General features: G+C 48.0%; 3 protein-coding genes, 1 long non-coding RNA gene and 1 pseudogene across 5 annotated transcripts; 3 read left to right on the forward strand and 2 right to left on the reverse strand.

The window, feature by feature from the left end:
* The first annotated feature begins 36,651 nt into the window (after positions 1 to 36,651).
* Positions 36,652 to 125,435, forward strand: PDIA5 (protein disulfide isomerase family A member 5). Its single transcript, XM_066240995.1, has 17 exons — positions 36,652 to 36,812; positions 60,677 to 60,803; positions 64,147 to 64,234; positions 74,416 to 74,499; positions 74,753 to 74,798; positions 78,632 to 78,724; positions 83,073 to 83,133; positions 88,428 to 88,495; positions 93,971 to 94,062; positions 94,154 to 94,225; positions 100,637 to 100,773; positions 107,939 to 108,009; positions 108,540 to 108,700; positions 113,011 to 113,141; positions 117,049 to 117,119; positions 124,616 to 124,750; positions 125,206 to 125,435. Exons 1-17 carry the CDS (start codon positions 36,768 to 36,770, stop codon positions 125,284 to 125,286), a joined length of 1,563 nt encoding a protein of 520 aa, XP_066097092.1. The 5' UTR covers positions 36,652 to 36,767; the 3' UTR covers positions 125,287 to 125,435.
* LOC136312013 (uncharacterized) lies at positions 40,062 to 42,835 on the reverse strand. Its single transcript, XR_010726866.1, has 3 exons — positions 42,688 to 42,835; positions 42,354 to 42,458; positions 40,062 to 41,232 (listed from the first exon to the last, which is right to left on the reverse strand). It is a non-coding gene; the product is annotated as an uncharacterized lncRNA (long non-coding RNA).
* Positions 125,436 to 149,347: 23,912 nt separating the features above from the next.
* LOC136312349 (U6 spliceosomal RNA) lies at positions 149,348 to 149,465 on the forward strand (annotated as a pseudogene).
* Positions 149,466 to 168,632: 19,167 nt separating this feature from the next.
* SEC22A (SEC22 homolog A, vesicle trafficking protein) lies at positions 168,633 to 236,852 on the forward strand. Of its 2 annotated transcripts, XR_010726859.1 has the most exons (8): positions 168,633 to 168,681; positions 180,759 to 180,959; positions 195,876 to 196,039; positions 197,178 to 197,372; positions 211,208 to 211,323; positions 227,694 to 227,759; positions 233,609 to 234,411; positions 236,820 to 236,852. XR_010726859.1 is itself a non-coding variant. In XM_066241362.1 (7 exons), exons 2-7 carry the CDS (start codon positions 180,778 to 180,780, stop codon positions 233,807 to 233,809), a joined length of 924 nt encoding a protein of 307 aa, XP_066097459.1. In that variant the 5' UTR covers positions 168,633 to 168,681; positions 180,759 to 180,777; the 3' UTR covers positions 233,810 to 236,852. The 2 variants fall into 2 exon arrangements, 1 of the variants encoding a protein (XP_066097459.1); XM_066241362.1 differs by having other exon boundaries at positions 233,609 to 236,852.
* Positions 236,853 to 247,523: 10,671 nt separating this feature from the next.
* ADCY5 (adenylate cyclase 5) lies at positions 247,524 to 413,300 on the reverse strand. Its single transcript, XM_066240786.1, has 21 exons — positions 411,619 to 413,300; positions 321,925 to 322,074; positions 312,265 to 312,386; positions 298,248 to 298,359; positions 296,694 to 296,821; positions 294,582 to 294,740; positions 293,574 to 293,715; positions 291,522 to 291,662; positions 284,102 to 284,124; positions 283,021 to 283,165; positions 281,760 to 281,857; positions 277,481 to 277,568; positions 268,608 to 268,724; positions 268,076 to 268,240; positions 265,235 to 265,410; positions 263,526 to 263,555; positions 261,995 to 262,127; positions 256,704 to 256,967; positions 254,161 to 254,365; positions 250,718 to 250,842; positions 247,524 to 248,333 (listed from the first exon to the last, which is right to left on the reverse strand). Exons 1-21 carry the CDS (start codon positions 412,744 to 412,746, stop codon positions 248,205 to 248,207), a joined length of 3,780 nt encoding a protein of 1,259 aa, XP_066096883.1. The 5' UTR covers positions 412,747 to 413,300; the 3' UTR covers positions 247,524 to 248,204.
* Between the last annotated feature and the right edge of the window lie 18,340 nt (positions 413,301 to 431,640).

Consider the following 431,640-nt stretch of genomic DNA (forward strand, 5'->3'; position numbering starts at 1 on the left):
CCTTCCTTCCTCCCCAAACATTTAAGTGCCACTCACTATGGGAGACAGAGGTCATAGGAAGAGAAAGCCAGAGCCTCACAGGCAGGTGGGAGAGGCAGACATAACCCCAGCAAAGTGGAGAGCTGATGACTAGCTCTACCCAGCAAGGCAAGGAAATCTTCACTGCATTGGGCCCTTCTAGCTGGGAATGGAGATGGGGCAAGCATTTGCCAGACAAAGAAGCAGGAGGAGGCAGAGGAAACAGCATGTATGAAAGCACCAAGTGATATAATTAGATTTCTGTTTTGGGAGAATTACTTGGCCCTGATGAACAGATTCACAGAAAGCTGCAGTCGTAAATGTGAGCAGGTGCATCTGTGGCAGAAAGAGCACCACACCAGTAGTTAGGACTTCTCAGTTCTGGGACCTGAGTGGCCACTGACCAGCTGGGTATCTATGAACAAGCCTCTTATCCTCCCTGACCTCAGTTCCTCATGGATGAGAGGGCTTAATCAACCGGTTTCTGAGGTCCTTGCATACGCATTCTATCATTCTGACTGTCTCCAGATACTTCTTTCAATTATGTTCTTTGCCACATTTATATGCTTAGTCTTTTCCATCTATAACATTTTACAGTTTACAGAAGTATTTTCCATACAATATCTTTTGACCTTCACATTCCTGTGAAGGAGATTGCTACACTGTTGCTGTAGATGATCTTGTCCAGCCTCTGTAAACACCATCTCTATGCTGATGACTTCCAGGTTTGTATCTACAGCTCTGACCTCTCCCTGGAAATCAGAGGCAGGGCAAACCAACTGCCTGCTGCTCTCCTCCACCTGACACTCTAAAAGACGTCTCCAACTTAATATGTCCAACACTTAACTTTTGTTTCTTTCCCCAAACCAGCTTTTCTTTCTGACTTCTCCATCCTAGTAAATACAAACACCTGTTCTTCAAATTCCTCAAGGCCAAAATCTTGAAGTCATCCCGCATGCTACATGTAAACCATCAATAAATTCCATTGTCTCTACCTGTGAAATGCTTTCAGGATCTGGCTACTCACCAGCCCCTCCATGAGCACCCCAGTTCAAACCATCTCCTCTCACCTGGACAGCTGTTTTGCCTGCTTCCACCTTCATAAATAGTCTGTTCACACAGGAGCCATCCTAGGTCAGAGCCTGTCACTCCTCTGCTCAAAAGCCTTCTATGTCTCTCCAGCTCAGTAAAGGAAAAGCCACATCCTCACCAAATTTATCAAGCCCTTTTTTTTTTTTTTTTGTATTTTTCTGAAGCTGGAAACGGGGAAGGAGTCAGACTCCCGCATGCGCCCGACCGGGATCCACCCAGTATGCCCACCAGGGGGCGATGCTCTGCCCATCTGAGGCGTTGCTCTGTCGCGACCAGAGCCACTCTAGTGCCTGGGGCAGAGGCCAAGGAGCCATCCCCAGCGCCCGGGCCATGTTTTGCTCCAATGGAGCCTCAGCTGTGGGGGGGGAAGAGAGAGACAGAGAGGAAGGAGAGGGGGAGGGGTGGAGAAGCAGATGGGTGCTTCTCCTGTGTGCCCCGGCCGGGAATCGAACCCAGGACTTCTGCACGCCAGGCCGACACTCTACCACTGAGACAATCGGTCAGGGCCTATCAAGTCCTTCTTACATCACCTTGACTACTCTCCCTCTTTCACCTCTCTTTTGCCTCATGGGGCATTCCCAAACACCTGAGACCACCTCAGGGCCTCTGTACTTGAGGTTTTTCTCTGCTTGGAAAGCTCTTTGTTTAAATGCTCACATAGGTCATTCCCTCACTTCCTTCAGTCTCTGCCTAATTATTATTCATTAGAGAGGCATTATGATCCTTTAAAAAATGACAAACCCCTGTCAACCTCCATGAAAGTGGAGACATTGACTGCTTTGTTCTTTGCAATAATCCCCAGCTCACAGAATAGTGCTTGATAAAAAGAAGTGCACAATAATGATTTAATGATTGTGAATTATTATTCTTATCCCCATTTTACAGACATAGAAAACAGGCACACTGACACAATTGGTCATTTTCAGAACTGAGATTTGAACTTAGTTTTTTTTTCCATATCAAACTATTCTCTTTGGTTGATTATTCATTAACATCTATATTTGCACTTTAAAAAAAACCTTTTTAATAGAAAATACCTATTAGAGTAAAACACATAGTAATTGTTTCCCATCAAATTAAACACATGGGTTCCTGACCCATAAAGCAGTTCTCCAAGTCACAATCGAGTGATGAGTTAGCTCTGAAAACCCAGACCTTGAAAGTGGTCACCACATGTGCACATTCATCCTGGCGTCATTTTTGTTTCTTGTGTTACAGTTCTAGTTTGATTTTTTCCCCCCTCAATTCCTGAAAAAATAAATTCCCTTCTAGGCCTTCACATATTTACCTTCACATGTCATCTCCGGTAACATGTGTAAATAAGTGTGTACATGAGCATGCGCTTGCACGCTCGTGTACACACACCATGTTTGTGTCTCCTAAACCAAGGGTGTGATGAGGGAGAGGCAAGGTTGACTCTGCAGCGTGCCCTTGGGCTGACAGCAGCAGTCATCGCATACCCCTCCCACTCCCTCAGTGCCTCTCCATCTTCCTCCTTCCTGTTGTTCTTGCACACACTGCCAGGTTTGGGTTGAGGGTGAGTCAGAAGGAAGTGAGAGAGGGGAGGGGGATGGAGATCAGAAGGAAACACAGCTGGTCCGGCAGGTGACACCAGACTTCCTGGTAGATAAGTTAGATAAGGGGCCAAGTCAAGTGCTCAGTTCTAAGCTAGGGGAGAGGGGTCACTCTCAGGACATTCAGACCCAAGAAAGAACACAAGGTGTGGTCACTCTTCTTGAAGACATTTGAAAATCAGAGATCTGAAATTGTCTCCCAGGACCAGGATGAAGCCACAGGGTCCTGGATGGATCAAGGCAGGATGGGTGTTTGTCAAGGAAGCCTAAGGCAGTACCCCCAGAATTTTGTTAAACAGAAGATCCCAAGTTGTAACCAAAAAGAGGCCCAGGCCTAGCACAAGAGGGCCAGAGCCGGGTCAGACCAAGGACAGGAGATAAGGAGGAATCTGAAGGAGAAGCTGCTACCTGAGTCAGCGTAGAAAATCACTGATATGGTTGAGAGGTCAAGAAAGATTTCTTTGTCCTGGACAAAATGTCTCTCCTCTGCTGTTTCATGGCCCCTGAAATCGTCAAAATGGGGGAGGACAATAGGTAGGCATAATGCCTTATTTAGACAAAGCTATCTATATATTAACAGCACCTTAGCAGGAGTGAGGGATAAACACACAGTATCTAGTGAGCACACTACTATACCAGCACCATACAACACACCCAGATTCTTAGTCCATAGAGAGAAATCATTCAACACATTATTAATAAAAAATTTTTTAAATTTATTTGTTGATTTTAGAGAGAAAGAGAAAGGGAGAAACATAGGTTTGTTGTTCCACTTATTTATGCATTCATTGGTTGATTCCTGTATGTGCCCTAACCAGGGATCAAACCCACAACCTTAGTATATCCAATGATGTTCTAGCCAACTGAGCTGTCTGGCCAGCACTCAACACATTATTGATTGAAAACATGGAGGGATACAATAGGAGTTGGGTGATGCTACACTGAGAGCAGGCTAGATCAGGAAAGCCTTGAATATTATGGAAAGGGGTGGATTTAATCTACAGGCCAGGCAAACAGAGTCATCCAAGGTTTCAAGCCAGAGTCTGACGCGGTGAGATGGGTGGTAGTGGGTGGACTCGAGGGAGGAAGGCCAGTTAGAAGACTGTTTCACCAGCCCCTACAACTCACTAAGACCTTGTAGAGAGCAGAGATGGCAAAAAGAGTGAAAACCCATTATCCACCTTTGCTGCATGAGGGAGGAACCTAAGGGTTTGGAATACAGAATAGGGGAGCTGAGGTGGAAAGGAGTAAAAAGTATACGAGCAGGAATATGGGTTTCCAGAAAAGTTGAGGGTGTGAGCCAAAGGAATAATAAGGGAAGGTTTGCTGAAGAGAACATTGCTACCTGTCAAAATTGCTGAGCAGTGGCTCTGACTCAAGTTTGAGAAAAGGAGGGGGATGGGATGTGCCTTTAACACAGCCTGGTGATGCTGCAGGCAGCTCTGCTCTCAGACATTAGTTGAGAATTACCGATTATCAGGGAGAGGCAGCAGGCTCCTTCATTTCAATTAAATAAGGATTTTTCTACCTCTGTTATCTGCTCTGAAGCTAGAGAAGACACAGATAGAAGATGAGCAGTGCTTAAGGGACCATCGGCTCATTGGGAATGTGAGGTGCATGCAAGAAGTAAATAGCAGGTAAATGCCAGATTGGCTGCTCCAGGCAAAAAACCCCAAACAAGTTGAAATGAAGAGGGAGCCCACGGAGCTGTGTCCAGGAAGGCTTCTTGAAGGAGGTGGAAATTGCCAGGGACCATACAAAAAATGTAGAAATAGAGAGGCACAAGGGAGGGAAGAGACGCTTGGTAGAGGTCTTTGAGAAAGTAAAGAAGTCGATATAAGAGAGAAACAACTATAATCTACTTAGACTTTTCAAAGCTTTGACAAAGAGCTCTGTAAAAGGCTCCTTTAAAAGGGTAAGTCACCATGGGGCTGAAAAGAGAATGATATCTCTTATCAAGATGAGCAAATGGCTTAGATACAGAAAACAAAAGATAAGATCAAAAGAAAGGAAAAAAGGAAGGAAAGAAGGGAGAAAGGAAGGAAGGAAGGAAGGAAAGAAGGAAGGAAGGAAGGAAGGAAGGAAGGAAGGAAGGAAGGAAGGAAGGAAGGAAGGAAGGAAAGAAGGAAGGAAAAAAGGAAGGAAGGAAGGAAGGAAGGAAGGAAGGAAGGAAGGAAGGAAGGAAGGAAGGAAGAAGAAGAAAACAGAAAAAAGAAAAAAAGGAACAAATTTTGGCTTCTCTAGATGGTAGACTGTTAAAACTCCTTCCTCAAGAATCTATGCAGCAGATGGATAAACAAAATGTGGTATAGACATATAGTGGATATCATTCAGCTTTAGAAAGGAAAGGAAATTCTGACATATGCTGCAACATGGGTGAACCTTGAAGACATTTCATTGAGTGAAATAAGTCAGACACAAAAGGGCAGATATTGTATGATCCCAATTACAGGAGATACCTAGAATAATCAAACTTACAAAGAACAAGAGTAGAAAGGTGTTGTCAGGGACTAAGGTGATGGGAAAATGGAGATTTAGCATATTTAATGAGTCTAGAGTTTCAGTTCTGGTGATGGATGGTAGTGATGGTTGCATAATGTGAGTATACTTAACGCCACTGAAATGTATACTTAAAGTCATGAAGATGACACATTTTACGTTAGGTATATTTCATCACAATTAAAAAAGAAAAACAATATATATATAGAATGATCCAGTTTATATATGTAAAAGAAAATATTTCTAACAATAGTTAACATACAGTACCACCACCATCACCACCACAACAACAAAAGAATCAAGGCCAACACTGGTCAGATTTAACATCTTTATAAATGTTCTGAAGGGGTAAGTCACAGACAAACCTCTATATTACAGATGACTAAATGTATTCTGCTGGTTGCAGTAGAAATAAACGAACAGGCTTTGACAGTAGGAGGCACCAGAGCAGTGGTTCTCAATTTTAGAAGGACAATAGTATTGCCTACGGGAGCTTTTAAAAATAGCTGTATCTGGACCCAGAGTGTCTGAGTTAGCTGCCTTGGGGTGGAGCCTGGGGGACTGGTGGTTTTTCAAAGCTCTCAGATGATTCTAACCAACAGCCAGAGCACCAGGGCTGAAATCTCAGCTCCCCGGCATGGAGTCTAGGCCCTGCCATTGGCCAGCTGTGTGACAATCAGGTTACTTCGTCTCTCTGTTTCTTAATATTCTTGTCTTCAAAATTGGGTAATAATAATTCCTACCTCAGAGGGTTGCAGAGAGGGTTAAGAAAAATACTGCACACTTTGCGCTGTGCCTAAGGTCTTTTAAGAGTTCACTAAATGTTCATTATTTTTGTTATCAACTGAGTTTGTGTAATTGGCAGAAAAGGAACAGAATTTGATATGGCATGTGAAAATGTGTTTAAAAATAAACAAATCCAAACTTTGTGACTAACATCTCTGTCAAAAGCCAGGAAAAGGGGCTCGGAAGCATTTTCCTTTCCAGTTCATGAGTTTGAAGTACTATTTTGCTGCAAAGGCCAAGAAAACACATCAGGCATCAGCAAGGAGTGTGGGAGACTGAGAATAACTGAGCCCCTGCCATTGCGTTTCTCTAAACACAATACACCCTCCTCCTTCATTGATCTGTGGTGAGTCCTAGTCGTTGACCTCTGAAGGGACATTCTGACACTGGAGAAGAAGCGGAGACAGAACACTTGTGGGCTGCTGGAGGAAGACAGGCCCTGAAGGTTAGAATGCTCCAGTCTCAAAGAGGACACGACCTCATCGATAACCAGGAGGTGAGCAAGGGCTTTTTTTTTTTTCTGAAGCTGGAAATGGGGAGAGACAGTCAGACAGACTCCCGCATGCACCGGACCGGGATCCACCCGGCACGCCCACCAGGGGCAACGCTCTGCCCACCAGGGGGCGATGCTCTGCCCCTCCTGGGGGCGTCGCTCTGCCGTGACCAGAGCCACTCTAGCGCCTGGGGCAGAGGCCAAGGAGCCATCCCAGCGCCCGGGCCATCTTTGCTCCAATGGAGCCTTGGCTGCGGGAGGGGAAGAGAGAGACAGAGAGGAAGGAGGGGGGGTGGATTAGCAAATGGGCGCTTCTTCTATGTGCCCTGGCCGGGAATCGAACCCGGGTCCCCCGCGCACCAGGCCGACGCTCTACCGCTGAGCCAACCGGCCAGGGCAGCGAGGGCTTGTTTAACCCAAACACATGCTGGAGGGGCAGATGAGCAAGGAGCAGTTAGAACACATAAAAGACATGGGTAATAAGCGCATGAAACACATTACCCCACAATGTAGTACGGGAGGGAAATATCAGTGAGTTCATGGGGGCCTGGATAGATTCATGTCAGAGATGTAAAGGATCCCCAGGGGAGCGGACGCCCGTCCACCTGTAGGTCAGGATCCGGGGAGGCAGTGGCCAGGCTCATTCTAGCAGCGGGCTGGAGGGACTGTGGTCTGACCAGGATGTGTATTTCCATTCTTAGTGCCCCTATGGAAGGATTTGGCAGAGGGTCAGGAATGAAGATGAATATGCTAAATTCGAGGGCGGTGAGAAAACTGGTTTGGCTGGAATGAAGGGGCTGTGTTAAGAGATCAGGGGGTTTATCTGGACATAAAAGATTGGGTTAGATTATTAAGAGTACCCTACAGGTGCTGAGGGGCTAAAATTAGGCCAAACATCACAGAATGTTTAGTTCTTCCAGTCTAGCCCCTTTCTTAAAAGGATGGAAAAAAAATGAGCTCAAGGAGATAAATTTACTTGCCCAAGGTCCTATAACATGTTAGCAGCACAGCAGAGATGAAAATCCGGAGGCTTTTCTTCCACACCTCGTGATGGACTGGGTCTAGGAGGGACTTTGGAGAAAGATCATTACTAAATCAATAACCTTGAGCAAGGATCTTAGCTCCTCTGAGCCTCTGTGAAGTAACATAGCCCTCCCCAAGCCTCATTCTTTTGAGGGTAACAGTACAGACTTGGCGGAAGTCACAAAGTTCCACCCCCTTAGCTCCGTGGGAATTGTAGCTTTCCCCACATTCTTCCCAGTGAGTCCTTGCAAGCCCCAGCATATAGCAGTCAATGGCCCCCCCTCCTACAGCTGCCCCTGTTTCATCCCTCCCCTTTGCTTTGGTGGTTTGGGGTGATATCCTCAGCCCCTACTGATGTCCCATTTGTGCCCTCCTGGTGTCCAACAGTATCTCCAAGTTGTGTCTTGATGTTTGCATAAAGGGCATTATCTCCCAAGGCGTAGAAATCGCTGGCCTCAGTTTTCTCTCACTGTCCTTTTTTATTGTCTCTTGGAAATGGATCCGAAGTAACATTCGGTGTATTTGTTTCTTCTGTTCTGTCGCCATCATGCCTTAGGACTGAGGCTGGGTTACAGAACTGTCTGAGTGGTATGCTCCGTGCTTCACTCCAACTGTACCCTCTCCTCCATAAGTGGTTCATTGCCTTGCCCTTGAACTTCTCACAACTGTATCCCCGGTGCCTATGCTTGGTTGCTGGGTACATTGTAGGACTCAACAAATATTTATTAAATAATTTAGTGGGCAAGTTTCTCTCTTCAAATTTAGACAATTAATTTTCCCCCAGAAGGTTCAAACCATTCCCTGCACCCTGGGCCACCTCATTCTCTCTGCAGCTTCCAGATAGGTGTTACCAGAAGGTAAACATGGCTTAGGCTCCAGCTAGGACCTATAAATCTAGGGTACATGAGATAATGCAGGTAAACATGTCCGGCATATCAGAGATAACTCAACACTGTAATTCTTTTTTTTTTTTGCCTGCTAGGTTCACTTACTCAGAATTGGGAGGAAACATCAAAGGCTTCACACAAAGAAACTGATTCAAAATGAAAGTAATTTGGAGTCAAGAAAATTATGCTGCATCCACATCTGGGATAATGGGGATAGTTCTACTCACTAAACCTTAAATGGGCCACGAGGATTTTATTTATTACAATTTTACATCAGACGTAATCTATTTCTAAAAAGAATTGAAAGCAAGTGAAAAAGTTAGAAAACAAACACGTATAAAAAAAGAAGGAACAGAAAAATAAACATGTGAATGCTGGATTGTGTTCATGTAATTCAAGAATGGAAAGAGTGAAAGTGAGGCTGGGAACAGAGTGACAGGTCCCAGGTGCATCTGCAGCTGGTGGGGGGGCAGAGATGGTTATCAGTGGGCGACCATGTCACAGGTTGTGTGTTTGGGATGGAGAACAAAGAGGCTCATCTGCGGGAATTCCTGGGATAGAAGTGTTCAGTGTTTCTTTGATCAGTCTAAGAAAGTACAAAGCTGATTAAAAGGCAACAAAAGAAATATGTTGGTAGACTTGAACTTGGAAATGAAATAGGAGACGCTTTGAAGGATGAGCAATTTGTGCTGATGCAACAGAATGATATTTGAGATATTAACCACTGTGGTTTTTTCTTCTCTTTTTCCTTTCTTCCATCTCGTTCTGGCCTTGAGGCAAGGGAAGAGAAAGCCCCATGGATTCCTAGACCTTGGGAGTGGCACAAGAGGGTACGTCTAGTTCCTATGAGTTGGTGGTGAGGGGAGTGGAAAGAGAGAGGTAGAGAGTTGGAAGGGCTGTCTCAAAATGAGGAGACACATATCAGAGGGATGTGGTCTGGACTGTCTCCCCAGCGAATCTGACGCGGATGAGACCACAACTCACTGCAATCTCCATTCATAGGGGGACCTGACATTACCCCAGCCAATGCCTACGATGAGGCTTGTAAAAGCTGCAGAGGGACCCCACCTCCACCTACAACACTGCTGGGGAGCATTTACAGAATTTCATCTTCCTCCAGGAGCTCAGTACCATTCCCAAGGGGAAAGGCAAAATCATCTCAAATTGACTATATTTTACATTTAAAAAAATGGCTAAGAAATTCTGAATTTTATTGAGTTTCTTTGAAAGTAGCTAGCAGAATAGGGGCTCAAGGTCAGAAATCAACTTGAGTTATAAGAAAATGAAGTTACATGTTTGCACATTATAGTCTGTGGATATGAAATTTGTACCCACTATTCTGCTTTTTATTGTCTTTGTTGCCATAGTAACACTTCAATTAACCAGAGCTTTAAGTTTCAGGAATAGACCCAAAATGGAGATGAAAACTATTTTTAATGGCAAATAATCCCTGGACATGGAATGACAATGAAAACAATAAAAATATAAAAGGTCTGAAGAGTTAATACTGAGACTGGTTGATTTGGATGCCAGGTGCCCTTGTATTCTTTTCTCCTTTTTGACGACTTAGTTGTGTGACCTTGGACAAGTTATCCAACCCCTCTGAGACCAAGATCTGTGGTGAGAAAACTGTGAACACGCTTGGGAAATCATGATGAGCCATATCTGTGCAATGCACAATTCCCCTATCAGATGATGACTTCAGGTCACACTGGGGTGTTTTTGTCCCTCAACCCCCAATAAAGTGTTTGGCATGTGCTAAATGTTCTTAATGTGTGTAGAACTGAACTGAACAGGTTGACAACAGCTAATAAGGCCAAAACAGTCCGTGAGAAAATGAAGAGTACAAGAAGAGAGATATGGGCCCTGGCCGGTTGGCTCAGTGGTAGAGTGTCGGCCTGGCATGCAGGAGTCCCAGGTTCGATTCCCGGCCAGGGCACACAGGAGAAGCGCCCATCTGCTTCTCCACCCCTCCCCCTCTCCTTCCTCTCTGTCTCTCTCTTCCTCTCCCGCAGCCGAGGCTCCATTGGAGCAAAGTTGGCCCAGGTGCCGAGGATGGCTCCATGGCCTCCACCTCAGGCGCTAGAATGGCTCTGGTCACAACAGAGCAACACCTCAGATGGGCAGAGCATTGCCCCCTGGTGGGCATGCCGGGTGGATCCCGGTCGGGCCCATGCGGGAGTCTGACTGCCTTCCCGTTTCCAACTTCAGAAAAATACAAAAAAAAAGAAAAAAGAAAAGAAAAGAAAAAAGAAGAGAGATATGGAGAGGAAGAAGAAGAAACAGAACAAGAAGCAGAACAGAATGAACATAATGGGAAACGGTGGAAAAGTTAGGCAGGGGGACTCCAAAACCAGATCCACTAGCTGTGTGACTTTGGGCAAGTTAATCCATCATTCTGGACCTGACCTGCCAAATGGGAATAATAACAGACTTTACTGGGTCCATGCCAGGATTAAATGAGTTAGAGTAAATGAAGTAGCTGGTGCAGATTAAGAGCTCAGAGTTAATTATTTCTATTACTAGATATATTTATAGAATATATGAAAAATTAGTACATTAGTTAATAATTAAGAAAATGAAAATGAAAACAAAATACCAAATCTGTTGGAAAAGATTATTTTTAAAAATTATTTATAATTCTTGAACCCTTTACATTCTATAAAGATATAAATGGAATTGAGGGGATAGTGATAGGAAGGGAAGGGCTCTTTTAAGAGGATTTTTTTCATTTTTATTGAATTTATTGGGGTGACACTGGCTAACAACATTGTACAGTTTCAGGTGCACAATTCTACAACACATCACCTGTACTCTATTGTGTGTTCACCGTCTCAAGTCAAGTCTCTGTCTATCACCATTTATCCCCCTATACCAGGGGTCCCCAAACTTTTTACATAGGGGGCCAGTTCATTGTCTCTCAGACCGTTGGAGGGCTGCCACATACAGTGCTCCTCTCACTGACCACCAGTGAAAGAGGTGCCCCTTCTGGAAGTGCGGCGGGGGGCGGATAAATGGCCTCAGGGGGCCGCATGCAGCCCACAGGCCATAGTTTGGGGATGCCTGCTCTACCTTCCTCTACCTCCCTTCCACCTCACCCTCCCCTCAGCAGCCACCGCACTGTTGTCCATGTCCATAAGACTTTTATCTTTTTTTTCATTTTTGCTCAATCCCTCAATGCCCTTTATCCAGCCACCCCCCACCAAAAACTGTCAGCCTGTTCTCTATGTATGAGTCTGTCTCTGTTAAGCTTGTTAGTTCATTTTTTTCATTAGATTCCACATATGAGTACTTGTCTTTCTCTGACTGCCTTATTTCATGTAGCTTAATACTGTCCATGTCCATCCATGCTGTCACAAAGGGTAAGGTTTCCTTTTTATGGCTGAGTAATATTTCATTGTGTAAATGTACCACTGTTTTTTTATCCACTCATCTACTGATCAACATTTGGGCTGCTTCCAAATCTTGGCTATTGTAACTAATGCTACAGTGAACATAGTGGTGCATATATTTTTCTGAATTAGTGTATTGGGTTTCTTTGGATATATTCCCAGAAGTAGAATCACTCAGTCATAAGGCAGTGCTATTTTTAATTTTATGAAGAAACTCCATACTGTTTTCCACAGTGGCTGCACCAATCTGCATTCCCATCAACAGTGTATGAGGGCTCTTTTTTCTCTACATCTTCACCAACATTTGTTGTTTGTTGATTGATTAATGATAGCCATTCTGATGGGTGTGAGATGATATCTCATTGTGGTTTTAATTTGCATTTCTCTGATGACTAGTTACATTGAGCATCTTTTCATATGTCTATTGGCCATATGATTATCCTAATATTTTCTTACAATCCTTTATATTTCTGTATACCCTATTTGGAGAAGTATCTATTCTTTGCCCCTTTTTATTTTAAGTGAGAGGAGGAGAGATAGAGAGACAGACTCTCGCATGCTCCCAGACTGGGATCCACCTAGCAACTCCCATCTGGAGTCAATGCTCAAATCAATCAAGTTATTTTTATAGTCTGAGGCTGATGCTCAGACCAACTGAGCTATCTTTAGTGCCTGGAACTGACTATCAAACCAGTCGAGCCACTGGCTACAAGAGGGGAAGAAAGAGAGAAGGGGTAGAGGGAAGGTAAGAGAAGCCAATGGCTACTTTCATGTGTGCCCTAACCGGGGATTGAACCCAGGACGTATGTACACCAAGGAGATGCTCTATCCACTGAGCCAACTGGCCAGGGTCTAGTTTCACTTTCTGATAGTTCATTATTGGTGTATAAAAGTGCAACTGATTTTTTGAATATTTATTTTGTATGCTGCTACGTTACTAAATTTATTTATCAGTTCTAGTATTTTTTTGGTGAAATCTTTAAGGTACTCTATACTGTATATAGTATCATGTCATCTGCGAAAAATGAAGTTTTATTTCTTCCTTTCCAATTTAGATGCCTTTTATTTCTTCTTCAGTCTGATTGCTGTGGCTAGTACTTCTGTGTTGAATAACAGTGGTGAAATTGACCCTGACCAGATAGCACAGCTGGTTGGAGCACTGTCCTGAAGCACAGAGGTTGACGGTTTGATCCCCAGTCAGGGCACATACAGGAGCAGATTGATGTTCCGTCTCTCTCCTTCCCTTCTTCTCTCGCTAAAATCAATAAAAAAAAAAAAAAAAAAAAAAGAAGTGATGAAAGAGAACATCCCTGTCTTATTCCCAGTCTAAAGGGAAATGTTTGTAGTTTTTGCCCATTGAGTATGATGTTGGCTGTGGGTTTGTCATATATGACCTTTATTATGTTGGAACATATTCCCTCTATTCTCACTTTGCTGGGAGTTTTTTATCATAAATGGGTGCTGGATTTTATCAAATGCTTTTTCTGCATCTATTGATTCGATTATGTGATTTTCATCCATTTTGTTTATGTGGTGTATCATGTTTATTGATTTGCAAATATTGTACCAATCTGCATCCTTGGAATAAATCCCACTCGATCATGATGTATGACCTTTTTAATGTATTGTTAGATTCCGTTTGCTAATATTTTGCTGAGAATTTTAGGATCTATGCTCATCAGGTGTATTGGCCTATAATTTTCTTTCTTTGTAGGATCTTTTTCTGGTTTTGGAATTAAGATAATTTTGGTCTCATTAAATGAACTTGGGAGTCTTTACTCTTCTTGAATTTTTTGGAATAGTTTGAGAAAGATAGTTGTTAGTTCATCTTTGAATGTTTGATAAAATTTGCCTGTGAAACCTTCTGGTCCAGGACTCTTATTTTCTGGGATTTTGATTACTGCTACAATTTCATTAGTTGTAATTGGTGTATTCAGATTTTCTGATTCTTACTGATTTAGTTTTGGAAGATTGTATGTTTCTAGGAATTTATTCATTTTGTTCAGATTGTCCAATTTGTTGGTGGTAGTTCTTCATAATATTTTCTTACAATTCTTTGTATTTCTGTTGTGTCAGTTGTTACTTCTCTTTTGTTTCTGATTTTATTTACTTGGGTTCTCTATTCTTCATGGGTCTGTTTAAAGCTTTGTCAGTCTTGTTTATCTTTTCAAAGAACCTGCTCTTGGTTTCATTGATCTTTTATATTTTTTTAAAAGCTCTATTTTGTATATTTATGCTCTGGTCTTTATTATTTCCTTCCTTCTATTCACTTTGGGCTTTATTTGTTGTTCTTTTTCAAGTTCCTTTAAGTGTAAAGTTAAATTGTTTATTTGATATTTTTGTTGTTTCTTGAGGCAGGCCTATAATGCTATGAATTTCCCTCTTAGGACTACTTTCACTGTGTCCCATAGATTTTAGGTTGTTGTGTTCTCATTTTCATTTGTTTCAAGTTATCTTTTGATTTTTTTCCTTGATATCTTGTTTGCCCATTTATCATTTAGTAATATATTATTTAGCTTTCTGTCTTTGTGTGTTTTTCTATTTTTTTCTTATGATTGATTTCTAGTTTCATACCATAGCAATCAGAAAAGATGTTTGATATGATTTCAATCTTCATGACTTCCTTTGATTCTATGGGCTCCCCCACATCCTTCAAATAATTTTCTTTTCCACACAAAGTAGCATTGCCTATTTTTGCTACTTGCAGTGGGAAGATCCTATGTGTCAAATTGGAGGGAAACCATATGTCAGAATAGAGCTGGTGATGTGATAAGTGTCATTTTATCATAGGGATGACCAGGGTCCACTAATGAAAATGTCACAGAACACATATCAGCTTTTGTGGAATATGGACAGTTATAAAAGATAGCAGGTAGGTGGGTAAAGAGATAGCCAGGTACATGGGTGTTATGGATATAATTTTTATATCTTATATAATATAGTCATCCTCTCTCTGGCCCTGTGTCAATTGAAATGGCAAATGGATTTGAATGAGCCAGTGTGGGGGATGGAGTCATATTTTCTGAAGGGCTGTTTTGATATTTCAAAATGAACTACAGAATTAGAAGGTTATACCAAGTTATTGAAAAGTAATCACTTTGTTATGAAGCTACAGCCAATTTTGTGGCTTTTTCAAAGAACTCTATTCTGAATACTGTCTCTCTTGAGCAGTTTTATAGTGTTTCTGAAACCTATTTGTCATTATGTGAGGCTTAATGATCTTTATCCCAGTAGGTAAATCAAATGTCCTGGGGTTTAAGAAGAATAAAACAGATTAAAATGAAGAAATGTGTATTGAGCCTGTAGCAGACATTGTTGGTGCCCTGCCCAATAGCCATCCCCAGCCTCCAGCACCACTTCATTACTAAAAGAATATGTGTACTGTTTAGATATCAGGCAGTCATATTTCAAGGACGGGTCACCTCAGCCCCATTTCATTCAGAATAATTCTATTTATTTTGCTAGTGATTGGCTTTGAAAGGGGCTTGTGACTGAATTCTGTACAGTGGGATAATAGTACCTGTTTGCTGGGCAGAACATTTCAGAGAGGTTTCTTAGTCTTAAAAAGAAGCACAAGGAAAAGCTTGCCCCTTTCCTGCCTCTGGATGGTGGTCGATGAGGATGTGCCTGTAGATAGTGCAGCTGTCTTATGACCATGAAGAAGCTAGCTGGTGTACTTGAGATGGCAGGAAGGAAAGCTAGAACTTGGATCATTAATAAGGTTAAATCAATTAATTGAACAACCCTGCAACTACCTTACCTCTACTCTAGCCTTCTTGTTCTGTGAATTAATGGCATATTTCTGTATTATTTCAGTCATTTTAAGTTGTTTTCTGTTATTTGAAAGCCTTTTTCCTCGGGGAATTTGCAATCTCTTTTTATAAATTTCATAGAATAAATCTTCCAAATATATGGTACCATTTACTTTTGGACAAAGATATTTTTTTCTAACCAGGACTAACATCCTCTTGAACCGTATAGGAAAGGTTACTTGAGACTAAAGAACACCCTAGGTAAGCAAGGCTAGCCTATTAATAGGTAATTATAATATTCTCCCTGAGGTTATGGTCTGATAAGATTTTTACCAGCTTCCTGCCCTCCCTTGTTACCCTCCCCTCCTTGATCTGACCTGTAGACCAAGGGGACATTCTGAATATGAAGTATTATTACAAAACAAATGTCATGAGCAAGCTGCTCTATCATGTAGATACTATAGAGGATTTCTTCAGCCTTATGACAATATTAAACATACAGCTTTCATATTGCTTGGGCCTGAGAGTCTGTCAGAAGTCAAACATTAAAAAAAATCTTGAAGAAATCATGACTAGTGGCATATTTGGAGAAAAATGTCACCGAAGAGAAGGAGAATAATAATATCAATGATGCTTTGAATAAATTGGTGTCGAGACACTCCTGCACAGCTTCTCGGTGATAACTTTCCTTTACATCCAAACACAAACCTCCTACACACGCAGGCACAGTGGGTCCCAGTCTAGCTCACGGTGGTAGAGATGCAGAAATAACCGACAGGGTTTCTATGGCTGCCAAAGGGTTAAAAGACAAGGAAAGTCATAGAGAGGAAGAAAAAAGCTATTCTGGAGATCCAGCAATCACTGGAGAGAAGGCAGCTCTGACCTTTGGTTTGCTAATTAATTTTTCAGAAAGGTAACTTGCAGTACATTACCCCCAAGAGCCGACAGGATACAACCTTCACCTTGCTTTATGAGAAAGAAGCAAATAACCAAAAAGCAAGCTGATTTTGGGGCTATTCCAAGAGAGCAATTTACAGAGCATTTCCTGGGGTCAGTGATCATTCAGCCTTCCGGGCCATCCTGTCTGCCACAATTACTGCAGGGCAAAGTGATGGCTGGTGTTTGGAAAGCTGGCTGGAGAGTGCATGGCATGGCAGGACACCCCAGGCTTCGATGTCACCTAGCTCCTATGACTCCTGCCTCCTGTCTCCACCTATCCCTAGTTGTGTGACATTGAGCAAACTCCTTATCTTCTTTCAACCTTATTTTTTTCCACTTGTAAAAAGCAAATGATAGGCCCACCTATCTTAGGCGATTACTATAAAGATTAAAGGAGATAATGTGAGTATAGTGGATGCTTATTGCTTTGTGGTTCCATATCCCTTTATCTGGGGACCACCTCTTACTCCACCTAAAATGTTTCTAGGTGGTTATTCTATTGGTACTATGACCCCTGCCTCTTGGCCACAGCAGGTTAGTCTGAGACACACATCAACAAAAATAGACCAACTAGAGTCCTATCCAGGGAAGTTTAGGGACTGAAACAACCTAGAAAGATGGACTAGTCTTACACTGAAACTGAGGACCAATAAATTGAAGATATGAAGATGACTCTATCTGCAGAGCAGAAAAAGATGGTCAGCAATGACAGAGAATAGGGAAGGAGGAGCCCAAAGACCAGCAGAGAGAAGAAAAAACTTCCCTTGAGTCCACCCAACCCCAGAGCTCCATCCTGATCCCAGTCAATTCCCAGTGGTTAGACCCCACAAATTCCTCATACATCTCCGTTTTTGCCTAACTTAGCGAGAATCCTTTTCTGATACATACACCCAAAAGAGTCGTTCATAATACAGGGTATTATACAACAGGGGTTTCCCCCTCACTCATTCAACAAATATGTCTTGAGTGCCTGCTCTGTGCCAGGCTTGTCCTAGGGTCTGGGATACACAATCCTCATCCTCATGGAACTTATCATCCAGGGAGGAACACAGGCATTTCAAAATAATCACCCAAATAAATAGATGCTATAACTTTTGGTTCCTTTCTCTTGTATTATTAATGGGGTTAAAGATCAAGCCTTGGCACTTCAACAGTTAAACTTTAGTCACATGGAAAAGGTACTAATCCCAGCAGCCTATTCCCTCCTGCCAGATGGGTGAGGCATAGCTGTGAATCCCTGGGCCTTACGTTTCCCATCATCACCTTTATTGCTCTCTTTAAATCCCGGGGTTTCAATTTCCCTTCCCATCAGAATGATTCTGCTCATAACAACCCCCGATCTTGCTCCCTGTATTTCTGTAGCCCCAGGCTGGTGTATCCACATTGTGTAAGAGAGCCGTCTCTCCCGAGTGGAGGGCCGCACACACCCCAAGGAGCTGTGTTGTCACTGATTTATGACTCCCGGTCCTCTGCCTGTTGAGGAAAATCACTTTATCGAGATGAAAAGTCAGAGGTGGGGCTGGAGTAGGGTTTCCTGTCTGGCTCCAAACACTCTGCTGCATATTCCAAAGGCTGTTACATTTATAAGTTATCAGGACTGTGTGTGAGTGATGTGGAAAGAAATGACCAAATATTGAACAGAGGTGTGTGATTTGCCTTACATTTATTCAGTTATGCATTTCAGGATTTAAATGCAGGGCGAGGAGGGAGAGCGATTCTGAATGTAGACAGAGGAATCTGCCTGAAAATATTTTAGAGGAGATACTTTGATGTCTCTTAGTTTCCGATTAAATGAATCTGAATGTATTTGGGGTTCACTAACGTCATCTTCATTGTCATTAATATCATGCTCATCACATTTCAGAACCAAAAGATTCTTGAGTATCCTCTTAGTTGAACCCATTGTTTCACAGATGAGGAAACCGAGGTTCAAAAAGGAGGAATGATTTGCTCAAGGTCATACTGTAGATTTGGGGCAGAGGCTACAAAACCAAATCTCTGACCTTGGATTCATTATTATCAGGTCTTCCGTGCTGATGAAGTGTTGGGCAAAGCCTGAAGCAACGGGTGCTGTCCGTGGGCTTCAGCTTGGTATGTAGCCACCTTTCCATTAGAGTGGCCCCAGTCTCAGACAGATATGTGAAAAAATACACAAGACAAGGAAGAATTTTCCCACTATCTGTTTCCATTTAAATAGTAATGTAATCATATCACAAAAATGTGGAAGCAGGGAAAAGAAAAAATTAGCCCCATCATCTCAATAAATCTATGTTAGTGTTTTGTTTTTTCTTTCTATTCTTTCCTTTTCACTTAGTGTTCTCTGCATGCAGTTGTGATTATAATGTATTCACACAATCTTGCATCCTGTGTTTTCATTTAATTTAATGGCATAAGCATTTTCCATGTTATTGCTTTGTCTTCATAGCCATAATTTTAATGATTACTTAATTTTCTACAAATAGATGTATCACAATTTGCTTACCTATTCCTGAATTATTGACTATTTAGGCTTATGCAATTTTTCATTAATATAAATAATGCTGCAGTGAACATCTTATGAGTATAGCTTCCCCTCATATTTATGTTATTTCTCTAGGATAGCTTCCAACAGTGGAATAACTGAGCCAACGATTCTAAACAATTTTATGGCTTTTAATAAGCATTGACAATTTGTCTGCTAAAAGTTTCTTACCAATTTACACAAACAATTTTGAAAAAAAATTCAAAAGTTAGCCCTGACTGGTGGCTCAGTGGATAGAGTGTTGGCCCTTGTATCTCAGGTTCAATTCCTGATCAGCGCACACAGGAAAAACGACCATCTGTTTCTCCCCTCCCCCACCCTCTCCCTTTTCTCTCCCTCTTCCCTTCCCACAGCAGGTGGCTCTATTAGTCCAACAAGGCCCCAGGTGCTGAGGACAGCTCTATTGGAACACATCAGCCTCAGGTGTTGAAAATAGCTTGGTACTCTAGCTCCAGCCCCAGATGGGGTTGCCAGGTGGATCGCTGTTGGGGCGCATGTGAGATTCTGACTCACTATCTTCCCCTCCTCTCACCTAAAAAAAAAAAAAGAAGAAGAAGAAGAATCCAAAAGGTGACCAAATTAAAAGTTAGCAAGCAATTAAATAAGAACCACTTCCACCTAACCAGGCGGTGGCTCTAGGTTCAAAACCTTGAGGTTGTCAGCTTGAGCGTGAGATCATAGACATGACCCCATGGTTGCTGGCTTGAGCCCAAGGTTGCTTGATCAAGGAGTCACTAGGTCTGTTGTAGTCCCCCTGTCAAGGCACAAATGAGAAAGCAATCAATGAACAACTAAGGTACCACAATGAAGAATTGATGCTTCTCATCTTTCTCCCTTCCTGTCTGTCTGTCCCTATCTGTCCCTCTCTCTGTCTCTGTCACATACACACACACAAAAAAAACACCATTTCCTGTATGCATCACATATGCATGCTGAGTAAATGCATTCTGGGTAGTATGCTGTGGGATAATGCTATCTCTCTCATAGAGTTGACATGAGATTAAAAAAATCAAGGCCCTAAGGTTTGTCATGACATTCTCTCTGGGCTTCTTGGCTATAGTACTTTGTGGCTACACAATCGAAGCACCTCAAATACTTAGCGAACTGCTGATGTCCTGGGCTGTTCCACAGAGAGTCTTGTTTTTAATTGGCCTGGGGTGTGGTCCAGCTGTGAGACTGTGAAAGTTCCCTGGGTGATTCTAATGGGCCAGTAAGCTCCCCTGCATTGACCCAGAGGCAGACAGGGAGGCTGAGGAGGTCAACAGAGGCAAAGACTCCGAGTAATGTCCCCAGATCTACTTCCTTCTCTGCTTCCTGTGCCCCAGGGATCCCTCAACTCATGGGTGCCAACATGTCTCCACTGCTCCTCCCATCCTGAGGCCGGATGTGACTGGCCATGTCTAGCTCCCACAAGCCCTGACTCTGGAGGCCCAGGATTTCCTGTAAGGAGGAAATGCTGAGGAGCACAATGCCAGGGACAATTGATTGTGGAGCTTCCAAACTGCCAGCCTGAGGAGCCTTAAAAAGATGGGAATCCCAAATGTCCAACGTTGAGGGACATTCACAGTAATGTCATGCAGCCATTAAAGAGATTGTGCTAAAATGAAAGAGCCTGGTGCAGAAGAGATGTACAGAATTCGGAGGTAAAATAATCCATTGCATGTAGATTCACTTGCATGTGCCCGAAACGGTGTCTGAAAACAGAAGAAATGAATAGGAGTGGCAGCCTTGGGCAGGTTGGATTGGAGGCACAGAGCGGAGGAGAATGAAGGGAAGTTGAACTGTTCACCTCAGGCCTTTCTCTACTGCCTGTATTGTGTGTCTCAAGCATGTACTACTTTCCACTTTATTTTGAAAAGAATGTTATAAGGCCTGCCAAAAGCAGAGGGGCAGGGAAAAGAGATAACAATAGCAAGAATAATAATCTTATACACTCTTTATAGAACGCTGCAGTTTCTTTTTTTTCTTTTTTCTTTTTTTAAGTGAGAGGAAGGAAGATAGAGACAGACTCCTTGCATGCACCCCAACCGATCCACCCGGCAACCCCATCTGGGGCCAATGCTCAAATCAACCTTGAATCAACTGAGCTGTCCTCAGCACCTGGGGCTGACACTCAAACCAATTGAGCCACTGGCTACGGGAGGGGAAGAGAGAGAAGAGGAAGAAGGAGAGCAAGAAAAGCAGATGGTTGCTTCTCATGTGTGCCCTGACTGAGGATCAAACCAGGTACTTCTGCACATTGGGTCAATGCTCTATCCACTGAGCATAATGGCCAGGACCTGAACATTGCAGTTTCTAAAAGCATTACCACTATCTTTTCTTGAGATGAGTTGGATCAGTATTTTTTCCACTTTATGGACAAAGAAACTGAAGCTCAAAGAAGTAAAGAAATAGCAAGGGCATCATCAGGACCAGTGAAAAGTGGGCTGGAGTCCAAGGCTCCTACTTCCAGCTTCTGATCCCAGCATCCTTTCTACAATTCCACACTTTAGAAATAAACCCCAAAGGAGCAGGATTCTGGTGTCCCAGAAAACACTGATTTCCATTTGTCACGGCTTTTCCTGCCCACCTGCCCCCCACACACACACACACACGCTGGAGCCCTGGGTAAGCAGGGCAGGGTGCTCCAGGCCCCGATCCCAGACACACTGGAGCCCTGGGTAAGCAGGGCAGGGTGCTCCAGGACCCGATCCCAGAGCAGAGGGGAGGTGAAGGGCTGGGCACTCACTTTCAGGGGGTCAGTGGCCGAGATGAGGCCTCAGAGGCAAGCAGGACCCTCCCGTGGAGGTTCTGTGGTTATGATTCATCTTCCTCCCAGGGTGTGGGTTGAACAGAGGAGAGAAGGAGAACTGGATGGCAGTGTGTGTGACAAGAGGAAGAAATACAATCACTGAAAACTGAACATGCAATGTGTAGCAAAAGGCTTACCACGTAGCCCAACCTCATCACATTCTAGTAGTGAAGAATTAACCACCCATCACCTCCTGAGTCTGGGCCTGAATTCCCCCAGGCCTGGGCAGAACCCTTCAGAGCAGGAAAGAGTGAGAATATATAGCTCAAACTCCACCAGAGCCCCATAAAGCGCCACACCTGCAGAGAGAACCTTTTAAAGGTCATTTGTGTACATGGTTTCCACACTGTGGCCTCTTCACCTCTCCCCTCTAAATCTGGAGAGCTTGGGGGATGTGGGGAGAGAAGCCTCTCTTTTACCTCTGAGTCCTCTGCAGCACTGCCTGCTGGTGGCATTGAACTCCTCCATAAATGTGCCAAAGTGAGTGACGCAGACACCATCAAGGATGGTGATGGCCAATGTCTATTCCATTTAGCTAATTTACTTATTAATTTTATATACTTTCTAAGTTTTCTGTTGTATATCCTATATTATATACCAGAGAATTTAATGTGTAATATATACAGATTACTCTAAAGTATTCATTATTTGTAATTAATTTATTGTTAAACTTGTGAAGAAAAAACTAACTTTTATTGAATCTGTGTTACAGATGGAGACTCGGAGCCTTACAAAGGTAAGGGAACCTGACTTACCTGGAACCACGCTGTGTGTAAGGGGGAGCCAGGCCTGGCTGGCTGAGTGGTTTGGGGTCCACTGACTCTGCCAGAGCCCATCCCGCTTTCCAAGACAGAGAGTTCGTCCATGAGAGAGTGTCGAGCCATAGCGAAGCGGTAGGAGATTTTCCACAGAAAGACGAGGCAGTTAGACTGGTGGTTTCAGAGGTGGTTTGACAGGGGAGGGTTTGGGGTCTTTACGCAAAAAATGAATCTGTGAGATGTGCTCATCTGATGGGAAAATCTATCAAGCCACACTATGATTTGTGCATTTTCTTGTATGTAGGTTATGCTTCAATAAAAATTAAATTGAAATGAACAAACTAGCAAAGAGTCCCCGGGGCTCCTGGCGCTGTCTTATATCAGCAGGATGACTGGTTAATTCTTTCCTCTCCCCATGGAGTGGGAGGTGGCAGGTGTTGGCTCCTCTGGAACCTCTCCCTGCTCCACAGCCTCCTCCACACTGCCACCGAGCTGTCATCCTGAAAGAAAGGCCCAATCAGGTCCTCCTCTGCCTCCTTCCTCACCGGCTCCCTGTTACCCTCAGAAGAAACTCCAGGTTCCTCAGCATACCTGGCCACATTCCACGCCTAACCAACTTTCCAATCTAATCTTTCCTAGAAGAGTAGCACTAAGACCCTGAGCTCTATCATCTGTTGACTGTGTGACCTTGACCAAGTAAGTCAGTGAATGTCATCTGTAAAATAGGAGTGATAGTGATGGCCCAAGATCACGGTGAGGACAGCAGAGACTACGCGTGTGGAAGGCATTAAACAGCGTCAGGCATCCAGTTTGCACTCAGTGAATGTTTGCTATCACTTCTCATTCCTCACTTGACTACCCAAACACAATAGCTTATTTTCTCACCATTCCCTGACCTCTTCTTCTCCTCTCACCCCTACACCTTCTTTACCCATCCAGATCATTTCTTCTCTTTAAGAGTAATTCAACTGTCACTCCTCCAGAGAGGCTTTTAAAACTGGCCCTTCATCTCCCTACTTCTCAATCATATCTAGCACTCTCTTAGAGCTTTGTCTGTGCTTCGACTATAGTACTTCCTCTGTGACACCTGCTCTGCCATTAGTGCTTTTGCACGGGACACTCTGCCTTGCTGTAGTGTAAGCGTCTTCTTGTCCGTCTCCGGGAACCTCCCAGTGAGTGAATGGCATTCTGTGCATTGGAGAGGACAATGCCTGTGATGTTTGTCCAGCAGGTGAGCCACGTACCAGCCCTTGCTCTGAGACAGCCCACTGTCCCCAGCAACTATTTGATGCAGTGTGTCTCCCTGCCCCTGTTGTCCCCTTCAGCCACTGTTGATAGGACTGGCAATGAGCAATTGACCCAAGCTGGTCTGAGCAGAATATTCAGTCCTGTGAATTAGAAAAGGAGGACATTTGCAGTCAGTCTGGCCAACACTGCCCCACCCCCTTTGTTATAGGTTGAATTGTGCCCCCACCCACCAAATAATGTGTCCTTATTTGGAAATAGATTCTATGGAAATGACCAAGTTAAGATGAGACCATTAGGGTGGACTCTAAACTAATATATCTGCTGTTCTTGTAGAAAGAGGAAATTAGGAACAGACATATATAAGAGAAAATTGATGTGAAGAGACAGGGACAATCTATATAAACAATCTACATAAACAAAAGCTATTGGGGAAGCCTGCAACAGCTTCTCCGTTATAGCCCTCAAAAGGAACCACCTTGTCCTCATCTTGACTTCAGACTTCTACCCTCCAGAACTGAGAACGAATTTCTATTCTAAGCCCCCAGTTTGCAGTACTTTGTTGTAGCAGCCCTAGGAATGTAACACACTTCTTTTGCTGAACTTCTCCTCCCCTCTAAAGCATATGGCTCAAGAAGAGTATACTCTTCTCCTCTCCTCTTTCCTTGTCGTGGCTGTCAGCACCACCACCACCATCATCACCCTAATTGCTAAAACTAACAGAGACTTACTTTGTGGTAGGCACTATTTTAAGCACTTGAAATTTAATCTTAATAATAATCTATGAGATGGGTCTTATTGTTATCCTTATTTTACAGACAAGGAAGCTGAGGCACAAGAAGGTTAAGTGCCGAGTGTCATACAGCTGATAACAGAGCCAGAATTTAAAACCAGGCAGTCTGACTCCAGAGTCTGTGTTCTATCCTCAACCCTTGCCAACTTCCCCTTCCACTGAACCCAAGGATGGTGACATGCCCTAAACTGGATCAATCAGAGTCCACTCTAAAGATTTTTCTTAAGTTGGAAAGTGTGGAGTAGAACCAGCCTTCTCTGAGGCAAGACTTATCAGTGTCCTTTCCCATGTGGCAGGAGCGGTCTCCATTAAGGAAAGGCCACTCACAGGCACAGATGAGAAATGGAGAGGTAAATGACATCCAGTCCTTGTTACTGTCTGTCCAGGAGGCCTAGCCCCAGTCCTGCTTTTCCCAAAGCTTGTTTATCAGAGCCACAGATAATGCTTTTGTCCAAGCTAGTTATGCCGGGTGTCCATCATTCGCAAGCAGAAGATTCCTGGCTAGCACAGCTACAAAGTGGAGACTGGGACTGAGATACTTCATTCCCACTGTGGGTGGTCTCCTGGGTAAACAGGCCCTGGCCCCTGTGAGGCAGTGACCTTCCGCAAGGGTCAAGGGTCGGAGTGCAGGCAGAGAGCTGGGGTCTGCAGGGCAGATGGCCAATCAGACCCGAGAAAGGCAGAAGGGGATAGAGAGAGAAAACCGTGGAGTCCTGAGAGTTCTTCCGTCCAGAAGCTTGGCTGCGTTCCTGCCCTTGGGTTCTGTGAGATCCCCCTGTACCCATGTAATCAACTCCCATTTTCAGTTTAAAGTGGCACATGTTGGTTTCATAGGTTGTGTGCAAAGAATCATAAATAATACACCCGCAGTAGGAAGTCAGTGCTGTTGAATATAATTGAAGGTTTTTAAGTGAAGCAGTAAATAGGATGGAGACTATTCCTTGGACATATTTCTCTGGAGCCTGTGTGTGGGAAAGATTAGTTGGGGGAGCATGGATAATAACAGAGAGGTGCCTGCAGAGGCCAGTGTGAGAGGCGAGCAGGGCCTGTGACGCGGAGAGACGAGACGAGGAGGATGCCCAGGGAAAGGGTTGGTGGGAATGGGAAACTGAGGGCTCAGGGGAGTGAAGAGAAGAGGCTGTCAAGAAGAATTGGAAATTTGAGCCCAGTTTCCAGAAAGAAGGACGGTACCATTGATAGAAGAAAGGGAGGCAGGAGAGGTGAGCGGGTGCTCACACACCGATGCTGAGTTGAGGGAACAGTGACAGAGCTTATTAGAGTGAGCAGAGAGAACTGCGTCCTGGCATTCGGAAGAGGAGACAACTATAAAAGTAGAGACTGGCGGTGGGGTCACCCTGGGCTGAACGCTGGAGCGGCAGAGAGGCCAAGGGGGCTTAAAGAGCGCCCACGGGACAGGGAGGCACCGGACTCAGGGCATGAGGGAATGAGAACCAGAGAAAGAGCAGCTGAGAGGAAAGGCACAAGCAGCACGTGCAATGTCGAAGAAACCAAAGGAGGAGACAGTTTCCAGAAGGGGACCAAGGTGAATAGTTTCCAAAGGGTGGACAAGCCACAAGCAGGCAGTTCTCAGGGGTGTAAGACAAGGCGATTTGACTCACAGAGGAAGAGATCACGGGGAACCCCCAAGGGACCAATGAGTGGGTGATGAGGTGGAAGACAGATGGCAAGCCTTGGGGAGAGGTAGGCTGTAAGTAATTCAATGCCACAGCCGTCTGCAGCGGCTTTTGCCCTCTCAGGGAGTGGTGAGGATGATTTTTACAGCTGGGAAAATACCTGGACAGCCTGTTTAAGTGAGAAATGGGAAGCCTTCAGGACACAACCTGGAAGTGCTGGTGAGATATAAGAAACCTGAGCCTGAACCGTCCTGTCTGGCAAAGGGGCAGAGGGTAAGAACTGGGAGCAGAAAGAGAAGATGTGAAGAAGAGGTACCAGCCAGGGTTTGCTTTTTGGTGGCTCACCGAATCCAGAAGTATGTAATCTATTTATGCCACATAACAAATTATCCTGAAAGTTGGAGGCTAAAAACAACACACATTTATTATCTCAGAGTTGCTATGGGTCAGGCATTTGGGAGCAGTTTAGCTGGGTGATTCTGGTTTGGGGTCTCTCATTAGGTTGTAGTCCAGACATCAGGTGGGGTTTCAGTGAGGTTTGATTGGGGCTGATTCCAAGATGGCTTGCTTACTTAGACGTTGGCAGGAAACCCCTATACTTTACTGACTATCGGTAGAAGGCCTCATTTCCTCACACATGAGTCTTTCTACGCGGCTATGTCCTTATGACATGGTAGCTGGCTTCTCCCAGAGAAAGCGATCTAAGAGAGAAAGTAAAGAGAAAACTTCAATGCCTTTTTGATGACCTAGTCATGCAACTCACACATTGTCACTTCTACCATATTTTATTCATGAGAAGCTAGTCATTAAATCCTCTAGCCCATCCTCAGGGGGAGGGGATTTAAGCCCCAACTCTTGAAGAACGGAGTGTCATAGAATTTGTGGACATATTTTTAAGTAAAAACTATTGCAGGGAAGTTGGAGAAACAGACTTGAAGACAGCCGGGAAGTTGGATATCCAGTACCCCAGCCAAGATCACACCAAGGAACAGCTGGTTAGGGGTGGGTACTGCAGGCCTTGCTGCCTAGGCATGGGTGCTCCTCTTGTAAACATTCTCTACTCCTTTTGTAACACTTTCTCCAAAGACAGAAATCACTGGCCTAGGTAGCTGATTGGCTGACTTGGATCATGGTGCCCATACCCTGCCTGTAATAAGGCTTTTGGGACTTCAGTAATATGAAACAGGATCTGAACTCATACCAAGACCTACATAGTTGTAGATCGCCCAAACTCACCCATGGCAAGCTTTGGGGAGAGGTAGGCTGTAAATAATTTAATGCCACAGCAGTCTGCAGTGGCTTTTGCTGTCTCAGGGAGTGGTGAGGATGATTTTTTACAGCTGGGAAAATACCTGGACAGCCTGTTTAAGTGAGAAATGGGAAGCCTTCGGGACACAACCTGGAAGTGCTCAGAGCAATGCCCGTCACAGAAAGATTCTTGTCTGATTCTCTGATGGGAGTCTGATAATTCAATTCTGACACTAACTCCAAGGCTCAGTCCCATAAGACTGCCTCAACTTCAATGCCAGCCACAAATAGAGTTCCCAGGTGACTCACACATCCATCCAGCTGACTATAAGTTTGGAGGTTCTCAAAATCTTCTGCAGATTGATAATTTGCTAGAGTGGCTCACAGAACACAGGGGAACACTTCAGTTATGGGCAATGGCTTGTCATAAAGGGCACCACTCAGAAACAGCTTGATGGGCGAGGTATCTGGGGTGAGGGCATGCAGAGGGTCCACGCCTTCTCCAGGTGACCTATCCAGAACATAGGTGTATTCACCAACCGTGAAGCCTCTCCAGATATTACTGTTCAAGAGATTTTACATCTTAATTTCCAGCTCCCTATTCCTCCCTAGAGGTGGAGGGGCTGTAAATTCTACTCTCTAATCAGGTGTTTGGTCTTTCTGGTGACAAGTCCTATCCAGAAGTTATCTGGGGGTCCCACCTCGAGTCACTCATTAGTATAAACTCAGGTGTAACCAAAAAGGCTCTTCTTTTTTTTTTAAAGAGACAGAGAGAGAGAGAAAGGGATAGACAGACAGGAACGGAGAGAGATGAGAAGCAGCAATCATCAGTTTTTCGTTTTGACACCTTAGTTGTTCATTGATTGCTTTCTCTTAGTTGTTCATTGATTGCCTGTGCCTTGACCTCAGATCTTCAGCAGACCGAGTAACCCCTTGCTCAAGCCAGCGATCTTGGTTCCAAGCTGGTGAGCCTTGCTCAAACCAGATGAGCCCACGCTCAAGCTGGTGACCTCGGGGTCTCGAACCTGGGTCCTCCGCATTCCAGTCGGACACTCTATCCACTGCGCCACTGCCTGGTCAGGCCAAAGAGGCTCTTTACGATTAACAAAGGACCTTCCTGCCACCATTTAGAAAATTCTAGGGAATGCAGAAGCTCTGAGCCTGGAACAATGGACAGAGACCAAATATATATTTATTATACCGCAGCTCCAGAGAGAGGCAGTGCCGCAGCAGGGGGTCTGAGGAGAAGCCACAGCCGAGGAGGAGGTCCTCGAGATGAAATGTCATGACTTTTATTATTATTCCGTGGCAGTCGTTTGCAATTTGTGGTGTGGACCGGTAGTTTTGTGATAATGCAATCAGTAAATCCTTCAGTAAAGCTCTGCTATAATCTCATGTTTGTGCTTACCGTGGAAAAGCAAAGAAAAAGCGGGCTGCATCATGTTGATGGCAGCACAAGGTGGGACAGAAACCAAAGTACCAGTGACATTCAGATGCTTCGGTGGAAACCAGATATTGGAGCTCGCATCCCTGAGACTTCTGGAGCATCCATCCCTGACTGTCCCCAAGACTCTCCGAGGTATGCGGGGAGGACGGTGTTAGGTTTCCCATAATATGCAGAATGAGGTTTTGAGTTATTTATTTATTTTGTTCTGGGAAATTTTCTTAGATTATTGTTATTTTAATTGAATATTTTGGGTGATGTTGATTCATAACACCACGCAGGTGTCAAGTGTACAACTCAACAAAACACCATCTGCACACTGTATCGTGGGCCCATTGCCCCAACCAAAGTCTGTTTGCACCCCCATAACCCCTTTGCCCCCCTCCACCTATCCTTATGCCCCTTTCCCTCTGGCTATCACCACACTCTTGTTTGTTTGAGTCGTTTAAATGTAACTATTAACAGGAAGAAGACGTGGAGACATTCTGGATTTTGACACTTAACTTTAAACATAAACTTGAAGTCTTTAGTAATGTGAATGTTATTGTGAAGGAAGAAAATAGTATCATCTAAGGTCAACTGTGGATTTTGTGTTAGCCAAGCCAAAGAGTTTCTTTATTTAATGAGCTGAGGCCTGGGGCCCTGTAGGTGAAGCCAGTTAGCTAAATTCAGAGGGGAGAAAAAAAAGAAGAAAGTGAATAAAGCATGCAGCGATGTCAGGATATAATTCTTTAGAAGATCCTCTGACCAGGACAAAGAAGTCAGAATGCACAATTTCTGGGTGCTGTGGTCTCATCCAGAGTCCAGGCTTTCTAAAGAGGCCTAAAGGAGCCTGGCTGGGATGGCTGGGTAGGGTGGGAGAAGGGAGTCACACGGGGAAGACGATTTGTTCTAACTAAAGGTTAAGGGCTTGGCTTTGCAGGTTTATGCACCTGCTAGCTGGAGCCAGGACAGACAGGTAGAAAGGAGGATGAGAGAGTAGAAAGGGATAAGGATCAATGCTAGAGAGGACAAGCAAAAAGTACTTTTACTAACTTTATTATGGGGCTTTTTTTTTTTTTTTTGTATTTTTCTGAAGCTAGAAACAGGGAGAGACAGTCAGACAGACTCCCGCATGCGCCCGACCGGGATCCACCCGGCACGCCCACCAGGGGCGACGCTATGCCCACCAGGGGGCGATGCTCTGCCCCTCCGGGGCGTCGCTCTGCCGCAACCAGAGCCACTCTAGCGCCTGGGGCAGAGGTCAAGGAGCCATCCCCAGCGCCCGGGCCATCTTTGCTCCAATGGAGCCTTGGCTGCGGGAGGGGAAGAGAGAGACAGAGAGGAAAGAGGGGGGGATGGAGAAGCAAATGGGCACTTCTCCTATGTGCCCTGGCTGGGAATCAAACCCGGGTCACCTGTACGCCAGGCCGACGCTCTACCGCTGAGCCAGCAGGCCAGGACCTATGGGGCTTTTTAATGTGATGTTTTCTTAAAGAAATGTCAGAGGGAAGCCCTGCAAATGAGTGTATGATGAAATTCAATCAATGTACAATAATGAGTAGCTAATTATTATTCAATAAGCAACCAGCTCTTTCCAGGCCTACCACAGAAACAGGGGCTGGCAGAGACACCCTGAAGTTCTTCCTTCTGTGCCCTGTTTTGGAAGAACATAGTCTAACCCAGATTTACGAGAATTTTTTTTTTTTTTTGGTCTTAAAATAACTTGAGAAGTCTGTTCTGCTGTTTGTCTATCTTAATAATGGAAAGGTTTTCTTTTTTTTTTCTTTCTTTTTCCAAAGCTAGAAATGGGGAGAGACAGTCAGACTCCTGCATGTGCCCGACCAGGATCCACCTGGCACGCCCACCAGGGGGCGACGCTCTGCCCACCAGGGGGCGATGCTCTGCCCCTCCGGGGCGTCGCTCTGCCACAACCAGAGCCACTCTAGCGCCTGAGACAGAGGCCAAGGAGCCATCCCCAGCGCCCGGGCCATCTCTGCTCCAATGGAGCCTCGCCGTGGGAGGGGAAGAGAGAGACAGAGAGGAAGGAGAGGGGGAGGGGTGGAGAAGCAAATGGGCGCTTCTCCTGTGTGCCCTTGCCGGGAATCGAATCCGGGACTTCTGCATGCCAGGCCGACGCTCTACCACTGAGCCAACCAGCCAGGGCCGAAAGGTTTTCTTTTGTCAAACCTTCTAGCTAAAGTTAATTTCAAACATTTAATAAGCTCCTACTATGTGCCAGTCACTGGCCTAATCACCAGGGGATACAAATATAAGCAAGGAAAATCAGACGTAGTCTTTGTCCCCAAGAGTTCACATCTGCTGTGTGGGCATGTGTGTGGAGGTGTTGAGTTATGGGGGTTAGGGTGGTTGAGGAACTGAACACTATAGAAAATTGTGATACACGGGGTGGGACAAAAGTAGGTTTGCAGTTGTATGTGAAACACAGAGTTTATTTTTGTGATTATTTATTAATTATTTTGTTATTTTTCGTAAGAACAACTGTAAACCTACTTTTATCCCACCCTGTAATATGAATAGGGCTATCAAAGAAGAGAAAAAATCCATCCAGTACAAATTCTAGCTAGATATTTTGCATATATAGTCTCATTTAATCCTCAATATAACATTGTGAGAAAAGTACTGTTATTATTCCTATTGTACAGAACAATCTGTAGTCATGTGACTTCTCCAAAGTCATAGGGCTGGTCAGTGGCAGAGACAGGACTCAAACTCATGCCTTTGTAAGGTTACAGTTCATGTTCTGTTTCTTTTTAATGGTGGCAATATACTTAACATAAAATTTACCATTTAACCATCTTTTTTAAAAAAAAACACATGAGGTCTTATTCTTTTATCTATTTTGAATTTTTCACAATTCCTTTTCTATATTTCAAAATTTTTTTAAAAAATGGTGGTAAAATATACATAAATTAAAATTTACTATCTTTACCATTTTTCATCATTCTACTGGAATTCTGCATCCATGAAACAATAACTTCTCATTCTCCTCTTCCCCCAGCCCCTGGAAACCACTGTTCTACTTTCTGTGTCTATGAATTTGTCACAGTTCATGCTCTTAAGAATGATGTTTCACCAGGAAATCGTGGAGTACAAGGCATGTACACCCAGACTGGTGTGGACGATGTGCGTGGGGGAGGGTGAGGAGCGTCAGAAGAGGCTTTTGGAAGAGATTGCCCACGCTGGGTAGATATTCGCCAAGCAGGAGAGTATCGGTGGAGCAGATGGAGCTGCAGGTCAGCAGACTTGATGAGCAGAGGCGGATGTTTGGGAGCAACACCCAGTGTTTGGGGCACTGTGAGCGGTCATGATCAGTCCCTCTTTGGTGGGACTAGCTGCTCACCCAGGTGTAGGGATCTCTGACTGATTTTTCCAGCTGTCTCTTCTTTGGAATTCACTCCTCTTTCCACCTTATTCAGAGCTGACTTTTCTTTCTTTCCATCTCATTCTCCCTCTTCTTTTAAAATTATAAACTTCTTATTCAAATATAATGTATGTACGGCAAAATTCATGAATGTGTGCGGTGGATTTTCCCAAGTGAACATACCCAGGTGTTCTGTTCTCTGATGGAGTAACTGAACCCTGGAACCTCCAGAGACCCCTTCCAGCGATTACCCACATCCCTATCTCAAGGTAACCACTACCCTGACTTCTAGCAAAATCAACAGCTTCTGCCATTTTTGTACCTTGGAATCATACAGAATATATTCTTCTGTGTCTGACTTCTTTGGCTCCTATTTTGTCTAATTCTCATCCATGTTTAAATGTCAGAAGACAGCCATTGGGCTAGTTCTCATCCCAGCCCAGGTGATGGAGAAGAATTGCCTACACAAATAATAGGTGGCATCACAACTCACAGTAAACCACAGGACAAAAAGTTTCTCTGGCCCAGCCTTGCGGGCTGCTGCATAAGACAGATGGAGCCCTCTGAGGGCTGTGATGGTGGAAGGACAGCACTTGCCCTGTGCTATTCCCCTAATATTTCAATAAGCGTGACACTTAGAATTGTTAAACATTCCCAGGAGGGCCATCAATCTCATTTTAGCTACTTTCAATTGTGGAATGAAATAGCCTGTTTTCTTGGCAACTTTTTATTTTTCCCTCTCATTCCCTTGCCTTCTGGTTCTCTGGTGCACAGGTTCATGGCTTCCTTCCTTCCTTCCGCTCCCGGATGCCTTCCCGTTTTGGCTGCTCTATTTCTGCAGAGTCCAGCCCTTCTCTGAGCGGAGGAACTTTTAACCAGTGTCAGACCGAGGAGATGCAAGAGTCACAGAAGATCCTGTAGACTAGCTGATTCACCCTACCCTTTGTTGTCTGGACTTCTAAAACGTTGATATATAAAGTACATACAGTAAAGTGCACAAATCTTAGCATGTAGTTCAAATAATTCAGCTCAATTATTAAGTTGATTTTTATATATGTAGACTGTCATGTAACCATCATGTAATCAATATATAGAATACTTCTGTATTGACACCAAAGTCTGCTCATGCTTTTTCTCTGTTGAGCTCTCTTCCTCCCCCTTCCCCGCCACCTCAATAACCCCTATTTTTCTCCTATCACCATAGATCATGCTTGCCTGTTCTTGAACTTGAGGTAAGTGGAATAATACATATGTACATTTTTGTGTTTGACTACTTTGGCTCAACATTATGTTTTTGAAATTCATCCATGTTGTTGTGTGCATCTGTAGTTCATTTTCTTAATTGTGCAGAATATGTTATTTATTTATCTATTTTTTTATAAGGACATTTGGATTGTTTCCAGTGTTGGCTACTGATTTAGTCTGTTAAGGCTGCCATAATAGAGTACCACAGATAGGGTGGCTTAAACAACAGAAATTTACTTTTTCAAGATTCTGGAAGCTAGGAGTCCAAGATCAAAGTATCAGCAGGGTTCTTCTGAGGACATCTCTCCTTGGCTTGTGGACGGCTGTCTTCTCTCTGTGTCTTCGCATTGTCTTTTCTCCTCTATGTGTGTCCTAATGTCCTCTCTTGATAAGGACACTGGTCTATTGGATTAGGGCTTGCCCCATTGACCTCATTTTACCATAATTATTTTTTTAAAAGCCTCATCTTCAAATACGGCCACCTTCTGAGGTATTGGGTTATAGGACTTCAACACATAAGCTTTTTTAAAAAACTATTTTTATTTATTTAAGTGAATAGAGATAGAGAGAGAGAGAGAGAGAGAGAGAGAGGGAAAGAGGGAAGAGCAGGAAGCATCAACTCCCATATGTGCCTTGACTGGGCAAGCCCAGGGTTTTTGAACCGGTGACCTCAACGTTCCAGGTCAACACTTGATCAACTGCGCCACCACAGGTCAGGCTCAACATAAAAGCTTTGGAGAGGACACAGTTCAGCCCGTAACAGCTACTATGAATAAAGCTGCTGTAAACATTTTGTATCTATTTTGCACATGTACCATTGTCCAAAGCATTGAACCAATATACACTCCCATCAGCAATATAGGCAAGTACAGTTGCTCTACATCCTCATGAGCCATTCATTTTACAGATGAAAAAAGCCCACTTTCCCACATTCAGATCACGAGCTTGGAATTGCAGAGTAGAGCTTGCAGAGGAAGTTCCATCCCCAACCAATCTGCTCCAGGAATTTCTGAAACTCCCCAACACATCACCTCATCCAATCTTTCAATCATTCATCACTGAGAACCACTTGAGGCGCAGGTCAGGTTATAAACTCTGAAGTTAGGTGGCAAACATGAAAGAGGAAAAACTTAAATTCCAGTAGTAGCTGCAGGCGATGAACACACACAACTAAGTAAATAATTACAGATTGTGGTTAAGTGCTGGGTAAGGAATGAATGGAACCCAAACAATAGAATAAGGGACTTGGATTGGAGAAGGTAAAATTTCCTTTTGAGGGGTTGCTTTGAAGAGCCTCTCTGAGGAAGGGGGGCATATGGAGAGTCCTGATGGATTAGAAGGTGCCAGTCAGACCAAGGGCCAAAGGTTGAGGCAGGGAGAACAGAAAGAATACTAGGCCTGAAGTGCAAGTAGCTCCGGGGGGGTTAGAGACAGCAAATAATGGTTTGGATGTGAGTGGTCAAGGACAGAAGAGAGGCAGTAGATGAGGTCCAGGGGCCAGGTCCACACCACGCTGGGCTCACAGTTCATAGGGAGGAGTTGGGGAAAGCAATGGGAAGCCATAGTAACGATTTAGGAGAATCATAACGAAGATCCAGCTGACATTAACAAACGTATGTAGGGGGGTGCGAGAAAGAAGCAGCAGGCAAATGCTTTAGGACAGTGGTCCGCAACCTTTTCTGGGCCACGGACCGGTTTAATGTCAGAAAATATTTTCACGGGCTGGCCTTTAGGGTGGGGTGGATAAATGTATCACATGACCGAGACAAGCGTCAAGAGTGAGTCTTAGATGTAACAGAGGGAATCTGGTCATTTTAAAAAAATAAAACATCGTTCAGACTTAAATATAAATAAAACGGAAATAATGTAAGTTATTTATTCTTTCTCTGAGGACCGGTACCAAATGGCCCACGGACCGGTACCGGTCCGCGGCCCGGGGGTTGGGGACCACTGCTTTAGGAGATTTTACCCTTGCCCAGGGAGACATGACAGTGACTTGATTCAGGAGGTGGCAGAGAGATTTTGGAGGCAGAGCATGGTGATGGGTTGAGTGGGCCTGTTGAAAAGTGAGGGTGAGTCAAGGATGACTTCTAGGTTTTGAACTCTGAAGCTTCAGACAGTGAGCAAGGATCTTTCAGGTATTACCCACAAACCACAGACTGTGCACTTCCTTGCCCATCTTATTAATGTGTATCTTCAGTCTCAGGATGTACTAGGTGTCCAATAAATATTTTTGGATGAATAACTGATTGCATACTTTCATATTTTAGCATGGAATAAGTTCAATAAAAGGTTTTTAAAAAAATTCACATAACATAGAATTAATCATTTTAAAATGTATAATTCAGTGGCATTTGGTACATTCACAACGTTGTGCAACCATCACCTCTGTCTAGTTCTAAAATATTTTCATCACTCCTAAAGGAGATCGTGTACCCACTGAGCAGTCAGTTCCTATTCCCTCCTCCCCCTAGCCCCAGGAAACCATTAATCTGCTTTCTGTCCCTATGGATTTACTTATTTCTAGATATTTTACAAAACTGTAATATAATATGTGATCCTGTGTCTGGCTTCTTTGTTAGCATAATATTTTAGTAGCATAATATTTTCTGGGGTTTACCCACAGTGTAGCATGAAAAATATTCCATTGTATGGACACACCACATTTTGTTTAGCCATTCACCCGTTAAGGGATGGTTGTTTCCACCTCTTGGCTATTGTTAATACTGCTATGAACATTGATGTACAAGTATCTGTTTGAACACCTGTTTTCAATTCATTTGGATATACAAGCAGGAATGGAATTGCTGGGTCAGATGGTAATCTGTTTAACTTTTTGAGGAACTGCCACACTGTTTCCCAATAGCTCTATAAAAATTTTTTCCAAATGAAAAAAAGAAATGGTAGGTAAAAGCCTGGGAGGCAGGGATGAGGGCTTTTCGGATCCTTCACAAACAGCGCTGGGCTGTGCCATTTGCAGGTTTTGTGATCTGGGTCAAATTGCTTAAGTTCTCTGGGTTGACTCCACTCCTGCTCCTGCCCACACCTGCGGGTCTTCTAGCGCAGCCTTGCTGCAAACTACAATTCCCAGCAAACACTTCTTCCCGGCTTCCTCTCCCTGCCTAGTGCGCATGCTTTGGCAGACGTGGCACAGGGAACTCGGAGGCGGGGAGCGGTTGGGAAGTGGCGGTGGCATTTGGACGCCGCGGAGCTGCGGGCGCGAGAGCCGGAGTGGAGACCAGAGCCAGCCGTGAGCAGCGGCGGCGGGGATGGCGCGGGCCGGGCAGGCGTGGCTACTGCTGCTGGCGATCTGGGTGAGGCTGTGGCGCCGGGGTCGGGCCGCCCCGCACGTGCGCCTCGCGTGCGGGTTGGCGCTCTCCACTGTCTCGACTGCCGGCCCATCCTGGATGTGCAGGGAGATGCCTCCTGCCACAGGAGTAGCGGCGTGCGTGCCAGGCTGGCGGGGACCCGGTGCCTGCAGGGGAGGCAGCGGGGCGGCCCCCGTGCCCTCCCAGCGGAGCGCTCCGGGGCGCTGGGGTTGGAGGGTGTCCGGGGTGCAGGGCATTCCCTCGCAGGGTGCTTGTGCCGCGGGCACAACTTTGCGGGGGTGTAAGTCAGGAAGGTGGCCACCCGCTAGGGCGGGACACCCGCGGGTTGGGAGATGTGCGTCGCCCCTTAGACTCCAGGCCCTACACCTGTGTGAGTGCGGTGTGGAAAGGGGGTGCTTTCCACCTGCACTGCCGGGAAGCCTGCTTTAGGGCCACCTGGTTCTTGGTTTCCATCCTAGGCGGCTAGGAAACTGCCAGTCTACACCTGGGTTCCCGCCCTCAGGGAGTTCTGCTTCTACACCCAACTGAGGCCGGCTCGAATCTCGGGCTCTTTCTGGCTGTGTGACGCGGCGTATCATTGAACGTATCTGATTTAGTCTCCTCATCCTTGAAATGGGGACAGTAAAGATACCCAGCTCGCAAGGTTGTCCCGAGAGTCGGATGAGAAGTCGGAGGAGGAAGCTCTATAACCCGCAAAATCATACAGGCGTGGAGGAGGGGTGGGTCAGTGTGCTGGGAGTGGTGGGCTGTCCAAGAGGAGTTTGCGCGCGCGCATGTGTGTGTATGTGTGTGTGTGTTGGTGTGTTGCCTCCAAGGCATAGAGGTCTGAATGGGTGTGTCCACGGCGTCAGGGGCTGCCCGGCTTGGCCTTGATGTTGGCCTTGGTGTTGTGGTGGGTATGTGATAGGATAATGTGACCTCTTTCCACATTTCCCCATAACTTCTTGTCTCCCTTATTTTAAGACCATCTTGGCTTCTTTTTTTCCCTGAAGTTTCAAGGAACTTCCTGCTGCTGGCACCCTCTCCAACCCAGATTTTTCAGTTTTGTTTTGTTTTTTCTTTTGGGTGTGGCAGGGATGCTGGGTAGACATGAGGAGTGTGGATTTAATTGCTTTACATACTTAGATCTTCCAATACCCTGCCCATTTGGGATCACCAGTGAGGAGTGGCCCCTGCTTCTGGTTGTGAGTGGGTGGGGAGGGAAGCTCCCTGTCCCCCTAGATCTGAAGATTCTCTCTCTGGAGGAAAACCAGGCTGGAGTGGGGCACTGTCACTTCACCAGTGCCTAGGTGTGTTTGACGATCTGTTTCATTCTGTTCCCTGGAGCCAGTTGGCCTTGGCAAGTCTTTAGCCAGGCAGGACTGCAGGACAGTGCAGAGGGGACCATCTCCTGTGCGATTTCCTAGCAGGTCTTTGCACTGGGCTGTTTTAGGAGGCCCGGCTTTCCTTCCTTCTTTCTTTTCCCCTCCCTTCTGTGAAAATAAAGGGCTTGGGAATCTGACCGGAAAGAAGTTTCATTCAACAAATGTTTATCAACCACATTGTTGGGCCCTGGGATGGGTTTTGGGTGGAGAACAAAATACACATTGTTCCTGCCATCCTGTGTTGCCCTGGGTCAGGCAGGGGAGTCAGTCATATGAGCAAATAAAGACAGAATAGCAAATGCTAATATCCAAAGGGCTGGGAGCCTCCACTGAAGGGGAGCCGCACATGAATTTAGAGGGAAGGTCTGCCATGCCTTTCCTGAGGCAGTAGAGTGAGCTGTCAGTTTGGAGGGAGTGTGGGAGTTAGCAGTTGAGGCCTGCAGGTTCCCTCCACCCAGGGGTTCAGAAGAGCAGGTAGATTTGCTGAGAACACTAGAACTTCAGCAAGGAATTGACCTTTTCTTCTTTGTCCAAGCCCTTGGCTTAGCAGGTGTGAGGCATAGGTGCACCGTCAGTGGTAAGTAGCTGGTGGACATTAGAGTGAGTTTCTTTCATCTAAATTCTATTTCCCTATGATAACAGCTTCCAGGTACTGGGAGTGGATTGAGTTTCTTTGTTCACTCAATATTTATTAAGGGCTGATAAGTGCACAGCACTGGGCTATGACCTGAGGGATATAAAAAAGTATAAAGGGGGTCTAAGTTTCATGGGCAGGGATGTACACCCACCATGTTTTTAATAGTAGAAATATAGACATGGCTTAAATGCTTAACAACAACAGTGCCATGGTTAAATGACTTTTGGCCCTGTCCATATCATGGGAAGTGATGTTTATGAAGAATATTTATAATTACTAGCTATATTTGTTATAAAAATATTTGTGATGCTAATGAAGACAATCTGAGGACGTGGAAAAGTTGTCTATTGTGATAAGTAGGGGAAAGGCAGAATACGAAACAGAATGCCAGGGTGGCTGCAGATGGCTGCACAAGTGTTTGAGGAATTAGCAGTGCATCAGAATATGAACAGTGGTTAGTCTGGAAGGTGGCATTGTGGATGATTTTTGCTTATTTTTTTGCTTACGCCTGTCAGTGTTTTCCAAGCTTTCTACATGAATATATATCAGTTTTCTATCAGGAAAGTTAATAAGGGAGCATTTTTAAAGGTTCTTTTGGGAGTCACCGTCAACACTTGGAGCCAGTTGGTCCCAGCCCTTCCAGGCTGGGTGTCTGTGCCTTCGGGGCCTGTAGTCTCAGAGGCTGAGCGGCTCTGTCCTGGCCTGAGGCGATGCCCCTTCCTGCTGTCCAGCTCAGTTCCTGGGTATAGCTGACCAAGCCCTGGAGCTAGGCTGTGATGAGGTTTTCACTGGTTCTCAGAAGAACTGGAAAAATAACAATGGTGGGTTTTTTTTCCCCATAAATCCAAATATTTACAGCTTAAAAACTTGTTCATTCTTCTGATATGATGTCCATATTTAGGGGTAGGGAGTGGTTTACAGTATCCTTTTGAAAAATGGAAGCAGTATGGTATATTGTGATTTTTAAAAAAGTCTTGATAAACTTTATTTTTAAATATATGTAACATACATTACACATTATATTTAAACATTTAAAAAAATTTTTTTATTTTATTCATTTTTAGAGAGGAGAGAGAGAGGGAGAGAGAGGAGAGAGAGAGACAGAGAGAGAAGGGGGAGGAGCTGGAAGCATCAACTCCCATATGTGCCTTGACCAGGCAAGCCCAGGGTTTTGAACCGGCGACCTCAGCATTTCCAGGTCGATGCTTTATCCACTGCGCCACCACAGGTCAGGCCTAAACATATTTTTTAATTTTAATTTTCTTAAATTTTATTGGGTGACACTGGTTAACACAATTATATAGGTTTTAGGTGCCCAATTCTACAACCCATTTCTGTGTGTCTCCTCCTCTGCCCCAAGTTGAGTCTTTGTGCATCACCATTTATCCCCCTCCGCCTCCTCCTCCTCCCTCCCTCCCCACGGCAACCACCACTGCCCTGCCAGTCTGTGAGGTTCAGAAGTCTGAGAACTCCTGGCCTAACTCAGCGCTCTCATTTTATAAAAGAAAAGTGAGGCTCAAGAGGGATGGGGCTCACTCAAGGCCACCCAGTTTCTAAAAGCAGAACTGGGATTAGAGCCAGGCTCCTGAATTATAATCAGGGTCCTTCCCACTCCTGCTTCCTCCTTCAAAGCCACTGCTAGGGCCTCTGCCCCTAGTGGTCGCTGGAAGCTCAGAACCTGGTGGGTGGAGGAGCAGGAGGCAGGAGATGTTTGCCCCTGGTCTCTCCTGCAGAGCTTTTAATGTACCCATATTTAGATTCCACATTATATATTTAATAGGCTTCTGTGGGCTGGCCTGGGGACCTAATTGACATTTATAATGCTGTTTGGAACCTGGAGTGCACCTTTCCCACAGAAATAAACATATTACAGAGGAAGTTTTAAAGTGAACTGGCATATAAGTTGGAGGACTGGCTGAGTGCTGTGGATTGGGGCAAAGGCTGGGCTGTGGGGGCTGACAGACCAGACAAGGGCCCCAGCTCACGCCTCACAAGGAGGGCAGACTCTGAGCTCTGTAACAGTGGGGCTCCGCCTTGTTGTGTCCCCAGCACATGGACCAGGACCTGGCATGCAGTCATGCCCAGTCCACGTTTGGTTGAAGGCCTTCGTGTTGCCGACAGAGAAAGGAATCCTTTCCAACAGAAATGGGGGCAATGAAGAGTGATGGGCCAGGTTGGCTGGTAGGAAGGATTTGGGTCTGGGAGTTGGGGAATAAGACTGCAAAGGTGAATCGTAAAGAAGCTTCAGTGGCAACTTTTGAGACTTGATTCTGTAGGTAATGGAGAGAGACATGATGAAAGGTGCTCTTTGAATAGCGAGATCAGTCTGGCCACAGTGTAGGGTTGGAGTGGGAGAGACCAGATTAATTTCTCAGAACAACACTTTCTTCCTCTTCTCTGTTATCTACAAGATAAAAAGTCAAGTGTGATATAGTGGAGAGAACACAGGCTTTTAGCCAGCTGGACACTCAGGATCTGTGTGACCTTGGGCCCTGCCTCCGTTTTTTTGTTTGTAAATGGTGGTAATAATATCCATCTTGCAGAACTGAAAGGGTCAGAAATAATCCAGAAAGCGCCCAACACAGTGCTTGGCACACAGAGCGCCCAGTAAGTGGGAGCCTCAGCAGTCACCTCAAGGTGCTGAGGAAGAGTTGCAGGGGAAGCCAGTGAGGAGGAGGTGGACAGGGACTGGCTGGAGTGGGTGTGAGCAGAGGCTTTGAGACGGGGATGGAGACGCCCTGTGCTGCTGGGATTCTTTCCATCACGATTCGTTGGAGCTGGACTCTTGCCTTGCTCCTTGCCCCACCTCGTTCAGCCCCTTTGCAGCCTCTGTCTGAAGGGGAAGAGGGGGGGCATTGCAGAGGAGATAAGGATATAAGTGCTGTGTGTTTTTCTCCCTTTGCTTCTGAAAGTGGATCCCCTCTTGAGAATGGATACACCAACCACACTGCCTCTCTGGAGGGTTTGCCCCAGTGTTGTGGTTCTGTTCTGTAGGGCTCCTGTGTCTCACTTGGTTGCTGTGGTAGGTTTTGGAGGCTCTCTGGATGACAGGGGCCTGAGAGTGATGCATGGGGTGTAAGGACTAAGTTCTCTACATTACCCAGACTTTGATGTTTATTTGCACTCCCTCCCCACCTCCCTTCTCTGTTCTTTCATTTTTCGCATCTGGCACCCTAGGCCCCAGTGGAAAGGGGAGGAGCACGGTGCTCACCCATTGCCTGCCCACCCTCAGCACTGACCGGAGCCCCATTTGCTCTGTTGGTGAGAATTATGACATACCCGGTACATTTGAAGGGGACCTTAGAGTTTGCAAAGCATTTCCACATACTTCGTATCTGTGTAGTCTTGAGTCTCACTTTAACAGGGTGAGATGAGGCGATTCAATACTATTCCCCCTAGAGAGGGGTTGGTGGGTGGACAGAGAGGTGGGAGGAGAGAGACCATTAGACAAGAGTGGGGTGTGGCCTGGAAGGTGGAGGGATAGACTGACGGGCTGGAGCACAGTAAGAGTTCTCAGTGGCTCACCTGAATGTTTAAGCAGCCCTGTTGGTAGGCGCTGTTTTCTGAAATAGCAACACCAGCCGTTTTCCTGGGGTGTCCATGGAACTTGATCCTTAGCTCCCTGATGGCCTGAGGGGGGGGACCAGGGGCAACCAGCTGGGCACTCACCCATCCTTCCCACCGTTCTCGTCACTCCCTTCTTAGCTCTCCTTTGCTGTTCCCTCTGACCACCTTAGGTCCAACTGGGCCTCCTCCCAAACACCAGTTTATGACTACTTCTAAATAATTAGCTTTGCATTCACGCGGATGGGGTTAAACACTCATGAAGTGTAGAGTTAGAATAGCTTTTTTGTCATACCAAGTCCGCAGTTTGATGTGCACTCTGTTCCTCATGGCCCAATGGTCAGCCTGTGCCTGTGCCTGGCTTCAGAGCTCCCAGCTCATTACGGTTTGCTGGGGTAGGGGTAGAGAATCTCCCCTACGCCCCAAAGAACCCGGCCATTCCTCAACCCCTTGGCATGAGCAGATGTCTTTAATTCATGAGCCTTGGAAGGTATTAGTGGAAATCCAGGTCAAGGGTCCTAAGCTGGGGCTTAAACAAAAATGTGATTTAGTGTCTGAGCCAAGACATGGGCTCGGCTGGAAGCTCTGCTGTTGGACCTCGTAGGGCAGGCTCCCGGCGAACAAGCAGGTTTGCTCGTGAAGGGGTCTCACCTTGCTGGGTCTTGGGCAGAGTATTGTACGTGGCCCTCACTTGAGAGGGATGTGTGCCACGATCTGTGTGCTCTATGTGTCATGAATGTCCATTCATTGCACAGATCTAACTTCCTTTTTTAAAAAAAATATTTTGTGGGAGTCTTTTATGAGTCAGACATACCATGCTAAGGCATTTTGGACGTGATGATGGAGAAGATGAACACCATTCCTTTGTCCCATTGCTTAGTGGGAGAGCCACGAATTTGTTATTTAATTCAGGTGAAAAGTGCTAGGAGGAGGAAGTATAAAGTGACAAGAGACTGTATAATCTAGTACCGGGAGTCAGGAAAGTCTTCTCTGAGGAATTATAGACCCTTTCTTAGAATAATGTTTTTAAATGTATGAAACAGAACACATAGAATTTTAAAGGAAACAGAGATATTGAAATATAGTCATCAAAATATTATAACAAATATGTGATAAAATAACATTTATATTTCTTTATTAATTTCATGAGAAGACCTAGTTTTAGGTGTGCTAATTTCTATAATTTGAAGTGGCATAAACAGTGTTTCAAAATATCTGAGCTGACTGTCATGCGATGAGGAAATGTGACTTCTGTCGATGGCAGAGTCACAGGTGCCGCCAGTGTTGCTGCTTGTTGCCTACGTTCATACAGAGGGGAGGCTCAATTTCAGTTAGAGATAATGGAAAGAAAGGTATGATGTTTTCCCATCTAAATTCAAGACCTTTATAAGTCTTGTAAAGTAAAGAAAACTTATCCAAAAACTTGGAAATAAAAGATAATTTAGCCCTGGTCAGGTAGCTCAGTTGGTTCAAGCATTGCCCCAATATACCAAGGTTGGAGGTTTGATCCCCAGTCAGGGCACATACAAGAATCAAGCTAAGAATGTATACATAAGTGGACCAACAAGTTGATGTTTCTCTCCCCCTTTCTCTAAAATCAGTTAATCAATAAATGGGTTTTTTTATTATTAATTTTGATGCAGTGACATTGATAAATCAGGTTACATATGTTCAGAGAAAACATCTCCAGATTATTTTGAATAAGTGTTTTAAAAAGTTCATTTAATGGACCTCCTCAAGTGAGAAGCAGGGGGTAGCAGACAGACTCCGCATGTGCCCGACCGGGATCCACCCAGCATGCCCACCAGGGGCGTTGCTCTGTTGTGACTGGAGCCATTCTAGTGCCTGAGGCAGAGGCCATGGAACCATCCTCAGCACCTGGGCCAACTTTGCTCCAATGGAGCCTTGACTGTGGGAGGGGAAGAGAGAGACAGAGAGGAAGGAGAGGGGGAGGGGTGGAGAAGCAGATGGGCGCTTCTCCTGTGTGCCCTGGCCAGGAATCAAACCTGGGACTTCCACGTGCGGGTCTGACACTCTACTGCTGAGCTAACTGGCCAGGGCTGACTTAATGATTTTTTTTTTTTTTTTGTATTTTTCTGAAGCTGGAAACGGGGAGAGACAGTCAGACAGACTCCCACATGCACCCGACCGGGATCCACCCGGCACGCCCACCAGGGGCGATGCTCTGCCCCCCAGGGGACGATGCTCTGCCCATCCGGGGCATCGCTCTGTCGCGACCAGAGCCACTCTAGCGCCTGGGGCAGAGGCCAAGGAAACATCCCCAGTGCCCAGGCCATCTTTTGCTCCAGTGGAGCCTCAGCTGCCGGAGGGGAAGAGAGAGACAGAGAGGAAGGAGAGGGGGAGGGGTGGAGAAGCAGATGGGCACTTCTCCTGTGTGCCCTGGCCGGGAATCGAACCCGGGACTTCCACATGCCAGGCCGATGCTCTACCACTGAGCCAACCGGCCAGGGCTGACTTAATGATTTTTTTTTTTTTTCCTGAAGCTGGAAACGGGGAGAGACAGTCAGACAGACTCCTGCATGCCCCTGACCGGGATCCACCCGGCACGCCCACCAGGGGCTATGCTCTGTCCCTCCGGGGCGTCACCCGGGGGCGACCAGAGCCACTCTAGCGCCTGGGGCAAAGGCCAAGGAGCCATCCCCAGCGCCCAGGCCATCCTTGCTCCAATGGAGCCTTGGCTGCGGGAGGGGAAGAGACAGAGAGGAAGGAGGGGGGGTGTGGAGAAGCAAATGGGCACTTCTCCTTTGTGCCCTGGCCGGGAATCGAACCTGGTTCCCCCGCACGCCAGACCGACGCTCTACCGCTGAGCCAACCGGCCAGGGCCTTAATGATTTTTTAATGTCATATTGCAGCATTGTCTAAGAAGCCCACATAAGGGCCATCAGGTTCCCTGGGGAATGGAAATTTGCTTATTTATCTCTAGGACATACCCTCTGTAAAGTTTGGTAGTGAAGAGAGACCCAAAGGTTATTGCCCCTCAGGACATTAACCAGTTTGGTATCTAATTTAGCAGTCATTTTAAGATTCTTTTTCTTTTCATCAATCATATGCATCTTTCTTCCTTATTTCCCTTCTCCTCCCTCCCCTCCCTTCCTTTCTTTCTTCTCAAGTGAGAGGAAGGGTGATTGAGAGCCAGAGTACCGCATGCACTTTTTTTTTTTTTTTTTTTTTGTATTTTTCTGAAGCTGGAAACAGGGAGAGACAGTCAGACAGACTCCCGCATGCGCCCGACCGGGATCCACCCGGCACGCCCACCAGGGGGCGATGCTCTGCCCCTCCGGGGCGTCGCTCTGCTGTGACCAGAGCCACTCTAGCGCCTGGGGCAGAGGCCAAGGAGCCATCCCCAGCGCCCGGGCCATCTTTGCTCCAATGGAGCCTTGTCTGCAGGAGGGGAAGAGAGAAACAGAGAGGAAGGAGGGGGTTGGGGGTGGAGAAGCAAATGGGCGCTTCTCCTATGTGCCCTGGCCGGGAATCGAACTCGGGTCCCCCGCACGCCAGGCCGACGCTCTACCGCTGAGCCAACCGGCCAGGGCCCCGCATGCACTTTTTACCTGGATCCCCAGCAACCCCTATCTGATGCTCGAATCACCCGAGCTATCCTCAGCGCCTGGGGCCAGTGCTCGAACCAGTCCAACCTTTGACTATGAGAGAAGAGAGAAAGAAAAGGAAGAGGGAGGGGAAGAGAAGCAGACAGTTCCTTCTCATTGTTGCCCTGACTGGGGATCAAACCTGGGACCTCTGCACACCAGGCCGACACTCTATCCACTGAGCCAACCAGCCAGAGCCACATATTACTTACTTATAACTTCCCTTTTAAAAATCTTTTTTTAAGCTTTTTTTGCTATATCCTTTTTTGACGTAACTGTCATTTCGTGGGTCCCTTATTAAAGAGTTCACTAAAACTTTAAAATATACTCAATATCTATTTGTGTGAGAATTAGGATTTTAATATTTGAGAATCATACTTAACCCTGGTTTGAGAATCGCTGAGTGAACAGGATGTGAGGGTGCGGTGCTCAGAGGGAGGTCTGAGCTGGAGATGTCCCTTTAGGCGTGCTGCCTAGGAGGTGGGTGAGACCCACAGGGGAGAGGGGAGAGAGGAAAGAGAAGAGAGGCTGAGCAAGCCCCAAAGAACTTCAGCATGTCAAGGATAGGGAGAGGGTTTACAAAGAAGACAGACGAGAAGGGAGACCCAGAATGTTCGCCCTGGTGAAGGAGTGGAGCAAACCTCTTCACCTCATGGAGGTGCCCATCAGGTTATCGTTGTGGAAGTCATGGCTGAACCCCCACCGAGAGCCTTTTTGGTGATGGTGGGGCAGATCTGAGAGGGCTGAGGAGTGGATAGACGGGGGAGATGGAACATTCAGGCTGTGCAAGAAGGAGTGACACAGGGTCCAGAGAGTGGGTTTTTAAAAGATGGGCCAGTGGCAGAGTGACCTAGCCGTAGATCTGAACCACCATAAGGGGTATGTGTAAAAATGGGTTTACTGCAAGGGTAAGGCCCAAGAATCTGTATTTATTAAAGAATTTTTTCAATTTATTGATTCTTAGAGAAGGGAGAGAGAGGAGAAAAACATCCATTTATTGTTCCACTTATAGATGTATTCATTGGTTGATTCTTTTTTGCGTTCTGCTCGAACCTGCAACCTTGGTGCATCGGGACGATGCTGTAACCAACCAAGCAACCTGGCCAGGGCAGGAATCTGTATTTCTAAAAAGCCTGTACTTAGAGCTGGTGCGCAGCTACCAACCAGACAGATTTACAAGTTAACAACATTAATTTTACGGGATGGATAATATTTGGGTAGCCAAGGTTGCTGCTCTGGACTAAGTGGTGTGACACAAGTTCTGCCCATGTCATGAGTGACACCGAGGTGTCACCTGTGTGAGCATGTGCGGCTTTTGCTTTTCTCTGAAGGCACTTGGGAATTGCGGGCTTACAGGCAGCAGAGGAAAGATGGATCAGGTGGTCACTGCAGCTCTTTTCAGTTGGTCCCATTCAGGGGTTAGATTGGAAGGGAAAACAGACTGTCTGCCCTCTGGGCCTTGTTCTGGGTGCAGCTGTAGGGAGTGAAAGGAAGCTTGAGGACGTCAGTGAGAAGTATTCACATTGATGGGCAAAGAGAAGAACACAGGGCCAGTGCTCACAACACCTGGTCTGAGTTCTGGGGCTGCCATTTTAGCACCCAAGGCGAGTCCCTTCACTCCTTTGAGCCTCAGTTTTCACCTCTCTAAAGTAGGGATAGTGCCACATCAGATTGTTTATAGTTGTCTTTCAAACATTTTTGCTACATCTGCTTCAAGAATAATTATACATCTTTACATATAACCAAGTCCATATATATATAAATATAGCCGATATATAGTATATTTAAAATTTTTTATTAATTTTAATTTACTGTGTTAACATATCAAGTGTCCCACTCAATATAACACCCTCACCCCCCACCCCATGTCCCTCATTACACCCCCTTTCCCCCCTCCCCCTAATTCCCTCCCCCCTTCTCTCTGGGATTTGCTGTCCTGTTATCTGTATCTCTATTATGTAGATATAATTTCACTAATCCCTTCACCTTCTCTGATCTCATCCCCTCGTCCCCCTTCCCTCTAACAGCTGTCTCTGCTCACTGTGACCTCGCCTCTGTCTCTATTTTGTTCCTCAGTTCACTTTATTCATTAGATTCCACATATAAGTGAGATCATATACTTGTCTTTCTCTGCCTGGCTTATTTCACTTAGAATCCTTAGTCTTGCTACTTGTACTGATGTTTCCTTTTTAATGTCATTAAAAAATGCAGGTGGTAACCCACTGAATTGATTTTACCAGATGGCTTTTAGGTGGCCTGAGGGGTGGAAAACACTGATTAAGACTCCCAACTTTAGAGGTTTGAATGAGATAATGTGTGTAAAAGTGCAATGTACACATGGGTCATGAGCACCTGAATTGTTATGTTCTTATCAATTATCGGAGCTTTGAGGCAGTGTTGGATTTGCGAAGTGGGAATTCACCTGCTCTTCCTCCCTCCCTGCTGCCTAATCCATTGTTCCCTCCGCCAGCTCATTCTTGTTAGCCCCTGTCATGTGTGTACAGGCTGGCAGCAACCCAAAGCCCTCTTGGCTCTCAAAGAGGTTTTCCAAAACATAGGGCTTTAGGACCTTTAGTCCCGGTTAAATGCAGTTGCAATTTCAGGATAAGACAACCTGTTTTTATAAGCTCTTGGCTCAGTTCTCCTTCCTGCCCCCTGGGTTGTCCCTTGTTGTCAGACACATTTGTGCTATGGGGAATGTGTGTGTGGGGGGAACATACTGTGTAGCCTATGTATAAAGTGCGGTTTTTAAAGGAAGCAAAATGTAAAATATGCAGCTGTCTTTGTATTTACAAGGGCAAGCAGCTGTGCACGGCTCCAGGAATCTGCTGTCTCAGTGCCCCCACTCGTGCGCCTGGGTCCGCCAGACTTGGGTCTGAGTCACACTCTCATACCTACTTGCTGTGTGAGGCTGAGCAAGGTTCTTAACTCCTCTTAGTCTCAGTTTCTTTCTCCACAAAATAGGCATAATAAATTAAGTGCCTGCTTCATTCATTTGCCAAGATACTCAAATTAGATAATCATAGGAAATGTGTAGCTTGCTTCTGGACACACAATAAGCACTCTGTACTTTCAGCTATAATCATTATCATGGGCTAATCCCTAGGCCCTGGATTTTGGACTTGAAGCATCTGCTCTTGGGCTCTATTCCCTGTCAAGTACTTTCCCGTTTCTGTCTTATTCTTAGTAAGCCCAGTTAGCTCCCTCAGCTGCGGCTAGCGGGGGTCCCACAACCCAGGGCCAGTCCGGCTCTCTGTCCATCTCTCTCTCTCTCTCTCACACACGCACGCACGCACGCACGCATGCACGCACGCACACATGCCATTCAGGGACTTACGTGCTTGCTTTTATTTTGGAAGCTGCTGGGTAGACATTTGATCATTGGGTAGTACTGGTGAATTCCCCAGACTTGGTTTAAGACTAGGCCTCACTCCTTGTAAAGAATAGAGTCCAGCCATGGTGGCTGGTGACAGATGCTTAAACTTTGCCTTTGAAGGAACATAAATTATCCATATTTTAAAATTAATGTTTTTTCGTATATCTCTCCCTTGTCCGAGCCATTCTAGGGCAGTGCTATATGCAGAATACTTTGCAGATTCCATATAATAGTTCTTATTTTGAAAAACTACATAATGTCAGGTGAGCAGAGGAGCAGAGAACTGGAAGTGAAGAAGGCAGTTGGCACTCCTCTTCTGGGGGAGGAGCCCGTGAGCGCCTGCTAGGAGGTTTATCCGAAGTCCTGGGGAAGGCAGAATTTGGTTGTATTCTTAGCATCTCTCTTTTTGTTTTTGTTTTTTTCTAACCCTAATTTTGCAATAATTTCAGACTGATACATAGAAGATTTGCAAGAAGAATACAAAGGATTCTCTTCTGCACTTGACCCAAATTCCGCAAATACTAACATTGTATCACATTTGTTTTATCATACTCTCCCTCTACATGTATAAAAGATAAGATGTACAGAGGCGATGTTCCTTTGCTCCCTGAAATACTTCAGTAACCCTTAAAAGGCAAGGGCATTCTCTTACATAACCATACTACAGTGATCAAAATGAGCAATGCAGCATTTGTGGTCAGGACTCAGTGCAGAATCATACGTTGAATTTAAGTGTCTTGGCTCTTTAATCTCCTTTTAATCTGGATCAGTTTCTTAGTCTTTGTCTTTTGTGACCATGACATTTTTGAAGAATGTCCCTTAATTTGGTTTTTGATGATGTTTCACTTCAGGAGGCATATGATGTGCCCTTGACCCATTACTGGTGATGGGAACAGTGGTCCCTTAGTCCAGGGGGTCTCTTCCACTGTTCAGTTCTATTTCCTTGTGGGAAGATACTTTAAGATTGTTCATTATTTCCACAATAATGGCCAAATGATGGTAATTTTTTTCTTTAAATATTAAAATTTGACATGCCTATTATAGTGAGTTAGAAAAAATAGACAAAGGGGAAGAATAAAACTTCTCCAAGGACCAAGCCTTACTTTGATGCATTTTTTTCCTCCAGTCTTTTTCTGAGCATAATTTTGCATGTAAGTTGTATTCAGACCATGCGCATTTTGAATTCTGGATTTTAAAACTTAACACTAAAACAAGTAGAGTTTTCATTGCAGAATCTTTGAAAACGTCGCTTAAATGGCTATATTATTCTGTCGAGTGGCTTACTCTAAATAATCATTCCTCCACAGCTGGATATTTAGGTTGTTTACAACTTTTGACTCTTGTGAGTAGGACCATGTCATATCTGTGTCAGAACCTCCGCTAATTTCTTCAGGACAGGTTCCCAAAAGTGGAATTACCCCGTCGAGGAGCATAAATACTGCTAGCGTACTTGATAAACTGTGCCAAGTTGCCTTCCAGAAGAATTGTACTGGGTTAGGCTGCCAGCACTGGATGGCAGACAGTTGGGTGCCATATTTGAAGAGATTCACTAATGGTGTTTCTTCAATTTTTATTTTTAACTGTGACCCACCAGTTGAGTTTTGTGTTGAGATTAATTTCTTGTATTTTGAATTATGAAAGCATAGGTATTTATTTCCCAAAATAAATTATGGTATAATATAGCATATTCCTCTTTTCTAGCTCTGACATGTTGCTCTCAGCACTGGGGTAGCTCTGAGAACCATGAGTGTGGCTATGCCTGAGGCCAATCACTTAGGGCATGCAAGATTTGAGAGTACATCTGAGGAACTGGTATATTTCACTTACAAAATCCTAAGAGGGAATGTGTTTGCTATCTTCACAATGTAATAAGCTGACAGAATGGCGTAATGTGACAGTGTAAACTTTCTAATGATAGGAGCTATTCAAGATGAAATGATAGGGTGGGGGAGGGGACCGTGACTTCTATGCATTAACATCTTTAGGTTCCACAGCACTCTGGGCCCCACTAAATTGAGCAGCTTCAGCAGATGTTGAGTCCTTGGCTCTGGAGGGGCTACCTAGAGGCTGGAGATGACATGTGAGGAATGTTTAGAGGAGTCCTATATCTGGCCACCAACCAGCCCAACTAAAGCCTATGAACTGCAAGGGATATCCTACCCTTTTGGTCCCTGCAATGGTCCCTTTACTAGTAAAGCGCTGAGGTTGTAGGGAAGTAAGAGAATTACTAACCAATTTTCCTTTTATTGTATTTGTGGGCCACTGTCATCAGGTGACTGAGATACCTGATAGGTATCTCGTGTAACTAGTAGGAACTTAGTAAGTCAAACCCTTGATAGTCTTTCTGTCTCTTTCCTTATTCCAGTTCATTTGATGTGTAATGCATGGTTTGATATCTTAGATACTTTGCAATAGCCCAGCTGGATCAGATGTTAATAATTCTTTCTAAATAGATAAAGGTTTTGTTCCAGTAGAATAGGTACTCAATATATAATCCTATGTGTGCCAGAAAACAGAATGGTAGTGCCTTAAAATGATCATTACTTTCCTAAAGTATTTAGAAGCCTGGAAGGGTGTTCCAGGGCCAGTGTATCACTCTGGTGTTAAGGATCCAGGTACTTTCTATCTTATTATTCCACATTGTTAGCAAGTCCTTTCTCCTCATTGTCTCAAGGTGGCTGCTTAAGTTCCAGTCATCTTTTCCAAATTCTAGCTATGAGATATCTATTAGGGACGGTTCCTAAAAAGTTGTCACACAACTTTTGAATTATGAATTACGCTTACATTCCGGGGGCTGAGATGTAGTTGCAGAGTTGTAGTTGGTGTGTCTTTAATGTGGTGACCACATGCTCAGAGGAATTCACAAGGTATCATTATCTCAGAGTACTTTTCTAGTAGTGTTTGGGAGAATAGATTTGCCAAATATCACAATTGGAAAGGACTTCAGAAATCACTTTTGAGCCCTTTCATTTGTAGAGGAAGAAACTAAGACCCAGAGGAGCTTGGACTTGTCCTAGGTCATACAACCAGTAAACATTAAAGCCAGCACAAAACTTGGGTTTCTTAGCTCTTTCCACCAAACCTCCAGCTCTGAATTCTCAGCTAGCTCAAGCTCTCTGACCTTGGGTCATCTGGTTTTACTTTTTCCTGGATCCCTTTACCACCAGCTTCTTAAGAATCTAGACTTTTAGATTCTGACATTTCAAAACTATTTTGAGCAAAATGTGGGTTACACTAAATTAAACTAGTTTCTTCACAGCTCCCAACATAAGAAGGGTATCTTTTTTTCAAGTGACAGAGCAAAAAGGTCAAGTCCCACCTCCACTCTTTTTCCTAAATGTTAAACATTTGTCCTTAAATCTTTCTCATTTAGCCAGCTGCTTTTACATTATTGAATACCTCTGGCTTCATGATCTTCACTGAGTAATAAATCCACATGGACAGACAGCCACCCTGGCTGTAGGGAATGTGAGGGTGTTGACATGCGCCCCGGAGATCTGGAGCTTTGTAAAGCTGAGAGTGTAATGTGACAAGGACTGTTCTCCCTATTATTTTCCAGAAGTATATGGCTCTTTATCTCTTTAGTCTGGTGGCGGTGGTGGGTGAGCGTAAGTGGAGAGAGAGGAGCTTGTGTGTTAGAGCAGGAGGGTGGTGGAAACGGACACAGACTCAGGTAGGAAACCTGACTAACAGCAGATTGGGCCAATTGCCTCGGGACCTTGAGAATTGGGTTAGAACACAGATGCTCTGGGCTAACAGGAAGCAGAGGGTTAGGGTAAACCTCTCCTGGGACCCTCCTTGCCACGGGATTCTGAAAGAGCAGGGCTCTTCCCGGCTGTTTCGATGGGCCCTGCCTGGGGAGGAGGTGCTCCTTTTCGGCTTGGGTTGCCCCAAGTCCGGGGCACTTGTGGGGTTGAGAGAAGCAGACCACCACCTCTGGCCAGGATCTGGGGGATCTTGGTCCTAGCTTTGCTACTTACTTACTGTGTGGCCTTGACAAGGACTTTCACCTTTCTGTGCCCCAGTTTCCTCTTCTGTGAAATGAGGCCAGTACCCACTCATCGGGTTTTGTGAGGGGCAAATGGGCACAGACCCTGGAAGGAGCGTTCTGCACATGCTGCCAGGCCTTTTGTCAGGTCGCTGTGCAGACGGGATCACTCCAGGTTTGCTGATGCTGAATGTGAGTGTGTGCACACTTCTTGCCTGGATGTGCTGTTTTGCCTGATTGCAGGCTGGGCCCTGGAGAGGAAAAGGTGGTACCCATTTTACTGTTGTCCTTGCTTATCTATGATTTGTCTCACTAATGGTACTACTAAAGATAATTACGATTACTATATACTTCTGTATGCCAGACATTTGTTAGGTTCTCTATGTACTCCCCTCGCCCCCTCTCGTTGACTCCTCAGCCAACCCCATGAGGCAGGTGGCAGCCTTATCCCCTCCACTTTACAGGTGGAGAAACGCTACTCTGAGAGGTAGAGTAGTATCTGAGATCATCATGCTAGGAGTGTGAGTGCCTGGGTTTGACCCCAGATCTGTCTGACCCCAGAAGCAGTGCTCTTTCTGTGCTGTCTGGGGGGTGGGAAAACCACAAAGGGAGCAGACATGCGTGGGCTGCTAGGGTGGAGGCTCTTTGGCCTAGCAGACCCTGATATGGGCAGGCACCTGTAAGAGAACACTGCGGCGAGGCTGGGAGGTGAGAGAACCCAGTTTCCTCCACCCCACTGCCTTCCGCCATGGTGGCGGTGGGTGAGGACTATGTGCCAGGACCCCGGGGAGCTGCTGGGCTCGGAAGAGGTTCGTGTACTCTGCTGGGGGAAGGGGCTTGGCGGTAGAGGGGGCTGCTACCCTGCTGGAGGGGCCTGGAGTTCTGAGGGAAGTGCTGCACTGTGACGGGTTGGGGGCTGCGAGCACTCTGATGGGGACACTAGCTCTCGGATACTAGTGGGAGCTGGCTTTGGGGGCCTGTGCTCCCAGCAGCAGCGAATGGAAGGCCATCCTCCCCAAGCTTTGTTTTGCTCTGCACTGGGGGAATGGTTTATGGGTCTCAGCCCAGCCCGTGCGGCTGCTCAGCTGAGCTACAAATCCTGTTAAAGCTGTAGTTGGTGAGCAGAAAGAAAGCAATTATTGGAGCCAATCAGGAGTTTGCATGGTGAACAGAGGGGATGTTTTTTCTCTCTTCTACCTCTAAAGCAAATGACAGAATGTCAAGAGCCCGCCAAGCCCAGGGACAGCTCCACGGCTGGCTCGGAAGGTGGCAGGCTTCCAAAGCACTCTCACACTGCCCTCTCCCCTCTGAGGACTCGACAGAGCGGAGTGTGTGCATCATTAGCACTGTTATTGTTGCCGTAGTTATTGTTGTTATCAAGGTTTGTGGGTCGTGACTTAAGAAATCTGCAGGAAGGCGCAGTAGGCGAGCGATCCAAGGCTCACCGGAGCTGCATCTTAAGGAAAGGAGGCAGTGTGCACACTGGAAAGGTTAAAATAGACTGAAGAGGAGGAGACAGGAGAATGTTAAGTGGATGGAGGAGCATCCCCTTGGCCTTAGGGGAGGGAGGAAAGGGCCACCCTTCTGGCTGTCCCGTGGTTACCTGCTAAGGTGAGGGTCTGTCTGAGGCCAGACACAGGGGCTTTTCCTCCTCCCTGCTCTCAGAGACGCTAAACCTAGCATCTTAGCTCTTTGCACATCAAGTCCCTGGCTTCCCCCTTGATTTGGCTATCCCAATTGTTATCCTGTGTTGCTCCCAAATCTCCAAACCTGCCTCTCCTGTACCCACAAATGGGCAGTGGAGGCAGCCCCTTCTTCTGACCATGCTGGGCCACGGGGCTCCTTCTGTGGTCACCCAGCTCCTGCTCTGGGGTGCTGTCTCTTCGCAGCACTCGACCTCCTACCCCCCTGCCCCCAGGCTGCTGAGATTCTCTTAGAACGTCCAGGGACTTCCCATGGCCTTTGCCACAGATGGATCCTGCTTTTCTGTGACTCTCCTCCCTGGTCTGTACTGACGCGGCACTTCCCACCTTTTCCTTCTGACTGCCCTGCCCTTCCTCCGCCCCTCCGCTGAGGTGTTCCTCCCTGCGCTTCTCCCTCTGAACCTTGACGCCAGAAACCTTGTGGGCCTCGAGGCTTACTCTCCAGCCAGTACTGGGCCTCTTATTGTCCACATGTCTGTGTCTGAGCTTATCTTCCTGAGCATAAGACAAAGACTCTGCTGCTCCTCAGTCCTTCCATTTTGGGCTGCTGTTCTCCTAGCCCAGAATCTTTCGGGTTACTTTAGCCTCTTCTCTCTTCCATCCTTGCTTACATATGAATAGTCATTGAGTTCTGGTGGTTTTCCCTGTGGCTCTTAGATTGACCTATTTCTTTCCACTTGGGCAGCCACCCAGCTGGTCCCTCCACCTCTAACCTCCTGGTGGCTGCCCAGTCTGAGGTCATGGCCAGATGAAGTTCTTGAGCCAGGCTTTCAAGACCCCTGGCCTGGCTCCACCTGCCCTCTCCCACCCGGCTCCAGCCCAGACCCTCCCTGACTGCTAGGTCTGTGTGGTGTCAGTGTTCCCTCCCAGGTCTCCCGAGAGCTGCCGTTGACTCTCTGTATAACGAATGCGCTTCTAGCAGGTGATCTCTGCATAGGTCAGCAGTGTGGTAGCCAGGGTGCTTGTCATGTTTGTTATGCTGGGCAAACATTTCCTGTAGGCTTTCAAGGTCCAGGTACTGTTCTGGACCCTGTCCTTCAGAGCAAGCTCCTAGCCTAGGGGACAGGGTAGGGCCGGGGGAGGTGGGGAGGAGACAGACCCTCTGTGAAGAGCCCTGTGGGCAGCACCCAGTGTAAGCCCCAGCGTCATGCCGGGTGACATGTTCAGATAGGCAGTTGACTCATGCGTCTCTGGTTGAGCGTAGTTCTCTGCTGTGTGAGGGTAAACGCTGGGGCAGAGTTTTGGTGGCTGGCTGGAGCGAGGTTTGTTTACTCTGAGGGTGGTCATTGGTTAGGTAACCTGAGGGATTCACAGGGTTTTATAGGGAGGAAGCTGTGGATATGCCATGAGACTTGGCTCTTGTGGTCTGTGCTGTAGACGCTGTGTTGTTGCTGTGACCCAACCACGCGCCACTGTGCTGCTGCCTGAGCAGGTGGGCACTAGGCTCACCCACCTCCCCTTTCCCTTCTCCTTCTTGGAAGGGCTGGGCACAGGTCAGAATCCCCAGGCTCTGGCAAGGGCTATTGTTGTTCTTAACTGCAGATCATCTGAGGATTAAAAACAGCAGAATCAATGTGTTTTTCCAATGGATTTTTTTTCTTTAATCATGTGCATTGAGCTGTGGACTTTTTAGTCTGAAGTCCATTAGCTCTCTGGGAGCAGTAGAATAAATAAAATGTAATAATAACATGGAATTAATTTTCTGGTGAGCTCTCAAGGTGGGCTGCATAAGGACAGTGGTCTTTAGGCATTGTCCAGAGCTCTGGCAGGGCAGAATGAGGGAGAAATAATTCCTCAACTCCTCCTCCTAGATGGCTTTACCCTGGGGAGAAAGAACCTTGAAATCTAATGGCAGATTATATTTAGAAACACTAGAATATGGCCGCATTTCTGTCTTCTTTTCTGCTGAGATGGAAATTTGTATTATACAGTATGGTAATGATACTATTGGAGTGCTTTACAATTCATAAAGTTTGTTCGATACGTTATCCCATTTTCTCTTCACAGCAGTCCCATGAGGAGGTGTTATTCTTTCCATGTCAGATGTGAGGTATGAAGCCTCTAGGAGGCTGAGTGACGTTGCTTAGGCATCTTAGCTGTTGAGTGGTACAGCTCAGGCTCCTCTCCAGACTGGCCGCAAAGAGGCAGTGAACTGAGAGGGCATGGGGTCAAGTAGAGATTGGGGTTCAGGTCCTGCCTCTGCTTCTTATTAGCTTTGTAACTTTGGTTAGATAATTTAACTGATCAGTGTAATCAAGCATATCAGACAATCTGCAGTTGCCTATCTGTGTTGACCACATTCCTCCATATTCCTCTGTCCTCGCTCCATTCTGGGCTGGTTGCTCTAGGCTGTTGAACAGTTAGTCTGTCCTGGACTTCTCTTCACTACCAGTATGGTCATTCTCCTTGCCTCTTTCCTCTCTTGGATCCTTTGTTTCTTACATTCCATGTCTTTCTCATTTTTTATTAACATCTTGTTTTGGAAGAGCATGAGTTCCAGTAGCTTCCAGAGAAAGGGTACATCATGGTAAATTGTGCATACCTGAGATCTTCAAGTCCTGAGTGAATCTGTACTCACCATGGACAGTTTAGCTAGTTATAGAATTCCAGTTGAAAATCACATCACTTGGCAATTGCGAAGGCAGTGCTTCATTGTCTTCTGTTGTGCTGATGACCAGTCTTACACAAATTCTGCCTCCTGATCTCTTATATGTGTTTTTTTTCCCTCTGAAACTCAAACTCTACTCTTTGTCAGCGGTATTCTGAACATTTTCAGAGATTTACTCTGATGAGAGTTTTTTAATATTCTTTTTTATTATATTTTTATTTTTATTTCTGAGAGAGAGGAAGGGAGAGAGATGAGAAGCATCAACATGTAGTTGTGTCACTTTAGTTGTTTATTGATTGTTTCTCATGTGCCTTGACTGGAGGGCTCAAGCTGAGCTAGTGACCTATTGCTCAAGCCAGTGACTATAACCTCAAGACAGTGACCTTGGGCTTCAAGTCAGCAACCTTTAGGTTCAAGCCAGTGACCTTGGGATCATGTTGATGATCCTATGCTCAAGCTGACGAGCCTTGTGCTCAAGCTGGCAAGCCTGCACTCAAGCCAGATGAGCTCACACTCAAGCTGGCGAACCTCAGGGTCTTGAACCTGGGACCTTAGCATCTCAGGTTGACACTCTATCCACTGGGCCACCACTGATCAGGCGAGTTTTTTATATTCTTGCTGCTGGACCCTCTCAACTGAAAGCTCAAATCCTTCACTTCTGGAATATTTTCTTAAGTTATTTCTTTGATAATATATTTTTCTCTGTTTTTTTTTAGTTCCTTTATTTTCCTATGATACATAATAGACCCATCTTCTTACTTCTCTTATCTTGTAGTCTTTTTATTTCTTGATCTTTTTGTTTTATTTTCTAAGAATATTTTTCAATTCTACTTTCATCTTTGTTGCAGATTTTTATTTTTGTGAGTTTTACTTTCCAAGAGTTCCTGATTCTCTTTGTTCCTTTTTCATAGCATTCTATTCTTGTCTTACGGATGCACTGTTTTATTTCTCTGAGAATAATAACAGTTTTGTTGTTTTATTCTGTTCTTTTCATTTTCTTTTTAATTGTAGTTGTATCCTTCCATTGGCTTGTTTCTGCCCCTGTTGTGTTGAGGGCTTTCCTCAGATATCTGGTAAATCTTGGTTGTCTGTGTGTATTGAAGAGCAAGGCACGAGCGTGTGTTCAGAGACTGAGTGTGGGGAGGCAGCGGAGGGCTCTTGTTTACTGGGAAGGCCTCACGGTGGGTATTTGAGTGGGAACTCAGCTGTTTCACTGGAAGATCTCCGTGTCACTGTCTTCAGGTTGTTTTTGTTGTGCTTCTCAGTTTCCCCAGAGAAAAATTCTCTTAATTCCCTGCCTGGCAGAATAAGACTGGAGACATTCTGGAGAAGGGTTGCTGGGGGATGGAGGGTTAGAGGGACGATTGATCTCAAGGTTCAAGTTGTAGACTTTCCCTTAATACTGTTTCCGCTCAGGGCCATACTTCAACCCCCTGCCTTGTGTCTCCCAGCAGAGCTTTTCATATTCTAGTAACCACTTTCTGCCAACCAGCCAAGGGGCTGTGGCCAGCTGTGTGGGCTAAGTGAGGGGATCTGCTCTGTGACTACTCCTTATTCAGACTTTACACACACACACACACACACACACAGTGAGGGGATCTGCTCTGTGACTACTCCTTATTCAGACTTTACACACACACACACACACACACACAAAGTGAGGGGATCTGCTCTGTGACTACTCCTTATTCAGACTTTACACACACACACACACACACACACACAGTGAGGGGATCTGCTCTGTGACTACTCCTTATTCAGACTTTACACACACACACACACACACACACACACACACACACCCTCCTTTAGCTTACCCCTCATCTTGCCTGCAGAGCTGCCTGGTACCTCCAGTACCCGAGGTTTTCAGGGTTCTTGGGGACAATTTGCTTTTGTTGGCTGGTTTCCTGAGATCACTGGCTGAGTAGGAAAACCCCTCACCCACACATTCCATCCTAAACACCAGAGGTGATCTTATTTCTCTGTGGATTTGGTATTTGGGTGCTTCTAAGTGGGATGGAGTTTCACTTTGCTCCAGTGTGTGGTGCAGTGTAGAATACCGACACTGACCTTCCAGAGAGGCCTTGATTGAGAGGTGGCAAGTATGTCCATGCAGCGAGCCTGTGTCGTATTGCAGTCCACGCAGCCTTATAAAGGTTCACGGAGAAGAGAGTGACGTGGAGACTGAGAGTGGCTGGGGATTTGGAGAGAAATGAGTTGGAAAGGCAGCTGTGGTCTCGTGGGAAGGATGGTGTGCCCTGTCCCTCTGAAGGACAATGTGCTGTGGGCAGCACGTCTGCGGGCCCCCGTTCTTCCTGCCTGGCTGGGAGCCGGGGCTCAGGCTTACTGTCCTCGCCTCCTTGGTTTCCAGGTGCACGGGCCCCCGCTCTCCCGGGGCCTGGCTGGGAGCTGGGCCTCAGGCTTACCGTCCTCGCCTCCTTGGTTTCCAGGTGTGCGGGCCCCCGCTCTCCCGGGGCCTGGCTGGGAGCTGGGCCTCAGGCTTACCGTCCTCGCCTCCTTGGTTTCCAGGTGTACGGGCACCCGCTCTCCTGGGGCCTGGCTGGGAGCTGGGGCTCAGGCTTACTGTCCTCGCCTCCTTGGTTTCCAGGTGTACGGGCCCCCGCTCTCCCGGGGCCTGGCTGGGAGCTGGGCCTCAGGCTTACCGTCCTCGCCTCCTTGGTTTCCAGGTGTGCGGGCCCCCGCTCTCCCGGGGCCTGGCTGGGAGCTGGGCCTCAGGCTTACTGTCCTCGCCTCCTTGGTTTCCAGGTGTACGGGCACCCGCTCTCCTGGGGCCTGGCTGGGAGCTGGGGCTCAGGTTTACTGTCCTCGCCTCCTTGGTTTCCAGGTGCACGGGCCCCCGTTCTTCCTGCCTGGCTGGGAGCCGGGGCACAGGCTTACCATCCTCGCCTCCTTGGTTTCCAGGTGTACGGGCACCTGCTCTCCCGGGGCCGGGCTGGGAGCCGGGGCTCAGGCTTACCGTCCTTGCCTCCTTGGTTTCCAGGTGGTCCTGCCGGTGTGGCTGTCCTCCACAAAGGTCTCCTCGCTCATCGAGAAGATCTCCGACCCCAAGGACTTGAAAAAACTCCTCAGGACCCGGAATAATGTATTGGTGCTTTATTCCCAATCTGGTGAGTGCCCAGCATGGCCTTGGGGCCGTCCCTTGAGGATAGGATGGGACAGGAAGGGAATGAGAGAGAGCAGAGGTGGGAACCAGAGAGCTCAGGACCAGAAACCACTTGGGGGGTTCGAAGGACACCAGGTTTGTCAGCTCTCCTCAGAAGACAGGACGGACACGGAGGGGTGTTAGTTCTGCTGATTTTGGATCCCTGAGAGGTCATTTCAGTTCTCTTTTATAAGTATTTCCTAGAAAAAGCCTCATTATCTCAGGAAGGAGAGGACATGCGTGTGAAGGAGGACAGAGAACAGTGGACCCCAGGGATGGACATTCTGACTTCCTGGACAGGCACGGGCCAGCCCTGCCAGGGCACGCTTCCTCAGAGCTGTTGATGAACAGCTTCTGCCGGCCTGTCACCAGCTGAATTGGTCCCCGGCTTGGGGGCATGCGCCCAGGCTGGCAGCTCTGACTCTGCCTGGCCTCCATCTGTCCCACTCTAGGATTGGAACGCAAGACCGGGTTTGGACTGGGCTCCAAGCTGGGGACAGGGCTGCGTCAGTGGAGGTGGGAGCAGCGGCTTGCCTTTCCTGACCTTGGGGCTGCTGAGGGCGCAGTGTATGGAGAAAGGTCGGCTTGGCTCTTGACTGTGGCTTTGAACATTTGACTGTTGGTATTGTTCCAGCAGTGAAGTGTTTTCACTGCTCCTGAGGATGCCAAGTTTTCTGTGCCCAGAGGAGCCACAGCCAGTGGCTGGGCCAGTTCCGGGCACAGCTCTCCCTGCAGCTCATCTCAGCACTCTGGCACTGGGATTGATGGATGTTTTGAACGTATGTCTCTCCTGGAGCCCTCATACTCCAAATGCCCTGAACATGCTGCTCCTGCCCTTCCGAGGGCCTGGCAGATGCTCCCTGCAGTTACTGTCCGGAGCCCAGCATGTGACTAGCATTACTCCACTGCCTGGAATAGGTAAACTGAGGCAGGGAGAGACAGAGTTGCTCCTGAGGCCTAGGGTATAGGGCCCTGAATAAGCATGGCTCGCCCCCATGAGTGCTCCTGGAGCTGGTGGTCGGTACGGGAACACAGCCAGTTCCTTCTCTGGATGGGTGCCGGCACATAAGCTCCTCATCATGCAGGGCTCTGCGAGGACCGTCTGCAGTACACTCTCGCGTGCCCTTCTGCCACGGGGGAGGCCGGCAGGTAGTCGGGGAACATTCTGGTCACATGTGAGGAAATTGGAGCTGGGAGAGAGTAGCCGGCTTGTCTCAGGTCGCCCCGCCAGTAGGTGGTAGAGCTGGTTCCCCGACACCACCCCTGCCTTGTTTCTTCTGCTGGAGGGTGGGAAGAAATGTATCAATTCTGCAGTGAGGGGAGGCTCTGCCACCAGGGACTGAGCATGGTAGGTGAGAGAGAGAAAAGGTGGGGTCTCTTGATGGGGGCTTATGGGCAGGAGGAGGGCCTGAGCATCGTCTTGCCTCTTCAGCCCTCACCCAGGCTTGGTGTCGCTTGTTGGCAGCGGAGTTCCCCATTATTCCCGCTTCCCGCTCTTCCCGGCTTGGCAGTGGCCAGGGGTGATTATTTCCTCCTGCTTCCTTTCCCAGGCCTCTCACTAGCCCTGTGACTGTGAGTGGGCTTTCAGAGCCGCTCAGGAAGTGGGATTTCTCCCCTCCCGTCTTTCCAGGCGGGACTCCTTTCCGCGGCTGAAAGGCTGGGCTTGGGGAGGGTGCCTCTGATTGCTGTGCTTTAGTTTCCCTCCCCCGCTGCCCAGAGCCCATCTGCATGGCGGAGCATTGCCTGCCCACCTCTGCTGTTCCTCCTCCTGTTGCCCCGCTGCGGGTCCCTGGCATGGTTCGAGAACGATGCTTTTTGTTCACTTCCATGAAGGGCTCAGCATGCTTTGTATTCACAAGCAGCTACCATTATCCACACTAGAAAGGAGATCTGTGGAGGCAGATGATTCAGACATCATTTCTGCTTGGCTCTGGAATGTGCCGTATGGTTTTTGTGGGGGAAGGTAGCAAGCTGCTCTCCCCACCAATGTCTGCCTGGTGGGCCTTTCAAAGGCACTCACAGGTATGACAGGGAAGGTGACAAGGTGACACACTGGCCACAGCCACTCTGCAGCGAGGCCTTGCAGGCTGGCAGTGTTGCAGCTGGCCAGAGAGGCTCCGTCCCTAAGAACCTCTCCTCGTTTCCAGGTGCTTTGCCCAGCCCACCGGCACTGACAGAGCACTCTTCCTTCCTGTGCTCGCTCCCCTGCCGGAGGCCAAGTCCACCTGGGCAGCTGACTCCCGAGGTTGCCCGGGCCAGCCCTTCTTCCCTGGCACTTCTGGGGAAGTGAGCTGTGAGATCTGGGTTCTGTCTGAGGAAGGCCCCGTAGAGGAGGGCTGAGCTGGGTTCTGTCTGAGGAAGGCCCCGTAGAGGAGGGCTGAGCTGGGGTTCTGTCTGAGGAAGGCCCCGTAGAGGAGGGCTGAGCTGGGTTCTGTCTGAGGAAGGCCCCGTAGAGGAGGGCTGAGCTGGGTTCTGTCTGAGGAAGGCCCCGTAGAGGAGGGCTGAGCTGGGTTCTGTCTGAGGAAGGCCCCGTAGAGGAGGGCTGAGCTGGGGTTCTGTCTGAGGAAGTCCCCGTAGAGGAGGGCTGAGCTGGGTTCTGTCTGAGGAAGGCCCCGTAGAGGAGGGCTGAGCTGGGTTCTGTCTGAGGAAGGCCCCGTAGAGGAGGGCTGAGCTGGGTTCTGTCTGAGGAAGGCCCCGTAGAGGAGGGCTGAGCTGGGGTTCTGTCTGAGGAAGGCCCCGTAGAGGAGGGCTGAGCTGGGGTTCTGTCTGAGGAAGGCCCCGTAGAGGAGGGCTGAGCTGGGGTTCTGTCTGAGGAAGACCCTGTAGAGGAGGGCTGAGCTGGGTTCTGTCTGAGGAAGGCCCCGTAGAGGGGGGCTGAGCTGGGGTTCTGTCTGAGGAAGGCCCCGTAGAGGAGGGCTGAGCTGGGGTTCTGTCTGAGGAAGGCCCCGTAGAGGAGGGCTGAGCTGGGGTTCTGTCTGAGGAAGGCCCCGTAGAGGAGGGCTGAGCTGGGTTCTGTCTGAGGAAGGCCCCGTAGAGGAGGGCTGAGTTGGGTTCTGTCTGAGGAAGGCCCCGTAGAGGAGGGCTGAGCTGGGTTCTGTCTGAGGAAGGCAGGCAGGAACCTCGGGCGGCTGGCAGGAACAGGGCTGTCTGAGAGGGGCTGGGCTGTGCTCACAGCCTTGTCAAACACGGGGATGTTTTAACTGGTGCTTAGGACTCACCCCCTGGGACTGGTCTCCCTTCCTTGGTCCTGAGAGAATATGGCAGGGCTGGTGTACTTGGGCATAGATGTTGAATTTTTTTTTTTACAGGGGCTGCAGCTGAAAGTCATCTCAGGTTATTGTCCACTGTGGCCCAGGCAGTGAAAGGACAAGGCACCATCTGCTGGGTAGACTGTGGGTATGTCTTGGGGACACGGGGCATGGTGGCTGGAGGGCAGGGGACGTGGGGGCTTTGGCAGGTGGGGTGGGGAGTTGGCCCTGATGACCACTCTGAGAGAGGATGTGATGGAGAGATGCTGCAGGAAGACCTCCCCAGCAGTCCAGCAGGGTCCCCGCGGATGGAGAAGGAGAGGTTCTGGCTCTCTCCTATTCTCTCCAGCCCCACCCCTCTTCTTTCCTTCTTCCTTGGTGCTTTACTTGTTACTTTGTCATGTGTCACTTGATCTGTTGGTGACAGAGGGGCCTTGTTTTTCAGATGGAGCCTTGATGCCCAGAGAGGCAAGGAGATTTTCAGGGTGACCTGATAGGCTTGCTTGTGAGAGGGTAGGGTCCCCAGCAAGAACCTGGTTGTTACCCCCCACCCCACCCCCAGCCAGTAACAGAGGGCTCCACTCCCTGTGGCCCAAGGGTGGTGGGATCAGCTGGCTGACCTGACTGTGCCTTGGCTTCCGAGGTGCTCCTGTTCGATGTGCCAGTCCTGGACAGGTGGCTTAGTTCTGGTTCCCTCCTCTGACCTGTGAACTCCTTGTCCTCCTTCTCCTCCTTCCTGACCTCCCTCCTCCCTCCTCCCAGAGACTTTCTTGTTAGAATCAAGCACTGCCCACAGGAGGGATCCAGAGGAGGGAGGGCTACTTCTTAGTGTGGGGAAGGGGCCTTGATGAAATTCCTCTCATTCTTTTGAGCTCGGAAGCTGGAGTCCACGGTGCATTCAGCTTCCCTTTCCTTTCAGTCATTAAGAGTAATTTTCATGTCTCTCTGTGTTTGGTGCTTTGCTATTAGGATTATAAATACCCAGACCTGTCATATTAGCTTGCAATTTGGCACAGATCGGCAGGAACACAAAAAAGACACACAAATAGTGAATGAATATAGGAAAAAAGATGGCCAAGAACAGGCTTGTCCTTTGCACATTTATTGACCTTCAGCTGCATACAGGGCTCTGGGCTGCACATGGCGGAGAGCGGCATTTACCTATCCTTCTGACTGGGGCCAGGAAGCCTTTTCAGAGCCACTGTGTGTGGCCGCTTCTCACCTGGAGTTAGGGTTTAGCAGGAGCATGGGTCTGGGAAGAGGAGGGGAAATGAGAATTGCACTCAAGAGTATCGTACTCCTGTTAGTATGGGGAAGAGGTGGGGCTCTGCTGGGAAGAGAGGCAGTTCTTTTCCTGGATGGCCCATAAAGGCCTTTCTAACCTTGAGTGTAGCTGACCTTGCCTGAGTCACAAGCCTTGTTATTAGCCTGTGGGTTAAGTGAGCTTTAATGGACTCCACTCTAGTGCAATCTTCTTCCTCTACAATCTGAGTTCTAAATGGCTCTTTTGGAAATGAACTTGATGGCCTCAAGCTTGTTCTGCCCATGACTGGAGAGAAATGAAGGCAGTTCATATTTTGACAAAGCACTGACTGAGACCAGAAAGAGAAGTGCTCGCCCAGTGCTGTTTGCTGTAGGCATTTGTGCGTCCTTCTCTAGCCTTACACCGCCAGATTTATTTAAACACCAACTTTATGGAAGAGACTCTACTCTCTAGACAGTTGGTGAGATTGTAGCCATTAGTGAATTCTCGTTCATAGTGGGTCTGGAAGGGTTCTTGTCTTCCAGGTGTGCCTCTGTCTCCAGTAGCTGTCCAGGAGTGCACTGGTGAGGACAGGCTGCTCTGGACTCTCCGTAGCTGAAGATGATGCCAGTTCTGCCCGTTGGAGCATTATCACAGGGGGTTCTTGTGAGGCTTATGGGTGGCAGAAGTGGGCAGATGAGAGTGATGTGTTGCTCCATCCAGTTGGGTCCACTCACTGCACACTCCCGAGGGCTTGCTGTGTGCTTTGAGGTACACAGGTGGGTCCTCAGTGTACCAGGACGAGGCAGACACCTAATCAGGTGGCAGTAAGCCAGGTGAAAAGTGCTGTAAATGGAGGTTATCTGTGTAGTCACTTAATTTTGCCTGGAAAAGGTTGAGAAAGCTTCTCAGAGGAGGTAGAGCTCAAGTTTGGGGCAAAGACTTCAAAGTATCAGGTCTTTGAAGTGCCCTGGCTTTGCCCGCGGGCAGCTCCCTGTGGTGTGGACCCTGAGCACTGCCTGGGGTCATCTGGCTGGTGGGCATGGAGGCGACAGTCCTGCTCTGCCCGGATGGGCAAGACTACATGGGGCCGGGGTTAGTGTGTGAAGGCAGACAAAGATGATTAGAATGCATTTGGAGACAAGTAAAGGTGTCAATGGGACAAATTATTCTGTGACTCTTGGTGTGCTAAAATAAAACCGAGGGGGCGTGTTAGAGCTTAAAAGAGGTAACCTTAAGACAAGAAATGAGACTGTTTCATGTAGTTGCCACCCTGTTTATCCCTGTAAGAGGAAGTATAAACTGAAATGTTAAATAGCTCTTAAAATAGTTTAGAAAAGTAGGTAGATTAAAAAGCTATAATAGATTATGTTGGAAACAGGAATATGGAAGTCTGAATCAGAGGCAGAGTGCAGCTAAATCTTTGCAGAACAGCCCAAGGGACAGAGAACTCAGGTCTCTAGTCCACACAGGCCACCCTGGGTGGCAGTTCTCACAAACCGGAGTCATATGAGATCCCCAAGAGCTTGAGCTGGCTCTGCCCTCCTGCTGGGCTACTTCACTCCTAGACTTCTGAATGTGCCTTGTTGTAAATCATTCGGGACCCTACCCTGTGATGATAGCGCTCACTGTTGTGCTAAATGCATTCAGTCTGTGTTTATGAGTCTGAACGAAATGCTCTGGGGATGGCAGGGCGCTCTCAGGAAGCTTTCTGTTGCTGTCTGCAGTGGAGTAAGAGGTGGAACAGAGCCACGTCTGCTTGCTTTTTATCTTGGCTGCAGTTAAATAACAGCAGGTGGGCGGCCAGAGCGCACCTCCCCTCTCATGGGCCCTCTGAGGTCCCTGGCTCCTGTCCTTTCCAGCTCCTGTCCTTTCCTTCCTGCCAGGAGGGTCAGAGGCTGGAATGAGGACATCCATTCCTTTCTGGAGTGACAGGAAGGTCAGGAATGAATGTCCGTTCTACTTTTCCTCCTTAGGGGCAGGTGCAGGCATCAGGGGCATCCTAGGGTGAGAGAAGACAGTACTCTGGTGCCAGGCGTCTTTGGACATGTGTGGTGTAATGGCAGAGGCCTGTCGGCTTTGCTGCTTCCTAGCCCTGTGACCTTGGATAGGACAGTTAGCCTGGGTCTGCTTCCTCATCTAGAAGATGGAACAATCATTCTGTCTCCTTTCTAGCTCTGTGGTGAGGGTCAGGTAAACAAAAGTTCTTTCTAGAATGCAATTTAAATGTGAGATCCCGAGCTGCTGTTTCGTCTGGACAAGATTGTTCAGAGCATTTCGAGAAGCTGGAGGGAAGAGATGGCATGTTTGTTCTTCAGGGGCTTTTCCTTTGGTGAGGAGCCCTGGGCTGTTGTGAGGATACCCCTCTAGAAAGTTTTGGGCCTGAGAGGCAGCCCCCACTCGTGGATGTGTCGCTCTGACCCTGAGAAGCGCAGGGTACTGTGGACTATGTAGGACGGCAGGTCCAGAGGCCTGGCTTTGACCGGGCTCTGACAGCAGGTAGCTGTGGGACCTTTGGCAAGTTGCTGCCCGTCGACCTGGGCTTCTCTTTAATCTTGTGTGAAACGTGGATTTAAATCTTCCAGATTGTTCTCATTCCTAAATATCCTAGTTCAGAAAATCCCAGAAGCTGCCAGACTTGCTGTGCGGTGTGTGTGTGTGTGTGTGTGTGTGTAAGTATATGGTACAGGTATACCTTCCAGTCTTTTGGGGCCTTTATTTCTGTCTCTCTCCATTCTGGGTATCTGGTTCTTACATCTTTCCAGTTCTTCTGTGGGAAAACAGCCGTGTTAGGCTTGCTCGCTGGTTTCCCAACTGCAAGCACTTTGCACGATTAGTGCGTGAGCACATGGCAGAAAGCCACGTGTGTGTCTCTATGAAAAGCTATGAGTGCTTTCCCTCAGTAGTGATTTTCCCAGATCGCTCTCCCGCCACTGTGAGGTGTGGTTCCCTGATTCCTTCAGCCAATTCCGTGAAGGGTGGTTTTCCTGACCTCTTGCCCTCCATTGCAAAAGCAGTTTCCTTTGCTTATCTGTGAGCCTTCAGTAAACAGGAATGGCCAATGCTCGCTGGCCCCACAGATCCTCTACTGTCTGCCGGAATCCAGTGTGAACCTGCCTGGCCGCGACCGCCTCCTTACACCTTCCTCCTGAGCCTCTCTCCTGCCTTCCCCTTTGTTCCCTGACCTTACTATTTCCTGTTGCCTCTTCCCTCTCTGGTCCCTGCTGCCCATTCTTTCCCTCTTTCTCGCGTCTCTGGCTCTTTCCTCCCAACCCGTGCATACGTGCCCGCAGGTACACATACCCTTCCATGTTGGTCTTCTCTCAGGTCCAGTAACTTGTTGCTGTGAGGTGTCTAGGGTGTCTGGCCTCTGCCCAGGGATTTGTCAGCTCTCCCTGCCCCTCCCTCCCCCTCCTGGTGCAGGCCTCAGCAGGCCCGCGCGATGGCTGCTGGTGGTTGTCTGGCCACTATGTGGGTTGGGTGTGAGGGAGTTGGTATTCCCGTCGTGCCCCCGCGCCTGTCATCGGGGCGGCCTTGGCGTGGAGTCAGCAGGCAGAGCTGTGCCTGGTGTGCTACTTCCTGGGGCTGATTCTCCTGGGCTGAGGCTGCCCTATCAGTGCTCGCTGCTTTCTCTCCTGAGGGTTTAAGGTCATTACCTAACCACATTTTCCTCCTTCCCTGCTCTCTCTCCCCCATCTACTTTATATCCCCTGGAGCAGTACTGCCTTCCCAGAGCCAGTACTTGGGGCCTGCTAGGGTGGGCATAACATATTCTGAAGCCTTATGTTTTTTTTCCAAAGAATACTTGAATTTACCACTTGCTCCTTTGTGTGTAAACGTGTTTAACATTACTTACCATAGGATAAAGAAGACTCCCAGAAGTGCTGTGTTGATGTGTCTTCAGACACCTCCCAGCACGTTGATATGTACTCGTTGGAGTGACATGTCCCCTGCTGAGCAGCAGAGCCTTGGGACTGCTGTGTTGGGGAGGCAGGTGGAGGAGGAGAAGGCACGCTTCTCTTCCCATCCCTTTGACTAGCCACGCTGCCTAATTCATACTTTATCACGTGCCTTCTTGAGGTCGGTACGAAGGAGCCCAGCCAGAGCGGGGAGATCCCTGCTGTACACAGCGTGTCCCTTCATCAGGGAGGGCTGCACGACCACTAGGACTGTCCGAGTTTTAGGCCCAGCCATTCCAAGGCTGTTCTTTCTCCTGCCTTGTGTCCTCAGCTACGTTCGTTCATACTGTCCTTGGTATTTGGTACCTGGAAGTCACTCTGATAGGATTTCTTGCTCACTTGTTCCTTGTCCCCCATTTCCTTCATCTCTCTGAAGTAAGGGCACTTTCTAGCGCTCCTCTCCTACCTGCCTCAAGACAGAGCCACCTGCTCAGAATCCCACCGTGTCAGTCCTGGCAGATGGCAGCAGGAGATCTTCCCTTTCTGTGATGGGGAAGCTGAATCCAGGAAGGCGGCACTGGCCAAGTACACAGTGGCTGAGACGGGCAGGGGCGCAGCCCCAGGTTCTTAGTGTAGTGTGCCTTCTCTCCTGCTGCAGGGGGCTGCCCGTGGTTTCTGTGGACAGAAGGATGCCACGTGGCTGAGTGAGGCTATAGTCAGAGGCCAGGAGAGAGATGACCGAGCGTCAGGCCTTTTTGAGTCTCCACCTTCTGTCCGGGGCTCTGGCTCCTGCTTTATCCATCAGGTATAGGCGGCTTGCCTTGGTGCGTTAGTTATATATACTTGACCCTGTAGGGGAATTGAATTGGCTCAGGTGAACACCTCATACATTTTGCAACTTTGGAAATAAGGGCCCCACCAGAGGTCACAGGCTGGCTAATGGCAGAGCCAGATCTAGAAGCCATCAGTCTCTTGAGCTGGCAGGTGGACTTTCCTCCAGAGTTAGCCTGCGACTTGTGAAAGCCACCTCCCTTCCCTTCCTGAGCCTCCAGCACCTTGCTTCTTCCCTTTCTTCCTGCCTCAGCCGCCCCTCCTTCATCCCTGGGTCAGACTCCTGCGAGTGGGAGTTGCCAGTGTCCGGGTGGCCAGCGGTGCACATGAAGATCCAGGAGACACAGCACTGTGCCCCCGCAGCAGCCACCCCACAGCAAGTTCAAGTGCACGTGTCTGTCTGCGCCGGGCGGGGGTGTGTCCCGGCCTCTGAAGTCATTTTGTCCACATTGTCTGTAGAGGAGAGCCGAGGGAGGAGGGTGGGGCAGGAAGTGGCAGGTCGTGCTGAGTAACCGGGCAGAGGGAGCTGGGCTCCAGCATCCCGGGCGGACAGAGTGGCAGGTGAGGCCCTCTCGCGGCCAGTCCGCTCTCCATATCCATGGCGACTTTCGGCCTCCCTCTAATCCAGCAAAACAAATCGTTTTCGTGCTCACTGCCTGCCTCCTCTCCCCTCTAGAGCCTAAGTCACTAGGGAAGGGAAGGGGAGGAGGTAGCCAACAGATCAATTAATTGTGCCTAATCTCTCAACCCAGATTCTTTTAAGTCCCTGAGCTTGGGGTAATTTCTCTCTCCTTCTTGAACTCTTATGACTTTTATTGTCTGTACTGCACAATTAGTGCAAATGCACACACACACTCTCTGAGAGATGGAATTACTGGAGGGAGAGGAGCCGATCTGACAGGGCACTGTCAGGAAGGGTCACCTGGCAGGATTTCTGAGCTCAGTAGAAAAAGCCCAGAGCCCAAAAAGCCAGCAGTGCAGAGGCTCCTCCCAGCAGCGACAAGATAGCATCAGTCATTGACTCAGTTACTCAGTGATTATAGAGTGCCTGCTCTGTGCCAGCTGCTTTTGTAGCCCTGGGGAAACAGCTATGAATGAAACAAAGCCCGCCCTGGCCGGTTGACTCAGTGGATAGAGTGTTGGCCTAGAGTGCAGATGTCCCAGGTTCGATCCTTGGTCACCGCACACATGAGAAGTGACCATCTCCTTCTCTTCCTCTCCCTCTCCCCCTTGTCTCTCTCTTCCCCTCCCACAGCCAGTGGCTCGATTGGTCCGAGCATCAGCCCCAGACAGGTTGCAGGGTGGATTCCGGTTGGGGTACACACAGGAGTCTGTCTCACTATCTCCCCTCCTCTCACTTAAAAAACAAAAACAAAGCCCTCACCTTCATGGAATAAACATTTTTTAATCCCCCCCAATACCCTTCTTTATCTCCCCCCACCTCCACTTCCCGCATGGTGCAGACATTTTTTTTTCTTTTTTCTTTTTTCTAGGTGAGAGGAGGGGAGATAGTGAGGCAGACTCCCATATGCACCTTGACTGGGATCCACTCGGCAACCCCATCTAGAGCCAATACTCAAGTACTGAGCTATTTTTAGCGCCTGACGCTCTTCTGTTCGGAGTAAGCTAGGAGGAAGCTATCCTCAGCACCCAGGGCCATGCTCAAACCAATCGAGTCACTGGCTGAGGGAGGGGGAGAGAGAGGGGAGGAGAAGCAGCTGGTTGCTTCTCCTGTGTGTCCTGACCAGGAACTGAACCCGGGACATCCATATGCTGGGCTGATGCTTTATCCACTGAACCACTGGCCAGGGCCAAGGAGCAGATATTTTTGATGGGGGTGACAGTCAGTGGACACGTTAGCCAGACATAGAGATGCGCTGTGGAGAGAGACAGTAGGGAATGGAGTGCTGGAGGTAGGTGGCAGAGGTGCTCAGAGAGGACAGGAAGCCGTCTACCTAACCCCTCTGAGAATGTGTGCATTTGCATTTCTGTGTGTGTGGGGGCCCAGAGGAGAGAATCCTTGGGGAGTGTCAAAGAGCGTAAGGAGAGAACAGGGTTGCTTGGAGTCTGTGGCAGAGGCAGACGGCAATTGGCTTGACTACAGTGGGGGCCACAGGCTTCAGGGATGGGTCCGCACTGAGAATGGCGGGCGAACCTCTGTGGCCTCCCAGATCCACTCAGCCAGGTTGGTGGGGAGCATTGCTCCTGAGCCTGGCCTGGGCTCACCCGGGATCTCAGGTGCAGCAGGTTTCCCAGAAAGGGGGTTCCGGCGGAGCAGGCAGGGACTGGGGCTGCAGTACTCCGCTCTGCTTTGTGAGAGTCACAGAAGGAGACTGCCAGCCAGGCTTGATGGAAGAGAGAGCCAGCATGGGGAGGCACTTCTCCCCTCCAGTGGCTGCCTTGCAGCGTCGAGTGGCCACCACAGCGCAGCTGCGTACCAGGGTGGGGCTGAGGGAGACCCACGGTGACCTGGTTCCTGCTCCAGGCACTGTTGTTACAGTTGTGTGGACAGAAGGGGGTCACAGAAGCAGTTGAGTGCAGCAAAACAAAGTTGGACTAGGAAAGTGCCAAGTAAATGGCTGTAAAGGTCTTGAGTTGAGCCTTCTTTTCTGGGGAATTAACTCAGGCAGAGAAAGGGCACCTCAGAGACAGTTGTTCCCAAACAAACCTGCTGCCTATCAGTGTGGCTTCACCACAGCCTGCAGGATGGGCAGACCCAAACTTAATGGCCATTGATGCTGGGGCATGTATGGTGTCCCCACAGGGCTTTGGGCTGCTCTTATAGGGGCCTTCTGAGGCCCTCTGGGTCCCCTGCCCACCCCCCAGCTTGTCCCTTCTTTCTGGACTCCCTGCCACCGTAGAGGCTCAGCCATTGTAATGCACTAGCCTTTCCTTTCTGAATTCATCATGCATTTCTTGAGTTTCCACTATTGGCCAGAGCTGAGGATGGAAGCTGCAGTGGCCACAGTGATGGCTACTGAATAGAGAGGGATCGGTCTGGGGTGGGGACTGGGCAGGGGTGGCCCCTGGAGTGCCTGACACCCCCTCTCTCAGACCTACACATACTTCTCCAGGAAGACATGCTTTTGAATTGCAGATTGTGTGTTTACACTTAAAATGAGGTCCCACAATTCTGCTTGTACATCGGTAAGCATTACGTTTAGCATTGTGCTGAATGGTTAAGTTAGTCCATCTGCTCTGGGGCTGGTGCACAGCTGTGTGAAGCTGATGGCTGTAGAAGGTGGGACATGTAACAGGTGGGAGAAGAAGGGACGTCCCTCAGGTGGCTGTCATACCTAGTAGAACAGAGACCAGGGAATTTGGGTGGTTAACATACCCTCACTGGCTCCACTCGGCTCTGGGGAGCAGGGCCCGTCATGAGTGGGTGGCAGGCTGCTTTGGCTGGCTGTTGGGCACACTTGGCTAAGTGTGGTGAGGTCGTGAGGAATGTCTGAGGACAGGTAAGGCCTCTGAGGGGCTAGTGTAGGGCCAGGGGAAACCTGACCTCGTGGAGACTGGGAAAGGAGGGAGGAAGAGCCAGTGCAGATCACCTGGAAGGTTCCTTAAAACGTAATTGCTTCAGTATCCACGATTTTGGTTCAATAAGTCGGGAATGGGGCCGAAAGTTTGTATTGCTAACAGGTTCCTAGGTGATGCTGAGGTCCATTGGTCTCACAGGAGGGAAACCACATTTAGGTGAGCTCGTACTTGAGCACCCGATAGACATTTTTTCTTAGAAGCTGATATCCCAGGCTCTACCTAGCGCTTCGCAGAAGCTCTCCCCTCTCTCCTGGCTTTTGTCAGTACCTGGTTAGATTTCATTCTTTCAGCACCGTAGAACATTTTCCCTTTATCCTGGTCAGATGGTATACAGCAGGTGGCATATGGCACACATCAGAGCTAAGAAAGGAAAACTTGCTTGGGCCCCAGGCAGAGATTCTGAAGTGAAGATCTGGGGAGGGCCAGGAAATCAGTATTTTTTAAACTTCCCAGGGTAATTCTAGTGAGCAGCCAGATTGGGAACCACTGAGCTATTCTGTTTATTTTTCTTCTTAGAATGGTCTGTCCACCCCCTGAGCTTCGGGGGCACTTCCTTTGCCTGGACCTCCCTGTGCTGCCCCTGACATGTAGTGATACAGCCTCCCCATCTGCTGATCTGTCTTTCTTGATCAGCCCATATTGTATTGGTTATTCTCCTCCCTCTGGTTCTCTGAGAACCCGTCTACAGTGAGGTCCTCGCTTTTATCGAGAATTCCAAGCCACCTGGCTTATTCATAGGCCACCAGCAGATTTTACTGTCAACGCCTTTGTGAGGACCACAGGTAACAAATGTTTCCCGACATTTGTATCTTTCAGTGATGCAGAGAGTAGAAAATTGTGCAAGAAGATGAAAGTTGACCTGAGCCCAAAGGACAAAAAGGTCGAATTATTCCATTACCAGTAAGTACACGTGGTCATTTCCAATTTTCAAGTAAGTGCTGAAAGCTTTCATTGGTATTCTCAGTGAACAGCGATTTTTAGTTAGATCAATTTTATTTCAGAATGATTTTTTTTCTGTGTTTACAATTATTTCTTTAAAAAAGTCGTGAATTGTATTCAAGAGCTGGAGCTTATTAAGGTGCTGCAGGAAACCAAAGGTATGTCTCTTCACAACCATTCCTAAAGTTAACACCTTTTTCTTCTCATTTGACAGGGATGGTGCATTTCACACTGAATATAACCGCGCTGTGACATTTAAGGTAAATTTACCTCCCTCATTCTCAGCAGAGCCAGAGTCTGAATGGATGCCAAAAGTCTGGCAGCTTCTCTGAGAGAAGGAAGGGCAGAGTGCACAAATAGCTCTTCCGAGGGGCCCGAGGGATTCTTATCTCTAGAGCATATGTCAGCAGAGTATCTGCAGTGGGATGACCAGCCCTGTAGTTGGTCTGTGACTCTGTCAGCAGTTAGGTGTGTCATGTTGTGCCTTTCCCCTGCAGAGGCCCGAGTCTCCCTTTGCCATGGCTTCACGCCCTCCCTCGTCTCTGCAGCCAGGCTCACAGTCGCTGCCCCAGGCTGGAGGGGACTTGCTGTGTCCAGGTCAGCACACAGGGCAGGACACCGGCAGGTTGGCACCTGCGGGCTGATGCAGCTTGTTCCAGACGAGACGCTGATGTTACCGAGATTTTCCCTGCTCCAAATCCACTCTAGAAGTCGGTGGAAAACATTAGTGAACATAAGTATGGAAACCCTGTGACCTGCAGGTGCTGTCCTCTTATCACAAAGCCGCTGCCCCGCCCTGAACCCTTCTCCTGCCCTTGGACTCCGCTCCTTCACCATGTGTTCCCTGCCCTTCCTCAGTCAGCCTTCTGCCCCTGGTCCAGGCGGCATTCCCCTGTCTTGGCTGGGGCCACATATTTCATCTGTTCCCTAATCTGCTGATCTCATTCATTCCTACTTTCCTGATTTCCCAGCTGGGTTCAACCCTGTCCTGCTCTCTCTTAGTCTCCCTCCATCTGGGTCTCCTTTCATTCCTTCCTGTCTGTCCATCAGTCTGGATGTCTGCCCCTCCTCCACCTGCCTCTTGTTTATCCAGTAACACTGCTTCATTTTTCAGTTGCTGCAGCTTTTACCTGATACGGACTCAGCCTGATTACTCATCATCTTAACACCCACGCAGACACTTAGAGACAGTTCTACAAACTAGAGTGGTTTAACCCCTCTTACTTTGTGTCCTTGGAGAGAACACGTGCTCCCCAGGAACTAGATCTAGCTGGGTGGGGCTGGGAAGGTGCCTATGCAGTGATGAAAAGAGGGGGCAGGGGGTGGGGGAGCTTTGTTTTGTTTTTGAGGTTGTGTTTGGAGTATATTTAGCCTGCCCTCTGAGAAGTCTGTGCTGAGATTCTGGACCAGGGGATAGCAGCTGCTCAGAACTGGAGTAGCAGGAAAGGAGCGAGGAACCCTGGTGGTCTGAGCTTGCCTGGGTGGGTGGCCGAGTCCCGGCCTTGTCCACCTCCTTACAAAGACTAGGTGCGTGCAATCTTATCCTTCTGTGATTTGTACGCCAGTAGGCTGGAGATGTGGGCTGAATATTATACAGGATCAGAGTCTTTAGTGGAGAGAGGGCATCCTTGATCCCTGGGTCCACAAAGCCCACAGGACCACTAGGGGCTGGGGTAGGGCCCCTGAAGTTCTCCAGAGCAGGAGGCAGTGGCTGCCTGACCGCTTCTGCTTTTCAGCAGGAACAGCTGAGACTAAGGCCCTCCCTGATCACGGATTCATTTTTCCTCAAGGTTTCTACTGGGCCTCTATCTCCAGAGAGACGAGGTGGGGCACGGTCTCGGCTCATGCTATGACTCTGTTGCTGTCATCCTGTACAACTCAGCAGGGTCCTGGTCACAGGGGCTATGCCATGGGCCTGCAGAGGCCAGAGTGAGGGAAAGAGCAGGAAACTCAGAGGGAACTTTTTGTGTGAGTGGCCTTCTGCTTGTCAGCAGTCTGTCCAACACAGTCCTTCCTATGTGTGGACCAGAGGTGCCCAGAAACCGAAATTCAGATGGCTCTCTGATGACCTTCTCCCCAGGCCCTGTAGCTGTAAGTGTGGTTTCCCAGCCGTGAAGTCCTCCTGAAGACCAAGGTGCGGGTGCTGGGCCATTTCCTGGGATTCAGAGCACCCAGGTTGGGACAGCTGAAGGTGGGGTTCCCGGTGCTGCTTCCTATAGACTTTCCCACCCAGGGTCTTGTCAGAACAGTTTGGAGAGAACCTATGGATGGATTATTCAACTTCAGTTAAAGAATAATCTCTACCTGAAAAGTAAGATTGCTAGTATGAATGTTTCAATTGTTATATTAAAAGAGGCTGTTTCTTTTCTTTTCCCGTCCACCTCCATCCTTTTTTCTTGATGCTGAGTTGGGGGAGGGGGAAGGGGAAGGCTGGACTAACTCTTTAACTCAGCTTGTGCTGGTATGGGACAGGAGCCCCACAACAGTAGTTCCTACCCAATTTGGGTTCCTCTTCCCACTGATAGTCCCCTGAAAGCCACAGACCTCCTTCAAAACAGTGTGTGTGCATACATTCAAGCAAGTGTTTTCATGTGGGTCGGGTTTCACCGGCTCGTGGGGTCCGCTGTGCACCCTTGATTGAGAACCCCAGTGCCGGGTTCTCTGCAGCAGCATGCAGGGGGTGCCTATAAGCATCGTTCTCATGGCCCTGCGGGCAGGTGCCCTGCAGCTGTGGGTGAGTTTGGACCTCATGAAGTCCCTGCCAGTTCCATTTTGGCTTGTAATGTCACAGTGAAGCTTTGGCAGGGGACTGAGAAAAGGCAGATCTACCTTTGCCATGGTGGAAATGGCCATTCTCTTGCCAGGAGGTGGCTCAGAACTCCATTTGTCTGGACAGGGAGCTTTACCTGGATGAAATCCTACAACATCTTAGCTGTCCCCCATTCTCCTATAATAGCTCTTTCCAAATAGCAGTTTCCAGAAGTAATAAGCCTCACTGGGTCCCTGTGTGTGGCAGCGGATGGGCGGCTGCGTAGCTGCCTAGAGGCCCTGTCCCTTTCTCACCCTGACATAGACGTGAACACACCTGCTTCATCATGTGCTCATGGGAGCTTGTTTGGAGCGGGCAGGAGTAACAGAACCCTGAATCACATTGGGGGACACTGAGGGCTCCATCTGTTGGCATGGAGGCCAGCCACTGTCCTCCAGGGGAGAGGGATGGATGCTGGCTGGTTTCTGGTACCCACTCCTGGTTCTCATGGACTTTGAGCACCATTCGCGGAGTGAGTCAGGGAAAAGGGAGTGCTGTGTCCGTCCTGGACCGTGACGTGTGGCCGGTGGGGAGGGGAGTGGAGGGACATGCGCCCTGTTCCCCACCCCAAAGGGAGCAGTGATTCGAGTCCGTTGTTCACGTGACAAAGGCTAGTTAAGCCCTTTCCTGAAACTCTTTGTCAGATCTTCATCTTGGACCACCTGCGAAGGGGCCTTCAAGGAGAGAAGTGTATCAACCAGGAGGCCACAGAGCTAAGCCCCCGGCGCTGGGGCTTCCTGTCCCGAGCTCCCCAGAGGACGATCAGGATTTAACACACTCCCAAACCAGCTTAGATCAGGAAATACCAAGCAGGTTGCAAGCAGGTGTGATTACCTGCTTACGTGGCTGACAGTTCTAGTGACTGTGTGAATGTGAAAGTATCTACTTTGGACAGCACTAGAGACCTTTATTCAAATTGATCAGGGAAACTTCCTGGAGGAGGTGAGATTTATTAGAGGCATGAGTATGTCTTAGGTTTGAATAATTGTCTCAAATTTTCTTTATTTGGTCCATGAAGAAGCATAGTAGGTATGGGTCAGCTGACCTGAGTAAGGTGTCATGTGGCTGAACAATTCTGGTGGGGGGGGTGCATTTTTAGGGCCCTTTGAAGTGCTGTCAGTGGGTGATGGAATGGCACACTCCCCAGTGTTTGATCTTGTGCCACATGCAGTTTTAGTCCAGGCACTTGGGCCTCCAGGCAGGGAAACAGGCAGGTTCCCGATTCCCCCACCTCCCTCTTTTCCTGGCTAAATTGATTTTTGCCTTCTCTCTTCTTTTCCTTAGTCTGTAGTGGCCTTTCTGAAAGACCCCAAAGGGCCCCCACTGTGGGAAGAAGATCCTGGAGCCAAAGATGTTGTCCACATTGACAGTGAAAAGGTAATATATTCCCCATCAGTTTTGATGGACACTGGAGGCTTCCCCTGAACTGTGGTCTCCCAAGGACAGGTGCCCAAGGAACTAAGAAATGGGCATGCTGCCTGACCAGCTGGGCTTTCCTCCGGGGGAGCCGGGCCAGGCCCTCGTCGCTGATCTCCTTCCCAGCCTCCTGACAGAGCCGACAGGAGGTCACAGCCTGGCTGCCTGAGTGCTTCCTCCACTCTTTACTCTTATTTAATGCATTTTAACACATTTAGAGTTTCCTTATAGGAATGTCTATTTAAATATCCTCTCCTTATTATGTAATCTGGTTGTTGCTGGAATTGGCTTTGTGTTTTCTGCTTTTTTAAAAAATGGGTTTGGTTTTTTTGTTTTTTAAAATAATAATCTGCAAGGTTTGGGTTATATTTCCAGAGGTATGGGTCAGGTCTCTACAATTCTGAGTCACTGTATAACATTGAACAAATGATATACCCTCTTAAGCTTCAATTTCTGGGTTTGGTCAGGATGGGGGGTTGGAGGGATGGAAAGGTGGTTATGAGTTATCATCTCCATTCAACCCTGACCCTCCTTCTTTGGAAGCCTGGCCTGAATGTGCATCTTCACCCATGTGGACCTGCCTGTGCACAGTGCGCGTATCTGCGGCTGTGCCTTCACGTACGGATGGGCAGGAACTTCGTTGTGGCATTTCAGTCTGTGAGGCAAGCCGTGCTTTCTTGTAGATGAGAGGAGAATGTTCGTTCTTATTTTGGTAACAAAAAACACACCCTTTATCTTCCTCTGCCTCTCCTCCCTCCTCCCTCTTCATTTAACATTATTGACTCTTAATGCCTATTACCCCAAAAGAAAGTGATGCCATTATACTTTCTGGAGAAAGAGGTCATGTGCAATCACTGTGGGCTAACCAGGTGGGTCTGTGGGGACTTGAATGAGGGGACCAGACATGAGCATTTCTCTGGGATAGAAAGTACCTTCAGCTAGAAGATAAAGCATATTTTTTGTTTTTTGTTTTAATTTATTTTTTAATTTAAGTATAGTTGTTATACAGTCTTATATTGGTTTATTAGTTTCAGGTATACTATTTAGTGAGTCAACATTTTTATACCTTATAATGTGACCCCACTAAAACCTTTTATTTTATTTTTATTTTTTTATTTTTATTTTTTTTGTATTTTTCCGAAGCTGGAAACGGGGAGAGACAGTCAGACAGACTCCCGCATGCACCCGACCTGGATCCACTGGGCACGCCCACCAGGGGCGATGCTCTGCCCACCAGGGGGCGATGCTCTGCCCCTCCGGGACGTCGCTCTGCCACGAGCCATCCCCAGCGCCCGGGCCATCTTTGCTCCAATGGAGCCTTGGCTGCGGGAGGGGAAGAGAGAAACAGAGAGGAAGGAAGGGGTGGGGGTGGAGAAACAAATGGGCGCTTCTCCTATGTGCCCTGGCCGGGAATCGAACCCGGGTCCCCCGCACGCCAGGCCAACGCTCTACCGCTGAGCCAACCAGCCAGGGCCCCCACTAAAACCTTTTAAAAAGCATATTGGGGACAAAGGAAGAGGGTCAGGTGCCAGGAGGTAGGTAGTGGCATCTGTGCCCATAGCTATGCAAACACAAATGGCTTAAGAGGATTGTTGCTCATGGGTATATTTGGCATAGTTTACAGGTTTAGCTCCTGGACAGCGATAGCCTCGCGCCTTCCTTGCCCACGATGTGCATGTCACAGACCCCTCAGATTGCTCTTCTGTGTAAAAACTTAAACAAGTATTCCTTCGCACCTGTAGGCAACCCTCTTGTTATACTTTCTGCTGTTTTTTTCTCATGTAGAAGCATAGGTACAGCTGCTTTTTGCTAATAGAATCCCCACATAAAATAACTAAACGTTCCAAATGCAAATTGAATTTTCAGCTCGTATTTGTAAGTGTAGAATTCTATCCTTATTGAAGGAACTAAGTATCTTTGAATGTAATGTAATATGTGTTACTACCAAATTGTGACAGGCTCAGAAAAACCTTTTCTTCTCAGGTCTTTTATCTGGTTATATCTGTAGAGATTCCAGAAGGTTCTTTTCAGGGTGTTTGCATCCTCCAGGGTGCCCAGTCAGGGTCAAAGGTTGTGGTTACTAATTCTGTCTTAAGATGAGTTCCTTTTGGCCAAGACATGGAAACAACCAAAGGGTCCCTCAATAGATGAATAAATAGAGAAGGTGTGGTACATATATACAATGGAATACTACTCAGCCATAGAAGAGATGAAATACTGCCATTTTGACAACATGGATGGATTGGATCTTGAGAATATCATGCCAGTCAAAATAAGTCAGATGGAAGAGCAAGAACCATAGGATTTCACTCATGTGGTATTTAAAACAGAAATCAACAGAGAAACCTCATAGACACAGACCACAGTATGGGGTTACCAGAGGGAAAGCTGAGTGAGGGGAGGCAGTGAAAGGGAAAGGCGGTCAGATATGTGCTGACAGAGGAGACCTGACTGTGCTGGTGGGCATACCCAATCTGAAGATCATGTATCATAGCAATGTACACCTGAAGCCTATATAATCTTATTAACCAGGGTCACCCAATAAATTTAATAAAAATTTAAAAATGAGTGCCTTAACCCTCTAGTTACATAAACATTTTCAGAATTTATTATAAAATGTTTGGTTTTTTTTGGTTTTGTTTTTTTTTTTTTCATTTTTCTGAAGCTGGAAACAGGGAGAGACAGTCAGACAGACTCCTGCATGCGCCCGACCGGGATCCACCCGGCACACCCACCAGGGGGCGACGCTCTGCCCACCAGGGGACGATGCTCTGCCCATCCTGGGCGTCGCCATGTTGCGACCAGAGCCACTCTAGCGCCTGGGGGAGAGGCCAAGGAGCCATCCCCAGCGCCCGGGCCATGTTTGCTCCAATGGAGCCTTGGCTGCAGGAGGGGAAGAGAGAGACAGAGAGGAAAGCGCGGCGGAGGGGTGGAGAAGCAAATGGGCGCTTCTCCTGTGTGCCCTGGCCGGGAATCGAACCCAGGTCCTCCGCACGCTAGGCCGACGCTCTACCGCTGAGCCAACCGGCCAGGGCTATAAAATGTTTTGAATTTTCATAAAATACTTGTAATCTTTAGCTGGAAAATTATAAGTAACGCATATTTGTTGTTGAAATTTTAGAAGATATAGCTTAAATGTTAAAGAGAAAACCACCCCATCACTTCCCTTTGAGTGAGAGCTCACTGCTGGTGTTTTCTGTAGCCTTTGAGGCTTGCAACATAGTGCAGTACATAAATATTAACAAAAGTGTCATTACATGTTATATGCTGTTTTGTAACTCGCTCCCCCTCCCCAGTTAATGTAACATGCACATCTTATTGTGACATTAAATATTCCTCCTCATAGTTTGTAATGATGCAGCAATATCCCATTGTGCGGGATGTACTGTCATCTATTTACCTAATGTCTGTTGCTGCCAGAAAGCTGCATTTTGAAATTTCCTCTTATTTTCCTTACTATTCAGAAGAAAAAACCCTCTAATTTTCTTCTATGGAAACTGGTTAGCAGAATATGCTCTGTTGTGGCGCTGCTTTGCAGTCCCTAATAGATTTGCTTTTTCCCGACCATTGTTGACTCTCCTTGGAAGAAAGGTCTCTTGCCCTGCTTTACATAAAAGTCTCTCCATTAGCACTGTTGTGACCTTTGTCTTTTACATTTATTGTATTTATTTAGCCAGTAGTTATATATTGCCAAACAACATGCCAGCACTGTTCTAAAGGCTTTACAAATCAAATGGTCAGTTTCACTTGTAACTTCCTGGGGGTTAGGAGGGGGCATGTCACATCCTGTGCTCCTGTGCTCACAGTGGGCTCCTGGGGACATGGGTGGAGGCGGCAGGGCTGGGGCCTGGGGAAGAGCTTAGTGGGCGTGGGCTAGCCCCATGTTCCAGACCCCCACCCGGCCGGGTTGAGACTACATGAAAACAGCCACCCAGCACAGCCCAGCTGCTCCGTAGACCACATGCGGACGGCAGCCTGGTCAGCAGCCTCATGTGGCATAAAAAGCTCCCTGCAGGCTTTTAATCATTCAGGTGGGGCTGAAAGCAGAGCTGGTAGCCTGGTCCTGGCTCCCGCATCCCAACACTTGTCTGCCCGGGCCTGTCTCCCCATCTGTAATATGCCAGGCTGGTCTGGAGTGGGTCATCTCCGAGGTTCCTTCAGCTCCCAACGTGCGGCCCCAGCCCCCAAGTCAAGCAGTGAGACTTCTGAAGTGTTCGCCTGCTCCCCCCACCACTGTGGTCCCTGGAGGTGGGGTGGGGGCTCTGTTTCTGTGTTGTGTGACCTGTGGTGTTTTCTGTTTGTGCCTCAGGACTTCAGACGGCTCCTGAAGAAGGAGGAGAAGCCAATCCTGATGATGTTCTATGCCCCCTGTGAGTGACCTTCCTCCTTTGGGCAGGAGTTAGTTCAGATTCTTGGAGGGAGCTGGGGATTGTGGGGCAGGGAGACCGGGAACAGGCCCCAGGTGTCTCCCTTAGAACGCCAGACCACGCTGCTCACCCATCACTATCTGCCTCTTTTCCTTCATCGTGGCCTTTTCATTTGGCTCTCCTCCACTCCTGCTTCCACATAGTTTTTCTCTCACTAGAATCAGCATCCTTCTGCCCTTTTCACCCCAGGGGCCACCCAGCAACAACACAGGGCTCCTCTCAGGTACCTCTGCCTTCCCCTACCCCTCTACCTCCTGGGGCCCGAAGCCCCTTTCCTGCCAGCTCTGGGCCTGGTGGAGCGGCTGAGGCTCAGTGCGCTGTCCAAGGTGCTGCCGCTGCTCACCATCCAGAGCCTGGCCAAGGTGCTGCCGCTGCTCACCATCCCTAGCCTGGCCAGCCTCTGCAGCTGCACCCAGCTCTGGCCCCTGCACACCTCGCTGGGAGATGGGCAGTGATCAGGACCAGAGAGAAAGTGGCTCGGTATTTGGGTTTAGTCTCTGTATGAGGCAAGAGACTATGGGAATAGGGTCACTGAGATGACAACCAGAAGATCTGGGGTCTAATTCCAGTTGTGCCACCAGCGAGCTGGGTGACCGTGGTCAAGTCCCTCATTTCTCTGCTCCTCCATTTCCATTTACGTAAGACCAGAGGTTGGATCTGAGCAATGGCCTTCAAACTTTTTGACTGAATTTCACAGTATTAAAGAATTTTTGTTGCAAAAGAAATTTTTTTTATGGCAACCCAGTACTATAAGTATACATAAACTATATCTAAACAAGCCAAAAGAAAGGTTTCACAAAAGCATGCTAACTAACCTTTCCTGCTTATTCTGCCAGATGTAGTGCACACTGATATTTCCTTTCCTATTCTGTTTTGTTTAAAAGAAGTCATTGCTTTTTGCTACTACTTTAACCCTCTAACAAAGGGTCGGCAAACGCTGACCCGTAGGCTGGCTGCCTTTTCTTTGTGAATGCATTTTTGTTGGGACACAGCGGCATCCATCCATTTACTCACAGTCTGACTGCTTTCACACGACAACAGCAGAACGGGGTAGTTGACAGTATGTAGCGCGAAGCCTCACACATCCCCTGTCTGGGCCACTCCTGTAGCCTAGTGGGTCCTGACGCACGGATTTTAAACCCCTGGGTTAGAGGCTATGTGAAGACCTAGAGCTGTGGCTCTGTGAACCGCAAATGCCCATGCCCTCAGGAAGCCAAAGGCCTGAAGGCTGGAGAAAGCGGGGCTATGGGTGGTGGGAAGGGGGTGTGCCCAGGCGGGTGCGTGGCTCGGACGGGTGTGCTGGATTGTGGTATCACAGGGTTCTCTCATGTTTACTCGTGAAAGCCTGCCTCCCGCCCCCTTCCTGAGAAGTTCTCTGAGTAAGGGCCCCTCCCGTTTCTATCCTACCCTGAGGACCATGCCTCCCTGGCTGATGCCTTTGTGGAGTTCTGGTGGGTCTGCCTGACTTGAGCCTGTGGCTTGTTCACCATGACAACAGCCCCTGTCAGCTCATGGTGGTCACTGGGTGGCCCCCACTCGACTTCCTCCCAGACACCTCGCTGATCCCAGGGCTGTGCCTGCCTGTGGAAAGATGTCCTGCTGTCCCGCCTCCTGTGAGATCTGGCTCTGCCCAGAGAGGGCTGTCCTTTAACCCTGGGTCATTGTCTTTATTAATGCTCACTGGTTGGTTCCACTCCATTTTGTTCCTCCTTGGAGGGATCTTACTAACTGCCCAACTGTGAATTGCTTCAGAAACTGTCCTGCCGGCACAGCCCCTGGAGGACAGGCCTCCTTTGGTTGATGTTAGAACCCTTCAGGACTCAACGCAGTGGTTAAGTGAATCTAAAACAGTGTGTGTCAGTGTACAGCACATGTCACGAGGCAGGGTCCTGGTGTGACCATGCGGGTTTCAGTACAATGACACCAGTTAATCACCTACAGACAGTGGTTTACTCACAGTTTGCACCTGAATGTGTCACAGGCTGTCTGGCAGTGTGCCCATCCTACTCGCCACAGTGGGCAGAGACGCCTGCATGGTGATGATCTTTATATAATAGAGAGCTGGGTAGAAGTTAGGTTCCTGGCAGGTGTCACAGAGCAATGAAGTGGGGGAGGGAGGGAGAAAACTCACAGTGGGGTTTTCATTTGTGAAGTTCAAATTTGTGGTGGAGGGCTCGGGTTGGATGGCCTCCTGGGTCCTAAGTAAGTAACCCCAGGATTCTTTCGTTGTTGTTTGTTTTTATTTTTAGTGATAGAAAGAGGGACAGATAGGGACAGACAGGCCAGAAGGGAGAGAGATGAGCAGCATCAGTTCTTTATTGCAGCTCCTTAGTTGTTCATTGATTGCTTTCTCACATGTGCCTTGACCGGGGGGCTGCAGCTGAGCCAGTGACCCCTTACTCAAGCCAGCCACCTCTGGCCTTAAGCCAGCAACCATGGGATCATGTCTGTGATCCCATGCTCAAGCCAATGACCCCGCGCTCAAGCTGGTTAGCCCGTGCTCAAGCTGGTTAGCCCATGCTCAAGCCAGCAACCTCAGGGCTTTGAACCTGGGTCCTCTCTGTCACAGTCCAATGCTCTATCCACTGTGCCACCACCTGGTCAGGCTTGTTTTTTTTTTTTTTATGAAACAAAGTTGTGCTTTTATTAATTCATGCACTGAAGCCTTCATGGCCTCGTAAGTCACCTTATTCCTGGGACCCACACCAGTTCTCTTAACTGGGAAGTCTCTTAGGGCTCTTATCGTTTGATCATATTTGGGGTGAAGGACCCCAAAGGCAGTGGGCGCCTTTAATTGTGACAAGGAATCTGGGTCCCCAGGACCTACTGTTGATTCAGTAAATGTTTGTTGACTGAATTAATGAGACAATAATCAGCTGACTGCTCTAACCTTTGGGGTTCGAGAGGGCTAATTAGTCTTAGCTTTTCCGTTGCTTCCCAGTTGAATCAGGTGAAAGATAAACTCAGATAGGGGTCTCAGTACCAGCTCTGTTTTTGGTAAACTTCAATAGGAAACTGGCATGGCCTATTGCTTCCTGTTATTGTTATCACCTCTTCCCCCCAATATCTTCTTCCCCCAGCGCTACTGGCCTCCCCCCACGGGGACAGCTGGGGAGTTCAGGGGGTAATGCTGCTCTAGGCTGCAGGCAGTCAGAGCTGGAAGAGAGAGGCCACACCTGTGGGGACAAGTAATAAATTAGGCCCCGGACTGATGAAAGTAGCACAGTGGTGTCCGACTCCCCTCAGTTCATCAAGCTGCTGATTAAGAGTGGGTGAAGGGCTGCATGTGCCCCCTTGTGTCTCCCCTGGGGAATGGAGTGACGTCCTCTGTTCCCTGTGGAAGTTTTCACTGGGGGCCTTGTGTTGACTGAGCCCCTTGCAAGGTGCCTGGCTGTGGCCACCTTCCACAGCTGGCTCCGTCCCTCAGCTTGCAGGGCAGGTGCTGTTTCTACTGCACTGGCCGCGAAGCTGAGGCTCAGGCCACTTATGCCACTAGCCCAGGCGCATATCTGCAGCAGATGGTCACGGGGGCTGCTGACCTGGGTTTGCTCCCGAGCCGAGACCGTCCTGTGCGGTGTGGCCTCCGGCATCCCTGCCACGTGGCATCCACCCGGTAGAGCACAGGTGTCTGGTGAAGTTGACGTTGTTATCCCCGTTTCTGGTTCCTCTCAGTGGGAACCAAGTCCGCTGACAAGTGTCATGTTCCTTCCTTCACGAGGCTTGTGGGGATCTGCTGTGGCGGCAGCTGCCCAGGGGAGCACAGCTTGTCTTCCGAGGGCAGCTGCCTCAGCTCCGCCCTGCAGGCTGGCCTCGCCACAGCTCCTGCTGTCTCCTGTCTCCCGGCTCCCTGAGTCTGAGCCTGCACGGATGGCACAAACTGAGGCCCAGGCTTAATATGCTGGTGTGTGTGTGTCCACATGTCTGCCAGGCAGGAATGTCAAGGACGGGGCCGTGGGCATTTTGAGAGTTTTGTGTGAAAATATCCTGCATTGCATCTTGTCTGGTAGACTTGGTGCTAGGAGGTTCAGTGGTCCTGGGGGAGTTTCACCCACTCACAGTTCCCCAAGGTCTGTGTCTGGCCTCGTGGGCGTTAGCACCTCTCTGATCTGTATTACTCTGCCCACGGCCTGGAAGGCATTCGCTAAACATGGATAGGAGCTTGTCCGCCTGCCGCCAAATGGCCTGTCCCTGCTGTGCCATGTGGAGATGAGATCCAGCCTGACATGGGGTTCCAGGCAACTTGGTGTCTACAGCTTTCAGATGCATCTCGAAGCCTGTGTGCAGCAGAGCGGCTGTCAGAAGGAGTAACAGCCTTGCATGTCAGAATTCCTCGCGTCTGAGGAAATGGCGCTCGAGTCCTGCAGGATCCGTGCTGATGTGTGGCCTGCTCTGGTTGAAGGAAGGACGGGGGTTTAAATCAAGGTCACTCTGAAGCATAGTAGTGACTGTTTGGGGCTGGGCTGTCTTGGCCTCAAGCCCCCCAAGCCCTGGGGGCTTCACCACCCCAAGAGAAGCTTATAACTGTGAAGAACCCCAGAACCCCAGAGAGGGTTGAGCCAAAGACGTAACAGAATCCTCCGATGTCAGAACTGTGTGGTCGAATCCCCTTTATTTGCCAGAAGGAGCAGCAGCCCAGAGAGGAAGTGAGCTGTCCAGGGCCACCAGCACGTGGAGGGAAGATGAGAGCTCTGGGTGTGTGATCCTGGCCTGGCGCTCTCCCCACGGGGCCAGAGCCAGCGTTTTTCATGTCACGCCTGCCTCCAGTTACTGCGTAATCATCTTTGTTAATGAAGGAAAACGGGCACGAAAATCCCCAAAGTTATCGTGTTTGTGCTTGCACATTTTTCTTCCTAATGGTATTCAATTCAGGTTTATTTGCAGCTCCTGGTTGGGGCTCGAGGGAGGCGTTTAGCTGTGCATGAAGTGGTGTTCGCCTGGCATCGGTTCTGGTTCCCTGAACCCTCTTGAACTCACTGTCAGCTCTGAATTATTCAGTGTCATGCCCTTCTCCAGCTGTGTCATGTTTGCTTAGTCAGTCACATGTGGATTAAGTCACTGCTGGGCTGCGTCCTGTTTCATGAATGGAGGCTCTTTGGGGGCCAGGGAGTCTGCCTCCGATTGCTGTGATCTTGGAGGCTGGGTCAGTGTTTGTGGATAGAGGGCGTCCTGAGGGGGAGTGCGAAGCGCAGGTCCAGCTCCCACTGTAACCGAGTTTGGTTTTTCCCTCCTGTGACTAGGGTGCAGCATGTGCAAGAGGATAATGCCGCATTTCCAGAAGGCTGCCACCCAGCTGCGAGGCCACGTGGTAAGCGAGGCGCCATGGGCCAGGCAGGGCTGGCTGCTTCTCAGACTTCTCCCTCACCTGGGGAGGTGGCAGTGGAGCAGGGGTGAGGGAGGGCAGGTTTGGGGTTGTGAGAGAACATATCCTGTTGCTGCTGACCCTGCTGCCCTGGCAGGAGTTTCAGAGGCCCGTCCTCAGGGAATGCTGAGAACTCCGTAGAGCCGCTGGGACTGGGAGACTTAGTGCCTGTCAAAGGCCAGTAACGAAATGCCGAGAAAACAGCAAGAAGCATGAAGCATGTGGGGTGCTGCCGGGAGGCCAGTGACCAACTGCAGACCATCAGGGTCCAGAGTCATTGGGGCTGGGCTCCCAAGTGGTCCAAGGCTCCCGATGATGGAGAAGCCAGTGGTGGCCAGAAGCACAAGCGGGTTCCCGGGACAGGCTCTTGCCCAGGCTTTCCTGTGAGGCAGGAAGAATGGTGGAAAGAAGGCAGTCCCGACGAGAGCTGGAGCCCTGAGCATGCAGGCAGTTTCTGAAGGAAAGATTGCAGGTGTGCGGGGGCAGAGCAGACAGGAGACAGGGTTGTCTTGGGGGTGCCCACCTTCAGGGGACATGAGGGGGAAGAGGCGCCACTGAGGAAACTGAGCAGTAGGAACAGCCAGGATGGTCAGTGAGGGAGGAGGGGAGGGGGCTGTCGGACCTCACCCGGGGCTGAGGGTCAGTCACTGATGGTCCTAGCCCCTGCCAGGCTTGTCTCTTCAGTGCCATATGTCTGTCCATTTTTGCATCTGCCCTGAGCCATAAAGGTTTTGGGGTTTTTGCTTCGTTGGTTTTTTTGGTTTTTGTTTTGGGGGTGGATGGTTCTTGGTGGCAAGAGAAAAAGAACAGCTAGCTGCTCTAGGGTGCATGGAAAAATCCATGTGTCTTTGATGAAAGGTCATCAGGAGGAGCCATCTCCATGGGACCAGCCCAAGTCCCATTATGGGAGTTCTGAGTCTTAAAACTGTATCATGATCTTTATGGATCAAATTAAGTTGGTGATTAGTTGAAAGTCAATTTGAAAAGTTTCAATGGCAGCACCTGGGTATGGCAACAGCTCTGCTAGGTGGCTGCAAGATTGGGTTGCTTTCTCTGTTGACCTTATTCTGGGGGACACCAAGGTCTTGCTTGTTTCTCATTAATGAATTTTTAGCAACCTGCCTGGAGATGTTTGGCCGTGGGGCACACGTACATCACTCTGGGGGTGTTTCACTTCACATTTTGGGACCTCAGTAGATACCATAGTATAAGATTATTTCACCTAGAGAAAAGACTTAATTACCGCAGTGTTCTCCCTACCTGCACCTTCATACACTTCAAACACTGCTCACCTCAGCTTCCAAACCTCTGGTACTGTGGAAGGTAAAGAGCTCCAGCCCCAGTCAGATCACCACTGACCCGGCCAGCCCCCTGACCTTACTGGCAGGTAAGGTCTTGGTGCCAGTCTTGTGCACCTTCTGAGAGAGTCTCAGCCATTGCTGCATCTACTGCCAAACTTGGCATTCCTCCAGGCCCCTCCCGCACTCCGGCAAGAGCTGGTCCCTGCCACACATGGCCAGGTCTGCCCTTCTTCGCTTTCCTTTTTATCACGTTGTTCACCAATTGATACTAATTATGCCTTTTCTCACTGAAATGTGAGCTTCTTGAGGGGCTCTGTTTGATTCCTGTCTGTTTCTTCAGCACAGAGGCAAGTCCATAGTAAGTACCCAATACATGCTGATGAATGAATGAGTATAGGGTTTACTACTCCTGGGTATATTTTATTTCATGTTTTATCTTTACATTTAAAATGATGTTCTCCTTTTTAAAGGAATTCAGAGCATTAGTTAGGGACAAAAACAAACTGAGAAGGATGTTCCAGGATAAAGATTTTTCCCCCTTTGGCCCAAAGTTCACACTAGGCCCTTTTGCAAGGGTTGCCCTAAAGATTACTTGTGTTAGGGTACCTGGACCCAGGTGAAGAAATAAAAAATGTGACCCTTCCAGTTCTCCAGACAATGCTACAGAAGAGGCAGTGGGCTTGTCTGGGCACCTGGAAGAACGGGCTGATCACGCCCAGCTTGGGCCAGGTGTTAGTTACTGCGGCCCACGGGCTGATCACGCCCAGCTTTGGCCAGGTGTTAGTTGCTGCGGCCCAAGGTGGCTGTGTGGTGTGAACTCATTCATTTTCTTGCTTCTGCATTTTCTTGCTTGAGGTTTGTTTTCTGTTTTCCCCTTAGTTTCTCAGGAAAGCAGCTTTCCTTTCCTTTGAGAAGTTCTCGCCCTTTCCAAGCTGCATAAGGGGATGGACTCTGGCCGCCATGGACACCCCCCACTGTAGGACCCTCTGCAGGCCCGGCAAAAGTTTGCTCCCTCCCCACTGGCAAAATCCAGCTGGGTTAGCACCTCCTGCCTCCTCTTCATCTTTGTTGTCTCTGAGCCTCTTTGTCAGGGGCCGTGAACCTGCCTCTTCTACAGATGTCTTGGGAGGTAGCCAACCTGACGGTGCTGTTAAGGCAGAAGCCAGAACAGGTCAGGGATGTGCAGCCTTTGCCATTTTCCAAATGCAGATCTGCCTCTTTTTTGCTGTCGCTGACGTCTGGTGAATCATAAGTGTATGTCCCATCCAAAGCTAATTGACATCCTTGTCAGCAGCCATTGCTGTTCTCAGCTCAGAGCAGCCATCCGATCTGATCTGGCCTTCTCTGCACACCCTTGCCGGATCGACGTCCACTCTGAGTCTGTTGTTAACCTTGGCCATGCTGGACCCTCTGGCTGTAAACATTGTGAAGTAGGTCGGTCATGGTGACGGATTAGTGCAAATCAGACTGGTGCTCGCCCTCACTAACCATTTGGGGGATCTTGGACAAAGAGTCTTGGAGCCCCAGTTTCCCCATCTGTAAAATAGGGATGACAGTCTCTCCCTGTTTCCAGCTTCAGAAAAATGAAAAAAGAAGAAAAAAAAAAAGTTTATTACAAGCATAGGCAGTTTGGAAAGGCCGCCAGGGAAGGTGGGGTTGGATTTGCCTTAGGGATGAAAGAGTCTCCCCTGGGAGCCGAGAGATGGGGAGTGGGCAGCTTAGGCCAAGAGGCTGGAGGACACAACGTAGTGGCACAGCGCAGCTAGAGCAGAGGCAACCATGACTTTTCAAGGAAATGCATCTGCTAAGCAGGGAGCTAGAATTCACACCCAGCAGCCTGACCCTGAGCCCACCTACCACTGTGGTACACTGTTTGTCTGCAAGGTGCCGTAGACAACACGTGATCCAACTCCCCCCCATACAGAAATCTCAAACTATCTTACTTTTGGGAGAATAAAAATATCTAGATCCTAGCAGGGGTACAGCTAAGGGTTTTATAAGAAAGAAGAATTAGGAAGTGAGGTAGGGACCATATGATATTTGAGTGTGGAGTTAGGCTTTAGCCTGTATTCAGTAGAGTGGAAAGGTTTTGTGCAGGGAAGTGATGTAATGAAGGACAAGGACGTGGAAGATTAATCTTGTGGTGAATGTGCACTGACACCAGGCAGATCAATTAGACATAAAAAAAAACTTTAAAGTAGACAATTATTACTGGAAATGGCTGCTGAGTCAGTCTGGCAGGATGAGCAGGATGGCTTTTTAGAGCAGTCCAGGCTTCGAGTAAGTTCTATTCCAGGATTATTTTTCCTATATGCCTTGCAGCATCCCCACATGGGCTGGTGGAAAACACCCAGTGATTTAGCTGCATTTATTGTGCACCTGCTGTGTGCCAGGCATTGTGCTAGGTACTTAAGACAGTCAGAAAGACGCCTTTAGATTCCTCTATGGATGGAGCTGCCAGAGGCACAGGGGCTGCCGTATTGGGAGGATTTGGAAGGAAACAAAGAACTTGATCAATGAGCACAAGTTTTGTGCTAAAATCTCTGACAGCTCTCTCACGAGCCCTGTGATAGTCTTATCCCACACATCTTGCAGGCAAGGAGCCTCACTTAGTGAGGCTGAGTGACTTGCCCACAGTCACATGACTCCGAAGTGGAAGCAGTCTTCTGAATCAAATTCATTGTCCAAATTCATTGTGCTGTTTTTCTTTTTCTCTTCCTCTGCTTCCTTATGTATTGTTCAGCAGAATTCAGCTCCTGGATTCCTTCCTGTTCTTCTGTGGCTGCTGCTGGCTTTGTGGCTCCCTTTCCCCTCCTCTCTGCCGCCCGTTTTCTAGACCAGCCTTCCCGTATCTGGCCTCTCTGCCTACATTCTCTGTGAGAGCGGTTTCACGGTCCTCTTCCTGGGCACTGATTCTGCCCTAGAAAAGAGGGTTTCTGCTTCAGAGGGAGTTTCAGGGGACCTTACTCTGGGTTGTTCTTGGAACAGCCTTGTTGTCAATAACACAGCTACTAAAGTTCTCCTTTGCTCTTCAGGGCTGGCAACCAGAGCGTGTTCAGACACCGGAGCTGGTAGTGAAGTCAGGCTATAGGTGATCGTCACAAACAGGAGGAGAGAGTTGGGAGGCCTAGCAAGTTTCTGGAGAGAGGAGAGTTGGGCAGGCAGATTGTCCTGAGAACCACACGCTCTCCTCGGCTGCACAGAGCTGTGAGGTCTGCTGATGCTGCATGTGAAGCCTAAGTGGACAGACTGAGGACAGGCCGTGACATATGCAGGAAGGTGTCTGGGGACATTGCAGAGTAGCTGAGTGGCGATTCCATAATTTGGGAGTAGAGTTGGCATGGGCAAAGAAAAAAGCATAATATGTTCTTGGGTAGCAGCGGTCCCACTCGAGTAAGACTTGTTTGAACTTGGCAACAAGACCAGGTTTCTTTTTTTTTTTTTTTGTATTTTTCTGAAGCTGGAAACGGGGAGGCAGACAGACTCCCGCATGCGCCCATCCGGGATCCACCCGGCATGCCCACCAGGGGGCGATGCTCTGCCCATCTGGGGTGTCTCTCTGTTGCAACCAGAGCCACTCTAGTGCCTGAGGCAGAGGCCAAGGAGCCAGCCCCAGTGCCCAGGCCATCTTTGCTCCATTGGAGCCTCGGCTGCGGGAGGGGAAGAGAGAGACAGAGAGGAAGGAGGAGAGGGTAGAGAAGCAGATGGGCGCTTCTCCTATGTGCCCTGGCTGGGAATCGAACCCGGGACTTCCACACGCCAGGCCAACGCTCTACCACTGAGCCAACTGGCCAGGGCCAAGACCAGGTTTCTTCCTCAAACCCTGGACCTTTGTTTTTGCTCTGGGATGTTTCTTTCTACAGGGCCGGTCAAAGAGAACCCTGTGGGGAGGGCAGCACTTGGGCCCAGATGCCCCCCTCAGAGCCCTTGGTCCTCGTTCCCAGCTGGCTTAGCTCACCTTGCTCCCTGCTGCCCTGGACTGCACATCAGTTTGCGGGGCTTTGTCCTATTCAGTGTGTCCCCATCGTTTTTGGTGGGACAGCTGGATAGGAGGCACATGGACAAGGTGAGGTGTCTACCGGGAAGAGGGTGGACAGGTCTATTCTCCCTTTGCTCCTAGGTTTTGGCCGGGATGAACATCTACCCCTCGGAATTTGAAGACATCAGGGAGGAGTACAACGTGCGGGGCTACCCCACCATCTGCTACTTTGAGTAAGTGCCCTGCTTCCCTGCTGACGCGCGCCGCCTCGTGATGGCATTTGCGTGCCCAGCTGAGCCTACATTGTCTCTCCACATTTTACAGGAAAGGACGGTTTCTGTTCCAGTATGACAACTACGGGTCCACAACCGAGGACATTGTGGAGTGGCTGAAGAAGTAAGTTGGGCATTTACCTACAGACAGAGCAGGGGGGCTGGTGCCCAGAGGGAGGGGCGTCTGCCTCTGGGAGATGGGTGCCTTTGCCAAGGCCTCAGGGTGGTTCCTGGTCCCACGGCTCTGGCTGCGGTTTGGGGAAGAGGGTGAAGAAAGGAAAGGCCCTGGCCGGTTGGCTCAGTGGTAGAGCGCCGGCCTGGCATGTAGAAGTCCCGGGTTTGATTCCCGGCCAGGGCACACAGGAGAAGCGCCCATCTGCTTCTCCACCCCTCCCCCTCTCCTTCCTCTCTGTCTCTCTCTTCCCCTCCCACAGTGAGGCTCCATTGGAGCAAAGATGGCCAGGGCGCTGGGGATGGCTCCTTGGCCTCTGCCCCAGGTGCTGGAGTGGCTCTGGTCCCGGCAGAGCAACGCCCCGGAGGGGCAGAGCGTCGCCCCCTGGTGGGCGTGCCGGGTGGATCCCGGTCGGGCGCATGCGGGAGTCTGTCTGACTGTCTCTCCCGGTTTCTAGCTTAAGAAAAATACCAAAAAAAAAAAAAAAAAAAAAAGGAAAGGACCCATTGTGCTGCCCTGACAGCTATATCTACGTGAGGGTGGCGAATCTCTGTGAGTTTAGGATACAGGAGTGGGGAGGATTTGGTGTGACTTTGGCTGCAATGACCGCATTTCAAATAGTTTTCTTCCTTATACGATCTGTCTCGGGAATAGGCGTCTTGCTCACCCAGGATGTCAGGTTTGAGACTTGTCACTGTAGGTCTTTCCGAAAATGGAATTGTCAATTGAATGCTTATTTCAAACATAACACTGTATTAGGTGCTGTGCAGCTACACGAAATGTAATGCCGTAGGTTACAGAGTGCTCTGCCGTTCATCTGCCCTCCCCACAGGTGCTGGTGCTGAGCAGCCTGTGACCCCTGTTCTGTAATGTGATCAGTGCCTATGACCGAAACCACCCCTCATCTGGAGGCCCCTTTGTGCTCAGCGTGTAGCTTTGGCATGATGGTCGGACCCTGACTGGTGTACTGGACGGGGAGTCTGTCACCCCATGCCTGGAGCTGGGATGGGGCCACCTCTCCTGGAAGCTTCCCAGCCCGCCCAGCTGCGCACTCACCTGCTTGCCTTGCGCTTGGCCTGGCGTCCGCTTGGCATTCCCAGTCACTGCTGATACGCAGTTATTTGCACATAATAATAGCTAACATCTTGGGGGCTCTGCTATGCAGCTGCTACTGTTCTAAGCACTTTATGTGGATTCTGATATAATCCTCAGAACAGCCCTGTAAGGAAAATATTATTATTATTGCCCTTATTTTATGAATGAGGTCACTGAGCACAGTGATGAAGTGGCTTGTCCAGGCTCTGCAGCTGCCAGGTGGAGGGCCAGGGCCCAGACAGTGCCCCCTCCATCCCCATCCGCTCCCTGAGCTCTGCGCGAGCCCTCCCCCACTCGTTAGCGTGCTGGGTGTTTGTTGCATCATAACCTGAGGGGCCCAGGCTTAAAGAATTAGTTATCTAAAAATATGGAGATTGAAATCTGTACTTTCAGAATGGGAAAGGAGGATGAATTTTGTACAAAAAAAATCCACAAGAAGCAGACTGTTAGATTCTAAAAGTCGAAACTCTTGAGTCCTCTGTTGCTTCCCAGGGGCTCGGGAGATAAAACAGGGATAACATCATGTTTGTGTAGCTCTCTCACGTCTGGGAAGCATTGCATATCTCTTTCCCCATCCATCACCGCATCTCAGCCCCTGCCCGGCCAGGCAGCTGCCCATTATCGCATATGCATTGTCTTCCTTTTTCACTTGATAATAAGCATGTCCTCTCCTACAGCGAGGCATATCCCACTCTGCTTTGGGAAAAGGTTTCAACAAATAGCAATCTCATTTGTCACCAGAGCATAAAAATCTGTCTGCTTCCCTCCCCTTCTGTAACCTTTCCTGGTTTCAAAATAGACTGATATCTCTTTTGGAAGGATGGATAGGGTTTTTTTTTTTGTTGTGGTTTTTTTTTTAAGTGTTGAGAATTGCTTACTAACCATAGACAAGGGGACATATCAGTGGAGTGTCTGAGACAGATTACTATCTCCTTCTGTGGCCTGCCACTCTGTCTCCCACCCCAGCTGTCTGCACACTGTCACCCCAGCTCCTCACTGCTCAGCCTGGCCTGAACCCCAGAGCTGCGTCCAGATCTGTGCCCTGGGCTGGTGCCTCCTTACTTTCCCCCCCTCTCCTCTCTCTTCCCACACTCCCCTTCTCCGCCCCCCCCCCACACACACACACACAGTGGCTTCTGGTTCAACCTGGCTCTCCAGATGGAGAGGGTTGGTAGGGTAAGTCCAGGGAAGGGAAGGGAGCATCTGGGTTTCCCTGGCAACCCCTCCAGAGCTGTCCAGCTACCTGATCACGGTCAGGGACACACACTTGAGGGCAGCTTCCCTGAAGACACGGCTGCAGCCCACTCCCCCAGCACAGGGGGTAGGCAGACCACCCCCTGAAGGACCCTCAGTGAGCTGCCTCATCTCATACCTGAGTGAGAGCCAGCAATGTCACTGTGATGCCAATTGGCTTAATTTTTAAAAAAATCTTTTAAAATTAGATTTTAAGGTTATTCAAATGAGATATGTTATTATAGAAAACCTTAAAAGTATACTTAAAAAAAAAAAAGCGTCCCTGTCTCCTCGCCACACACACACTATCCCAAGATAACATGTTCTAATATTCCGGCAAATTTCCTTCTAGATTCTAAACACACACACACACACACAGTCAGATCTGAGGGCAGTGTTTAGGTCTTTACCAGATTTCCCCCGATCCTGGTGGGTAGCTGTGCCCCCACCCCTGTGCCCCGCCTTTCCTGCTTCCCTGCGCCCCCTCCCTGGGCCTCTCCAGCTCGTGGCCAGGGCAGCCAGTGAAGTGGGTGGGGGCGGGTCCAGCCTCGCTTTCTCTCTGGATGACGTTCAGAAGCTCAGGAGAGAGGAGCCCAAATCCTGTCCTTCAACAGGTGACACTGGCAGGTGGGCACGGTGCAAGGCCGGGCAGGGAGTCCCTGGCGCCCAGTGTCCTGGGGCTGTGGGATACCTGCATTTGTCGTGGCAGTTGTGCCGCTTGTGCTCCCGACAGCTGTGTGTCTCATGCCTCTCTCTGCAGATTTCATGCTGCTAAGTTGGGCTTAGCAGTTAGAGTGTGTGAAAGTGGCAGTTCGTGTTGGCCTCGCTATCCATTTTTGCCTGTGTGTGTTTATACTAACTAGAAGCAAGCTGGAAACAAACACAAAGTCTTCTTGTAAGACTTTGAGTTGCATCTTCTCATCCATGGCATGGGCGCCTGCCTCAGGCGAGGAACTGCTTTGTGTGAAGGAGCCAGGGAACTCAGAGTCTCGGGATTGGAAGGGAATGGCGACGCCAGTGAGCCTGCCCAGCAGTTCCCCTTAGTGTTCTCCTCACTTCTAGATAGATGGAGTTGCCTCAGTCCCGCAGATACCTCAGAAAACAGGGCTGGGGTTCATTTTGAGGCAGTCCATTCATGTTTGAATGATTCTTATGACTTAGGTTATGAATCTTGAGGAGCATTGAGTAAAATGTGAGGAACTTTATGTATTTACAAAGTGCTGTCTCACATCCATTATCTGTTAGATGCACCTGAGGAGTAGATAAAGAGACCTACATGTATACGTCATGTAGCTATTTTAAGTCAAGTTGGTTGGTAAGTGGAGGAAACAGGACTCAAAGCCAGGTCGTCTGACTCCTTAGTCAGCTCTTTCCTACCTACCTAGATAGAAGGTTCTTCCACTGAGCGGAAGTTCTTTCTCGGGAGCTTTTTGTTGATGTTGGTTCTCCTTTTGGGGGTCAGAGAAAATAAATCTTAATTTCTTTTTCCAGTGCAGTCTGAAATATTTGAAGGTAGTTGTTATGTTCCTGGGTCTTTTCCAGGTTAAACATCTCCAGTTCCTTTAACCATTCTCCTCTCGTTCAGAGCACATTTATTGGGTATCTGCTGTGTGTTAGGTGTAGGAAGTACAGAGATAAGAGGGAGTCCCAGTCTTCAAGGAGGCAGACAGTAAAAAGCATAATTCAGTGATTATGTTTGGCCTCAGACTTCTACTGAATCCCTCTCTTTCCAGTAAGTCTTCCCACTGTGTCCAGCTCTGCAATCCTCCAGAAAGCGAACTTCCTGCTGTCCACTGGGTGGGAGAGGGCTTTCACCAGGCTGCTAGAGGGCGGGCGGGGCCTGAGGGCCCGGCTGGGCTTTCACCTGTGCCTCCCCTCCTCCGCCCCAGCCCCAGCCCGCTTTGGCTGTGGGAGCCTCTGCTGCACACCACTGTGCTTCCTGGGGCTCCACGCTCTGCGCCCCACACCTCGGGATTCGGCCCTCTGTTTGGCTGCGTCATTTTTGTAACTTCTAAAGTTCCACCAACCTTGTTTTCTTTCTTCAACATTGTCATCTTTTTGCTCCAGTGGGTTCATACTTTAAAAAACCCCAAACTCCTGTACTGTTAATTTAGTGGTTTTGGAGTGTGTTCTCCACCATGTTTAACTAGAAGTTTCTCAGGCGTTTTCATATGCTTTTACTGCTGCTCAGCCATGGCTTCTCCATCTGGTGTGTGCGCTCTTGCCGGCTTTTAAGTAAGTATTTTAATATTTGAATAGATTCCATTCACATAACTGAAGTAATTTTTTACAAAAGATACTAAAAAAGTAAACGTGAAGTTTTGCTTCCGCTTGTTTCCTCCATCCTGTTCTCTCTACCACCCCCTAGAGGTAACCACTTTAGTTTCTTTATGAAAACACAAACAAACACGAATGGGTGGTTTTAAAAACCTCTCCCAAATTTGTTAGCGTACTATGGCGTATTCTCTGTGCCCAGCAGTCTGTGCACAGTGTGTGGAACTTCCGTGTTCCTTGCCATGCTCAGCCCTGTGTGCTGCGGATGAACTGCAGTGTATCTGACCACCTCCCACTAGTGGACACTGGGCTATTTTCTGTCTTTGCTATGACAAACCATCTAGAATGAATGCCTTTGAATGCACATAATTTTGGTGTGTGCAGGTGTATTGTAAATACAAATTCCCTGGAGTGGAATTGGTGGTGTTTGAGGGATTGGTGTTTTGAGCCCAAGTATAGGAACCTAGGGTTTCTTGTGTTGGTCGGGACTGTTGTCTGGCTGGTGACTCATTTTGTGCCACCAGCCCCATTTGATGTTGGATGCATAAGGGCTGAGAGCGGTCTGCTATTTCCCTGCCACTTCCCAAAACTTGGGACAGGATGACAGAGGCTGCCACCAGGGCCTAGTCAGAAGCACCAGAGAGGGCTTCTGGGAGTGAAGGTGGCGTCACACCCTAGTCCTGGTAGCAGGAGGGGGAGGGGGAGGGGGAAGGGAGGGGCCCCACTGTGTGGGTTACGTGGCAGGTGGTGGGTTTCATTGTGTCGACCACATTGCTTTCATTAATTCTCAGCCCTGGCTGCTGGAACTTTACACTTTTCTACTATAGGCTCTCAGAGGCAGGAAACAATGGTTGTCATTTCACATTTGTCATCCTAAAGGGTTTTCAAAGCAGCAATTATGGTGCTTGTGACAGTGAAGCATCAGGGACTTTGTATCACTAGCAGCCTGGCCCTTAGCTGTGGAGCCGTGAGGCCACCTGAGAGCCTCCCCACTCAGATAGTCGGTGACGTAGATACAGTGGTACCGGGACGGAGTGGGCCCCAGGGAGGCTGGGCAGCCGCCCGAGGCTTTGCAGCCAGCACCGGTGGACCTGGGATTTGGACTGACCCCAGTGACTCTGGCTCCAGCACTTACCTCTGGGAAGTGTTTGTGATGCATGCAAACACTGTCACACCGAGGGTGCCCCGGCCTGGCCTCGGTTTCTTGGCCCCCTCTTCTTTATCGTGACCCCTCCCCCAGCAGCCCCCCGGGTGGCAGCCTCCCCTCCCCTCCCCTCCCAGAGACACCTGCCTCTTTGCTCCTCACCCCCATGCGCAGGGCCTCCTCCCTTGTAGTGTTTGCAGTCCCGCCCCTGCCTGTAGGGCACTGCTGAACACAACAGTGAGCTATCCAAAGGTCACTCTGCTATTCTCTTTAATTTTGCCATTTTTGCTGGAAGTTTGAAAGAGCTTGAGAAGCTCACAAACCTCCAGGTTCCAGGGAGGCAGTGAGATTTCCTGAGCTGCCTAGAGATCTAGAGCTAAATGCCACGGTTTGGGATGGGATGTCAGCTAAGCGCTTCTGTGGGGCTTGAGGGGACGGTGGAGGTGGGCAGCGCCAGACACCCACCCCCACCCTCGGCTCCCCCACCAGGGGGTTCCTGGTGAGCCCCTGAAGCCCGCCGTGCCGAGCCAGGGGGGCTTTGTGCCGGGGGCTGGATTTTGTACGGGCTACTCAGGCCCCAGGCTTGCTCTGAGCTCTGCCTGTTTTTGGTCTTCCAGTCCGCAGCCGCCACAGCCCCATGTCCCCGAGACTCCCTGGGCAGATGAGGGCGGCTCCGTTTATCACCTGACCGATGAAGACTTTGACCAGTTTGTGAAGGAACACACCTCTGTCCTCGTCATGTTCCACGCCCCATGTGAGTGGAGCCTTGCTCCCCCCTCCATATCCTTCCCTCCCTCAGCGTAGGGCGGGCGCTGCTCTGGGACATGAGTCCAGTGAGCACCTGCTTGTCGGATGCCTTTTCGGAGCCAGGGATGCTCTGCTGCGAAGCGAGGTCCCTGCCTTCGCGGTGCACACAGCTCCCAGTCAGGCCGCATGTGTCCCTCAGCTCAACCTGGCAGATCTAAGCCGCTTCTTCCAAGTCAGAGTGAATCAGGAAATGCAAATGGGCTTCCCAGAATTGGAGAAATTAGAACCAGAAGGGCCCTCAGATATTGCCTAGAAGGGTAATCAATCATCCCTCACCCTACAGGTGGGGAAACTGAGGCCCCGAGAGGGCTTGATGTTGCCCAGCAGATTGGAGGGCACAGCGAGGCCAGGGCTGGAGCCTCAGACCTCCAGCATCTAGAATGTCTTCCTTCTGCTTCACTGGGGTCGATCACAGCCTGAGGCGGCCACAGTGGGTCAAGGAAGGAGAATGGGTAAAGCTGTAATTTAAATTTGCAATATGGCTGAAAGCTTAGGACTTTTCTAGAGCAGTGTCCTTCCTGTTCCCATGGAGAATGGAAATTCCAAGAGGGAGAAGGCTGCTCTTGTTAGGTGAGCAGGGATGGTGTGAGAGCAAGAGGGTGACAGCCCGGGGCACGGGGCTGCTGGGCGCTGCTCCTGGGATAGGGCGGGTCACCGAGGGGTGAGGAAGGTCAGTCCTCGGCACCCTGGGACTGGCGCATGTGGATGGGGTTCTCTTCTCACCAACTCTTTGGCACAGTGATGGCAAGTAAGAGATTGTGGAGGAGGAAAAAAATCCAAAAATAACTACAGATAAATGTCATAACCATCCAGTCCATAGCAGTTATAGGGACCCTTATGCTAATAGTTGTGCATCACCCTACGGTGATAGTGGCTTCTTGCAGGATCATCTACTTTCATTGTAGCCACAGTGCCATGAAGCTAGTATGATTAACCCCATTTTACAGATACGGAGACTGACACACCAGGAAGTGACACAAACTGTTCCCTGCTCTGTGGGTTGGTGTGCTGACCTCGGCCTTCCAACCCCCGTCCCCCTGCAGCCTCCCATTGGTGCTGTTAGGTGGAAGTGTTCGTAAATGGACTACTACAAGGGATTTCCCAACTCCTTTTTTTCTCATAAATGTGAAATTCTTAAGAGAATCCACAGGCAAAGTACTCCCTTTGGCCCCTTTCATTCTGAATTTCTAGAAAATGAACCAAAAAAAAACTAAGTTTCAAAAAGCTTCCTGGTTAAAGACAATGACCGTTCGGGCCTTAGGAGCAGGTCACCCCTGGCCCTCCTGGGGCCTCCCTGTGGTTGGCGGTCCCTGAAGACTCCCTGCCAGGTGCCACTGTCGTGCTGATCCTGGTGGAAGCGGGCTTGCCCGGCCAGTCTCAGAATTGCTGATGGAAGCAAGTCTTGCAGGAAGTTATGTGGAATCTGGAGCTGAAATCACCCTGCCTGCATCCCTGTCCCTGAAGAAAAGGCAGATGCAGGCTGGCTGTTTTCAACTCCCCTCTGCGACCTTCACCGCTGGGTGCTGGTCGTGGTCCACGTCAGGAAAGCCCACCCGACTCTGGGAAGAGCGTGGAGTGGTTCGAGCAGTGGTTTATGTATCACAGTGTGAAGACTAGGTGCCCCCTTTGATGGATCCTGTAAATCAGTGGTCCCTAAACTTTCTACACAGGGGCCAGTTCACTGTCCCTCAGACCGTTTGAGGGCCAGACTATAAAAAAAACTATGAACAAATCCCTATGCACACTGCACATATCTTATTTTAAAGTAAAAAAACAAAACGGGAACAAATACAATATTTAAAATAAAGAACAAGTAAATTTAAATCAAACTGACCAGTATTTCGATGGGAACTATGGGCCTGCTTTTGGCTAATGAGATTGTCAATGTCCGGTTCCATATTTGTCACTGCTAGCCGTAACAAGTGATATGATGCACTTCTGGAGCCGTGACGTGTGCGTCCTGTGTCACCAGAAGTAGTACTGTACGTAAGCGCTGCCGCCACATACAGTACTCCAGGAGCACAGGATGTATCCGCATCCTGTGCTCCTCTCACTGACCACCAATGAAAGAGGTACCCCTTCCGGAAGTGTGGTGGGGGCCGGATAAATGGCCTCAGGGGGCCGCATATGGCCTGTGGGCCGTAGTTTGGGGACCCCTGTTGTAAATCATCCAAAAGTATGTACATCTCAGATAGATTGGAATCGTTTAATAATTGTTAATTAAGTGCTTTCTTTTTAAGAACCCTGGTTGCAAACTAGACGTGTTTTGTCTGTTCTTTTCTGTGGTCTTAGGTTGTGAGCAATCCATTGTAGTAGCTGATGCTTGTGGGGCCTTGGGGCCAGGAGCCTGAGCACAGGGTGCCTCCATATCTCGTCCCTCTGATAATTCGCTCTTCCCTCCCTGAACCGAAAGGAGATCACTTATCACCCTTGCTCCCAAGCCAGGTCACCCGTGGGCGTAGAATAGAGTAAGGGCTTAATGAATGAGAAAATGAACAAATACAGTTGTTGTAGAGCTAAATTAGAAATTGGAGAATGAGAACTAGAAACCAGATGGCAACGTTTGTGTTCCGCATTAGTCATTATTAACAAATAGTATGAAAATACCGTGCTCTGTAGAGATCCCTGCTGAGGGGCTCTGATTTCAAACTGAGCAAATGGAGCTGTCAGAGGCTCCTCTGGCAGGTGTCTGCCCATTAGGGAGGGAGCCTCATTCTCCAATGAGGTGTCTGCCTGCCCCCTGGCTCTGCACGCATGTGTGGGGGACTGGCAGAGGAAGAAGGCTCAGGGCAAAAAGCATGAGGTGAAGCTTCCTGGTGAACCACCTGTTAAAGTCCTCATCGGATGGGAGTGGCCTTGCCAGACCAAACAGGCTGTGGTTTAGAAATGGACCATTTTGGAGGCTTGGAAAAACAAGTTGGGCTTCAACATAGAAGACCATAGATTTACTAAGGCAGGGGTTGGGAACCTTTTTGGCTGAGAGAGCCATGAACGCCACATATTTTAAAATGTAATTCCGTGAGAGCCATACAACGACCCATGTATGTTATGCATTATCCAATAAAAATTTGGTGTTGTCCCGGAGGACAGCTGTGATTGGCTCCAGCCACCCGCAACCATGAACATGAGTGGTAGGAAATGAATGGATTGTAATACATGAGAATATTTTATATTTTTAACATTTTTTTTTATTAAAGATTTGTCTGTGAGCCAGATGCAACCATCAAAAGAGCCACATCTGGCTCACGAGCCATAGGTTCCTGACCCCTGTACTAAGGACTGCCAGATGTCCTTGTTTGTCTTTTGGGGTAGGATTACTGGGTTGGTGAATTAGCATGTCTTCTCAGTTGCCTTTTTCCTGACTGCAATGTGGAGAACCTGGCCGGATGGGGCCACCCGAGGGGGCATTCTCTTAGTGCTCTTACTGTGAGTCTGGCCTGGTTCTGTCTAGAGGGTCCTACTTGCTTTTTAATCAGCAATTTAATTACAACTAAAACAGCAAGGCATACTTCCAAATCTGTGAGGGTTCAAGTTGGAAGAGGATAGTTAGATAAAATATCAAACAATTGCACCAAGATTTTAAAGGACCCCAACAGACTAAAATAGTGAGGCTGAAAGCAAAGAGCTGTATTAATTTTATGACATTTTTGCTAACTAAAAAGGAATGCATGTGTGTTTGTTTCATCAAGGGTTAAGATAACAAAGTATAGAGAAGAAAATTAGCATTATTCCTGCTACTGACTCCCAGGAAGGGCCCTATCACTCTGCAGGGTTATTTCTATGCAGAGGAAGCGTTCCATGTTATTTCTTTCATGCGCCTTTGAAGATGTTTTCATGTAAACATAGGTGTTGGCATATAAATCTACCTCAATCTTTTTAACCACTGAGTGGTGTTTTTTAACATAGAGATGCCATAAATTTTAAGCCATTGCCTTGATGATAAATGTTTGATGAAATCTTTTACTATTCAAGCATTGCAATGAACATGTGTAAGTGTATGTATTTGGGAACATGTCTAATTCCTGACAGTGAAGTTGCTGGGCCGTGTGGTAAGTGTGCTTGAGCTCTGTAGATCTTACCACCTTGCCCTCCAGAAAGGTGTCACCACACCTGACAGTGTGTGACAGAGCCTGCATCTTTGCCAGCCATGGATACTATCAACCTTTTCTATTCCGGCTGACCTGGGCAGAGGGGCTGCTTGTCTGCGGCTCCCTGGTCTCCAGGAGAGTTGGTATCTTCTTGTGATATGCGGCTTTCCTTATGTCTTCTGTGAACCACCTGTTCATACCCCAGTTTTCTATTGGGTACTTTGTTTTTTTTCTTCTTGACCTAGAACTTTTTCGTTATGGATATGAATTTTGATCTACTATCCATCTTCCAGATGTTCTCTGGCAGTCTGTTACTTGCTTTAATTTTCTGTACGTGCCTTTCATTGTACAAAAGATTTACTTTTTGAGTGGTTAAATAATAGAATCTTTTTTGAGCACTGATTATGGATCAGGCGTTGTTCTAAGCACTTCCCACATCATAACTCATTTAATCTTCACAACAAAACCTGTGAAGTGTATATCCAGATTATCCCCATTTTACAGGTTAGGAAGGGGAGGCATCGAGAGGATGAGAAACTTGCCAGAAGCCACGTAGCCGTAAAGGGGGGCCGGGCTTACAACCCAGGCAGTCGTAGAGGCCGCAGCCTTACCGTTGAGCCTTCTGGAAACCTGCCTCTTTTATCTTGACCTCTGGGATTCATGGGTTGCTTGGGAAATCTATCCCCAAGGTACAAAAATAGTGTGCTATATTTTGTTACAATGTTTTTGGTTTTATATATTTTTTTCTTTAATTCATCTGAATCTTTCATTTGCTTGTTGGGCCAGGTAGAATTGATTTAATTGTACTTAAGTTCCTTTTCCTATGCGTCATTCTTTTTTTTCTCACATTTTTCTTAACATTATCTTATTTGTTTTTTCTTAATGTTATTAAAAATGCCATTTTTGTACATGCTTCTTGAGGTCACATACTATTCCATTGTATAATGGCACCATAAATTACTTAACCAGCAGCATAGCTGAAGGTCGGAGTTATTTACCGTATTTCCCCACTGTAAATCATGCTGCACAGAGCATTTTCGTGCATAAATATTTGTCCACGTGTCAGATTATTACCTTAGGATAGAAGCCTGGAAGAAAAATTTTGAAAGCTTGTTATCCGCATTTTACAGTACTATAAAGGAAGGCAAAAACCCCAAATCTACCTTTGCATGAGAAGAGGGCTGTGTGACGGATGGAAGCGTGAGTTTGCCGCAGAGTCTGGGAGTGTCTGCAGGTCAGCTTTGGTGTGTATACAGCTGGAGGCCTCGCGAAAGCTCTGAGGTGTCTGGTGGGGAGGCATTCGGAGTGGTAAGACGTCAGTGTTTCTGCCGGCTCCTGTGGGAGCCCCACCCCCCTGGCACGCCAGGAAAGGCTCCACAGCAGTTTTATAATAAAATCGTAAATGTAATTGAAGACAGTGTAATCCAGAGGAATCTGAAGGCCTGGTTGCTGGGAAGCCAACGAGCCCACGGCCAGAAGAACGCGATGGAGGGTTGAGGCGTAGACTGTGTGCCAGGTCGTGAAAACTGGTATAAGGCCGCTTACACAGATGATAAAAACCCAGCGAGGAGGTTGACCATAAAACTTAATGGCCCATCAAATCACCATCAGGACACTAAAATGCAGGGCCCGGAGTCCTACTCCCGAGGGTAAGCCTCTTCCTCTGGCTCCCCCGCAGCCAGGATATCCTGAAGGCCAGGCCCAGGAAGCTGGAGGAGGGGTTGAGGCCGGCACCAAGCATGACCCTGGCTCCCAGAACGGGCTGGCACCAGCCAGGGAGGAGTCTGCAGGGCCAGATCTTCCTCCTCCTTGGGGCCTGGCCAGTCTCCTCATCATAAACTCTTGTTAACAGAAGTTGGTAGCTTAGCTTTAGTATCTTGTTCAGGGAATTGATGCTAGAAGCAAAACGCTTAACAATATCAAGAGAACCCTAGGGTATGTATTGAATACTTTAGAACAACATCCACAGGTGTGGAGATCTCCGAAGATGTCTTTTATACCCGGTGAGGAGCAGGTGCAATGTACAAACGGTGGTGGGAGGGGAAGTTCGAGCACAGCAGGCGACTCGGCTGTCAGTTATACGAAGCAGCGGTGCTGAGTCAACTGGCACCTATTCGGGTGCAAGGCATGCCTTGCCCCCAAAGAATTTAGTCCCGTTAAATCTTGTTATCACAGGTGTAAACCTGGACAAGATAGTCGTGAGGTTAATTCATTCAAAAGGTGTGTGGAGCCCCATCCTCGGCACCAGGGATGTGGTGCTGAGCTAGACAGACAGCTCAGCCTGTCGAGAGCTTAAGGTCCAGTTGGGCAGATGGACAGGGATCAAGTAAATAAGTTACTCCAGCTGTTTTGAGTCCAGTTGAGAAAAGAAGTAGGATATCGGAAGAGAGCATGGTTGAGTGAGGCTTTTTTCCGTTACGTGGCCTGGGAATTTCTCTGTTGAAGGCATGACTGAAATAAAGAGGTGAGCCCTACAAAGACCTGGGGCAAGTCTGTGCTCCAGCCAGCAGCATGGAGAGCCTGAGGTCGAAGTGAGCTCGTGTGATCAGAGGACAGACAGAGGGCCATGGGCTGCCGAGTGCAGGACGGGAGGGGCTTGGGAGTAGAGGGGTCATATGGTGTGGGCTGTGGCTGGGGTAAAGAGTTTGGATTTTGCTGTGCCTGGCATAGGAAACACTTCACCAAGGGAATTTTATCTGATTTTTGTTTTAAAAAGATGCCCTGGCTGCTCCCAAATATCAGATGACAGTAATATGACAGTCACAAGGCAGTACCAAACTAAATGCCACAGAAACACATGAATGAGAAGTATTTTGTGAGTAGAAGAGAAGTAGGTGGTTCAGTGGCGCTGGACCTTCCCCAGTGGATTAGGCAAAAGCTTTCTTTGTCTGAGCTGGGGCTCATTCTCCTTTTCTCCCGAGGAGCCCTGGGAATAGAGCAGAGCCACCCTGGCAGAGGTGGTAGCAGGGGACATCACCAGAGCCTTCATGCCATGGAATGGTTCGTCTCGATTTTTTCCCACAGGGTGTGGCCACTGTAAGAAAATGAAGCCAGAGTTTGAGAGTGCAGCTGAAGTCCTCCACGGAGAAGCAGGGGTAAGCATCCTTTCCTTACCCCCTCCCCACTCTTATCTAAAGAATCAGCGACATGAATCCTTACCACGACTTTTCCCTGCCAGCTCTGCAGCAGCTCTCCCGGGCCCTGGAGGTCTGTAGTATCTCCACGTCCCTAGTAGACCTATCCTAGTCAGGTGGGTGGGGCCCCGACCAGGGATGGATGGGTGCAGAGAGACAGTGGGGTCCCATTGCCATGCCCATCCAGGTACCTCTGTCAGGTCATGGCTCTGGACTGAAGCCCAAGATTCCCTTCTAATCGCTGGGACCCTGGCTATTGGGAATAGCCACAGTCTACCCAGCCTGCTTGGTGGGCAGATTTAAAAGCCTCATCTTAGCCCATAACTGACAAATGATGGACATGCCAGCCTTCAGTCATTCCCAGGGGCCAGCCACCCCACAGTGGAGTCCGCTCAGGCCCCGGGAGGGTTGGGGGCTGTCACCTGGGCTCCTCTGCTCTGCCAGCACGGTGTCTGAGGCTGTCGTGCATGGTTGGCCTCTCCCCCATCCAGAGCTCTGGTGTCCTTGCAGCTGTCGATGCCACTGTCAACAAGGCCCTGGCAGAAAGGTTCCATATCTCCGAGTTCCCTACACTGAAGTATTTTAAGAATGGAGAGAAGTATGCAGTGCCTGTGCTCAGAACGAAGAAGAACTTTATTGAATGGATAGAAAAGTAAGTTTGATGGTCCTGATAGTACACCTTGACTCCTGGCTGTCGGCCACCAGAGACGGCCTTGAAGGGGAGAATTAGACCTTAGACGCTCCTGTCCTTGACTCAGGGCCTCGGGAGCCAGGACAGATTTGACTCCTCCAGTCCTAAAGCCACTGTGGTGCTCACCACGGGTCCTCCTCTCTGGTGCAGCTCCACCAGCTCCAGTAAGCCCGTGTTTCTTCACTTAGAGAACCCCTTTCCCTATGTCTTGGCCCAGCTTTTATCCTCTGCACTTGTTCCATCCCCTTTGAATGAAGGAAGGAAACACTCAGCTCTTCCCGAGAGCTGGCCGCAGTGGACCCAGGTTTGCTGGCGGTTCACTAGGCCTCCAGCAGTGTCCACAGTGCAGCCCGTGGTGCTCTGGGGTCGAGAATAAAGATGTCAGAGCGTCCCCTCGGCCTGCATGTTAAATAGTGTGGCAGGGCTGCCACAACAGGCAACGCAGAGTGGGCAGGTGGCTCGACAGGGGAAGTAGAGTTTCTCGCAGTTCTGGGGACCAAAGTTCAAGACCAGATGTCTCCAGGGTTAGTTTCTTCCGAGGCCTCTCACCATGGCTGTCGTCTTCCTGTGTCCTCACATAGTCTTCCCTCTGTCTGTGTCCTCATCTCCTTTCTTAAAAGGACAACAGTAATATTGGATTAGGGCCCACCCCAGTGACCTCGTTTTAACTTAATTGCCTCTCTACAGACCCTATCTCCAAATACAGTGACATTCTGAGGTCCGAGGGCAGGGGTCCCCAAACTACGGCCCGCGGGCCACATGCGGCCCCCTGAGGCCATTTATCCGGCCCCCGCCGCACTTCTGGAAGGGTACCTCTTTCATTGGTGGTCAGTGAGAGGCCCATAGTTCCCATTGAAATATTGGTCAGTTTGTTGATTTAAATTTACTTGTTCTTTATTTTAAATATTGTATTTTTTCCCGTTTTGTTTTTTTACTTTAAAATAAGATATGTGCAGTGTGCATAGGAATTTGTTCATAGTTTTTTTATAGTCCGGCCCTCCAACAGTCTGAGGGACAGTGAACTGGCCCCCTGTGTAAAAAGTTTGGGGACCCCTGTCCTAGGGGTTAGGACTTCAACATATGAATTTTGGGGGACGGGCACAGTTCATCCCACAACAGCCTGCAAGTCCAGAGGCCCTGAGCAACCGTGCAGTTACAGGACTTCGGGACATGCAGTTCTTAGCGTTTCCCCTCCTGTGAGGGGGCTGACAAGGCCAGCACACGGCTGCCTTGGGAAACGGAGACAGCCCCAGGCCTTGCTTGAGAGACAAAAATTATTAGGACACAACTGAGGAGCCTTTTTTCTATCTACACCCCACACACACACACAACTTGAGTATTCAAGACTATTTCCTCATTTCAGCTCAGGGCAAGATAAAGAAGACCCTTCCAGCCCCTGCAGAGGCCCTGGGACATGGCATAATGACACCCAGGTGCTACGCCAGTGACATAAGAACTGCAAAATCACAGCACCTAAATTGAATTACTTTCTTAGGACATTGGACCTCAAACTTGGATATATTGTACATATGTCAGTGTCACCTGGGGTTGAGTGCTTATCTAAAGTTCAGAGTCGGGGCTACTGTCCCTGAAACTTTGATTCAGGACATGTGAATGGGACCTTCAGCCACAGTGTTTTGAGAAGCACCAGCTCTTAGAATGGAAGCAAAGCTCCCATTAGGTTCAGGAGAGATCCCTGGCAAGAGGTGAGTGGGCTGCCATGGTCCTGGTGTCTGCTCCGCCCACTGTCCTGCTCGTCACTGCGGGTGCCTTTGTCTTGGGGACCAAAAGGGAGTGGTGGTTCGCTTCCAGAAGAGACACAGCGCTCACTACCCTGGCCCTTCTGCTGCAGAAGCAGGTTGCTATTCACACCCACCTGCTGCTGCCTTGTTCTGGTGCCAGGCTGGTTCACTGTGAGGGGTTGAGGAGGCGGGGGTTCAGGCAAGGTACATGGTGATTGCTCGTGTGATCAGGGTGCCGAGGGACATGGCAGCGTTAATCATTGCTAATCCCTAGACACAAATAACGAGCACGAGGCTCTCTGTCTTTTCTGTGTGCATCGCCCTGCTGAGCGCCTGGAAAACACTGAGGTGAGAACATGAGCTTTGGGTTTCAAGCGGCTGCTTGGATCCGGTCCCCCAGCCTGTCCCTGGACCCTGCTAAGCCCCAGTTTCCCATCTATAAAATGGAGACAATACTTTTCCTTCCCATAGACTTGTGCTTAGCATGGTACATGGTTTAGAAAGACAGTAAGGAAACTGTTTTTATTTGTGATGCCGCTGTCATATGGGCTGTGACTGAGCATCACCACACTAGTGGTGACACTTTCGTCCTTTGCAGAATGTCTTTATATCTGTAGCCCTATCTCGTCCTCAGGTCCTACTCAGATCCAAGTTTTTATTCCTGTTTTCTTGATGAAGACACTTAGTTCAGAGAGGTTAAGAGCCTTTTCTAGGGACAAATGGTACTTCTTTGGGGAGCTGGAAGGAACCCTTCAGGAGGAACGTGCATGCAGGCAGCTCTCAGATGGAGAGTTGCGGCTTGTCACCAGAAGCAGGGTGAGCAGATGGTGTCGGGAAGGCTGGTGGCGGTTCAGGGCTTGTGCACAAGTGGCCTCGCTGCGTCACTGAGACATGCCTGCCCAGGCCAGCCAGGACAGGGACAGGCAGAGAAGAAAGGTCAGCCACAGAACCAGGGTTTATGACAGGACCTGGAGGACAAACAAAAAGGAGGAAGACTTGGAAGGGGAAGTCCTGGTGCTGAGAGCAGAGTGCCACTAACACAATGGAGAAGTTGTGGGTAGTTTGATTTGGGACAAGGAGGGGGAAGACGTGTATGTTCTAAGCCTTGTTGGGATTGGGATGCCAGTGGGCCTCCAGGTCGAAATACCTGGAAAACACTTGGAAATAGGACGCTTGGAGGAAAAGTCAGGACTCGAGACATCCTCAGCCATGGAGATTACAGAAGCCGTGCAGGTGGATGTGACATTTTGAGAATTGCAGGGGCTAGGAGATACTGTAGATCCGGGAAAGAGACAGGGCTGTTGGGCAGGTGGGGAAGGGGCCGTCTGCGGTCTGTCCATAGAGAGGGCTCTGAAAGGCGAGAGGGGCACAGGTGTCATGCAGGTGGAGGACATGCGGGCTCTGGGAGCAGACCACTCCCCCGGAGACGCTTCTCAGAGGGGAGAGAAGCCTGACTAGGTGATGGCACAGTGGATAGAGCGTCGGACTGGGACACAGAGGACCCAGGTTCAAAACCCCAGGGTCTCCAGCTTGAGCATGGGCTCATCTGGTTTGAGCAAAAAGCTCACCAGCTTGAGCCCAAGGTCACTGGCTTGAGCAAGGGGTCACTCGGTCTGCTGTAGCCCCCCTTGATCAAGGCACATATGAGAAAGCAATCAATGAACAACTAAGGTGCTACAATGAAGAATTGATGCTTCTCATCTCTCTCCCTTTCTGTCTGTCCCTATCTGTCCCTCTGTCACAAAAAAAATAAAGTAAAAATAAGGGGAGGGAACTGTGGTTATAGAGGAGGGGACAAGGGCAGCAGAAGCTTTTTAAAGGCCCTGGAACCTTATACTTTTGTGAGACAAAGTGGAGGGAACCAGTCTGTGGACAGAAGGAGAATGAAAAACACTTACTGAATGCCTGTCGTTTATGAGAGCATACAGGCTCTCAGCAACTATCGCTTGCGTGGCTGACTAGGTGCTTTACATATACTCTCTGATCTTCATAAGGATCCCAGGAAGTAGGTATCATTGTACTCACTTAACAGAAAGAAAATGGGAGCTCAGAGGAGTTTAGTTACTTACCTAAGGTCACACAGTTGGTAAGTAATCTGGATTTGAAGCCAAACCCACCGCACAGTGTGGCCCATGCTCTCTCCACCAGAACAGAGGCTCAGGAACAGCAGATGACAGCAGGCCTCTAGGGTCCCAGGAGAGACCAGGGGAGTGGGCGGGGGGGCCTGCAGAGGAGCTTCTGTGCCTGTAGCAAGGAGCTGACAGCTTACAGGTGGAGGCTGCCTGCCCGAAAAGGGGCTCACGTCTTCCACACCTTCACAAAATGGCTTATTAGGCTGTTCAGGGGCAGTCAGAGATCTTTGTTGATGGTACAGATTTTTTCCATGTTTAAACTGGGGTGGTGAATTCAGTGTTAGCAAGGATGCACGGTGGTGTCTCTCATGCTCCCCACGCAGTACTGGGGTGGGGGGGCAGCACTTGCTGTGCAGCAGCCTCTCATGACCGTGCCCTCCACCCCTGCGTCCTGCAGCCCCGAGGCCCCGCCACCCCCAGAGCCCACCTGGGAAGAGCAGCAGACCAGCGTGTTGCATCTGATGGGGGACAACTTCCGGGAGACCCTGAAGAAGAAGAAACACACCTTGGTCATGTTCTATGCCCCTTGTAAGTAGCTGGGTGCTCACTGTGGGGAGCCAGACTGAACCGAGGCCACCCGCCCCTCCCTGGACCAGGGACTCCGCAGGTTGACTTTCTGCTCATCTGCTGTGAGCAAGGCTGAGGTCCTTCCGAACTCAGGGCTTGCTCCGGTCAGGGGGCTCTGTCGGGTACTTGACCTCTTCCCGGGAGCGTTCCTCACGTCAGTCCAAAGCCTCTGCTTCTGCGTGTGGCAGGGGCCTGCCGTGTGATTGTTCAGCCTCGTGTTCCTGGGGTCTTGCAGGCTGTCCACCTCCCACCTGGCCATTTCTTCCCACCCCTCGCTCCGTCTGTGCCTCCAGATACTGACTTCGCCATCCTACCTTGGGATTCAGCAACTTGGAATTAGCCTTCCCCAGCGGCTTTGAAGCCACTGCTGTTGAAGCTGTGGTAAAAGCAGTCACGTTTGCTCGGAGCTCCTGAGATCCTGCCATTTGTTTTAATCAAAGCTTAAGTTGAAGAAGTGACACCCCTGCTAACACTGGTGTTTGTGACCTCAGGTTTTGTGTATCCCCATTTTAAAGTTAATTGATACTTCACAGGAAAGGCTCTTGAATTTCCCACTCTCCTGTTGCCCTTCTCTCTCTCCCCCAGGTTACAGCTCAGCTTAATGGAGTGGGGATAATAAAGTTGTACTCTGCAGAGAAGCCAGCAGCTCACGCTAGTCATAAACCTGCTGGGCTGTAGCGGCCCCTCCTGTCTGCTGCCCTCTGGCCCCCACTTTTCAAGTCAGTAATCTGTAATGTCCCTCCTCAGCTCGCACTGTCTGGAAGGGGCTGCCTCCTGGCCTCACGGTCCCCCAGCCTCAGACCCGGCCCTCCGGCGACTGACACGTCCTGCTGGGGGCTCTGCTCTCTCAGGTCCTTAAGAGCTTTTCTCGCTGTCCTCCTCTGCCTGTGGAGTATGCCTAGCAGCAAGTTAGGGACAGAGCTGTTTGTTCACACATTCAATTCATAGAGTCAGGGCTTTCTCAGCAGCACTGACAACCTGGCTGTAGAAGTAGGAGTTCTTGACCAGCTGTGGGGTGGAATTTAGAAAGCCCAGACTAATCCCTGACCCTGGGCTAGGGACCCTTGCTGGGCTGCTAAGGACTTTCCTCAAATACCAGGGTGTGCTAGACGGTGTCCTGGACACAGGACAAGGGAAGGAGGCATGGGTCCCTGCCAGGCCTCAGGGACCCCGCAGTCTGCCCTGGTGAGAGACAACTTTCAATGTAGGGTGAGTCACTGAGCAACTCAACCTCTGTCAAAGGGCTTGGTGCCTCTGTCCCATCTACCTCCTGCACTCTCCTGTCTCTGAACCCTGCTCCACACTCCTAAAATATATTAATCAGTGGGTTATACAGTACTGAGGAGCAGGGAACTATCCAAAGACATATCTTTAAAAATGTTTTTAATCATAAAAATAATAAATACTTATTTATAATAGACATAGTGGATAATGTATACCATGTATATGCAAAGACTACTACAGAAAGGTTGAACTCCTGATAAAGATAGACATAGAAGCCACAGCTGACCTCCGCGTCCTTCCCGTATCACCTGCCCCCGCGCCTCTGCTGCCCTCCACCCGCCCCGTCCTCCTGCTGGTGCATTGTTCTCCCCTGTGCCCAGCCCCACTGGGTGCTGCAAGGTCTGGCCTGTGACTGCCCCCCTGAGTCTCTGAAAGTGGAATTTTCTGTCCTATCCTGAGTACTTGTTTCTCTCTCCTCGCCCTGGGAGACTTCTTTGTTTCCTGCTATCCAGAAGTGGCGCCTTTCATTAAAGAGTCCAACTTGAAAAACGATGCCTCTCTGGCCCAACTGGCACCTCTTGGTAGCATCACGATGCCCTTTCTAAAACAGCCTCTCCTCCAGTTATTCACTCGCCGTGCTCTTTCTTTTGGATAATGAAAAAATAGATGCAACAGGAGGCCATTAATCTGAGACCTAAGTACTTTAAATTGATTGTAATAGGAGCTTGCACTAGGCTGACAGTTACCTTTATACCTTCAGTAAGCCAAGAGGTTAGAAAGAAAGTTAGTGATACCAGATTTGGGGGGAAGAGGGTAGCTTTTCTGAGGATACTATTATTTCTGAGGATACTATTAGTAAACATCCGTGCCACTCACGAGGAACCTAGGTGACCTAAAGCATACTTTGATGAGCCTTGTCAACGAGCACATACGTTGTGCTCTAAAATGTTTTGAAAATTGTACACTGTCATTTCTTCATAGGACGAAACTTTCATGAATTTGAGCTATTCTCCCGTCTGTTAGGTCACGTTAGTGTTGTGTTCTTGTAGCTGTCATTAAGGCAATTTAAAAACATCTGTTAGGATCTGTGTGAGTTAGGCTGTGCTAGACACTTTGTCTCGTTTAGTTCGAATGTAACCCACAGCCTGCCCAGCTCTCCTCTCCGCTCCTGGGTCAGATGATGGAGAGCCCCTCTAAGCCCCTCCATCTCCGTCCACGCTGTGCGAGGGCCAGCTGCCCGGTCCACCACCCAGGCCGTATGGGTGGTCCTGCCATCTCAGAAACCCATTCAAATGCTGACTTCAGATTGAAGTTGTAGCTTAGTCTTAATTTGGTTCCACAAAACCCTTTGAAATGCCAATCATTATTATCTTATTTTTGAAAGAGAGAAATCGGATGACCAAAGCCATTCTGTGCCTTGGCTTTTCCTAGGTGGAGGGAGGGCTGTTTGGCAGGGAGCTGGCTGGAGCTCTCCCCGCAGGGCATCTGGCCTCTCCCACCTGTGTTTTGATGAGAATTAATTGCCGCAGTCAGGGAAACCCTGCCCTGAAAGCAGCTCTGTTCTCTCAGCCATGTGTTCAGTGTCCGGGAAATGGTTGCGAGAGGAGGCGGGCTTGGGCTTTGAGCCACTGACGCTGAGGGAAGTGCCACAAGAGTGGTTCCGGGCCAGCGCAGCCTGTCGCTGCCCGGCTCTCTCCTCAGTGGGTGCTGCCCTGGGTTCCCCGGGACAGGAGGAAGTGGCCCCACACAGGTGCCAGCCCAAGGCGCTGTCCCCAGAGCCTGAGGGTGGGACAGAGAGCAAAAGAGACTGGGTGGCATGCACACCACTGTCCCACCAGGGCTCCAGAGTCACAGGTCCTTGTCCACGCTGATGGGCCCCTCCCTCCCTGTCCACGCTGATGGGCCTCTCCCTCCCTCGGCAGCCTAGTCCCTGGAAACGTCAGCTCGTCCTCCTCTCACTGGACCTGGGCTTTCTCGTTCCTGGATCCGAGGTTCAGGTGGATGGTAGAACAAAGGGTAGAAGCACAGTGGAGGACCGGGGCCTGGCTCGGCGGCTCGGTCTGGGCTGAGGGTCGTGGTTGCTGACGATATGGAAGTTAGTCCCGAAGCATGAGTAGCGGGGGCTCAGGCAGCATGGTTGCTCCTGCCCCCCCCCCATCTTTCCCAGTCCTGCTTCCTCAGTCATGAAATGGAGAGGTCTGCCATTGCCACTGAGCAAGAGAAGAGGGTTTTGTAACAGGCTTAGAGAGTCCTGAGCACACATCCACCTTTTCTGAGCCCAAAACTTCCTCTACACCGGGCTCCCCCAGCCCTGAAGGTAGCTCTCTGGGAAAGGTAACTGTCAACCGTAGTCTGAGTGTGGGGTGGAGCCACTCCACTCCTGGGCCTCCGCTTGTGCGGAGACAACTTAGTTGTGCAGGACAACTAAGCCCTCATGCCGACAGCAGACACGTGGGACGCTGGTTTGAGGAGTAGGGTTGATGCGTGGGCCCTGCTGGTGGGGTGTGCAGGTGGCAGGAGTCAGGTGGACCCCACAGTCTGTTGGGTGGAGAGAAGCTCCGGGAAAAGCCTCTCTGGAGGCCCGAGGAGGGGCTCCTGGCCCTGCAGCCGCTCCTCGAGCACAGCGTCCTCTCCTCTCACGCAGGGTGCCCGCACTGTAAGAAGGTCATTCCCCACTTCACTGCCACTGCTGACGTCTTCAAAGATGACCGAAAGGTAAGACTACCCTCTCATCTCTTGCCCTGCCCCCAGCTAAGCTCGGTCACCAGTTCCCGCACCTTCCTCCTTTCTGTTGGGAGCGGCTCGAGAGAAGTCGCAGGGGATCAAAATTGATCAAAAAGGATATTTGTTTGAGGCTTGTTTGAGCTGCGGGAGGTCATGTCTTAAGGACAACCTCCCTGAGCAAAGGTGTGAGAAAGGCTATATAGGGGGATGGTGGGCACAGGTTATATAGGGGGATGGTGGGCACAAGTTATATAGGGGGATGGGTGCAGTTATATAGGGGGATGGTGGGCGCAGGCTATATAGGGGGATGGGTGCAGTTATATAGGGGGATGGTAGGCACAAGTTATATAGGGGGATGGGTGCAGTTATATAGGGGGATGGTGGGCACAAGTTATATGGGGGATGGGTGCAGTTATATAGGGGGATGGTGGGCACAAGTTATATGGGGGATGGGTGCAGTTATATAGGGGGATGGTGGGCACAAGTTATATAGGGGGATGGGTGTAGTTATATAGGGGGATGGTGGGCACAAGTTATATAGGGGGATGGGTGCAGTTATATAGGGGGATGGTGGGCACAGGTTATATAGGGGGATGGGTGTAGTTATATAGGGGGATGGTGGGTACAAGTTATATAGGGGGATGGGCACAAGTTATATAGGGGGATGGGTGCAGTTATATAGGGGGATGGTGGGCACAGGTTATATAGGGGGATGGGTGCAGTTATATAGGGGGTGGTGGGCACAAGTTATATAGGGGGATGGTGGGCACAGGTTCTATAGGGGAATGGTGGGTACAGTTATATAGGGGCATGGTGGGCACAAGTTATATAGGGGGATGGGTGCAGTTATATAGGGGAGTGGTGGGTGCAGGTTCTATAGGGGATGGTGGGCATAGGTTCTATAGGGGAATGTGGGTGCAGTTATATAGGGGAGTGGTGGGTGCAGGTTCTATAGGGGATGGTGGATGCAGTTATATAGGGGAATGGTGGGCACAGGTTACTGGCATCTGGTTAGGCTTGTCCATCGGCCTGGTGGACATTCTCACAGTGATTCCTTTGTCCCTTGGGGATGGAAGGTTCCTTCCCACCTGCAGTTAGAATTGACAGAAACTATCACGATTCATGTCTAGTTAGTTATTTTTATAGTCTGACTGAAACTGTGATTTTGTTAGGGTCAGTTATTTTCATAATCTTAAGTGAAACTGGCAGCTGCTGGGGACAGCTCTTAGCTTAGGCCTCAGTCCTCTTCCCAAATCGGGTCTGCCGAGACAGGGGACTCCTGGGGACAAGGACATTCTATTTTCATAAGGCAGGATAGAGTAGGCTGCGTTTATGCTGCACAATCACCCAAAGGGACACACTGATTCTTTGCAGCCCTTCTCTGGAGGAGGGAGGTGGTAGAGGAGTCATCTGTTTATTTTTTTTAGAGCTTGAACCTTTTTACAGTAGAATTTGTCGTCATGCGTTACTTGTATAATCAAAAGTACAAATAAAAAAAAATCCAACAAAAGTTGACTGCAAGCAGCCAAGGTCGAGGAGCAAGCTCTGTCTATGGAGCCTGGTAAGTGAAAGGCTCCGGCAGCGGCGCCTGATGGAGCATAAAATGAACAAGCTGGACCTGCAGATTGGATCAGCAAGCAGAGAGTGGGGCCCCGGGCACGCGCCCCGGCAACTCCAGCAGCTGGGGCGGTGCAAGCTGCCACTTGGTGAGGGCAGAGTGTGGCTCCAGGCGAGGGGCTGTGTGGCCAGGAGACCCCGGGACTCTCGGACTGGTGCAGCTTAGCTGCTGCTAACCTGTGTCAGCCGGGAGAAGTCACATCAACTCCCTAGGCCGTGAGTTCCCTACACTGTAAAGCTGGGGTGCTGGTTTAGGTGAACATGAAGACCAGGTCCAGCCTGACACGATGCCATAGAAACCTGTCCCCTGGCAGACACCAGAAATGCACACACACACCCAACCCAAAATCATATGCATCTCATTTTCCTGGGAGGACTCCTCAGGTGATGCAGGGGCTGGCTGGACCATGCTAGGGTCACCTTGAGTAAGTCCCACAGCAATGGCAGTAATGAGATGGGGTGGAGAGAGCCACAGGGACAGCAAATGAGAGGAAACTAGGCTAGAGCACTGGCACGTGTGTGGAGAGTGGGGACAGTGGGGACTCAGACCCTAGAACCCTTTCCTGGACCCAAAGAGTCCCCTCATCAACTACAAGCTATAGCTACCCTCTTGAAGGTACCCCTCAACCTCCCCCAGAAGGGATATAAGGACCAGAACCATTTTTCTCCTCCTCTTGCCACTTGGCCTGCATTGAGAGGGACGTGGCAAGAAGGAGCTTCCCCACGGCCGTCTTCCTCACCACCCAGCCTGTGCATTTGTCAGGGGGCTGCGCCCACTCTGGGGGCTGCAGGGAGGTCCAGCGCAGCCCGGGCTGCCAGTCCCTGGAGGACTGCCTCACACTCTGGGTGTTGGGTGGCATGGGGAGGCATGCCACCCAACATCCATGCTTTGGACAGATGGGAGAGTGGCAGAGGTGTGGGGTCTCCCTGCACCCCTGGCTGCATAGATCTCCGTGGCTCCAGGGCCTGCGAAGGCATCACATCAATCCTAGCAAGGCCAGGCTGGCTGTGCCCACAGCAGGCAGCCAGAGGCTCAGCTTTCCTTCCCGCGTTTCCTCAACTGATGCACGGAAGCTCTTTCCTTGGTGACTGCCCTTCCCTTAGCTGAGACATTGGTTCGTCTTTGCTTGGGCCAGTAATGTTGCTGGCCCTTTCCTGGGGTCATTCTCTCTGTCTCTCCTTCCAACTTCCTTTATTCTAAGCCAGGGATAACCCTCATTTTCAGAGGCACCCCAATTTCTCTGTCCCCAGCAGCTGGGGTGGTTCCTAGAGGTGGCTCTCAGTAACCCCAGGGAAACGTCTCTCTCTCTGGCCTGGAGGACTAACATCACCGGTGCCACATTGCTGGACACCACCCTACAGCTTTCAAAGCAGACTCTAGGGGTGGTTCCAGGAATTATTTGTACAGGCTGGCTCTTGTGCTGGCCATAGGCTGGCCTGTCCGGCTCTCTCCTTCCACTCACGAGGGATCAAAGCCGAGAGAGGAGCCGCGAATGCCCAGTGGTTTACTGCAGCCAGAATGGGTCTCCTGACATCTCATCTCTTAGCCAGAACTGTGGTTCTTTCCCACCCAGAAACCGGTCCTTATTCCTCCCCCAAATAATATGCAGTTGTTTGCTCACTTTCATTTTCATAGCCAAAGTCAATGTTAGCTCCTGCCGAGATTTATTTTACTGAATCAATAAAGCTGTGCGAGGCAGCTCATGTTTTAGCTGGGAGCCTCCGCGCCCTCCCAGGAGCTTACTGGGGGACTCAGCGGTTCACGTGCTGAGTGGAGAAAGGGCCGCACACTGTTAGTGCAGGGATGGGTGGCACTGTGGAAGGGGCTGTGGAGGACAAGGATCCAAGGTGGAAGGTTGGTGGGCAGGGGTCAGGGGACCACTGGGCTGCAAGGTGGGGCTCATCTCACTGCACATCGGCGTGTGCCCAGCCTGAGGGTGGAGGAAGGCCTGCAGTGCAGCTCAGGGCCGGGTATGAAGGTCATCCCATCCCTTCCTCGGTGGTTGGCCCAGAGCTGCTGTAACTCTGGCTGTGTTGTATATAGCCCCCCCCACACACACACACACCCATGCTTACAAAGCTGCCTGCCCGTCAGGAGGGAAACTCCCTGAGGACAGGGACCTCATTTGTCCAAGTTCCCCACAGTCTTTACTCCTGAGACCTCTAAATGTTGATTGAATGAAGGAGCAGTCACCTGTTTAATATTCTTTGTAAGTCCCTCTCCCATTAATACTTTGAAAGCATTATGTCATGTTATCCTCACAGTAGCTTAATCAGCTAGGTATTATTACTTTCCCTTTCAAAGATTGAGTCTTAGGTTCAATGACTAGCCCAAAGTTACCCAGCTGGAAAGGGGAGCGTCAGAATCGAATAAAGAGGCATTGTCTGAGTTCTCCCAGAAGTCAGTGGGGGTCTGTGACTTGACCACAGGGGTTTATTTGGGAGGTGGTCTCAGGAAGCTGCCCAGGGAGGAGATAGAGGAAGGGAAAGCAGACAGGGAAGGGACCACGGCAGGGGCATTAATGAGGTGCCTTGTGGGCACCTAGGCTGTCCCTGGAGACCTTGGCTAGGGGAAATGTCCTGAAGCCCTGTCCACTGCTGGCCTTACTTCTAGCTCTGCAACCAAGAGTTGCTGGTGCTGGTGGCAAGTGCTGGGCCGAGGGGACGTAACAGGCACTGACAGCCACCTACCACGGGACAGGTCTAGAAGTCAGAGGTGAGTTCGGTGCAAATCTCGAGTGGGCGTGAAGGGTCAGGCACTCGGACAGTTGAAACTGGGAGAGACGAGAAACGTTTATTTGCTGCCTTCTTTCCGAAGAGCCTGTGCCACTTCCTCCAGGGAGGGCCGCGCCTGTCTCTTCTCTCGCGGAAACAGCATGGAGGAGCCTTCACACCTAGAAGTAGCCCTTTGTGTGCGGCTGGCGGGTGGTTTCAGTGATTCAGAATAAGTGCACATTTTTAATTTAGTAGATTTATAAAATCATACACTACATTTCCCACAGCTCCAGGGCATGTATACAAATTAAATTTATAACTTAAAGCGGGTGCAGGGAGAGCAGCAGCCTGGAGCAGCGCTCATCAAACATGGTCCCAGCATCGCCCAGGAACACGGGCTCCCGGCCGAGGGCTGCATGCATACAGCTGCCCAGTGTGCGAGGTCTCCCCAGGCTGGGCCCTTTCCCACCAGCCTGGAGCAGCGCTCATCAAACACGTCCCCAGCATAGCCCAGGAACACGGGCTCCCGGCCGAGGGCTGCATGCATACAGCTGCCCAGTGTGCGAGGTCTCCCCAGGCTGGGCCCTTTCCCACCAGCCTGGAGCAGCGCTCATCAAACACGTCCCCAGCATAGCCCAGGAACACGGGCTCCCGGCCGAGGGCTGCATGCAGACAGCTGCCCGGTGTGCGAGGTCTCCCCAGGCCGGGCCCTTTCCCACCTGCCTGGAGAAACGGAACCCGAAGGATGGCCAGAGGAGTTTCTAAATATTTCAGAGTACTTTAGAGAGTTAGCGGGCTTCTCTGAGCCCACAGGGTCTGATGGGTCAGGTCCCTGTGATGCCAGGGAATGGCAGGTTGACCCTGCCTGAGAAGACACCGCCCTCGGCTCCAACCCGGTGTTGCATGTGGGAACACAGGACAAGTGCCATCAAATCTTGCTTTAAAGAGAAGCTGGCAAGCCAAACTTTCATATAAAAATCTTCTGGCTCTTTTTCTAGGTTGGCAGCTAATTCAGATGATTTTTCTTTAATTCTGTGTGAGCCAAATAGAACAGGACTGAGAGCCAGCTGTGGATTGTGTGCAGCAAGTTTACAAACTGTTCCACAAAGTCGTACTGTAGAGAGAGCATTACAGCTGACGGGGGGAACGGCAGCGGGAGGGCAGGTATGGTGACCAGAGTGCAGGCCGTACCTCACTCTTCCCTCTGACCATAGTCCTGCTGCACACAGAGTGCCCCTGTTCACCTGGACACAAGGTCAGTGACCAGTAAACTGTTGGTGACTTGCAGGGTTCTCTGCCTGGAAAGGGTCCTCCTCCATTCCAATGTAAGTAAGCAGCAGCCAAAGAACTCTATGAGTCACAGCTAGTCAGTAGTTCAGCCTAAGTTCCTTAGTGGGCTTGGCTCTCAGACACCCCGTGCTCATTCTTCTCTCGGATCCCGGCATGGACTGGTCTTCTGGTTGGGTGCTCATCACGCAGCTGGCTGTCCGTTCATCACCCAGGGTTCGGATCAGACATTATCTCCTCAGAAAGGCCTCCTTGGCCATCCTGGTGAGAGCAGCCCTCTGGCTGTGGTCTATTGCACCGCCCTATTTTAATTTTTGAGAGCAATCAATGGGCTGTAAGATGTCACTTATTACGTGTCTCTGAGCAGTAAGAATGGCAGTCACTCGGTGACTGAACTTTGTCAGGGTCACTTTGCACCCCTAGCATCTAGAACACATAGCAGGACTTTGATAAATGCTGCCCCTCCTCAGAATCAGTCCCCCACCTTCTGTGATGTTTTTCTATTGCATGTTGCCATTACTGGACGGACCCTCTCCCCTCCTTCCCTGCTTTGTGATCCTGAATAGGGAGAAGGTTCTGTGCATCCGATTTATACCCTTTTACATATTTTGACAGAACAATAAATAATAAGGAAGCGCTACCCAGCATGTGGAACTTGTAAGATGGGCAAGAAGAGGCCAATGGCCAATTTAGGAACCTCTTTCTGACCAAAAACTGTTTGCTTTGGTCATGCTGAACTCTTTTTCCAGTTTCTGGAATGTGCCTCTCTGGCTGGAACTTTCTTTGCTTCCTGCTTCAGGCTTGGCTCAGATGCAAACTGTGCAGCGTGGCTTTGCTTCACGCCCCTGGGCGCTCTCAACACCCAGGACTACCTCCTGTCATGCCTTGGACTTGTCTCCTTATCTGGCTCCCTTTATCTGAACAGTCACCGAGCTCCTAGTGGGACAGAGCTTGTGTGTGGGGCCAGTGGAAGTGAGTATAACAACAGCTGACATTTACTGACCACTAACCGTGTGCCAGGGCCCTGTGTCAGTGGGAATTGAGAAACCAGGAGGCTAAGTAGCTTTCCTTAAGTCTTTAAATGCAGCCAAGTCAAGGTTTGCACTTAAGAAACTTGACTTCAAAGCTCTTGTTCTTAACCTTGGAACGACACTGCCTCCCAAGCAGATGTTTAAGGAGTATTAGTTGGTAAATGAATGAATCACATAGGGCCTCCTAGAAAGTATCACAGAACCTGTGGTGTTTACAAATGCTTCCAAGTCATCATTTCCTTTATGGTCATTATACAGTCATCCATCAGTATCCTTGGGGGATTGGTTCCAGGACCCCCTCCCCTCCCCTGGATACCAAAATCTCAAGGATACTCAAACCCTTATATAAAATGTGGTAGTATTTGCATATGATCTATAGTGGCATGTAGGCTACAGCAGGGTGTGCCTACACATCGCTTCATTCCAATGGGTTCAGTGTAGTTCTTGGCACGTGGCAAATTCAAGTTTCGCTATTTGGAACTTTCTGGAATTTTTATTTTTTTGAACATTTTTGATTTGCAGTTGGCTGACGCCATAGATGAGAAACTTGTGGGTACAGGCGGGCTGCTGTACTCAGTTTTAAAAGGTAGTCTGAGGGCACACCAAACTAAGTCCGCAGATCTTACCCATCTGCCTTAGAAATAGAAAACAGGCAGCATCAGCCCCCCCGGGGGGGGGGACTCGGGCAGTTCTGCTTTGGCTCAGCCCCTCCCTGCTGTTGGGGGAAGGTCCCAGGAAGCACACGGCCTGGGCCAGAGTGCAGGCTGCGCGGTGTCCGTCTGGCCTCAGCTCTCGGACTGGAGGCCCCTGTGCCGACCTCCCTGTCCTCACCTGTAGATCTCCTGTGCTGCTGTTGACTGTGTCAAAGATAAGAACCAGGACCTGTGTCAGCAGGAGGCCATCAAGGGCTACCCCACTTTCCACTACTACCACTATGGGAAGTTTGTAGAAAAATACGACAGTGATCGGACGGTGAGTTGCGGAGAGAAACCTGCCAGGAGCTCTTTCTGCTGCTGGGCAGGGAAAGGGCCACTGAGGGGCAGCAACAGGAGGCCTCTGGAAGTCACAGGACTCAATGGCCCGGCCCGGTGGGGCTGAGAAGGCAGGGGTCTGGTGGGCCTGGCTGGGAGAGGTTCTCAAGGTGTTGTCACAGAATTCCTGTCCCCAGAGCCAGGAGGCTTGGGGGGGAGGGTCGGGGGGGGGGGAGGATGGGAGTGTTTCCTTGACCACTCTGGGCTTCTTCTGCGGGAAAACAGACCGTCCCAGCTCCCCTCCCAGCATCGCTGGCTGTCCCCACTGGTTCTGCCAGTTTCTCTGCCCAGAATAGTGAATGCAGGGAGGGTCCGGGAAGGGTGGGAGGGAGAGAATGCATGTCCCTACCAGGTGTTAAAATTCCTTTTTCTTTTTTTCTCTCCCCTTCCCTGCAGGAATTGGGATTTACCAATTTTATTCGAACCCTCCGGGAGGGAGATCACGAAAGACTAGGGAAGAAGAAAGAGGAGTTGTAATTTCTGCCTCAGAGAGAGCTTTTCCATTACACTGTGAATGATATCTGTTTTATTGTTCCTTCTGAATTTCCATGTGTCTGAAGACAAAGTTTTTTAGAGCTGCTTATGGCCATTTTGTACAATTTTGAAATAAAATTAAATCGATTGTTTGGTTGTGTGGGTTATTTCCACAGAGCTCATGCTAACAGAGAGGGGACACTCGTGTTCTCCTTCATTCTGCGTCTTCTTTTGAGAGGGGGGGAGCCACAACCCAGGGTCATCCGCATGGAAGACACTCATGAGGGTAGGTAGGGGACATGGGGTGCGGCCCTTTCAGTTATTGAAGAGCAGAACAAGGAAATCGGACCACAAAATATCCTGTTGGAAAACGACTAGTACTGAAAGGAAATGCATTAAGGTGATCAGGAAAATGGGACACTGAAGCCAACAGTAACCAAGCATTAGCTTTTTATGAGTCACTGTGGTTTCAGTCTTGGTGTGTTTTCCTGGAACTCATTTACATATTTCTCTTTCTCCAGCTATCACTGTCTTCTCTCCCCCTTTCCAGGTCCTCCCTGCTCTCCCTTTGAAGAACTCTCCGTTTCAGGGAGGAGTGCAGTGTCAAGCCCAGGCTCCAAGGGGCATGGGGAATGGAGTGGAGGGGACTCAGAGGCTGCTTCCTCACACTGACCGGAAGGGGTGGTGTCAGGGACATGGTGTATTCTCAGTGTGCAGATGTGATCTGTTAACCAGCCCACCCCCGACCACAATAACCTCCAAACCGCACACCGTATTCTCCACGGACAGGGCCACCCCACGCTCCCCCCTCTGCTCCAGAGCCTCACCCTGCCTCCTGCCTCTGTTACATCTTCCTAGCCATTTTCCTGTTAGTCCTGCTTTCTGCATCCCTGTGTGACTAACACCCAGCCCCGTGTGGAGCAGGGCCACCAGAGGCAGAGCACCCCATGCTGTGTCCACTCAGTATTTCTCCACCGGGAGTAAAACTGCCTCCCACTGGCTGCCTTGACTTTAGTTGTAAGCAGTGTTCCTGGTACTTGGCTGCAATTTGGTGGCCTTGTTGGTGATCTGACCTGTGGGAATGTTCAGCCCTGTTTCCTGGACTGACCCCCCGCCTTCATAGCCTCCATCCTTCCTGCTGTTAGGCCTGTGGAGAGGAAGACCAGAGCCACGGAGTACCTCATGGTGTGTTGACAAGGTGCCACTGCACTAGGCTGTCAAGTGAAAGCTCGTGTTTTGTGCAATGTCCCAACTTCCCAATCCCCTGCCCCACCACATCGGTCAGCCTTTCTTTTTTCCCCTAACACCCTCTTCTTCCTTAGCATTGCCCCCGCCCCCCAAAAAATTACACAGGGAAATAAAGGCATCCCCGAAATAAATAACTTAGCGACCCAGTTTAGCAGGGAGGGCCTGGGTTTTAACTCTAGGTAGGGCTGCTTCCTGTGTGGCCAGGACTCAGAGTCTTCCTGCATTCCCAGAAGCTGGCTGTGAGTCTGGCTAAGGAGTTCACCAGAGGTGTCACCGCAGTGAGATTACAGGCCAACCTCAGAGGTCCACAGCACCAGCAGTGCCCAGCCAAGACCAGAGAAGTAAGGATGGAGGCTAAGCCCCAGCCTTCAGCAGCAGAGACAGAACGTCCCTCTGCTGCCCCCACGCCAGCAATGTTGACCAGCAAGGGGAGCAATGTGGACTAAGGTTCCCTTCTCCGCTGCTACTGGGATAAAGTGATCCTTCGTTCACACCCCGTGTGGAAAGGAGGAGAGCTCTGAAAGACTGGACATTTACCTAGGGAATCATCCTAGTAAGTTACCTAAAGACAACTTTTAGTTTATTGGGTCAGACTGAGATCACCACTTCTACTAAATCAATCAATAGGAGAAACGCATTTCTCCTCTGCATAAACAGATACAGTGAAAATATACAACTCCCACATGTCTGATAAAATGTGGTGCTCAGTCTTGAACATGAGTCCAAGTGAGACCTAGTCAGCACGGAGTGGAAAGGACCCAGTTATAAAATCCCTCAAGATTTTATAAACTATATCTCTTTTAATCTAGTACAGGATTACAGACTCATCAACAAAAAGCATCAAAACATTTTCATACTACTCATGGAAAAGACCAACCCTTTTATCATTATATATATATATTTTTTTTTTCTTTTTCTGAGTAAGAGGAAGGGAGATAGACTCCCACAGGCACCCCAACCAGAATCCACCCAGTAACCCCTGTCTGAGGCCAATGCTGTACCCATCTGGGGCCATGCTTGCAACCAAGCTATTTTTAGTACCTGAGGCAGAGGCTCCACGGAGCCATCCTCAGTGCTCAGCTGATGCACTCAAATCAATTGAACGACATCTGTGGGAAGAGAAGAGAAGAGAGAGAAGTGGAAGGGGTGGAGAAACAGGTGATCACTTCTCCCATGTGCCCTGACCAGAAATTGAACCTGGTACATGCACATGCTAGGACTAATGCTATACCACTGAGCCAACCAGCCAGGGCCTATAATTTTCATTGAATATTTTTCTTCACTGATGTTCAAGGTAATACATGTGTTATAAGACACTTTGAAAAATGCAGAAAAGGAGCTTCCAGATTGAGGAATCAGAATATTTTTCTGGACTACTGTGCTAGAGCCCCAATCTCCCAAGATAACAGAAACTTTCTGCAAGACCTTGCCCTATGAATCTCTTCTGGCTGTTGGTTCAATGTTGGCAGCATAAGAGATACTCCTGATTTTACCCCTTGAAATTTCAAGAAATTAAACAACTATAACACAGTGAAGAAACCCCAGCTGGGCTCACAAGAATGAGTAAAAGGTCTGCAAACCCAATCAACTAAAGAGATGCCCCACATCTGGCCCCCTGATCTGTTGAGATGTGAGGAGAAATGCCAGAGGCCTGAGATCACCATTGCTAAAGCCGTAAGACCCTCACAACATACCCCACCCACCAAAACAACTGCAACTCCACCTACATCTTTGTGACAACAACATTTTAGTGGAAGTCCACACAGCAATTCACAGAGCTAAAATTTGTAATATAGTGACACCTACTGGAAGAAAACACCTCTCAAAACTGAACGTATTTTTCCTTTTTTTTTCTCTTGAATTTTATTTAATTTAACTTTTATATTTTTATTATTTTTCTAGTTGTTTGTTCTTGATTTCTTTTGGTCTTTGCTCTTTGTTTCTTATGGTTTTTCTTTTTTTTACTTGTCATTATTTAACAATGTTTTATATTATTCATTGTATTTTTTCCATTTTATATTTCATTTTTTAGTTATTTTTTGTTAGAGTTCTTAACAATACCATTCTCAAATGCCATCAAGAAAGAAGAAATAGAATACATGGCTACACAAAACAGACAAATAGTTCAGAAGGAAAATGAAAAATCTCCATGAAGCAATCTCAATCACAGGGAAACCTTGGAATTAAATGATAGAGAATTCAAAATTGAAGTTCTGAAAATACTCAAAGAGATGCAAGAAAACACTAATAGAAAATTTAATGAGCTCAAAAAACAAATTATGAACAAAATGAGTACTTCACTAAGGAGATCGAAACTTTAAAAAAATAACTAAACAGAGATGAAGAACTCAATAAATGAATTAAAAAATGAGGTAGCAAGTTTAGCTAATAGAACAAGCCAGATAGAGAGAACCAGTGACATCAAAGACAGGCAACTAGAGATGCTGCAGAGAGAAGGGTAGAGAGACTCACAAATTTTTTTTTTTAATTATAGAGCTCTACAAGGATTTTCTGACTCCATCAGAAAGAGCAATGTGAGAATAATGGATATATCAGGAGAAGAAGAGAGTGAGAAGGGAATGGAGAGCCTATTCAAACAAATAACACTGGGGAACAATTTTTTTTTCATTTTCTGTTGCATGAGGTTTTAGAACTGTTTCTATATATGTCTGCATCGCTGATTCCAAATCTGAAATCTGTTTTTTGGTGCATGCTCTAGTTTTTATGCAATTTTAATTTCTTTTTGTTACAGTTAATGGTATGCATTGGTTTTAAATTGGAGTTAAAGGGCAACGACTCTTGGATTGAACATAACCACAAGGCAATTAATGTTTTACAAACATCACTTTTACATAATTACAGTTGTTTTTAAATGTAAAAAAATATTATCTGATAAAAACACCCTCTTATTTTGTTTTAAGATTGAATCATGGCTTCTTCGAGTAGGCGTAAATGTAAGAATAGTCCTGACACCTTCTGTTATATATGTGGCTGTTACACACTTCAACATCAAAGGCGCAATATTTTATCATTTGTGACATGTGCATATATTGCCTATTTTCAAGTTCCCCTGGCGATCAAGACAAGAATTGGGCTCCTCATATTGTGTGTCATAATTGTGAGGAAATGCTTCATGACTGGACAAAAGGAAAACGCAAAGGAATGCCTTTTGGTATTCCCATGGTTTGGTGTGAACCTAAGGACCACAGCAGTGACTGTTATTTCTGTCTGATCCATACAAAGGACACTGGCAAGAAAAAAAGGCATACGATCGCATATCCTAATATTCCTTCAGCAATATGACCTATCCCACACTCTGAGACACTCCAGGTTCCAGTTTTCAATGGTTTTGTATCTTCTAAGGACAAAGAAAGTGAACATGATGGTCAAGTATATTTTGATAAGATGCATGAGGAAATGGTTGTAGAATCCGAAGAGTCTTCTTCTGATGCCCAGCAGTCATTAACCCCTCAGTAGTTTAGCCAACCCGAATTGAATGACTTAGTAAGAGATTTGGACCTATCAAAAAAAGCAGCTGAGTTATTAGCCTCCAGGCTTCAAGAAAAGAATGTACTTCACCAGTCAGCTAAAGTATCCCATTTCAGGAAACGTGAACAAATTTTCTGTGGACTTTTTTTCCGAAGACAAACACTTTGTTTACTGTCATGACATCAGTAGTCTTCTCAGCCACCTAGGTGTTACCACTTACAGTCCAACAGAATGGCGGCTATTTCTTGACAGTTATAAACAGAGTCTGAAATGTGTTCTCCTACACAACGGTAATGTTTATGCAGTGGTTCCAACTGGTTATTCAACTCATCTGCGAGAAAATTATAATGACATAAAAATCGTCCTCAACTTTCTGAAGTATGAGAAGCATAACTGGATCATTTGTGTGAATCTTAAAATGGTAAATTTCCTGCTAGGACAACAGAGAAGTTTCATGAAGTATTCTTGCTTTCTGTGTTTGTGGGACAGCCAAGCTCGGGAGAAACACTGGACACAAAAGGAGTGGCTGAAATGTGAAGTTCTGGAAGTAGGGATGCAAAATATTGTGAATGAACCTGTAGTTAATCGAAACAGGATCATTTCCCCCCCACTTCACATCAAACTTGGCTTAATGAAGCAGTTTTTTCAGGCTTTAAATAGAGAAAGTGAATGCTTTCAACATATTATTTCTGCTTTTCCTGCCTTGTCTTTCGAGAAGATAAAAGCAAGTGTATTCGATGGACCTTAAATTCAAACTCTCATACATGATGAAGAATTTGCCGGGAAGATGAAAAATAAAGAGAAAGCAGCATGGAGTCTTTTGTGGCAGTTACAAAGAACTTCCTTGGCAACAAAAAAGCAGAAAACTATGAACTTCTGGTTCAAAGGATGCTGTTGGCTTTCCACAACATTGGATGTAACATGAGCGTTATGATTCACTTCCTGAACAGTCACCTTGATAAGTTTCCCAAAAATCTTGGAGCTGTTAGTGATGAGCAGACTACTGCTAGAGCATCAAATGAGATTGTCCTTAACAAGTACACAAACGCAAGAGCTACAAAAGCAAATTTTTGCCTGAATAGAATTTAAATAAGTTTTGTGCAAATTTTATGATTAAAATAAGTGTTTTAATATGTTCTATTTTGAAATTGTAGACAAATTTTGATGCAATCATATCCTTTAGTGTACTAGTGTATTTACTGCATTATATAATATATTATTAGATTTTCACAAAGATAATGCCCAAGAAGACATTCTACTTCATTATGTTAAACTAAATGTTGAAAATTTTACAATAACATTAAAACCTAAAATCTTGAATTGCAAAAAAACTGTAGCTTACAGAGAAAAACTAATGTCAGATTTGAGATCAGCATACTCGAATTATGTAAGAACAAGTGTTTTTGTGGATGCAATAAAAATTTTGGTCCCCAGTGTAATAGATGAGAACTTCCCAAGCCAATAGAAAGAGTTAGATCCTTGAATCCAAGAAGCAAACAGAACACCAAGTCAACCCAAATAGTCTTCTCCAAGGCACATCTTAATAAAATTGTCAAAAATCAATGATGAAAGAATCCTCAAGGCAGTTAGGGAAAGGAAGAACATAATATATAAAAGCAAGTCCATTAGGTTATCATCAGACTTCTCAAGAGAAACTCTACATGCCAGAAGATAGTGGACCTAAACATCAAAGTACTGAAAGATAAGAATTACAAGCCAAGAATACTATATCCATTGAAGTTATCCTTCAAGTATGTAGGAGAAATAAAAAACTTTTACAGACATACAGAAGCTAAGGAAATTTATCACCAGAAAAACCCCACTGCAGGAAATACTCAAGGGGTTTATTTGACCAGACACAAGACACAAAACAAATCAAAACTACAAGTAAAAGCTCCAACAAGGTCACAATAAAAACAAGGATAATCTGTGACAACAATAACATAAAAGGGAAGATGATAAAAATCTTCAGTAGCAAAGGAGGATAGAGTGCAGAAGCACTCATAAAACAAAGGACTCTTGTACATATGACAGTTTTTCTCTTAATAACCTAATGATAGTTATCTACAAAAAAGCAACTACTAAAACATACAGATTAAAAAAAGAAAAAATGGGGAAATAAGTATGGAATACCACCACATAGAAACAACTGGCAGAAACACAAAAGAGAACCAAATGAGACACATAACTACCAGAAAACAAAACATAAAATGGCTATAGGAAATCCTCAAGCATCAGTAATTACCCTAAATGTAAATGAATGGAACTCACCAATAGAGGCACAGAGTAGCAGATTGGATCAAAAAGCAAAACCCAGCAGTGTGCTGTGTAGAGGCCCTGAATAGGAAAATAAAACAAGGACAAAGTTTAGTGCCTGAGGCAAAGTCCACAGTGACTTTACTGACAAACTACTGAACACAGTACTGTGCTGAATGCAACACAATAAAGATAGAATTAGCAATTCTGATTCATCAATAAGTGGGGATATTTGAGCTACTTCATTTGCTCTTTAATCCACTCTAAAGAAGTTCTTCTTCCTGACCTCCTCATTTTCTTCTCCTCATTCTCTTCTCTGCTTTTTGACATCCTCATTCTTGTCCCTGTTTCTCTTTTGTGTATATCAATAAATACTGTAAGGACTAGGGTCAAGGTAGTCTCATGAATTTTGTATAGGGGATTGTGAGGTGGTCTCCCCTAGGTCCCTCAGTGCATGCCATGTGGTCTTTGAGAAATAATTGTCTCTGTGACAATGCTGCCTTCAAGAGACACATCTAAACTGCAAGGACAAAAGTAGACTCAGAGTGAAAGATTGAAAAACTATTCTTCAAGCAATATTTTTCTTTCACCCAAAGAAAAGCAGGTGTAGCCATCCTCACATCTGACAATGCTGACTTCAAGTCAACAAAGTTAACTAGAGACAAAGATAAACATTTCATAATGATAAAGGGGACATTGTATCAAGAAGACATAACACTTCTTTTTTTTTTTTTTTTTTCCCATTTTTCTGAAGCTGGAAACAGGGAGAGACAGACAGACTCCCGCATGCGCCCAACCGGGATCCACCCGGCACGCCCACCAGGGGCGATGCTCTGCCCACCAGGGGGCGATGCTCTGCCCATCCTGGGCATCGCCATGTTGCGACCAGAGCCACTCTAGCACCTGAGGCAGAGGCCACAGAGCCATCCCCAGCGCCCGGGCCATCTTTGCTCCAATGGAGCCTTGGCTGCGGGAGGGGAAGAGAGAGACAGAGAGGAAGGCGCGGCGGAGGGGTGGAGAAGCAAATGGGCGCTTCTCCTGTGTGCCCTGGCCGGGAATCGAACCCGGGTCCTCCGCACGCTAGGCCGACGCTCTACCGCTGAGCCAACCAGCCAGGGCAACACTTCTTAATATATATGCACCAAACCAGGGAGTACCAAAATATATAAGGCATCTACTAATTGATCTAAAAATAGAAGCAGACAAAAACAAAATCATACTGGGATATCTCAATACACCATTGATGGCATTAGATAGATCATCCAAACAGAAAATTAGTAAAGAAATAGCCTTAAATGGAGCATTAGACCAAATAAACATAATAGACATTTACAGGAGGACATTTCATTCCAGAACATCAGATTATACATTCTTTCTTAGTGTGCATGGCACATTCTCAAGGGCAAACCATATGTTGGGTCAGAAAACTAATATCAACAAATTCAGGAATATTGAAATTATACCAAGCATATTTTTTATACCAAGCATGTTTTGTGACCATAAGGCTTTGAAATTAGAATTCAACTGCAAAAAGGAAGCAAATAAACTCACAAAAAATGTAGAAATTAAACAACATACTTCTAAAAAATGACTAGGCCAAAGAAGAAATAAAAGCAGGATCAAAAGATTATACAGACAGCCCTGGCTGGTTGGCTCAGCAGTAGAGTGTTGGCCTGGTGTGTGGAATTCCTGGGTTCAATTCCTGGTCAGGACACACAGGAGAAGCACCTGTCTGCTTCTCCACCCTTCCCTCTCTCCTTCCTCTCTATCTCTCTCTTCCCCTCCTGCAGCCAAGGCTCCATTGGAGCAAAGTTGGCCTGGGCACTGAGGATGGCTCCATGGCCTCTGTCTCAGGTGTTAGAATGGCTCCAGTTGCAATGGAGCAATGCCCCAGATGGGCAGGGCATCACCCCCTGGTGAGCATGCCTGGTGGATCCCAGTGGGGTGCATGTGGGAATCTGTCTGACTACCTCCCCACTTCTAACTTCAGAAAAATACAAAAATGATTATACAGACAAACAAAAATGATAACACAATATGTCAAAATTTCTGGGATGCAGCAAAAGCAGTAATAAGAGGGATGTTTATATCATTACAGGCTTATATCAAGAAACAAGAGAGATCCCAAGTAAACAACCTAACATCACATCTTAAGGGACTAGAAAAAGAACAAAAGCAACTCAAATCAGAAGAAAGGAAATAGTAAAAATTAGAGCATAACTAAATGAAATAGAGAAAAAAAACTATAAAAAATTAATAAAACAAAGAGCTGGTTCTTTGAAAAAATCAATAAAATTTTAAAAACCCTGGCTAGATGCACTAAGGAAAAAAGAGAAAGGACTTATATAAACAAAATCTGAAATGAAAGAGGAGAAATTACCACAGACATCATAGATATACAAAGGATCATAGAATACTCTGAAAGATTACATGGCACCAAATTCAATCATCTAGAAGTAATGGATAAATTTCTAGAACTATACAATCTTCCTAGACTAAGTCACAAAGAAGGAAAAACCTAAATTGACCCATAAGCAGGGAGGAAATAGAAAAAACTATCAAAAACCTCCCCAAAAATAAAAGTCCAGGACCAAATGGCTATACCAGTGAATTCTACCAAACACTCAAAGAAGATTTGGTACTTATCCTTCTCAAAATTTTCCAAAAAACAGAAGAAGAAACAATACTTTCTAAAACATTTTATGAGGCCAACATAACCCTGATACCAACACCTGGCAAGGATAACACACACAAAAAAAACTACAGACCAATATCTCTAATGAAAACAGATGCAAAAATTCTAAACAAAATACTAGCAAATCAAATACAACAACATATTTAAAAAATAATACATCACGAACAAGTGGGATTCATTTCAGAAGCACAAGGATGGTTCAACATATAGAAATCGATCAACAAAATACACCACAGCAACAAAACAAAATGGAAAAATCACATGATCCTATCACTAGATACAGAAAAGGCATTCAATAAGATATAACATCCCTTTATGTTTAAAACACTCAAAAAATTGGCATAGAAGAAAAAAGGCCATATATGACAAACCATCTGCTAATATCATGCTTAACGGTGAAAAACTGAAGGCTTTTCCTCTAAAATCAGGGACAAGACAAGGTTGCCCACTTTCTCCACTCTTATTCAACATAGCTCTGGAAATTTTAACTAGAGCAATCATCAAGAGAAAGAAATAAAAGGCATTCATATCAGGAAAGAAGAAGTAAAGGTATCACTTTTTGTAGATGACATGATTCTGTATATACAAAACTCCAAAACTCTATTGAAAAACTATTACAAACAATAAAGCAATACAGTAAAATCAAAGAATACAAAATCAATATACAAAAGTTCACTGCTTTCCTATATACCAATAATGAAACTTTGAAAAATGAACTCAAAAGAACAATTCTTTTACAAGTATAACAAAAAATAATAATAAAATACCTAGGAATAAATTTAACAAAAGATATGAAGAACCTATATATGAAAACTACAAAGCATTATTGAAAGAAATTGAAAAATACACAATGAAATGAAAAAACATTCCATGTTCATGGACTAGAAGAATCAACATAGTTAAAATGGCCATATTACGCAAAGCAATCTACAGATTTAATACAATCCTCACAAAAATCTCAATTTAAAGAAATAAAACAAAAAATGAGCAGGTCTGTATGGAACCATTAAAAAAAAACCCAAAAAGCTAAAGCAATCCCAAAAAAACAAAGAATGAAGTTGGAGGTATCACACTACCTGACTTCAAATTATACTATAAAACCATGCTAATCAAAACATCATGGTATTGGCAGAAAAATAGACATACAGACCAATGGGACAAAATTGAGAGCCCAGAAATAAAACCATATATATGTGGACAAATAATCTTTAACAAAGGAGCCAAAAACACACAACAGAGGGGAAAAAAGCTTCTTCAATAAACAGTGTTGGGAAAATTAGAAAGCCACATGCAAAAGAATAAAACTTGACTATACTTTGTCCCCCCTGCACAAAAATTAATTCAAAATGGAAGAAAGACCTAAATATAAGATCTGAAACAACAAATTACATTGAAGAAAACATAGGTAACTAAACTCATGGATCTTGGCTGTAAAGAACAATTTATAAATTTGACCCCAAAGGGAAAGGAAGTAAAGGCAAAATAAATGAATGGCACTATATCAAACTAAAAAGCTTCTGCACAGTGAAAGAAACTGACAACAAAACAAGCAGACAACCAAATGGGAGATGATATTTGCAAACAACAGCTCCAATAAGGGGTTAATATCTAAAATATATAAAGAACTACAAAGCTCAGCAACAGACAAGCAGACAATTAAATTTAAAATGGGGAAATGACCTGAATAGACACTTCTCCCAAGAAGACATATAAGTGGCCAACAAATATATAAAAAGATGCTTATCTTCACTAGCTGTAAGAGAAATGCAAATCAAAACTACAATGAGATACCACTTTACCCCTGATAGATTGGCTATTATCAACAAGACAGATAATAAAATATATTGGAGAGGTTGTGTTTGAGAAAAAGGAACCCTCATTCACTGCTGGTGGGAATGCAAACTAGTACAACTATTATGGAAGAAAGTATGGTGATTCCTCAAAAAATTAAGAATAAAACTACCATATGACCCAGCAATCCTTCTACTGGGTATCTACCCCCAAAACTCGAAAACACTCGTATATAAAGACACATGTGCTCCTATGTTCATTGTAGCATTATTCACAGTGGCCAAGACATGAAAACAACCAAAGTTTCCTTTAATAGAGGGTTGAATAAAGAAGATGGGGTACATACATACAATGGAATACTACTCAGCCCTAAGAAATGATGAACTATTTCCATTTACAACAACACAAATGGACCTGAGAACATTATACTCAGTGAAGTAAGTATATCAGAAAAAGCTGAGAACTATGTATATGATTTCACACACAGGTGGGATATAAAACAGAGACTCATAGACATAGATAAAAGTGAAGTGGTGGCCCTGGTAGAGCGTCAGCCCAGCGAGTGGAAGTCCTGGTTTTGATTCCTGGTCAGGGAACACAGGAGAAGCACCCATCTGCTTCTCCACCCTTCCCCCTCTCCTTCCTCTCTCTCTCTCTCTCTCTCTCTCTCTCCCCCTCCCACAGCCAAGGCTCTATTGGAGCAATGTTGGCCTGGGCGCTGAGGATGGCTCCATGGCCGCCTCCTCAGGTATTGGAATGGCTCCAGTTGCAACGGACCAACACCCCAGAGTGGCAGAGCATTGCCCCCTAGTGGGTTTGCTGGGTAGTTCCTGGTCAGGTGCATGCAGGAGTCTGTCTCTCTGCCTCCCACTTCTCACTCCAGAAAAATACAAAAATAAAAGTGAAGTGGTTACCAGGGGAAAGGGGATGTGGGGGAGGGACTGGGAGAAGAAAGTAAAGAGGTACAAATATAAGGTGATGAAAAATGATTTGACTTTGGGTGATGAGTATACAACATAATCAACAGTTCAATGCTATAGAAAGTTTACCTATGAACTCTTACTGATCAATGTCTGTTCAATTTAATTGCTTAATAAAATTCAAAAAAGAAAAATGCAGAAAAAGAATGCAGAAGAAAACTGACAGCACTCATAACCCTGCTATTATCTGGGTTACTATTCAATATTACTGTTGAATGCAGTTTAGTTTTTATCACACACAAATGAAGCTGCTCAGTATTTTTATAACTTTAAAATATTTTACCAAATATTTAAATATTTTTCTATATCATTAGTTATTCTGCCTCACCATAATTTTTAAAGGCAATATAGCAGAGTTTCTCAATACTATTTCTTGTCACTATTGACATTTTCAGACAGATAATTCCTTGCTAGGCGGTGCCTTTCCTATACATTTTAGGACTTTTATTTGTTTGTCTTTAGAGAGAGCCAGGGAGAGAGAGACAGAGAGACAGGAACATTGAGCTGCTCCTGTATGTGCTCTGACCAGGGATCAAACCCACAATCTTGTTTTTTCAGAATGATGCTAACCAACTGAACTAATAGGTCAGGGCCCACTGTAGAGTTTTAGCAGTATTTCTGGCCTTTGCCTCCTAAGGTGCCAGTGGTACCCCCTCTTCCCACTGGTTATGACAATCAAAAATGTCTCCAGACTTTGCTAAATGTCCCTTGGCAGGTGGATAAACCACCCCCCTTCTGAAAACCATTGCTATATGGTACTTCATGCTATATAAGTATTATCATTTACTTTTAAATCTGTATTATTAGATGTGTTTTATTGATAGTTGTTTCCAACCATAAATACTACTTGGTTGGACATCTCTGGTTGGGTTATTTTACACAATTTATGCTTATTTTATAAGGCCTGTGATATAGTCTATCTTCCTTCAGTGATAGTTTTTTAAACTCTAGTCAGCTCTGGGAATTATAATTTTTAAAGATCTTTGCAAAATTTTGTATAATTTAAGACAATTATTCTAGTTACATTTTATCTTGAAAATTCCTCTGCAGGATATTTTAGATTCTGTTTCTGTCTCTAACAAGTTTTCTGTCCTTAACTTCATGTCACCTGCAAATTTGATAAGAAAATGTTGTAAAAGAGTGTAGCCTAGAATCCTGTAACAGGCCAATAGAAATTTCCCATCAGTCTGTTAGTTCAGCATCCCAATGAAGTGAATGATCATTCAACAAGTTCCTAACCCACTCAATTGTCCCAGCATTTGACTCATATTTTCCAACCTTTCTTAAAATATATAATGAAAGATGTCAAATGTTTTGTTTGCAACTGGATATATATATACTGGGTTTACCAGAACCTTCTGCTGAATCAATTCACTTAATAACCCTGTCAAAGAATAGAAATCTTTTATCTGTGCGCAGCCCTTTACAGTTTGGAAGCATTTTTAGCCGCATTTTATTTGATGCTCACACAAACTCATGGCATAACGAGGAGGCTGAGGCTCTGGGAGATTAGGTAACTTGTCCAGGGTCACAGAGATGGTTAAGCAGCAGAACTCAGAGGCAATACAGGTTCCTTATAGTGATTGTTGCTTCCTCTTCAAGCCACCACTAATCATTATTGTACTAATCAGCATGATGCTTGCTTAATAAATCTTTCCTGGACTATGACTTAGATAGTTCTCACATTCTTTCATGACCCTGATGGGAGATTTGTCTGGGACAAAAAAATATATGAAATTAGTTAAAGCAAGTTTGTCTTTTAAACTCTTAATCAATATTGATTTTTTTTAAATAAATTTTTATTAATGGTAATGGGATGACATTAATAAATCAGGGTACATATATTCAAAGAAAACATGTCTAGGTTATTTTGTCATTAAATTATGTTGCGTACCCCTCGCCCAAAGTCAGATTGTCCTCCGCCACCCTCTATCTAGTTCTCTGTGCCCCTCCCCCTCCCCCTAACTCTCTCCCTCCCTCCCTCCCATGTCCTCCCTCCCCCCACCCCTGGTAACCACCACACTCTTGTCCATGTCTCTTAGTCTCATTTTTATGTTCCACCAATGTATGGAATCATGTAGTTCTTGTTTTTTTCTGATTTACTTATTTCACTCCTTATAATGTTATCAAGATCCCACCATTTTGCTGTAAATGATCTGATGTCATCATTTCTTATGGCTGAGTAGTATTCCATAGTGTATATGTGCCACATCTTCTTTATCCAGTCTTCTATTGAAGGGCTTTTTGGTTGTTTCCATGTCTTGGCCACTGTGAACAGTGCTGCAATGAACATGGGGCTACATGTGTCTTCACGTATCAATGTTTCTGAGGTTTTGGGGTATATACCCAGTAGAGGGATTGCTGGGTCATAAGGTAGTTCTATTTGCAGTTTTTTGAGGAACCACCATACTTTCCTCCATAATGGTTGTACTACTTTACAGTCCCACCAACAGTGAATGAGGGTTCCTTTTTCTCCACAGCCTCTCCAACATTTACTATTACCCATCTTGTTGATAATAGCTAATCTAACAGGGGTGAGGTGGTATCTCATTGTAGTTTTGATTTGCATAATATTGATTTTTTTAAAATGTATTTTAGCCCTGACCAGCTAGCTCAGTGGTAGAGCATTGGCCTGGCATGTGGAAGTCCAGGGTTCGATTCCCAGCCAGAGCAAACAGGAGAAGCACCCATCTGCTTCTCCACCCTTCCTCCTCTCCTTTCTCTTTATCTCCCTCTTCCCCTCCTGTAGCCAAGACTCCACTGGAGCAAAGTTGGCCCGGGTGCTGAGGATGGCTCCATGACCTCTGCCTAAGGCACTAGAATGGCTTCATTTGCAAAGGAGCAATGCCCCAGATGGGCAGAGCATTGCCCCCTGTTGGGCTTGCCAGGTGGATCCCTGTCTGGCACATGCGGGAGTTTATTTCTCTGCCTCCCCGCTTCTCACTTCAGAAAAATGCAAAAAAAAAAATTTTATTGTATGTACCTTCTCTGTAAAAACAATCAACAAATACCCTTTTAATATCTAAATATCTAAAATATATTTATATTATATATAAAATATATATGTACTCAGTTATTAACTTAGTGTTAGTGTATATACATGTGTGGAGGGAGAGAGAAACGATCTTACTTTTTGCCCTTCAGGTTTACATCCCACAAGTTTGGTGTGTATCCTTCTAAGCATTTGTTGTTGTTCATAAACAAATATGTAGTATGCTTTTTATGTGTGTGTTGTACGTTTGTGTATATGCATGTGTGTGCAAATATATAGATGTATATAAATTCAGAAAACTCTTTTCCACTCTAAGATCATATGAATCTATTGTTTTTCCTGGTATTTAAAAATGCAACTAGCAGTAGAGTGTCTGCCTGGTGTATGGAAGTCCCAGGTTCGATTCCCAGTCAGGGCACACAAGAGAAGCGACTATCTGCTTCTCCATCCTTTCCCTCCCCCTCTCCTCCCACATCTATGGCTCAAATGAGCAAGTTGGCCCTGGGCACTGAGGATGGCTCCATGGCCTCGTCTTAGGCACTAAAATGGCTTGTTTGCCAAGCAATAGAGCAGTGGCCCCAGACAGGGGTTGCCAGGTGGATCCTGGTTGGGATACATGTGGGTACATCTGTCTTTCCACCTCCCTGCCTTTCACCTGAAAAAAAAATGCACTTCAAATTTATTTTGATTTAAGGAATGACAAAGGAATCAGCTTTTTGTCTTTCAAAATGTTTAGCACTTGCCCCAACACTGTATGTCTTTTCCTTACTGAATGTCACTTTGACCCTATAGTGAATTTCAAAATGTGTTTAGATGTCATACTTTCAGCCCTGTTCCACTAATCTATGAATTTTCATTTTATTTTATTTTTTATTTTGATTTTAATTACATTTTTTAGAATTTTCCTAGGTTTTTTTTCTTTCTTTTTTTTCATTTAAACTTTTTGTCTTAGATTTTAGGTCCTTCCAACCTATTGCTTTCAGTACAGTGATTATGCTCTTTGACAGAGTAAACAGAAATAAAAATTGTGGAGTTTTCACTTTCTTTTCTCATCCATCAACATAATGTAGTTGGCTCTGAACAGTGAGCCCAAACTTCCTTCCTTGAACCTCTTATTCTGGACTTAATTAAAGCAGCCCTTTTTGTTGTCCATAGCTTTTTGATTGCAAGGCTCAGCGAGCCAGGTTTTGCAGGCATTCTCCTGCAGGGTCTTTAATATATACCCGCCTTGTTCTTGTGATTTATGACCTGAGCTTCCCTCCCAATACAACCCCCCCTAGATTCTCTTATGTATGTCCTCCTGTTCTTTTCACTGAGGTCACTTACCATCGCAAAGTCAAAAAACACATTCTCCAGAACTTCCTCACCCTCTTGGGCCACATCCACTCCGAGTACTTTAGTTTGGAGGGAGGGCATTCTTTCTATGACAGTCACCTTCACAGCTGAGCTTGGAATTATACTCTATAGGTCCCAGCTGCCCTCCAATCTCAAGCTCTAATTCCTCCACAATGAGGAAAAAGAAAAAAGATTGCCATTGGCCTCTTGTCATTGGAAACCCCAGGGGTTGAATTTCCTATAACCACCAGGATTTTCTTCTACTTTACCATCCAGAAAAAGGATAGCTCAATAGCCTTCCCCATCTTTTCACAGGTGCAATGGTTCTCAGTCCTAGTTGCATGGTTAATCACCCGGGAACTTTTAAAACTCCCAGGGCCAGTACCCTACCCCAAAATAACTGAACTGGAATCTGCAGAAATGGGGCCCTGGCACTAGCATGTTTCAAAAGATCGCCAAGGGCCTTGGCTGGTGTTTCAGTGGATAGAGCATCGGCCCAGCATATGAACATTCCAGGTTCAATTCCTGGTCAAGGCACACAGGAGAAAAGACCATCTGCTTCTCTCCTCCTCCCTTGCCTACTTCTCTCACTCTTTTTCTCCCACAGCCAGTGGCTGGATTGGTTCAAGCATGGCCCTGGATGCTGAGGATAGCTTGATTAGTCCAAGTGTGTCAGCCTCAAGTGCTAAAAATAGCTCAGTACTCTCAAGCATTGGCCCTAGATGGGGTTGCCAGGTAGATCCCAATCGGGGTGCATGTGGGAGCCTGGCTCACTATCTCCTCTCCTCTTGCCAAAATAAAATAAAATAAAATAAAATAAAATAAAATAAAATAAAATAAAATAAAATAAAATAAAATAAAATAAAATAAAAATAAAATAAAATAAAATAAATATAGATCTCCAAGTTATTGCACAGCCAGAGTTAGAACCAGTGGGCTGAGTGCTGCAGGTTCACTGGTGTGCAATGCTGAGCTTACTTGTTGTACATATGGAAGCAAAGCTAGGAAAACGTGGGAAAAATCAAGGGAAAGAAGTTTTTTCAATAACACTATTCTTCAAAACCTTGGAAATATTTTGTTAAGATTAAGTAATTAAGTTGCATGTGATCTCTTGCTACCTTTATCACTCCATTAAAAAAAACGTTCACTAGAAAGGTATACTATGAATCTGCCCACATTATCATTGCAATACAGGACCATGCAGTAAAAAGGTCTTGGCTCTAAGACTTGAAGGCAGCAAAGAAAGTCAAGGTAACAAACCACTATATTTGTCCAAACCATAGATTGAGCAGCACATGCAGAATTTGACAGTTCAAATGCTGCTACATCACTGGGTGTTCAGCCTGGCATCCAGGCTGGGAGTCTGCCAAGCAGATGTCTCCTTTAACAGGGTGTTTAAGTTTCAGCAGACTGAGACATTAATTCCTGTCATCATCTGACTGCTTTCAAACCTCCTGCTTTCTACAGCAAGGGAAAAAATTGGTCTGGGTTTCAAAATTCTCCTATCCTGAGATAAACTAACATGTGAAAGCGTAGACGGTCTTATCTGAATGCAAGCAGACACTGGGTTTTCAGAAATTGAAAATGTTGAAAAATGAAAGAAGTGTCTGAAGAAGGTAAATTGCTGATAGTGATAGCTCAGAGAACGTATTGAAATGACCCAAGCTCCGTCAGCCATAGTAGGGAGTGAAGTTCAGCTGCATGACGTGGCTGGCAGAGGAATCTGGGAATATAACCTGTTGTCATAGGTGTATTCAACTCATCCTCTTGTTTTCAGCCTCACTTTCAGAGGCCTCCAAAACTGAACCTACCCAGTTCTGTAATGTGAATCTGCTTCTGGGATTTTCCTCAGCCAGGTGGGGCTTCTGATCTGCTTAGCCACTAACCACCCTCCAGCATGACAGAGTCTAAGAACTGCCTCCCAATACCCTTCTTCCCTTCAGAGCTACATCTCCCAGCCTTGCTCCCCAGTAGCTCAGTTGGTTGGAGCATTGTCCCGATGCACCAAGGTTGCAGGTTCGATCCCTGGTCAGGACATATGCAAGAATCAACCAAGGAATGTATAAATAGGTAGAACAACAGATATTTCTCTCTCTCTCTGTCTCTCTCTCTCCTCAAAGCAATTTTAAAAAAAGTTACATCTCTCAGCCTCCCTCACAGAGAGTGCTGTCAGCCAATGGAAGCCATAGATCTGTGATTTGTGAGGAGTGAAGCTCATGCAATTTAGAAAAATAACACAGCCTGACCTGTGGTGAAGCAGTAGATAAAGCATCGACCTGGACCGCTGAGGTCACCAGTTCCAAACCCTGAGGTCACTGGCTCTGAGCGCAGACTCATCAGCGCAAGGTCACTGGCTTGATTGAGCCAGGCAGTCATTTACATAACCCCAAAGCTCACCAGCTTGAGCCCATAGGTTGCTGGCTTGAAGCCCAAAGTCATTGGCTTGAGCCCAAAGTTGCTGGCTTGAGCAAGAGGTCACTAGACTGGCTGTAGCCCTCCCCCCCCCCCCCGTCAAGGCACATAGGAGAAAGCAATCAATGAACAACTAAAGTGCCACAACTATGAGTTGATGCTTTTCATCTCTCTCCCTTCCTGTCTGTCTGTTCCTATCTGTCCCTCTCTCTCCTTGTCTCTCACTTAAAAAAAAAAGAAAGAAAGAAAGAAAGAAGAAAGAAAAGAAAAAAGAGAAGAGAAAAAGAAAGAAAATAAAAGTCCAAAGTCTCTGGCTTTGAGCAAGGGGACACTGCCTTGGCCCTGGTTAAAGCACATACAAGAACACACACACACACACAAAAAAAAAATGGAAAGAAGCACATACAAGAAGCAATCAATCAATGCACAACTAAAGTGAAGCAACTACAAGTTGGTGCTTCTCATCTTCCCTCCCTGTCTCTCTATCTTACTTTTTATTTCAAAAAATAAAAATACCTGTAAAGAAAAATAATGCAAAATTAGGGACCAAGGCAAATATTTATTTAGAATGAAGAGAAATCAATCACAAGTAAACATTTAAAAAGCTGAAATTACCACAAATAACACAAAATTAAAAAAAATACTGTATTTTCTTTTTCTTTGTTTGTTTATGTTTGTTTTTCTTTTAGCATCTGTCCACAGGAAGATGAGCACCCTTCACAACAAAGTTAGTGCCCTTTCCCTCAGTTTTCATCCCCTTGTTCTGCTTTCTTTTATCTCATACACTTATCTTTCAGGATGGCATATCTGTCTTATTTGCTTGCTAATTAATTGTCTTTCCTCCTCAGCGGGATGTGAGCCCTATGAGGGCAAAGGTATCTTCTGCTTCAACACTCAAATCATAGAGTGCTCATAATGTTTGTTGTGGATATGTGGAAAATTTTCACACAGAATTCAATATTTTACAAAATTTTTGTAGAATATGATCCAGTTTTTATAATCACATGCATTGCTATATGCATAGGGAAAAAAACAAAAGAAAATATCAAAATGTTAAAAGTGATTATCTCTGGGCCGGTTGGCTCAGTGGTAGAGCGTCGGCCTGGCATGTAGGAGTCCCGGGTTCGATTCCCAGCCAGGGCACACAGGAGAAGCGCCCATCTGCTTCTCCACTCCTCCCCCTCTCCTTCCTCCCTGTGTCTTTCTTCCCCTTCCACAGCCAAGGCTCCATTGAAGCAAAGTTGGCCCGGGTGCTGAGGATGGCTCCATGGCCTCTGCCTCAGGTGCTAGAGTGGCTCTGGTTGCAACAGAACAACGCCCCAGATGGGCAGAGCATCGCCCCTTGGTGGGCATGCTGGGTGGATTCCGGTTGGGCACATGCGGGAGTCTGTCTGACTGCCTCCCCGTTTCCAGCTTCGGAAAAATCCAAAATACAAAAAAAAAAGTGATTATCTCTGGATTTTTATTTAGTGAGAGGCAGGAAGGCAAAGACAGACTCCAGCATGCACCCCCACTGGTATCCACCCTGCAAGCCCACTAGGAGGCGATGCTCTGCCCATCTGTGGCCCTTGCTCACTTGCAACTAGAGCCCCCCCTTTTTTTTTAGTGCCTGAGGCAAAGGCCATGGAGCCATTCTCAGCACCTGGGACCAACTCAGTCTAATTGAGCCATGGCTGCAGGCTAAAGAGAGAGAGAGAAGTGAGAGAGGGAGGGTTGGAGAAACAGATGGACACTTCTCCTGAGTGCCCTGACTGGGAATCGAACCGGGACGTCCACACACCCAACCGATGCTCTACCACTGAGCTACTGGAAGGGCCAAACTATGGGTAACTTTAATTTTCTTCATCCTGTATTTCTAGACATTCCAATTTCTTGTCAATGATGTATTTAAAACTTAAATACAGCCTGACCTGTGATGGCACAGTGGATAAAGCATCGACCTGGAATGCTGAGGTTGCCAGTTTGATACCATGGGCTTACCTGGTTAAGGCACATATGGGAGTTGATGCTTCCTGCTCCTCCTCCCTTCTCTCTCCCTTCTCTCTCACTCTCTCTCTCCCCTCTGTCTAAAATGAATAAAATCTTTAAAAAAAAACAAAAAAACCCTTAAATACATAAGTTAGATAAGTTAGAGGCAAAATGCCCATGATAAAATTTGAAGTGAGAAAGGCTAGCTACTATGTGTCCAATAAGATCCTGATTATTGGCCCTGGCCGGTTGGCTCAGCGGTAGAGCATCAGCCTGGAGTGCGGGGGACCTGGGTTCGATTCCCGGCCAGGGCACACAGGAGAAGCGCCCATTTGCTTCTCCACCCCCCTCTCCTTCCTCTCTGTCTCTCTCTTCCCCTCCCGCAGCCAAGGCTCCATTGGAGCAAAGATGGCCCGGGCACTGGGGATGGCTCCTTGGCCTCTGCCCCAGGCGCTAGAGTGGCTCTGGTGTCGGCAGAGCGACACCCTGGAGGGGCAGAGCATCGCCCCCTGGTGGGCAGAGCATTGCCCCTGGTGGGCGTGCCGGGTGGATCCTGGTCGGGTGCATGCGGGAGTCTGTCTGACTGTCTCTCCCCGTTTCCAGCTTCAGAAAAATACAAAAAAAAAAAAAAAGATCCTGATTACTTTTAGTTTTTTTATTAAAAAAGACTTGAAGGAAATATAGCAATAAATTAATAGAGGTTGCCTCTGGAAATAGGAATAACACGTGGTTTTCATTTCTTCTTACTTTGTTATATTATTGCAGTTTAAATAGGCATTAATTACTGTCATAATACATGCAAATCAAGACAATAAGTATTAATATAAAAAAAGAACAAGAGTTGGCCCTGGCTGGTTGGCCCAGTGGTAGAGCATCGGCCTGGTGTGCAGAAGTCCCGGGTTCGATTCCCAGCCAGGGCACACAGGAGAAGCGCCCATCTGCTTCTCCACTCCTCCCCCTCTCCTTCCTCTCTGTCTCTCTCTTCCCCTCCCGCAGCCAAGGCTCCATTGGAGCAAAGATGGCCTGGGCGCTGGGGATGGCTCCTTGGCCTCTGCCCAGGCGCTAGAGTGGCTCTGGTCGCAACAGAGCGACCCCCCGGAGGGGCAGAGCATCGCCCCCTGGTGGGCAGAGCATCGCCCCCTGGTGGACGTGCCTGGTGGATCTTGGTCGGGCGCATGCGGGTGTCTGTCTGACTGTCTCTCCCCGTTTCCAGCTTCAGAAAAAAGAAAAAAAGGAACAAGAGTTATAAAAAATGAGATAGCCTTAACTAGAGCTGTGGCTATTTGGTGGTGTTTAAAGAAAAGGCATGGGAAGACAAAAAATAGGGCCCCCAGGGGAGAGAATAGGTGGAAATAGGGGCCTTAATGAGACTAGGGTAAAATTGTCAAAAGGACAAGAAAAAACAACCTCGGGGAGGGATGACTTGAATAACAGAGAAGTGGAAAAGAGGCCTGCAAATTCAGTACGTTGGACTTTCCCTCATTTTGATTTAAAAAAAAGTGCATACATTCAGAGCTTCTTAAATCAGCCATATAATAATTCATTAATAAGAATGTGAGTGGGAGGGCTCTCTCTCTCCTGGGAGCAAACCTGTGCCTTTCCCTTTCCCTTTTTCCCCCGTCCCCTTTTGTTTCCCCCACAGGGGTTCATCTCCTAAACTCTAAGGGTCCCCAGGAAACTTTCTTTCTTTTTTTTTTTTTTTTTTGTATTTTTCTGAAGCTGGAAACAGGGAGAGACAGTCAGACAGACTCCCACATGCGCCTGACCGGGATCCACCCGGCACGCCCACCAGGGGGCAATGCTCTGCCCATCTGGGGCATCGCTCTGTTGCAATCAGAGCCATTCTAGCGCCTGAGGCAGAGGCCAAGGAGCCATCCCCAGCGCCTGGGCCATCTTTTGCTCCAATGGAGCCTTGGCTGCGGGAGGGGAAGAGAGAGACAGAGAGGAAGGAGAGGGGGAGGGGTGGAGAAGCAGATGGGCGCCTCTCCTGTGTGCCCTGGCCAGGAATCGAACCCAGGACTTCTGCACACCAGGCCGACGCTCTACCACTGAGCCAACCGGCCAGGGCTCCCATGAGACTTTCAAGCAGGGGAGCAATCAATGCTCAGGGGCAGCTTATCCTGACCTAACCCCCTGAGCCTGTCTCCAAGGCCCCCTTTTCTCTGACTTCCCAGCGAGCCAGGGCAGCCCCGCCTGGGCTCATTTCTGTCCTATAACATTTTCAGAGAGCCAAAGCAGCACCCCCGAGGATTTCCCCGAGGAAATCCTGTGGCTTCTTCTATCTTAAGCCCTTCCTTGTTTCACTGTCCCAAGCTGTAACAACTGTACTCTCAAAATAAAAATAAGAAAATGCGAGTGGAGAGAAGAAATTCAAAGTTAAGTGGTAAGTAAATAAATGCCATTTTGTAAACTTCTGATGGGCTTTTTAAAAATTAGTGAAGAAACAATATATTCTGATATGCCCCGAATATCCTTGTATCTCCAGTTTTTCAAGAGAGGCATCTGGATTAGGATATTCATGACTTAACTTAATTATGCATTAATTCCAGTTGGTATGATTGACCGTAACTGCAAATAATAGGACACATTCTTACGGTTCCTAAGGACTACCTGGGGAATGGAATAGTAATGATAGTTAGGACATGTGAATTCACCTTCTCACTATGAAATGGAATGCCAAAAAGAAGTAGTTAATATTCATTGAGAACAGCCTGTGAATAATCAGGTAAAAGAAAAATATGTGTAAAGGCACAAAAACAATAAAAAGTTCTCTAACATTTATTTTTGTAGCACAATAAAATAAAATTGTGGGTTAGTTTTAAAATTCATAGCGTATCTAAAGGAACTCCCTGGGACTTATTGCCTACACATAAAATTATTTTAAAGAGAGAAATAGACATGCTCACTTTGGCAGCACATATACTGAAATTGGAACGATACAGAGAAGATTAGCGTGATTTCTGCGTAAGGATGACACACAAATTCGTGAAACGGATTTCCATATTTCCATATTTTTGGAAGACACACAGATGGCCAATAGACATATGAAAAGACTCTCAGCATCACTAATCATCAGAGAAATGAAAATTAAAACCACAGTGAGATATCATCACCTCATACTTGCCAGAATGGCTATCATCAATAAATCAACAAACAACAAATGTTGGTGTGGATGTGGAAAAAAAGGAACCCTCGTGCACTGTTGGTGGGAATGTAGTTGATGCAGCCACTGTGAAAAACAGTATGGAATTACTTCAAAAAATTAAAAACGGAACTGCCTTATGACCCAGCAATTCCACTGATGGGAATTTATTCAAAGAAACCCAAAACACTAATTCAAAAGAATATATGCACCCCTGTGTTCATTGCAGCATTATTTACAATAAACAAGACTTGGAAACAGCCCAAGTGCCCATCAGTAGATAAGTGGATAAAAAATCAGTGGTACATTTACAATGGAATATTACTTGGCCATAAAAAAGGAAATCTTACCCTTTGTGATGGCATAGATGGACCTGGAGATTATTATGCTAAGTGAAATAAGCCAGGCAGAGAAAGACAAGTACCATATGATTTCACACATATGTGGAATCTAATGAACAAAATGAACTAAGAAAATAAAAACAGTTTCATGGATACAGATAACAGACTGACAGCTGTCAGAGGGAATGAGGGTTGGAGGGCAGGGTATAAAAGGTGAAGGGATTAGCAAATAAAAAAACTTATAATCACAGACAACAGTGAGGGAAATGTAGGCGGGAAAGAGGATGGTGAGGTGAAAAATAGTAGAGCGGGGATAGATGGTAATGAAAGGAGGCATGATAGCTGGTGATGAAAGGAGGCATGACTTGGGGTGGTGAACACACAGTGCAATACACCGAGGGTATTGTAAAATTGTGCACCTGAAACTTATTTAATTTCATTAACCAATGTCATCCCAATAAACTCAATTAAAAGTTTTTAAAAGTAAAGAAGTAGAGATTGCATTATAAAATGGAAGGTACTGAAAGTTCCTTCGTGTTAGATAGAATACACATCGATATGTGAAAATGCTTTTAATTAGAGGTAATTAAAATAATAGGCTACTATATTTAAAACAATTACATACTAAAAGATGTCTATGAAATGAAGGGAACTTAGCTATAAAATTTTAATATGAGCCATTTCAAGACAATCTTACCTCACCTACATGAATTTTTTTTAAACAATCTTTTCACCCTACTTACCCTTCTGCCTAACGGGGAAAAAACCTTCTGAATATACAGCCCCTGATTCAGCAGGGACAGAAGAAATTTACTGGAATTTTTTCACTGTGACAAAGTTATAAACATAAATTTATCATTGAAATAAAATTTGAAAATCATGAATCCCCTGAAATGTAAATTTATAGTTACATATCTATAAATAGAGATAGCAACATATTTAATAGATGACAGGTCTGACTGTGTTTCTCACATTAATAATTAATTTGAAAGGAAATAAAACTAGGAAGTTCAACCTGTGAAGATATGTTTAACTTAAGGATAATAAAATGAAATGGAAACGGAAACAAGGAGTCTTTTTTTTTTTTTTTTTTTGCACTTAAGTTAACAAAGTATCTTTTTAAATGATGGTACCCAAAGCCTCATCATAATCACCACCCATAGCATTTTAAAGTGAAGTTTTAATTTAATTTGAAATCTTTTGGAAAGTAATCTGACAATATATTATTGGCATACAAACAATTATAACTTCAGATTTAGCAATTCCAGTTCTACCAATGTATCTTAAGGAAATAACCCCAAGCATGGAAACAGCTATCAGCAAAAAAAATATTCATCTATGCATTACTCATAATAGGAAAAACAAAAAAAGGAGAGAGAGGTCCCTGAAAACATGCCAAATATCTAATAAAAAAATCATTTTGTAAGTTGTAGTACATTTATTGGATATATTCTGCAGCTGGTAAAAACTGATAGTTATAAAAACTAGGCGAGAAATGGTGGCGTGAGGGATACTCCTGATCTCTCCCCTTGAAATTTCAACAAATTCAACAACTAAACAGAGAAAAAAAATCTCAGGAGGACCTGAAATATATACACACCAGATAAAGCTTTTTAAAGGGATAATTGACAAAATTGTAAGATGTTAAAAAACAAACAAACTAGGAGAAACATGGAAGAAATCTTATGGTGGGTTAAATTTAAACAGTGGAATGTGAATTTATATACACTGTATGATTAACATTCTTCAAAAATGTGCTTTAAAAAATACAAGAAGTGCCTGACCTGTGGTGGCACAGTGGATAAAGTGTCGACCTGGAATGCTGAGGTCGCCGGTTGGAAACCCTGGGCTTGCCTGGTCAAGGCACATACAAGAAGCAATTACTATGAGCTGATGCTTCCTGCTTCTCCCCCTCCTTTCTCTCTCTCTCTCTCTCTCTCTCTCCTCTCTAAAAAAAAATCAAAAAATAAAAATTTAAAAAATACAAGAAGAAAATACATTAAAATAATAATGATGGGATGGTTAGTGTGATGAGATTTTAAGTACTTTTGTTTCTTTTCTCTATTTTATACATTTTGCAATGTGATTATATAACTTTAAAAATGAACATGTATTAAATTGTTGACTAGGAGATTTGCTAGTTTGGGATTTTTTTTTTTTTGCAATGTTTTTCCAGCATCTTCTTCAATCCCACTATATCTCTGAAGGTTTGATAACTAGACAGCATAAACCTTAAAGTAAAATTTGGGGGGAAATTTTTAGGTAAATTACAGGTGAAAATGCTCAATAGAATATGATGTAAAAGAAATCTGGATACAAAACATTTTATCTGATGTAATTTTGTTTAAAAATATTTTTATTAAAAATAAGGTTTGACCTTCATACATATGACATCAAAAGCACAAGTAGCAAAAGAAAAAATAGGTAAATTGGACTTCATCAAAATGAAAAACTTTTGTTCTTCAAAGGACACCATCAAGAATGTGAAAGGGCCCTGGCCGGTTGGCTCAGCGGTAGAGCGTCAGCCTGGCGTGCGGGGGACCGGGGTTTGATTCCTGGCCAGGGCACATAGGAGAAGCGCCCATTTGCTTCTCCACCCCCACCCCCTCCTTCCTCTCTGTCTCTCTCTTCCCCTCCCACAGCCAAGGCTCTATTGGAGCAAAGATGGCCCGGGCGCTGGGGATGGCTCCTTGGCCTCTGCCCCAGGCGCTAGAGTGGCTCTGGTCTAGGCAGAGCGACGCCCTGGAGGGGCAGAGCATCGCCCCCTGGTGGGCAGAGCGTCGCCCCTGGTGGGTGTGCCAGGTGGATCCTGGTCGGGCGCATGCGGGAGTCTGTCTGACTGTCTCTCCCCGTTTCCAGCTTCAGAAAAATACAAAAAAAAAAAAAAAAGAATGTGAAAGAACAGTCCACAAAATGGGGCAAATATTTGCAAGTCAGATATCTGAAGGGTGACTTGTTTCTAGATTACATAAGGAACTCATAACTCAACAGTAAAAGAGACAAATAACCCAATTTTTAAAATGGACAAAGGATTTAAATAGACATTTCTCAAAAAAAAAAAAAAAAAAGCATGCAAATGGCCAAAAAGCACCAGAAGAGATGCTCAACATCACTAGTCGTTAGGGAAATGCAAATCAAAACCACAGTGAAATACCACCTCACACCCACTAGAATGGCTATAATCAAAGACAGACAACTAGTGTTGATGAGGATGGGAGCATTCAGAAGCCTTATTCATTGCGGTGCAAGTGTAACGTGGTGAACCTGCTTTGGAAAACAGTTTGGAATGCCCTCAAAAAGTTAAACACAGAGTTACATATGAGTCAACAATTCCAATCCTAGGAGAAATGAAAACATGTATCAACACAAAAACTTATAAGTGAATATTCAAAGCAGCATTATACGTACATAATAACCAACAAGTGGAAACAGACAAATGGATAAACAAAAAGTGATATATATGTATGTGTATATGCATATATATGCATGTATACATGTATATGTATATATCATGAAATATTATTCAATAGAATGAAGTTCTGACACATGCTACAATGTGAACTTTGAAATCATCATGTTAAGTGAAGAAAGCTAATCACAAAAGACCACATATTGTATAATTCTGTTTATACTGTGTCTAAAATTGGCAAATCTATAGGGTCAGAAAGTAAATTAGTGGTTGCCCAGAGCTGGGAGGTAGGAATGTGGAAGAATGGATATAGCACTACTTTTTGCAGTGATGAAACTATTCTACAATTACATAGTAGTGTGATTGCACAACTCTGTGCAGATACTAAAAGCTGCTGAATCCATATGCTTTAAATGGGTGAATTATATTTCAATAAAGCTGTTTAAAGAAAAGATACCTCTATCTTGACCCAAGCATATGAGGGAAAGGCTTGAAGAAAATGCAGCAATGACTTAATACTGATTACTTCTCAATACTAGAATGACAAGAGATTTTCATTTTCTTCCTATTTGCCTTTAACCAGTATTCATAATGGACATTGTCTAATGAAGTGTATGGATAATCACTGTGATGAATCATCAGAGGGCCGTGAGACAGCGCTGCTAAGTACTTAACTGAGAACTTAGTTGCTGACAGACCTGTGTCACAGTCCTTGCTCCAGGATGCTATTAATTTATGTGACCTTACGTGAGTCACTCAACCTCTCTGTGCTTTAATATCTCTTTCCGAACAAAGGATCTCAGGATGATTTCTCCATATTGGGTTGTTCTGAGCATTAACACAGAAAGTTTAAATACAGAGCGCAGGGCACGGTGCATAGCAAACTCAATAAATGCAGATAATAGTAGTGGTAGTGGTATTAGTACTCGCGGCAGTAGTAATGAGGACTCCACATACTGAGAAAGGTTAAGTACCGCCATTCTCAGTTGGAAGGTACCTCTCTCTGCAGGTTGGTCAGTTGTTATAAGTGAGGAGGGCAAGGAAGGCACCTCCCCCAACTCACAAAGCTTTGGCAGAAAATGTTGAAAAACTTTTCTTTTCTCTTTTTCCTTGTTGTGGTTTTCTGGTTATTTTGAATTTCTAATACTGGTTTTATTTATTTATTTTTCTCTGAGCTTTGTGGAAGTCAGAGGGAGGCCAGGCAATGGTAGAGTTGTTTTTGTTTTTTTTCAGTTTTCTTATTATGTACAATTATATTTTTTGCTCCATAAGATGCACCTGATCGTAAGATATACCGAGGGTTTTAAGGAGGAAAATAAGAAAATAAATATTCTGAACCAAATGATGTGTTAAAATATTTAATAAAATACAGTAATTTGAGTCTTTTCTTTCTTCTTTTTAAAATTGACATCCTTCTCTGAACATATGTATCCTGATTTATCAGTGTCACCCCATTAAAATTAATAATAAAAAATATTAAAAAAATAAAATAAAATTGACATCCAAATAAATTATTGAATTTTGAATTTTTTTCAACTACATGAAATTACATTGGGTTAAAAAATTACATTTTGAGAGCTACAGAGTAATGGACCTTAATGAAATATGAGGTTTCTCTATCATTATCAGATCTGTCCCTTCAAGAACATCATAAATTCTACAAACAATTTTACTGAGCTTTTGTACAAGGGGAAAATTAGGCTAAACTATAGGTCTTTTACATTTAGATTTGCAGTCAAGGTCAGGATTAGTTATAACGGTCTGTGTTTTGTGTCTATAAATCTCACAGCACAGCATCAAAAGGTAGCACTTTTTTATTTCTTTAATAATTTTCCCAATACCAATTGTTTGGTGCATTCCTCATTCTGTCTCTCTCCTCGGGCACTGGGAAGGACTACAACTCCCAGCCTTCCTTGCTCTTGTGGGCTCCATGACTGGCTTCTACCCAGGGAAATGTGGGCAAGCCAGGTAAACCACCTTCAGGTTGGCTCTGAAAACATCCACCTCCCCCTTCCCTTGGATGCTCTGTGTTCTAGAAAAAGGAACCAAGATCCCCGAGACCTGTTTGGAGAGGAGCTGCTGAGGAAGCAGCCTTACGCACCAGGTTATGTCATGATAAGTAAACCTTCATTGGGTTAAGTCTGTCCTGTCTTGTCTAAACAAACTGTATTTTATAAGAAATCCCCGACTTCTCCCATTGGAGGGTTGATGTCACGTCACACTAACTGTGAATAATTTTGGTGTACATAGTGTGCTTTCAGTAATGTAACTAGGATCAGATGTTTATGCAGTCTGTGCCCTTATGTGTTACATGTAGCATCATTTGGATATTTGCTTTTAAATTATTTTACTCCAACACGAAAGAGAGCTCCTGTCTAGCCAGGCCAGGGATGTGACATTTTCACCAGAGCTTGCTTTTCTCCCGGGGGTTTCTCTGCAAAGTACATACTTTGGTTCTTCATTTGTAGCCACATGTGACAGTTCAAAAGAGATGAATGCACGAAAAATAGTACTTTTCAATGAACACATCAACGTTATGATGTTGCAGGCGAGCAAAACCTCGGAGGATTGACACTCAGATAACTTATAAGAGGGAAAGAGAATTTTATTAAGCCGGCAGAGCACGCAGGCTATAGCTCCAAAGACACGTGCTCCCCGAAATTAGATTTCTTACATCTTATATACCCTTTACAGAACGTAAGTTCACATTCACGGGTCACGTGATTCTTTTGTCATTAATTACATAATTTCAGGATGGGAGGGGGTTTACAGGATGCCAGAGGATAATTATTTGTAAATCGCCCATTAAGGAGAAAGGAGGAGAGGAAAGGGCTACTCAAGTCCCCCTTTTCTCACCTATATGTCACTCAGATGTATAGAAAGGAGCGGGCCCAAGCCTCCTTCTTCCTTCTATACAAAACCTTCTAAGTATGAAAACCTCTTCATTTGCATTATAACAGCTCTTCCTAAGCAGGAATATTATCAGCCATCTTGAGATTTTATAAATTACACAAAATACCATATTTACAAACTCTCTCTGAACGCCTGGCCTAAATTATAAAATATCCTTGGAGCCTCTTATTTAAAGGGGGGTCTTCTTCCTCAATGATAGTCTTAATGCCCTTTTGGGAAAAAAAATGTTTAGTAACCAAATTGCTAATACAGTAGGGCAAATAAACTAATAAGATGAGAAATTATCATACTGTATCTTTTGCTAAGAATCTAGATGTTTCTAGCATTTTATAAGCTATCACATTTATATTCCAAAATCCTTTCCCCTCTAATTTATAAACACCTGAGGACAAGGGACCAGGTTTTGTTATTGTTTAATCTCAAGTGTTGAGTTGGGTTAATCTTACTCCTTGATTCATAGCAAATTATCATTACTAGTTCATACGTGGCCCCTTCCTAGTTTTTTATCATTTTATTTTATCTTTACCCATTCATCTTCATGCTCCCAAATAGTCATCCACCAACGAATCTGATATAAGTTGTTAAATATGCATGTATCCTTATGAAATATATGTTATGCTGGAGTGTGTGTGTGTGTGTGTGTGTGAAGTCTTTGCTTCTTTCTCTATTTCTCTATAAGCATTGAATGACATTGTACAAAGTCTGATGCCAAAGTCTGGGCTAGTTTTTAGAATGTTAAATAGGCAACTTCCTACAGACTTTCAGATAATATACTGATGATTAGATTATGGAACTTTATTACATTTATATAGTTTTCAATGCCCTTTGAAATGTGATTAATTCTTTTAAAGATCATGGATCTTTATGACACTTAGCTCATAATTAATTAAATCCAATTAATACTCCAGACTGAACCAAACCTAATTTATTTAAGTTCTGGTTCTCAGCAGAGGGAGGCCTTGGTTCACCACTTTTGAAATAATATCACTACTTCATTCCATCTTTCCTTCATTTGAATAGTAAAATACCGGGGTAAAAGAAGAGAAGTTATGCATGTAGAGTTTATATTAAAATATACAATTTTATTAATTTGAAAAACCTTCAAAATTCAGACAAGTCTAACAATACAATTAACTACATGCCTCCAAATTTCCTCTTTAAAACATAATTTATTTCAGATATTAATATGTTGTAAAGTAATGTATCTTAATTCTGCGGGTTTACATAGAGACACCAAGGCAGGATACAGAAGAATTCTTAAGAAGAGATTTATTAATAAGCCAGCTGCATATGACTTACACGGGGTATAACTGACCCAAATCGTGTGTGTGCAAAGTAGCCCTGCAGCTCGTTATATAGACTTGTTTACACACAGGTTGGGGAGAAAAGGAAGGGGAACTTGACACAATAATCAATTAACAAGCTTATAACATTTGTCTATAAGATCTATAAAAAACATTCCTACATATTAAAACTTACAAGGTAACAGGATAGTGATGTTGTTTTATAATACATATCAAAGACATTCACAAATCTTTTAGTGTCTACCTCCCATTCCTTTGTCTAGAGGTATATGTTACTCTCAGGACTTCAGGAGGGGAGGAAGAGTTAAAATCTGTGTAGGATATGTAAATATTGTCTCTTATTGAAAGGGAAAGGAGGTTCTTCAGATAACCTTTATTCTTTTAATGCCTGACTTTTCCTCTTTAAAATGGCATTGACACTACTAAGTTTTACAGTTCTTTGGTACCTTACCACAAATAAAGACATTAAAATAATATAAAGAGCATCACTCTGTCCATTCTGCAGCTTAAGACCTTATGGTACAGTTGAAGGCACCTCCTTGACTTCATTCCCCTCCATTCTTCTACCTTTAAATCACCATTATCCTGAATTTTGTGTTTATCATTTGTATATAAATCTACACATTTACTACTCCTACATGCTTCCAAAACAACAGTACTGCTTTACAGATTACAAACTTTAGCATACCCTTAGTACCCTTCTGTAACTTATGTTTTTATTTAATATTTTTAGAGATTTCTTTTTGTGTTAATGTGTATGGTTCAGCTCAGAGGAGTGTGACTGAATTAGTTTTACCACATAACTGAAGTTTATTTTTATCATGACAAACAGTGCTGCCATGAGCATCCTTGAGCATGTCCTCTTATGTGCAACCTGAGGGAATTGTAGCTCCAGGTGCTCCTTCCCTGGCCTTCCTGGCTTAGCCTCCTTCTGGTGCAGCTCACTCTGTGTCTCTTGCTGCCACCTGGGTATGCACTCTGAGGAAAACTGCCATTGTGTCACACTCTCTGATTGACCGAGAAGCTGAGTGGATGGAAGGGATGCTCGCTCTCTGGTCGCCCTTGGCTTCCACCATTCCTCTGACATGCCCTGGCTCACTCTGGCACCCAGGCCCTCACCACAGCCTTTGGACAAAGAGTTAGCAGCCCCTGCATGTGCATGTCCTCTGGAGCACTAGCCTATGTCAGCCCCTGGGCCTCGTCCCATCTCAGCTCTGACCTCTTCACACTCATCGTCTCTCTCCTTCCGCTGCCACCTGAGCTCACACTGCATGTCACCTTCACCTGTCACGCCTTCTCTCAGCCACCACTCTGTCATTGCTCCTCTCTTTCCCCACTCCCACTACTGTCTTTATTTTCTCTGCCTCAAAGCTCTCCTTGGCACGGGGCTCTTGTTATTTTCCACTTATCCTTCTTAACCTCCATCACCATCACCAGCATTTTCATCTTTGTCACCAGGATCTTCTTCGCTGCTAGACCTCCCTCCTCTCTAATTTCCTTCTTTTCTCCCACTCAATACAGACTTCTCTCTGTCAACAGAGCCATTTTAGCCACGAGTCTCACCCACCCTCTTTCTTTCATCTCTGGGCACTTCTCTGCCACTAAATCACTTTATTCCATTGGCTCACACATTCTCTTTTCTTTTCTTTTCTTTTCTTTTCTTTTCTTTTCTTTTCTTAGTGAGAGGAGAGGAAACAGAGAGACAGACTCCTATATGGGCCCTGACCAGGATCCACCCAGCAATCTCCATCAGGGGCTGATACTCTGCCCATCTGGGGCCATGTTCGCAACTGAGCTATTATTAACACCTGAGCTATTCTTAACATCCTCAGTACCCAGGCCGGTGGACTATATAGAATCAACTGAGCCATGGCTGCCCGATGGGAAGAGAGAGAGAGAGAGAGAAAGGTAAAGGGGACGGGAGGAGAGAAGCAGATGTTTGCCCTGACAGGGAATCAAACCCAGGACTTCCACATGCCGGGTCAATGCTCTACCACTGAGCCAACTGTCCAGGGCCAGCTCCCACAGTCTTAATGGGTGTCTTGCATCCCTATCATTTGCATTTTCTTCTCTCCTTCTGGATCACACCCATATCCTAAATCTTCTGTACCAATTTGAACTCACTTTTTGTCACTGGACCCTTCCCTGTCCTCTGACCCCCAATGTATATTATTATTATTATTATTATTTTCATTTTTCTGAAGCTGGAAACGGGGAGAGACAGACAGACTCCCGCATGCACCCGACCTGGATCCACTGGGCACGCCCACCAGGGGCGACGCTCTGCCCACCAGGGGGTGATGCTCTGCCCATCCTGGGCGTCGCCATGTTGCTACCAGAGCCACTCTAGCGCCTGAGGTAGAGGCCACAGAGCCATCCCCAGCGCCCGGGCCATCTTTGCTCCAATGGAGCCTTGGCTGCGGGAGGGGAAGAGAGAGACAGAGAGGAAAGCGCGGCGGAGGGGTGGAGAAGCAAATGGGCGCTTCTCCTGTGTGCCCTGGCCGGGAATCGAACCCGGGTCCTCCGCACGCTAGGCCGACGCTCTACCGCTGAGCCAACCGGCCAGGGCATATATTATTTTAACTCTGACTCAATCTGACTTAATTTTAATGCCACTGAATGTTGTCCCACGGAGCTCATCTTCATAGAACCCCTGTTGGCTGACCTCTTCCATCCTAACAATCTTAGGCCTTGCTCCCTCAAACCTAAGAAGGTGGTTCTTTTATGCTGAATTTTCACATTAGGAAAGGGCTGCAGGTGGTGAAATAAACAATTTCTCCAGGAGTCAAGGTGTCTAGGGAAATAATCAAGGTCAAGCTCTTCAGCTATAATCAGGAGATGTTTCTAGAGCAAGTGAACTGAGGAACTCCCCAAAGTAAAATGTGTATCGATGCAGTGACCCAGGAATGCTCTTCACCACAAAGAATATTGGTTGCCATGCCTTACAGAGCAGCCTGCTAGTGATTTGAAGCTCACATTTGAAAAAAGCCACAGAACCAGTCCTGGGTCTGCCCCTTACTCAGATACTTCTCAGGTCTCGTGGGTCCAAATCCACAATGTGCCCGGTGGAGACACAGCAGCTGCTCAGGTGCTGGGTGTCCATATGGAGGCAAGAGAGAGCTGCCTGGGACAGTGGGAACACTAAGCTATTAGACCCAATGAAGAGCCAAGACAATTTGTCCCCAGTAAAAGACAGAGAGGGGAGTCTAACAGTTATATTACAGGAGAGAAAGGAGAAAGGCTGGCAGAATTGGGGACCTCCCAAGCCAGAGGGAAGAGCCAACCTGCCCAGGTCAGAACAGAGGTTCTCATATATGCAAGACCCCACAACTGCTGACAGAGAATGAACAGGATCCTGCAGAAAGAAAATTGATAAAAAGGATGAGGCTCTTTTTACAGTTACTTTATGCCAGAAAAAAAACAACAACAAGGAGCAAGAAGATGGATTTCGAAAAGCCAAGTAGGTGTGGACTTCTGCACAGATTCAAGCTCCAGGCTCAGCAGAAATGAAAGATGTTTTTATGAGCAGTGGGGAGGCTGAAGCTCAAAAGTGCACCACGGTCATGGGCCTGAATATGAGAAGAAACTGGGGCTTGGGCATGAATTTCACATATGGGAAGAAGGTTAAGACAAAGAGGAACTGTGGCCCTGGCAGAGCCTGGAGATGGGTTCTGCAACCACAAGGTTCTCTTCTTCCCAGAACAAGGAAAGTGGTAAGTGCCACTTCCTGCAGCATCAAGCAGGCTTTAAGGGTCAGACTTGTCCCAGCAGAAATAAGTAATAAGTCACCAGCAATAAGACATATTGACATTGCATACCCCTCGGTGTAAAATGCACAGAAGGACATAACATGACTTAAGAAATATTCTTGTCAAAAATGCATAAGTTCAGCTTAATCAAAAAAAATACCCTAATTGAGGGAAATATTGAAAAATAAGTTACTAGTACTTTTCGAAGTATCAAGGTCATGAAAAACAAGAAAAGAACGAGGAAATGTCACAGATGGAAGAGATTAAAGAGACATGATAACTAAACAAGACATGAGAGTGTGGGTTGAATCCCAAGACAGAACTACATAGTAGAATTAGTTAAGTGTGTACTGTTTTATTTATTGCACCAACGTTAATTTCTGGGTTTTGATGATTGTACTATATGATGTAAATTAACAGTAGGGGAAGCTGGAGGAAGTTTATACAGGAACTCTCTGTACTATTTTTGCAACTTTTCTGCAAGTCTAAGATTATTTCAAAATAAAAAGTTTTTTAAAAAGTTTTTTGATGTCTTTTTTAGGGGGGTCAATTTTTGATAATTAATTCAATTTCTTCATTACTATTGGTCTATCTAGATTTTCAATACCTTCTCTAAACAATATTGGTGATTTTTCTCAGAAGTTTTTCATTTCAATTATGTGTTTAGAATAATTTGCATGATATTAACTTATATTATTTTTCAATAAATTTTGAAACATTTACTGTATTTATAGTTACATCACCCTTATCATTAATAATATTATTGATTTGTGCTTTTTTCATGCTCTATTTTCCCCATTGATCAGGACTGCTAGTGGTTTGTCTTTTTTATTAGCCTTTTAAAGAATATGTTTTGGGTTTGGGTTTTTTCTTTTGATTGATTGATTTTAGAGAGGAAAGAAGAGAAAAAGAAAGGGAGAAAGAGAAGCATTCATTTGTTGTTACACTTAGTTGTGCATTCATTGGTTGATTCTTCTATGTGCCCCGACCAGGGATTGAACCTGCAACCTTGGCGTTTTAGGACAATGCTCTAACCAACTCAGCTAACCAACCGAGGTGTTTCAGTTTTGTTAATCATTCTATTGTTTGTTTTTTATTCTCATAATTTCTGGTTTTGTCTTCACAATTTTTCACTTTTTAAAAATTGTTTTAAATCTATTGATTTTGGAGAGAGAAGAGAAACATTGACCTGCTTCACCCATCCATACATTCACTGAGTGATTCTTGTATGTGTCCTGATGGGGATCAAACCCACCACCCTGGTGTACCAAGACTGTGCTCTAACCAAGTGAGCTACTGGGCAAGAGCTTCATTATTTTTTCTTCTATTGTTTTAGTTTATTCTGTTACTGTCTTTCTAACTTCTTTGCTCATTAATTTACCACCTTCCTTGTTTTCTAACATTAGCAATCATGAGGATATAATTATTTTTCTAGTTCTGTTTGACTGTATCACTCAAGTTTTCACATGTAGTATTTTCATTGTTGAACAATTTTAATGGTCATAATTTTTGTTGTAATTTTTCCTTTAACCCATGAATTATTTATAAGTATGACTTATTATTTCACAATATAATTTTATTATTATTACTGATTGTATTTTATTAAAACATGGGCAATCATGCAGTCTATATTTTATCATTGTCTTTTGTCACAAAGTTCACAATACAATTTTCATCAGTACTGTCCATCCATCTATTCTTCACTTTTTCCCCCAAAAGAGTTACTAGTTGCCAGGAATGAGAAAATGTTTCAAAATAGAATACGTATAATTGAACGATCTGAGATTTCAGCTTTGGCTCACCCTCCCCACATCTTTCCAACAATTTTGTATACTAACGAAGAGTATTGGAGCACAACTTTAGCTTGGTTTGTGATTCAGTTCACCAACTTCAAACAAATTACAGCCAATGAAAGTTTTCAAGTTAGCATCTCTTCAATGGCACTAACAGGTATCAGTGACATTTGCCTTTGATAGAGGTTAAGGAGATTTGCAATTGTGTCAAAGAATATAGGTTCAGAATCAGTACTTGTTATGGCTAGTACTAAAGTATGACAAGTAATGTCTCAATGGATTTATATATTCCCAGTATTTAAACACTGAGCTAAGTTGGAATCTGCAGACAAGGTCAGGAAAGTCACTCTGTAAGATGGAACCTAATAAGAGTTAATATACAAGGGAAGGGAGTTTTTGTAACACATCATATTTTGTTGTTTTGAGTGCTCTTTTCTACGAGCCAAGATGTTTGTTATCAAGAGCGAGGGGAACCTCACAGAGATTTAATTGTAGGAAATAGCTTTTCTTCTTTGGATGCCATAAAATGACTTATCTGCCTCCACTTCTCTCTGGCATACATAGTTTTGTCCATTTCTTGTGGACTTTCTTTGCTATGTTCTAAACATCTGCTGCCCTGTAATTTGGGCCATGTGTAGCACTTCATGGACTCTCTGGTCTGCCCTTTATATGACCTTGCAGCTCCATGCACACGTCCTCTGACCAGCTCACTCTTTGTGTTTTTTAGGTCAAATTCAGAGAGTCAGACTGGTTGCTGGCCAGCTCTTTTGGTCAAATCATCCAATTAGCTTTGGCTACATGGGAATAAATCATGTAATTTGATAGATTAATCCTTGTGGGAATCTGGGTCAAAAACTTAAGCTGAAAGGGTAAATTGGATATGCCAAGCAAAGTAACCTACCACTTCGTTTCTAACGTGGTTGCCTAGCAGGGTCAGTCAATGCACCTCAAAATGCGGTGTCCACCCTCTGCTCTGCAGCCCCAGCCCAGTTTGCCTGACCTCACAGCCAGTCTCCAGACTTTCTCAGGCTGCTTTCTCCAGAGTGAGAAAAGCAAAGGCTTTCTGCCCCTTGTGCCCATTTGTCTGGCTTCTAGATAACCTTGATCATTACCTATTGTTCCCAATAGCCCACTATGATTCCTGGCATGGACTGGGCATCTCTTTCCTGCTTCTGTATCCGTCTCCAATCTCAGTGACTTCCCTGCTCTTTGCTTTCTCTTCCCTGTTCACATTTCCCAAGGGTCCAGCTACGTCTTCTCCCTCTGGATGCTTGTGGCCCTGTGCTTTACTTCACTCCAGGATGAACCAACTTAGAATCTTGGCTCTCCTTCTGAACTTGAAAAGCTGAGCAGCAAACTCAGACATGGCTGGATCCCTAAGACATGGGAAGGGTCCAGAGAAAACGAGCTGTCCGCTTCCACTGTTGCAGAACCACGAACTGCAAGCGACAGCAAAGCCTCACAGTGAAAAGAACTCGTGTGTGCACCAGCACCTGTATTTGAATCCTGGCTCTTATGTTCACTAACTGTGGGACCTTGGCCAAGTTTTCTGAAGCTTAGTCCTATGAAATAATAATAATAATTAGGTTACTTAAGTTACAGATTTTCTAGAAAAACTAATTGAGATGAGTGCAAAGTGATCAGCACATAATAAGCAAATAAAACAGTTATTTTTAAAATTTTTTTCAGTGTTCACAACAACAGTTCCCAAGCCCTTGGACATAGTTAAATAGGAGGTATTTCTATATCAGTCAACTCCTCATTTCTGAAGCAGGCGTTTCTCTCCACTCCATCTATCCTACAAGGTAAAGTAAACACTGGGTTTATTTATAGCAGATAGGGGAACTGTATTTCGGATTTGGAGAACTTCCCCCACCTAAAACTCTCTCCTGTGATAAAAGTTTAAAGTCCTTTCCTTGCAGCTTACCTTTTTCTCCCTTAAAATAGCAGCAATGTCACATTGAGGTTTCTCTCTCTGTGCCTTCGCTACTATACTAAAACATATTTCTTACTAAATTTTGGCTGAAGGGGAAATTATTTCTAAGTCATTTTTTTCTTTCGCCAAGAAGTATACAGTAATTAAAACATTATTTGTAAACAGGAACAAGAATTTATAGTTTATGCGTGACCATTTTACTCTTTCATGACTTAAATATTTATGTGTTTGGATAAAACCTGTGAATACTAACTGGCTCTTTATTCCAGTAAATGAGACCGGTTGGGAGTGAATCAGGGAAAGAAAGTGTAAGGCACATAATTGAAAAATAAGATGGAACGATGAATTTGAGATGCATGTCTGCCACTAAATCATTTTGTGACTCTAACTAAGTACAATGTTTTGTGCTCTGATTATCCACCTGGAAGATTATGATAATATGACTGTCTGGAAAGTATGAAATTAGAGTCTTATTTTTTTCAAAAAGGAGAACATTAAAAAGATTTTTGGATTTTGTATCCAAACAGGCAAACATTCAAAATAAGAGGCTGGGAAATTAGAATCCTTGTTAAACCTGAAACACTTTATTCATCATTAATAGAGTTTGTAATATTTGAAGAAGTTTCTTTTGAATATAGAGTTTCACCAAATTGATAATACTCATATATTGTTTAGCCAAAGAGACAGATAAATGAGCAATTTATAAAAGATGAAACACATTTGGCCAAGAAACATATAAAACAATTATCATCCTTTCTCATAATATAAAATTTGCAAACTAAATGAGGCAACATTTTTTCATTTTCAAATTGAAAAATAATAAATAGTCTAGTTATAGTAGTCCAACTTTGTGATGGTATGGGAAAATGCACACGTTGTCAGTTAGACTCGAGTATAAGTTAGTATACGATTTTCTTCTCTTTTTCTCCCTCATTGGTTCCCAAGAGGGTGAAGATTCCATTCTGGGAGTTGACACTCACAGTAGTCACTACCATCTGGCCAGAGCCTTCCATGACATGGGTCCCTGTATGAAAAAAGAGAAGGTAAGAGAAGTATTGTTTTTAACTCTTTTTGAATTTTTAAAAATTTCATTTTAGAGAGAGGAAAGACAGAGAGAAGGGGGGAGGAGCAAAAAGCATCAACTTCCGTATGTGCCTTGATCAGGCAAGCCAGAGGTTTCGAACCAGCGACCTCAGCATTCCAAGTCTACTATGCTTTATCCACTGTGCCACCACAGGTCAGGCCATTTTTTTATACCTAGCCATGTGTAAAGCCAGAAGCCAGGGTCACTATCACAGCAGCCGCCTGGCCCATGCAGGTTCGCATTGGATTCGGACAGTCGGTAAAGAAAAAATGGAACCACAAACTGATGGGCTGTCATCTTTAATCCTAGCTTGCACCCGGCGGGCAAGTAAAAATACACACTGGGCTCCAAAACCCACTCACATTCAGTGCTCACAAAGCTACTGACTTATCCGAGTTTCCTAGAATCAAAGGTTTCTAGCTCACCAGCCTTATTCTCCTCAGTTCCCCATCTCCTTCCTTATCCCAGATACAAACTCTACACAAACTGGCATCTCACTCAGCACTCCGCCATCTTGGCTGCTTCTCCTGGCCTACTCCACGTGGCCTCCTTCTGCTCTCTGCTCTGCTCTCTCCTCTAATGATAATCTCAGGAACCAAGAGCGCAAGCTCCCGTTCTACCCCTATTTTATAGTGTAGATTCAAAACCCTTAATCCAATATACAAAATAGGGAAGTCTCTAATACAAAGTCACTTTCTGAGGCATGATTGGATTGTACCACCCCACATCAAAAAGGGTAGGAAAGGCTTAATCCCAAAACCAAGCCCCAGGCTACAAGGATTCTGCCTGCCTTTAGCCCACCCCAACACACATTAATATCACCTGGGCGACGGCCTCCTCGTGTTATCTTTAACAAACTGAGCATAATACATTTTATCTGCCCAACACCATGCTTTGGTATAAAAAGCAAACTTGGAAGGAAGGAAGGAAGGAAGGAAGGAAGGAAGGAAGGAAGGAAGGAAGGAAAAAAGAAAGAAAGAAAGAAAGAAAGAAAGAGAAAGAAAGAAAGAAAGAAACCCCAAAAACAGTTCCTCTTCCTTTCCTTATTTTAGAGATTGAACCTTCAACTGAGCTACCCTGCTGGGGCCAGACAATTCTTCTGAATTTCAGACTTACATATCCAAATCTGATATATCCAAATTTGATATCTCCATTTATAAGTACCTCAAATTTAACATATCCCAACCATTTTCTCTTTCTTTTATGTCCCCTGAATCAGTAAATGGCTCCTTAACCCATCTAGTTACTTAAGGAGTCATCCTTAATGCTCCTCTTTTCCTCACCCTTCCTGGCAAACCAATCCATTAAGTCCTTTGAAGTCCACCTCTGATTTGTACATGTCTCAAATTATCCAACTCTTTGTATCTCTACCGTCATTACCCTAGTTCAAGCCACCATCATTTCTGGCCTTGTGTAATGTAATTGCCTCCAAACTGGCCTTCCAGCAATCCCTCCTGACCTCTTCCAAACTATTCCCCACAAACAGCCTGAGTGAGCTTTTAAGTATGTAAATCAGATCCTACTTAACACTCTATATTAGCTGCCCAATGACCTTAGCATACATTCCAAAAAAAAAAAAAAAAAAGTCTAAAATCTATAATGGGGCCAATAGAACCTGCATGGTCTAGCCTTCCTCTCACCTCAACCCCAGCTTGCTTCCTACACCCAACCATACTGACTTACTTTTAGTTCCTAGAATAAATACATCAAGTTCTCTCATGCCCCCCAACCTCACACAAAGTTCCTCTGGCCTTTAACATTCTTGAAGGCTATTTCATATGCATCGAGCTTAAAAGATACTTCTTCAAAGAGCTTTTCCCTGATAGCCCAGAATTAATCCATCATCGCAACCACTAGTTTTCCTTCATAGTACTGATCACAATTTGTAATCATGTAGTGATTTATGCTTTAACATCTCTTGCTCCTATTACACTTTAGATTCCATTTAGTGCTATGTTCACTGTTATAATCTAATGCCTAACACCATGCTTGGCACATAGTCAACAACCAGTAAGGGCTTGTTTAATCATGCATGACAGGTGCAAATACTGGAAGGGGCCTTGGGTCCAGCACCTGGTATTTCTCTGCCAAGGTTAGGTGTCTTTCTGTGTGTGGTAGTAGATGGAGCTGGAACTGTTCTTGCTTACTGGGGGGGGGGGGGGGGGGGGGGGGAGGGGCTTCTCCTTCCTGCTCCAGGGATAAGTGTTTGCCGCGTGAGAAACAAACTGCCTCCAGATAGAGGCAGCAGGGGGAAGAGATTCGCCTTATTTGCGCAGGACAGCACACTCTGTCTCCAGTTCGCAACCTCTTGGTACAGGTACGTGGAAAAACTGCCAATCTCTACTGGAGAAACCGGACCACCTCAAGCCCCGAGAGGGGGCGGGTCAGTGTGTCCTTCTCACAGTACCTGATTGGCCTGGGCAAGCCGGCATTTGGGCGGGGCTTGACGCCAGGCGCCTGCCACGTAGGGCGCCGGGCTGCCCCGCGGTAGGCCACGCCCCGGTCCCACAACGCACCGCGGTGCGCGTCACTCGGAGCGGCGGGTTTCCCCGACTCGACAGGTACCGACCGACCCCTCCCAGTTGTTGTTTCTTCTCTTTTGGGGTCGCTCGAAACCCTGGCGGGCCGCTCCCCTCACCCTCCCCGCGTCCTGTCACGGCCCTGGCCCTTAGCCTTTCCCTGGTGTTTACAGACCTATCTCAGGGCAGGGACCAAGCCCGTGTCGTGTGGGCGGGAGCCGGGTGCCGTTGAAAACACCGAGCTCCGGATAGACGGGATTGCGGGGACTTTGTCCCCTTGGACTTGCGGGGTGTGTTAGGTGCCCCGTGGGCGGCGGTTGCCCCCCTCGGCTGCCCTCCCGTGAGTATGGGACAGCAGGGCCGACAGGAAGGGACTGTCGCTTTGAGCTGTCAGTGGCGGAGGGCATTCCCTGGCGCGCAGGTGTCAGAATCACCGTGATCTATCTAGGCTGCTTAGGTGCCCCAGAAAACTGGACGTGGCATTTTCTATTTCTTTTAGGCAGGGTGGGACTTGAACTAGTGGCTACCTTTGCGTTTTGTGGGGATTGAATGAGCGTTGAGCCCGAGATTTGCCCGCGTTGGCTCTCCGAAACCTAGTGGTCAGACCCTGGTAGTGGCACTTTGGGAGCGATGTGGCATTGAGACCTGAGCAATTGGCTCGACATGTGGAAGAGTAATTCTAAATAGGAGACCGAGCCCCAGCCGGCTTGAATCCCTTTGCCAGTAAAAGCAGCTTTGAACTTCTCAGGTGTTCCATAGCTTTCTGGGTCATCATCTGAAGGTAGGTGGATACCTTGAGAACCAGTCCCTTTTATGCCTATTCAGCCAAGGCAAAGTCCAGAGCCAAAGTGTCAGCCACTAGATTGAAGATGTTGGGATCCCAGCTAACAACTGGAACAGCCACTTTTAAAACTTTCTGAATCACCTACCTTACTGGCATTTGCTCAGGTGCTGAAATGATAAGGAATTAAACAGTACCTACAATTTCTGGTACATAAAGATTGTAGTTCAGTAACTAAATCTGACATCTGTGACCATACCCCAAGTTAATGGGACATCTAGGCATTTTCAGTTTAGGGCTTCTTTTGGTGTATGACTGATTTTTTTTTTTTTCATTTTTCTGAAGCTGGAAACAGGGAGAGACAGTCAGACTCCCGCACGCGCCCAACCAGGATCCACCCGGCACGCCCACCAGGGGCGACGCTCTGCCCACCAGGGGGCGATGCTCTGCCCATCCTGGGCGTCGCCATGTTGCGACCAGAGCCACTCTAGCGCCTGAGGCAGAGGCCACAGAGCCATCCCCAGCGCCCAGGCCATCTTTGCTCCAATGGAGCCTTGGCTGCGGGAGGGGAAGAGAGAGACAGAGAGGAAGGAGAGGGGGAGGAGTGGAGAAGTAGATGGGCGCTTCTCCTGTGTGCCCTGGCCGGGAATCAAACCCGGGTCCTCCGCACGCTAGGCCGACGCTCTACCGCTGAGCCAACCGGCCAGGGCGGTGTATGACTGATTTTTAAAAATCTATATTTTATATTGGTGTATGAAAGCAGCCCAGCTCTTATCAAAGGTGGGAGGTGCCTGTGACCTTCCTCTTCATATTGAGTTAGAAATTTGGATATGTTGAGAGGCAGTGCCTCAGGAGGTGGTTAGCGTTAGACCAGCATTTAAATCTGTCACTTACTAGTTTAGGTACTGAATAAATTACCTAACCTTCTGAGCTTGAATTTCCTCAAAGGTAAAATGGAATTGATACTATCTATCTGACAGATTATGGGAGACTTACATGAGATAATGTGTATAGAGTGCCTGATAAATAGAGGGCAGTCAATAAATAATAATAATAATGGCAAACGCTATTGCAGTTTTATTTTTTTTAATTTTAAAAAAATTTTTCATTTATTCATTTTAGAGAGGAGAGAGAGAGACAGAGAGAGAAAAAGAGAGAGAGAGAGAGAGGAGAGACAGAGAGAGAGAAGGCAGGAGGAGCTGGAAGCATCAACTCCCATATATGCCTTGACCAGGCAAGCCCAGGGTTTCAAACCGGCGACCTCAGCATTTCCAGGTCGATGCTTTATCCACTGCGCCACCACAGGTCACGCTATTGCAGTTTTAGTCTGCAAGGCAATGTTTCATCTTTCTTACATGTTCCAATAAGGTGAATACTATCAATATCTTTAAAATAACCCTGTGAGATATATACTGTTAGTAACCACAATTTACAGGGGAGGAAATTGAACATAGAAAGGCACAGTTAGTACTTTTATGTTTTTGAACCCAGGCAGTTGGGTTTCAGAGCCCATCCTGTTAACTACTGTACTGCCTTTTAAAGAAAATGTAAGCTAATAACAATAAATGTATTATTTCAAAATGAGTAGCTAGATATAGTTTCTGTATCACTGGGTTCTTGCCCCTTGGTTTTAGGAGACTGGTGTAGCACAGTGATCTAGAGATAGAAGAAACTTAGGTTTAAGCTCCAGTTCTGCCATATATTAGCAGTGTGACATTGAGAAGGGGAGCCTTCATTTCCTTATCCGTAAAATGAAGCTTATACATATTCACTGTAAACTATGAGGAGCTACACAAATGTTGGTGACCGACACACTTGTGCATGTCTTGGGGACCCTGTTCCTAGGTACGGGAATTACCGTCTGAGGTTTTATATGTACTGTTCAGTGCCAGCTCCTATGATAGGCATATCAAAGGTTGCTGAAGAGGTTGTGTGCTGGGGTGGGGGGCAAGCTGCAAAATAAATTCTGGTTGTCCTCAGTACCCTTTCCCCTTTTCTTCTTCAAACGGTTTACCAAGTACCTTCCTGCCAACCTATGGCTGTGTAAATAATTTCCCTTTACACTCAGTCTGCCCCAACCCTGTGCGTCACAGTTAGTATAGCCTTCTTCCCAGATAACACCCCTCCCCCAATTCTCACAGGTCTCTGTTAGCACTTTTAATAAAATATGTACCAAGGTAGTGTTTATTAAATTTTGGTACCATCAGATATGCAAGATAATTTGTGTGATATATCCAAAATTTTCACACGCACATATGTGAATGAAACCCAAAAAGTTCTCTATTTTAACTTATTAAGTTAGGAGAAAAGCCTAACACATCAAAACTGATTTCTCAAATACTATTGCTAAGTGTAGGGTAAAAAATAAATCAATTGAAAGACTTATACTAGGTAGATGATAGTACAGGTGGGATACAGATATGGTAAGAATTCTCAAAATGTTACTTGGATGACTGAAGTTTGGAAATAATGAACTAAAATAAAATATGAGTGATTCACTCAACATGATTGTTCTTGTCTTAAAAGAAGCCATTGTGAAAGCATCTTGCTAGGATAAAGTATATACTTATACATTGGGTTTGGTTTTTTGGGTTTTTTTGAGAGATTACCTTCTTAGTGCCTTGTGTCCACAGTCATTACCCCACAAGGTTCTGAGAAAAAGAGATAAATATTTTGTTATCTTGAATCTAGAAGGTTGGTACCACTGCTATAGTTTAGCACTGTGGGTGTTTCTTTTCCTCAGCCTTTTACGTACACATTTGCCTAGACCTTCCTAGATTCTAATCCTGGGCTTTTTTCTTTAGCAATTGCTATTAGGGAGAGGATATAGAAGCTAGTACTCATATTCTCCGTGAGTTTTCTGCTGCTAAGGCATATATAATATTTCCAGTGTTAAAGGTGAGGGAGAATGGACCAGTGATCTAAAATGTATCTATGGCCTTGATAACACTACTATTGCTCCTAAATCTTCCCATGCAAGTGTTTTAACCTCTTGCTTTCTCCAGTTCCCATTGGCTTTTCCTTGGTTTTCCCAACCACCAGCTTGCCTAGACTCTGAGGGTACTCTAACCCCAGCTTGGCCTGGATGTGGACAGATTCCTCTTTCTGCTAGCACAGTCCAGAGAAGATGAGAGTGATATATATATATATATATATATATATATATATATATATATGAATTACAGTAAGAATCCATGGTAAAAAGAAAAGGGGAGATGATTGAAGTCTGTCTACAGATTAATCAAGCCTGGCAGGCATTGGTCATTGGACAGTCATCCCAGTTTCTTTTGATAGTTAACTGGTTTGGACGCTAGATCACTTTTTCGCCTCAGAAAAATCTTGCTAACTGATGAATAGAAATAATTCTCACAGCCTTTTAAGAATTTTGACAGGGACTATCACTACTGTATTGTACTTTTGGTTATAAGCCTAAAGATATATAATAGGAATATCTGAAAAGCAAATTTGTCTCAACTGTAGTTTTCCAGTTAGTAAAGTGGTGGGCAGTGCAGCTTGTATTGTGTTTGCACTTTTAACCTGAATTTCTTTAATTCTGAACTGATGCTTCTTGATAGTAGGAACTGTGTATTCCTAATGTCTGACATAGTCCCTGGCATACAGTACAGACTGTTAAGAAACAAAATTTAGGCCCTGGCCGGTTGACTCTGCGGTAGCGTGTCGGCCCAGTGTGTGGAAGTCTGGGTTCGATTCCCAGTCAGCGCACAAAGGAGAAGTGTCCATCTGCTTCTCCACCCTTCCCTCTCTCCTTTCGCTCGATCTCTCTCTTCCCCTCCTGCAGCCAAGGCTCCATTGGAGCAAAGTTGGCCGTGGTGCTAAGGATGGCTCCATGGCCTCTGTCTCAGGTGCTAGAATGGCTCTGGTTGCAACAGAGCAACTGCCCAGATGCTCAGAGCATTGCCTCCTGGTGGGCATGCCAGGTGGGTCCCAGTCGGGCTCATGTGGGAGTCTGTCTGTCTGCCTCCTCACTTCTCACTTCAGAAAAATACACACACCCACAAAAAAAAAATAAAGAAACAAAAGTTAATGAGTAAATTTGAAGATGTTATTGGCTTTACTAAACTTGTCATGAATCAGGCAGCATCCTGTCTAGCAACTAGTAGAGTTGTCGGAGGGGTTGTCCAAAACAGAATGTTTTTATAAGCAGAACGAGGGTGAGGCTAAGAAGTTACTATGAGTGAATTATTCTGTTATCAGTGGTAGTCAGCCTGGTCCCTACAGCCCACTAGTGGGCGTTCCAGCTTTCATGGTGGGCAGTAGCAGAGCAACCAAAGTATAAATAAAAAGATAGATTTAACTATAGTAAGTTGTTTTATAAAGATTTATTCTTCCAAACAGCGAAAATCTGACATAAAGTACTTGGTAAGTAATTATTATTATATGCTTTAACTTGTTGTAACTCTGCTTTATAAATTTTATAAAGTAAAGTTACTTCCCTATTTTATAAATCACCATTACTGTGGAACCGGTGGGCGGTTAGAAAATTTTACTACTAACAGAGATACAAAAGTGGGCGGTAGGTATAAAATGGTTGACTACCCCTGTGTTAGATAATGATAGGCGGGGGTGGTGGTGGGGTCTTACCTGGTAGATTATCTCACTTGTATGGATAGCAGGAAATTCCAGACTGATTGATTTAAAATTATACTCCTGGATGAGGCTGAAACTACAATTAGGTTAGGAATTTAATCTATCAATAGCTTTGGTATCACTGGCTAAGCCTTTTTGGGCCTGTGGCTTTTCTTTTTGACAGTACTCAATAAATATTTGTTGAGTGAATGGAACTTACAGGTTGGTATTCGTTCCTCAGTCTATGTTTTAGGAAGTATGAATCTTATCCTTTTGTCTTTCAAGTCATGAAGAAAGGAGTAACTTAGAAGATTACATGGAAGTTGGCACCTGATAATAAAGATAATTTCTGATATTTCTTTTGGGATCCTAGAAAGATTAAGCTTGAAGGAATATAGTCTACTTTTAAATACTAAGTATATGGATGTTTGGAAACTATAGATCACAACTCTGCCCTCATGTTAATTCACGGGGTAGTCCTTATGATGCAGTATATTTCTGTAAAGACAAAAGTTTTATATTTAAATAATAAATGCTAAAGAGAATGAAATAGGATGTTTTTCTACTTTTTTAGGCCAAGTGTTGCAACTGTGGTTTAATAATTAAATAAAGCATGGTAATAGTTTTAAAAAGGGAATTTAATATAGATTTTATCCCTTGAGGATCTCAGTTTTCCCTTGCTACTGCTTTTAGAAAAGAAAAGAAACTGGTTGAGTATAGAAAAACGTAGTTCAAAGAATCCGTTATCGTAACGGCTAGTTTAAGTCCTGCTAGATTTTTTCCATTTAAGTAAATAGAAGAGAAAAATATTAAATGGTAAATACCTAGCTATTTCTCTCATATGCTTAAGACAACAGGAAAAGGGGGAAGTATATTTAATGCAATAACATTAATATTTAGGTTAATTTTTATTGTCAACCAGTTACTAAATCATGAGTGGCACTCAGATTTTGACTTGAAACCTAGGGACTACTGATTTCCAAACTTGGTACCAATTTGTTTTCTATGATATTTTTTGTTATACACTGCTCACAGAAATTAGGGAATCAGGGAATGTGCAGATACTACAGTGCTTTCAGCCTTTTGTATAGTGCATTTTCACCAATGAAATAAAAGTTAGTTTTGCATCTCATTTGCATAATCAAACAACTTTTTTTTTAAAAAAATAAATTTTTATTAATGGTAATGGGATGACATTAATAAATCAGGGTACATATATTCAAAGAAAACATGTCTAGGTTATTTTGTCATTAAATTATGTTGCGTACCCCTCGCCCAAAGTCAGATTGTCCTCCGCCACCCTCTATCTTGTTCTCTGTGCCCCTCCCCCTCCCCCTAACTCTCTCCCTCCCTCCCTCCCATGTCCTCCCTCCCCCCACCCCTGGTAACCACCACACTCTTGTCCATGTCTCTTAGTCTCATTTTTATGTTCCACCAATGTATGGAATCATGTAGTTCTTGTTTTTTTCTGATTTACTTATTTCACTCCTTATAATGTTATCAAGATCCCACCATTTTGCTGTAAATGATCTGATGTCATCATTTCTTATGGCTGAGTAGTATTCCATAGTGTATATGTGCCACATCTTCTTTATCCAGTCTTCTATTGAAGGGCTTTTTGGTTGTTTCCATGTCTTGGCCACTGTGAACAGTGCTGCAATGAACATGGGGCTACATGTGTCTTCACGTATCAATGTTTCTGAGGTTTTGGGGTATATACCCAGTAGAGGGATTGCTGGGTCATAAGGTAGTTCTATTTTCAGTTTTTTGAGGAACCACCATACTTTCCTCCATAATGGTTGTACTACTTTACAGTCCCACCAACAGTGAATGAGGGTTCCTTTTTCTCCACAGCCTCTCCAACATTTACTATTACCCGTCTTGTTGATAATAGCTAATCTAACAGGGGTGAGGTGGTATCTCATTGTAGTTTTGATTTGCATTTCTCTAATAACTAATGAAGCTGAGCATCTTTTCATATATCTGTTGGCCATTTGTATCTCTTCCTGGGAGAAGTGTCTGTTCATGTCCTTTTCCCATTTTTTAATGGGATTGTTTGTTTGTTTGTTGTTGAGTTTTATGAGTTCTTTGTAAATTTTGGATATTAGGCCCTTATCTGAGCTGTTGTTTGAAAATATCATTTCCCATTTAGTTGGCTGTCTGTTTATTTTGATATCAGTTTCTCTTGCTGAGCAAAAACTTTTAATTCTGATGTAGTCCCATTCATTTATCTTTGCCTTCACTTCTCTTGCCATTGGAGTCAAGTTCATAAAATGTTCTTTAAAACCCAGGTCCATGATTTTAGTACCTATGTCTTCTTCTATGTACTTTATTGTTTCAGGTCTTATATTTAGGTCTTTGATCCATTTTGAATTAATTTTAGTACACGGGGACAGACTGTAGTCGAGTTTCATTCTTTTGCATGTGGCTTTCCAGTTTTCCCAACACCATTTGTTGAAGAGGCTTTCTTTTCTCCATTGTGTGTTGTTGGCCCCTTTATCAAAGATTATTTGACCATATATATGTGGTTTTATTTCTGGGCTTTCTATTCTGTTCCATTGGTCTGAGTGTCTATTTTTCTGCCAATACCATGCTGTTTTGATTATTGTGGCCCTATAATATAGTTTAAAGTCAGGTATTGTAATGCCCCCAGCTTCATTCTTTTTCCTTAGGATTGTTTTGGCTATTCGGGGTTTTTTATAGTTCCATATAAATCTGATGATTTTTTGTTCCATTTCTTTAAAAAATCTCATAGGGATTTTGATGGGAATTGCATTAAATTTGTATATTGCTTTGGGTAATATGGCCATTTTGATTATATTTATTCTTCCTATCCAAGAACAAGGAATATTTTTCCATCTCATTGTATCTTTTTCGATTTCCCTTAACAATGCTTTGTAATTTTCATTATATAGGTCCTTTACATTCTTTGTTATGTTTATTCCTAGGTATTTTATTTTTTTTGTTGCAATCGTGAAGGGGATTATTTTTTTGAGTTCATTTTCTAATATTTCATTGTTGGCATATAGAAAGGCTATGGACTTTTGTATGTTAATTTTGTATCCTGCAACCTTACTGTATTGGTATATTGTTTCTAATAATCTTTTTGTGGAGTCCTTCGGGTTTTCGATGTATAGGATCATATCATCAGCCAAAAGTGATACCTTTACTTCTTCTTTTCCGATATGGATGCCTTTTATTTCTTTGTCTTGTCTGATTGCTCTGGCCAGAACTTCTAGCACCACGTTAAATAAGAGTGGAGAGAGTGGACACCCCTGTCTTGTTCCTGATTTAAGGTAGAAAGTCCTCAGTTTTATGCCGTTTAATATGATGTTGGCTGATGGTTTATCATATATGGCCTTTATCATGTTGAGATATTTTCCTTCTATACCCATTTTGTTGAGAGTCTTAAACATAAAATTTGTGTTGTATTTTCTCAAAAGCCTTTTCTGCATCTATTGATAAGATCATGTGGTTTTTGTTCTTTGTTTTGTTGATATGGTGTATTACGTTAACCGTTTTGCGTATGTTGAACCATCCTTGAGATTCTGAGATGAATCCCACTTGATCATGATGTATTATTTTTTTAATATGTTGTTGTATTCGGTTTGCCAGTATTTTGTTTAGTATTTTAGCATCTGTATTCATTAGAGATATTGGTCTGTAGTTTTCTTTCTTTGTGCCATCCTTGCCAGGTTTTGGTATGAGGGTTATGTTGGCCTCATAAAATGTGTTTGGAAGTATTGCTTCTTCTTCAATTTTTTGGAAGACTTTGAGTAGAATAGGAACCAAGTCTTCTTTGAATGTTTGATAGAATTCACTAGTATAACCGTCTGGGCCTGGACTTTTATTTTTGGGGAGGTTTTTAATAGTTTTTTCTATTTCCTCCCTGCTGATTGGTCTGTTTAGGCTTTCTGCTTCTTCATGACTCAATCTAGGAAGGTTGTATTGTTCTAGGAATTTATCCATTTCTTCTAGATTGTTGTATTTGGTGGCATATAATTTTTCATAGTATTCTACAATCATTCTTTGTATATCTATGATGTCTGTGGTGATCTCTCCTCTTTCATTTTGGATTTTATTTATTTGAGTCCTGTGCCTTTTTTCCTTGGTGAGTCTTGCCAAGGGTTTGTTAATTTTGTTGATCTTTTCAAAGAACCAGCTCCTTGTTTTATTGATTTTTTCTATAGTTTTTCTGTTCTCTATTTCATTTATTTCTGCTCTGATTTTTATTATCTCCTTTCTTCGGCTGGTTTTGGGTTGTCTTTGTTCTTCTTTTTCTATTTCCTTAAGGTGTGAAGTTAAGTGGTTTACTTCGGCTCTCTCTTGTTTGTTCATATAGGCCTGAAGTGATATGAACTTTCCTCTTATTACTGCTTTTGCTGCATCCCAGAGATTCTGATATGTCGTATTTTCATTTTCATTTGTCTGTATATATCTTTTGATCTCTGCGCTTATTTCTTCTTTGACCCATTCATTTTTTAGAAGTATGTTGTTTAGTTTCCACATTTTTGTGGGTTTTTCCCCCTCTTTTTTGCAGTTGAATTCTAGTTTCAAGGCTTTATGATCAGAAAATATGCTTGGTACAATTTCAATTTTTCTAAATTTGCTGATATTGTCTTTGTGGCCCAACATATGGTCAATTCTTGAGAATGTTCCATGTACACTAGAGAAAAATGTATACTCTGTCGCTTTGGGATGAAGTGTCCTGTAGATGTCTATCATATCCAGGTGTTCTAGTATTTCGTTTAAGGCCACTATATCTTTATTGATTCTCTGTTTGGATGACCGATCTAGAGCCGTCAGCGGTGTATTGAGGTCTCCAAGTATAATTGTATTTTTGTTAGTTTTTGTTTTAAGGTCAATAAGTAGCTGTCTTATATATTTTGGTGCTCCTTGGTTTGGTGCATATATATTAAGGATTGTTATGTCTTCTTGATTCAACTTCCCCTTAATCATTATGAAATGACCATTTTTGTCTCTGAGTACTTTTTCTGTCTTGTAGTCAGCATTATTAGATATGAGTATTGCTACACCTGCTTTTTTTTGGGTGTTGTTTGCTTGGAGTATTGTTTTCCAGCCTTTCACTTTGAATTTGTTTTTATCCTTGTTGCTTAGATGTGTTTCTTGTAGGCAGCATATAGTTGGATTTTCTTTTTTAATCCATTCTGCTACTCTGTGTCTTTTTATTGGTAAGTTTAATCCATTTACATTTAGTGTAATTATTGACACTTGTGGGTTCCCTACTGCCATTTTATAAATTGCTTCCTGTTAGTTTTGTATCTAGTTTGATTCTTCTCTTTTGTTTTTCTATCATTTGTTTTTGTTTGTCAAACAACTTTCTTTGACTTGTTCGCTTTTCTGATGTTCTTATTTAATTTAAAAAAAAGCTTCTTTTTTTTATATCGTTTCATATTCATTTTGAAATATCCCCTAATGTTTGTGAGCAGTATATTACTCAATTGATTTTTCATTTTTGTAATGAGATAAAATTGACTGAGCTGAACTGGGCAGGTAAGGATTAATTTAGTGTCTGCAATATGATATCATGAAAAAAGCATATGAAATTATTGTCAGATTTTTCAGTTTGTACTAGTTGCCTCTACTGCTGGTGAAAGAGAAGCATTTAGTGGCATAGTTAATGCTCTGATGGCCTAACAGAAAACAGTTATCACTAATTTCACACTGTGAACATGTTTTAATTCAATGTTTTTCAAAGTGTGATCCTTAAACAATAGCATTGTAATTACCTGGGGAATTTGTTAAAAATGGAAGATTCTCAAGTCTCGTTCATTCCACAGTCAATAGATCAGAATATTTTGGAGGTTGGCCCAGAAATCAGCATTTCTAACCAAGCTTCTAACAACTTTTATAAAAGCTAAAATTTCAGAACTGCTATATAATATATATTTTTTAAATCAAAGTTTGGCTGTTTACCTGATTTCTTGCAGACCCAGGCCTATGTAGTCTTTTTATCTCTTTTTGTAAAGCATGGCCTAATAAGAAAGCCATTATGATTACTTTCTGATAAAAAGATTGCAGATAGTATTAAAACCAGTAATTCTTTAGCTTTAAGATTTATCTTAAATAATATTGTTTCTGGTTATAAAAGTAAGATATGCCCATTGTGAAATATTGTGAAAACGTAGGAAATTATCAAATAATCATACATAATACTATTTCCTGGGGATAAGCATTATTCTAATTTTGGAATGTTTCCTTCCTAGATCTGTTTCTCCGTTTATCCCTCCCTTCTTCCTTTTCTTTGTCTTCATGGAAGACAACACTTGAGGTTTTTATACTGCCGTTTTTTCTGCCTAACAGATAAATATTTTACCACATTATTAAACTATTTTTCATAAGCATAACATTTAGTTTCTGCATTATAGTCCATCATATGGGTGTACTATAATTTATTTAACTATCCCCCTGTTTGGGTGTTTATTAGGATAGGGTTATACAGCATCTAATTTTTTTGTGGTTAAAGGCCATAAATATTACTATACTCTGTTGAATATTGCCCACTTATTTTGACACTGTTGTTTACTCCAGTATTTGCTTCCACATATACTTATGAAAATGCCAGAAAGAAGCAAGTATTAGTTTTTAAAGCTGATTTGTTAAGGGAAGCATAGTTTGTCATCATTTTAATTAATATGTCATTGATTATTAATGAGTTGAATATGTTTGGACTGTTTATCAGCTTTGACTTTAACTTTTTATCTTACCCAAATTTTTCATTTTGTTTTAGGTCTTCTCTGTTGGTTGAAATGTCTATGATTTTATCTGCCTCAGTCATTCGTGTCAGAGATGGACTGCCGCTTTCTGCTTCTACTGACAATGAACAAGGCACAGGAGTGCAGGAATGCAGAAAGTATTGTAAAATGCTTTCAAGGAAACTTGCTCAGTTTCCTGATAGATGTACACTGAAAACTGGACATTATAACATTAAGTAAGACTTTAGCTTCCTTTATGAAAATCACTTGCTTAGCAGTTGTCATTTTAATGAAATTTAAATGGTTACAGTACAAATTAGTGTTTATTTGGTTTAGTTTGAGTCAAGAAACATGTGATTCTGAACTTATACTAAATAATAGTCGTGGTTTTATCACTCTTTTTGTGTCTGGCTTTAGAAAAACTTACGGTTTTGCAGAGCTCAGATATACCATGTTATAAGTTGATCACTAGGTATTTATTGGTGTTCTTACATGTTCAGGCAAACTGTAATGGGAAATATGAAAATTCTTACATTATACTTGCCTTCCTGCAAAATACTTAAGTTTACATTCTAGTGAGAGGGATAGCATTTATCACTATTTACTGTATATAAGGAGAGTAACACCTGGCAATAGGATAGAAAGTGCCTTCATGGTGGTCGGGTTTCTGTGATAGGAGAGACCTGAAAGGTGAGAAAGAAGGCGCATATAAGGATGCTGTGAAGAAGAGCAAGGCAGAGGTGACAGCCAGTACAGAAGGCCTTCAGTACTGATCAAGGGGTGGAGAGAAAACCAGAGATGCTCAAGCAATAGGACAATTAACAGAGTGCAGAAGGTGAGGTTGGAAAGGTAGGAATGGGACAGGTAGTGTAGGGCCTTGCGGGCTGTGAGGGGTCTGGATTGAGTCTAATATGATAGGAAGCCACTGAAGAGCTTTAAATTACTTTTTTTTTTTTTTTTTTTTTTTTTTTTTTTACAGAGGCAGAGATAGACAGGGACAGACAGACAGGAACGGAGAGAGATGAGAAGCATCAATCATCAGTTTCTCGTTGCGCGTTGCGACTTCTTAGTTGTTCATTGATTGCTTTCTCATGTGTGCCCTGACCGCGGGCCTTCAGCAGACCGAGTAACCCCCTGCTGGAGCCAGCGACCTTGGGTCCAAGCTGGCGAGCTCTTTGCTCAAACCAGATGAGCCCGCGCTCAAGCTGGCGACTTCGGGGTCTCGAACCTGGGTTCTTCCGCATCCCAGTCTGACGCTCTATCTACTGCGCCACCACCTGGTCAGGCTAAATTACTTTTTTATTTCAATTTATTTTAGAGAAAAGGAGAGAGAAACATTGATTTGTTGTTCCACTTACTTATGCATTTCCTGAGTGTTTCTTGTGTGTGCCCTGACTGGGGATCAAACCTGCAACCTTGGCGTGTCAGGACAATGCTCTAATCAATGGACCTACCTGGCCAGGGCACCATTAAAGAGTTTTAAGATGGAGAGTTATATGATCTGATTTTTGGCTTTGAGTAGATCACTCTGGCTGCTCTGTGAAAAATGGGCTGTAAGGGAGAAAGAGAGGAAGCAGAGAGATCATTTAGGAGACTCTTAGAAAGGCTCAGGCAGAGGTGATTCTTACTGATAATGATGAGAAGTGGTGAGATAGTGTGGCTGTATTTTGGGAGTAGCACCAACAAATCTTCAAATCTTTCTCATGAATTGAAGTGTGATGTGAGGGAAAGAGAAGAATCAAGTGTCACCTCTAGATGTTTGCCCCGAGGATCTGGATAGCTAATAGGGCTGAAATGAGCAAGACTGGAAAAGGAGTGTTTCAGTGTTTGGACATGGTAAATCTGAGGTGCCCGTATGACATCCAAGAGTCACTGTCAGGTAGCTAGCTGGCTGTATAAGTCTGAAGTTTAGTGAAGAAGGACAAATACGGAGATTTAGATTTAGAGGTCAGCTTACAGTTTGTAATTAACACCGTGGGCATAGATAAGACTGCCTTGGACAGCATCCACGTGAAACAATTAGAGCATAGTTAATTCCTGAAAGTTTGATAGTGATTGTGCATACAGTTGTGAATGAGATAAGAACAAGGTCTGTATGGGATATAATGAAGAGAGAGAGGGCCTCATTACTAAGAAAAGACATGAACCATATCCTGCAACATTAGTAAGATTTGGCTAAGGCAGAGAGGAGGGCATTCCAGGTGTAGGGAGGAGAGGTAGAATGAAAAATGTGATTTAGCACCATGGTCACATTAACCTACTTGGCCTGGTGAAGTGAGTGGTGATTTAGGGATAGTTGTGGGAAATGTGAGATAATTAGTGTGGCGCCAGATCCTGGATTTCCCTGAAAGATTAGATTGAGAGATGTCACTTTGATGTAATGGGTTGTAGGAAGCTGTTATCTTAGGTTTGAGGGAGGTGACTTGAAAAAAACAAAACAAAGCAATACTGAAACAGTGGAATACAAAGTGAAGTGGGAAGTCTGAGAGGGGAGAGGTTAACTTATAATTCAGGGCTGAACTAGTAAAATGTAAGTGCAAATGCAAAAGAAAATGCCAACCATAAAGGCACATCAGGAAGAGAGACGGTTAAGCTTGAAACATGGAATACCAGAGATGAGAAGAAGGAAGGAACAAAAGTTGAAACTTCGAAATTGGGAAGAAGGTGCTCTTTGGAAACAGTTACTTAGGGGCCAGCCAGGGGGTGATGAAAAGGAAAAGCAAGATAATGAAGGTCCATTTTGAGCATTTAATTAAGTTTGTGACAAGGCGTGCCAGTCTAGGTGGGATAGAGATTTTAGAATCATTTATGTAGAAGTTGAAACAGAGAGTAGGAACGCTCACTGAGTTTCTGAGAGGCCCAACACAGAACCATAGAGAATGTCCATAAATGCCTGGATCACCTGAGTAACAGTAAGATAATGAGCTGTTATTTTTAATTGGGTTTTCTGAGGGTGTAAGTACAAAATAGTAATGGTGAGTATATCTAAAATGGTGTCTTAGCCTGCTCTTATATTTTGGAGGAAAAAACTTGAAACATTTAAATATATTATTTAATAGAGGCACTTTTAGTTCCCAGGGTTATTCTGAGTTTTAGTTACTGTTATTGTATAATACTATAGACAGATACCAACAGTATAGAACATTGGCTTATATGTAGTATATTAATTCTGGCAGATACCCTGTACTTAAAAAAAAAACATGCACACAACTTTTTTTGCAAATCTTTTCTGTTCCTCAACCTTATTCTCTTAATAGTAGAATGTAGACCATTTTTAATATTCCTCTAATTCTGTGTAACTGTTGTGAATTCAATTTACAAAGAAAAAATTTGAATAGTACAGGTAAAGAGTCATATGAAGGAAAAAATAAAGGTAAGAGAATAGTACACTGAAGTAACATTTCCATTTGGAGATACAAACATTTCATTTTGGAGATATAAATAATTTATTGTTCATTTATAGTTTATTCATTTCGTAGAATGGGCTCCAAATATGGCTTTTGAGCTTCCTTATAGCCAAAACAAAAGGGGATAATGGATCGTATTTATAGGATTTACAGTGTCCATTGGATCAAAACATTACTTTTCATGTTACTGAGATCTGATGTACATAAAACAGCATAGCATTTGGAGAGCATTCTTCCAGCAGCCATAATAAAGAGCTTTTTATGACTTTTTTCTTATAATATTCCTTAGTGTAAGCAAATGGCTTGATGAAGAAAGCAACTTTATAAGGAAGTTTCGGAGTGGGATGAATCATCACAGGTCTAATCTGGTCTAATCTAAGAAAACAATTTAGAAATGTCTAATGAAATAGCTAGTTTACATGGCCTTCAGAGCCACACATAGAAATGCCTCTACTCATGTTATTTTTGTAGCAAAGCTTTAAAAAATGATTAAACAACAGAGAAATTTTTTTACTTCATGATGGAAGCCTGGATTTTATATATTTTCTATCATTGATTAGCGGTCTTATTTGTTGATTTCTAGTTTATTGAGGTTTTTAATACCATATGACAAATTTACAGTTTGTTGTTCCACTTGTTTATGCATTCATTGATGGATTTTGGTGTGTGCCCAGCCCGGCAATTGAACCCTCAACCTTGGCATATCAGGATGATGCTCTAACCCAGTGGTCCCCAACCCCTGGGCCGTGGACTGGTATTTGGTACCAGTCCACAGAGAAAGAATAAATAATTTACATTATTTTCGTTTTATTTATATTTAAGTCTGAACAATGTTTTATTCTTTAAAAATGACCAGATTCCCTCTGTTACATCCATCTAAGACTCACTCTTGATGCTTGTCTTGGTCACGTGATACATTTATCTGTCCCACCCTAAAGGCCAGTCTGTGAAAATATTTTCTGACATTAAACCGGTCCGTGGCCCCAAAAAGGTTGGGGACCACTGCTGTAACCAACCAAGCCACCTGGCCAGGGCTAACGCCTCTTTTGAACCACCATGAATTCGCTAGATTAGACTCACAGGTCTGTAGTAGTAGTGTTATATCATAGCCCGAAACTGTCACCCTGCTGCTGGTCTGCACTCCTGTCCCTGTTTCTGACAGCTGCTCTTCCCTTCAAAGTCTAACTTATCGTCCAGCTCTTTTGAACCGCCTTTTCCGTTACTACTCTTTCACTAACCTCTTTTGAATCACTTTCTCCCTCACTATTGTTTCTCTTATGATCTTACTTCCTTCACAGATCACTTTTTTCTTTATTTTTAACTTATTTTTTATTTCTATTGCTTTTCTTTATACATTTTTCATTGAAATAATTGATCTTCCCTGGATTATATTATTTGTTATTTCTCTTCTCTTAGCATTGTGGTTTCCAAATTTGTATAGAAATTGAAGTGCTCTTTGCAGAATACCTGACAACTGAAACAAAGTAACTAATTTGATAACTATACCTCACATTAGATTCTGGTTGAATAGTTTTGGGGAAAAAAAATTAAGAGAGGGACATTTAAAATTGAGAAAATTCCTTTATTTTCCGCTCCCTGTGTATTGGGAAAATGCTGAACTCTGTCAGATTGTAGTGACTGAGCACTTCATGCACTTCCGCTTATGGAGCACATTCTGTGGGACGTGGCTTGTGTTGGCACGTGCTTGCACGTGTGATGGTAGCTGCTCAGTGAGGGATGTTTGTTTTGGGGGGCATTGGCCATGTTCAGAGTGCCATAGAATTAAGTCTTCATTCTCTCCAAAATTCTTCAACTCAGCTCCTTGATTTGAGCAGGGTGTGTGTGCATATCTCAGTTTTGTGATTTCTTTTCATATTACATAGTGATATTACAATTCTCTCCGTATAAAATTTTAAGGAAATCATCTGTTTCATAAGTTGAAGGATACTTTCCTTAAATTGTCATCAATCTTTAATATGTAAACATATGTCATTACTTAGGAAACAAAAATGACTAAAGCAATACTTATGAACTGTATGAAAACAAAGTTGTATCTTAGATCTTAAAACATTGAGACTGATCTTGGAGGTTTAAAGATCACAGTTATACATTTTGAGGTCTCTTTAAACATTGAGACACTGATATTGTGAAAAGACAAACCTCTTTGGGAGGCCAACCATACTCCTAAATTTAGTGCAAGAAACAAAATTCCTTAGTTTTTTTCACTCTGAATTCTTTTGAAGTCTAATATGGCTGTGAACTAACTTCCTAGATTATCTCCTTACCTGAGGATTCACTTTCTCCACATCTGTCCCCAGACTGCTTCCTCCAGCCAGGAAGGCTATTTTAGGCTTACCTGCCTTTAGTTTTAATTTCTGGCAGTTATTTTCTTTTACTCTTTGGTATTATTTTCTGATTTCAGTAGTAGCAACTTCAACAATGACTTAGTACCTCAATTGTCAGGTCCTCTTACTTATGTTATTAAATGTCACAACAGCTCTGTGAATGGCTGTGATAGAGTTCTTTGCCATTGCTGAGGGCAGGCAGACGCATAATTCATACTAGCTTAAGCAAAAAAAAGGGTATTGTGAAGACCTCTGAGTTGGCTGCAGTCAGGGTCTCAGATGTTATCAGGAATCTTTCTGTCATTTTTCTAGTCTCTTTCTTTTTGCAGATGGGTATTCTTCACATACTGGAAAACACTTTACAGGCAGCCCAGACTTACTTCATTCCAGCTGAGCAACCCCTCTCCCTTTCTAGTTCAGGAAAAGGAGTTATTAGCCTTGCTGCGTTGTGCCCCATTTCTGGAGTAACACATGGCCAGAGGGCTGAGGCGCTCTTAGTTGGGTCCTGGATCACATGTCCGCCCCTTTGATGGGCAGCTTTACCGAAGTCATATAGAGTAGGTAGTGGGGTTGAGATAATTTCCCAAAGAGAAGGAGGGAAGGGATGCTGGGCAGATAGCCATTATAGTACTACTACCAGTTTCATACATGGGGAAAGTGAGCCTCAGGCATGTAAAGAAACTTGCTCAAATTCACTGGACCAATAAATAGTATGTCTGGACCACAGTCTTTTGTCTTCAGCATTTATGTTATTCTCTTTATCCTTAACTTCTCTCCTGACAGGGAGCATTCCTAATTCTTTTCACTTTTTATGGAGATAGGAATTAACCAGGAGAAAGAATCAAGTGAAACTACCCTCCCTCCTTTTTTTTAATTTTTTTTATTTGTTTTGTTGTTGAGAAGTAATGAGGAGCAGAGTATGCGTGAAGTCTAAAATTAACGGGACAGCTTAGTCTCTTTGGAGAGTAGGTGTTTGGTGGGGAGGTGGCATGGCAGGAGGATACAATCCATCAGTAGCTACCAAACCACCTGGAGGAGGAAAATAACCTGTGATTCCTACTTTTCTGTCTTGTGTATAATGTTTTATTTTTAACTGTTTGTTATGAAAAAATCCTCAGTACCTTATATATATATTAAATAGACTCTTATGATCTGGTCTAGGAACCTAATTACTCTTACAGTATAGGTTCTGTGGGAAAAAGATTTCTAGGTGCTGTAGACTTCTGGGAGACTAACCAATAAATAAGTTAAGGATTACCTGTGATAATCTAAAAAAGCTAAGATCTACATTCTTTGGGGTATGAAGGTATTAGGGTTAGTGGGGAAAGAGTGACCCGAGAGAGAGATTAACTGCAGAAAAGGAAATAAAGGATGCCAAAGGCAAATTTTGATTGCTCTGTATTTTATCTGAGGTTCTGATGGTATAATCACCTTTGGCCATTTAAAATCATCTTAGCCTGGCCTGTGGTGATGCAGTGGGTAGAGTGTCAACCTGCAATGCTGAGGTCATAGGATCGAAACCCTTGTATGTGCCTTGCTTGATTAAGGCACATACTACAAGCAAGCAAAGTACAACTAAAGTGAAGCAACTATGAGTTGATACTTCTCGCTACCCACCTCCTTTCTGTAAAATCAATAAGTAAAGTATTTTAAAAATCATTTTACTCTCCTTTAGCTTACTGGGGTTTTTTTTGTATTTTTCTGAAGTTGGAAACGGGGAGGCAGTCAGACAGACTCTCGCATGCGCCCGACTGGGATCCACCCAGCATGCCCACCAGGGGGCGATGCTCTGCCCATCTGGGGCATTGCTCTGTTGCAACCAGAGCCATTCTAGCACCTGAAGCAGAGGCCACAAAGCCATCCCCAGCGCCTGGGCCATCTTTGCTCCAATGGAGCCTTGGCTGCGGGAGGGGAAGAGAGAGAGAGGAAGGAGAGGGGGAGGGGTGGAGAAGCAGATGGGCGCCTCTCCTGTGTGCCCTGGCCAGAAATCGAACCCGGGACTCCTGCACGCCAGGCCGACGCTTTACCACTGAGCCAACCGGCCAGGGCCAGTTTACTGTTATAAATTGCTGTCATCACCTGACATATTGAATATTAATAAATAGTTTATTTAATAAGGTTAAAATTAGTGACTAAAGTGGGTCTTTATTCATGGCTTATTCATGATTTAGCTCTTCACCATTGGAGGGTAATTGAAAGTTGGCCACATAAGAGAAGAATAAGTTTGAAAATATGAAGTTTATGGTAGAATGCTGCCTGTGATACACACTCACTTTTATCTCCTTACTGTTCTGTTGATGGCAAAGTTTTGTTTTCACCTTGTTTCCTATAAGGCATATTTGGTTTAGATTTTTTTTAAAAATCCATAAGGTATACTCGCTTTCATAATGTCAAACTTTTTTATATTTAAAGGTCGAAGTGCTTTATTTTAGAGACTGGTACTCAGTGTGGAATGTTGGAAGGTTCTGTTTCAAAAACAGTATTTTTCTCATAGTTAACAATTTAACAGTAGATTAGGGATAGATGGCATGTCCTTCTGGAGAACTTCTCTTTGCCCAGGAAAGCTATTCACTGGCAGATGTGGCTACAAAGGATAAGCATATTTTCTATGCGTAATAGTACAGTTGCAGAGTGAAAATTGTATGTCATGCAAATATTAATTATTACTGTCTCAATTTATAAATATTTTGCTATGTATATTGTCAGTTAGCATGCTACAAAATGCAGTTTTCTTTTCTTATCTTTTTTTGTATATCATTGTTTTGAGTGCATTCCTAATACCATAATGTAAGTGCCTGACAGTCAGGCTCTTTGTCTTTGACATGAGTCTATAGAGTGGAATGCTAGACATCTGCTAGTTGCTCTGTTATTTGCTGTGAGGAAGATCATTGCTTTCACTAATTATTTAATTTGGTGCAGCAGGCCCAAAGTGTCCTAATAATGTCAGTGTTTAATTGGTGATATATAAAATATTTTTGACAATTCCTACATAAAATTAGCTACCAAAAAAAGTTTAACTTCTAAAATCACTTATTTATTTTGCTGGACTTTAGGAATCACCTAAGACAGGGGTCCCCAAACTATGGCCCGCGGGCCATATGCGGCCCCCTGAGGCCATTTATCCGGCCCCTGCCGCACTTCTGGAAGGGTACCTCTTTCATTGGTGGTCAGTGAGAGGAGCATAGTTCCCATTGAAATATTGGTCAGTTTGTTGATTTAAATTTACTTGTTCTTTATTTTAAACATTTGTTCCCGTTTTGTTTTTTTTACTTTAAAATAAGATATGTGCAGTGTGCATAGGAATTTGTTCATAGTTTTTTTTTATAGTTCGGCCCTCCAACGGTCTGAGGGACAGTGAACTGGCCCCCTGTGTAAAAAGTTTGGGGACCCCTCACCTAAGATATGGCCTGCTTGGATAGATGATAGAATTGGCTTTTTAACAAAGTGATTGAAAGGGATAATCTTCCTTATCTGGAGTTTGAACGCCTGCCAGCCTTATCTGTTCAAGACACATTTGATCCTGGAAGGCCCTGAAGAGGTTTCTAGTGTGTATGCTGTAGAGAGCAACCAAAGATAAAATGAGGTGGGATAAATTCCTTGGCCAGAGGAAAGGGAATGAGCTATAAAGACCAAAACCCCATTGGTTACCAAAGCCCCAAAATAGAAGGAAAATAAAAAAGAAAAAGGCAGTTAGAGCAAAGTAGGAATAAAACAATTTAAAAATTGTGGTCAAGGTAGAGAAAAGAGGACTTTTTCTTTTTTTGGTGAGGATTAGTAATGACTGATAAAAAAGAGAGCAGACATACCTGTTTGTTAGGCCTGTATAGCCATCTGGAGGTACTCGCTACAGAAGTAAGTAATTCTACATGGTCCCTGAGAACATCCCTCTCTTAAAGGAGGGATGTTGAAGGCTCACTGACCTGAACTTGAAAGCTTCTGGGAACACTGACTGGAAGAACAGGTGAACTTCTACTCTATTACGTCATTTAGTCAAATGTTTATTGAGCTTCTTTGTGTATTCATAGATATGCTGGACTGACCAATTATGCACGATATACTCAATAAATTATAGTGTATAAATGAATGAGTGAATGATGCCATCTTTGCACTGATTTATTCACTAATTTATTGAGCACTTAATTGTGCCCTTGACACAAAATATTGTAGGTGCTAAGAATATAGTAGTAAACCATATAGAAACAGTCTCTACTCTCATAGATCATATATTTTAATGAGAAAGACATTACAACAAATGCATACATATGTAATTACAAATTGGGTAGATTATATGGAGAGAAATAACAGTTTCTATGATACAATCATGGGGGTGGAATCAATTTAGATTGTATGCTCTAGGATAGACTTTAATTCTAAAAACTGAAGGATGAGTGGGAGTTAACCAGGTCAGAACTGGAGCATGGTAGAAGACAATTCATGAAGCTTCTCAAATTGGGAGTTGGAGGCTAGGAGTGGGTTGGTATCCTTGAGGATCTGAAACAAGACTAGTGTGACTACAGTGCAAAGAGGGAGGACTATAGGTGCATCAGATGAAGTGGAGATGGCAGGACCTCCCGAATATTCTTCTGATACAAGTTCCAAAATCCTCAAGTTGGGAGAAAAAATAGAGATTGATTTGTGGCTTGGAAAACTTTATTTAAAAAATGTTGGTGAGCCTGACCAGGTGGTGGCGCAGTGGATGGAGCATCAGACTGGGATTCGGAGGACCCAGGTTCAAGACCCTGAGGTCGCCAGCTTGAGTGCAGGCCCATCTGGTTTTAGCAGAGTTCACCAGCTTGGACCCAAGGTCGCTGGCTCAAGCAAGGGGTTACTTGGTTTGCTGTAGCCCCATGGTCAAGGCACATACGAGAAAGCAATCAATGAACAACTAAGATGTCGCAATGAAAAACTGATGATTGACGCTTCTCATCTCTCTCTGTTCCTGTCAGTCTGTCCCTCTCTCTGACTCTCTATCTTTGTAAGAAAAAAAAATGTTGGTGAACTAGGACATAAATGGTTTACGTGTTCCATAGGGAAGTTGGTGTGTTGTGGAATGAATGTGGCTGTGGAGTTAGAACTAAGTTTGTCCCAGCTCTGTTTCTTTTTTTTTTTTTTTTTTTTTCTTTTCATTTTTCTGAAGCTGGAAACAGGGAGAGACAGACAGACTCCCGCATGCGCCCGACCGGGATCCACCCGGCATGCCCACCATGGGGCGACACTCTGCCCACCAGGGGGCGATGCTCTGCCCATCCTGGGCGTTGCCATGTTGCGACCAGAGCCACTCTAGCGCCTGAGGCAGAGGCCAAGGAGCCATCCTCAGCGCCCGGGCCATCTTTGCTCCAGTGGAGCCTCGGCTGCGGGAGGGGAAGAGAGAGACAGAGAGGAAAGCGCGGCGGAGGGGTGGAAAAGCAAATGGGCACTTCTCCTGTGTGCCCTGGCCGGGAATCGAACCCGGGTCCTCCACACGCTAGGCCGACGCTCTACTGCTGAGCCAACCGGCCAGGGCCCAGCTCTGTTTCTTAATGGTGTGTGGCCTTGGGTAAATTACTAAGCCCCCCTGAGCTTTTTCATCTGTAAAATGAAGATAGCAATACCCCTTTATTAGGAGAATGAAATTAAACAACATATATAAAGCACTTAACAAAGGATTGCGTTCATACTAAGTGGTCTGTAAACTGTACCTGCCTGTTCCTATTACTACTACTTCTCTTCTTCCTCCTCAAGATAGAAGGACAATGACCAGATTATTGATAAAATGTGAGCTAAATGAACCTGATGGACAGGCTAAAGCATGAACAAACTGGCCTGTATGTAGTAACTTTAAACTATTTCAGCCTGCTGGTTGGCTTAGTGGATAGAGCGTTGGCCTGGCATATGGACCTTCTTGATTCAATTCCCTGTCAGGGCACATAAGAGAAGTGACCATCTGCTCCTCTCCCCCGTCTCTTCCTCTTCTTCTCCTACAGCCAGCGACTTGATTGGTTGAGCATTGACCCCGGGCACTGAGGATAGCTCGGTTGATCTGATAGCATCAGCCTCAGGTGCTAATAATAGCTTGGTTGATTTGAGCATTGGCCCCAGACAGGGTTGCCAGGTGGATCCTGGTTGGGGCACATGTGGGAGTCTGTCTCACTATCTCCCCTCCTCTCACTTAAAAACAAAAACAAAAATTCTATTTCGTATGGGTGGTCCTCAGAATGGTGGGAGCCTTTTGGTCTGTCCCAGTGAGAGCTGAAAAAGCAGAATTTTTTGATAACAAAGGTAAGTCAACTGAACACTGTGTACTTTTGGGAAACTGGCTTTACATTTCAAAGAAAGACAGCATTGTAAGGCTAAATTCATTGTGAAAAAATCATACTTTTATAGAACATTTTATAGCCTTTTCAAAGAGTATCATGCAATTATATTAAAATACAGACTTTGGAATAAAGACTCCCTGAGAATGCTAGCATGCAATCTTAAAAACGTAGCGTTTCCTTTGTTTCACATACAATTCCCTAGTTAAATTTAGTGCAGGCAAAGAAACCATTTGGAATAAACTGTCATGTAGGTGCCTGTAGTTCACTCTGTTATTAATATGGAAATATAGAAAGAACCATGCCCTAATAAAAAGAATGGAGTCCAAAAGCTTCAGTCATATGATTGAAGGATAATGAAATAACATCTAGCTAGCCACTTGGGAGGTCCTAGTGTGTGGAAGCCAATCACCAATGGTGTTCTATTCCAATTCAAATTATTGTCGGGTATATTTGAATGCTAATGACATGTCAGAATTTTGAAAGTGACAGTGAAGATTTTTTTGGAATGAGAAATATTACTTGGCAAAACATAATTTGGGTTTTAATTTAGTTATTAGTTTTTAAAAATATAGTATGTTATAGCTAAACTTTATTGACTGTGACTCATAAGAAGAGGTACATTTTATTTTGTGAACACTACCTATATACAGATAGGAAACTAAAACAAGTTTTATGAAACAATATGCATTCTAAGATTTTATTCTATTCTATTTTGATTTTAAGGAAAATGCTGTGTGTAATTCACTAAACTAATTTTATGACATAATGAGTCCCATCTTATAGTTTGAAAAATATTGCATCAAATGACCAGAAAGGTGGGACAAAAGTAGGTTTTTAGATGTTCATATAGAAAATAATACAATAATTAATAATAATATGAGAATAAACTCTGTTTTGTGTAATCACAACTGTTTTTGCCCACCCTGTATATTAAGTGGAACTTCAGAAAGGAATTCCATTTTTTTCCAGAAGGCTACGAGCAGCAGTTTCACCAGAAGTATATCCCACACTATTAGTAATTGATTAATTAATAGGTGCCAACCCCACATCATTTGGCTGCCTGGGATGGTCTTGAAAGAAAGAAATACGGAGGGAAAGAGGAAGGGAGGGAAGGAAGGAAGATACTTAGATATGCATAAACTCTTACTAAAAGAATATACAAGAAATTAATAAGTCTGTGAGGGACAGAGAACTGGGTATCTTTGGGCAGCAGTAGCAGTGGGGGTAGACACTTTTAAGTGCAGTGTTTTTCATTTTTATTCTTTTAAAATTTGAATCATGTGAATATATATATTCTAAATTAATAAACTCTGCTTCTACATTATTAAAGAAAAAAGGGGGGGAATTCCAATTATAGGTCAGAGTTTGACAGTAAAGATGGCTGTGATAGAATAGGAATTACAGCCTGTATGCTTTATTTGCTGCCCTTGATCTAGACTGGCTGTGTTGACAGTACTTTAAAGAAATGTTTAAGTGACTCATGAAGAAGGGTTAATTTGTGTCCCATGCTCCACTTATTATAGGGAGGTATATACTTCATTCTAGAAAGATTCCCCCCCCCAATAGAACATGGTTAAATAAATGTTTCAGTGCTTAACGTAGATTTTAGTTTTGAATTTTTAACTTTTTAGAAATATTATAATTTCAAACTTACAGAAAATTTGTAGAAAGAGGAAAAATACAAATACTACCTGTTGTCAGGTTTACCTTTTGTTAACATTTTACTTCATTTGCTTTATAGTTTTACCTACCTATTTATCTGCTTTATTTTTTTCTGAACCATTTGAGAGAAACTTACAAATAAGATGGTCCTTTACTCCTAACTACTTCAAAGTATATTTTCTACAATTAGGGATATTCTCTTAACTGTCGCATAGTTATTAGCTCTAGTAAATTTAATATCCATTTCATACTTTTTTCTAATCTGCCTGTTTTCCATTTTTGTCAGTTGACCCAGGAATGTCCTTTATAGCATTTACCTTCTCTCTACCAGGGGAACTAGATTAGGGTTAGATATTACATTTAGTTGTAGCTCTTTGATTAAGAAATCAAAGCCTTGATTTCTTTTATACAACATTGAGATTATTAAAATAGAATGTTGATTATTCTGATGTTCTTTATGATTAAATTCATATTTTGCGTTCTTGGCCAGAATACTATATAGCTGATATGTCTTTCTGAGGACATCTCATCTGGAGGTACAGGAAGTCCATCTGCCCTTCATAGTCATGTTAGGGTACTTGGTCAAGGTGGTGTCAAGTTTCTACTGTATAGTAGATATTTTTCCTTTGCAACCTATAAGCAATCCATGAGAAGACATTTTAAAACCATGCAAAATTTCCTGTTTCTCACCAAAAATTTCACCTAGATCTAATATCCAATGACTGTCCTTGGGTGGCCCAATCTTTATTACGTTGGTTGCAAAGTGCTGATTTTTCCAATCTTAGCACTACCTCCACAGTCACCAGTTGGCACTCAGCATTCTGCTCTAAGCAAGCAAGAGTCCTTTCCCCCAAACCCTTTTATTTAGTGTTGTTATGAACTCATAAATTTCTCTTTCTCCTATGGTTCATAATTCACTACTATGTGAAGTACAGGATTTGGTTCTGGGTTCACTGGATGACTTCAGGAGGTCAGTAACCACTCTGAAAATGTGATCTAAGTTCTGCATTGTGAACACATTTCTAGGGAGAATGTCCATAACTTCATCAGAATCTCTAGAGTTCTTGATTCAAACAGGATTAAGTTCCACTAGGTTGAAAGGTTAAGCATTTAGCTATCTGTAACCCTTACATATCTGTATATTCTTTTATATCCCCTGCCTTCTACCTCAAGAGATAAATAACTTACGTGTTAGAACTATAATGTGTGTTCCTCTGTAGGTATGTTCCTTTTTCTTTTTTTTTTTTTTTGTCTACTATTTTTAAACCACAACTGAAAACAGTATTATATTTTAGTTTCTTTAATTATTTTTTGCTGTAATATATAATATTAATATCTCCATTGCCACTATAGCAGCAGTTTATGGTGTAGCCAGTCTTATAAAGCAACAAATTACCTTGATTTGCTTTGAAATTTTAAAACCAATGTTTTTTACACTGTAGTTTTATTAGCTCTCTGGGCGTGAGCTACATGATGTTGTGCACTGAAAATTACCCAAATGTTCTGGCCTTCTCTTTCCTGGATGAGCTTCAGAAGGAGTTCATTACTACTTACAACGTGATGAAGACAAACACTGCTGTCAGACCATACTGTTTCATTGAATTTGGTAAGGGCCTGGATTTTTTTTTCCTTTTCATTGTCCTGTCTCCAGCCAGTCATAAGCAATTTCTTTTATTTAACATTGGGGGGAAGGCCGGGGAAGGGGAACAACTCAGAAAATTTCACTACCTTGCTTTTGATAGACTAATTTGACAATGGTCTATAAATTATGGCAATGTATTCATATAGATGCATATTAGAAAAAAATGTGTTTGAGCTGTGGAGGGGATTTTGATTATTGGTGCAGAGAATTAATCCCAGAGGATAGTTTCTCAATGAGAAATTTATAAGCCAGAGATCAGAATTTTGTGTTTATGTGATAATCTTTTATAGTCTGCTTAATGTTGGCAAACATTTGCTGGAAAGGACCATATAGTACATATTTTAGGCTTTAAGTACCATATGGTCTCTGTCACAATTACTCAGCCTTGCCATTATAGCTGGAAAGCAGCCATAGGCTATACAGAAATGAATGAATGTAGTTATATTCTAATAAAACTTTATTTACAAAAATAGCAATCAGCAGGCTAGATTTGGCGTATGGGCATTAGTTTGCTTGACTTCAGATGTACAAGAGAAAAAGTAGTAAACCAACTTATAAATAGTGTGATAAAATTGGAAGGTCATTTAGGAAATATCTTGTAAGATATTTCATTAAATTTATTTTTTAAAATATACATTCTAATGGTGGAAGCAATAAATAAGAAAACAGGTTGTAATAACATGCAGTTTAGAGTGTATGTTCTTGTGTAATTACAACTGATAAAGATACTATTTTATAAATTTGAATCCCTAAAAAATTAAGATTTTGGTTTAAAGATTAAAGCTATTATTGTTTTGTTGTAGAAGTTCAGAGTAATTCCTTGAAGTGAATATAATAGTAGTAATAGTTTCACAGTCACATAGTGTTAAGTCATTTATTTTTTAAATTATTAATTTCTACAGTATAATTTCTAGAGTGAGAAACTGAGAACTCCATGATATATTAACCATTAAACATAAATAATATTAGAACACTCCATGACAACTGAACAGTTTTGGGTAACAAACAGTTTATCTGTAAAATTTACTACCCATAAACCTCAAACTCTCAAATAATTTAATTAATAAATGACTGCAAAGAAATTTATTTTTATTTTACATAGATAACTTCATTCAGAGGACCAAGCAGCGATATAATAATCCCAGGTCTCTTTCAACAAAGATAAATCTTTCTGACATGCAGATGGAAATCAAGCTGAGACCCCCTTATCAAATTTCCATGTGTGAACTGGGGTCAGCCAATGGAGTCACACCTGCATTTTCTGTTGACTATAAAGGTGCTGGTAAGATTTCTTCTGGTGAGTTCTGGATCTGTTATATATTTTTTTTCTTCTTTTCCAAGTGAGAGGAGGGGAGATAGACTCCCGTATGTGCCTCTACCAGGATCCACCTGGCAACCACCATCTGGTGCCATCCTCACAACCAAGCTATTTTTAACTCCTGAGGTAGAGGCTCCATGAAGCCATCCTCAGTGCTTGGGGCCAATGCAGTCAAACCAATCAAGCCATGGCTGTGGGAGCAGAAGAGAGTGAGAGAGCGACGGGAGGAGGAGGAAGGGAGAAGCAGATGTGTGCCCTGACCAGGAATTGAACCCAGGACATCCACATGCCAGGCTGATGCTCTACCAATGAGTCAACCAGCCAGGGCCTCAGTTATTTTTTTAAAAGAATATTGTGTAAGAACTTAGGAATTCTTGAAAATGGATTACTTTATTTTAGTATTTTAAAGCAAGTATATGAGAGAATGTAGAAGTTCAAAGTAATCCTTTCTCTTTGTGGTTTATGTAGTAATCTACCAGACCTGTGACTAAGCAGGAAAATACTTTAAATAGCAATCTCAGAGGAACTGTTTGGTAGGGAAACATTTAAGGTTTCTTTGTAAACATATGTTTCTGGAAATGAATAGTAGTTTATTTGTGAAATATGTTTATAGGCATGTAAAATACTTGACATTATATCAAAATGGCTGGCTATATTTAAGGCCAGGGTTTTTGACTGCCACAGAAAATTTGATCATCTATTCACACCTCTCCTCCCAAAAAAGGAATATAGTTTTGTAATTTGAAAACTTAAGCTTAAAAGTAGAAGCCTCATTATTTTTAAGATAGCATAGGCCATAAGTTGAATTGCTTGTTTAAAAAATTCTTCCTTATATTTGAGCTAAAGTCTGTTTCCTATAATGTCTGTTTGTCTGTTCTATGGTCTCTACCTTCCTCTCTTCAGCACTTCAGAATTTTGAAGTCAGCAACACTGTGTCCTCTCTGTCCTATTAGTCCTGTTAGCTTCGTATAAAATATCCTCAGTACCCTTAGCCTTTTGGTCTATGGCATTTTGAAACCCTCCCTATCCTGGAAGCTTTATATACCTTTTATTTGTTAGTATTCTTCAAATATGGCATTTAGGACTGAACTTAACACTTCATATTTGATTTAATACAAATTATGGAAGGAAAACAGAAACAGATTTCAATAAAATAATCCAGCCAGTCAGGAACCAACTAAACAAGCAAATAAGAATAACAAGTGCTGGGGGAGAGGAAGTTGATGAGTACCCAGAGTTGTTACAGTATGTTATCTAAAATGTCCAGTTTCCAACAAAAAATTACAGTACATGCAGAGGAAAATTATAATACATACACTAGGGCAGTGGTCGGCAAACTCATTAGTCAACAGAGCCAGATAACAGTACAATGATTAAAATTTCTTTTGAGAGCCAAATTTTTTAAACTATGTAGGTAGGTACATTCCTTATTGAGGTAACACCCGCATGTGGTATTTTGTGGAAGAGCCACACTCAAGGGGTCAAAGAGCTGCATGTGGCTCATGAGCCACGGTTTGCCGACCACTGACCTAGGGGGAAAATCAGGCAATAGAAACTTCCTACAACAATGACCAGCTGTCAGATTTAACAGACAAAGTCTCTAAAGAAACCATTATAATTCTTTTCAAAAAAACTAAAGGAAACCATAATTTAAAAATTGAGGAAGATATGACAACGAGGTTTCATCAAATAGAGAATATAGACAAAGAGAAATTATAAAGAAAAAACCAAATGGAAATTCTGGAATTGAAAAATACAGGTGAAATGAAAAATTCACTAGTGGGGCTCAGTAGAAAATTTGAACTGGCCAAAGAAAGAGTTAGCAAACTCGAAGATAGCTCAATAGAGATTATGCTTCAAAGAACAGAGGAAAAAAAGAATGAAGAACAGAACCTCAGAAAAATATGGGACACTATTAAGCAGACTAACATATGCATGATGGGATAACCAGGAAGAAGAGAAGAGAAAGAAGCAGAAGAAGTAATTGAAGAAATAATGGCTGAAAAGCTCTCAGATTTACTCAAAAACATTAATGTACCAGTACTTCTTCAGGAAGCTCATTTAACTCTAAATAGGATATATGCAAGAGACTTACAAATAGATGAATCATACTAAAATGCTGAAAGACGAAAACAAGGAGAAACTCTTGAGAGCAGCAAGGGAAAAACAACCCACCACTTACAAGAGAGCCCCCAAAAGATTAACCCTTTGAGTAGTGAGTTTTTTTCATGCTCACTGATCCCCAGGAGTGAGTCTTTTTTCAAAAAATAAAATTAGTTCCAGTTACAGTTTTATTAACTTAAAATCATGTTTGATAACCAATTTATGGAAACAAGAAGAACATACATTTGCCTTTTTTTAATGTTGCCTTACACATTTTTAAAATAAAAATTTTTGTTACGATTGTACTCTGGATGGTCAGGAGGCATGACGATGTGCATGAATGTTCATACTCCTCAAAGGATTAACAAGTGACTTCTCAACAAAAACCAATGAAGACTTAAAAGTAGTAGGATAATGTGTTCAGAATACTCAAAAGGAAAAAAAACCCTGATAACCAAGAATCCTGTATCTTTCAAAACTGAACCTGAAATAAATACATTTGCAGGTAAGCAGAAGATGAGAGAATTTGTTGCTGGCAGACTTCTCTACAAGAAATACTAAAGGAAGTTTTTCAGGTTGAAAGCAAGAGGCACAGACAATCATTTGAATCCCCCCCCCCCAAGAAAAATCAAAGAGCAATGGTAAAGGTAATTATAAAAGGTAGTAAAAGTGCATTTTTCTTTTAAAAGGCAATTGTATAAGATAATGTACATATTGTTTGGACCTATAACATACAGAAATGAAATATATTTTCTAATAGCACACAGGAGGTGGATGGGAGCAAAGCTGCACTGGGCAAAGGAAGTATTCCAGGTGGTAATTTTAATTTGAATTCACAGGAACAAATAAGAAAACCAGAAATGATAAGAATATTAACAAACCTATAAAATATAGTTGTCCTTTCTTCTCTTAGCTTTTTTTAAAAGACAGAATATTATATAAAGTAATAATTATAACAATGTATTTTGGGTTTGTAATATTTATAAATGTAACATTTGTAACAATAATGCTGTAAAAGGGAGAGCAAGCCATTTCAACTATATAGGAATAATGTTTCTGTAGTTTACTGGATGGAATTAAGTTGGTATAAATCTGAAGCTGTTTCTGGTAAGTTAAGATGTATATGTTGAGGCCTGTAGCAGCCACTAAGCAGATAACTCAAAATATGGTAAAAAAAAAAAATAAAGAAATTGCTGCAGTTTTTAACTTAATGCAATGATAATACAGGGGGAATAGAGCAAAAAAGGGCATGCGGCATGTAGAAATAAGCAAAGTGGCAGCTATAAATCCATTATAGCAATAATATTATATATGTGAATGGATTTACAAAATGGAATGGATGAAACATTCCAATCCAAAGTCAGATGGTAAGAGTGGATTAAACTCAAAACAAAATTCAAAGATACAATTATATTGAAAGCAAAAGGAAGGAAAGTGATGCAGGATAATGTAAAAAGCACCAAAAAGAGGGCTGAAGTAGCTATTCTGATAACAGACAAAATGGACTTGAAGACAAAAATTGCTACTAGAGACAAAGAAAGACATTTTATTGTGATAAAAGAGTCAGTGCCTTAAAGTGTAACAACTGTAAGTACATGCACATTTAATATTAGACCTCACAGGGTCACTGATCCTGAGGCTTGATTCTGGGTTCCAACTTGACCTCAAGGTCACTGGTTCAAGCCCTGATCAGGGCTTGATCTCCAGTGCACCAACTCAGCCCCTGAAGGTGCCAGTTCAAGCCCTGCTCAGGGCACAAATGAGAAACAGTCAATGGCACAACTAAATAGAACAATGAGTTGATGCTTCTGTTTCTTTCTCTCTCTTCCTCTCCTCTCTCTCTAAACAACAAAAACCCCCTCAAAACACATGAAGCAAAACTGCCAGAAATGAAAGAAAAAAATAGATGATTAAATAGAAATAGTTGATGTCAAATACCCATCCTTAGAATTGCCCTGGCCGGCTGGCTCAGTGGTAGAGCATCGGCCTGGTGTGCAGAAGTCCTGGGTTCGATTCCCGGCCAGGGCACACAGGAGAAGCGCCCATCTGCTTCTCCACCCCTCCCCCTCTCCTTCCTCTCTGTCTCTCTTCCCCTCCCGCAGCGAGGCTCCATTGGAACAAAGATGGCCCGGGTGCTGGGGATGGCTCCTTGGCCTCTGCCCCAGGCGCTAGAGTGGCTCTGGTCACAACAGAGCGACACCCCGGAGGGGCAGAGCATCATCCCCTGGTGGGCAGAGCGTCGCCCCCTGGTGGGCGTGCTGGGTGGATCCCGGTCGGGCGCATGCGGGAGTCTGTCTGACTGTCTCTCCCTGTTTCCAGCTTCAGAAAAATTAAAAAAAAAAAAAAATGGTTAGAATTAAGCAGAAGATAAACAAGGAAATAGAAGGTTTAAATAGCAACATAAATTAACAAACCTCTATAGAACACTCCCAACAATAAAAATACATTCACATTCTTCAGAAGTATAAACGGAACATTCTCCAGAATAAACCTTATGCTAAGCTATGAAAAAAACTTCATAAATTTAATAGGATAGAAATAATACAAAGTAAGTTTTATAACCACAATTGAATGAAATGAGAAATTAATAACAAAGAAATTTGGGAAACTCACAAATATGTGGAAATTAAATAATATAATTCTAAGTAATGAATGAGTTGAAGAAATCAAAAGGGAAATTTGTATTTTGAGATGAATGAAAATGGAGACACAGCCTATCAAAATTTATGAAAAACAACTAAAGCTGTGCTTAGGAAAATTCATAGCTATAAATAGCTCTTTTATTTTTTTATTTTACTTTTTTACAGAGACAGAGAAAGAGTCAGAGAGAGGGATAGACAGGGACAGACAGACAGGAATGGAGAGATGAGAGGCATCACTCATTAGTTTTTCCTTGCGCATTGCAACACCTTAATTGTTCATTGATTGCTCTCCCATACGTGCCTTGACTGCGGGCCTTCAGCAGACCGAGTGATCCCTTGCTGGAGCCAGCGACCTTGAGCTCAAGCTGGTGAGCTTTTGCTCAAACCAGATGAGCCCTTGCTCAAGCTGGCGACCTCGGGGTCTCGAACTGGGGTCTGCATCCCAGTCCGACGCTCTATCCACTGCGCCACCACCCAGTCAGGCTATAAATAGCTCTTTTAAAAAATAAGAAAAATCTCAAATAATTTAACCTTCCATATAAAGACACTGGGGAAAGAAAAGCAAATTGAACCTAAAGCAAGAAGAAAGGAAATAAAGATTAAAGCAGAAATAAATGAAAATGAAATATAAAATAGAAAAACATTAGAGAAAAGCCAGTGAAACCAAAAGCTGATTCTTTGACTACATGGTTTTGGTTTAATGATAGACATATAGTTCAACAGTATAGATGTGAGGCTACAGAAATAAATCTTTGCATTATGGTCAATATATTTTTAACAAGAATACCAAGACAACAGTGAAAGAATAGTCTTTCAACAAATGATGCTGGGACAAGTGGATATTCATATACAAAAGAATGAAGTTGAGCTCCCACTCACAAACTAAAAACTAACTCAAAGTGGATCAAAGACCTAAATTTAACAGCTAAAACTATAAAACTCCTAGAAGAAAAGAAGGTGTTGACTTTGTATTAGGCAGTGGTTTTTTAGATTTGACACCAAGAGCACAGTGAAAAAGGAAAAATAGAGAAGGTGGAATACATCAAAATTAAAACTCTTTGTTCTTCAAGACACTATCAAGAAATTAAGACAAATGCACAGACACAAAATATTTGTAAATCATGTATACATGATATATCCAGAATATATAACAATTCAACAATAAAAAGACAATAATCCAATTTTAAAATGGGAAAAGGATTTGAATAGACATTTATACTAAGAAAATGTACAGTTGGCTAATTAGTACATGAAAAGGTGCTCAACATTATTAGTCATTAGTGAAATGAAAAAAAAAGATAAGGAGATACTACTTTACACCCACTAAGATGACTAAAATAAAAAAGACAGTAAGAAGTGTTAGCAAGGGTATGGAGAAATTAGAACCCTCATATGGTGTTGGTGGGGTTGTAAAATAATACACCTGCTTTGAACAATAGTATGGCATTCTTTGAAAAGCTAAACATGGAGTTACTGTATGACTTAGCAGTTCTCCTAAGTACATAACTCAGAAAACTAAAAGTGTATATCTAAACAAAAATGTGTACATAATGTTCATAGCAGCAGCATTCATAGCAACTGAAAAGTAGAAACAACCCAAATGTCCATCAACTGATAAATGAATAAACAACATATGGTATATCCATGCAATGGAATAGTATTATTAAGCAATAAAAATGAATGAAATATTGACACATGGTACTATGTTTATGAACCTTAAAAACATTGTGCTATGTGAGAGAAGCCAGATAGAAAAGGACACATATTTAAATTTTCATTTATACAAAGTGTCCAGAATAGGCAAATTCATAGATGCAAAGAATTGATTAGTGTTTGATAGGAGCTGAAGGAATAGAGGGAAATAGGCAGTGACTACTTCTAGTGGTCATCAGGTTTCTTTTTGAGGTGATGAAAATGTGGAATTAGATAATTATGATGGTTCAAAACTGTAAATATAAAATTTTCTGCATTATACACTTTAAAAGGTGAATTTTATTCTATGTGGATTATATTTCAGTTTTTAAATCACTTATAAGCAAGGGGTTATTACTTTGAAGACTTCTACTAATAGTAGTGATGGAGTAGTTAATTCAGACCAATAGTTCCACTAAATACATGTAGAAAAGCCAAGTGGAATGTACATATTCTGTAGAATGTACAGGTCTAATATATAATGTAGAAATTAAATTATAATCTTCCTGAAGTCTTTGGTGATACAACAAGATAACTGAGAATTAATGGGATACAGAGGGAGGTGGACGCCCAGGGAGTTGAGCCCAATGTTTGGAGCAACTTTTGGGCTTATACTACATCTGGAGGGAATGCTGACAGCCTTTCAAGACTAGGGAGACAGGGATTATAGAACAAGGCCCACCAAGGTGGTGAACCTTATGAGCGCTGCCATCCCCACCTTTGGGTTAGGACCTCGGGTGTCTGTCCTCTAGGAATGTGGGTAGGCAGGAGTATGGAGCAGACAGGCTTCTATTGGGACTGCAGCCTAGCTTTGAATCATAGTGGTCTCTAAAATTGGATTGAGCTAATTCCACCGTGCTATGCTCCAAAAATCTTGACAGAAGCAAATATCTCTCCAAGAAGAAATGGTCTCATAAACTTCAAATTATGTCTGCAACAAGATTTTGAAAATAGAATCTTTGGCAAACAATCATACATAACCAGGCACCTGAAGAGATTAAATAAACTACATGAATGCCAACCATCAGAATCTCTCTCCTTCCTCTCTTCCCTTTCTTTCTTATTTCCTGTCCTTGTCTTCCTCTCTTCTCCTTTTTTCTTTATCTCCCCCTCCCCTCCCCTCCCCTCCCCTCCCCTCCCCTCCCCTCCCCTCCCCTCCCCTCCCCTCCCCTCCCCTCCCCTCCCCTCCCCTCCCCTCCCCTCCCCTCCCCTCCCCTCCCCTCCCCTCCCCCTCCCTTCTTCTCCCCTCTCTTTTCCTCTTTTCCTTTTCCTCTTTTCCTCTTCTTTCTTTTTTAAAACCATGGAAGCCAGTGGACAACTTAATGATATTCTCAATGATATTTTCTAAAGTATAAAAGAAAGTAACTGAAAATGTAGAATTCTCTGCTTAACAAAAATATCCTGAAAGAATGAAGTGGCAAGAGTAGATATCCTTGTGTTGTTCCTGATTCTGATTTTAGCAGGGGAAGCATTCATTCTTTCAGAGTTAAATATGATGTTAACAAGCCTGACCAGGTGGTGACGCAGTGGATAAAGTGTCGTCATGGGATGCTGAGGACCCAGGTTCGAAACCAGCTTGAGGGTGGGCTCAACCAGCTTGAGCACGGGGTCGCTGGCTTGAGTGTGGGATTATAGACATGACCCCATGGTTGCTGGCTTGAGCAAGGGCTCACTGGCTCTGCTGGAGCCCTCCAGTCAAGGCACATATGAGAAAGTAATCAATGAACAGCTAAGGTGCTGCAACTATTAGTTGATGCTTCTCATCTCTCTCCCTTCCTGTCTCTCTCTCTCTTTCTCTCAAAAAAAAAAAAAAATACACCAAAAACATTAATTAGGGTTTCTCTAAATGCTTTTTTGTCAGGTTGAGAAAATTCCCTTATATTCCGATTGATGAGTAGTTTTTATAATGAATGTAAATTGTATTCTGTCAAATACTTTTTCTGCATTTATTGAGATAATTGAATGATTTTTCTTTTTAAAAGCTTTGTGGTGAATTACTTTGATTGCTTTTCAAATATTAAACCAACCTTACAATTCTGTGATAAACCCCTGTTCGTCATGATGTATTATCCTTTTTATATATTGTCAGATTCAATTTACTAAGATTTTAAGATATTTTCTATCTGTGTTTATGAGGGAATTGAGTTGTAGTTTTCCTTTTTTTGTAATATTTTTTACTAGTTTTTCTCTCAGAATAAAGTTGGCTTCATTGAATAAACTGGGCAGTGTTACTGCTTTTTTAATTTGGGGGAAATGTTTCTATAGAATTTTTTTATTCTTTAAATAGTACATTGAAGACTTTCAAGCCTTCAGTTTCCTTTGTGGGAAGGTTTTTTAACTACGGATCAATCTCTTTGATGGCTGTAGGGTTATTCATATTATCTGTTTTTTCTTGAGTGAGTTTTAGTAGTTTCTTTTATTTTAAGAAACCTAGAGAATTTGTCCATTTCACCTAAGTTATTTAATTTTTGGCATAAAGTCAATATTTCCATATCCGTTTAATGTTTGTAGAATTGTAGTGATGTCACCATTCTCATCTTGGTGATTCTTTGTCTCTTGCATTTTTCTCTTGACCAGACTTATGAGAGTTTATAATTTTGATTTTCTCAAAGAACTAGCTTTTCCTTTGTCTTTTTATTGTTTTGTTTTCTGTTCTATTGATTTATGTTCTGATCTTTATTCTTATTGTCTGCTTACTTAGGGTTTAATTTGCTCTTTTGTTTCTAGATACTTAAGATACAATTTGAGGTCATTTATTTGAGAACTTATTTTCTAATGCAGATATTTAGTACCATATCCCTCCTTTTAAATACTGCTTTAGCTACATTTAATAAATTTTAATATATTATATTTCTTATTTTGTTCAAAATGCCTTTTTTTTTTTACTCTTTTGGGTGAGAGGAGGGGAGATAGTGAGGCAGACTCCTGCATGTGCCCTGACTGGGATCCACCTGGCAACCCCCATCTGGGGCTGATGCTCGAGTACTGTGCTATTTTTATCACCTGAGGCTGATGCGCTCAGACCAACTGAGCTATTCTTAGCACCTGGGGTTGATGCTTGAACCAGTCAAGCCACTGGCTGCAGGAAGAAGGAGAGAAGGGGGAGGGAGAAGGGGAGAGAAGCAGATGGTTGCTTCTCCTGTGTGCCATGACTGGGAATCAAACCTGGGATATCCATATGCTGGGCTGACTCTCTGTCCACTGAACCACTGGCCAGGGCCTCAAAATGCTTTTTTTTTTTTTTTTTTAATTTTTTATTTATTTATTCATTTTTAGAGAGGAGAGAGACAGAGAGGGAGAGAGAGGAGAGAGAGACAGAGAGAAGGGGGGAGGAGCTGGAAGCATCAACTCCCATATGTGCCTTGACCAGGCAAGCCCAGGGTTTCGAACCGGCGACCTCAGCATTTCCAGGTCGACGCTTTATCCACTGCGCCACCACAGGTCAGGCCAAAAATGCTTTTTATTTTTGATTTCTTTTTTGATCCATAGTTTGTTTAGAAATATATTAAATAGTTCTAAATATTTAGAGATTTTTCAAATCTCTTTCTGTTACTGATTTCTGATTTAATTTCATTGTGGCCAGATGCCAAATTTTGTATGACTTTAATTCTTCTACATTCATTGAGATATGTTTTATTCCCCTGGAATATGATCTATGCTTAGTCATTTTTCTGCATTCACTTGAAAAGAACATGTATTCTGTTGTTCGATAGAGTGTTCTGTAAATGTCTTCTAGATCAAGTTGCTTGATATTGTTCAAGTCACCTTTTATAACCTTTATGATTTTTTGTTTACTATAAATTATTGAGAGAGGGATATTGAAATCTCTGACTATATTTGTGAATTTGTATCTTTTTCCTGTTAGATCTATCATTTGTTAATGTATTTTAAAGCTTGTTATTAAGTGGTACATAAATATTTAGAACTTTTTTTTTGTTCTCTTGGTGCATGGGCTCCTTTGTCACTTTGAAATGACCTTTTTTATACTTAGGAATATTCACCATTGTTTATTTGCCCATAATTTTTAGCCTCATATTTCAGACTATTAATTTGCTTTAATCTCTTTTCTGACCTTTTTCCTCCTCTTCTTCATAATCATCTGTTTGAGTCAGACAAAACTACTAACAATGCCCAGTAGCCAAGTGGTTAGGAGCGTGAGTTACTGAGTCAGGTTGCCAGGATTTAAATCTTGGTTCGTTTACTTACTTTGGGAAAATTATTTAATCTACCTAAACCTTACTTTTCTGTCTGGAAAAGAAAAAACAACAACAGGATAATTATAGTGTCTACTTCACTGGGTTCTTGGAAGGATAAAATGAGATTGTATATATAAAGCACTTGGTGCCGGACACCTTGCCTGTCACGTTGAGAGTAGCCACTGTGAGTAGGAGCAACAGAGGTGGCGGCAGCAGCAGCAGTAGATGCTGTTATTTGCTTCTCTCATTTCCATTTTCATGCTCATGTTCTATTCTTTGCATGGAATGCAGTTCTCATTTGTACCTGTCTGAATTTTATCCGTCTTCAAAGATCTTCATTATTTCTCCACCATTCCTGTGTCACCACCTTCCCCCTAGTTATCTTTGCTCCTCAGAATTCCTTAACTCTTTTAGTTTAGAATACTTATTACTTTCATATGCTTATCTGTCCACTTTTTTTTAAAAGATGAGAAGTGCCTTGAGGGCAGGTGTGTAATTTGTTTTTCATACTGTCTAAAGCACAGCATCTTACACAGAATTGTGCCCAAAAGTATTTGCTGAATAAATATATTAATTCACTATAATCAGTAATATCCCTTTGGTTCCAAGGGGGTTTATTCTTGCTTCTTTAGGAACTTTTATAAACTCTTTATTAATCATTGTTACATTTTGAGAAAAAATTAATTTTGTTACAAAAATGCCACTATTGGGCCCAAGGAGACTAATTAAAGAAAAGGCATTGTAGCAGAAGACAGTATTAGCAAAATAAAACAAAAGCTGACCAAGTGACAATGGTTTAGATTCAGCAAATTTTTTCCCTACATTGTCTCTTATTTGTTGCTATTCCTAGTGACCATCATGGTGCCAGATTGAACTGTGAAGTATTTGTGAATAACAATGGACCTAAAATCTGTTTCACTGAAGAAGAAAAAAAAAACATAATATATTAAAATGTGATTTAATATCATTCAGTTTGTTAAAACTGAGAAATTGTCCTTAAGGAGTGTCACCCTCGCCCTCATATTGTATGCAGATGGAGTTTTCTCTGGATAACCATTCCCACAACTCTTGGGAAGGGGGCAGAATGGGAGGGAATGTCCTTCTGAGAATTTCTTTCCCACAGTGCTTTGGTACAGCTCAGCTCCAGCCTGTCCTTCAGCATAATGCATGCCTTGTCCTTGTTAAAGGAGGCTTGTCATTTGCTTTCATGCCTTTAAAAATATTTCTGGTCATTTTGAAATAATTTATAAATGGTATATTATTATTACATAGAGAGTACTCCAAGGTCAAGAGACAAGTGTTAGGAACTTAAATATTTAATTTATATAGGAATATTATTTATTTCTTAAATAAATATTGATCAACACATTAAAATGGTAATGTTTTCCCATTCAAGAATGGCTATACCTTACTTGACCATGAAAGGCTAAGGTGTTTTAGTTCTAATACAGAATATTATTTGGATTTTTGGTAAGGTAAAGTTGTTTTCTATACTTCAAGAAGTGTGATTTATATAATCCTAGTCAGTTATCAGGTGGTTTTATGCTTGAGGCCCATATTGAGGATTCCTTTTTTTTATTAGAGTTCAGTTTTCCCTTATTACTGAGGAGTTGGAGGAGGGGCTGTGGGAAGGGAAGGAAGAGGGATGCAAAAAATGACTAATTGGAAGACCAGTTGAATAGATTTTTAAATTGTGAGTTTTTTTCTCCACTGACATAAAACTTGGTATCAGCACTTTACAAAGGCATTTAATTTGTTTTTATATCAAAATCTCAAGGAAATTGAGAGACCAGAAGAAATTGAAGAAAATATTATCCCATATTAGCATTTTCTGATGAACTTGAGGAATAAATGCTTTTTTATGATATGTGTTTTGTATTTTTATGAACTGTTTAAGTAAGCTTTTCTGCGGAAATGGCTGAATATAAGTCACAAAGATTTAAGCGCTTCCTTGTATCAGTGTTCCACCTCATTAACTTCTTTGTTAGGGCTTTTACACTTGAGTGATTTAAATAAAATGATCTAAATCTAGTTCTGTTGTCTTCTTTTTCCATCTGTCTCCTTTTTGAAGTCTATATGGTTATATACTTAGTTCTGTGTGTTCACTTAGATTCTGTTGTTAATTCTGTTAAATGCAAGATGATGATAAAGGGAAGCTGTTTCATAAGAAAGTGTCTCACGCTGCTGATGTCCTGACAGACAAGGCGATGTGTTTATAAAGATACACTGGCCACTTCTTCAACCAGTGTTCTGTTATTTGTATCTTAGTAGTCTTCAGAGACCAGGAACTTCAGAGCTGTAAGACTCCATTTATTGTGCTGTTCAGATTGGTGACTGCAACCGACCCTTGAACAATACAGTGAGCCGACCCTCATGCTGCCAGAAATCCATGTATAACTTTTGACTCCCCCCAAAATTTAGCTACTACTAAGCCTACTTTTGACAGGAAACCTTGCCGGAATCATAAACAGTAGATGAACACATATTTTGTATGTTATACTGTATTCTTACAATAAAGTAAGGTAGAGAAAAATGTTACTCAGTATATTTTAAGGGAGAGAAAATACATTTGAAATACTCGATGTATTTATTGAAAAATATTCACATGTAAGTGGACCTGTGCAATTCAAATCTATCGTTGTTCAAGGGTCAACTGTATAGATGAGCTTTCATCTACATCCTCTAGTATTTATAGCCCTGGAACCCAAGTAAGGGAGAGCTTTGCTTATGAGCTAGCTATATTTGTCCTTTAAAATGTTTCCTAAGCATTTTCTGGAAAAGTAGGAATTATGCAATGAATTTCCAAGCAAAGTCACCTTTGCAAATATTTGCAACTGCTTGCAAATTGTAGACATATGTAGGCAGTAAGGTTTTTTCTTCCTGATTTACTGCCAGGTGGGAGCACTCCTGAGCAGCCTAGATCCCAAATGCAAATTAGCTGTCTTCGTTAAAAAAGTTGAGAAAAATAAGTTAAAATGGGTTCAGGGGAATGAGGTTGTCAGATTGCTAGACATTTTGCAGTTAAAAAATATGTACTTACTAAGATATATTGTTAGATAATTTCATGCAGATTAATATGCGTTTGGCCATTTAAATTGAGCAATGAATTTCATTTTACATGAGTTTAAGTATTGACATGAGATATTGATGTTCATTCCTAACCATTTCTTTTGTTTCCCAGCTCACCAGCGACTGGAACCAGCAACGCTGTCAGGGGTTGTGGCATTTATCCTTAGTCTTTTATGTGGAGCTCTGAATTTAATTCGAGGTTTTCATGCCATAGAAAGTCTCCTGCAGGTACTGTGCTATTTTTACTATTTCAGGTGACTGTGTCTATTGATTCTGATTGTTACAGAATTGATTGATTTGAGTATTGGTACAATTTATATTGTATCCTCAGATTTTGTCTTCTTTATACCTGCCTTTGTCTCCCTTTCCTCTGAAAACACTAATTTCAAAACACACACACACACACACACACACAAATGCACTGATTTCTAGTTGACCTTTTTGTCTCGATTAGCACATATTTATTATCTACTCTTCAGGGGGCACTATTTATGGGTATCTGGAGACATTAAGATATGTGTGACATGGGCCCTGCAGCCTCAGAGCCTAGAGTTGAATTAAAGAGGCAAAGAAGGCCCTCGCTGGTTGGCTCAGCGGTAGAGCATCTGCCTGGCGTGTGGAAGTCCCAGTTCGATTTCTGGTCAGGGCGCACAGGAGAGGCGCCCATCTGCTTCTCTACCCTTCCCCCTCTCCTTCCTCTCTCTCTCTTCCCCTCCCACAGCCAAGGCTCCATTGGAGCAGGGTTGGCCCGAGCACTGAGGATGGCTCCATGGCCTCTGCCTCAGGTGCTAGAATGGCTCCGGCTGCAACAGAGCAACGCCCCAGATGGGCAGAGCATCGCCCCCTGGTGGGCATGTCAGGTGGATTTCGGTCGGGCGCATGCAGGAATCTGTTTGCCTCCCTGCTTCTAACTTCGGAAAAATACAAAAAATAAATAAAAAAGAGGCAAAGAAGCCCACAAATAATTGCTAAGTGCCAAGGACACAGAGAGCAGAAGAGGGAAGACAGGAGAAGGGGGCTTTGCGGAAGAGGGGTGAGCTGGACTTGGAGGGACCTGAGTAGACAGGAGTGGAAGAAAGATGGGGGCATTCGTGGGCAGGTCTTTGTCCTACCTGTGTGTATTCCTACTTAGTTACCTGCTCTTTTTCCTTTTATGTCATGCCTACCTGTGAAACCACTGACTTTCTCAGATACTGCCAATGATTTTGTTTTTCTTTTCTTTTTTTTTTTTTTTGTATTTTTCTGAAGCTGGAAACGGGAAGAGTCAGTCAGACAGACTCCCGCATGCGCCCGACCAGGATCCACCCGGCACGCCCACCAGGGGCGACGCTCTGCCCACCAGGGGGTGATGCTCTGCCCCTCCAGGGCGTCGCTCTGCTGTGACCAGAGCCACTCCAGCGCCTGGGGCAGAGGCCAAGGAGCCATCCCCAGCGCCCGGGCCATCTTTGCTCCAATGGAGCCTTGGCTGCGGGAGGGAAGAGAGAGACAGAGAGGAAGGAGGGGGTGGGGGTGGAGAAGCAAATGGGCGCTTCTCCTATGTGCCCTGGCCGGGAATCGAACCTGGGTCCCCCGCACGCCAGGCCGATGCACTACCGCTGAGCCAACCGGCCAGGGCCTGATTTTGTTTTTCTGGTAGAGTTTCTTTCAGAGAATGTGGCTACCAGAGTATATTAACTTTTTCTCTTATTCCTTTTGTAAACTTTTTGAAACTTTACATTTAGCACATTTCACAGTGTACGACTTTCCTTTCCCTTATTAATACTCACTTCCTGTGAAGACTTTTTTTTTTTTTTTTTTTTGTATTTTTCTGAAGCTGGAAACGGGGAGGCAGTCAGACAGACTCCCGCATGCGCCCGACCGGGATCCACCTGGCATGCCCACCAGGGGGCGATGCTCTGCCCATCTGGGGTGTTGCTCTGTTGCAACCGGAGCCATTCTAGCGCCTGAGGCAGAGGCCATAGAGCCATCCTCAGGGCCCGGGCCAACTTTGCTCCAATGGAGCCTCAGCTGTGGGAGGGGAAGAAAGAGACTGAGAGGAGGAGAGGGGGAGGGGTGGAGAAGCAGATGGACACTTCTCCTGTGTGCCCTGGCCGGGAATCAAACTCAGGACTTCTGCACGCCAGGCCGACGCTCTACCACTGAGCCAACTGGCCAGGGCTATGAAGACTTTTTGACACTTCCACATTGTCAGTTAGTTCCTTTGGGGGTGATCAGCATTTAGCTCATAAAAACCCACTCAACACACTTTGTATTCTGCTTTAAAATTGCTGTTAGTTTGAAGAACACTCAGAGAGCACCATCCTGAGTACCTTTTGAATGTCTTCAGCTGTGTGAGGCCAAGAGCAGAGGACATCACGGGTTCCAGGCAGTGGTGCTATCCCTTGAGTGGGGGTGGAGGGGAGCATCTCATGACTTCCCAATCCTTCCCACACTTCCTGGGCCTGCAGGGAAAGCCCCTTTCCCGTTTAGTCACAGGACTGCTGGGTGTTGACCCTCAGTGTCCTTGCCCTTGTTCCCCAGCTGGTCAGCTGTGTTCCAGTAGGAGTTCGGGTTGGAGCCCGTCAACCTGCCTGAAAGAGAATAGGCGATTTGCTGACTGAAAAAACTAATGCATAAGATACTGTTTTCTTTTTTTTAAACTTCACGTAGTGGAAAGAACAGTAGATGTGTGAAGAGTTGATTTTTGTTCGTAGAAGAAAGAGAACGTTGCCTCTAGTTGAGCTGCTGATTGGCCTTGAATAGCTCTGTGGCCTTGAAAGCTCACCTTACTGTAAGGTCCTCTGTTTCATTGCTTATCAGATAAAGATGAAGGGGTGGGTTGATGAGTATTTCTCAAAGTATGGGGTACATTTACCACTAAATAGTTAAATAGAAGATGACTATAAATGATATAGGGGAAACATGTTTAATTTGAAGAATTATGTATTTAATGTACATTAATAGTATCTATGCTTGATCAGGGATACTAGTTTCTATTAATAGAGATATAAGACTTTCTTTTAAAATAAATTTTAATTAAAAAGTCAACTTTATGAAATCTAGTATATAAGTAATGGTATAATTAGCATTTAGAGTTGGCATAAATTGTGAAGGTGGTACTTAAGGTTAAAGTGTTCGGGTTAAAAGAATTCTCTGGTGGTTTGTAGTAAATCAACAGGCAAGGGGAAGGAGCAGCCCTGGTTTGGGAAAAGCTTTCAGAATCCACAGAACCTTACCATACCTGACTCAGATGACAATGCCTAAATGGTTGAAATAATGCTTTTGAGCTGCCATACCTAATGCATGTCTTGATTCTTAAGAGTATCAGTTCTTCCTCTGATCAGTAGCATCTTTGCCTCATCACAGTTGGTTTTTAGGTTTCAGAAGAACAATACAGGCATACCTTGTTTTATTGAGTTTCACAGATATTATTTATAGGTTGAAGGCAAGACCTTCACAAATGGTTTTACTATGATACTGTGTTGTGGTGGTCTGGAACCAAACTGCAATATGGAAATATCTCCAAGGTAATTCCTGTGATCTGATTAAACTAATTATGATTTACCTGTAACTGACTGGTAGCTCTGAAATTTCTCAGACTATTTACATTTTAAAAAGACATCATAAACCAGTATAACTCATGGACATTGATGCAAAAATCCTCAAAGTATTAGCAAATTAAATCCAATGATGTATAGAAAGAATTATACACCATAAACAAATGATTTATTCTAGGTATGTTAGGCTGGTTCAACATTTGAAAATGGTGATGGACAAAGAATTGACTTGGTGGGGTGATCACACGTTATGGTGTATATAGATGTATTTTACAATTGGGTAGCTGAAACCTGTAAAATTATGTTAACCAGTGTCACCCCAATACATTCCATTTAAAATGAAATCAGGATCTGGAAAAGATATTTGCACTCCAATGCTCATTGCAGAATTATTCACAACAGCAAGGTTACACATCGACAAATAAAAGGATAAAATGTGGTATATACATAAAATGGAATATTCATCCTTAAGAAGAAAGGAAATTTTGACATATGGTACAGCGTGGGTGAACCTTAAGGATATGATGCTAAGTTAAATAAGCCAGTCACAAAAGGACAAACACTGTACGATTCCACTTAAATAAGGTACTTAGAGTAGTTAAACTCATAGAGACAGAAAGGAGTAGAATAGTGGTTTCCAGGGGTTGGAGGGGGGGTGGAGCGTGATGGGAAGTTGCTGTCAGTGGCACAGAGTTTCAGATTTGCAAGATGAAAAAGTTCTGGAGATCTACTGGACACCATTATGTCTATAGTTAACAATAGCGTTCTATAAACTTAAAAATTTGTTATGAGGGTAAATCTCGTGCTTTTTGCCACAATTAAAAAATATTATTGGTAAAAAAAAAAGAAAGAAAATCAGTTAATGTAATCCATCACATCAGTAGGCTAAAGAAAAATCATATGTTCACATCAGTAGATACAGAAAAAGCATTTGACAAAATTCAACACCCATTCATGAACTCACAGGAAACTAGGAATAAAGGAGAACTTCCTCAACTTGATAAAGAACATGTACAGAAATCCTGCAGCTAACATATTTGATGAGAAACTAGATGCTTTTTCCCTAAGATTGGGCCACAAGACAAGGATGCCACCTCTCACTATTTCTATTCAGCACTGTATTGGAAAACCTAATTAATGAGGTGAGACAAGACAAGAAAAGAGAAGGTATAGATATTGGGACAGAAGAAATACAACTGTCTTTATTCACAGATGGTATGATTGTCTACATAGAAAATACCAAAGGATCAACTAGAACTCATAAGTGATTATTAGCAAGGTTATAGGATCCAAAGTTAACATCTAGTAGTCAATTGCTTTCCTATATATCAGCAAGAAACAATTGAAATTTGAAATTAAAGTAATATTTATATTGGCACTCCCAAAATTGAAGCACTTAAGAATAAATCTAATGAAATATATATAAAATCTAGATGAGGAAAACTATAAAACTCTGATAAAAGAAGTCAGAGAAGCTCTAAATAAATTGATATTGATATTCTGTGTTCATAGATTGGAAGATTCAATATTATTAAGATGTTGGTTCTCAAATTGACCTCTAGATTCAACACAGTTCCAATCAAAATTTCAGCAAGTTAATTTTGTGGCTATTGACAAAGTGATTCCAGAATTTATATGGAGAGGTAGAACACAAGAATAGCCAATACAGTACTGAAAAAAGGAGAGGACATACTACCCAACTTAAAGACTTACTATTAAGCTATAATAACTGAGGTATTGTGGTATTGGCAAAACAATAAACAAATACATCAGTGGAATAGAGTAGAGATCCCAGAAATGTACCCTACAGATACAGACAACTGATGATCTTTGACAAAGGAGCAAAAGCAATTCAGCAGAGAAAGGATGTTCTTTTCAACAGGTGGTGCTGGAAGAGCCCAGCATCCACATACAAAAACATGAATATAGACAAGATTAAAAAAAGGTTTAACCTACCTGACCTGTGGTGGCACAGTGGATAAAGCTGAGGTTTTATCCACTGTACAGTTATTTACCTGTAAGTGACTGGTAGCTCTGAAATTTCTTAGGTTTTCTAATACAGTGCTGAATAGGAATGGTGAGAGGTGGCGTTCTTATCTTGTGGCCCAATCTCAGGGAAAAAGCATCTAGTTTCTCATCAAATATGATGTTAGCTGAGGTGAATAATCGACCTGGAATGCTGAGGTTGCCTGTTCAAAACCCCAGCGTGCCTGGTCAAGGCACATACAAGAAGCAGCTATGAGTTGATGTTTCCTACTCCTCCCCATGCCTTTCTCTCTCTCTCTCCTCTCTCTGAAATCAATAAATAAAATCTTAGGAAAAAAGTTTAACTCAAAATGGATCACACACCTAGATGTAAAACACAAAACTATGAAGTTGTAAAAGGTCATAGAAAACCTAGACAACCTTGAGTTTGGTGATGAATTTTTAGATACAACACCCATAGAAAATTCCACGACAGGAAAATTGGTAAGTTAGACTTAATTGAAAAACTTCTGCTCTATGAAGGACATTAAGAGAATGAATAGATAAGCCACAGAAATCTTACATCGAAAACATAGAAAGAACTCTTAAAACTCAAGAAAGCAAACAACCCGCCTGACCTGTGGTGGCCCAGTGCTTTGACCAGGAGCGCTGAGGTTGCCTGTTTGGGTCCCTGGGCTTGCCCAGTCAAGGCACATACAGGAAGCAACTACTATGAGTTGATGCTTCTCCCTCTCTCTCTCTTTTCTTTTATCTCTCTCTCTCCCCGTCTTCCTTCTCTCTGTCTCTCCCCCCTTCTCTCTCTTCCTTCTCTCTAAAAACCAATCAATAAATTTTAAAAATCTCAAAAAAAGAAAGGAAAGGAAAGCAAACAACCCAATTTAAAAATAGGCCAAAAAAAGTATCTGTTTAAAACACCTCACCAAAGTATATGAAAAGATGCTTACATCATATATCATTAGGGAATTATAAATTAAAACATTAAAATATCACTAAACATCTATTAGAATGGCAAAATCCAAAAAACGGACAATACCAAGTACTGATGAGGATATAGAACAGTAGGAACTCGCATTCATTCATTCATTGCTGTGGGAATGCAAACGTCAGTCACGTTAGAAGACAGTTTGGCTGTTTCTCACAGAGCTAAACGTAGCCTTACTGTATGATCCAGCAGTTATGCTCCTTGGCACACTTACCCAAATGAGTAGAAATCTTATGTCCACACAAAAACATTGCAGGTGAATATTTATCTCAGTTTTATTCATAATTTCAAAAAAACTGGAAACAACTAAGAAATCCTTTACAAGGTGAATGGATAGACAGTGACGATCTGTACTGTGGAATATTATTTGGTAATGAAAAGAAATGAGCTAACAAGCCACAAAAAAGATATGGCTAAATCTTAAATAATTATTGCTTAATGAAAGAAGCCAGTCTGAAAAACTAGTACATGCTACATGTTCCAACTATGACATTCTGGAAGAGGCAACACTGTACAGACAATAAAAGATTAGTGGTTGCCAGGAAGGAAGGAGGAAGGATAAATAGTAGGAGCATGGGATTTTTATGGCGGTGAAACTATCCATCCCTATGTTACTTGGTGGTAGTGAAGTTGTTATACATTTCTCAAAACCAATAGAATGTTTTACACAGAGTGAACCTTTACATAAACTATGGGCTTTAGCTAATAAAGTGTCACTGTTGGCTCATCAGGTGTAACAAATGTACCACATTAAGGCAAGCTGTTAATAATAACAGGGAACTGAGCAGGGGAAGTCCCGGTGTATGATCACTCTACTGCTTAAGTCTTTGTAAACCTAAAACTGCTCTAAAGATAAAAGTCTGTTAACTTCACACACACACACACACACACACACACACACACACACCACATACCAGTATTAAAACAAAGACCAAAACCGGAGGAGCATTTTCTAGGCTTTGATGTTTCATTAGGTGTGGCTCTGCTTAGCATGTGAAGAACGTAGAGCCTGTTGTGCCCAGCCAGCTCCTGGGAAACAGTGGGTCAGGCTTTCTCTTTCCATGGAGAGGCCGAGGCCTCCCATTCACACACTCCAGGTAGGGAGGGACCTCAGAGCCCCAGTCAGAATGAAGCATAGGTTCAGGAATCTAATTCATGTTTCTGGGTCAGGTGTACAATTTTGTGCCCTCTGAAAACAGTAATTAATTTGAGAAAGCCAGTAGAGATGGCCTGGAAAAATAACAATATATTTTAATTGACATTATTAACCCTTTGAGTGTGTAAGGCAACATAAAAAAAGGCAAATGTATGTCCTTCTTGTTTTTATAAATTGGTTATCAAACAAACATGATTTTAAGTTAATAAAACTGTAACTGGGATTAATTTCATTAAAAAAAAAACAACTCACTCCTGGGGGTCAGCAAGCGTGAAAAAACTCACTACTCAAGCGTTAATTTGCATAAGAAAACTGGAAAGATAAACTAATACATGTGATGGGAACTGAACAGATGGGAAGCAGAGTGGAAATGAGAATTTTCACAATATGTACCTTCATATATGTTATTTTTATTTTTGAACCATATGAATATATTACTTATTCAGATTTTTAATAATGAAAATGAATATTTATTAGCATCTGTTATGTAAGAAAGAAAAAAGACAACTTTTGTTAAACCAACTTAATAGGTAGATTTTCAAGTAATGAAAATTTCAGGCAGAGTAAAGGTAAATATTTCTGTGAGGGGTAAGGAGATCCTGAGCTTTTTTCCATTTTTGTAGCTTCTTCCTGACTCTTAGAATCCAGTTTCCCTAGAAGATTGAAGGTTTTTTTATTTAACAGTTTCTTAAAATTGTGGTGGTGGGGTGTGAATGAAGCATGGGGTAAATTACGGAAAATTAAGGGTAGGGAAAAGGTTAGTGTGGTCTTGTGTATTAGTAGGTCATTTATGATTTGAGTGTTCTCTGGATGCTTGTATCTTTGCAGATGTGTCTTGCTGATGTTTGATATGGAATTCTTTCTGTTTCATTGTTGTCCTAAACTCAGTTTACTCCAATAGTGTTTCTCTTGATGCAGGGAACTATAAATTGGCCCATATGGGATTTTTAGCTATCTGGAAACCAGGGATACTCATCAGCACACTCATCAGCAGTTGAGGGTTCTAAACCAGTGGTGCTCAGAGAGAGGAGTGCAAGGTTGGGGGAGATGTAATGTAGGTCACAGGTGGTTTGTCAATAGGCAATTTTAAAAGAGTTTCCAACAAATTATGATCTTTTCACCTAAATAAGAATCATTGCTTTTGGAAATTCACTGAACCAAAAGTAGATTTCCATTGCTCCAATTATTGGGGATTTTACATCAGTAGTGAGGAAAATATTCTGGTAACTGGTGCTTGGAAATATTTTTCCTTGTGTTGGTATGAGAATAAAAGGGAATACAATGTAGTGTTGGAGGTATCTGCCTTCTAAGGATTCTGTGTCCTAAAAGGTGGAATTGAAAATAGGCAAACAAAAGGAGGAAATGAAAGGTCAGAATGCAAAGAGCACACTGTGCTTGCGAGTATGAAGCAGGTAAGATTAGGGGTGCAGGCTAGATTAATTTCAACAAGTATATCCTTTACAGTCTGAATTAACCTGAAAGAAAACACATACAAAAATTGGAGACCAGAGCTCGCTCACCTTTAACTTTCCCTCTTTAGAGTCTAGTAGTTTATCATTGTTCACAACTTGTATGGGATCAAATGCCCTTTTTGTTCTCACTAAAGCCATTGAATGTAAGACACACTCTTAGTTTTCTCTCGGGTTCATTGTATTTTGTGTTAGGAATACAGTATCTCTGGAGTTGTGATAGATCATTTTTGGTCAGTAAAAGTAAATCTTTTTGAAGTGGTTTGCTTTCTAGACTTGAGCACAAGTTCTAGGACATGGGACTTAAACCTTTATCTGTTTTGAAGTTACCTTTAGTGGAGTCATTCAGGTCATGGTGACAGAAGGGCAGAAAGCCGGTACTCAGATTAACTGGCCTCAGCATTTCTTTAATACTTGATTTAAGAGCAAAGGATTTAGTTGGGGATCATATTTCTCCATCTAGCCTTAAGTATGTAGTGTATTCTCTGAGTGTGAGTAATATATCAATTTAAAGTTTACTTCTTTAAGGCCATGAACTAAATACTTTTTCGAATGTATTGCCACAGAAATGATTGCCACATTTATCTTCTGGTATGTAACTTGGTGCCTGAGGCACATTTAAATTTGAGAAGCCCCATGAATTAACATTCCTGTATATTGTTAATGTTGTTTTAAAATTCAGCACAAGTTTGTTTCTTCTAGATTAATAACCACCTCTTAGGTGATAACAAGGGTTTTATTAAAATATATAGCACTGGAGTTTTTTCTTTGGTGTCTAAAGTTAAGACTTGAGAGGTTTAGGATGAGTACATTTTTTTTTAAGTTGTTAAATTTGATTTGGTGTTCACAGTAATGTGTAAATTAGATTTTTTTCACTCATTTGTTAGCTTTGTTCTGAGTTTAGAGATGTTAAGTTTCTTGTGAATTGGCACCTCATGAATGCATAATAAGCTTTTATCACTTTGGGTTTATATTACCTGTGTTCCTTTAAGGATCAGCCTTGAAACAATGATATTAATTAGGCTGATGCCAACCTAGAAGTAATTTGCATGTGATGCATTAGAAAAAAAATTGAATGTTTTGATACAGCAGTAGAAATGCTAGCCTGGAAGTCAGGATATCTGGTACCATCTGCCACTAACTACTTTTGTGACTTTGCATGGGTTACTTTACCTTCTTCGATGTCATTTTCTGTTCTGCAAGATGAAGGGTTAGGCTACATAGGCTTAAGGACCACTTCAGAACAAAGGTCCTGAGACTCTCTGATTCTAAAATTATTTCTAATGACTACTACCAAGCAGACGTAATCAACTTGCTTTTATTCCGTGAGTTCTGTTTTTCCCATAGATTTGTTAAAGAAATTATATAACTCAATGGAAGTTTTTGATTTATTTAGTGGTATGGTATCTATGCTAAGATGCAGTATTTGTTTGCTTTCAAAAGAAATAAAAATATATTTTTATATTTCTATGCTTTCTATTTTAATATGCCTTCTATTTGGTTGAGAGTTGGGGGGAAATATATAAAGAAGAAAATAAAATCATCCTCCCATTTTTTCTGTATATTATATACATATATGTATACACACAAACATGTATCTAATACATGTATATAAACCGTATCTATTATATAATTTTATATATTTTCATGTAAGATTAAAAAGTGTGTATGTTCTAATTATTCCAAACATTTAGAATCATCCTATTACATTGTGTGGCTAGTATATTAAGCCTCTCCCTACCTCTTTATTTTCACCTTAAAATTTTTATTTTTCCTTTATTAATTTTTAAAGCAATGTTTTTGTATCTTAGAATCCCCTAAAGGTGAATGTGACACTTTTAAAATTTTTGTTTGAACTCCTTACTTCTGCCCCTCCTTTCCCATGCCACCCTACTCAGCTACCTTTCCTCAGTCCCACCAGCACTTCTGTCCCCTCTCTGAGCTTCGGCCTGCCTCCCTCCAGCCTCCGACTGCTCCCTCACCCGCACTTACCTGCTTCCGCTCTGCTGCCTGTTCTCTCAGCCCATAAACACATTACAGCCTGCCAAGCTTTAAAAAACAAACAAAAGCTTTTGATGTATGTTCCCTTCTAATTCTTTGAAGGAGCAGACCATGTTTGTTGTTCCTGTTCCCTTGCTTATATTCTCTTAGTCTCCTGTGATCTCTTTTCTGCCTTCAAAGTTCTTTGAAACACCCACCATTAAGGTCACCAGTATTCTGATTGACAAATAGTTCAGCTACTTGTCCTAAGTGCCCTTTCTGCCTTGTCTCACATACTGTTCAGTTTTCCTTCTTATAAAAATTAATTTATTTTTTGTTTTTATTAAGTGATAGGAGGGGAGACAGAGACAGACTCCTGCTTGCTCCTCAACCAGATTCTCCTGGCAAGCTCTCTGCTGGGCATGCTCTGCCCATCTGGGGCATTGCTCTGTTGTTCAGCAACTGAGCTATTCTTAGCACCTGAGGCGGAGGCCATGAAGCTCTTCTCAGTATGTGGGGCCAGCTTTCTCCAATCAATCCATGGCTGCAGGAGGGGAAGAGAGAGAGAGAAGCAAGAGGGGGAAGGGTAGAGAAGCAGATGGTCACTTCTCCTTTGTGCCCTGACTGGGAATCAAACCCGGGACATCTACATACCAGGCTGACACTCTACCACTGAGCCAACAATCCAGGGTATCAGTTTTCCTTTAATACTTGTTTAGCCTGGCCTATGATGATGCAGTGGATAGAGCGCCAACCTGGAACACTGAGGTCACCGATTCAAAACCCTAGGCTTGCCCAGTCAAGGCACATACACAACAAGCAATCAATGAACAGCTAGAGTGAAGCGACTACTTCTTCTTTCCCCTATCCTCTCTCTGTAAAATCAATAAATAAGATTTTAAAAAAAGAAATAAAATTACTTATTTAATTTAAAAAATAATGCTTATTATAAAACTTAGAAGTTAATAAATCATGTTACATTATTTTTTTTAAGACTAGAGGGCGCTCAACATTATTTTTCTTGATATTCTCTTATCTCTTCATTTTCATGAAACAATTTTTTTCCTGTTTTTTATTTTTCTTCTTAGCCCTCAGTTTTTTGTGGGGTGTTTTTGGTAAACTTTCTTCCTCTGCCTGTTTTTTAAATAATGCTTCTCCAGTGTTCTGTCCTTGGCTTTATTTTTCTCTAACTCTACATCTTCTTGGATATTTTCATAATGGCCTTTAAAAAAAAGTTAACATATGTACATACACACACACACTTACACATGCATATATATACAGTAAAACATACACACAATTTCAAAGCCTATAATTTTTTCTTTAATATTCCCTTTATTTTTTTAATATACTCTTACTGGATTTATTGTGGTGACATTGATTAATAGAATTACACAGGTTTCAGAGGTATAATTCTATAGTACATTATCTGTATATTATATTGTGTGTTCATCACCCCAAATCAAGTCTCCTTTAAAGACTGTAATTTTAACAATAAGTAGTTCTCTTTCCGTTTCCCCCCTGGAGTCAGTGACTGGTATATCCTAGAGAGATTATGTTCATATGCCAGTAGATATGTATTTACATACTTACCTACAGAGGTATTAATTTAAAATTATTTGTAGTATAAATGGAAACATACTCTTCATACTGATGTGCATCTTTTCCCACCTAACAATATGTAGGCAGTCCTTTCCTATCAGTGTAGAGATCTATTACATTCTTTTTAGTGGCTACATAGCATATTTTCATTTGTATTCCCTTCCCCCTACCACACAACATTTTATTTTGAAAAATTCAAACTTTCAGGTTTAAAGAACAATACAATTAACATTCATCTGAATGCCTACTCAACTTTCTTCCATTCTCTCTCTCTCTCTTTTTTCTTTTTGGTGAATCATTTGAAAATAAAATTGTAGGTATTATGACAAAATTATTCAATATATCTGTTTTAAGGACTTGCACATTCTCATACATAATCACAATACCTTTATTACACTTAGGAAAGTTAAGATCAATGTGGTAGGTATTATCTAATATGAAATCTCTATTAAGATTTCCACAGTTGGCCCCAAATATATATACTTTATAGTGTCTTTTTCTTTCCAGTCTAGAAGGCAGTCAAGTGTTAAGACTGGCACCTGGTTGCAATAGGCTTTTCTTTTACTTACTGCTATGTGACTAGAGGACTGTTAACTAGGTCTCTAGGTCAAACTCTTTCCTGAAGCAGACTTTTTCTTCTAAATATAATTACTTGGATGTCCCAGTAGTAACTCTAAAATAGCATATCCAGAATGAACTCAGTTTTTTCTGCTCTCAGATCTACTTTTCCTCCTATATTCCCAGTTTAGTGAATGGCATCACTCAAATGTTGCCTAAAAAGAAACTTTGCAGTCATCCTGGCCTCTCCCCTGTTTGTGACTGCGTGTGCTCCTCCCTTTACCTGAAATTCTCTTCCCACATTGTCCACCTTATCCACAAGTTCATCCTTCAGGATCTAGGTTATGCTTTGCTTCTCAGGCAAACTGCCCCTGACGCTTTTTTTTTTCCCAGATAGAAATTAACTGGGTCTCCATAAGGTTCTCTTAGTACCCTGTACACATATCTATACCACCAATTATTTGGGTGGGAATTGTTGGTTTATGTATCTGCCTTCTTGATTAGACAGTGAGTTTCTTGAGTTGGTATGGATTTGTTTTCTTTCCCAGGTCTAGTAACATAGTACTAGCCCATAAGTGCTTTAGGGATAGTCATTAAGTGCAAGAATATACTTATAGACAGTCTTCTCTTTACCAAGTAGAAATATTTTTCAAAGCTCAACTCAATTTAGCATGTATTTGTTGGATTCCCGCTGTGTGCATAGTGTCATGCAAATAGTAAGATTTCTTTTCTGCCTTGAAGAAAGGTTAGGGTCTAATTAAGAAGATAAGGCCAGCACACTAGAGGCTTAAACAATACTGAAAGGTAATCTAATTATCCAGTGATGCAGACAGTAACCTGAGGGAAAAATGAAGTTACTGAATGTTTTTGAGAACTTTCTGTGTGCCTGTTACTGTGTGCTTGTAAATGTTTTTTCATTTAATCCCTACAACTTTTATTTTCAAAAAGGAAATTGATATTAAATAGTCTCCATCATACAACTACTGAGTAAAGATTTGAACCCAGATCTGACTTCAGAACATGCTCTTCACTTAAAGGTTCCAAAGGCGTTAAGAGAGTAGAAAGTGGCCCTGGCCGGTTGGCTCAGCGGTAGAGCGTCGGCCTGGCGTGCCGGGGACCCGGGTTCGATTCCCGGCCAGGGCACATAGGAGAAGCACCCATTTGTTTCTCCACCCCCCCCCTTCCTCTCTCTCTCTTCCCCTCCCTCAGCCGAGGCTCCATTGGAGCAAGGATGGCCTGGGCGCTGGGGATGGCTTCTTGGCCTCTGCCCCAGGCGCTAGAGTGGCTCTGGTCACGGCAGAGCATCGCCTCTGGGTGGATCCCGGTCGGGCGCATGCGGGAGTCTGTCTGACTGTCTCTCCCAGTTTCCAGCTTTAAACATTTTTTAAAAAAAGAAAAAAAAAAAAACAGTAGAAAGTAAGATTGTAAATTTAAGGGAATAATAATTAACTGTAGAACAGTAATTAAATCATGGTGTATCCCCCATAATGAAAGGTTATATAATCATAACAAATCATGTAGTTGAGGAAGATCTTGAGAAAGTGTTTATATTGTTATGATACAATGTATACAGTCCTAAAAGGCATTATATAAAGTATGATTCCAATTTTTAAAAATGTGCACCTTTTTATACAGAAAATATTGGAAGAAAATATATAAACTGGTTAGTAATTATCTCAGATTTGCAATATTATGGACTATATTAATTTTTTTTGTAACAATCTATTTTCCAAATTCTCTACAATGAACAAATTTTTATAATCAGAAAAAAATAATTTTAAAAGTAAAGGATAATCAAGCAGAACTTTCAGGGTGGGGCAAAAGTAGGTTTATATTTGTTCATATGGAAAATAATATAATAATTAATGAAGAATAATACAAGAATAAACTGTGTTTCGTGTACTCACAACTGTAAACCTACTTTTGCCCCACCCTGTATTTAAAGTCTTAGAATTACTGAAGTGGAAGGGTTTTATGTTTACCTTCTCAGCCTCTGGGGTAGAACTGTCCCTAAGCATCCCAGATGGATTACAGTTCCTATTTTAAGAGCACCTCTCTAGGATAAACCACTCTCCCTCTGCCTTGCAGTCATTTTTGTTGCCCAATGGCAAGTGAAAGGACTTTTCTCTTTATATTATTATTTTATGAAGAGATGGTCATGGGGGATACTCTCGTGTCTTGTGGAAATTTTCATTGAATTAAAGGTATTTTTTCTAAAATAAGGCACATATTTATGCTCCTGCCTAGGCTTTGAGTTCCACTTCATGAAAACATTGAAAGAAGTAATAAATACATATATTTAAGAGGAATCAAAAAGGATTAGAAAAGCATGAACTGTTACATGTTTCTACTAGTTTTCTTTTAAAAATAATCTATGTGCCCTGGCCGGTTGGCTCAGTAATAGAGCATCAGTCCAGCATGTAGATGTCCTGGGTTCGATTTCCAACTAGGGCACACAGGAGAAGTGCCCATCTGCTTCTCCACCCCTCCCCCTCTCCTTCCTCTCTGTCCCTCCTGCAGCCAAGGCTCCATTGGAGCAAAGTTGGCCCAGGTGCTGAGGATGGCTCTGTGGCCTCTGCCTCAGGCGCTAGAATGGCTCCTACTGCAGTGGAGCATCACCCCTGGTGGGCATGCTGTGTGGATCCTGGGCAGGTGGATCCCATTTGGGCAGATCCTGGTCAGGAGCATGTGGGAGTCTGTCTGCCCCCCCCCCCCACTGCTCCTCACTTTGAAAAAATACAAAAAAATAAAAATAATAAAAATAATCTATGCATGATGTACCTCTGTTTTTCCTCTGGGTGGCTGTTTTTCTAGCACAGAATTTATGACTTTTCTCATTGGGATTTAGCACACTCTAGTGGGCAGTAGCTTTTCATGTTTTGTTTTTTGTTTGTTTAAATCATTTCCAATTACTGTGTTGGACAATTCAGTGAGGTGCTTACTATAAAATAAAATTTGACAATATTTATTTGAATTAAGTAATGACCCTCGTGAGCAAGACTAACTTTCTAGGCCGCTGGGCTTTTCAGTAGAGAAGAGAGCCTTTTGTGTGGGAACTTTTCCCGTTGGTTTTCATGTTTGCTGAAGCAGAATGAAACTGACAGGCAGGCCAGAACAGGGAGGAACGCTGGTGGGTCTCTGCCTCGCACTCCTGGGATCTTAGGATGTATTTGCTGTTTCCCTTGTAGAACTCTTGAGAATTTTTATATACCACTTTGTGAAAATTTTGACCATTTGTGCATAAAACGTTTTCATATCCTATCTCAATGGGTTGTTTTTGAAAATGGGCTTTCATAAGAAAAAAATAATTTTTTATTTTGTTTATACAGAGTGATGGTGAGGATTTTAATTACATCATTGCATTTTTCCTTGGAACAGCAGCCTGCCTTTACCAGGTAAGTAGTTCTCTCCTGTTTTTAAGAAACACTTTCCCATATCAATTTTAATAATTGATCATAATTAAATAAATAAAAATAGTATCTGAGTTTTTGCCTCCCTTTTAATTTGAGCCTCTGTTAGCTTTGTGACCTACCTGTTCATGAGTAGACATAGATCCCAGTGAACTTAATGTTAACCCTGTCCTGTGCTGGGCTTTAGTGGCCCGTGTCATTTGCCCATGGAGGTAAATATTAATTCCAGATATTGTGGTGACTGATTGATTATTCAGCTTCCAGACTTTGCTTATATTCCAGCTGGAGGGTTTTGTATTATTGGGAAAGTCTCTGAGAGTAGGGAACAGCAAAAGCAAGATTTTAGAATAATTAATTTAGCAGTAACAAATAGGATGGATTGTCAGAGTGGAAAGATCGGAAGCAAGGAAATGAGTTGGGAGGTGATTCCATTACTCAGGCAGAAGGTAATGCAGGATGATGGCAGTTGGGGGGGTACAGTGGGGGCCGAGCACTGAGAAGGAAGACTGCTAGGACTTGACGGAATAGATATGAGACTTAAGGAGGGAGGAGGTTTTGTATCTGGTGATAGGGAGATGGGTTTTTGTATTTCCAAACAGAGAGGAGGCACAGGTTAGTAGGGAGGGATGAGATAACCACGCCAGTTACCCACACTCAAGAATCTTTGCTAAAACATGTTAGAGCAAGCAAGGCCTTTTCATCAAACTTTGTAAGTAACATGTTTCTCTGGTGTGCATAGAAAGCAGATTAGGAAGATTCAGAACTGCAAATACAAGGAATCTCTAGTGAAATATTTTGGATATGTGCATTTGACTTTTATGTAAAGATATGTTAAAATTTTTAGTTTCAGTGAGCCCTATATATTTTTTTTTCCTGAAGTTGAAAACGGGGAGGCAGTTAGACAGACTCCCGCATGCGCCTGACAGGGATCCACCCGGCATGCCCACCAGGGGGCGATGCTCCGCCCATTGGGGGCGTTGCTCTGTTGCAACCAGAGCCATTCTAGCGCCTGAGGCAGAGGCCATAGAGCCATCCTCAGTGCCCGGGCCAACTTTGTGCCAGTGGAGCTTTGGCTGTGGGAGGGGAAGAGAGAGACAGAGAGGAAGGAGAGGGGGAGGGATGGAGAAGCAGATGGGCACTTCTCCTGTGTGCCCTGGCCAGGAATAGAACCCGGGACTCCTGCACGCCAGGCCGATGCTCTACCACTGAGCTAACTGGCCAGGGCCAACCCCTATTTTTTATAATTCCTTAATTTTTCTTAATCATTTATATTATCTTGAGAACTTGTTTTTTTTTTATTAAATTTGACATATTATAATGAATGACATTTCATGCAGGAAATATGAAATCTTTATTAATATTACACTACTTTATTTTTATGAAGTATTCTTGTGTTTGTTTTTTTTTAAGCGAGAGAAAGAGAGGGACAGACGGGGACAGACAGCTAAGAAGGGAGAGAGATAAGAAGTATCAACTCATTGTGGCATTTTAGTTGCTCATTGATTGCTTTCTTGTATGTTTCTTGACTGGGGGTTTCCGGCTGAGCTAATAACCCCTTACTCAAGCCAGCAACCTTTGGGCTCAAGTCAACAACCTTAGACTTCAAGCCAGTGACCTTTGGGCTCAAGCCAGCCACCATGGGGTCATGTCTATGATCCCACACTCAAGCCAGTGACCCCATGCTCAAGCCAGATAAGCCCACACTCAAGCTGGAGACCTTGGGGTTTCAAAACTGGGTCCTTAGCATCCCAGGCCAATGCTCTATTTACTGTACCACTGCCTGGTCAGGCTGTTGTGTCAATTTTCTAAAACTTTAATCTTCACAGTCCTGTCACGTAGGGAATATTACCTCATTTTTTGAAAATGAGAAATCTGGCCCTGGCTGGTTGGCTCAGCAGTAGAGCGTCATCCTTGGTTGATTCCTGGTCAGGGCACACAGGAGAAGCAACCACCTACTTCTCCACCCCTCTCTCTCTCTTCCCCTCCCGCAGCCAAGGCTCCATTGGAGCAAAGATGGCCCGGGCGCTGGGGATGGCTCCTTGGCCTCTGCCCCAGGCACTAGAGTGGCTCTGGTCACGGCAGAGCGACGCCCCAGAGGGGCAGAGCATCGCCCCCTGGTGGGCAGAGTGTCGCCCCTGGTGGGCGTGCCGGGTGGATCCTGGTCGGGCGCATGCGGGAGTCTATCTCTCCCCGTTTCTAGCTTCAGAAAAATACAAAAAAAAAGAAAATGAGAAATCTAAGGCAGTTTCTGTATTATCCAGCGATATACAGCCAGTAAGTGGTGGAGTCAGGACTTAATTCTGAGTCTTCTGATTTTAAATACAGTACTGTATTCATTCCACTTGCATTGTACATAGTTATCACAGTTTCCTGGTGTTGTCATTTTACAAATGAAGCACAAAAACCGTATGTACCTCCTTTAAGTCCCTTTGCCCTCCTTTATAATGGTCTTAAATATTTCCTCTGCATATATTTATATAGAATCACACCAGACAGTGTTACAATTTTTACTTCAACCATCAAACATAATTTAGAAAACTCAAGAGGAGGAGAACCTGTTGCATTGGCTTTTTTTTTTTGCTTTCCCAGTATTCTCAGGTTTCTTCTTTTACTGTTTCCTTCTGTTTAGAGAACTTCCTTTGCCATTCTTTTAGGTTACATCTGTAGGCAACAAATTCAGTCTTTTTTCACCCCAAAAATGTCTTTATTTCTCCGAATTAGTCACCATATACTAATTATAAAGAGAAAATAATAACTTTTCAATAGAGAAACCTGTCAGACATCACCTTAACAAAAGGCCAGAGTTAACATCACCAATAGTAAGAAACATTGCATATCACCATGGTGGTATTCTTGCCAAAATTGCATATCACTTCCATCTTGAAAAAATATCAGACAGACTGAAATTAAGGGGCATTCTACAACACAACTGATCAAAACTGTTTAAGAGTATCAAGGTCATGAAAAGCAAAGACTTAAGGAGTTCTTTGAGGAGACATGACAACTAAATGCACTGTGGAATCCTGGATTGGATTCTAGACCAGAAAAAGGGCTTTAGTGGGACAACTGACAAAATTTGAATAAAGTCTATAGATTAGTTAATAGTATTATTGTATATCAATATTCATATCCTAGTTTGATGATTATACTCTAGTTATATAAGCAACATTAGGGAGGGCAGAGTGAAAGGTATATAAGAACTACTATTTTTTTTTTTTTTTTTTTTTTTTACTTACCCAACTGTTTTTTTTTTGTTTTTTTTTTTCCCTTTTTTTTTTTTTTTTAAATTTTTTTTTTATTTTATAATTTTATTTTTTTAATGGGGTGACATCAATAAATCAGGATACATATATTCAAAGATAACAAGTCCAGGTTATCTTGTCGTTCAATTATGTTGCATACCCACCACCCAAAGTCAGATTGTCCTCTGTCACCTTCTATCTTGTTTTCTTTGTGCCCCTCCCACCCCCTATCCCTCTCCCATTCCCCCCTCCCCCCCGTAACCACCACACTCTTATCAATGTCTCTTAGTTTCACTATTATGTCCCACCTACGTATGGAATAATACAGTTCCTGTTTTTTTCTGATTTACTTATTTCGCTTCGTATCATGTTATCAAGATCCCACCATTTTGCTGTAAATGTTCCGAAGTCATCATTTCTTATGGCTGAGTAGTATTCCATAGTGTATATGTGCCACATCTTCTTTATCCAGTCATCTATTGATGGGCTTTTTGGTTGTTTCCATGTCCTGGCCACTGTGAACAATGCTGCAATAAACATGGGGCTGCATGTGTCTTTACGTATCAATAGAACTACTATTTTTGTAACTCTCTAAGTCTAAAATTATTTCAAAAGAAAATTTATTTTTTTGAACTCCTTTTATACAATGCAAATCACTTAGGTAAATAAGTACTTCCAATTTATTTTACTTGAATAGCAATCTTCTTTTTAAGTAAGGAGTCCTGATTTCTATAGCAACTAGACACATTGAACACAATTGAACACTTCCACATCCTTTCTGCATTGTCACAAACAGCCTAATAGCCTTCCTGTACTGAAGCCTGGGTACAATCTCATGCAGAGACCCCTGCTTCTTTCTTAGGACTTTGTGATCACATGTAATCCATATATTTACCAGATTATGAATTTGAGATACCTTCTATTTTTTAAAAAAAAGAATTTATTGATTGATTTTAGTTAGAGAGGAAGGGAAAGAGAGAGACAGAACATTGATCTGTCCCTGTATGTGCTCTGATGGAGGAACGAACCAGCAACCGGTGTGCTTTGGATGATGCTCCAACCAGTTGAGCTGTCGGCTGGGGCCTGTTATCTTCTAGAAAACAGTTTATTCATTCAACAAATTTTTAATGAGCACATATGTGCAAGGCACTGTTCTGGGCCCTAGAGATAAAAGAGTGAACAAGACAGTGGAAATCTCTCCTTTTATGAAGCTTAGATTCTATTGGAAGAATACAGATGACAAAATAAGCATATTTTAAAGGATGTTTATAGTATGGAGGAAAAAGCAAAGCAGGAGAAGATGAATGCCAGGATTTGGGGTAGGGAGGGGGAGTACTTCTAAAATGGTGCTCGTTGCATTCTCTGTTCCCTTTTTTTTTATTTTATTTTTTATATTTTTCAAGACATAAGTTTTGATACTATATATAAAATGATTATAATCTTTCTTTTAGAATGTAAGCTCCATTGTAAGCAAGGACTTTGCCTGTTTACTTAAAGCTAAAGAACAGTGCCTGACTTATAGCAGGCCCTCAGGAAATACCCTTTGAATAATTTCTCCCTCAAGTGATTGCTCCTGTCTTCCTAGCTTAATGCCTTGCACTGAATGGGGGATCAGTAAATATTTGTTGATTTCAGTAATATTCAGGTTCAGTTATATAAGTCTATTTTGCTAAATGGCTTATTTAAGCTTTTTGTACTTTTCTGGGGTGAAAATGAAAAATGGATCCCCCGACTGTCCTGAGAATACTTCTTAGTTGCCTCTCACCTTGAGGAGTTTGTCCAACCTTGAGGAATTTGTTTGCGAGGAAATAACTTAATTATTTCTCCATTTAAAATATGATACAGCCCTGGCCTGACCAGGCGGTGGCACAGTGTATAGAGCATCAGCCTGGGATGCTGAGGACCCAGGTTCAAAACCCCGAGGTTGCTGACTTGAGCGCTGGCTCACCAGCTTGAGCGCTAGGTTTCCAGCTTGAGCGTGGGATCATAGACATGACCTCATGGTTGCTGTCTTGAGCCCAAGGTCACTGGCTTGAGAAAGGGGTCACTGGCTCAGCTGGAATCCCCCAGTCAAAGCACATATGAGAAGCAATCAGTGAACAACTAAGGTGCCGCAACTATGAGTTAATGCTTTTCATTTTCTCCCTTCCTGTCTGTCTGTCTGTCTGTCTGTCTGTCTCTCTCTCTCTCTCTTGCTAAATATATATATGATACAGCCCTGGCCAATAGCTCAGTTGGTTAGAGCGTGGTCTGGAAGTGCAGAGGGTACCAGTTCAGTCCCCAATCAGGGCACATACAGAAATAGATGTTCCTGTCTCTCCTGCTCTCTCCCTTCCTCTCTCTAAAATCAATAAAATAAAGTTTTTTAAAAAAATAAATAAAATATGATACGAAATGCTTTTATTTTTAAATGAAAAAATCTTTTTTCCTTTCATAGCCGAATGCCTTGATATTATATTATTTTATCTATAGATGAAAAATCCCCTTGTTCCACTCTCATATTTTACTCTGTGGCCTATTACAGTTTTATAGTCGCAGCTTCTGTTTGTTTTCTTGTAACCCTAATCATCTTTCATTTTATATTTTGAACAGTGTTATTTACTTGTCTACTACACTGGCTGGCGGAATGTCAAATCTTTTTTGACTTTTGGATTAATCTGTCTATGCAACATGTATCTCTATGAACTTCGCAACCTCTGGCAGCTTTTCTTTCATGTGACTGTGGGAGCGTTTGTTACCCTGCAGATCTGGCTACGGCAAGCCCAGGGGAAGGCTCCTGATTATGATGTCTGACCCCATCCTTCAGACATCTTGCCTTGGCTGTGGGGGGAAAAGGAGGAGAGCACATCTTAACTGCCACTGTGATGAAGAAACTGTTCACCACAAATGGGAAACTCGGCTTTCTTTCTCTCCAGCCGTTGTTGTTTTTTTTAAGTCGGCATGGCATGCCCGTGAGCATGCAATACCTGCTAGGCAGACTCCTCTCAGAAGAATGATGGGTGTGGGATTATTATTCAGAAGAGGAAGAGGAGAACCCTCTGCAGAACCGGAACAGATGCCATGGGAACACTTGGCCAGCAGTCCCGAACCCTTGCTGGAGAGTTCAATCAGAGTTTATATTGAGCTTTTGAGGACCAGGCTGGAGCTCTACAGCCTGGGTTTGCCTTTGTGAGGCATTAGTGTAGACCAAATAAAAAGATGCCGCAGTAAATTGGAAAGTTTATGTTTCAAACAAATGACTTGCTAAGTGTAAGATTATTTGCACATTGATGGTACTATGAGTTTATGAAGCCCAGGATGGTATGGAATTGGTTCTTTTTCTTTTATACTTTTGTATAAATTTTAACTATGGGAATGACTCTGGGAAAGTGAGACTCACCTCTGGAACATCACAGGTATTGAAAATGAAGTAACATGTTTACTTCCTAGACTACATTAGTATTTTTTTGAAATCACTTTTTAAAAACATGATTTTTTAAGACTATAGCCATTGTTTCCCAAACTTCAATCACTTGAGTATGATACTATTATTTACTTAATACTTATTTATTGTTTTAAAAGAATTTAAAAAGATACCTATTGCTACTCCAAGTGGAAAACCATGGTCAGTTTCCTATAAATAAAAGGTACCTACAAAATAAAATTCGGACAAAAAATATTAACTAAACTCTAGCTAGACGCTAACGTCTAAGGCTCTGCATCCGAGAGGCCTGCTTGCCCTTTGTGGCGGTGAGAATGATGTTCCCCAGCACTCAATGGGGCTGTCTCTGTGGAGCTATCAGGAGGTTAAAAGAAATTATAAAGAGAATGACATTCTCACTGTGACTCAGTGTTACTTAGTGTTGTGTACCACCTAAAATTATTATTTTTTTTTGTAATTTTTCTGAATTGAGAAGCAAGGAGGCAGAGAGACAGACTCCTGCATGCACTCGACCAGGATCCACCTGGCACACCCACCAGGGGGTGATGCTTGGCCCATCTGGGCCTTTGCTCCGATGCGACTGAAGCCATTCTAGCACCTGAGGCAGAGGCCATGGAGCCATCCTCAGTGCCCGGGCCAACTTTGCTCCAGTGGAGCCTCGGCTGCGGGAGGGGAAGAGAGAGACAGAGAGGAAGGAGAGGGGGAGGGGTGGAGAAGCAGATGGGCGCTTCTCCTGTGTGCCCTGGTCAGGAATCGAACCCGGGACTTCTACGCACCAGGCTGACACTCTACCACTGAGCCAGCTGGTGCTAAAATTATTTATCTGCGTGCCCCATGGTCAGGGTCCTGCACTGTGGGAACACTGAACTGGACTGAGATCTGAAGGTGGCTCTTTTCCCAACAACTTATTATTTTATGACTGGAGGAGTTAAATGCCTATTATCTCAGAGAACTTGCTTTTTGATAACACTGTAAAATTTACTAAAGGAGTTATGAATTAATACAGTAAGCAGTTTGTTTTCCATTAGCAAAAGCTACAATTTATCTGTTTGGAAGTTATCCTCATGAGTGATTTTCTTTTGTTTTTTAAAGAAAAGATTTCAAACAAGGAATTTATAAGGTACTAAAATTTGATATCTAGAAGAACAGAGGACCAACTACATTAATTCATGTTATTGGCATATTTATTCAGTAGAAGAAATAGTTCAGAGGGGTAGTTGACTGGCTTGTTGGCTGAATTATGACAGGTGTGTAGGTAAGTCTGCACCTGCTGAACTAGAATCGTTGTGCTTCACTCCCTTTAGGAGAATGAGGCAAGGGAAGACAATAAGCTGATGATGTCAGGGATGAATTTAAAACAAGAAACTCCAATTCACTCCAATTTTCTGCCTCTAACAAAACTTCACAGAAACTATATATATATTCTGAGAGATAGCCCAAGGTACTACATGATCCTCAATCATTAAAATAAAATTGATTTGTGTTTTGCATTTTATACTGACAGCCAGGAAAGTGAAGTGGTTTAATTTAGAAAGGTTTATCTAAACTAAAGGTTAAAACAAGGATAGTTTTAAATAGCCAGAAAGTTGGAACATTCAAGTTAATTGTTGACTTTGTTACGTATATTTTATATAGCTGGTTTGGTTCAGATGGTCCTCCTTATCGTTGAATTATTGAGTTATAGTGTTTGCTGTTTGGATTCATTTAGCAAGGACACTTGAAAACTCACCAGCTATCTTTAAAGGCTAAATTTACTTTTTTGTTTTGTTTTTCACCAGCTATTTTGGTTAAGGGGATGTTTACATCTTAATGTAAAAAATGAAAACAGGTATAAATAATGTTTTATGTATAGAAATGCTTTCTTTCTTTATTTGGTTCCTGCATCTCCGCGTGTGTATGTATCTTCCCTGCCTCTATCATGTTGTTCCCAAAGAAATTGAATTTGGAAAGAAGCTTTTGCCGCAGGTGAAAAAGAAGTCCTTAGGCTCTTAAGAAAGAATCGCTTAGGCCTCTAAAGTGTATGATAGCTTGCATTCATACTGCACTTTTACTTCTAAGAGAAAGTCTGCCTTTACCTAATCATAATAAGTTTTGTGCCAGAGGAAGTAGTAATTGCCCTCCTGTTGTGGAGGAAACTAAGGTAATGAGTTGTTAATGATTTACCTAGGGTCACAGAGCCACACACACACAACTTCTCATCTCAATCTTGGGCTCTAATGGAAACTAATGACAATAACTAAAAATATATCCAGGGAATATGTGTGTTCTTGGTAAAATCAAGGGATTTGGGACTTCTTAATGAGCACAGAACTGCTATTGTCAAATCTAAGTATATAGCAAGATAATTCTGAAATAACTTTTTTTTTTTGTATTTTTCTGAAGTGAGAAGCGTGAAGGCAGACAGACTCCCGCATGCACCCAACCAGGATCCACCAGCATGCCCATCAGGGGACGATACTCTGCCCATTTGAGGCATTGCTCCAGTGCAACCAAAGCCATTCTAGCACCTGAGGCGGAGGCCATGGAGCCACCCTCAGCACCTGGGCCAACTTTGTTCCAATGGAGCCTCGGCTGCCGGAGGGGAAGAGAAAGATAGAGAGAAAGGAGAGGGGGAAGGGTGGAGAAGCAGATGGGCGCTTCTCCTGTGTGCCCTGGCCAGGAATTGAACCCGGGACTCCCACATGCCAGGCCGATGCTCTACCACTAAACCAACAGGCCAGAGCCTGAAATAACACTTTTTAATGAAGGCGTACTCAAAGAACAAAGAGCCTTTTATATCCTAAAAGTTACATTTATACCTGGCATTTTTTCTAAAAGAATTTGAAGCAGCATACCAAGAAAAGACATATAAAATAATAGTAATAAAATAGAAACAGGAGAAAATCGAGATCTTTGAAAATGGAAGGACATTGCTGCTATCAGGTATAAACTTGGATTCATGGACTTCCCAGAAGTTCGACTAGAAGGGACAGGTTTCCATTCCTCTAACTGTAAGTCAGAGCACACCAGTTCCTCAGGGGAGACCTCTTCCTGAGGAATTCTGGTGGAAGCGTGCGCACTTGGGGGTCCTATGCAATGCAAGAATGAACAGAAGCGCAATTGCCGTATGTACAGATGAGTTGTTTGTACCTTGTCCTCGACTTGACCCAGCTTTCAGAGGCTTTCATTTCAGGGCTGTGTGTGTGGCTAATAAGAGGATTTTGTTCTCATAAGTAAGAATTCCTATCCTAAGGTGAGAGACCAAGTATCATGTTAAAGCTTGAAAATCCATTCGAGACAAATGCCTGGAGACATGGAGAAACTTGACCCGGTTTTGTAATTTTATAACTTCTATAAAGTGAATGTGCTATCCTTGGGTTGTCTTTTTCACAGTGGAATTTTCAGTCTGGAGAAATGCTTGGCTCCATTTCTGTTAGGCCATGTCTGGAACCTCAGAGCCCACGTGGTCAAGGTTCCACACACCAGATTTATCCTCTGCATCTTAACCTTTCTGTCACGGAAGTGCTTCCCTCTGGGGCTAGCAGCCCACCACAAAGGCAGTTGCTTGGCCTTTATTCCAAAACTTTACTAAATAATCTGAGGACTCATGCTGAACTGTTGGATCTCCGAGAGAGAGAGAGAGAGAATGTTTACCTACTTGTTATTTTAACAGACTGTTCACTTTAAGAGCTACAGTATCACGGCGTATGTGGTAAAAGTACAGATAATTTATTTCTACGCCAGCCACCTGTCAGACCAGATTGAACAGTTAGCCTTAGTGTTCTTTGTCAAGCCTTTTTTTAAAAAATATTTCTGCTCTATTATTTATTCTTTCTACCTAAAAATGCTGTGTAAAATCAAACCTGATTTTTGGTTTAAACTGGCTTTAGTAATAATCTTAGCTAAAAGTTAGTAAAAGAAAACCTGCCAACTCCCAGAGTTATAAATGAGTTTGTGTATAAAGGCTGTGTCAGTTGAGAATTTAAGTCTTCTGGTATTACTGATTAGGGTTAGATTTGATCATCTAGTATTATTAATTAGGGTTAAGGTCTGATAATCTTCAGTGTTCAGGGAGTGATATTGAATACTGGCATATTACAGCCTCCTGTTTGAGCTTTTCAAAAAGAAGCAGTAAGGCCTGACCAGGCGGTGGCGCAGTGGATAGAGCGTCGGACTGGGATGCGGAGGACCCGGTTTGAAACCCCAAGATTGCCAGCTTGAGCACGGGCTCATCTGGTTTGAGCACAGCTCACCAGCTTGAGCCCAAGGTCACTGGCTTGAGCAAGGGGTCACTCGCTCTGCTGAAGCCCCCAGGTCAAGGCACATATGAGAAAGCAATCAATGAACAACTAAGGTGCTGCAACGAATAATTGCTTCTCATTTTTCTCCCTCCCTATCCCTCCCTCTCTCTCTCTCTCTCTCTCTCTCACACACACACACACACACACACACACACACACACACACACACACACAGCAGTGTGTGTGGCTGCCACTGTCATAACAGCTCTTCCTTGAGCGGCCAGACTTTCTGGGTTAGTCATGTAGCAGATGAAATCATGGCGTTGAGGCACTGCATGGTGGGAGCCATGTAGTCGTGTACTCGATGCTTGTTAGCAGTGAGTGTGCTGATATGTGTGCATGCACTTCCTTCTACATGGGCAGTGCCCGTGAGTCAGAGTCTCAGCACAATTGGGGGCGGTAGGAAACTCAAGGAGAGAACAGGCCTGGTTCGCAAGTGTTCCTGAAAGCAATACCCTTGCCTTACAAATTGTTCCTGACGTTTCCTTGGCAACAAACATTATTTTCAGCCCAACCTAATCCACAGCTCACATTTGCCCTTTTCTCCTGCATCCCAGAACACAGCAATGCAAGTGTCATCAACAGAAAGCACACTGAGGCTCCCGCTGACAGAAACCAAACTCATGCACCCCATTTCCCATGTGCTCCTGACAGCCCCGCCCACCTCCGCCTTGGCGCGTGTCTCGTCCTGTGCCCATGCTTTTCTTTGAGGCAGTCATCAGGACCTTGCCTACAGGTGAACAGTACTTTGTCTTTTCACTTTAAATTCCCCCCAGTGCCTAGGAATTAATAAGAATGCTTGTTAGCACCTTTTGTGGGCCAGTGCTGAATCCTCTACATAATGGCAGCTGGGGCAGGAAGGGGTAGGGGGAACTCTCAGGCTCACTTGGGATTCAGGTTTTAAATGATTCAAAAGTTGGTGCTGCCCTGGCCAGTTGGCACAGTAGATAAGAGTGTTGGCCCAGCATGTGGATGTCCCAGGTTCGATCCCCAGTCAGGGCACATATGAGAAGCAACAATCTGCTTCTCTTCCCCTCCCTCTCTCCTTTCTCTCTCTCCCCTTCTTGTAGCCAGTGGCTTAGTTGATTCAAGTGTCGGCCCCAGGTGCTAAGGATAGCTCAGTTGGTTTTAGCATCAGCCCCAGACCTGGGTTGCTGGGTAGATCCTGGGTGGGGCACATACGGGTGTCTCTCTATCTCCCCTCCTGTCACTTAAAAAAAGTTGGTGCTAATTTTGCTATGTCACAGAGACTTTCAGAGAGAAGACACTGCGTGTGTGTGTGTGTGTGTGTGTGTGTAGCACACACACGCACGCACACTTGCTAATAGCCAAAGCTGGCATGAAGGGGCACTGGCACTGTGCGTGCCAAACCCACCATCCTCACAGAAAGCGACTGTGGAGGCTCTCTACTTTGTAGACAGCACCCAAAGCCTAAAGAAGTTAGGCAATTTGACCACAGTCATAATCTAGCCTATGTGGTGGCACCAGGATTTCAATCCAGATCAGTCTTACTCAGAACTCATGCTCTTTTTTTTTTTTAATTTCTTTTTTCTGAAGCTGGAAACGGGGAGAGACAGTCAGACAGACTCCGGCATGCGCCCCGACTGGGATCCACCCGGCACGCCCACCAGGGGCGACGCTCTGCCCTCCAGGGGGCGATGCTCTGCCCCTCCGGGGCGTCGCTCTGTTGCGACCAGAGCCACTCTAGTGCCTGTTGCAGAGGCCAAGGAGCCATCCCCAGCGCCCGGGCCATCTTTGCTCCAATGGAGCCTTGGCTGCGGGAGGGGAAGAGAGAGACAGAGAGGAAGGAGAGGGGGAGGGATGGAGAAGATGGGCGCTTCTCCTGTGTGCCCTGGCCGGTAATTGAACCTGGGACCTCCGCACGCCAGGCCGAGGCTCTACCACTTAGCCAACTGGCCAGGGCCAGAACTCATGCTCTTAACCACATGTAATATTAAAGCCAGGCAACATGGAAATATGTAGAAACATTTAAGAAATATGTGTAATATAATTTTTTAATGAACGAGATCAGGTCAGCAGTGCTAACTCCTGCTGTGTAGTGTCCTAGGCTGAATAGCATAGTTTCCTAAAATTCCTGCATCTGTGATAGTGACAGGACAGATGGCTGCAATTAACATTCAGGTGAACCTTAGTGTGTCTTAGCTTTTAGCGCAAGGACATATACAGTTTAGTCTTTGTAGTAAAACTAGCTCATGAATTCACGATTCTTGACAAAGAATGTTAGTTTCTCCAGTGTTTCACGTGTTACAAACATTTGCTTTTTCTAGCTGAAATGTAGAATAGATTGGTTCTTTGCTATGAAATAATTTCATGGAAATTCTGCTTTAAGTGGTCCATATATCTGAAAACATTAAACAAACAAACAAAAAACCCCAGAAGGTAACTATTTGCATTATCAAATAGTGACTATGAGTTTGGAACCAGACTCCCTGACTATCCCTTCTGCTAATATTGTGACATCAGTAAGCCACGTAACCTCTCTGCCTCAGCTTTCTCGTCTATAAAGTGGGGAGAATAACCTTGGGCAAAGAGTTGTGAGAATTAAATGATTCAATAAATGTAAAGTGCTTAGAACAGAGTCTGGCACAGTGACTGTTAGGACTGCATTTTCTACCAGGCTGTGGTCTTTCTTGTTGATGTTGCTATTCCTTTCAAGGTATTAAGAGTCATTTAAATTGGAAATGCCCCAAAGTATAATAAATCATTGCACAGAGCTTTTTAGAAGTTGCCGATCTAAGTGAGGAAGGATCATGTTGAAATACCTACCTAGCAGGCAAGTCCCCGGGCGAGCTCTGTGTGCAGACGCCTAGGCAGGGCCCTGGGGACGCTGGGAGAGTGGAGAAGGGAACTGCAGAGTCACGTTGGCCAACGCATGCTGTACATCAGGTGTTTTCTATACAGAAGGTTTTGTGAGCTAAAAGCCACCTGTGGTAAGGAAGCAGGATGAAGTTACCCAGTGTCACACAGCCAAGAGGTGACAGCTGCCCTTCACCCAGTCGCCCGGACACTGGACCGCTGTTGATTGGGGAGGGTGCCTCTGGGAACTTCGCCTTACCCAGTGTGGCCCCCTCGTCCCTTACTTTTAACATTCTAACCTGATCTGTTGGGCAGTCTTGTATGGTGGCCATCCTAGTGCCCACCACTCTGTAAGGGCCCCCATGAGTGTGTGTGTGTGCTGTGCATTATGGGAAGTGGGGTGGGGTCAGAAGGCAGCTAGCAGCCTTCAACTCACCAACTGGAAATATGTGGGTGCTGGGGATGTGAGAGCTCAAGGCACTTTTAAAAAGCACAAATGCAACTTAGCTTTCAAAAGATTCATCTGAAACAAAGTGCACTCCTCCACACCCCCAAAGAGTCCCATGTGAGTCAGGGAAGTGCCACTGTACATAACCAACAAAGTCAAAGCAGAGAAGCAAATTTTGCAAAATTGAAATACAGTCTCAGTTAAAATAACCAGAGATGCCAACAAACTAGAGATTCCAAGCAGGTCTAAATTAAAAATTGGCTGAGGGGGAAAACAAAAAACAGAAAAATGGTGTGATTCCCTCATGGATTACAGTGAGAATTCTTTACATTCATGGGCCTAATAGACCGGCAGCGTGAGAGGACCCTTGGGATAGGTGTGTGCTCATCAAGGGCGGGGGGTTCTGCTCACTAGAACCAGATGGGCAGCTGAGGTGTGGGGCCGGCAAGCCAGTGCGGACAGGATGCCTACTTTACCTCGGACTTAGATGACCCATTTTCCTGCTCATTATAGTCTTTCTCCCCTATCCCGTCTCTGGACCCTCTGCTTATGCTGTGAGCCTGCACCAACCTCCACCTGCCCCTCCCTGCTCCTTGGACCAGGGCTCTTGCTAGGCCAGGACCAGCGGCCACGCTGCTGCCGCGCTCGGCAGACGTGGCTGCTGGCTTGGTATCTGGAGGAGGACAGCCATTTCCGACTGGTGTGGAAGTGACCTACCCACAGACCACCCATGGCACGATGCTTTCACCTCATTTGTTTTTCTGCCTTTGGCTCTAGAATCTTAAATCCTAATTGGATGCTGTACATTTGCGCCATACACGCGGGCTGGCACATGAGGATCAGGTGGGGTTACATGACTGTTTAGAATCAAAGAAGCTGGAGAAGGAGGAGCTCTTGGAGACCAGCCATTCCAAGGCCTCATGTGGCTTTGTTCTTCTGTCTGTCTGGAGTAGCAGTGACCCTGTAGGTGGAAAGAAAGACAGGCAGAGGGACAGCAAATAGCCTATTTTTCCTCCCATGACCAAGAGGAAAGACACCAAAAGTACGTTTTTGAAAATCTGGAACGATAAGAAAAGCTGTAGGGCTCCTGTCATTGGATCTTGTCAGCCTTGAGGAGTGGTGAGCCCTCTAGTTCTGCCAAGGTGGTCAGCACAGGACGGCACACTAGACAGGAGCCTGTGGGCTAGTGCCAACCCGAGTGTCGAGGCCGCCTCTCCTCCAGGGCTGCGCCATCCTCCTGGGCCTGGGGAGGTGAATGAGCAGTGACTGTGAAGTTTATCCAAATGGGGGGGGTAGTCTCTGGTCTGCTGTGCCCTCCCCCCTCCAGGCAACCCCAGCCCGTCCCACCCCTCCCGAGGCCTTAGCTCAGGGGTGCTGCGCAGCCAGCACAGCCGGCCCTTCTGGAGGCGGCCCTGCTGCGTTCATTGTCTTCACTGGGGAGTTGTTTTGGTTTCGACAAATCCAGAAGCTGTGGGTGTTCAGAGTTTGTCCCGCGGTTGCAGCTTCCTGTTCGGGCTGTGAGACTGCACTTGGCACGTTTCTTCTCTCTCTCTCTATTTTAATGTGTGCTTGTCTTTGTTTGTTTTGGGTTTCTTTAAGACTGTATTCATTTTAGAGGAGAAGGAGGAGGGGGGGCGGAGGAGCTGGAAGCATCAACTCCCATATGTGTCTTGACCAGGCAAGCCCAGGGTTTTGAACAGACAACCTCAGGTTCCAGGTCGATGCTTTATCCACTGCGCCACCACAGGTCAGGTTTGCTTGGCATACTTTTGAGCTGTGGACACCCCAATGCCCAGTGTTTTCCTGACCTGCACTGATGGGCTCAGCACCTTTCCCAGGCTCCGGGCAGCTCGTTTCCTGCTGATTTATTTATATGCCACTCAGGTGATGCTTAATTTTAAAAAAAGGTCTGTTAATTGTATCTGCAACTTTGAAAGCCTTGAAGTAACATGGCCACCTGGTGAGGACTGAGCTCTGGCCTCCTCAGTGTGCCAGGCTCGCCGCGCCCTCCCACGAACTTGTTGCTGACTCCCTCCCGCAATCAAGTCATCACCGTGTTGGCGGAAAGTCTGGTCCTGGCTATAGAGAGAGGTCTTTGCTGTCAGTGTGAACACAGCTCAGCCCACACATCAATGGCATCTTTTCCAATTAACAGTCTAGGTATGGATATGCTCATTGGAATGCTAATTAGGTTTGCCTACACTCTAGCTATGGATATACTTTTGGAAAAGAAGCATAGCTGTCTAAGGGAAAAACAAGTATGTCCCCTGGGATTGCTCAGTGGAGAGGGGGACGGAAGGGATAGGGAGGTTCTGAGTTGTCCACCTTTGGGTTAGGGAGGTTCTGAGTTGTACACCTTTGGGTTAGGGAGGTTCTGAGTTGTACACCTTTGGGTTAGGGAGGTTCTGAGTTGTACACCTTTGTTCTGGTGTGCACGCGCGTGCGCTTTTCTGGCACCTGCCTGACGCCTTGTCTCCATTCGCCACAGCAGGGTGGGGCTTCTTCAGGAGTGGAGGTTCCCACTGAGGCCCATCAGCCCTGCAGTTTGGTCTTCCGTATCATTTGCTTTCCTTTTCATTTTTTTTTAAGTGAGAGGAGGAGAGATAAAGAGACAGACTCCTGCCTCTGCCCCGACCAAGATCTACCCGGCAGTCCCCGTCTGGGGTCAGTGCTCGAATCAACTGAGCTATCCTCAGTGCCTGAGGCCAACGCTCAAACCAACTGAGCCACTGGCTGCACTGACTGCAAGAAGGAAAGAGAGAAGAGAGAACAGGAGGGGAAGAGAAGCAGATGGTTGCTTCTTCTGTGTGCCCTGATTGGGAATCGAACTGAGGACGTTCATACTCTGAGCTGACACTATACACCGAGCCAACCAGCCAGGGCCCTGGTGTCCTTTTCTAACTGATGTACCCCAGCCTGAAGTTCCAAGTTGAACACAAGCTCTATACAATTACATCCTTCACTGCACACATTTGAAGTACTAATGATGTCCCTTCTCTGAAGCAGAAGGCCTACCTGTGCCCAAGACTGCCACATCTGCGTCCCCATGTGGCTCTTGTTGCTGTGAAGCCAGTGATATGTTTCACCGGCTCCTTCATTGACACGTGTGTAAAACCGCTTTGACCAAGCCCCTCTGGTCTTCCTGAGCCCTACCTGCAGAGGGGACAGCAGGAAGGAGCTGCTGAAAGGGGCCCTTTTGCTTTCCTACCCGTCCCCTGCCCCCCCCCCCGCCCGTTCCCATCTGCTTGTTGAGGGGGAGGCGAGGAATAGCAGGGCATGCAGGAAGTTCCCTGCATGGGCTCAGCAGACAGGCCTGCTTTAAATCTCATAATTAGCTGTACTTCTAAGTACCTTAGACAAATAACTCAACCTCTGCCCACTCCTTCAGTGAAATGAGGTGGCCGGGAGGACTGGATGTCTCTCTAGTGCTTAGCGCAGTGCTGAGCACACAGCGCTCAATCAATGGGAGCCATTGTTACCAGCAATCCAGGTCAACTCAGTGTTCCTCCAGCCTGTGTCCTCTCCCCGCCGACTGCCTTCGGTCCTTTCAGTGATCTGTGCTCTCTCCTGCCTTCACCCTTTTCTCCCTTAGCATGGAAACATGCTTTGCTTGTCTGTTTTAAAACATTCTTCCCCAGACCCTGGATCTTTTCTGGCTCCATCCTCGATCCATCCTCCATTCCTGCCCCCTCTCATCTCTTCACTGGTCAGCCTCCTGTGCCTGGCACCGGCCCCTCAGTCCAATGAACTGACTCTTGCCAAGGTCACCAGTGTCCTCCCCACTGGCCACCACTGTGACCGCCGTCTTCAGCTGACATCCTCCCCACAGCCGTGTGCTGACCCCACGTGGGAGTCCCTGCCCACTCCACGGCCCCTCTCCAGCGCCCAGCCAGGGGCAGACCAGAGCGAGGCCCACAGCCCAAGCAGCAAATCAGACCAGGACACATTACCAGTGAAAGTGTTTAATAGTTCAATTACTTAAATAGACTTCAATTTCCATGGGAAATCATAATTGTATCCGTTTTTGCAAGAGCAGGAATAAAAAGAGTGCACACCCCTTAGAGGGAATGAAGAGCTAGCACTGCACGTGGTCACCAGTCACTGCTGGGGGGTGCTGGACCCCCACGAGGCTGGTGGGGGTCACGATAACGGAAGCACGAGAGGAACTCGGCGCACACACGCACACACACACAGACACACACACGCGTCACTCAGGTAGGAAGCAAGAGAAAACCGCAGCACCGCTGCTGGGTGCTGAGGAGGGGCAGGGACTGGAGAACACCACGGAGGAAGCCAGCCCCCGGCAGCGGGCATGCGGGCCGATGCAGAACTCAGGGGGAGACAGCAGAAGCGCCGACGGATTCCGGCTGGCAGTTTCTGGTCCATGAGCCTTGCTTCTCAGAGCTGTGTTCAAATCAGGGAGGGCGATGGTGCGTGGGCAGGGGAGGCCGGAGCTGATGTCCAGTGAGAGGTGGTGCAGGTGGGCATCACAGTAACATTTCAGCAGCGGGCATACAGCTGCCAGCCCACCTCCTTCAAGCTTGCTTTGAAAGTGAGAATAATTCTGCCCTGAGAAGTAATGGAAAGGCCTGGGCACAGGCCCCAAGGATTCTGTATAAATACTTCTGATAGTGTATCATTTTCCAAAAGCCTCCCTCAGAGGGTACACAAATACAAATTCTTTTGTCAGTATGTTTAACTGCCCCCTCCCCCAAAGAAAAAACAGGCATCACAATTTCTGCTCACTTTGCCCGTGGCCTCTGAAGTGGGGCTCTATCCTCTGGTTTGCAGGCAGAGGGCCAGGCCACCCCCTCCCTGAACCTGCGGCTGCACATCTCTCCCCAGACTGAGGGGTCATCTCCAGAGAGAGCCACCCAGCCTACGGGAGAGCCAGGCAGGCTTCCCCACAGCCCCGCCTGGCTGAGCTCTCTGCAGGCAGCGGGTGGCAGACTGCAGGGAGGGGAGGTGGACGGAGGCCAGCTGTCTGCTGCAGGGCGAGGCTACTCCCCTTGGTTCCAACTCGGCCTGAGATGGGAAAGCAGCATTTTGCTTTATCACCATCCTATTTGCATTTCACTTAGGGACGTGAGATGCGGGTTTGTGTTAGGGAGATGGGGTGAAATGTCCGTGCATGTTCCTCCTTAATCTGACACAGGGCACCTCAAAGGTCATGCACTGCTCTGCTTGGACCTGGGAAAAGCCAAAACTGCCAAGTCTGAAGTGAGGGAAGCAGGCATCCTGTATGAGACCAGTTCCACGGCATACACACACACCCACGCACACGCGTGCACATGCACACACACTGGTACACATTGATGCACGCACAGTACAAATGAGCACACGCCCGCTGTGCACAGCTGTGTTCTAATATAGAGAATTTACAAAATATAGAATTTTGTATATTTGTTAGATCTCCAAGGTTTTCAATGATACAAAATAAAAAATACAAAAAGACAAGTTGGGATCCCCGCCCACCCTCCCCAGTGGCTTCTTCAGTTGCCTGTGGGTCTCTTACACGCGTACAACTAACGTAGTCTAAAGAAGGGCACGGAAAACTCATTTTGTTTTATTTAATAAATATTTTCCTTCTCTCAGAACCACCGCTCCTTGCCTCAGGTCCTCTGGCCTCCGCCCCCTCCCAGGGGCACTGTCTGTGTGGGGGGTGTAGGATGGGGCTGCGATAAAGGCCACAGTCCTTCCAAAGCCGGCACTCCTGCCCGAAAGCTCCCTCCGTGGAGCAGGGGCCGGCGGCGTCTATCTGAAGTTCAAAGGCTCACAGAGAAAAGCAGACCCCCCCGGGCCCCTAGACTCCCCCAGCCAAAATCCTCCACCTGCCCGCCCAGGAGACACAGGCCTCCCGCAGCCCTGCGCCTGCGCGCTGGGTGGCCACACACCGGTCCTCCTGCCGGGAGCGCGCCCTTCCACCCGCGCAGCGCAGCACCCGTTAGAAAACTCAAGATCCAGGTCGAGTCTAGCAGTCTTCTACGGAGGGAAACATCTTTGGTCAGCTCGGTGCTCGCAGGACGCTGGCACCCTGGGGCCTGGGACCGAGGCCGCTGCCCGCCCACAAAGGCAGAAGCTGCTTCTGGAGTCAAAGTGGAAAATCTCACTGGCGCAGCGACCTGGGCTGGGGCGCGGGCTTCCACCTGCCCGCCCAGCGCACAAAGAAGCCGTTGCCGTTGCTCTGGAGGCCAGGCTGCCTGGCATCGCTGCTGGCAGCTGCTAACTGAGCGGGGGCCCTCCGTTGAGGAAGTAGGTCATCATCTCGCCTTTGCCCTTGACCTTGACCACACCCCGGCACTCCAGCTGGTATGTGTTGGCAGCCAGCACCTGGTACATGTCTGTTGTGACCTGAGGAGGCAAAGGAGAGAAGAAGGCCACCAGTGGCTTGAGCTGTGACTGCCGTCGGGAAGCGCTGCCTGACTGCTTTGGACCCGGTGGGTGGCATCTCCCTGGCCGGGGCTCCCGGGGACAGACACGGGTTCCTTCATGAAAGCACCTCACAGTGACGTGCCAGGCACTGTGGTGAGCACTCCACATGAGCCACTTCAGCGCTACTCAGAGTATGGCCACCATCCCGGCCAGGGGAGCACAGAGGCTGAGGGCAAGGTAGCGGGGCCCTCCCAGCAGCCTGAGCACGCACGTGACCGGTTACTGACCAAACGCTCACTCCGACACAGCAGAAAAAAAATTTTTTTTAACAGAGACAGAGAGAGGGATAGATAGGGACAGACAGACAGGAATGGAGAGAGATGAGAAGCATCAATTATTAGTTTTTCATTGCAACACCTTAGTTGTTCATTGATTGCTTTCTCACATGTGCCTTGACCGCCGGCCTTCAGCAGACCGAGTAACCCCTTGCTCGAGCCAGCGACCTTGGGTCCAAGCAGGTGAGCTTTTGCTCAAACCAGATGAGCCTGCGCTCAAACTGGAGACCTTGGGGTCTCGAACCTGGGTCCTCGGCATCCCAGTCTGACGCTCTATCCACTGCGCCACCGCCTGGTCAGGCAGAAATTTTTTTTTTAAATATTTTATTTATTGATTTTTAGAGAGAGGGGAGAGAGAGAGAGAGAGAAGGGAGAGGAGCAGGAAGCATCAACTCCCATATGCGCCTTGACCAGGCAAGCCCAGGGTTTCGAACTGGCAACCTCAGTGTTACAGGTCAATGCTTTATCCCACTGCACCACCACAGGTCAGGCCAGAAATATTTTTAAGAAGTTGTTTTTTTACCACAAGTTTGAGAACTACTGCTTATGTCATCTCATCTATGAGTTAAGTACTATTATCTCAGGCTCCAAAAATCTAGGTCCCTTGCCTGAGGGCACACAGCTGATAGCTGGCAGAGCCGGCTCGGTTCCGGAGCTTGTCGCTCCTTCAGCTTTCGGACACAAGAGGAGAAGTCACCGTAGGCTTCAGTGATCACACTACACTTTTGCAGGGCGAGGCAGCAGCCGCACGGACAAGGGTCTCCTGAGGCGACCCAAGGGCCGTCTCTCAGCGTGGCCCGCGCTCCTGCCAGCCGGCAACAGCAGCCTGCTGCATGGCCACCGGGCCAGGAGGAAGAGGCCAGGGACTCTGGTGGGCTCCGGGGAGGCACCCCTGCTGCATTGTTAAGTGTATTCTGTCAACGGTGAAGCCCCGTGCACGGGCAGGTGCCGGTTTATTGTGTGGTGGTTGACAGCGTCCCTCACACCTGTCACAGTGGACACACAGGCCTTTCTCCTCAGCTCCCCTCAGGACCCCCAGTTCCTGTCTTGCTGCCCTCCTCCCCTTGGCACAGGCGTGGAGGTGAGAGGCCATCTGGCCAGGCCCCTCAGGCAGCACCCACGAGCCAGCCAGGCCGGGCTGGTCTGGCTAGGGCCTCGTGCAGGGCCAGCCGTGTTCAGACACCCTTCAGGAGAGTGATGCGAGGGGACATTTAAGTGGTGTCAGTGTGAGCAAAAGGCAATAAAAAAAGCACTGCTAACGTTTGGGGAAACTGAGGCCAGGGAAGCTAAGCAACCCTCCCACAGCTCACAGGGAGTCGGGGTGCGGGTGGTGGTGCTGGTGCAGACGGGAGCCCAGTCCAGGGCCTCTCTGTTGTAGGCTGGAGCAGAGAGAATCAGGGGAGGCCCGAGAAAAACGGAGACAGCATCTGAAGAGTGAAGGCCTGGGAGCCACAAGCAGCAGCTTACAAAGGATGGAGGAGGAGGAAACGTCCTGGGTCTCTGGCCAGGCCCCACGACTGCTGGGCTGGTGGAGGCACCATCCCAGGGACAGCACCTTGTCTGGTTCTCCTGGACAAGTCCCTGAGTGCTGTGGGCTCCATGTGGCAAGGCCCCGCTCCCTCCGGCCGTCTTTGTGTCCCTGTGTGAGCCCGAGCTGTGGCCTGGGCACTCCTGGCACGGCCAGCCTCCCGGTGTGCCCTCTCGTTCCTTCCCTGACCAGCAAGTTCCTTCTGTGAGCGCTGCCAGTCCCGGAGATCTGTCCAAGGTACTGAGAACCTGAAACCAATCGTGTCTTCCAAGCTTCCAGAAGACATCAGTGCCAACTACTCAATTCCCCTCGAGCTTGTCTGCAGAAATTCTGGCTGGAAACCGTGGGCGGCGTGCCCCAAAGACCGCGAGGCATCAGGCAGAGGCCCTGACGCGGGGGAGGCGCGTGGCGGGCCCTCCTGCACTCACCTGGATGCGGTCGGGCACGCCGGTGCTGTCCCTGCTGTGGGGCAGGCGCGTGGCGGGCCCTCCTGCACTCACCTGGATGCGGTCGGGCACGCCGGTGCTGTCCATGCGGCTGGCCACATTCACCGTGTTGCCCCAGATGTCGTACTGCGGCTTGCGGGCCCCGATCACCCCAGCCACCACGGGGCCGATATTGAGCCCTGCAGGGGACAGAAGTCATGTGCTCATCAGGACTCAGACCAGCATTGCCTTCACTGTTACTCCTCCCTCCACACGCAGCAGCCTCTCCCGCTGACTCTCAGTCTGAGGACAACCAGGGTCCTCCAGCCTGAGGCTGTGCTTACCCTGCAGCTCCCACTTCTCTGTTCCTATCAAATGACAGGAACCTGTTCACACATCCAACGCACCTGTGTCCTCACCACCCAGACAGGGCTCAGCCCCTGCAAGGCCATCACCAAGACTGCCCTCTGCAGTGTTTCCAGTGACTTCTTTTGTTACCTATTGCCTTTCCTTAATCGTCTCTCTCGGTGGCATTTAAATTTCACCATCAGTTTAGACTCAGCGCACCAGAATTCGCTCTTCTCTTCTTCCTCCTGTTTCTTTCAGGGGCGTCACCTTCTCATTCTTGGAATCTAGCTCTGAACCCACCATCTCCTCCCTCTCCAAGTAATCCTCCCTGCCTCTGAGCCAGGGCAGGGACACCACAGGACCGGGACGACACTGAGCACCCCCGCCTCTGAGCCTTCGTGTGCCTGTCCCTGTCCTCCCCCGAAGTCCCCCCCGCCCGCTCTCCAGGCAAAGCCCTTCCCTGACACATCTGGCTCAACTGACATTCTCTAGACATTTCCACCGTGTCTCCAGGCCCCAGGGCACTCACTCCTATTGCATGAACTGTCTATCTCAGGTCAGGCCTTATTAACCTCATCGCTGCTTAACTGATTCTTTTTTTTTTTTTTTTTTGTATTTTTCTGAAGCTGGAAACGGGGAGAGACAGACAGACTCCCGCATGCACCCGACCAGGATCCACCCAGCACGCCCACCAGGGGCGACGCTCTGCCCACCAGGGGGCGATGCTCTCCCCCTCCGGGGCGTCGCTCTGTTGCGACCAGAACCATCCCCAGCGCCCGGGCCATCTTTGCTCCAATGGAGCCTCGGCTGCGGGAGGGGAAGAGAGAGACAGAGAGGAAGGAGAGGGGGAGGGGTGGAGAAGCAGATGGGCGCTTCTCCTGTGTGCCCTGGCCGAGAATCGAACCCGGGACTTCCGCACGCCAGGCCGACGCTCTACCACTGAGCCAACTGGCCAGGCCCACTTAACTGATTCTTGTGTGTAACAGGAAAGACCACACACACCGCAGAAACTCCCACATAGGCCCAATCAGGCCACTTACTCACTCAGAAATGTCATCAGTTTACTCACTCAGAAATGTCATCAGTTCTCAAAATTCTTTCCTCTGTGGCCCTTCCCCTTTAGTCCTGTCAAACCACGTATAGTTTTTCACCCCACGTGCCAGGCTGGACTGTCTAACTCGCTGGCCAACGGCCGAGCCTCTCAGTGAAGACGGTCCGGAGTCTGGGGCAAGGCCCTGCCACCCGGGGCTCCTCACTGCCCGCCCTGCTGTCTGCCTGTCACTCACTCTCCAGTCCTGGTCCCACGATGGCGCGGAGGCCGCTTACAAAAATACAAACCAAAGCAGGTGGAAAAGGTGGGGTACAAGGAAAATAAGAATGGCGATTTCACGAGTACCAGGTGGGTACTAGAAATATCGGGGGACCACTTTGTAAAGTATATGATTGTCTAACCACTTGAAACCAATACAAAATAATATTTAAACTATAAAAAAGAAAGAAGAGGAGGGCAGCAACACTCAACAAAGCAGAATTTCTACTGCGGGTATAACTGACACAGAAGCCTGAGCATCCCTGGTAAGACATATGCTAACAACAAAACCAACTGCAGAAACACCTTGAACTTTACGGAGCCCACTTTCAGAGTCGTAATTCTGGACCCGTCCTGTGCTGCAGGAGGGAGGAGCCAGTGCCTGCCTGTCGATGTGCAGGGTTTTTCACTGCGCTAGCCTTTCAATTCTGCAGAGCTGAAACTTGTCAGAATACAAGGCTGGGGTAATAAAACAACAGAATGAAACACACAAAAGAGGAAAGAATGATACAGGGTTTTGGTTCAAAGAGTCTTCTGAGCCAGTAGACGATGTCCCTGACTGTGACACTGACCCAGGGCCTGTGCCGGAATCCCCTCTCTTCCGTGGCAGCCCCGTGGGGCACAACCGTGGCACCTGCAAAGCCCCCTCAAAGCCATCCAAGGAGGGCTGAAGCATTTGACTAAGGGGTCCAGGGACGATACACTGACTTGGCTGATGTCTACATCCTCATTGTTTCCTTCCCAAACTTGTGTAGATTAGAAAAGCTCTCGAAACCTGGAAGATTGCTCACATACAGAACCCACTTGGAACTCAGCAATAACCCTAGTGGCCCCTTTTGTTTTCTTAAAATGACTCTTTTAAAATGTTGAAACATAATCATTTCATTGTCCATTTTATGATTCTTTCCCTGTTCAGTTTTTTAAAATATTTTACTATATTCATTTTATGTTACTAACAATTTTGTAGAATTGTTATGTTCACTAGGTTTATAAATTTGCATATTGAATGACTGGGACCATATTTATTCATTTTGTATTTAAAATGGATGAGTATTTCGTTTTACTGCTTTTTATTTTTACTGGATGAATTGGAATACTTTTTTTTTTTTCTGAAGCTGGAAACGGGGAGGCAGTCAGACAGACTCCCGCATGCGCCCGACTGGGATCCACCCGGCACGCCCACCAGGGGGCGATGCTCTGCCCCTCTGGGGCGTCGCTCTGCCGCGACCAGAGCCACTCTAGCGCCTGGGGCAGAGGCCAAAGAGCCATCCCCAGCACCCGGGCCATCTTTGCTCCAATGGAGCCTCGGCTGCGGGAGGGGAAGAGAGAGACAGAGAGGAAGGAGAGGGGGTGGGTGGAGAAGCAGATGGGGGTTTCTCCTGTGTGCCCTGGCCGGGAATCGAACCCGGACTCCTGCACGCCAGGCCGACGCTCTACCACTGAGCCAACCGGCCAGGGCCGAATTGGAATATTTTAAAATAAACTACTGCACTCAGTCAGCATCAACTTGAAATCAGTGAGACAGCCATGCCCGTGAGGTAAGCGACCAGAGGCCCTATGCCCCTAGCACACAGTGTCCCCTGCAAAGCTTTCAGGCAGGCACAGCCTGGGTCTGACCTGGCCTTCCCAGCGAGTGGTGAGGTGGGACCTCGAGTGTCCCGTGCATGTCACCCACACACCAGTATGCAGGGGAGGCACCCCTCAGCGCCAGGAGTGCGCTTTGAGTGAGGGGTGCGCACCACAGCCCCTTGGGCAGGGACGCAATAGGACGTCAGCCTCGGCTTGGGCCAGGTCACTAATGCAGAATGGGGGTGGGGGGACGGGAGCCCCTGCAGCCCTCGGCTCTCCCCGGCGGGCTCACCGATCTTCATCTGAAAGTTGTTGAAGGAGTGCTCATTGATGTACTTCATCTGGTCCATCAGCTTCATGGCAAAGTCGGCCAGGGCTTTGATGTGGGTCTTGCCCGCCTTGTCGTACGTGGTGTCGTTAAGGCCCGAGGCAGCCATGTAGGTGCTGCCGATGGTCTTGATCTTCTCCAGCTGCCTAAAGCGATCCTCGCTGATGATCTGAAGAGGGCCAAACCCAGTCACCCCTGACTCTGGGGCAGAGGTCTACGGGAGAGTGCAGCAACGTGGCCCCTCGCGCCTCCCCAGTTTGCCCAGTGGGCCCGTCTCTGTCACCAAATCAGTGCCAAGTCCCGATGCCCCCAACAGCCTGGTCTCCTCCGCACTCACTGCTGCAGAGAGGCTATGTGCTCCGGGCCCAGCCCACAGCAGGAGCCCCCGGGGCCAGGTCACAGTCCCCTCCGGGCCAGCCCACAGCAGGAGCCCCCGGGGCCAGGTCACAGTCCCCTCCGGGTGGGCCCACAGCAGGAGCCCCCGGGGTCAGGTCAGAGTCCCCTCCGGGTGGGCCCACAGCAGGAGCCCCCGGGGCCAGGTCACAGTCCCCTCCGGGTCAGCCCACAGCAGGAGCCCCCGGGGCCAGGTCACAGTCCCCTCCGGGTGGGCCCACAGCAGGAGCCCCCGGGGCCAGGTCACAGTCCCCTCCGGGTGGGCCCACAGCAGGAGCCCCCGGGGTCAGGTCAGAGTCCCCTCCGGGTGGGCCCACAGCAGGAGCCCCCGGGGCCAGGTCACAGTCCCCTCCGGGTGGGCCCACAGCAGAAGCCCCCGGGGCCAGGTCACAGTCCCCTCCGGGTCGGCCCACAGCAGAAGCCCCCGGGGCCAGGTCACAGTCCCCTCTGGGTGGGCCCACAGCAGGAGCCCCCGGGGCCAGGTCACAGTCCCCTCCGGGTCAGCCCACAGCAGGAGCCCCCGGGGCCAGGTCACAGTCCCCTCCGGGTCAGCCCACAGCAGGAGCCCCCGGGGCCAGGTCACAGTCCCCTCCGGGTCAGCCCACAGCAGGAGCCCCCGGGGCCAGGTCACAGTCCCCTCTGGGTCAGCCCACAGCAGGAGCCCCCGGGGCCAGGTCACAGTCCCTCCGGGTCAGCCCACAGCAGGAGCCCCCGGGGCCAGGTCACAGTCCCCTCCGGGTCAGCCCACAGCAGGAGCCCCCGGGGCCAGGTCACAGTCCCCTCCGGGTCAGCCCACAGCAGGAGCCCCCGGGGCCAGGTCACAGTCCCCTCCGGGTCAGCCCACAGCAGGAGCCCCCGGGGCCAGGTCACAGTCCCCTCCGGGTCAGCCCACAGCAGGAGCCCCCGGGGCCAGGTCACAGTCCCCTCCGGGTGGGCCCACAGCAGGAGCCCCCAGGGCCAGGTCACAGTCCCCTCCGGGTGGGCCCACAGCAGGAGCCCCCGGGGCCAGGTCACAGTCCCCTCCGGGTGGGCCCACAGCAGGAGCCCCTGGGGTCAGGTCACAGTCCCCTCCGGGTGGGCCCACAGCAGGAGCCCCCGGGGCCAGGTCACAGTCCCCTCCGGGTGGGCCCACAGCAGGAGCCCCTGGGGTCAGGTCAGAGTCCCCTCCGGGTCTCTCGCTCCCAACAGAGGCTGGTAGCCATCTTCCCCTTCACTGGCTCACGTCCCCTCCTCCCAGGAAAACCTCACTTGGTCCAGCGGGACACCCTTCTCCTACGCCCAGGACCTGCTGGGAGCCCCCCCAGACCCATGTCATCTGACTGCAGTCACCCCACTGCCCTGGCAGTCCAGGCTGTTCCTGACACTGCTGGTCCCCACTCCGCGCCCAGGCCCCGGGTTCCCACGGGGTGGTCCCCCACACTCACTACACAGTGAGCCCCCGGGCCGAGGCTGCACACAGTGCCCAGTGTAGTTGCTCAACGAGGGTGTGACACACAAAGAAACGGCTTTGTCCTGCCTCTTCCCTCAGCCTGGGGAGTCCTCCCTTCTGTGACTCTCAACGGCCAGTCCCAGCGTGGGGCCCTGGCCCGCCCTGGAGGGCACGGGAGGATGGTTGGATGATGGGAGCGGGTGGCAAGGCAGCCAGGCCGGGCCTCAGCGGGCAGCCCAGGGGCACAGGCTGGGCTGAAACCCCCGCCCTGCCACGTCCTGGCAGTGACTAAAGCGAGACTCTTCACGGGCCTCAGTGTCTTCAGCTATAACATTATAACGGGGGAAACGCAGGCGAGGTGCCTGGGACAGTGCCGGGGCACCAGGGCCCAGCTCCCGACATCAGCAGTCAGGTCTGGTGACGGTGACAGAGGGCCTCGGTCTCTACCTCCTCCCGCCCCAGGGACCCCCGTGCCTTGTCAGCAGTCAGGTCTGGTGACGGTGACAGAGGGCCTCGGTCTCTACCTCCTCCCGCCCCAGGACCATGGGCCTCGTCAGCGGTCAGGTCTGGTGACAGTGACAGAGGGCCTCGGTCTCTACTCCCCTCCCGCCATCAGCAGTCAGGTCTGGTGACAGTGACAGAGGGCCTCGGTCTCTACTCTCCTCCCGCCCCAGGACCCACGTGCCTCGTCGAAGTCGGCAATGATCTCGTTGAGCAGGCGGAGGCACTCGACGCCCTCGTTGTTGGCCTCCAGCTCCACGTAGAACTCGGAGAAGTTGGCGATGGAGGCGAACATGACGGCCACGCACTCGCACGACTGGTAGTAGAGCTCGTCGTTGCGCCGCTCCCGGGCCAGGAAGTGGGCGGCCACGTCCTTGGGCAGGATGTTGTGCAGCAGCCGCCGGTTGTAGGCCTGCAGCTCCTCCATCTCCTCCTTCTCCTCCGTGGCCTGGGACAGAGGACCCGGTCAGGGGACGGAACAAGCCAGCGCTACTTAGAAAACCAGTGTGGCCCGCCCGAATGCCAGCGTTTGCCCGAGATTTCAACAAGCGTCCAGCTGTCGAGCCTCTTTGCTGCCTCTGCTGCCAACTTTCCTATAAAGAGCATCTACTGCTTTCTCAGAAAAGGGACAGATTTGTAAGTATCTCTCCCCACCTGCCTCTTGGAAAGTGTGCGTGTGAGGTGCTGACCCTGCAGCAGGGAAGCCCAGAGCGGAAACGGGGCTGGGAGGAGAGGCCACGCGCCACCTGCTGAGGCTGGAACGAGGTGGCAGGTTAAAGGGACGGCACAGATCCATGCCCCAAACAGCCTCCACTGCCCGAGTGCTCCCAGCTGCCCAGTTTTCTCGTCATAGCAGGAAACACAATCAGGAAAGCAGCTTGACGAGGGTCCCTTTAACAGGGTGACCCCACGGCCAGTCTCCCTGGGCCCCCTGAGAGCTGACTCACCCCAGGGCCAGCGCAGCCAGCAGGGCTGGGAGGTGTAGGCGCCCCAAGGTGCCACCCAGGGCAGGACAGGGACAACACTCTGATTCTGGTTTTCCCCAGTCTGGGTCCTGGATTTGGGCCGTAGGGTGTGTGGTTACTCACCTTCTAGGTTAAAGGAACAACAGTGCGGAGCCCTCAGGTCAAGAGACCAGTAGTGGCCCAAAGGTCATGCACCAAGGCGTGCAAGGAGCCACCTGGTCAGAGCAGTCACAGGGCTGACGGGACAGAGTGCGGTCCGCTGGCTTCCACCCCCCTGACGGCAAACAAAACGGCCCCTTTAACTGGGAGTGCAGTGTGGGTGAGGCGGGCAGGGAGGTTGGCGGGCAGGGAGGGTGGCAGCCGGGGCTGTTTGGAGGATCCAGCCAGACTGCTGGGGCCTTCCCTCACTAAACTGAGGCCTTGCTGTTCGGCAGTGAGCCTCCAAGAGGGCCAGGGCCCCGGCTCTCCGGTGAGCTGTGCTGCCTGGGGGGGAAGCAGGCACAGCCCCCCAGGGCCACAGGACCCAGACCCAACAAGGAAGGCAGGCAGCTGGGGCCGCCAAGGCCCAGGCTGGGGTCGTCAAACTTTTTATAAAAACTGCCCACTTTTGCAGTACTGGTAGACCTGGTCCCTACCACCCACTAGTGGGTGTTCCAGCTTTCATGATGGGCCAATCGTGGCGCTGTTTGGTTGCACGGTAGGGACCAGGTTGACCAGCACTGATGACCCCTGGCAGAGGCTGAGCCTTGCCCTGAGGTGAGAGGACTGGGAACATGGCCATGAGGCTGGGGGTCACGCCTGAGGAGGCTCCTGGACCCTCAGTGCCAGGCGGGTCCAGTGGGCATGCACTAGGTTCCTGTCCCGGCCTTCTAGCCCAAGTGACCTTTGTTCCAGTGAAGAAGGACACTTTGAGCACTTTCCTCCCCGGAAGTTGGGGCCACCCGTGCCTCGCTCTGGAACAGGCATGCCAGGGAGGGAAGGCTGGGGTGGGACAAGGGCAGGCTCCTCAGGCTGTCCCCAGGGAAGCCCAGCCCGCCCCCTGCCTCTGCAAGTGTTCCGGGCTGGCCACAGTCTTGCCCCTACTGCCTGCTGAGACCACATGCCCGGGGACTCGGGAGCTCTCCTGCTCCTGAGGTGGCGGCATCTGCCTAAAGAGTCAGGCAGAACGGCAGCCTAGCCTGGGGCGGGGACATCGGGACCACAGCTGCCGAGGAGAAGGGAGCCAGACCCCCTGGGGCGGGGACATCGGGAACACGGCTGCCGAGGAGAATGGAGCCAGACCCCCTGGGGCGGGGTCATCGGGAGCACGGCTGCCAATGAGAATGGAGCCAGACCCCCTGGGGCGGGGACATCGGGAGCACGGCTGCCAATGAGAATGGAGCCAGACCCCTTGGGGCGGGGATATCGGGAGCACGGCTGCCGATGAGAATGGAACCAGACCCCCGGGCCCTGGCCAGGTGCTTCCACCACTTCTGGGGAACTCAGCCCTAGACGTGCTGGGCAGCTGCCCGCACAGCCAGTGCTTCTAGGGTCGGACTCTGGCTGGGCAGGAAGGCTCCTGGGTCCACAGCCTTTTCTGGTCCCAATCAAGTCAGTGCTATGGGAGGGGGATGAGAGTGGGCTTCCCCAAGGACCGAGGCCAGTGGCTCTGCAGGAGGGGGCCTTGCGGATAAGGGTGTTCTTCGTGTGGGGGCTTCAGGGAAGCTAAAGACCCCGGTGTCCTTCCTTCCCTGTCAGCACCCACCCACCCGCCCGCCATGACCCTAGATCCAACAACAGAATGAGCTGCTGGGTGAGGCTGGGGGCGAGCCAACAGACTTCTCCCCACCATCCCAGAAACCTGCACTCAGGTATTTATTTATCTTTATTTGCTGTTGTCCCCCTCCCCAAAGCCCCAGAGCGGGATGGGAGGTGGAGGAACACTGAGTGTCGTGAGCCGGTGGGAGAACCTCAGGGAAGAGAGGCCAATACGGGGCAGGTAGACACACTCACCTACACACTCACACACGTGCACAGGCCTCCTTCATTATTTTCCAAACGGGGGGTGGGCATGCCACTTCCCTGCCAACCTCCCCTTCCCGCCCTCCCTGGTACACCCTTAGTGCCCGGGGAGCCCAGTGGTCAGAGCAAGGGTGCCACGTGGCTCACCCAGCACCCAAGCAGCAGGGCCGTGAGGAGGCACGTGGGGCAGAGAGGGGCTGCAGGGGCTGGGAGGCGGGGTCCACCGAGAAAACGAATGACTGTATGAGAGATAATGGGAGCAGTCTTCTTAGGGCCAGGGTTGGTATTTGCCGGCCTGGGAGAGGGAGGGCTAGACGGGAGCCCGAGGGGTCGCACCCGAGATGGAGGTACTGGTGTACACCCGGAGTTTTAAAACCAAAAGATACTGGGAAGCGGGTTAGACGGGAGCCCGAGGGGTCGCACCCGAGATGGAGGTACTGGTGTACACCCGGAGTTTTAAAACCAAAAGATACTGGGAGGTACCCTGTGTCTACACGTAGATTTATTTATAGCTTCATATGCACTTACATGTACTTCCTAGCTTTGTCCACAGCGAAGACCTAAAACAGTGAACACACTGAGCACCCTGATCTTGGTTTCTAAGTACCATTCTCCACTAAGGACTGGGCTCTGTGAGGAACTCACTGATTCCCGGGCTGCAGCAGGGAGAGGACACGACGAGCCCGAGACATCGTCCTGTGCCAGGAAGTAAGCGCATGCTCCAAGAAGGACGGCAAATCATGTCAAAACACAGAGGCCAACTTAAAAAAGCTCACAAACCCAGGACAAAGTGAGCACTGAACTAACGAGAGGAGCAAATTAAAACCTACTAAGTTTGCTAGGAATCTGAGTCCCTGCTGATGTCGATAAATGAATGGCTAAGTAAGTAAGTGGGGAGATGCAGGCTCTTCTTGCAGTGGGATGCTGATGAACCGATGTGGAAGGAATGACGGACAGGCGTCACCACTAGCAGGAGGGCAGGCGTCAGCAAGGGTGCTGAGACTGGTGGGTGGAGGGCTGCTGAGGGTCAGAAGATTGGTGTAATATTGGAATATCTTTCCACAAAATGCTAATTGAATGCAAAAGGCACAACGGAGATCTGACAGTGGAAAAATCTGGTAGACGCCCACTGAGCGGGTCACCAATGTTAATGGCACCAGGGACAGGACAGGTCAACACAGTGGAGTCCCCAGTGTGACATGCTGAGAAGGAACAGCACCATTTCCACACTCTTCCTCCAAGAAGGTGTGACCTGAGTCAATGAACCTTGGCCGAGGGTCACAGAATAAGGATCTCTGAGACTGACGAGGACTGAGACGACACAGCAACTAAATAAAGGTCTGAGGCCACCGGCATAGATCAGTTTTGTTCAGTGAGTGCCTGTGGGCGCCCTCCCCTGGACCTTGTGAGGTGGTCTACCAGGCAGCCAGTGGCCACAGGGGCAGCTGCGAGTGGCCCAGCGGCACCGCCACCCGCCGTGGTGGGTCTCTCAGGGTGCAAGGCACAAAGCATGGAGGGCAGAGCACCGGCTGGGCTTCAGCCCCACCTGGGCCCCCAGCACCCCACTGTCTCTGTCCTTGTTTGAGACAGCTCTCATCAGGGCCAGGGCATGGCCACCTGGCTGGGCTTCTTGTCAATGATCTCTGATGTCCACTTCCACCCATCCTGCCTGGAGAAATCTTCAAGCCCAGTTCTGGCACATTAGGCCTTCCACAGAAGCCTCTGCTGTCAGCTCCTGACCTGGCCAGGCACCTGCATCTGGCTGCACCTGGCCAGCACCTGCACCTGGCCGGGCCCTGCACCTGGCTGCACCTTGCTGGGCCCTACACCTGGCCGGGCCCTGCACCTGGCCGGGCCCTGCACCTGGCTGGGCCCTGTACCTGGCCAGGCACTTACACCTGGCTGGGCCCTGCACCTGGCTGCACCTTGCTGGGCCCTACACCTGGCCGGGCCCTGCACCTGGCCGGGCCCTGCACCTGGCTGGGCCCTGTACCTGGCCAGGCACTTACACCTGGCTGGGCCCTGCACCTGGCTGCACCTTGCTGGGCCCTACACCTGGCCGGGCCCTGCACCGAGGCCTCCAAGACACTGAGACTGCGCACTCCTCCCCCCTGCTCGCCTCCTGACACTCTTCTCCCCCACCCTCCTGACCCCTGCTGCTCCCAGCATAGACTGGGCCTTGTCCACACTGCCCTCTGTCCCTGGCTCTCTCTGGATGCACACAGTATTTGTGACAAGAGTTTATCTCCTGGGTCTATCAAAGTTCAGTGCTGTTGAGGGTGGTTTTGTCTGGAATAAGGTCTGGGGTTTTGCCTCTCGGCCCTAGAGAGCAGGGCTAAGACCTGCTGGGTTGTGGGGCACTAGTCTGTTGGGACAAGGCTTGAGCAGGACACCTGGTCAGTGTAGAACTAGGGCCCAGTCCAGCGCAGGTGATGGGCTCACTCACTCACAAAGTTCCGTGAGGCCCGGGTGCCTCCCTCACCCCGGTTGCAGCCCCAGGACCACCCACCTGCAGTTTCCAGAGGAAGTCGAGGCGGGCGGTGGACTCCACCTGCTGGGCATGCAGGTACAGGGCCAGCACAAAGACTGAGATGATGATGGGCGTCACCACCTTCAGTGCCACCTTGGTCGCGTGCTCGGGGCTGCAGGCAGAAAGGAGATGCCCTGGCACCTCAGGGCAGCTTCCAAGGCCCCTCAGGCCTTTTGTCTTCCTCCCACTATCTCAACTCCCTTTCCTCACCCTCCTGCTCAAACTTGGCCTGAGGCGTCTCATCTCAAACGCCTTCTTGACAGGAAGGCCTACCTCAGCCCCCTGCCCACACCAGCAACCATTACTCGCTCCCCTTCACGGGGGCTTCTCTCTGGTCATATCAGAGGATGAAGGAGGCCTTGTAAAATGCTCCTTGTGTGTCCCAGTTCTTCCTCAGGGGATACGACAGGGGCTGTGGGCGCAGTAACAAGGGAGCAAAGCAGGACAGTGGCCACCTCTGGGCAATCCTGGGCAAGTCTCCTAACCTCTCTGAACCTTAGTTTCCTAATCTGTAAAGTGAAAAAACAATGTCCACACTTGTTGGTGGTAAAGATTAAAGATACTATATACCCTGATGATTAGCAATAACTCCAAAATGGGAGGCCACTATTACCTAATTATACCTCTGTTAACATTTTAAATAAATACTCTTAATAAAAGCAACTATCCCAAACCGTGTTCCCTGTTCCAGCAAAGAGCCACACCGTGAATGCAGCCAGATGTGGGCCTAACCACACACACTGCTCTCCTCCAGAAAGGGAGGTGCGGGGAGGCACCAGTTCCTGGGCCTGAGGTCACGGACATACTCCTGGGGAGGAGCCTGAGGCTAACTGCTCTGAGCTGAGACCTGTGGGATGACCTGTGGTCCCGAGGATCCTGGCCACCACATCTAGCAATCATCCTGGGGTGGTGAAGACCATAAAAAAAGGGAATCTAGGCCCTGGCTGGTTGGCTCAGCAGTAGAGCGTCGGCCTGGCATACAGGAGTCCTGGGTTCGATTCCCGGCCAGGGCACACAGGAGAAGCGCCCATCTGCTTCTCCACCCCTCCCCCTCTCCTTCCTCTCTGTCTCTCTCTTCCCCTCCCGCAGCCAAGGCTCCATTGGAGCAAAGTTGGCCCGGGCACTGAGGATGGCTCCATGGCCTCTGCCTCAGGCGCTAGAATGGCTCTGGTTGCAACAGAGCGGCGCCCCAGATGTGCGGAGCATCTCCCCCTGGTGGGCATGCCGGGTGGATCCTGGTCGGGCACATGCGGGAGTCTGTCTGACTGCCTCCCTGTTTCCAACTTCAGAAAACAAAACAAAAAAAAGGGCATCTACCCAGAGAGGCCCCGCCCCTGGGAACCCGGGAGGGGAGGGCCTCCTCACCCTCTCCAGCCTCCTTCCCTACCCAGCTCTCCACAAAGCCCCCTCCCACCTAGACATGGCGGCCTTCTCTGCTGGCCCTGGCTGCTCTGTGCCAAGGACAGGGAGAGGGCACATCAGAGAATTCAAAGAAAGAGTATCAACTCACCACTGGGAGGTCCCGTTGTTGCTGAAGTCTCTGTCAACAGGAGGGGAAGGGCGGTCAGGGCCCCTTCTGCATCCTCAGTTTCCATGTCTGCTGTCCCCCACCCCACTCTGTCCCCGATGTCCCACATTGCTGTTCCCACTGCTACTGCTCTCCACCCAGGACCCTTCCTAATCCAAGCACACTCAGGATGGAGGCCTGCAGACTAGCACCTGGTCCCCATGACCACAATTCCCCAGTCCTTACTGGGTCCCTGGATCCCCCACGGACCCTCCTTTCCCACCCCAGCCCCCTGCTGCCATCCAGAGGAGGAAGATTACACTGTGCTGCCCACTACGGTCACCACTGGCCACATGTGGCTTCTAGGCCTTCAAGTAGTACCGAGTGTCGGTGTGTGGCCAGTGCGTGCATTGCCTTGTTAATACAGGTACTAGAAAACTATAACATACATATGTGGACAGTGTGCCCTAGAACCAAGCCAGGGCCTCCCAATCCAGAGACAACCTCCATGCTCTGCTGCTACTTCAGCCGGAGGACAGGGTAGGCTGGGGGTGGGGGCTGGTGGAGGAGCAGGTCAGAAAGAGGCAGCCAAGCTCCGCACTGCCCTCCCGAGTCGCGGGAGAAGCCCACCCCCGCCTCTCCATGTCCTCTCAGGGTGCAGCCCGCAGAGCCTCCCGGCCCCCTGCCTGCAGCCCCACGCAGCCGCCTGCAAGTTCTTACGTGAGTCTGACTTAGACCCTTCAGTGCACCTTCAGCTTCTTAGGTGACACTCTTCACAAGCAAGTGCTACACCCACTGCCTAGCTCCGTGCCTTAAACACGGCAGGACCACAGCAGATGCTTTGTGATGAGTGGACCCGTCCCCTGCCGCAGGGAGAGCACAGCACGCCCGTTTCCTCAGGGGACACGCCTGCTGCTCACTTCCCGGCGTGCGTGCTGGGCAGCGGGACGGTGACAGGACAAACGTGTACTACTTATCAGGCACTTCACAGACATCTCACTGCTAGGCGTGTCATTGCTCCCATCTCACTGGGAAAACAATGCGGTTCAGGAAAAACAGTCAAATGTGTATCTAAGTCTGAGACTGAAACACAATTTGACCCAAAGCCAGAGGTCCTGCCTCATGACTCTAACATCCGTTGCTATGGGACCAAGCTGGCAGCCAGCTGGGTGGCCTGAGGCACAACCCCGACACCTGCCCCCTGCGGACAGCTGGACGACCACTCTCCGTCACCGGCAGAAGCCCGTCACCGGCAGCCCTGCCTACATGCCGGCCGCTATGGGATGAAGAATGATCCTGTATCTCGGCGCCTGGCTCCGGGAGGGATGCCGGGCTCACGAACAACAGAGGCTGTTCCTCGGCTCCCCCAGGCCTCGCTGTCCAGCCCTGCTGAACCTTGACCCTCAGGGCCTAGGGAGCCACCGGCAGGTGGAGTTAGGTGAAAACAGCTCATCAGAGCTGCCCTGGACACGTGAGGAACGATGGACACAGGGGCCTGCGGTCAGCACTGAGTAGGACCCGGGAGGCGGAACAGTGGGACTGAGCCACCCACCCCCGGGGAGGGGAGCAGGGGAAGATACAGGATGCCGCGGAGCTCTGCCAGGTGGGCACTCCCCTGGCAGACCCTCTGCAGCCCCGGGCCCCAGCCTACTCCTCGCACCTCTCTGCAAAGCCCCGGACCCCGTGGGGGCCTGCGGATGGGTGCCACCTACATGGCGTTGGCGGTGACCAGAAGGTCGGCATTGTCAAAGAGCGCCACGCCGGGCACCTCGACGATGAGCACGTAGGTGAGCTCGATGGCCAGCATGAGCGCCAGCTTCCCGATGCAGCTGATCTGCAGGAACACGGAGCAGGCCAGCAGGCTGAGCAGCACGCTGTAGGTGAAGTACTGCGGAGAGAGGGCAGCACTTCAGGGTCGGCCCCCCCCCCTGCCCCCAGCCTCCTCCGGCCTCGGAGAAGCCTGGTCTGGGGGTATTTCTGCTGGTGCAGACTTGTGATATAATGTGAAGGGTCCTGATCAGGAACCAGGAGGTGGGGCTCCAGGCCGAGTCTGACCAGTACTGGCAGCAGTCCAAGGTTTAGAGCACGGCTCCAGGCTCAGGTGGACTTGTGTTACATCCTCATTCATTTGGGACTGTTTGCGTCAGTCGGGCCGTGTATTCAACCTCTCTAAGACTCAGTCTCCCTATTTGCAAACCTTCCTAGCTCCTGGGCTTCTGGTGACGACTGCACGAGCTGAAGCCCCTTGGCGTCGTGCCCAGCGCCCTCAGCAGCTGTGGAAAGCACAGACCCCAAGCCCTCGCGCTGCAACTTTACATCCAAAGTTCCGACAATGTTTTCATAACTGATGTGACACCACCTGTCATCTTCCTCCTGCTTCCCGGGACCACTGACGCACTGGGCTGCAGAAATCGAATCCGCTGCTGCTCGCCCTCCCGGGGGTGGGAGCGGCCCTCTGAGAATCTGACACTCTCGGAAGTCCAAAGCGTGTCTGCAAGGCTTCAGGGGGGCGGGGCCTGTGCGATTACTCCGGGGAAGTCTCTTCTGGCCTCCAAGCCGCAGTTTCTCAAACATGGTGGCCTCAGAGGTCCCCTTCTGCCTGGTCGTTCCCAGGGCTAAGCCCAGGCATGCCAGCACCTATTATTTTGTTCTTTCTTTTAAATTTAGCACCAGTATTTCTGACAGGCACCAGGTCTCCCTATGCACGACCTCTGCCTTGGGCGGGAGGCCCTGGAGAAGGCTGGCAGTGAGGGGAGCCCCCAGGTTGGACTTCCTGACCCTTCAGGCCTCCAGGAACCCAGAGAGAGGCCGTACAGGACCCCGGTGATTGAAAAGGGGAAGGACCAGCCTCAAGTCACCACTGGGAACAGGGGCAAAAGAAGGAGTAAGAAAGGCAGACCAGTTAATTCAGCCCCAAGGTACAAGCCAGCCTGGATTCCCATTCAGACCCAGAGCCCAGACAACAGGGCTTAATGCAGGGGTCCCCCGAGGGCCTCCGGGTTTGCGAGTCAGAACACTGCGGGGCGGGGTCAGCCCTGGAGCGTGGCAGCCAGCAGGGATAAGTAGGCTGAAACTGGTAGGGCTGGTGAGGACTGGATACTGCCGGCTGGACCACCCTGTCTCCCGAAAATGAGGAGCTAGAGCAGGCCCTGCCTCTGCCCTCTTCCCCCACGCCTCCACTTCTTCTGTGGAGCAACTGCCAAGGGACAAGTGAGGTCCAAAGAGCTTCTGCTTCTCAGCAAACAGCCCTCAGGCAGCAGCTCCCTGGGCTCTCGGCCAGATGTGAGAAGGAACAGAGGCACAGAGGCAGGGAGGAGAGTGAGGGGCAGATGCTGTGAGGCCTAAGCCTGCCCACCCAGGCCGCCTGAGGAGCAGGGCCACAGCCGGGGAGAGGGAGGCGTGGCCTCGCCCCGCCCCGGGGGCAGTGGAGCGGAAGCTCTGGTCTAGGGCGTCTCTGCGGAGTCCTGCTGCTCACTGCGTGGCCGTGCCCTGTCTGTGCAGGCAGGACAGAGCAGACCCTCCCCGGCCAGGGCAGGGAGGTCGCAGTGGGACAGCCCACGGGCCGTTCGCTGCAGGTCTGGACATTGTGAGTCATGGGCCCCTTGGGAATTGAATGAAAATTTGGACTTTCTCCCCAGGAAAAGGCAAACTGCCATCATCTTATAGGTTTCATGTGAACCCCTGGCAGGGAACTGGGGTGTGAGAATCACCCAGTGCATGGAGTGGACGCCTAGACTGGCAGCCTGGCCCACGGTTCCCTCTGAAACTGCTCCCCACGAAAATGCAGCAAGGTGGAGCACATACACAGGCTCTAATGCACGTTGCTGTCTAAGGCTCTCGGCCCCATTTCCTCAACCTTATGACCTACAGAGCCACGATTTCTTCTTGGGGGGTGACAAAAATGTTCTAAAATTAGGTTACAATTTTGTGCATATACTAAGAGCCATGGAATTGTGCACTTCGAAGGGGTGAACTTGATTGACGGCAGCCCCTCCTGACAGCCCTGCTCTGACGCGCGGCGCGGGGCTCTGCCATGCTCTCCAGGGCAGCGGTGGGTCTGTGAGGGGCCAGGAACAGCTCTGCCCTCAGGTCTGGAGCACAGACTCGGGAGTCAGACGATCTGGGGAGGAGCTCTGGCTCTGCTACTTACAACTATGTGACTTCGGGCAAGTTATGTAACTTCTCTGTGTCTCAGTTTCTTCTGTATAGTAATAGCATCTACATCACAGGGTGGTTATGAGGATTACCTGGGTACGTGCATGGAAAGCACTTAGAGCAGTGCCTCCCACATGGGAAGTTCTAGGAAAACAACAGCCATGCTGTCTATTACTGTGGCTGCCGTCCCGTTGAGGAGGCTGGCCTCCTTCCCTGGTGTCTGGCGCTGGAGTGAGAGAGACTGAGGAAGTGAGCTCTGACCGTCCTTCAGAGCAGCCGGGGCAGAGAGGGGGTGTGGTGGGGTTCCCCACCTGCAGCAGGCCCTGCTCGCCCAGCCCGGGGCAGAGAGGGGGCGGGGTGGGGGTCTCCACCTGCAGCAGGCCCCGTTTGCCCAGTACCTCGGGGAAGTTGCAGTTGGGCCAGGTACTGCCGCAGAAGCCCCGCTCGTCCCCCAGGCTGTAGTTGACAGTCGACTCCACCACGTGGCACGCATTGACCTGGCTGGTGCTGATGTTATGTTCATCTGCCAGGCAGCCGAACAGGTCCTTGGAGTTGCACATGAACTGGGGCAGAGGAGGCGAGGGTCAGCCAAGGGGACCAGGCCCGGGCAGCCCATCTTCACAGGACACTGAGTGCCTGGTCACTCTCTGTCTTGGGTGCAGCCCGCTACGGGCCCAGGACAGCAGAGGAGCCTGGAAGAGGCTGAGAACCCTGCGCCCGGGGGGGGGGGGGTCCTAAACATCCCTGGGGGTTTCCAGCATCTCTCTAGCTCCTCCAGCTGTGAGAGCCTTTGGAGACCTGATGCGAAACCCAAAGAAGAACCAGGGTCCGGGAAGGCACTCCTCGCAGCCCCTGCTTGTGGGGTACAGGGTTCCACCAGCATTCACCCCATGGGGCTGGGGAGGCCCCGGGGGAAGTGAAACCACTCACCATGTTGACAACAGCCGCCAGGAACACCAGGATGATGGTGAACACCCCTACCAGGGTGCTGTTCATCTTGGACCTCACAATCTTTCTGGAGAGGGTCTGCAAAGGGGTTGGGAAGAGCTGCAGGGGTGGGGAGAGAGAGAGAGAAAAAAGAATTCAGTGGGCGTGCCACAAACTGCGGTAGAACCAGATCTTCCGCGTAACCCAGGGTCCTTCCTGAATGCACTCCCAGCGTGCAAGCCTCCAGCCCAGCCCCACAGCCCCACAGCAGCCCGGGGTCCACAGCTGGCCAGGAGCGGGTCTACCTGGGGATCTCACAGGTGGGAGAAGAGGACGGAAATAAGAGGGAAAAGATGCTATCTTGACCCCAACAGGGAAGCAGAGGAAAAAGCACTTGAACCTGCTGTGTGAATTCTGCCACCCCCCTCTGTCTGTCATGCATAAATGGGGAGGGACAGCAGGGGGCAGCTGAGTCATGGAGGGTCAGAGGTTCCTTGGAAGAAGGGAGCTGTGGTCTGAGACTCAGAGAGGGCCTGGTGTCTGGAGGAAGGGGTGAGCTGGTGAGAAGAGGGCAGAGTTGTGTGTGAGGACAGGCCGTGGACAGCAGATTCAGTGAGCCTTTTTCAGCATTTCAGCCATTTCCCTCACCTAACCCTCCTTCAACCAGACAGTCGTCTGTCCACTCAGAGGCCCACTGCGATTCTAGTAACTATGTGGTCAGGGTCCACCAAGTCCAGTAAGGTTGGCCTTGTCCATCATGTCCTCCTATACCCCAACCAGCGTAAAGATGCTGGCAGACCCAGGGAAGTGGGAAGTACCCAAATGTCCATCAATTTAATGCAGAGATAAGCACAATGTGATCTACCCCTACAACGGAACACTGTTCGGCCATAAAAAGGGATAGAGAACTGTTACATGATGGCATGACATGGATAAACCTTGAAAATATGCTAAAAAAAGAAGTCAATTTCAAAAGGCAACATATTATATGATTCCATTTGCATGAAATGTCTGGAAAAGGCAAATTCATAAAGACAGAAAGTAGAGTAGAAGTTGCCGGGGGCTGTGGGCATCGAGGGATGGGCAGTGATTGCCGAGAGGTGTGGGGTTTCTTTTGGGGGATGATGACAATGTTTTAGAAACAGACAGGGATGATAGTTGCACAACTTTATGAATATACCAAAAGCTACTAAATTATGATTTCATTGATCTTTACAAAATGGATTTTATGATTATGTAGATTACATCTAAATGAAGCACCTAGTAAAAAATGCTGCTCTGCCTCTTGCTCACTGTCTACTCCTGGGGAAGTCATTCATGGCTGCGAGCCTCAGTTTCCTTATCAATAAAATAAGGAACATCTATTTCCCAGCGTGGCTATGAAGACGCAGTGAAATGATGCGTTTGAAAGTGCTTTGTAAACTGTCAAATTCAATAGACATTAGTAGTCAATATCTGCATTTTAAAGAGCTATGCTGCCAGTAAGAATGAAAGTCTCTGCTTCCTATGAAAGGAAATTTTGGCTTCACAGCTGGGGAAAGTGTCTGGCACTAGCATCAGGCTCTCACTCTGAAACAATATGACAGATGGTTTCTAATCTCTGCCTGCTCCAAATTTTGCCACTCCATTCTCCACCACCACCCATGATACTTAAATCATTTTAGTTCTGGTCACCTTATGCATCAGCTGAAGGGCTTCCTTCATTATCCTGCAGTAATCAATGATTGGAGCTGGGTATGGACATGGGTTGCCTAGCAAAAGAGGACCAGGATCCCCAAGGGGGCCACCCAGAGGGCAGGAGAAGAACTGCAGGCTTTAAAAAAATACAATCTAGAAAATGACATTCTAACATCTAATGAATGATTGAATGTTAATACACTGGCTTGCTACAAGCTGGTTTCCCTTGTCACTCTTTCAAAAGACCCACTCTTGGCTTTAAAACCTCACCAAGAACCCAGGAATTGCTGCTTTTTGAAGTCTCCAGAAGATGTGACATCCTGCCCTGCAAGCGGTTTATAGAGTATTTCATCTCCTGTAATCAAAAAGTTCATCTGCATGTTGCCTGACCAGTGGTGGTACAGTGGATAGGGCATCAACCTGGGACACAGAGGTCCCAGGTTCAAAACCCTGAAATTGCCAGTTTGAGTGCGGGGTCATCCCATGGTTGCCGGCTTAAGCTGTTGCTGGCTTGAGCAAGAGATTACGGCCATAGCTGGAGCCCTCCGGTCAAGGCACATATGAGAAAGCAATCGATGGGCAACTAAAGTGTTGCAGCTACAAGTTGGTGCTTCTCATCTCTGTCCCTTCATGTCTGTGTTTCTCTCAAAAAAAACAAAAAACAAAAAAAGTTCACCTGCATGTTGACCGTAAGTCCCACCTTGAAGGGACCCCAGCATGGAGGGTAACACTCTTCACATGGGCGAGACCTCCTTGCAGAGCTGTCGCACAGCTGCGGGCAGATATGGGGAAGCATTTCTTGTGGCAGAATATTGCATCTGTGCAAACCAACTGCTCGATGCCTGCTCACAATCAGAGCTCAGAAAAAGAATCAATTAAAAAAAAATCCAAACCAGTACATTTTCAGTCTAATTAATTCAAGTCAATTCAATATAAAAACAAGAGTGGGGACATAATTAATAAACCATGACTGGTGAGGGACAGTTTTGGTCATGGCCTCTCTGAAAGTCACCAGGCAAATCAATGACTGCCCTGGGGCCTGGGCTCCCGTCTGTGATGTGGAGTCTGGGTGCTGCAGAGATGAAGAAGGGGTGAAATCTGATGGCAAAGCTTAAGAAAACAGCCTTTTTTTTTTTGGCAAGGAGCTGATACTCTTTCTTCAGAAAAAGAATATTTTAAAAGATACGAAAATTTCAGAGGCCAAACCAAGGCAGGCAGAAGCTGACCAGGCTTCATACCACGGCTTTATCCCGGGCTGCTCAGGGGTCAGCTGGACATCTGGACACAGGCAGTGTCCTGGGGGGAAGGGCTGTGGGCTCTGGAGGCAAGCACCGTCTGGGCGTAGACCCCAGCTACACCACTTCCCACGCCCGGCACTGGGGACAGCCGCGTCAGGAACCTCTCTGAGCTTTATTTTCTTCATTTTGAAGCAGATGTCATAAAATCCCCCTTAGGGGCTCAGGCAGCACAGCCCAACGTGGCACAGCTGGGAGCTGGGCCCTGGACTTCCTGACTCAGAAGCCACTGAACACGTGTCTGGCAACAGCACACCCTCTCCCTGACAGACAAAATGTGCCCCTGAGCATGCTGCTGGAAAGGTGCGGGTGGGAGATTCAAAGTCCTCACAGGACAGAAGACACTGTAAGAGGGGAGAGGTACTGGTAGTGTAGTAAGGCCCTGTTTTAGACCCTATGGGTGGCAGTCAGGTGGAGTGACAGAAAGACAGTCAGCAAGGCGAGACTCAGCCACATTCAGGCTGTGGGACAAAGAGAGGCTTTCTGGTGACTGTACAGAGTACAGAGCCTAAAGCTCTGCTCACGGTTCCCAGGAGCTCAGACAACCGAGTCCCAGGGGTCAGTGGATGCAAGCAAAGAGGGAGCCGGCGGCCTGGAGAACGAGGGAGATAAACACACATGGGGAGAAGTATGTGGCCGAGTCCTCCTTCTGGGCCCATCTGTACCCAAGTCCCGAACTGCAGGAGAGGAGTCTGGCCTTCTGAGTGAGGACGTGCCCCTGAGCCACAGTAAAGGCAGGGGACCCAGACCAGCCTGTGGAAGGAAGAGAGCCACACTCATCCCACCCACTTGGTAGTGGTGGCAGCACTGTGGGGGGAGGCCTGGGCTGCTTCACAGGTGAGGGGGCAGAAGCTACAGGGAAACGGATGGACAGTCAGCGCTGGCCCCGGGGGGAAGGAGGGGCTGTGCTCAGGAGATGTGAGCGAGTTCACTGTCCCTGGAGGTGATCAAGCAGAGGCTGGCCCATCTCTTGCAGGGTTATCACAGGGGGAGTCCAGCCTCAGGTGGTGTGCCTGGGCCGCCTCATTGCTCGGCCCTTTCCGGTCTGAACTTCTCTGAGGCTGTGGACCACGTGTGATGGCAGGAGGGGATGGAGGACAGTTTTCCCTAGGAAAGCAGCTCTGGGGCCCAGGGCAGCACCGGTGCCAGGGGAGGGGAGGAGAGGCCTGTGCAGGCTCAGACAGCATGGCATCGCCAGGAGGGAGGGCTCAGGGGATGGCCCCGAGGGCAAGGCGTCCCGGAGACAGCAGGGCTCCGCAGGGCGGTCGATGCGCTCTGGCAGCGAGACCAGGCAGGACTCGGGGACAAGATGAAGACCAAGGCACCGAGCTCGCCTCAGCGCGACAGCCAGGCTGTGTGTGGACTGGCCAGCGGAGTCAGGGGAGGAGCAGACAGACCCGAGACGGACAGGCAGCCGTCCTCAGGAAGCAGGGAGTGAACGCCTGCCCGCGGACAGACCCCCCGAACGGCACCCGGCAGCGGACCACTGACTCAGTCTACGCTGCCTTCACGTTTCTCTCTTCAAACAGGTTACAGATATGGGCAGTTTGAGAAAGTAAGTCCGAGTGTTTGGTGGATGTGGAGAAGCAAGTACCATAAAGAAAGCCTGAGTGACAGAACTGTGTGGCTCTGGCTCCGTGGAGCCCGTCTCGCCGGGGTCACCTAGGCACTGACAGGGGCATGAAAAAGCCACGCCGTGACTTCTGAGAAACTGTGGGGATAAGATGAAAGCTCTGAGTGCTGGCAAAGGGCCAGTGTTTCCCGAGGAAAAACAGAACGACGGGGAAAATTCTAGCCCAGTCAGCTTCATGGCAATCCCTGCGAAGGTGCAGTCAGCTGCCTCAGCCAGCCAGGCGCGACAGTGCTAGCGACAAGCCCGCCCCTCCGTCCGGAAAGGAGGGCTGGTCTGCCCCGCCCCGCGGACACCCACAGGGAGAATTGCCCCTCTAGGTCTTAATGTGCAAAGTGAACCGGCAGCAGGAAGGAAGAATGGAGAATGATGAAATGGAAGAGGAGTGCATAGTACAAGCAACTTCTCAGGTTCAGGTCTACTTTCCAGAAAGTCACTAAATGCTGAGAAGGTGGGTGATCAAGAAGCTGGGAGATGAGGTCACAGCCAGAACCTCAAGGTGGGTATGAGTGTATATGCAGCTCCTGGCCAGATCAGCAGGTTCTGGACCTGATAAGCCATGGAGTATTTTTTCCTAAACAAATTCTTTACAGAAGCTCTACTCAGTGGTAGTCAACCTGGTCCCTACCGCCCACTAGTGGGCATTCCAGCTTTCATGGTGGGCGGCAGCGGAGCAACCAAAGTATAAATAAAAAGATAGATTTAACTATAGTAAGGTGTTTTATAAAGATTTATTCTGCCAAACTTAGCGAAAATCCGACAGAAAGTACTTGGTAAGTAATTATTTTTATATGCTTTAACTTGCTGTAACTCTGCTTTATAAATTTTATAAAGTAAAGTTACTTCCCTACTTTATAAATCACCATTACTGTAGAACCAGTGGGTGGTTAGAAAATTTTACTACTAACAGAGATACAAAAGTGGGCGGTAGGTATAAAAAGGTTGACTACCCCTGTGAATCTACGTTTATAATAGGGGTCGGGAACCTATGGCTTGCAAGCCAGATATGGCTCTTTTGATGGTTGCATCTGTCTCGCAGACAAATCTTTAATAAAAAAATAATGTTAAAAGTATAAAACATTCTCATGTATTACAATTCATTCATTTCCTACCACTCAGGCTGGAGCCAATCACAGCTGTCCTCTGGGACAACACCAAATTTTTATTGGATAATGCATAACGTACACAGGTGGTTGTATGGCTCTCACGGAATTACATTTAAAAATATGTGGCATTGGCCCTGGCGGGTTGGCTCAGCGGTAGAGCGTCGGCCTGGCGTGCAGGGGACCCGGGTTCGATTCCCGGCCAGGGCACATAGGAGAAGTGCCCATTTGCTTCTCCACCCCTCCCCCTCTTCTTCCTCTCTGTCTCTCTCTTCCCCTCCCGCAGCCAAGGCTCCATTGGAGCAAAGATGGCCTGGGCGCTGGGGATGGCTCCTTGGCCTCTGCCCCAGGCGCTAGAGTGGCTCTGGTCGCGGCAGAGCGACGCCCCGGAGGGGCAGAGCATCGCCCCCTGGTGGGCATGCCGGGTGGATCCTGGTTGGGCACATGCGGGAGTCTGTCTGATTGTCTCTCCCCATTTCCAGCTTCAGAAAAATACAAAAAAAAAAAAAAAAAAAAAAAAAAAAAAAAGTGGCGTTCATGGCTCTCTCAGCCAAAAAGGTTCCCAACCCCTGGTTTATAAGATGGGAAAGCCACCAACCCTGGCTGGAGGTGTGGCTAGGTGGGGGGTTAGCTGGGGGCAGGAAGTGGACACTCCGCCCACCAGCCTCCCCATGACCGCGGTCTCCTCGGAATTGTCAGGAAAATCACTGGGCTGGATAAAGAAACGGAGAACAAGCTTATCAAATATGACATTGATTACGAACTAGGGAGATTCAATAAAACAAAAAGGCAGGAATGCTTCTCATAAATAATCTCAAACAGTGGTGAAAAGAATTAGACCAAAGTACTAATTCAAATTGGCCAGAGCAGGTGGAGGTGGAGGGGGCGGGGCCTCCTCTTTTCTTCCCCCCTGACTCCTCCTCCTCCTCCCCCACCATCAGGTATACGCACAAATCAGAGAACCCAAACCAAATGAAGTCAGCGTAGCCCAGGTTTACCCAAGCAGCAAACAGAAAAGAGAGAAATCTAGGTTCCGGTTTAAAAACTGCAGACTACATAGAACTTTGATTCTGATTTGAAGAGACAGAGTAAGTGCCTCGAACGGACGAACAATGACTTTGTCTCAGTTTAACAACTTAAAAAGAGAAAAGATTCTTTTGGGGGTTCCGAAAAAAAGGTTTAAGAGGCCTTTTTAGCTATGGTGTACTTTTTTTTTTAAGGTTGCTACAGCAACCCCACTCTTTTTATTGTGGTAAAAGATATATGACACAAAATGTGCCATTGTAGTCATTGTGCGGTGTCTAATTCAGTCACACTCCTTCACAGGCACCGTGCCGTGCCACCATCACTGTCGTCTACTTCGGTACAAACCTCTACACCTATCAGGCCACAACTCCCTAGTCCCCCTTCTTCCAGCCCGGCACCCTGTAATCTACTTCCTGTCTCTAAGATACAGCCTCTAGCTAGAATCATCCAATACATATTCTTTTGTGTCCAGCTTCTCTCAATTAGCATAATGTCTTCAAGGTTCGTCCATGGTGTAGCATGTGTCAAAACTTCGCTCCTTTTTACGGGTAGACAATGTGCTGTTGTACACACGTATCACTTTGGTTTCTCTGTTCACCTGTTGATGGACACTTGGGTTGTTTCCACCTTTCCCCTATGGTGAATATGTGATGTGTTCTTATCGTCCTGAGATGAAGAAAATGGGACTTCCCACTGGGGAAGAAGCAGGCTGGGGGTGGTTTGGGAGAGGCGTGACACTGCAGGAAGGCACGAGAGGCAGGAGGTGACTGAACACAGAGCCTTGCGTGGCAGCAAGTGGAGGGGCAGGGAGCCAGGGTTAACCCCTGCTGCAGCAAAGGCACCGGCCTCAAACACGCCTCAACTCGCCATGTGACCTCAGTCCACCTGCCCCTCTCCGGCCACCCACCTCTGCACCTGCTCCGGGGAAGGGCTGCACCACCCCAGATAATTCCAGTTCTCACAACCAGTCCACCAAGACCTTAACCATCAGGTGAATAAATCATTAGAAAGATAAAGGGGACTTTGGAGGTCACAAAGGTCAAGCCCTTTGAAAGAAGAACGTGGTACCCACTGCAGAGTGCAGGGAGTGATACCAGGGCCTGGCACCACCACGCCCCTCCCCCCAGGGGGCTTGGCTCTGAGTGAGTGTCAGGAGCAGAGACATGGGGACAGCAGAAGCTGGGGAGGGCTTGTGCCTCCCGGGGACAGAGTGCTCTCTGGGACCAGGCTGGTCCCGTCAGGGAATTCTGAAAACACCAGGGAAAGTAATGAGGGAAACGTTTAGTGGACAAGGCAAATGGGAACCCGAATGCTTTCTGCAATAGGACCAGAACAGCCTGGGCCCTTCGCAGAAAAAAGCTGACTGGGGGCACAGCATGCCCAAGGTGGGAGAGCCTGGCCTGGGGGTGGCACAGTGGGTAGAGTGGTGACCTGGAACGCTGAGGTCGCTGGGCTGAAACCTGGGCTTGCCCGGTCATGGCACATATGAGAATCAACCAATAAACAAATAAAGTGAAGCAAATATGACTTCATACTATACTTCTCGCTATCCCCCCTCTGTAAAATCAATAAATAAAATCTTTAAAAAAAAAAAAGAAGGAGTCAGAGAAAAACACAGGACAGGGTCTCACGTCCACCTTACTGGCTGGTGGCCCCACCTGAAACACTGAACCACGCTGGGCCACCCCCTTGTCTACATGATGAGCAGCTCCAAAGCCATCATCTCCTCCGTCCTCTCCGGGGCCAGTGCCAGGGTACATGGGGACACTGAAGGGGGGTCAAGAGGTCACTTCCACACTCATTCTTTCAGCAAATGTTTACTGACCACTGCTTCATGCCAGACATTGTACTAGGTGTCTTTCCTCCATCCCACGTGATACCGAAGGGACGACAAAAGAGGGAGCGACACCATCTTCTTGTTGCAAAGATCTGCAGAGGCTGACAACACAGGTGAGGCTCTGCTGGCCGACCACACCTGCAGTCTAGCTTGCTGCCACTGCCAGGCAAGCACCGTGATCCAGCACCACGCAGCCCTGACCCCAAGTGGGACTACTAGGCTGCAGGAAGGGTCCCTATCCATGGGCTGGGAAGGAAGGGACGCTGGTGTCATGGAAGAGGTGGGGCTCAGGTGTCAGCCACACTCACCTTCACGCAGGAGTAGATCACGGACACAAATACCACCAAGGTCAACAGCACGAAACAGGTCAGGTAGAAACTCAACATGAACACGGAGCTGGAAGAAGAGAGGAGGTGGGGAATCGGAATCCTGGGTGAACTTGTTGAAAGATGACAGGGATGGCGGTGGAGTCACGTCCAGGTGACAGGGCAACAGCTTCTCCGGGGCCTGGCCCTGCGAGCAGGCTGCAGGTGTCCGTCTTCACGGTTCTCCAGGGCTGGGGCTCTAAGAGCCCCTGGGGAGAAGCAGAAGTTGCTCTATTTCCCCTGCTCCCCTGCCCAGGCTTTGCTAGCCCCTGACTCACTCACAAGGGCTCACAAAGCCTTGCGAACTGATTCAGGACCCTCCCCTGTGACAGTCTCGCTCCTGCCCTTCCGACCTTCCTGCACCTTCCTGGGGGCGCAGCAGCCCGCAGGGTGAAGAATGGAGAACCAGAGAACCCAATGACACCTGCTCAATAGTTTGCCTAATTCTTAGCTATCCACAGACTCTCTGCATTTAGCTTGGAAAGACCCATTTTAAAAATCACTTGGGGCCCTGGCTGGTTGGCTCCATGGTAGAGCCTCAGCCCAGCATGTGGATGTCCTGGGTTCAATTCCCGGTCAGGGCACACAGGAGAGAAGTGATCATCTGCTTCTCTACCCCTCTTCCTCCCCTCTGTCTCTCCCTCTCTCTCTCTCTTCCCCTCCCACAGCCATGGCTAGATTGGTACAAGTGCATTGGCCCTGGGCACTGAGGATGGCTTCCTGGAGCCTCCATCTCAGGCACTAAAAATAGCTTGGATGGGAGCATGGCCCCAGATCGCAGATGGGCAAAGCATTAGACCTAGACGAGGGTTGCTGGGTGGATCCCAGTCAGGGCACATATGGGAGTCCGTCTCTCTATCTTCCCTCCTCTCACTTGGAAAAGAAGAAAAAAATCACTTGGTTATTTCCTCCAAGCAGCCACGCATGGCTTTCTTGATAGGTAACTATGAAGGCTGAAAACTGATTGGATAAACAGCCATCATATATAGAAATGCATTTGTCAGCAGCTCAACCAGTCATGTGTCCCTTTGAAGGGCAGAGTCCTTGAACCCTGTCCCCTCCCCACTGCCAGGCCCCACAAAGTCTGCTCAATTTTTGCTCTCCTATTAGCCATTTTAACAACCACCACCACCATCTCAAGGATCGCCCACTGCCCTCCTTGCAGAGGCAGAGCCCAGGTGATCTTAACGTCTACTGGGGGCTGGACTCCTCAGACAGAAGAGCTGCAAGTGACCTTCCATCCGGAACCTTCCACTGGCCCTCCTGGGGCAGAGCTGGCCATGGCTAAGGCACACCCCACCGTATCACAGGAGGCCACAGAAATTCCTTCTCTTTCAGGGAGTGTGAGTGGCCTGGGGACGCCAGCCGCTGTTAGCGGGTTAAAAGGCAGGTAACCGGCTTGAGAAGGCAGGGACATCGCCAGGGAGGCATTCACACGGGGCCTTTGTTCCAGGCCCCAGGAAGCCAGCACCCGCCTGCCTTGACAAACAGAACAAGGGGAGAGCCCACGCCTCAGAGGGAAAGAAAGGCCTTTAAAGTCACTTTTCAGGCTTGCACAGAGAGAAGACGTCTGGAGAATGACCTCTGTCAATGCCTGAACAGCTTGGAGCTGTGGCCCAAGCATGGAGCAGCTGCTGGCAGAGCAGGTGGGGGGAGCCCAGTGCCAAGCCATGCTGCAGGAAAGAGTGGCAGAGGCGGGACTGTGCACCCAGATGGAAAGGACTTCATCTGCAATGGGACACAAAGTCTAGGTTGCTTATTTATACTTATAGCTCCACTTCATGGGAGCCATAAGTATAAATAAGGACCCATGATCCCAGCAGCTCTGCACAGCCTCCCTGCAGGGGGCAACAGGCACCAGCTGCATAACCAGGGTGCAGCTGGCGGCTCGAGCCCCGCGGTATCCTGACAGTCCCAGCAGATAAAAAGTGAGAGCCATCTCTTCAGCAAGTGTCATTAAAAATAAAAGGTGTTGAGCCTGACCAGGTGGTGGTAAAGTGAATAGAGCATTGACCTGGGACACTGAGGATCCAAGTTCAAAACCCCGAAGGTCGCCAGCTTGAGCACAGGGTCACCAGCTTGAGTGAGGGATCATAGACATGATCTCACAGTTACTGGCTTAACCCAAGGTCGGTGGCTTGAAGCCCAAGGTCGCTGGCTCAGCTGGAGCCCCCCAGTCAGGGCACATAGGAGAAAACAATCAATGAACAACTAAGGTGCCGCTACTATAAGTTGATGGTTCTTGTTTCTCTCCCTTCCTGTCTGTCTGTCCCTCTTTCCCTCTGTCTGTCTCTCTCTCTCAAAAAAAAAATGAAATAAATTAAAAGGTGTTGAGTAATAAGGCATGTCAGTGTCATGTACCTGCTGACATGATGCACTGAGAAGAACACATCACTTCTCTGGAATTCTTGTCAAAAAGCATAATCTCAATCTCATCATAAGAAAACATCAGACCAATCCACGTGGAGAGACATTCTGCAAATTAACTGGCCATGACTCATCAAAAGTGCCAAGGCCATGAAAGACAACGAAAGGTTGAGAAAGGATCATAGACTAGTGGGGACTAAGGAGGTATAACAGCTCATTCAACATGGGGGCCTAGACTGGCTCTTGGACCACAAAAGGCCATTCAGGCTTTCTAATAAAATTAGAATATGGTCGTAGATTAGTCAGGAGGATCATTACCGTGCCAACTTCCTGGGCTTGACTATTCCACTTAGGTTATGTAAGTTGTCAACATTAGGGGTGGTATAAACCAGAGGTAGTCAACCTGGTCCCTACCGCCCACTAGTGGGCGTTCCAGCTTTCATGGTGGGCGGTAGCGGAGCAACCAAAGTATAAATAAAAAGATAGATTTAACTATAGTAAGTTGTTTATAAAGATTTATTCTGCCGAACTTAGCGAAAATCCGACAGAAAGTACTTGGTGAGTAATCATTATTATATGCTTTAACTTGCTGTAACTCTGCTTTATAAATTTTATAAAGTAAAGTTACTTCCCTACTTTATAAATCACCATTACTGTGGAACCAGTGGGTGGTTAGAAAATTTTACTACTAACAGAGATAGAAAAGTGGGCGGTTAGGTATAAAAAGGTTGACTACCCCTGGTATAAAGAAACTCTCGTAATACTTAAGTAACTTTTCTGTAAGTCTGCAACCATTTCAAAATGAAAAACAGAGGTGTCAGGGTAAGGGGACGTTTCTAGATTAAGTTAGACTTCTAAGACATAATAACCAAACACAACCAGTGGGGCCTGAGTAGATCCTGGCTCTGAATAAACTAAGAGTGGGAAACATTTTGGAAATTTGAACATGAACTTGGTATTAGAAGATTACAGAAAACTGGTGTTAATTTTTTTTGGTGTATAAGGCAATATGGTTAAGAAGAAAAATGTTCTTAAAATAGGTGTATAATAAGGTTTTTAAAGGCAAAATGTCCTTATGTCTAAAATTTACTTTAAAAAATAAAACAAAAAAATGCAAAATATTAACAATTGTTTTATTTAAGGAATGGACATTAATTATATTAGTTTACCTTGTGTGTTTGAAATACTACAAAATAAAGTTAAAAATATGTATATCTACATGCACACGTACACATATATGTTCTCATGCACACGCACGTACACACACAGAGCAGTTTCTGTTCTCATCCAGGCAGGACCCTACTGTGAATGACTAACACGTTGTTTCCAAAAGCCCGCTGCCACTCAGAGCGGTCCTCCAGGCAGCCGCAGCCTCTCAGCGACACAGCCAGTCCTCAGAAGAGTTCAGGAGCATCTCTTTGAGATGCTCTTCAGAACCTAAAATCCATTCTTAGAAATACTCAGAGTAGCAAAAAACCTTTATCTTTTGAAGACGTATTGATTTTTTTTTTTTTTTTGCAAGAACCAAAGGTCACGCAGAAACGAGTCTGGTGAAGACTCTGGGTGATTCCACGGGCACCAGTGTGTGGATTCAAACGGGATGAGACGAGAGAGTGGGGAGGCATCTCCCATGTGGCTGGGCAGTGCCCAGACCAGAGACGTTTCTACCCTGAAAATGAGCACATGGACACCCTGTCACGGACACCCGGCTTCCAGGTCCCATCGAGGACACATTTGGAAACTTCTCTCCTTATTGAGTAAGTTCAGCCCAGACTCCTGCCTCTGCTCTGCTCCATGACCTCCCCTCACCCCCCCTGGGGTCCCTGTGGCCAGAGGAGGGGCCTCGGGTACTTACTGGGGCACGATGGTGATCTGGACAAAGCAGATGAAGAGGAAGACGAGCGAGGCACACCCCACGTAGGCACCGAAGCGGTCATCCACCTGCTTGGAGTACTGAGAGGACATGGGCAGAGTGAGGGGCGGAGGCACCAGCCCTGCTGCTCCAGTCCCACGCCACCCAGACTCAGCCGCAGCCCACTCCCAGGACGCGAGGACCCGAGAACCAGTCATAACCTAGCTCTCGAGAAAACAATCCAAATCACCGTAAGGTGCCAGCAGTGGGGAGAGGAGCTGCACTGCATCAACCGCTTTCTGCAGCCCAGATCACCATGAGAGTAACTCGTAATGATCACGGCTAAAGTCGCGGAGCCCCATCTGCACACGCCATCATGCACTTCACAAGCACACCAGGAAGTAGGGAAAGGACTTTCTACTTCGGAGATGAGTAAACTGAGGCTCAGAGAGGTCACAAGACTTATCCAAAATCACTCAGCTCATCTCCAAGGTCCTGACCCCCAGCCCCAGCTCCTCCCGCACCACCAGCCTCACGGGCAGAGGCTGAGCCGGCGCGGAGTCACCCAGAGGAGGCGACCCGTGTGGGCTCCGTCACTGCCAGTAAGCAAAGTTCTCCTCCATTATTTCCCCTCCTAATTGGGTTTGCTTCATTGGATGATGACATGAGTTCACAGAAGCCCATTTTAACTGAATCCCAGGGAGACCCTCTTACACGGAGCAGAGACCCTGAACCAGGACAGGTCCGGCTCTGTCACTGCTTCCCTGGGGGGCCCAGAGCACACCTACTAGAGCAACTACTTTGAGTTTTAGCTCTCTCGGTCACAATTCAAGGAGATGGGACAAAGAAATTTTGACTGCCCCTTCCAATGTAATACTTTGAGGTTCCAAGTAGCTAGGTGGTCCATTGGTAATGATCACATAATAATAACAGAGCAAAACTAATACAAATAGCAACCAACATTTATTGACCATATACTATGTGGCAGACTCTGTTTTATGCGTTTTACACATATGACCCTTTGAAGTAGGTATGCTAAGTATCTCCATTTTCCAGTTAAGGAAACTGAGGCACAGGAGTTTAGATCCCTTCCAAACAAAGTGGTCTCCCTAAAATGCCCCCCTCCTGGGTGGTGCAGCATCCGAGCTGGGAGGACCGAGGTGACGGTGAGGAGACAGGGAGGGAGGGAGCGGCCTGCTGCCTGGCTTCCCTCCTGCTGACCCCGGTTCTGCCGGGGGCCCCCTTCCCACCCTGGGGGCTCTACCTTCTTCTCTAAGTCAGGCTCCCTGAAGGTCAAGAGGAACTTGCGAACGTGCTCAGACCGCAGCCTGTCTATGCTCCTGGCATCAATGGCGCGGCCCAGAAACTCGTCCACTTCGTCCTCAGGGTTGGCGCTTTCCTGGGCATTCCTGGAGAGCAAGAGGTACAGGCACAAGACAGTATGACCAGCAGGGGGCGCTGCCAGAGGGTGGCTCTTCCCAGGCCTGGGGACCATGAGAGAGGCCCAGCACCTGCCCAAGATCAGCCCTAATAAGGGGTGGGGCAGCTGAGATTGAGAGCAGGACAGCCAGAAGCACGAGTCTCCCCCGTGGCAACTGCACACACGTGTAGAAAACTGCCTAAGCTCAGACCCCGCAGCTGGAGGGCCTCACTGGTGACAGGCTTTTCTGACTTCATCGATGTATTAGTATATCATCATAGTGATGTGAGTTATTATGGAAGGTTTCCCTGTTTTCTCCCCACAGGTTAACAGTCTCTGCCCCTTATTCTCTGGCTGTGCCATCATCCAGAAATGAGGGCCGAAATCAGGAGGTGAGACCTCTGCCAGAGGGACTGCGTGTTTTCACCTGGCTCCGGCACTCTCTGGGAAGCAGGTCTCATGGTTTGAGTGCTGAACTGAAAACCCTATTTCTCAGGGTGAAGCCCAGTCCTCGAGTGAAATTTCTGACAGTCCCTGAAGACTGGAAAGTGGAAGAGAAAGAGGACACTCCCTCAGAACACTGGACGTGGCCAGGCGCTTCATGTGAGCACTGTGCAAGGCCTGCACTTTCTTGAGATCTGCACACACGTGCCGGTGCACATGCATGTAGAGTGTGTCGTTATGTGTGCGCACACGTGTGCGTGCATGGAGTGGAGAATATATATGGGCACCGCCCCGACCCAGCCCCTCTGCCGGACAGCTGGCTCCTGGCTGCCCTCTCTCAGCTGCCGTGGGCTCTGGACTCTCCGTCGGGCCTGTGTGTGGGCTCCTTCCCCAGGGAGTGTGGGGAAACAAGGCTATGCAGCAGATTCAAAGACATCCCCTAAGCCAATGGAGAAGAAATAATGAAGGGCAGATTACTCACTTGTCCTTGGGGTCTTCAAAGCCCTAAAGAGGGACAGAGAAAGCAGAGGAGCATGAGGACAGGGCAGACTGGACACAGAGGCTCCTAGAGCCAGGGCTGTAGGCAGGGGGCAGCTCATTCCCTCACAGTTCACCAAGCAGCTTGGACACGGACAGGGTTGTCACTCAGTAGTGCCCCCATCCCTCCCTCCCTCCCTCCTTCCCTCCCTTCCTCTCCCTTCCTCTCCCCTCCCCTTCCCCTCCCCGGCTTTTGGTGACCACGGCCAGGTTCTTCCTATGGGACAGGCTCTGTGCTGGATGCTAGGGGTGCACTGTGCTTTCATTTCATCTGCTGGCAAAATCCATGTCTAAGCTCTTCCTATCCTCACGTCCAACTCAGCATATGCCCCAAACCTCCCAAACCTCCCCCACCTCTCCTGGACCCTGGGCTCCGTGGGTCCTCTCCTAGTTCTGCCACTTGCTCAGGTGGAATTAGAGAAACCCCTACGCTGACTGACCCCCACGTGTGTGCATACGTGCATGCACACACCCACTCACCCCACGCCCACAGAGCACACAAAAAATCTCTCAGGAGTTCACAAGTTTTGACTTAAGAAAATTAAACTCTGGTTACTTACAACAGCCTTTCTAGTATCTGAGGACCAGTGTGTTCTTGCAAGGCCAGAGCTGGAACTCCCCTGGCCCTGGGTTTCACTACCGTTCTGATGTTCACACACCAGGGCAGAGGTGGGAGTGGAAAGTCCCTTATTGGGTGACAGACTCAAAGTCCTAATCAGAGTTCATCTATAAAGTCCACAGAGGGACAGCTGTGTGCCAGGGTCTGACCAGCTGTGGCAGAATGGAGGGAGGGTTCCCTACAACAGGAAGGGGTGGAATCTTGGAGGCAGTGGAGGAGGTGACAAGCAGCCCCAGGTCTGGCAGGTTGCCAGGACAAGGCTGGAGCATGGCCGCTCGTCCCTGGGGCCTAGCAGAGACCACACTGCTGGGCAAAGAGAGGGGTTGGCAAATGCTGGGTGAACCCAAACCCCAAACAAACACGTCTCTTCATTCCCACAGAGCACACGGCCTGAAAATACACAAAGCAGATTTATGTTGGTCCCCAGGAGCCAGCCGCTGGGCTCTGAAACAGATGTGGGGTCCACATGGCACTGAGGGGTTCTGTCTGTTCTGACCTGCCCCTTCTAACCTCCTCAGCTGAGGGTGCCCAGGGGCCTCGCAGCCTCTAGTGCCCAACTGTGGGCTCCAAGCTCTTCCCAGGCTGCCAGGCTCTTGTCGTCTGAGAACCCCTCCATCCAGGCCACAAGACCTAGCCCACTTCACTGTCCCAGCCCCCGGCTGGAGGAGCTGGTGTCACCCGAGAGAGATCCCCTGCTGCAGACCCGTGCAGGGTGTCCAGCACGGGCCTGCACGAGCGGGCAGCAGAGCCCAGACAGGCTGGCTCCCTGCGGAACTAACTCAGAGACGCCGGCCGCTGGAGCGGGCCCATGGCCAGGACGGCTTCACTCTGGGACTGAGAACACCGAGCTGTTTTATGCCTCTGCTGGTCTCTACAGCTCAAAAATACGATGGACATGGTTTTAATAAACCCGTTTCTGACTGTTCAGTGCTCTTCTGGTCATCTGCTGGGGCTGGTGTTTGGGCTGGGTCCATTCTAAGCACACTGGGGGCCGTGTTGGTGTGAAGAGCTCAGTATCTGCTTGGGGTGGAGAACTGACAGTCGGAGAACACTTTGGTCCATAAACCGTGGCAGATGGTCACTAAGGACACCATCCAGCACTCTGGGTTCAAGTCCCCTGAGCTGCTTACTAGTTCTAGGACAACGGTCCTCAGTCCAGCTACAAGGACCCTCAGATGAGTCCTTATGGTTTGTGCCTCAGCATTCCTGGAAAGTAGCTCAGCTCCAGGGGTTTTGTTTGGTTCCCAATTCCTCCCCTACAGACCTAAAGCAAAAGCAGAGGCTGTGGCCCATGTGCCTTGAGGTGCAGGCTTTGGTGTGCCAACCACTCTGGTGAGGCTGCAGCGCTTCCCTGGACCTGGTTGTATGACGCACACTTACCCTGCCAACCTTCTTCCTCCTCTTCTTTTTTTTAAGTGAGAGGAGGGGAGATAGTGAGACAGACTCCCACATGTGCCCCAACTGGGTTCCACCTGGCAATCCCCATCTGGGGCCAATGTTTGAGTACCAAGCTATTTTTAGCACCTGATGCTGATGTGCTCCAATGGAGCTATCCTCAGCGCCCAGGGCCACTCTCAAATCAATTGAGCCACTGGTTGCAGGAGGGGAAGGGGGTAGAGAGAAGCAGAAGGTTGCTTCTCCTGTGTGCCCTGACCAGGAATTGAACCTGGGATATCCATACCTCAGCCAATGCTCTATCCAGTAAGCCAACCAGCCAGAGACCCTGCCAACCTTCTTATTAACAAATAATAAACTAGGGACCTTACAACACTTGTGCCTAAACAGCAAAGCTCATCATTATACTCTATTAAAGTGGGGTTTTTGCTGTTGTGGTTTTTTACAGAGTCAGAGAGAGGGATAGATAGGGACAGACAGGAACGGAGAGAGATGAGAAGCATCAATCATCAGTTTTTCATTGTGACACCTTAGTTGTTCATTGATTGCTTTCTCATATGTGCCTTGACCATGGGCCTTCAGCAGACCGAGTAACTCCTTGTTCAAGCCAGTGACCTTGAGTCCAAGCTGGTGAGCTTTTTGCTCAAGCTGGCAACCTCGAGGTCTCGAACCTGGGTCCTCGGCATCCCAGTCCGACGCTCTTTCCACTGAGCCACCACCTGGTCAGGCAAACTGTTTTTCTTCTTTTTTTTTTTTTTTGTATTTTTCTGAAGTTGGAAATGGGAAGGCAGTCAGACAGACTCCCGCATGCGCCCGACCAGGATCCACCCAGCATGCCCACCAGGGGGCGATGCTCTGCCCATCTGGGCCATTGCTCTGTTGCATCCAGAACCATTCTAACGCCTGAGGCAGAGGCCATAAAGCCATTCTTAGTGCCTGGGCCATCTTTGCTCCAATGGAGCCTTGGCTGCGGGAGGGGAAGAGAGAGACAGAGAGGAAGGAGAGGGGTAGGGGTGGAGAAGCAGAGGGCACTTCTCCTGTGTGCCCTGGCCGGGAATTGAACCCGGGACTTCCGCACGCCAGGCCGACGCTCTACCACTGAGCCAACCAGCCAGAGCCCAACATCATCGTTATACTCTAAAACCTGAATAAAAGTTGAAATAAGATTTAAAGAAATAAACCTCTGACTACAGGGGGTCCTCGGGTTATGACAGTCTCGACATACAACGTTTCAAGTTTACGATGCTCACTCCCATAATAACTTTATAAAAATTGAGATGTGAGTGTTTCAGTTTACCAGAAGCATCGTACTTACAGACTATATCGTACTTATAGACTAGCCTGGAACAATTCTTTAAGAAGGTAGAGAGCCCTGTAACAGATCCTGTACCCTCTACATCAGCTGCTTCTCGAGATGAAACACCTGTAGCACAGGTAGAATCATCTCCAGCGTCTCCTGTATGTTCCTCAGGCAATCCTGACTCACCTGACCCAGTGTCTCCAGCATCTTCTGCAGGTTCTCCTGCCTCTCCAGCTTCCTCCTCCCAACAGGCCACTCTCTCCCACCTTGCAATGCCCCTTCCAGTGTGCACGCCAACCACAGGAATAAAGGTAAGATTTTTTCTTACACTCATTTTTTGTCATTTTCTCTGGTATTACAGTGCAGTGTACAGTACAGTATATTTATGTCCTTTTCTTTTTTTCTGTGGCTTAGTTGTGTGTTTATGTTCTAAATTATGACTTTACAACTGTGTTAGGATAAGTAAGTGACTTAGGCTAGGGTGTGTTTCGACTTACTCCAAAGTTTGTGTTATGTCACTGCCGTAGAAACGGAACTGTGTTGTAACCCGAGGACCGCCTGTACCCTTCTAACTGCTCTCAGTCACTGCTCAGTGCAACTCCCAGCCCCCTCCCCGCACCCTGGCATCTTCAGTGGGAGTCAGGGTCAAAGCTCTCCTTCTGCACACCTTTCTCAGAGTTCAGGCAAGTTTAACTCTAAAAGCCAATGATGTGCCTGATAGAGGCCCGTCCCTGAGCCATCCCCAGCTCTGACACCCTGGCTGGGCAGCCTGGGGTGCCAGGAGTTGGTACTTGGATGCTGGCCCCTTGGGTGAAAATCAAGGCAATTAACACCTGCAGGAGCCTTTCCTGGAGCGGGTCTCCCCTGAGACCCCCTGTCTCCAGGTACAGCCTCTGTGCTGACTCTCCCAAGGTCCCTGTCCTGACCATGACCAACGTGTCTGCCAGACTGGTGCTTACCATCCAAACTGCTTCAGAGGCTCTGAAACAACCAAAGATCCCACTTACACAAATATCACTTAAAAACAAACAGCTTCGCCTGCAGTCCCCGCCAGTGGAGCACCGCATGGGGACCGGGCTCAGTGCGGAGAGCCTCAGCCCAGGAAACGGGGCGCGGCCCAGGGCCGCACGTGGGGAGGGGGAAACCCAGCGCTAACCATTCGCTGATGACCTGCTTCGGGTCGGGTTTCGTGGTAGCAGAGCAGCTCCCTCGCTGCAGTCTATCGAAAGTCAGCCCTCCCCACAAGGGTTTGTAAAAGTAAAAAAACAAACTTTCCACAGGTTTTTAAACAGAGTACACCAGGCACCTCTCCTGCTTGCTGGCGGTTCCTCCTGCTTCCCTCCGCTCTCTGGGCCCCACTCTGCAGCGCGCTCGTGCTCCGCCTACCTCAGGGTCCTCTCCGCCCGCCTCCCTGCTCCCCTGTTCCTCTCTCCCCAGCTGGATGAGAGCTTCGCTCTGTTCATCTGCTCAGTCTCCCCCTCTCCTCTGTCTCCCCACCCTGATCTTTCTGGCCCTGGGGGTACAGGGCTCTGTTCATCTGCTCAGTCTCCCCCTCTTCTCTCTCTCCCCACCTTGATCTTTCTGGCCCTGGGGTACAGGGTTCGCAGGAGATCATTCAAGGGCTGGGTACAAACGGGGAGGGTCCACCGATGGCTCCGTGCCCTGGGGAGGCCCTTGGGGGACTGCAGGTGGTGGCTGGAGGCCGGGGCAGCACAGACCAGGTCTGTGGAAGTCCAAGTTCAAAGCTCTGGAGGAAGGCTGGGCCTCTGCCACTATGCTCCCTCATAACTTTGGTATCGGGCGAGTTAATTCTTTACCATCAAAAAGTAAAATGGGGGTCTTGGCTCAATTTATTTTTTTTCCTGTACATTTTCCTTAAACATTTGTCATCTGCTAGTTGCTAGCTAGTAAGGACAGAGTGGCTGGATCCCCAGCTGTCCCCTCCCTCGGGCCCCTGGCTCTGCTGGCTGAATTCCCATGGAGTCTGTCTCTAACCCTTATTGCTGCAACTGAAACCTAGTCTGAGCCACAGACCCCCAGCAGGGGCCCCTGGTGCTCACGCCCCCCTTATCCCTCTCCCTGCTGTGTGCCAGGGGCCCGGTGGGAGGTGTGGCCACCACTCTATCCCCACACCCTTGCTCCACCCCCAACCCTCCCTCCAGCCGGGGCTCAGCTGGAAGCCAGGCTGCCCTTGAGCTCTCAGGTGAAAGAAACCCCACAGCTGTCACCTGACTTGCTCCCCTCTACCTCCACCTTCTGAGTTCCTTTCATCATCACTGATAGAAGATGGCAACACTTCCTGAATTCGCTTGTCCCCAGTGCATGCTGGGGTGCTAGGAGTGTCCTTGAGGAGGGAGGGTCCCTTGAGGTGGGGTCAGCACCCTACCTCCGACTCCGCTCATTCAGCGGGCACGCACCCGCCAGCCGGCTGCGGTTAGCAGGGGTGTTTCTCTGCACAGCAGGCAGAGGGGACCAACACCCGGCACTGGCCAAAAAGCACGAATGGTTTCTGAACATCTGAGTCAAAGGATGTGTTTCAACTGCCTAGGAAATGCAGCAGGTGCTGGAAAGACGTATGACAAGCTGACGCCACTCAACTGCTCGGGCCTCGCCCTGGGTCCAGCCAGCTGGGTCTGCTTCTGTGATAAGGTGTGAAGAAACTATAAAACTTAGCAGTAGCAACGCCATTTTAAAGAGGAAAAGTCAGGCCTCTTACCTCCTCCTTTCTGTGGAGAGAGGAAAGAGAAGAGTGCAGGAGGAGGGGCTTGCAAGGGTAACTGGGTCAGCTAAGTCAGAATGTAACTACAAAGCAAGGAAGATGGAACTTATCTGAAAACCCCTTCCTCTTCTCTTTCCTTTAAAGCCTTTAGAAAAGAATGTTTCTGTACCACAGTTAAGAATTTCTACACTCTGACTCACCCTCCCCTCATAAAGTCACGAGAGTGACATACGTCTAGACTAGGGATAGTCAACCTTTTTATACCTACCGCCCACTTTTGTATCTCTGTTAGTAGTAAAATTTTCTAACTGCCCACCAGTTCCACAGTAATGGTGATTTATAAAGTAGGGAAGTAACTTTACTTTATAAAATTTATAAAGCAGAGTTACAGCAAGTTAAAGCATATAATAATAATTACTTACCAAGTACTTTATGTCAGATTTTTGCTAAGTTTGGCAGAATAAATCTTTACAAAACAACTTACTATAGTTAAATCTATCTTTTTATTTATACTTTGGTTGCTCCGCTACCCCCCACCATGAAAGCTGGAACGCCCACTACCACTGGTCTAGACAAAGGGATCACAAGCCCCTCCTTACCCACCCCAACCAGTATGTGATTCTGTCTATAAAAGCAGGCTCAGAACTGTATTGGGCCTACATGATTTGGGATTGTGCCCCATGTAGCTAGCCAGCTAATAAACTCCTCTTTTGAAATTTTCCTGTAACTTGGGTGTTTTTGTGGAACTCGCTAGTCCAGGGGTCGGGAACCTTTTTGGCTGAGAGAGCCATGAACGCCACATATTTTAAAATGTAATTCTGTGAGAGCCATACAACGACCCGTGTACCTTACACATTATCCAATAAAAATTTGGTGTTGTCCCAGAGGACAGCTGTGATTGGCTCCAGCCACCAGCAACCATGAACATGAGTGGTAGGAAATGAATGGATTGTAATACATGAGAATGTTTTATATTTTTAACATTATTTTTTTTTATTAAAGATTTGTCTGCAAGCCAGATGCAGCCATCAAAAGAGCCACATCTGGCTCACGATCCATAGGTTCCAGACCCCTGCGCTAGTCACTTGCCAACACTTCCGCCCTGCGCCAACAGCCCTGTCAAAAGGGGGTGCGGGGAGGAAGGGGCATCGCCGCTGTCCCAAAGCCGAATTCGGCATGCCAAGAGACGGTGGGACTCATGGAGAGAGCCTAGGGCCAGAAGTCAGGCACTCTGGCTCCTGGTCCAAAGTGGGGGTGAGCCCACTTCCAGTGTTTCCCCTGTGGCTCTCCAGGTTCCCGCACACCCGCACAGGGCCCTGCCGGCCACTCACCATCCGCTTCATCTCCTTGGACACCTGGTTGCCGCCCAGGTGGTTGTAGAAGGGGCGCTCAGCCCCCCAGTGCGGCGGGTTGTGCCCGATGGAGTTGGCTCTCTGGCGATTCATCTTGGCGATCATGGCCTTCTCTTCTTTCTGGGAGAGCAACACAGATGCATCAGCCTGTGGGAAGGGCCCACCACATGAGCCCCAGGGTGGGTCTCTCATTCCTCCCAGGTGCCTGGTCCGATGTCCAGGGTTTAGGGCAGCTGTCCCTCTCTTCTCTGACAGCCTGGAGCCCAGAAGTCTGCCGAGATCCTAGAGTTCAGCCAAGAACGTACCCTAATCCCTCCAAATTCCCCAAAGCCAGCCCTGGCTGGCCCAGGTGGGCGCGGCAGGAAAAGACAAGGTTGGTTTTGTGAGAAGGCAAACGGCCTGGAAATATCTGTCATTCACTTAGAATTCTCAGGGGTAGGCAGAGCCTGGGTCTGGAGGTGCCCAGGGGAGACAGAGGGAGGGGAAACCTGAGATTCCATTCTCCCTAAACGTATCCAAAACGGGTGTCCAGCAGAGCGGGCAGAGGCGGATTCCAGAGGTTTGAGTCATTAGAATATGAGACTCAGGGACTGACATGCATTGTACGAATATACAAATGGGGCCTCAGCCAGACACCCAGTTCAACCACGATCTCTTCCATTCATCTGGGTCCTCATCCATCCAGAGAGGCTCCAATGAAGGTCTTAGAGGCCCCGGAGAGGCCTGAGGCAGCCTCCCCCCAACTCCCTCCCTGAGCCTGGGAAGAGAGTGCACAGGATGAGGAATGTGGAGGGAAGGGGTCACAGACTATGTCAGCTAACACTGCTGGGGGTGTGTGTGTGGGGGGGTGACTGTCTGTCAGTCTGTCTCCATTTCATCCTTTTTGGACCACTTGTCAAGCTGGAAGAACCAAGATCCAGAGAACCCAGGGCAGAGGGCCGGAAGGTGGGGCGGCTAGAGCCGGTGAGCAGGTTGAGGAGGGAGCGGGAGGAGGGCGTGGGAGCATTTCAGTTCATTATACTCTAGCCAAACAAGCCGATGTTTATAAATGTGACACATAAGCCACTAGGAGCCATCCGCAAAGTGCCCTCCATCCTCCCATCCTCTTCCTGGTGCCTGTGGAGGGGCCGGACGCAGCTCCCAGAGGCCCCTGTAGCCAGGATCCGTGTCCTGGGTGTGCTGCTGAGGCCGAGCAAGGTGCCCTCTGGTGTCGCCTTCACGGCCGGCACCCGCGCCTAAGAGCCCTGCCTCCCTTTAAAAACCTACTCTGCTTTCATCCAACACTTACTCTGAACTTTTCTCACAGCTTAATTTTGTCTTTAGTCTGACTTCTTAGGAAAGAAACAGGGGAGCTTTTCTCTATCCAAGGGCTCTGACCAATAGATAAATTCAACTGGAAGATTCATAAGTAAAGGCATTTTAATCTAGGGAGGAATAGAAGATATTCTTGTCACTCACTTTAAAAATTAAGAACCAGGAACATGACACTATTAAAAATAGAACACTGAAGTCTGCTGATAATTCACTTACATTTTGGTAAGTGTGGGCTGAGACAAAAGGAGGGAAGAGAAAGACACTAGAAAGTGAAAGGGCAAAAGAAAGAGGTCCAAGAAACAAAGATACACAAGGACAGAAGGAGAGGGAGAGAGAGGACACAGTCACGGGGCTCCGGAAAGGAAGGGGAGAGACGGTCGTGGTGGACACAGATCTCCTTGAGGCTCACTCCCCACTCAGGACCCTCTGATGTCTCAGGCCAGAGCACTTTTGCAATAGAAGCAAATTGCAAACATTCCCCTTTGGCCATCAGCCTTTTCAGGGCTCCGGAAACTCTGATGTTCTGAGATGCAGAAACAAGGAGTTCACAACTTGACTCAAGGAAAGACTAAAAGAAGGCAGCAGCGGGCCAAAAAGATGGCCCTCCCAGAAGAACGAAGCCCCTGAGCCGCCCGGCCCCGCCCCTGGACCCGCTTCTGGGTGATGGCCCTCCCAGAAGAACGAAGCCCCCGAGCCGCCCGGCCCCAGCCCCCGGACCCGCTTCTGGGTGCAGCGCAGGATGAGGAAGGTCTCGATGCTGTGCTCCTTGAGGTAGGCGTTGCGCTCGCCCCCACAGCCCGGCTCCACCTCGTAGTCGCCGTTCAGGTAGTTGAGTGTGGCCTTGGTGATGTGGATGCGTCTACAGGAGGAGCGGGGAGTGGGAGGGGAGGGAGAAAGTTTGAATTCAGAGCTCTAGCTGCCATGCAGAGCGCAAGTGCAACCACGATTTAAAGCCTGGCTCAAACGCTACCCCTGGCCTGGACCCCCACCCCCACCCCCACGTCCTGTGCCCTCTAATGTCATCAGAACAGCTCAGGCAGGGCCGGGCGCAGCTCGCGTCCCCCACAACCACTCTATCTCTCAGCTATGACATATGATTAAAACAACATAATGCACTAGTAGCCTTCCGGGAGAACACAGCTTCCAGTCCAAACTTTGCAAACCTGCTCAGGAGCCAGCAGGAGCTCCTAGAGACCACAGACTGCGTCCAAATCACCGCCTGGCATGGATGTCCTTAACACGGGTTCTTCCCACCGGTCCCCAAAAGGCCACCTACTCCACTTCCATCGCTTGCGAATACTGTGTTTCCCTATCCTGTATCTGTCCTCACCCCCTCCCTCAGCCTTCCTCATCCGTCCAAACCCTGACCATCATCCTGGGAAGCTCATGTTCGCCTCCTTTCTGTCTCGGTCACCCTAGAAATGTCTGTGATTCCTTCCTCCTCCAGAACGATACCCTACCTATTACATCTCACAAGCCACCACGTTTTGTATAAACAGCTTCTGGGTAAAAACGGCAAACTTGACCTCATGTTCCCTACAACTTGCCATGGTGTCGTATAAGTAACTTGTCAGGTTGAGGAAGCTCTACTGAAACTGCCAACCCCGGGGTTTCCAGGCGCTCCATCCCGCCCACGCAGGCAGCCCCTGCTCCTCAGTTGCACTGCCTGCTGGGGGCCAGCGGGGGCGCGGCTAAGTCTGGGCCCTGCCCACAGCCCTCACTCACCCAGCCTTGCCTCCAGCCTCCATGTGGTTGGCCAGCGTGACGTCGTTAGACCAGACGTCGAACTGCCACTTCCTGAGACCAAGGACACCGCAGTGTACTCGCCCGCTGTGAATTCCCACGCGCATGTTCACGTTCACCCCTGTCACCTCCCGGACCAACCTGGGGATGGAGCAGGGGTGAGGCTGGAAGAGGGTAAGAGTCCAGGCACGCAGAGTGGTGGTGAGCCTGGAAGGCAGGGGGTCCGGGGGTTCTCAGAAGGCCAGCCCAAACTCAGTCGCAGACTGTTGGACTTGTACCGGGGGCTGGGCCCTGGAGCTCAGGTACGGTGAACCCTGTGAAGTGCCGCTTCTGTCTTGGCCACAAGGTGGCGCGGCTGCTCACGCTAAAACCCATGCCCCACTGCTCCCCCCTAGGAGGGCATCTGGGGCTATGGCTACCCTCAGTCAATTAAATTGTGTTCTCAAAATGCAAATGAACATTAGTGTCGACCTGAGCCAGACAGGGAAGTTACAGCCAATACAAACCCCATTCATATAAGGCTCTTGGCTTTATCCACATCGCTGGATATTAGAGAAAAGTGGGTAAAAGAGGACATATCTATCTGCTCAGGGAAGAAAGAGAGCCCAGGAAGGAACGAGGGAGTAGGCGTCTTCTATGCACTAGGAGGGAGCTCTAGTCCCCGCTGCACGCACCACATATCCAAGTGGCCCCGGCAGACAGGTGGGCCCTCTGTGGAGTTAGCACAGAAGCTACAGATCTCCATGTGTCTGTGGTCAAGAGGGTACAGTGCTCTGGGGTAAGGTACACAGTATACACTTTGGGGGACCTGGACCCTCGCTGACACTCTGGGGATAAGCTCACTCAGCCAGCTGTGGGCCGGCAGTCTGACCACAGGAAGTCTAGCCCACCCTGCAAGGCAGAGGCTGACACCCACCACAGGGGAGGCTTATACCATCTGTCACTTCTCTTGTCCTGAGATCAACTCTTTGCTGGCACCATTCCTTCCATCCACACTGCCTCTGGCCACTTGCTTACGTGGATGATATCTCATTCTACCTTTTTGGCTTAACTCCAGAGTCACCTCCTCCATGAAGCCTCTCTAGATCCTCTCAATGGAATCAATGGCTGCCTCCTTGACACCTCCCACCACAGTTTGCCTCTCTTACCTGGTGGTGTCCACTCGGCACGGCTGGTATCAGGGCAGTGGAGTCCCAGCATCTCTCCCTCATCAGACTTGATGCTTCTGGGCAAGGGACCCACTGGCTGGGCAAGGGACCCACTGGCTAGCCCAGGCCCGCAGGGGCACTCAGCAAACACTGCCAAATGGAACTGAGCCAAACTTAATGGACCTGGCCACTTCCTGGCCAGCTACTCTGACCTCTGCCCTTGCCCACTGTGGCTTTCCCTGTGCCCCGCCCAGATTACATCTAATGTGCAAAGTTACTGAGTCTGGCTGCAACCCCTGACCTGCTCCCTGGGTGACATGTATGTAAGCCTGCATTGCCTGTGATTTTTAATGTCTGGGGCTCCTTCTATGGCTGGCAATGACCAAGAATTGGCCCAAATCCTTTCTACGCTAGTCCCAGGAAGGAAGGATTTCCTTAAAGTGGGAACACCTGTGTTTGACTCCCGCTGCCTAAGAGTATCGCCCTGAAGGGCTGATTACCCTGTGAACACAACCTTTCTCTTCTGGGACGAAATGGAGCTGGTGAGATGGGTGGCTGGGTGATGGTGAGAGGACATGAGACAGCCAATTTGGCTGCTGCTTCTGCAGAGGCGGGTCCATACCCCCTGCAAAGCCCTCCCTACAAGACAAGGAAAAGCTTCCCAGCTGCAGTAGGTAAAAGGAGCTCAGGAGAAGGCTTAATACCTGCAGTTGCAAATCAACCCTCACATAAGGCCAGAGGGTCCCTGAGAGATGGCTTTGCCCCCTGTTTCCCTGCCTCCATCTGTCCCACCAGGTGGACAGCCGGGCAGTTATTTAGGCTGTGACAGTCCCCTGTAGACAGGCAGTCTTCCTGAAGGTGGGACAGTTCCCTGGAGGTGGACAGTCCCCCTGGAGATGGACAGTGTCCCTGCAGATGGGCAGTCCCCCTGGAGACAGGCACTTACGAGATGGCCTCAATCATGTCCATGCCCATCTCCACGCAGCAGTGGGCGTGGTCAGCCCTCGCTTCAGGCAGCCCCGAGACACAGTAATAACAGTCCCCCAGGATCTTAATACGTAAACAGTGATTCTCCTGGAAAGCAAATTAATTTTAAAAATTAAAAATAGCAGGAAAGTGAAGTGGGAGGGAGAGAAACGGGAAGCAAACAGATTCACTCCATGCCTGGAATAACTTGCCTTTTAGGGCAGTGAGCACAGACAGGCCCAATGCCCAAACGATGCGGGGCCCCAGTCCGGAGACAGGCTTATCAAAGCCGTGGGGGACAGAGGACGGGTGAGCAGCCCTCGGGGAAGCATTCCAGCCTCCCCACACTCAGGAACTCACTTCCACACCCCCTGCAGAGGCCCAAGAAGGGCCCACCAGGACATCAAATGGGGCAACTGTCAGGTCAGCATGAGAAAGGCCCCAGGCTGAGCGGGAGTGTCCACAGTCCTGTGACATCCCCTGGAGCATTGGCCTGAGGTTCTGTAAACAGTTTTCTGATTATTCCTCTCTTATGAGAAGACCCAAGCAGAAATGAGATTTAACCGCAAGTGTGCCTGACTCTCTGCCTGAGCTTTTATCAAAAGGGCTTCTGCTCGACCAGGAAACGAGCGCTGAGACACAGGCAGGGCCGGCGTGCAGCAGAGCCACCGGGCAGGCCACGTCTGTGACCGGGACTGAGACGACGTGTCATTCATCACCAACCCTGAGCTGCCCGAGTCTGGTTCCAGGGAAGGAGTTTATGAAGCTGGACACTGGGACTCATTTAAGGCCATCAGTGCCCAAGTGCCAAGCATGAACCCGTCCACCTCACCCGCGTCCAGTGACAAAAGCAATCTGAGGTGAGGCCCGCCCGCTAGTGCCTGCAGGGGGCGAAGGGGAACACGTCCAGGTGCTGGTGGGCACCACAGTAAGTGGCCCCGGCATATAGGGGCTCCACAAAGGCCCAGAGCATCACCTACAGCCACCGAAGCTGAGAAATGATGACAAAGTATAAACGGGGACAATGAAGGAAGTGTTGTCCACCCCTCCCTGCCATGGGATGCTGCTTCTGCTCTGATCCGAGGTTGAAGAGTCCTCTGGAAGCCTCTGGGGGCGGCCCACACTATCTGCAGGCCAGCTGGGATTCAGACTCCTTCTCTGATCACTCTGGCCCATCTCAGGAAATGGGCTCCATGGCACCTACTCTGCCTCCTCGTGTCTGAGCAGTGTTGCCTGCAGGCCTCCCCACCCCTCTCCACTGACGGAGGGCTCACTTACTCGCTCCCTTGTGACCCGTGACTCTGAGAAAGCATCACCACCGGAGTGTGTGGCCAGGGCTGCTGCAGGCCACGAGGACACAGAGCCACCAGTTCCCAATAGTGGAACCTGCCTAGCGGGCACATGCGGCACCATGCCCGTCCCGGGACTCAGCAGGGCCCTGACCACAGCACCCTCCCTCAGGCAGCCCGAGCAGGCCCCCTGCTGGCCCTGGCTCAGGCCCTGGGTGCCCGAGGGCACAGGCAGGGTGACTCACCGCAGCTAGCTTGTCGAAGCGGGCGAAGAGCTCGTTGAGAGTCATGACCAGCTCCTGGGCAGTGCACTGTGATGCCAGGCTGGTGAAGCCCTCGATGTCAGCAAACAGGATGCTGGGGAGACAGGTGGAGGCGGACCCCAGTGAGGGGGGTGGGCCGGAGGGACACAGCCAGGCCCCCCCTTGGCCTTAGGAGGGCTGCCAGCCAGCATGCATCCTGGGCGCTCACACGGCTTCTGGGGAGGGGACAAAGAGGCCCTGGCCGGAGTCCCAGAATTTGGACCTCTCACTGCTGGCCAGGAAACACCCTGGGTCCTTCTTTCTGTGTCCTGCTCCCCGGGAGGAAAAGTGGGCAGGGGCACAGGAGGCCTGCTTGAGTCTACCACAGACAGGGGTCAGGCCCCGTTCTCGGTCACCTCTTGGGCGGGCCCCTGGTTGACCCCTGAGCTGCCCTCTCGAGATGGCCGGGCCTGGGGACGGGGACCTGTGATTCATCTGCTCTGCAGAGTGTTTCAGGACCAAATGGTTGCCTCACAAAGGCCTCCCTCTCCATCCCAAAGAAGTCCCCTAGAGAGGGACAGAGGACAGGAGGCCCAGAGAGGAGAGAGTAAGACACAGCCAGGAGGCATCTCTGCAAGCCCCCAACACGTCCCCACCGGCTCCTCTGGCCTCGTCCCCGTCCCATCAAATGCACCAGCGGGCCCCTGTCTTGCACACTGCGGATCTCTGATGTTCCGGAGGCTTGTTTTTTCCAAGATTGAAACAACTTCCTTTTGTTGCATAACAGACCTCCAGAGGTAAGGACCGAAGGCCAGAATGTGTAAGAGCCCCTAGAATTTTCTTCTTGAAATGGACACAAAAATGTAGTGACTCTCAGGTGCTGAGATGTGGGCCCGGTATGGGGCCGGGAGCTTCCAGCCATCATCTCCCGGAGTCCTCCAGGCGGCCCCGAAGCACGAGGGGCTATCTATCCCCCCACCACCTCCCCCAGTCTCTGCTCCTGCCACTACACCACGGCTCCTGAGGCTCCAGGACTGACAGTCCCACTTTTAAAGTAAGAATGCAGAACTAAACATATTTTGTCATTTTATTTGAAAATGTGCGGGTGCATTGAGCATGTCCTTTTATTCCGGTGTTTGACATCTGGGGCCTTACTCACCCTGGGGAGCCTGTCCTCCCAGGCCAGCCAGTTCCTAGAGGCAGTCAACAGCTCGCCTCAGGGGCCAGAGCTCCCCACCCCCCCTGGGAGGCTCATACCCAGGCCACTAGCCCCCTGCCCTAACCGCCCCAGGGACAGGCACCAGAGAACCTGGCCCAGTCCTAAGCCTGCTCACCCCACCTCGCCTGTCCCTCCCCACAGGAGAGGGTCTTGCCACGTCCCCCTCACTCTGCCTCCTGCCAGGCCCAATGCTTCCCTGCCTGGTGCCCCATGGCATGCTGTGCCCTCATGTAAAGCCAGAAGCCACAGCCAGGACCACTATCACAGCAGCCTTCTGGCCTATGCAGGTTCGCATTGGATTCGGACAGTCGGTAAAGAAACAACGAAGCCAAAAACTGATGGGCCATAGTCTTTAATTCTAGCTTGCACCGGCGGGCAAGTAAAAATACACACTGGGCTCCAAAACCCAGTCACATTCAGTGCTCACAAAGCTACTGACTTATCCGAGTTTCCTAGAATCAAAGGTTTCTAGCTCACCAGACTTATTCACCTCTGTTCCCTATCTCCTTCCTTATCCCAGATACAAACTCTACACAAACTGGCATCTCACTCAGCACTCCGCCATCTTGGCTGCTTCTCCTGGCCTCCTCCACGTGGCCTTTCTCTGCTCTCCTCTGCTCTCTACTAATGATAATCTCAGGAACCAAGAGCCCCAACTCTCGTTCTGCCCCCATTTTACATTGTAGCTTCACAACCTCTAATCCAATATACAAAATAGGGAAGTCTCTACTACAGAGTCACCTTCTGAGGCATGATTGGATCGTACCACCCCACATCAAAAAAGGGTGGGAAAGGCTTAATCCCAAAACCAAGCCCCAGGCTACAAGGATTCTCAACACACATTAATATCACCTGGGCGACTGCATCTTTAACAAAGTGAGCATAATACATTTTATCCGCCCAGCACCTCACCTCTCGGGAACTGTAACAGACTATCTTCTCAATGGAAATTATCTCCTCGATTCACCACACCTGGATAATAATAAAACCTACATTTTATAACAGTTGGATACTATGCTAAGCACTTTATATTATTAACTCATTGAAGCGTCACAACCACCCTGAGGTTAGGATCCTGCTTTTACAGGTGAGAAAACAGGCACAGAGAGGTTGAGTCACCTGCCCAAAGCCACACAGACAACCTGGCTTCACAGTCCAGGCGTTGTTATGTGGTCTGTGGGCCGACAATCATCTTAAGGGAATAAAAGCAGAATTCAGTGGTCTGGCATTGTATACGAGGCTTAGGGGGTGAGGGACACACACGGGCTGTTGCAGGTGGTGATCACAGGGCTCCATCGAGAGGGCACCCGCTCACGTCGGGGGACGTGGACACAGGCTGGGCCACCAGGAAGTGCATCCTGGGGCTTCAGCCAGGCTGCGTCATCTCCCAGGGAAAGACCTGAGGACAGCCCCCAGGTCCCAAGCCCTAGATGTCCTGATGTCCCGGCTGCTCCAGCCTCTGATCCCAGCCTGGATCAGCAAAGACAACTGCAGGAGGAAAGCCAGAGAGTAGAGAAATGCAGGGACATGACAAGAGACAAGACAAATGAAGGGCAAGAGAAAAAGTGGGGAGCAGGAGGAGCAGAGGAGAGACCTGTCCCCTCAGGCCACAGGACTCCGGACATCAGGCGAGCTAGTGGGCAGCATGTGACAGGGCGCTCAGATGACAGGGAGTCGGAGTCACCATCCAGCTTTGATGCCTGGTGTCTGACACGGCAGACAGGCTGTGTGCCCGCCCACGGGAGTCCCTGGGTTCTGGCACACTGGGTGAGAGAGGAACGAGTGAGGGGAGCTGCCAGGCTCAGGTGCTGATCTGGGCTTCCCGACAAAGTGCAGACCCCCACCCCGGCCCCCCGGCCTCTCCTCAAATGCTCAGTGTCCCAGGCAGCTGCCCCACTCCACCCAGGAGGAAGGAAAGGGTCTCCCAGCCTGTGCAAAGCACCGTTACACAGTTGTTCTGGAAATTCTTCAACTCTCAGGGAATCAAAGCCACGGTAAGTTGGGGGTCAACAGTGGTTGTGCCAGAGTCAAGGAGCACGGTCAGCTAACCTCACTGTCAAATTCAAAGCCAGGGACACCAGGCCCAGCAGCTGTCCCCCTCTGGCCCAAGGCTGGCACGACCTCACAGTAGGAAGGCAGAGAAGTCCCCTGACTTGGCAGAGGCAGGGTAAGAGGGAAGAGGACGGGTCGCCCCGGGAAGCAGGAGGTGGACGTGTGCGAACCAGGGGCACCCGCCTGCGCTCACTCAGCCACTCCCGCAGGACAGGTGACCGACTGCCACGTGCGGACACGCACAGGCCTGGACCATTCTCCTCCACAGGCGACCTCGCGGGCCACAGAGAGCACTTTCCTCCACTGCAGTTCTCGTCTTGCTAGACCAGTGGCTCTTGAACCTGGTGCCTGTTAGGATCATCTGGGAGCTTTTATCAGGAGAGCTCTCAGAGTCCCACCCTGAGAGAGCCGGACTTAATTAGGCCGGGGTGGGGTTCTGCTCGGCTTGTTTTCTTCTGCTTTATTTTAAGCTTCCCTGGTGATTCTGCTCCCCGGCCAGGGCTGAGCCACTGGACTAGTTCAAACGCCACCCTATTTAAACCTACACCCCTCCCATCTCTCTCCCTTTCCTGCTGGACTTTCCACCATGGAACATAATGCTTGTTCCTGTCTGTCTCTCCCTACCAGAATGTAAACTCCTCACGGGGGGGGGGGGGGGGGAATGTGGTCGATTCCAGCAACTGCTGCATCCCAGCCCCGGCACAGTGTCTGGCACACACAGCAAAGGCTCAGTAACATCTGCAGCTGAGTGACTGAGTCGGCGAGGACCAGTCACGTCTGCTCGTCTCCTGCTCTGTCCGTCCCCGCCCCCTCCTACCACACAGACGCCTCGCACAGTACCCAGCACAGAGTGGTGTCCCGGGGCTCCCATAACGAAGTCCCACAAGGTGGGTGCCTGAGAACAGAAACACAGTCTGTCACAGTTCTGGGTCGAGAGGTTCAAAACCAAGGTGCCAGCAGGGCCACACTCCCTCTGAGACTCGGCGGAATCCTTTCCTCTCGCTGGCAGCGGCTGTCAACCGTAGGCGTTCCTTCACTCTGATCTTGGCCTCTGCCCTCTCGGCATTCCTTCTGTGTGGCTCCATGTCCCTAGGGCATCTTCCTCTTCACATCAGGACATCAGTCGTATTGGCTCAGGGGCCCACCCTACTCTAGCATGACCTCCCTTAACTTGATTTCCTCTTCAAAGACCCTATTTCCATAAAGGCCACAATCACAGATACCAGGAGCTTAGGATCTCAATATATCTTTGAGAGGGACAAAATTCAACCCACAATACTGCCTAATACTTAACAGCTGCGTGAAAAAGAGTATTTATGGTTTCAAAGCAACTAAGAGGCAGAACCAATCACTCTAGTAGCTCTTGCTTCTACCCCACTGGACCTCTGAGTCCCAAACCTGTAGTTCCCAGGGTCGGGCACCCAGGAGACACTCCAGCAACGTTCACGGGACAAATGGAGTGGTGACAGGGGCCACAGGCAGCTTCCCGGTTCTGGGCCAGGACACTGGAAACACCGGTGTGTGAGGGCCTCCAGGTGGCTTAGCCTGGCCTGCCCTCCAATTTCCTGGGATCAGCTCCTCCACAGCCCTCAGCTGCTGAGGAACCTGGGAGGGGCAGGTTGTGATGGCTCCCTTCCTTCAGGTGGAAGGACAGAGCAACAAGCCAGCCAGGGAGGAGGTGCTCAAATCAGGCACAATGCTGAACCCCTGCAGCCTCTCCCACACCGATGGAAACACACCAATTCCACGTTCCCCCTTCTCCTGTCCGAGGCAGTCACACCTCCCTGCCGTCCGGGGGAGGGGGGCTCTGGTGGTCACTTCTGGAGGCTCCTGTTTCGTGAGGTTTACCCAAAGGCAGGCTATTCCGCTGGCCAGCCTTTCCGGGTCTGCTCCTTGGTAACTCTGGAGGCCATTTTACAACCAGCCTGGGGCCCAGACATGCCGGAAGGTGCTAATTCATCGATTAGCTCCCACTTGAGAGCTCGTGTTAGCAATGTGACCAGGCCTCGCGGGGCGCAGAAGCTGGGCAGGCCCACTCGGGCTGTGCGTGCTCCCTAATTGCCTGCCATCCATCACTCACGGTCGCCTGCATTCCACTCCAGAGGCAGGAGCGGCAGGCACTTCATCCCAATTACCGCACTGGCCCCTCAGCTAGCTACCTGCCACAGCTCCAGCTCCACTGACCGCGGGCACTGCTGGTTAAGCGCCTCCTCACTGCCGCTCCGTCTTGCTTCCAGCAGGCCCTGCCGCCTGATGAAGCCGTCAGTGTCTGGCCCTCCTCTGTGCGGAAGCCGCATCCAGCAGCGTCTCTGAGCACCCAGAAGCCGAGCTTGCCTGGTAGCCTGGGCAGCGACATCGCTGAGGACCCGCTCCTCGGACCCCTGCACTCCTGGCATTGCTCAGAGGGGGGACTCAAGAAATGCCCAGAGGCAAACCCTCTGTGAAGGTGGGCCTCCCAGGACCAGGGCCTGGGGAAGCAGCAGGCACGGGTGGGGGACTGGGAGGGGGTCTGGCATGGTCTCCACCCAACTCCCAGGAGGCTGGGCCCAGCAGGAGCTGAAGGTCTTGGGGAAATAGGGCAGGAGGCGCCCTGGAGGCCCCCAGGGTCGCACGGGGAGCCCAGCCCCAGGCCGTGGGTCTCTTCGTGAACAAGAGGGCTGCCCCCTGCAGCATGCCCTCCATCTGCTCCAGACCACACAGCCTGGGCAGGCTCGTGGGTCTGTCCATACCCCTGGTGAGATAGAGGAGGAGCGACAGGGTCACTCACAGGCACTAGGTGGACGGCACAAGCAGGTGTGGTCTTATCAACACCTGGCCGTGAATGGCCACCACACAACTGGAAAAACAATTAGAGCGAAGCATATGAACCAGAAGCAGCCAGAGATTCGTCTGAGGGCATAACTGGGATAGGCAGAGGGGCCAGCAAGAGGGTGCCGAGCACGGAGGTCCACACACCCCCTCCGCCGGGGAGGACCGCCCTGAGATGGCACGCCCTCTCCACGCTCACAGACGGGACGCCTCCTTCAGAAATCGGCTTGACCATCAGGACCCAGTCCCGGGGGTCTGGGTTCAGTGTGTCCTGAAATCCATGTTGCCAGCCTCAGGGCCTCCTGGAGATGCCATTCCATCTGCAGATCCCCGATCTTGTTTCTGCCCACCAACTCCGACTCCCGCCAACCAGTCCTGCAAGTGCTGGGGAAACGCTTCTCAAAGAAGAACACGGTCAGGGAGATGGGAACTGCCCCAAGACCGAGCCGTTACCAGTGACCTCATGGGGGTGAGAATATGGTGCTTTTAATGTGTTTCTCTATACTGCTCATATTTTCCAATATTTCTACAAAGAACATACATCCATCGTATAATAAAAATCTTTGTTTTTACAAGGTCAAAACCAAATCACATTCTTCTTTTAAGACCTGATTGTAACTCTTCCATATTCACGATATTTTCTTTGACTTACCCAGCCCAGAATAAGCCTTCTTATGTCTGAATTCTCATTGGAATCAGAATCACAAATCACAGCTGATTCCAGTTGTTTCAAAGACAAAGCCTGACACGTTCAGTGGGTCAGGGCCCTTTGCCTTGGCTGTCCCTCTCCTCCTATCTCCCTGGGGCCCCCCATTTTGAGTCCAGAGAGCTACAACAGTAAGTCCTTGCTGGCTGCTGGTTCTATTCCCCATGACCCCCTGTGTGTAATAAGACAAACTGAGGTTTATTGTCAAGACCCAACCCCAGGCAAGAACATGAAGACATTGGAAACTCTTATGCACTGCTGGTGGAAAAGTAAAATGGCAAATTACTATGGAAAACAGTATGGAGCTCCTTAAAATTTTTTTAAAAAGAATTACATTATGAGGTTCTGGTCGGTTGGCTCAGTGGTAGAGCATTGACCTGGTGTGTGGATTCAATACCCAGTCAGGGCACAATGGAGAAGCAATGATCTGCTCCCCCCCTTCTCTCTCTTCCCTTCCTGCAGTCATGGCCTGACTGGTTCCAGTAAGTTGGCCCCATTGCTGAGGATGGCTCTGTGGCCTTGCCTCAGGTGCTAAAAATAGCTCAATTGCCAAGCAATGGAGCAACATCCCAAATGGGTAGAGCATCACTCCATAGGGGGCTTGCCAGGTGAATCCCAGTGGGGGCGCATGCAGGAGTCTTATCTCTGCCTCCCTGCCTCTCAAAATTTTAAAAAAAAAGGAATTACCATATGTTGTAGCAATTTCATTTCTATGTATATACCTAAAACAATTGAAAACAGGGACTTGAAGAGATATTTGTACACCCATGTTCATAGAGCATTATCTGCAATAGAGTTAAGGTTGGGAACAACCCACTATCCAACGTGTGGATAAACATAATGTGGTCTTTACACACAGTGGTATATTACTCAGCCTCGAAGAAGCATGACACATGCTACAACATGGATGAGCTCTGCAGCTGACATGTAAACAGTGAAAGGAGCAGACACAAAAGGACTGGTACTGTATGATCCCACGTACGTGGGGTAACTACAGCAGTCAGATTTGTAGACGGAAGTAGAAGGGGGTGGCCAGAGGTGGGGGAGCAGAACGGGGAGTCGGTGTTTGATGGGTACAGAGTTTCAGTTCTGTAAGATGAAAGGATTTCTGGACACGGATGGTGGTGATGGTGGCCCAACAATGTGAATGTACTTGATGCCAGGCACCTGTGCACTGAAAAAGTGGTCAAAGTTGTAAATTGTATGTTATGTCTATTTTACCACAAATAATTAATTAATTTATTAGGAAAGACCCAGCACCGTGGCCCCCCAACAAGGCCAGCTGGGTGGTCAGGCCACCGTTCCCATGGCACCCAGCTCGGCCTTGCCTCACTGGTGAGGGCTGGATGTCCCCTAAGGGCCAAGCACAATGTCTTTTCTGTCTACTCCTAGTCACGCTTGGCACACAGTAGCAGCTCAATAAATGTCTGTGGGATGAATGAGATAGTATAAAAACCACTTATATCTATAATTGGTATGAGTGACAAGTTCAGAATACTTTTCTCAATACCAGACTGCAGACAGAAATGCCCGCTGTTTATGGACCACACCTCGCATGATCGGTTGGCCGCGGACATGACTGGAGGTAACATTTTCCCTCTCTGCCCACAGGGTGCACAATCCACTCATGGGTGGCGCATCCCAGACGCTGTCACGAGGTCATTATAATTCAGAACCACGAGGTAGCTGAGCCAGACGCCGGAGCGACCTGGGGATGTAGCCAAGTCCTTGAAGGAGACGGGAGAGGAGATAATAACCTTACAAGGGGGACGTTTCGGAGAGACTGGGGAGAGAAGAGGAGGGGGGAGGGGGGAGGGGGAGGGGGAGGGAGGGGGGAGGGAGGGAGGGGGAGGGAGGAGGAGGGAGGAGGGGGGAGGGGAGGGGGAGGGAGGGGGGAGGGGAGGGGGAGGGAGGGGGAGGGAGGAGGAGGGAGGAGGGGGGAGGGGAGGGGAGGGAGGAGGGGGGAGGGGAGGGGGAGGGAGGAGGGGGAGGAGGAGGGAGGAGGGGGGAGGGGAGGGGAGGGAGGAGGGGGGAGGGGGGAGGGGGGAGGGGGAGGGAGGGGGAGGGAGGGAGGGGGAGGGAGGAGGAGGGAGGAGGGGGGAGGGGGGAGGGGAGGGGGAGGGAGGGGGAGGGAGGAGGAGGGAGGAGGGGGGAGGGGAGGGGAGGGAGGAGGGGGGAGGGGAGGGGGAAGGAGGAGGGGGAGGGAGGGGGAGGGAGGGAGGGGGAGGGAGGGGGAGAGAAGAGGAGGAGGAGGGAGGGGAGGGGGAGGGGGAGGAGGGGGAGGGAGGAGGGAGGAGGAGGGAGGAGGGGGAGGGAGGAGGGGGAGGGAGGAGGGGGGAGGGAGGAGGGGGAGGGAGGAGGGGGGAGGGAGGGGGGGGAGGGAGGAAGGAGGAGTGAGGGCAGGACAGCCCTCCCCAGACCTTGCTTCATCCTTACAGTATAGGGACAGATGTTAACCTCATTTTCACACCTGGGCCAAAAGCCCCTCTGCTAGGCCCCTGGCTCCAGGCCCACAGGGCTCCTGGGTCCCTAAGAATGAGCCTCTGCTTCAAGCCAGTGAGCCCAGACCCCCACACTCCATCCCCCTGGTCCACACAGACGGAGCCCTGTAAGGGTCATGTTTGTCCAGCAGAGTACCAGGGCCCCCTCGATGAAGAGCCATCTCTTTCATGATCTCTGGCCTTTCCTACAACCTTTAAAACCTTAAGTGGTCCCCACTGGCATGGGGACAGGCCAATCAGGTGCGGGGCCACCCTCATTCGGTAGAGACCCCTACGGAAGGGGAGAATCCTTCAGTACCTCTCAGGCCTTCCTGGTCCCTGAAACCTTTGGGGTACTGTGTTATCTGACCTTGATGCTTGTCTGAGAGCCTGCTCAACCTCCACTGGGCAATCTGGGCAGGAGCCAGCCAGGGGCTTCACACACCCGGCCTCATCTCCCTCCCAGCACCCCTGCAAGGAACTCAGGCCCAGCTTCTCAGCTCCGCCGCTTTGTGACTTTTGTCATAGCTCTAACAGGATAGTTGAGCAGTGAGTTGCATAACCTGAATATCCTTAGAGAACGCAGTCCTACCCCACTCCTCACATTGATAGAGACCCAATTACTAATTAATCTTTCCGAACAGAAAGTGAGCTGCCCAGTGTCAGAGACAGGGTCCCTCTCATCCCCTGCCTTGAGCTCAATGTCTGTGAGCACAGCTAGAGGTCCCCACCAAGGGAAGCAGAGGCAAAATATCCAATGAACAGAGGAATGAGTGGACATCACTACTCCCATATTACAGGTGAGGAAACTGAGGTTCTGATTAGGTGACTTGCCCAGGTTCCAGAGCTACGAAGCGGCAGAGTGGGGTGTGACCCTGTCTGCTCTACACAGACACTCATGTTGCTCGACAATGGTGACCTCTTGGCAAGGATACCCTGGTGTCACCTGGGTTCCGGCTGCATCTGTACCTTTACTATGACCATGGGGACATGCCTCCTCCTGGTGTGGTACTTCTCCGGCCGGCCCCTCCCTCCACGCCCGACATCCCTCCTCCCAGCCCAGAGCAGCCTGCGCTAGCATGTGCTGAAGGCTTTTGTCCCAGGAATGGGGACAGCACAGCCCACCTCTGACCCTGGCACTGCCAACTACAGGAGGGGCAGACATCTGGGGGAAAGGTGGGGACAAGCAAGAGGGCTCTCAAGCCATAGGTCTTAACATCCCAGCAATGGTCCTTGGTCCCCGCTGATCTGTCCACTCAGAGCAGAGGAAACATCCCCATCTGTCACCACGCCTCAGACGGGAGAGCTTCTATGGGGCTCCCGGAGTCCCATGGCCCCTGGCCTGCCCCCACGCTCAGCCGGGGGTGGCTCAGCACCAACACATCCGGCAAGCTCCTGGCCGTCCCGGCAACTGTCTGCTGCACGAGCTTCCTCCTTGGGGCCGGAGGAAAACGAGGCCACAGAGAGTGGTGGCGCCTGTCACCCCTCCCTGCCTCCCCCATTAGTCTCTTCCCCTTCCACAGAGCCAGTCCCAATCTGTCACTCCGCAGAGCTGATTTATGTTCCTTATGGCCTTGATCTCAGTGGGGCTAGAGAACAGCCTGTCATCGCCCTCTCTCAATATTGCTGTTCCACACAGAGTGGACAAATGTTACTCATCACCCTTCCACTGTCCAGCGAGAGAATCCCCAGGCCTTTCTTTGTTGATAGGAGTGTGATAATAATCATAATAATAACAGTAGCAGCAATCAGAGCTGCTCCCAATTACTGAACACTGCTCTGTGCCAGATCCTGTGCCAAGCACTTTCCTTGCATGGTTTCAATGACTCTTCACAACCCTATGATGGAGGCACTCTTCCTACCCTGCTACGTAGACGAGGACGCTGAGGTTCAGAGTGGCTCAATGCGTTCCACTTGCCCTGGGCCACACAGTCAGGAAATGCTGGTGTGACACGCAGGGCTGCCCAACCCCAGGCCCTGGGCCTAACCACTGTACCACAAGCCCAGTTTCAAAGTGAGTTTCCACACTGTGATGTCTGTCACCCGTCCACTTACTACTCAACCGCCAACCCAAACCAGAGTTGAACCCAGAAAGAGAATGGAGCAAGCAGTATGTTTCCTCCCAGGGCAGTGCCCAGGGCAGCTAACGGAAGAAGGGCGTTTGCACGAGATTGCTTGCAGCCAGCCTCTGATGCATAACAGCCACTTCCCAACGGCGATTTCAGAGTCAGAATTACGTCTGTCTGTCTCGATGAACATGATGGCATCCTGATCTCTCTCCTTTCATCTCTCTCCTGATTGCCGTCATCGACCCTGATCACGTCCGCAAGCGGGAGGGCTGGGGTCTGCCTCTCACTGAGCCCGTGCCCAGCCACTGAGTGTAGGGTGCTGCTCTTTAATCGACTCCGAGTCACAGCCTCTGTGGGAAGGGGGGTGTCACCCTCACAGGGGCCACTCCTTGTGGTGGTAGAAGAGGACTGAGTCGGGCCAGCTCCAAAGTGAGCTTCCGCACTGCGAGCCAAGACTGACTGTGGGACAGGACTGAGGACCCCTGCCCTGTGTGTGTGTGTGTGTGTGTGTGTGTGTGTGTGTGTGTGTGTAGGCCGGGGGGCGGGGGGGGGGGCAGAGGGCCAAGAGGCAGGGCGCTGGGTGTGCAGGGCTTGTTAGCCAAGCCAGGCTGAGAACCTGTGCCGTGAGTGATGTGTCTGAGCAGTGGATTTTCTGAATTTGCTCCGTGTTCCACGTTATATTTTAATGAAATCTGATCAGAGCTCTGCTGTGCTAGGAGCAATCAAGGGAAGACCTCTCGTCCATGCTTCGCTGGGAACAATGCCAGGGCCAGTGAGAAGGGGAAGACAGGACCAAGAGAGAAAATTCCAGAAGAGGGGAGCCCAGGGCTTTGAATGTGTTGGGACTGCTCGGCAGGACACTCCTTCCCACCTGAACCTGGGGATCTCTGGGATTTGTTCTAAAAGAGAAGGCCGTTTCTCACATGTCATAAGGTCGAGTCCTCCAGATTGTAGGAGCTGCCAGGAAACAGGAAAGGCCCCCGTGGGTCCTCGGTCTTTCTCTCTCTCTCACATGCACACCCACACGCGTGTGCACGCTGGAAGCCCAACCTCTCTCCTCTCTCCTCTGAGTCTTCTTTGAGCCTGGTGACCCCCTAAACCTCTTTCCCACACAATCTCATATGTAACTCTTTTCTCCTGGGCATATAAAAACATCTGTCCAATAGTCAGGCCATGTACAAACTCTGGGATCAAAAAGCAATGCTCCCACCGACCCAGCTATGGGATCATAGACAAGTTTGTGCCTTAGTTTCCTTACCTGTAAAATGGGGATGATAACGACAGTACCAGCCCCTTCTATTTGTTGTGGGGACTAAATGATTATATGGAAGCACAAAGACTAGTGCATGGGTGACAGAAATCTCTCTACAAGTATTAACTATTGTTAGCAGTTATTCCTCCACCGAGGACGGAGGCGGGTGCGAGGAGGAGCAGAGGAAAGCAGCAGTCAGAGCCCCCTACCAAGGCCCAGAGCCCCCTCCCCACTCCAAGCGCAGTCAGTTGAGCCTGCAGCCCCTCAGGGCCCCTCCTGAGCACAGAGACCTGGCCAGGGCAGCCTGCTTCCTGACAGTCCCTGCCTGACAGTGGAGTGTGGGTGGGCTTCAAGGGGGTTGCAACAAAATCTTGTGTGGGTCCATTTTTCTCCCAAAAGCTTGGGGTCTGTTTGAGAGATGGCTAAAGGACACACAGGCAGAAGTGGCCATCTGAGATTCCAGGGTACCCTTGGAAACCAGGAGATTTCTGCCCACTCTGCATGAGAACACGGTCCCCTGGCCCCAGCTGCAGCCATCAGCCTCGCCGTGGATGGATGGATGTTTGTGTGTGTGTATGATTTATGTTATTCCTTCAATCCCTGTACTGACAATTCAGCCCAAGCCTCCAAAGGGCTCTCTATACCAACCTTAGAGGAACCTTGGTCCCAGGAAAACCTGTCCAGGGAAAAAGGAACTCTCCCAAAGGCAAAGCAGCTCCTTTTCTGGGCATATGGGAGGATTATGGGGCCACGCTGGATGAAGGCTGCTGTATGGCTTCATGTCCCCGTGGAACTCATAAGCAGATTTTGCACTCTATTAATCTACATCTGTTTGCACATTTCTGCTGTCAGTGGCGTCTGCCCAGGGAAGCAGCAAACACACAGTGGAAGGCGCACTGGCTTTGGAATGGGCCGGCCTGGGTGCGCCCGGCTTTACCTTTCCTGGCTGAATAACCGCGGGCAGGGTCTTAGCCATTCTGAGCTCAGTCTCTAAACCAGGGACGCTGGTAAGGGTCCCCACCTTGCAGGGTTGTCTAGGCTCAGCAATGAAGTGGGCAGTGTGGCTCAGTGCCTGGCACACGCTGGCTTAGAAGCTAGGGAAGCCTCTGGGTGGTGGTGATCGAGGTGATGGTGGAGACATCTGGGTCCCACATCTGTGCTTTCTACCTCCCTTGTTAGGCTAGCAGCTTCCCCAATAGCTGGTGGTATCACTTTCTCCTTCTCCTCCTTCCTTCCATCTTCTCTCCCTGCAGCCTCACCTCCCCTGCTCCCTGATAAAAGTTCGCTTTAACAGACCTAGAGGGGTGCCCACACTCCAAAGCCACCAGCACCCTCTGGGCTGTGCCCCCGTGAAGGGAAGGGAGTGGGAACGTCCACCGTCTCCTTTAGGGCTCTGTCCTCCCACCTGGCCCCCGCCCCCAGCCTCACTCCTACCTCACGTTGTCATGTTTCTGGATGTAAATCTTATGGAACATCATATCCTCCTGCTTGGCGTTGATGTCTGCTTTCATCTCCATGGCAACATGACGGGGAAGGACAGACAGCAGGAGCCTCTCCTGGGGAGGGAAGCAGATGCTTTCGTCACAGCTCCTTCCACCTGCCTGGCAGCCCCCTCTCCTCTCCAGCTGATTCCTCCACACCTGTGCCCCCACCTGCAAGAGAACCTCTCAGGCTCTCCTGAAACTCGTGGGGCTAACACCTGAGTGTGGGGGCTGCTGGAGTCCTGCCCCCAGAGTGACCTGGCCCACTCTCCCTGGGAGCCCTGCCTCTTGGTGCACGTGGGGAAGTGTTTCCTGGTGACCCTGTAGTCCCGAGCACCTGGGTTGGAGTCCTGAGACTGTGTGACCATGGGCAAATTACTGAACTTCTCTGAGCCCCAGGTTCCTCATCTGTAAATGGGGATGGGTTTGTTGACAGCACGTCAGACTGAGATCCATTCAATAGGTCATCAAATATTTATTGAGCATCTGCCCTGTTCCAGGCAACAGGCTGGCGGGTATTGTGCAGCGTCCCTGACCCAGACTGGAGAAGCAGCGCGGGAAGAGGAGGCTTCTCAGGGTCCACACAAATGAGGGGAGGAGGTGGGGGCTCCACTTCCACACAGGGGACAGTGGGCCGGGGGAGGGGAAGCACACTGACTTTAAGAAACAAGTTAAAACCTGCTGACTTGCTGATGGGATGGGAGAGAAGTTGGGAAAGGGGCCAGCAGAGCCACATGGTGGAGGGGAGGGTCAAGTCAGCCTGTGTGGGGGTCCGAACCTTGCCCCTGACCTGCATTTTCCTCCAGGCCTGCCTGCTGCAGGGGGGCCAGTGTGCCACAGCCCACCACCCAGCCAGGCTCGCTCCCGGAATTCTCTCGCCAGGACCAGAGCCGTCCAGACCCCAGTCCTCCTCACCCACCAGAGGCCGAGCCACCCCTCGTGTGTCCCTGAGGCTCCTCCCCACCTCCTGGGCCTTTTCTAGTTCTCCCTTTCCTCCTGGCCCCAGGCGACACTCACTGAAACCTCTGTTGGGCTCACTCCTGTCCGGTGGTCACCTCTCATCCCCCAGCTCCCATCGAAGGCTCCAGAGTCTCCAGCGGCCCACCTGATGTCTAATGACCTTGACCCCTCACCCTAAACCATACTCACCCTCCCTGGTTTTCATTCCCCAACATCTCTTCTTTTTAAAAAAATATTTTTCTGAAGTTGGAAACAGGGAGGCAGTCAGACAGACTCCCGCATATGCCCGACCGGGATCCACCTGGCACGCCCATCAGGGGGCAATGCTCTGCCCCTCTGGGGCATCGCTCTGTTGCAACCAGAGCCACTCTAGCGTCTGAGGCAGAGGCCACAGAGCCACCCCCAGCGCCCAGGCCAACTTTGCTCCAGTGGAGCCTCGGCTGCGGGAGGGGAAGAGAGAGACAGAGAGGAAGGAGAGGGGGAGGGGTGGAGAAGCAGATGGGCGCTTCTCCTGTGTGCCCTGGCCGGGAATCAAACCCAGGACTCCTGCACACCAGGCCGACACTCTACCACTGAGTCAACCGGCCAGGGCCCCAACATCTCTTCTTTACAAGTTCCCTGTCTTTGCCCATGACACTGCCATTCTCCTGATTCCCAAGATCAAGACCTTGGCCATGTAAACTGCTCTTTTTTTTTTTTTAATATTAATATTTTTTTATTAAATTTAATGCAGTGACATTGATAAATCAGGGTACATATGTTGAGAGAAAATATCTCTAATTATTTTGACATTTGATTGTGCTGTATACCCCTCCCGCAAAGTTAAATTGTCTTCTGTCACCTTCTATCTGGTTTTCTTTGTGCCCCTCCCCTCCCCTAACCCCTCTCTCCTTCTTCACCCCCTCCCCCCCTCCCCCAACCCCACCGCCCCTGTTGCCATCACATTCTTGTTCATGTCTCTGAGTCTCATTTTTATGTCCCTTCTATGTATGGATTCATCTCAGTTTTTTTTCTGATTTACTTATTTCACTCCGTATAATGTTATCAAGGTCCATCCATGTTATTGTAAATGATCCGATGTCATCATTTCTTATGGCTGAGTAGTATTCCATAGTATATATGTACCAAAGTTTTTTAATCCACTCGTCCTCTGACGGACCCTTGGGCTGTTTCCAGATCTTCGCTATTGTGAACAATGCTGCCACAAACATGCGGGTGCATTTCTCCTTTTCGAGCCGTTCTATGGTGTCCTTGGGGTATATTCCTAAAAGTGGGATAGCTGGGTCAAAAGGCGGTTCGATTTTCAGTTTTTTGAGGAATCTCCATACTGTTTTCCACAGTGGCTGCACCAGTCTGCATTCCCACCAGCAGTGCAGGAGGGTCCCCTTTTCTCCACATCCTCGCCAGCACTTATTCTGTGTTGTTTTGTTGATAAGCGCCATTCTGACTGGTGTAAGGTGATATCTCATTGTGGTTTTAATTTGCATTTCTCTAATGATTAGTGATGTTGAGCATTTTTTCATATGCCTATTGGCCATCTGTATGTCCTCTTTGGAGAAGTGTCTATTCATCTCTTTTGCCCATTTTTGGATTGGGTTGTTTGTCTTCCTGGTGTTGAGTTTTACAAGTTCTTTATAAATTTTGGTTATTAACCCCTTATCAGACGTATTGTCAAATATGTTCTCCCATTGTGTAGTTTGTCTTTTTATTCTGTTCTTGTTGTCTTTAGCTGTGCAAAAGCTTTTTAGTTTGATATAGTCCCATTTGTTTATCCTGTCTTTTATTTCACTTCCCCGTGGAGATAAATCAGCAAATATATTGCTCCGAGAGATGTCGGAGAGCTACTGCCTATGTTTTCTTCTAAGATGCTTATGGTTTCACGGCCTACATTCAAGTCTTTTATCCATTTTGAGTTTATTTTTGTGAGTGGTGTAAGCTGGTGATCTAGTTTCATTTTTTTGCAGGTAGCTGTCCAATTTTCCCAACACCATTTGTTAAAGAGGCTGTCTTTACTCCATTGTATTTCCTTACCTCCTTTGTCAAATATCAGTTGTCCATAGAACTGTGGGTTTATTTCTGGGTTCTCTGTTCTATTCCATTGATCTATATGCCTGTTCTTATGCCAGTACCAGGGTGTTTTGAGTAAAATGGCCTTGTAGTATAACTTGATATCAGGAAGTGTGATACCTCCCACTTTATTCTTCTTTTTTAAGATTGCTGAGGCTATTCGTGTCCTTTTTTGGTTCCATATAAATTTTTGGAATATGTGTTCTATATCTTTGAAGTATGTCATTGGTATTTTAATTGGTATTGCATTGAATTTATAAATTGCTTTGGGTAATATAGACATTTTAATGATGTTTATTCTTCCTAACCATGAGTACGGTATATGCTTCCACTTGTTAGTATCTTCCTTGATTTCTTTTATCAATGTTTTGTAATTTTCCGAGTACAAGTCTTTAGTCTCCTTGGTTAAGTTTACTCCTAGGTACTTTATTTTTTTGGTTGTAATTGTGAAGGGGATTGTTTCCTTAATTTCTCTTTCTGACTGTTCATTGTTGGTGTATAAAAATGCTTCTGATTTCTGAGTATTGATTTTATATCCTGCCACTTTGCTGAATTTATTTATCAGGTCCAGTAGTTTTTTGACTGAGACTTTAGGGTTTTCTATATACAATATCATATCATCTGCAAATAATGATAGTTTTACTTCTTCTTTTCCAACTTGAATGCCTTTTATTTCTTCTTCTTGTCTGATTGCTGTGGCTAGGACTTCCAGGACTATGTTAAATAAGAGTGGTGAAAGGGGGCACCCCTGCCTTGTTCCTGATCTTAAGGGTATTGCTTTTAATTTTTGCCCATTGAGTATGATGTTGGCTGTGGGTTTCTCATAGATGGCTTTTATCATGTTGAGGTATGTTCCCTGTATTCCCACTTTGCTGAGAGTTTTGATCATGAATGGGTGCTGGATTTTATCAAATGCTTTTTCTGCATCTATTGAAATTATCATATGGTTTTTCTCCTTCTTTTTGTTTATGTGATGAATCACATTGATTGATTTACGAATATTGTACCAGCCTTGCCTCCCCAGAATAAATCCCACTTGATCATGGTGTATGATTTTTTCCATATATTGTTGGATCCGGTTTGCTAATATTTTGTTGAGGATTTTAGCATCTATATTCATCAGAGATATTGGCCTATAATTTTCTTTCTTTGTGTGGTCTTTGCCTGGTTTTGGAATCAGAATTATGCTCACCTCATAAAAGGAGTTTGGAAGTCTTCCTTCCTCTTGAATTTTTTGAAATAGTTTGAGAAGGATAGGAGTTAGTTCTTCTTTGAATATTTGGTAGAATTCCGTTGTGAAGCCATCGGGCCCCGGACTTTTCTTTGTTGGGAGTTTTTTGATAACTGTTTCGATCTCCTTTGGTGTAATTGGTCTGTTTAAGTTTTCTGATTCTTCCAGATTGATTTTTGGAAGATTGTACGTTTCAAGGAATTTGTCCATTTCATCTAGGTTGTCTAGTTTTTTGGCATACAGTTCTTCATAGTATTTTCTTACAATATTTTGTATTTCTGTTGTGTCAGTTTTATTTCTCCTCTCTCATTTCTAATTTTATTTATTTGAGTCCTCTCTCTCTTTTTCTTGGTGAGTCTACTTAAAGGTGCATCAATCTTGTTTACCTTTTCAAAGAACCAGCTCCTAGTTTCATTGATCCTCTGTATTGTTTCTTTAGCCTCTATGTCATTTATTTCTGCTCTGATCTTTATTATTTCCTTCCTTCTACTACATTTGGGCTTTACCTGCTGTTCTTTTTCTAATTCTTTTAGATGCAGGGTTAAGTTGTTTATTTGAGCTTTTTCTAGCTTCTGAAAGTGTGCCTGTAGTGCTATGAACTTCCCTCTCAGCACTGCTTTCGCTGTGTCCCATAAATTTTGAGTTGTTGTATGCTCATTATCATTCGTTTCTAGGAATTTCTTTATTTCTTCTTTGATCTCATTCTTAATCCATTCATTATTTAACACCCTGCTATTTAGTTTCCATGTGTTTGAGAATTTTTAAGCTTTTCTGCTGTGATTCATTTCTAGTTTCATGCCGTTGTGATCGGAGAAAGTGCTTAATATGATTTCAGTCTTCTTAAATTTGTTGAGAGCACTTTTGTGCCCTAACATGTGGTCTATCCTAGAGAATATACCATGAGCACTTGAAAAGAATGTATATTCTGCTGCTTTAGGGTGAAAGGTTCTGAAGATATCTATTAAATCGAGTTGATCTAGTGTTTCCAATAAGTATGCTGTTTCTTTGTTAATTTTCTTTCTTGAGGATCTATCTAGTGATGTTAGTGGGGTATTGAAATCCCCTACTATTATAGTATTGCTGTTGATCTCGCCCTTTAAATCCATCAAAGTCTGTTTTATATATTTGGGTGCTCCTATATTAGGTGCATAGATATTTATAATAGTTATATCTTCCTGTTGGATTACTCCCTTTATCATTATGTAGTGGCCTTCTTTATCTCTTACTATATCCTTTGTTTTAAAGTCCAATTTGTCTGATATAAGTATTGCTACCCCAGCTTTCTTTTTAAACTGCTCTTATTTCTCAGATTTTTTCCTCTGGGATTCAGCCCTTGCTCCACAGCCGCAGGTCCTGTCCAGCACTGGTCAAGTCCTGCTGGTTTGGACACAAGCTTCTGGACTTGTTCTTTCTGTTCTATATCCACCTCCACCGTGCACATGCAGTTCTCACCCAACAGTGGGATTTGGCCAGGCCGTCGGGCCAGACAGCCACCCCTCGGCCCTCCGCCTGGCCCGTCGGCCCCAGTCTCTCCGGTACACGGCCTTACCATGTCACACCCTGGCTCCAAACTTCCAAAGAGTCCCTGGGTTCCACCAGCCACATCAAATATGTATTCTTCTGGACCCACTAAGCCCACTCCTATTTTCCACTGCAACCTAACACCCTCACTCCGCCCACCCCTGTCCTGGGCCTGGCCTGCCCCCTGCCCGCTCCCACCCGCCGGGCCTGGACGCGCTCTTCTCCTGCGAAGCACCTCTCCGCCAGCCCAGCCTCGGCCTCTGCAGGTCTAGGCCACCTTCAGGGCGGCCGGGGTGATGGAGCAGCATCTGCGCCGGTTTCCCTGTCTCCGACGCGGTTTCCCCGTCTCTGACGGGTTTCCCTGTCTCCGACGCGGTTTCCCTGTCTCAGACGGGGTTTCCCTGTCTCCTAAGCGGTTTCCATCTCCGACGGGGTTTCCCCGTCTCTGACGGGTTTCCCTGTCTCCCACGCGGTTTCCCTGTCTCAGACGGGGTTTCCCTGTCTCCTACGTGTTTCCCTGTCTCCAACGCGGTTTCCGTCTCCGACGGGTTTCCCTGTCTCAGACGGGTTTCCCAGTTTCCAACGGGTTTCCCTGTCTCCGACTCGGTTTCCATCTCTGTCCGACGCGGTTTCCCTGTCTCCAACGCGGTTTCCATCTCCGACGCGGTTTCCCTGTCTCCAACTCGGTTTCCCTGTCTCCGACACGGTTTCCCTGTCTCCAACGCGGTTTCCGTCTCCGACGGGTTTCCCTGTCTCCGACTCGGTTTCCCTGTCTCCGACACGGTTTCCCTGTCTCAGACGGGTTTCCCAGTTTCCAACGGGTTTCCCTGTCTCCGACTCGGTTTCCATCTCCGACGTGGTTTCCCTGTCTCCAACGCGGTTTCCATCTCCGACGCGGTTTCCCTGTCTCCTACTCGGTTTCCCTGTCTCCGACACGGTTTCCCTGTCTCAGACGGGTTTCCCAGTTTCCAACGGGTTTCCCTGTCTCCGACTCGGTTTCCATCTCCGACGTGGTTTCCCTGTCTCCAACGCGGTTTCCATCTCCGACGCGGTTTCCCTGTCTCCGACTCGGTTTCCCTGTCTCCGACACGGTTTCCCTGTCTCCGACACGGTTTCCCTGTCTCAGACGGGTTTCCCAGTTTCCAACGGGTTTCCCTGTCTCCGACTCGGGTTTCCATCTCCGACGCGGTTTCCCTGTCTCCGACTCGGTTTCCCTGTCTCCAACGCGGTTTCCGTCTCCGACGTGGTTTCTCTGTCTCCGACGCGTGCCTTGGATCTGTCCTCCACTGTAAGCCGGCGAGTGGTCTTTCTACTCACACACCTGACCGGGAAAAACCCTCTGTGCCTCCCGAAGCTTGAAGGATCAGCACACGCCCCAGCCTGGCCCCGCGGTTTCCACACTCTGGCTCCGGCCTACCCCTCCATCCCCCCCTCCTGGCGCCCCCTGGATTGAAATCTACCTTCTGCTCCAGACAGAGTGAGCCCCGGGAAGTGTCTCCAGTTTCTGGTAGTTTGTTCTTGCCTTTGCATACAAACGCCTCAGCTAGAATGACCATCCTCATATGCTGCTCCTAACCCTCCTTCAGGCTCACTGCCTTCCCAGAAGGGGGTCCTGGCTCTGGTTGAGAGCATCCCCATCCCTCCCCCCACCCCGGGGCCTCCATTAGAACCCCGAGCACTCTGTGTCTCAGGGCTCTATTAACGCGTCTCCCTGCAGTGTGAGCCACGAGACGCCTCCCTGGAACGGGAGCTGTGCCTGTCTGGCTCCACAGCCGGCAGCCACGCCAGGGAAACACTGGTCAGCTGGAGGGGTGCTGCTCTCTGCAGGTCGGCCTGGCTTCTTCCCAGGCATCAGTGGACATGGTCACTGAGGGCCATCTCGTATTTACTGAACTCCCAGTAAACAGTTCCTGGTGACAGAAATACAAACTAGAGGACGACTGTGAAAACGTCGAGTGGCTGGGAGAAAGTGTGCTAGACTCAGGAGACCTGCCTGCATTTATAGTTGCTGAGGCGGAGGGCCAGGAAGAGTGGGCAGAAGGTAGCCAGGGAATAGCTCCGAGCCCCCTCATCCATTGTGCAGCACACCTGGGAGTGTCGCCCTTTCTGCAGAGGGCACGGGAGGCCCGAGAGCTCCCGGAGGGGTGCCTGTCCCGTGAAGCACCCCGCACTGCCCCTCCCCAGCATCTTGGCCTGGAACACGGGATAGCAAACATATTTTCTCCTCCAAGTCCCTTTGGATTTTCTGGAATGTCTAGCCTGTTCAGGGTCAGGGTAAGCAACCTACAGTGAGCTGCAGAATGCTAATTTTACTGGAGAAAGGACAAGGTGCGGGAGTGAGTGAGAGGGACATTTCCTAAAGTGGAGGGAGAAGCACAGTGTCTTGCTGTAGGTGACAGATGGCGGGACCCAGGACTGGGATGAGGGAGGGGCCTTGAGGGATGCAGGTGTGAGTTAAGCTTGTCAAGAAGACAGTGGGAACTCTCAGGGGCACCACCAGGCCCAGATTTCGTTCAAGAGGCAGGACCAGGAGCCCAGACAGGGCCAGAAGAGTGCACAGAGCCAGCCAGGTCTCTGACCAGACAGCACGAGCCAGGGACCTGGAAAGACATGCAGGCTGGAAGGGAAGCGGAGAGGGAGGTGACCGGGAGAGGCCTGCAGAAAGGCTGCCGCCCCTCACCCCCTTGCTCAGCTGTCAGGATGTCACCAGCCCCCATCACTGGACTGGACCCCCCCCAAGCTGCCTCCGGACAGTCAGAGACGCCCTCACACTGTGGCCCAGCCCCCACTCCTCGCCGGCAGGGAGGGCGCAGGCGACTGTGCTGTCTAGGCCTTTGTCTCCCCATCCCCATACTCAGAGGCCAACCGTGTTCACACCTGCCACAGGCCCTGGCACAGTGCAGGGCACAGAGTGGGGCTCCACTAACGTCTGCTGAGGGTTTGGGCGACACTGACATGAGAGAAGAGGGAGGACTTGGTTTGGAGCAACCTGATCTCGTACAGGCACGAGCACACCGGGTCCAGTGGGAGCCCTGCCGGTGCTCACCGGCCACTCCCCCCTGGGGGCGCGCGGCGTTCTCGGACCTCCTGACTGAACGCTATGCAGCTCCACACTGTCTCCGAGTTCCCGGGGCCTCTATCTGGTTCCCACACAGAAGAGGACACAGTGGTCCTGAATCCAGAACAGGACCCTCCCAGGATGCCGGGCATACAGGAAGGGAACCCTGACATGGTCCTTACTCAGGAGAATCACACTGGGGCAAGTTGCTCTGCTCTGGGCTCACTGGGAGAAGCCCCCTGAGTCTGGGACCCTTGTGAGTCGTCCGTTTGCCTGCCCTGAAGTCCTCTGAGGGTGAGGTTTAGGGTGAGACAGGGCTGGCTTCCTTTTTCTGAACCAACCAAACCCCTGAACTCGGCACAGAGAAAATGCCTACGTGTGGGTGTCACGGGGGCTGACAGCTTGGGTCTCCTCTTCTTCTCCCTCCCTTCATCCCAGGAGGAATGCTGACATTCTCACAATCCAACTCATCACCCCCTGGGGAGGGGGGGAGGGCCCCTCCCTGCAGCCAGACCTGGGCTGCCAGGTTTGTTTGCAAAACCACAGGGGGACATCGGGAGGTAGTAGGCAAGCACTGGGCTAGAGCTCTCTCCAGAGTCCCTCCTGGAGCATTCCCACCGAGCCAGGAATGCTGGGCTCCCTCCAGGAGAAACATTCCCCGGGGCTGCCCCCCCCAGGAGGCGGGGCTGGGCCGCTGTAAGGCACAGATGGTGGGGGCAGGTCTCCAGGCTGCTCCCGCCAGCTGCGCAGAGGCAGCCGTGGGGAGGGTCACTCACCTGTTGCTGGTTCTCCCTCTGAGAGTGGAGCCGTGCCTGGATACACTCCCGGGTCTCCTGGAAGGCCTGTCTCTGGGAGACCTCAGCCGGGTAGTGGGTGCAGACGCCCACGATGTTGGTGCAGGAGAAAATGAGGACATTGGAGACCAGCTGCAGAGGGAGAGACGAGGAAGAACACTGTGCTCAGGCCTGGGGGCGAACACCGGTCCCTGAAGCCCCGTGCCTGACCCTCCCAGCCCCAGAGCATGAAGTCCCCAGCCCCATCTTAGCAAACACACACCTAGCTGCCAGCAAGCCAATGCCAGGGACAGCTGGGGGAGCCCAGTGGAACTGGCCAGGCCCTCCGATGTCCGCAGCTGGCCTGTGGTGGAGTGTGGCCCTAGGGACACCAAGCCACTGACTCATGACACTGAAGGTGTCCCTAGCACCCAAACTGAAAAGGTTGGTGTACTGGTGATGCTGGGACTGACCGTGTGCACGCTAGGGGTGGCAGGAGCCTGTAACGAGGCGTCCACGAGGGTGACGGATTTCATTTTTTGGAAGTGTGAGAGTCCAGCCTAAGACAAAGGGCTGCCCTTTGGCAGAGGAGCCTCAGCTTATTCCTCCCCAGGGATCAGTTCCGACGAAGCAAGGACTGGCCAGCTCACCAGGGATCCCAGCACTGAGCTAAGTCCCCCCGAGAAGGAAAGAAGGAAAAGGCCCCTGGCCAGCATCGACTCAGGCCCACAGGGGCCGGGGGTCTCATCGCCTCCTCCTAGGTTTCCGTCCTTCCCCGCACCAGCTCCAAGGCCCCGACACGCCAACCGCGCCAGCTGGCGAGCACCCACCACGCCCCTGCTCCTCACGGACGCCCGTCTCTGTGCTGACTGGGATGTGCATGTGGAAAATACCAACTGCCCCTCAGGTCACAGAGACGAGGCTGGAATTCTTCTGAAAGGACTGTTGACTTAAAAGCTGAGGGAAAACAAAACACAACCCCCAAAAGCAAGTTTATACAGCACATTTCAGAAACCGACAAGGGTGCTGTTTAGCCAAAGTTAGTTTGGTAGGTTCAGCTCCTGGGGTATCTGGGAAAACTGATCCTGGCCCTGCCCTGCCTCAGGCCACACGGGACAGAAGCCACACAGAGATGCTCAGGTTTCTACGCCTCCAAAATTGTTGTTCTCGGTCTCAGCTGCAGAAGGGGAGCCCAGGCCGACCTGCACCTTCTGCTGTGGCCCCTCTGGCCTTCAGGAGTCTACATTGGTCTCTAGTCCTCGTGTCCATTTGGATCTCAAAAGACCCCCTCTGGGACAGGAGCCTCCCAGCAGCGGCCAGGACACAGCCCCCACAGTCTGCGTCCAGGACTCTGTATCCAGGAGATGAAAATCCTGCCCAACTGGAGTCTATGTTCTGCTTGAAGGCTTTCCCCTCCCCCAGCTCTGAGGGGGTCCTGACCACGCAGGGTCCTCAGCCAGCCCAGGCCTGGAGCCACGGGGACTCCGTGCGGGATGCCATCGTTCCCTGCCGACGCCCTCTAACATGACTGCCCCAGCTCATGAACAGAAAGAGACTTTCCCCCATCCCAAATCTTGCTCTCTCCTTGGCTGCACAATAAAATCCGTTGTTCTGGCTGGAGGACCCTTCCCAGAGGCCTTTGGGGAAGGGGTGAACTCAGATTGGCAACTCTAGCAACTCTGCTGATGACACACAGCTCCTGCACCCAGTCCCCAGCCCCACCCACCCCAGAATCCTACCATTATCATTTCATGTAAACATGAGGCAGAGAAAAACCCAACCTACTGATCATAGGGAACAACTGTGGAAGGAAGACCATTCCCCACAAAAGCTGACAATCCAAGTGAGGAGAGGAGTAGTCAGGCTGATGAAGAACTGGCAACTGGAAGCATGAACTGATTCCCACCAGCAAGAGGGACAGAGGGAGTGGGGGTGACGAGAGGGCCCTTGGGCGGGCCCGGGCAGCTGGGCCTGGGGTTGAGATACACTTGGTGAGGCTGACAGGCATGGGGCAGGGCCTCCCTGGAGAGTGCATCCAGGACACTCAGGCTGTGAGTACTCGGAGCCCCTGAATAAATAACCCAGGCTCTCTGATCCTGAGGGAAGTGAGTCCACAGCAGGAGGAGGTGGAGCTGGAAAGGCAGACGGGGCCAGACTGAAGGCGCGTGCACATCAGGCTGAGAAGGAAGGCCTGGCACAACATGTACACAACAGGAGCCACAAAGGACTGCTAGACCAGAGGAAGAGGACGAGCACACAGCTTCAGCAAGACTCATCAGGGGCCAGAGTCATGCAGGGACTGGGAGACGGCAGGAAGCGGCCAGAGAAGCCCAGAGGATGAGGGAACATGGAACCACGTGATGCTGGGGGCCGGGCCAGGCAGAGCTGACTCAAGGAAGAGCCCCCAGACCAGCGAGGAGAAGGTCCCGGGAGAGAAAGGGTCCACGTGCTGCATGATTAACCAATGCAGTCACCGTGGAAGGAGACCCCGGGGACATGCCTCCGGAAGTCATGGGGCCCCTGAGAGAGGGGTAAGGAGAGAAAAAGGAGCAGAGGAGGTGAAGGCTGACAGTGCGGACTGCAGGGAATTCTGAAGAATGTTCTTGTTCAGAGACAGCTTTTGAAAGAGAAAGGAGCCAGACGATAAACACAGGAGTGAGGTGCAAGGGGCAGAAACTAAAAGCATTTCCCTTGAGATCAGGAACAGGACGGGGTGCCCCTATCACCACTCCTATTCAACAGGGCGCTGGAACGCCTGGCCACAGCAATCAGACAAGAAGAAATAAAAGGCAGCCCTGGCCGGTTGGCTCAGCGGTAGAGCATCGGCCTGGCGTGCGGGGGACCCGGGTTCGATTCCCAGCCAGGGCACATAGGAGAAGCGCCCATTAGCTTCTCCACCCTCCCTCCTTCCTCTCTGTCTCTCTCTTCCCCTCCCACAGCCAAGGCTCCATTGGAGCAGAGATGGCCCGGGCGCTGGGGATGGCTCCTTGGCCTCTGCCCCAGGTGCTAGAGTGGCTCTGGTCGCGGCAGAGTGATGCCCCGGAGGGGCAGAGCATTGCCCCCTGGTGGGCAGAGCGTCGCCCCTGGTGGGCGTGCCGGGTGGCTCCCGGTCGGGCGCATGCGGGAGTCTGTCTCTCCCCGTTTCCAGCTTCAGAAAAATACAAAAAAGAAATAAAAGGCATCCACATTGGAAAGGAAATAAAACTGTCATTATTTGTAGGTGACATGATACTGTATATAGAGAACCCTAAAATTCCACTAAAAGACTGATACGTGAATTTAGTAAAGTAGCAGGACAGAAAATAAATATTCAGAAATTGGTTGCATTTTTATATACCAATAATGAACTATAAAGAGGAACTAAGAAAACAATCCCATTTACAACTGCATAACAACAACAAATCAAAAACACCTGGGAATAAATTTAACCAAGGAGGTAAAAGACCTGTACTTGAAAAATTGTAAGATTAAAGAAAGAAACTGAAAAAGATACAAATAAATGAAATCGTATACTGTGCTCAAGGGTAGGAAGAATTAACATCATTAAAATGTCCATACTACCTAAAGCAATATAGAGACTCAATACAATTCCTAGCAAAATACCAATGGCATACTTTACAGAACTAGAACAAACAATCCAAAAATTTGTATGAAAGCACAAAAGACCCATACTGACCACTGCAATCTTAAGAAAGAAGAACAAAGTTGGAGGAATCATGCTACCTGATATCAAACTATACTACAAGGCTATAGTAATCAAAACAGCATGGTAGTGGCATAAAAACAGACATATAGATCAATGAGACAGAATAGAGAGCCCAGAAAGAAAGCAAAGCCCATATGGTCAATTAACATTTGACAAAGGAGGCAAGAACATACAAAGTGGGGCAAAAGTAGGTTTAGAGTTGTGTATACTCAAAACACAATTTATTCTTCTATTATTATTTATTATTGTATTCTTTCCCATATAAACAACTGTAAACCTACTTTTGCCCCACCTTGTACAATGTCTATTCAATAGATGGTTTTGAGAAATTGGACAGATACATGCAAAAATGAAACTAGACCACCTTCTTACACCATATACAAGACATACAAGAATAAACTCAAAATGAATTTAAGACTTAAATGTAAAACTTGAAACCATGAAACTCCTAGATGAAAACATAAAGTAAAATCCCTGACATTTCTTGTAGTAATGTTTTTTTCTGATATATTTCCTCAGGCAAAGGAAACAAAAGAAAAAACAAAAAAACAAAGAGACTACATCAAACTAAAAATGTTTCTGCACAGCAAAGGAAACCATAAACAAAACGCAATGACAGCCTACTGAATGAAAGAAGATATTCACCAGTAGTACATCTGATAAGGAATTAATATCCAATATTTATAAAGCAATCATATAATATAACACACACACACACAGAAAAACAAACAATCCAATTAAAATTGGGCAGAGGATCTGAATAGACACTTCTCCAAAGAGGAGATACAGATGGCCAATAGACATGTGAAAAGATGCTCAATGTCACTAGTTGTTGGAGAAATGCAAATTAAAACCACAATGAAATATCACCTCACATCTGTCAGAATGGCTATCGTCAATAAATCAACAAACAAGAGCGGAGAGGATGTGGAAAAAGGGGAAGCCTCAAGCACTGTTGGTGGGAATTCAGATTGGTGCAACCCCTGGGGAAAAAAGAGGGAGGGTCCTCAAAAATATTAAAGATAGAACTGCTTTATGACCCGGCAAATTCAGTTCTGGGTATGTATCTGAAGAAACCCAAAACATTAATGCAAAAGAATATATGTACCCCATGTTCCCTGAAGCATTATTTTACAAGATATAAAAGCAACTCAGTGTCCCACAACAGATAAACGGATAGAAATGCTGTGGTACATATATACTAGAATATTACTCAGCCATTAAAAAAAGATTGAAAACTTACCATTTGGGCCAGTATGGATGGACCTAGAAGATACTACGCTAAGTGAAATAAGTCAGTCAGAGAAAGACAAATACTGTATGATTTCACTTTTATGTGGAATCTAAAGAACAGTGTAAATGAATAAACAAAACAATAACAGACTTATAGAGAGAAAGATAAGACTGATGGCTGCCAGAGGGCAGGGGGCTGGGACACGGGGTGAAAAGGTGAAGGGATTAAGAAGTACAGATCGGCAGTTACAGAATCATCACGGGGATGAAAAGGACAGCAGAGGGAATATAGTCAGTAATATTGTAATAACTGTGTATGGTGTCAGACGGGTACTGGAAATAAAATATTGGGAGATTACTTTGTAAAGTATATGATTGTCTAACCACTATGCTGCACACCTGAAACTAATACAAAACAATATTGAATATAAAGTTTAATTGAAAAAAAATTTTTTAAAGAAAGTGGAAAGATAGCCTACAGAATGAAATTATCTGCAAATCATATATCACACCTTTGTTTTTCAGTAATATATAAAGAGAACTAAACGGAGAACAGGTCATCTTTTCAACAAATGGTGCGAGAACAACTGGATATCCATATAATTAACTCATACCTCACAAAATATGCAAGAATTTACTCAGAATGGTTCATAGGCCTAAATGTAAAACCTGAAACTATTAAACTTACAGAAGAAACCATCAGACTTTGGGTTAGGCAACAACAACAACAAAAAAAGTTATATACAACAGCAAAATCATGACCCATAAAAGGACAGAAAGGACAAATTGATAAATTAGACTTCATAAAAAACTAAGAACGTTTGCCTTCAAAAGGCACTGTGTTAAGATAATGAAAAGACAAGCCACAGATTGGGAGAATTTACCTGTAAATCATTTATTTGATAAATAAGACTTGTACCCAGAATTCATAAAGAACTCTCAACAGTCAACAATAAGAAAACAACCCACTTTTTAAAAAGAGCAAAAGATTTGAATGGGCAATTCACCAAAGAAGATGTAAGAATGACAAGCACACAGGAAGATGCTCTAAATCAGCGGTTCTCAACCTGTGGGTCGCGACCCCGGCGGGGGTCGAACGACCAGAACATCGGTTTCCGATGGCTTTAGGCAACCCCTGTGTTTTGGTCGTTCGACCCCTGCCGGGGTCGCGACCCACAGGTTGAGAACCGCTGCTCTAAATCATCAGCCATTAGGAAAATGCAAAAATTCTAAAACAACGAGATACTACTAAACACTATTAGAAGGGCTAAAATAAAATAAATAAAATAAAATTTAAAGATGAAAAGAAAGGAAAAAAGGAACTTCTAGTACCGGTACTGACAAGAACATGGAGCAACCGGAACTCTCAGTTTGCTCGTAGGAATGAAAAATGGTCCGTAGATTTGACAACAGTCAACACAACAACAGCCATCCAGTGTAAATGAATCAAAATCATACCTATTGTTTTGTTGGATCAGCAAAAACTATAATATATATTTTGGTGTGCTGCAGAATTTAAGTAATTAGTTTATGTGTGCCATGGAATGAAAAATGTTGAAAATCTGACCTACATCATGGATGAGTCTCAGATACGCCATGCCAAGTGAAAGAAGCCACACTCAAAAGGCGCCATGCTGATGGTGCCATGCTGGATGGTTCCATTTCCATTGCATTCTGGGAAAGGCAAAGCTGGAGACGGCAAACAGCTCAGTAGTGGGCAGGGGAGAGGATGACTGAGAGGGGCACAGGAGGAAATCTTTCTGGGTGATGGATAGGTTCCATATCTTCATTGTGTCAGTGGTTTGTCAAACTCACGGTATTGTACACCAGAAAGGGTGAATTCTACTATATGTAAATTATATTTTAATAATTAAAAAAACAAAAACAAAAGTAAGATCCAGGAGGGACAGAGAGAGAGAGAGAATGTGAGGAATCTGGACTGAGAAAGGGCAGCCTTTCCTCTCTCTGAGGCCAGAGAGAGGGACCAGAGTCTATTTTGAGAGATGACCTCCAAGGTAATTATCAACTGGTCACTGCAGCATCTTGGTACTAATCCACCAGGCCTCCCCTGCTGTAATCTAACTCCTCCTGCAGCCGCAGGGCCAATAGCAGCAGACAGTGCGAATCCAGGTAGAATGATGCCCTGTAACCCAAGAGGGGTCCGAATGGCTTTGCTAAGCTTAGTATGCCTCGGTGTTCCTCTCATTTACTCAACACAAAACGGGGTGAGCAAGAAGAGGGGTCTTGGCAAGGCCTTTGGAAGGCCGATTTCAGCAAACTGGACCTGAGAGTGAAAAAGGAAGAGACTGATTTATGTCAAACATACATACATGCCACCCAGCCACCCACCAAAAAAGCGGGATTTTGTGCACCAGGTTCTTAATAGACGCTCAGGCCTCTGTGAAGATACTAATGCTATGAATGAAGAGGAGGCATCAGTGAAATCTGATTGAATTACGCTTACAGCCTCCTAGAAGATGTTTGCTGCTTAAAACATGATCTCACACCTTGGGCACAGGGTCCAAATGCTGACTGGTTCTCCACCAAAAACAATGATCAATTACTAAGCCCCTCCATATGCCCCACAAGTGAAACTATAAACCTCATCCTTATGTAAAAAACTTAATTAGTAAACAACAACAAGTGAAAAAAAAAGGCCTCACTAAGGGTTTGTTGGCTTTCCCTGTGCTGAGCCCCCACCCCCCGGACGTCCCTAACCGCATGGAACAGGTGTGAGAGAGAAAGGGATACCGATATCACACCACGTGGGGCACGAGGAGAGCCGACAATACAGAGAACCTCAGCCTGGGAGTAAGTAGCCTCAGCACCTGCTTTTAACCCAAGTCCTGCAGAGGGCTTTGGGTCCAGGTGGCCCCAGGACCACGCCAGGAGGAACCCCGCTCGAGGGAAATGTTTGGAATGCTAGTCTCTGAGTGGAAACCCAGCGGAGATGCCTGTGAATAGTTACCACTCCAGCTGGCATTTCTAAAACCCTAGCACTTCAGAAGCCTAATCTCTGGCTGCCTGCAGGCTGCAGGTTTGATCAGGCCCCGAGTGAAGGCACAGTGCTCCCGGTTTCTGCAGCGTCTCCTCCGCAAAGCCTGAAAGAAGCCCCAGCAGCTGGCCTTAGGCACCGCACCTGCTGCTGACTCTCCGCTCCAAATTTCCAGGGGGCTCCACAGGCCCGCTGCCCTAGGCGTGCTCCTCACTGATCCGAGGAAGGGGAAGAGGACAGAGGAATGGGAAGGTCTGGAATAGAGGGAAACTAGTCGGGGCAGACCCTCCTGCAATCTGCTACTTTTCATGGCTTCCGCTCTGGGCACGTCAGCTAGCCCCTCGCAGTGTGATTCATAGGGTGTGTCTGATGGTCGTGGGCCAAGGAGGCAAGGAGTCAGAATCCCCCAGGAAGCCAGGGTTAGTGATGGGGGGGACGGGACAGGACAAGATGTACAGTTAAGTTTGAATTTCAGACAAATGACAAAATAATTTTTTTTAGTATAAGTATGTCCCATGCAATATCTGGGATACTGTACTTATACTAAAAAAAAATATTCGTCGTTTATCGGCAATTCACATTTAACTGGGTGACCCTGTTTTACCTGGCATCCCTACCTTTTCAAACATGGCCTCCCCTACTGCTGACAACCCTCTCCAGAGTCCAGCACACAGAGGGTGACCCAGCTCCCCACTCCTCCCTCCTGCCTCTTCCCGATCCTGACCCTCCTCCCCTCCCTGGGCTCCTGCACAGACAGAGCACACACTCTCTTCGCTTCGAAGTTGAAATCAACTCAAGTGCAAGCCGAGGCTGGGATCTGATTTTACAAACCCACCCACCAGCCCACAGGGGCTGGACCAGCTCCGACTGCTCTGCGTATCAGATAGGGAGGGCAGGTCGTCCCCTGCAGGTATGACCCGAGACCCTCGCCCTCCAGGCAGGCACAGCCCCTTCCTGTTCTAGTTTTGTTTTTCTTCTGTTTACCAACACACCAAACCAGCAACCAAACGAGACCCATATAAAATGAGTTGACAGGCCTGACAAGAGTCCTTCAGCCTGCCGCTGATCTCATTTGTCCACACGGTGGTGGCAGGAAGCTCAGGGACCTCGGGGAATCCCAGCACAATATAAAATACAATAAATCAAGGAGGATCATGTTGAATTATATGCTCTCAGAAGGCATGCTGGCACGGTGCCTTATATGCTGTACCACGCTCTATTAGGTGCTAAGTGGCTGTTAAAAATATAACATGTTTTTAACTTTTTAAAAAATCATAGTGACACCTCTTTAAAATTTTTCCTTGACAAAGAATAAAGACTGCTGCGTGCTTTTTTGGTGATCAAAGCCATATCATCTCTTCCCAGGGGCTTCTGAGACGAGGTTCTCTTTCCTGGAGGTGGCTGGACTCTCTCCATGGCTCTAGACAAGCAGGACCGGGCTCTCTGCTCCCTTCCTCCCCCCAGGGTCCTGCCCCAATGGCAACCCCTCTTCTCTCTGTTCCAGGCTCGGGGCTTGTCAGTCCCTCCTGCTCCAGAATCCTCTAAGCTCACTATCTTCTATGTCAGAGATCCACGTATCTTCTTACATCATAACACTTTCCTGCTCACAAGCCTGCCGTGCCTCCCTAGCACCAGTAAGGTGAAGCCCAAACTCCTGAGCTGGCATTGCGACTCCAGTTCTCCTCATGGGTCCCACTCCCCTCATCACGTACGCCAACTCTACAGGCTACCTGCTGCCTCTGGAAAACAGCACTCTAAAAAATCACTCTGAAAGTATACTATCTAATCTTACTGTTACTAAAATTAGAGCATGAGATACTAACAAATTAATAATGATCACCCGCTCCATACATTTTTGGGAAAGACTCAATAGACTAAAATATTGAAGAAAGACAAGTATCTAGGAATGGTTGGCTACTGAAATTTAGTCTTCGAAACACTTTCACATGTCACATTTCATTGGATCCTCATCGAATTCTTATACGCAAGTTGGGTGGTCTCACTCACCCCCTTTCGCTGATGAGGAAACTGAGGCTCACAGTAGGAGCCCTGTCTGAGCTTACACAGCAAGGCAGCGGCAAAGCTAAACCACGGATTCTCATTCTGAGTTCAGAGCACTCAGTTGTTATGTATCCCAACTTAATTTAGGTCCACTTTTGTTTTATTCTATTTAATGAAGAAACACTCGACTTTCTTATACCCTCAACCCAAGTGCCCCAGGCCTTCGTCAGAGATCTTGGTCACATCATGCTAATCACAGACCTATTCCCAGCCGCTGCCTCCAAACACGCTCTCCCCTAGGGACTCGACACAGTGGGTTAGAAAGGCCCACCGCAGTCTCATGAGGCCGTGCCTTACTCCATCTAGTACAGCTCCCCTTGTTTTTAATCATTGAGACATAATTCCTGTGCCAGAAAACTCACTCTTTTATATAATCCAGTCGTTCTTAGTGTATATACTCTCAAGGTTGTATAACCATCACCACTATCTAATTCTAGAACGTTTTCAGCATTCCAAAAAGAAACCCCATAATAACCATTAATCATCATTTATTTCTCACCTCCACCCCCAGCCCCAGCTCCTGTCAACCACTAATTTACTTCCTATCTCAATGGATTTGTCTGTTCTGGACATTTCACATTAATGGAATCATATATTAAGCAGCCTCCTATGTCTAACTATTTTCACTTTGCATAATACTTTCAAGTTTCATCTCTGTTGTAGCATGTGTCAGAATTTCATTCCTTTTCATAGCCAAATAACATTCTATATCTGGATATACCACATATAACTATGGACATTCAGGCTGTGTACACTTTTTGGCTATTGTGAATACTGTTGCTATGAACATTCAGGTAGTAGTAGTTCTTCTATAGAGGTGTATTTTCAGTTCTCTTGGGTATATACCTAGGAGTAGAATTGCTAGATGTTATGGACTGAATATGTCCCCTTCTTCCCATTCACATGTTAAAATCCTACCCCCAATGTGACAGTGTTAGGAGGTGGGGTTTTAGAGAGGTGATTAGGCGATGAGGGTAAAACCTTCGCAAATGGGATTAGCGCTCTTATAAGAGATCCCCCACAAAGCTCTCTACCTCCCTTCCCACTATGTGAGGACACAGTGAGAAGATGGCCATTTGTGATCCAGGAAATGGGCCCTCACCAGACCTGGAATCAGCAGGTCCCCTGAACTTGGACTTTCCAGCCTCCTGACCTGTGAGAAATGCATCTTTAAGCCACTCAAATTGTAGTGTTTTGTTACAGCAGCCTGAATGGTCTAAGACATTGGGTCGTATGGTAGTTCAATGTTAAACATTTTGAAGAACTGCCCAACTATTTCCCAAGTGGCTGCACCATTTCATATTCCAGCTGGCAATGCATGAAGGTTCTGATTCTCCACATTCTCCCAACACTTGTTTTTGTCTTTTTTCTTATAGCCATCCTACTGGGAGTGAAGTGATGTCTCTTGTAGTTTTAATTCCCTTCCATTTTAAAGCAAATAGTGATAAAAAACAAGTAAGATAGTTTATTGCCTAAATTGAACAGCTATACCTTTAGAGAGAAAAGGCCACAATGTACATTTTGTTTTTGTCATCTTTGATTACTTATTTCTATGAGGACCCCAGATCTTGTGTATACATCCAGAAGAGAACGAAAAGCTTTCACATGTTAGCGCTTACTTGAACTGGGTATCCTCTTAATTCATTCAACAAACACTGAATGGGAGCCCGCTGCAGAGCAGTGTGGGAAAGGGCTAGGAAACCCCGTCCAGCCCCCGGCCCTGTCCTCCAAGACTCCCAGTCTGGTGGCAGGGTCAGGTATATGCGCAGAAGCAGCTGAGAGGACACAAATTCTATAGGCTTTGCAGTCTTTAACCCCAAGTTAGTTCCATAGACACTCAGTTTGCAAAAAAAATACAGCAGAAGAGATAATGCTCTTAATAGATGAAGCGTTTTATAAATTAACAAGAATTAAGTGGAATTTAACAGAAAAATGGATAATGTAGATGAATAAGCTTTTCAGAGAAGCAAAACTACAAATAATTTACAAAACATATGATATGAAAACATGTGAAACCTCACTAGTAAAGGCTGAAAACAATGTTTTGCCTATTAAACTAGCGAAGCTTTTTTTCATAGTGATAATGTTTGCAAGAATGCAACAGAACAGTCGCCTTCCACACCATCAGTGGGGATGCGAGCTGGTACCATCCTTCCAGAAAGCCATTCAGCAATACACATGGAAGGCCTTGAATATGTTCACCCCCCGACCCAGTGAGCCTGTCCCCTCCCAGAAGCCTGTGCTACTGAAATTTAGTAGATTGGTCAGGGCTTTCTATCCACGAATGGCTGGAAAAATTTTACATGAGGAACAGCTAATGCTAACTGGAACATAGTTGACTACATTTTGGGGCTTCAATATCCTGGAGTATGTGAGGCCTTTAAAATATTTCATTTGAAGATTTAATATCATGAGGAAGTTTTCAAAATATAGCATGAAGTGGTAAGGGAAGAAAGAATATGGAATTAAATATTCAGCATGATCCCAATCTAAATGTATATAAATTATATATCTATATAATATATATAAATATATACACTAGGTAGTCTTCTGTGTGTATATATACATATTAACAGTGGCAGAATGTTTGTAACTGGTGGGATTTTAAGTATTTTTAATTTTTTCTTTAGATTATTGAATACTTTCTAACTTTTCTACCATATTATTACTCTTAAGAGAGAAATTGATCAATTATATTAAAAACAGAAAGTAACTCATGCTCGTACTGGGAGCACAGCAGGCTAAAGGAACCTCTCTTCTAACAGAAGAAATAAGATGAGAATTCAAACGCCAAGAAAACCAGATAGGATCTGTCAAGTGGGAAAAATACTGACACCAGAAAAACAGGTCAGGTCTGGGCAGTGGGGCCTGGGAAGGCTCCAGGTGGAACTGGCCGCACGCACGGGCAGCCGACAGCCGCATCACAGCGCAGGGGCATAAGGCGGTGGGAAGAACAATAGAGGGGCGGAGGGAGGAGAGGGCAAGGGAGCACGAGAGGGCGGTGCTGACTGGGCCGGACCACAGCAAGCAAGGGGAGGGGCCAGAGGGGAGGTGGGCTCCCGCTGGGTCACCGAGACTCCACATCTGGGGAAGGAGCTGGCACATGACCTGTTTAGGAGGCACTAAACTCTTGGTGACTACATTTCCAAAAATAAAACGTCTATTAATTTTTCAATTTATAAAATATGCATTCATTAGAGAAAATGTCAAAATCACAGAGGAAAAAAAAAATCAATTTACCACCCAAAGACAACCAGTGGTAACTGGTTTATCCCCGCCCCCCCCCCACACTTTTTTTTTCTTTTTCTCTTTCTTTCAATCTACTGAAGAAATTGTTTTTACGCTCATGAAGCCGTGATCTTACTGTTTATATAATTTGGTATCCTGCTTTCTTTCACTTAACATGATAGCGTATGTTCCCATTATTATGACTTCTAATGCTGCAGGCTTTCAGCGGGGAAATGTGAGTGGAGCTGCACTTCAGGAAGATTAATGTGGCGCCTGGTGGGGAAGGCAGCAGTGGAGAGGAAGGTGCTAGAGGTGGAGAGACGGCCGGCCGACGAGAAGGACTGGGGCCTGGGAAAGGCTGCGGGCCGGGCAAAGGAAAAGGAGCGGTGCTGGGAGCCCCAAGCCAGGCGTCTGAAGGAGGGAGTCTCCAGGGGGAGGGTCGAGCCTGGGTCTTTAGTCCACGCAGGGAGTCCAGGGAGGGGTTGGCTTTGGGGTGAACGGGACCAAGAGGACACAGTGTGTCATAGAAGCTAAATGAACGGGAGAAACTCAAGGAAGATGTGGAGAGCCTGAGGTCAGGTGCTGTGGCCAAGGCTAAAAAGATACACATGAATCAAGGGCTGTCAGGGGCCCTACGGGTGACCTTCGAGAGAGATTAGGTAGAAGTCCGGACTGCAAGGGTGTCAGTCATAAATAGCAGTGAGGGGGACAGTGAGTGAAGGTGACTCTCAGGATGCTTGGAAGAATGCATGGGTTACAGCCTGAATGGACACGGCATAGTGGACATTTGCTGTCTCCACAGGCAGAGGGAGGGAAGGACTCACAGAGACAGGAGAGTAGAACTCTACCCAGCGGCAGGACAGAGCTGTCCATGGTGGAAGCGCCCGCCCTACATGATGCCACACGGCTGTGGGCACTTGACCTGCGGCCGGTCTGAACTGAGATGTCCTGAAAGTATACAATACATACTGGAGCTTGAAGTAATGTTTTATATTCATTACATGCTGAAATGATATTCTGGATATACTGGGTGAAATAAACCATACCGTTAAAATTAACTTCACCCGTGGTGTTTTTTGTTTTTGTTTTACTTTTTTGGCTACTAGAAAAAGTTAAAGTTATGTAGGTGGCTCTTATTATGATTATATTTCTGTTGGACAGCACAGCTACAGAACAAAGGGGAGGCAAAACAGAAGGGACTTGGAGCACAGAGGACAAGGGGCCGACCACAGACTAATCTGCAGAATATCAGAGCGGTGTTTTAGAAACCTCAACAGCTAGTACACTGACCTAGAGCCCCACCTTTGGGCCACAGAGATACTGGCCTCCCTCCTGGTCCCCAAGGGATTTCCTAAAGGCTCAGGCTCATTTATTTGCCAGACTCAGAGCCCAGTTAGGATGGTACATCCGACAGCAGCTGCTCCCTCTGGCTTTTGGAAGCATGAAATGTGGAGGCAGAAAAGGAAGGAGGTGTTTGAAATCTGAGGCTCGACTCCAAGGGAAGAGAAGGTCTTGGGTGGGGACTTGAGTGTAGGCTGAGGTATTAGGACTGTCTAAAGAGTATGTCCACATCTCTAGCATGTCGTTAAACTTAGGGTGTAGAGAAAGTGTATACATTTAAAACCACGGGAAGAAGGGACAGACCAAGAGCAACAAATGAATGTCTGGAGACAGAACAGGGTAGAGTAAGGGAGGATTTGGGGACTCAGGAGGCTGAGTTCTCATCTTGAAGTTGGGGGGGGGCACTGTGGCTCTAGGTCACTTTTCCTCTGTGGACCTCAGCTTCCTCACCATAAAAATAGAAAGGCAAGGGATGATGGCCAACGTCTTTGCCTCCTGGGACGTCTATGGAGTGGCCACATCCTGGGTCTTTAGCTGCTTAGACAGGATGCTCGTCCCGAACATACCACTAAGAATAGAAGTACCACGTACAGCAGGGGTCCCCAAACTACGGCCCGCGGGCCACATGCGGCCCCCTGAGGCCATTTATCCGGGCCCCGCCGCACTTCTGGAAGGGCACCTCTTTCATTGGTGGTCAGTGAGAGGAGTATAGTTCCCATTGAAATATTGGTCAGTTTGTTGATTTAAATTTACTTGTTCTTTATTTTAAATATTGTATTTGTTCCTGTTTTGTTTTTTTACTTTAAAATAAGATATGTGCAGTGTGCATAGGAATTTGTTCATAGTTTTTTTTATAGTCCGGCCCTCCAACGGTCTGAGGGACAGTGAACTGGCCCCCTGTGTAAAAAGTTTGGGGACCCCTGACGTACAGAATTTTCTGAGAAACCTCTGATTTCAAATACCCTGTCCCTTGTTCTCCTGAAATGCAATGGAAAGTTTAACCTAGCAATATTAGACTGTAGCTTTAAGACAGCTGGTCACACCTGGAAGTCATACAAACTCCCGTCTGACCCAGAGGATCCGTGGGGAATCCCAGAGGAAGCCGGATCCTTCAGAATTTACACTAAGCAATGCCGCCCCCCCCCCCCCCCCCCCCGTCCCCAAGGTGTCGGAATCACACAAACAAAGCAGAGTGGCAATGCAGATAGTCACACAACAACCAAGAACACCAGCTGGGTAGGGGGGACAGGGTGGCAGAGGCCGGCTCAGCGAGAGCACCCTGGAAAGGCTCTCCAGAGGCGCAGGGCGGAGGCTGGCCCACCCATAAACTGCTTCTTGTGCAGTTCTCTGACCTCTGGGGGAAGGAAGAGTTTTCTCTGTGTGGCCTGGCAAGAAGTTTTGCGGGCTAGAAGTTTATTTCTAATCTGAGTGCAAATGAAGTTTCTCTCCTCCAAAAATCTCATCTTGGAGAACAATTATCCAGCCCCCTTCCTCCCCAAGTCCCCCACCCTCAGCTTCCTCCTCCCCCTTCCAGGAAAGTCAGACAAGCCTTCATTGTTCTAGGTGAGCAGTGGTGACAGCTGAGGGTGATGTGGGCTGTGTAGGTGGAGGGAAGGGGCTGATGAAACGCTGGAATCGGATTCAGAGGGAAGGGAAAAGAGCCCCACCCCGCCACACTGAGTTCTGGCTTCCACCCCACACAGGTGAAGTACGGCTTTCCTCGTGCCTTCCCCACCCGTTACCCATCACCCACCCACGCCTCTTCCCTCCCTCCAGTCCTCACCTCCAGGCCCATTTTAGGTTTGCTGGATTTGGAAGAAAAAAAGAAACTTTAAAGGGAAAGTGAAATTGCCACAAAGTTGCTCACCTACCCCTAGCTCGGGCCCAGCACAAGTACGGGCTGTGTCTACCTGTGTGGCAGGCCTAAGCGGCCTGTGGGCGACCCAGGATGGAGGGCACCCTGGGGCTGGTCAAGACAAGGCAGATAGATGCTGGGGCTCCAGAGGTTGCCCAGAGGCTGCCTGGAGAGAGAGATGGGGAGCTACAGCGGAAGGAGCGCTAGCCTGTGACTCTGGACAAGTCACATAGCCTCCTGGAGCCTCAATGCCCCCGTCTCTAACACGGAGCTGAGGTCACCTGCTAATAAGATACGGGAGCAAACGCATTCCAGGTGTAAATAAAGCAATACAGGTTGGGGTTAGCGATGTCATCATCAGCTGCGGGAGGGAGGGTGGTGGGGACCAGACACAACTCCGGGGGCTGGCCATGACTCCTTTTGCTCACTATGTCCTCATCCTCCAGATGCGGCTGACACACAGCAGGTGCCGAGATGCTTGTTAGGTGAATAACTGGGTGAGAAGGAAGCTGGGGGTTGCAGGGCACTTTCAAGGCCTGGAATATTCCAGCTCACATCAGAAGACGGCAGTCCCAGACCCCCAGCAGGCTTTGCCTCTGGTCCTGAGCATCAACAGAAAGGCGGGAGAGGGGGTTACAGGACACCCATCCACGGTAAAGCGTCACAATCAAACAAAACACAGAGGAGACCAAGAAAGATGGACCAGTGAGTGTAGAACTAACTGCCGCAGCCACGGGGCTTCTGTGGTCTCTATCATGGAGATGAGCCATGAGATGGGTCTGCATGTCCCGTGAGTGGGGTGCACAGCTCTGCTGGGCTGGGAACAGAGAGACCTGGGTGGGCACAGCCTTGGTGAGTCCCTCACTGGCCGGCTGACCACGCGTATATCACTAGGAAAGCCCCGGAGGTATGCGGAGAAGTGAGATGAGGCGGAAACGAGGCTCGAGGGCAGGAACAGGCAAGGATCTGGAGTACTGCAGGGCCAGCCCTCTCCCAGGCTGGGCCACCTCAGCGAGGCCTCTGGCTCCCTGTACAATGGGGGAATGGGACCCCCGCGGCCCTCAGCTGCTCGCCAAGGGCCCTGCCACCCGCGACTCTGGGAGACTCTCTGTGATGTGACAGCCTCGCAGAGAAAAACCAGGAGTGGCCCCAGTCTCTGCTCACTCCCGCTGCCCTGCGAACAGAAGGCAGGAAGGACGGCCAGGGCTGGCCCCAAGGCCAAGGGCCCAGCTCTTGGGGTATGCGGAGTTAAGAGTGAGTCATGGAGACATGACCTGGGTGCCCAGGATCAAGCCATTCAACTCCACCACTACCGGGCAAGTCTATAAAAAACACCCAGTGGGAAGCGGGTTGCAAATGTTCATTTGCAGACTGACCCTCCCTGCACACTGCTACCCCCCGGAAACGCACGCTCAGCTCGAGGTCCGGCCAGGGGGCTGTGTAGACTGCCATGCTGCCACCCCTCACCGCATCCCTTTGGGCGAGATCATTGAGATGAACCTTTTTATTTAAAGAATGCATTTTTAAAGGCTGTGGCAGAGAGCGTTACTTGCCCACCTAAATTCATTCTCCTCTTCTTCCAAAACAGCATCACCAGGCACACGGCCGCCCAGCTGGAGTACTTCTCAGCCAACCTGGCAGCGGTCATGTGACTATGCTCAGGCCGGAGGGGTGTGAATGAAACAGACATTTGCAAGGCCCAGGTCTCCTCCCTCTGCATCCTCAGACAATCCCCTTGCCCGACCTGGGTCACCCCTTTTTTCACTTTCTTCTGGCTGGATTCTGCATAGGCCCCCAACTCAGCTTTGACTACACAGATGAAGATAATGTCCTTGGGGGTGGTGGAGCAAGCCCATGGAATCGAACCCAGGTCACTTTGGACTTATTACCCAGGAGGGAAATAAACTCTCATCTCTGTAAATCACCGTACCTCACAGCTCAGCCTGTACGCTAACGAATGCACCTGCCGACAGCAGACATTTCTAGATCCAAGCCTCCAATGGCAGCCGAACCCCACCTTCCTCCTCCGTTCCCATCCCGAGCTCCGGTGCAGAAGGGAGAGAGTACAGCATGCAGGGCGCACGATGAGGGGAGGCAGGATGGGGCTGGAAGTGTGAAAAGGGGAAGGCCACTTCCAAAACAGCTGAAGGTTTCCGAGGCAGTGGTCCTGACAAGAGCTGGGTCTGAGCCCAGAAACCAGACGAGAGACAAAGCAGACGGCATGGCTGGACTCTCGAGGGCGGAAGGAGGTCTAGTGGCCGCACTCCACACGCCGGGAAACAGAGGCTGGGCGGGAAGAAGGCACAGGCTCTGCCTTGTCCCCAGGAGATGAAGCATGGAGTGGGGCAAGAATGTGGGAGCTGGGGTCAGAAGACCCGGGTGCAGGTCCCAGCTCAGTTACTTATGAGATGAGTGGTGTAAATGCAGTAACCTCACCTCCACTTTTTCTCCTATAAAATACGGATGATACTATCTGCTTCTCAAGGACTGAGGATAAATTAAATAGGGCAATGATATAAAATGTCACAAAAGCAATTATTCTTCCACTGCCTATCTAGGTTTAGATACAGTGAAAGCAAGAAACTGAGAACCCCAACCAATCTATCCCCCGTCCCTGAGGGGGGTGGAGAGGATAAGAACACCAACTGTCTCATGGCACCAGGAATAGCACTGGGTGCTCTCCCCAGAGCATCTCCCAGGGACAGGCACCCATGAGGGTCCTAGCTGGGAGCCTCGGGCCCAGGCGTCCTGGCCCCTCCCGCATGCTGGAGGGCAGTGGGGGCTGCGGAGGGGGGCTGCTGCCCCGCGCCCTGTGGGCGGCCTCCCCGGGCTCTCCCCACCAGGGGCAGAGGCCTCCAAACAGGGGGCCACCCCTACTGGAGAAGGGGGCTCCTCTCCTCTCCCCTGCCTGGTGGGTTGGCAGGCTCTGGCCTGGAGATGGCAGGCCTTCACTGGACAGCCCACGTGCCCTTTACCTAAAAACAGGGACCTGGGAGGCACTTGGGGAGCCCGTGCCTCAGGAATGAGAGCACAGGCCGGAGCTTCTCCGAGGCTCCCAGCGAGTGCCCGGCCGGCCGGCACAGGCCTCAAAACTTCATGTCCTGTCGGCGTCCCTCTGCCCTTCCAACCGCAGGGGGCAGGGCGGTCCGGGTCCGAGTGTCCCGCCTCCTCAGCCAGGTGCCGGGCAGAGTGAGAGCTTTTCAGGAGGGCGAGGCGGCACCGTCCCGAGGTCTGGGTGAGACGGGGACAGGGCTTGGGGCTCCCGGCCTAGCGGTTCCCTTTTGTCCTTGGGCTCTCTTTCCTCCTCCTCTTTTACAACCCAAGTTTCTTTCTTTCTTTAAAAAACTATTTGAGTTGGTGTGGAAAAGTGAACTCTCAGTCAGCTCTGGCCTGGTCTGGGAGGGTGTCTCAAGCGCCCCCGCACCACCCTCTGGTAAGCACGTGCCGCAGACCCTCTCTGCCCATCTGGACAGGAGCCCTGTTGTGGCTGAGCTCCCATGCCGGCCCAACGCCTCTTCTCCTGCCTCAGTTTATCCCTGTGTTCCCTGCTAGAACACGGAGCCCTCTTAGTCCGAGCTCTCATACCCACCCCAGCCCCAGCCTCGCCACGGTGTCTCCTCCTCACAGTCCCCAAAACTCAAGGCCCGTACCTCTGTTCTGACCCCCGGAACATGGGCAGGGAGGGCATTTCCCAGGAACGCCCGGAGGACCCAGGGAGGCATCATGACACCTGTGATATCATTCGGGGCGGGTATCAGCTGAGAGTGCCCAGGCGAAGGGGGCTGGGGGGCCCTTTCTGCTCCCCTCTGAAGGGAGCAGGGTCCACCCCAGGGCTCAACGGTAGATGGAAGGAGCCCAAGCCAACAACACCAGGGACCCTCCACTCCCGGGCCACACGCGTGTGTCTGGGCTGACGGAGCGTGAGAACATGAGAGGAGAGGGACACAGCAGCCAGCCTCCCACCGCCAGGCCACTGCCCCCACCAGCAGCGAAGGCAGGACAGCGCCCAGGCTGCAGCTGGCGACAGAACAGTCCTGCTGGGCACTGAGGACAAGGTCAGCACCAGGAGAGCCACCGTGGAAAGGACCCCGGGTGCCCTTTGTAGCCCCCTCCGAAGCAAACACTCACTCCCCTAATAAATAAGTCAGCACTGCACGTGGGGATTGGGGTGAACGGAGCTTTCGTAGTGAGGGGCACAGCGACAGCAGGAAGCAGAGCCTGGCGAAGCTGCCCTGAACCCCAGACAACCCAAACACTGACCAGCAGGGGAGAGGGCAGAGGTGCTCGGAAGGGTGGCCACCGTATCACTGGGGGGCCGGTCTCTCCTGGTCAGTGAAGACCCTCTTTCACTCTGGGAATTATCCACAACCAGCTGCTACCCAGGGCCAGCTGGCCAGCCAGCTCTTTGGGCGCACGGAGCCTCAGCACCCCACACAGTGCGTAGCATGTGACAGGTACTCCCTAAACATTTGCTGAACATGTCAAGGAATGACAGGTTTGTCTTAACCACAGCCATGTCCAGGCAGCCAATATGTACACAAGGAATACAGACTGATCCAACCTCAACGTGAGCCCAAAGCAACTAAGAGAGGAAGTCTGCTACCAATCATGCAGTGCATTCTGAACTATCAAATGCATTCAGAAATCCTCTCCTGTTTGGTGTTAGCCTAGCCACTGGCTTCTTAGCTTAATGCAGCTAACTAGATTGATTGACACCCAGAGGGATGGAGGTCTCCCCTGGAGGCTACCAGGGTCAGCTCCAAGAGCCAGAACAGGACTGGGAGAATGTGGGCTGGGGGAGGGGTCAAATGCTCCCCACTCCATCCCTATGGTCTCATAGCAGTGACCTCCCTACCCTACAGGGCCCTGGGAAGGGGCCTTCGTGAGCAAGTGCTAGCACGAGCCACCTAAACTAAGCTGTCCTTGTCAAAACAAACCCACTGCTGGCACCCACAGAGCCCATCCGGTTCCATCACCAATACTTGCACGTTGTGGCATTTGGCCAGGTGGCCGGGAGTCCCCAGGTAGCAGAGGATTGGGCCTGAAGGAGCACAAGTCAGGCTGGAGTCCAATCCCATTTCTACTTCACGGTAACTGGGAGCCTCAGGGACACACCTCTTGACCTTTTGGTTCCTATAAAATCAGGATTGGATTCCCTATACTTGATAGAGATGTTTCTACTGATCATTAGGGTAAACTTCCAAATCTCCATATTAAGGGAGTCCGTGAGGCATGCTAGAGACATTCAAGCCAGGCCCTGCTCTCAAAGCACGCAGTTAGGGAGAGGACACAGGAGAAGCACACAGATGGGCACTAAAGAGCGAGATGCCAGGGCCACAGGGGCCAACACAGGCTGCAGGGAGGGCTGAGGTTGGGGTGGGGAGCGGAATAGGGTTTAAATGGGGATGAGAAACCATCAGATGAATGCAACAGCCCTCAGAAAACTCATGGCACGGCCAGCCGGGCATGAAGAGGCCACCCAGGAGAATGAAGAGTGACAGATGATAACACTGCATATTCAAGTGCCCAGATGGAGAACCACTACTGCCCAGGACGGGAAGCTCGGCGTGGTATCACAAGCAATAATGCGCCACTGCAGATTGGTGAGGGCGGGAGTTTTACGATAAAGTGAAATTTAATAACAGTTCCTGTTTCTGAGTGCTTACAGTGTGAAGGTATAACCTCATCTAATCTTCATGACAACACATGAATTGGGTGCAATTAAAATTCCCATTTTACAGACAAAGAAAGTGAGGCAGAGCGAAGTTCAGCAATTTGCTCAAGATCACATAGCTAGGAAGTGGCTAACCAATATGCAACACTGCCCCCAAGAAAGAGAAATAATTTGTCTGTAGTTGCAAAGGGGAATGGGGATGGCAAAAGGGAGGCTGGGTCTGCAGACCAGATATTGTCGCATTAGGAAGAGGGGGACGGGGCTGGAAAGAAGAAATGAATCCAAGAGATTCCGTCAGCGAAATCCGGGACTGACACACCCCAAGCCCAGGGAGAATCGAATGTTTAGGAAACCCCTGACAAATGGAAGTGTTGAGAAGGGCACCAATTTGGGGACAGATGATGAGTTCAGACTGAAGAGTTGAGAGTCACCCACAAAGCAGATGCTGTCTCTCCTGTTCAGGGGTTCTGCATGTCACCTAACCTTCACCTTGCAGCCCAGGTCTTCGTAAGATCGCTCCAGGGGACTGAAGCCCCCACGCCCTCCTGGCCCCTCCACAGGCCCCATCTCGCAATGACAGCTCCACCCCCCAGCCCACTCCTTTCTCCAGGAGCAGCCCATCTGGTCCCAGGGGAAACGGACAGGACCTGGTTAGTGTCTGTTCACCAAGAGTCCAAAGTGGGGGACTTATGACTTCCAAGTCTGTGCGTGTGAAAGTATGCACGCGTGTGTCAAGATCCTGCAGGTATAAACAGCTCCACCTCCGAGAAGGAAGTACACTCTCATTTTTCCTCCGTGGACGACAAACAGAGATAAACCAGGTGCTGAACTTTCCCAGGTGCTGCCAGGAATCTCAGCCAAGAGGCTCTCCACAGTCTCTTCCTGGAGACTCCAGACCCTGATGGTCAAGTGTCAAGGCATCACCCCAACAACCCGGCCTACCCTGCCCCCGGGCTCAGCCACCCATCTGGGGACAGGCTCCTCTACTCCCAGTTTTCAGAGCAATCTAAAGAACAAAGGATTCCCCCCCCCCATTAATTTGAGAGAGAGAAAGGAAGGGGGCAAGGAGAGGGGGAGAGAGTGAGCGAGAGAGAGAGAGAGAGAGAGAGAGAGAGAGGCTTCAACTCATTCTTCCATTTAGTTGTGCCCTCACCAGGAATTGAACCCGCCACCTCGGCACTCTGGGACAACGCTCTATCTATTGAGTCACTCGGCCAGGGATAAAGAACGAAGGATATTTACAATGCAGGGTCAGCAGATGCCATCTTGCTTTCTTGAGAAAGAATGGCTGCAGCTAAGAGTTTCCCCCAGAATTCATGAGGGGTCAAAGGGACAAGAGGCCTCCAGCAGGCCAGCCGTTCTGAGGGCTGATTTCATCCTGCAGTATTTATCGAGGTCCCACTGTGTGCTGGGCACTGTGCATCCAGGGATGCTGGATGGGGCATTCACATGGCAGGTGAATAGCTGGGAGACCGGGCAGGGTGACTGCAAAGGCCTCATTTAGCCGCAAGTAGCAAACACCTTGTTCACCTGTCCATGTCAGTGTCTGCCCTGGGGATAAGAGGGCACAAGGAAGTCCAGCAGAGTCCCAGAGCCGGGGTCCAGGCCGGCCTTCAGAGTGGTGCTGGGAGCCATGGTGGTGATGGCGATGTGGGGTTTTTAACTCCAAAGCCGAACTCTTTGGCAGTTGTTTGGGGGCATGTTTGCAGCGGACCTGGAAGTCCTCACTCAGCTGCTTGCTCTCCAGGGCAAGGGCCTACAGTGGGGCGCAGAGAGACTCAGACTCCTTGACAGTTCTGCCTGTTTCAGCAAGACTGTGACTGAGGTGGCCCTCTATTTGGATTGAAAAGCAAGAAAACGCTAAGAGTTTAGCTAAGGTGGCCAGAGTTAAACTAAGGAGAAGGCTCTGGACCTTGGCACTTCTGTAAGAAAAGTCAGAATTTCTTCTGAAGATTGTAAATTCTTTCCACCTGAGGGCCAGGGTATCTCTTTCTGAGAACAGCTCATTAGAAAGAAGGGACACTTGTTCCTAGAGACCTTTCCTCTACTCCAGGCCTCGGGACATAACCTGCTAAGTGAAGTCACGGTCAGCCAATGGCCAGCACGCCTCTGACGTGCATGCCCGGTGAGGTCTACAACACAATACAAACCCGTCAGCCTCAGCCCCAGGTGCCCCACTAGCAGAGGGGTCGGGCGAGCGGAAGAGGATGAGCTGGCCCAAGAAGAGGCTGGAGAAGAGAAATCTGGGCAGTCAGGAAGGAGGAGCCCGTGCCAGCCCTCAGCAAGGAAAAGGCAGGAAGAGGCTTCACTGAAACATTCCCAAAGACTAATTTTAGACAATAGTTCCTTTCTCTATCAGCACTCTTCCCAGAATTAAGATTTGCATCCGGTGAATTCCCGTCATCCCCTGGGGAAGTTCCATTCTCTGGTGTTTCAAGCATGGAAGGCGTCTTATCAGAGCTGAGGCAGACCAGCAGAGACCTGCCCTGGACGGAGGACACTGAACCGTGGCCTCCCTGCAATCCTGCGCGTGGTCACCCACACACACCGCACACCTGCCCACCTCTAGCTGACAAGAGCAGAGCAGACAAGAGCTGGAGCTCTACACAGCAGCCAAGATGATCTTTTCAAAACATAAATCTGATTGTGTAAACTATGCTTTCTCTCCCTCTTCAAACTTTTATAACTTCCAGCCTCTTGGAATGAAATCCAGTCCCCTTAACTCAGCCACATGGGCTGTGTCATCCACCACCTGCTTCTCCAGCCTCACCTCTCTACCCTTAAATTCAATTCCTGTTCCATTCTGCCACAGGGCTTTTTCATGCACTAGGATCTCTCCCAAGACTCTTTGCCTCGCTACCTCCTACTCTTCCTTTAGACCACAGTCTAATATTCAGCTCCTCTGAAAAGCCTTTTCTGACCTCCCACAGTGGCTCCCCTGACAGCCACCACAGACCCGTGCCTCCTTGCTTCCGCCCCGAGCACAGCCAGAACCTTCCCCTTATCGCTGGGACTCCTCATTGGTGAGCAGCTCCCTACTAGACGAGGCCTGTCTGCTCACCAGTGAAATGGCAGCACCTAGCCCAGTGCTCAATATAAAATAAACGCTCAAGAAATGTGGCATGAATGAATGAGTGCATGAATGAGTGCACGAATGAACGAACAAGAAAATCACAGCAGTTCTGAGCTAGGCCCTCTCCAAAGCTAGACCCATATATGCCACTGCAGAGCAGCGCTGGGACACAGGTCAGGCACAGGGTGGCCTCCGTCCCCAATGTGCTCACACCACTCTCGTTTCCACAGCCTCTCCAAGTGCCAGAACTGCTGAGGGCATGCCATTGTACTCTTTCAGACAAGCAGACAGGTCCAGTGCCCAGGATCACACTGCCAGACTGTAGGATCCATGCTGGGCACGGCCCTTCCCCCACCCCAGCCACATGGCACTGTGGGCACAGATCCTGACCTTGGACCAGGAGATAAAGTGTAGTCAAACTGTAACTAAGGTTTTACTAAGAACAATGGTACTGAGTCACCAGATATGTATCAAGAAGGGGCAATACAGAACAGGCACTTACCTTTCCCCTTACCCCCTGCTCACCTGCTTAGTTTCACTTGAGTAACGCCCAGGGCTTAGCCATTTAAACCATTTAAACCACAACCCCATCCAGCAGGGCGCAAAATTTTCACTGACTGACGCCACCGTCAGTGCGGCCCCTGTGCATAAGTAAGAAAAGCTACACCCACTCCATCTGGTCCTCCAGGGTTTCTTTGGAATCCCGCCACCACTCCAGACCCATTTTCTGGGTCTGGCTCTCCTGACTTACACAGACGCAGAAGTACATCAGTCCCCTTGATTCCAATGTGCTGCTGTGTCACCCAAAATGCTTTAGGCTAGGCTGCAGGAACAAACACACCCTGAAATCTCAGGGGCTTAACGCTATACAAGTTTAGTTCTGGCCCATAATAAATCTCATGCAGACCAAATGGTTCTACTTGCTCAGACCGTGGGGTGTCTAGGGTCACTGTGGAAAGGAAGGACTTCCCAGGGTATTACCATGGGCCAGGCCTGGAAGCGGGATAAGTCATGGTGTCCATGGATTTCCAATGACACTCCACTGGCTACAACTCAGTCATGTGGCCTGAAATTAACTGTGCAGGAGGCTCGGGAACACATCTTCCCAAGTGCCCGTGGAGGGGATGGTGTGGAGAGCAGGTCTCCCCCCACTGCCATGCTGCTCCTAACTAGAGCCACTTTCTTCAGAGTCCTGAGCGACCGCCAGCCTCCCCTGGCCAAGTGGTCCCATGTGCCTGCTGGGAAGACAATGTCTCCCACCCTGAGTGGCACACTGACCAGGAGCCCAGTTTCCCAGAGCAGAGAGCGCCCAGAGAGACCAGCAAGCGGCCCAGACTGCTTGGCCGCTGCGGGTGAAGGATGGAGGTGCTTCGAAACCACGCCCTGGAGCGCTGACCGTCCCGACCTCACTCAGAAGGTCGAGCTGGCCCCGTCCTGCAGGAGGGCAGCTGGACACCATTCTAGGGAAGCCCCATTGCAGAGCTGAAACGGAAGGTTCTTATCCTGGTCATCGGCCAGGGCGGGAGCACTGGCAAAGGAAAGCGACCCTGGGACCAGGGCCTGACCCCAGCTCTGATCGGCCACATGGCTTTAGCTGTGTTCCTTTCTGCCTTTGTCTCCCCAAAGGTCAAATGGAGACACCCAGCTTCAGCTTCACCTATCACCCAGGGTCAGTGTGCAGATTAAAGAAGACAGATGAGAAACGACGTTCAAGCAAAAGTGACATCAGTTACTGTAGAGAAAGTCACCTACAGCTCCAAGGCGACTACCCCCTTTGGCTGCCCTCTGACTGCAGAAAGGGCCGCACCTCATGCCCTGGCCTGCACGCCTATTTTCAGAGTTCCTACCCCAGCTTCCAGGAACCCAGGCTGACATTCTCCAAGCAAAGTGAACTCCTGGTACTGGCTACTGTCCCACCGTCCTGGGACACAGCACGAGACAGATTCTTTCAAGTGTGCATGCCAGTCGCACACTCACCCACTCTCATACAGGTTTCTACCATCCTAGCTGAGGGACACACGACCACTCATAGGCACTTTACCATCGTACCTGGTCCTCTGTTGGTGCAGCTTCCAAAGTGGGGGGGTGGGGATGGTACAGAGGAAGTAGAGTGGGGGTAGTGAGGGGTGATGGTACTGAGGAAGTAGAGTGGGGGAGTGGGGGGTGATGGTACAGAGGAAGTAGAGTGGGGGAGTGGGGGGTGATGGTACAGAGGAAGTAGAGTGGGGAGTGGGGGGTGATGGTACAGAGGAAGTAGAGTGGGGGGAGTGGGGGGTGATGGTACAGAGGAAGTAGAGTGGGGGAGAGTGGGGGGATAGGGATGGTACAGAAGAAGTAGAGTGGGGGGAGTGGGGGATGGGGATGGTACTGAGGAAGTAGAGTGGGGGGAAGTGGGGGTGATGGTACAGAGGAAGTAGAGTGGGGGGAGTAGGGGGTGATGGTACCAAGGAAGTAGAGTGGGGGGAGTGGGGGTGATGGTACTGAGGAAGTAGAGTGGGGGGAGTGGGGGGTGATGGTACAGAGGAAGTAGAGTGGGGGGAGTGGGGGGGTGATAATACAGAGGAAGTAGAGTGGGGGGAGTGGGGGTGATGGTACAGAGGAAGTAGAGTGGGGGGAGTGGGGGGGTGATAATACAGAGGAAGTAGAGTGGGGGGAGTGGGGGTGATGGTACAGAGGAAGTAGAGTGGGGGGAGTGGGGGTGATGGTACAGAGGAAGTAGAGTGGGGGGAGTGGGGGTGATGGTACAGAGGAAGTAGAGTGGGGGGAGTGGGGGGTGATGGTACAGAGGAAGTAGAGTGGGGGGAGTGGGGGGATAGGGATGGTACTGAGGAAGTAGAGTGGGGGGAGTGGGGGTGATGGTACTGAGGAAGTAGAGTGGGGGAGTGGGGGTGATGGTACAGAGGAAGTAGAGAGTGGGGGTGCCTGAGCCACTCTGAGGCTAAGCCTGGAGCATGCTCTGGCTAGGGCCATTCTCTTTGAAATCAGTCTCTCCCTTCTGGGGAGGGTGAGTGTCGTGGGGTAAGAAAGAAAGTGACAGCACAGGAGGCGAGGAGCTTCAGACCCACAGCGCAGGTAGGCTTCCAGAACTTTGAGAAAGTCCAAAACAGCAATGGCTGCCGCTTGGCAGCGGGGGAGGGGGTGCGAGGGGAAGGGGGTGAGGAGGCGCTAGGCGAGTGGGTGAGGCAGACAATGGAGGCTGTCAGGAGGGGCCTCCGTGATAGCACAGCACAGAGCGTGGGACAGGCACGTGGGTGAGCGTGGGGCTGTCTCACGGGGTGGGGGTGGGGTTCAGAAACTCGGGAACTTCAGAGGCAGCAAAGTCAAGAAACCCACCGGGAAGCCCCAGGTCTCAGCCAACTTCTGCTCCACTCTGCCTGCACTGCAGACAGACTCCAGCCTGAGAAGGTTTCTGGAGCTGCGTCTCTCTCCTTTCAGGGACCTCACCAGGGGTTCTGCACCCATTCTACTCTGACGGACTACCCTCGTTTCTGCATAAGAAGAAACTGAGACTCAAAACAGACACCAGCTTGATCCCAGGAGACAGATAAAATTACCAACGCAGGGCTGGAATCGAAGTCCAGGTCCTTCTAACCCCCCAGGTCACAGCCAGGCCTCTCTGGGTTGGACTTTCTCCTCCCACAGGCCAGACTTCCCTGCTTGGGGCTACTTCCCTAGTTAGTCAGGAGGGGCTTCCCTCGCCTACCTTCTCAAGTCCAGGTGTGAACACAGCTGGTCTTCTAGGAAAAAGTAAACCAGAAAAGTCCTGGTCACAATGACCAATGCCATCAGTGTGACTGTCAACCATGAACAGGGGCGCCCAGAGAGTGGCAACAAGCCAAAGCAGGTGAGTGGGGAAATGACCATAATGCCCTCTGAGCCTCACGTGGACCTGGTCCATCCAAGCCAACCAAGCTCTGAGTGGATGACATTTGGGGATGATCCTGAGCCCCCAGGGGAAAGTGCAGAGAGGGGGTGTGTGAGACCTGGGTGAGAAGCTCTATCAGCCCCATTTACCAAACAAAACCACACACTACTCACCCCGCCCTCTCAACACGGGCACTGTTGGCTTCCTCTCAGGATGCCCGGCAGGGGCCACCCTCTCTAAAATCAGAGCAGGCATGCACCCACCATGTCAGGGCCTGAGTCACCACCACTGACCCTGAGATCCTGTCCTTCTCCAGTGAGAAGGGCAAAGAGCTTGGTGCCCCGGGGCGCCCCTCCTCTTCCCATGGCACTCGAGGACGTGACTGTGCCTCAGTCTCCTCTTCTGTGAAATAAGGACCTTCTGTGGTTTGAAGACCTCTAGATGGGTCTGAGGATTGAGTTACTGTATCATAAAGTGCTAACGGCCGATAAATACTGCTACCAGCTGAGAAAGGGATGGACAGAGCTGGACCCTAAGGAGCAGCCTTCTGCCTGCCTTTCCCCCTTCTCCGCTCCCCCAGGAGAGGGCGGGGAGTTGGGGCGCTCACTCTGCAGTATCAGCGAAAGGCCCGGAGTGGAGGCCAGGAGCTAGCAAACCTGGGTTCCACCCCTGACCTCTCTACTTCCTGTGACTTTGAGCAAGTTACTTAACCTGTCTGAGCCTCGATTTACTCAGCTGTAACAAAGGAGAATAATGGCCCTTTCCCCATAGGGTGGTTTGAAGATTATAGGCAATAATGGGGGCAAAGTGCTAACAATTCTGCTTAAACAAAACGGGTATAATATTATTCTACTGCAGCGTATTGGAGGGCAGCAGCTCTATCCTTTCTAGGAGACGCCAAGAATTTTGTCCGCTTGCTTTCCTCTGAGCCGAGAGGTCTGTCATATTGCGCCAGGATGTCTGGACGGGGCTTACCACTTGCTTCAGACACAAGGCCACCGTCTCTGTTCTCCGGGGAGTCTTAACCTGTGGCCATGGGTTCTCACGAAAACAATCCCAGAAGCCTCTTCCCAAAGGTGGGTCTGGGAACCAGCTCAAGGCCGGGGAGCGAGTGTCTCTAACCCCAGCCCTGCTCGATGGCTGGGGAGACGCAGGAAGGAGTCCCGGGCTGGTCCCATGCACGTGTGACCTAAGCCATCGCACAGGCCCCTCGCTCAGCTCAGTGTTCTCTCATTTTTGTCTGAACATTCCTAATACTTTTGAACAGAGGGACCCACAAATTACGCAGCTGGTCAAGCAGGCTTCTCGCCGTCTCCTGGCGACGTCTCCACTCCCGAGAGGCCCACCATCACCAGGTTCAGGCTCCGTGTTCACATTCTCTCCTGGGTGTCAGGGCTCACCCGGATGCCTAACTGGTCTCCTGCTCCCAGCCTTGTCCCCTACGATATCTTCTCAACGGTGCAACCAGAGGGCATTGTAAAACAGGAGTCAGAACCATGCCACCCTGCAATAACTAGCTCCCGTCACACTCAGCGTCACAGGAAAGACTAAGGAGGGGCGGTGGCCCCTGACGCCCTGCACAGCTTGCCTGTCCCTGTGCTCGCTGACCTTGTACCCAGGGTCCTTCCCTTTGTTCCCTCTGCTCCAGCCACACTGGCCTCCCCGCTCTCCTGCCAGCAGGCCACCAGGCCACCAGGCATGTTCCCACCACAGGACCTTTGATCTGGCGGCTCCCTCTGCAAGGGGCACTCTTTCCCAGATAAGAGTGTCTTTCCCAAACAGAGGACCAAGCATCCCTTTAATGCCAGAAAACTCCTCCTAAATCATATTTCCCTTTGGACCCGAGCTGGAATGCACTTAAAACAGCCTTTAAAAAGTCACGGCGAGGATGTGGGGAAACTGGAACACCTGTGCATTGCCGGTGGGAATGTAGAAGTGTCCAGCCACTGTGGAAAACAGGATGGTGGTTTCTCAAAAAATTAAACAGAGAGTTACCATATGATCCAGCAATTCCGTCTCTGGGCATATATACACAAGAAAATTGAAAGCAGGGACTCAGATATTTGTACACCCGTGTTCACAGCAGCGTTACTCACAAGAGCTGAAAGGGGGAGACATCTCACATGCCCACGGGTAGATGAATGGATAAACAAAAGGTAATACATGCCTAGAATGGACTATTATTTAGCCTTAAAAAGGAAGGAAATTCTCACACATGCTACAACATGGATGAACCTTGAAGACATTACGTTAAGTAAACTAATCCAGACAGAAAAGGGCAAATGTTCTATGATCCCAATAATATGAATTTTCCACCTAAAATAGAATTCTTAGAGATAGAAAGAATAGGCCCCACACTCCCTTGGGGGTGGGGAGAGGAATGGGCAGTTACTGTTTAATAAGTACAAGGATGATGGAAAGTTCTGGAAATGATACTGGTGATGGTTACACAACATGGTGAATATGCTTAATGCCACTGGATTGTACACTTAAAAATGGTTAAAATAATAAATTTTATGTTATTTATATTTTACGACAAAAAAGACAAGAAATAAACCATGAAGGTAGAAGATTCCGTTTAAGACGGAATCCACTCTGACCCCTCAGCCTCCTCCCCAGCCCCCGGGGTCTGACGCTGCTCTCCCATGACACCCACCACAGGGGCCGAGTGCTGGCCCTGTCCTCCAGGGGAAGGAGATGCTGCAGGGTGCTGCACGCCTTAGCAACACTGTGTGTGCGGGCCCTCAGACACACACACACACGCACGCACGCGCCCAGGCCATAGAGGTGAGGACGTGAAGTCTCTTGCTAAGAAGATGGGACTTTGTAAATAGGGGGAAAAAAGGAAAAGCAGTCTCTGATGAGGCATTGCAGGAACTCCTAACTCTGCCTTCAGGATTCGGGGTTTCAGTAAAGACAAGTGGAGGGGCAGGCAGGAGCCACAGTGTGTGACAAGAAGGAAGGGAGGTCTCTCGTCCCTCTGCAGTCCAGCAGGGCAGCTACCCCCATCACCATTCAGGAATGAGGAGTGGGTCGGTAAGACCCTGGCGCTTGGAACAAGCTTGCAGCCCCCCCTCTCAGCCACCACTGGCGGCTTCACTCAGCAGCTGTCCAAGCTGAGAGGGGAGAGAGAGATTCTTCTGGTGTCCTGGGGAGTCTGAGGTGCTCCAGGCTCTGCCCGAGAGCAGGGTGGGGTGGGGTGGGGCTGCCAGGCTGTGCTCCAGGCTCTCACCTTCCTGGAGATGGACAAGCTCCTCAGGGAGATGGATGCCAGATGGAAAAGTGCCCGCCCACCGGGCTAATTTTAGGCTCCACAGCAGCAGCAGCAGCTCCCTGCACAAAGCCCCCTGCACAACTCAGCTGAGGTTTAAACTACGAGGCCACCCAGAAGGAAAAGAAAATATACACATGCATGGGCACCCATGCATGCATATGTGCCCATGCATATACACCCATGCACATTCCTGTGTGCCCATGCACATACACCCATGCACATACCTGCGTGCATATACACGCATGCACGCGGACCCTTCCTCTAGGTAGGGTACAAAGGCTCCTTCTTGTGCAGTAAGAGGGAGGGAAACGGTCAGTCTCCTTCCTCTCTGCAGCTCTGAACCCAGTAAGGCCTCACCAAATATTATTAACCACTTGACCTTATGGTTCCCAGGTCAGAGAGCCTCAGGTCGCTCACCCCAAGAAAAAAACCATAAGGGAAATTTAATAATAAACAGCCTTTAGCTCACAGCTGCAGATGGGACCAGCTGAGAACAGAACAGGAAAGCTCGACAGGACCTATTAACAAGGAATTTGGTTGAACCTGAGGATGAAACTTCCAATCAAAGGAAACCGAAAACATGGGAATACAGAAACCTAAAACTCCGGGAACACGACTGAGTCACAAAGGCTGCTTCTTCCCCTGAGCTGGGCCAGGTGGGGCTCACCTTGTGGACAGGGGCTGACTCAGATGGCCTTAGGAGCCTTTGACAACACCTGCTTGTATTTGTACCATCAATTGCTGTACCCCTTATATACATTACCGAGGGCTCAGAGATGTTGAGAGACTTGTCCTCGGTCACACAGCAGGTACGGGACAGAGCTAGGATTTGAAGCCAGGTGTGTCCTTATAAAGCCTGTCCACATGCACTGCCCTTTCTGTGACCCCAGCTAAGCTTCAGGCGGCTATTGGGCCATTTAATCTCACTGCCTTGGAAATTGTTCTGCTTTGCCTCCTCCCCATTAAAGCCACAGGAACTGGCCTTAAGCCCCAGGCATCTTTTCTCCCCTGACCTCCCACTCAGAAGCTCAGCTCTGGGACAACCTCTGAGCCCCAACTTTTCTAATTTGAGGAGCACAGAGGCCCCTAACAACACCTTGGCCTCCTTGCTTGTCCTGGAGTCGCCTCCCCTCTTAGGAGCCCTCAGCCTAGGGGGAGGAGAGAAGAACAGGATCAGGGATGCAGGCACCACGTGGAGGACCAGTCCTTCAGTCTCCTTGAAGTCCCCGGGACCCCGCCCTGTCCTCGAAGTCATAATATTTACAGGGAACACTGCAAAGCCAGCCGCCCAGCAGCTCCGCCTCGCCTCGCTGGCAAGTTACCGCAAACAACAGATGTCTCTGAACAATATGAACATGGCCCCCCTCCTTACACCCTGCACCCAGCCCCACCCCCAGTAAACAAATAAACAGGCAAGATGCTCAAGCCAAGCTAGCTGCCCTTCCTGCAGAGGTCACCCTGGAGCTAGAGTCACACACTCACACTCCACTTGAGAACACGTCCTTCTAGGGGCAAAAAATGTCCATCACAGACACACACACACACACACACCAGTGCTATAGCGTGCGTGTGTGTGTGTGTGTGTGTGTGTGTGTGTGTCAGGGGGGAGGCAGGAGGGGGCAGAGAAAGGAGAAATCTCAATAGAGCCAAAATGCTTATTTTATTAAAACCTTTTATAAATAAGCCCCACTGAACCCTAGCCAGACACATAGTGTCAGTGCCAAAAATCATGACTCCTCTACTTTCTGGAAACCTAGCTGGTGAGACAGGCATGCGGAGGGTGGGAAGGGAGACCCGCCAATGTTTTGAATGCATATCCCTGCCCCCTCTGGTTCCCAGAAATCCCATCGGGAGCCCTATCTATCCCCAAGTTGGCTAGAAAAGCACAAATCCGTGTCCCCACCACACCACTTACTTGCTGTGTAACCCTGGGCAGGTTACTTAAGCTTTCTATGCCTCCATTTCTCATCTATAAAACGGAGATGAACAATTTCTACATTTGAGAGCAGTGGAGATTAGATATTAGCTATCATGATAATTATCTTAGTCTCCATTTTTCCTACTTCTTTCTCTACCATCTACAAAAGGACTTTGTGGACTAGCAGAGACTCATCATCATCGCCATAATCTCTTTAATCCCAAAACAGCACTCCGTGGTAGCTGTTCTTATCCCCGTCTAGAGATGAGGACACTGAGACTCAGAGAGGCTCTAAGACGGGTCTGAGGTCACAGCAGAAGTGACGGAGCATGGGGAGGCCTGTCACAGGCATAGCATGAGAGCCCCATCGCACCATGGAAAGGTTTTCAGAACTCACGGAGCCAAGAAGAGGTGAGGGGAGGTGCCCGGGTGTGGATGAGCCGGGGTGGTTCAGCCCTGGTGGGTGTGAGGACACAGGGCTGGCTGCCAAGCCAGCCTTGATATCTCATACCCCCTAGGGCCTAGATCCTTGGGTCTCTGTCCTCGGCAGGAAGCACCACAGTTGTCAGGAACCCCAAGTTCCAGACAGAGGAACCCCTCAGGATGCTAGTGGCCCAGAATCCTAACGCCCACTAGCAGTCTCTCAGTCTCACAGGACACAGTTCATAATGCTCCAGATCTTACCCAGGGTGCTCTCGGCGGAACTGAACAGCCCCTAGAACAGGCCTGCCTTCCACTCCGGAGACCATATGTTCCGATTTGCCCGGCACAGTCTTGGCTTATGCCTGCTGTTCCCAAGCAATTATTAATAGTGCTCCCTCCCATTTCACTGTCAAAGTGTCTTGATTTTGTGTGTGTGTGTGTGACAGAGACAGAGTCAGAGAGAGGGGCAGATAGGGACAGACAGGAAGGGAGAGAGATGAGAAGCATCAATTCTTCATTGTGGCTCTTTTGTCTCCTTAGTTGTTCACTGATTGCTTTCTCATATGTGCCTTGACTGGGAGGCTACAGCAGAGTGAGTGACCCCTTGCTCAAGCCAGTGACCTTGGGCTCAAGCCAGCGACCTTGGGCTTTAAGCCAGCGACCTTTGGGCTCAAGCCAGTGACCATGGGGTCATGTGTATGATCTCACACTCAAGCCGCGCTCAAGCTCGTGTAAGCCCATGCTCAAGTTGGATGAGCCCGCGCTCAAGCCAGCAACCTCAGGATTTCGAACCTGGGTCTTCTGTGTCCCAGTCCGACGCTCTATCCACTGCGCCACCACTTGGTCAGGCAAAAGTGTCCTGGTCATGATGCTAAATTATACAGTTGCCATATTCCCACCCCCCTCAAGGTTCCTGAGCTCTCGGCTCACATCTGTCACCCAATGGGGGCATTCTACCCTTCCTGGATAGTTCCAAGGATCTTCAAGAAAATACTCCGGATCAGTCTCCTTTCCTTTCCAGGCTGTAGAAACTTTCTTCCCACGCTGCCTGCCAGCCTCTATATCTGTGACTTCTAGAAGTAGCCCAGCTGGGTCTTCTTAGCACAACACAAGTGACCAAAGGTCACAAGCCTGTCAGTGTGGAAGGCGACTCCGGCAGAAACAGGCCACTCCAGAACAGAGACGGGAAACAGCCAGACGAGCCACCCAGCACAGCTCGGGGACACAGCAGGGTCCATGAAAAACTGCTTTAAGAAAAGAAATAAGCACTCCTTCCACCTCGTTTGCTCAGTCATCCATTCAGCAAAACTTGATTAAATATCAACCAGGTTCAAGGCTATGTATGTCCTATAATCAATAGAACCAGAACCCACAAAATGAAAATATAAGTAAAATCTAGCGAATTAGAATAGAGATACATATGGACACTTATGTACATATACAGAATTAGTTATTCGTGTTTATGCGCTGTGAGCTATCCCAAGAATAATCTGAAAATCACTGGAATCAGACCCTGAAATGCATTGTGATTTTTTTTTCCCCAGTACATTTACCTCCTTGGTGATGCTTGAGCCCATGTGATATTAAATTGTTATTTAAACGAGTCCAGATTCTGAGACCTCTTCTACATTCTCAAAAAATGCCAGGGGTTGGGGAAGCTAGCCAAGGGGGAAAAAATCAATTCAGCCAAATTCATCGACCTGTGGGTATATATAAATTGCCCAGGACGTGACCAGCACTACAGGAGGCTGGGTACAGAGTGACAACACGTGGTGCAAGTCCAACAGCCTGCAGAGAGAGCCTGCCTCTCACTGAGGACGTTTGTCTCAGCCCAGCCCAGCCACAAACACGGACATTCAAACCAAGTGACATAGTAACCTCCCTTAAATAGGCCTATTAGCAGATGCAAGAGAGAATTTATCTTCCCACAACATTAATTAGACAAACATGCGTTGAGTCCAATGGCAGGCCAGGCACTCGACTGGGGCTGGAGGAATTAGCAATAAGTAAGGGCTGTCTTGGATCCTGAGACACACCCAGTTTAGAGGGAAGAAAACAAATAAAACCAGGAGAGCACAACAGGGGGGTGGGTGTGGTCACAGAGGGGCTGCCAGAGAAGGGAGGAAGGAACCTAACTCTGTGTGTTGAGGTGTGGTCAGGAGGGCTTCCAGGAGGAGGTGGTATCTGACTTGGGTTCTGGAATGCAGATGAGCAATGGCAGAGTAGAGAGCAAAGAGAGGGACATTCCAAAGAAGCTTGGAGAGGCAGCTGTGCAGGTGCATAGGGCAGATGGGGGAAAGTCAACATTCAGGATCAGAATGGCCAGGAAGTGATATGCTCAGACCTGAGTTACGGAAATGTAGCGTTACAGCTGTGTGACAGGTGCAACCAAGTGGGAGAGAGCTGAGTCAGGGGAACCATCTAAAATGTTATTGCAGCCTGACCAGGCAGTGGCACAGTGGGCAGAGCATCAGCCTGGGATGCTGAGGACCCAGGTCTGAAACCCCGAGGTTGCCGGCTTGAGTGCAGGCTCATCCAGCTTGAGCACGGGGTCACCACTTGAGCATGGGATTATAGATATGACCCCATGGATGCTGGTGTGAGCCCAAGGTCACTGGCTTGAGCAAGGGGTCACTGACTTGGCTGAAGCCCCCCAGTCAAGGCACATATGAGAAAGCAATCAATGAACAACTAAGGTGCCACAACTCATGCTTCTTCTCATCTATCCCTGTCTGTCTGTCTCTCTCACTAAAAAAAAGAAAGAAAAAAGAAAAGGCTATTGCAATGATGTGGATGAGAGATGATGAAAGGCTATCAGGGCAGGTTGGGAGGGGAGCAGGGGGTGGAGGAACAGAGAGGACACTTCAGAGTCAAAGCCGTCAGCACTAGACGGCCAACTGAAAGTGGGTGGCAAGGACAGAAGGGCATCAAGCATGACTTCTAGTTTTTAACACAGCAACAGGGAGACAGTGATGACAGAAAGCAAAACAGAGAAGAGAGGTGAGGGGCGGCTGGCCTTGATGGGGACAGTCGGGTGGATGAGTCGGGCAGTGCACATGCTGAGTTTGAGGTGCCCAAGGGACAAACAGCCTGGGAATGACAGACAGCTGGAAACCTCCGAGGGGATCTCCAGAGAGGTCCGGGCCAGAGGGACAGATATCAGGGACAGTTCACCTTAACCACAGAAATGGGCAGTATTGGTCAGAAGAAGAGAGCCCCGTGTGGAGCCACAGGAGACACTTAAATGCTTAAGGAGGAAGGAGAGGACCAGAGGCCAAGACAAGCGATGGAGCAGGAGCAGCCAGGAGAGCCAGGAGGGCGACAGTGCCAGGCTGACGAGAGGCTAAGGTGTGTCCCTCAGCGGCTGAGGAGGCTCTGCCATTTGGCAGCCGGGAGAGCCGACATGCACAGCAAGGCCGCTCTCCTCCTGGGCTGAGCGGGACCGAGGAGTCTAGGGAGACACACAGGCGGAGAACTACCTTGTCGAGAGGGCTGGCGATGGCGAGGAGGCAAGAGAACATGGGGGATGGAGCAGGCCTGGGAGAGAATGAGGAGGGCTTGTCTAGAACTGTGTCTATGCTCAGCATCTGAGGGAGGGAGCAGGGAAGGAAGAAGAGAGGCTGAATGAAGGCCAGGAGTGATGGGGGAGGAAGGTGGCCTAAACGGACAGAACGAAGGCCAGGCAGTGGAGGGATGCCCTGGGCAGGAGCAGGTACTGGGCTGGCTCTGAGAGGCCAGGAAAGGCGCCCCGTAGGTCAGCTGAGAGAAGGGACAGGGGCTGTGGGGTCCTCCCAAAGGCAGGGAGCTCATCTGCTAACAATGAGGGCTTGGCGGTGACACAGGACGAGCAGCTAGAGAGAGACAGTGGTGAGGGCTCCAGCTGGCCTCTCTGGGGAGGAGGATATGAATAAAACCACAGACCTCATTAGAAGATCCTTATGAAGAACTCTGGCCCTGGAGGGGAACTGGTTCAGAAGAGTTAGGAACACAGCATACAGAGCATCCTCTGGGCTAGGATTTGTCCTGTCCCTAAATCTTTCAGTCCCTTTTCCCCAGTACCACTACAGATACTAACAGGGTCCATCTGCACGCGGAGAGTTTTCACAGAAGAGGGCTGCACATGCGTCCCTGCTCCTCCCCCACACACCCTCCCTGCACATCACAGCGGGAAGGCCTGCTCCAGCACAGGCCCGCATCTGTGGCTTTCCTTTGGTGATGCCCCCAGCAAAGCACCACATGTTGAGAGGCATGTGACAAGCAGATGAGAGGGACACTAACCCTGAGGTTAGAAAAACCTATAACTTTCCCCCTCACTGACCACAGGGTCAATCAACTCTCCCAGAATAAGTGCTTCCCTTGTCTGTAGCTCAGAGCAGGATACACGCCAGAGTGAAGTGAGTACAACTAGAACCTAATTTAATGGCGAGTACACAGATGTCCATGCAGGCCTTCTGAGCCCCACCGGCAAGAGACCAAAGGTGCAGAGCTTGCTGGGGAGGCTGGCTCTGGACGGAGCTGCGAGGGGCCCTCGTCCTGCCTCAAGAGCGGTTGGAGGGAGGGGAATAGAGTAGAGTAGAGTAGAATGGGGCCAGAGCCCAGGAAAGGCCTGGGTGTGGCATGTGGTCCTGCTCGTGGCTGGACACCAGGACAGAGCAGGTGGCCCTAGGTGATAGAGCAAGGCTGGCTGCCAATCCCTGGAAGATTTCAGCTTCAGTCTCAGGCTGGGAAGCTGGACAAATACTTGAAGCCACTGGCTCAGGGGACAGACCTGCCCCTACTCCTTTTCCCCGGCAGACAGAGCTCACAGCCAAGCCCGACTTTTTCTGCTGCTATGGGAAAAGGGGGAACGAGGCCCTGGCCAAGTAACCAAGTGGTTAGAGCGTTGTCTCGCCAAGCTTGAGGGTTCGATCCCCGGTCAGAACCCACACAAGAATCAACCAATGAATGCATAAATAAGTGGGACAACAAATCGATGTCTGTCTCTATCTCTCTCGAATAAATCAATCAATAAAAAGTAGTAAAAGTAATTTCAAAAGAAGAAGGGGAAAAGAAGAAGAAGTCCCTGAATACTGCCGTTGTGACAGGATGCAGAGCAGCCTTCAGAATCTGCCTGATCACCAGCTCGCTGGCAGTCTTGCTCCGAGTGCCTCCCCGATCCATCCCGTGCAGCAGGTGGGCAGAGCTGTGGAGGGCAGTCTCTCTCTGTGAGATCTGCTTAGCAGGGGCTCTACCTGAGGCATCATGCACAGGTGGTCTTCAGGAGCCTGGGTCTCCCTGAAATGGTTCCTAGCCTTCTCTGTGTACACAGGGGTGCATTTTCCTAACAGCTTTCCTTAGATTTTCAGAGAGGCTGAAATCCAGAGGAGGATAAAATGTTGCTTTGGGGGCCTGACTGGCGATGGGGCAGTCGATAAAACACTAACCTGGAATGCTGAGGTTGCCGGTTCGAAACCCTGGGCTTGCCTGGTCAAGGCACATATGGGAATTGATGCTTCCTGCTCCTCCCCCTCCCTTCTCTCTCTCTCTCTCTTTCTCTCTCCTCTCTAAAATAAATAAATCTTAAAAAGAAAACGTTGCTTTGGGGAATTAAAAAGTGCTGAGGAGTAAAGGAGGAGAGCTGGGCTTAGACTCCCATGAATGTGGGTGAAGCACCTTCCTCATAAGCCCATGGCAGACCTGGGCTAGCAAGGCTGCAAGCGTGGCGTGTCCTGGGCTGGGCCACCCAGTCACATCCTTGGAATGGACTTATCCTTGGAGAGGTGTGTCCCTCAATTTTTTCAACCTTCCACCATGTACTACAGACTCGAATGGGGGTGTGAGGTATGCATTCTGATGTAACCCTCCTCCTCAGAATGAGATGGCCAAGACTGACTCTGGAAAACCAGAAGCAAACCCTACAAGCACACTGCGCTGATCCTTCCTTGGGCAGGGGCCAGTGCTCTTCCCACGTGCCAGCCAGGGTCTTGGGGGATGCCCAGCACACCTGTGCACAAGGACCAGCTGCTCAAACAGACTGGACAGGGGTTCCCAGAAGCTCGAAAAATGAGCTGACTCGCTGATTCCTCCAGGTGGGCGGGATGGGAGAAGAGGCGAGAAAGGAAGCAGAAGTGGGGCGGGGGTTAGAAAAGTGAGCCACGTTCTGAAGATTTCGGAGCATGCTGTCCCTGAGGCTGCTGGGCCACTAACGGAGGCCAAACCCAGCCTTCCCCGCCCGTCGGTGGGGCTGCTGCCTGATGACCACAGGCTGTCTAAACACTTCCAGATGTCCTTGAGGGCCTGCAGGGGGACAGCAAGTGCAGCTCGGACAAAATAAAGTGGAAGATTATCTCTTGGGAAAGAGAGGCTATAAATTATAATTATGACTTCCCTCCCAGAAGGAGGGAGAGACCCCAGGGCTGAGGATTGAGGGTGAACGTTGGGACTGTCCTTCCTAGGAGACAGCCGTCACCCAACCAAGGAGAGGTAGAGCAGTAACAGCACCCCCAAGGCTGTCTCAGGTCTCCTTGCTCCAGCCCAGCCCCTACCATCTCTCCTTGTCGAGGTCCAAATGCCACGGAGTAGAAACACAACCACTTTCACCTCACCCTGTGAAATGTGCCAAGACTTGGGGCTTCTGTGAACTGGGAGTTGTGACACAGGAGTCCTTTGGGCTTTGGCCCTCCCTCGACACTGCACAACTCCAGGGGGCGCCACTCACAGTGCAGACTGTATATGAACAGCTCCTTCTGCAGGCTAACGGGTGTCAGGTCCTGGGGTGGCCAGTTGCTCTACAACCAGCTCTCCCAGCCATCCGCTCTCAGCTCCCAGGCAAGGAGCCCCATCCCTCTAGGGGCTGCTGGCCCGACTGAGTCATCTCTGATCCCAGGAGGGAGCCCTTGCAGCCCCGGCCACGGCACCCTCCGCCTCAGCTCTCCCGTCAGGCCCGGCCTCCGAGGGTAAGGGCGGAGCTGTTTCCAGAGGCCTCAACGGAAGCGCGGCGCAGGACTGACACGGGCAGCTGAAGGTCGGCCTGTTCCGGATTGAGCGCCTCCACCTTGCAACTAATTTACGTAATTAAGAAAAATTCACTATGCGATGGCAGGAATGGGGGGAGCAAGTTACAAAACAGTATATCTTGTATTAAACTAATTTCGGTTCTAAATGATCAGACGGAAATATAATGTGGTAGAACTAAGGGTGATTATATATTTTTCCTTTACAAGTTCTTTCTGTTTTTAATTTCCCAGCTTGTCTTTAAGGCACATATCTGAGTGTCATGATTGGAGAAACAGGGCTGTGAATGCAGTGAAGATTCTTTGACTGGAGCGCTCTGAGAGCGCCAGGTGGGTTGAGAAAGCCGAGGGACCGCTGAGAGCTGCAGGTTGGCACGTGCTCCCTGACGTCCTCCCAGACTACAGATTTAAGACCTAGGGACATCTCCAACTCACTCATTCCATGCTGACAGCAAGGCCCAGAGGGCAGGAAGCTGGCCTGGGGTCAGTCAGCCAGGGGGCAGTGGCCCAGCCGAGTCTCAACCCCAGCCTCTTGACCGCTAAGGAGAGAACATGACTTCCCTAGTTTGATCTGTTTTTTTCTCCTCTCTCTATCCCATGTGCATGCGCACATGCGCGCACACACACACTGCTCTTACCCTGCCCCCCCAGATGTCCACAGAACAGGCTCTTTTCTGGTGGTGGGGGGGGGTACCAGCATCCCCAGGGAGGCCACTATAGTCTCCCCACCCCAAGTGGCTCAAGGGACATGTGACTCCACACGCACTAGGCCTAGACAATGGCGTCCAGTGGGAACACTGAGAACCTCAGTCTCTATTATCAGAGTACAAACGAGGCAGACAGGTGGGCGCAGAAACCACGCCCCCGCCACGCACGCTGCGTCAACACCGTCTTCCCTACGAAGCACACAGGAGCATGGGGTTTGGGAGTGGGACAGGCTTTGTGTCAAGCCGGTTCACTCAGAATTTGAGCTCTGTGGCCTAGTACATGTTACTTTTCTCTGAGCCCCGTGTCAAATGAGGACAAGGACATTAACTCCTAGGGGTGTGGTATCACATGAGAACGAGATAACATGTGCAAAGAGCCCATTTGGGCTGGTCCAGCCGCGTGCTAACTGGTGGCTATTGTTGTCTTGAACTTGAGCCTTCTGCGGACCAACACGAGACTCCGACCTCCCACCCTCGTGGCCCTAGCCTGGGACGGCCCGTTCCTCGCTCCCCTCCATCGGCTGCGGGGAACCCTCAGGGACCATGTACAGTAACCGCACATTTAAAGATAGTTTTTCTTTATTCTCTTACCTCAATTTATTTTTATTTAAATTTTTTTCTCACCCAAATCAGAAATAATAAATATTGCCTCCAATCCTACCATCTTAACATATCAATTGTGTTCGTGTTCCCTTCCAGGGCTCTGATGGGTTTTGAATGAATAAAAAAGAATGTGTTATTTACAGTAGCACTTCTTCCTTCCGCAGCATAGCTGAGAACCCAGAAATAGACAGAAAGGTACCGTAGGGGACAAAACAGATGTTGCTTAGACTGTACAGTCACATTCATGAACTTTGTCCAGCAGGGATAACCTCAGGGTACCACTAAGTAGCTGGTAACTGCTAGTTTCCATAAACTTCAGTAATATAGTTGCCAAACTCCCGCAGTTTAGAAATAGCAAGTCAGAAGTAGCGTGGGGTGGGTGGAAAGGTGAAGAGCTGCTTGGGCAGGCACCTGAGAACTTTGAAAACTGACGAGTGACACTTGACTAATGAGGTAGAAGACAGAAAATAATACTTTTAAAGTATGCATCAGTTATCAAAAATTTCAACCAGCAGTTGGGCTGTTTTGCGTAGGAGTCAAGACCCCACCGGGCCTGCCCTGTATTGTAAGAGAAGAAAATAATTAACTTACACAAGTCATCCAGACAAGGTTACATTATATCAGTGACTATTTAAGGAAGTGAACAAAGTACATATTTTAGGAAGACTTCCACAAAAATAGTTATAATAATAAATGCTGGCATAAATTCTTAGCTATCTAGAAGAACAGGCCACACAGAACCAAGGGTTCTGGAGAGAAGCAAGGTTACTGTGCTAATTTAATTTTTTAAATGAAAATTATCCTTCGGACTTCCCCACTTTCTGTGGGCCTTGTGTGATGAGCAGAACAGCTCCCACTCTCAACGAATGAGACTTCTCCCCACTCAAGGGGCCCATCAGGCCAGTGCCCAGTGTCCAGAGGGGAAGGTCCGTCCCAACGTCCCCTGAGCCAATCATCTGATGAATGGGCCGCCCAGGGCATGCAAGGCCCCCCAAACTGGCCCTCACTGTGGTCCCATGAAGGCTTACCTCCCCTGCGTGCCCATGCTCCAACTCCAGTCAGCCTCTCCCTGAACACGCCCACCCACCTTCACACGACCCACCTCGCTGGCCCGCAGGTGCCCCCTGGCCATGCCTCACACTGCCTGCCTCCTCTCTCCCCAGCGATGTCCCACTCTGCCCCTTGAAATCCTCCTCCCCCATGCAGGCTCCCGCCGGGGGCTTCCCATGGGCTGCTTCCCGTCACAGGTCGAGTGGAGCGGCCTGCGCACCCGCCTCCTGCACTCTGCTGGATGGCAAGCTGTCTGCAGACAGCACACGGCCTGTTTACTCCCCGCGGCAACAGCACGGCGGCACTCAGCACCCACAGGGCGTTCAGTCCCCTTCTGACAGCCTGGAAGACCTGTGCCCACACCGGAGCAGATCCGGGCCCTGCTTTCTCGAGCACACACAGGTGTGCATGGCTGCACACACCCCGCACACATGTCTCACCCTTCCCACTACTTTAGGGAAACTTGCGTACCACATGATCTCCAGGAATTGGAAAAGGGAGAAAGGAGGTCCAGCCAGGAAGGAATTCCCCTCTATCCAATAAAGATTTTATGCTAAGTTTTTCTCCATAAACTCTAAAAAATAGAAGGGCTAAATCTGTCTCTGTCCTGGTGTTGCTGAGAATGGGTGGAACTAGGTGGAAGGGAAGGGGACCCTGCCAACAATGTCCTCTGTGCCTTACCCAAATGACTTTTTCCTTACTCTGAGTCATGGCACAGTGGAGGGGGAGGCACAGAAACATCTAGAATCTCAAGGCCCCTCTTTTCTCCCACCTCACCAGGCAGGAGTCTCTCCTGTGCTCAAAAACTGCCAAGGAAAGGAACAATTGACTCATCCATCCCAGCACTTAATCTTTAGGTTGGGAAGTTCTTCCTGGTGTCTAGCTTAAATCACTTCTATTCTGTGTGAGCGACCCTCTTTCCCATTCTCAACCATTTCCCCCTCTGATCTTAAGTGTAGTGGACTTTTTCAAACCAGAGGGGAAGAGAGATGAGGAAAAGGGGGCCTTACAAAATTGTATCTCTGGCTCGAGCTGTTCTATCTTAGGGATAAACAGTGAAGGAGCCTTGTGGGGGTGACAGGGCACAGAGAGCAGCCAGGGAGAGTGAAGAGGGGTCAGAAGAGTAAGAAGGAAAGTTTAAGGGTTAACCCTCTGGTCATAAAGTCCAGCAGGCTGCCAGCTACCTGGCACCAACAAAGCTGCTCACAAGTAGGTGTCTTGGGGTTCAGGTGTCCCCTTGTCTGGAGTGCCCCACCCCCCCAGCCCTGCAGCACCCAAGCAGCCATCTGCAGCCCTCCTCCTCAGAGCACTGGCAACACGTTCCTGCTGTCATGGCAACCAGCGCTCCTGACACCTGGAAAGCAGGTCTCAACGTTGGCGAGGAGGCACCCAAGTGACTTCTAACGAAGCCTTCTTCCTTCCAAAACCAGGGTTCCACCCACCCTTCTGCTGGGAACCCCAGCTACAGAGGGATGAAGAGGCCATGCGCACGCCCACTCAGGCCAGCAGTACAGCCATCATACCATCTGGGGGCTCTGTGTCGGGATCGCTGGGCTGAGATGACACAGAGAAACGGGAAGGTGCTCAGTTCTCTGACATTTTGCAAGGATGGATCCGAATATGCCTTACCATCCGTTGTCACCACACCCCCAGCTCCTTGTCACCTCAGGTCCCAACTGCAGGCCACTCTCCCTGCTCCATCGAGCACAGCCACCACCACAATAATCTTCTTCAAATACCATTTTTATCCAACCACTCCTCAGCTCAAGTGCCTGAAACAGCTTGCTCCAGCTTATCAGATCATATCTAAACCTTGCCGGTACTTACACCCCCGCACACTCCAACCTCAGCCCCAGGTCCTCCCCATTCCAGCCCGCTGTCTCTTCTCTGTCCCAGTTTTCTTGTTCCTGCCGTGTTCCCTTTGCTCATGCCATTACCCTCCTCCTGCTGCATCCGCCTTCTGGTTCGCAGTCACCTCCTTCAACAAGCGGTGCTGTAGTCTGTCACTATAACTACTTGTATCTACAACAATGTTGCTATAAATGACCATCTGATTGTGGGTTTTCCAAACTTGTAACCATCGCAAACTCCTCAAGGCGGGAGCTTTCTCATTCATTAGACTGTGAGATTTCCCTGTTAGACTGAGAGCTCCCAGAAGACCCACAATGGAGCTTCCTCTACCAGACTAGGCACGCCTGTGGGACAAGCACCACAGCTTCCCATGAGAATGCCCTAGGGACAGGGCTGGGGAAACTGTTTCTATGCCTCCCCTTCCCCTACCTTGGCCTCTACCCCTCACTGGCTTGTCTGCACCACAGCCATAGCTTCCAAGGCAAGCTTAAGGGAGAACGTCCTTAAATTTGCAGCACTGTCGGCCCTGGCCTGTTGGCTCAGTGGTAGAGCGTCGGCCTGGCGTGCGGGGGACCCGGTTCGATTCCCGGCCAGGGCACATAGGAGAAGCTCCCATTTGCTTCTCTACCCTGCCCTCCTTCCTCTCTGTCTCTCTCTTCCCCTCCCGCAGCCAAGGCTCCATTGGAGCAAGGATGGCCCAGGCGCTGGGGATGGCTCCTTGGCCTCTGCCCCAGGCGCTAGAGTGGCTCTGGTCCCCGCGGCAGAGCGACGCCCTGGAGGGGCAGAGCATCGCCCCCTGGTGGGCAGAGCGTCGCCCCCTGGTGGGCGAGCCGGGTGGGTCCCGGTCGGGCGCATGCGGGAGTCTGTCTGACTGTCTCTCCCCGTTTCCAGCTTCAGAAAAAAAAAAAAAAGAAAAAAAAAATTTGCAGCACTGTCCAGTGAAACTTCCTGAAAATGTCCTATATCTGAGTTATCCAAAATAGTTGGCCACTAGTTCCATGTGGCTACTGAGCACTTGAAATGCAGCTGGTCTAAAATGACATGCACTGCCTGGCCAGTGGTAGGGCAGTGGATAGAGCACTGACCTGGAACGCTGAGGTTGCCAGTTTGAAACCCTGGGCTTGCCTGGTCAAGACACATAGGAGAAGCAATCAATGAACAACTAAAGTGAAGCAACTACGATCTCGTTCCCTCCTTCTCTCTCTCCCTCCCCCTCTCTCTAAAATCAATAAATAAAATCTTGAAAAGTAAAATAAAATAATGCCTGACCTGGGGTGGCTCAGTAGATAAGGCATCATCTTGGAATGCTGAGAGTCGCTGGTTCGAAACCCTGGGCTTGCCTGGTCAAGACACATATGAGAAGCAACTACTATGAATTAAAGCTTCCTACTCCTCCCTCCCTTTTTTTCTCTCTCTCTCTCTTTCCTCTCTAAAATCAATGAACAAAATCTTTAAGAATAAAGAAATTAAGTAAAATAAGATAAAATAAAAAATAAAGTGACATGTACTGTAAGCATAATAGAGATACCAAATTTCAAAGATTTAGTATGAAAAAAAGATACTAAATCTACTCTCCTAAAATTTTGAGTGTACAGCACAGCACTGTTAAATATATACACACTGTTGTATCGCATCACGCCTTTTATTTTAGTTTTATGTGTGCCTCTCTGACAGATGCCCCAAATTCTCTCTGGAGCAAACTGGTATTACAAAACAGTGGACTAAGTTAGACCCTTAGTGTCCTAATGCTGAATTTCCCATCCCAGGAGTGAGTCAGAAATAACCATCATTATAATAGCACGTTTCGCTCATATTGTTCTTTACTATATTATGATGCTTTCTGCGTGAGCCACTTCAAACATCGACCCTGTGATGCAGGCAGGTCAAGCATTAAACCCCCTGGTTAACAGGTAAGAAAACAGAAGGTCCGGGCTTAAGTGCAGTGTGCAAAGGCAGGGCCAGGACTAGGGCCTAAACTCTTGACATGCAGACATTTCCCACTGCACACATGCAGGAGGGCCAAGGGGCATGTTTCAGAAGCAATGAAGTTATATATCCCCTTGCCTACAAAAGAGAGAGTGGGACACAGCCCCCCACCAAAAAAGGAAACATTATTCACATTGGAGTTGATGGGGAGGGTAGTTGGAAGTCTAACGTGGGAGCCTGTGGGCCTAGACCCCTGAATCACCTCCACTCCCAGGGAACCAGATGCCCTGGTCGCCCCTCCGTTCATCGCTCTGCACTCCTGTCTCCTCATCTAGAGTCTCAGGAGCTGGCTGCTTCGAGATGCAGCTGGAGAGGCACCGCTCGCCCTGCTAGTGGGAATGCAACCAGCTGGATCCTTCTGAACAGCTATTTGGCAATCTGTGTCAAGAGCCCAAGGAACGTCCAAACTCTTTGACCCAGTAGTTCCACTTCTGAGAACCCTAAGGAAATAATCCTAAATAAGGAAAAAAGCTTTATGTGCAAGGGCCTTCATGTCAGCACTGCTTACAGTACTAAAATACTGGAAATGAACTAAAGTCTAACAATAGGAGAATGGCTAAATTATGATATGTAAATCGAATTAATGAGATATTACGCAGTTATTTATAAAAACAGAGCATCAGCATAGAATGTGCTTTTGGCATGTGAAGAAAAGCAGGATATTAAAGGGCTGGTACTGCATAATTGTAATTAAATTTTACAAAGAAAAAAGAAGCACTGCACCCCTGTAGGGGCACACACATCCATGTTCACAAAAACTCAAAGGAAATTCACCATAATGCCAATACTATTTAGAGCGATGCAACTATGAGTGCTTTTCTTTTCTCATTTTTTAAAAATATATATAAATAATTTGGGGGGGAAAATAAATAGTGAGGGTCCTGATTTGAAGTTCCTCAAGAGCACCATGGCTCCGACCGGGCTGGATGGGTCGGACAGGCAGTGAGGAGCTGGGTGCTGAGCCCGGGTCCGTGCCTGGGTTGATCAGGGAGACCTCAAGCATCTGTGGGCTTCTCAGGAAAAGCAAAACCCCAGGAAACCAGGGACCAGGCTAATTCACATCCAATAAGGAATGACCACCCCACTGCCCTCTCCCTATGCTAGGAAAAAAAAAAAAAAAAAAGGATATTTCTGTGCCTACTGACACTTAGGATAAAATCAAAAAGCTTAAGTCAGACTACTCAATACCCCAGAAGAGAAGATTTTCATTCTGCACTCCTTGGAGCCCAGTTAGTGGCTTGGGTCAAGATGGGGTAGCTGGACATGAAAAGGAAAGACAGCCACCTAAGTGACTACTAACTATTTTGCCCATGGACAACCTGTGCAGGATTTCACCAGAAGAACCAGTGGAAGGCCAAGGCAACTCTTCTCGTGGGGACGCAGAAGAAAGCTAGGACCATCCTGAGCCGTGACCTCCCTCCCTGGTCAGCACTCTTCGTGATAAGAATAACTCCCCCCCAGACTTTCCATCTCTATCTCTGAGGCCAACCCAGAGAACCTGGCCTGTCTCAGCAAGGGCTCAGAGGACCCCTGGGTGACCTCAGGGTGCCTCCCCCTGCACAGAATCCATAGGCAAAGAGGGGCTTCTCAAGTCCCATTGCAAACAAGGCCTCGGCAGGCTGGAGCAGGTCCAGAGAGACAGTCACATGGAGAAGGGCAGTGAAGAGGCAGACTTGTGTACGAGCTCCCCCAGGAGCACGCTGGGTGACCCTGAGAGCTTAAAGGAAGCACAGTTAGGACGAAAAAGGCTGTCTACCAGGCTGGACAGAACCCCTGGCCCCATCTCTCTAAGAGCTGAGGTAGGCTGAGGACAAAGCAGGCTTGTGGAGGGCTCAGATAAACTAAGAGGGGGCAGAACCACGATTGGTTATCAAGGGACATGACCGATGCCTGGACCACAAGCAGGACCTTTTAAGGTCAATGGCAAGGAGGCCAGCCTTCCATTCTTCAAACACAGGGCTTGGGCCAGGCCCAGAGGTGGAATGCTGGGGCTGCAGAGCGTGGCTCGGACCCAAAGTTACTATTCTTGGGATCCGATCTGGCGGTCTGACAGCACTGGACTGCTGGTGGGCTGGTGGCAGTGTGACTGGCCATGCTGGCGGGCTGCTGAGAGGCAAAGGGGCCCTTATAACACGAGCAAGGGTTTCTCTAACCTCCCCATCCCACGGCAGAGCAGCTCAAAGGACCACAGCTGCAGAACGTGTTCAAAGGAAACTCTGGTTATGTCCATAGGTTTTTCTTTTGGGCAGGGAAAATGTACTTATATCTATTATACAATTAAAGATGGCAATAAAAAAGAGGAAACAATCAAAGCACCCCGCAATACAATCAGAAGATTTTGTCACCAGTTGTCCTCCAACTGCAGTATCTTGAGTAGCACAAAGTACACAGGTTTAGAGCCAGAGAGACCTGGGTTTTGATCCTGGCTCTGCCACCTACAGCCTGTGTGACCTGGGTCTACTTTCCTCACCAGTGGACATGGGTGGTAATAACACCCACCTAATGGAATCACTTGGAGGAAAACTTCAGGCAGCGATCCTGTTCCTGCGTGACCCAGTGCAGTGAGGAGTCGGTTCTCAGTCCCACCTCCTAAGGACGCTGTCTTCTCTTCCTCCCACCCTCGCCCAGGCCGCAGCCACGTGAGTGAATCAAACACATAGATCAGAAGTTACCCCGGCTCCCACTGTCATGAGATTAAGAATGAACCCCTGAGCCAGCCTTTTCCAGCCCACCAGGGGCCTGTCCTCACACAGACCCCCTCCTGGACCTGGGTCCCCTCATCTTGTGTGTCCTTGTCATGTTCTTCCTTCTATCCCTTGTGCACTGAAATGCCAGCTCTCTCTGGAATCCGCAGTCCCTCCTCCACAAAGCCTTCTCTGACCCCTCCAGCCAGAAGGGGTCTCTCTCTCTCCTGCCGCCTTTCTTACGCGTGGCTTTGGTGACAGCCAGCTACATGCAGGCGTTCACCGTCCTGACTTTGGCCAGTCTTTTTGAGTTTGGCCAGTTTCAAAGAAAGTTGTAAGACCCGAGTCCTCTTCCCTCAAAGAGCTTGGAATCCGGTGAGGAAGAACAGACCGGCCCACCAGGAAGCACCGAGGGAGGCAGAACAGCCGATTGCAAAACGCCAGCCGGAGCGGCACAGTCAGCACTGTGAGTCACGAACTGCCCAAGCCAAGCTCAGAGACGCTACCTGCAGGCCCTGGAAGGGGACTGGCACATGCAGGACGAATGGCTGATGCCAAGCACCGAGCGGGCACCCAGCGCTGAAGACACAACACACCGAGAGACACAGTTCCCTCATCTGGTAGCTTCTGGCCTTGGGACCGACACTGTCTTCACCAGACACAAGGGAGGCACACACTTAGGCTCGAGCTGCTGGCCCGTTCAGGGCATCACACAGGGGCCCTCCCGGAACCTCCAGCCCTGGCCGCACCACTCACGACCCAGGACTTGCCCCTCTGGAGTGGTCAGCAGGATGGGGCCAGAGGCGGGCAGCCGGCCACGTCCCCTGCCTGTGTCTGGGGCCTGGCTCCTGCCGTGCCCCAGCTCTCCAACTGTGTTCTGAGAGAAGAATGTGCACTATGCCCAGAACAAACACGCGCGGGCCCCCTGGGTGGGAAGGCAGCTCAGGGAAGAAGGGGAGCCGGCCCCAGCAGCTCTGCGGGCTGTGCGCCGCCCGGGCCGCCCGAGTGCAGCACGAGGGCACAGTCACATCGGATGGAGCGCACCATCCAGCACCCCGAAAGCACGGACATGTCTGGGCGCGAGTCCCCTTGGCTGCAAGGGAAGATGGCCGATGGATGGAGCTCTGTCTTAGGCCATCTTTGCACAACCCATCTTCAATCGGCTCTCGGAGAGAAACCTTTACAAGCAGTCTGGTAAATGTGTTTACTCTGGATATGAACCCCTAACTCTGGCCTTCTCTGAGCCTCAGTTTTCCTATCACCAGAGACCTCCCCTCCCTGCCTCGGGGGTGCTGCTGGGACGTCACACAGACGCCACAGGGAGGGCAGAGGGAAGCGGGCACCCACATGATGTCACCCCATCACTGCTGCTGCCATTCTGCTGGGGTGGGAATTGTCCATCTCTCGGCTCCTTGGCGAGGCTCTGAACACCGGTCTAGAGCTCACAGAGACGGACAGGCCGACACAAGTCATCTTGGGCCACAGTGTGCCTATCTTCCAAGTCCTCCTTTTCCCAGAACGCAAATGCTTCCAGAACCAGCACCTGCCCCAGCATGGAGCTCCAACTCTGTTCTCTCCGAGGAACCGGAGGGAGACGGGAGAAGCAGGAAGGGACAGGGCATGCGGGGAGATGCCTGTGCAGGGGCTGAGTGGAACTATGCTAAAAACAGGGTCCTTGGAGTTCCCGACGGTACAAGCATAACTTTATTTGTCTGCATTTGGATGCTTTGACACTCGGGGCCCAGTCAATTCCTACAGAGAGTCAATGACTGGCCTCTTGCCTGTGTGGAGCCGTCCATAGGCAAACCCACCAACCCAGAGCCAACCCCCCGCACCAAGCTCCTACACCCCACCCTCCAGGCCATGCTCCTCTGCCCGAACCACCCCAGGCTGGCACCAAGGACCAGGTCTGTCCCTGCTCCTCACGGCCACCGAAATTATGCAAACTGGCCAATCCTCGACCTGCCTACCCCGTTTCACCCACTTCTTCCCAGTGCAAATCACAGTAACGGCCCTCGCCATGCTGTTCCCTGTCTGCCTCCTGAACAACTTTGGTGCTTCCTGTGCCCCCCCAACCCCCACCAAGGAATGGCGTGTTGCCCCCCACCCCTGGGAAATAGTGAGTAACAAATATCCTTCCAATGGCAGTCAGCTCTTAATCTGCCCCACCACAGCTGGATAATAATAAAGCCTACATTTTAAAACAGTCACTCTAGTATTTGACTTATCAGGGAGATCACTTCGTAAATTAAATGTGTAACCACTATGCTGCACACTTGAAACTAATATAATACTGAATGTCAACTGCAATTTAAAAAATAAAAACAATTTTAAAGACTTTATTTATTTTAGGAAGAGGAGAGAGAGAAAGAGAGAGAGAGAGAGAGAGAGAGAGAGACAAAGGAGGGGGGAGGAGCAGGAAGCAACAAATCTCGTATGTGCCTTGACCAGGCAAGCCCAGGGTTTGGAACCAGCAACCTCAGTGTTCTAGGTCAATACTTTATCCACTGCCGTCACCACAGGTCAAGCAAAAAATTAAAATAAAATAAAAAAACACTCACCCTAGGGCTACCTAGTCAGTTACAAAGATAATTGTCTGATGCCACTGACCAGCAAAGTGGTATTTTCATTCCAGCTGGAGGGTATGAGGAAAAAAGGAAAGTGATTTCTTTTTCTTCCTGAAACTGTGCTCTAGAGACTCAGGGTTATTCCCCTTCCATCTCTCCCATGACCACTCAAACGGTACAAACAATGGCTCGTGAGCACTGACTGTTGTAATGATGGGAGGGACAAGGACACTCGGTGACTTGGGGTTAAGCAAGTTGGCGGTCCTATGACTCCACCCAGCTGGGCTCCTCGCGGCTCTTGACAGTGTCCAGGCCCTCTCCTCTCCTTCCCCAAGCCAGCTTCTCTCAGGCACACACTGCCATCCACAGCCAGCTAGTCACTCGCATGCCCGCCCTGCAGGCCAGCCCACAGCTATTGCTTGTTTTTCAGGACATCCAGGACCTTTTCCATCTGGGCACCAGGTCACCCTTTGCTTTTGGATCAAAATTCCTCAAATTGAAGCCATTCGCATCCAGGCTTGGGGACATCCTTGGAGCTCAGCCACCATGTTTCCCTGAACTGACTGCTCCTTTGTTCTAGGAATGTGACACCCCCTCAGCCGCCTCTCTCTGCCAAGCTTCCTCGTCCTGCTCTGCCCACTGGATCCCTCACGGCCACATACTCAGGCCCAGTTCTGACCACCGCCTACCTTTTCAAGAGGCACTCCCACCCCCCACCTGCCCACTGCCCATGCTGGTGTGTAGTCCCATCCATAAACTCTTCTCCTAGACACCCCCTCTCCTCAAACGTGAGCGTCACACTTTAGCATCCAATATTAGCACTGGGGTTTCTCTGGTCACCAAAAAGAATGGAACTGTATAAACATAATGGGATATGTCCATACAACTGGCACACTATTCGGCCATGCAGAAGAATGAGGCACTGACACCCACTACAACACGAGCAAACCTCAAAGACATTATGCTAAGTGAAAGAAGCCAAACACAAGAAGACAGACGCTGCGTGGTCTAGTTAGACGAAATATCCGAAATAAGTCAATCCACAGAGACAGAAAGCAGAGCAGTGCTTGCCAGGGCGGGGAAGGTGGGAATTAGGAGTGACTACTAATGGGAATGGGGCTTCTTCGGCGGGCGCTGATGAAAATGTTTGGGACTAGACAGGAGGTGGTGGTTGCATAGCATTGTGAATGCACTAAATGCCACTGAACTGTACACTTTAAAAGGGTTAATTTTGTGTTGTGTACATTTCACTTCAATTTTATTTATTTTTTTATTTATTCATTTTAGAGAGGGGAAGGGCAGGAGAGAGAGAGAGAGAAAGAGAAGGGGGAAGGAGCAGGAAGAATCAATTCTCATATGTACCTTGACTGGGCAAGCCCAGGGTTTCAAACCAGCGACCTCAACATTCTGGTAATTTAATTTTTCAAAAACTTCTTCTTTTTTTATATTATTGATTAATTTCAGAGAGAGAGACAGAAACATCATTCTGTTTCTGTATGAGCTCTGACCAGGATTGAACCCACAACCTTTGTGTATCAGGACGATGATCTAACCAACTAAGCTATCTGGCTCACCTCAATTTTAAAGAAAGAATCAAACTGGATAATCCATCAACTACATACAGCATACCGTGAGCACATAAAAAGAAATATAAGAGGTGGCCTGAAATAGTTCAAAGAACCCTGGACCTACACTGAAAACTACAAACACCAAGTCCATATTTAATGTTTGGGAAACATTAAACAAGCCAGGGAACATCACCCCCCGGGAAGCACTAGCATGTGAATAGTCAAAACACTTACCTTTCAGTGTTGTTGTGAGAATTACATGAGTAATGTGCAGACATCATGCAAAAGGTACATTTGTACACTCAGCAAAAATATTAGTATCCAAGGGTTAAGTTAAAAAAATAAATCAGACACACAATGCTCCCCATGCACTTACACATACACAAATGTATCCCTACAGATACAGAAAAGACTTAAAGAACTAGCTGAGGTTTTAAGTTTATGAATTTTTTTTTCTGTAAAACTGTCTCTATAGACAGAATAAATATATTAGGAGTCCAGGAAGCCAGGTCCTAGTTCTGGCTCTGCCCCTAACCAGCCTAGGAGGCCTCTGTGAAGTCCCTTCCCCGTCTGGCCCTCGATTTCCTGACTTGGGGAAGGACTTAACTCTGAGAATGGCTCAGTTTAACAGACCCACTCAGCCCTAGCTGCTCTATGTGTCAGGGGCTGAAGAGGCATCAGGTGGCCAAGCACCTTAGGAGGCACATGGGGCACCCCCAGGGTTAGCAAGACTGAGTCCAGGTCCTCAGGGAATATGCACTCAGCACTGTGAAACCAGGCAGAATGTGAAAAAGAGGACAGATGGCCTAGCACACGAGGTTCTCAGTACGGCTACATGGGAACTGTCCTATGAGCCAGGGCCTAAAGTTAGAACCTGGCTTTCGCAGGTAGAAAGGGTGAGTTTCTGACAACTGACCTGTCCAACCAGTAAAGTTGGGCAAGGGAAGAGCTGCCATAATTTCACATTTGACTCACTAGCTCAATGGTTCTCAAAGTGAGAGCCCCATGTCAGCAACAGAATTATCACCTGGTAACTAGTTAAGAATGTGAATTCTTGGGCCCCATCCCAACCTCCTGGATCAGAGACTGGGGGGTGGGGTGGGTAACAAGACCTGCTTCCTTAAGAGAGCTCCTCGGGAAGAGTGTGAAAACTCCCTCAAAGACACTCCATTATGGCCAGCCCCGCCCGCCCTCCGGGCCCCAACTGGCTGAGCTGAGAAAGTTTCCTGTGCTCAGAGGAACTAATCCATCACCTGAACAGAGATGAACTTTCCCTCTCTTCACCAGCCCACTGGCCTGGGAAAGACAAACACCGAGAGTAAGCAGGGCCATAATAAATCTGCTGCTGCGATCCTACCTTTCCCATGGTCTTTCTCACACCCATTTCCCCGGGATCCCTGGAGCAGGGGCCCCATAGCCCTAAGTCACCAGACAAAAGGAGGCAATGCGGCCTCAATCTGCTCGCCCCGACAGCCCAGTGCTGGGATCCTACACCTCAGCAGGCGGCCCCACCAGCCCAAGGGACCCCTCCAGGGCTGGGAAGATGAAGGAAGAGGGATATGGGCTAGAACACAGCTCACTACATTAAAGGCCAGCAGAGTGACTGGGAGTTTCCTTTCTAGAACTCTCCAGGAAACAGCTTACAAAGACCAGCTCCAATTCTGGGAGAGTTTCCCTCCCTCTCCCTTTCCTCCCCCTCCTCCCCCTCCTCCCCCTCCCCCTCCCCCTCCTCCTCCCCCTCCCCCTCCTCCTCCTCCTCCTCCTCGATAGAGCAGCCTGAGACCACCCCCACCTCCTAGGGGTCAGCAGGAATGGCAGGAGTGGGAATCCTAGAGTGAATAATTTGGGGAGGCTCACCCTTAATTATTCCAAGGCCATTGGCCACACCCTGCACACTTCTACCTTGTACTAGCTGGGTGACCTGTAAGACTCAGTTTTCAGGAAACCGCTCCTTAGAGGGCTGCAGTGAGCATGAAATCCAAGGACACAGCACGAGGTACAGGCAGTAAAGGTGCAGCACCGAAGCTCTCCTAGTCACCGCCACCATGTCCTAGCCTTGTGCAAACGCCTGCAGTGGCTCAAGCCCCAACTCCTTTGCACTGGCCACTGCTCCCGCTCACCCCCACACTGCAGCTGCACAGAGATACCTCCATCTGGCAAACATGCCCCCCCACCAAGCCGACCTCCATGACCTCCGGTTCCTCATAAAGCCCCTCGTCCCTGCCGTGAGCCCCACAGCCCCGCATTCTGTCTGGGGCCCTAGGTGATGCGGGCCTGCTCTCAGGAGGCTCCATCATGGGGCCCCCACAGAGAGGGCCAAGCAAGTGTAAGAGCAACACAGATGTTTGTTAAGTTGAATGAAATCCTTCCAGCTTCAGAAGAGAAAACAGAGCCTTAAATTAAGCAGGGGCAAGCAGATGTTTCCGACCCCCTCCCATCGCTGTCCCAGCAGTCGGATGATTGTCCTGTCCTGGGCACTTGTGGAGGTCACATTCTAAGAGTCCTCAGAGTTCCCAGCCTGAGACAGAAACCTCCAGAGGCAGCAGATGTTGACCGGCCCTGAGAGACAACCCCCCTGTCCGTCTGACCTAACAAAGGCCTGAGCCTGGCCCAGGATCCCAATGCAGGTCTGCCTCCCAACCCGGGGCTGACACCCACCATCCACACATGCGTCCAGCCCAGGCTCCCAGAGCACTGCCAGCACTGTGTTCCAGGACTCAGCCCATGTCAAAGCTGCTCCTGGAACACATACTCTGGAGGCTAGAGCTGCCCAAAGGCCTCCGTCTCGGGGCTCTGCACACATGCCCAGGAAGGGCTTACACTAATGGGACAGCTGGGCTGACATGTCAATACAGGTGAGCAGGCCCGTGGGGCGCTTTCCACCCATGTTGACTGCACAACAGAGTCCCAGGTGGACAGACTGCAGCCTTCACTACCTTTCCCCACTCACAGCCCAGTTCCTGTGGCCCGCGGCCTGTGCGCCACTTATCAAACCCACCCGAACAGAACCTCCCAACCTGTGGAGCAGGCCCTCCCCACAAGCGAGTCAACAGAGCTTCACAATGCCAGGCGCCTGCCTCGCCTCCAGGGGTCCTCTCTACAAGGCGCCAGCCCGGCCTCCGCTCACTGCCCTTCCTCCACGAAGTGGAGGGCGAGAGGAGAAACGAGAGGAGAAATGGAGGGAATGAGGCTAGAGCCCGGGAGCCTTCCTGACTGAGACAGGGAGTGCAGCAGGGACGTGTGTCTTCCTCTGGACCTTAGTTTAGACTCCTGTCCTTACAGAAGGCACTCTCCCACTAGGAAATGGGAGCACGGGAGATAGGAACAGTGACAGAGAAAGGCTCCATGGGATTGTTCCCTCACCGTGCCTCCCTCTGACGCGGAATGGGTGCAAATAACATGACCACAAAGTCCTCCCAAAGTCTGGGCACCCCTCGCACTGTGATTCCCAAAGGGGCCAGGGCCCCACCGATGGTTCCTGGGGTGACATTTGAAGACAGCAGTTACATGCCAACAGGCACTACATGGTGGTGGCAAAGAGCCTGAGAGAAAATAGAAACAAAAACCTAAGAGGGGATGTACTTGAGGGCTGGTGAGCTCAATGCCGGGTCAGTGCAGACGGCACGTGAACCCCCGCCAACCGCAGGTTATCAGCTGGTTATCTGTCATGTAGAAGGTTGGGGGACCTGTCTCCCCAGCATCCTTCATTTCCTATCTCTGGTCTTCAGCTTTATCACAAAAACCATCTGGAAAACTAGAAACATCTGGATCCTTCCTCAGGCTAAAAACAAAACAAACAAACAAACAACAAAAATAAAAGGGCAGTCATGGCTATGTGCTTGCTCAGTGATTGCCCTAAGTAGCCCTGTCCATGAACACACCTGTCACAGTGACTGGGGACAGACGCCTGGCTCGGCCTCAAGAAGCGGTTTCACAGCCCAGCCTGGGACTTTGTTTCCTGGTTTTGTCTGGATTTGTAAGAAGTAACGAAGCCCCTGGAGACATCCTCACTGTTAGAAGCAGATACAGGCTCATCTAGGAGGCGTTCTATTTTCACCCTGGAAAATTTCACCCTGGAAATTCTACCGATTTATGGGAGAGCTGCTATAGGCCCCCGACTTACAGCCAATGGGCCAACTCCAGGACCAGGCTATTCTTTTTTTAAGTAGCGACCTTCCCAAAGGCAGGCGCTGAGTGTGCCTAAGACACATACACTTTTCCCTGAACCCTAATCTCAGGCACGCAGGAGCACTTCCCGTCCCTGATGAGATATCTGTGTTGAGTTCAGGCCCATGGGTGGGCTGGGGTCCTGAGGAAGGACACCCCATTTCTGGGAGGCATCTGACCCCAGCCTGAGGCAGCAGGGAGATGCTCCCTCCCAGACAGAATTTCTAGATCAGAGCCATAGAAGAATGCACTAGGGAGGGCCTCCCCTCAGAGACCCAAGGCCTAAAGTTGGGAGGCCAGGTCAAAGGTCAACTCTGTCTCCAGACCTGCATAGAATCCTCCCATCCCAGACAAATCCCAAACCAGTATGACTGTCACCAGAGGGGACCGCTGGTTTCACAGGTTCCGGAGACTCAGCAGGAGACTCGGGAGAGCAGGGCCAGCACCGTAAGCTGCCCTGCCCGACCCACTGTCAGTCTAACCTAAGTCCTTCTGTTGCACCTGGAGGCATTTCTTATTTTCTCCTTAGAAAGACAGAGAGAAAAAGCAGTTCACCCTCCCTTTGACTTGTTCAGCAATACTGATTAAGCCTGACTGCTGGGCGTGAGAGACAGAAGCCCCAGTGTTTGTCCTAAGGAACACGAAGCAGCAAGACAGAGCAGTGCCTGGGAGTGGCGGCCAGCCCCTCAGAGGTGTGCGCCTGCGCGGGCCCCCTCACCTCTGCACGCGGCCTCAATCTCAGGGGCCAGGCAGAGCAGTGCCTGGGAGTGGCGGCCAGCCCCTCAGAGGTGTGCGCCTGCGCGGGCCCCCTCACCTCTGCACGCGGCCTCAATCTCAGGGGCCAGGCAGCAGCGCTAGGTGAGCTGACCTCGAAGGTCCCTGCCAGCTCTGATTCAAATAAAACAATATTCAGAGGGGAGAGGGAGACAGAGAGAGTAAAAGGTGGTGCCCACACTATGCTGTGAGTGGGTGAAGAGTGGCTTTGGGGGAACACTACACCACCTCTCAGCTCACCCCCAGCTTTCCCTGTTCCCAGGGGGACAATTCCAGATACTCCTTCCCACCCCCGGCCACTGCACTAGCTTGTGCCCCCCCAAGCCCACCTCCATACTCAGTGTGCACTTTGTACCATCCTCTGATCTCCACTGAGCCCATTTTCTAATCTGTAAAATGGGCTCATGATAATTCCCACTTCACTGACACTCCAATGAGATCAAGTATGGAAGACAGTCGTCTAAAAATAAAAGACAATATTTTTTTATTTTTTAAGATTTTTGTATTATTTTGGCCAATGATTTCCCATGTCCAGTATTGAATGACACAGGGACATGGGGGTGCGAGAAGGCAGCATGGGGGTGTGAGTACCAGTTCTGAGCTAGAGGCTTGACCTCCAACTCATCTTTAAAACAACCTTTCTGAGAATTCAGCAGTGGGGAAACTGAGGCTCCCAGAGGCTAAGTAACCTGCCCAATGCCACACAGGTTGTCACGGCCAGAAGCAGGACTTGAATGTGGGGCTGTCTGGCTCCCAAGCTCTAACACATCAGCCTCTGGGGTCCCCAGAGAAAAGAGCAGAGGGATGAACCACAGCTCGCTCCTGACACCAGAGAAGAGACCCACAGGTTCTCCCCTGGTCCCCACCGGCCCTCGGGTCTGACAGGAATTGTTTATTCTAGTCTCTGATATTTTCTGTAAACACAGCTTAGGTTGCCAAGGAAGGGAGAGAAATTCATTTGTTAGAGAGGAATGAGGCGAAATCATCAAACTTCTTTTGGCCCAGCTGGAGACCAGGGGACAGAGTGGGACCAGCCCTGGACAGAGCCCCAGCCAGCCCCTCCTCCAGCCCCCCTGCCAGCTCTACGCCTCTGTGCCAGGTGTCAGCGTGCTGGTGGTCTCCCTGGCCAGGCCCTCTCACCAGGCCCTGGGGAGGTCCTCATGGCACAAGATAAAATGACCCAGATTCTTTCTGAGCTGGGCCACTTGTCCTCCGGGAGTGAGAGTGGCCCCTGGGAGGAATAATGAACCTCTTTTCAGTGTCTGTGGGACCGTTTAGAAAATGATTACTTTTCCTGCGACCAGAGAGAGGGGGTGGCAGGTCCCACGGTGCTTCTGTGGCCTAGTGGAGAAGCTCCAACCAGGGAGAGTGCAGTTTAATTACCAGACCCAGGCTGTGGGTTTAATCTAGTACACCTTCTTACTACACTGCTTTTCTTTTGAAGTTCTTTGTTTTACCTAAACATCACATCCTTGGAAGAAACACACAGCAAGGAAGCCAGGTAGAGCTGGCTGGCCTGAGATGGCAGAGATCAAAATCAGGTGTGGGTTTTTTTTTTTTTCAGGAATACATACTAAGTATATGGGGGTGCACTGACATGATAGTTAAAATTTGCTTTTAAACATCAGCAAGAGGGAAAAAAAACACAAAAAAATAAATAAATGTGGCAAAAATCATGACAATTGTTGAATCTGAATGATGGGTAAATATGGAAGTTCAATCTTCTCTCTACTTTGAAACGTTTCATATTAAAAAAAAAAAATCTGAGACAAAGGCCTCACTGAGGGCAGGGAGTTATAATGTAGAACCCAGGAGAGGTGCCCGGGGAAGGCACAGGGACAGGCAGCAGGGGGACAGGAGGGAGTGCTGGTATAGGAGGGGCCAGAGGGATGATGATGTCCCAGAGGGTGGGACCTGCTGTCTTGCTGGGCCGGTCACTTCCATCCCAACAGCCCTCGTTCTGAGACTTCATTCCTCAGGACTCACTTTCAGACTCTTCTCCGAAGAGGCCTACGGGACAGAACCTCCTTCTCTGAAACGTTCTGTCCAGCTGAGTTGAGGACAATACCAGGCTGCCCAGCAGAGGGACAGCCTCACCGACCGCCAAGGACCTTCCCGGGCCCCGATTTCATCGGGAAGGAGGACAGGAAGGTCTAAGAAAGGAGGGACACCCAGACTCTGCCTCCTCGTCTGAGACAAATGACGACATGATCATTCTCTCACAGAAACTTATTGAGACCTCAAGATTTTGAGCATTTCCTACCAGACAGGTCTTTCTGGCCCACAGACAGGGCGCCCTGGTCCTGAGGAAGATGGAAACCCACGGGTTTCACTGTCAAACTTCTGTCATGGACTGAACTACGTGCCCTAAAATTCATAGGTTGAACCCTAAACCCCAATGTGACCATATTTAGAGATGGGGCCTTGAGGTCACTTAAATTAAATGAGGTCAGAAGGGTGGGGCCCTCACCCAATAGGGCTAGCGACCTTATAAGAGAAAGAGGCACCAGGAGCCCCATCTCTCCAAGTCCATGCACAGAAAGAAAAGCCATGTGAGGACCCAACAAAAAGCCACTGCAAGCCAGGAAGAGGGCCCTCGCCAGAAACCAGATCTGCTGGCGCCTTGACCTTGGACTTCAGCCTCCAGAACTGTGAGAAAATAGATGTCTGTTGTTTAAGCCTCCTAGCCAGTGGTATTTTATTATGGCCGTCCAGACCGACTGACATACTCCTTCCCCTCAGAGAGCTGCCAGCCAAGGTGCTCTGCATCCGCTCGGACCCAATAAGCAGCCCTGTCTGGGCCAAGCGTCCCTGACCTCCTAACATCCCAGAAGGTATGCAGGTGGGTCTGTCTTCTTAGGGAAGGAGCTGGTACCAACGAGAAGTCCCCACCTTCTCCTCCTCGGTCCTCTTTCCAACAAGCCAGTGAGGGAAATAACTCCCCAGTGACTAAGTCAGCCAAAGCCAGTGAGCACTCCCCTTCACAGGCCCTGCACAGCCTGGCCCGAGAGAGGCCACTCCCTCAAGCCCTCGGCCTTGCACCTCCCTAAATGAGCCGGTATTCGCACGGGCAAGGCACTGCCCTCCTTTCATTCAGTGTCCACTTGGCTGGGTTCTAGTAATAAACACGTAGCTCCTGACTTTGAAGAGGCAAGAAGTCTACAGATAAAAAAGGTGACATGGGAAAGAGGACAGCATCTCAAGTCAGAAGATGGTTCTCGGTCAGTTACACACTAGCTTTGTGACCTTCGGTGGTCACCTCACCTCTCTAGGTCTCCATTCATTCCTCTGAAAATAGGAGAATTGGAGATGAGAGCTGAGATTCTTTCCAGATCTGACATTCTAGAATTCTACAAAGTAAAAGTCAGAAGACAATACAAATGAAGACTCATGGGGTGAGGTGGCTTGTGACACCTGCAATGTGCTGGAGAAAACGGCCAGATCCTGGCCCGGCCATGGCTCCCAGCCCCTTGGTGGACAAGCAGACAGCTACTTGCAGGAGTCAGTGGGCTCGTTCCCCTGGACAGTCCCAGCCACTGTGCCCATCGACAGGTCTGAGCTACAAAGTTCCCAGGGCCTCAGGAGCCGGTACTCACACTGGTCACTCATCCTCGGAAAGGCCACTGGCCACCTCACCACCTGCTCTGTGTCCTACCATCCCAGGTACCTCAAAGAAGGCCCTGCATCCCCTTTGCCCCATCATGAATCCCAGCCCAAAGCCCTGGAGGCCTGGACTCCACCCTATCAGAGGCTCCAGTTCTGACCACAAGCGCAGGCAGGTGGCAGACCAGCCCCTTCCCTCCACACACACACAGGCCAGGGAGGCACTGCCCACCCACTTCTCTCTGAATAGCAACAGTGTTCCTTCATCCTGGGTCGTCCTCCACATCTCAAATTCCTCACCTGCCAAACCCTGTCAATTTCCTGAGGGGTCTCCCCCCTCTCCCCTTCCTTCCACCGTTCCCCATCGGCCTCGGGTCTCCTCCCCACTCTCAGACCCGTCTCGGCCTCTGCCCAGGGCTGTATGTCCCCCGCTCCAGAAACTCCCTATCCATCCACCTGCTGAAGTGCAGCTTGAGCCATACACTCTTGCCCACATATCTCAAAGGACCCTCCCCCCCTTACCTCTACACTCTCAGGCCCGCCTCTGACCAGCATCTGAGGCCACCATGCTGGGTTACCTTTCCAGCCTGTGTGGGGAGACCCTGCACTTGGGAGGCCTCAAGGGCGCTCAGACACACCCTGCACGCTCCAGCGTCCAGCTCTTTGCTTCTGCATTCCCCCCTGCAGCTGTTGGGGCTCCCGAGCCTCCTCCATAAAGTCCAGCCTGGGGTCCCCCACCAAGACACCCCCAGCCGCTGCCGAGCTCCTTCTCCTCCTGGGCCGGCTCCCCGCCCTGATTACCAACTTGCACTTTTCCATGCCCCTTATTTTATTGTGCTGAGGTGAGTAGTCATTTGATGCTTGTCTTAGACGCCCACCCACCCCTCCGCCCCACACAAATGACAAGCCCCTGTGGGTGAGGCCAGGACCTTTCTCATCACTGGATCCCCACGCCAAGCAGACAGAGGCACTCGAGACACGTCTGTTCCCACAAATGACACTGAACAACCTGTTCCTTGCAGGGAGGAGGCAGGGGCGGGCTGCCAAGGTACGCTGCGGAGGCCTCGGTGCCGGCTGCCGTGGGGAGCCGCTGTCACCCACCCGGCACAGGTCTCCTCTGTCCAGCACAGCCTGATTGTATGTGCATGAGTCATGGTCACAAGGACCATAGCAGCTAAGTGAGGGACATTCTCTATACACACTCACACACATGCACAGACACACCCCAGACGGGCAGACTATTTCCAACCTGGACATCAGAGTTAAGGATCCAGGAATCAGCAAGAAGACAGAGATGTTCAGGCCCAAACCCCACCTTCGATTGTCTTCTTCACGGATTTATTATCTCCTGTCCCACATCCTCCTGCCTGCAGCAGGGGGGAGGTGGAGAGTACTTCAAGAAGCAGAGGCAAGGAGCAGAAAGGCAGGGTAGCAAGCAAGGGGTAGGCCCTACAAGTGGCCTCAGCCCCATATACCTGCATGGGCAAGAGCCTGGGCCATCGGAGAGAGACGCCATGGGCCCCAAACAAGGCAAACCCTGAGAGCAGGCCCCACACCCCTGGTCTGCTCAGTCCGCCCCTGCTCCTCACCCCTGGGACGGCAGGTAGCTCAGGGTAGCAGTGTGAGGCAGTGAGCCAAGCCCCATAGACCTGGCATTGTTTTCCTAGGACAGCCTTACTTAACAAAGTGCCACAAACTAGGTGGCTCAAACAACAGATTTTTTTTTTTTTTAGTGGGGGTTGGAGTGGCAGGGAGAGAGATGAGAAGCATCAGCTCATAGTTGCATCACTTTAGTTGTTCACTGATTGTTTCTTATAACGTGTCTTGACCAGGAGGCTCAAGCCGACCCAGTGACCCCTTGCTCAAACCAGCGGCCTTTGGGCTCGAGCCAGCAACAATGCGATCATTTTGATGATCCCACGCTCAAGCTGGCGACCCCACATTCAGGCTGGTGAGCCTGCACTCAAGCCAGATGAGCCCATGCTCAAGCCAGTGACCTCTAGGTATTGAACCTTGGACCTCAGTGTCCCAGGTCAATGCTCTATCCACTGCACCACCACTGGTCAGGCACAACAGAAATTTAATCTCAAGATCTGGAGGACAGAAATCCAAGCTAAGATGTCAGCAAGGTCGCATCCTCTGACGCTGAGGGAGTATCAGCTCCAGGCCTGTCTCCTGGCTTCCGGTGGCCTCAGGGCTCCTGGGCTACAGAAGGCGTTTTCCCTCAATGCATGTCTATCTCTGGGTCTAAATACCCCTTATTTTTTTTATAAGGACAGCAGTCCTATTGGGTTAGGGCCCTCCTTAATGACCTCATCTAACCTGATCATCTGCAAAGACTCTATTTTACATGTTGTCACAGGTACTGTGGGTTAGTACTTCAACATCTTTTTGCAAGAAATAATTCAACATGTAACTAACCCCCAAAGTGGAAGTTGCTAAAGGCACTATTATTGTTCTTAAGAAAATAATTACTATAAACGGACTGACCCTCATGGGCTTACTACATGTGCCACACTCGATTATGTCCATGCATAACAAGACAGTGAGGTAGGTTACTTTTATTACCTCCACTTCCCAATAAGAAAGCTGAGGTCTAGAGATGGTTGAGAACTGACTTGAGGTCACACAGCTTGTGAATAACAAAGCCAGGATTCAAATCCAGGTGGTCCTTAGCCACTGCCCTATAATAATTGCATCTCACAAGGTGAGCATCTGAGCCCGTCTGGGCAGCACAGATATTCTCTCTGATTCTGAGTCCTAAATCCTGGGCCTAGGTATGAACCACTGTGGCCATCAGGTTAAGCCATGGAGTTCTCAAAGAGCAACCACCACCTGTAGCCTGACTCGAACCGACACCCAAGGATGGGGACAGTCCTGCATTGGGTGATGCCCAGGCGGAAAAAGTTCTGAGTGGACAAATGAGGAAGGCAGAGGCACACGGGACAGATGGAGCCACTGCCTCCCTTTCTGGGATGGGCACAAAACCACACCCTACTAAACCAACTGCTGTATTATAGTGGAAGGGACTTATTGATTTGTCTGGAAGGCTTTTTATTTAATGGAGGAAGGCTGTGGGAGAGAGTTGAATGTGAAAAGCCTGCAACTTGCGGCCTGCAAGCCCACAGCCATCCCTGATACACGTACCCGATCCACTCGCCACGGCCCGGCCTGGAGCCAGGCTGGCGAGTCCCAGCCCTCTGTGTAATTGTGCGTGCTCATTGGTGTTGTTGCTGTTATTATTACTGTTGTAGTAATCATATTACTAGATGTTTCTTCCCCGGACACTCCGGGTACAGCGCAGACATTAGCTCATAATAATGCAGTCTTTACTGGGAGGCAGAAACTATGCAGGCTCTCGGACTGCCAGCTTCCTCCTGGGCAGAGAGGGGCCTCACAGGGTTCTTCTGCCAGGCTCCTAACATGGCCTCACTCTCTCCCCTTCTCTTGGCAAAGTGGCACCAAAGCTGAGTCCAATTAAAGCAGCCAGAAGTTAAAATACATAAGACCAGAGGAGCGAGACATTTAGTTGACATATCTCTTTCTCCTGGCCTATCGGCGGGGTTCCACAGGCAGTGGGAAAGGTCAGGGTGTTTCACACAGATCAGTGTGCACATCTCGCAACAGCCCCAAGTGATCAGATGAGGACAGTGCGGGTCCGATGGTTGCAATCACCTGTCCAAGGTAACTGGTACACAGTGGGCAGTGGAGCTGGGCTTCAGTTCAGAGCTGCATGACTGCAAAGCCCAAGTGCCTGGCATTAAACCACACGGCCACTGAGTCAGGACCAGAGGCCAGATGCAGGGAGCTCAGCTCATGACTGAGGGTGCTGCAAACCCCCTTTCTCCAGACCCCACCAGCCATGAGGACCCCTTTTCCTAGACCTTAGGACAAATGCTTCCAGGCCGTGCCCACCAGCAGCAGGCTTTGTCCCCCTTTTCAGCAAGCCCCCTCCTCATGCTGCTGGGAGCCCTTGGTGCTCACGCTTATAGCCCAAGGGCTGTGGTCATTCCAGCAGAGGGACAAGCACACAAGAGACGGTGCCTTCTCCGGTAGGGGATAAAGATACAGAGATAAATCACAGTTGGACAAGAGTCCAGCATAATCGGGATACAGAGAGCAGTGAGCTTCTCCCCACTGTCCCTCCTGGGGAGAAACAGCGGGCTGGCCTCGCAGGTGAGAAGATTCCCTGTACCTCTCAGGAAGGGGACAGGCCAGTTACCAGGACTTCCGTGGTCCTGGACTCAGGAGTGGGTCATCCAAGGCAGCAGCTCAAGAGGGTACTTAAGTCTTGAGCCCAGCCCGCCCTGGCTGCCCACCCATCCCACACCTGCACCTGCCCCCCTGACTCATGCCCTGAGCTTGGGACAAACCCTGAGTGCTCAACTGGCTCTCAGGCTTGGGGAATCCTGACCCCCACCTCCACCCCCAGCCCCACTATAAAGCCCATCCCTACCCCACCCCTGGGGAGAAAGGGAAGTGAAGGGAAGCTCCTGATTAAGGGATTCTTGGCTCTGCCTTCCTGTGGGGCTCCCCCTTCTGGCATCCCCCCACCCCACCCCTGGGCTACACAGCAGGACCTCTGGCATCCCACCTCCTCCTCTCCAGGCTCTCCAGGCACCCAGGTCTGAGCACCTTTGCATCCCACAGCCAGACACTGGGTCCTGAGCAGGCAGGAACAAGGGCCCTGTACACACCAGCAAGCTCCCAGCCTGGCAGAACGTGTGCCCTCAGGGAATCCTGGCCTGGCGGGACAGAGTGTAGACCCTGCCCTCAGAGAGCCTGGGGGGGCAAGGTGCAGCCCCCGCACTCAGCCCCCGGTCTGATGGAAGGGGCAAGCCTCCTGCCCTTCGGGGGCTTCCTGACGCCATTCCTAGAGGGCTGGCACTGGGACCCAAGCCAGAAAGGCCCCTCATGAGCAGCCTCCACCTCAGCCCCCGGTCTCCCCACTCACTGCCTTGCAGGTGGCAGGAGCATTATCCTCATGCCTCAGTGCCCGAGGGAAGGCCTCAGGCTGCCTAAGGTCGCAGGACCCTGCTATTTATTCCACTTCCCCTTTGGTGCCTGCTGGCCAGCCTTCGAGAGTCCTGGAGTCAAGACTGTGGAGGGCCACAGGACTGGGACCCCAGCCTCAGAAGACGGGCCAGCCCTGAGACGGGAGACGGGAAGAAAGCATGAGGATGGTCACATGGCACTCAAGGGTCCACACCATGCACCCTTGTACCCCACAGCGCCCGTCACACAGGGGGCTTGCGGGTCTGTGCTCTGCTGCTAGAACCTATCAGAGGGATCAAGTGACGGACAGGGCCACGTGCCTGCAGCCCCGCACCCAGATCTGTTCCTTCCGACGCCCTACGCTCTCCGATGGGGGCACCGAGGACTATGCATCTCACAAGCACCGGGCTGGGAGCTCTCTGAAGGCAGAAGTCAAGTTTCTCTCCTCCAGAGGATGGGGGCTTGGGGGAGGTGGGCAGAAACGCACTGCCACACACACACACACACACACACACACACACACACACACACACACACGAAGGAAGCGAGCACTCTCCTCTGTCCCGCAAGGGAGCCCTGAGCTCTCCCAGGCCCTGGCTGATCTCCCTGGAAAGCTGGTCCCGGCAGGGCCCACGTGAGCTGTCTCACACGAGCTCTTCCCCGGGACGCACACCCTTGAGGACACGAGAACAGGAGCAGAGGTGCCTTGGGAGTCGGGGTTGTTTCTGAGAAATGACGAGCGAGGGGAGGTCAGCGCCTCCCACTACCTCCACAGCCCTTCCACGCTCACTCTGAGTGGCCATCTTCTGGTCATTTCCCCCTTCTGCACCCATGTTCAGCCTGGTGGGTGCAGGCTGGCTTTTCCAATAGGCTCCAGGTGGAAGGGAGTGAAGGTGTGTGTGTGTGTGTGTGTGTGTGTGTACACATTTCAGTGTGTGTGTGCCCATCTGACCTGGGGAGCAATAATAGTTAATAAATAAGTGAATGGCAAAAATAGCCTCAAAGGAGCTGACAGGCAGAAGGCCAGAGCGGCCGGGCATGGGGCCAGCACCCTGAAATGCCAAATGTTAATCTAGCCAAAAAGGAAAAAGAGGTCCATTTCGAGACTGCCTCCATTAGCCAGGGTTAGGGTCTGTTGTGACTTCTGAGTCTGGCTTAGCCCCACCCCATGCTTCCTAAGTGCAGCCCAGGAGCAGGGGGCCCTTCCTCAGTGTCAGGGTAACGCGCTGGAGAGCAGGGGCCCAGCCTGGGGCACACAAGGTTATGAACAAGTAGGAAACCGGCAGGTCACTTCCCAGCAGTCCTCCAACCATCCACCCAGCTGGCCAGCCCTGTGTCCAGCCAGCCCCAAAGGTCCAACCAACCTTCTGGACATCATCACAATCTCGCACCCCCTGCATGGGGTCTGTCCCACCCACACACCCACGAGGGGTGAGGGATTTGACTCCGTGTCCTGGTTGTCACTCACCCCTGTTCAGACCCTGTTCTTTCACCGACTTCTCGCAAGCCTTCCCTCTAACAGGCCTCAGCAGCTCTGGGCTTTCTCAGAACAGAGGCCTCTGGAGGGCCGTGGGCGGGTTTGTTGTCCTTTGCTGAATGCGTGCATGTCTTAATGAAGTCACACAAGGAAGCACATCTGGGAGAAGCAGCTGTGTGCCCTCTTGTTTCCCCAGTGGTTGCCACCCTTCGATAAACTTTCAAACCCGGCCTCTCTAGACCCATCCTCGGAGGGGATGCTGGTCACAGGCCTGACCTCACCAAAGCCTCCCTCAGCTGAAGACACCCCCAAAATTCAGGGGGACGGCATTCAGTCCCCTCCCTGGTTCACACTCACCCAAGAAAGTCCTGGCCCCGGCTTCAGGGCTGGTCCCCATCAGTTCTGAAGGCCTCACTCCTGCAAGATCTGTGCTGGTCACTTGGTCATCACCAGCAGAATAAGGATGGGGCAAGGGTGGGTGAACACCCAGGACTAGGACCCAGGACCTAGTCGTTCTTCCACTTAGCTTTTTTTTTTGGAAGTAGTGCAATTTCCTTCTACCCTTTTCACTGCTGTCCCAACACACAGGCATTTGAGAGAGAAATGCTACGCTCTCCTTTAATGTGTGGGAACTTAAAAGTACAAACTATACGCAGCTGGGACAGACCACAGGTCATTTATTGAGGGCATTTAACTTGGCAGTTCTTATGCTAAGTGCTTTGCATACATTATCACATGTAATGTTCAATACAACCCTCAGGGATAGCAATTCTTACTCCATACCATTTTATGGAGAAACTTAGGCTCTGAAAGGGCAAGGAGCCTGCCAGGGAGACACAGCTGGAACGAGGTGGAACTGGGATTTGAACCCTGCGGGCCCAGGGACCAGGGCCGGGAGCATGAGGAGTCCCTGCCTGGGGAGGCCGGCATTCTAATGTGGGGGGAGGGCAAGCACTGAAGAAGGGGGGTAGATATGCACTGTCCAGTGACCCCTGCGAAGGGACAGGGTGTGGAGGTGGCATGCTGGGCCCCTGGAAGCGTGAGGGGCTCTGCTGGGGTCCGGGTGGCCAGGAAACCAGGGTCCGGGGAAGAAACGACATTCTCAGAAGCTTGAGATCTGGGCACCAGGCAGGAGCTGGTTGGGGTGGGTAGTCCCGGGTGCCAGAGGGAGGGGAGCTAGGACATTGGCTGTTTGGATGCTGCACACCTGAATAAAAGCAGAGCCCTGGGGATTTGGTGGGAGGAGTCTGACATGGGCTATTTAAAGCCCTAGAAAAGGTAAGGAGGGGGGCCCTTGGGGTCCATCCCTGGTTATATGTAGTTCCCCCGAGGCTGAGGCAGGGGAGCTGGTCTCCCAGCTAGAAAGCACGAGGGAGCGGGCTTTGTACCACTTGTAACCAAGGCAAGGGAAACATAATAGATAAATGCCTGGGTGCTCCCTGTGACCCTCCCCTCTCGTCTGAAGGCCCTGACCCTCAACCTGCCCCAGCCCCCTCTCCAGCCTTGGACAGTGGCAACGGCCCCCACACTCACCTCGGACTCTCCCTCTCCCAGGATGCTCCTCCCTCCAGATCCACACCTTACAGGAGGGCCACCTTCATAAATACAGAGTGGGCCACATCCCCTCACTTTCCTGCATTAGGACCTTCTAGTGATCCCCACCGCTTCCAAAAAACCAATCCAAAATCTACATTCTCTTCAACCCAGTCCCACCAGCCAGCAGCCAGCACCACCAGCCAGCACCACCTTCGCCGCGACACTGTGCCCTCCTCCCTCCCTAGCGCTGTGCCCAGCGGGCGCGATGCCCATCTGTGCACTGGACTTGGAACCAGGCTGCCTGGTTCATTGTGTCAGGTTGGGCAAGTTACCTGACCTTCCATGTCTCAGTGTCCTCATCTGTCACCCTCAGAATGGGAGTGACCACAGCCGTGTTTTCCTCGGAGGGTGGCTGTGGGGGTTAAATGAGTTAATATAACTGAAGCGCTTAGCACGGAGCCTCGTACATAGGAGGCATCACGGACAGGTTTGCTCTTGTGGGCTGGGTCTTGGTTTCCCCAGACCTAACACACGATAGAGATTTGTTAAACAATCTAGTCCAACATACATGGAACACCAGTACCTTGACAAAGAGAACAGACACTGACAAAAATACAGTCAGTTTGGGGGTGATGATGAATTTTGTTTTGGGACACACTGAGTTCAAAGCAATGGAAGGACAGTGGGCCAGGAGGATCGATGGACAGAGATCCATGACAAAGGTCAAGGCAGGAGAGGAATGCCTTGGAAGCGCACACTGTGGCCGCCTGACTCTCATCGGCCCCCGGGGATGTATCACTTTTGATCACAGCACTCCCTTTCCAGGCCTCTGGAGTGAAATCTTTCCTTTCATTTTTTTTATTAAATGAGCTAATGCTGGTAAGCATTAGCTTAAATAAAGCATTAAATAAAAAGTGACTAAGTGCACTTTTTTTTTTTTTTGAGTTTAGAGAGAAAGAAAGGGGGAGAGGGAGAAAGAGAAACATTGATGTGTTGTTCCACTTATTTATGCATTGATTGGTTGATTCTTGTATGTGCCCTGATCAGAAAATAGAACCCACAACCTTGGCATACCAGGACAACACTCTAACCAACTGAGCTACTGGGCCAGGGCTTGAAGTCCTTTCTTATTTGATCCCATTGCACCTGTTAATGTACACACGGGGAGGACCTTCAGAGGTCAACTGCTCTGTGTTGTACAGATGAGGAAACTGAGGCGGGGACAGATGTCTCCCTGTCAGGACGACTGTGCTGCAGTCACACACCATAGTATCACAGCTGATGTCCCTGCAGCCACCTGCAAACCCCACTGTCTGCCTCCTCTCTGGCCACTGCCATATGCTCTGCTCCGGGCGGCTTCCTGCCTCCTGCCTTCCGAATTAGTCTCCTCCGCTCTTCTCTCCCTGCCTCGCCCACAGCCTCCTCCAGCTCTGCCCCTGAGGACCACCAGGGGCAGAAAGTTCCTTCCTACTCTCAGTCTAAGCGTCTCATTCTGCCTTCCCCAGCCTACCTGGGTGAAGTTAACACAGACACCTCCATTCCTTCAGCGGGGGCCTGGCACTTCCCAGCATTTTAGGGAGGGAGGGCCCTGCCAGCCTCCAGTTTTTTCTCCACCTGGGAAGGTGCTACAGAGTAAAACTGTGTCCCTGGGGCATAGGCCTCAAGTTTGGGGGTGCCTACTTAAGGTACAGACTCCCAGCATCTACCCCAAACGTACTGGATCAGACCCTCTTGACAAGGGAGCCAGGAATTGAATTTTCCAATAGACTGGCTAGGGAAGTTCTTACACACACTGGTTGGTTTGCTGCTGGAGCACAGGCTGAACGTGTGAGCACGGGGCTCTGCTGCACCACTCGGACCGTGCAGCCTCACGCACGCCGCTCGCCTCCTCTGGGCCTCCATTCTCACCTATAAAATGTTCTCCAAAGTAAATAAGTAAATAAAAGCAATACCCACCTAAGGGAAGATTATGTGAGTCAAATGAGTGACTAAGTGCTCGGCGCTGTGCGTGATGAATGGTGGGAACTGGCTGTATCATCCTATCTTTAGGCTGGGCATCTCAGGAAGGTAGATTTCCATCAGACTGAATATTCCCCAAGGGAAAAGTCGGAGCTTCCTCTTTCCTCTCCATGCCTGGGCCCTGGCGCTTCACTGGGACAGTGGCACGGCCGGGGCACGGAGAAGAAGCAGAGATGCAGTTCCCAAAGGACAGCCTTCCCGCACCAGGCAGGCTGCTAGGACACCTCCAAACCCAGAGGAGCCATGCTCAGCCTCTCCCCAGCCTTACATGGAGGTGCAGGGAGATCACAAAGCCCTCCTTCCTCAGAACAGAGGACACCTGGCAATCAGGTAGTTTCCTGAAAGCATTTCCCTCCAGGAGCCTGGAGATGTCCGAGTTCACATAAACGCTGAATAAACTAACAACAACAGGGAGAGGTACCTGAATACCAGTTCTCTGTAAGAGGAGGGCTAGACAAGGGGCAGCAGTCGGTGGAAGAATGTGGGCACCCTCAGTGTGGCACATTCCACTGGTGTGGCCAGCCAGTGACTTCTCAGCTCTGGGAAGCCCAAGGCTCTAAGCCTCTGCACTCTTTACTTGAGCAGCACCCACCTGCATCCAGGTCGTCCTGCCCACCAGCCCCAGTCGCTGCCTCATGCTCCCAGGCTCGAGTTGTCCCTATTAGGCTAATTACAGCTGGGGGTGTGGAGACAGTGGGAGTCTCAGGATTGGCCACTCAGCCTGCAGTGAGTAAATGCCCCACACCGCACTCCAGGGCCAGCCCTTCTTCCCACCACTCAGCCACGTGTGCCGGTGGGGCCTCCTTTCTCCCGCCTCCTCACAGCACAGAAGCTGCAGCGCCAGCCCAGAACCCTTCCCGCCCCAGACCCTGCCGCCCCCGAGTGGAACTTCGAGAGGAGCCTGGGGAAGTAGAGTGCAGCATTCTGTATCTCTTCATTCCCTTCATTTAGAAACCAGGTCTGTTCTCTAAATCCAGGCTTACGGTGACTTTTCTGTTATTTCCTGAAGATTCAGAGCAAAAATAAAGAACAAAAAGACTGCAAGGAAGGCAGGCTGAAACTAATCTTACAGGCTCGGCCATGGCCAAGAAGGGCTCACCTAGATGCTGTTACTTCCTCCAAGGAGAAGCAAGCAGTGGCCCAGAGGACTGCCCACCACCCCCGCAGAGGGGGATACCACTTCAGACCCAGCAGGAGTTACCCACAGGCCCGTCTGCCAGTGAAATCACCCCGAAGTCTCAGAGGGAGAGGCCCACACACCTTTAAATCTTTAAATCAGCCCCACTGAGGGTCATCAGGTGGAAAAGCAGAGCAGTAACACCTGGCATGGGGAAGATGTCAGATGTGACTACACTGGCTTTTCCAGGCCACGGTCACCAATGCCAAAGAAATATTCCACTTTAAAAATAAATGTAAAGGAGGAATCTGAAATTAACACCCCCAGGCCTGACCTGTGCTGGTGCAGTGGCTAAAGCATCGACCTGGAATGCTGAAGTCACTGGTTCGAAACCCTGGGCTTGCCTGGTCAAAGCACATATGGGAGTTGATGCTTCCTGCTCCTCCCCTTTTCTCTCTCTCTCCTCTCTAAAATGAAGAAACAAAATCTGAAAAAAAATTATATGATCTTTCCCCTTTAAAAAATAACTCTCCCCAGATAACCCCATTCTAAAAAAGACCACATCATAATCCACATGTGGCCATGCAGGGAAGATTGAACCCGGGGACAGCTCCCTGTCCCAGATGGGGATGCTTCCCAGGCCTCAGCCCCAGGCATCTGGTACTTCTCACTCATCTTGGTCCTCAGATGGACCCCAGTTCCATGCGCTTCTCACGGTCCTCCCAGAGCACGAGGTCTGCAGCAGGATCCGTGTGCTTCTGGCTCTGATGCTAGAAGAGAGGTAACCTCAAAGTGGATAGGAAGGAAATCCTTTCAGGGTGCAAGGCACACCTCTCCACCCCCCTGCATATCACCTCGTCTCTGCCATGCATGCTGACAACGATGAGCGCACGTGGGGCTTTGCTAACTACGTAATCTCTTGCTTACATTTCATGACCCTCAGAGTCAAAGAAAGAGTAATAGTGGTAATAACTAAAATGACATTGCTATTTATCTGTTGTGTAACTTTGAGCGAATTCACTCATCCATCCAATACATTTTATTGAGCACCTACTACGCTGTTCCAGTGTACGCTCTCGTTGGAGAGAGATACAGACTAACGAATACTGCTGGAGGTGGAAGGCCACAGGTGTCTCTACAATGTTTCACCATTCAGAAGTGAAAAACCACATAAAAAACAGAGAAGAGTTCATTCCAATCAACAGGCACTTGTTTGTAGCTAAGAGGCCGTCAGGAATGTGGTGAGATCTGCTACTTTGCTGAGATAGCTCTGTCGAGCACGTGGTATAACAGTCATTTTCTAAAATATTTTTGCAGTTATTATAGCACTGCTCTAAGCCATTTACCGAGCCATGTTTGGGGCTAATTGCTGGTGATAACAACAACATAAATATACTGAGCCACAGCCATGCCCGGCAAGATTTTATACACCAACCACCAACCAGGTTTTCTTCCCCTAGTACACGCCTGCAATAATTTTTAGTGGCCATCACTCTTTACTGAACCACTGCAATAAACCCCTCTAATATAAACAACTCGCCTTTCTATATTACCATAAATCAGACTTGGCGTCATCCATGGGACCCCTCGGCTAACGGAGGGGGCTCAGGGCAGGCGTTCTCAGCCCTGGTGCACATTGGAATCCCCAGGGGCACGACAGCATGCTGATTCCCAGGCCCGCCCCAGGTGAGCCTGGAGACGGGGATTATGTAAAAACTCCCACACGCGCCTGCACTTCCCACACCTTCAGCTCTGTTGGGTTACTTAACATTAACCCACCCAGAAAGTTAAATGCCAGCCGTGGGCATTTGAGGTGAGAGACTGCGGCTGACACACGCACTATATAATACGTCGCAATCAACTATGAGGAAATTTATGACACCCTGCAAAAATTGCTGTTTCATGGGATTTCTTGGGAAAGAGTGAAGAATACTTTTTGGAATTTGTGCAGTATCCTTGCTCATGTTTTTGTCCTTAACAGTTGAACTTGCCTCTTGGCAAGACTCTGAGGTTTCTTCCACATTTTACAGCTGGAAAGAGGGAACTGGGGGGCCCTCAGGGAGCAGGAAAAGACACCAGAGGAAAGATGAGGAGAGGAGAGGCCAGGGTGGTAAATGGGTGCGTGTCGCTCCTTCCTGACATCGTCTCATAGATCAGCGGGCGATCAAGAGAGGGAAAGTCAAGATGAAAGCCAGTGTTTTCCCAGGCTGAGACCCTAGGCAAATGGCTCCTGGCCCGAGAGGAGAAGCTTGCCCTGTGCAGAAGGGAGCACCATGGGGACCCCTGCTTCCCAAAAGTCAAAACTCCCTGTGAACCTGCAGGTGGGAACTATCTGCTTTCTTCCCACAGTACTCGGCAAGTGAGGGTCAGAAAAACAGTAACATTCGATAAATATTTGGGTATTAAACCTGGCAAGGTCCCAGCCCTCAGAGGGCTAAGAGTCGAATAGAGAAAGACTGATCAATAAAATTACCCACCAAGATAAAATTACAAACCAGTGTAAGTGCCGCAGAGAAAAAACAAGAGGATGTTTCTAATTTATATTCACAGCCAGATGTTACAAAGGCAGGGCCCCTGGAGGGGCACCAGCCCCCCCTGCGCACTGGGGGTGCAGCTCTGCCCCCCCCAGCAGCCTCCTCAGCTGAGGTGTCAGGGCCAAGGTACTTCCCGGCTGGCACTGCCACCTGAGACCCAGTCAGGGGGTGGGGAGGGCAGATAGATTCCTCAGGAAAAGGGACTTGGCCAGAGGAAGACTTGGGACTTGAACATGTTTAGTGAACAAATAAAGAGACTTCCTATCCCCAAAAGAAAATGTGGAAATAAAACCTCGAAAATCCACTTAGTAAAAGAATGGCCCTTGGGCAGGAGTTTCATCCTCCTTTAGTTTTCTTGAGACGAGTGAGAGGGACAGAAGTGGATTTGAAGCACAGCTGAAGGATATTTGGGGTCCGTTTTAAGAGGCTGATGGTTCTGGGAAGTTGGGTTTAAAGCACAGCCTAGAGGCTCTGGGCGAGTAACTTCACCGGTCAGTGTCCTGATACAACCAGGTTGAAGGTTCGATCCCGGGTCAGGGCACATACAAGAATCAACCAGTGAATGCACAAATAAGTGAAACAACAAGTTGATGTTTCTCTCTTTGTCCCTTCCTCTATCTCTAAAAAGAAAAAAAAAATCAATAAATAAATTTTTTTAAATGTATCCTAGAAATGCACCAGAGTAAGCACTAAACTGCATAGGGCATATCTACTAGATGCTCCTCAGTAGAAAGACCCAGCATCTGACCTCCAGGATGTACCAAGAAGTGATCCTGTACGTCCCCAGAAACCTCCTCCCTCTCCTCTCCACTGATGCCACTGTGACCGGATGTAAGGCAGCCTCACCCCAGAGCTAAGCGTCACTTCTGACCCATCTTCTGGGTCTCATCCACAATGCCACTCAGGGGCTCTTCATAGGTAAACATCTGCTCCCTGGTGCCCCCTGAACACTTCTGCCTTTCCTTGCAACATCACTGCAGGCTCAGGAAATGACAAATAATTTAATGCCCATCTGAGCCAGACACCATGAGGGAAGGGAGGCCATCACGATTAAAAAACCATGCATTCCAAACCCAAACCGAGACCACTGCTGGAGAGCAGCTGAGCCTTCTGCAGCCTCTGCAGGCACCGCAGGGCGGCCCGCTGTGGAGATGCAGAGAGCAGGCTTTGGAGTCAGAGATCTGGATTGGTATAGCGGCTCAAAGCTAACCAACTAGCTGTGTGACCCAAATGAGGTCACTCAACCACTCTGAACTTCTACCTCTTCCTCCCCGTAACTTTGAATGAATGCCCTTGCGTGTGTTACCTTGTTGGGACTCCACAACAGGTCCTGTCAGTCAGGAATCTATTATCCCCAGTTTACAGAGAGAAAACTGATTAAGAAAGGGTAAGGCACCTCAGCTGGGATCCAATAGCCAGCATTTTCCCCGGGGCTCCTGGGCCCCAAAGTTGGTGTCGGCTCCACCTTAACCCAGCACCTCCTCAGAGCTGTCGAGAAGTAACTGAGATCACGTATGGTCAAGTCCTTGGTCAGCTATAAAATGCAAATCAATGTAAAAGCATTTCAGTCTTTGGGCTGACATATGAGCCACGACCTAGGAGACAGCCACATATTTTTAAGAAGCAGAAGTTCAAAAAATATACGTGTATTTGTAATTTTTAAAATTTCACATCATTCTGCTCGTCCAGCAACCACTCTGCTAGCGATAAACATGTTTTCAAACCAGAGAGAGGGCCCGAGGCGGGACTAGGGTTCCGAGTGCGCCACGGAGAGAGGGCCCAAGAAGGCGGGACTAGGGTTCCGAGTGCGCCACGGAGAGAGGGCCCAAGAAGGCGGGACTAGGGTTCCGAGTGCGCCACGGAGAGAGGGCCCAAGAAGGCAGGACTAGGGTTCTGATTGCGCCACGGAGAGAGGGCCCAAGAAGGCAGGACTAGGGTTCCGAGTGCGCCACGGAGAGAGGGCCCGAGGCGGGACTAGGGTTCCGAGTGCGCCACGGAGAGAGGGCCCAAGAAGGCAGGACTAGGGTTCCGAGTGCGCCACGGAGAGAGGGCCCGAGGCGGGACTAGGGTTCCGAGTGTGCCACGGAGAGAGGGCCCAAGAAGGCAGGACTAGGGTTCCGAGTGCGCCACGGAGAGAGGGCCCAAGAAGGCGGGACTAGGGTTCCGAGTGCACCACGGAGAGAGGGCCCGAGGCGGGACTAGGGTTCCGAGTGCGCCACGGAGAGAGGGCCCAAGAAGGCGCGGGACTAGGGTTCCGAGTGCGCCACGGAGAGAGGGCCCAAGAAGGCGGGACTAGGGTTCTGATTGCGCCACGGAGAGAGGGCCCAAGAAGGCGGGACTAGGGTTCCGAGTGCGCCACGGAGAGAGGGCCCAAGAAGGCGGGACTAGGGTTCCGAGTGCGCCACGGAGAGAGGGCCCAAGAAGGCGGGACTAGGGTTCCGAGTGCGCCACGGAGAGAGGGCCCAAGAAGGCGGGACTAGGGTTCCGAGTGCGCCACGGAGAGAGGGCCCGAGGCGGGACTAGGGTTCCGAGTGCGCCACGGAGAGAGGGCCCAAGAAGGCGGGACTAGGGTTCCGAGTGCGCCACGGAGAGAGGGCCCAAGAAGGCGGGACTAGGGTTCCGAGTGCGCCACGGAGAGAGGGCCCAAGAAGGCAGGACTAGGGTTCCGAGTGCGCCACGGAGAGAGGGCCCAAGAAGGCGGGACTAGGGTTCCGAGTGCGCCACGGAGAGAGGGCCCAAGAAGGCGGGACTAGGGTTCCGAGTGCGCCAGGGAGAGAGGGCCCGAGGCGGGACTAGGGTTCCGAGTGCGCCACGGAGAGAGGGCCCAAGAAGGCGGGACTAGGGTTCCGAGTGCGCCACGGAGAGAGGGCCCAAGAAGGCGGGACTAGGGTTCTGATTGCGCCACGGAGAGAGGGCCCAAGAAGGCAGGACTAGGGTTCCGAGTGCGCCACGGAGAGAGGGCCCAAGAAGGCAGGACTAGGGTTCCGAGTGCGCCACGGAGAGAGGGCCCGAGGCGGGACTAGGGTTCCGAGTGCGCCACGGAGAGAGGGCCCAAGAAGGCGGGACTAGGGTTCCGAGTGTGCCACGGAGAGAGGGCCCGAGGCGGGACTAGGGTTCCGAGTGTGCCACGGAGAGAGGGCCCGAGGCGGGACTAGGGTTCCAAGTGCGCCACGGAGAGAGGGCCCAAGAAGGCGGGACTAGGGTTCCGAGTGCGCCACGGAGAGAGGGCCCGAGGCGGGACTAGGGTTCCGAGTGTGCCACCGAGTTCCACACCTGCTGCGTTTCTGCCCCAGCGGGCGGCCTGTCCCCTCCCTGACGCCCACGTCAAACCCGGGTTAGGATCCTGCTTTCTCAACTCTCAGTGTGGATTTCCTCAAAGACCCTGAGACGGGAACTAAAGAACAAACGGTTTATCTGGGAGATGACCCCAGGAAACATTAGAAGGGGCTTGGACACATAAGAAGAGAAAGAAAAGAAAGTCACACAAAGTTTTCAAGGATGTTACCCCTGTGGACAACCGGAGCTGAATCCTTCTGTGAGACTGGGACCAATGTGAAAACACACGCCTCAGAGTTATACTCCCAGCAGCAAGGGAGCTGGGGTATTTATCCACCAGCACCCCACAGTCATTGGTTGACAGCTGCTCTGGAGGGGTGGGGGTTCACTCTCAGCGCTTCTGACCTGCCCCGGCGGCAGACAAACGGGCTAAGGGCCAGAGAAAGCCCTCAGGTGCTGACAGCTGGACGTCTGGCTGGCAAGAGCGGAGAGGTACATGCCCCGGGAATACGGGCAGACACTGAACCATCTGCTATGATCACTAGCTGTGTGACCTTGAGGAAGTTACTTACCTTCCCTTATTCCTGTTTTACAGCCCTGAAATGGGGATAAAAATGACTTTCTCATAGGGTTGATATTAACATTAAATAATATCAAGTTCGTAAAGGATAAGCCCCGTGCCAGGCTTGCATTTAAGATGCAACATAAACCCTTAAGAGAAACTGAAACTAGATAAAAGAGGCATCTCCCAGTCCCTTCCCGCCCCATCACTTTATTTTAAGAAGGATTTGGGACCCAGATGGGAAATGAGACTTTAAAGCGGGCAGCTAGCCAACACAAGCTGGGCTATCTCCTTCCTGAGGGAAGAAAGCCCCCAAACACCGGTGTCTAGATCACTCTCCAAGGTCTGTCCCAGAGGCAGCGGCTGGGCCCTGAGAAACTTCGAGCTTCCTCCCAGCCCTGCAGCAGTGTGTCCTAAAGTGAGTCTGAACAAACACTGGCACCCCCCTAATCTGTTCCTTGGAAAACTGGTTCTGGGGTCAAATATGTTTGATATGTGCTTGGGAAATTTTAGTACATATTAACATACTAAAAGCTTTAAAGTCCTATCGTAAAGAAGTCTATCCTGTTTCACCCAGCATTTCCTGAACTTGTATGACACAGAACTGAACGGGTACATGTGAAACATCTATTAACATCCCTCCAAAGGACACTTAGTGGAAGAGTCTGGGAGCTGGGATGCAGGTTGAAGCATCCTGGAATTCCCAAGGCCTAGCACAGTGCCTGGCATACAGTAGGCACCTAATAAGTGGTTGTTGTCTAAATGAATGGGAAAAAGGAGAAAGAATGACTTAATAATGGTTTTCAACTCTGTGAAGCGATATAGTATCAGCAGTGCCAGGCAACAGTTCTCTGTTTCCAGGAAGGCACACATTTTAAATGGCAGCAGGAGGGATCTGGGAAGCCCTGCTCAGAGTTTGGGATCACAATCCACCAAAATAGGCTTCCAAGCCGAGCTACATCTCCTCCTTCTGTGGAGGTGTTGGTCTAGCACTTCAGCACAGCCGAGAGTCTGCGTGCAGCTGTCCACCCACCCTACCACTAGTGCACACACTCATTCATCCCTTCAAACAAAAAAGCCCTCACCGAGTACCTACTATGTGCCAGGGCACTGAGGCTGGCACTAGGTCTGTTAGGACCTCTTCCAAAAGCCAACTGGGACTTCAGTGAGCTGTGTGATAAGGCCCAGGGAGCCCCTAAGGGCTAGGGAGGCCAGACCACCCAAGTGTGAGGTCAGGAAGCCTCAAGCCCAGAAGCTACAGCTCATAACCCTCCCAGAGAAAGAGGCAGTGGGGGTGTGGGAGTGGGATTTCATACTGACACATGAGGTCGGCCTAAAGAATAAAGCCACTACTGTTTCCCAGTGTTTGTTTGTCTACCCCATTTTTCTTGTGACTATATCTCATTGTTCCCAGAGATAACCCTGCCCCCACTTCCCCACTCTTCCCTCTCCCCACAAGCACAGCCCCAATGTACCCTTCCTGTCCTTCTTACTCTTCCCCCTTCAAACCCATCCTAACTCTCTACCTCTAGCCTCTCTCCTCCACCCCCAGCTCCTCATTCTCCTCATCCTTCTCACTCCGCACCATCCATTCCAGACCTGCATATCCTCAAGGTTTTTCATATTCACTTACCAGGAAAATGAATTAATAAACCAGGACTCAAATTGAGGTCCATCTCTCTGGCGAGCCCCCACTACCACCACCGCTAATGGAAAGCCATAGATTGCTTTGCCTCAAACAGGAAGGGGGCTTGGGAATGGGTGGGAGGAGGAACCAGAGGAGAATATGAGTCCGGGTCTGGGACATCCTTTGCGTCCTGTTCCATCATTACCAGCTACCTTCTGGGACTGCATCCTTGTACCAGTTCACACTCCCAGCCCCACTTGTACGGGGGCGGGGGGCATCCCAATGGGTCTGCAGTGATTTTGCTCCCTCTCAACAGAAGCTGAGATGGACATGATGATAGGACACTCCAATGAACTTTAGGAGGCAGTCATGCTGCTGCAAGATATTAAACCACAGAATCCTAAGGATTGTGTGTGACCTGAGCAGTTATCTGGGCCAATGATCCCAAACTTAAGATTTGGTCATCAAGACCGCTTGCGGAGCTTTGAAAACTAGATCTAAAAAACAAATCCACCCTGGGCTCCACCCGCGACCTTGGGAAGCAGAACCTTCCATTTCCTCAGTAACGAGCTTGGCAGAGAGCCGCCAGGTCTCCATTTGACCACCTCCGCTGACACCGGTGGCTGCCCCAGGGGGCATCCGGTTTGACAACTTCAACTCCAAAGGCTAGAAAGGTAACTCCTACCCTGAGCTGAAATCTGTTGACTATTTCCACTTGCTACTACCAACTCTGCCCTTGGAAGCAACCAGAAATAACTGTAGTCCTTTTTCTAACACGTGACAGTCGGGATCCCAGCAATAACGCCTTGCCTGTCTCTTCAGCTTTCCTGACCTTGCTAGAGTCTGCTCTCCTCCCAGCTAAACAGCCCCCATCCTTTCAAATGTTTTCTCAGAAGTCAAGCTTTCCAGTCCCCTTGCCAAATCAGTCACCCTCCTAGGAATTCTTTTTTTTTTTTTTTTTTTTTTAGAGAGAGAGGGTGACTGACAGGGATATCTAAGACAGACAGGAAGGGAGAGATGAGAAGCATCAACTCATAGTTGCAGCATCTTAGTCGTTCTTTGATTATTTTCTCATATGTGCCTTGACCAGGAGGCTCCAGCCAAGCCACTGAACCTTGCTCAAGCCAGCGACCTTGGGCATCAAGCCAGTGACCTCTGGGCTCAAGCCAGTGACCATGGGGTCATGTCTATGATCCCACACTAAAGCCAGCAACCCTGGGCTCAAGCTGGTGAGCCCATGCTCAAGCCAGCAACCTCAAGGTTTCAGATGGGTCCTCAGCGTTCCAGGACGACGCTCTATCCACTGTGCCACCGCTTGGTCAAGGTGCCCTCCTCTGAATTCTAGCACCAAACATGGTACTTCAGAAGGGATTTCAATCAGCCAATGAGCTAGATATGCTCATAAGTCTACACAAGACCCTGCTGGTCTTTACCAACAGCCAGGCCAGAATGCAGACTCACATTAAGCTCACAGTCCCACAACGAGAAACCCCTAGATTTTGCTCACACTGCTGTAAATAGAGATCTTCCCTATCTTGCATTTGGACATTGCCTTGAGAAAAGGGGAGGGGAAACAGGGCTTTCCAATTATCTTCATGAAGTTTTGTGTTTGAGAAAATCAGTGCTGATCCTGACCTCTACTGGCTAGCTCCCCCCAACTGATAAGCATGGAGAAAGAAGGAAATGCTAAAACATCACTTATGTAACTATACCCAGAGAATTTATGAGCCCATGTGGGAGCTCCGGGAGCAAACTGTTTCCCATCCCAACACAGGCTTCTGCTCCTAGGAAGCAAAGGACTACGATCTGGACCCACCTCCAGGTAAATAGTTAACCGAGGTGCGAGCAGGCAGTCATGGACTGGAATTCCCCCAGCAAGAGGCTGGTACCCTCACAGGGAGGCTTCCACATGGGGTGCCCCTCCCAGCTACGCGCACCCCCACTTCTGCTAGAAGCAAGGAGGGGGCTCCATTCACCCCTCTCGGGAGGAAAGGAGGTCCAGCCCAGCACAGGCCATCGCCCTGACTCCTGGCAAGGGCCCATATGCACAGGAAAGCTGCTGTCCAGGCCCGTTGAAGCTGATTTTTAAAAGTCTTCTGTGAGGCTGGGCAGGTTTCTGTGATGGGGTGTAAAACATTATCTGTGTCCTCTTTACATAAGAACATGAGCACACTGTTCTAGGTTCCACAGAACACAAACCTCATGGTCTTGCTTCAGATCAAAACTTACACTGAATTATTAACAGTGAACATTCCTGCAAATACAGCCGCTGATCATTCTGTTCCCCGCTGGGTCTCTGCCATTCCTGAAGTCCTCCCCACAGGAATAAAGACACCCCTGGAATCCAGAAAACAACCCCGCCCACTGGAAGCCCTACTCTAGTGGTTTTCAACCGCTGGTCCACCAGGAAGTTCCTGCCGGTCCACGAAGGAGTTAACCATCCTGAGGCTGTATGAAGATATAGGGTGGTAGAAAAACACTGCCCTACTCAACCCCCAGCCCCAGAGGCTTCTGCTCCCCTCAAAGCACCCCCTTCCCACCCATCGAGGAGGCAACATAATCGAAAACAATTAGCAAAAATAATTAGAAAATACAATTAGCCTTGAGGCAAGGCAAGCAGACCCTCCTGAGCTCCAAACACAGCCCCAGGCCCCACCCCCAGCCTGCTATGCTGCTGGAGTGCACAGAGGCCGGATCTCTCTGGTCCACAAATGCGGGTGTTGGGGGAAGTAATTGGTGGCAGGTGATTCCCAGTTCCCGGTGGTTGCCCTGGAAGTGTGTCCTCCTCCACACCACCCAGGCGATCAGGGAGGCAGCGGCTGCCAGCAGTGCATAGGAGGCAGCCACAGTGACCCACCAAACAGGGCTCTGGGCCAAGTCCCAGAGGGAGGAGGCAGCTCCTCAGTGGGGTTCTCTGGGCAGCTGGGGAGGTGAGGAACAGGAAGGGTTTTTGAAAGGGAAGGGTAGTACTCCACAGGGTCAGGGGAGCCAACCACTCAAGTCTAGACCCCAACTCATTATGAAAATGTGCATCCAAGGAACTTCCCTAAGAAGCCAGAGGTCAAGGTCAGAGGGCAGTCAAGGCTCAGAATTAGAAAGGCACATGGCCACAGGAAGCCAGCCACCAGCCAAGAATAAACAGGACAGAGCTGCAATGATCTCCTTTCAAAGTAACACAAAGGCTTCCCTGGGCCTACCTCCATTACCTGGGCCAGCCCAAAGAACAGCCACACACACGCACACACATGCACACACACACACTGGGGCCAGCCCACACAGCAGACACATTCATGTGCACACAACATGCACACTGGGGCCAGCCCACACCAGAGACACACACACGCATGCACGCACTCACGCATGCACGCACTTCTGCACACACATAGCCCACCCCTTGGCAGCCACAGCAGTTGGCTCCCATCCCCAGCCATCCCCAGCCTCCTCGCTATAGATACTCACACGTGCTCACAGTCACAGAACATCACCTACATGGTGCCTGTGCCTTTCTGATATCTGGAACAACTGGTGACACTTGTACATTCAAACAGGCACAAAGGATAAAATGCAGAAAATCACTGAGCTTCTCCAAAAGGATTAGGAGGAAGAGAGAAAAGGGCCGCAGATAGGCTGGGTTGGGGGTCCCACATTGCAAGGGCAACCTCCAACAGCGCTCCCAAGTTCACGGGGACCCACACAGGGTCATAATCTTCTGTCAGAAACCACATCAGGCAGGGTTAATGTAACTGCAGAATAACAATACCCCACACTGAACAGAACTCCCTATTTTTCAAAGAGCTCTTCTATCCATTATCACCGCCTAAAGCCGGACAGTGGAAAATGCTCATCTCCTTGGTCAAATGACCACCCACCATCACAAGCCCCAAAGATTGCTCTCCAAAATAATCTTTAATAGCTAAGCATATGTAATAGTTGTGTGAGCATGCTTGTTTGTGTGTGAGTACATGCAGAGGCTTTATGCAGCAGAGTGGGATACAGTCAAACAAAAATGAGGTTGCCATGGCAACAGGCTCCAGCATCATCGCAGCCTATTAACACAAGTGAGGAATGTGTTTGGCAGATGCTTGAGTGTTATTTATGGTATGGGCGTAGCAGAGGGACTTGTACACGCAAAGAAGGAGAAAAAAAACAGCCCCATGACGCTCCTACTGTACCCCATCAAGGAGACGACAGTGAGACAAGAGCACAGAAGGAAAGGCAGGGAGGCTGCAGATGGGGAGTAGAGATGGGGAAGCAGAAGAGGCAGACAGGCAGAGGAGAGGAGAGGTGGGCAGAGAGCAACAGGAGAGGGGAAGGGAGAAAAAGGAAGTGAGAGAGAAAGAGCAGAGGGGGTGGGGGGTGGATGCCACGGGAAAAGCTAGAGCCAGAGATGTCTTGAAAGAAAAACATCATTGCCCTGGCCAGATAGCTTGGTTGGTTAGAGCTTTGTCCCAAAGCACAGAGGTTGCCTGTTCGATCCCCAGTCAGGGCACACACAGGGACAGATCCATATTCCTGTTCTTTTTCTCCCTTCCTCTCTCTATAAAATCAATTATTAAAAAAGATTTTTTTAAAAAAAATCCCCCAAAGTGAACTGCCCCACCTCCGTTCTCTCTTGAGTAAAAATCATCAGGAGGTACCAATTAAAAAACCAAATCACAAAAAAGAAGAAAGAGAGAGAGAGAGAGAACCCAAATGTTTCTCCTCCTAGTTGGAGCAAATGGCAGAGCTCCAAACATAAGAGGAGTTGGGGAAGAGTAAAGTACTCAGGTGAGAGGGGGCCGACCTCACAGAAGAAGTGAAAAAATGCCAGTAGTTTCCTGAGCGCCTACTACATGCTCATGGACACTGAGGATGGGACTTTCCAAAGCCCTAACATTCAAAACTATGCACTGCTGCCCCATTTCCCCAGACCCATATCCCATATCCTCATCAAAGAAAAGAACAAGGTACCTAACCCAAAGCATCCTCAAATGTCTGCCACTCCGGGGTAAGCTAAGACAGACTTTAATGCTGGACTGTTCCATTTATATTTCCCCACCATCCAGCAGGGTTAGCTCAAGAAATAGAAATTTTTTATCAGACATAATCAGAAAGGTAAATCAAATACAAACAAAAAAGACCCCTGTTTTCTCTGAAGCCAAAAAGAAACAATGTTTGCACTCCCTTGTTGGGGACCATTCCTAACAAGCTCTGCTGTATTCCAAGGAGATCTTGAGAAATTAAGTGTAAAGGCAACCCAAAAGCCTATACCCAAGTGAAGGTGTAAAGATCACAGTGGGAAAAAGAAGCCAGGGCTGGGGGCTTGTAGGGGTGGGGAGAGGAGAGGAATTTGCCTGAGGAACTAGAAGTCAGACAGATACTCTGTTGTTTCAATGGCATTTTCATGCTAAGATGGAGTTGGAGCAGCCCAGGTTCCTGGGATCTGACTCCAATCTCCTGAAATCATACATGTAGGATTACTATAGCTGTAATCAGACTCTATATCCCAAATCTGGTTTAAAAAATACCCTGAATGATCCTGAAAATCTCTACCACTCTGTGTGGATGACATGCTCTTCTCCCTGCAGAAAAGCCAAACTTACCCAAGCCAGGAACAACTCCCCCAAAGTACAATATCCATGTGACAGTCTGGGTCCTCAGGTCGAAAGAGTTAAAGCCTTTAAAGCACTAACAATAGTAGTTAACTTTTCTTTAACCGTCATCTCTCAATAGCCATCTCTCTCAAGTTCAAAGCTGATCTCTTTAAGTTTTTCAGATCAGAAAAACTTTAACTTAACATTAACAACCCCACCTACTCTACTCATTGGAACCCAATCAAATTGGCAACAGTTAATAAATCCCTCCTAAGTACCTTGCACTGAGCTAGACAAGAGAGGACAGAGGAGGAAAAACATGTATAATTCAGGATTCCTGAGTCCAAGGTGCTTACATTGCATGGGGAGCAAAACCAATGGACCCTGAAAATAGTAAGTGCTCCCTGCTGTGACTCTGAATCCATTGTTGCCATGCAGAAGTGGCCAGTATGGCTGTTTCAAAGGAAAGGGCTCCTTGCAGGAGGTGAGGCTTGGGACAGAGGAAGGTGGAACTCTTAAAGAGCACACACAATCCTCTCATTCTTTAAAAAAGAAACCTGGGGCCCAGAGAGGTTGCAGGTCCCGTCCTTCCCAGTCACAGAGCACTTTGGAGGGGCAGCTCGAGTTCAGCTCCTTGAAGTACATACCAGTGCCATTCCCTGTGTGAGAGTCAGGGGGCATAGGAGAGCCCCTCAAGAAAGCTGTCATCCTCAACAGGATAAAAGTCTGAGAAAAGCATTAGAGGTGGAAAGAAAGAGGAGGGCAATGACAATGGAATATAATTAAGAGGTTCTATAGAGGAGGCAAATACCCTCAGAGGGTTGTAATGGAGTTCATGGTCAAGAGACTAGCCTGCAACAAGGGCCCATTTGATTCTCTCCCAGTTGAGCTACATGCCAACCAATGGGCTTAACAGGGGTCCATGGATGAGGTCATGGAGCCACAGACAAGGGGATTGCTAAAGGGAGTGTGCACATCAGAAGGGCTGGTCTCACTCTGAGGTCAGTATGGCAAGTACACTCCTCACTCAAAACCCTACAGTGGAGTCACAGGTTAACAAAGTTTTATTTCCTCCTGAGTCCACCATTCTAGGCTCACCCAATCAGTCCCAGCAGAGATAAAAGCCCCCACCACAAGCAAGAACCAGGAGCACCAACAGAAAGCGGTCAGGATATCCAACATTAGCTTTCTGCTCAAGCAAGGAACGGGACTGCCACCACACATATCTCTGAGGGTTCCTCCTACCTTTGCTGGTGGCAACTTTTTGGCTTGGGGCACCTTTGTAAACAAAACAACCAGTCAGTCCCAGCCTCAACTGGCAGGGTAATCACTGCTCTTCCTTAAAACTGGGCAAGAGGTGCCCAGGGTCTCCCCAACCCTTTATCCAGGATTTTGTTAACAAACTGGCAATGGCTCTAAGGAGGGAGAATCTGCTACAGGGTCCAGCCACTTCTGTCGGGGGCCTTTATACATATAGGGAGACAGAAGCACAGGGAGAGAAGCGGACTTCTCCATATCCTTCCTCATTCTTATCCCTACAATAATGGCTACAGTTCAGTGCATGTTTTCTGCGGTCAGGAGCATTACGTACAATACAAGGACACTCTTTTAATAAATGAAAATGCTAGGGCTGAGAGCAGATTAATAGGCTCAAAGACACCACACAGATGACAGCACCATGTCTCTCTGCCCCTTTTCACCACTTCAAAAGTGGGCAGGTGGGATGCTTGTCTTTGGCCTGCTGACCCCACAATCCAGTCCCTGTGGCCAGGTGGGCCCCTACCTGCTTGAGCAGAAACTGGTCCTGGGCATTGGAGCGCAGGGCAATTGCCAAGTGGAGGGCAGACAGGAGCACCCCGCTGAGTACCGCGGCCCGCATGCGCACAGGCAGCAGCGTGTAGATGGTGTAGATGAAGAACACGGTCCACCAGATGCCCTCCGAGGCGCTGCGCGGCTGGGGCAGCAGCAGGCCCACCACCTGGACGGCCAGCACCACCCCAATGAGCGCATAGCAGGCCAGGCCCATGTGGTCCTGGTGAAAGGCGGCGCGGTTGCAGAGCACAGCCATAACGAGGATCACTCCCACAGCTGTCGCCAGCACGGCCAGATAGGGCAACTGGAGCGGTGGCCGCGCCGCGTGGAAGGCCAATATGACGAGGCACACAAGCACCAGCACGGCCATGAGCATGGTGAGGCTGCTCTGGTTCAGACGGAAGAAATAGCGCTGGTACAGCCGCTCCAGCTTGTCCGACGGGAATTTCTTAGAGCGAAATATCTGTAGCAGCGCCAGGCAGCAGGCGCCCAGAGACAGCACCGCACCGCGGCCCGTGCCCGAGCCCGCCGAGCTGCCGCCATCCCCGGACCCCTCGTCGCCCTCGATGGCGCCGGCCTCCAGATCGTCCGCTGCGCGGCCCTTGCCCCGCCGCTCCTCCAGGCCCAGCTCCACCGAGCGGGGGCGCACCTCTGTCCCGCCGGCTGCGGCCGCTGAGGCCGCTGAGCCGCCGCCGCCGCCGGCAGGGGGCGCCCGGGTGCTGCCCCCGCCAGCCGCGCCCCGCCGCTGCCGGCGGCTGCCGCGACCGCAGTCGTCGCCGCCGCGCTCCTGCCAGGCAGACTTGGAACGGAAGCTGAAGCCGAAGCCCCCGGCTAGGGGGTCGTCGCCACTCAGCGGAGGATCGTCGTCGTCGTCGCTGCGCCAGCGGCTGGCCAGGCGCTGCTGTTGCTGAGGGGTCACCGCCCCCCCAGGTTTCTTGGTAGAGCCGCGGGACGAACCCCCAGGGGCGTGCGGGTAGCCATTGGCGCGGGAATCGGCCGCTCCCCACGCGGGGCGGTGTTCCGAGCTTCCCCGGGACTCCCGCACCGCTGCTGTCTGCGCCGCGTAGCCCGGGGGGCTCACGCTTTTGGAGCTGGACATCCCCCTCTCGGCCTCGTCGTGTTCTTCCTCCTCCCCCGGGGGCCGGGCCGGGGGTCTCCAAGGGGAGGGCGGACGGCCGAGCAGGGGGACCAAGCTGGGGTCACACGTCGGGGGCGGCCCGGGGCCCTGCGCAGCAGCGGGGCATCTTGGCACCCCCGTCCTGAGCGGAGACAGAGGGCGAGCTGGGAGGTAGGCACAGCCCCGCGGTGAGAATTGGCTGAGAATACGCCTCAGGAGTCCCAGGTGCGAGATGGAGTTGATTCCCTGCTGGGGCAGCGGGAACTGGTCGAGCTGCTGCGCCGCGCGCAGAGGGACGTCCGGACTCCTGGCTCGCGTCGAGCTCGACTAGAACCAGAGTTGCGGACGAGGCGGGACGGAGAGTTGTCCTTGCAGGCGGTGCCTCCCCGGGGCTGCCAATGCCCGGGCGCGGCTTTCGCGGATTATGCCTTAGCGAAGGGCAGCGGCACACGCGGCTCGGCGGAGGCTAGGGCGGCTCAGCGGGGGTCCTGGCATGGACTCCAAGCGGGTGCTCTTTCCTCGCAGCGTACTGGGAGCGACTGGGAGGTGCGAGCGCCAACCAGCATTATTTTCTTAGGAGGGGTGGGGAGGTGGGATGGAGGGTGGAGAGGACGGGGGAGGGGGCGGCAGGCGGAGCAACAGCTCTGGAGCCCGGGGGGGGAGGGTCCTGGAGCCCGAGGGGGGGCTGTCGTCCGCATCCCCCACCTCCCGCGTCGAGAGTGGGAGCGTGCCCCCGCAAAAGCCTAGCAGAGCCTTAGCGCGTCCGCGCAGGGGGCGGGGGCAAGGACCCGCTCCTGCGGCGCGGCTCCCTCTTCCCCTAAAACGGACCGGAGCTGGCCCGGACCCGCTGGCCCAGAAGGACTGTCGCGCCGGCTCCGCAAGCTCTAGGCTCCTCGCAGCCGGCTGCGGGCCCACCGCGGCCGGGTGCAGAAGGACTAGGCGGAGGGCAGAATCCGGCGTAGCGCCGCCGCGGTTCTGCCCCAACACAGGCGGGCTTCTCCCGGGAAGCACGGCATCCAGAGATCGAGGGCTGGGGCTTAGATGCAGCCGGCTGGCAGGGGCCCGCCCAACAGCCGCTGCGCTCCGGTGCCGCTCCGGAGGTGCCCGGGGGAGCCAGGCTCAAGGCGCGCCATGCACGCCGCGGGCCCTGCGCCGCTCCGGCCGCTCGCGCCGCTCCTCCCTTCTCGCTTGCTAGCCGCCGCCGCCGCCGCCGCCGCCGCGGGAGCGCCCTCCGCATCCCCTCCTCCCGCCGCCTCCCCGCCCCCCGCGCTGCTCCGGCCTTGGCTCACAAGGACTTGCGGCCGCCTCCGCCCCTGGCCCGGCCGCGGTCCCCGCCTCGGCGCCCCGCGGGCATCCTCAGGCCCGGCTCCTGGAGCCGCAGGGGCCCCAGCTCCTCTTCCTCACCTAAAATTTTCGTCGCGCCCCCTCCCTCTCTGGCTCCTGGAGCCACGTTCAGCCCTCCGTCTCTTGGCCAGCCCTGGGCGGAGTGCGGTCCTCCCTGTACTGTTTGGGGTTTTGTGCCCCTAGTGCTATCTCCCCTCTTTTGTGTCCCCCTTTATCCCCCTCCCCCCATTCAACCCAACTTCAGCCCGAGCGCTGCGCCCCCCTTCCCTGGCCCGGCTCATTGGCCGCTTCCTGAGCTGTCAGACTTGAGTCCGGCGTTCTTATTGGGCCATTCTCTGGCCTGGTGGCCGTGCCAGAGGAGGGCACACAGGGCGGGGGGCGCCCGGGCCGGGACTGCCGCAGGGAGCGGGAGACCATGGTCCCTGGAGGAGCTAGAGGGGCCCAAGAGCCGGACCCGGAAACGGACGGGGTAGATGGAGAGACCGAGGATCTGTGAGGCTCGGAAAGACAATGACGGAAAAGATGGAGATGCAGTGGGAGAGGCCCAGGCAGCCAGGGCGGGGCGGACAGCACAGCTTTGGTGGGTAGTTCCCGAGGAGACCCACGGACAGCACTAGAACACTTGGTGTTTATGTAGAGCTATTTAGCAGTTGATGCTTTTTAAAAATCTCATTTGATTCCCCTCAGTAACCCTGGGATGTGACTCGGCACGGGGCCTGTGTGATTATTCCCAGTTTATAGATGTGGAAACTGAGGCTCCAATAATTTAACTTTCCGCGAAGCACACAGGTCTCGCAAGTTGCAACCGAAAGATCTTTCGTCAGCACCGGACTGCCTCCCCTACGTAGCAAGGTGTTATCGGGAAGGACGCGCACCGAAGCCAAGCGGAGCCTCCAGCCTCCGCTTGAGGGGAGATGAGGGAAGGAGTAGAGAGTGACCAGATACTACTCCCTGCGCAGCGACAGAGGCATGAGTGGGTGGAGAAAAGGACTTGACTGCCGGTCAGAGACGACCCGGGCCTGTGAAATGACACACCTATCCAATTCCCTTTGCCCGTAATCTGTCCTGATGGAAGTTCGCGTAGCCTAAACACTGAGAGTGGGGAAACCACGCCTCCCCGCCTGGACAACTGGTGAGGGGAGAAACAAACTTCACTTGACTCTTCTTCCTCCAGCGCTCTGCAGAACTTCTGACGAGGAGCCTAGAGGTCTAAGTGAGTTTCTCTCTCTGCTGATCATCTTTTTGCAGGTTAGAAGATAAATCTTGCCAGAGATACAAATTGAGAGAAGAAAAATTCCAAGAGATCTGAATAACTCTTGAGTAATCAAGCCTTTGAGTAATCCATGATTAGCTAAGTCAAAAAGAAAAACAAACAAACAAAAATCCCCACATGAATTTAGTCAATAAACACTCATAGAGCACTCCCTATGTGCTGTGTAGGTGCTAGGTGCTAGGTGCTTTAGGAATAGATGACCCAGCTCTGCCCTAGTGGGGGGGGGGACCAGTTAACCACTAACTCAGTACAGAGCACAGCTCAGTCAGTGTTCAGCAGAAGTCCAAACTAAGCATTGAAGGGGTTCAGAGAGAAAAGGCATTAATTTCTACTGTGAGGGCCAAAAAAAGACTAAAGGTCGAATCGGGGGTTAGCAAGGAAGAGTGAATAAGAAGAAAGGGAAGATAGACTGATATTTATGAAGCAGCTACTGTATGTCTGCAAATATTGTCATGAAACCATTTTTAGGAAGATGTTATTTTCTCCACTAGAAAGATGAAAACACAGAATTAGAGAATCGAAAAGTTTGTCCAAGGCCCACAGTTGGTAGCCTGTTATTTGTACTCTATCATGCAGTCATGTAGCAAACAGGATATGGGAGGGACAGTCAGTACAGTTAACTGCATGGACAAATGTATCAAGGTGAGTGGGTTACATCCTTGAGCCTTCTCATTCTCTGAGACCTCCCTAGGTCATTCCCTTTTGTCTTATTCAATTTTTAAAGTAGCAATTATCTTTTAACAAAAGCCATGTATGATTAAATATAGGGAAAAAAAGAAAAATGTTCATAATCATACCACCTAGAAAGAAACATTAACATTTTATTTTTTTCTTAAAATATGGGATGTCACTCTACTATAGTTTTAGAGTCAGCTTTTTTCTTTTCTTTTTTTTTAAAAGAGAGGAAGGAGGGAGAGGGAAGTAAAATTATGGATTTGTTATTCTGATTTCTGCATTCATCGGTTGATTCTTGTATGTGCCCTGACTGAGGATCTTGCTATATAGGGGTGGTGCTCTAACCAACTGAACTACCCAGCCAGGGTAGCTTTTTTCTACTTAGCAAAAATTGTGGACTTTTAAAAATATCAGCAAGCATTCATCTACAATATTCATTTTATTGTCTGAAGAGAATTCCATTGCAAGAACATAGCATAATTTATTTAACCTACCCCCTACTGTTGGACATTTTTCACCATCCACAGCAGTTTATAAAAAGTTTCCACTCTTTTACTGTTATAAACAATGAGCATTTTTGTAGATACATCTTCACACATATTTTTAATTATATCTTTAGGAGAAATTCCTACAAGTAGAATTGCTGGGTCAAAGGATAAACAAAAGATAAAATAAAAAATAATGGTAAATTTAAAAAAAATTTTTTTTAAAGTTATTTCTAAAATCTGCATCTTCATCCCCTGCCTCCCTTCTCAGTTCCAAGTGTCCCACTGTCCCCTGGAGAGCGCCCCATGGGTGCTCCTTGGCACCCACCAGATCCACACTACTGAAAACTGTCCTAGAAACAGCCTCTTCCTGCCTGCCAGCTTCTGCTGTTCACTTCTCCTTGTCATCTGACCCACCCTGAGCTGCACTTTGCACCTTGCCATGATTACTCTCCCCACCGCACACACAAATCAAATTTATAGCGCCTCTGTGACACCCTTCCTGATGCCCTTCCCACCTTCCTCACCCAGCCAGACTGTCGTTAGGCACTTCCCCTCAGCTCCCAGCACACCTTGCTCTCTGTCTCTGTTATAGCACTTGTCACGTTGTATTATCTTGACTTGTTTCCAGAACTGTCTCCACAATCAGAACTCCTTGAGGGCAGAGTTGATAACTCACTCATTCTTGTGCCCAGTGCATAGCCTGGTGCTTGGCACAGAGGAGGTGCGGGCTCGTTGTTCATTGGGTAAACTAATAGTACCTCTGGGGAATAGTGAGTGGAATGGTGTCTGAGGTGTGTGAGGGGAAGGGGGACAGGCAAGGTAGGTGAAGATGGAACTGCGGGTTGGACTCTTGCACACTGTGTGGAGGAAGGAAGGTGGGCTTCAGTTTAAAGATAATGTAATAAAGAGCCCCTGGATTTGGTGACACAGGTGTCCTGGTCCATTATAGTATTTTGGGAAGCAAACTCTGACAATGATGTAACTAGATTGGAAAAGCAAGGTATTGCAGAGCAAGTAAGGGTAGAACCCAAAAGTGACACGGTAATGGGCATGCTGCTAGGCTGGAGGACACCGGAGGAGGGCTGACCAGGAACCCCAGGGCTTGCCCTGTATAGAAGAAGAGTCCTCAAGGTCAGAAGAAAACCAAGAAAGAGTCGGAGGTCACAGGAACAGAAGGCAGAGGGTTAGAAGACTAACTCTAGGCTATGCATATGGCTGTTGTCATCAGAGGGGCTGACCCAAGGACCACCTCACGCTGTTCTCTAAAATGAGTACTTTGTTTGCAGAGGTCAGGTGATACACACCCCAGGACACAGCAGGCCTTTTTTTTTTTTTTTTTTTTGAAATCTGCAGTCACCTTAACCTTTCTAGCTATCTTCCCGCTTATGCCTTGGTTACTTTTAGGACTTCATTCTTTATTCACTCTCCAGACATCTTTTTGGAAGAATATTTTTATTTTGAAAATTGGGATATCAATATTTGAGAACATTTAGAAGTTTGTAGGAGTGGGTCTCAGTAATGCTCCCCTTCCTAAAAATACCTCCCCCACATTGCTTAAAATTCCACCATGAGATAGTCATGCTTTGGAATGACAATCATTCCCTAAAAATGGATACGGAAAGCCTAGAGACAGAATAGACTGATGGTTGTCTAAGGCTGGGGAGGGGGAGGAGTGGAGTGTGATGGCTAGATGGAGACAAGATTTCTTTTGGGGGTCATGAAAACGTTCTAAAATTAAATAATGATGAGTATTGCACAACTCGGTAAATACACTAAAAACCGTTGAATTTCATTGAATACCAGGTGAACTTTATAGTATGTAAATTTCTATCTCAATAAATTAGTTGAAAAATGAATGCAGATACTCCTGGGGAATTGAAGGACTTAAGCCAGGACTTGTCCGTTATTATCAAGTCAGTGTAATTGAGTTTGATCAACAGGCTTCCCCCACTATTGTCCAACCAAGGCCGAGAGCAGCGAGAGAAAGGCTGCCTACTCTTTAAGAGCAAGAATGAGTTAGGACCCTGGCGGGTTGGCTCAGCGGTAGAGCGTCGGCCTGGCGTGTGGGGGACCCGGGTTCTATTCCCGGCCAGGGCACATAGGAGAAGCGCCCATTTGCTTCTCCAACCCCCCCTTCCTCTCCCCTCCCCTCCCGCAGCCGAGGCTCCCTGGAGCAGGGATGGCCCGGGCGCTGGGGATGGCTCCTTGGCCTCTGCCCCAGGCGCTAGAGTGGCTCTGGTCGCGGCAGAGCAATGCCCCGGAGGGGCAGAGGATTGCCCCCTGGTGGGCAGAGCGTTGCCCCCTGGTGGGCGTGCCGGGTGGATCCCGGTCAGCGCATGCGGGAGTCTGTCTGACTGTCTCTCCCCGTTTCCAGCTTCAGAAAAATACAAAAAAAAAAAAAAAAAAAAAGAAAAGAAAAGAAAAAAAGAATGAGTTAGGGAGTAGGAGAGAACACCTGGAAGAACCACTGAACAGTTCCCAAGACAAACGGGGTCAGAAAAGAGCACGGGGGCTCTGGAGTGGGGAGAGGGTAGAAATGAAAGCCGGTTAGGAACTGGGGGTCAGAAATGAACTTTGCCTGCTGCCTAGGAGAGCCCTGTTTTGTAATGAGTAGTTCATAAGGAATTCAGGAACGTCTAAGAACCCTAGGCTCTCTGGAGGGCAAAAGAATTTCAAAAAATAACGTATTCCCAAAAATGTGTCAACCTCTTCTGGACATTCGCATTTTGAGAGCAAGCTCCATGCTTCAAACTAGATGGTTTACCTGTCCTATGAAAAACTAACATTGTTATTCCAAGTCAGGGAGGAGCTAATAGGATGGAGCACTGAGTATCTCGAGGGTAGGTCATCCACGGAGGCTTGGGTCCGGTGTGGTAGCCATTGGGTACAGATATCTGAGGGCCCTAGGAGCTACTCTCCCCTCTGATGCATCTCCTACCAGGAGATCTGAGGAGAAACCACAGACATCAGCACTCTTACTCTTAACCTCTGACTTCCTTGGCTTGGGAATCAAGAATGCTAAGAAGTTTGCAGTTGGCTATAGGGAACCTGGCCCTAGATTTTCCCAGGTCCTACACTCACCACTAAACATCTGGGCCTCAGAGAACAGGAAATAAGTATTCGAATAGCTCAGATTGTAGCTGATGTGGAAATAGCTGATAATAGCTCGATCTGCCACTCTCACAGGTGCTGACATTTGCATTTTAATGGAGGCGGTTAATGCCTTCAGCTAACAGAGTGACTAATATGTTCTTTTCGATTGCTGCTGGAGGTAAATGGGAGACGCTGTGGTCCAGGGCCTTGCAGTGCGCCCTAGTCACAACACAATACAGCACCTGATGGGCAGCTTGAACTCTGATGCCTACGTTCTGTACTTTATCTTTGTTCCTGTTCTTAATGTGGCTTGCTTTCTTGCACTTTCTCCTGAATCTTTTTTTCCTAAAAATCTGGGAATATCTCCATGAGTCATTTATTCTTTCAACACGCATAAGCTGATTGATCACCATTTCATGCAGAAAACTATGCTCTGCACAACTGAGCAGGGGAAGCCCAAGAAGTATGCCAGCAAGATGCCACCCTTAGAAATCAGAGGTGAGCAAATCACAGAACCAGCTAGAGACCAGCACAGCATCAGCAGAGGTGGTCCACGCAGCTCATGCCTATTGCTTTCTGAATACACCAAAGCAGAGGCTATCCACTGACAGGAGAAAACAACAAGGCTTCTGGGAGAGCTGAGAGGGACCTTACGTATGCATGGGAGTTGGATGTACAAAGACTTAATGGACTTGGGAAGATTCAAAACATTCCTCTAGCCACAAAAGACTGTGTATGGTATGATCCTATTTATATAAAATGTCCAAAAGAGGCAAATCTATAGAAATGAACAACAACAAAAATCAGTGGTTGCCTAGAGCTGGGAGGTGGGGTGGGGATGGGGAATAATTGCTAAAGAGTACAAAAGGATGGTGAAGGCTGTTCTAAGATTATGATGAGTCCACAATTCTGTAGTTATACTAAAAGCTATTGAGTTACACGTTTTAAGTGGATAAACTTTATGGAATGTAAATTACATATCAATGAAGCTGTTGAAAAATAGGAGAAAGATAGGGTCCAATAAGACATTTCTTCAATAACCCTGCTTTCCAGTTATAGGGGTTCCTAGTCTTTCACTGTATTATGGCCCATTTTTAAGTGAAAAATTTTCAAGTACTCCAACATGGTGTATATGTACCATTAATTAAGGAAATACATAACGGTAAAAGGTTATTATAAATGTAGTAGTAATTGATTTAAATGAACTTTATCCATTTCAATAGTATCTACACATAAGATAAAAGGTTCTTTATTTGTGGAGCATATTTATTATGCCTGCAGACAGGGCTTAGTGGCCCCCTTTTGAGATCTCCTTGGTCCTTTGGGTCCTCAGCCCACAGGTGTAGAATCCTGGTCCCTGCTCTTCTTACCACTGTGTGTTTGCTTCAGCTTCTCCATCAAGTGAATGCCGATGGGGGGGGGCCCATTAGCAGAAAATGTGATACAATCTCCACCCCATGATGTTTCTGTCTCTTCATCTGCTCAGCCAAAATAGTGCCCTTTCTACTCGTAAACCAATGGACTTTGCTGAGAGTAGATCCAGCCAGAAGACAGCCAAAGCCATGCTGGTTGGCAGACACTGGTCTCTAGCAAATGTAATTAATGGTAGCAGCAAGTAAGTGCCTATTAATTTTTTATTAGAAAAAGTCAAAGGCAACCTTCTTGGAAGACAACATCACTGAACTTCAATTTTGGTGTTGTAAGCCAGGCTTTTCCCCACTGTGTGTATACCCTCTTCCATAAGCGTGCGCGCACGCGCGCGCGCGCACACACACACACACACACACACACACAGAGTCCACAGCCTATTAATTGAGCATAGGAGAGAAAGAATAAGAGACCAGTAGCCCTATACTCTTCAGAGGTCATTTTGTCCCATCCATTGTCTTACATTACCCCAGTGGCTATCTGCGCGTGCAATTGCATATGTATATTGACCTTATACAATATACTGATGTCTCCCCAAACAGTGTTTACATTTCATTTTTATGGTTTGAACCCCATTTTAGATGCCCTTAGGGAGATTACTACTCAAAGCTCTCTCTGGTGAGTGTTTTTGTGTTTGTTTTATAAGCCTGGGCAACGTGGTAAAGTCAGAAGAGGGGCGTTGGGGGCTGTGGGTGGAGGGAGGATCTGCCTCTGAGAGCTGTCTCCCTGTTGGTAGGCATCATGCATCAGTTAGCTCGTCTCTCTCCTTTTCTCTATTCCTCCTTTCTAAGGTGTCCCACCTGATGAGAAAAGGCTTTCCACTCAACACAGAGGAGGACTGAGGGGAAGGGTACTAGGCTTGGGATCAGTGTGCCTGGAGGTTCCACACCAGCTCTACCACTTTCTAGCTATGTGATGTCTGACAAGTCACTTCACCTCTCTGAACTGCGGTCCCCAGCAAGGATTACAGTGCTCTCCTACCCTGCTTAAGGACTTGTTATAGGATCTCCGACAATGATATGAAATGCCTTTTCCAATTATTCACTATTATATAAAATGGGAGTCGTTCTTTCTTTTTTCTTTTTTTCTTAAAGTGAGAGGAGAGGAGATAGACAGACTCCCACATGCACCCCAACAGGGATCCATCCAGCAACCTCGTCTGGGGCCAATGCTTGATTCAATCAAACTATCTTCGGCACCTGAGGTCGACACTTGGACCAGCCAAGCTATCCTCAGTGCCCAAGGTCGACACTTGAACCAACTGATCCCACTGGCTGTGAGAGGGAAGAGAAGGAGAAAGGGGAGAGGAGAGAAAGAGAAGCAGATGGTCGCTTCTCATGTGTACCCTGACTGGGAATCAAATCCAAGATGTCTGCGTACCAGGCCAACACTATCCGCTGAGCCAACCGGCCAGAGCCTAGAGTCATTCTTAATAATAGCAAATTAGGTCTTAGGAAGTCCGATGTTCACTTAAGGGGTTAGCATGGAATGAGGTACATTGCTGGGTCTTGGGCTTCCACATCCATTTATAGAAGACTGGTAAATATTCTTATGCGTGTGCAGGTGTACCAGCCTTCTCTCAGTCTGGGAGATCTGCTTCCATCCCTGCTGTGTTCAAAGCAGGGCCCGCAGGGCCTTGCAGATGCACCTCTGTTCTCAGACATTCCCTCTTTCCGGATTCTGACAGACTGCAGCCTGTCTGTCCTTCCTGCAGACGTGGGTGGGGATTAGGGTGGCCTGTGAGGAGCTTTAGTGGTGCTAAATGTTACTTCTCTTTTCCGTGGCCATTCTGTTTGGCCTTGGAGTGGTCTTGCCCAGCCTCTGTGTCACTGACTTTGAATCTGTGACTGGGGACGGCAAGCCGAGCCGGGTTAGCGCTCATGCTGGGACTGGCTGACCTTCCCCGAGCCGGGATAATCTCTCTCCCTGGCAACGGGCAGAGGCTCCAAGGGATAGTGACAGATTGTGAAATTCTCAGGCTGGGCTTTCTAGAATTACTTAAAAAGGGGAAGTAGTAATAATACCTTGCATTTGTATAGTGCTTTTACACAGAAAGAAAACAGTCTTTGAAAACTGTTCAAGGAGAAGGCAGCTTTGGAATTGTCTGGGAGAGCAAACCAGGTGGGCAGGAAATGTATTGTCTTGTTCTTACCCACTCGGTCACGTGGAGAGCGCTACGAGAGAAGTGGAGTGACTTGATCGATAAATATTCTGCATCACAGACAGAATCTGACTAACCTTCCTGACTTTTTCTTTGTCAACCCCGAGCAAGCAGACAGGATGAAGTGGAATGACCTAATGGTTTGCTTTGTCCACCTGAGATCTGGCATGGAGACACCTCTTCCTGAGCCAGACTTGGTACTTGGTCCTCTGGGGCAGACAAGAACATGCCCCTGCCGCCGGGTCTGAGACCAGTGAAGAATTGTAGAGGTGAGGCAGGAGAAAAACTGTCATTCTTTTTCAAGGTGTCTACCTCCGATGAAGTCATAGGATTTTTAAGCAAGGCAGGACCAGACTCAACAGACAGGATAGATGCAGCGGTGGGATTCAGCCCGTCCACACCAGTTCGGCAGAATCGATACCTAATTTTTTGTTGAGTGCAGCAAACCGGTTGTTAAAAATGGCGCTTGTAATCGGGGTTCTCTCTGAGGTGGATGTCTGGGCAGCTGCCCAATGTGGAAGTCACAAATTTACATTCCTTATTTTTTTTTAACGTTCATCTGCACAACAGCATATTCTAAGTACCCATAGTAATGTTCATTCCGCCCATAGGTGAAAAATATTTGACAGAACTATGTTTATAATATTTATTTATTCATTTTATAAAACTCATTATACCTTTGATGAAAAACTACATTTTAATTTCCTCACATTTGTTACTTCTGGAAACATATAAAGAGAAAAAGCGTCAAACAACCAGGGAGTGACAACTTGTATTGTTTTTTGTCAGGTATTATTTAATATTTCTTTATTAATATTTTAAAACTGTTTTCTATAATAAAATCTAGATTTGTGTACCTCTTTTATTATTCTTGTTTAAGTATTAAATGCCTGAAATAATAAACTACCTTTTGGCATATCTTTTTTTATACTTAAAACAGTCATTAGGGCAGAGAGCCGGTTGTTCACTTATTTCAGTCCCACCACTTGATAGATGGGGCTGCCTCTGTTGCCAAGGGAGTCTCAGTAGTGTCTGAAGATTTAAAGGAGTCAGCAAACTCTGGCCAGAAGGCCAAACGTAGCCACTGCCTGTTTTTATAAATAAAGTTTTATTGAAACATAGCCACACTCATGTATTTATTGTCTCTGCCTGCTTTTTGCTCTATAGGACAGATTGAGTAGTTGTGACAGAGATTGAATGGCTCACAAAGCCTGAAGTTTTTATTATCTGATCCTTTTGAGAAGATTACCAACTCCTGCTTCATACCACACACAAAATAAATTAACTCAAAATTTATCATCGACCTAAATGTAGAAAATGAGACTCAAGTTTACAAAGATTTTTTTGATATAGCACCAAAAGCACAATTCTTTATATATATGTGTGTGTGTGTGTGTGTGTGTGTATGGAGAGAGAGAGAAGAAAGGAGAGAAAGGGAGGAGAGAGATAAGAAGCATCAACTTGTTGCTTCATTTAAGTTGTTCACTGATTGCTTTTCATATGTGCCTTTGGGGGGGGGTTGCTCCAGCCAAACCAGTGACCCCTTGCTCAAGTTAGTGACCTTGGGCTCAAGCGAGTGACCTTGGGCTTGAAGCCAGCATTTTGAGTTCAATCCAGCAACCATGGGATCATGTTGATGATCCTGTGTTAAAGCCAACGACCTACACTCAAGTTGAGTTTTGAACTGGGGACCTCAGTGTCCTCAGTTAATGCTCTAGCCACTGTGCCACCACCAGTCAGAACATTATTTTCATTTTTTTTTTTTTTTTGCATTTTTCTGAAGCTGGAAACAGGGAGAGACAGTCAGACAGACTCCCGCATGCGCCCGACCAGGATCCACCCGGCATGCCCACCAGGGGCGACGCTCTGCCCACCAGGGGGCGATGCTCTGCCCATCCTGGGCGTCGCCATGTTGCGACCAGAGCCACTCTAGCACCTGGGGCAGAGGCCACAGAGCCATCCCCAGCGCCCGGGCCATCTTTGCTCCAATGGAGCCTTGGCTGCGGGAGGGGAAGAGAGAGACAGAGAGGAAAGCGCGGCGGAGGGGTGGAGAAGCAAATGGGCGCTTCTCCTGTGTGCCCTGGCCGGGAATCGAACCCGGGTCCTCTGCACGCTAGGCCGACTCTCTATCGCTGAGCCAACCGGCCAGGGCTATTTTCAAATTATTTAAAAATATTTTTACATGACCTTAGGTACCACAGTGGATAAGACATTGACCTGGAATGCTGAGATCGCTGATTTGAAACCCCAGGCTTATCTGGTCAAGGCACATACAAGAAGCAACTGTGCGTTGATACTTCCTGTTCCTCCCTCCCTCCTGCCTTTTTCTTTCTCTCTCTCTCCTCTCTCTAAAGTCAATAAATAAGATCTTTAAAAAATGTTTTTGATAAATTGACCTTCATCAAAATTAAGAACTCCTCAAAAGACACTGTTAAATGAATGAAAATACAAACCACAGACTGGGAGAAACTATTTGCAAATAACACATCTGATAAAGTATGTGTATGCAGCATCTAAAAGAATTCTAAATTCAATAATGAGAAAACAACCCAATAAAAATGGGCAAAAGATTTGAACATACACATTATCAAAAATGGGTGAAAATGTATAGATAATATATAAGGACATGAAAAGATGCTCAGCATCATTAATCATCAGGAAAAGCTAATAAAATTACAATGACATATCACTACAGATTTATTAGAATGACTACAATTTAAGAGTGACCACGCCAAGTGTTGGACAGGGTATGGAGCAACTGGGACTCCCATACACCACTGGTGGTAATGTAAAGTGTTACAACCACAGGGAAACAGCCAGGCAGTTTCTTAAAAAGATAAGCATACACATACCATATGATCCAGTGGTTCCCAACCTTTTTTGGGCCACGGACCGGTTTAATGTCAGAAAATATTTTCATGGACCAGCCTTTAGAGTGGGACGGATAAATGCAAAATATAAAATTATGCGACCAGTGTAAAAACTGTGGTATTTTTAAATATAATTGTCGAACTTACGAGACAAGTGTCAAGAGTGAGTCTTAGACAGATGTAACAGAGGGAATCTGGTCATTTTTTAAAAATAAAACATTGTTTAGACTTAAATATAAATAAAACAGAAATAATGTAAGTTATTTATTCTTTCTCTGCGGACCGGTACCAAATGGCCCACGGACCAGTACCAGTCCGCGGCCCAGGGGTTGGGGACCACTGATATAATCCATCAATTTCACTCCTAGGCATTTACCCAAGGGAAATGAAAGCCTATAACCATACATCCACACAAATACCTGAATATTAATATTTATAGCAGCTTTATTCATAACTAGAAACAACCCAAATATACATCAACAACTAAATAAATGGTATATCCAAGCAATGAAATATTACTCAGCAATAAAAAGGCATGAACTATTGACACATTCAACAACAAGAATGAACTCAAAATGATTATAATAATTATCCTGAGTGGAAGAAGCCAGACAAAAGTGAGTATATACTCTATGATTCCATTTGTTAAAAATTCTAGAAAATACAAATTATTCTACAATGAAAGAAAGCAGATCTGTGGTTGCCTAGGGATGACAGGGGCGAGGAAGAGCAGGAGGGATTGATTGCAAAGGGGCACAAGGTCACTTGCTGGTAATGGATGTTCATTATCTTTTTTTTTTTTTTTTTTTTATTGACTTTAGTGAGAAAGGAAGGGAGAGACAGGAACATCAATCCGTTCCTGTATGTACCCTGACTGGGGGTTGAACTGGCAACCTCTGAGCTATAGTGATGTTTCACAGGTATGTGTTTGTGTGTATGTCAAAATGTCAAAGTGGCCTGACCGGGCAGTGGTGCAGTGGATAGAGCGTTGGACTGGGATGCGGAAGACCCAGGTTCGAGACCCTGAGGTTACCAGCTTGAGCGTGGGCTCATCTGGTTTGAGCAAAAAGCTCACCAGCTTGAGCCCAAGGTCGCTGGGTTCAGTCTGCTGAAGGCCCACGGTCAAGGCACGTATGAGAAAGCAATCAATGAACAATTAAGGTGTTGCAATGCGCAACGAAAAACTAAAGATTGATGCTTCTCATCTCTCCGTTCCTGTCTGTCTGTCCCTATCTATCCCTCTCTCTGACTCTCTCTCTGTCTCTGTAAAAAAAAAAAAAAAAGTCAAAGTGTACATTTTAAATACATGCAGTTTATTGAATGTCGATGTACATAGCTATATTGACAATAAAGCTATTTTTAAAACATTTCTTATTTTACACCTGACCAGGCAGTGGTGCAGAAGATAGAGCATCAGCCTGGGATGCTGAGGACCCAGGTTTGAGACCCTGAGGTCACCGGCTTGAGTGCAGACTCATCGAACATGGGCTCATCAGCTTGAGCACAGGGTCACAGGTTTGAGTGTGGGGTCATAGATGTGACCCTATGGTTGGTGGCTTGAGCCCAAAGGTCACTGGCTTGAAGCCCAAGGTCACTGGCTTGAGCCTCAGGTTGCTGGCTTGAGCCCAAAGTCATTGGCTTGAGCAAGGGGTCACTGGCTTGGCTGGAGTCCCCCGGTCAAGGCACATATAAGAAAGCAATCAATGAACAACTAAGGTACTGCAACTACAAGTTAATGCTTCTCATCTCTTTCCTTTCCTGTTTGTCTGTCCCTGTCTGTTCCTCCCTCTCTTGCTTTTAAAAAAAAACCTTTTTAAAATTTTTCTATTATAGTTGACATATAATATTACATTAGTTTCAGATATGTAAAATAGTGATTAGACATTTATATAACTTATGAAGTGACCACCCTTATCATCTGACACTATATGAAAGCTATTTTTTAAGAAGGAAGAATCACTCCCCCCAAAGTTATTTCTTTCCTTAAATACTCTGTGTAGTTTGAAACAACCAGCCCATGCGTTAGGTTTTATATTCCTAATTCTTACCACAGTGGTTTATCTTAGCAGCCACTCTGTCCTCTAGCCTTACCTTCATCACAGGTGACCAAGGCTGATAACTGCGTTGTCATTGTGTGGTACAGGCTTCCAGAATACTATCTCCTACTGAAAACAGGACCATTGTTGACTTCAAATCCAATGGGATCAAAAGTCCAATTTCAGATTCTCAGTTCCTTGAGAATCTCTTGCTTCCCACAATCCTGATATTAATCACTCTGTTGGTTAAGGTTAATTACAAAGAACAGAATCTAACTAGTTGAAGCAGAAAGGAATGAATAAAAGATGCTAGAGACAAGTTCAAGGAGGAAGGTCCCAGCCATTTCTGTAGATGGGAATTACTCAAGTGTCTGGGGAATGATCTTACTGCAGAATAAGCAAATCTACCTTATAGCTATATTGACAATAAAGCTATTTTTAAAACATTTCTTATTTTACACCTGACCAGGCAGTGGTGCAGAAGATAGAGCATCAGCCTGGGATGCTGAGGACCCAGGTTTGAGACCCTGAGGTCGCCGGCTTATCTCTAACTCTGCATGTATTTAAAATGGTTTACCCCTAACACATAATAATCCTCTTCTTGTGAAAAAACTCAATCTAGAGCCAAGGATTAGTGGCTTATTCAGAGATAATTCCACAGGACAAGGATTGGACAAGGTGGACCTGGAATGCCTCGTTAGGCTAGAAAGCAAAGATGTCCTCTAAGATGAATGAATAGGGACATGTCAAAGGACACTGCACATCTATGAGAATGGTTAAAACAAAGATTTGACAAGGTCCCAAGGAGTGACGCCAGTCTCACTTCAGGACAGCTCAGGGACCTAGCTGTCTGTGCAATAGACACCTTCCAGATAGATTCTAGATGTGGATAAAAGATACAGCGTCAGCCTATCTGGGAAATCTTTGAGGAAGCCCCTAGGAAAGTGTCCTGGTGGAAATTAGGAGCCCTGGGTTCCAGTCTGGCTTCGCCGCTAGCCGGCCTGTGCCCACCCACAGACAGGGCTTTTCTCTTCAAGCTGCTGTGTCCCTGTGTGTTCAATAAGGGCGAGTCTAAACCCTAAGTGTTTTCAGACTGAATTTCCTCAAACCCTAAGACTCTTGGACTGCTTTGGGATGCTGCAAGGACTCGGGGAACCAGCATTAGGGGTGAGCTCCACGTAGAACAGTCCTGCTTTTACCTGTTTTATGTTTGGCTGATACAACTCTCAGCTGACAAATTCAGGAGGTACAGAAAATATCAATTCCTCTGTTCTCTAAATTTTTTAGTTAATTTCTGATTCCCAGGACCCATTCCCAGGATCTGGATGAAATATTCAGTCCAAATATTCTTGGAGTGTTCTTTTCAGGTAGTGAGACACAGGTGTCCCCACCAATAAACCACATCTCTGTCAAGAGGCTCCTGTGGGTCCTCCTGTCTCTGCTGATTCTGATAGGTGCCTTTTGGAAGTTGATCAATGTCCCTCCTACCTTTCTCTTGTTTTTCTTGTTTGTTTCAAGTCCCTTATTCCTAGCCTACTCTCCATCCAGGGAAAACCCTTCCTAGCCTGTGGGAAAATTTCCTTTTATGTTTCTTTCTCTTTTTTTCTTTCTTTCTTTCTTTTTCTTTCTTTCTCTCTTTCTTTCTTTCTGTCTGTCTCTCTCTCTCTTTCATTCTCTCTCTCTCTCTCTCTCTCTCTCTCTTTATTTATTTCTTATTTTTTTGTGACAGAGATAGATAGATGAGAGACAGACAGGGACAGATAGACAGGAAGGAAAGAGATGAGAAGCATCAATTCTTCATTACGGCACCTTAATTGTTCATTGATTGCTTTCTCATAGGTGCCTTGACTGGGGGACAACAGCAGAGCGAGTGACCCCTTGCTCAAACCAGTGACCTTGGGCTTCAAACCAGCAACCTTGGGCTCAAGCCAGCGACCATGGGGTCATGTCTATGATCCCACACTTAAGCCTGAGACCCTGTGCTCAAGCTGGTGAGCCCATGCTCCATGAGCCCACACTCAAGCCAGATGAGTCTGTGCTCAAGACACTGACCTCAGGGTTTCAAACCTGGATTTTCTGCATCCCAGACAAATGCTCTATCCACCGCCTGGTCAGGTTCCTTTTATACTTCTTTAAGGCATTCGGTCTATCTATGCCAGTGGGTTCCTGTTATGGATTGAACTGTGTTGCTCATGAAACATATGTTGTAGTTCTAACTCCCAACACCTCCAAAGGGATAGGCTCTTTGTAGAGATAATCAAGTTAAACTTAGGGTGGGTCCTAATCCAAATGACTGAAGTCCTTGTAAGAAGAGGAAATTAGGGCACAGACTGGCATACAAGGAAGACGTGAAGAGACAACATCTACAAGCAGAGAAGAGAGCCTGGAGCAGTTCTTTTTTTCACAGCTCTCAGGAAGAACCAGCCCTGCTGACACTTTGACCTCAGACTTCCAGCCTCCAGACTGTGAGACAATACATTTCTGTTGTCTGAGCCACTCAGTTCTGGTATTTTGTTTACAGTCTTAGCAAATGAATGCAAATCCTTCCCTCTCTCTTACCTCCCCTGCAAAGCCTTCGAGTTCTCCCAGGTAATGCTCATTCTCTTAACATCTGTTTAAATAAGAGGAAAACTGACCTGTGGTGGCACAGTGGATAAAGCCTCCACCTGAAAGGCTGAGATTGCCATTTCAAAACCCTGAGCTTGCCCGGTCAAGGCATTTTCAGAAAGCAACTATATGAGTTGATGCTTCCCACTCCACCCTTCCCCCTAAAATAAATAAATAAAAAATTATAATGGGGAAACCTGGCCAGATAGCTCCATTGGTTGGAGCATTGTCCCGACATGCCAAGGTTGCGGGTTTGACTCCTAGTCAGGGCACATAAGGAGCAACCAATGAATGCAGAAATTAGTGGAATAACAAATCCACCTGTCTTTCTCTCTCCTTTCCTCTCTAAAATCAATCAATCAACCAATCAATCAATAAAAAGAAATAAATGAGAAAAGTAAATATTTCAGCATTTTATTCAGCTACACATATATAAGTTTGTATGTGAGCAGAGAATCAGAAGCTAAAACAACCTAGAAACCACTGGGCTGATGTGATGATGTCACTGGGTGAAGATAGGTCCATAGGGGTTCATTGCACTATTCTCTCTATTTTTGTGTCTATTTAAAAACTTCCATTATACATTGTTTAAAAGGGGGGAGTGGGAGAGAGAGAAAGAGAAGCACTTCATATCACTGGGCCAGAGGATGAGCAAGGTGCTTCTGTCCCTCAAGTTCCATCATGGTGTCATCCATCTGTCTTCTTGTTCCTACCAGCTACCGCCCCCTCAGCCGCCCTCCCCACACCACCAACTGCTGCCACGGTCACCAGAGCCTGTGCCCAGCTTTTAGTCTGGAGACTTCCTTGCCTGTCCAGGCGTCAGCACAGAGGCCTGGCAGCCATGGAGCAGCTGCCGCTGGCCAGACAGACCCTCCCAGATCCCCAACAAGCCGGCTCACCA

This window comes from Saccopteryx bilineata, chromosome 8 (assembly GCF_036850765.1).
Source record: "Saccopteryx bilineata isolate mSacBil1 chromosome 8, mSacBil1_pri_phased_curated, whole genome shotgun sequence".
Lineage (NCBI taxonomy): Eukaryota > Metazoa > Chordata > Mammalia > Chiroptera > Emballonuridae > Saccopteryx > Saccopteryx bilineata.

What these genes read in the sequence shown, in the direction of transcription:
- PDIA5 (XM_066240995.1), top strand. Translation starts at nt 36,768, where the DNA reads ATGGCGCGGGCCGGGCAGGCGTGGCTACTGCTGCTGGCGATCTGG. An exon ending in GGTGCTTTATTCCCAATCTG is followed by an intron (nt 60,804 to 64,146) that starts GTGAGTGCCCAG and finishes TTTTTTTTACAG; the next exon opens with GGGCTGCAGCTGAAAGTCAT. An exon ending in CCCACCATCTGCTACTTTGA is followed by an intron (nt 94,063 to 94,153) that starts GTAAGTGCCCTG and finishes CACATTTTACAG; the next exon opens with GAAAGGACGGTTTCTGTTCC.
- SEC22A (XM_066241362.1), top strand. Translation starts at nt 180,778, where the DNA reads ATGTCTATGATTTTATCTGCCTCAGTCATTCGTGTCAGAGATGGACTG. An exon ending in ACTGGACATTATAACATTAA is followed by an intron (nt 180,960 to 195,875) that starts GTAAGACTTTAG and finishes TTTACACTGTAG; the next exon opens with TTTTATTAGCTCTCTGGGCG. An exon ending in ATACTGTTTCATTGAATTTG is followed by an intron (nt 196,040 to 197,177) that starts GTAAGGGCCTGG and finishes TATTTTACATAG; the next exon opens with ATAACTTCATTCAGAGGACC.
- ADCY5 (XM_066240786.1), bottom strand. Translation starts at nt 412,746, where the DNA reads ATGTCCAGCTCCAAAAGCGTGAGCCCCCCGGGCTACGCGGCGCAGACA. An exon ending in AGCCTGACTTAGAGAAGAAG is followed by an intron (nt 281,858 to 283,020) that starts GTAGAGCCCCCA and finishes ATGTCCTCTCAG; the next exon opens with TACTCCAAGCAGGTGGATGA. An exon ending in CAGATCACCATCGTGCCCCA is followed by an intron (nt 277,569 to 281,759) that starts GTAAGTACCCGA and finishes CTCTTCTTCCAG; the next exon opens with CTCCGTGTTCATGTTGAGTT.